General features: G+C 48.7%; 4 protein-coding genes across 5 annotated transcripts; 2 read left to right on the forward strand and 2 right to left on the reverse strand.

The window, feature by feature from the left end:
• Positions 1-138,003: 138,003 nt before the first annotated feature.
• On the forward strand, positions 138,004-221,866 carry LNX1 (ligand of numb-protein X 1). The gene is made up of 10 exons (XM_054163424.1): positions 138,004-138,611; positions 171,616-171,857; positions 172,689-172,844; positions 184,191-184,393; positions 189,493-189,864; positions 198,271-198,402; positions 208,837-209,014; positions 211,454-211,682; positions 220,490-220,648; positions 221,709-221,866. The coding sequence occupies exons 1-10, from the start codon at positions 138,520-138,522 to the stop codon at positions 221,842-221,844; spliced, it is 1,899 nt and encodes a 632-aa protein (XP_054019399.1). The 5' UTR covers positions 138,004-138,519; the 3' UTR covers positions 221,845-221,866.
• A 1,664-nt stretch (positions 221,867-223,530) lies between these two features.
• On the reverse strand, positions 223,531-261,735 carry FIP1L1 (factor interacting with PAPOLA and CPSF1). Of its 2 annotated transcripts, XM_054163436.1 has the most exons (17): positions 261,147-261,735; positions 260,329-260,368; positions 256,678-256,735; positions 253,507-253,610; positions 250,840-250,901; positions 250,157-250,264; positions 248,693-248,823; positions 248,355-248,423; positions 245,577-245,686; positions 241,845-241,938; positions 240,177-240,330; positions 236,494-236,520; positions 235,735-235,789; positions 235,320-235,375; positions 231,343-231,556; positions 225,188-225,325; positions 223,531-223,792 (listed from the first exon to the last, which is right to left on the reverse strand). In XM_054163436.1, the coding sequence occupies exons 1-17, from the start codon at positions 261,226-261,228 to the stop codon at positions 223,645-223,647; spliced, it is 1,650 nt and encodes a 549-aa protein (XP_054019411.1). In that variant the 5' UTR covers positions 261,229-261,735; the 3' UTR covers positions 223,531-223,644. The 2 variants fall into 2 exon arrangements, with proteins under 2 accessions (XP_054019411.1, XP_054019416.1); XM_054163441.1 differs by lacking the exon at positions 248,355-248,423.
• Positions 261,736-266,387: 4,652 nt separating this feature from the next.
• SCFD2 (sec1 family domain containing 2) lies at positions 266,388-474,897 on the forward strand. The gene is made up of 9 exons (XM_009899304.2): positions 266,388-267,129; positions 275,872-276,040; positions 301,132-301,259; positions 322,527-322,702; positions 359,853-360,102; positions 458,276-458,421; positions 463,208-463,342; positions 469,738-469,857; positions 474,420-474,897. Exons 1-9 carry the CDS (start codon positions 266,388-266,390, stop codon positions 474,510-474,512), a joined length of 1,959 nt encoding a protein of 652 aa, XP_009897606.2. The 3' UTR covers positions 474,513-474,897.
• A 4,902-nt stretch (positions 474,898-479,799) lies between these two features.
• RASL11B (RAS like family 11 member B) lies at positions 479,800-482,741 on the reverse strand. The gene is made up of 4 exons (XM_054163446.1): positions 482,577-482,741; positions 482,433-482,489; positions 481,181-481,257; positions 479,800-480,351 (listed from the first exon to the last, which is right to left on the reverse strand). Exons 1-4 carry the CDS (start codon positions 482,701-482,703, stop codon positions 479,884-479,886), a joined length of 729 nt encoding a protein of 242 aa, XP_054019421.1. The 5' UTR covers positions 482,704-482,741; the 3' UTR covers positions 479,800-479,883.
• Positions 482,742-527,016: the final 44,275 nt, after the last annotated feature.

Raw genomic sequence — 527,016 nt, forward strand, 5'->3', positions numbered from 1 at the left:
CTCAGGAGTCTGTACACACATCAGAGCCAAACCCAAAAACCCCCTTTGGATGCAAATACCTCAAATGCTTCACACAATAAAAAAACAATAAATGAAAATGTTGCCAGAAGATGCAAAAATCCTTTCCTGATTTACCCTAAAATTCGATTAGCGCAGCTCTGTGTGCAGAAAACAAACCGGGACAAGGCAGGAGGGGAAAAAAAACCCACCCCACAACACTACACAGAAACAAGTCTCTGCTGATGGCTTTCCTTGGTTCTCTTTCTCTGTATTCCATGGAAGATTTGAGGTAGCAAAAGTTTATGTGGCTTGTGAGTCACAACCCAAATGAGTTGTGCTCAGTCGGCACCATCCATGCATTTTGCTATTTGCCAGCTCCCAGAGAAAGTTGCAGCATTTTCTCATCTTCTAAAACTTTTCCCAGACCACTCCCTGCATAAAAACTCTTCAAGGGTTTGTAGCTATTTTGTGGTCAAGGCCCTGTCCCCCTTGCAGGGTGCTGGTCCCAAGATCCGCTGCAGTAAACTCGGAGCAAAGTCAAGTCGGCCTCAGAAGGCCACGCTCCTTTCCTTCAAAGGAGGGAGCCTTCAAAAGGCTGCATTATGAAATGCTGCAGGGTTTGTGGCTGGGGATGAGCAGCTGCAATTGGGAAACCAGCAAGGGAAACCTGGATTTTGTGGTGCTCATTTTGGAAAACATCCAGACTTGCATCCTGGTCCTCTCCCACTGCTCCTGTCTCATTCTAGAATAGAATAGAATAGAATAGAATAGAATAGAATAGAATAGAATAGAATAGAATAGAATAGAATAGAATAGAATAGAATAGAATAGAATAGAATAGAATTAACCAGGTTGGAAAAGGCCTCTGAGATCACTGAGTCAAACCTATTACCCAACACCATCTAATCAACTAAACCATGGCACCAAGTGCCTCATCCAGGCTCTTCTTAAACACTTCCAGTGATGATGACTCCACCACCTCCCTGGGCAGCACATCCCAATGGCCAGTCTCTCTTGCTGGGAAGAACTTCTTCCTAACATCCAGCCTAAAATTCCCTCTGGCACAGCTTGAGACTGTGTCCTCTTGTTCTGGTGCTGCTTGCCTGGGAGAAGAGACCAACCCCCACCTGGCTACAACCTCCCTTCAGGTAGCTGTAGACAGCAAGAAGGTCTCCCCTGAGCCTCCTCTTCTCCAGGCTAAGCAACCCCAGCTCCCTCAGCCTCTCCTCACAGGGCTGTGCTCCAGACCCCTCCCCAGCTTTGTGCTCCAGACCCCTCTCCAGCCTTGTGCTCCAGACCCCTCCCCAGCCTTGTTGCCCTTATAATCCACAGCCTTGCCCTCTGTCTCCTCACACTTTGGCTCTTGTGTCGCAGGATTTAATTTTAAATCAATTTTGCTGGCTTAAATGCCAGCATTACTCAGGGGAAGTGAGCTTTACTGGCAAAGGGTGAAGTGTAAAGCACGGCTGAAGGAACAGCCTTTCAGTCTAACAAGTTAGCAAGCCCTGAGTCAGCACAGGCACGGCACAGTAATGAAGACCATCGCCTGTTTACTTCAGTGTGAGTAATATTAATCATCTGTTCTTCATTAAATGGTCAGGTCCTCGATAATAGGAAATTTCCTGGAGTTCTATTTGGAAATCCCATCCATCCCTCAGGAATTTACCTGCTGGCTCTTCACCTTGTGTGGCAACAGCAATGGCTTGGGCACCAGTGTGGCTGGTAATGAGGCTGGTCCAGCTGGAGCTGCTGGACCCTCAGGAAATCCCAGAGGTGAATCAGGGATGGGAATTAATTGCTTTTAAATGTAGCTCCCATTTCTCCAGGCCACGTGTGAGATAGAACAATGCCTGAGATAGTAATGGTGTTCCTGGGTGTGCTAAACTTCACAACAACAACAACAAAAAAGAGAAGAGCCTCTTAGCCTTATGCAAATGAGGGCTTGGTCTTTGACATGGAAACAATTACTGCTTGAATGTGGTCCCTTTGTCACTGTCATCCTGAATTGGCCTTGCCTCTGAGCAACCTAATGCATGTCGGAAAGATTAATGGATTAAACACGGCCAGGGATAAGCCTATTACACTAAAGCCCTTTAAAATCAATCCATAGCTTGTAAAGGGAGAGATCACCTGAAAGACAGCCCCCAGGGAACATCTGCAGGATGCCATCACCAAGCCCTGCTCCGTAGCTGCTGTCCTGGGCACAACCAGCCTGGGTACGCCTGAGCATCACACAGGCCACAGCCAAAGCTGGATGCTGCACCCAGGCTGAACTTCTTGCAACCTGAAGGGAGGTTGTAGCTAGGTGGGGGTCAGCCTCTTCTCCTAGACAGCCAGTGACAGAAGGAAAGGACACAGTCTCAAGCTGTGCCAGGGCAGGTTCAGGCTGGATGTTAGGAAGAAGTTCTTCCCAGCAAGAGAGATTGGCCATTGGAATGTGCTGCCCAGGGAGGTGGTGGAGTCACCATCCCTGGAGGTGTTTAAGAAGAGCCTGGAGGAGGTACTTGGTGCCATGGTTTAGTTGATTATATGGTGTTGGGTGATAGGTTGGACTGGATGATCTCAGAGGTCTTTTCCAACCTGGTTAATTCTGTATTCTGTATACCCCACCACCACCCAAGCCTTACCCTGTGTCCCTAGTTTTAGTACTGGGAAAGCTGAGCTCTCAGATTACTTCCTGGGCTGTGTTTCCCTCCACTTCTCAGAGGTTTCTTTTGGAACTGGTGGTCTGAGCTCAGACCTCCTAACCACTGCCCCAGAGGATCTCTCTGGTGCCATCTCCCACACTGCCTGCCCCGTGGAGCCTGACACTCCCCTGCAGTTCCATGATGTCTCTTTCTCCATCTCCTCAAGAGGTTTTGAGGAATGTTTCACAAACGATTGGCCTGGCTTGATGAAAAAAAACAACAACCAAATAATATATATATATGTGTGTGTATATATATATATATAAAACCCACCTTGTTTATCTGCTCTCCAAATTATTTACCACAACTGATCATTCTGAAACACAGTTTACACAGCCTTCAAACAGTTTATTCCATAATTCAAGGGTTATCTCCAGGGACTTTTAAACATTCAGTAAACTTTTTTTTTTTTTCAAGTTGTTTAAAATGGATAATTATTTAATATATGACTTTAAATAAATAAATAAATAGAGAGAGGGACAAGAGACCCTCAACCTTCAAAGCAGGACCTCTGGTGAAGGGAAAGAAAGCACTATCTGGAGTCCAGAGCTGATGGTACCTTCCTGCTGTGCTCTAAAAGACCTGCACCTGGGGTTTGCATCCACTGGGAGTGGCACAAATGGGGGCCAGTAGAGATCTCATGCCTTAGAAGCCAGCTCTGCAGGTGTTCAGGTTGAAGCCAAAGGGATTGCCATAACAGAAGGCTGTTACTCTGCTGTTTGCAGCTGTGGCCAGGTAGCTGAGGCTCTATGCCTCCAGCTTCATGCAACCTGTTGAACTTGCTGTGGCAGATAAGCCTTAAAAAGAGCTTCTATAACCTTGGCAAGTTAGTAGCATCAAGATTTTTACCATTTGAACTCTTACCTTGACCTGAAGCCTGCAAGACCTGCCCATATCTAAGAATCTAACAGAAATCACAGGAACATTCAGGTTGGAAAAGACCCTCAGGATCACCAAGTCCAATCATTAACCCCTAAACATAGCCCCAAGCCCCACATCCAAACCACCTTGAAACACATCCAGGCTTGGGGACTCCACCACCTCCCTGCCCAGCACATTCCAATCCCTGACTACTATTGCTGGGATTCTTCCTGCTGTCCAGTCTAAACCTACCCTGCTGCAGCTTGAGGCCATTCCCTCTTGTTCTATCACTAATCACCTGTGAGAAGAGACCAGCAGCATCTCTACAATGTCCTTTCAGGTAGTTGTAGACAGCCAGGAGGTCTCCCCTCATCCTCCTCTTCTCCAAACTAACCATCCCCAGATCCTTCAGTCACTCTTCATCAGATTTATTCTCCAAATGCAGTTACTGAAGAGAGTTTATCTTACTTGTGGGGAATGTAATACTGGAGACATCATGAGCAAACTCCACACAGCTCCCAGGGCACAGTGTTCAGCTGCCTCCCCAGTTACCTGGTTGCATTGGAATTATCTGATTTCAGCTGACTGCAAATTGTACTCATTGATCTGTGACATGATGGCTTTATACTGGCTGCAGCTATTTCACTGTTGGAGAGCTATTTGCAGCTGCAAATAAGATGCAGACTGAGATAAACCCTTTTCAGGAAAACCACTTTGCTATCAAAGGCAAATTAAAAGAGCCCAACAAGCAAGCCAAGCAAAATGAACTGTGCTCAGCTTTGGGGCCCCCAACACAAGAGAGACATGGATCTGCTGGAGTGGGTCCTGAGGAGGGATACAGAGATGATCAGAGGGCTGGAGAACCTCTGCTGTGAAGGCAGGATGGAAGAATTTGGACTGTTCAGCCTGGAGAAGAGAAGTCTTTGAGGAGACGTTAGAGCTACATTATAATATCTGAAGGGGACTTACAGGAAGGCTGGAGAGGGACTGTTTGGAGGGGCTTGGACTAATAGGACAAAAGGCAATGGTTTGAAACTGGAGCCAGGCTGATATAGGCTGGACATCAGGAGGAAGTTCTGCACATTGAAAGTGGGAAAACTGGAACAGGCTGCCCAGGGTTGCGGTTGAGGTTCCATCCCTGCAGCCATTCAAGATCAGACTAGATGTGGCCCTGGGCAGCCTGATTTAGTTGGAGGTGTCCCTGCTGAGTGCAGAGGGGTTGGACAAGATGACCCTCCCAACCCAGTGCAACCTGTGAATGTGTAAATTTTAGGATGAAATACAGACCTCAAGGATCATCCAGTTCCAACCCCCCTGCCATGGGCAGGGACACCTCACACTACAGCAGGTTGCCCAGAACCACATCCAGCCTGGCCTTCAAAACCTCCAGGGATGAGGCTTCCACCACCTCCCTGGGCAACCTGTGCCAGTCTCTTACCACCCTCATGGGGAACAACTTCTTCCTGACATCCAATCTGAATCTACACATTTCTCATTTTGTTCCATCCTCCCCAGTCCTATCACTCCCTGACACCCCAAAAAGTCCCTCCCCAGCTTTCTTGTTGCCCCCTTCAGATCCTGGAATGCCACAATTAGGTCTCCTGGGAGCCTTCTCTTCTCCAGACTGAGCAACCCCACCTCCCTCAGTCTGTCCTCATAGCAGAGCAGCTCCAGCCCTCTGCTCATCCTTGTGGCCGTGCTCTCCTTTCCTTGTCCCTTGAAGACAAGTCAGGTGATAAAACCCTCCCACTGAAACAGTAAAATAAAGCAAAATGTTTCCAGTGTAGAATCTGCAGCTATTTATACAAGTAATGTGAGAATGGCTACTACTACAAAAAAAATGAGAGAACCTTGCTCTTTGGGGACTGTGTTTACATAGCACAGATTGAACTGAGGAGCTAGCATCTGACTCTTGGCCCCAAAAATCCTCTCACTTTAAGTCCCTTCTGTGTATTCCAGAAGCCTGGACAAGCATAGAATGCTTTCTTGAAATGAGAGAAGATCTTTGTTTTGGTCAGAGCCATGTGCATAACCCATGGCACTGTGTGAAGAAAAAGAGGTTTTTCTCCCCCTAGATATTCTCAGTTTTGAAAGCACTACCTCTTTTAATTTATTTAGGGGCACAGAGGACAATTTGTTTGTTCCACTTCAGCCACCTCTGTCTTTAGGTTCTCAAGGCAAACCAGGGGCTTTCCTCTTGCCTGAGAAGGTTTTTCTGACTTCCTTTTCCATCAATTTTTATTCTTTTCCTGGACAGACTTCATGATGCATATCTTACTGATCATTTCAGTATGTAAACCAGCAACCCAACAACCCAAATCAACACCAAAAGTTTCATCTCTTACTGCAAGCGTTTCGACGCTGGCAGGGGCACACAGGGACTCCGGAGGGTATAAGGTCATTTGTTAGGTATTTTTAAATCCATTCCCTCTCTCTCTCCCCCTCTCCATTTGAAATGCCCACTGGAATGTGGTGAGCATTTGGAAACCCCTGCTTGTGCCTGGAAGGTATGTTGACTCTCTGCTGTGGAGAATGACCAGCATGCTTTAAAATCTGAGTGACCATCAACATTTCCAGATGTGCAAGGAGGAGGAGGAGGACTCCAGCTCCCTCTCAAAGCTCCTTTTCAGCACACAGCCAGCAAACACTGCTCAGAACATATGGAAAAGGCACCAAGAGTCTGACCTTCTGCTGGAAGAGACCTTTACTTGAGATCTGTCCAGCGTGTATCTTACATAGAAACCAGTGCTAAGTATACAAAGCAAAACCACATTTTTGGCTTTACTGAAACAAATTGCAGCCCCTGGACACTCCAAAAGAATGCAGGCTACAGAGAAAGGGGGAGGAAAAAAATGAAAAGAAAAGAAAAATACATAGATGAATGCATCCAAAGTGAAAGAAATCCAATGTGCTTAAAGCCAAACCCTCCCAAATGCTGTACTCAGATTTAAACAGCAAGGGAATAACTTCCTTTGATAAACAGAATTCCTGCTCAGAAGGTCCTCTCCCTGCACGTATGGAGCTGGAGTAGCATTGATTGTCATGATTGTTAATTAGTGTTGGCTCTTTAATTAGGAAACTGAAGGGGCTAATGTTCTTTATTTCTGGAGGATGCAACCCCTTCATCCAAATTAAGTTGTACATGTGAAGTGGTGCATATTATAGACATGGAATTCAAAACACACATGTAATTCAGCTGCTGGGCTTGGTGAGCTCAGAGATCTATCCCAGCCTCAATAATTCTGTGCTAATTCCACGTTTCCTCCTTCAAAACAAAAGTCTTTGTCTCTTTCCCCCTCTCCTCATCACAAAGCAGTGGACCTTTGGATGAGGAAAATATCCCCTCAGTAACAAGCAAACAGGACAAAAAAAACCCACCTAAAGCTTGATTTAGTGTTGCAATGTTATGGCAGCAAGTGAGGGCTCAGGAAATGTCCTGCTCCAAATGTATAGCTAATAACAGAGGCTTCAGGCTCTGTTATGAAAGATAAACTGTTCACCAATTCTTCCCTGGGCTGGGCTCCAGGGAGCCCTGCGCTGAGCTTTGCAGAGCTCTGTGGCTGACAGAGCTGTAAATAGAGGAGATGTCTATATTGGAAGAAGATTTTGCTTTTCCACATTGAAGCTATCTCAGAGAATTTATGCATCTAAGAGTGGTCAGTCCTTTCTTTTGCCAAGCCCCAGGTGTGATGAATGTATCCTCTCAGAAGAGCATTTCAGGCATTTTCAGTCTGGAGCTTGGCCACTGGGATGCGCTGCACAGGGAGGTGGTGGAGTCACCATCACTGGAAGTCTTTAAAAAGGAGCCTGGATGAGGCACTTGGTGCCATGGTTTAGTTGACTAGATGGTGCTGGGTGATAGCTTGGACTTGATGATCTCAAAGGTCTTTTCCACCCTGGTTAATTCTGTATTCTGTATTCAGCTGCAACAGAGGAGTTGATAAATGTTGGAGTTACAACACAGGAACGAGCCAAGATGCTTGGCTAGTGAAACTGCTGTGAGGTTTTCCTGCCAAGTACAATGCCTGTGCCAGTCCAAGTACTGTTTGATTTCCTAGTGTGGGACATGTCATTTCACTTCATTTTGTGGCATGGTTTGGCTCCAGAGCCCAGGAAGTACGAGGTGGTTACAGCAGCTCTTCATGGTTATCGCCCCTGCTGCCAGTACAATGCTGTGAGCCTGGCCATAGGCTCAGTCTCTTCAGAGACATTTGGAACAAATGTGTTTCAGCCTCTAAGGTGTAATTTTTACAGTGAGTGAAAAAAGGGCTGTAAAGAGAACCTTTGCTGTGAGTTTAGCTGGATTGCTTTAGAAGACTATTTGGCAATGGCATCACTTTCTTCTTGATGATACATCCCCCTCCCCTTCCCCCTTGGCTTTAGACCCTACTGACCCTCCTGTCTTTCTACCCTGGATGTTAATCACAGAATCACAGAGTGTTAGGGGCTGGAAGGGTCCCCAAGAGGTCATCCAGTCCAACCCCCTCCCCTGCCAGAGAGGGAACACCCAGAGCAGATCACACAAGAACTCATCCAGGCAGGTTTTGAATCTCTCCAGAGAGGGAGACTCCACAACCCCCCTGGGCAGCCTGTTCCAGGGCTCTGTCATCCTCACAGTGAAATAATTCTTCCTCCTGCTTCCATAGAACTTTCTATGCCTCAGTTTCTACCACTGCCCCTTGTGCTGGCATTGAACATCCTTGAGCAGAGCCTGGCTCCAGCCTCTGGTCACTCACCCTTTAAGTATTTATGAGCAGGTAGGTGTTTTTGTCTCATTTTGACAAATTCATGACCTGATGGATGAAAACTTGAAATCACTCAAACACAGCTCATCCAAAATACCAGTTGGATGCTTCAGCCATTCCAAAGTCCTTCACCCCTTGTAAAACCCTCTCAGATGTTTTCTTTCTTCAACTTTTGGGCAGAAAAACCTCTTTGCAGAAGCTCTCCCTTTATTTTCAAGAGGCTGGCTCAGGCTGGGGTTGACGTCCTCATTTGTCTTGTCCAGGCTCATTATGAGTTTTCTCCTCAAAGAAAGGTTCCTTGTATGAGGCATGGCAAACAATTAATAATAGCTGTACCCTGAGGGCATTTGGTGAGGGGTGACACAAGGAAACACAGCTGTAGCCACAGGGGGATGTGAGAGAAGCACTCACACACAAAGAGGGGACAAGGAAGTGAGAAGGGGGCCAGAGATAATCCAGGGGGACTTCAGCTGCCAGGACCAGCAAAACAGGGATGGGTTGGGATGGGTTTCAAAAGGCCAAATGCCAAAAGCAGGAGGTAGAAATCCTGGGTCATCACAGAGGCTGCTGAGGCCATTCACAGCTGTAGGCAAGGGGCAGAAGAAGACTTGTTTCAAGCAATCTTCAAGTGTACAATAAAAGAGAAAAAGTGTTGCCCAGGTGTTTGTAGATGATTCTCCAGGGGGACAATGCTAGGTCTTCATACAGATACATCTCATGCTGCAAAAGTCTGTCTGAAATGGATCCTTTCATCACACTCTGTTGGTTCCTTAGATGCCTTCTCTTTACACTTGAGAAAGAAGAGGGTGTAAAAATAGCAATATGCCATGGGAATCCTTAGGGACTGCTTATGTGTGTCCAAGAGACAATATATGGCCTCTGGAGCCATGGTGTATCTGTTGAAGTCATTATCCTGGTGGAAGGAAAGTGCTTGGGGATGAAGGAGCTCAGGTCCTTGGCCACAAAGTCCAAACATCAGCTATCGAGCAGCCTTGACTGGCTCTAAAGAGCTTTCCAGCTTGTCCTTTTGGATTAAAAAGGTTCTGGCTTTGGCAGGAGATCTGTTTGGTATCTCTACACATGGGAATTGACATGTTCTCTGTCAATAGTTTTAGGAATCCAGCTACTTGTGAGCTAGTGCAGCAGCCCGGTATTGGGAAGAAGCCCATCATGGAAGTGGGTTTGCCCAGCAGCACTCTGATGTGTGAATGAGAATCTCCACCAGCCTTGGCAGGGGCCACACTGCTAGTGACATCTCCCATCTCTCGCCCTACCACAAGCTGCTTTATGCCTTGCAATAAGAGGATAACTGAAGACTGGAATGGTTAGAAGAGATTTGGGTTGGACTCAGCAGTCCATGGGGATTTGCACTGTTATCACTCCCATTGTGTGTGTGCAGAAAGCTCTCCAGGGCAACAAGCAAGGTCTGTGGTCATGTCACAGCACAAAACACTCCCATGGTGTTTTGCCCTGATCTATCCTGACAGCCAGTTTATGCTCTCAGACTTGCAGGGATGGGACTGGAGCCTGGATAGGGATCTTAGTTAAACACATAGAATCATTGAATTTTTAGGGTTAGATGGGGCCTCAAGGATCAGCCAGTTCCAGCCCCACTGCCATGGGCAGGGACACCTCACACTACAGCAGGTTGCTCACAGCCACATCCAGCCTGGCTGCAAAAACCTCCAGGGGTGAGGCTTCCACCACCTCCCTGGGCAACCTGTGCCAGTCTCTTACCACCCTCATGGGGAAGAACTTCTTCCTGACATCCAAGATGAATCTACCCACTTCTAGTTTTGTTTCCCCCCATTCCTATCACTCCCTGACACCTTCAAAAGTCCCTCCCCAGATTTCTTGTAGCCCCCTTCAGATACTGGAAGGCCACAATTAGATCTCCTGGGAGACTTCTCCAGAATGAACAACCCCAACTCCCTCAGTCTGTCCTCACAACAGAGCAGCTCCAGCCCTCTGCTCATCCTCATGGCAATCTCTGGAACACCTTCCAGCCCCTCCAGATCCTTCCTGTAATAGGTGGGCTTTGGCATCTCAAGTCAAGGGTATCCTGTCTTTTTTTTTCCTCCCTTGATTCTGGGTTGAGTGAGAAGGTATTGTGGGTCAGACTGGTGCAGGCAGGAGAAATCAGACATTGCTATTGTCTTTGAATGTGCTGCCCAGGGAGGTGGCGGGGTCGACATCCCTGGAGGTGTTTAAGCAAAGCCTGGATGAGGCACTTAGTGCCATGGTCTGGTTGATTAGTTAGGTATAGGTGATCAGTTGGACTTGATCTGGGAAGTCTCTTCCAATCTGGTTGATTCTGTGATTCTATGTTATAACTTTTATGCAGTAAACAAAATCCTTACCATCTCCAACAGTTATCTGTGAGCTGGTTTGATTTGTGTTTTGACTTAAAGGCTTCAAAATGCTCTTTGTCTTCAACAAGCCTCTGATCTTGCTTTTCTGAACGTGCTAAGCCCTTTCCTCCAGTCATAGCCCCAATCTCTCACAGTCTTTTCCTCCCTTGGCCTGAGGTCCTGTGTTTCAGTGGGATAGCTGCTGTGGGGTCCTGGCTTGAACTCTGCTTTCAGCCTTGCCCCTTGATTCCTAGATAAGCATCCCCTCTGCCATGGTTGTCCACATCTGGAGATGGGAAGAAGGAAAGACGCCTCCTCCTATAAGGAATTTTGAATTCTCTGATATCTCCCTGCAAAAAAAAAGAGTGGGCTCCAAGCTCTGATTTCCACTCCACAAAAGCAAATGGCTAATAAGCTTGATGTTGGCAAAATTCTTCCCATTCCCCACAACAAACAGCTGCAGTTCTTGTGACTGTGCTTGCCGGGATGTCGCCGGGGGAGCGTCTCTGCCCTTTAGTGCAGTGCTGAGCCCAACAAAGAGCCTGCACATTCCACCCCTGTGCTCTTCTTGCTTCACACTCCCTCAAGTTTTTAGCTTTTCTTTGTTTTGGAGAAGATGAACCAAAGTCGGTCTTAAAAGTCTTTCAGGTTGTCTGACAGAAGGATTAGGGACTTGGGGGTGCCGGTGGAGGAGAAGCTCAACAGGAGCCAGCAGTGAGCACTTGCAGCCCAGAGAGCCAAGCAGAACCTGGGCTGCAGCAAGAGGAGTGTGGCCAGCAGGGCCAGGGAGGTGATTCTTCCCCTCTGCTCTGGTGAGACCCCACCTGGAGCTCTGTGTGCAGATCTGGAGACAGCAGCAAGGATCTGGAGGTGCTGGAAGGTGTCCAGAGAAGTGCCATGAGGATGAGCAGAGGGCTGGAGCTGCTCTGCTATGGAGACAGACTGAGAGAGTTGGGGTTGTTCAGTCTGGAGAAGAGAAGGCTCCTGGGAGACCTTCTTGTGGCCTTCCAGTATCTGAAGGGGGCTCCAGGAAAGCCGGGAAGGGACTTTTGAGGGTGTCAGGGAGTGATAGGGCTGGAGGGGGAATGGATCCAAGCTAGAGGAGGGGAGAGTTAGATTAGACATTAGGAATTTCTTCCCCATGAGGGTGGTGAGGCACTGGCACAGGCTGCCCAGGGAGGTGGTGGCAGCCTCAACCCTGGAGGTGTTTAAGGCCAGGCTGGATGTGGTTCTGGACCACCTGCTCTAGTGTGAGGTGTCCCTGGCCATGGCAGGGGCGTTGGAACTGGCTGATCCTTGAGATCCCTTCCAACCCTGACCATTCTCTGATTCTGTGAGTGTGGATCACTGGGTCAAAGTCTAAGCCAGCAGGGACAGAGGGGCACTCTCTTTTGACCTTAGTACAAACTGTTTCCCTCCCTCTGAGTGAATGTTGAGAATCAGTGCAGAACACCTGTTTCAACAGCCAGTTCCAGCACACCTTTTCCAGCACAGCTCTCATCACCACCTCACAGAACTCCCAGGAGGATGCAATGAGTTGAATTCTATCAGCACAGTTGGACTTTTCTCCTCCTGCAAAGCACAAAGAAGTGCCCTGATATTCTGCTGGCCCTTCTCACTGTGAAGGATGCTGTGGTAGCTAATACTGGTGAATAACTCTCCCCTTTGTTTGCTAAATAAAACCCCCACACCCTGATATAAAGGTTTAATAATAGGTACAAATACTTTTGTAGAGCACAAAGCAGATCCTTAGGTTTATAAATTGATCGTTCTGCTATTCATATCTGGGAACCTAAACATTAACTTTAGTGGCTTAACTTTCCTGACCAGTGTTAGCAAACAATGCTCCTGTATTTCCATGTGTGCTGATCTCTGGAACATTTCAGAAACACATGCTTCACATCCCCCAAAATGTCAGTGTGCACTTTCTGTGCCATCAGGAGATACATTATCCATCATGAAAAGGAGATTTTGCAGAGTGGCTTAGGAGGAAAAGAAATCAGACAGGGCCATTGTGTCTCTGCAGCATCTGAATTTTGAAGGAGTTCTGATGCAGTTGTTGTTGATCGTGGTACAAACCCTGCCTCGGGTTTGTTATTCAGAAAGGGCAGAGACTGACCAGACAAAGCAACAACATATGCTTGGCACAGAATCAGAGAATTATAGAATCACACACTCACAGAATGGGCTCTCTTGGAAGGGACCCCCAAACATCATCCAGTCCAAGTCCTCTACACTCAGCAGGGACATCCTCAACTAGATCAGGTTGCCCAGAGCCCTGTTGAGCCTCACCTTGAATATCTCCAGGGATGGAGTCTCAACTACCTCCCTAGGCATCCTGTTCCAGTGTTCCACCACCCTCCTGGTGCAGAACTTGTTCCTAACATCCAATTATAGAATCACAGAATTCTCAGGGTTGAAAGGGACCTCAAGGATCATCCAGTCCCAGCCTCCCTGCCATGGGCAGGGACACCTCACACTACAGCACGTTGCTCACAGCCACATCCAGACTGGCCTGAAAAACCTCCAGGGATGAGGCTTGCACCACCTTCCTGTTCCAGTGTCTCATGGGGAAGAACTTCTTCCTAACATCCAATCTGAATCTACCCATTTCTAGTTTTGTTCCATTCCTCCCATGTCTTATCACTCCCTGACACCCTCAAAAGTCCCTCTCCAGCTTTCTTGTAGCCCCCTGCAGATACTGGAAGGCCACAAGAAGGTCTCCTCAGAGCCTTCTCTTCTCCAGACTGAACAGCCCCAACTCCCTCAGTCTGTCTCCATAGCAGAGCAGCTCCAGCCCTCTGCTCATCCTCCTGGCCCTTCTCTGGACACCTTCCAGCACCTCCAGATCCTTCCTGGAACAGAGGCTCCAGGACTGGACACAGAGCTCCAGAGCTCTGGGTCTCACCAGAGTGGAGCAGAGGGGGAGAATCCCCTCCCTGGCCCTGCTGGCTGTGCTTCTCTTGCTGCAGCCCAGGATGGTCTCCTTTAAGCCATTAGATGGGACATTATCCAAAGGAGCAAAGAACAGAAATATTGCTTCCCCTTGAATTTTCAAGCAACAGCCTTCAGCACAGTGTTGCCAAATCAGATTGCCTTTTTCCAGAGACAGACTACAGACAACCCAGAGTAAGCAATTCTTTCAAACCTGGCAATTCCTTAATCCCTGAACCATAGTTGATCGCTGCTTGGAAATTGGGTGGTCTCTCCAAAGACAAGAATGGAGCTTTGCACTCCTAGGCTGGCTCCAGAGGGTTGTGTTTCCCCTGCTGTTGTTTGTAGCAGGGCAGCAATGCTGAACAGCACAGTTTATAAATCCTTACATACTGGAGTTATTGGCTACCTTCACTCAGAAAGTGACTGAGAGCCCTGGGGCTGTTTAGTCTGGAGAAGAGAAGGCTGAGAGGGATCTGATCAGTGTCTATCAGTAGCTGGGGTGGGGGGCAAGTGGTGGGGGCCAAGCTCTTTTTAGTGGTACACACTAATAAGCCAAGGAACAACAGGGTCAAGCTGGAACACAGGAGGTTTCAGCTGAACGTGAGGAGAAACTTCTTTGCATTGAGGGTGCCAGAGCCCTGGAGCAGGCTGCCCAGAGAGGTTGTGGAGTCTCCTTCTCTGGAGCCTTTCCAACCCCCCCTGGATGCATTGCTGTGCAGACTACCCTGGGGGATGCTGCTCTGGCAGGGGGGTTGGACTGGATGATTTCTGGAGGTCCCTTCCAGCCTTTAATGTACTGTGAGACTGTGATAAGCAAGCAAGGCTGCTCCTGGGGAAGTGTTGTAAAGGTTGTACCATGTAGGGATGAACAAATTACTGTAATAATCCCAGCCTAGCCTCTAAGGGGCCATAAGAGCCTGGATGAGGCACTTGGTGTCATGGTTTAGTTGATTAGATGGTGTTGGGTGATAGTTGGACTGGATGATCTCAAAGGTCTTTTCCAACCTGGTTAATTCTGTATTCTGTATAACATTGGAGCAAATTAGAGCAGGCAGATGGAAAAATCAGGCTCAGAGGAGACAACTACCTGAAAGGAGGTTGTAGCCAGGTGGGGGTTGGTCTCTTCTCCCAGGCAAGCAGCACCAGAACAAGAGGACACAGTCTCAAGCTGTGCCAGGGGAGGTTCAGGCTGGATGTGAGGAAGCAATTCTTCCCAGCAAGAGAGATTGGCCATTGGAATGTGCTGCCCAGGGAGGTGGTGGAGTCACCATCACTGGAGGTGTTCAAAAAAGGATTGGATGAGGCACTTGGTTCCATGGTTTAGTTGATTAGATGGTGCTGGGTGATAGGTTGGACTTGATGATCTCTGAGGTCTTTTCCAACCTGGTTAATTCTATTCTATTCTATCAAAAAATACCTCACTGGAGGTGCCTTCCAGCCCCTAATGTACTGTGGGACTGTGATACCATGAAGGGATGGGCACTTCCATTGTTTGGATGACCAGTGCCAAACTCCTGTCCACTGGCATCCTGGCCTCTGTCACAGAGGGGCTCCTTTCACTGCCACACAGAAATGGAAGAAGGCTGTTTGGCAGTTGTGGATATTTGCCCATCTGACCCCAGAGTCAGACTCTGAACTGCCCTTAGAGCCCAGCCAGGGGCACTCGCAGCAGGTGGTAGAGCTTTAGGCAGCTTTTGATGCACAATCTTTTTGTTCCTAGTTTTTCTGATAGGTTTCATCAAATCATAGAATCATGGAATCATAGAATCAACAAGGTTGCAAAAGACCTCAGAGATCATCAAGTCCAAACTCAAGCAGAGGAGCAACTGCCTGCCGGAGGGGATTTTGCTTTTCCCACTAGTGAAGTCTGGTTTTGCATACAGACAAGAAGCTTCTCTGTTCTCTGAGCCAAGTCATGCAGGGGAAACAGCACCCAAAGCAGAGGGAGAAGAGCCCCAGGCAGCTCTCCCTGGAGGCAGCACTGCTAACACCTTCTCAGAGGTGCACACTTACACACCTATGCATATGCACACCTATACAGAAGAGGAGAAGGGGGAAAAATAGCTCTGAAGCAAGCTGTGACAGTGGCTGAGCTTAGCTGTTGGAGGAAGATGAGCTCCCAAATGAGGGCTCTGGGGAGCTATGAGCAGCCCCTGCCTCTCCTCCAGAGCACACATTGTGAAGTCTCCTCACTCTGATACAACACCCAGATGAAACTACTAGGTAGAGATAATGAAGTCACCAAACCCCAGTAAAATGCATATGTTGCACAGCTGTGCTCTGAGCCAGCCACTTTCTTATCAGCCTGTCTGGAGGCTGCATTAGATGATCTAGAAGCACAAAGCAGCAGTCTCTTGCTCTTCCTGCCCAAGTCCATGCATTCCTCCAGTCTGGCTGCAGGGACTAAGGGTCTGCTCAGGTCCAGGCAGGCATGGTAGCCCTCTCTGCTTAGGACTTGGCATGGTAGCCCTCTCTGGTTAGGTCTAGGCATGGTAGCCCTGTTTGGTTAAGTACAGGCAGGTATGGTAGCCCTCTCTGGTTAGGTCTAGGCATGGTAGCCCTCTCTGGTTAGGTCCAGGCATGGTAGCCCTCTCTGGTTAGGTCTAGGCAGGCATGTTAACCCTGACTGGTCAGGTCTAGGCAGGCATGGTAGCCCTGTCTGCTTGGATCCAGGTAGTCATGGTAGCCCTGCCTGTTTGGGTCTAGGCAGGCAGTTTGAGAATGCATCTTGAAAGAGCAAGAGCAATGTGCTATTTCAGTGTTAAAACATAAAAGTCACTGAAAGCATTCAGACAACAACTTCCAAACTCTACCAGGTGGTTTTTTCCAAGCCAGATGTTCAGCAGATGAGGGGCTCCTATCTCTAGCAGCAAAGAATTTGCTTGTTGGGTTTGGTTTTAAAAGGCATGATCTCAGCCATGGTATCAATATCAAATGCTTGCCTGAGAGAAATATTGGAAGAACTCTTAAGGGGGTTACAAGAAAGCTGGGGAGGGACTTTTGAAGGTGTCAGGGAGTGATAGGACTTGGGGGGGATGGATGCAAGATAGAGGAGGGGAGACTGAGATTGGATGTTAGGAAGGGAGGTGGTGGCAGCCTCATCCCTGGAGGTGTTTAAGGCCAGGCTGGAAGTGGCTGTGAGCAACCTGCTGTAGTGTGAGGTGCCCCTGCCCATGGCAGGGGGGTTGGAACTGGCTGATCCTTGAGGTCCCTTCCAACCCTGACAATTCTATGGTTCTATGATTCTAATGTCATTAAACTTGTAAAATCAAACACTCAAGAAATCCCAGGAGTCAAACTGCAGTGCACTCTTAATCCATCTCCATGGCAAGTGTGCTTAAGTGGTAGTGTTTAACCACATGAACCCAAAAGCTTCTCCTCCTCCTAGTTCAGAGTGGATGGTTCAGAGTTTCACAGTCTCACAGTACATTAGAGGTTGGAAGGGACCTCCAGAAATCATCCAGTCCAACCCCTGCCAGAGCAGCATCCCCCAGGGCAGTCTGCACAGCAATGCATCCAGGTGGGGTTGGAAAGGCTCCAGAGAAGGAGACTCCTCAACCTCTCTGGGCAGCCTGCTCCAGGGCTCTGCCACCCTCACTGTACAGAAGTTTCTCCTCATGTTGAGCTGAAATCTTCTATGTTCAAGTTTGTACCTGGTGTTTCTTATTGCTATACACCACTGAAAAGAGCTTGGCCCCCTTCACTTGACCCCCACCCCTCAGGTATTTATACACATTGCTCAGATCCCCTCTCAGTTATCCTCAATGATGTTACAGTTCCTTCTCATTCAGCCCTTAGCATTCTCTCTTATTTAATGCATGATATTTAAGATCTGCTTTGAAGATAAACCCAGCAGTTTTTTCCTGGCACAGTCCAAGTTTGTCATTAGAGTAACTTGGTGTTTCACAGAATTGTCAGGGCTGGAAGAGACCTCAAGGATCATCCATTCCCACCCCCCCTGCCATGGGCAGGGACACCTCACACTACAGCAGGTTGCTCACAGCCACATCCAGCCTGGCCTCCAAAAACCTCCAGGCATGAGGCTTCCACCACCTCCCTGGGCAACCTGTGCCAGTCTCTCACCACCCTCATGGGGAACAACTTCTTCCTAACATCCAATCTCAATCTACCCATTTCTAGTTTTGCTCCATCCCCTCCCAGTCCTATCACTCCCTGACACCCTCAAAAGTCCCTCCCCAGCTTTCTTGGAGCCTCCTTCAGATCCTAGAAGGCCACAATAAGATCTCTTTGGAACTTTCTCTTCTCCAGACTGCACAACCCCAACTCTCTCAGTCTGTCCTCATAGCAGAGCAGCTCCAGCCCTCTGCTCATCCTCATGGCCCTTCTCTGGACACCTTCCAAACATTTCACAAATGTCACTGTAGTTATGCATGTGCTTGGTGATGACCTTGTGCACAGGAATTTAACCAAAGAAAGGCAAAAGTGAAAAAAATGAGGATCATTGGTCTGCTGCCACAGAGCTCCACTCCACACCCCTCCATGTACCTCAGCCAACAAGCAACTGCAAGCAGCTTAGATCAGGCACCTTAAAAAACTAAAAGGAATATGCAGTAGGCCTCCAGGTGAAAAGTTTAGCGCAGCTGCTTTAGTCTTATCTAGGGAGAATTGGAGAGGAAAACTGCTTTGCTGGCTGTTGCCTGTCAAACTGAACCTTTGTGATTTTATCTGCCCCTCCCAGCCTCATCTTCCAAAACAAATTGTTCTCTGCAGAACCTGGATTGCACCAAGAGCTTTTATTCTGCATCCCATTCTGCTGCGTTTCTACAGCTTCTCTTTCCTTTGCGCTGGCTGTGGGAAGGGATTGAATGGAACAAATTCTGTGTCCCCCTGTAATGGCAAGACAGCCTCCCAACAAAGAGCATGCAAGAAGCTGCTTTAGGCTTGTAAAGACAGCCTCATTTCAGGCCTTGCCTGACACAGCCAAACTAATTCTTCTAAGTACTGCACTTTAAGTGCTTGTCTTATTTCTTCCCGTCTATACCCTCCCAGTTTGCTCTTGATAGTTCTGCCCCCAAAGGTTTTACAACACAGCACCCTGCTGGCATTTATCTGGCACCTACAATGTGCTTGAGGCCATGGAAACTATTACACAAGATCTCTGGCACCTTAAATATCTTAGTTGCTGACCATCCTTAATTGCTGCTGTCTGCAGGGACCTGAGTGAGAGCAGAGGGAGAAGCCATCTGTCCCTGGATCCTTGTAGCAGAGGGATGCTGAACCTTGGGCAAGCCAGTCTCTGCCATGGCCTCAGGATCAGGAGGTGCTGTGGTAAGCAACACCTCTGTGTGCGGCTTTTCTCCTCTCTGCTCACTGATTCCTGCCTCTTCTGCCTGTTTGCTGCATTCTTTGCCCTCCTTTTGCTACTTCCCCTCTCAGGCCACCTTTGCAGTTGCAGCTTGGGTGTTGCAGGTCCTGGGCTCCTGCACCCAAATCCCAGTCCCTGTTTCAGAGGAGCAAGAGGGCTTTGGGAGTTTCTCCTAGCAAGTCTTGCTTAGTGCATGGTGAGTTTTTCAAATGGGGGCTAAAAATGCCTTTTCCTCAGGCTTCCTTCTCAAAAGGGACTGCAATATTTGGGCTTAAACATCTCAATGTCCATTTGAAGCAGCATTCAGGGCTGCTTTCCCTCAGTCCTGCTGCTGGTGTTTGTTGTTACTGTCTTTTAAAGGTGAAAATGGGCAACTGCAATAGGATGGGGAAGGGATTGGGAAATGTTAAAGACAGGTCAGGCTAATCATGGAGCCTCTCCTCTATGTACACAAAGAACTTAGGGCGTTTATATTTCCCAAAGCAGTGCTTGACAGCATGAAGCATTTCCATGCAAAGCAGAATCTGTGAAATCTCCCATAAGTGCTTTTATAGGACCATTTAACATCAATAACAGTTCCATTTCTTGCCCCAAATATTTAGACTTTGTGATTGTAACGAGCTATGTGTTCATCAAGGGGAGCTGAGAAAGTGTGGTGGGTGGGAGAAGCTCCAGCGGCGTTTGCCCTGGGAGCACAGCAGGGGCCGTGGGCTGCTGTTGGAGCCCCAGATGTGGGGGGAGGTGGACCTTTTGTCTGATCCAGAATGGCAGTTTGTACAAAAGAGAGGTTTGGATGAAGCAAATCAGGAGGGATCACAGGATCACAGAAACATTCAGGTTGGAAAAGACCCTCAGGATCACCAAGTCCAACCATTAACCCTACTCTACAAGGCTCACCCCAAACCACCACATCCAATCCACCTTTAAACACATCCAGGCTTGGTGACTCAGCCAACTCCCTGCCTAGCCCATTCCAACCCCTGACCACTCTTTCCATGAAGAAAAAATAATTCTTAATGTCCAGCTATGGGGCTCTGTGGGGCAGAGGTAAAGCTTCAGCTGCTCGAAGGTGCAGTAAGAGCTCACGAGAGAGGCAAGGGCAATGTGCTGCCTTTGAGCAAGGCTTGGATCAGTTGAGCAATGCAGCAGGCTCTGCTGACTCACAGCTCAGGACTTCAGATCCTGGAGGCTAGGGGCTTGGGCTGGGAACACCATGCTAAACTGCAAGGAAGATGCCTTCTAATTTGAAGTGATGGCAAGCACCATCATTTTTCCAGGAAGACGTGACGAGGTAACTGATGCTACCCTGCAGCATCCCTCATCTACTTCTTCTCTCCAGCCATTTTCACATCCTTCTGTCAACAGGATGTGTTTTGTGGCTGCTCTTAGTTTACACACAAGAAAGGGCAGTTTATACTCCCTGAGTAAGTCCTTCCCTGTTTCATAAAGTGCCAGCTGCTTGCAGAAAAGACTCAGATAGTAAATAACTGAGTCATTTCATACTAGGTAGCCCTTCTGACTTTAATTCACTTGGTCACAATGTCACAGGGGCCTAATTTTGCCATTTTCTGGAGGCATGGTTACATTATTGTTGTGTGTGTCTGTCTGCTTTTATCAGCTGCCTGTGGCACCACGTCAGATGATGTGAAGTGACATGACTGGGAGAGTCCTGTGGGATGCTCTGGGACAGCCTCCGAGCAGAGATGTCATCTCTAATGCATTTACAAGGAGTTTTCAGAGTGTGCTTTGTTCATCCTTACCATTCCCTGTTAATTAGTGCCTTAGAAAGATCTTGCTCCTACTGTGATTGTCCTGGGAAACATTTGCTGCCCATAATGTGGGATGCCTCTCTTGAGTTATGAGGTTCAGAAGGGAAAAAACAGCCTCTGAAGACATCAGCATCTTCTTAAAGTAACCACAGAGACACCCTGAACTCTTTTTTTCCTCTTTGGAACGTCTCTTGTTTCTGCTCTTTGTGCAAGAGTTTAAATGTTGTAGTCCTTCTGACTTTGCTGCCTGTGATTCGTGGCCAGAGCCTGCTCATCCTTTCTTCCTGGGGCAAGAAGAGAGTGATTGGCAACATCCTGAGGTGTTTGGGGATGTTTGTAAGGTTTGTGTGCTCTCCTGGAGGGCATAAGGATGAGGGCAGCCCCCCCCAAAAATCCATCAAAGCTTTTCCCTTTGCCCTCACCTTTAATAATATCAAGGAAGGGAGAATCAGCAGAGTGTCAGCCCCTGCACTGGTCCTTGGCCTGGTGGCACCTGGGTTCTGTGCCCTGATGTCACAAATGCACATCTCTCTGCGTGAGCTGCAGCCTGGCGCAGCCACAGAAACATTCACCCCCTGACCCCAAGACCAAAGCCTGTGCCCTGGGCTGGGTCACATCTACCTGCAGGCCAGCAGCACATCTACCCTAATGCTAAAAGGCCTTTTCCAACCTGGTTAATGATTCTATTCTATTCTATTCTATTCTATTCTATTCTATTCTATTCTATTCTATTCTATTCTATTCCATTCCATTCCATTCCATTCCATTCCATTCCATTCCATTCCATTCCATTCCATTCTACTCTAATGGGGAAGGCTAAGATTAAGCAGGAACCTACAAGCAGCTGCTGGCCAGAAGCCCATGATTAAAGACAGCAGGCTGCAGGTCGGCTAAGGCTGCCAACAAGCCTCCTGAGCAGGAAGAAAACACTTGGAGCTGTCAAAGCACTTAAAGGGACAATCCTGCTCCCTCAGCTCCTTTTTGATTTGTCATTTTACATTTCACCTTTCTTCTCCCCCCCTCCCCTAGAATCCACACTGCCAACAGGGGGTTCTTGGGAAAGATGGCCTCAGCCTGAGCAAAGGGCTGAATTTGTAAGGGACTGAGCCTACAGCATGACTGAGAAGGGGTTGCAACAGGATTGGGTTGTGCTGCTCTCAGCTCTGCTGCTGACTCTCTCTTTGCTCCTAACTTTCACCCAGGCATTTAAAGCCCTGTGCAGCTTCACAGCCTCCTCTCCTAAGAGTGGGATTTCTAAAAGTGAGGAATTATGCAACTCTTCACAGGTATTGTGGTAAAGACAGCCAGCAATTGAAGTTAATGACTGCAAGAGAGCAAAGCTCTTGCAGCCTTTCTTTCTCCTTTCCTATATTGTCTTTGCTTGGTGGATTTGCAGTGCTGGGGGGCAGGGAAATCCTGGCTCTGCTGCATTCTGAGTGCTGTCAGCTGCAAGAATGCCAAAGTATTGCCTTTTGGGGATAGATGTTATAAAGTTTTGTCCAGCCAGCCATTGTATTAGTAACTTTTCCTATTTCTGCTGTGTCTTAACACAGGAACAGAGGAAACATTTACACTTCCCCCCCCCCTTTTTTAATAGGAAAAAGTGATGGCTAAACCACATCTTGGCAGGGGGAGGCAGGGATAGGTGTGTGAGCTACAATTTCTTGTGGCTCTCTTTAGGTTGGCTAAAAGTCAAGCTGACTTGTTTCCATGTAGAGTTTCCAGGGCAGTACTGGGGAGGTGTCTGTCTGTGTGTGTTTGTCTGTCTGTGTGTGTTTGTCTGTGTGTGCACACGACAGGCACACCTTTTCTGGAGGACATTCTGCTGTCACTGTAGGGAATCCAAACACAGCTTCAGCAGCTCATAGGGTGGGAGGTGGCTGCTTTGATTTGTCACACACAGTGTTAGACAGTGCTGCTGAGTGGCTTATCAGCAGGCTATCACTTCAGGTCTGTCTGTGCTTCCTGATTCACGGTGCGCTGGGGGAGCTGTGAGTGAGCATGGAGAGAAGCATACAGCACACAAGGCAAAAGAGCAGCTAAATTGAAATGGTTCAGCTACCTAGAATCATAGAATGGCTTGTGTTGGAAGGGACCCCCAAAGGTCATCCAACCCCCTCTGTGGTCAGCAGGGACATCCTCAACTAGATCAGGCTGCCCAGAGCCCTGTCAAGCCTCACCTTGAGTATCTCCAGGGACAGGTCCCCAGCCACCTCCCTGGGCAACCCATTCCAGTGTTCTACCACCCTCCTGGTGCAGAACTTGTTCCTCACATCCAATCTGAATCTCCTCTTCTCTAGTTTCAAACCATTGCATTTCACCCTGTCCCTGCAGGCCTTTGCAAACAGTCCATCTGCAGCCTGCCTGGAGCCTCCTTCAGGTACTGGTAGGCTGCTATTTAGTCTCCCTAGAGCCTTCTCTTCTCCAGGCTGAACAACCCCAACTCCCTCAGCCTTGATCCCTACATCCCCTGAGACTTTTCACACTGACATCTAAGGATCCAAGGTTTGGGGTGATTTGGATATCACACTGAGCTGTGATAAGTTCAAGAGGCTATCTCCTTATCTGCAGGAGGCAGCTGCCCTGCAGAGGAGGGAGCAGGCTGCATCTTGGCCCAGACGGATTGCAGTGGGTGGCCCTGATGCTCAGTAGCTGTTGGTGGAACAGCAAGAGGTCTGTGCCTTGTGCAGGAGGAGGTCCCTGGGTGAGCCAGGCTCCTCTGGTCACCCTCCTGCTGCTTTCTCACTGGCTGTTGCCCAGCTTTGATAGCCAAGAAACCAAACCCAGACAAAAATTACTTAGATGTTATGCTCTTGACCACTATTGTGCTGTACCAGGCTAGAAGTCAGTCTTGTTTCGGATCTTAATTCAATCATTTGTAAAACAAAAAACACCTTTTGATGCTTGCCTGGATCAGAGGTCCCAGCATCACAGTCCATGAGAGATTGGAAGGGACCTCAAGAGATCAACCAGTCCAACCCAGTCCTTACCCAGGAGAGGATTTTGTGCCAGTGCAGCTGTTCTGCCTGCACAGGGCCTGATGGTAAGCATCAGCTCACACTTTCAGTACTTTGCATGCACAGTTATGGATCCTTGTGTTTTGCCAAGCCTCCTGCAAAGAAGGGGTTTGGAGCTCAGAACCCTAACGTGCTTCCTGCATGGGAAGTCTCCATTATGTGCACTGCAATCTTGGAAACTGGAATGAAGCTCTTGCTCTGGCCAAGGGAATCCTCCAGCCAAAGCCTTGCCACGATACCTGGAATCAGCTGGAAAATAACAAACACCATGGAAGTCCCTGCTGGTGCAAAGCATTTCTGAACTGTTCAGAGAGAGAATTTGCTGGGAGAAAGAAGACTTTCTTTTTTCTTCCTGTAAGCTGCTGGGTATTTAGATAGAGGGAGGGGATTCTCCCCCTCTGCTCCACTCTGCTGAGACCCCACCTAGAGCACTGTGTCCAGTTCTGGAGCCTCTGTTCCAGGAAGGATCTGGAGGTGCTGGAAGGTGTCCAGAGAAGGGCCACAAGGATGAGCAGAGGGCTGGAGCTGCTCTGCTATGGGGACAGACTGAGAGAGTTGGGGTTGTGCAGTCTGGAGAAGAGAAGGCTCCAGGGAGACCTTCTTGTAGCCTTCCAGGAACTGAAGGGGGCTACAAGAAAGCTGGGGAGGGACTTTTTAGGATGTCAGGGAGTGATAAGACTGGGGGGAATGGAAACTAAACTAGAAGTGGGTAGATTCATCTTGGATATCAGGAAGAAGTTGTTCCCGATGAGGGTGGTGAGAGACTGGCACAGATTGCCCAGGGAGGTGGTGGCAGCCTCATGCCTGGAGGTTTTTGCAGCCAGGCTGGATGTGGCTGGGAGCAACCTGCTGTAGTGTGAGGTGTCCCTGGCCATGGCAGGGGGGTTGGAACTGGCTGATCATTGAGGTCCCTTCCAACCCTGACAATTCTGTGATTCTGTGATTTCTTTCACCATCTCTTTCAAGGATCTGAACTGTGTGAGGTTTGTCCTTGGTTAGGATGCAGCTCTTCACAGCTCATCACTGAAAGCTGATTCCTAAAATTGTCCCCTCCAGGCATGAGGCTGCCACCACCTCCCAGGGCAACCTGTGCCAGTTTCTTACCACCCTCATGGGGAACAACTTCTTCCCAACATCCAAACTGAATCTACCCACTTCTAGTTTTGTTCCATTCCCCCCAGTCCTATCACTCCCTGACACCCTCAAAAGTCCCTCCCCAGCTTTCCTGTAGCCCCTTTCATATACTGCAAGGCTTGGTTTCTTGGCTCTCAAAGCTGGGCAACAGCCAGTTGGACAACAGCCAGGAAGGACAAACTGCTCCTGAGAGTTCAGGTGGTGCAAGCATGATGCTTGCTGTTTCACTGGGGCTGCCTGGGATAGCAGATGGGAAAGAAAATAGCAAAGGTCCTTTCCTATCAGCAGAATAATTTGTGAAGACACACAAGCATGTAGGCTCAGTCAGCATGCAGAAGGTTGCAGCAGTTAGCCTCAGAGGTTTTGTGATTCTTTGGCTCTGTTTTCAGCCTTTCATCTCTCCACACTGAACTATCAGCCTAATGTGTCCTCTGTTTCCCCCTTGTGAGTAGGAAGCAGCCAAAAAACACAAGATGAGAAAGCAGGGGGAGGGTAGAGAAAAGACAAACCCTGTTTTAAGTGAGGCTGTTTGTTTCTGTCCCAGTGGAGGTGTGTGAGCCTCCTAAGTATTACTGATTCAGCATGGGAGTCCAGCAAGGTTTGGCTTCTGCCAGTCTCTGAATCCAGAGGGAACTGGGGGAAAGATTGCCTGAATCCAGAGTCTTGTCCCTCTGCTGATGTGGCAGCAGACCAGCTCTGGAGCTCCCATGTATTAAATTACAAGCTGGTCCATTCAAGAATGAAGTTCTTTAGAGTGTCTGCATATAATTGCCATTAAATTGTGAGGAGGAGGGAAGAGAGGGGAGGGATGAGATAATCCCAACTCTGCAGAGTATAAAGAAGTCATCACATTGTTAACTGGACAAGGGCCATTGCCAGCTCAGCTACAGCACACCATCAGATGGAGGGCAAGAGCTATCCTGCCCTTTGCTCTGCTCTGCTGAGAACCCACCTAGAATACTGCCTCCAGTTCTGGTGTCCACAGCATAAGACACAGAGCTGTTGGAGTGAGTCCAGAAGAGGCCATAAAGATGATCTAAGGGCTGGAGCACCTCTGCTATGAGGATAGACTGAGGGAGCTGGGGGTGTTCAACCTGGAGAAGAGAAGACTCTGGGGGGACCTTTGAGCTGCCTTCCAATACCTGAAGGGATCCTACAGGAAGGCTGTAGAGGGACTTTTCATCAGGGTATGTAGCAATAGGACAAAGGGAAATGGTTTGAAGCTGAGGGGGAGTGGGGTGGGACTGATTCTCAGGAAGAAGTTCTTCAGTATGAGGGTGGTGAGACTGGAACAGGAGATTGTGGCTGCCTCCACCCTCAGGGTGTTCAAAGCCAGGATGGATGAGGCCTCGAGCAGCTGAGCCTAGTTGAGAGGTGTCCCTGCCCATGGTGGGGAGTTTGGAGGAGATATATCTGAGGCCCCTTCCAACCTGAGCCATTCCTTGATTCTAAGATCTGCTCAGTTCATCCTGAGTTTGCAATAATTGCAGCTTCCATTCAATCAATACCTTGCTCTGTCACCTAGAGGATATGGTATGGCACTTACAACTGGATGCTTAATTCAGCTTTGATATGACTTAAATGGAAGGCTAGGGATCTATTTATGAACATCCTGCTAAGTCACACTGCCCTGAAAACTGTGCTCTGTGGAGGCACAGATGAAGATAATCATAGCAAGGCTCTGAGTGTTCCTCTGATGCTCCTTGGATTGTGTTACATTGAACTTGGCTTGGCTGGTTGGAAAATGTTTGGTGTCCATTTAACTAGGTTTCCTGTAACTTCTCCTAACATTGTTGCAGCCTCAGAACCCTTGTTTTAGACTCAAACACCCCCCACCCCCCACCCCCCCCAATGATATGTTGGGTTTTTTTTTCCCCCTCTTATTGTGTCTGGCAGGAAGGGAGCTGGGGGTGCTCATGGACAAGCAGCTGAACAGGAGCCAGCAGTGTGCCTAAGCGGCCAAGAAAGCCAAAGGCATCCTGGATGGGATCAGCAACACCGTGTCCAGCAGGAGCAGGGAGGGGATTGTCCCCTGGCACTCAGCTCTGCTCAGGGCACACATGGAGTGCCTGACACACAGTGTCCAGAGTTGGGTACCTCAGTACAAGAGAGATGTGTAGGTGCTGGAGCCAGGGCAGAGGAGGGCAAGGAAGCTGTGAAGGGCCTGGAGAATAAATCTGATGGAGAGCAACTGAAGGAGCTGGGGATGGTTAGTGTGAAACAGAGGAGGCTGAGGGGAGACCTCCTGGCTGTCTACAGCTCCCTGAAAGGACCTTGTGGAGAGGCTGCTGCTGGTCTCTTCTCCCAGGTAATTAGTGACAGAAGAAGAGGGAATGGCCTCAGGCTGTGTCTGGGTAGGTTTAGACTGGACAGAAGGAAACATTTTTATTTCCCAGCAAGAGTGGTCAGGGATTGGAATGTGCTGGGCAGGGAGGTGGTGGAGTCCCCATGCTTGGATGTGTTTGAAGGTGGTTTGGATGTGGTGCTTGGGGCTCTGGTTTAGGGGTGAGCCTTGCAGAGTAGGGTTAGTGGTTGGTCTTGGTGATCCTGAGGGGCTTTTCCAACCTGCATGTTTCTGTGATCCTGTATAGTATGACTGCTCAACAGCAAGATGTTAAAAGCTACCAGAATACAGAACTGGATTTCAGGTTCCTTTCCTTTTCTGCGCAGTGCTTTGTATTCATGAGCTACAGTTAGCTGAGAGGAGTTCTGTGTACTCTTTGTGTTGTAAATATTTGTTAATTGCACAAACCAAAGCCTGCTACCTCCTGACATGCAATGTACCTCACCTACACAAGCAGCAGTGCAAACAAGATGCTCATCTGGAAAAGAAGCCACTTGGAACTAGAAACTAATGTTCACCTCGATGTCTTGTTCATGCAGAAAGCAGCCTCTCCTTCCTGTTTTGAAGGGTTTCATGCTTCCTGTGTGCTGTTCAGCTATTATCCTTCAGCTGAGTTGAGAAATTCCGTGCTTTCAGCTCCCTGCAAGTTATAGAATGCCTGCATTGAAAAGAGAGAATAGGTGTTAACATTTGTACTCATCATAGAATCACAGAATTGTCAGGGTTGGAAGGCACCTTGAGGATCAGCCAGTTCAAACTCCCCTGCCATGGGCAGGGACACCTCACACTACAGCAGGTTGCTCACAGCCACATCCAGCCTGGATGCAAAAACCTTCAGGGATGAGGCTTCCACCACCTCCCTGGGCAACCTGTGCCAGTCTCTCACCACCCTCATGGGGAACACTTCTTCCTGACATCCAAGATGAATCTACCCACTTCTAGTTTTCTTTCCACACCCCCCACCCCCCAGTCCTATCACTCCCTGACACCCTCAATAGTCCCTCTCCAGCTTTCTTGGAGCCCCCTTCAGATACTGGAAGGCCACAAGAAAGTCTCCTGGGAGCCTTCTCTTCTCCAAACTGAACAACCCCAAATCCCTCAGTCTGCTTCATAGGAGAGCAGCTCCAGCCCTCTGCTCATCCTCGTGGCCCTTCTCTGGACACCTTCCAGCACCTCCAGACCCTTCCTGTACTAGGGGTTCTGGAACTGGACACAGAGCTCCAGGTGTGGTCTCAGCAGAGCAGAGTAGAGGGGGAGAATCGCCTCCCTCGACCTGCTGGCCACACTTAGAATCATAGAATGATAGGATTGTTGCAGCCCAGGCTCTGCTTGTCTCTCTGGGCTGCAAGTGCTGACTGCTGGCTCCTCTTGAGCTTCTCATCCACCAGCACCCCCAGGCCCTTTTCTTCAGGGCTGCTCTCAAGCCAGTCCCTGCCCAGCCTGTGTTGGTGCTTGGGATTGCCCCAACCCAGCTGCAGGACCTTGCACTTGGTCTTATTGAACTTTATGAAGTTGTCATGGGCCCAGCTCTGTAGCCTGTCCAGGTCCTTCTGGATAGATCCCTTCCCTCCAGGGTGTCTGCTGCACCACACATCTTGGTGTCATCAGCAAACCTGCTGAGGGAAAACCCTTTGGTAGCAAAGAGAAGTTTGTGGTGTGTCTTGAGCACCTCTGCTTTGCTCAGCATAAGGAAGAGCCATGCTTGCAGCCTCTTCCAGGAATTGCTGCACCTTTGGTTAATCATGTTAAAATGTGGGAGTCTTTCCTGTGTGCCTGGCTGCAGGAATATGAAATCTCCTCTTGTCAGGCAGAGCAGAGGTTGTATGACTCAGTTTCAGCAATTAGGTGGCATGAGCTGAGCTGCCAGTCCTGTGAGTCCTGGGTGAAGGAGCCCAAGCTCCTCCTGGCCTTTCTCTGGAAGCATTTCCACCCTGCTACAGCAGCAGTTTTGAGAAAGAGCAGTTGTGAGCAGAAGTCTCCAATGCCTGTGGCATGAGAGCTGGGGCTGTGAGTGCCAGCAGCCATCATCCTCAAACAGAACCATCCCCTTGCTTGCAAAAGAAACTCAGTGGAAGCATTGCCTGTTGAGGAGACTCCCCCAAAACCCAGACACCTAAATCTAAGTGCAAACACCATTTCCATTTCCTGGCCATCTAGAAGAGACTCTAATCTAATCCCACTTGTCCTCAGTAATTTTTCTTTGGCAATGACATTTCCAGGAACCGTGTGTAGCTACTTAGAGCACTACCTCTGGGCTTGAAACAAGAGCTGAAACTCAGCAGTCCAGCCTCCAAAGGTGGACTTTTTAACTCAGTCTCATTAATCCCTCAGATTTGAGCTCAGGATTTATAGCTCCAGTCTGCCATAATGCAACAGTTAATTTTTTTTGCTGGTGGGTTTTGGGGTTTTTGTGTGTGTGTGAGTGAGGATTTCTTGCAGGCTGAGGCTCAGCTTGGGAGGACATTGTGCAGGCTGAGCAAAGGCTTTCTGGACTTCATGTGAGTGTGAGCAGCAGCAATCAGACTGTGCCACACTGCAGACCTGTGTTTTGGGGCTGCTTTGGGTTGTCTTTTTTAACTCTCTGCCTTTCTGAGGCTGTGACAGGACAGCACAGTTCCTGTGCCAGGCTCTATGACTCCTGTTTCCAGCCCCAGCAAGGCAGGAAGGCCTCTGGGATTAGAGCCGATGCAAATGGCTGTGCTCCAAGGTGCACATTTCCTGCAAGGAAGCTCATCTGGGAACGCTGAAAACCAGCTGGAAAACCAGGTTCTACAGGAGGCTTCTTCACTGGAGCCTGTGCTGCACAAAGAAGCCTGCAGGCATTCTGCAGTGTGAGTGCTTTCCAGGGGTGGCAGGAGGTGTAGTGCAGGGGACTCTGGGAGAGCTATGTGTGGGTCACTGCCTTGTCCCTGGCTGCCCTTGCAAATGGGTGTGAGACAGGGCAGCAAAACACTCTGGCATGAGCTTGAGCTGGCTGTGGCTCTTGCTTCCCATTTGAGAAAGACACCCAGCAGGGTAGTGTGTTGGCTGCCCTTTGCTCACAAACTTGTGCTGAGAGAGAAGGGGGTCCTGGCCAGGCCAGGAGTGGAGCTCAGTCTCCTCCACTGGGAGTGCCTGATGCTCCTACATCTGCACCAGGTCTTGTCCCCTCCTTCCTCCGTGCCCTGCTGGCTGTGGATACAGGACCTGCTCTTGCCTCATGCCTCCCAAGGCAGTCACCCACAGCAAGACACAATTCCTGTGTGCTTAGTCAGGTACTGAGGTGGGGGTTGGCCTCTTCTCCCTAGTGTCAGAGGAAATGGCCTGAAATTGTGCCAGGGGAGCCTTTCCAAACCCACCCAGATGCATTCCTGTGCAGACTTCCCTGGGTGATGCTGCTCTGGCAGGGGGGTTGGACTGGGTGATCTCTGGAGGTCCCTTCCAGCCTCTAATGTACTGTGAGACTGTGAGACTGTGATACTGTGGTGGAGTCACCATCCCTGGAGGTGTTCAAGGAACGTGTGGCCATGGCACTTTGGCACATGGTTGAATGTCCATGGGTGGTGTTGGGTTGATGGTCGGACTCAATGATCTTCGAGGTCTTTTCCAGCTGAAACAGTTCTATGGATCTATGATTCTTGGACATGGTGGTTTGCTGAGCTCCTCACCTCCCCAGAGTCCCTGGGTGCTGGTGTTTAGAGACCTGACTTCAGGGGAAGGCTGTTTGGCCTGGTGCTGATTGCTCCCACCAGGTTTTCTTCTGTGCTCCAAACCAATTATCCATTGCTGTTTGGCTTCCAGAAGAGAAGAAGACAAATGCCTGGTGTAATAAAAGAGCAGTGAAGGCATGTAGCTGTGCAAGGCTTCCTCACTTTGCTGCTCTCAGGGAAAGCTTTCTGTCCAGCTCTTGAGGCAGCACAGCTGTGCCACCTAAATATCTTGGCTGCTTTTCTTTGGTGCCTGTTCTGTGAGCTATTTCCCTCTGTCTTTTTCCCCCCCCAAAAACAAGAGGAATCTGCAGATGTTGAAAACATTGTGGTGAAATATGAGCCGTCAGGTTGGAGCTATTAAATAGCTCATCCCCTGTCATGTGCTGCTCCAGCTCCAGAGCTGCTCATTGTTCAAAACTAATTCTTTCTTGAGCTGAAAAATGCAGAAGACAGGAATGGATAAGGGATGTTGGTTCATGTGTAAAAACTTGATGTATTCAAGTTTTCTTCAAAGCCAGTGACCATGGCTATGAGAGAGGGGCAAAAAGCCCTTCGGCTTTTTCAGCTCTCTTAAATCCCAGCAGGTTTAATGTCTTTTTGTTTTGCCTGACCCAGAGCAGCCATAAAATCTGAGTTTCTCCAATGGGTTGTATGGACTAGGAGAGCTGTTCCATACTGTGCTCTCTCATAGGCTGACAGTAGGCTGTGCAAACAGCTTGCACCTGAGCAGCTTGCCCCATGGGTAGCAGCTCTGACTGGTCAGAGCAACCCCAAGCAATGCTCCAGGCTTGGGGCAGTGTGGCTGGAAAACTGCTGGCAGGAAGGGAGCTGGGGGTGCTCATGGACAAGCAGCTGAACAGGAGCCAGCAGTGTGCCCAGGTGGCCAAGAAAGCCAAAGGCATCCTGGATGGGATCAGCAATGCTGTGTCCAGCAGCAGCAGGGAGGGGATTGTCCCCTGGCACTCAGCTATGCTCAGGCCACACCTTGAGTATTGTGTCCAGTTTTGGGCAGCTCAACACAAGAGAGATGTGGAGGTGCTGGAGCCAGGACAGAGGAGGGCAAGGAAGCTATGAAGGGCCTGGAGAATAACTCTGATGAAGAGCAACTGAAGGAGCTGGGGATGGTTAGTGTGAAGAAGAGGAGGCTGAGGGGAGACCTCCTGGCTGTCTACAGCTCCCTGAAAGGAGGTTGTGGAGAGGCTGCTGCTGGTCTCTTCTCCCAGGTAATTAGTGACAGAGCAAGAGGGAATGGCCTCAAGCTGTGACTGGGTAGGTTTAGACTGGACAGTAGGAAACATTTTTCCCAGCAAGAATGGCCAGGGATTGGAATGTGCTGGGCAGGGAGGTGGTGGAGTCCCCAAGCCTGGCTGTGTTTGAAGGTGTTTTGGATGTGGTGCTTGGGGCTATGGTTCAGTGGTGACCCTTGTAGAGTAGGGTTATGGTTGGACTCGGTGATCCTGAGGGGCTTTTCCAACCTGAATGGTTCTGTGATTCTGTGACTCTCTGGTCCAGGGGCTCTGCTGACATGGCACAGAAGCATGATCCTCACCTCTGCTCTTCTGCTTTCACGTCCACCTGGGTGCAGATGATGAGCACGAGTTACCCATTCACAATTGTAGAATCAAACCAGAGCAAGCCCAGGGCAAAGCTGTGGTCCCCTTCTCAGCCCAGCACTTGGCCACTGAGCTCTGGTTTTGCAGGTTTTGGACTGGGTTCCCTCTCTGCTGTGCTGGTTAGGAAAAACCCAGCAACATCTCTGACAGCTCTTGCAAGGAGAGAAAAATCTTCCTCAGGTCCCCGGAAACTATGGATTAGGTCATTAAACTTTCCCAGTGTAAACAAAGCAACTGGGGCAAGGTGGGCTGGGTGCTGCAGTACCTTTTAGACCCTGTGGTTAAAACGTTCTCCTCGGCCCTACCTTTTCCACTCAGCCAGCTTACATAAATATTTGACTTGAACAGATACTGCTATTAATCTGTTTAGAATGCTGCTCCACTGTTTACACAGAGAGGAAAGCTGTAAGCCTGCTTCTCCAAATAGTTTGCAGCAAGGGCAATGCTGCTTTGTAGCACCTGGCATAAATATTTGGGGACATGTCTAAATCCCAGATAACCTTGCCTCTCTCAGATGTATTTACTGCTTCCTAAAACCTCTTCCCTAAAGGTCCTCTCTCTCTCTCTTGCTTTTTATTTCTTCCCTGTTGGGAAGTTTGGGTTTTTTCCCTCTGTGTATTTTATTTGCACATCCTTTGTGGTCTCCATCAATATTGTGAACTAAACTGTTTGCCTGCCTGGTTTTGTTCAGGTGACACAATCCTGTAGCATGCAGCAAGACCACTTGAAAGGGCTTTTCAGGCCAGGCTGGATGTGGCTCTGGGCAACCTGGTCTAGTGGAAAGTGTCCCAGCCCTTTGCAGGGGCATTGGAACTGGATGATCAGAGGCTCACAGGATGTTAGGGTTGCTTAGCCTGGAGAAGAGGAGGCTCGGGGGAGACCTTCTTGCTCTCTACAGCTACCTGAAAGGAGGTTGTAGCCAGGTGGGGGTTGGTCTCTTCTCCCAGGCAAGCAGCACCAGAACAAGAGGACACAGTCTCAAGCTGTGCCAGGGGAGGTTTAGGCTGGAGGTTAGGAAGTTCTTCCCAGCAAGAGAGATTTGCCATTGGAATGTGCTGCCCAGGGAGGTGGTGGAGTCACCATCACTGGAGGTGTTTAAGAAGAGCCTGGATGAGGCACTTGGTGCCATGGTTTAGTTGATTAGATGGTGTTGGGTGATAGGTTGGACTTGATGATCTCAAAGGTCTTTTCCAACCTTATTGACTCTATGATTCTGTGATCTCTGGAGGTACCTTCCAGCCACTAACATTCTGTGACTCTGTGATTCTGTGAGTGTTCTTTGTGCACCAAGGTTTCTATATAAACCACTGGAAGCTGCTGTGAGACAACTATATGTTTATGAAGTGTTCTTCCAGCTTCATTTAAGGTTTTTTTGTGGTCTACTCTTTTCTTTTTTAAAAGCAAGCATTGCTTTTCCACCAGAGCTTCTCTGAGAGATCAGTTTCAGCATGCTTGACCTCCTGTACTAGTTGCTCAGCCTTTCAGAAAACATTAGCTTCCCAGGCTTAAAAATCTGGGGCTGTTGAATCACAATAATAAAACTCCAAATTGATGGAGACTGAAGCTGATCACTGGAGCTAAAGTGCATTATCAGTAATGATGCTATCAACAAGTGCAAACTCATCAACAATAGTCTACTATTTTTAAGGGAAAAATCTAGTTTGGAAGGATGAGAGGAATTGAAAGCTCACACAGGATCAGCTGGGTCACAGGATGTCAGGGATTGGAAGGGACCTCTGAAAATCATCCAGTGCAACATCCCTGCCAGAGCAGGACCACAGAATCCAGCACAGGTCACACAGGAACACATCCAGATGGGGCTGGAAAGGCTCCAGAGAAGGAGACTCTACAACCTCTCTGGGCAGCCTGCTCCAGGGCTCTGGGACCCTTACAGTGAAGAAGTTCCTCCTCATGTTGTGGTGGAACCTCCTGTGCTGCAGCTTCCATCCATTGCTCTTTGTCCTATCCCAAGGTGCAACTGAGCAGAGCCTGTCCCCTCCTTCCTGACCCCCAGCCCTCAGATATTTATAGACATTGATCAGATCCCTCTCAGTGTGATTTCCACCTGCCTCTTCCCACATTTGCTTTAAGGACAGAGACATGGAGGAATGCAAGGAGCTGATTCAGAGGAGACTGGAGATGATGGCATCTGCCTGTTGGGGGCTGTGTGAGCACTGAAGGGGAAGAGGAGGTAGCTCAGCAGTGGAGGAGAGGGTGGTCAGAAGGAACTGTGAGTAGGCAAGCCATGCATGCTCAAAAGACAGCACATTGTAGAAGAGCAAACTAAAGACCAAAGACTGCAACAGGTCAGGGAAGGTTCAAATATATTTAGGAGGCTGCTACTAGAATTTGAATCGGTCAAGGGAGGTGATTCTCCCCCTCTGCTCCACTCTGCTGAGACCACACCTGGAGCTCTGTGTCCAGTTCTGGAGCCTCTGTTCCAGGAAGGATCTGGAGGTGCTGGAAGGTGTCCAGAGAAGGGCCACGAGGATGAGCAGAGGGCTGGAGCTGCTCTGCTATGGAGACAGACTGAGGGAGTTGGGGCTGTTCAGTCTGGAGAAGAGAAGGCTCCCAGGAGACCTAATTGTGGCCTTCCAGGAACTGAAGGGAGCTACAAGAAAGCTTGGGAGGCACCTTTTAGGTTGTCAGGGAGTGACAGGACTGGGGAGGATGGAGCAAAACTAGAAATGGGTAGATTCAGATTGGATGTTAGGAAGAAGTTGTTCCCCATGAGGGTGGTGAGAGACTGGCACAGGCTGCCCAGGGAGGTGGTGGCAGCCTCATCCCTGGAGGTTTTTGCAGCCAGGCTGGATGTGGCTGTGAGCAACCTGCTGTAGTGTGAGGTGTCCCTGCCCATGGCAGGGGGCTTGGAACTGGATGATCCTTGAGGTCCCTTCCAACCCTGACAATGATTGCATGATATCTTAACCAGGTTATTAGTACAGCCATGAAGTGATATTAGATCTCTTTTTACAGCCATGTGCCCAACATCATCTGGAGGTTCCAGTTTCTTTTCCTCAGAAGGGCCTGGTAAAATTCTGTGAATTTTGGGGTCTGGTAAAACTTGGTGAGTTGTCCCAAATGCCACATGTGCAGGAAATTAATTTTTTTGTCCTTCAGAAGAGGAAAAACTGAAGGGGCACAGAGGAGGAAGAAGCAGCAAAACTGGAGAGCTGCTTTGAGAGGAACTCTATCACACTTCCAGAGAATCATAGAACCAATAAGGTTGGAAAAGACCTCAGAGATCATCAAGTCCAACCTATCACCCAACACCTCATGACTAACTAAACCATGGCTCCAAGTGCCACATCCAATCCTCTTTTGAACACTTTCAGGGATGGTGACTCCACCACCTCCCTGGGCAGCACTTTCCAACAGCCAATCTCTCTGTCTGGGAAGAACTTTCTCCTCACCTCCAGCCTAATCTTGCCCTGGCACAGCTTGAGACTGTGTCCTCCCCTTCTGGTGCTGGTTGCCTGGGAGAAGAGACCAACCCCCACCAGGCTACAACCTCCTTTCAGGTAGCTGTAGAGAGCAATAAGGTCTCCCCTGAGCCTCCTCTTCTCCATGCTGTGTAGTAACTTCTTTTTAGTTCACAGCAATCTGCTTTCTTTCCAGCCAGCTTCCTCACATGCAAAAACCCCACCAAGGTTGCATTTAATTACAACACAAAGATTAAAAAGTGATTTGTCCTCCTCGAGCTGCTGCTCTGTAAATGTTCAGGAGTGCCTCTAACCCTGACTGCATCTTGCAGAGCAAAGCAGTTGCATCCCCTCAGCAGGAAGCTTGCCAGGATCCTCTCTTCTGCATTGTCTCTGAGTCAGGAAATCTAAACATGTATTGCAGTTTGTCAAACTTCCCGAAGTGCTGCTCTGTGTTTTGCGGCATGGTGAGGCTCTGTTTATACCTCCCTCAACCATGAGCGTGAGAGCTCAGCAAGAAGAAGGGGAAGAGCAGGACAGAAGTAAGATGATTCCCATTGGAAAGTGCAAGTCTTGGTTCACAGGCTGTCTAGTTTCAAAGCTATTAGATACAGGCAGCCAAATGCCTGGGGAGAGACTTTTTAGGGTGTCAGGGAGTGACAGGATTGGGGGGTGGAGGGGTTGGATCCAAGCTAGAGGAAGGGAGGCTTCGATCAGATGTTAGGAACCATTTAGTGTTGCTTTCAGGAAGGCACTCAGCAGCATGCTGGCTCTGCTTGCAGGGGACCTGAGCTCTGAGCCATGTAGACCACCAGTAAAAAGAAAACCAGTGGGGCATAACAAGAGCCAGCACTGAGCACTTGCAGCCCAGAGAGCAAATCACATCCTGGGCTGCAGCAAGAGAAGCACAGCCAGTAGGGCCAGGAAGGTAATTCTCCCCCTCTGCTCCACTCTGCTGAGACCACACCTGGAGCACTGTGTCCAGTTCTGGAGCCTCTGTTCCAGGAAGGATCTGGAGGTGCTGGAAGGTGTCCGGAGAAGGGCCATGAGGATAAGCAGAGGGCTGGAGCTGCTCTGCTATGAGGACAGACTGAGGGAGTTGGGGTTGTTCAGTCTGGAGAAGAGAAGGCTCTGAGGAGACCTTCTTGTGGCCTTCCAGGATCTGAAGGGGACTGCAAGAAAGCTGGGGAGGGACTTTTGAGGGTGTCAGGGAGTGATAGGACTAGAGGGAATGGACCCAAGCTGGAGGTGAGGAGATTTAGATTAGACCTTAGGAAGAAATTCTTCCCCAGGAGGGTGGTGAGAGTCTGGCACAGGTTGCCCAGGGAGGTGGTGGCAGCCTCCTGCCTGGAGGTTTTTGCAGCCAGGCTGGATGTGGCTGTGAGCAACCTGCTGTAGTGTGAGGTGTCCCTGCCCATGGCAGGGGGGCTGGAACCGGCTGATCCTTGAGGTCCCTTCCAACCTTGACAATTCTGTGATTCTGCATCAGAAGGAAATTTTCAAGCAGAAGCTTTAAATTTCCTTTTTTTATTATTTTTTTTATAGGTTGAGGTCCTTTCAACCCTGACAGTTCTGTGATTCTGTGGAAAACCTGAGAGCGATTGAGCAATGTTCAGTCAACCAAACCTTTATGGAGAGGAACAGAGGGGTGGAGAAAGGGAGAGAGGAAGAAGAGGTGGCAGAGGCAAACAATGAATCTGCATTCAGTGGCATAGGGGAGTGCTGGGGTGTTCACAAGCTGGGTCTGGAGAAAGGAAATGCAAGGAGAGATGTCCAGCAGTTAATGCACATCATTTCACATCAAAATGGTTCAGATTTCCCTTCCCATGGGTTCTCTCATTCTGCTGAAACAAAAGGCTGCAGGTTTGGTGGGAGGTTTTAGAGCTGGACAGAGAAAGATGGGCAAAAGAAACTTTTCTGTATCTCCTTGACTCATCTATAATGAGTCATTAAGACTAGTTATCGTATAGAATACTTGGCCAGCAGTATCCTGGTCTGCATCAACAGAAGTGTGACCAAGCAGGACGATGATTCTCCCCCTCTACTCTGTTCTTGTGAGACCACATCTGGAGCACTGTGTCTAGTTCTGGTGCCCCCAGCATAAGAGGGGCATCAAACTGATGGAGTGTGTCCAGAGGAGGGCAACAAAGATGATCTGAGGGCTGGAGAACATCCTCTGTGGGGACAGCCTGGGAGAGCTGGGGAGAAGGCTCTGGGGAAACCTTAGGGTAGCTTTCCAGTACCTGAAGGGAGCTACAAGAAAGCCAGGAAGGGACTTTATCAAGGGCTTGCAGTGACAGGATGAGAGGGAATGGATTGAAGCTTGAGGAGGGCAGATTGAGACTGGAGCTTAGGAAGAAATTCTTTGCAGTGAGTGTGGGAAGACACTGGCACAGGTTGCCCAGGGAGGTTGTGGGGGTCCCCTCCTTGGAGGTGTTCAAGGCCAGGCTGGATGAGGCCTTGAGCAACTTGGGCTAGTGGAAGATGTCCTTGCCCACAGCAGAGGGGTTGGAACTAGATGATCTTTAAGGTCCGTTCCAACCTAAACTGTTCTGTGGACCTCTGTTAAGAACATCCACCCAAAGCTACCTGTTGATTTCAGATTGTTAGTGTTGAGATACTTCTCTAAAAGCCCCACAGAAATGAATGCCAGGACCAGAGGCTTGCTAGAGACTTATGAAGGTGTCTGAAAAATATATAGATACTCTACCTGTAGCAGCTGAAGCCTGGCAGTGTTGTGTGCCTCTCCATGCACTGGAGCAATCCTGTGTAATAAACCATGAGAAGAGCTCCTCAGGGCTCCTGCTGGTCTCTGCTCAGAACTTTGCTGCAAGACAGAGGAAGGAAAGAGGCTGTTGAGATAAGACCTACTTAAATATAATTAGAGAATGAAGACAAGAAAAGCCTCAGAGGGTCAGATCCCAGAGTTCTGCCAGCTCCTCACTGCTCCCCAGAGCTTCATTCTGGTGTGGGAAGTCAAGAGGGAAGTCAGGAGTTGTCCTGAATCACAGTTACAGAAACATGCAGGTTGGAAAAGCCCCTCAGGATCACCAAGTCCAACCATTAACACTACTCTACAAGGCTCACCCCTAAACCATAGCCCCATGCACCACATCCAAACCACCTTCAAAACACATCCAGGCTTGGGGACTCCACCACCTCCCTGGGCAGCACATTCCAGTGCCTCCTGGCATGGAAGTCACCATCTGAGCTGCTTTTTATTGCCCCTCATAATGTCTGAACAAGCTTGCTTCAGTTGCTGTTGGGCTCAGACCTGTTTGTAAGCCAAGGATCAGGGAATCTGTGGCCAGCAGAGGGTTTTCAGTGGGGAGCAGAGCAGTGCAGTGCCCTCCTTGGCACAATCTTCAGGCCATCAGCAGCATGTACTGATGTTGACTCATGATCAGTGCTGTGATTCAGTGCTCACAGTTCTGCAGAGAGGAGTGTACATCCAGAGCTTTTCCTGCAACTATTCTGGAAGCCACAGGGCTTCCCTGTTTTGCACAAACTGATTCTGCAAATAATTATTTGCAGGCTGCAGTGAGTGACATAACCTTGGGCCTGGGTGGTGGGTGTGATGAGCAACCTCCTGTGGCCCTGCCTGGCTGAAATGGCTGGGGAGGAGGCAGGGGTTGGGAATTGAGCTCTGCTCCAGCTGCTGTCCCTGAGCAGAGCTCTCTGCAAGCAGGAGGCAGAAAGAAATTCATGCATGAAATAGATGAGTTCAGGTTGCAGCCTGCCATGGCAGGGAAGGTTTTGTGAAATGCATGGAATCATAGAACCATCAAGGCTGGAAAACACCTCTAAGATCACCAAGTGCAAACATAACCCAACTACCATGACCACTAATCCTGAAGCACCACATCTACCACTCCACATCTTCTTGAACACCTCCAGGGATGGTGACTCCTGAGCAGCCTGTTCCAATCCCTGACCCCTCTTGCAGGAAAGAAATTTTTCCTAATCTCCAACCTAACCCTCCCCTGGCACAACTCAAACCCAGTTCCTCTCATCCTGTCACTGGTTACTTGGGAGAAGAGAGCTGTGTGCTAGATAATGATCCAGGCTCTTCTACAATTGCTGAAGGAGACTGGAGAAGAGGAGGCTCAGGGGAGACCTCATTGCTGTCTACAACTACCTGAAGGGAGGTTGTAGCCAGGTGGGGGTTGGTCTCTTCTCCCAGGCAACCAGCACCAGAACAAAAGGACACAGTCTCAAGCTGTGCCAGGGGAGGTTTAGGCTGGAGGTTAGGCAGAAGTTCTTCCCAGCAAGAGAGATTGGCCATTGGAATGTGCTGCCCAGGGAGGTGGTGGAATCACCATCCCTGGAGGTGTTTAAGAAGAGCCTGGATGAGGCACTTGGTGCCATGGTTTAGTTGATTAGATGGTGTTGGGTGATAGGTTGGACTTGATGATCTCTGAGGTCTTTTCCAACCTGGTCTATTCTATTCTATTCTATTCTATTCTATTCTATTCTATTCTATTCTATTCTATTCTATTCTATTCTATTCTATTCTATTCCATTCCATTCCATTCCATTCCATTCCATTCCATTCCATTCCATTCCATTCCATTCCATTCCAGTTCTAAAAAGCCTGGACTTCCAGGACAGGCTCTGACTCTCACGGCCCCAGAACAGAATCTGGTTTGGATCCAGCTCATCAAAACCACAGACAGCACCACTGTGCTGTGCTGCACTCAGCTCTTGCCATGAGCAGCCAAGGGAATGGCTTGGATGAGACACTCTGTGGTTATCTGTAACTCAAATATGCTGTCCCAAATCTGTGTGTGTGTAACAAAACCAGGGCAGAGACTGTGGGATGAAGCCAGGAGAGCCTCTACAGCAGTGACTCCCCTGTTGGAAATAAGAAAAGAATGACTCCTTTCTCACTCCCTATTAACACATCCATTCCTGGGCAGCTTTCTTTCAGCCTTGCACACACCAAAACTTCACAATCTCCCAAAAGGAGGGAGGCTGACAGGAAGACTGAATGGCTGGGGACTCAGGGAATGGATGAATGCAGTGGAACTGGAGTCTCTCCAGGTCTCCTGAGCTATTTCTGGGTTTTGCAGCACTAAGTCAGTGTGCAAAGCATTTATTCTTTTTTTCTTTTTCCCCTGGAATTTAAACCTCTCTATTTTCATGGGTGACTCATTTCAAGCGTTCTGGCTAAAGGCAGTTCTGTGCTGTGGGCTCAGAGCAGGAATATTCTTCTCACGAAGAAAAAGAATCACAATAATAGAGGGAGATTTTCTGGCCTGTGTATTCCAATAGGCTGCCTGAGGTGGAAACAGCTCCTGTAGAATTGCTTTCCAAACCTACTCTCAAACCCAGTAAATCAAGAGATTTGTACTGGGCAACTGGGGTAAGAGTGTGACCACATTAGAATGCTTTGGGATGGAAGAGACCTCCAAAGGTCATCCAGTCCAACTCCCTCTGCAACCAGCAGGGACATCCCCAACTAGATCAGGTTGCGCAGAGCCCTGTTGAGCCTCACCTTGAATACCTCCAGGGATGAAGCTTCCACCACCTCCCTGGGCAACCTGTTCCAGTGTTCCACCACTGTCGTGGTGCAGAACATGTTCCTAACATCCACTCTAAATCTGCTCTGCTCTAGTTTGAAGCCATTGTCCCTGGTCCTGTCCCTGCAGGCCTTTGCAAACAGTCTCTCTCCATCCTTTTTGTAGCCCCCTTCAGGTACTGGCAGGCTGCTATTAGCTCTCCCTGGAGCCTTCTGTTCTGCAGGCTGAACACCCCCAGCTCCCTCAGCCTGTCCTCATAGCAGAGCTACTCCAACCCCCTGATCATTTTCATGGCCCTCCTCTGGACCCAATCCATCAGGTCCATGTCCTTGTGTTGAGAGTTCCAGAGCTGGACACAGCAGTGCAGCTGAGGTCTCCCCAGAGCAGAGGGGCAGGATTCCCTCTCTCCATCTCTGGCCATGCTGCTTTTGATGCAGCCCAGGCTGCCCTTGGCCTTCTGGGCTGCAAATGCCCATTGCTGGCTCATGCCCAGCTCCTCACCCACCAGAACTGCCAAGTCCTTTCTGCAGGGCTGCTTTCCATCCCCTCGAGAGTGAGAGAAGATGCATCAGTTTTCCTCTTCCCATCACAGACAGCAGAATATGTGATTCTAAAGCATCCCAGAGCCAAAAGAGCCATCTCTGTGGGGTTCAGTGAAAGTCCACCAAAGGAAGACAGGCACCAGATAAGAAGAGAGACAACTCCAAGCACTAAAATAACATTTTAAACACAATGTATACTTGGAAAGCATTCTTCTGGGAATGGGCTCCTTGTACCAAGCATGCAGTCTGCAGCTCACATATCAAAAAGGGGGAGGGGGGGGGAGGGGGAAAGAGCATGTTCCAGCCTTGCTGTGAGTGCTGGGGTGAGAAAGCAGCCTTTTAGCATCAAAAACAGCTGATCAGCATGCGGGGTGGGGGGGGAGAAAAAAAATATCCTCATTTTTATCAGACTGTTCCTACAACAGAGAGCTTATTTTGTGCTCTCTCTCTGGTTTCACACATTGCAGCTAACATCAATAGTTTTGCAAAATGGTCTCCATGAATGGCTGAGGAAAGTCACAAGATATTGAAATTGCCACAGGCATGTAACCTTAGAGGGTCTCTGCTGATAAGAAAAATGAAGAGATGAAATCCAGTTCGGAATTCCAAGGAATTAAAGCAATTGTCTGGAGGATAAAACAGTTTCAAATGCACAGCATCACTGACACACACAAAAAGAAACCAACCCAAACCAAACCCAAACCCAAACCCAAACCCAAACCCAAACCCACACCCAAACCAAACCCAAACCCAAACCCACACCCAAACCAAATCCAAACCCAAACCCAAACCCAACCCAAACCAAACCCAAACCCAAACCCAAACCCAAACAAAACCAAAACAAACCCAAACCCAAACCCAAACCAAATCCAAATCCAAACCAAAACCAAAACCCAACCAAAACAAACCAAACAAACAAAAACCCAAGAAAAAACATACACCATGCTGTGTGGTGCAGCACAGTATCACAGAATCACCAAGGTTGGAAGAGACCTCAAAGATCATCAAGTCAAACCTGTCACCACAGACCCCATGACTAAACCATGGCACCAAGTGCCACGTCCAATCCCCTCTTGAACACCTCCAGGGATGGTGACTCCACCACCTCCCTGGGCAGCACATTCCAGACACACTGGAGGGAAGGGGTGACACCCAGAAGGACCTGGAGAGCCTGCAGAGGTGAGCCTGTGATAACCTCATGAGGTTCAGAAAGACCAAGCGCAAGGTCCTGCAGCAGGGCTGGGGTAATTCCAAGCACCAACACAAGCTGAGCAGGGACTGGCTTGAGAGCAGCCTTGAAGAAAAGGACCTGGGGGTGCTAGTGGAGGAGAAGCTCAACAGGAGCCATCACTGAGCACTTGCAGCCCAGAGAGCCAAGCAGAGCCTGGGCTGCAGCAAGAGAAGTGTGGCCAGCAGGGCCAGGGAGGGGATTCTCCCCCTCTGCTCCACTCTGCTGAGACCACACCTGGAGCTCTGTGTCCAGTTCTGGAGCCTCTGTTCCAGGAAGGATCTGGAGGTTCTGGAAGGTGGCCAGACAAGGGCCACGAGGATGAGCAGAGGGCTGGAGCTGCTCTGCTAGGAGGACAGGCTGAGGGAGTTGGGGCTGTTCAATCTGGAGAAGAGAAGTCTCCAAGGAGATGTTCTTGTGGCCTTCCAGGATCTGAAGTGGGCTACAAGAAAGCTGGGGAGGGATTTTGAGAGTGTCAGGGAGTGATAGGACTGGGGAGAATTGAACAAAACTAGAAATAGGTAGATTGGATGTTAGGAAGAAGTTGTTCCCCATGAGGGTGGTGGCAGCCTCATCCCTGGAGGTTTTTGCAGCCAGGCTGGATGTGGCTGTGAGCAACCTGCTGTAATGTGAGGTGTCCCTGCCCATGGCAGGGGGGTTGGAACTGGATGAGCCTCAAGGTCCTTTCCAACCCTGACATTTCTGTGATCCTAACTTGAAGCCACCTGAGCCTTCTGCTCTCCAGGATAGAAAGAACTTCTAAGCTGCTTCCAGTGACGTAAGTTGAATTGTCATTTCTTAGTGTGGATCTTTGCGAGTGATTTCATTCTCACCTTGCCAGCAGGGGTATTTTGCTAAACCTCTTGCTGACCCCCTTTAGGCTTTTCCTTCCTGTTTAAGATTCCTTCCTTCATTTTTCTGAGCACTTTCAAATATTTACCACTAGGTGCACAAGCAGATGTGCAGCACCTGTACTCACCCTCTGAAGACTGTCTTCCAAGAAATTTGCTCATTTAGAGTTCTCATCATGGCCAAAATATGCTTAAATCTTAAGTAGGACACAGAGCTGTTGGAAAGAGTCCAGAGGAGAGCCACAAAGATGATCCAAGGGCTGGAGCAGCTCTGCTGTGAGGGCAGGCTGAGGGAGCTAGGGGTGTTCAGCCTGGAGAAGAGAAGACTCCAGAGGGACCTCAGAGCTGCCTTCCAGTACCTGGAAGGATCCTGGAGGAAGGCTGCAGAGGGACTTCTCATCAGGGTGTCTGGAGACAGGCCAAGGGGGAATGGTTTGAAGCTGAGGCAGAGCAGGGTCAGGTTGGAGCTGAGGAAGAAGTTGTTCAGTAGGAGGGTGGTGAGACTCTGGCCCAGGCTGCCAGGGAGGCTGTGGCTGCCTCCTGCCTGGGGGTGCTGAAGGCCAGGCTGTAGGACATCTTGAGCAGCTGAGTCTAGCTGAGAGGTGTCCCTCCCATGGTAGGGAGGTTGAGTAGATGATCTCTGAGGTCCCTTCCAGCATAAGCCATTCTATGACTCTATGATTCTATGGAAATGGTTTTAAGTGTTCTAAATTCCTATTAATTTGATGCAGACAATTTTGTGTTTGCTTTAAAGAGCCATTTGTTGATTTCTGTATCTGCTGAATGTTGCCAGGTGTGCTTCTAGTCCTGCAGAGCTTCTCAGTCTGCCTGGCTGCAACAGGCACTGGTGGCCAAAAACAAAACTCTTCCACCTCAACACCTCAATGTGCTGTTTTTGCAAACCAGAGTCTCATTAGGTGGCAGCTAACCAATTTGAGGGGGATGCTTCAAGATTGGAACCCCACAACATCTTAGCAGTTGCTGTCAGTCAGATAAGATCCCTGCAGGCCATCCCTGGGGCTTGTTATGGGTGAAACCACAGTGAGTGTAGCCCTCATGGGGAGAACAAATATTTGCCTTGTTGACTGACACTGTATTTGCCTTTGAACCCCTGCCACAGACACGCTGCTCATGCCAGAAAACAAAACCTGCCCTTTTCCTGCCAGTGTTCTTGGCTGCCAGAGGCTGCAGACAGAAGGAGCCTGGAGCCTCATTATCTGTGTGCTTGCTAGCTCCCCCAGGGTTTGAGGTGGACTGAAGGGCTTCACACCTTCTTGCTTCACACCTTCTTGCTTCACACCTCAGCTTTCCATTAGTTTATTTGGCTCTTGATCTGGAGATGTGTGCTCCCTCCCTGACTGAGGGATCACTTTCAGTGCCCTTGAATTGCCAGTTCAAGCAGGTAACTTCTCTGGAAAGCAGGAAGTGACCTCTGGCAGAGGTTCCTAAACCACAGGTGATGTGGAGGAGAAAGCAGGGAAGCCTCTTTCTGCAGGTGTTCTCTTGCTCTTTCCTGGACACCTCCTGTGGGGCAGAAGCAGGATGCTGGGCAAGATCCTCGCTCTGACCCCATGTGGCTTTGTCCATGACTCGGGTGTTAGTCATTTCATTTCCAGTCAAAGCTGCTTAGTTGATCTAAGAGCTAGCTGATTTCTTGCTGATGTGTCATCTTGCCAGGATGAAACAGCACTGCTGTGTCTCCACAGGACCTTCAGAAGAATCACAGGCTCACAGGATGTTAGGGGTTGGGAGGGACCTCCAAAGAGATCGTCCAGTCCAACCCCCCTGCCAGAGCAGGACCATGGAATCCAGCACAGGTCACACAGGAACACATCCAGACAGAGCTGGAAAGTCTCCAGAGAAGGAGACTCCACAACCTCTCTGGGCAGCCAGCTCTGGGGCTCTGTGACCCTCACAGGGAAGAAGTTCCTCCTCATGTTGAGGTGGAACCTCCTGTGCTGCAGTTTCTATCCATTGCCCCTTGTTCTTCCAACTGGGCAGAGCCTGTCCCCTCCCTCTTGACCCCCAGCCCTCAAATATTTATAGGCATTGATCAGATCCCCTCTCAGTCTTCTCTTCTCCAGACTAAAAAGCCTCAGGTCCCTCAGCCTCTCCTCATATAGGAAGGATGTTGACTTGCTGGAGCGTGTCCAGAAAAGGGCAACAAGGTTGGTGAGGGGCTTGGAGCACAGCCCTGTGAGGAGAGATTGAGGGAGCTGGGGTTGCTTAGTCTGGAGAAGAGGAGACTCAGGGGTGACCTTATTGCTCTCTACAACTACCTGAAGGGGGGTTGTAGTGAGGCAGAGGTTGGTCTCTTCTCCCAGGCAAACAGTACCAGAACAAGAGGACACAGTCTCAGGCTGCGTCAGGGGAGGTTTAGGCTGGAGGTTAGGAGGAAGTTTTACACAGAGAGAGTGATTGCCCACTGGAATGGGCTGCCTGAGGAGGTGGTGGGGTCGCCGTTGCTGGGGGTGTTCAGGGCGAGGCTTGACAGGACGCTTGGTTGTATGGTTTAGGTGATTGGGTAGTGTTGGATGATAGGTTGGACATGATGATCTCGAAGGTCTCTTCCAACCTGGTTAATTCTATTCTATTCTATTTTATATGGCACATGCTCCAGTCCCTGGTAGCCCTCCTTTGGACTCTCTCCAGCAGATCCTTGTCCCTCGTAAACTGGGGAGCCCAAAACTGGACACAATATTCCAGGTGAGGTCTCACCAGGTCAGAGCAGAGGGGGAGGAGAAGGTTAGGGGCATCCAGCTTTCAAAGGGTGTTGAGTTACTCTGTCCATCAGAACAAGGATGCAGTTTGGTTAGGTATTTGAGCATCCATTTTTAGTTCCACTGCTGGTTGGTTGGGTTGTTTTTTTTTCCAGCAGGAACACTATTTCTGCTGATAACCTCCCATCTGGGCAGAACCTCAGCATAACTCTCCTAGGGCTGATTGATGACTTCCTGGAGCTGGTGTTGCAAGGCAGCTCCACTGAGCTGCTGCTTCCTCCAGAGGCTCCGCCGAAGCCCTTTGGGCTTGGGAATGGATTGCGCAAGCAGGCAGCTCGGGAGCTGCACTACGCTAACCTTTTAGGCCTGGGTTTTTTCCCTTCTCATTATGTCTAATCCTAGTCACCCAGGTGCTGTGGTCTTTCCCTCCCCCATTTGTCTGGGTTGCATGAGCTTAATAGGAACAGTTCAGCTGATGTTTGTGTTACTGCTGCTTTTGTGCTCTTCTTTTCTGTTGTTGTTCTGGTTTGACGTTCCAGTGTTGCTGTTGTACCCCTCCAGAGGCATTAGCAACTGTACTGCTGCAGGACTGTTTTGTTTCTGTCTTTAATTCCACTGATTTCAGCCTCTTTGCTTGTAGAGAGGTGGCAAAAATTGGCAGTTCATACGCATGTGAGAAAGTTATCTGTCTGGATGGACCTAAGTACAGGGTTCTACACTTTGCCCACAGCAACCCCATGCAGTGCTACAGGCTAGGGACAGAGTGGCTGGAGAGCAGCCAGGCAGAAAGGGACTCGGGTAGTGGTGGTGAATAGTAGGCTGAACATGAGCCAGCAGTGTGGCCCAGGTGGCCAAGAAGGACAATGGCATCCTGGCCTGCATCAGGACCAGTGTGGCCAGCAGGACAAAGGAGGTTGTTCTTCCCCTGTGCTCAGCACTGGTTAGGCCACACCTTGAGTCCTGTGTCCAGTTTTGGGCTCCTCAGTTCAAGAGAGATGTTGAGGTACTGGAAGGTGTCCAGAGAAGGGCAACAAATCTGGGGAGGGGTTTGGAGCACAGCCCTGTGAGGAGAGGCTGAGGGAGCTGGGGTTGCTTAGCCTGGAGAAGAGGAGGATCGGGGGAGACCTTCTTGCTCTCTACAACTACCTGAAGGGAGGTTGTAGCCAGGTGGGGGTTGGTCTCTTCTCCCAGGCAAGCAGCACCAGAACAAGAGGACACAGTCTCAAGCTGTGCCAGGGGAGGTTCAGGCTGGATGTTAGGAAGAAATTCTTCCCAGCAAGAGAGATTGGCCATCGGAATGTGCTGCCCAGGCAGGTGGTGGAGTCACCACCACTGGAGGTGTTTAGGAAGAGCCTGGATGAGGCACTCGGTACCATGGTTTAGTTGATCAGATGGTGTTGGGTGGTAGGTTGGACTTGATGATCTCCGAGGTCTTTTCCAACCTGGTTAATTCTGTATTCTGTAAATTCACACACATGTGAGAAAGAGATCTGTCTGGATGGACCTAATCAAAGATTTCTTCTAGACAAACTGGAGATAGTGCTGACCTACCCCACTAAGTCATCCAAAAACTATGTCTATGGATTCAAGTAATTTATTAGTCTTGGCTTTTATTTTATTTCTATTTTTTAATGTTGCTCACCATGAAATTTTTTCTCTTGCTGAACATGAGACCCTGCTGGGGATTTTTAGTAGCTCTGCTCCACACTTCTGTTGCTGCCTGATTGAAATGGGCTGTTGGGTTGGGGGTGATTTGTTGTTCTATAAATATGAATCTCATCCCAACCTCTTGATCTGGATTCCATGCTCTTACTCATCCCAGCCTGTTAGTGTTATCTGCTGGGTTTTAGGGCAAAACACAAACAGTTTGAGCTTTTATTTCCTGTCAGATCAATTTCCAGCTCAGTTTGCCGCCTCCATCAAAAGGCTCTGAGTTGCTACTGTCTAGATGTCTTGAGTTACAGGATAAAGAGATCCTGCAATCTGTTTATAAACACTCCTCTTTGCATAGATCATAGGGGGGAAAAAAAACCCATAGAGGCATTTTGAGAAGCAGCCCCACTTGGGCTGCTTATTCAATTGCCTAGGCTCCTGCTGGAGTGCAGGACAAATAAATGCCTGATTGAATTGGATTTGCTGCATGAACGTCTCCCAGTGAGAGATCAGGGATGTAGCAAAGCAGAACAGAAAGTCCCGTCCTCTGTGGTGCTTGTTAAAGCAATCCTGCTCTGAGAAAGGAGGCTTTTTTCTCCCTGCATCTCATCCCTGCAGGGCTGGGCAGGATGGCAAGTCCGTGGAGGTGGCTGTGCTGCTGCTGCTGCCCTCCTTGCACCATGGTCCTGGGGTCAGCTGGGAGCCTGACCCCAAGCAGTGACTCCCACGGCTGCTTTGTGTGTGTGTGTAAGAACCTCCGAGCTAAATTCCCACCTCCCCGTGTGCAGGGCATGCAATTTCATCATGGCCTCAGATTGCTTCCAGATGAGCAGAGACAACTACAGAGGAAAGCCTGTTTGCAAAGATGGTGAAGCTAGGAATGGCCTCTCTGTTTTTGCAGCCTTGCTGCAGGCTGGATGAGCCAAATCTCCCCTCAGGGATCAGGAAAGAAGGGGAGATGAGAGGTGATGCGCCACCCCCTGCTCTGCTGCTTCTCCTGGGGGCTGCCCCTCTGCTCTGCAGCAGCCCACCCAGAACACCCTCTCTGGATCAACTCTCCACCCTCCCTACAAAGCAAGCAGGGGAGATGGACAGGTTGTTGGCTCTGCATCATGCCAGGGGCTTGCCATCTGCTGGTAATTACTCATTTATCTTAAAATTAGTATAATGTGCCCTTGTGGCCAAGAATCACAGAATTGTCAGGGTTGGAAGGGACCTCAAGGATCATCCATTCCCAACCCCCCTGCCATGGCCAGGGACACCTCACACTACAGCAGGTTGCTCACAGCCACATCCAGCCTGGCTGCAAAAACCTCCAGGGATGAGGCTTCCACCACCTCCCTGAGCAACCTGTGCCAGTCTCTCACCACCCTCATGGGGAACAACTTCTTCCTAACATCCAAGCTAAAGCTACCCATTTCTAATTTTGCTCCATTCCCACCCAGTCCTATCACTCCCTGACATCCTCAAAAGTCCCTTCCCAGCTTTCAGATCCTGGAAGGCCACAATTAGATCTCCTCAGAGCCTTCTCTTCTCCAGACTGCACAACCCCAACTCCCTCAGTCTGTCCTCATAGCAGAGCAGCTCCAGCCCTCTGCTCATCCTCATGGCCCTTCTCTGGACACCTTCCAGCACCTCCAGATCCTTCCTGTAATAGAGGCTCCAGAACTGGACACTGTGCTCCAGGTGGGGTCTCACCAGAGCAGAGGGGGAGAATCACCTCCCTGGCCCTGCTGGCTATGCTTCCCTCCCATGTCAATCTACATGAGAGCCTGGGAAGTTAAGAAGTTCCATATGTCATGACTGCAGCCCTGACTCAAAGTATAATGTACGTGCTCTCAGCATGCAGGAGGAGTAAAGCACCACAGTTAATGTCTGGGAGAATTCAGTATTGTAATGGGTTTTTTTTCAGGTGCATTGCTCAGTCAAAACCTGGAAATGCTTTTGGCAAGGCTCTAATAAGTGTGATGGTTTCAGGTTAGAGCTGCTGCAAGTGCCAGAAGAGCAGGAATTTCATTCAGATTTTCTCCAGGATCCTGGAAAGAGCATCAGCACAAAACTTTGTTATCCTTTTATCTCTTTATCTATCTATCTATTTATTTATTTGTTTAATCATCTGCATTTGGTAGCTACAGTTTCTGTTTAAGCTGGCTCTGGATAACCTGTGATGGGAATCCCAGGAATTTGGAGGGGGAAAAAAACCCAAACATATTACATGGAAACTTTTGGAACTCCTGTAAAGTGGATAGGTAAAGAGCAGCTGCAGCAGCTCTGGGTATCTGAATTACAAGTAAACACAATCCCTACAAGTTCAGTGTTGGAAAACAGAGCTCTGAGCTGGTTTTCAGAGGAGGCCACAGGCTGCTCTGTGGCTCCCAGCAGGCTGGGGACACAGTGGAGGAGGGCAGAAATCTTGCATGGGTTTGCTGAGACTTTCTCTGAGGAAGTTTCTTTTTGTAACAGTGGAGGATAGAATAAACCAGGTTGGAAGAGACCTTCAAGATCAGCCAGTCCAACCTATCATCCAACACCACCTAATCAACTAAACCATGGCACCAAACACCCTATCAATTCTCCTCCTGAACACCTCCAATGATGGTGACTCTACCCCCTCCCTGGGCAGCCCATTCCAATGGGCAATCACTCTCTCTGTGTAGAACTTCTTCTTAACCTCCAGCCTACACCTTCCCTGGCACAGCTTGAGACTGTGTCCTCTTGTTCTGGTGCTGCTTGCCTGGGAGAAGAGACCAACCCCCACCTGGCTGCAGCCTCCCTTCAGGTAGTTGTAGACAGCATCAAGGTCTCCCTTGAGCCTTCTCTTTTCTAGGCTAAACACCCCCAGGTCCCTCAGCCTCTCCTCACAGGGCTGTGCTCCAGACCCCTCCCCAGCCTCCTTGCCTTTCTCTGGACACCTTCCAGCAAGTCAACTTCTTTCCTAAACTGAGGGCCCCAGAACTGGACACTGGACTCAAGGTGTGGCGTAACCAGTGCATTGTACAGGGGCAGAATGACCTCCCTGCTCCTGCTGGCCACACCGTTCCTGATGCAGGCCAGGATGCCATTGGCCCTCTTGGCTGCCTGGGCACACTGCTGGCTCATGTTCAGCCTACTGTCAATCAGTACCCCCAGGTCCCTTTCTGCCTGGCTGCTCTCCAGCCACTCTGACCCCAGCCTGTAGCACTGCATGGGATTGCTGTGGCCAATGTGCAGAACCCGGCACTTGGATGTGTTAAATCTGTGTGATTCTCTGATTCTCTGATTCTGTAATTCTGTGATTCTGTAATTCTGTGAATCTCTGATTCTGTGATTCCGTGATCCTATAATTCTACAATTCTATGATTCCATACTTCTATGCTTCTCTGAGTCTATCATTCTCTGACTGCCAGGGGACCACGCAAGCAGTTGATCCTCACTCGTAACACCAATGCACCTCTGCAGCCTTCTACAAAGTTTTAAGCCTTACCCAGAGCTTGTCCACATCTGACAACAAAAACTGGGTGGTTTTCTTCATTCAGATCTCTTTGTAAGAATGGAAAATACCTGAAGAGCTCTGCCTAAAAGTCTGGTAGAATCTGAGGGCCTCATTTGCCTTTTTGGGCTGTGAGCCTATTTGGGCTGGGTTGTGTAGCTCCCGAGCTGGTTGGTAGCTTCAGCTTGCTGTGGGAACCTAAGAGCCAAACACAGGAGGCTTGCTTTCTGAGCTTCTGACCCATTCCTTTCCACCATGGTTTGTCTCCAGTGCTGAATGTGGAGAAGGGGAGTTAAAAAAAATCCCCCCAGGCAATCCCTGCAAGGGCTGGCAGTCTGTACTTACAAAAATGCATCCTCGCTGCAGTACGACCTTGCATCCTGTGAACAGCTCAACCCTGCTCCAGCAGCAGGTCAAAAGTGCACAGCAGCCATCTCAGGGGCAAAATAAATAAATAAATAGTAAATAGCAGCTTGTGTTGATCCTGCTGTGGAGAAATGCACATCTGAACTCCCTGCTGTATGCATGAGGTGTTTCCTCGTTTGCCAGACGGAGAGTTTTGGATGAGCTTCCTGTGGTGACGCATCTGGCATCAGAGCTCCGCAGATAATAGCAGGGGAGGAGGAGGAGGCTGTGGCTTGGGATTAGTGCTGTACACACAGGGTCCTCTCTTGGTGAGACTTTGCTGCGCCAGGAAGGCTGTAAATGTTGTGGGAACCCAGAGCAAACACCACCAAAATGTCTAAGAATGGGTGAAAAGAAACAGAAGGACGTCAACCCTTTTGTATTCCGTATTCTTTTCCTTCTGTGAACGGCTGCAGAGCAGGAGGACATCAGCAAACAAGTAGAAGGTGATTTAGATGGGTGGTGCAGGCAGGAAGAGGAGGGGAGGGAGCCAAATCTGACCTCAAGGCTCTGCAATGAGCCCCATGAATATCTGTGGCAGGAGGGTCAGCCCCCCTGGCCCTACACAGCAGCCTTGCAGATTAGTAGCCCAAAACTGTGGGGAGCAGGGACCTCCTGTGGGCTACACAGAGGGGTCAGGGCTCTCTACAGGGGCTTTGAAGGACAGGTGCAGGTCAGTGCGCTCAGAAAAGCAGTCGGCAGGTGGGAGTAGGAGGAAGTAAGGAGGCATTAAGCACTGGAAATGGGTGGACTCAGAAAATAATGTAATAAGCAAGAGAACATTACAAAAGTCTTAGCAAGTAGGAGTAGGGTAAAAGCCAGGCACCGTTCCTTCACAGGTGAGCAGTGAAAGCCTCAGCACCTCCAACAGGAAGGGAGCCATCCTTCACCATGGCAGTGCTTAGGTTCTGCAGCAGGTCTTTTCCATCTTTGCTTTCTGAGCTCATCAGCCAGCCAGGCACATTATGGCTATAATTAAGCAGCATTTACCCAGGGCTGTGCCTTGGCAGCTCTTCTCAGCATGATGCAAGCAGGCATAGCTCCTTGAGTACTAGCACTCATGACTCACCAGGGGCTGTCCACCTGTCCAGCTGCTAACAGACTCAATTAAACACAGGCTTCATCTGCTCTGTGACACACCAGGGCAGCCTGGTGCATGAAGTTACCTTCCAAAAGTGCCTGGTCAGGACGGTGGGGTGGGTGGTAGCACCCTCCTGTGTGTGCACAGGGACAGCTAAGTGTCGCTCTCGAGCACTTCTTGGATCAAATTAGTCTTCATGGTAATGTTGCTCTCCCTAAAGTTAATAATGAAAATTAAAATTTAAAAAATAGACATAAAATACAATTTTAAAATAAAAATTATTTGTTAAAAAAAGAAATAAAAATAAAAATTAAAAAATTAAATTAAAAAAATTAAACAAATTAAAAATAAAAATAAAAAAGAAATAAAGTAAAAATAAAAATGAAATAAAAAATAGAAATTAAATAAAAAAGAAATTAAAAATAAAAATTAAATAAAAATTAAAATAAATAAAAGTAAAAAAGAAGTTAAACCTAAAAATTAAATAAAAATTTTTTTAAAATAAAGTAAACCTAAAAATTAAATAAAAAATAAAAACAAAATAAAAATTTAAAATAAAAATAAATAAAAATAAAAATAAAAATAAATTTAAAATATAAAAATAAAATAATAAATTAAAAAGTAAAAATTAATAAAAAATAAAAATAAAATTAAATTTTAAAAAGTTAAATTAAAAATAAAATAAAATTAAATTAAAATTAAGAATTAAAATAAAATAAAATAAAAAAGAGCATAATAATAAAAAGATAATAATATAGAGTGGATGTGGTGATGTGTACTTAGTAGCCTAAGTACTGTCCTTCATAAAGGAAAACAAACAATAAGAACAAAGATAAAATAAAATAAAAAATAGCATAATAATAATAAATGACAACACAGAGTGAGGGTGGTGATGTAACCTAAGTACTGCCCTTTATAAAGGTTTGATCTCTGCTTGCACTGAACTCAGCAGGGTTGGACTTGATGCTCTTCAAAGGTCCCTTCCAACCCCTAACATCCTGTGACCCTCTGATCCTGTGCACATCATTTTCAAAGTGGCACACTTGGGCCACTGAATGGCAGAGATCTGCAGTGCAATCAGTGCAGGGGATGGTCTTAAGGTTGCAGGGGATGGTTTTAAGGTTCTAGCCTAATGCTTGGTTTTATTCCCTGCTCTGATAGTCTAATCCCAGGTTCATCCCAGCTAAATTTAGGTACTTAACAGCTCTGCCTGAAGTAGGAGCTTTGCCTTCCTTCTGGAACAGGCAGCAGGGATGATGCTGGACTGTGGTCTCTCTATGCCTTACATTTCTCTCAGAAGCTGGGGATTAGATTGGTGAAGGGCTAGGACAAGATAAAGAAGCTGGAAAAGAAGAGGCACTACTGCTCTGCACTGAAGTGAAGGCCTAACCATCAGGTAAAAGCTACCAGTTTTCGCCTCTGAAACAGAGAAATGGTCTTTATGTTGGAAGAGAGTAGTGAGGAGGAATGCTTGAAGCACATTGATGAGACAGTAGTGAGGAGGCAGGGCAGGGAACTTTTGCTTGGAGACCAACCCCAGCCTGTTTCCTCTTGCACCAGTGCTGGTGTACCAAGTAGTTCATCAGGATTTGGACAACGTTAGCATTTCCTTGTGGGCTTGTTGGGGCAAAGCTTGGGTTCTCTGTAATAATCATAGAGTCATAGAATTGCTAGGGCTGGAAGGGACCTCAAAGATCATCCAGTTCCAACCCCACTGTCATAAGTAGGGACACCTCACACTACAGCAGGTTGCCCAGAACCACATCCAGCCTGGCCTTCAAAACCTCTATGGATGAGGCTTCCACCACCTCCCTGGGCAACCTGTGCCAGTGTCTCACCACCCTCATGGGGAACAACTTCTTCCTCACATCCAATCTGAATCTACCCCTTTCTATTTTTATTTCCATTCCCCCCAGTCCTATCACTCCCTGACACCCTAAGAAGAACCTCCCCAGCTTTCAAATAATGGACTTGATGATCTCTAAGGTCTTTTCCAACCTGGTTGTGATTCTGTAACTAGAAAACAAGGTGACAGGCCAGCTGCTGTCTTTCTGTAGATATCTGTGAGGGACTGGGAAGTTGAGGTGAGCCATGCTGAGAGAAGGAAAAAGTGTTCACAGAGATGCTGTAAGAATACTACTTGGTACTTCAGCATGCACTTGCAAGTGTCCTCAGGAAAAAGAAGGAATGGTAGCTTGGCAGATGTGGGCCAATTCTATTTCTGGGGTGCACACAAAGCTGAGAGCAGAGATGGGATTTAAGAGGCTGTTGTATGTGGCTGCAGGTTATCATCAGGATGTGGAGAAAATCAATCACTGGCTTCCCTTAAGCAGATGTTAAGGTACTGCAGATGGCTTCTGTCTCTTTTTTGTTGTTGTTGTTTTGGAGAGTACACCAAATATGTTATTACATGACTGTGGCAAAGAGCAGTGGACTTTAATGACCACAACAAATTAATCCTTACAAAAGCTCCATGAGTAGTGACATTGTTATTAAGGTTGGCAAAATGCTTTAAAGGCAAAGCATGAAGCAAGTATAAGGTGGTCACATTAGCATTCCAGGGGGCTGGGAATGAAAAGCATGAAGCAAGTATAAGGTGTTCACATTAGCATTCCAGGGGGCTGGGAATGAAAAGCATGAAGCAAGTGTAAGGTGTTCACATTAGCATTCCAGGGGCCTGGGGATGAACAGCTCTGTGGATATGCTCTTGCTCCAGCCAGATGAGTGGACAAAGTGTTGCACTCATCCTGAGGATGGCTGCTGGCTTTTAGGTCTGGTTAGGACACACCTTGAGTACTGTGCCCAATTCTGGGCCTCTCAATTCAAGAAAGAAGTTGAAATGCTGAAAGGTGTCCAGAGAAGGGCAACAAAGCTGGGGAGGGGTTTGGAGCACAGCCCTGTGAGGAGAGGCTGAGGGAGCTGGGGTTGCTTAGCCTGGAGAAGAGGAGGCGGTGGAGTCGACATCCCTGGAGGTGTGTGAGAAAGGCCTGGATGAGGCATTTAGTGCTATGGTCTAGTTGATTAGTTAGGGTTGGGTGATTGCTTGGACTTGATCATCTTGGAGGTCTCTTCCAACCTGGTTGATTCTGTGATTCTGTAAAATGCCATCCTACATCCTGCCATGGCTTTGCTGAGGCTGCTGACACTGCTGACTTCCATCACCTCTGCAGCAGCAAGCCTGGGGGGATCGGAGTGTGTCTAAAATGCCTCTTTACCCCTTGTGTCTTGGTGGACTTCAGTTTGACTATGCAAAACAGCTTTAGATCGAACAAATCACAAGGTGTCTGTTTCCCCAAAGAGCTGTCACTATAAACAGGGGAGGCAAAAGCAAAGATGTGAGAAAGAATGGAAAATGCAAACCTGCTTGGCATCTTCCCTGTGGTGGATCTGTGATCCAGAAATCACACCAAAAAGCCTTCCTCTCACACCGTCTCTGTCCTGACTCTCTACATTTCTAAACAATTTTTCTTTGTTTTTAAACCATTTGGTGATTTCTTTCCAATTCCTAGCATGAGCTGCCTGCAAGTCTTGTTGTTGGGTCAAGAGTAAAACCAGATGCAGCAGAAACTCCCCACCAGCCAGTGGACCTCCATGAGGTTTCTACCTCTGGGGATAGAGCTGTGCTTTGAGCAGCCACAGCAGGTATCGCCCTGCTCCTCAGCTGTTGGATTTCCTCCTGGAGGGCAAACCAGAAGCACCTTCCTTATGCCTGACAGGTGAAGCAGGCATCCTGCTAGTCAGTGCCAGTGGTTACCCAGTCACCTCCCCAGCCAGCCGCATCCTGAACTCTTCACATGGCCTCAGCTTGGTCACTTTAATTGGCAGGAGGCATGGGGTTAATATCAACCCTCAGATTCCTCAGCTTGGCTGCAATTTTTGGAAGTAAAGTTGCTTTGAGGAGCTCAGAATTGTGGCTGGAGTCCAGAGGGTGCAGGGGGCAAACACCTACTAAATCCCTGTTCAATAACAGTGGGGCTGTATGGGTTTGTTTTTGCTGGCATCGTTTTGAACAGGTCGCTCCTCTGTCCTTGCCCCTTCTCTGAGTCCCCAAATCTTATAAAGATGGGATAAAATAACTTGCCAAGTCCCTGGACTTGTCCAGGGTACCTTGATGGGTGAAACAAAGTGGGAGCAGATGTGTTTTGGCACTGTCCCACCTGAGATGGAGATCTCCTCAGTTAATGCTGCTTGGGAAAAGTGATCTGTGAACGTGCAAGGAATGCCCAGCCTTCTGAAAAGCAACCATTAGAGACATGAGGGATGATTCTCACTTAGAAGCTCCCAAGGTGGTGGCGTGGGATTGTTTCAGAGTGGGTTCAGTGGATGCACAGGGATGCCCTAGGTGTTGGAGAAGGTTTAGTCTGGGAATGGAGGTGGGTGCGTGCTAATACACGCTCAGCTTCTCAATAGGGGTTGAAAGGATGAAAGGAACCTCAAGATTATAAGTGCTTCCCTGGAGAATAACACCCTCAAGCCTGGACACACACCCTGTGACATATAACCAGCCATTTACCAAGTGACCTAGCAAGTTTGATGGCATGTTCCCCATCACTGGGGAGCTTTTGAACCTGTCTTCAGTTCAAGCTGGCATTAATTTAGGGAAGCCTTCTCTCCTGTGTGATAAAGAACATCAAACCAGATAGCTGTGCTAGGCCTCCTTTGGATTAATTGATTTAATTAATTAAGGAGCATTTTCACCAAATACCACAGTACATTAGAGGATGGAAGGGTGTCATCCAGTCCAACCCCCCTGCCAGAGCAGCATCACCCAGCGGAGTCTGCACAGGAATGCATCCAGGTGGGGCTGGAAAGGCTCCAGAGAAGGAGACTCCACAACCTCTCTGGGCAGCCTGCTCCAGGGCTCTGGCACCCTCACTGTCAAGAAGTTTCTCCTCATGTTGAGGTGAAATCTTCTATGTTCAAGCTGGAACCTGTTGTTCCTTGTCTTATTCCTGTGCACCACTGAAAAGAACTTGCCACCCTCCACTTGCCCCCCACCCCTCAGCTATTGATAGACATTGATCAGATCCCTCTCAGCCTTCTCTTCTCCAGACTAAACAGCCCCAGGGCTCTCAGTCTCTCTTCCCAGGGGAGATGCTCAAGTCCCCTAAGCATCCTCATGGCTCTCTGATGGACTCTCTCCAGCAGGTCTCTGTCTCTCTTGAACTGGGGAGCCCCGAACTGGACACAGGATTGCAGCTGTGGTCTCAGCAGGGCAGAGTAGAGGGGGAGAAGATCCTCCCCAGCCCTACTGCACAGGATATTTTTTCCAGATTGCAAAGGATGTTCTGCATGACTTAAAAAAAAAAAAAGTTTGTTGTTTTGCTCAGCAGCCTGCAGTGATTTTTGAGCAGATCAGGGGTTTCCTGTAAAGTACAAGTAATTTCCAGCCCCCTCCTCTTTGCCCCCACTCTGGTTTGTGAACTGGGTTCCAATTTCAAACACTGGATAGCAGGAATCTTTGCTGGCTTCTATTTCGGGGCAGGATTCATGGATTGCAAACTTTTTGTGTGTGATGCATTGTATTGCAGCAAGGACTCTTCCCAGAAACGTTAGATTGTGTGTTGCTGTTTGGTGATTAGAACATGTGGTAACTTCACTACATGAACTAGGCCATGCCAGATTCCACAGCACATTCCTACTTTGTCATCCAGACAGAGGAAAATCAGAAACATCTGTCCTTTCTTAATTTTTTTCCCCCTTTTAATTCATTGAAAAGAAATATCATTAGCACAGTTAGCAGAAGCTGATGCACAAGAGATGCACAAAGATTTCTGCTATCCAGTGTTTGAAATTGTTCTGTGTCCAGTTCTGGGCTCCCCAGTTCCAGAGAGACAGAGACCTCCTGGAGAGTCCAACAGAGAGCCAGGAGGATGCTCAGGGGACTTGAGTATCTCCCCTGGGAAGAGAGACTGAGAGCCCTGGGGGTGTTTAGACTGGAAAAGAGAAGGCTGAGAGGAATCTGATCAATGTCTATCAATAGCTGAGGGCTGGGGGTCAAGAGGAAGGTGCCAGGCTCTTTGCAGCGGCACTCAGCAATAGAACAAGGAATAATGGATACAAGCTAGAACACAGCAGGTTTCACCTCAGCATGAGGAGAAACTTCTTGACAGTGAGGGTGCCAGGGCCCTGGAGCAGGCTGCCCAGAGAGGTTGTGGAGTCTCCTTCTCTGGAGCCTTTCCAACCCCCCGCCAGATGCATTCCTGTGCAGACTCCCCTGGGTGATGCTGCTCTGGCAGGGGGGTTGGACTGAATGATCTCTGGAGGTCCTTTCCAACCTCTAATATACTGTGGTACTGTGATACTGTGAGTGCACTGCAGTTTGACTCCTGGGATTTCTTGAGTGTTTGATTTTACAAGTTTAATGACATTAGAATCACAGAATCAGAGAATGGTCAGGGTTGGAAGGGACCTCAAGGATCAGCCAGTTCCAACCCCCCTGCCATGGCCATGGGCACCTCACACTACAGCAGGTTGCTCAGAGCCACAAAGAAGCTGTGGAAGAGTATTCTGGAGGTTGCTAATGAAAAAAAGACAAATGACTGATCATTATTGAATAGTAATAAGCATTGATGTTGAATATTCTGCATCTCTTTAGGAGTTGTCTCTGCTCATCTTGTGATCACGTGTCTGCGTGGAAGTTTATTGACAGCTTCCAGGCTCTGAAATCAGTTGTAGTTCTTCACTTTTGTTGATGCTTCTAGCTGGGTCTTGAAGTGTTCACACAAATTTCATATTTTCATAGAATCCTAGAAAGGCTTAGGTTGGAAGGGACCTCAGAAATCAACTACACCAAGCTCCCCATCAAGGGAGAGCCTCTCATCCAGACTCAGCTGCTCAAGGCCTCATCCAGCCTGGCTTTGACCACCCCCAGGCAGGAGGCAGCCACAGCCTCCCTGGGCAGCCTGGGCCAGAGTCTCACCAGCCTCCTGCTGAACAACTTCTTCCTCAGCTCCACTCTAACCCTGCTCTGCCTCAGCTTCAAACCATTTCCCCTTGGCCTGTCTCCAGACACCCTGATGTAAAGTCCCTCTGCAGCCTTCCTGCAGGATCCCTTCAGGTACTGGAAGGCAGCTCTGAGGTCCCCCTGGAGACTTCTCTTCTCCACTCTGAACACCCCCAGCTCCCTCAGCCTATTCTCATAGCAGAGCTGCTCCAGCCCTTGGATCATCTTTGTGGCCACTTTTTATATGCCCTGCCCTCCTCCTAATACCTTCTTAGGTCCCCTCTACTTATGCAGAGAGGCTGCCTGAGCTGGCATGGCATTTCCTTTGCTCTTAGGGCAATTTGAGTTGTCAGAGCAGACAAATTGCAATCAAGCAGCTGTAACAGTTTCATGAAGATTCAACAAGAGGAGAGTGTCCAGAGCAGGCCAGCTTGTTTTTAGGAGCACCATCAATGCACCCTTTATTGTGTGAGGAACAGTTACACTTTTGTTTTGGTGCTGCACTGTGTTTTGGAAGATGAGTGAATAAGAGGCCATTGATACTTTCTCTCTCTGCTTTTTTTCTCCCAAATCTCACATGCCCTTTGCATGGCACATCTCTCTCTGAAGTGTAAAGAGAGTGAGTTGTTGCTCTTTCCATGTTTGAGGAGTGTGGGTTCTAGCAGCTAATTCTCTCCTGAGACTCAGCCAGTGAGGCTATTCCCTGGGAAAGCCAGGGAGCACCAATCCTGAGTTCCCAAGCCTCTAACAACCAGACATGCTGAGGAAGGATGAGGTAATTTCCAGCTGATGGGGGGCAAGTGCTGTGAGAGTGACAGTGGCAGGAAAACTGGTGGTGGGAACGGGCTCCTCACAGATTGATGCCACAGTTGTGCTTGGTAGACATCTGAGGTAGGTCCCATGGGGAGAAAGGGAATGGGAGGTGGAGGAGTGGAGTGCATTACTGTGCTTGGTAGACATCTGAGGTAGGTCCCATGGAGGGAAAGGGAAGGGGAGGTGGAGGAGCAGAGTGAAGTACTGGCAAAGTCTCTTCTGCTTGTTTGTATCTTTTTCATGTTGGCTGCTACAGCCCAGGCTTCATGACAGATGCTGTATTGTTTCTCTCCTGTAAGCTGGCAAGAAATTGCTGAGCAGTGTTGCTTTCAGGAAGGCACTCAGCAGCCTGCAGGCTCTGCTTGCAAGGGACCTGAGCTCTGAGCCATGCAGATCACCAGGAGGGTCAAAAAAAAGCACTGGAGCTTAACATGTAACGTCCAAAAATGTGCTGGCTGCTGCTTCTCGCGGGAGCTCCTCTCCTGTGAGGACAGACTGAGTTGTGGCTGTTCAGTCTGGAGAAGAGAAGGCTCCAAGGAGACCTCATTGTGGCCTTCCAGTATCTGAAGGGGGCTACAGGAAAGCTGGGGAGGGACTTTTGAGGGTGTCAGGGAGTGATAGGACTGGGGGGAACGGATCCAAGCTAGAGGAGGGGAGATTTAGATTAGATGTCAGGAAGAAGTTGTTCCCCATGAGGGTTGTGAGACACTGGCACAGGTTGCCCAGGGAAGTGGTGGAAGCCTCATCCCTGGAGATTTTGGAGGCCAGGCTGGATGTGGCTGTGAGCAACCCACCTGCTCTATCCTCCATGGCAGGGGGGTTGGACCTGGCTGATCCTTGAGGTCCCTTCCTACCCTAACAATTCTGTGATTCTAGGTATTTGTTGGCTTCAGTCTAGGATTCAGAAAATAGAATGACTTTCAGATATCACATGAAAAATATCTTTATAGTCAATATAAATAAATAATATATGTATTGCCTTTTATTTTGGGGAGGGGGTGTGTGGGTGTGTGCTTGTGTGTTAAAATGTTAAAGCAACGAAAAAAAACCATTACTGGAATTATAATTTTGTAGGGGGAAAAAAGTCTCTTTCAAGTGCATAGGTTGTGCGCCACATAGCACTGGGGGAGTTGGACTAGATGACCTTTGGAGGTCCTTCCCAACCCATTTTGTGATAGTGGGAAGCATGGGATCTCTAGAAACATCCACAAGGACACTTATCCTCTTGTAGACAGTAAAGACTTCAAGTAACTTTAATTTATTAAAGAGTTGAAGTAACTTTAACTTAGTAAAGAGTCAAAGTAAATTTAATTTGACCTTCCAGGTGGGGTTTATTCAAGCAGCTGTTACAGAACTTGTGTGGACACAAGCCCTATGAGGAGAGGCTGAGGGAGCTGGGATTGTTTAGCCTTGAGAAGAGGAGGCTCAGGGGTGACCTCATTGCTCTTTACAACTACCTGAAAGGTGGTTGTAGCCAGGAAGGGGTTGGTCTCTTCTCTCTAGCAGCCAGCACCAGAACAAGGGGACACAGTCTCAAGCTGCACCAGGAAAGGTTTAGACTCGAGGTGAGGAGAAAGTTCTTCACCGAGAGAGTCATTTGTCATTGGGATGTGCTGCCCAGGGAGGTGGTGGAGTCACTGTCCCTGGAGGTGTTCAAGAGGGGATTGGACGTGGCACTTGGTGCCATGGTCTAGTCATGAGGTCTGTGGTGACAGGTTGGACTTGATGATCTTTGAGGTCTCTTCCAAGCTTAGTGATACTGTGATAAACACAGCATCTTCATGGAAATAAAGGTAAAATACTAAAAGTGCTTCACCTTGGAGATTCAGAGATTCAGAGAATGGTTTGGGTTGGAAGGGACATTAAAGATCATCCAGTTCCAATCTCCTTGCCATGGGCAGGAACACCTCCCACTAGCCCAGGCTGCTCAAGACCTCATCCAGCCTGGTCCTGAACACCTCCAGGGGTGAAGCTTCCACCACCTCTTTGGGCAACCTGTTGCCCCCTCAGATCCTTTGACCTTTGCTGTTTTCCTCTGAAGAGCCATCCCCAGACAAACCTCTGGGTTTGGGTTCTTTTTAGTTTCTGTTTTCCTTTCATGATTACTGCATCAGCTTGCCCAGATCTGAATGAAACAAGGAGCAGTGGCTTGGTGACCGAGCTTTTATTGGTTATTGAGATGTGCTGAGGGAAGGGAGCAGGATTTGCACCCAGCAAAAAAAAAAGCTCGAGCTGGTGAGCTCTTGTTCTGTTCCTCCTTTTCTTTGGAGCTGCCTCAGAAGGATGATTTATCTGCAAATGAATTACTTTAATAACAGGGTTTGAGTTACACAGAACATGGACAATCTTGACCCCATCCCTGCAGCTGTTGAAGCAGCAGCGTGGGAGTGGTTGCCTGGTGGCTGGCCAGGATGAGCCAGTTCAAGGGGGTGGATAAAATAACATTTACACTTACAGTAACTGTTGAAAAATGCAACCTGACTCCTGCCAAATCCTTCAAGTTTCGTTTTGGGAACTCAGCTTGGTTGGGGCTGCCAAGACTCAACTCTTCTCACCCCCAATTTTGCAGAACACAGAATTAACCAGGTTGGAAAAGATCTTTGAGATCACCAAGTCCAACCTATCACCCAACACCATCTAATCAACTAAACCATGGCACTGAGTGCCTCATCTAGGCTCCTTTCAAACACCTCCAGGGATGGTGACTCCACCACCTCCCTGGGCAACACATCCCAATGGTCAATCTCTTGTGCTGGGAAGAATTTCTTCCTAACATCCAGCCTAAACCATTGGAAAGTTGATGGATATACCCATAGGTAAACAAGGAAATCTCTCAGAACAGCTCTAGGTTGTTTTTCCTTCAAAAGTTCTGAGATTCTGCATGTTTGCTGAAGAGCTCAGGCATTTCTTTTGAAAAAAACAAATCAAAAATCAATACAAGTCTTCAGCAATATTAAATATTTGAAGATTTCTCTTTGGAAGATGTCTCTGGTGAGAGACTGCCACAGGTTGCCCAGGGAGGTGGTGGAAGCCTCATCCCTGGAGGTTTTGAAGGCCAGGCTGGACGTGGCTGTGAGCAACCTGCTGTAGTGTGAGGTGTCCCTGGCCATGGCAGGGGGGTTGGAACTGGATGATCCTTGAGGTCCCTTCCAACCCTGACAATTCTATGACTCCATGAAAACACCAGCTAAGGGTGCTGTATAGTTTTCCTTCAAAACTAGAAATGGGTAGACTCAGCTTAGATGTTAGGAAGAAGTTGTTCCCCTTGAGGGTGGTGAGAGACTGGCACAGGTTGCCCAGGGAGGTGGTGGCAGCCTCATCCCTGGAGGTTTTTGCAGCCAGGCTGGATGTGGCTGTGAGCAACCTGCTGTAGTGTGAGGTGTCCCTGCCCATGGCAGGGGGGTTGGGACTGGCTGATCCTCGAGGTCCCTTCCAACCCTGACAATTCTGTGATTCTTCCTCTCTTGCAAGTTTTACTGAAGCCTTGACCAGCTTCAATGCCTCAAACCCTGAAACTTCCAGCCAATATCAGCCCAGCTTTTAGAGAATCATGCAGTCAAAAATCTGGAAGGCATTGAGCAAACTGTCCCCCAAACTTCAGCATTTGTAAGTCTGTGGAAGGAAACATGAGGCTGTCAAAATTGTTTAGACATTCAAACATGCCTGAATTAATTGTGAGGAAATTTTCCTATCTCCAGCCACCAAGCAATCCCCAAAATGTGCTTAAGGCATCATTTGGAGTGAGCACCTCTGCAGTGTGTTGATTTAATTAGGAGATGGCAGTTTCAAAGACAACTCTTGAACCCCATCCAAGAGTTTCAGCTCACACCAAGTGTTTCCAAAAACACAGTTTAAAAGGTCTGAGCTTCAGCTCTGATTTGAAGCGCTGCAGTTTGATGAGCTGTTCTAGTCTGGGGCTTCGTAAACAAGTCTAGAACTTGCTGGATCTCTCCCAGCAGATGAATTGTCACCCACTTGCTTTTAATGCTGCCTGGATGTGTCGAGGCTCTCCTGCAATCTGTGCCTCCACCGTAACAAGCAGCGCCGTCCCCTCGTGAGAACGTGGAAAGATCTTTCAGTTGCAATGACAACACTACAGTGAAGGTTTGGGGTTGAAAAACCTTCCTTCCTCGGGGCTTTGAAAGAGGTCAGCTTCCTTGAAGGTAAATTTTCACAGCAGTTTGCACAAGCTCTGATTTATCACCCCTGCTGAATTTTAATGGGGACAGAGTGCTTGGGTTTGGCATGGAGTAAAAATGTTTGATCCCCATCCAGCTTCTGGGCCTGGTTTATTTTGCAGCTTCCCAACATGCAACAGCTGTACAAGATCAAACCTCTATGTGCAAGGACACAGCACAGCATGAAAATATCACCTTTGGTGCATGCATTGCCCAGGGATTTAGTTTCATTTCACTTCATCTTTTCATCCAGATGCAACATTTTTGCAGTTGTTAGCTGATCAAGGTCTATCAATAGCTGAGGGGTGGGGGTCAAGTGGAGGGGGCAAAGCCCTTTTCAGTGGTGCACAGCAATAAGACAATGAACAAGGGATACAAACTTGAGCAAAGAAGGTTTCAGCTCAACATGAATAGAATAGAATAGAATAGAATAGAATAGAATAGAATAGAATAGAATAGAATAGAATAGAATAGAATAGAATAGAATAGACCAGGTTGGAAGAGACCTTCAATATCATCGTGTCCAACCTATCATCCAACACCACCCAACCAACTAACTCATGGCACCAAGCACCCTGTCAAGTCTCCTCCTGAACACCTCCAATGATGGTGACTCCACCACCTCCCCAGGCAGCCCATTCCAATGGGCAATCTCTCTCTCTCTGTAAAACTTCCTCCTAACCGCCAGCCTAAACCTTCCCTGGCGCAGCCTGAGACTGTGTCCTCTTGTTCTGGTACTGGTTGCCTGGGAGAAGAGACCAACCTCTGCCTGTCTACAACCCCCCTTCAGCTAGTTGTGGAAAGCAATAAGGTCACCCCTGAGTCTCCTCCTCTCCAGGCTAAGCAACCCCAGCTCCCTCAGCCTCTCCTCACAGACCTGTGCTCCAAGCCCATCACCAGCTTCGTTGCCCTTCTCTGGACATGCTCCAGCAAGTCAACCTCCTTCCTAAACTGAGGGGCCCAGAACTGGACACAGGACTCGAGGTGTGGCCTAACCAGTGCTGAGTACAGGGGCAGAATGACCTCCCTGCTCCTGCTGGCCACATTGTTCCTGATGCAGGCCAGGATGCCATTGGCCCTCCTGGCTGCCTGGGCACACTGCAGGCTCATGTTCAGCCTACCATCGACCAGTACCCCCAGGTCTCTCTCTGCCTGGCCGCTCTCCAGCCACTCCGGCCCCAGCCTGTATCTCTGCATGGGGTTGTTGTGGCCAATGTGCAGAACCCAGCACTTGGATGTGTTCAATCTCATGCCCTTGGACTCTGCCCATCTGCCCAGCCTGTCCAGGTCCCTCTGCAGAGCCTCTCTACCCTCCAGCAGATCAACTCCTGCCCCCAGCTTGGTGTCGTCAGCAAATTTACTGATGATGGACTCAATGCCCTCATCCAGATCATCAATAAAGATGTTAAAGAGCACAGTGCCCAGCACTGATCCCTGGGGGACACCACTGGTGACTGGCCGCCAGCTGGATGTGGCATGAGGAGAAACTTCTTTAGAGTGAGGGTGCCAGAGCCCTGGAGCAGGCTGCCCAGCGAGGTTGTGGAGTCTCCTTCTCTGGAGACTTTCCAACCCCACCTGGATGCATTGCTGTGTAGACTACCCTGGGTGATACTGCTCTGGCAGGGGGGTTGGACTGGATAATTTCTGGAGGTCCCTTCCAACCTCTAAAGTTCTGTTCAATTCTGTTCTGTGAAAGCATGTGAGAGCTTCTGGACATGAAATATAAAGTTTAACCCCACCTGGAGTACTGTGTCCAGTTCTGAAACCCCTATTACAAGAAAGATTTGGAGGTGCTGGAATGTGTCCAGACAAAGGCCACGAGGATTTTTAGGGTGTCAGGGAGTGACAGGACTGGGGGGAATGGAGCAAAACTAGAAATGGGTAGATTGAGATTGGTGTTAGGAAGAAGTTGTTCCCCATGAGGGTGGTGAGAGACTGGCACAGGTTGCCCAGGGAGGTGGTGGAAGCCTCATCCCTGGAGGTTTTTGCAGCCAGGCTGGATGTGGCTGTGAGCAACCTGCTGTAGTGTGAGGTGTCCATGGCAGGGGGGTTGGGACTGGATGATCCTTGAGGTCCCTTCCAAGCCTAACTTAAACAACACTGCACAAATTAACAGAGCATTAACACTACACTAGGCCAAATGTTGCCCAACGTTGCAGAGATATTTGGTTCTTTAGGTCTGAAAGGATTCTCGGGAGGAGATGACACTATGGATAGGTGCATGGTCCAGTACCTGAAAGGGGCTATAATAAGGCTGCAGAGGGACTGTTTGCAAAGGCCTGCAGTGATAGGATGAGGGGAAATGGTTTGGAATTAGAGCAGAGCAGATTTATGTTGGATGTTAGGAACAAGTTCTGCACCATGAGAGTGGTAGAACACTGGAACAGGTTGCCCAGAGAGGTGGTTGAGGCTCCCTCCCTGGAGATGCTCAAGGTGAGGCTCAACAGGGCTTTGGACAACCTGATCTAGTTGAGGATGTCCCTGCTGACTGCAGAGGAAGTTGGACTGGATGACCCTTGGAGGTCCCTTCCAACCCAAACCATTCTATGTGAGCATGGCAGGTATCTTATTTTCACATCTTTGTTTGCAAATGTTGTTGGGAAAAATCTGCTAAAACAGCTGCTGGCTGAGCCACCAGGTCCTTTCTTCTAGGCAGGAGATGCTGATGCCTTCTGCTTTTCTTGGCACCTCTAAAAATACCTGGAGATCACATGATGTCTCTGTGTTCCTGCTGCACTCTCACAGCTGGGCTCTTTCAACCCAGGCTTGCTTTATCCCCTGAAGACATTGAGATGATGTCTGTTTCACTCCGTGACAGAGCAGATGGCTTTTCACACACACATGAAAAAAGCCTTACCAGACAGGCCCAGTGATGGAAGTCTGGAGGTGGGTACTGGTGGGAGCTGAAGAAGGAGGGAGGGAGTTACCTGAATCACAGAATCACACAAGCACATCATGGGCTGAGTTGGAAGGGACCTCCAAAGGTCATCCAATCCCCTCTCCAGTCAGCAAGGACGTCCTCAACTAGATCAGGTTGCCCAGAGCCCTGTCCAGCCTCACCTTGAATATCTCCAGGGCTGAGACCTCAACTACCTCTCTGGGCAACCTGTTCAGTGTTGCACTGCCCTGAGCTGCAGAGGAAGCTGTGAGACAGAGCTGAGTCACAGGACTGTGAGTGAGCCGCCTCCGATTTTCACAGACTTCTGTCCCAGCAGGGCAGCAGAGCTGTGCAGAGTCCTTGGCTGGCTGGAGAGCCTTGCTGGCTGGAAAGATGAAGACATTTCTGGTTAATCTTACTCTGGCTGACAAGATCAATACTGTAAAGACTTCTTGTAGCTGTAACAGAGTCCTTCCACCCCACAGAGGAAAGAAAGATCACTTGCAGCCCAGAAAGCAAATCACATCTTCGGCTGCAGCAAGAGAAGCAGAGCCAGCAGGTTGAGAGAGGTGATTCTCCCCCTCTGCTCTGCTCTGGTGAGACCACACCTGGAGCACTGTTCCAGGAGTTCTGGAGCCTCTGTTCCAGGAAGGATCTGGAGGTGCTGGAAGGTGTCCAGAGAAGGGCCATGAGGATGAGCAGAGGAGGGCTGGACCTGCTCTCCTGTGAGGACAGACTGAGGGAGCTGGGGTTGTTCAGTCTGGAGAAGAGAAGGATCTGAGGAGACCTAATTGTGGCCTTCCAGTATCTGAAGGGGGCTGCAATAAAGCTGGGGAGGGACTTTTGAGGGTGTCAGGGAGTGATAGGACTGGGGGGAATGGAACAAAACTAGAAATGGGTAGATTCAGATTGGCTGTTAGGAAGAAGTTGTTCCCTATGAGGGTGGTGAGAGACTGGCACAGGTTGCCCAGGGAGGTGGTGGCAGCCTCATGCCTGGAGGTTTTTGCAGCCAGGCTGGATGTGGCTGTGAGCAACCTGCTGTAGTGTGAGGTGTCCCTGGCCATGGCAGGGGGTTAGGAACTGTGTGATCCTTGAGTACAACAGTGTTCAGCACTCAAGGGCTGCTTCCCTGGCTTCTCAGATAATTTTAAATTGACACATAGATTTTTTTCTTTTTTATTATTAATTAATTAATTTATTTAGGTGCTGGTTCTGCCTTTAAAAACCACCCAAATGTGGAAGTCATTGACTAGATAAGCTGGAATCTGTTTGCAGTTGATGGAAGGCATGAGTTGAAAGGACTGGGTTTGCTTCCTTTCATTACCAAGCTCTTTTAGATAAAGCAATATCACCTTAAAAGCTCTTTAAGTAAATAACCAAATAAGATATTTTAAATGCAGGGCTTCATGAAAGGTCCTGTGAGAGTCTCACGTTCTTTCCTTTCAATTAATCCTGAGGAGTTCACCACAAGTGTCACCTGCTTGATGTCAATTGCCTGCAGAACAAGGCACAGATGTTCAAGCTCCAGCTCTCACCCATACTCATGTGCAAAGCTGCAGCTGCACTGGGAGTCCACAGATAAAACCAGTTTTAATATCCCTGGCTTGCTCTAAACTGCACAAAACACTTCAGCCTAAGCACAGAATGGGATAACTTCGAATTATAGAGTCACAGAATTGTCAGGGTTGGAAGGGACCTTAAGGATCAGCCAGTTTCAACCCCCCTGCCATGGGCAGGGACACCTCACACTGCAGCAGGTTGTTCACAGCCACATCCAGCCTGGCCATAAAGGCTCCAGGGATGAGGCTTCCACCACCTCCCTGGGCAACCTGTGCCAGTCTCTCACCATCCTCATGGGGAACAACTTCTTCCTAACACCAATCTCAATCTACCCATTTCTAGTTTTGCTCCATTCCCCCCAGTTCTATCACTCCCTGACACCCTCAAAAGTCCCTCCCCAGCTTTGTTGCAGCCCCCTTCAGATCCTGGAAGGCCACAATTAGGTCTCCTGGGAGCCTTCTCTTCTCCGGACTGCACAACCCCAACTCCCTCAGTCTGTCCTCCTAGCAGAGCAGCTCCAGCCCTCTGCATTCTGGTGTGACTTAATCCATGGTTTTAGGAACTTTTTTTAGTGGCTTACTTATTTAAGGGACTTGAGTACAGAGCTAACACTGGTGACATTAACCCAGAGAATTTACTGCTTTTTTGCTGCACAACAAATGGACTCAATGGATTTTTATTTCAGCTCAAGATGGCTTTAAAGTCTGACCAAATAGCTGGGGAATGCTGAGTTCCACACATGAAATGTTGGTTGTCAACAATTAGAAATGCATAATGCTGTTTCTGTTCCTATTTTGGGTGAGCTCATCATTAAGCTCAGGCCAGGCTTGTAGGTCTCTGAGTGTCTTGGTGCTGGAACACAGTGATTGGGAGTTTCCTTACATTGCCATGACCATGGAACCATCAGCTGAGCCTAGCCTGTAAAATGCTTTCACCACTATTGTTGTGTGAAGAAGTGTTCAGCTCCAAGGTCCTTCCATTAATGTGGCTTCTTCTTCAAAGCAGGGTAAGTTCTTCTTAGCCCTGAAGAAAAGGACTTGGAGTTGCTGGGGGATGAGACGTTCAACATGAGCCAGCAGTGCGCACATCTGGGCTGCATCAAGAGAAGCATAGCCAGCAGGACCAGGGAAGGGATTCTCTACCTCTGCTCCCCTCTGGTGAGACCCTACCTGGAGCACTGTGTCCAATTCTGGAGCCTCTATTACAGGAAGGATCTGGAGGTGCTGGAAGGTGTCCAGAGAAGGGCCACGAGGATGAGCAGAGGGCTGGAGCTGCTCTGCTACAAGGACAGACTGAGGGAGTTGGGGCTGTTCAGTCTGGAGAAGAGAAGGCTCTGAGGAGACCTAATTGTGGCCTTCCAGGATCTGAAGGGAGCTACAAGAAAGCTTGGGAGGCACCTTTTAGGGTGTCAGGGAGTGACAGGACTGGGGGGAATGGAGCAAAACTAGAAATGGGGAGATTCAGATTGGATGTTAGGAAGAAGTTGTTCCCCATGAGGGTGGTGAGAGACTGGCACAGGTTGCCCAGGGAGGTGGTGGCAGCCTCCTGCCTGGAGGTTTTTGCAGCCAGGCTGGATGTGGCTGTGAGCAACCTGCTGTAGTGTGAGGTGTCCCTGCCCATGGCAGGGGGCTTGGAACTGGATGATCCTTGAGGTCCCTTCCAACCCTGATAGTTCTATGATTCTGCTATGAGCATGGTTTAGAGCTATTGTCTACACCACAGCTACCACTGCACAGGAGCCTTCCACAGTGCTCACCCTGAAATCAGAAATGGGCAGTAGCAAAATCTACTGGAGGGGATACAGGAACTCAGTCATCCACCCTCAGGAGCTGTTCCATGTTTGGAAATCTTGACCCATGAGTCAAATAAAATCCAGGCTGGTTAGGATGTGTAGAAGGCTAATGTGCTGTAGCTCTGAGCAGTTTAATGTTTTTGATCTGGATGTGCTTTGGACCTTTTTCAGGGTTTGGAAGTCTCTTCCTTTGTGTTGGGTTTAAGCCTGTTACTTGCTAGCCTGATAGATTGCTGCCTATTTCCTCCGTGCTAGGAAAAGGGGAATAATCATCCCCCTGATGGTTTTCCCTGTGTCTTTCAAGATTTGATAGATCTTCATAGCATCTCCTGTGCTATTTTTGGTGTCTCTTGGAGTCCTGCTATGCCTGCAGGAGACAAATGAATGTGAAAGAGTTCTGAACATATCCACAGATGAATGCAGTGGGAGAACTCTTCCTTCTCTAAATAGTTTGTCATGTCTCAGATATTCTCTTCAGAGCACTGTGTTGATGTTTGCCCACAATTCCAACATCCTTTTCTAAGTGGTAATGGCTACTTGTGAGCCTATTACAGCTCAATTAGGCTAATTGGTCCCTGGCACAATACTTTTTAATGTACCAATACCAACTGTAGCATAACAAATTTACATTATCAAGCCCGTTGTGGCTACAACAGTGCTGAAAAAAAAAACCCTAATGACAAATTCTTCTCATGCCAGGGAGAAGATAAATGTCTCCCAACTGGCAGGATGCCAGAACTCTGATGATCTGCTTTGACTCAGCTTGTTTTGACAAGCTGCCACTTGCCTCCTTGCATACAACACACTGTTCACAAAGGCTTGGCTATGACACGTGTCCCCAGCACAGGGACACAGAGCTGTTGGGGAGAGTCCAGAGGAGAGCCACAAAGATGATCATAGAATCATAGAATCAATAAGGTTGGAAAAGACCTCTGAGATCATCAAGTCCAACCTATTACCTGATACCTAACACCTCAGGACAACTAAACCATGGCTCCAAGTGTCACATCCAGGCTCTTCTTAAACACCTCCAGGGATGGTGACTCCACCACCTCCCTGGGCAGCACATCCCAATGGCCAATCTCTCTTGCTGGGAAGAATTTTCTTCTCACCTCCAGCCTAAACTTCCCCTGGCACAGCTTGAGACTGTGTCCTCTTGTTCTGGTGCTGCTTGCCTGGGAGAAGAGACCAACCCCCACCTGGCTACAACCTCCCTTCAGGGAGTTGTAGAGAGCAAGAAGGTCTCCCCTGAGCCTCCACTTCTCCAGGCTAAGCAATCCCAGCTCCCTCAGCCTCTCCTCATAGGGTCCAAGGGCTGGAGCAGCTCTGCTGTGAGCACAGGCTGAGGGAGCTGGGAGTGCTCAGCCTGGAGAAGAGAAAACTCCAGGGGGACCTCAGAACTGTCTTCCAGGACCTGAAAGGATCCTGCAGGAAGGCTGCAGAGGGACTTTTCATCAGGGTGTCTGGAGACAGGCCAAGGAGGGATGCATTGAAGCTGAGGCAGAGCAGGGTTAGAGTGGAGCTGAGGAAGAAGTTCTTCAGTGTGAGGGTGTTGAGACTCTGGCACAGGCTGCCCAGGGAGGCTGTGGCTGCCTCCTGCCTGTGGGTGTTTCAGGCCAGGCTGGATGAGGCCTTGAGCAGCTGAGTGTAGTTGAGAGGTGTCCCTGGGCATGGTGGGGATATTGAAGATGAGCTCTGAGCTCCCTTCCACCCTGAACCATTCTAGGGCTCTTATTTTGCTGACTTATTTGTAGAGCTATGTGAACATTTACAGGACTGCTCTGCTTAGTCCTTTCCTCTCTGATTTATTTTTTTTTTCCTTTTCCCTGTCAAATTTTTGTGTATTTTCATCTCAAGGATTTAATAACTGCATTTGAGAAAGCCCATGGTTGTCATTAAGCAATTTTTGGGCTGCAGATTGCTGCAACTTTGTGAGCAGAGATAGGATTAGGAGCACGTGTTGTCTTAATTATGCAAACTACCCAATCCATCTACAAATTGGGCCATAATTTAGGAGTGGCTCAGGCACAATAGATTGCTAATTGTGTAATTTATGGTGCTGGATGGTTTACTGCAGCTGTTAGCTACTGAGAAAGCCCAGAGATTGAATTCTCTCCTGACAGAGAGGTATGCACCTGAGAGAAATGCTGTCTTTAGACCAGGAATAGTTGAATAGTTGTGCAGGCACCAGGACAGATTAGAGGTTGTCCTGCTGGAAAGCAGCTCCAAAGAGAAAGACCTTGGAGTGCTGGTGGGCAGCAAGTTCCCCATGGGACACCAACGTGCCCTGGTGGCCAAGAAGGCCAATGGGAACCTGGGGTGCATTAGTAGAAGTGTGGTCAGCAGGGCTAGAGAGGTTCTTCTCCCCTTCTACTCTGCCCTGCTGAGACCACACCTGGAGTATTGTGTCCAGTTTGGGGCTCCCCAGGTCAAGAGAGACAGAGACCTGCTGGAGAGTCTAACAGAGAGCCATGAGGATGCTTAGGGGACTTGAGCATCTCCCCTGGGAAGAGAGACTGAGAGCACTGGGGCTGTTTAGTCTGAAGAAGAGAAGGCTGAGAGGGATCTGATCAATGTCTATCAATAGCTGAGGGCTGGCGGTCAAAAGGAAAGTGCCAGGCTCTTTGAAATGGCACCCAGCAATAGAACAAGGAATAATGGATACAAGCTAGAACACAGCAGGTTTCACCTCAACATGAGGAGAAACTTTTTTACAGTGAGGGTGCCAGAGCCCTGGAGCAGGCTGCCCAGAGAGGTTGTGGAGTCTCCTTCTCTGGAGACTTTCTCCACCTGGATGCATTCCTGTGCAGACTGCCCTGGGTGACCCTGCTCAGGCAGGGGTTGGACTGGATGATCTCTGGGGTTCTCTTCCCACCCCTACCATCCTGTGATTCTGTGAATGTTCTTTAAAAGCAGCCTTACAGTGCCTGGCTGCGCTGCTGAGCCATGGCTCTGTTCAGAGGCAAGAGCATCATTTTGGTGGGAAGAAAACACCAGTTTGTGGTTACCAGCAAAATGAGATTCCTTCCTCTGTGACCTGCCTCTGGATTGCTCATTCTGTTGCCCTTTCTGCCACTATTTGGAGCCCTAAGTATAAAGCAACTTGGGTGAATACAAAAAGGAGCTGCTTGTATGTGGTTCTGCACACACAAAAGGGGTGAGTGCTCTGAGGAGCTGTCTCAAATACTGAGCTCAGCCACCCAAACTGCACACTGCAGGCTGGTGCTGCTGGCAGGCTGAGCCCTCTGTGCCATTTACCCTCTGTGTGCAAGCCTTTGTTGCAAGAGTTATTGAAACATCCTTGCAAGCAGCCAATTAACTCCATTTAAATACTTGCTAATGGCCAGAGAACAAGCACAGTGCAAACGAAAGCTTAAAATCTTCCAGCTGCTGTTTGGCCAATAATTAGGCTGAGGGCTTGTAAGCAGTGCCCTCCTCCTGCAGCCTGCCTGAGAAGTTTGGTGCTTTCCCCGTGAGAAAGGTGCTGATGAATGTGGGGCTGCCGTGGCAGAGCTGTGCTTGCATTCCCTAACAGCATCCCCCTGGGGAAGGAGACCTGAAATGGGCACAAGGTGTAGAAAACACTTCAGTTACATATTCAACCATAGCATTGTTAGGGTTGGAAGGGACCTCAAGGATCAGCCAGTTCCAAGCCCCCTGCCATGGGCAGGGACACCTCACACTACAGCAGGTTGCTCACAGCCACATCCAGCCTGGCTGCAAAAACCTCCAGGGATGAGGCTGCCACCACCTCCCTGGGCAACCTGTGCCAGTCTCTCACCACCCTCATGGGGAACAACTTCTTCCTAACATCCAATCTCAATCCACCCATTCTACTTTTGTTCCCTCCCCCCAGTCCTATCACTCCCTGACATCCTCAAAAGTCCCTCCCCAGCTTTCTTGGAGCCCCCTTCAGATCCTGGAAGGCCACAAGAAGGTCTCCTGGGAGCCTTCTCTTCTCCAGACTGAACAGCCCCAATTCCCTCAGTCTGTCCTCACAGTGGAGCAGCTCCAGCCCTCTGCTTATCCTCATGGCCCTTCTCTGGACACCTTCCAGCACCTCCAGATACTTCCTGGCGCAGAGGCTCCAGAACTGGACACAGAGCTCCAGGTGAGGTCTCAGCAGAGCAGAATAGAGGAGGAGAATCACCTCCCTCACCTGCTGGCTCTGTTTCTCTTGCTGCAGCCCAGGCTCTGGTTGGCTTTCTGGGCTGCAAGTGCTCACTGCTGGCTCCTGTTGAGCTTCTCATCCACCAGTACCCCCAGGTGCTTTTCTTCAGTCCTTGCCCAGCCTGTATCAGTGCCTGGGATTACCCTGACCCAATCAGTTCCCTCTGCTGTGCCCCATTAGCGGTAATCATTGCCAGCTTTGACTGTAGCTCCTTGCTAAAGACTTTTCCAGAAGAGGTTCCTCTTTGCTTCTGCTTTGCAGCTTGGGTGCTTTGGAAACTTTAGGTAGGGATTTCTGCAAGGGAGGAGGAAGCAGCTGCTGTGTCCTGGAAGCTGTGGGTGAGCTGAGCCTGGCCAGGTAGGTGAAAGCAATGTGCCTTTCTTTTAAGTGTGTAACCAACCCAATGCTGCTTTGCTTGCTGGCTGATTCCAGCCTTGTAAGATGTAAGTGAAGTGTTTTGTAGCTACCTCTGAAGGGAGCTGGAGCCAGTGCAGGGGAGGGCAAGAAAGCTTCACAGCCCTTCACAGGGCCTGGAGAAGAAATCTGATGAAGAGCAACTGAAGGAGCTGGGGATGGTTAGTTTGGAGAAGAGGAGGCTGAGGGGAGACCTCCTGGCTGTCTAGAGCTACCTGAAAGAAGGCTGTAGAGAGGCTGCTGCTGGTCTCTTCTCCCAGGTAATTAGTGATAGAACAAGAGGGAGTGGTCTCAGGCTGTGACTGGATAGGTTTAGAGTGGACACTAGGAAGGCTTTTTTCCCCCATTAAGAGTGGTCAGGGATTGGAATGTGCTGGGCAGGGAGGTGGTGGAGTCCCCAAGCCTGGATGTGTTTGAAGGTGGTTTGGATGTGGTGCTTGGTGCTCTGGTTTAGGGGTGAGCCTTGCAGAGTAGGGTTCATGGTTGGACTTGCTGATCCTGAGGGGCTTTTCCAACCTGCATGTTTCTGTGATTTTTGAGCTAAGTGTCTGGGCTTCCTGGTTCAATGTGGTTCAGTAGGAGCTGGCAGTGTATAGAAGACATTTGACCTGCATTCCTGACTGCCTTATTTTCTTTGTGTCCATGATCAGTAAAGCCTGCTTAAAATGTGAGATGTCTCCCTCTTCAAAGCTGCTACTGAGAGCTGGCAGGGCTGGTATTAATTGTTTGGGGGGGGGGGGGGGGGGGGGGGGGAGGGGGGGGGGGGGGGGGGGGGGGGGGGGGGGGGGGGGGGGGGGGGGGGGGGGGGGGGGGGGGGGGGGGGGGGGGGGGGTAGCTGTTGGTAACCCCCTGGTTTTGTCCAGGGGGGTTCTTGTGCTGTTTATAATCTATAAATCCATGTCGGCATTGTGCAGTTTGTTCCTATTCATTGCATTTCTTGTTTCTAGGTTGAAGTTGTGCTTGTAAATATAAGTTCATTTGCTTTCAGCTGGGCTGGTCTGGCAATTTCATGGTGGGGTGGCGGGGGGGGAGTAATTTCAACCCACCCTTCTGTGTGTGTTTGTGCAGGCACACAGCAACAAAGAGCAGCCAAAACCAACAAAAAAATAGAGAAGAGGCATGGCTGCAGTTGTGCTTGAGGGATTATAAAGGCTACAGTAGTTGACAACCTCGTGAGGCTCAACAAGACTAAATGCAAGGTCCTGCAGCTGGGTCAGGTACCAATACAGGCTGGGCAGGGACTGGCTTGAGAGCAGCCCTGGATAAAAGGACTTGGGGGTGCTGGTGGATGAGAAGCTCAACAGGAGCCAGCAGTGAGCACTTGCAGCCCAGAAAGCCAACTAGAACCTGGGCTGCAGCAAGAGAAGTACAGCCAGCAGGTGAGGGAGGTGATTCTCCTCTCCTCTGCTCTGCTGAGACTTCACCTGGAGCTCTGTGTCTGGTTCTGGAGCCTCTGTGCCAGGAAGGATCTGGAGGTGCTGGAAGGTGTCCAGAGAAGGGCCATGAGGATGAGCAGAGGGCTGGAGCTGCTCTGCTGTGAGGACAGACTGAGGGAACTGGGGCTGTTCAGTCTGGAGAAGAGAAGGCTCCCAGGAGCCCTAATTGTGGCCTTCCAGGATCTGAAGGGAGCTACAAGAAGGTTGGGAGGGACTTCTGAGGGTGTCAGGGAGTGATAGGACTGGGGGGAATGGAACAAAAGTAGAAATGGGTAGATTGAGCTTGGATATTAGGAAGAAGTTGTTCCCCATGAGGGTGGTGAGAGACTAGCACAGGTTGCCCAGGGAGGTGGTGGCAGCCTCCTGCCTGGAGGTTTTTGCAGCCAGGCTGGATGTGGCTGTGAGCAACCTGCTGTAGTGTGAGGTGTCCCTGCCCATGGCAGAGGGCTAGGAACTGGCTGATCCTTGAGGTCCCTCCCAACCCTGACAATTCTGTGATTCTATGAGCAGTGTATTCCCATCACAGTTTGAGCCCAGCCTCTGCTTTCCCCAGGTATAAGATAAAGTAAATGTTGTCAGTCTGGCAGCACTTGCCACTGAGCAGTCCTTTGGTGTGTAGTCTCTGGCTGATTTCTATGACACAGGAAGGTGTTAAGAGACAGGATGGTGACAAAACACCCTCTGGCCATGGGGATGGGAACAGAACTTTCCTGCCTGGCTGTGCCCAAGCCAAAGTGTGTAATGACAAAAAGGAAGTGATGTCTCTTCCTTCCCTACCCCCTCCCCACAACAGTTAGGTTGCCCTTTGGGTTTGAAATGGCCAAGCAATGCTGCCTTGAAGCCTCCAGCCTGCTAGAGGGATTGATCCTTGGGGAAATAGCTGATTGGAAGCATAAACAAGCTTTGCAAACATGCTGGCTGGGAGCTAGCTGTCACCAGCTGACACATGCAAGCAAGAACTGCTCTCTTTTGGTTGTGAAAAGTGTTGAATTCCAAGAGGCTTCCTACTGCTCCTGACTTGGTGGCCACCACAAAGCCCAAGGCAGGTGGCTGGCTGCTCTGGGGGAGACCCGTTCCTTGCTGCTATTAGAGGGGCTCCTTTCATTAGTGCTTGTAGAAACCCCTTTTCCTCAGCCTATGTTTTGCAAGAGAGCACAGATCATCTGCAGGTGTCTGGTTGCACTCATGGGGGGCTGGGGACCACAGGGAGAGCTGAGGGGAGAAAGGGCTCCTTCACCAGGTCAGCACCGGGGCTGCTCTGCAGCTGGAAAAGAGCAGAGGGTAAATCCGACTCAGAGAGAGCACTGAGAGGGATTCTGGTTTCCAGGTTTTTTTCCAACCAAACTCCCAAATATTTCTGTTTGGCAAGGAAGGGAGGAAGAGGTTTGTGAGTGTGTCCTCCTTCCTGAATGGTGGAGCAATCAAGGAGCTTGTCCAACTCTCCTGCCGCTGCTTTGCCCAAGGAGGAGGCAGTTGGGAAGCCCTCAGCCTCTCCCCTTGAAGCTGTTCCACGTTGAATGAACAAATTAACATTTACTAGAAGAGGGACTGGTGCTCAGGAAGTCTGCTCTCTTAAAAGAGGACCTGCCAGGCTACTGATTCATGCACACACGTGTGCTCGCTCTCAATGAACAGTTAATGGCTTATTAAGAGTGGAGCAGATCCAAGGGGATGATTCAGATCTCCTCCTTGGATCCAGCACTTGGCTTTCAGCAAATATGCTTTTTGTTCCATCAAAAAATGTCATTGCTTTTACACAACTCCTCCTTCTTCTCCCCATCTAAATGTCCTCCTTTGTTTCAGTTGAGTTTTGTTTTGTTTGTTACTTGCCTGGACCCTGCCCTCTGCTTTGCTCCTTGACCCTGAGAGTTGGGAGATCTGTGGCTCCATTATGTTTGAGGTTAGCTGAATCTGTGGAAGGGCAGGAGATAAATTTTCTCCTGAAAGTGCTGGGGAGGTGTGGTATTGCCATCTCCACACAGGCCCCCAGAGCATTGAGAACATGCTGACCCTCACCTGCTTCAAGAGCCTGCAAGCCACTTGTCACTTCCCAGCAGCCTGCTTTGGAAATGAGCAGAAGTAGAAGGGTGGCTTCAACCCTCAGCAGACCCATTTTCACTACTGCCCACCTTTTGCTTCTCTTAGGGTGATTTTGAAGCCATGGATGGAGAGCAGCCAGGCAGAGAGGGACCTGGGGGTACTGGTTGACAGCCAGCTGAACATGAGCCAGCAGTGTGCCCAGGTGGCCAAGAAGGCCAGTGGCATCCTGGCCTGCATCAGGAACAGTGTGGCCAGCAGGAGCAGGGAGGTCATCCTGCCCTGTACTCTGCACTGGTTAGGCTACACCTTGAGTCTTGTGTCCAGTTCTGGGCTCCTCAGTTTAGGAAAGATGTTGAGCTGCTGGAAGGTGTTACAGAGAAGGGCACCAAAGCTGGGGAGGGGTCTGGAGCACAGCCCTGTGAGGAGAGGCTGAGGGAGCTGGGGTTGCTTAGCCTGGAGAAGGGGAGGCTCAGGGGAGTTGCTGTCTACAACTCCCTGAAGGGAAGTTGTAGCCAGGTGGGGGTTGGTCTCTTCTCCCAGGCAAGCATCACCAGAACAAGAGGACACAGTCTCAAGCTGTGCAGGGGGAAGTTTAGGCTTGGTCTTAGAAAGAAATTCTTCCCAGCAAGAGAGATTGGCCATTGGAATGTGCTGCCCAGGGAGGTGGTGGAGTCAACATCCCTGGAGGTGTTTAAGAAAGGCCTGGATGAGGCACTTAGTGCCATCGTGTAGTTGATTAGATAAAGTTGGGTGATCAGTTGGACTTGATGATCTTGGTGGTCTCTTCCAATCTGGTTGATTCTGTAATTCTGTGGCAGCTCCTCTGAGAGGAGCACAAGTTACAAGTGGTAACCAGCAGGCACAGGCAGCAGAGTGTCACTGCATTGCTTTTGCAAAGGGAGAAACCCTGAGGGGAACACCAAGCAGAGGACCTATAAATCACCTTTACCCTATGGACTATAAGCCCAGCCTAAACCTGAGCCTAACCCCAGATGCAAACCATTAGAGATCCCCCAACTGCTTTCTATGCCTGGGAGCTGTAACTGCAGCTGCAGTGTTTCAGCTGAGTGTTTAGTGCTGAGACTGCAACGCTTTGCTCTGCCTGGATGGTGACATTTATATGCAGTGCTGTTGCATAACATAGCCTGGTCTCTGGGGCTAGAAGCAGATGGAGCAAGTGGAAGTAGGGCTGAAACAGCTGAAGGAGACGAGGCTGCTTGTCTCTGCTCTGGCTGTTGGCCTGACTGGTTGATCAGTCACAGTCTGCAGGAGAATTAACGGCCACCCTGTGGCTGCTAGTACCATCAGTAGTTAAGTGGCACATACAGGGCTGGTCCTTCATTGAAATTCAGATGCAGCCATTAGCCTAATTCATTAACTCTCTGCTTTCCTTTGTTCCTTCTGTCTTTCGGTCGGCACATCCCTTCTAGCCAGCTTCTCTGCCCCTGAAGGCATCTCTTGCCTACTCTACCTCCAAGTGGTGATAGGAGAGCTGAGTAAAACAACTGTAAAAACACCCACAGCGACTGCCTCCTTGTCTAACCAAGCCCCATCTGTTGCAAACCACAGTGATCACATCGATATCCCAGAGCCATTAAACCATTCCATATGGGAAGCTTTGCCATGTACATAACCCTGTCCACAACAAAGCCTCGGGAAGGAGCTGCTGTGTTAGGGAAGAAACAATACAAATCAAGACAACAGTGAACAGCCTGGGAGGAGATGTAAGCAGACTGCCAGCTGTAAACTGTAAATTCTACTTGCCCACCGTGTGGTGAGGGGGTAAAGGAATGTGAGCAATGCCAGCACCAACACTCCCATCTCAGATCACTTGCACTAACTCCTTCCATTCACCTTGGTACAACGAGGCTTTGTGTTCCTTGCTGCTCTTCAGGAGCGGTGAGTTGGTTTATATGATTCAAAATCACAGAGTCACAGAAACATTCAAGTTGGAACAGACTCTCAGGATCACCAAGTCCAGCCATGAACCCTACTTTACAAGGCTCACCCCTAAACCATAGCCCCAAGCACCACATCCAAACCACCTTGAAGCACATCCAGGCTTGGGGACTCCACCACCTCCCTGCCCAGCACATTCCAATCCCTGACCACTCTTTCCATGAAAAATGTTTCCTACTGCCCAGTCTAAACCTGCCCAGTCTAAACCTACCCAGTCACAGCTTGAGGCCATTCCCTTTTCTTCTGTCACTAATTACCTGTGAGAAGAGACCAGCAGCAGCCTCTCCACAGCCTCCTTTCAGGTAGCTGTAGACAGCCAGGAGGTCTCCCCTCAGCCTCCTCTGTTCCACACTAACCATCCCCAGCTCCTTCAGTTGCTCTCCATCAGATTTATTCTCCTGGCCCTTCCCAGCTTCCTTGCCCTCCTCTGCCGTGGCTCCAGCACCTCCACATCTCTCTTGTATTAAGGTGCCTAAAACTGGACACAGCACTCCAGGTGTGGCCTGAGCAGAGCCGAGTCCCCGCGGACAATCCCTGCCCTGCTCCTGCTGGAATAATGTGAGGCTGGACATTTTCTCACCCAGCTCCACAGATTTAGGGGTGCCTGCTGCCTTCTAGATGTGGCTTTACAACTTCTGGGGGCTTTAGAGCACAGCCATGCCCTCAATATGCTTTCTCAGTTTTGTTGTTGTATCCACCCACCTCTTCCACACCCACCTCCCAGCATGAGCTCTGCTTCTTGGCTCTCTGAATAAACTCTTACTGGAAAATCTATAACACACCCTTCTGCTGCAGTTTCCACTGGTGCATGTGGCTTTATTTGATCCCAAGCAGCATTTGAGCTAACTTTGGGCAATGCAAAATAAATTCAGGCTACGCTGCCTGAGCCATTCTAGGCAAAGCTTTGCCACAATGGGGAAAGAAAATGACTGATGTAATTACACTGAGCTTTAGTGCTGGGCTAAAGGGCAGGGTCTCATAGGAAATGCAGTGAGAAGGAAAACCCATTCCACTTTTGAACACTGGAGCCAATGTTCTCTCCAAACCTTTGCTGGCTGCCATTTGCCTTCTGTTTTGCCAATGCTTTTTATTAGTTACTTTGTAAAAGTGCCAAAAGACACCGAAGAACCCAGGAGGTTTTGTTACAAGCACGGCTTAAGTCTCTCCTAGGTGTGAGGGCTGTGCAGAGACCACTCTGGAAGAGAAGCCAAGCAATGCCACCTCAAAGTCTACTTCAGGGTGGAGAGATTACAGCCTAGTAGCCCTCTCCTAAGGAAAGAGATACCTGAGCTGCATCACTCTCATTAGAGAGGTGGCAGCCACTCTTAGGCACCAGGGTGGAAGGAGCTCTGATGATTTTGCTCCTGTAAAGCTGGGCTCTGGTGCATCCCTGGCTTTTCTTTGATCTGGGCAAAATGCAGCCCACCTGTGCATCCTGGCCTGCATCAGGAACAGTGTGGCCAGCAGGAGCAGGGAAGTCATCCTGCCCTGTGCTCAGCACTGGTTAGGCCACACCTTGAGTCCTGTGTCCAGTTCTGGGCTCCTCAGTTTAGGAAAGATGTTGAGATGCTGGAAGGTGTCCAGAGAAGGGCAACAAAGCTGGGGAGGGGTCTAGAGCACAGCCCTGTGAGGAGAGGCTGAGGGAGCTGGGGTTGCTTAGCCTGGAGAAAAGGAGGCTCAGGGGAGACCTTCTTGCTGTCTACAACTACCTGAAGGGAGGTTGTAGCCAGGTGGGGGTTGGTCTCTTCTCCCAGGCAAGCAGCACCAGAACAAGAGGACACAGTCTCAAGCTGTGCCACGGGAGGTTTAGGCTGGACGTTAGGAAGCAATTCTTCCCAGCAAGAGAGATTGGCCATTGGAATGTGCTGCCCAGGGAGGTGGTGAAGTCATCACCACTGGAGGTGTTTAGGAAGAGCCTGGGTGAGGCACTTGGTGCCATGGTTTAGTCGATTAGATGGTGTTGGGTGATAGGTTGGACTTGATGATTTTGAAGGTCTTTTCTAACCTGGTTAATTCTGTATTCTGGCTTTTGCACATCTGGTCCCTGCCACTGCTTGCCTGACTTGGAAGCACGCTGGGAGCAGAGGTGCACAGCTTGGCTCCCACCACTAGCCTCACGGCACACCTCTGTGTGTGACACAGCCAAGAGTTTAGATGTTGGGTTGAAACCCAGCTCCCTTTCCAGTTGTGGGGTTGAGCTGTTGAGCCTGCAGCTTCCATCCAACTTCATTCAGGAAGCATCTCTAACTCTGCCAGAAGCCTGCTGCCTTTTCGTGTGTGTGTCTTTACAGAAGTCCTCTCTGGTTTTCTAATATTGTCTCCTGGTGGAGCCTTCCTGATCCAGACAAACTGAAACAATTATGCCACCAGCAGGGTATAACATTTCCATTTTTTTCTTCTTTTTTTTTTTTTTTTTCATTAAAGGCTTAGAATATGGTTTGGTTTTGCCTTGAAAACACGAGCCAAAGCCACCCAGGGGTGGTGGGGCTGGGGTAGGTGGTGCTTCTCAAGAGCTGGCCAAGCTCAAGCCTCCCCTTTCAAGAAGTGAAATGCAATTAGAAACATGCAGCTGTGACTCATTTGGGCTCTCTGATGATCTCTGAGCTGGGGTGAGGGCTGAAAAGGAGGCTGCTCTGCACCATCTCACAGTTCTAGCATGGATGGGCAATTTGCAGCAGCTCTCAGGATGCCTCCTAGCCTTTTCTTAGCTTACAGCCTTCTCAAGCAGCAGATATTTTTCAGTTGGGTTTTTTCTGCAGGAAGTAGAAAGAAATCATAGAATGGCTTGAAGTTGGAAGGGACCTTAAAGATCCATCTAGCTCCAACTCTCCTGCCAAGGGCAGGAACACCTCTCACTAAACCAGGCTGCTCAAAGCCTCTTGCAGCTTGGTCTTAAACACTTCCAAGGATCTTTTGTGCTCTTTCTGCTCTTTAAGGGTTTTCTGTTTTTTCCAGATCTGAGCAGCAGCTCTTTGCATTTTCTTTCCCATTATAACTGTCACACTTTAACTCTTTATATATATATATAAAATTTTTAATCTTTGTTACTAACTACATTTTCATGAGCCTATAAGGTGCTGTGAGTGCTTTCCATTTCCTTCTCCCCATATGGGAACTCCGTTTCAAAAGGCTGCCTTCAGCACACTGAGACACTCTTAAGAGGATTTCTTCTCCCCCCCCCCCCCATGTTTTGTGGCAGCAGTGAACAGGGAAGTCAAAATGCTGGGTTTGAAGCAAATCAGACAGCTCTTAGAGGAATAGATTGTCACTTCCAAGACTCTGAAGAATGGGAACAATGCAGTTTTATCAACTGCCTTTTCACAGGATCAGAGGATGCTAGGGGTTGGAAGGGACCTCCAGAGATCATCCAGTCCAACCTCCCTGCCACAGCAGCACTGCAGAATCCAACACAGGTCACACAGGAACACATCCAGATGGGGCTTGAAAGTCTCCAGAGCAGGAGACTCCGCAACCTCTCTGGGCAGCCTGCTCCAGGGCTCTGTGTGGTGGTGAGAGAAAGTTCAGTTCTCCCCCCACACAAAAAGAAACCAAGACTAACTCAGTCAGAAAAGCAGAAATGAGATTAGAGCTATATTTACAAGCAGGATGAGGTGCAGTGAATGTATGCACAATATACAGTATTTACAATATATACAGACATAGAGAGCAAAGAACGTAATACAGAACAAAACTCCCTCCTCCAGCCAGGAGGGTCCCCCACCCTGTCCCCTCTCTCTCCCCCTACCCCCTTTTTTTCCCAAAAAGGGTTAGAGAGAGAGAAAAGGTAGTTATTAAGGAGGAAATTCTGTTAGCTCAAAGCGTATGCAAGAATTATTCTTATCTGTTGGTTCAGGGTTAACTCCGTCCTGCAGCTGTTGCTCAGAGAGGGACAGAAGCAGACAGGCTGAAAAAAGACAGACAGACAGACTGAGATTCAAACGGAACTAAAAACTGAAAGTTGCATTTTACCTGTCTACCAAGGAAATTCGTTTAGAATATCTTTGTTTTCAAAACATTCAGCCAGAGTGTTCCAGCAACTGTCCCTTTCTTAAAGGCACAGCCTAGAATGGTCACACTCTGTGACTCTCACTCACAGTGAAGAAGTTCCTCCTCATGTTGAGGTGGACCCCCTGTGCTGTAGTTTCCATCCATTGCTCCTTGTCCTATCCCCGGGTGCAACTGAGCAGAGCCTGTCCCCTCCCTCCTGACCCCCAGCCCTCAGATATTGATAGACCTTGATTAAATCCCCTCAGTCTTCTCCTCTCCAGACTAAGCAGCCCCAGGGCTCTCAGCATCTCCTCACCAGGCAGTGCTCCAGGCTCTTCAGCATTCTTGTAGCTATCTGTTGGACTCTCTCCAGCAGATCCCTGTCCCTCTTGAACTGGGGAGCCCAGAGCTGGATGCAATATTCCAGGTGAGGTCTTGCCAGGGCAGAGTAGAGGGGAGGAGAACCTCCCTGGATCTGCTGGACACACTCCTCTGAATGCAAATGAAGGAGCTGCTGATCATTGTTGCAGCTCTTGCTCTGCACAGATGGACTTGTGTGGAGTTCAGGGGTAGCTCAGAAGTCTGCCTGGGCCCCACACCAGCTGTGGTACCAGCATCTGTCACAGAGCTGAAGGACACTCTCAGACACTGCTGCCTGAGCACTTGTGCTCCAACTTGGCAGTGCTGCAGAGCAGATGGCAGCAACTCCTGTCCTTCCTCTCTCTGTGAGCTTCCTGAAAAGCAACTTTCCCTTCTTTTTCTAAAGGCTTCTTCATCTGGAGGTTTGGGGTTAATAAATGTGGGTTTTTTCCCTCTCCAATACCTAAAAGAGATGTCTAGAACAGTTTGAGGTGCTGTGGATTTTGCAGCCAGGAATAGGCAGCAGGCAGTGGGCAGCAGAGAATCTGGCCCTGGTTCAACCAAGACAAGGCTGGAGTTCCAACACTGGGAGGAGTGGAAGGATGATAGGGTTGCTGCTGGCCCTCTCCTCCTGTAGAATGGTAGCTTCATAGAAATGGCTCAAGCTGTAAGGCACCTTAGAGATCATCTACTCCAAACTCCCTGCCTCACAACAATGCTTGGCTGCTCAAGGCTTTATCCAACCTGGCCTTCTCCTCCACTATAGGAATAACATTGGCCAGAGGTCCCATTTTAGCAACTTCAGGACCAAACACACATTGTGGAGCCTCTTCCTTCAACCACAGCCTTCCTGACTGCAGTGCAGGCTGGAAAAGACCTAAGGAGGATCTTTGTTTATTTAAATCATGAGGCTGCACACATCAAAACAGATGAGGTCTTCCCAGAAAAAGGGACAAGTGCAATAAAATGAGGAAAAAAAAATAGCTCAGAAAGATGATGTTGGCAATTGCTATCCAGATAAAAGGAGTATCTGGTAATATTGGGGGTGCTGGTGGATGAGAAGCTCAACATGAGTCAGCAGTGAGCGCTTGCAGCTCAGAAAGCCAATCCCATCCTGGACTGCATCAAGAGAAGCAGAGCCAGCAGGGCCAGGGGGGTGATTCCAGCCTGGTTTATTCTGTATTCTATGCTGTTAGTGAGGTGAAGTTCAGAGGAGCAATTCTTATTCATGTGATACCTTTTTGACCTTTTAAGGAAGGCTCTCACAGGTGGTTTCTCCCTTGCTTCCTATCAACACTCTTTGAGAGAGAAGCTAAACTGAGGTGCTGCCCACCATAGAATGACAGGATTGTCAGGGCTGGAAGGGACTTCAAGGATCAGCCAGTTCCAACCCCCCTGCCATGGGCAGGGACACCTCACACTACAGCAGGTTGCTCACAGCCACATCCAGCCTGGCTGCAAAAACCTCCAGGCATGAGGCTTCTACCCACCTCCCTGGGCAACCTGTGCCAGTCTCTCACCACCCTCATGGGGAACAACTTCTTCCTAACATACAATCTCAATCTACCCACTTCTAGTTTTGTTCCCATCCACCGCCCAGTCCTATCACTCCCTGACACCCTCAAAAGTCCCTCCCCAGCTTTCTTGGAGCCCCCTTCAGATACTGGAAGGCCACAATTAGGTCTCCTCAGATCCTTCTCTTCTCCATCCTGAACAGCCCCAACTCCCTCAGTCTGTCCTCATAGCAGAGGTGTTCCAGCCCTTTAATCATCCTAACCATCCTCTCCTCTGAACTCTCATAAAGGAGTGGGAACAGGCATTGCAGTTCCAGCTGGCCAATAAACGGAGTGTGAAACAAAAAAAACCCAAAACCAACAATAACAGAAAATATGGTTTTACCTTTCTATTTTAAAACAGAGCAGAGCTTCAAACTGCTGCACATAGATTATGGGTATTGAAACAGCCAACCAGCACATATCCTGTGGAGCAGATGGCTGCAGATGAGTATTTCAGCCTCAAATGTTTTACACAGCTCTGTTGAGACACCTGAGGGGCTGTAGGATGTCCTCCCTCAGGAAAGATTTCCCATAGTCTTGCTAGCTCCCAGTGAAGGGAAAGACAACACTTAAGCAAAAGCAACACCCTTAAGCCCCTCTTTGCATTTAGAACACTACATGGACCCTGATAAAGGAATGGAGCTAAGGCAGAGTGAGACAGTTTGGAAATGATAAGGTTTGGGGCATGAATACAGAATTAACCAGGTTGGAAAAGACCTTTTTGATCCCCAAGTCCAACCTTTCATCCAACACCATCTAATCCCCAGCCTTGTTGCCTGTCTCTGGACATGTTCAAGAGTCTCACTATCCTTCTTAAATTGAGGGGCCCAGAGCTGGACACAGGATTCAAGGTTATACAGAGGACACGGTTTCGGCCAAGAGAAAATTCCCTATGCTCACTATGAAGTGTTGCACAGGACGAGTGAGTAAAAATGGAACAAATTGGACTTGATCTTTCAGGAAAGCAAAACAAACCAAAGAAACAACAAAACAAAACCAACCAAACCAAAGCAGAAATGCCCTCTCACTCTCCAGCCATTCCGTTGTCTTGCCATTACCTAGCTGCTCACAACCTCTGAGGAACCCCTCTGATGCCTTCAGGACCACAGCCCACCTCTAGACTGAGTGACTGGGAGCCCTGGGGCTGTTTAGTCTGGAGAAGAGAAGGCTGAGAGGGGATCTGATCAATGTCTATCAATAGCTGAGGGGTGGGGAGCAAGTGGAGGGGGCCAAGCTCTTTTCAGTGGTGCACAGGAATAAGACATGGAACAATGAATACAAACTTGAACATAGAAGGTTTCATCTCAACATGAGGAGAAACGTCTTTATGGTGAGGGTGCCAGAGCCCTGGAGCAGGCTGCCCAGAGAGGTTGGGGAGTCTCCTGCTCTGGAGCCTTTCCAACCCCACTTGGATGCATTCCTGTGCAGACTGCCCTGGGTGATGCTGCTCTGGCAGGGGTTGGACTGGATGGTCTCTGGAGGTCCCTTCCAACCTCTAATGTACTGCGGTACTGTGACTGCTTAGTCATGGTGTGTGGAAAGGAATTAGTGGAGAGAAAAGAGAGAGGGTGAGGTACCAGGCATGTCTGTGCAAAAGGAAACTATGATCTGGAGGATTCTGCTGTCAGTACAAGCTTGCAGTTTGGACTCCACCATCCTTTTAGAGGTTCATTGGCTGTAAAGCAGCACTGCACATCTAACGTCCCCTCTGGGGTGAGTCTGCATCCTTGGGAGACTCACACTGTGAGTGGAGGCAGAAACCTACCTCATGAAATGATCAAAACCCCAACCTGGACCTGCAAAATATACAATTTAATGAGACATAATTAGAGAGCAAGGTCACAGCAGCTTACACCTTCAGCTTGAAGTCTGTTACTTGTCACCCTGTGTGTCTTTTATACCTCATCACAAATCACAGAAGCATTCAGGTTGGAACAGACCCTCAGGATCACCAGGTCTATCCATTAACCCTACTTTACAAGGCTCAGCCCTAAACCATAGCCCCAAGCACCACATCCAAACCACCTTCAAACACATCCAGGCTTGGGGACTCCACCTTCCTGCCCAGCACATTCCAATCCCTGACCTCTCTTGCTGGGAAAAACTTTTTCCTACTGTCCAGTCTAAACCTACCCAGTCACAGCTTGAGGCCATTCCCTCTTGTTCTGTCAATAATTACCTGGGAGAAGAGACCAGCAGCAGCCTCTCCACAACCTCCTTTCAGGCAGTTGTAGACAGCCAGGAGGTCTCCCCTCAGCCTCTGTTTCACACTAACCATCCCCAGCTCCTTCAGTTGCTCTCCATCAGATTTATTCTCCAGGCCCTTCACAGCTTCCTTGCCCTCCTCTGCCTTGGCTCCAGCACTTCCACATCTCTCTTGTGTTGAGGTGCCTAAAACTGGACACAGCAGTCAAGGTGTGGCCTGACCAGAGCTGACATTCTTCCTTCTGTCCAGTCTAAACCTACCCACTCACAGATTGAGACCATTCCCTCTGATTCTATCACTTATTACCTGTGAGAAGAGACCATCTCTTGACATCACAAATTTTCTATCAGCAGTATTTATCCCAGTGCAGCTTCCTCACTCCTTTTAGCCTGAGTCACAACCAAGTTTTCTGTAGAGGGGATTTAAAACAGATACCAGGTCTACAAGTGTCTCATTTGCTCATTGCTTCCTTACTGACCTCTCCAACAGCAGTGTTACAGTTCTGGTTTTACAGGAGATTATGTTCTCCCTTCCCCTCCCTCCTGGGTGTGGAGTTGCTTGGGCTGATGGTGTGTGAGGGTGGCTTTTCTGTCTCAGTCACAGCCTTTGCTGTAACACCAATCCCCCAGGATCCAGCACAAGTGTGCCATTTCCTCCACTCAGGCCAGCACTTCACTATGGGCTTTCACACCTTGCAGCTGGAAGCATTTGGGAGTTTCAGTAGGATAAATGTTTATGGAGTTTCAAGTCCCTTGCAGGTAGCACTGCTGCAGCACAGGGAACTTAACTCTTTCCATTTCACAGTGTCACAGTGCACAGAGGTTGGAAGGGACCTCCAGAGAGCATCCACACCAACCCCCCTGCCAGAGCAGGAGCACCCAGGGCAGTCTGCACAGGAATGCATCCAGGGGGGGTTGGAAAGGCTCCAGAGAAGGAGACTCCACAACCTCTCTGGGCAGCCTGCTCCAGGGCTCTGGCACCTTCACTGTAAAGAAGTTTCTCCTCATGTTGAGCTGAAACCTTCTGTGTTCAAGCTGGAACCTGTTGTTGCTTGGCTTATTCCTGTGCAGCACTGAAAAAAGTTTGGCCCCCTCCACTTGCCCCCCACCCCTCAGCTATTGATAGACATTGATCAGATTCCTCTCAGTCTTCTCCAGACTAAACAGCCCCAGGGCTCTCGGTCTCTCTTCACAGGGTAGATGCTCAAGTCCTCTAAGCATCCTCATGGCTCTGTTTCACTCTCCAGCAGGTCACCTTGCTGCTTCTCATCCAGAGCAGGCAAGGTTGATCCCTGGCTTGGTGAGGCTGGTGTTGGTCTCTTCTCCCAAGCAACCAGCAATAGGATGGGAGGAAATGGGTTGAAATCCTTCCAGGGGAGGTTTAGGCTGGACATGAGGAAAAGCCTCTTTAGTGAGAGAGTGGTGAGGGGTTGGAACAGGCTGCCCACGGAGGTGGTGCAGTCACCACCCCTGGAGGTGCTCAGCAAGCTGTAGATGTGGAACTTCAGGACATAGTTTAGTGGTACTGGTAGTTGGGTTATGGTTGGCCTGAATGATCTCAAGGGTCATTCCCAGCCTTTACTGACCCTGTGACTCTATAACCTTGAGCATTATGAAAGATGCCTGGTGAGTGCACGTGTGGTGCTCCTTGGGGATGTGCCTGCTGAACAGGAACACTGCTGTCAGCAAGGAGCCTGCCAGAAGACAGTCACACCACAGGCCAGGTGTCTCCAACCCTCCAGTGTCTGCAAGCCCATAAGAAACCCAGCAGCTGAGTTGCATCCCTAAGCTGGGGGGTGACAAGGAGAATGTGATTGGGTCCTTGGCAAGTCATTTTCTGTAGATAACCAGAGGCTTGTCAAGGGGAACACAATGCAGCTTGGCTCAGGCATTGCTTCAGGACTTTTGGTTGGTTTTCTGCCTCCTGTTAGAGGAAGAAGCATCTCAGGCATTGCTTCAGGACTCTTGGTTGCCTTTCTGCCTCCTGTTAGAGGAAGAAGCATCTCAGGCATTGCTTCAGGACTCTTGGTTGCCTTTCTGCCTCCTGTTAGAGGAAGAAGCATCTCAGGCATTGCTTCAGGACTTGTGGTTGGTTTTCTGCCTCCTGTTAGAGGAAGAAGCATCTCAGGCATTGCTTCAGGACTCTTGGTTGCCTTTCTGCCTCCTGTTAGAGGAAGAAGCATCTCAGGCATTGCTTCAGGACTCTTGGTTGCCTTTCTGCCTCCTGTTAGAGGAAGAAGCATCTCAGGCATTGCTTCAGGACTTGTGGTTGGTTTTCTGCCTCCTGTTAGAGGAAGAAGCATCTCAGGCATTGCTTCAGGACTCTTGGTTGCCTTTCTGCCTCCTGTTAGAGGAAGGAGCATCTCTGTAATGTAGTCATGACAGCCATCAGCTACCAGGCAATATCTGAGCCCACTTAGCAAGCCATGTAGACTACTTTAGTGCCCCAGTAATGATGCAAATGCTGCAGACCAAGGTTTCTCCTGCAGTGCCTTGTTTGGAATTAATAATAATTAATAATAAATAAAAATAACCATTAATAATAATAAACAATAATACTAAATAACAGGATTTTTCCTGCTGCTTTGCTGAAGGATCACAATATCACAGGATGTTAGGTGTTGGAAGGGACCTCTAAAGATCATCCAGTCATAGAATCATTGAACAGTTTGGTTTGGAAGGGACCTTTAAAGGTCATCTAGGCCAACCCTACTGCAGTCAGCAGGGACATCCAACCCCCCTGTCAGAGGAGAACCATAGCATCTAGCACAGGTCACACAGGACTCTTCCCAGGCAGTCTAGAGGCTGTGGTTCACCTTTGTCCCCTCAGGGATGACCATTTGCTTTCTGCTAGGGAAGCTGGATGGTCCCGGTTCTCCCTTGGTCAGGTTGAGAGCTGAGAAAGGACAGTGTAGATAACCTCTTTCAGATGATTCCTCACCTACAGTTCACCACCACCACAGCCTACAGCCTTTCCTGTTTTCTGTTCCTCATCCCCCTCCCCCCTCGCTGTGACCATCAACACAACAACAGGCACTGCATTACACAGACTCTTCTGCCACAGTGGAAACATCTGCAGCCTGCAGAAATGCTCCGGCAGAAATGTCACTTGGGGGAACTGCTCCTCCTTTCATGAGAAACCTCTCCTTGAAAACCCTCAGAGGGGCCAGAGAGGGAGAGGATGCTGGGTTTGACACTAGCTCTGCGTTGTTTTTCAGGGATTTTGCAGAAGAATGCTGTGTCTGATTTTTTTGGGGTGGATTGTCAAAACGAAGCCAGATGGCAGTGGATTAAGTGTAATGCTGCTTTGTTGTTCTTGGGTTCACCACTGTGCTTCCCCTCGAGCAAGGGAGCCCTCCCCATGCAACAGCCACAGCCCCATCTGTCCCTGGCCACTCAGTGCCCCTTCTCATGGGCTCCCCAAACTCTGCCCTGGAGGGGGAGGAGAGAGGAAGCTTCATTTTGGTGAGGATTGCTGACTGGAAACAGCTTACTGGACGTTTCTCATGCCTAGGTTCCTCAGCAGCAGCCTGTTTGCGGTGCTCCCTGTCCCTTGGAGTGTTTTTTGCAGCTAGAGGAACGACTTTGCTTGCTGAAGTGAAGCTGCTGGGTGAGCAGCAGAGCCAGTGGAGCCTGGTTTCTTACAGCTCTGTGTCTGGTAGCAGGATTTCCTGATGTTTAGAAAGGCCTGAGTTCAGTTGAAGCATTTCCCATGAGGCATTCAAGTATTCCAAGCCTGTTGTTGATCCTTTGATGTCTAATAAGCGATGTATTTTATGCCTCAGCCTTCCTCTCCTTGTGAATGCTTTCCTCTCTCTTCACTCTGCCACCTTTTCTTTGCATTTATGGGCATGCAGTGTCTTTGTTATTCTTTGCCAAAGGCAGGGTTCTGGGCTCTGAAGATCCAGAAGGGAGGCAGGCAGGTACAGATGGAGGAAGGTGTGATTGCTTCAGCTTTGTTTCCCTGGGAAACTGGCTGAGGAATAAATTATTAATTAAGCAGAAGGTGAATTTAAAGCTGTGAGGCCAAGTATTGTCTAGTTTCTTAATTAAAAATAGACAGGATGATAAATTTCCTTTTATTAAGATAGTTTTTCTCTATACCCTCTCCCTTTAGAGCTTTTGATAGTTGAGTGCTGTCCTGTCACTCACCCAGAGCCTTGCAAGGGCTGCTCAGGTTCTGCTTTTGGGGCTCAGCACCTACAGAACAGTGCACATCCCCCCAGCATACGAGCAGAGGGCTGGAGCTGCTCTGCTATGAGGACAGACTGAGAAAGTTGGGGTTGTGCAGTCTGGAGAAGAGAAGGCTCCCAGGAGACCTAATTTTGGCCTTCCAGTATCTGAAGGGGGCTACAAGAAAGCTGGGGAGGGAATTTTGAGGGTGCCAGGGAGTGATACGACTGGGGGGATGGAGCAAAACTAGAAATGGGTAGATTCAGATTGGATGTCAGGAAGAAGTTGTTCCCCATGAGGGTGGTGAGAGACTGGCACAGGTTGCCCAGGGAGGTGGTGGAAGCCTCATGCCTGGAGTTTTTGAAGGCCAGGCTGGATGTGGCTGTGAGCAACCTGCTGTAGTGTGAGGTGTCCCTGCCCATGGCAGGGGGGTTGGAACTGGCTGATCCTTGAGGTCCCTTCCAACCCTGACAATTCTATGACTCCATGAAAACACCAGCTAAGGGTGCTGTATAGCTTTCCTTCAGTATCTTTTCAACTATAAGCCTAATGACATCCATTTAATTTACTCCTCTGTGATCTCTTGTTGCAGTTTTAATTGAAACCAGCACATTTTACTCTGTAACAAATCTACACTTCTCCAAATAGACCAGAAAAGCTCTGCTCTGATTTTGTTGTAAAGCCTTTGGCCTTTGGAAAGCATTCTGACAAAAGACCTTGATAATAGAGGAGAAACCACAAGCCAAGTCAGCACTGCTGCTTTGCTGTGCTCTGCCCTCCTCTTCCCTAGGACAGCTTCTTAGCTGCTCAGAAATGTCTTTGACACTCAGCTGTGCTTCACAACTGCTCAGAGTTTCTTAGCCTTCTTCAGCAAGTCAGCATCCCCTATCTCTGCCGAGTGTCAATCTTCCCAGCATGACTTTCAGGTCGTTCACCAAGCCCGTGGGATGCCTGAGTTGCTCTGGATTGCCTTCTGCAGAGCTGATCTCCTGATGTCAGCTGCTTTGCTTGCAAATTCTTTGATGTGCAGACTGTCTGCGTGGCTTCCACAGCACACAGTCTACCCTGGCTGTGTTTAGCAAGAGAAGGTGGGGGAGGAGAGAGGCTCCAATTAGGGTAATGTTTGCTTTTATATTACATGTTGTTGTGGAGGAGAATGTAGATAGCCCTGAGCTAGTGACTGCCTCCAAAACAAAGCAGGTCAGGAGGGTTTTACAGGGACCAGCTATTAGCAAGATGCTCAGGCTGGAGGTTTCTAATCTGTTCAGTGACTTTAAAGATAACTTTTGGTTTTCCTGATTCTTGAGCAGATACCATGGTGATGTAAAGGAGATTTTTTTTCAAAGGATTTGTGTACTAATGCTCGGTTTGCAACCTCCACATTTCACCTTCTGCCTTGGTGGTCCAGCTGGGGTGGCCTCAGCATCAATCCCGAGCGTACTTTCATCTTCTTTGAGCCACAATGCAGAGTCTGGAAGGTACAAATTAGACACATTCAAGTATTCCACTAATGTGCTTCATCTGGTGAGAGACTGGCACAGGTTGCCCAGGGAGGTGGTGGCAGCCTCATGCCTGGAGGTTTTTGCAGCCAGGCTGGATGTGGCTGTGAGCAACCTGCTGTAGTGTGAGGTGTCCCTGGCCATGGCAGGGGGTAGGAACTGGCTGATCCTTGAGGTCCCTTCCAACCCTGACAATTCTGTGATTCTATTTTAAGCAGAAATTCCACTCATTTTCTCTTAAGCAGAAGTGAGTTTGGATGTGCTTTTGGGTTTGTTTTATTCTCAGTGGTTTTCATTGATGGTGTGAGCTTCTCCCCCTCCAAGTCTTCTCCTGTTTTCTCTTTACTGTCTCCTGTTGCAATATTCCCTTTGGAAGAGCTTTTACAGAGGATATTTTTTGTTTTGTTTTGTTTTGCACATGCTAAAAACTTCCTTCCTGGCATTTGCATTTTCCCTTCAGATGTCAAAATCAAAGATAATGCCCCATTGCTGGTGTTTTGGGAAGGGAGGGGTAGGCCAGGGAGTTTGCAGTCTCCACACACTCAGCCAGCGAACATCCTCTGTGTGCAGCGTGAGGGACTTAGTGTGCACCAACAGTAGGTCACTGTTAGCCAGGACAAGGAGGAGACATTGACATTCAGAGCCAGCATTTTGAAAATTGTCAGGATCTTCTGATCCATTTCCCCACCACAGAAAGCAAAAAGCTCTCCCAAGGAGCTTTGTGAGCATGGCACAAATCTAAATGCAAATGGGTGACTTTTGTCCTCCGGGGCATGAATGTAGGCTTGTTCTGGGAGCAGCAGTGCATACAGAACACAGAATTAACCAGGTTGGAAAAGACCTTGGAGGTCATTGCGCCCAACCTATCACCCAACACCATCTAATCAACTAAACCATGGCACCAAGTGCCTCATCCAGTCTTCCTAAACACCTCCAGGGATGGTGACTCCACTACCTCCCTGGGCAGCACATTCCAATGGCCAATCTTAACATCCAGCCTGAACCTCCCCTGGCACAGCTTGAGACTGTGTCCTCTTGTTCTGGTGCTGCTTGCCTGGGAGAAGAGACCAACCCCCACCTGGCTACAACCTCCCTTCAGGGAGTTGTAGAAGGCTATAAGGTCTCCCCTGAGCCTCCTCCAAGCTAAGCAACCCCAGCTCCCTCAGCCTGTCCTCACAGGGCTGAGCTCTGAACCCCTCCCCAGCTTTGTTGCTCTTCTCTGGACATGTTACAGCATCTCAACATCTTTTCTAAACTGGGGGGCCCAGATCTGGACACAGGACTCACGTCAGGGATGCTCGTAGCAACTCCTGCAGCCTCAGATAATAGCAACCTCCTTCATACAAGCTTAGTAAGCACCTCCTAGGATAAGCTCTCAGCAGCAGTTAATGGCAAAGAAACAAAAGGGAAGGTTGGTATCATGAAGCATGAGTATGGCAGTGTTGAACCTGTGGAGGTTTGGGTCCTGCTGACACATCATATGCAGAAATAGTTCCACAGGCTCACAGGATATTAGGGGCTGGAAGGGACCCAAGGAGAGCATGCAGTCCAACATCCCTGCCAGAGCAGGACCATACAATCTAGCTCAGGTCACACAGGAGCACATTCAGACAGGCCTTGAAAGTCTCCAGAGAAGGAGACTCCACAACCTCTCTGGGAAGCCTGCTCCAGGGCTCTGTGACCCTTACAGTAAAGAAGTTCCTCGTTGTGTGCAGGTGGAACCTCCTGTGCTGCAGCTTACATCCATTGCCCCTTGTCCTGTCCCAGGGTGCAGCTGAGCAGAGCCTGTCCCCTCCCTCCTGACCCCCAGCCCTTAGATATTTATAAACATTTATAAAATTCCCTCTCAGTCTTCTCCTGGTGGAGGTTTTGGTCCTGCTGTCACATCATATGCAGAAATAATTTGGTGGGGTTGTCAGGGTTGGAAGGGACCTCAAGGATCAGCCAGTTCCAACCCCCCTGCCATGGGCAGGGACACCTCACACTACAGCAGGTTGCTCACAGCCACATCCAGCCTGGATGCAAAAACCTCCAGGCATGAGGCTTCCACCACCTCCCTGGGCAACCTGTGCCAGTCTCTCACCACCCTCATGGGGAACAACTTCTTCCTGACATCCAATCTGAATCTACCCATTTCTGCTTTTGCTCCATTCCCCCCAGTCCTATCACTCCCTGACACCCTCAAAAGTCCCTCCCCAGCTTTCTTGGAGCCTCCTTCAGATACTGGAAGGCTACAATTAGGTCTCTAGGGAGCCTTCTCCTCTCCAGACTGAACTCCAACCCCAACTCCCTCAGTCTGTCCTCAGAGCAGGGCAGCTCCAGCCCTCTGCTCATCCTCGTGGCCCTTCTCTGGACACCTTCCAGCACCTCCAGATCCTTCCTGGAACAGAGGCTCCCGAACTGAATGCAGTACTCCAGGTGGGGTCTCACCAGAGGGGAATAGAAGGGATATTTGGTCAGTGCTACCAAAGGAGGTTCAAGCAGCAGAGCTGTGGTCAAAATGCTTTTAACAAAGCTTCTGCTTCATATGCCTTGGCCAAAACTTTGGGTTTGCCTTCTTAGCAGTTAAAGATGCTCAATAGAGATTTCCTAGGTATAATTATAGTAGGGAAAGCACATAAAATACTCACTGGAATCTTCAGCAAGCAGTGAAAGCTGAGTTTATAGGTTGGTAATGTCACATAAGGGCTTATCTTCTGCACTTTGCTGAAGAGCTTTCTGTGGTTTTGCTGCAGGCCATAATGGACTTGCAAGGGGAAGTGGTGCTACGAGACAGAGCCAATAATAGGAGATGTGTATGTCAGATAAATGAACTCCCTTAATTTCTTTAAACCACCTTCAATGGTGTTGCCACTCCTAAGGCTTTTCATGGTGCAGTGCATTAAAAAGCCTAAAGGTCTGTCATTTGAAATGATATTTAAAGCATTCACACCCTGGGCTGCAGATAAAAGAATTCTTCATAATAGTAAAGATGATGAAGACCTTTATTAGAGGCTGTTTAAAATTTTGTTGAGTTTTACATATGTGTAGGAATTACAGAGCCAGTGATGGAACTATAGACAGTTGCTAGAATCATATAATGGCCTGGGTTGGAAGAGACCTCCAAAGGTCATCCAGTCCAATCCCCTCTGCAGTCAGCAGGGGCATCCTCAACTAGATCAGGTTGCCCATAGCCCTGTCCAGCTTCACCTTGAATATTGCCATTGGAATGTGCTGCCCAGGGAGGTGTTGGAGTCACCATCCCTGGTGGTGTTTAAAAAGAGCCTGGATGAGACACTTGGTGCCATGGTTTAGTTGATTAGATGGTGTTGGGTGATAGGTTGGACTTGATGATCTCTGAGGTCTTTTCCAACCTGGTTAATTCTGCATTCTGTAAGAAGTTGTTCCCCATGAGAGTGGTGAGAGACTGGCACAGGTTGCCCAGGGAGGTGGTGGAAGCCTCATCCCTGGAGGTTTTTGCAGCCAGGCTGGATGTGGCTGTGAGCAACCTGCAGTAGTGTGAGGTGTCCCTGCCCATGGCAGGGATTTGGAGCTGGCTGATCCTTGAGGTCCCTTCCAACCCTGACAAATCTGTGATTCTATAGTAGGCATGGTTGAGGAGCAAAAAAATCTTGGCTACTAGGAAGTGCCACAACTATATTTGAAGTAAACCAAACAAACGAAAGATGCTGAAGAGTGGTTGTAGTAAATGTGGTTCAAATTTGCCACATCAGAGAGAAGCTAAATCAGTCTGCTGGAGAATCCAGAGAAATGCATTTGGAAGTGCTTATATGCTGGAGCTGGGGCTCTGGGCAGCAAGAGAGAGGAACTGGAACTTCTCAATAATCAGGACAAATTCAGCTTAATTGTCTGATCAGGTTTCAGTGCTAGAGGGACCAGCATGTCAGAACATTGTACAAGTTGTTTAAGCAGGCTGAGGGAGATAAAAGAAATTGAGTGAGAGGAATGACTTTGTGCATGACCCAGTGGCTTATATCTGCCTAACTTAGAGCTGGGAAGTGCAGGATCTGAAGGAATTCAGGGCAATATGTTGATTACCAGAGCCCAGAAGCAAGCAGGAGCGGGCAGAGGTGATTATTGTAAGTCATTGAGGTGAATGTGATGACAGAATGAGCTGCTGCTGCATGTGAGCACAGAATTGTGTCACTCTGGGGAACTTTATTTGGAAGGCTTGTTGAAGGTTTTGTTTGGGTACCTGTGAAACATCACCAGGCAAGCATCAAATACTGGATGATAGCTCTGCAAAACAAATGTTATCAAACCTGGCATGGAAGAATTCTGCTTTCAGGCAGTCTGGCAATAGATCACAAGGGATTTATCCACCAGACTGGACAATGGGAGTTGTCTGAAGAAAAGGCCTTTAAGATCATCCAGTCCAAACTACCATGACTACTAAACCTGAAGCAGCACATCTCCAGATCCTTGAACACCTCCAGGGGTGGCCACACAGCCACCAGGACAGGTTAGGATCTGCCCTGCTGGAACACAGCTCCAAAGAGAAAGACCTTGGAGTGCTGGTAGGCAGCAAGTTCCCCATGGGACAGCAATGTGCCCTGGTGGTCAAGAGAGCCAATGGCATCCCGGGGTGCAGCAAGAAAAGTGTGGCCAGCAAGGCTAGGGAGGTTCTGCTCCCCCTCTGCTCTGCCCTGCTGAGACCACAGCTGCAGTCCTGTGTCCAGTTCTGGGCTCCCCAGTTCAAGAGAGACAGAGACCTGCTGGAGAGAGTTCCAAGGGAGAGCCAGGAGGATGCTTAGGGGACTTGAGCATCTCCCCCGGGAAGAGAGACTGAGAGCCCTGGGGCTGTTTAGTCTGGAGAAGAGAAGTCTGAGAGGGATCTGATCAATGTCCATCAATAGCTGAGGGTGGGTGTCAGGTGGAGGGGGCCAAGCTCTTTTCAGTGGTGCACAGGAATAGGACAAGGAATAATGGACAAAAGACAGAACACAGCAGGTTTCTCCTCAACATGAGGAGAAACTTCTTGACAGTGAGGGTGCCAGAGCCCTGGAGCAGGCTGCCCAGAGAGGTTGTGAAGTCTCCTTCTCTAGAGCCTTTCCAACCCCACCTGGATGCATTGCTGTGCAGACTGCCCTGGGTGATGCTGCTCTTGCAGAGGGGTTGGACTGGATGCTCTCTGGAGGTCCCTCCCAACCTCTCATGTGCTGTGACGCTGTGACTCCACCATCTCCCTGGGCAGCCTGTTCCACCCCCTCAGTCCTATCACAATGGCAGGACAAAAGCCTTGAGTACATAGGCAGGAAGGAATCAAGTCAGGGCGAGGATCTGCATTTGTCTGTGTTTATGTTATGTATGCGTATGGGGAGTAACATCAATCACATCACAGCCAGCACTTGAAAAGATCACTTCCAAATTAGAAGGGAATGCAAGGATCTTTGAGGTCTTTCCAGTCTTATTGATTCTATGATTCTATGACTGTCACAGATCTTGCAGAGAGGCGAAATAATGCACCTGTGATTTGGAGCACAGCCTTTTTGGTCCCCTGCCCATGGCAGGGAGGATGGAGTAGATGATCTCTAGGGTTCCTTCCAACCTTGAGCCCTTCTAGGAGTCTGTGAAAAGTGTGTGTGGATGTTAGTATAAGTGGAATGCAGGGAGTGGTGTACAAGATGCAGGCAGCAGCTTGGGAAGAGCTCTTCCAGCCAGCTAGGAAATGCATAACAAGAATTGGTGATGACAGCCTGAAGCAATGCCATCAAATCAGCTATGAATTATCCATCTGTTTTTGCAAGTATGAGCAGTTAATTCCCAGCAGAGCCCAGCAGACTCCCTATCTTCTGCTTCTTCATACCAGGGTGGGACACTCTTCTAGAAAGATAAACCCAGGCAGTGGGGTCTGTAATGGGCACAGAGCAGGGGACATGGCAGCAAGAATCATAGAATTGTTGGGCTTGGAAGGGACCTCCAGGATCAGCCAGTTCCAACCCCCCTGCCATGGGCAGGGACACCTCACACTACAGCAGGTTGCTCACAGCCACATCCAGCCTGGCTGCAAAAACCTCCAGGTGTGAGGCTTCCACCACCTCCCTGGGCAACCTGTGCCAGTCTCTCACCACCCTCATAGGGAACAACTTCTTACAGAATGCAGGATTAACCAGGTTGGAAAAGACCTCAGAGATCATCAAGTCCAAGCTATCACACAACATCAGCTAATCAACTAAACCATGGCACCAAGTGCCTCATCCAGGCTCTTCCTAAACACCTCCAGTGATGGTGACTCCATCACCTCCCTGGGCAGCACATTCCAATGGCCAATCTCTCTTGCTGGGAAGAACTTTTTCCTAACATCCAACCTGAACCTCCCCTGGAGCAGCTTGAGACTGTGTCCTCTTGTTTTGGTACTTGTTGCCTGGGAGAAGAGACCAACCCCCACCTGGCTACATCCAATCTGAACCTACCCACTTTTACCATGAGGGTGATGGAACATTGGAACAGGTTGCCTGGAGAGGTGGTTGGGTCCCTGTCCCTGGAGATATTCAAGGTGAGGCTCAACAGGGCTCTGGGCAACCTGATCTAATTGGGGATGTCCCTGCTGACTGCAGAGGGATGACCTTTGGAGGTCCTTTCCAACCCAGCCCATTCTGTGGTTCTGTGATTCTATGTCTGTACATGCTTTTAGTACAGGCATTTTACTCCACCTTAAACAGTTCCCTTTGCTGTCTGTTACAAAGCAGGGGAGAGGTGAAGATCCACTTTATGACAGGGAATTAGGAGCCTGGTCATTAGGAGCAGGCCACTTCATTTCTGTGCCTTGTTTGGCCACCAGCTGTCCTCAGTCCTTCCCTTCATCCTGGAAAGACCTGTGGGAGGGATTATGCAAAGATATTCTTCCAGAAAGACCTAGGGAAACCCCGAAACTGAGGTAGGGCACAGGGCTGACAGGGATCAGGGTGCTCCTGTCTCAGAAGGCATTTGCATCAGCTTGGTCAGCAATCCACCCCTACTGTGAACCTTGACGACACAAATACAATTGTCCCGGGATTGGTTATGTAATGAGCTTGCTTTGCAATTTAACTAATGAGTGTGCTGAGAGCCCAGATTAATCTTTTAACTTCACTGATTTCTCCCAAGAGAAAACATACAGAGCCTGGCTAGCTGTAATATTATCCTCTCCCACCAGCCAGAGTGACTTGGCCACTTGAGTGTTTGTTTTGCTTTGCATACACAGATCTCAGAGCTTTCTGGAGGGAGGTGGAAGGACCCCAGGTTTCACTTGAGATAGTACAGCTGGGCCTGTGGGCTTTCCCAGTTCCCTGACAGATGCCAGGTGAGCTCTTTTTACAGAATACAGAATTAACCAGGTTGGGAAAGACCTCAGAGATCATCCAGTCCAACTTACCACCCAACACCATCTAATCAACTAAACCATGGCACCAAGTGCCTCAGCCAGGCTCTTCTTAAACACCTCCAGGCATGGTGACTCCACCACCTCCCTGGGCAGCACATTCCAATGGCCAGTCTCTCTTTCCCCTAACATCCAGCCTGAACCTCCCCTGGCACAGCTTGAGACTGTATCCTCTTGTTCTGGTGCTGCTTGCCTGGGAGAAGAGACCAATCCCTACCTGGCTACAACCTCCCTTCAGGGAGTTGTAGAGAGCAAGAAGGTCTCCCCTGAGCCTCCTCTTCTGCAGGCTAAGCAACCCCAGCTCCCTCAGCCTCTCCTCACAGGGCTGTGCTCCAGATCCCTCCCCAGCTTTGTTGCCCTTCTCTGGACACATTCAAGCAACTCAGCTTCTTTCTTTGCTTGGATGATTTTAGTTGGAAGCATGGTTGCTGGAGCCTTTCTAGCCCCATCTGGATGTGTTCCTATGTGACCTGTGCTGGATTCTATGGTCCTGCTCTGGCAGAGGGGTTGGACTGAATGATCTCTGGAGGTCCCTTCCAACAGGTTCCTGTGAACCTGTGGTTTGTTGTTGTGGGTTGTTAGGTTCTGTTATCCAGCAGGACCAGGTTGAATTCTGTCCTCTCTCAGCCCATGAATGCTGTCCACTTCAGGAAAGAGGAGTTGCAGGTCTCATTAAGGCTCATTAATCGAGGACAAGAGAGTCTATTAATGCTCTGAGCTCAGTTTCTTCATCATGCTGCTGCTGTTCTTCTCATGAGCCTTCTAGAAAATGTAGAGGTACAGAAGATAGATACAGCAATGGTTATGGAAAATGGAAGCTGATTTCCCAGAGTAACAAACACTGCCTGAGATCCTGACCATCCCCAAGCTGCAGCAAGCAGGCCAGCTTTGGAAGTCAGCATCTTATTTAAGCTGTCACGCTGTAGGGAGCTGCCAGTTTAACATCAGTGATTAATGACTGCAAGAGTCCAGAGTTTCCTTTCCAACCAGACTGTCAATGGCACTCAGCAGTCCCCAGAGAGTCCAGAGTACAAGTGCCTGGCCTGGCAATCTTTCCTTTCATGCTCTGTGATCCAATGCAGGCTGCTGATTGCCCACAAAGAGGAAACAAGGAGTGGGAACTGACATGAAAACATTCACCTTCATTCTGATTTCTACTCCACCTCTCTTCCCCAGCTTTGTTCCTCTTCTCTGGTAATGTCTCTGCAAACCAAAGTATACGTGTGGTGCAGTCCCACATGAACACATTGAATCAAATATCCAGGTGTGGATGAGCCCTGCCACCATGGAGGCCAATGGGGGAGGCAGTTTCATCTTGAGGATTCTCATCTTCTCCTACCTGGTTTGTCCCTACCACCCTGAGCCATAATCAACAGCTCTTGGTGCTCTTTCCCTGGCTACCTGTTCTTACTGCACCTCCACTAAGGCAGAGTACCAGCCAGGGCCACTCACCCTCTGCTTCTTGGTCCCCATCCTACTGTGCATCCATGGAGGGGTCCATGGGCAAGGGTATGTCACCATCAAGGGGCCCTCATACAAACACTCAACAGCACTGTGATTCCTTGTGTACTTGAAAGGCCAGGCTGGACGTGGCTGTGAGCAACCTGCTGTAGTGTGAGGTGCCCCTGCCCATGGCAGGGGGGTTGGACCTGGCTGATCCTTGAGGTCCCTTCCAACACTGACAATTCTGTGATTCTGTGAAAGAGACAGCACAGCTCAGCCCTCTGCCTGCTCTGTGTGGACAGCAATGCAACATGCACTGGAGACAGGTGGATTCTTTCCTCTTCTTCCAAGCACTCTGTAGGCTGGCCCAGAGCAGCGGCTGGCAGAGAGGAAAGATCAGCAGCAGGCAAAGATCTGCTTTGTTTAATTTCCCCACCATTGCATTGGCTGTGAGCAAAGGTGGTGAAATATTTACCTACTAGACCCTGCCCCAGCCCTTCAGGTTTATCTTGAGTCCATCTTTGGTCATTTGGCTGAGGTGGCATTGTTCCAAAAGGTGCAGGTCCACAGCAGCGTCTCTTTTTCCTTCCAGTTCCTGCCCCTTCCCTTGCTTTAGAGCTGGCTCACAGCTGATCCTGTATGAGCCACCTTACAGCCCTCAGCCTGCAGGGTAACCCACAGGAGATCAAGTAGCTTTCTGCAAGGTTATCTCCCTGAACTGGCATTTCATGGGAGGGGACACCTCACACCACCACCACCACCAGCAAAGATCTGGCTGGGAGCAGACAGTCTGGACAAGGGCAAAAGGTAGCATTGCTCCAGCAGCAACACAGGCAGTGGTGTAAAAGTGCAGCTCTTTCCTAGCACTGCTTTTATTGCCCACATTTCTAAGAGGGTTGGACTAGATGACCTTCGGAGGTCCCTTCCAACCAAGTCCATTGTATGATTTCTCTGTTCCAGCTTCGTGGACCTCCACAGAGGCTGCACAGGGCTCTGTGCTTGCAGGACACAGTGATCTGTCCAACCTTACACAGATGGCATCCATTACAATATTCTCATCCAGCATTTGATTATTAACATTTCCCATAATGTGCCTTGACTGATCCTCTAACCTTAGCTTGCACAGCATGTACTGCCAACCCTTGCAATATATGCTGAAAGCATTTAGCTGAAGTAAATAAGTGAGTAAGCCTAAGACAATAGAATTTATGGCATCTTGTCCTCCTGGAAATAATTTCAGCAGTAGGGAAGTGTGGAGCATCTGCAACGTGGAAAGGCGTGTCATAGAATCACGAAATTGTCAGGGTTGGAAGGGACTTCGAGCATCAGCCAGTTCCAGCCCCCCTGCCATGGCCAGGGACACCTCACACTACAGCAGGTTGCTCACAGCCACATCCAGCCTGGCTGCAAAAACCTCCAGGCATGAGGCTGCCACCACCTCCCTGGGCAACCTGTGCCAGTCTCTCACCACCCTCAAGGGGAACAACTTCTTCCTAACATCCAACCTGAATCTACCCATTTCTAGTTTTGTTCCATTCCCCCCAGTCCTATCACTTCCTGACACCCTCAAAAGTCCCTCCCCAGCTTTCTTGGAGCCCCCTTCAGCCACAATTAGGTCTCCTCAGAGCCTTCTCTTCTCCAGACTGCACAACTCCAACTCCCTCAGTCTGTCTCCATAGCAGAGCAGCTCCAGCCCTCTGCTCATCCTCGTGGCCCTTCTCTGGACACCTTCCAGCCCCTCCAGATCCTTCCTGTACTAGGGGCTCCAGAACTGGACACAGTGCTCCAAGTGGTGTCTCACCAGAATGGAGTAGAGGAGGAGAATCACCTCCCTGCTGGCTATGCTTCTCTTGCTGCAGCCCAGGATGTGTTTGGCTTTCTGGGCTTTTGCATTCTTTCCTCAGACTGTGATTTGCAGTCGAGGCAAACCCTACCCAGCTGTTTGAAAATTAAGCAGACCTAAATAAGTGACTTTTTTTCCCTCCCCTCCAGTGTATGAATCTGTTTGATGCAAGTTTCTCAAGCAGGTGTCTTCACACCAGTCAGATCTGGAAGATGCTGCTGGCATTTCAGTGCAAAAGAATTAATTGTAGCAAGGAGATGCTCTCACTTTTTTTTGATGAAGAAAATCTGCCAGAGCCTTTGGCCAGCTGCAGGTAAAGGAGAGCCTCTGTAAACAATGCAGTACACAGTCTGCAGTTCACAGGAGATCCTTCTGTGCTCCTCCCCAGCAGGTTCAGCACAGGATCTTCCACCAGCAGCTACAGCATGCAGCTCACAGGAGATCCTTCTGTGCTCCTCCCCAGCAGGGTCAGCACAGGATCTTCCATCAGCAGGTACAGCCCAATAAGCTCTTTGGTTCAGAGCCAATAAACCAGTCACCTTCTAGGGAAATAGTTAGCCTGGTATGCTTAAGGACTTATTACTGCCATACTCCAGAGTGAAGCACCTGGATAGGAATGAGTGCCCAAGAGGACTGTCTGGGTGAGCAGCACAGCAGAGAGCCTTTCTTCTGAGCAGAGACTCAGAGAGTTGGAGTGGGAAGGGAACCTAGAGAGAGTGTCATGTGTGGCTGTTAAGGCTGGGTGCCTCCAAAAAGAAGCCACAAAAAGAGATCTCCAGTGTCTAGAGTGTCCAGCCCCATGGGTGCACACAGGCAACACTGGATTTCCACACATAAATCCTGAACCCTTATCAATCTATCTGCAAGCTTTCTTCCCTCTCTGCTCCCATGCTTTCTTATCTGGTAACAAAAGGGGACTATCAGAGGCTTCTTTGACCTGAGTAACTTTCCCCACCCCCTTTTCAATCTTGATCTATTTAGGCCTAATGCCAGGGTAAAAAGGGGTGAGGTTCAGGCTTGGCCAGCCTGAAACCAGCCTAGCAATTGGGGAGAGGGGGAAGAACGAGCCCTGAGGGTCTTTGGGTGAACCTCAGGTGGGGAGAAGGGAAGCAATGGGCTTTTTGGCTTGGTATAAAGGACCTTTGCTATGCTCACCACTATGCTTTGCAGTTTTTGTAGCACCTATGAATTGTTTTTCCATTGCTATCCAATCCATTTGTGTGAGCATTGTTCTTTTTCCCCCTTTGGAGCAACAGAGCAATCTGTCCTGCTTGAGGGAGGTGATTCTCCCACTCTGCTCTGCTCTGGTGAGACACCACTTGGAGTACTGTGTCCAGTTCTGGAGCCCCTAGTACAGGAAGGATCTGGAGGTGCTGGAAGGTGTCCAGAGAAGGGCCACGAGGATGAGCAGAGGGCTGGAGCTGCTCTGCTATGAAGGCAGACTGAGAGAGTTGGGGTTGTTCAGTCTGGAGAAGAGAAGGCTCTGAGAAGGCCTAGTTGTGGCCTTCCAGTGTCTGCAGGGGGCTACAACAAAGCTGGGGAGCGACTTTTGAGAGTGTCAGGGAGTGAAAGGACTGGGGGGAATGGAACAAAAGTAGAATGGGTGGATTGAGATTGGATGTTAGGAAGAAGTTGTTCCCCATGAGGGTGGTGAGAGACTGGCACAGGTTGCCCAGGGAGGTGGTGGCAGCCTCATGCCTGGAGGTTTTTGCAGCCAGGCTGGATGTGGCTGTGAGCAACCTGCTGTAGTGTGAGGTGTCCCTGCCCATGGCAGGGGGGTTGGAACTGGCTGATCCTTGAGGTCCCTTCCAACCCTGACAATTCTGTGATTCTAAACTAGGACATCAGGAGAGGGAAAAGGGCATTTAAGCAATCCAGCAACATCAGCATGAGAGCAGCTGAGTTTGAACTGGCCCTTAGTCTGGAAACTCAGGAAAGCCTCCAGCAGTGGGAGTGGGTGAAAACTTGGCTAGTTCCTAAAGTGGAAATGAAGTTGTGTAGCTGAGTGTCTGATGTGGTCACCTGGAACAGCAGGGCTCTGGGCTTTCAGATCCAGGGCGCTCAGCCTCAGAGAGACCTCCCATGTGAGGAAGGATTTAAACACAGGCTTTGCTCTCCAGGGATGTATCTGCTGATGTTTAAGCTTCTGTAGCTTAAGCATGTTTTTGAAAGTACATTGCATATGCAAAGAGCAGTCCTGCAGGCAGCTGACGCAGGAGGCTTGCATGTCTGCCCTTGTGACTCTCCTGGACATCTGCTCCCAAGCAGGCTGAGCCTCTGAGCATTGGGCTGCAGCAAGAGATCTGTGGCCAGCAGAGTGAGGGAGGTGATTCTACCCCTCTGCTCCACTCTGCTGAGACCCCACCTAGAGCACTGTGTCCAGTCCTGGAGCCTCTGTTCCAGGAAGGATCTAGAGGTGTGCTGGAAGGTGTCCAGAAAAGGGCCACAAGGATGGGCAGAGTCCTGGATCTCCTCTCCTGTGAGGACAGACTGAGAGAGTTGTGGTTGTTCAGTCTGGAGAAGAGAAGGCTCCCAGGAGACCTAATTGAGGCTTTTCAGTATCTGCAGGGGGCTCCAAGAAAGCTGGGGAGGGACTTTTGAGGGTGTCAGGAGTGATAGGACTGGGGGGAATGGAGCAAAACTAGAAATGGGTAGATTCAGATTGGATGTCAGGAAGAAGTTGTTCCCCATGAGGGTGGTGAGAGACTGGCACAGGTTGCCCAGGGAGGTGGTGGAAGCCTCATGCCTGGAGGTTTTTGCATCCAGGCTGGATGTGGCTGTGAGCAACCTGCTGTAGTGTGAGGTGTCCCTGCCCATGGCAGGAGGGTTGGAACTCAAACAGTGGGGTTGAGGTCCCTTCCAAGCCTGACAGTTCTGTGACTGACCCTATTCCAGTGGAAAAGCTGCAGGACTTCAGTACCACACAGTTCCCTGGCTCTAGCATGGCACTGCTGGCACACACCCGGTTTTTGGCCAACAGTGTGCCAAGCACTGGCAGGCTGTTTCAGCAGGGACCCATCCCATGTTTCCCTGAGCAGCTTGGAGCGGAGGTGCTGTGCTGTCAGGATAGCAGAGGCAAATTACTCCTGCAAGCAAACATCCAACAGCCTAAGGATGCGACGGTCACACTTGCTGGTAGGACTTGACAGGCCACTTATGGTTTCTTCAAATAAATATGTGCCAATGGATTTTATAATCAGAAGCAGCAAGTATGCTTTTAAAATGTTTGAAGGGAAACAAATTTGTGTAAGAATGAATTCAAGCCAAGACCTGGTAGCCAGAGATGTTTACACCAGAGGCTGGGGATTTCCTTCTGCTTGTTTCCGGCATGCACTGTGGTTGTTTCCTTCAAGTCCACCCCCAAAGCTGCTTTGCTTCCTGAATAATACTTCCTTCCTCAGGAGCAAATGCTTATGGTGGCTGCAGTCATTGCATTAGTAGTGCTTCATAGAATCAACCAGGTTGGAAATGGTCTCAGAGATCAAGTCCAACCAATCACCCAACCCTAACTAATCAACCAGACCATGGCACTAAGTGCCTCATCCAGGCTTTTCTTAAACACCTCCAGGGACAACAACTCCACCACCTCCTTGGGCAGCCTATCCCAAAGGGTAATCTCTCTTTCTGGGAAGAACTTCTTTCTAGGATCAAGCCTAAACCTCCCCTGGCACAGCTTGAGACTGTGTCCTCTTGTTCTGGTGCTGCTTGCCTGGGAGAAGAGACCAACCCCCATCTGGCTGCAGCCTCCCTTCAGGTAGTTGTAGACAGCATCAAGGTCTCCCTTGAGCCTTCTCTTTTCTAGGCTAAACACCCCCAGGTCCCTCAGCCTCTCCTCACAGGGCTGTGCTCCAGACCCCTCCCCAGCTGACTCTAGGGCTTACAAAGTTCCCTTGCATGGTTTATGTCTTCACCACCAACTTCAAGAGTGCAGGAAGGAGGTGAAAGTTGAGCTTCCATAGCATGGACTTGGGGTTAGAGCTTCAGGGCCTCATCTTCCTTCTCCAAGGGAAAAGCCAACATGAATCTTCCTCCTCTGAAGCAATTTTCAAGATGGTCTACTTGACTTCATTACATTTTGAACCCTGTTGGTTGCAAGGCTGAAAGCAAGACAAGGAAGAGCCAAACCGAAAATGAACTTTGGTACAAGCCGGAAAGAAAAGGAAAAGCTTCAAATTCCACCGAGCAGCCTGCACATGCTTAGCTGCCTGTGGGAGCAATGACCAGGAGGGTGTGGTTTTCTAAACCTTAAATTGCCCAGGTTTATGCAATTCAGCTCTTCTTTGTCTCTGTGCCTCCTGCCATGCCACAGGCTTGCCCAGCTGCCAGGGCTGCCGGCCGCTCTCTGCCCGCAGAGCTAAGCGGTGCCCCCGCGCTGCCAGTTGTGCGCCCACAGGACTCCACCAGCAGTGGATGAGAGACGCAGCAGAGGCAGGCATGTGAGTTTACAGACTTGTATTGGGTTTGCTTGGGGTTTTGGAGGGTGTTTTGTCCTGTTCCCACTTTTACCTTTCAGCTGGGAGGAGGGAAGGTGGAAGGGGATGCTCCAGCAAACTAAAGCAGCCTCGGTTGGCGGCAGGAGGGGAGTTGGGTCCCCAGTCTCAGCCTGCACCCTCGGCAGTGCCATACAGCAAGGCAGCAATAAACCTTTATTGTGTCTGCAGTCAGTGCTCCAGTCTCTCCATAATCTAATGCACAGGGATTACTTTCATAATCTCACAGAGGAGATAACATCTGATGCACCTGCAGGTTGCTGTGTTTCTTGGTAGCCAGCATTCAGATGCTTCTTACACAGATGCTGTGTTGCCTGGGTGCAGAAGTGCCATGCTCAGATCATTACCCTTTTGGGGCATTTTTGCTAGCTAGATGTGTTTGGTTTTCTGCCCTCCCTTTGCTAAGAAGGTTGGCTTTCCAGACAAAGTGTGTTAAAATCCAAGTGATTATCTGTGCAGAGGTGCCATTTGTACTGCAGCTGCTTTTAGCCAGTCTCTGGTTTGTTGCTGTTTGTAGTTTGTGTTTTTTTTAATCCTCTGGAAAACCATTTTTCCCTGCCCCCTCCCCCCAGGTTAAAGCCTACAAAGTCTTGCTGCAGCCAGAGGAGATAAATTGAGGCTACATTCACCCTTACTGTATCTTGTAGCTTGATTTTTATACATAGAACTGCAGCCAAGGTGAGGAGAGAATTGTAGAATTGTTAGGGTTGGAAGCGACCTCAAGGCTCATCCAGTCCCAACCCCCCTGCCATGGGCAGGGACACCTCACACTACAGCAGGTTGCTCACAGCCACATCCAGCCTGGCTGCAAAAACCTCCAGGGGTGAGGCTGCCACCACCTCCCTGAGCAACCTGTGCCAGTCTCTCACCACCCTCATGGGGAACAACTTCTTCCTAACATCCAATCTCAATCTACCCATTTCTAGTTTTGTTCCATTCCACCCAGTCCTATCACTCCCTGACACCCTCAAAAGTCCCTCCCCAGCTTTCTTGGAGCCCCTTTCAGATACTGGAAGCCCACAATTAGGTCTCCTTGGAGCCTTCTCTTCTCCACACTGAACAACCCCAACTCCCTCAATTTGTCCTCGTAGCAGAGCAGCTCCAGCCCTCTGCTCATCCTCGTGGCCCTTCTCTGGACACTTTCCAGACCCTCTAGATCCTTCCTGGAACAGAGGCTCCAGAACTGGACACAGTGCTCCAGGTGTGGTCTCAGCAGAGCAGAGGGGAAGAATCCTTTCCCTGGCCCTGATGGCCACAGTTCTCTTGCTGCAGCCCAGGCTCTGCTTGGCTCTCTGGGCTGCAAGTGCTCACTGCTGGCTCCTCTTGAACTTCTCCACCAGCACCCCCAAGTCCTTTTTTCCAGGGCTGCTCTCAAGCCAGTCCCTGCCCAGCCTATATCAGTGCCTGGGATTGCCCTGACTCAGCTGCAGGACCTTGCCCTTGGTCTTGTTGAACTCGGGTTTTGGTTCTATCTCACACTGTCCTCCACTTTAAACTAATACTCAGTTCTTTAACAGTTTGGTAATTCAGTACAGATATGGAATAGTTGCAAACCTGTGGATGGGTATTGAATGCAGATAGTTTCTTACAAGGTTCATTTCTACCAGGCCTGATCATTCATGTGAGAAAGTTGCGTAGGCACAGAGGTGCCAACAGAGAACCCAAGGCTGCAATCAGGATACATGGGCATCCTCACACACTTAAAGTACTCTGCAGACAAGAGGTGTCCAGGTACATAATTCAGCAGGACTCCTTCAAATGTTTAAAGCTAAGAATGTTTCAGGGTGGTTTTAATGACTAGGTAATTAGTGACAGAACAAGAGGGAATGGCCTCAAGCTGTGACTGGGTAGGTTTAGACTGGAGAGTAGGAAGAAGTTTTTCCCAGCAAGAGTGGTCAGGCACCGGAACAGGCTGCCCATGGACGTGGTGGAGTCCCCAAGCCTGGATGTGTCTGAAGGTGGTTTGGATGTGGTGCTTGGGGCTATGGTTTAGGGGTGAGCCTTGTAGAGTAGGGTTCATGGTTGGACTTGGTGATCCTGAGGGGCTTTTCCAACCTGAATGTTTCTGTGGTTCTGTGACTGCTTGTGTCAAGATCTTGGCTGCTGTGACACCTACAAAGGGAAAATGTTAAAACCAGGAGAAGTACGCGTTCTGGACTTGCATTTCAGGTTCCTGATGTGTAGGAGAGGGTTCCTCCACCAGCAGGAAAACCAAGCACACCTCAGGTGACTGTACTGGGCAGTACACCAGGCACCTGTTTTCCCCACAGTCTCCTGCAGAAATGGAGCCTCCTCTCCATGCCACTCTCCAAAGAGCTCCTCAGTTGCTCGTTCAGGTTTGTGCACAACATCCTCACGGCTACTCCAGCTCTTTATTGAAACAGCACAGTCTGTTAAGCACTGGTGCTGGAAAAGCACCAATGCTGAGCTTCAAATCAAAGCCAGGACTCATTGTCAGACATTTTGGAAAGCCTTGGAAGGAGTTGCATCTTCCTTCAGTGCTCCTGTCTGCTTTCCTGAGACTGAAAATTGCTCTGAAGGAAGTAATCTGTTCCTAATTTGCTATTTTACATTCTTCCACTCCAAGCCTCAGAGCCTGCGTGTGTTCTCCAAAAATACAAATTGAATCAGCCTGAGGAAGGTTGTCTCTTCATTATCCTTTTCTGGCCACCTGAAAATACTCTTCCTCCTGCTGCTAATTTCTCTTACTGGATCATGGTCCTTCCTCTACAAGCGTCTGTCCCTTTGCTCACCCGGGTTCTGCCTTTTGGGAGGCCGTTCCAAGCTGTTTGAACTGCAGCAGGACTTCATTGTAGCACAGAGCTGGACAGAAGAACGTTGCTGGCTCTGGCTTGTGATCATCTATCAGAAGAGAAAATTGAATTGTCTCTTGGAAGAGGTTTGAAGGTGCTGGCATCTTCCCCCGGCAAAGCTTTTCCCTTTGCACAATGCGAATCAATCTGGTGGGCAGGACGAGATGATAGATTAGCTTCGTTTCACTGCAAACCAGGAAATCGAGCACATTGTTTGCAGAAGGAAGGTAAATGACTAAAGGCTTTCAAATGCAAGAGAGTCTCCTCCAGGCTGGCTGCTGCTAGGAAGCAGCCAGTCCTGCCTGTGCTGCTGGGTGCTGCTGCCTGGCCTGTCTGGCTCCTCTCCCTGCAGCAGCAGAGGGAGACCTGCAGCTGGTTTTGAGGGACTCTGTGGTCAGAGCTTTTTTGGGGAGGCTAATGAGGCTCCTCTGCATGATACACACTGCTGTCATGCGAGGCTGCCTGATGTGACACTTGTTTGCAGTGCACATCCAGTTCTTCCACTGTGATTTTTGCTCCTAGAGCCTGAGATGTAGAAAGATACAAGAAGGAAGGAGGATGTTGAGGTCCTGGAAAGTGTCCAAAGCTGGTGAAGGGCCTTGAGCACAAGTTTTATGGGGAATGGCTGGGACAACTGTGGTGGTTTGGTCTTCAGAAGAAAATGCTGTGAGGGGAGACCTCATTACCCTCTGCAACTACCTCAAAGGAAGCTGCAGAAAGGTGGAGCTCTTCTCATGTGTAACAAGTGACAGGACAAGAGGAAGCAACCTCCAGTTTGCCAAGGGAGATTCACCTTGCATGTTGGGAAAAAAACTCTTCACAGAGAGGCTTATCAGGCATTGGAATGGGTTGCCCAGGGAGAGGTGGTGCAGTTGCCATCCCTGGAGCTATTTCAAAGACACATGGTTATGGTGCTTAGGGACACAGTTCACTGATGGTGGCTTAGCAGCAGCTGTGGGATTGCAAGCTCTAGGCAAGCCTTTGGACTTTATGATCTCAAAGGTCTCTCCCAGCCTCCACAGCTCTATGATTCTGTGATGAAATTGATCTCTCTGAGGCTTTTCCCAGTGGTCCAGGCTGGAAACTGTAAAAGATCATTACCTGAATCATGTGATTCCAGGGGACTCAAGAGGGAAGCAGAAACTTTCACCTCCAGTAAAGGTTCAGGGAGTGGTTAGCCAGCAGATCCTGTCATGTACAACCTCCTCCAACAGCATAATGTTGCCCTCCCTCTGAGTAAACATCAATCACCCCTTTACAAGAAAATCAAACAGCCTGGAGCTTCCTACCTGGCAAGCCTCTGTGATTTTGCTTTAATACACCTGCAGCATTGCCATTAAAACCCAGGGCAGTAACAAAATGATGGTTCTGATGTGCCAGGGATTGCTTCTGAAGGGCTGAGAGATGCTTCTCTGTCTGGACTTAACATACTTGGTGGAAAGTGACTTACCTGAGCATGGGTAAATTGCACTCCAGTTTTGGATACAATTCCAGTCCACTTCCTGCCTGTCTTCTGCCTAGTCTCCTTCCCATGCATACAGCTGCATGGTAAAGATGCTGTTTAGGATAGGATAGGATAGGATAGGATAGGATAGAAAATAAAAGAAAAGAAAAGAACCAGGTTGGAAAATACTTTTGAGATCATCAAGTCCAACCTATCACCCAACACCATCTGATCAACTAAACCATGGCACCAAGTGCCTCATCCAGGCTCTTCTTAAACACCTCCAGGCATGGTGACTCCACCACCTCCCTGGGCAGCACATTCCAATGGCCAGTCTCTCTTGCTGGGAAGAATTTCTTCCTAACATCCAGTCTAAACCTCCTCTGGCACAGCTTGAGACTGTGTCCTCTTGTTCTGGTGTCGGTTGCCTAGGAGAAGAGACCAACCCCCACCTGGTTACAGCCTCCCTTCAGGGAGTTGTAGAGAGCAAGAAGGTCTCCCCTGAGCCTCCTCTTTTCCAGGCTAAGCAACCCCAGCTCCCTCAGCCTCTCCTCACAGGGCTGTGCTCCAGACCCCTGTTACTGAGCTGGAGTTAAAAAATTAAGGGTGAAGCTCTCCTTTTATTTGCTGCTCTCTTTCAAAGCTGATTTTCATTTGTAGCCCTTTGTGCTATGTATTTAGTGGTATCAGTTCACACATGATTTTGCAAGTAGAACTCAGTGCTGGAAGTAGCTTGTAGCATAAATTTGGGTTTTCAGGGTGTCAGTCTGAGGAATCACCTAATCATGCCACCACAGTTTAAAAGGATATCACAGTTTAGATCCAGTCTGGAAAGGGTCTGAGGCAGATGTGACTTGTAGGAGAGATTTCAAAGACTCTTAAAATCCCTTTTTACAAGGAGTCACATGGAAATGGCAAGGGGGAGCAGGTACAACTCACTCCTGTGGAGATTTCTGTTGGAATCCTGAAGGTAAAGGTTTAGTTGATTAGATGGTGTTGGGTGATAGGTTGGACTCGATGATCTTGAAGGTCTTTTCCAACCTGGTTAATTCTGTATTCTGTAATTTTTCACCATGAGAACAGTCAGACATTGGAATCATCTCTCAAGGGAAGCAGTGGATTCTCCTGCATTGGTCAGTTTTAAGGCTCAGATTGACAGGGTGCTGGGCCAGCGTGGTAGTTTTAGCTTCCATTTGCTTCCAAATGAGTTAGTCTGGCAAAGTTAATGTTGGGGGGAAATGTCAACCGACCACAACCAGAGAGTTTGGACCAAAGGATCCTTGGGTGTCCCTTCCAACCTGGTAAAGAACAAGGAAAGAATAACTAAAACCCCCTTACCTGCCTGCCTGCAGCAGGTCACATCTGACCATGTGGAAGGATGCAGGAAGCAGGACAGTTTGAGCACATCATTCCTAATTAGTTTCTCATCGTGGGATTAAGCAGCACACAATTGGTCTCCACCCCCACAGAACCAGTTCTGGAGGCAGGTATGAGCTCAGCCACAGGCTGAACTACCTTTCCCAGGCTGGTGTCACTCACCTGCCTGTGCTGGCTGACAAAACCCTCGTTTCAAGGAGAAGGTTACAAGGGCCATCAGCCAACCCGTGCATGTTAATTAGCATTGACTGGGGAGTTCCCACAGAGCCTCAATTAAAGCAGTGATGAATCAAGTCCAGTGAGTAGTGCTGTGCTCAGGGATGCTGCTTCCCAGCACTGAGGAGAGGGAGGTAGAACCAGGCTCTGGAGGATGTGTTTTGGTAGCTGAGGGCTTGGTCATTGTAATAACCAAAATTTATTAGCTGAGACATGAATCTTAGTCATTATCCTGCTGCAGGAGGGAAACTATTGCACAGGCTTAGCTAGAGAGCTGCTTTGAGCCCTGCTCAGATGCTTGATGTTTCCCCAGTCCTTTGGATTTGGAGAGTGGTTATAATTAGAATCACAGAGTCACAGAATTGTCAGGGTTGGAAGGGACCTCAAGGATCAGCCAGTTCCAAACCCCTGCCATGGCCAGGGACACCTCACACTACAGCAGGTTGCTCACAGCCACATCCAGCCTGGCTGCAAAAACCTCCAGGCAGGAGGCTTCCACCACCTCCCTGGGCAACCTGTGCCAGTCTCTCACCACCTTCATGGGGAACAACTTCTTCCTAACATCCAATCTCAATCTACCCATTTCTAGTTTTGTTTCCATCCCCCCTCAGTCCTATCACTCCCTGACACCCTCAAAAATCCCTTCCCAGCTTTCTTGGAGCCCCCTTCAGATACTGTAAGACCACAATTAAGTCTCCTTGGAGCCTTCTCTTCTCCAGACTGAACAGCCCCAACTCCCTCAGTCTGTCTCCATAGCAGAGGAGCTCCAGCCCCCTGCTGAGCCTCGTGGCCCTGGCATCTCAGCACTGGAATCACAGGAGCCCAGGAGCTGCCTGCTCCCCCCATCACTTAAGCAGACTGCAAGCTGCTCCTTACTTAAAAAGGTCCCCACAGGGTGTTGTGAGAACTCATTAAGTAGTTTGTCAAGCATTAAGAGGCTGCTGGGCTCGGAGAAGCACTTGTAAAGGCACGATGTAATTAAAGTCTGGCTTGCTTTGTGATGTGTTATTAGCAGGGTTGCCCATCACATGTCCTGCACTTTGTAGCTATTAAGTGTTATCTCATGGTCCCATGTGAAGATGCTGTGCAGCCTGAGGGTGGCAGGCACTGTGGCCATGGGACACAGAGTGAGGTGTGTAAAGCTTCAATGTCCTCTGGGGGGAAGCCCTCCAAGATGCTTCTGTCCTTGTCTTTTCACTCCCTCCTCAGTAGCTGGCACTGAGGGGACAGAGAGGAAACATTGTCCACCTGCCCTGCTGACTCTCTTGGGGCTCTGGGAGAGGACTGTGAAGAGAGATGAAGACTCCCTGTGAAGCTGTATTAAGTGAAGATTTTCACATCCCTGTGCATTTTGCTCTGCTTATTGAGCTGTTGTTTTAAAGTGAAGTAGGGCAGGCATGCACAGAGGATGCCTGGTCCACATGTGGGTTTGTCTATGCAGATGCTGTAGCCCCTGGCAGCAGTTTTGGGTTGCCTTGTGTTTGCCTGTGCAGTGAACATCCAACAGGGCATGTACAGGTGCTCTCAGGATGCCTTTGTGCTGGCTGAACCACTCTCCCATCATAGAATCACAGAATACAATCATAGAATGGTCCAGGTCAGAAAGGACCTCCAAAGCTCATCCAGTCCAACCCCTCTGCAGTCAGCAGGGATATCCCCAACTGGATCAGGCTGCCAGGGCCTCATCAAGTCTTGCCTTGAGTATCTCCAGGGAAGGAGCCTCAACCACCTCCCTGGGCAACCTGTTCCAGTGTCCCACCAACCTCATAGTGAAGAACTTCTTCCTGATATCCAAACCAAATCTGTTCTGTGCTAGTTTGAAGCCATTGTCCCTTGTTCTGTCGCTGCAGGCCTTTGTAAACAGTCTCTCTCCATACTTCTTGTGGTCCTCTCCAGGTACTGGCAGGCTGCTATTAGGTCTCCCTGGAGCCTTCTCTTCTCCAGGCTGAACACCCCCAGCTCCCTCAGCCTGTCCTTGGAGCAGAGGTGCTCCAATCCCCCAATCATTTTCATGGCCCTCCTCTGGACCCTCTCCATCAGGTCCATGTCCTTCCTATATTGAGGGTTCCAGACATGCACACACCACTGCAGGTGAGGTCTCACCAGAGCAAAGTGGCAGAATCACCTCTCTGGACCTGCTGGCAACACTGCTTTTGCTGCAGCCCAGGATGACATCATGAAGCTGTGAGTGAGCTGGGCAGGTTGTGCTTCATCCTTACCATCATAAAAGCCATACTGAAAAACCGCAATAAAGCTGTGCCACTCAAAAAGAAACTCCCAACCCCCACCCCCTACCCCCCCAAAAAAAACCCCAAACTCCTTTAAAGCATTTTAGAGCGTGTGGAGGGTAGATTATTGTTTGTTTGGGGGGTTCTTCTTTTATTTTCATTTTTTTTTCTTTTGCAAATGGTTGTGGTTGCACAGATCAAGAGCTCCTCTTCTCCGGGCTGAACACCCCCAGCTCCCTCAGCATTTCCTCATATGACTTTCCCTCCAGCCTCCTCTCCAGGCTGGTTGCTCTCCTCTGGGCAGACTGCCTCCCATGGTCTGCAGGGATTGCTTTACCTATTCCTCAGCAGAATGACAGCTGGGGCAGGCAGCTCTCCAGTCTCACAGGTAGAGTTTTGCCATTCAGCCCAAGGGCTGGGAGCAAGCTGGTGGTGTTTGGAAGTGTGGCAGTTTTAGGCTGATGCCTAGGAAAACTTGCCACAGATTAAGCAGGAAAGTGGTAGAACTCTGTCCAGTTCTGGGGCCTCAGTTTAGGAAAGATGTTGAGATGCTGGAAGGTGTCCAGCTGGGAAGGGGTCTGGAGCACAGCCCTGTGAGGAGAGGCTGAGGGAGCTGGAGTTGCTTAGCCTGGAGAAGAGGAGGCTCAGGGGAGACCTTCTTACTCTCTACAACTTCCTGAAGGGAGGTTGTAGCCAGGTGGGGGTTGGTCTCTGCTCCCAGGCAACTGACACCAGAACAAGAGGACACAGTCTCAAGCTGCACCAGGGGAGGTTTAGACTGGATGTTAGGAAGCAATTCTTCCCAGCAAGAGAGATTGGCCATTGGAATGTGCTGCCCAGGGAGGTGGTGGAGTCACCATCACTGGGAGTGTTTAAGAGAAGCCTGGATGAGGCACTTGGTGCCATGGTTTAGTTGATCAGATGGTGTTGGGTGATAGGTTGGACTTGATGATCTCCAAGGTCTTTTCCAACCTGGTCTATTCTGTTCTATTCTAAATTTCCACTGGATGGGAAAGGAAAGTAAGGAAAAGGTCTACATAATCCCCTGGGGTTGATAACTAACATGAAGTTAGTTGTATAAACTTGTTCTTTTTTCAGTTCTTGGCTTTAGCAGATACTAGATGGTGCTTCTCCTGGCTTGCTGTCCTTGGCTGCATTCTTGTTGTGGCTATGTACCAACAATCTACTCTCTGCTCTTCTGTCTCTTACCTTGCACAGGGAGCAGAGAAGACTCTTTGTAACCCTCTGGTTTTGTCCAGAGGGGGTTCTTGTGTTGTTTATAATTTGTAAATCATAGCATCACAGAATTGTCAGGGTTGGAAGCGACCTCAAGCATCAGCCAGTTCCAACCCCCCTGCCATGGGCAGGGACACCTCACACTACAGCAGGTTGCTCACAGCCACATCCAGCCTGGCTGCAAATACATCCAGGGATGAGGCTGCCACCCCCTCCCTGGGCAACCTGTGCCAGGCTCTCACCACCCTCATGGGGAATAACTTCTTCCTATCATCCAAGCTCAATCTACCCATTTCTAGTTTTGCTCCATTCCCCCCAGTCCTATCACTTCCTGACAGCCTAAAAATTCCCTCCCCAGCTTTCTTGTAGCCCCCTGCAGATCCTGGAAGGCCACAATTAGGTCTCCTGGGAGCTTTCTCTTCTCCAGACTGAACAACCCCAATTTTCTTAGTCTGTCCTCATAGCAGAGCAGCTCCAGCCCTCTGCTCATCCTCGTGGCCCTTCAGCACCTCCAGATCCTCCTTGTAACAGAGGCTCCAGAACTGGACACAGTGCCCCAGGTGGGGTCTCACCATGTAAATGTTGTCCATTTTTGTGCATATTCATTACATTTCATGTTTCTAGATTGTAGTTTTGCCTGTAAATAGAGCTTCCTTTGCTTTGTAACTGAGCTGGTCTGGCAAGGTTTATTTTGGGGGGGTCATTTCAACCCACCACAGCAAGGTTGGCAGCCAGAGCAGTCAGGCAGCTGAGAGCCCTAACTCACCTTTTGTTACATAACTAGCCATGCAATTTGCTAATTGAGTATGTCAAATGCCCATGGCATTTATTATGTCAATTAGAGTGAGCACATGTTTAGGAAGGCCTTTAGGAGCCAATCATAATTATTGCTCACACAGCCTTGCTTCGGCCACATGATTGACTTCCTCCGAGCAGGTAAACCCTCTGCCTTTGGGTAGCAGTTACCCACAGCCTGCCCACTGGGCTACAACTCCTCTGTGCACTTGGAGTGTGGGCTGGGAGTCCTGGCGTAAGCTGCTGGCCCAAGGCTGGGGTTTGCTGGACTCTGAAAACCAAGCAAGAAACGGAAACTATTCCCTCAGCTGACACAGGGTTTGACAGCTTAGAGGCATGCCCCAAACAAGGCTCCTCAGAAGCACAACCTTCTGCTGAGGTGAGTTACTTCACACAACCAAGGGGGCTTTGAGTTGGGGTTGTGCAGTCTGGAGAAGAGAAGGCTCCAAGGAGACGTTCTTGTGGCCTTCCAGGATCTGAAGGGGGCTCCAAGAAAGCTGGGGAGGGACTTTTGAGGGTGTCAGGGAGTGATAGGACTGGGGGGAATGGAGCAAAACTAGAAATGGGTGGATTCAGATTGGATGTTAGGAAGAAGTTGTTCCCCATGAGGGTGGTGAGAGACTGGCACAGGTAGCCCAGGGAGGTGGTGGCAGCCTCATGCCTGGAGGTTTTTGCAGCCAGGCTGGATGTGGCTGTGAGCAACCTGCTGTAGTGTGAGGTGTTCTTGCCCATGGCAGGGGGGGTTGGAACTGGCTGATCCTTGAGGTCCCTTCCAACCCTGACCATTCTATCATTCCATGATCTTTCCAGGTCCCTTCCCAACCCTGACATTCTGTGGTTCAGTCTCTGGTAGTATGGGTAGGGCATGCACTGTTTTCTTCAGATCTGATCACTCAAATCTCATTCAGCTGTTCCTAATATCCTCCAAAAATTACTTCTGGGCTGACTCTCCTTCTTTTTAACACAGGCTGAGCAAAGTCCTGCGTCCAGGAATTTGTCAGAGACGCTCAGGTTTGCGTGGGTGTGCAGGAGAGGGAGATGAAAAAGCAGAATCTATTTCCATACATTCCAAACAGACATTTCAGAGATGTAAATCCCCAATAACAACCCCCCCACACACCCTTTTCCCAGCATTGCTTTATTCTGGAAATTCCAGCATGAGCCAAAGGGAAAACAGTTATTTGGTGCTTGGGTTTTGGGGTTGTTGGAGGGTGTGGGGTTTTTTGGGGGGGGTGTTTTTTGTTCTCAACTAATCTGGTTCTGGTTTTTGAAGTTCCTGTGCATGCAGGCACAGGATGACATTTCTGTCAGGTTTCACAGCTTGAGCTGCAACTTAAAAAGCTGGGGTTATTCACCCTCTGTACGGCTGGATTCTGCTCTGCACTTGGAAATGCCTTTCATCACTAAAGGCTCTGCAAAATCCTCTGCTTGTTGAAAGCTCAGAGGATTTTTTTCTAACTAATAATAGCTTTGAGGGGAAAAAGAAAATAACCCCAAACCCAGCCTGTCTTCAAGTTGAGTCTAAGCAGCAGAGAGGTTTGGGAGCTCCTGTTTGTCTCAGAGACATTCTGTACTGATGTGCTGAGCTTTGAAGTGCAATTGTTTTCCCCCAAGAGCCAGTTCTAACAGCCTTTTCTAGAACCTTAGAAGCTAAGCTGACCTCTTATCTGCTCAGTCAATATCTCTAGGATCCCCCCAAACCTTTTCAAGCTACTGGAGGTATGCAGCCTGTGGAATCTGGTGTTAGGTGATCCTGCTCTGGCAGGGGGGTAGGACTGGGTGATCTGTCAAGGTCTCTTGCAGCCCCTGAAGTTCTGTGATCTCACTTCTGCCCACAACAAATCTCCACTGGAGATGGTCTGCTACTAAACCATGGTGCCATGGGTTAGTTGATTAGATGGTGTTGGGTGATAGGATGGATCTCGAAGGTCTTTCCTAACCTGGTTACTTCTATTCTATTCTAATTACATCTCAAGCAGAAAGAAAATGTTGTGAGATTTAAAAAATAAGGAAGAAAGGGTGAAAAAAAGAAAAGAGAGAGAGAGATGTATGTAGAGGGAATGCTGGTGCTAAGGCATGGTGATAAGGTTTTAGGCACATCAGTGTTTTATAGGAATACAGAATTAACCAGGCTGGAAAAGACCTTTGAGATCATTGAGTACAGCCTGTCACCCATCACCACCTAATCAACTAAACCATGGCACCAAGTGCCTCATCCAGGCTCTGAAGCATCCTCTGAACAAAGTTTAATGTAGCCTGAGTGACTGACTCAGCCCTTTGGCCTTTAGTGCAGCTATGCCAAGGTTGGTGCAAACTAGGATATGGTTTTCATAGAATTCTCAGAATTGGGAGGGACCTCAAGGATCATCCAGCTCCAACCCCGCTGCCATGGGCAGGGACACCTCACACTACAGCAGGTTGCTCACAGCCACATCCAGCCTGGCTGCAAAAACCTCCAGGGATGAGGCTGCCACCATCTCCCTGGGCAACCTGTGCCAGTGTCTCACCACCCTCATGGGGAAGAACTTCTTCCTAACATCCAATCTGAATCTACCTATTTCTAGTTTTGTTCCATCCCCCCTCAGTCCTATCACTCCTGACACCCTCCCCAGCTTTCTCCCTTCAGATCCTGGAAAGCCACAATGAGGTCTCCTTGGAGCCTTCTCTTCTCCAGACTTTTCTTTTATAGAGAGTCCTTTGAAATGTGAATCACTGCCTTTTTGGATGTAAAACACTGCACAGTGGTGTTACTGGGATAGGGGTCTCTCTAGAACATTTTCCATGACTCCTTTCTAGCATTCTGAAGCAAGAAGGCTGCCCAGTGGCCTCCAAAATCCAAGCACTACCCTGAGCAGTGAAGTCAGTGTTAGCTAGCTGTGAAATACTCCAGCTGGAGAGAAGCACTCAGTGGTCCAAAACACAGTAAAGGGAAAGCTGCTGACAGTTGAGAGAGTCTGGTGAAAGGGAACTAAAATCATGTTGCACTTTCTCTAACTAATGGCAAATGGCTTTTTGTATGAGCATCCAATCCGATGCCTCCACTGTAGATGAAGTGCTCTTGCACCCTGGATTCTCTAGCAAGAGCTGTGTTCTCCTGAGTATGGTCACAGCTAAACCTGCATAACATGAAGGGTTTGTGCTGTTGTGTGAGGGTGAAGGACGACCTCTGCTCCCTCCTGGTTGTGATCCAATCTTCTACCCACTGTAGGTAAGCCACTAGATGGGGACAATGCCCACATCTCTTGACCAGTGTAGCCACTGGCAGCTGGGCTGAAGCTGGAGAAGGACTTTCCCTAAGGGTGTCGAGAAACAGGACAAGGGGGAATGGTTTGAAGATGAGGAACAGTAGATTCAGACTGGATCATAGGAAGAAGTTCTTCAGCAGGAGGCTGGTGAGACTCTGGCACAGGCTGCCCAGGGAGGCTGTGGCTGCCTCCTCCCCGGGGGTGTTGAAGGCCAGGCTGGATGAGGCCTTGAGCAGCTGAGTCTAGTTGAGAGGTGTCCCTGGGCATGGTGGGGAGGTTGGAGGAGATGATCTCTGAGGTCCCTTCCAACCTGAGCCATTCAGGAGAGAGTTCATTCCATGGGTGTAAAAGATGCCAAGTCTCCTAGCAATTTTATGTGGTTATTTTTCAACCTTGACAAGCAGGATGGCAGTCTGCAGGCTCTCAGCAAAACAAGCTGAGTTCCCAGAAAGGCAGATGTTGACTGCAGGATGCTCACAGCTCGTGTGCTGAGAGGACAGCCAGGTGAAACCATCACTGGGAGAACAAAGAGCTTTTAACTTGGCACCTGGCCATGCTGCTGTCATGGAACAGTTGACTTGCATGCCTGCAACCAGTCACTTTGGCCACGCAGTGGCTGTGACTTGTTTTGAGATGCCCATAGTTGTGTAGAGATGACAGCCCATGCAGAGGCTGGGGGAAGAATGAAGCAAGACTTTGTTATCGTGGTCCAGCTAAGAGGAGCAGGACAGCTGTGTCAGCAGGACCTCCATCTCCTACAGGGCTGCGTGGCAGGGAAGCAGAGCAAGAAGAGGCATCCCCTTCCATTCAGCAGATACAGGATTTGTTGTGCATGTGCTTAGGGCCCCAAAATAAAACCAGAGCATTAATCATAGAATCACAGAATGGTTAGGGTTGGAAGGATCATCCATTCCCAACCCCCCTGCCATGGTCAGGGACACCTCACACTACAGCAGGTTGCTCACAGCCACATCCAGCCTGGCTGCAAAAACCTCCAGAGATGAGGCTGCCACCACCTCCCTGGGCAACCTGTGCCAGTGTGACGGTTTGAGGCTGTGCCTTTAAGAAAGGGACAGTGCTGGGACACTATGGCTGAATGTTTTTGTAAATATTGATACTCTAAATGAATTTCATTGGTAGATTGGTAGAAGCTTGAAGTTTTAGTGCAGCTGGAATTTTCCTTCAGTGTCCTGGGTGCTCCTCTTCCCTCTCCCTTTCCAGCCTGTCTGCTTCTGGGCATCTGGCCAGAAGGGCCACAGATAACAGATAAGCACTAATCCTAGGCCTAACAAGAGTTTTCTTCCTTGTAACTGCCTTTTTCTCTCTCTAACCCCTCTTTGGGAAGAAAGGGAGGTAGGGGGAGAGAAGGGGGTACAGGGGGGAACCCCCCCTCTGTCCAGAGGTTGGGGGGGCGGCCTGTTCCTGTATCCTTCTTTGCTGTATATTTCTGTATATATTGTAAATCTGTATATTTTGTGTACATACCCCTGCATTTCCATAGTCCTTGTAAAATACAGCATTTTCCCTTTGCTTTTCTGGCTGAGTTAGCTGTGGGTTTTTTTTCACTTCTTCTTAGTGGGGGAGGGAAAGCTGGGCCTTCTCTCTCAGCCCACCACAGCCAGTCTCTCACCACCCTCATGGGGAACAACTTCTTCCTGACATCCAATCTCAATCTACACACTTCTAGGTTTTTTCCATTCCCCTCAGTCCTATCACTCCCTGACACCCTTCAAAAGTCCCTCCCCAGCTTTCTTGGAGCCCCCTTCAGATACTGGAAGGCCACAATTAGGTCTCCTGGGAGCCTTCTCTTCTCCAGACTGAGCAGCCCCAACTCCCTCAGCCTGTCCTCACAGCAGAGCAGCTCCAGCCCTCTGCTCATCCTCATGGCCCTTCTCTGGACACCTTCCAGCACCTCCAGATCCTTCCTGGAACAGAGGCTCCAGAACTGGACACAGTGCTCCAGATGTGGTCTCAGCAGAGCAGAGCGGGAGAATCCCCTCCCTGGCCCTGCTGGCTGTGCTTCTCTTGATGCAGCCCAGGATGTATTTGGCTCTCTGGGCTGCAAGTGCACTTAAGCACAGAGAGAAAACCAAACCAAACAAACCCACCCCCAAACCAACTAATATGTAGTGCTCTTGCTGTATTATTGAGAATCCACTGTCCCTTCACATGCTGCCCAACCTTTCTTTGGACGACTTCCTTATCCTCCAGATATGCTACTGCAGAGCTACTGGAGCTAGATTTCTCTGCCTTGATCATCTTGCAGCTCATCTGTGGTGGTGTTCTGTTTTCCAGGGATGCTCATTTACTAGCCTGACTTTCAGCACTGGGGCTTTAAGCCAGTTGCTGCCCTTCCAGGCTCTGTGTCAGTGTCTGGTGGCTTTGCATCTCAGTTTTCTTTCCTGCATTAGCTCTTTTCTCACTACCTTTGAGCATTTAGGTGTTTTTTTTCCCTTGCTTACTCATTTTTTTTATTCCACTCTAAACTTCCCTTTTGTGCCATGTTGCTGCCAGGTGCAGCCTCCTGAGCTGCTTGCTGGGTTAATATTTGATGGTGTGGCTGGGTAGAGGTAGCTCTGCTGCTCTGCTCAGCAAGCCCTCCTCTTGCCATGCTGCTGCCAGTGTCACTGGAATGGTAAGTCAGGATTTCAACTTAAGATTGCTTAAGTGCTTCATTGGGTGGGACAGCTACAGGCCTGGTTGTGCTGGTGATGAAAGGCCTTCTCTCTACCTGCTCTCCATGTTCACTATCCCTGCTCATTGTCTGCATCTGCTTTGTTTTCTCTTAAGAATCATGGAACTGTCAGGGTTGGAAGGGACCTCAAGGATCAGCCGGTTCCAACCCCCCCTGCCATGGGCTGGGACACCTCACACTACAGCAGGTTGCTCACAGCCACATCCAGCCTGGCTGCAAAAACCTCCAGGGATGAGGCTTCCACCACCTCCCTGGGTAGAAGCCATTAGAGCTTCTGCTGGCTGTGAATTCCTAAGCAGTGAGGACCCTTAAGCTGCAGCTCCTTCAGTTCTGTGCAGTCTGTTGGGTGGATGTGTCACCACGATGCTGCCTTGCTCTGGGGGTTGTCTCATGCTCTGATGTGACTATTCTCCTTCCATCTTGTGACTGAAAGCTTGGAAATGTGGATATCCAAGATGGCAATGCTCTTCCTTCCTCTTTTGCACCATATTTGTGTGCTCCAGATCTCTGCCATGGACTGGAGCTTCGTGTACTGCAGTGTCACCACACTGAAATTCTTACAGATCGGTGTTTAACTTTATTTCTCTAAGCCCAGCTGTACAACAATGCTAACTCTGGGACCTGACCTGTGGAAAACTTGCACAGCAGCAAAGCAGCAGACATTGGTGCTGTTCTCTTGGTCATGGCACTGCTAACGCTTCCAAAGGCTCCTTTTGCCAATCTTCCATGCAGCGAGCAGTCCTTCTTAATGTGACTCTAGCTGTAAGCAAGCATGAGACTGCCAGGCTGACATCTTTGTCCTGCTGAGGTTGGCAGTGCTGCTGACATCTGGGACTTGGGGGTGCTGGGGGATGAGAAGCTCAACAGGAGCCAGCAGTGAGCACTTACAGCCCAGAAAGCAAATCACATCCTGGGCTGCAGCAAGAGAAGCAGAGCCAGCAGGGCCAGAGAGGGGATTCTCCCCCTCTGCTCTGCTGAGACCACACCTGGAGCACTGTATCCAGTTCTGGAGCCTCTGTTCCAGGAAGGATCTGGAGGTGCTGGAAGGTGTCCAGAGAAGGGCCATGAGGATGAGCAGAGGGCTGGAGCTGCTCTGCTGTGAGGACAGACCGAGAGAGTTGGGGTTGTTCAGTCTGGAGAAGAGAAGGCTCTGAGGAGACCTTCTTGCAGCCTTCCAGTATCTGAAGGGGGCTCCAAGAAAGCTGGGGAGGGACATCTGAGGGTGTCAGGGAGTGATAGGACTTGGGGGGATGGGAAAAAAACCAAACAAACCAGAAATGGGTAGATTGAGATTGGATATCAGGAAGAAGTTGTTCCCCATGAGGGTGGTGAGAGACTGGCACAGGTTGCCCAGGGAGGTGGTGGAAGCCTCATGCCTGGAGCTTTTTAAGGCCAGACTGGATGTGGCTGTGAGCAACCTGCTGTAGTGTGAGGTGTCCCTGCCCATGGCAGGGGGCTTGGGACTGGATGATCCTCCTACCTGAGGAAGGGTTCCTTGCTCATAGCATATTTTATTATTCAGTTAATAGAAGGAGAAGTAGGCACTGGTCTTATGTAGGTCAGTTGTAAATCCACCTCTCCCTCTCCTTTCTATTGTAAAAGAGGATCCAAGGCTGTAAGCTTCCTAAAAGGACATGAAATTAATTGTGTGCCCTGTTGTGACAGTGCAGAAATGCTAGACATGACTGCAAACAGAGTCTGAATCTGGCTGGCAGCTCCATGGTATAATCAACTCCCAAAGGCAGACAGCAATCATGTCATTGCTTGATGTGTCCAGAGTGTTCCTGGTGGTTGAACACAAAGCAGTTAACCAGAAGCAGCCAATAATTCTGGATTCTTTTCTCCAGAATTTATGCTGCGATTTGCTGCACACTTCCTAAATAATGGAGGTCACAGGACTTGAATTAAGCCCTGCTGAAAATTCAATGCCTGTTACTAATTAACAGGGACGGGGATTGTTTCCCTGCACAGCGGCAAGCATTTGTAATTGGTGTAACCATGGTAAGCTTCAGGTGCAGCTCCCTGCACCTCCCCTCTCTCCCAGGCAATGCATTATTAATCGGTCATATTCCTCAGGAGTAGGAATCTGGCCAGGAGGGTTTGCCTTGGTGTCCACTAAGGCTTCTCTCCTGGCTTTTGCTGCAGCAGAGCATGGCCTCAGGGTAGGGCTGCCTCTCTTTCTCTGGTGTCATTGTGGAAATAATCTGAGTCCTTTCGCAGCTGTAGTGCTGTTTCTAGTTGTACCTAGAGACCTGGTCTGATGAGGAGCTGCTGAGGGAACTGAGGAGAAGAATAGATTTAGATTGAATGTTAGGAACAAGTTCTGCACCATGAGGGTGTTCTAAAGGGGGGTCTATAAAAGGATATTTTAATGTTCAATAAGCGGGGCGCTTAATTAAAATATTAATAATTTATTAATCATAAAAATCCCACCAAAAAAAAAAAAAGAAAGAAAGAAACAACAAATTAAAACCTATTTCCAGGTTCGAGGTGTTCTGTTGTGGAACAGATCCCTCACCAGCAGGAACAAGTAACAATGTGAACAATATGTACAAGAATCCTGAACCAACAAACAGCACTTTAAACTGTAAAGAAAAGGAACCTCGGCAATGCAGCCGGCGATTGCCCACAACGGGGGGTGGGGGGAGCTCCAGAATTCCCTAAGGCAACAGACCCTCAATAGATGCTTATAAAAATCAGTGTAATTCCTCACTGATCCTGATACCTCGTGGCACACGTTAAGATCGAGACAAACCAAAAAGGCATCGACCACGTGGAAGCTGCCGGAGCACCGTTTCACGTTCTGTTGGTGTCTGCAGCTTGTTACTGAGGCAGGATTTGTTCCCTAAGGATTTGTAGCTGAAAGCTTTGTAGAGAGGAGGTTTCTCGGCTGTAATCCTTTTGTAGCAGCACTCGCTCTTTGCTCCAGTCAAACGAAACTGTCCCAGGGACTCGGTTCCTCTGGGGTTTCGCCTCTCAGCCCGGCAGGACGCGTGTTTGTCCTCCGGGCTTTACAACGCTGAGGCAGCGAGGGGTCTCTGTTGTCTTGTCTGGGTAAACTGAAACACAGTTCAGCTTCCAAGCGAAGCTCATGCTTCCTTCCAGAGGGTGGACAACGGCAAGACAACCCTCTGGCTCTTTGGGCTGGTACCGATAGATTTCCCGAGGCAATAATGGCCAGTAGCAACACAGATCTAGGGGTGAAACCCCGGTATTGCAACCTGTAGAAAATCACCTTTTCAAACGTGGCCAAAGGCATGCCCACCTGGCTCATTGTCTGACTCAGAGCCATCTTGAGGCTTTTTTGTCCATTCAGGACAGAGGGTAGTAGAACACTGGATTAGGTTGCCCAGGGAGGTGGTTGAGGCCCCATCCCTGGAGATATTCAAGGTGAGGCTCAGCAGGGCTCTGGGCAAGCTAATACAATTGAGGATCTAGTTGAGGATGTCCCTGCTGACTGCAGAGGGGGTTGGACTGGATGAGCTTTGGAGGTCCCTCCCAACCCAGACCATTCTATGATTCTATGTTTAGCCTGGAGAACAGGAGGCTCAGGGGAGACCATATTGGTCTCTATATGCACAAACCTTATTGATCTCCTCAGCCTCATGACCATCTTTTCTCTTGGTTTATTCTGCAGCATATCACATTAGTAGAACCAAATCATATTGCTTTTAATTCACAGAATCACAGAATGGTCAGGGTTGTCAAGGATCAGCCAGTTCCAACCCTCCTGCCATGGCCAGGGACACCTCACACTACAGCAGGTTGCTCACAGCCACATCCAGCCTGGCTGCAAAAACCTCCAGGGGTGAGGCTGCCTCCACCTCCCTGGGCAACCTGTGCCAGTCTCTCACCACCCTCATGGGGAACAACTTCTTCCTAACATCCAAGCTGAATCTACTAATTTCTGCTTTTGCTCCATCCCTCCTCAGTCCTATCACTCCCTGACCCCCTCAAAAGTCCCTCCCCAGCTTTCTTGGAACCCCCTTCAGATACTGGAAGGCCACAATTAGGTCTCCTCAGAGCCTTCTCTTCTCCAGACTGAACAGCCCCAACTCCCTCAGTCTGTCCTCATAGCAGAGCAGCTCCAGCCCTCTGCTCATCCTCGTGGCCCTTCTCTGGACACCTTCCAGCCCCTCCAGATCCTTCCTGTAATAGAGGTTCCAGAACCCCTCTGTTCAGGCAGCAGCCAGAGCTGTCTTTGCACTAAAGATGCTTTGTTTTTTCTTTACCAAAACCTGTTCAGCTGAATATTTTGACTAAAGGAAGTGTTTGTTGCAGCACGGAGCTTTTAAACTCTCTTCAGGCATTCTGAGAGGCAGTGATTTTGATTCAAATGAAGCTGCTGCTAATGGGGAAGCAGAGCTTAGGCACAACTCAAGTCTTGCAAGCACAGAAAAATTATTATGGTACATCCACTTAGCATAATTACTGCACAAGAGTGGGATCTAGCAAAGCATTAAAGTGAATGTTTGACATTTAAGCGTCTGGTTAGAGTTAGTGGGGGCTATCATTTTACCTTGATGCCAAGAACAAGCTGCCACATTCAAGCTGAGTTTCTCAGGTTTGGAGTCGTTGGGCATGGCATTAAAAAAAATAATCAGATGCTATTTGGTATGAGAATGTGCTCTGTCACTGATTATGGTGGTGGTGGTGGTTGCTGTTGTGCTTTCCCCGGTTTGCCCTCCAAGCGTGGGTGTCTGAGGCTGACACATTGTCTCAGCAAATTAAGTCAAGCTGGGAGCCAGGGCAGAGTGCTGCAGCAGAGCAGCAAATCAAATTTCCATTTTTCAAGCAGGAGCAGTAATTAGGCCATTGCATATTTTATCCTTCCGTGTTTTCAAAGCAGTCTATCCAAGCAAGCACACGTGTAATGAGACGTAAGTGCCCCAACCAGCAGCTAGGGTTCATCAAGTGAAAACTACAAACGGCTCTGCAGTTTTGCTGCCACCCACACAGTTTACATAGACTCAGCAAGGCTGGAAAAGACCTCGGAGATCAACAAGTTCTGCACCAAGAGGGTGGTGGAACACTGCAACAGGTTGCCCAGGGAGGTGGTTGGGGACCCATCCCTGGAGATGTTCAAGGCGAGGCTCAACAGGGCTCTAGGCAGCCTGATCTAGTTGAGGATATCCCTGCAGAGGGAGTTGGACTGGATGACCTTGGAGGTCCCCTCCAGCCCAGCCCATTCTATGATTCTGTTTCTCCCTATTTTGATAGCTTGCTTTACAATGAGACTAATGCAGCTAGATGCAAGGGAAAAGACGTGTACAGTTAGGTTTTTTCCTGCCCCCTTCTTTGCTTCACCCTCCTATGCCAAAGATGCAATTAACCCCTAATACCTGCTACAGTATTTTGTCTCCAGGTACATGCTCTTCTGGACTACTTTGTGTCAGGTTCATGCCCTAAGTACAGAATCCAACCATTCTTCAGCTCTCTTCTGGAGTACTTTGTCTCCAGGTTCATGCCCTAAGTACAGAATCTAACCCATCAGTTCTCTTCTGGACTACCTTGTGTCCAGGTTCATGCCCTAGGTACAGAATCTAACCTTCAGCTTTCTTCCCCACAGATCTGATGGCACACCAGCCTTGCTGCAGCTCTCACCAGTAGACAACAGGTGTGGTATTACCCTCTGCCCTCTTTTGAATTGCATCAATTCTTGCTCACAAGCCAGAGAGCAGCAGGGATGGAGGCCAGCTCCCCACCGCTCTGCGTCACCTGCGGCCAGGCTCACTGCCCAGAGGAAAACCACTTGTACAGCTACACTGAAGAAGTGGATGATGATCTGATCTGCCACATCTGCCTGCAGCCTTTGCTTCAGCCCTTAGACACGCTCTGTGGCCACACCTTCTGCACAGCCTGCCTTACCAACTTCCTGGCAGAGAAGGATTTCTGCCCCATGGACCGCAAGCTGGTGATCCTCCAGGCGTGTCGGAGGTCCAGCATCCTTGTGAACAACCTCCTGGACAAGCTAATGGTTAGCTGCCCTTTCACAGAGCATTGCTCACAGGTGGTGCAGCGTGGGCACCTTGAACAGCATTTCCAGACACAGTAAGTTGGTGGTGCTGAGAGACTTTTACCTTATTTTTCTTGGATTTTTTTTTCCCCCTTTCCTTTACTCCTTTTCTCACTTTGTGGTGGGTTGAATCTACACCTCACTCCCACCCCCACCCCCAGATAAAACTGACAGACTAGATCAGTGGAAGCACAAACCCTGTGAGGAGAGGTTGAGGGAGCTGGGGTTGCTTAGCCTAGAGAAGAGGAGCCTCAGAGGAGACCTTCTTGCTCTCTACAACTACCTGAAAGGGAGGTTGCAGCCAGGTGGGGGTTGGTCTCTTCTCCCAGGCAACCAGCACCAGAACAAGAGGACACAGTCTCAAGCTGTGCCACGGGAGGTTCAGGCTGTATGTTAGGAAGAAATTCTACACACAGAGAGTGATTGGCCATTGGAATGTGCTGCCCTGGGAGGTGGTGGAGTCACCATCACTGGAGGTGTTCAGGAGGAGACTTGATAGGGCTTCTCCCAGGCAACCAGCACCAGAACATGAGGACACAATCTCAAGCTGCACCAGGGGAAGTTCAGGCTGGGTGAGGAGAAAGTTCTTCCCAGCAAGAGAGATTGGCCATTGGGATGTGCTGCCCAGGGAGGTGGTGGAGTCACCATCCCTGGAGGTGTTCAAAAAGGGATTGGATGTGGCACTTGGTGCCATGGTTTAGTTGCCAGGAGGTGTTGGGTATTAGGTAATAGGTTGGACTTGATGATCTCTGAGGTCTTTTCCAACCTGGTTGATTCTGTGATTCTCTGTGTGTATATGTGTATATATACAGCTTCATTCATCTATCTACGTGGAGCCCAGAAAGTCAATCGCATGCTGGGCTGCAGTAAGAGAAGCATAGCCAGCAGACCCAGGGAGGGGATTCTCCACCTCTGCTCCATGCTGATGAAACCACACCTGGAGCCCTGTGCCTACTTCTGGAGCCTCTATTACAGGAAGGATATGGCGGGGCTGGAAGGTGTCCAGAGAAGGGCCACGAGGATGAGCAGAGGGCTGGAGCTGCTCTGCTATGAGGACAGACTGGGGGAGTTGGGGTTGCTCAGTCTGGAGAAGAGAAGGCTCTGAGGAGACCTAATTGTGGCCTTCCAGTATCTGAAGGGGGCTCCAAGAAAGCTGGGGAGGGAGTTCTGAGGGTTTCAGGGAGTGATAGGACTGGGGAAATGGATCCAACCTAGAGGAAGGGAGATTTATATTAGATGTTAGGAAGAAGTTGTTCCCCATGAGGGTGGTGAGAGATTGGCACAGGTTGCCCAGGGAGGTGGTGGAAGCCTCATCCCTGGAGGTTTCTGCAGCCAGGCTGGATGTGGCTGTGAGCAACCTGCCTTGGCCATGGCAGGGGGGTTGGAACTGGCTGATCCTTGAGGTCTCTTCCAACCCTGACACTTCTCTGATTCTCCAAGTGTCTCACTCCTTTTTTATTTGGAATCAAATGCTTTCAAAGTGCTTTGTGACGTGGTTGGATACCTTTTGTGGTTAGCTGCATAATGGAAGTGTGGATTTAAGTCATCCAAAGAGATCTGTGAGTTTTGGGAAGCTGAGCTATCATAAAAATTTTAGTAGTACATTAAGGGTTTTATAATTGCCCTTTCTTCAATCCTGTTTTGAATCACAAATGACCTATATGAGAAGTAGAGCAGAAAATGTCCTGGTTTGGTGTTGGTCTTTGGAGCTGAGGGCTCCTTCCTGCCAGGTGAGAACTGAACCAGTGTATGGCACTGTGGGGCTCACAGAGCAGGGTGTGAAAGGGCATCCTGGCTGGGCTCCCCTTCCAGCCTGACCTCTTCTGGGGGTCAGGACACCCTCTCTTCTGCCTCTGGGACAGCCTCTCCAGGGAGCAGTTTGGATCCTGTGCAAGGAGAGAGCTGATGATGACTGCTGTGTGTTGCTGAGTAAAAGCACGTGCTGGTGCTGGTGCTGCTGCCTTGCATCTTCTGTCTTTTGAAAGAAAGGCAGGAGAGTGAAGAGATCCATTCAGGGCTGTGATTTCTGAAGGCACACAAATACTTTGGTGTACTTTAGTCTGGAGAAGAGAAGGCTGAGAGGGGATCTGATCAATGTCTATTAATATCTGAGGGGTGGGGGGCAAGTGGTGGTGGCCAAGCTCTTTTGGGGGTGCACAGGAATAGGACAAGGACCAAGGAGTTCAAGCTTGAACAGAGAAGGTTTCAGCTCAACATGAGGATGAAGTTCTTTACAGTGAGGCTGGCAGATCCCTGGAGCAGGCTGCCCAAAGAGGTTGTGGATTCTCCTGCTCTGGAGACTTTCCAACCCCATCTGGATGCATTCTTGTGCAGACTGCCCTGGGTGATGCTGCTCTGGCAGGGGAGTTGGACTCAATGATCTCTGGAGGTCCCTTCCAACCTCTAGCATTATGTGATTCTATGATAGTTCAGGCAACAGGAGCTCAGATTTGAGAAGAGGTGGAGGTCTGAGAGATGCCCTTTTTGTGACCTGTGTCTCCTGTCCAGTGAAATTACTTCCCCTGTGGTCTGCAGATGTGAGTTGCGCTCCTAACTGTGTGTTTCTACCTGTGCATTGTGGAGCAAGCCACAGCCTCCACCCTGCTTCTGGGGACACATTCCTGTGCAGACAGGTAATGCTTAGGGTCAGAGCATCTTGTGAGCCAGAGAACAGAAGGGTGTTGGCATGGCTGCAGGCTTCAGGGTCTTGAAGGCTGCAACGAGAAATGGCTCGGCTGCTTGCCAGTCAAATGTGTCCCCGTTTGAACTGGAGACCTCATTTCCTGAAGCATCTGGATTCTCACAAGGAATTTATTCACTGAAGTTATGATGGTTTAACCAACCAAAAAAATGTGACCATTTTACCTTACTAAAAATGGGGGGAGGGGGAAGGAAACAACAAACAAGCAACCAACCAAACCTGTAACAACAAACAGCAAAAGGGCTTCTTGATCCCCTTGCCAAAGGTCAAGAGCTTACTTTTCATGTGCTAGAGGCTTGGTGTTTGTGGATTTGGGTGTCCTTGGCCCACCCAGCTCTGGATCTGGCTTTCTCTGTTGAAGTTGCTGCTGGCTCTTGCCCTAAAATGTGACAGCAGCAGTGTCCAGCCCAGTGTCCTTTTCTGACAGACCTCAAATATTGATTTAAACAGCAAAGCAGGCAAGGGGTCTGGCAGTATGCTGCAAGCTGCTGTCACTGAAATGATTTCTCTCCTGACTCCAGCCCCCAAATCTTACACCCCTGGTGCAAACACCCATTTTGCTGTACACAGAGTTGATTTTACTGGGGTTTAGATCCTCTTAATGTCTTTTTTATATGATGGTGGCTGTGGCCATAAAACTGGCAAGAAAATAACCCAGCCCACACAACAAATAAGCAAACTGCAGTATTGTTTGTAACACAGTACCTGATCTCTAGTGGTGACTCTCCTGCATGGGCATATGCAAGTATCTTGGTTTCTCTGTAAGACAAAGGAGGAGAAGGTAATGATACCCTTCACATACGTGTCTTGCAGTGTTGTAAACCATGGCTTGGTCCTGCAAAAACCTGGCAAGTTGAATTCCAGTGGTTATAATTGAATGCCTGTGGCCTAGATTTCCCCCTTACTAACTCTAAGATCTTATGTCCCTGGCTCACCTGGTCTAAGTCCACCCAGAGGTAGTAAGACTGGCCCAGCAACATTCCCACAGCCTCCTCCTGTTCCTTCTCCCCTGTGTCAGACTCCTCCCAACAAGTCCTGGCATTGCAAACCCATGGAGCGGGAGCCTAGAAAGAGAAAGCAGTGGTCTCCCTTCCCATCCAAACCTGCAGTAGAAGGCAGCGCTACAGAGGCTGGGAGGCAGCTACTTTGCTACTCATGACATGGATTTTCCTTCCTTAGTATGGTTTTGAGGGCTGAGTTATCCTAAGGCCAGAGGCAGGGTAGTAGGAAAGCATGGGGAATGTTTGCTGCTTTCAGCTTTTCACTCAAGGGAAGAAATAGGAGAGAACTATTCTGTCCTGGGCTGCATCAAAAGCAGAGTGGCCAGCAGATACAATCAGGTGGTTCTGCCACTTGGCTCTGGTGAGGCCTCATGTGGAGTGCTGCATCCAGGTCTGGAGCTCTCAATGTAGGAAAGACCTGGATCTGAAGGAGCAAGTCCAGAGGACCAGGGGTTGGAGCACCTCTGCTACGAGGACAGGCTGAGGGAGCTGGGGGTGTTCAGCCTGGAGAAGAGAAGGCTCCAGGGATACCTAATAATGACCTTCCAGTACTTGAAGAGGGCTACAAGAAGGATGGAGAGAGACTGTTTGCAAAGGCCTGCAGGGACAGGAAAAAGGACAATGGCTTCAAACTAGAGATGAGCAGATTTAGGTTGGATGTTAGTGGAACACTGGAACAGATTACCTGCCCAGGGAGGTGGTTGAGGTCCTATCTTTGGAGATAATCAAGGTGAGGTTAAACAGGGCTCTGGGCAGCCTGATCTAGTTGAGAATGCCCCTGCTGACTGCATAGAGGTTGGACTACATGAGCTTTGGAGGTCCCTTCCAACCCAGACCATTCTATGATTCCTGAATGACCAACCCTTAAAAGAGGACTTCTGCAACCTTCTGCCTTCAGAGGCTCTGCAGTACTTCAATTTTTTTTTCCTTTGTAATTATATGATTGATTGATTATTGCCAAATGTATCTTATGCCTCTGCCTAATTTAGTTCTCCGAAATGCAAACACCTCCTTTGCCATCCCACCTCCAACTCATGGCAGAGCAGGAGAGGAGAAGGACGTTGTGCTTCAGCATGCTCAGGCACAGGCTGAGCCGATGCCGTTCTGTGACTCTGGTGAATAGAGAGGGAGGGGAGAGGAAGTGTGGGACTGTGATCGTGAAAATAAAATAATAACCATAAACACCCCTGTGCTGACAGTGAGAGCAGCTCAGAGCCCATCTGAGATCTCCACTGAACGTGATCTGCGTTCTCAGGGAATAAATTAGAGGAGAGGCACCAGGGCAGCCGGCAGCCCCTCGCTGTTCTTGCACGGTTCAGGCTCACTCCAATCCTGGCTCTCAGAGGGGGGAAAAGAATTCTAATTTGCCCTCCTCAGGGAGGAGGTCACTGATGGAGCAAGGTGAGTTTGCTCTTTTGTGCTCTGCAATCGAGGAGACAACTTTGTGATTATTTTTTTTGTTTCCAGTGCTGGTTGCCATGGTGTAGAGCGCTGCAAGCATCCTCCTTTAAGGCGCTTGCTCTCACATCCTTCACCCAGAGAAGCCCTGGGAAGAGACAACGTCCTTGGATTATTACATGATTTACGTTTGCACAGAGCCATCTGACTGGGGCTGGGGGAATCCAGGCTGAGCTGCACGCAGCCAGCAGTTGGCTGTGCTCTTTTGTGGTGGTTTGACTTTAAAAAGGTGTGGTCTTCTGATATCGCCTGCTTCAAAACTCCACGGGGGGCATATTTTTTATTCCACCCCCCCGAACACACAGACACTCACACACTCCTCCCTTCCTTGTCAGACAGCTACACCCTTCCGTGATGCAGCTCAGCTCGTAACCCATCTGCTTGTGGGCAGTGATGTAAACGTACCAGCTGCCTCTGAAGAACCACTCTGAATCCTGCAGGAGGCAGGTCCCTTCCCTGAGCATCGCTCTCCTCTGCAGCATAAGTCACTGTCTCGCCAACCACGCCGTGCTTTGCTTGTCCCTAAACCTTCACCTCTACCCATCTGAGAGTCAGATGGAGTAATCCTCTTACAGGTCAATGATTATTATTTTTTTATTATTATTATTTTGTTGGTTTTTTGCAGTCTAGCTTCCTTTAAAGGGATTTGAGCTCGATTCATAATGTGCTACCCTTGCCTTGAAATGGGAAGGCTGGCTTAGAAGGGGCTTGGCTGGCACAAAAGCTTCACGTTGTGTGTCCCACCAGCACAGGAGAGAGAGAGAGACAGAGAGAGACTGTGGGCAAGAGGAAACCTAGCAGCAGTGCCAGCCCTGCACTGAAACAATGAAGGCTCTCCTGTTACTGGTCCTACCTTGGCTAAGTCCTGCAAACTACATAGACAATGTGGGCAACCTGCACTTCTTGTACTCCGAGCTGTGAGTACGCACGGGCGCATCGGCCTCGTGCTCTCTGTCTGTCTGTCCTACCCGAGCGGCGGGAAGGGGCTCGCCACCACCGTGTTTTGTGTCTGGGGTGGGGGGGGTGTGTCTGTCTGTCTATGTATCTGTGTGTGTGTACCCAGGAAAATCCCTCAGTGGCTTGCCAACTGCTTCCCATCCAAGGGACTAATAATAGCAGAGCATCCCCATTGCTTTCTCCCTACCAACTTGCTTCCAGTGCCGACGTTTTCCGTGGCGGTTTGGTTTGGTTTGGTTTGGTTGGGTTTGGGTTGTTGTCTTTCTTTTTGTTTTTTGTTTTTCCCTACCCACTTCTAAATCTGTGGGGTTTTGGTTTTCTTTCTCTTTGCTCTCCATAAATAGCTTCACAAAGGAGCTAGGCATAGAGGAAGACATCAAGCTAGACACCCCCAGTCAAGCGCTCTCTGTGTGTATAATGCATAATGTTCTGTGTGTAAAGCTGTGGTGCCTGTAGCAAAAATGCTGAGAAGCCTTTCCCCAGAAATAATTCACTTGAGACAGGGATGAGATTTCCTCTATTTCTGGCTTGGTGGGTTGGTTTGGGTTTTTTTCCTCCTTCCTTTTTGTTTTTTTCCCCAGAGCAGCACATTCTTTTCTCTGTAATTGTGGCAGTTTTAGGCTATGCCTTTAAAATTGTTTGCCACAGATCTTGAACAGAAAGAAGTAAAATGTAAATATTGGATGGAAACAGGGAAATAAGGATAGTTCTAAACAATCCCATTGGAAAGATAATGGACTTAAGCTAGTCATGTAAACAATTTCCCTCTCTCTTCTTGCTTCCTTGGGCTGGGAGGTTCTAACTTGCTTCTGCTTGACCCTGGCTGCACTGCTTTTGTTGTGACTGGTATTAACTTCTCTGCTGCTGTCTCTTGTCCCTTCTGTACAAGGGGGTAAGAGGGGGGTGGGAAATTTTCAACCCACCACAGTAATGCAAATTTAAGTTCAAATATCATAGTTTTTGGTTTTTGTTTTTTTTTTTTTTGGGGGGGGGGGGGGTGTAACATTAACAAATTCCCACACCTCCAGCACCCCCAGAGCTGAGCTTTCCATCCCATGACATAAATGTGCTGTAAAGGATACTACTTTTCATTTGTGCTGGGATGGTATTGTGCTAGTTAACAGGGCTTTGATAACTGAAACTAGATACTTATTCCAGCCTGCTTCAGTTAATTATATTTTGGCTGCATTTTAACTAATTGTAGCTCTCAAGATTATTTTTTGTTGTTGTTCCCTTCAGATAAATGAATGGAATGGCTAATTGTGCTCAGAGTAGACTGATGGCTGCATTGTGCCTACAGTGAGAATGTTTTCCTAAGAGTTGTGATTAGTATCAATGGGACTCGTTTCCAGATAGTTTTGTCTCTACTGCCAGAGCCCCCCACCCCCCCAAAAAAAAAGAGAGGAAGAAAGGGAAAAGAAAGAAGAAAGAAAGGGGGAAAGAAGGGGAAAAGAAAAGAGAGAGAAGGGGAAAAGAAAAGAGAGAGAAGGGGGAAAGAAAGGGGGGTGGGGGGTGGTAAAACAGTGTTTTGCTGAACCAGAACGTCTCCTTTTAAATTTCTTGTGTCATGTGCAAGGCAACTATGAATAATTTAGTCAGGCTGCTCTCCACAGCTCAGGGTTTCTGTATGCCATAGGTGCTTGAAACATTTCACCCTGCTGCTGTTGAGGGGCTGCAGCGATGCCCTCGTTTTAACTCGCTGGCGTTTTGCTTAAGAACGTTCATTGAAAACAAAAACAAGCCCAAACCCAAACAACACGGTTAAGCCAAGCAGGCTACAGGAGCAATGAAGCTCAAAACAGAGCAGATGAACACTTCTGACGGGAGCAATGGCATCTGGGACATCCAGGCAAAACAAACCCGAGGGGATTAATCGGAGCACAGCCGCAGGCGCAGCCTCCTTGCTGCTCTTGGGGAATTCAGGTTCACTGATTCTGCCAGGGTAAAGGGCTACCGCGTCTAGGAGCTGTTTGTCTCTTATTTATTTAGCCTTGTAACCCACAGAGAAGTGAATCTTGCTGCATGCCAGCAGCCCTTCCGACTGGAGTGGGTGTGGGCTGGGGCTTGGACGTGCGCCTTCGGTTGCTAGCAATGGGAGGTGCAAGTTCCCTCTCCGGTACTCAGTCCTGGATGCTACCTGCTACCAGGAGTCAGAGCTCAGGACCTCCTGTTCCACTCTGTCTGTGGCCAGGGCAATGGGAAGCAGGATTTTCTGAGGCTGACATAATCCAAAAGGCTGCCTGGCAGTTTGAGTTCGTTTCAGGAGTGTCTCCTCCGTGTGTATTTGGTGCCTCTGGCTGCTGCTGCGTGCTGCACAAGCCGCTGATGGGGGGTGGATTCAAGATCCTCTCTAACAGAATGTGATGGGCCAAAAATTCCCCTCCACCCTCCACAGCTGACTAAAAGAAAAGGTGGAATACAGTTTTCAGTTCTGTTTAATCAATTTATACAAACATTATGACCTACAGGCTGTGATTTTGCTCCAGCAGGGAGCTTGGACTCGATCGCTGGAGGTCCCTTCCAACCCCCTAACATTTTGCTTGCTGAGGCACTTTGTTGCTGCTGAGGCAGGTTGTTTTTATTCAAAGTTTTTTTTGGGGTGGAAGAGCATGGGCAACAGTGTCAAGGACAGCCTGGCACCTAGGTTTACTGCCTGAACACCACAGAGGCGGCTTTGGAAATCATTCTCTGCAGGAGACTGAAAAGCCACTGCCTTGGGTAGTGTATCTGACAGCTCGCCTCATGGCTCAGAGCTAGCCAGCAGAAGGTAGAAAACACTTCTTTCTTTCTCTCTTTTATCATTATCACACTATCTTTGGTTGCTGGCCAGTACAAGTATTGGCCTCAGATAATTTTGTTGGCTGGCAGGCGCCAAAGATGCCAGCCGAGGAGGAGGGGACAAGCAGGGGTGCGAGCAGCAAGGGAATAGCCTGAGGACCATGGGGGTTGTAATTAAGGGGTTGCAGTTGCCATCACTGGTGCTGGCATAAGAGGATTTACACTGCCCTCCCTTCTACCCCACCCAAACAAACAAAGGTCAGGTTATTTGTGCTGCATGTGGTGGCAATTTCTGTAGTTCAAGGGCATCTTGTTTGTCTGAGTGCAGAGCCTGTGGCGTGGGGAAAAGGGATTACAGAGCAGCCCAAAGCCCATCTGGAGATGCAGGCTCTGGGATCCAGCTAAGAAATAAACAGGAGCTTCTAGGAGAATCAAAGAAGAGGAACAAAGTGGAGAAGGTCTGACATAGCCTTTTACACTTCAGCTAGGTGTCATGTGGGTGGGAAGGAGAGGGGTGTGGATGGAGCCTGGAGATGAGGAGGTTCAGGGGAGACCTTATTGCTCTCTGCAACAAAGGAGGTTGCAGCCAGGTGGGGGTTGGTCTCTTCTCCCAGGAAAGCAGCACCAGAACAAGAGGACACAGTCTCAAGCTGTGCAGGGGGAAGTATAGGCTTGATCTTAGAAAGAAGTTCTTTCCAGACAGAGAGATTGCCCTTTGGAATGTGCTGCCCAGGGAGGTGGTGGTGTCTATGTCCCTGGAGGTGTTTAAGCAAAGCCTGGATGAGGCACTTAGTGCCATGGTCTGGTTGATTAGTAAGGGTTGGGTGATTGGTTGGACTTGATGCTCTTGGAGGTCTCTTCCAACCTGGTTGATCCTGCAGTGATTCTGTGATGCTTCTGTGGTGATTCTGTGATGTGTTGTAGTGACCTTGATGGGACAGGTGTTGGGTGCTGCTATTTTTAGTTTTCTATTTGCAGCCTGATAATTACAGGTATTCCCAGCAAACAAGTACATATCTCCAGACACTTGCCTGCACCAAAACCACTTCCATGACTGTTGCTTGTTGTCCCTCCCTTGCCCTCAGCAAAGATTTCAGCACAGGTGCTCTTCCTGTCCTTGTTCTTAGCCAAATACTGAAGAGCAAGCCCATGGTAAGCCAGAATACAGAATTAAACAGGTTGGAAAAGACCTTGGAGATCATCAAGTCCAACCTATCACCCAGCACCATCTAATCAACTAAACCATGGCACCAAGTGCCTCATCCAGGCTCTTTTTAAACACTTCCAGTGATGGTGACTCCACCACCTCCCTGGGCAGCCCATTACAGGGTGTTCCCTCCTGAGGGGAAGCCCAGGAAAATATCTGAAGGAAGGGCAAAGAAAACCTGGGAGGTCCCCCTTGAGGAACCTCTATGAGGGGCTGGCATATAGTCATACCAGCCCAATAGCTCTTGGCATCATAGTCCCAGGGTGCCTTCTCCTTTACATGCCTGTAAAGCTGCTTTGGCAGATACCTGCTCCATTTCTTTCTTACCTAAAATATTCTCAGAAAAGAAATATTTGCCCAAGCATTCTTTTGAGTGAGGGTGTTTAGAAACAAGGTGTGTGGGTGGAAAGGCAGCCTGTGGCCACTTCAGCAGGCAGCAAGGACCTGGTAGCATGGATAGCATGAAGGGATGTCAGACTCCATTGGCATCCCACTCTCTTCAAAGCAGAATCTATGCAGTGGGATAGTCCTCAGTAGGAGATGCTTCTACACTTTTGGCTCAATGAGCTACTTAGAAAATTCTGAAAGGTAGGAGAATGCAGGACTAGGAAGTGAACAACCTCACCTTATCCCTCTGAGGACTGTGAGGAGAGGCTGAGGGAGCTGGGGTTGCTTAGCCTGGAGACGAGGAGACTCAGGGGAGACCTTCTTGCTGTCTCCAACTCCATGAAGGGAGGTTGTAACCAGGTGGGGGCTGGTCTCTTCTCCCAGGAATGCAGCACCAGAACAAGAGAACACAGTCTCAAGCTGTGCCAGGGGAGGTTTAGGCTGGATGTTAGGAAGAAGTTCTTCCCAGCAAGAGAGACTGGCCATTGGAATGTGCTGCCCAGGTCAGTGGTGGAGTCACCATCACTGGAAGTGTTTAGGAAGAGACTGGATGGGGTGCTTGATGCCATGGTTTAGTTGATTAGATGGTGTTGGCTGATAGCTTGTACTCTATGATCTCCAAGGTATTTTCCAACATGGTTAGCTCTGCTTCTATTCTATTCTATTCTATTCTATTCTATTCTATTCTATTCTATTCTATTCTATTCTATTCTATTCTATTCTATTCTGCCACGTGGAAGGAGTGGTTTCCAATCCAATCCCCCTTTGGCACATCACCAAGCCCAAGAGGGTGCCCAGCACTGCATGTGCTCAGCACAGGCCGAGTGCTGGGGGAGGCCCTGGCAGCCACACTTGCTGGTGTTGGTTCTCTCCAAGGATCAGACAGCTCCTGGCTTGGTCACTGCTGGCAATGCACCAGCTAGATCCACCCCACTGATCTGAATCACAGAGTGTTAGGGGCTGGAAAGGACCTTGGAAGTTCATCCAGTCCTACCCCCCTGCCAGAGCAGGATCACCTATACCAGACCACACAGGAACACATCCAGCCATCTAAAAAATATACATATATATATGAATGTCCCTTGTTTCTCAGAGTGAAAGGCACAACCTACTCCTACATGGAAAAAAACTCCTCCTTTTATTTTCTTTTTCTTTTTCTTTTTTTTTTCCCTCTTGGTTTTTTATGTGGAAACAATCAAAGGGATCTCACCAAATGAACTGGATCAATTTCCCCCATATAACTTTTATATGATGATTACTCTTGCATTTCAAAACAGCACTTTGGGCTGGGGCAGCCAGTAAAATTGCATTTCTCTGTTCATGCCATTTAAAATCCAAAGACACAAGCACCAGATGTCTTCGAGTGTCCTTGGGCACATTTGCTCTATGATAAGTCAGGTTAAGCTGTTAGGGGGCACCTTCCCAGCCCCCCTTCCAGCACTGAACTTAAGCATGTGGCCAGCTGCTTTCATTTCTGTCCAGCTGGGTGGGGAAGCTTGTGTCTGACTTCAGGTCTGCCCTGTGAAATCAGCTGGGGAAGGCAGGGCACACATTAATTGTGAGAGCACTGAGAAGCCTGGAGCACCTTTGGGGCTCCTGTGTTAGTCCAGAGTGAAAGCTATGTGCTGGCCTCCTGCCTCTGTGCAGAGCTGGGGATGGCAATGGGTGGCAGAGTGAAGAGTGCAGAGTGAAAGCTATGTGCTGGCCTCCTGCCTCTGTGCAGAGCTGGGGATGGCAATGGATGGCAGAGTGAAGCTGGGAGTTTGATTAAAGCTGAAACATCGGAGAGCAAGGCTTGAATGGAAAAGGTTCTTGATTGGAAAGCTAAAGGAGTATGTTTGGAATATCAGCACTAAATAGGCAAGGGCAAACTATGCTCAGCTAAAAGGTGAAGAGTCTTTCCCAATGTGCCAGGATTGGATGTCTCCCAGGGAAAGCAGAGCTGAGGTGGATTAAAGCAGGATATGGGTGCATGAAGGGCTTCACGTTGGCTTCACAAAGGGGCCAGGATGAAAACATGGCAAAATCTGGCACCATGCTTGGAAGCAAGAAATCCAATCTTTTTGGTTCCTGACCCTTCCTGTCTTCAATATCCTCTTTGGGAAAGCTTCTGATCTGGATATTTTCTTGCACTGAGTCCCAGCAGGTACCATGGTGCAGGGAAGCAGTAGGCACTGGGCATTCTCAGGCTGCCTTTGTTTCTCCCCAGGCTTTCTGCAATGGCAGCAGATCCTCCAAGGAGCTGACTTGCCTTCCAGCTTCTGCAGTTTCTCCCAAAACTCCCAGCAATGGCTAATGATCACAAGTATTCATAAGTGTTCATCCAGCCTGCCAGTACCTGAAGGGGGCTACAAGAAGGATGGAGAGGGACTGCTTAGAAAGGCCTGCAGGGACAGGATGAGGGGCAATGGCTTCAAACTAGAGAAGAGCAGATTTAGAGTGGGTATCAGGAAGTTCTTCACCATGAGGGCGGTGGAACACTGGAACAGGTTGCCCAGGGAGGTGGTTGAGGCTCCATCCCTGGAGATATTCAAGGTGAGGCTGAACAGGGCTCTGGGCAACCTGATCTAGTAGAGGATCTGACTGCAGAGTGGATTGGGTTAGATGACCTCTGGAGGTCCCTTCCAACCCAGAGCCCTCTGTGATTCTGTGGTGGGAGATGCAGGAGGTAGGGGGTTGCTCTCATCTCTGGTCTGACATGAAGCCACACAAGCTGTGTGCTGCCAGCTTGGCCGACCTCATCTCTCTGATAATTAACCTAGTTCAGCACTGGCACTGGCAGCATGACAAAGGGATTTTTCCTTGAGCTATTTCTCTGACAAATCTGGCAGAACTGGGCTGTCCTGCAAGGCAAGGATAAACACTGCTCTTGCAGAGCTCTTGTGCTTGTCATAGCTTAAACCCTGCTCTGAATTCTGGTCCTGAGATCAGCTGCAACGCAGCTCACTTCACTGCAGGGAAGCAGAACAGTAGGTCTAAGGGCCCTCTTGGGGCTTTTAACACTCGTGACCTTTTTGGGGGGAAATCTGCCTTCAAGGTCCCTGGGCCACTGAGCAGCCAGCTGCATTCCATGACCTTCTCCAGGAGCAGAGCAATGGTTCAGGAACTAGAGCTGGTTTTCTGCAGCTTGGCACATGGCTGCATGTCCAAACTGCCTCCCCTGAGCCCCGAAGTGACTTGGAGCACAAGAATGGCCACAGACCTTGGCAGAGGATTTATAGTGACATCAGTGGCAATGCTGGTCTAAGAGCGTTGATTGTGTAGCAGCACAGATGTGGCTGCTTGGGGCTTCCTCTTTCAACAGGAGAGTTCAGCCTGGTCCCCCTGTGTCTACCTGGCACCTCAGTGGAGGGATCTGTTAGTCAGTGACACATGCCATGACCAAAACCTCACTGCTGCTGAAGGATTCCTGCCTTGGAGCTGAATTCTCCTTTAGGGTTAATAATGTGAACTGGTCTTTTTCAAACAGCTTTAGTTGACTCCAGCTCTAGGCCTCAGCAAAGTTGCAGCTAATGAAGACTGAATTTAGCCAGGGAGTCCTTGGACCTCTTTGAAGTATTGTTTTTTTCTCCATTCATATAATTTATTGATTGACAACAGATTCTGAATAGAGACTGAAACAATTTCAGGAGCAACCTAATGAAATGCCTGGAGACAGCAACAGAGGCTGTGCAACCTTGACTTACTCAAATCCAAACCCAACAGGAAACATTCAGAACTTCTCCATACTGTACAATATCTCCTCCTGATAGGAAGGAGAAGAGAGTGACAGTACCTGTTGGCAAGTGAAGCCACGTTTCTAGGACATGGTTAACACAATCTGCCCTGTGATCCACAAGAGAAAGGCTCTGATGGAGCAGACTTTATGGAGAGGAGATGGGCAGGTTGCTTAGCCTGGAGAAGAGGAGGCTCAGGGGAGACTTTCTTGCTGTCTCCAACTCCCTGAAGGGAGGTTGTAGCCAGGTGGGGGTTGGTCTCTTCTCTCAGGCAACCAGAACCAGAACGAGAGGACACAGTCTCAAGCTGTGCCAGGGGAGGTTCAGGCTGGATGTTAGGAAGAAGTTCTTCCCAGCAAGAGAGATTGGCCATTGGAATGTGCTGCCCAGGTCAGTGGTGGAGTCACCACCACTGGAGGTGTTTAAGAGGAGCCTGGATGAGTCTCTTGGTGCCATGGTTTAGTTGGTTAGATGGTGTTGGATGATGGGTTGGACTTGATGATCATGGAATTCTTTTCCTACCTGGTCCATTCCATTCCATTCCATTCTAATTCATGGTTAACCAAATCTGCCCTGTGATCCACAGGAGAGCATTGGAAGCAGGAAGTGTGCTGTGCTCCTGCTGCTGTATAAGAATATGTAGCTTGAGATGGATGAGCAAGGCTGTTTCCCTTGACATGGGTGAGCATCTCGTGCCAAGAGGCTCAGCTGCAGTCAGGAACAAGTGCTCCACATGAAGAGCACATGTTGTAACACAGCCCTTCACCGAACAGGTTTCACAGTGGGAGCAGGAATCCCTGGGGGTGGCTGTGACTTGCCCTTAGCAGCTCCCAAAGGAGCCTTGCTACTGGGTCTGGTTTAAACATTTGGCACAGCTCTCCTTTGAGTGCTGTTACCTGGTTAGTAACTAGAGCAGGCAGCTGACAGTGCTGCAGAAGGGATGAGCACAATTCTTTCCCAAATGCAGTGTGTGTCCATTGGTGTTTCCTTTCTGCTTTTGGCACTGCTGAGGTTGCAGCTGGCACCCAGACTGGTTAGAATCACAGAATCGTCAGGGTTGGAAGGGACCTCAAGGATCAGCCAGTTCCAACCCCCCTGCCATGGCCAGGGACACCTCACACTACAGCAGGTTGCTCACAGCCACATCCAGCCTGGCTGCAAAAACCTCCAGGCATGAGGCTGCCACCACCTCCCTGGGCAACCTGTGCCAGTCTCTCACCACCCTCATGGGGAACAACTTCTTCCTAACATCCAATCTCAATCTACCCACTTCTAGTTTTGTTTCCATTCCCCCCAGTCCTATCACTCCCTGACACCCTCAAAAGTCCCTTCCCAGCTTTCTTGGAGCCCCCTGCAGATATTGGAAGGCCACAATTAGGTCTCCTCAGAGCCTTCTCTTCTCCAGACTGAACAGCCCCAACTCCCTCAGTCTGTCCTCACAGGAGAGCAGCTCCAGCCCCCTGCTGAGCCTCGTGGCCCTTCTCTGGACACCTTCCAGCACCTCCAGATCCTTCCTGTAATAGAGGCTCCAGAACTGAACACAGAGCTCCAGGTGGGGTCTCACCAGAGCAGAGTGGGAGAATCATCTCCCTCAACCTGCTGGCTCTGCTTCTCTTGCTGCAGCCCAGGCTCTGCTTGGCTCTCTGGGCTGCAAGTGCTCACTGCTGGCTCCTGTTGAGCTTCTCATCCACCAGCACCCCCAAGTCCTTTTCTTCAGGGCTGCTCTCAAGCCAGTCTAGCCTCATTGCTGCTACTTTGCCCCAACCTGAAGCATGATGGAAATATTGATACTGATAATAGTAATACATCAGGCTAGAAGTGCTGAAAGCTCTCAGTGGTGGTTACTGCAGCCTGTGCCATCCTCATGTCCCTCTGCTACAACCTGGGCCCTGGCATTGTACTGGCAGAGTCCCTCACAGCCTCCAGTGCTGCTGCCATGCTGTGCTCTCCACATCTGCTTCCCACCTGCTCTGTGCTGCTGTGGGTCAAGGCCACACAAACCTTTTCTGTGCCTGTAAATATTCTCAGTGTCCCTTTTGAAAGGGCATTTAAATTTTGCTTCTCTTGGTGATCTTTAGTGGGCTGATTGTGCCTTGTTTCTGGCAGGCCTGCTGCTCGCAGTTTCTTCCCTCAGAGGAGATTGAATTCCAGTACATTCTTGTTTTATTCTTCCAAGGCATGAGTGTAATGAAGTTGGACAGTAATGGTTGATGCATTTCACTACTTTTTTTCCCCCTGCTCTTTCCCCAGTGGTCTAAGCATCTGGAGGTTTGAAGGCACTTACACTTACGGGCTTTGAGCTCAACATAAATCAGAGGAGAACAGACCGAAACAGGACAGAGCATTTAATAAGATATATAGAGTACAGAGCAACTTGGACTTAACAGATTGAGCTGAGCAAGCAAAGGCAGTCCCACAGATTTCTTTCTCTGGTGGTGTTGTTGTTGTGAACTAGGCTTGAATAATAGTAACATGACCCAAGTGAGCAAAAGACATTCATAAAGGGAAGCCAAGGCAAGTAACCCCTTCTAGAGTTGATCAGTTGTAAGCCATAGCAGCTCTTTCCAAAATGCTTTTTATCTCATTCCAGATACCTCACAATCCCCTTCCCCCTTCCCCCTTTCCCCTTTTCCCCTTCCCCTTCCCCCTCATTTCACAGATCTGTGATGGTCTCCTTGCTCTTTAAGATCTGCTAATTATTGTTCAGACCTTGCTGTGCTTCTTGTCTCCCCTGTTTTTCCAACTGCCAGCAAATAGAGGTTGACAACCAGCACACAGAAGGGGAAAAAAAAACCAACACTGTAGTGATTGTGTGCCCTGTGGTGCTTTACAACACCAAGAGACCTCACAGCTGACAGCAGGAAGGGGATTTTTTTATCTGTGATGAGAGAGCTTGGTTTGCTGGTGTGTAGAGTAAAAATAACAGCCTGCTCTTCAAGAGGTGCTGATGTTACATAAACTCCCTAGATGCTACCTGCCAAGTGTGAATCAGCCTCTTCTGCCCTGATAGGTGTGTTTGGAGAGGAGGTGTGGGCTTGGAAGCCTTCAAACAGGAATCTTTCTGCTGATCCCCTTGGACAGGACTTGTAATCACAGGCTCACAGGATGTCAGGGGCTGGAAGGGACCCAAAGAGATCATCCAGTCCAACCCCCCTGCCAGAGCAGGACCATACAATCTAGCTCAGGTCACACAGGGACACAACCAGACAGGCCTTGAAAGTCTCCAGAGAAAGAGACTCCACAACCTCCCTGGGCAGCCTGCTCCACTGCTCTGACACCCACACAGTAAAGAAGTTCTCCCTTAGTCTTGAGGTGGAACCTCCTGTGCTGCAGCTTGCATCCATTGCTCCTTGTCCTGTCCCAGGGAGCAAGTGAGAAGAGCTCATTAGGTCTCTGTCATCACCAGTGCTAGTCTTTGTTTTGGGTTCTTCAGCCATTTTCCTCCTGCCTGCTCCTGGCTACCCTGAATCTTTGCTTTCCTCTTGTTTCCTCTCAGTTCTTTTCTTTACATCTCTGCCCTTGCCTCTCCCAAGCCTGCCCTGCTTGCTAGAGCAGTAGCAAGGGATCAAGGTTCTCAGGGGATGCATGGCATGATGGCAGCATGTCTTTCTGTCTGGTGAGGGAGAATTGAATTGGTATAAAAAGACAGGGCATGCTCAGACACAGGCTCCATTGGAAGCACTGCAGGCAAGGCTCAGAGTCCAGATCAAATAAGGACATAGCAGCCTGGATTTAATGGTGATGTGTGAATGGATGTCACCCAGCTGTCATTTTGAAGCTACTACAAGCTGGCCATTTCAGTCAGTCGAGGAAGAGATCCTGTGTCCAGTTCCAGTGTCCCCCTCACAAGAAGGACACTGAGCTGTTGGAGCAAGTCCAGAGGAGACCACAGAGATGATCCAAGGGCTGGAGCAGCTCTGCTGTGAGGGCAGGCTGAAGGAGCTGGGGGTGCTCTGCCTGGAGAAGAGAAAACACTGGGGCAATCCTAGAGCTGCTTTCCAGTACCTGAAGGAATCCTTTGGGAATGCTGGAGAGGGACTTCTCATAAGGGTGTGCCTAGCAGTAGGATGAGGAGGAATGGTTTGAAGCTGAGGTAGAGCAGGGTTAGACTGGAGCTGAGGAAGATGTTCTTGTCACGAGGGTGGTGAGACTCTGGCATAGGCTGCCCAGAGAGGTTGTGGGGGTGTTCAAGGCCAGGCTGGATGAGCAACTGAGTCTAATTGAGAGGTGTCCCTGCCTGTGGTGGGGAGGTTGGAGGAGATGATCTATGAGGTCTCTTCTAACCTATGATTCCTCTGGGAGTGTACAAGCCCTGTCCTTGTTGTCGTGGTGGTGAGACCCTGTCTGCTGCCTTCTCTTGTCTCCAAGCACCTGTTTGGTCTGAGAACTAGTCTGTGAAAGGGCTGCTCTCTTGTTCAAGGAGAGCAAAGAGAAAGAGAAACTGATTTGGTCTGTCAGGGAGCCTTGTGGTGAACTCAGCAGTGCCATGTGTCTTCCATCACCTTGCACTACTGCAGCGCTGCAAAAGCTCTGAGCTGCTTATGCTCCTTGTTTTAAATTTATGAGCAAATTCTGAGTTTAAGCTACAGAGCTTAACTTCAGCAAAACATGCTGAGCTGAGGGCCAAAAACAAAGACAGCTTTATGGACTGAGCAGGTTTGCTGAGACTCTCTTTATATTAGCTTCGTTTCAGTGGTCTTGGTCAACCCTAAACATTTATCTGTTAGACTAAACAGAGGTTAAGCCAGGCTGTGAAAGAGCTCAGTTGTAGAACTGACATCTAATCAGAGTTTTATCAAGTGATCCTCTGTCTGGTTCAATTTCTGGGCTGAAATACCTCTTAGAGCTGCAAACTGTCCTACAAAACTCACTAGAAACAGTGGAAACAAGCAAGCAAGAAAATACAGTGCTTTAGATGTGGTGCTGGGGGATGTGGTTTAGGAGTAAGCTTTGTGGAGTAGGGGCAATGGTTACAGAATTACAGAATTAACCAGGTTGGAAAAGACCTTGGAGATCATCAAGTCCAACCTATCACCCAGCACCATCTAATCAACTAAACCATGGCACCAAGCACCCCATCCAGTCTCTTCCTAAACACTTCCAGTGATGGTGACTCCGCCACTGACCTGGGCAGCACATTCCAATGGCCAATCTCTCTTGCTGGGAAGAACTTCTTCCTAACATCCAGCCTGAACCTCCACTGGCACAGCTTGAGACTGTGTCCTCTTGTTCTGGTGCTGGTTGCCTGGGAGAAGAGACCAACCCCCACCTGGTTACAACCTCCCTTCAGGGAGTTGTAGAGAGCAATAAGGTCTTCCCTGAGCCTCCTCTTCTCCAGGCTAAGCAACCCCAGCTCCCTCAGCCTCTCCTCATAGTGGTGGACTTGATGTCCCAGGATCATTCCAACCTGAATGATTCTATGATGAAGGCCATAAATTGCCCCCCAGTCATGTTCAGTTCCTCTTACCTAGTAGGTTTGTTTCATTCAAGAACTTCATCTCTGGTTATTACTCTATCTGCTCATCCAGTACTCAGAGGGGTTTGGAGCATAGCCCTATGAGGAGAGGCTGTGTGACAGAACAAGAGGACACAGTCTCAAAATGCTCCAGGGGGGGTTTAGGTTGGATGTTAGGAGGAAATTCTTCCCAGAAAGAGATTGGCCATTGGAATGTGCTGCCCAGGGAGGTGGTGGAGTCACCATCCCTGGAGGTGTTTAGGAAGAGCCTGGGTGAGGCACTTGGTGCCATGGTTTAGTTGATTAGATGGTGTTGGGTGGTAGGTTGGATTCAGTGATCTCTGAGGTCTTTTCCAACCTGGCTAATTCTATCCTTTTCTACTCTATGGAAGAAGTAATGAAGAGTAATAGCAGTGTGACTGTTTGTTGTTTTTTTCTCCTCACTTAGTTTAGTTCCATAGAGATATTATTCATAGGATCACAGAATGGTCTGGGTTGGAAGGGAACTCCAAAGGTCATCTGGTCCGACCTCCCAGCAGCGAGCAGGGACATCTTCCACTGACTTCAGCAAATTACTCTCTTGGATGTTATTGGAATGAATTAGGAAGCAAAATGAGGGTTTGGGTTCGTGAGCAAACGTTTGTTTTTCACATCTATACAACAGAGAGAGAGAAGAGTAGAGATCCACAAGAAGTATAGGAGGGAAGGACCATCTGACCACACTGATTCATACCATGTGGGGGTTTGAGCAGAAACAGCCACATTAAAAACCAGAACATCCCTTTAGGCTGTGTGGGTGAACGAGTTGAAACAGTACAGACAAAATGCCACAGGCTCCAGCTTCTGCAGTCTCTGCGACAACCTCCTCCTCCCCCAAAAAAACCCCACCCCAGTGTGAGAACTTCATCAGACCTCAGGCTCCACTGCTCCTGTCCCTTGTGACAGTGGTGGATCCATGACAACACATCACACAAAATGGTGATTATTTTCTTTCCTCCTGATCATTTTGTTGTTGAAATTCATCTCCCTGCCTTGGCAGACACAAACTCCAGGACTCTTAACACTGAGCAGAAAGTCCCTTAGTAACAGAATGTTTTCAGGAGAGCTGCAGGACTGGTGATAAAACAGCAGCCCACTGCTGCATGGTCTCATCTGTGGCTAAAGAGTGCAGAAAGGTCCCTGCTTGTCTCCAGCCTTGAAGGTAGTCCTTGTGATGCTCATCTGCACTGCCACAGAAGGCTTCAAGGAGTTTAGGGGTGAATCACAGAACATTAGAGCTCGGAAGGGACCTCCAGAGATCACCCAGTCCAACCTCCCTGACAGACCAACATCACCCAGGGCAGTCTGCACAGGAATGCATCCAAGTGGGGTTGGAAAGTGTCCAGAGGAGACTCCACAACCTCTCTGGGCAGCCTGCTCCAGGGCTCTGGCACCCTCACTGTAAAGAAGTTTCTCCTCATGTTGGGCTGAAACCTTCTATATTCAAGTTTATATTCATTATTCCCTGTCCTATTGCTGTGCACCACTGAAAAGATCTTGGCCCCCTCCACTTGACCCCCACCCCTCAGATATTAATACACATTGATCAGATCCCTTTTAAGCCTTCTCCATCCTAAGTCCCAGGGCTCTCAGTCTCTCTTCACAGGGGAAATGCTCAAGTCCCCTAAGCATCCTCATGGCTCTCTCCAGTGGGTCTCTATCTCTCTTGATCTGAGGAGCCCAAATCTGGATAGAGGATTGTAGGTTTGGTCTCAGCAGGGCAGAGAATGAACTTGCTGCCTTGTCTCATAAGCTACTGAAGAAGTCTTAATAGTGCAGCTATAGGCTACAAACAAATTCTGGTCCCCTCTCATCACACATTTGGTTGGCCAAAGTGACGGGGTTGAAGCAGGAATCATTCTGACACTTGAATGTCACCTCAGTGTCCTGGGCACAGGACTCAAGTTTGGGTTTTCCTGTTGACTGCAGGGAAGTTCAGGGCTTATGGCTTGGATCTTCTTAATTCAGAAAGCTCCTGTCTCATTTCTTCCCCCATCTTCTGCTAGTGCTCCGCAGTGGAGTACCTCTGGCTCTGTATGACACTGTTCCCTCCCTGTCCCTATCCTCCCGCCCGGGGAGGCCCTGGGCACCCAGGAGGGCAGGAAGCTCATGTCCTAACAAGAGCTGCTGTGGCTCTCCACATGGGCACACATCAGCAGGATTTCAAAACAACCTTGAGACTGTGGCTTGCCCCTGAAGGTGTATGGCTTCCTGCAGAGCCCAGGACAGCTTCTTGCAAGTGTCTGTGGGTGCTGATCGGCCAGCTGGCCCTGTCTGGACCTTACCTGCTGCAGGCAAAGGGAAGCAGAGAGAGAGCTGAATTCATGAGTGTGTCCTGAAATCCTGCTGCTGGCCTTCTCTGGACATCGCTGTGACCAGGCAGGAGAGGGCTGATAAGAGGACTCTCAGCAGCAGCAGCAGCATCTGCACTGAGACATGCCTGTAGTCCCCTTCCTCACAGAGAAACAGGGAAACTGGATCCTAAATGAGTTTATGCTTCACATGTTTGTTTTTCAAGCCACGTTTGCAGCTCATAAAGTGAGCCAGGCCTGGGCTTCCTGAGCAATGTTTTTGAGAGAAGATTCTGACTGTGTGAAGCATTGTTCTGGCATCACCTATTGTGCTGCCTGCCAATGGCAACTCCCTCAGCAGTTTATTTTCCTCTCTGACATCTCCAAAAAGAGCAGCTGTGCTGCCTATGGTCCCACTGTGCCAGGGAAGCAGTTGCTGATGTTATCCTCCCCTCCCTCCTGACTGCTTTGTGCAGTGCTCCTTCCAGGCCTTCTGAGATAATCATGTAGAGGAGAAATGTCCCTCAGGCTTGCAAGCCAAGGCTGAGCTCTCAGGTCCAGGGCTGAGCACAGAAGATTAGTTGCATCCTTAGCACCACTTGGACAGGGTGCCAGAGCTCCGTTCCAAGTCCCAGCACCTTTTGTGCTTTTAGAAGGTAGATGGGTGCTGGTTATTTTCTTTCCTCTCCTTTCTTTTTGTTGCTAGAGATGCTGAGATATCTGATGTGGAATAAAAGTGCCATTCCTGCACTTAGGGACTGCTTTTATTCTTACTGGGCTTTGTGCTCTGATGGTTTAAAGAAGCCTCAAATGAGCCAAAACTCTGTTGTGGGAGACATTGAACAAAAACACAGTAAGCCCTAAGGACTTCTTATTGCACATGAAATAATGTGAGCCTGTAACTTGTTTTCAGTATGTGACATGTGGTGGGTAGATGCTGGCTCTCACAGAGCTCCAGAGCTTGAGCTACAGGACAATATTGCCTTTTAGCTGATCCTCAGGACAGACTGAGGCAGTGTGGTGAGGCACTGGCACAGGCTGCCCAGGGAGGTTGTGGATGCCTCCTCCCTGGAGGTGTTCAAGGCCAGGTTGGATGGAGCCTTCAGCAACCTGGGCTGGTGGCAGGTGTCCCTGCTGTGGCTGTAAGCTAATTGTGTTTTCTAAAGGTGGCTGGTTTGGCTGGGAGAGGCACCTGCACTGGCAGGCTGGCACAGCAATGCTTACATGAAGCAAGCAGGGCTTGGTTGATGTATGTCTGAATCTGGGCTGCTAAGCCAGCAGCATGCTGCTGGCCACTGGTGTCCACTCATGCTGGACACTCTGTCCAGCAGGAAATGCTGTCTGTTGTTGATGGCTTGGTTCACCTCGAGTCAGGACCTGGGTAGTGCTTTTGCTGTGAAAATTAAGGAGCCATGAGGCATGGCGTGAACGAGCTGCTGAGGCTGAGGTGCCAGCTCCCTTCTGGAGAGCCAGGGTCATCTCAGTGTGGATAAGACAGATGTAATTATCCCCCTTTTAGAGCTGATAATGAACTGACATCATTTCCTATGCCACCTTGGCTTTTCCTTCAAGGGGTCCATCAAAGCTGTTAACAAGACCTAAGTCTACTTAAATCATGACGTTAACAAAATCACAGCCTGGGCTGGAACAGCCTTGGGCACAGAGGCTGCCTGAGTCACCCAGATGCCACAGCCTGTCACAGGGAATTCATGGCTTGGATTTATTTCTAGGCAACTTCTCACACAGCAGCCCCAATTCATTTTGTGGGAGCAGCAAGGTCAAGTAGGATGTGCCCTCTCCTAGGACTGCAGTGGCGAGGCCACAACCTCGCATTACCCAGGCTGATAGAACTGCAGCTTGTGCTGAAGGTTCAGCTCTCCAAACCTGCTGCCCACAGTGTTCTCAGGGCTCAGCTGCATGCAGCAAGAGGAGCATAGCCAGCAGGGCTAGGGAGGTGATTCTCCCCCTCTGCTCCACTCTGCTGAGGCTCCACCTGGAGCTCTGTGTCCAGTTCTGGAGCCTTTGTTCCAGGAAGGATCTGGAGGTGCTGGAAGGTGTCCAGAGAAGGACCACGAGGATGTGCAGAGTGCTGGAGCTGCAGGGACACCTCACACTAGAGCAGGTTGCCCAGAGCCACATCCAGCCTGGCCTTCAAAACCTCCAGGGATGAAGCTTCCACTGCCTCCCCGTGGGGAAGAACTTCTTCCTAACATCCAGTCTGAATCTACCCGTTTCTATTTTCTTTCCATTGCCCCCAGTCCTATCATTACCTGACACCCTAAATATATGGATAAAGGAAGTCAGGTTAAAAGTATTCCTGATACTTCTGTTAAAAATGGGGACTGAGAAAAATTATGGGGTTTTTGCACAGTTTGAACAGGGTATCTGAGCATTTCCTACCATGTGAGCTTTCAGAAGACTGTAAACAACATTCCAGCCATAGCTGTGCTGTGGCTGGATGTGGCCTTTCTGGAGCCTTTAAATGCTTTTATGATGTGTGTTTATTTTAATTGGGGGTGGGGGTGAGGGGGGGGTCCATGAAATATCTCCCTGAAATGCCTCCTATTCAACTGGGTGGAACCCACAAAACCACAAGCAGTGAGGGATTTTTGCATGCCAAATGGGTCTGGGGAGTTTGGGTCTGAAAACCGATTTGTGACGTCCCTCTGATCCATCTTCTCCCAGCCATATGTTGCAAAGGAGAAGACTGCAGAGCCAGGAGGATTAGAAGCCAGAATGTTGTTTCTCTAGCAAAATGTGCTGCTGGCTGTGATCTTGCCCCCAGAAAGGAAAAAATAAAACATAGTGCAATGAGATATTTATTCAGTGGTGTGACTTAGCTACTCCAAAGTCTTTTCCAACCTGGTCTCCCTTCTCCCTTCTCCCTTCTCCCTTCTCCCTTCTCCCTTCTCCCTTCTCCCTTCTCCCTTCTCCCTTCTCCCTTCTCCCTTCTCCCTTCTCCCTTCTCCCTTCTCCCTTCTCCCTTCTCCCTTCTCCCTTCTCCCTTCTCCCTTCTCCCTTCTCCCTTCTCCCTTCTCCCTTCTCCCTTCTCCCTTCTCCCTTCTCCCTTCTCCCTTCTCCCTTCTCCCTTCTCCCTTCTCCCTTCTCCCTTCTCCCTTCTCCCTTCTCCCTTCTCCCTTCTCTTCTCAGATTGGAAAAGACCTTTGAGATCATCAAGTCCAACCTATCACCCAGCACCATCTGATCAACTAAACCATGGCATCAAGTGCCATATCTAATCCTTTTTTAACCACCTCCAGCGATGGTGACTCCACCACCTCCCTGGGCAGCACATTCCAATGGCCAATCTCTCTTGCTGGGAAGAATTTCTTCCTCACATCCAGCTTAAACCTCCCCTGGCACAGCTTGAGGGCTGGGGGTCAGGAGGAAGGGGACAGGCTCTGTTCACTTGCACCCTGGGATAGGACAAGGAACAATGGATGGAAACTGCAGCACAGGAGGTTCCACCTCAGCACAAGGAGGAACTTCTTCACTGTGAGGGTCACAGAGCACTGGAACAGGCTGCCCAGAGAGGTTGTGGAGTCTCCTTCTCTGAAGACTTTCCAGCCCTGTCTGGTTGTGTCCCTGTGTGACCTGAGCTAGATTGTATGGTCCTGCTCTGGCAGGGGGGTTAGACTTGATGATCTCTTTGGGTCCCTTCCAACCCCTGACATCCTGTGAGCCTGTGATGTGCCTCTGCCACTGCTGTGTGCCAACAGAAGCCTCCAACCTCCTCTCAGTGGTGCTGGTATATTGAATCTGTAACACAGAAGATTCTGTGATTAGTGTTAATTGATAAATGACTGTGTGCTATGTGTGTAAATAGCAAGTTTCTACCTGGAACTGGGTTACACAAATACCGTGGCTCTTGTTAAAAACCCAAACCCCTCTTGTCCTTTGGAAGCATATTTTCCTCACTGCATCATCAGGCTTTTATAGCATAGGTGTGGATGGATAGTAGGAAGGGAAGATGATGCTGAGATCCTGAGCTCCAGCAGACAAGTTCTACCTGTTGAATATTAATCCAGTGGTCAAAACACCGAACAATAAATGTGGAACACACAGGGATCGAGAGACTGAACTCTTCTTGACATCAATTATAGGTGTAAGTGCAGTGGAGTGGATTGTGGAGCATGAGGAGGTATAGCACTGCAATGCTTTCACATTCCTTTGGCCTCACACTTAGTGTTTTTGTCACAGATATCTTGATTTTAGCAGCGTTAACTTCTATGGAGCCTGGTATCTACAGACTCCTAGAATGGCTCAGGTTGGAAGGGAGCTCAGAGCTTATCTCCTCCAACCTCCCCACCATGCTCACCACTCAGCTGCTCAAGGCCTCATCCAGCCTGGCTTGAGACACCCCCAGGCAGGAGGCAGCCACAGCCTCCCTGGGCAGCCTGTGCCAGTGTCTCACCACCCTCCTGCTGAAGAACTTCTTCCTCAGCTTCACTCTAACCCTGCTCTGCCTCAGCTTCAAACCATTCCCCCTTGGCCTGGCTCCAGACACCCTTAGGAAAAGTTCCTCTGCAGCCTTTCTGCAGGATGCCTTCAGGTACTGGCAGGCAGCTGGAAGGGTCTGGAAGGGTCTCCCTGGAACCCTCTCTTCTCCAGGCTGAACTCCCCCAGCTCCCTCAGCCTGTGCTCACAGCAGAGCTGCTCCAGCCCTGTGATTTGCCTTAGACTCATTTTCCAGTTAAGGCTCAGAATGAGGAATAATTCCATGCCCCTGCTGCATTCTCATTGCATACATTCCCATTCCTAGTTTTAAAAATGTTACATTCCCATTTAATTAGTATAACCCACAATTAGATGTCAAGAGTGCCTGCGAGTACCAGTACTGCTCTTGGATCAGGGGAGACCTTCTTGCTCTCTCCAACTCCCTGAAGGGAGGTTGTAGCCAGGTGGGGGTTGGTCTCTTCTCCCAGGCAACCAGCACCAGAACAAGAGGACACAGTCTCAAGCTGTGCCAGGGGAGGTTTAGGCTGGATGTTAGGAAGCAATTCTTCCCAGCAAGAGAGATTGGCCATTGGAATGTGCTGCCCAGGGAGGTGGTGGAGTCACCATCCCTGGAGGTGTTTAAGAAGAGCCTGGATGAGGCACTTGATGCCATGGTTTAGTTGATTAGATGGTGTTGGGTGATAGGTTGGACTTGATGATCTCCAAGGTCTTTTCCAACCTGGTTACTTCTGTATTCTGGATGGGCCTGAAAAACAGATCTATAGCTGCCAGCTGCTCATGGCAGGTCTGATGTTGCTTTCCAAATACCCAGCTGAGACACACTGCATGCAATTGCTCCCTCCTGCTGGCTCTCTTTAGGTAACAGAGTGCAGAACACAAGCTACAGAGAAGTACCAAAGTTTCCCATGTAGAAACCTTTTGGGGGTCTTTCTGATTTGTGTTTTCTGACTTTCTTTTGAAACAGTGTTTGAGTTTTATTCTTCTTCAGGAGTAAAGCTCTTAAGTGTGTTCCTTAGATAAAGCTCTTAACTGTGTTGCATAGACAAAGGTCTTAAGTGTATTGTACAGCAAATGGTGCCATTCTGGAAGTTGATGAAAGCATCTGGTGAAGTTTTCATCAAACTCCACCTCACTGAAGTCAAGAGGATTATTTTTAGTACTTTAGGGCTTTCATACAGCACTTGAACAGGATTAGTGGGCTTAAATCATAGAATCATAGAATGTTAGATGTTGGAAGGGACCTCCAGAGATCATCCAGTCCAACCCCCCTACCAGAGCAGCATCACCCAGGGCAGTCTGCACAGGAATGCATCCAGGTGGGGTTGGAAAGGCTCCAGAGAAGGAGACTCCACAACCTCTCTGGGCAGCCTGCTCCAGGGCTCTGGCACCCTCACTGTCAAGAAGTTTCTCCTCATGTTGAGCTGAAACCTTCTATGTTCAAGCTGGAACCTGTTGTTCCTTGACTTATTCCTGTGCACCACTGAAATGAGCTTGGCCCCCTCCACTTGACCCCTACCCCTCAGCTGTTGATAGACATTGATCAGATCCCTCTCAGCCTTCTCTTCTCCAGACTAAACAGCCCCAGGCCTCTCAGTCTCTCTTCCCAGGGGAGATGCTCAAGTCCCCTAAGCATCCTTGTAGCTTTCCCTTGGAACTCTCTCCAGCAGGTCTCTGTCTCTCTTGAACTGGGGAGCCGAAAACTGGACACAGGATTGCAGCTGTGGTCTCAGCAGGGCAGGTCAGAGGGGGAGAAGAACTTTCCTATCCCTGCTGTCCACACTTTTCTTGCTGCACCCCAGGATCCCATTGGCTCTCTTGACCACAAGGCCACATTGCTGTTCCATGGGGAACTTGCTGTCCACCAGCACTCAAAGGTCTTTCTCTATGGAGGACACAGCCTCAAGCTGTGCCAGGGGAGGTTTAGGCTGGATGTTAGGAAGCAATTCTTCCCAGCAAGAGAGATTGGCTATTGGGATGTGCTGCCCAGAGAGGTGGTGGAGTCACCATCCCTGGAGGTGTTTAAGAAGAGCCTGGATGAGAGACTTGGTGCCATGGTTTAGTTGATTAGATGGTGCTGGGTGATAGGTTGGCCTGGATGATCTTTTCCAACATGGTTAATTCTGTATTGTGAATTCAGTGCTGCCAGCACCCCTGAAAGCCTTGAAAATAGAAGATTTCAGCTCAACATGAGGAGAAACTTCTTTACAGTGAGGGTGGCAGAGCTCTGGAGCAGGCTGCCCAGAGAGGTTGTGGAGCCTCCTTCTCTGGAGACTTTCCAACCCCCCCTGGATGCATTTCTGTGTGGACTCCCCTGGGTGATGCTGCTCTGGCAGGGGGGTTGGACTGGATGATCTCTGGAGGTCTCTTCCAACCTCTAATGTTCTGTGGTACTGTAAAAGTGGGGAACAGGAAACAGAAGGTGAAGCCACAGCGTCAGTTGTGATTATCAGCACCTCTGAAGAACTGGGTCCAGTTTTGTTCAATATCTTTATCAACAACCTGGAAGAGGAGATTAAGAGGACCCTCAGTAAGTTCTTGATGATACAAACCTGGGCTGGGGGGCTGACACCTGTCAGGCTGTGCTGCCATCCAGTGAGATCTGGGCAGGCTGAGAGCTGGGTGCAGTCAAACCTCATGAAGTTCATTAAGGACAATTGCAGGGTCCTGCATCTGGGGAGGAATGAAGTGGAGAAAGTCTGACACAGCCTTTTGCACTTCAGCTAGGTGCTGTGTGGGTAGGAAGGAGAGGGGTGTGGATGGAGCCTGGAGAAGAGGAGGCTCAGAAGAGACCTTCTTGCTCTCTACAACTCCCTGAAGGGAGGTTGTAGCCAGGTGGGGGTTGGTCTCTTCTCCCAGGCAAGCAGCACCAGAACAAGAGGACACAGTCTCAAGCTGTGCCAGGGGAGGTTTAGGCTGGGTGTTAGGAAGCAATTCTTCCCAGCAAGAGAGATTGGCCATTGGAATGTGCTGCCCAGGGAGGTGGTGGAGTCACCATCCCTGGAGGTGTTTAGGAAGAGCCTGGATGAGGTACTTGGTGCCGTGGTTTAGTCGATTGGATAGGATTGGGTCATGGACTTGATGATCTTGGAGGTCTCTTCCATCCTGTCTGATTCTGTGATGTGCAGTAATTCAACTGGGGGAAAAAAAATTTATATTTGTGAGGTTTTTTCTTATCTTGTGGGAAAATATTGAAGCTAAATATCTTTAGCTTAAAGACCTAAATGTTAGGAGGACCTTTGTAAATATTTATAGAGTAGTAATACAGAAATCCAGAGCCACTAAATCTGCTGCATGTTTATGCTTGAGCAAAGGCCTGTGGTTGACAGTGGGGAGAAATAACATGAGGAAATCTTTCTGACAGCTAGACAGAGAAAGCCATTTGCCTCAGCTGACCTTCTCTCACAGCTATCTGGGTGCTGACACGGAGCAGAGCGGTGTTTATGGAAGCACAGGGCAGAACTGCTCATCCTCAACCCTTCCAGAGCAGCAGGGATGAAGCTGCTGGTCCAGGGCCTCTCTGCCAGCCAGCCCTGCCACCCCAGGTGTCAGGAAGCTGTCTCTAAAAGGGTTTTGTTTATAGGATTATTGATGGGAAAGAGCAGTAGTAACTGGGACAGCTTCCTGCTTAGGTGATAAATGAGCCTTCCCCACCCCCAGCACTGGGAGATCAGCAGGGAGAGGATACCCAGGTGCACCAACACCAGGGTACAGAGAGTACAGAGCAGCAGTGGTGAGGCTCTGAAAAGGTTGCTGGCGCTGGGAAATTCAAAGGCAGGTGCAGAGAGCAGCTTGCTCCTAGCTGCATGCTCAGGCAAGGTTTTTGCAGCCTGCCTTTCAGTGAATGGTGGTTGGAAACTGTCATCCAGGACTTTAAGCTTTGCTTTTTAAATGGCTTATCCCTTTCTTCATGAATATTGAGGAAGATTTAGGGGAGGCAGGACACTTCTAGCCAGAGATGCTGACTACAGCAGGGTGATGCGGCTCTGGCAGGGCGTTGGACTAGATGGTCTCTGGAGGTCCCTTCCAACCTACAATGTACTGTGGCACTATTATATGGCATTTGGTTGGGCTTTATGTGCCTCCTCATTTTTTCATGTATGGCTCCAGTTCCAGTGTAGTGTTGGCAAAAATAAGATCAAGAGAGTTGGTGCCTGAGAACAGAGCAAGTCAATTCACTTCCTTGTGATGGAGTTTCAGAAAGCTACAGAGTTTAGGCATTTGGCCTGAAATCCATATGGTTGGCATTTGAATTGTTTGGGCTACAGCTACTACTGATGGGCACAGGCTGCAAATGGTTCCTGAGGGGCAGAAACTGCCAACACTTCCTTGTGAGTCAACCTTTCCAGTTCAAATCCCCCTTCTCAATCCCAGCCACAGCACAGCAGGAGCCTCCTCCCATCAGGCTCTCGCAAATGAGGTTATCAGCATCAGATTATCCAGGATCATAGAATCACAGAACTGTCAGGGTTGGAAGGGACCTCAAGGATCATCCATTCCCAACCCCCCTGCCATGGCCAGGGACACCTCACACTACAGCAGGTTGCTCACAGCCACATCCAGCCTGGCTGCAAAAACCTCCAGGGATGAAGCTTCCACCACCTCCCTGGGCAACCTGTGCTAGTGTCTCACCACCCTCATGGGGAATAACTTCTTCCTAACATCCAACCTGAATCTACCCTTTTCTAGTTTTGTTCCATCCCCCCCAGTCCTATCACTCCCTGACATCCTCAAAAGTCCCTCCCCAGCTTGCTTGTAGCCCCCTTTACAGATACTGGAAGGCCACAATTAGGTCTCCTCAGAGCCTTCTCTTCTCCAGACTGAGCAACCCCAACTCTCTCAGTCTGTCTCCATAGCAGAGCAGCTCCAGCCCTCTGCTCATCCTCATGGCCCTTCTCTGGACACTTTCCAGCACCTCCAGATCCTTCCTGTAATAGAGGCTCCCGAACTGGACACAGTGCTCCAGGTGTGGTCTCACCAGAGTGGAGCAGAGGTGGAGAATCCCCTCCCTGGCTCTGCTGGCTATGCTTTTCTTGATGCAGCCCAGGATGTGATTGGCTTTCTGGGCTGCAAGTGCAGGATGCTCCTTGTCAGTCAGCTTCAGTTTCTCCATCAGGCTTTCCACAGCTCAAGAGGTGCCAGGACAGGCAGGAGAGTTTCCATGACAGGGCCAGGGTGTGATGTTCACTGTTGGTACTTCTGATCCCAGCTCACAGGGAGCCCAGATTACACAGGGATGAGACTGCTTGCATTGAGGGCATAGCTGGAACATACTTCCCTACCCTGATCAGGGTTGAGCTCCAGACCAGCGATGACAGCAGCTCATTATGCAATATTTTCTTCTTCCTGGGCAATCCTGAATGCTTTGTGTACATTACTCTTAATTGCACTCAGACACTGCTGTCTGTCCACTGCTGCTCCAACAAAGCAAAAGCAGCACCAAAACATGAGTGCAGTGGAAGTGAAGTTGGAAAAAGCACTGCTGAAACTTGGCAAAGAGAGCTTCTGCTCTCTTTATTTGTGCCAGAGATGGCTCATGAGCACTGTCACCCTCTAGATCTGCTTATTTGCCCTGTGAGACAGAGAGCATGAGGGGTGGCCTGTGCAGTGACTCAGAGGGAAACCAGGGCATTTTTGGAAGAGCAAAGGTGTTTTTTATATATATATATATTTCCCCCTGATGTTTCATTTAGATCACTAAAAGTGAAGTGGGACATTGCAGTCGTCCTTGTTCATCTTCTGCCACTACAATTTGCCCCTTTGTCACCCTTGGTAATGGAAATCCTTGAGGTCAACTTCACATTTGAGTCATAGCATCATGGAATGATCTGGGATGGAAGGGACCTCCGAAGGTCACCTAGTCCAACCCCCTCCTTTACTTTGTGAGTCAGGGATGCTGCAAGGAAAATGCATCTCTGCTTTTAAGCCCCTTGTAAAATCTGAATGGGCAAATGCTGTGGAAATGTTTCTCTTGTCCTTGAGTCTGACCCACGCTTGGTTTTGCAGATGATAGCACCGAGTCATGGCAGCCACAGGGGTTTGGATCTCCTGGCTCCAGCAGCTGGGATTCAGCAGCTGGGATTCAGGCTAGATGTTAGGAAAAAGTTCTATACAGAAAGAGTGATTGGACATTGGAATGGGCTGCCCAGGGAGGTGGTGGAGTCGCCATCATTGGAGGTGTTCAGGAGGAGACTTGACAGGGTGCTTGGTGCCATGGGTTAGTTGTTTGGGTGGTGTTGGATTGGTTGATGGGTTGGACGTGATGATCTTGAAGGTCTCTTCCAACCTGGTTTATTCTATGTATTCTATGTGCTGCTCCTGAGGGCTGGAGTGCAGAGTCTCCCATGTGTCTGGAGCAGGGCACAGGGCAAGTTGATGCCAGCCAGAGCTGCAGCCCTGGGTGAAGTTTCAGCAGCCACCACTATCCTCTCACTGCACAGTGTTTAGCTCATGAGGCTAGGACTTAGGGCAGCACATTTCTGCTGCATAAAGAGGCTGTGCAAAGAGAAGCAACTGTTTTCTGAGTTTCCTGCATGCAGCCAGAGAAGGTGCTGGGATGGTGTGAACTCTGCCACAGACATTATTCATGTCTGGTTCTCTCTCTCAGGCTTGGCCTTCAAATTGTTTTGGTGCTGTAGGTCTGCACGGGCAGCACTCTCTGCGCAGCATAAATCTGTAGTTCACCTTGGCCACCAGACACTGCTGGGCTCACTTTCTGCCTGGGCTGTGTTAATCAGGTGTCCTGAGGGGTTTGGAGCACAGCCCTATAAGGAGAGGCTGAGGGAGCTGGGGTTGCTTAGCCTGGAGAAGAGGAGGCTCAGGAGAGACCTTCTTGCTCTCTACAACTACCTGAAGGGAGGTTGCAGCCAGGCGGGGGTTGGTCTCTTCTCCCAGGCAAGCAGCACCAGAACAAGAGGACACAGTCTCAGGCTGTGCCAGGAGAGGTTCAGGCTGGATGTTAGGAAGAAATTCTTCCCAGCAAAAGAGATTGGCCATTGGCATGTTCTGCCCAGGGAGGTGGTGGAGTCACCATCCCTGGAGGTGTTTAAGAAGAGCCTGGGTGAGGCACTTGGTGCCATGGTTTAGTTGATGAGATGGTGTTGGCTGATAGGTTGGACTCCATCTCCAAGGTCTTTTCCAACCTGGTTGATTCTGGATTCTGTATCTCACTTTCCCAGCTGTAAATCAGGCAGCTGATTAATAATCACAGTGAGAGAGAGATACTTAGCAGCGGCACATAGCTGCTTTGTGGATCTCTCTTTTTTTCTGGGAGCCAGATCCAACCATATGGAAAGATGTAGCTGAGACACTATAAATATGATTCTACTTAGGCAGTCAGCTCTTCTGTTTTCTGTTATCACAGCAGTGTCAGCACAAGGAAAACAATGAAAGTGAAGAGATGCTCTTGCAGATTTTGTTATGAGTTTGAGGGCTTGGGAGTCTCTTTTTTTCCCCTGCTTCAAGGGCGCTGTGTTAATGTGAAGAAAGAGGCCTTGATTTGTGTTCATTTGTGCCTGCCACAGTTATTTAAGGAATAGCTTCAGTGCTCACACATGAGGAGCTCTGCCTCTCTTTTAACTGTTTCTGGCAGAGTTAGAAAGAGATGTGCCTGGTGCTTTGTCTCATGACGAGTTGTCTTCTCCTAGAAGCCACATCTGAAAGGGTGTCAGCCCTCTCCACATTCCAGAGAGCTCTCTTCTCTTGGCTGCTGGGGGATTGATGGCTATTAGCTGAGTGGCTGCACTGCAGCCAGCAGCAGCAAGTCAGGCTTTCCACAGAAAGCGAAGGCTTTGGCAGGGGAGTGCAGATGGGCACCAGGCAGAGGTGGGATCCACAGAGCTGGGAATCTCTGAGCAGAGCCATTTCTGCTCTTCATGTTGATCTTCATGCATGCCTCCAAAATAACAACCCCATGGAGCAGGATAGGTTGGGGACTGAGCTGTTGTAGAGCAGTGAAGAGGAAAAGGGCCTGGGGGTCCTAATGGGTGGAAGGTTGACCATGAGCCAGAAATCTGTTCTTCTGGTCAAGAAGGCCAATGGCATCCTGGGGAGTATTAGAAGGGCTGTGGTTAGCAGGTTGAGAGAGGTTCTCCTCCCCCTCTACTCTGCCCTTCTGAGGCCATATCTGGAATACTGTGTCCAGTTCTGGTACCCACAGTTCAGGAAGGGCCTCAGGGAACTGCTTGAAAGAGTCCAGCACAGAGACATAAAAATGATGAAGGCAGTGAAAGATCTTCCTTAGGAGGAGAGCCTGAGGGAGCTGAGGGCTCTGTAGCTTGGAGAGGAGGAGCCTGAGAGGTGACCTCCTTGCTGTTGGTAAAGCTGTGCAGGATGATGCCCAGAGGCTGGAGCCAGGCTCTGCTGGGTGATGCCCAATGCCAGCACAAGGGGCAGTGGTGGAAACTGAGGCATAGAAAGTTCCATGGAAACAGGAGGAAGAATTATTTCCCTGTGAGGGTGACAGAGCCCTGGAGCAGGCTGCCCAGGGAGGTTGTGGAGTCTCTCTCCCTGGAGATATTAAAAACCCACCTGGATGTGTTCCTGTGTGACCTGTCCTGGGTGCTCCTGCTCTGTCAGGGGGGTTGGACTGGATGATCTCTGGAGGTCCCTTCCAGCCCCTAACATTCTGTGATTGCAGACAAGGTCTACATTTGAGGGCCCTTTCACTGGGCTGATGCCCAAACATCAGCTGCTGAAACTTTACTGAAACTTACTGAAAACAGAGGCGAATGAACTATAAAATGAAACAAGATACAGGAACATGTTGTATTCTGAGCCTTGGCAGGGTCTCTGTAAGGCAGAGGTTGTCTTTTGAGAGCAGCAAATATTTGCTGAGGCTTCTGAGGCTGGATCAGTAAATTGGACCTTTCTGCAAGTGAGAGAGGTCAAGGACAGGTTTACAAAAGGCTCTGTTGGAGAAGTTTGGGTAAGCTGCAAGAGGGAAAGGCCTTTCTTGGTTCTGCTCCTTATCGAATATAAAAGAGAGCTCCCTGCCACAGTGTGGGATGTTGAGAGGGTGAGGAAGACACATCTCTTTTTCAGGAAGGAGTAGGAAAATGCCTGCTGGAGTGGAGGCAGGAGAGCTCTTCCTTTCTGTCTTAAAGGATTATTGTTGCAGTCTTGTCTTGGACTTGGTGCCCCAAATAGGCTTTTGTTGCTCTTTTGGAAGAGCTGACCAACCTTCTCTGCCATAAGAGTTGTTTGGGGGTTGGTTTGTTTGTTTTGGGGTTGTTTTTTTGAGATGCCTCATTTAACTTGTGGAAGGCTTCAGAAATACCTTCTGGTCCAGTCATTCCCACCCAAACCTTGAGGGGTATACAAAGCCCTCACACAGTTGCATTCATATGATGGCAGTTTTGGGCTGGCTTGAGTTTTCCCCTCTCCAAGACAAAAAATTGTCAGAAGGAGTATGAGGAAATTATGATAAATGATGGTAAATCCTAATGCAGTGCTAAAAAATGTTGATGCCTTCCAGAGGGACCTTGACAGGCTGGAGAGGTGAGCCCATGACAACCTCATGAGGTTCAACAAGACCAAGGGCAAGGTCAGGGCAATCCCAGACACCAATATAGGCTGGGCAGGGACTGGCTTGAGAGCAGCCCTGAAGAAAAGGACCTGGGGGTGCTGGTGGATGAGAAGCTCAACAGGAGCCAGCAGTGAGCACTTGCACCCCAGAAAGCCAACCAGAACCTGGGCTGCAGCAAGAGAAGCAGAGCCAGCAGGGCCAGAGAGGGGATTCTCCCCCTCCGCTCTGCTCTGCTGAGACCACACCTGGAGCACTGTGTCCAGTTCTGGAGCCTCTGTTACAGGAAGGATCTGGAAGTGCTGGAAGGTGTCCAGAGAAGGGCTATGAGGATGAGCAGAGGGCTGGAGATGCTCTGCTGTGAGGACAGGCTGAGGGAGTTGGGGCTGTTCAGTCTGGAGAGGAGAAGGCTCTGAGGAGACCTAATTGTGGCCTTCCAGTATCTGAAGGGGAAAGCTGGGGAGGGACTTTTGAGGATGTCAGGGAGTGACAGGACTGGGGGGGAATGGAAACAAAATAGAAATGGGTAGATTCAGATTGGATGTTAGGAAGAAGTTGTTCCCCATGAGGGTGGTGAGAGACTGGCACAGGTTGCCCAGGGAGGTGGTGGAAGCCTTATGCCTGGAGGTTTTTGCATCCAGGCTGGATGTGGCTGTGAGCAACCTGCTGTAGTGTGAGGTGTCCCTGCCCATGGCAGGAGGGTTGGAACTAGATGATATTTGAGGTCACTTCCAACCCTAACAATTCTATAATTCAATTAAATTGGCTCTCATAAAAAGGAAAAAAAAAAGGCCAACAAACAAACAAAAAAACCCAACCTATCATAAGAGTTATTAAAGTGCTGCCTGGGAGCTGGCATAGAGAGCTCTGTGAGTCGTCCTCATCTCATCTTCCTGTCCCAGAAACTGCTTCAGTAAAACCATTCCTCTTCCAAGGCCTCCTTTCAGAGCACACTACCTCTTTTACTGACACTTAACCCACTAGCTTTGTGTACTGTATGTATTATGCATCCCCTTTTGAGCATGACATATATTAGGAAGAGCTTTCTCTCCCTAAGGGTTTCTGCAGCTATTTCTGTGAGTTCGTCCTACAGGGCACTCTTATGAAAGTCATCAGTTAGCCTTTGCTAGGAAGCAAGAGCTAATAGTAACTGAAAGTAGGCCAAGCTCATTAAACTATGATTAAAAGGCAGATTTGGGGGTTGTTTGGGTTGTTTTGTTTTGTTGGTTTTTTTAATGCAGTGAATGAGGTTTGAATAGAATAGAATAGAATAGAATAGAATAGAATAGAATAGAATAGAATAGAAAGAATAGGTTGAAAAAGACTTTTGAGATCATCCAGTCCAACCTATCACCCAACACCATCTCATCAACTAAACCATGGCACCAAGTGCCTCACCCAGGCTCTTCTTAAACACCTCCAGGTATGGTGACTCCACCACCTCCCTGGGCAGCACATTCCAATGGCAAATCTCTTTCGCTGGGAAGAATTTCTTCCTAACATCCAGCCTGAACCTCCCCTGGCACAGCTTGAGACTGTGTCCTCTTGTTCTGGCACTGCTTGCCTGGGAGAAGAGACCAACCCCCACCTGGCTGCAACCTCCCTTCAGGTAGTTGTAGAGAGCAAGAAGGTCTCTCCTGAGCCTCCTCTTCTCCAGGCTAAGCAACCCCAGCTCCCTCAGCCTCTCCTTATAGGGCTGTGCTCCAGACCCCCTAGTGTCCCCTACTAGGTGGACACTGGGCAGAAGTGGTGCTGGAGAAAAGTCATAGGTGCTGTGTCCTTGGGCCATTCTGTCTCTTCAGTTGCTTTACAGCTTTAATTAAACCCTGGCTCCTGAAGAGCACAGCAACCTTCAGTTTCATTCAAGTGACTCTCTTCAGCAAGTCTCAAGAAAGAAATGCCGGGCATGATCCTGCCTTTGCTGTCCAGGATGAATCTGGAGCAGATAGCTGGGACCACAAGTTGCTTCAAAGCAAGCTTGCAGTTGGCCTCTTACTGCGCTGTGCTTTCAGCTGTTCCTCTACACCAGAAACAGAGGATTTGGTTGCTGAAGGTCAAGTCAGGATCTAGCTTTTCCTCTGGAATTATTTTAGAAGCATCCTTGAGCTCCCCAAACTTGGTGAAGTCTGAGGTTGGCCCAAATGCCTTGTTCTGAGGATCTGCGCTCAGTTATCCTGTTTTTCGCACAGGGCTGGGCTCAGTGATCTCTGAAGGGCCCTTGCCAGCACAAGGGGCAGTGGTGGAAACTGAGGCATAGAAAGCTCCATAGAAACAAGAGGAAAATTGTTTGGAATATTGTGTCCAGTTCTGGGACCCTCAGGTCAAGAAGGATCTCAGGGAACTGCTTGAGAGAGTCCAGCACAGAGCCACAAAAATGATGAGGGGAGTGAAACATCTTCCTTATGAGGGGAGACTGAGGGAGCTGAGGGCTCTGTAGCTTGGAGAAGAGTGAGAGATGACCTCATTCATGTTTATAAAGGGTGAGTGCCCAGAGGCTGGAGCCCAGGCTCTGCTGGGTGATGCCCAATGCCAGCACAAGGGGCAGTGGTGGAAGCTGAGGCAGAGGAAGTTCCATGGAAACAGGAGGGAAAATGTTTTCCCTGTGAGGGTGAGAGAGCCCTGGAGCAGGCTGCCCAGGGCGGGTTGTGGAGCCTCCCTCTCTGGAGATATTCAAAACCTACCTGGATGTGTTCCTGTGTGACCTGTCCTGGGTGCTCCTGCTGTCAGGGGGGTTGGCCTGGATGATCTCTGGATGCCCCTTTCAACTCCTAACATTCTGTGATTGTGTGAATAGAAAAGGTCTACATTTGAGGGCCCTTTCACAGGGCTGGTGCTCAAACATCAGCTGCTGAAACTTTACTGCCATAGTGAAAACAGAGGCAAATGAAATTTGAAATGAAACAAAATAAGGTACAGGAAGATGTATTCTGAGCCTTGGCAGGGTCTCTGTAAGGTAGAGGTTGTCTTTGGAGAGCAGCCCTAGGTGCTCCTGCTCTGGCAGGGGGATTGGACTGGATGAGCTTTGGAGGTCCCTTCCAGCCCCTAACACTCTGTGACTGTGTGAACATTTAAAGGCCACTCACCCTGTTCCCCTTTGCCTCCCTTCTCCTTAGATGTAAAGGAGCCTCCCACTATGGCCTTACCAAGGAACGGAAGAGGCGTTCCCAAGACTGCTCTCCAGACCATGGCTCCAGCTTAGCAGTAGCTGCCCTGGGCCCTGAGCTCTCTGCAGCTGCTGCCATCGCCTTAATGACCGATGAGCCAGGCCTGGTGAACCCAGCCTTCAGCCCCACCTCGGAGGAGAGCCAGGCGGCCAGCAGCCCTGCAGACCTGCAGCGCACCCACCGCAACAGGAGTAAGAGCTTAAAGCAAGGGGTTCAGAGCCTGATGGCTTCTCCTCAGCGTTTGGTTCCCGGCGGAATATGGGCTCTTGGAGGGTTTAAATGTAGGAAGGATCTGGACCTGATGGAGAGGGTCCAGAGGAGGACCATGAAAATGGTCAGGGGGTTGGAGCAGCTCTGCTATGAGGACAGGCTGAGGGAGCTGGGGGGGTTCAGTCTGGAGAAGAGGAAGCTCCAGGGAGAGCTAATAGCAGCCTGCCAGTACCTGAAGGGGACTACAAGAAGGATGGAGAGAGACTGTTTGCAAAGGCCTGCAGGGACAGGACCAGGGCCAATGGATTCAAACTAGAGCAGAGCAGATTTAGATTGGATAGCAGCAAGTTCTTCACTATGAGGGTGGTGGAACACTGGAGCAGGTTGCCCAGGGATGTGGTTGAGGCTCCATCCCTGGAGATATTCAAGGTGAGGCTCAACAGGGCTCTGATCTAGTTAAGGATGTCCCTGATGACTGCAGGGAGGTTGGACTGGATGACCTTTGGAGATCCCTTCCAGCCTGGACCATTCTATGACTCTATTATTCTCTCCCAGGCTACCGGACCCACAGGTGGCTGACACAACAGGTGGGGCAGTTGGCAGTTCCAGAGTGAGGGACAGAAGCAGGCTAATTGCACCCAGATACAGGGGGGATACCTTGGGAGCATCAGCTGGGGTGAGGCGCAGAGGAGAAGTGCCGGCAGCGCTGCTGCTGTTGTTGTGCCACACCACATGCCCAGGGCTGCAGGAAGGAGGTGGTTGGAGCCCAGGACTGCTGAACTGTGTTGATTTGGTTCTCCCTGCTGCTGCAGCTCGACACTTTGAACGCTCCACTATCAGAAGCAGATCTTTCAAGAAAATCAACAAGGCCTTCAGTGTTCTAAGGAGGACAAAAAGTGGAAGCGCCGTTTCCAACCAAACCGACCGGGAGAGGGAGGCTGCTGGGAACTCTGCTGCTGGAGATGAAGGTAATGCTTTGTTCTCACTTTAAAAAGGGGTAGTGGACCCTGTCCGCTGGAGAGAAGGCTGGGAGGGAATCTAATACATGTTTATAAATATCTGAGGGCTGAGTGTCAGCAAAGAAGGGACAGGGACAGGCTCTGCTCTGCTGCACCCTGGGATAGTACAAGGGGCAATGGATGGAAACTGCAGCACAGGAGGTTCCACCTCAACATGAGGAGGAACTTCTTCACTGTGAGTGAGGGTCCCAGAGCACTGGAACAGGCTGCCCAGAGAGGCTGTGGAGTCTCCTTCTCTGCAGACTTTCCAGCCCTGTCTGGATGTGTTCCTGTGTGACCTGTGCTGGATTCTGTGGTCCTGCTCTGGCAGGGTGGTTGGACTGGATGATCTCTTTGGGTCTCTTCCAACCCCTAACATCCTGTGAGCCTGTAATCCACGTGGAAACTGGGTGTCTATGAGTGACATGCCTTTCATGTGGTGTGTGAGTGGAAAAAAAGATAAATGGAAAAGTCAATCTTTCCTCATTTTCTTCTTTGAAAAGTTGTTAGTGACTGACTGGCAGGCAAGAGTATTGCTGGGGTAAGTGGGACCTCATGTAGGGCTGTTCTGGTAACAGCCAGCCCAGTATCTAGCATATGGGATCTGGGCATCTGGAATCTGTTAGTGGAGCTGTCTCTGCTTTGCTCTGTCATTTGGTTCAAGAGGCTTCATCAGCATGGGATGGGCTACCCAGGGAGGTGGTGGCGTCAGCATCTCTGGAGGTGTTTAAGCAAAGCCTGGATGAGGCACTTTGTGCCATGGTCTGGTTGATTAGTTAGGGCTGGGTGATCAGTTGGACTTGATCTTGGAGGTCTCTTCCAATCTGGTTGATTCTGTGATCTGTCCTTCTAAAGAATGGAATGGAATGGAATGGAATGGAATGGAATGGAATGGAATGGAATGGAATGGAATGGAATGGAATGGAATGGACCAGACCAGGTTGGAAGAGACCTTGAAGATCATCACGTCCAACCTATCATCCAACCCACCTAAAGCACACTGATCACAGCCATCATTTAGGGTGTCAGGGAGTGATAGGACTGGGGGGAAAAGAGCAGAACTAGAAATGGGTAGATTGAGATTGGATGTTAGGAAGAAGTTGTTCCCCATGAGGGTGGTGAGAGACTGGCACAGGTTGCCCAGGGAGGTGGTGGCAGCCTCATGCCTGGAGGTTTTTGCAGCCAGGCTGGATGTGGCTGTGAGCAACCTGCTGTAGTGTGAGGTGTCCCTGGCTATGGCGGGGGGTTGGAGCTGGCTGATCCTTGAGGTCCCTTCCAACCCTGACAATTCTGTGATTCTATACATCATAGGAAAATCACAAGCTTGGGGTAGTGTTTATGAAGCCCTGAAAATTCCCAGTGGGAGGATGGTAGGAAGGTACAATTATTCCAGCACTTCTGTGGGATCCTTGGTGGCAGCCCTGCATTCCCTCAGCTGGGCAGGTGCTGAGGTAGGAATGTTCTGCTCTTAACCACGGGGGAGAGGCAAGGCTTTGTCTGACGTCTGTGGCGGATGAGGGGTCTGGCAGGCAGGAACACTTAGCATTTGGCATTCTCCAAGCAATAAGCAAATGTTACTAATTGCTTTGGACTGTAATTACCCAGCCTGCATTAGCATTCATGCAGCAAGAGGAAGTGATGATAGAGTGGGAATCATTGCCTTAATCAAGGTCTTAACCCAGCTCGTTATTCCCTTGCTTGATGCCTCAGCACCTCATGCCTCTTACCAGATCAAATGTTCAGGGTGAGGGCAGAAGACAAGAAGACAAAATATCCACCTTCCCTTTGCCCTGTATTTCAATCACAGAATCACAGAATCTGGCTGCAAATAGGTTGTCTGCAGCTCTATTTGGGCAGACAAATGTTTCTCGTTCCCTTGTAACTGTTCAAGACATTGCACACAAAAGCTTGCCCTCCAGCTGGAATCTCAAGCATATCTCATAGAATTGTCAGGGTTGGAAGGGACCTCAAGGATCAGCCAGCTCCATCCCCACTGCCATGGGCAGGGACACCTCACACTACAGCAGGTTGCTCACAGCCACATCCATCCTGGATGCAAAAACCTCCAGGCATGAGGCTTCCACCACCTCCCTGGGCAACCTGTGCCAGTGTCTCACCACCCTCATGGGGAAGAATTTCTTCCTGACATCCAATCTCAATCTATCCACTTCTAGTTTTGCTCCATCCCCCGAGTCCTGTCACAGCCTGACATCCTAAAATGTCCCTGATCTCGAGTGCATGCTCTTCAAAAGACACCTCTTCAGGATGTGGCATAGACATTTTCATGACTACTCTACCTAGGCTTCTAGTTGCCATTGGCAATTGTTCCACTGAAAGCTTAGTTTCATGTCCAGAGTGTGTGGATGCTCTGGATGCCAGCAGTCCCTATCCAGCCACCCAGTGAATTCCAGATGCTAGCAGCAGGAGGTGTGGAGATGACACTGGCCTTTACATTGCTAGCAGGATGAAAAGCCTTTTGAAGGGCCACATAATGGGGCCCTCAAGTGGTGATCACTCCAGGACTCCATTAACAGTATCAAGGCTGTCATTCTCTCCTCGCCTCTGATGTGGTTTCATTCCTCTGCACCAAGCGTGGCCATAAACTTCCACACACATTACCCTGCACTGGAAAAACCAGGTAGGCATCTGATTGCTTCATGAGCAGCTACTCTGCTGGCTGAGCTCACAGGAGCTGGCTGCCTACATGACTGCATTAATTATACATGCAAAGAATGCATTTGGATTACACAGGGCTGGAATTTGGTCTTTAAAAAAACCCCCACTAATAAATGCAAGCTAGTAACTTGCAGCTCTGCAAATACAGCTTCAACAAAGACCTCTACCCAGCCCTTTGCAACAGGTGCTTTGTGTCCTGGCATCTCAAAGGCTCTCTCTGTTTCTTCTGGTTGGAGGGGGGGACATGAATATGCTTCTTTCTGTAGTTGTTATCATCTTCCTGCCAGCTGGAGGCTTGTTTTACTTCTCCAGTTCTGTTTGTTTTCTTCTTTGGCTTATTTATTTGTTTGTTGCTTTTAAACCTCAGCTGCTCTGAGCAGTCTACAGTTGGACTTTTCATTAGAGCTGCTGGACAGGCTTTAAGGATAGCTGCAGTCTGCTCTGCCCCAGTGCTTGCCAAAGGACCAGCTCGAACCCACTGGGAAAAGGCAGCAGTGTCTGTCTGTCTCCCCTTTGCCAACTCACTCTCCTGGGAATAGAGGTGCTCCTGAGGATGGTGATTCCTGGCCTCAAATGTGCCCATACCTGGTGTGAAAGCTGCTGCTGCCTTGCCCCAGGTTTCACAGGTTGATGCCTGGGACCAGACAAGAGCACATCTCAGCCATTCCTTGTTGCTCCAGGAGATCAGACAGGACACCTCAGCACCTCTCTGGTGGCTCCTTGCCTTGCCAGGCTTAGTCAGTGAGTGAGCAGAGTCAAGCTGAGGCTCTACCAGCCTCACAGAGTGCACAGAGGGACTGCCCTGATAACCACTTGATAAAGGAGCTATCACATTATCTGGCAAAGCTCAACATATAATAATCCACCTGTCCCCAGTTTTCAGAATTCCCTTATTTTAGTTCAGAAGTCTCTGTTTAATCTGTGTTTCCCTGTATTTTGCTCAGAGGGGCTCTGAGAAAGAAAACCACACTGTGTGCCTAGCTCTTGGCCCTCAGTATCAGCAGCACTGATTTCAAATCAGCTGCTTGCCCACTCCAGTCTTTAGCCTGGAGCCAATACATCTGTGAGGCCAGTGTTCAGCTGCAATGTGACTGTGAAGGTGCAAGACAAAGCAATCACTCCTGAGGTGGGAGGAAAAATAACCATGATTCTGTTTAGCTTGAAGCTGAATGCACTACTGGTTTTAGAAAGCTCCTTTGCTACCCAGGGACTCTGAAAAATATTATGTCTAATGGCAAAAGTGTTTCTGTCATCATTACAGCAGAGAAATAGTTCCAGTCTAATGCTAGCTCACAGCTGGAGCTGGGAGCAGTCCTGCACTGTGAAGGTTACCTCTTGAGTTCCATTTGCAGCCCGTGGTTTGAGTTCTTTGAGCAGTGTCATACGCTCCCATTCTGGATTTAAATGGCTTAGATTTTCTTTGTTGCTCTGTTTAAACATTTTGGAGCTGGAGCTCTTTAACTTGGAGCAGAGGAGCCTGAGGGGTAACCTCATTCCTGTTGATAAAGATGTGCAGGGCAATGCCAGGAGGACTGAGCCAGGCTCTGCTCAGGGATGTCCAAAGACAGGACAAGGGGCACTGGATGCAAACTGGAGCAGAGGAGGTTCCATGGGGACAGAAGGTAAAACTTTTACACTGTGAGGGTGCCAGAGCCCTGGAGCAGGCTGCCCAGAGAGGAAGTGGAGTCTCCTTCTCTGGAGACATTCAAAACCCACCTGGATGTGTTCCTGTGTGACCTGCCCAGGGTGATCCTGCTCTGGCAGGGGGGTTGGACTGGATGATCTTTGGAGGTCCCTTCCGACCCCTAAGGTTCTGTGATTCTGGGTGGCATTTTCATTATCCAAATACTCTAAGATGCTAAAAGTGAACAAGAAGTGCCAACAGGAAACGCCTGGCGGGGGGAGCTGGGGAATGAAGCATGAAGGCTTCTCTCATTTTGAGTTCTTTGTTTCTTGGCAAAGTAGCCATGCAAAGAAGTGATTGTCTGCAGTGCAGCACCCCAGCCTGGGACCTCTACCTAGCAGGAATCTGCCTAATAGCTCTTACAGCTTTCCAGGACTGAAGCAGAAGTGAGGAAAGCTGAAAAGAGCTGGTTTCATTCTGAGATCTGAGGGAGGGTGACAGGGACATCCTTCCGGCGCTGATGCCTTGAAGATGTAATATCTTCTGACTGGATCCACTGGTGTAAATGACCTTGACAATCCACTTAAATGATAAAATGTCTCCAAGCACAGACTGCTCCAGCTCTGCTATGCTTCTTTGTGTCACTGGGTGCTTAGCTTGGTATCCCACTCTTTCAATTCAGTTCCAGGAGGTAACAAAGAATCACAGAATGAATGTTAGGGGTTGGAAGGGACCTCCAAAAATCATCCAGTCCAACCCCCCCTGACAGAGCAGGTCATACAGGAATACATCTGGGCAGGTTTTGAGTATCTCCAGAGAGGAAGACTCCACAACCCCCCTGGGCAGCCTGCTCCAGGGCTTTCTCACTCTCACAGGGAAGAAAAATCTTCCTCCTGTTTCCATGGAACTTCCTCTGCCTCAGCTTCCACCACTGCCCCTTGTGCTGGCATTGGGCATCACCCAGCAGAGCCTGGCTCCAGCCTCTGGGCACTCACCCTGCACAGCTTTATCAACAGCAATGAGGTCACCCTCAGGCTCCTCCTCTCCAAGCTACAGAGCCCTCAACTCCCTGAGGCTCTCCTCCTAAGGAAGATCTTCCACTGCCTTCATCATTTTTATGTCTCTGTGCTGGACTCTTTCAAACAGTTCCCTGAGGTCCTTCTTGACCTGAGGGGCCCAGAACTGGACACAATATTCCAGATGCAACCTCACCAGGGCAGAGTAGAGGGGGAATCTTTACTCCAACCAGCTCCTGCTCTAGGATGAAAGAGTTTGGGGCTGCAGCTGCAGAAACCTTTATACAGTTCTCCAGGAAAAGGGAACCACACTGCTGCTTTTAAAAAGCATTCATCAGCTCCATCCTGTAGTCAAGCCACTGGAAAATGAATTGAATTTCTGATTGCTCAAGCAGTGTAAAATGCTGTTCAAAGTCAAACTCATAGTGGGGGCAGCTCTACCATCTGTTACTGCTTTCCAGCAGTCAAGAGCATGGTGGGTGTACCTCCACTCCTACTGTTCAGTGTGAGCCCTGTTATATGTTATGCCTGTCTGTGTATATAATAGAGAGATACCATAAATATTTCAACATTTGGGAAAGGTAAGTGAAGGAAGTAAGAAAAGGTAAGCAAGAAAAGGAAGGTTTGTGGAACACCAGTGGCTGTAGACAGCAACCATCTTGTGGCATGAAGGCAGAAAAGGAAGTGGCTCTCAAGGACAAGAGAGCACTGCCTCAGGAAAGCTGCAGGACTCCCACACTGCCTCTGTTTTCCCCAGATTTAATTCAGTTGCAGTTCTGATTCCCCAAAAGAGCTGTTGGAAATCTTGCAGAGCCCATTGAAAACACTCTGCTCCAGGATGATGAGCCAGGCAATTTCCAGAAGAGACTGGCTCTGTAGCATCTCCGCCACTGCAGACCAGCAAGCTTTGCCTGCTGTAGATGAGATGCTTGCAACTTTTTAGAGGCACATTCAACTCTGCAACAGCTTCATTGTCAGTTCTTTTGGGAATCTTTTGGTGAAAGGAATATCCAGATGCAAGAAGACACACTAGAGCTGGCATTGCCTTCTAGCTGCCTCCTGCACCAGACCAGCATTCCTGGAGAGTTAATGGAAGGCATTAAATCAAAATGATGGCAAAGCACTGAGAGGCTGAGATGCTAAATGAAAATCAGGTTGGAGTGAAGAGTTGCAGAGCAATGTCCCACACTAGTGCAAGGACATGTGACATCCACAGGCAGAAGAACTTCCCAAGAACAGCTTGTACAAGCTTCATGGGAATTTTGGTGCCCAGGTGCTGGGAAGCATGAATAAGTGTCCTGGTAGAAGCCTTATTTGAGGGGAAGGGGCTGGCACTTCACATCAGTCAGACCTTCTGGTCTTAAACAAGGACTTGCAACCTGAGCCACAAGTTTTCTTTTTGTTAGCCTCTGATTGATCTGGACTCAAAAGTCATAGCAAACATTACACACTGCTTTGTCATGCTGGATACTGGGAAGGAAGACAGAAATTACCCTGATGGCAGTGCTGCAAACGAGCCAGAACCTGAGCCCTGAAGGAACACTACCATTAAGTGTTATAAACTGTGGGGAGAAAAATATTAAGCATAGTAAAAATGTTTGTGTTATGGTCTGCTGGCCACTGTACTGAGTGCTCTGTGTCCTACATCACAGCAGACAGGCAGAGTTTACTGTCTGAAGCTGGTCTCCCCTAGATTATTTGTTAATTTAATGGGGGGGAGGTGTGAACATGCCACTAAAACTGGCCACTAATAGAAGGGAAATATTGCTTGAGGGAAAAGCACACCACCACCTTTCTGAATGCAGATGGCATTTTGTTGTATTGACAGATTCAGAATGCTCCACACAGCCCTCGGTGACACAACCACCACCCTCTGTGGGAAACCCTGCAAGAGCCACCAAAACCAAGACAGAAAGCTCTCTGCTCTCTAGATTCAGCAGCTGTTCCCTATTTAAGGACTGGAAGTGTAAAATGGTAAAGAAAGGTAATGCAACTCTCCTGGTTTTCCTCTTTGGAAAACCTGCTCAAAGAGGCAGAGAACACCATGAAGAGTGTAAAGGCTGGGAAATGGGGGTCTGTGCACCACTGCTGCTCCAGCATCACAGCAGGCTGTGTGTGCAGATGTGGATGGGACAAACCCTCAACCCAGCTGGAGTCCCTTAAATTGAGCTGCCGAGGCCTCCAGCCAGGTGCTGGAGCAAGGCAGACCTCTCCTGGGCATGGTGTAGATATACATTAGCTGAAGACATTGCTCACCAGACACCAGAGGCTCAGGGGAGACATTATTGCTCTCTACAGCTCGCTGAAGGGAGGTTGTAGCCAGGTGGGGGTTGGTCTCTCCCAGGCAAGCAGCACCAGAACAAGAGGACACAGTCTCAAGCTGTGCCAGGGGATATTTAGGCTGGAGGTGAGGAAGAAATTCTTCCAAGCAAGAGAGATTGGCCATTGGAATGTGCTGCCCAAGGAGGTGGTGGAGTCACCATCCCTGGAGGTGTTTAAGAAGAGCCTGGCTGAGGCACTTGGTGCCATGGTTTAGTTGATGAGATGGTGTTGGGTGATAGGTTGGACTTGATGATCTCCAAGGTCTTTTCCAACCTGATTAATTCTGTATTCTAAACCAGTGAAGGCATTGTTCAAGATGCAAAGAAAACCCCAAACTATTAAATAAAGGCTTCTGCCTTATATAAAGTTCTATATAAGTCTTATGTAAGTGTAGAGACTTTCTGAGTGCCAGACTGCTCTGGGATAATCACAGACTGAAATACCACCAGGGTGTCTGTAACTTGTTGGGTTCACAGTCCTCCAAGCTCAAAATCTGTAGCTGGGTTATTGCTTTAGAAAAGGTTTTGGAACAAGCTATAGGAGAATGAGTGGTTGAGTCCAAAAGAGCAGTTTGTTAGGAGAGGAGATGAATCGTAGTGCAATGGGGAATGGAAGTAGATGTGCTATAGGACAGCCTTGATAGCCTTCAAGACATCCAGAGACTGTTTTAATGCTGTTTTCATGCAGAGAGGATCTGGGGATCCAGGTCAGAATTTGCATTTTTACATATAAATGCCCTTTGAGCCACACTGAGTGCAGAATCTTCATGCTTGTGCTGATGCCTGCAGGGATTAGGCCTTTGGTGATTTTTGAGGAGTGCTTGTGTCACCTGAAGCTCATCACCCCTTTGAGCTGGAATAATACAGAATACAGAATTAACCAGGTTGGAAAAGACCTTGGAGGTCATCAAGTCCAACCTATCACCCAACACCATCTAATCAACTAAACCATGGTACTAAGTGCCTTGTCCAGGCTCTTCTTAAACATCTTCAGGGATGGTGACTCTACCACCTCCCTGGGCAGCACATCCCAATGGCCAATCTCTCTTGCTGGGAAGAATTTCTTCCTAACATCCAGCCTGAACCTCCCCTGGTACAGCTTGAGACTGTGTCCTCTTGTTCTGGTGCTGCAACCCCCACCTGGCTACAACCTCCCTTCAGGTAGTTGTAGAGAGCAATAACATCTCCCCTGAGCCTCCTCTTCCACAGGCTAAGCAACCCCAGCTCCCTCAGCCTCTCCTCACAGGGCTGTGCTCCAAACCCCTCCCCACCTTTGTTGCCCTTCTCTGGACACCTTCCAGTATCTCAACATCTTTCCCTAAACTGAGGAGCCCAGAACTGGACACAGGACTCAAGGTGTGGCCTAACCAATGCAGAGTACAGGGGCACAATGACTTCCCTGCTCCTGCTGGCCACATTGTTCCTGATGCAGGCCAGGATGCCATTGGCCTTCTTGGTCACCTGGGCACACTGCTGGCTCATGTTGAGCTGGCTGTCAACTTGTGTGCAAAACTGGAGTAAACCCACGTGAGAGCAGAAAGTGTTTCCGTGAGAGTGTAAACCCAATGAATCCTTGGCTGCTAGGTTGGTGAAGGCTGTACAGTTATCTAGACAGAGTTTTGTTGCCTGTCAGCTCTGTGTCAAACCCACAAAAGTCAAAGCCTGTGCTACCAGTAGGTGCTTTTCACAGACGTGGAGGAAGAGAGCTTCCCGCCCCGGAGAGCATATGATCAAAGAAGTGGTAAGGGATGCAACGTGGTGCTTCTTAATGCGCTTTTTCCTGTTCTTCTTTTCCTCTTTGCTCTCTCCCAAAACGTTTTGGGGCCTTGCTGGTTTGTTGCCTGCTAATTCTGCAGTAAGAAGAAAATATTTCTCTTGGGTAATGCTCTGCTAATCTCTGTTTAACGCTTTAGTGCTGCTCAGCAGCAGTCGCTCTGCTTGCACTTCTAAACCGGGTTGCTGAGAACACATTAGCACTTCCAGGTTTGACTTACAGGCTTTTCATGCAAGCACTGGATTGGACCCAGACACACACACAAAAATAATCCAAAAGCTTTCTCTCCTTGGTGGAGGATTCCAAATAACTGAAGGCTGACACACACCTGTTCCAGAAAACTCCCTGGTGGTTCTTCTTCAGCTTTGCTTGCTCTTGAATGGGGATTAAAGAAGTTCTTCCCCAGGAGGGTGGTGAGAGACTGGCACAGGTTGCCCAGGGAGGTGAGGTGACGGAAGCCTCGTCCCTGGAGGTTTTTGCAGCCAGGCTGGATGTGGCTGTGAGCAACCTGCTGTAGTGTGAGATGTCCCTGGCCATGGCAGGGGGGTTGGAACTGGCTGATCCTTGAGGTCTCTTCCAACCCTGACAATTCTGTGATTCTATGATTAAAACTTTAAGTTGACCTAGAAGGAAAGAAAGTATTAGAGACATGCTGTTGAAAAGCAGGGTTTGGAGAGGGATACTCCTATCCACTGCATTATAAATACAAAAAGGACCCCTGCCCACTATTAATCCCTCTTCCCCACACCGAAGTTTGCTATGGCCAGCAAAGATCTTTTCCTCCAGGCACCTTGAGCATACTGTGGTTTTTCTACCACAGCCATTTATTCCTGCTTCCTAGAGTTCAAGCAGTGATGAAAGGAGAGGAATCAGGTAGGAAAACAACTATATGCTTTGGGTTGCCTGGGAAATCTTGCCTCTCTGTTAGCTGAAGGTAGAAAAGAAGAGCGAAAAAGAGAAGACTCCAAGGAGACCTAATAATGACCTTCTAGTACCTGAAGAAGGATAGGGAGAGACTGTTTACAAAGGCCTGCAGTGACAGGACAAGGGGCCATGGCTTCAAACTAGAGGAGAGCAGATTTAGATAGGATGTGAGGAACAAGTTCTGCACCATGAGGGTAGTGGAACACTGGAACAGGCTGCCCAGGGAGGTGGTTGAGGCTCCATCCCTGGAGATATTCAAGGTGAAGCTGGACAGGGCTCTGGGCAACCTGATCTGGTTGGGGATGTCCCTGCTGACTGCAGAGGGGGTTGGACTGGATGAGTTTTGGAGGTCCCTTCCAGCCCAGACCATTCTATGAGTCTATGAAAAGCCACTTCCTTGGATGCCACAAGCCAAGTGGCACCAAAAATGGAGAACATGGCAGGCTGGGAAGCAGCATCTGCAGCCACCACCGCAGAGGTGGATGTTTGTTCAGGTGCCCAAGCCCACCCACCTTAGGGCCATCAAGGAGTGGGTCTCTGGTGACTAAAAATGTATTCTGTTCCTTCAAAGTATTGGCAAGGGTAACTGGGTTTGACTACATTTTATCTGCATGGATTGCATCAGAAGTTTGAGGCTGCATGTTGCTGGGTTGAAGGCTGGACTCGATGATCTTTGAGGTCTCTTCCAACCAGATGTTTTGGGTGATTCTCTGGGGGGGGAATCTAAACTAAACAACACAAACCCCCAAACCAACACAACAAAAAAAAAAAACAGCCCAGAGTTTTGAATGTCTTAATTAAATAGATCCCCTGAAGTCCTCTCAGCAAGCTAGGCATCCTTCCATCCCCACTTAGTATCAGTTACATCCACACATAAACCTGAGTTTGGGTACCTGGCAGGTGCTTGAAGGTCTCCAGTGCTGGTTTTAAGCAAGCCAAGCTGTGATGTTAAATAAAAGCCTTCACCATGTGCATTTCCAGGTTTCCCCAGGCTGTATCACCTGATTCCAGATGGGGAAATCACCTGCATCAAGATCAGCCGGAGCGACCCCCATGAGAACCTGGCCATCAGGATCGTGGGAGGCAGCGAGACTCCTCTAGCACACATCATCATCCAGCACATCTATCGAGATGGGGTCATTGCCAGAGATGGAAGATTACTGCCTGGAGACATGATCCTGAAGGTACAGTCCAGATAAGAAGTACCCCAAGCAAGAGTAAGATGAATTTGAGGGTGAGATTCGCAGTACTGGGTTTGGGGTTTTTGTGGGGGGTAGAACAATGCTTGCAGGAAGTTCTTCTGCAGGCTGGGAGGGTTTCACTGCTTTCAGCAGGTTTAGAGGCTCATAGATTTCCTTTTCCTGCTCACTACCAGGCCTCTCTGATTTCTTCCCAACCACGACAGATTCAACATGCAATGTAGATACAACAGTCTTGGTATTTGATCTAAGTCAGGGATGGCCCTGCTTAATGCAGAGGGGGTTGGACTAGGTGACCTTTCGAGGTCCCTTCTAACCCAGAGCATTCTGTCATTCTGTGATTCTATTTCTGACCTTCTGGTGCAAAAGGGATTTTTTCCTACAAGCAGAGGCTGGGCTTTTTGCCCAGCTCTTCTACTAACCGTGGGCTTAAATCTCACTTAGTGAGGTTTCCATTGCCTTTCATCCCACTTACACCAGAACAGGTGACTGGGGGCTGATCAGGGCTAAGTTATTTCAGCATCTAGCTCCTCTGCATGATGTGTTCAGCACTGCAGAGCATGAGGTGCTGCCCACTCTATTTTGGGAGTACCAGCAGCCACAGGTGACATTCCTAAGAACAAACTCAAGCAGCATTCATAGAATCACAGAATTGTCAGGGTTGGAAGGGACCTCAAGGCTCAGCCAGTTCCAAGCCCCCTGCCATGGCCAGGGATACCTCACACTACAGCAGGTTGCTCACAGCCACATCCAGCCTGGCTGCAAAAACCTCCAGGCATGAGGCTCCCACCACCTCTCTGGGCAGCCTGTGCCAGTGTCTCACCACCCACATGGGGAAGAACTTCTTCCTGCCATTCAATCTGAATCTACCCACTTCTAGTTTTGGCTGCTGTTTCTGCTGCTCTTCCTATAGATGTGTATAAGAGCTGAACAAGAGTCAGGCCAGATAATTAAAGGTCATATCTCTTGGGAGCAGTGGCTTCAACAATAGCTTTTGAATGGGAGCTGCACTCTTAGTCGCCCCTAGAGCTCTTCTGGAGCTCTGCAAGGGTGCTGAATTATCTGAATGCTTCAAGCCTTAGAAGAAAAGAGTGATGACAGAAAATGCCAGTTCCTTGCTTTGGTGGTGTGTAGTTGGAGAGCAAAGGAATCTTCATATTGGAAGCTGAAAATACAGCTGCAGCTCACCCAGGTAGAACCCAAGCATCCTAAAGCACCCCACTCAAATATTGGTGCCAGTGTGTGTCCAGAGGCAGCAAATTGCTCAGCATAGGTTTTCCAATTTTTCCCCCCAATTTTCCCTCTCTACTCTGCCACATCTGGAATATTGTGTCCAGTTCTGGGGCCCACAGATCAAGGAGGACCTCAGGGAACTGTTTGAAAGAGTCCAGTGGAGAGCCACAGAAATGATGAAGGCAATGGAACATCTTCTTTGTGAAGAGAACCTGAGGGAGCTGAGAGCTCTGTAGCTTGGAGAGAAGGAGCTGTGCAGGGTGAGTGCCCAGAGGCTGGAGCCAGGCTCTGCTGGGTGATGCCCAATGCCAGCGCAAGGGGCAGTGGTGGAAGCTGAGGCAGAGGATGTACCATGGAAACAGGAGGAAGAATTTTCTTCCCTGTGAGGGTGAGAGAGCCCTGGAGCAGGCTGCCCAGGGGGGTTGTGGAGTCTTCCTCTCTGGAGATACTCAAAACCCATCAGGATGTGTTCCTGTGTGACCTGCCCTAGGTGCTCCTGCTCTGGTAGGGGGTTGGACTGGATGACCTTTGGAGGTCACTTCCAACCCCTAACCCTCTGTGATTCTGTAGGTAAAGGATTTAGCAGACTGCTTTGTTCACTGGGGGACCACACTGCCATGGATGCACTGCTGCTGGTACCCACTGTGGCATTAGCTGTGATGAGGCTACAGGAGCTGGAAACCTGCAAGACTGTCATGCATGTCTCAGGGTTGTCTTCTAGGTGGGACTGTGGATGCCCAGCTTGCTGCCTGTTGATAGGGTTAGTGAGTAGTTCTCCCAGGCCTACTGACCTTCTACATATTCCATGTGAATATGAAGGATGCTGTTCTGTCCAGAGCACCACCTGAAAGCCACTCTGCTTTCCTAACTTTTGCTGACCCCATGCCAGGGTTGTGGCCTACCTCCTGCTCCATGTCTGACAGACTGTGGCCAAAGGGATTTCTAAGGATCATGATGTGTGCATGCTTCCCTCTGGCACTGTGGAAACATACCTCTGGACTGTGGTGCCAGGCAGCAGCTAAATGAGTGTCACCCAGTCATGTATTTTGGGGAGGCTCTTGGTCCTGGTGCCAGCACAGAGCAGCAGAGTTAATGGCACAACTGACCCCAAAACCCCTCCTGCAGGGCACATCCAAAGTGCAGCAGGAAGCATGGGCAGGCCCAGCTCAGCTCTCCCCAGCCCTGGCTGGCAGCCCAGGGATTTGCTGTGGATTCTCAGCAGCATCAGCCCCACAATGGTGCAGCTCACACCGTTTGTGGTACCCCAGCTGGCAACCAAGTTAGCTGAGCTGTGCCTCTAGGGGTGCAGTCGTCCCCCTCTCCCCCCATCAGATGGCAGCCCCATCACACCCCCAGAGTCTGCCACAACCAGTGCCAGCTGAACACTTCAGTTGATGCTGGGGAACATTCCTGTTGCATTTTGGAAATGTTTCTGAACGTTTAAATGGTTCAACCTGGGCAGAGTAAAGCTACATGGAAATAACTTGTCTGAGTCAGGCTCTCCAGCCAGCTACAAATTACAACCTGACAACTGGTTTTCATTTAGCCTAGTCATTCCTGCAGGCAGGGATATGACAGGGCTGACTGCAAGCTCTTTTCTTCCTCTTCCTTTTTCTCCAGCCAAATTAAAGAAGTGGCATTTATGCAGTTTTACTGCCAGCTGAGCTGAACCTTACCTGGAAACCACTGAGAAATGTAAAAAGCTCAATTGTCTGGTGTGATATATCAGCAGAGTGAATAGCCAGGCTGTTTGAACTTCTGCTTGAGGCCTTTTTTTCTTCAGTTTCATTGGAGAGGCTTTAGTGAGGATCTTCTTTTTTTAAAAATCTTTTTTCTTTCCTTTTTTCTTCTTCCTTTTTTTCTTCTTCCTTTTTTATTTCTTCCTTTTTTTCTTCTTCCTTTTTTTCTTCTTCCTTTTTTTCTTCTTCCTTTTTTTCTTCTTCCTTTTTTTCTTCTTCCTTTTTTTCTTCTTCCTTTTTTTCTTCTTCCTTTTTTTCTTCTTCCTTTTTTTCTTCTTCCTTTTTTCTGATTCCTTTTTTCTTCTTCATTTTTTCTTCTTCCTTTTTTTATTCTTACTTTTTTTCTTATTAATTTTTTTCTTATTCCTTTTTTTATTCTTCATTTTTTTCTTCTTCCTTTTTTTCTTCTTCCTTTTTTTCTTCTTCCTTTTTTTCTTCTTCCTTTTTTTCTTCTTCCTTTTCTCTCTTCTTCCTTTTTTTTCCTTCTTCCTTCTTTTTGTCTTCCTTGTTTTTCTTCTTCCTTTTTTTCTGCTTTTTTCTTCTTCCTTTTTTTCTTCTTCCTTTTTTCTTCTTCCTTTTTTTTCCTTCCTTTTTTTTTTTTTCTTCTTCCTTTCCCCCCCATTTTTTTCTTTTTTTTTAACATTCTTTTTCTTTTTCTTTTTTTCCTGCTCTTACCCTGGTGAGGCTGCACCTGGAATATTGATAATGAAATGACGCAGTAGAAAAGTGGTGGGAGTGGAAGGAAAGGCTGACAAGGAGATTTGAAACCAAAGCCAGTGGAGTAAAACTAAGATATATGAAAGGAACTTGAAGCTTGGGAAAGTGCAATAACAAAGATGAAAAATAATGTCTGTCTAGAGACTATCAGGCAGAAAGAGGGGGCCCAGGGGGAGGGGGAAAGGCAGAGATTGTCCTTTCCTTGGGGGAAAGACTGTTCTGCACCACAAACCTGGCCTCCTGCATGCCACAGTTTGAAATAGCACATGTCACTTTGTATGAAGACATCTGTGTAAGGAGATCTGCCCACTCCCGTGCCAATTCAGATCACAGAACCACAGAATTATTGAGGCTGGAAAAGATCTCTGTGGTCATCAAGTCCAACCTATGACCTAACACCACCATATCAGCTAAACCATGCCACCAAGTGCCACATCCAATCTTTTCTTAAAGACTCCACCACCTCCCTGGGCAGTTCATCCTAATCAGCCTTGCTGTGAGGAAGTGCTTCCAACCTAAACTTCCCCTGGCACAGCTTCAGGCCATGCATCAGTACAGGTTAGAGGCTGCCCTGCTGGAAAGCAGCTCCATAGAAAAAGACCTTGGAGTGCTGGTGGACAGCAAGTTCCCCATGGGACAGCAATGTGCCCTTGTGGCTAAGAGATCCAATGGCATCCTAAGCTGCAGCAAGAAAAGTGTGGCTAGCAGGGCTGGGGAGGTTCTCCTCCTCCTCTACTCTGCCCTGCTGAGACCACACCTGCAATCCTGTGTCCAGTTCTGGGCTCCCCAGTTCAAGAGACCTGCTGGAGAAAGTCCAACAAAGGATGATTAGGGGACTTAAGCATTTCCCCTGTGGAGAGAGACTGAGAGCCCTGGGGCTGTTTAGTCTGGAGAGGAGAAGACTGAGATGGGATCTGATCGATGTCTATCAATAGATGAGGGCTGGGGGTCAAGTGGAGGGAGGCCAAGCTCTTTTCAGTTGTGCACAGTAATAAGACAAGGAACAACAGGGTCAAGCTTGAACATAGAAAATTTCAGCTTAACATGAGGAGAAACTTCTTGGCAGTGAGGGTGCCAGAGCCCTGGAGCAGGCTGCCCAGAGAGGTTGTGGAGTCTCCTTCTCTGGAGACTTTCCAACCCCACCTGGATGCATTCCTGTGCAGACTGCCCTGGGTGATGCTGCTCTGGCAGGGGGGTTGGACTGGATGATCTCTGGAGGTCCCTTCCAACCTCTAATGTACTGTGGTATTGCCATGTCCTCTTGTCCTGTCATTGGCTGACTAGGAGAAGAGCCTGACACACCACCCCCACCCTCCGACTACAATTTCCTTTGAGGTAGCTGTAGAGAGCACTCAGCCAGCCTTGCCGCTGCTGATTTACACTCCTCTCTTCCAGGTGAACGGCATGGACGTCAAAAATGTGCCTCACAACTACGCCCTGTCCCTGCTGAAGCAGCCCTGCCATGTGCTGCGCCTGACGGTGCTCCGGGAGCAGCGGTACCGCTGCCGGCACAGCAGCCTCCCCCTCGACGCTCACCGCGGCAGGGACGACAGCTTCCACGTCGTGCTGAACAAGAGCAGCCCGGACGAGCAGCTGGGGATCAAGCTGGTGCGCAGGGCCGATGAGCCGGGGGTGTTCATTTTCAACCTGCTGGAAGGCGGCGTGGCCGCCCGCGACGGGCAGCTGCAGGAGAACGACCGCGTCCTGGCCATCAACGGCCGCGACCACCGCTACGGCAGCCCCGAGAGCGCCGCCCAGCTCATACAGGTTGGTCACTGCCGCTCTCAGCCCTGCTTGCCGAGCTTGGCCAAAATCAGCTTTGCCAAGCAGGGACCACACTTAATATATGTGGGTATGTGGGGAGCCGGTTTGGGGATCTCTAGTTCAAGAGGGAGAGGGATCTACTCGAGAGAGTCCAGCAGAGGGCTACAAGGATGATTGAGGGACTGGAGCAATGCCTGGTGAGGAGAGGCTGAGAGCCCTGGGGCCTTTTAGTCTGGAGAAGAGAAGACTGGGAGGGGATCTGATCAATGTCTATAAATATCTGAGGGCTGGGGGTCAGGAGGAAGGGGACAGGCTCTGCTCAGCTGCACCCTGGGATAGGGCAAGGCACAATGAATAGAAACTCCAGCCCAGGAGGTTCCACCTCAACATGAGGTGAGGGTCACAGAGCCCTGGAGCAGGCTGCCCAGAGAGGTTGTGGAGTCTCCTTCTCTGAAGACTTTCGAGCCCCATCTGGATGTGTTCCTGTGTGACCTGTGCTGGATTCTATGGTGCTGCTCTGGCAGGGGTTTGGACTGGGTGATCTCCAGAGGTCCCTTCCAACCCCTAACATACTGTGAGCCTTTGATCCTGTGATTTGGGGGAGGGAAGGACACCTGGAGTACTGCATCCAGTTCTGGAGCCCCTATTACAAGAGGGATCTGGAGGTGCTGGAAGGTGTCCAGAGGAGGGCCACAAGGATGAGCAGAGGGCTGGAGCTGCTCTGCTATGAGGACAGACTGAAGGAGTTGGGCTGTTCAGTCTGGAGAAGGCTCTGAGGTGACCTTCCAGTATCTGAAGGGGGCTACAAGAAGGCTGGGGAGGGACTTCTGAGGGTGTCAGGTAGTGATAGGACTAGGGGTAATGGAATGAAGCTGGAGGTGGGGAGATTCAGGCTGACTGTGAAGAGGAAGTTCTTCCCCATGAGAGTGGTGAAGCCCTGGAATGGGTTGTCCAGGGAGGTGGTTGGGGCGCCGTCCCTGGAGGTGTTTAAGCCCAGGCTGGATGAGGCTCTGGCCAGCCTGATCTAGTGAGGGGTGTCCCTGCCCATGGCAGGGGGGTTGGAACTAGATGATCCTTGTGGTCCCTTCCAACCCTGACTGATACTATGATACTTGTCCATCTCAAATGGGAATTTACACCTCCAAAAGATCCTTGGGTTTGGGTGAATATGGGCATGGTGTCTCAACAGTGATTTCTGTTACCATCAGACTCTGTAAGGTAGAGATCAATATAAGCACCCTTATAACCCTGTGTATCCCCAAAGAGTGATGCTATCTGCCAAAAGCCAGGCCAGCCTGCACTGTCTTTCCAGCAGGGCAGCCTCTAGCCTGTCCTGGTACCTGTTGTTATTCCTCCCCAGATGCAGGAGAACGCACTTGTCCTTACTGAACTTCATGAGGTTTGCCTGCACCCAGCTGTCCAGCCTGTCCAGATCTCACTAACAGGCAGCAGTGGGAGAGATTTAAATTCTCTGAGGGGAGCAAGCCTGGAAGGAAAGCCTTTCTAAAAAATTTGGTGTTCTGCATGGCTGCAAAAGAATGCAAGAGTGCTCCATAGGCAGAGCCCACGGGCAGCCGAGGGGTGGCACGGAAGAAACGACTGATGGCACCGCTCACACGCAGGGGTCTGAAAACACAGCTGAAGCACTGAGTGGCTTCCAGAGAGGGGATGGTAGTGATGATAATGCTTGAAATGCACACCAGTCCCTGGGAATTTAAACAACATGCCCATCAAAAGGGGAGAGGGAAGGGAGCTCAGCTTTCCAAAGCGCCAGGATTGCATCGCTGTGCTGTGAGCTCCGTGAACCACATTGGCCTGGTGCAAAATTCCCAGATCCTGGATCTTTTTTTTTCCCTTTCTTTCTTTTTTTTTTGGTCATGATTTTTCATCAATCATCATTTGCCTTTCCTGTTTCCATGTTTAGGCCAGAGAGAAAACATTATACTGATGCCACAAGTGTTTTGCATTTGCTCCTTACACGAAGGGATGTTTCACGTTGTGCTCTGATTTCTCAACAGCATCCTGCCTGTGGAGACCTCACAGAGCTTTGCTCACAATGCAGTGGGGCCTTCAATAGTGCTGGGAGCTTCAGGTACACCATCAGGTCCTGCTTTGGAACTCAATGATCTCTGGAGGCTGTATAGTGTAGAGAAGAGAAGATTGAGGAGGAATTTGATAGATGTTTATAAATATCTGAGGGCTGGGGGTCAGGAGGGAGGGGACAGGCTCTGCTCAGTTGCACCCTGGGATAGGACAAGGGGCAATGGAGAGAAACTACAGCACTGGAGGTTCCACCTCAACATGAGGAAAAACTTCTTCACTGTGAGGGTCACAGAGCACTGGAACAGGCTGACTAGAGAGGCTGTGGAGCCTCCTTCTCTGGAGACTTTCAAGCCCCACCTGGAAGCTGGATGTGTGTGACCTGTGTGTGACCTGTGCTGGATTCTATGGTCCTGCTCTGTCAGCGGGGTTGGACTGGATGATCTTTTTGGATCCCTTCCAATCCCTAGCATCCTCTGATCCTGTGGAGGTCCCTTCCAGGCCCTGACATTCTGCAATTCTGTGGTCAGTTTCTTTCCACTATGGAAGTGGGTAGATTCAGACTGGATATTAGGAAGAAGTTGTTCCCCATGAGGGTAGTGAGACACTGGCACAGGTTGCCCAGGGAGGTGGTGGAAGCCTCAGCCCTGGAGGTTTTTGCATCCAGGCTGGATGTGGCTGTGAGCAACCTGATGCAGTGTGAGGTGTCCCTGCCCATGGCAGGGGGGTTGGAACTGGCTGATCCTTGAGGTCCCTTCTAACCCTGACAGTTCTGTGATTCTGTGGTTTCTAAACAGAGCTAACCCTCACTACTAGTGGTGGAGGCTAGGCCAAGTGCAGCTGGGAGAACATCAGATTTCTGATTGGGTTTGATTTCTAACCAGTGTAAACCTGTGGTAAATCTGGTCCTTCAGCAATTTTACCTTGGAGTAGACCAGCTGTTGATGGCTAGGTTAGGTGCCTGGCTGTGCAGAGGCTCAGTCACAAGAGCTGGAATGGAAGCACCTGGGTGCTGGCCAGGAACATGCACACCTCGTGATGCTTGGGAGCTCGCTGCTCCCCATTTGTTGTGTCATCTTTAGTCATGGCCTTGTGTCAGATGTGGCGCTTCTCATCTCAGTAACATCACATTCCACATCTGTTTGCCATGGGAGCAACAAGGAAAGGCACAAGGTGAGAGATGGGTGGGCACTGGTGTGGGCACAGCAAGCCAAGCTGCAGCTGCATGGGGTGAGCCAGGCCATACTGCCCCCAGTTGTTTGCTCTCCTCGCTCCCCTGTTCCCCACCACAGTTCAGGGCAGCTGCACCCCTTGTATCACAAGTGACACCAGCAGTACACAAGTCCTGATGAGGAGTGCACCCATGCTCCATCAGCCCTGCAAGAGATGGGGAAGCTGCTGCTGAGAGCAGCACTGCTGCCTTTTTCTGGATGCATTTACCTACTGGGTGTTCACTGGGTTGCCACTCTGCCCTTGCCTCCCAGCTTCATTTGCTGTGGCCATGACATGAATTTTAATTCTAATAGATTCATAGAATCACAGAATTGTCAGGGTTGGAAGGGACCTCAAGGATCAGCCATTCCCAACCCCCCTGCCATGGCCAGGGACACCTCACACTACAGCAGGTTGCTCACAGCCACATCCAGCCTGGCTGCAAAAACCTCCAGGGATGAGGCTGCCACCACCTCCCTGGGCAACCTGTGCCAGTCTCTCACCACCCTCATGGGGGACAACTTCTTCCTAACATCCCACCTGAATCTGCCCATTTCTAGTTTTGCTCTATCCCCCCTAGTCCTATCACTCCCTGACACCCTCAGAAGTCCCTCCCCAGCTTTCTCGTAGCCCCCTTCAGATACAGGAAAGCTACAATGAGGTCTCCTTGGAGCCTTCTCTTCTCCAGAATGCACAACCCCAACTCCCTCAGTTAGGAGAGGAGCTCCAGCTCTTGTTTCAGTTATTACTTGCACTCAGGCTCAAAGCTAATCTAATTTCTTTTAATTCTTGTTTTATCATCAAAAACAGAGAAGGAATTGGGGAGGGGAGAAGTGGTAAAAGGCAGGGAGGGAGGCAGGGAGTAATTAATATTCTGATCATTAGAAACATTAATGGGGTTTGATGTGGAAGTAAGTAAATACAAAAGCTGTTTGGATAACTTTTCAAAGCCCTCTGGGCTTCTGAGAAATTACTTAACTTGACTGACCTGGAGACAAATGTGACATTGCAGCAGAGACTCTTGCTGAACTCTTGCTAGTGGTTCTACAAGGATTAATCACATTTACAACCTTCCTCTAAATAACCAACGTTGAGACCAGCCATGTGGCAGCAGATGAGGTTTAAAACAGAAGCTGCAGAAGTTGAAGCTGTTTGTGTCAGGGAAAAGGGGACTTTCCTGAGGCCATGGGCTCTTAGGGGGCTTAGCTTTGTATTGTTCAGTTCCATCTCAACCGTGGTTCAAACTAGAGACCAGGGTGGTTCCCTTTCTCCTGAGGTGCAACACTCTGCTTCTGGGTACCCACTTGTGTTTGGGAAGTAATGGTCCATAAAACCACAGCTGGTAAAAATACCTGGAAAATCGTTTTGGGGGAGTGTGGGGGGGTGTCTTCCAAATGACATCTTGAGGTCTGTGTCCAGTTCTGGGCCTCTCCATTCAAGAAAGATGTTGAGTTGCTGGAAGGTGTCCAGAGAAGGGCAGCAAGGCTGGGGAGGGGTCTGTAGCGCAGCCCTGTGAGGAGAGGCTGAGGGAGCTGGGGGTGTTTAGCCTGGAGAAGAGGAGGCTCAGGGGAGACCTTACTGCTGTCCACAACTCCCTGAAGGGAGGTTGTAGCCAGGTGGGGGTTGGTCTCTTCTCCCAGGCAAGCAGCACCAGAACAAGTGGACACAGTCTCAAGCTGTGCAGGGGGAGGTTTGGGCTGGATGTTAGGAAGAAAGCAAAGTGTTTAAGCAAAGCCTGGATGAGGCACTTAGTGCCATGGTCTGGTTAATTAGATAGGGTTGGATGATCATTTGGACTTGATGGTCTTGGAGGTCTCTTCCAGCCTGATTAATTCTGTGATTATGAAGCTGTGGAGATCTGAGTTGCTGGTGAAAAGAAAGGACCTATTATCCTCTAAGATATTGGGAAAGTAAGAAGGAAGTGCACGTTTTTGACTGAGGTACCACTTTCCAGGGTACCACCTACCAGGCTCTGGAGAACAGGGCTGGTGAGGAGCAGCTGAGGGAGCTGGGGGTGTTTAGTGTAGAGAAGAGGAGGCTCTCTACAGCTCCCTGAAAGGAGGCTGGAGTGAGGAGCAAGTGACAGGGCAAGAGGGCATGGCCTCAAGTTACTCCGGGAGGCTAAGTTTGGGCATGAAGAACAATTTCTTCCCCCAAAGGGCTGTCAGGGCCTGGAACAGGCTGTCCAGGGCACTGGTGGAGTCCCTGTGCAGATGTCGTGCTGAGAGCCATGGTTTGGTGATGACCTAGCAGTGCTGGGTTAAGAGTTGGACTCAATGATCTTAAAGGTCTCTTCCAGCCTAAACAACTCTGTGATTCTCTTCCTTGGATACAACACAGCTTGGAGATGCAGATTTCAGGACTGGAGCTGAAGGTTTAGGGGGAGGTCAGTTGTTAATTTTTAATTACAGTGACCTTTTTTTTTCCCCTCCAAAGCATTTTTTAACTCTCAGGAAAGACAAACCAAACCATAAAATAAAACCCACAAAGATCCCAGGGGGCCTCCTCTGCCTTCTGTTAATTGTCTGTGGGAGATTTTGTTTCAGCAGTGCAACCAGATCCGGGGTTGGATTCTTATTCTGTGCCAGCTTTCCCTGGACAAGCAAGTAGAGCACATCAGCACACCAGCAAGGACAGCAAAGCTGGGGAGGGGTCTGGAGCACAGCTCTGTGAGGAGAGGCTGAGGGAGCTGGGGTTGCTTAGCCTGGGGAAGAGGAGGCTCAGAGGAGAACTTATTGCACTCTACAACTGCCTGAAGGGAGGTTGCAGCCCAGTGGGGTTTGATCTCTTCTCTCAGGCAAGCAGCACCAGAACAAGAGGACACTGTCTCAAGCTGCACCAGGGGAGGCTTAGGCTGGAGGTGAGGAAGAAATTCTTCCCAGCAAGAGAGATTGGCCATTGGAGTGTGCTGCCCAGGGAGGTGGTGGAGTCCCCATCACTGAAGGTGTTTAAGAAGAGCCTGAATGAGGCACTTGGTGCCATGGTTTAGTTGATTAGATGGTGCTGGGTGATAGGTTAGACTAGATGATCTCCAAGGTGTTTTCCAACCTGGTTAAATCTGTTCTATTGTATTCTAAGAGAGTCTGGAGGGCTGATGCTCCTGGGGCTGTGGTAGCAGCAAGCATTGCTACTGCACATCCAGAGGGTTCAGACCTCCAGGCTACTTATGGTGGGTTCCATTTTACATACTGAGAGTTTCTTAGTACTGACCCAGGGCAGGCAGGCAGGAATCCCTCTGGAGACCAACTGTTAAGAGCCCTTCCTGCCTGCCACAGCATCAGGGTCTTTAACCTGGAGAGGAGGAGATTAAAGGATTAAATTTTTTTTATCTTCTGACTATGTTTTCTAGCAGTGAGGCTATTTCTGCACAGTTCAATATGTTGGTTTGCCCTTGTGGCAGACATCTATGAAACTCTACTCCCTCTCAGCTCTGTCTTTTGTGTTGCTGTCTTGAAGTGATTTCCATCAGCCTGGCTGTGGGAAGAATGGAGTCTTAGGATAGGATAGGATAGGATAGGATAGGATAGGATAGGATAGGATAGGATAGAATTGAATTGAATTGAATTGACCAGGTTGGAAAAGACCTCAGAGATCACTGTGTCCAACCTATCACCCAGCACCATCTAATCAACTAAACCATGGCACCAAGTGCCTCCTCCAGGCTCTTCTTATGTACCTCCTGGGATGGTGACTCCACCACCTCCCTGGGCAGCACACTCCAATGGCCAATCTCTCTCTCTCTGGGAAGAATTTCTTCCTCACATCCAGCCTGAACCTCCCCTGGTGCATCTTGAGTCTGTGTCCTCTTGTTCTGGTGCTGGTTGCCTGGGAGAAGAGACCAACCCCCACCTGGCTGCAACCTCCCTTCAGGTAGTTGTAGAGAGCAAGAAGGTCTCCTCTGAGCCTCCCCTTCTCCAGGCTAAGCAACCCCAGCTCCCTCAGCCTCTCCTCACAGGGCTGTGCTCCAGACCCCTCCCCAGCTTTGTTGCCCTTCTCTGGACACATTCCAGCATCTCAACATCCTTCCTAAACTGAGGGGCCCAGGACTGCTCCTAGGGAAAGTGCTGATTCAGTGAGACAGAAGAGATTCACCTGGATGCAGAATTAGTAACATTGATACCATGCTCACAGACAAGCCTAAAAGCAATGAGCAAACATCTCAGCAGAAGCTTTGAAGCATGTCTTAGGCACCTAAGTATCTTGACTGCACTGGAACCAGAAGCACTTTGAGCTTATTTTGGGTTGGTTTTTGCAGTTCCTGTTCCTAGAGTGAGAGTCTGGGCTAGTTTCCCACCCTAAATACCATTAATCTATGTACTTGCTTGTGCCTTTCCTCTTTCTCTGTGCTCTGATGTGCAGGATTTTCCTTCTCCAGTGGCTGTACATCCCTTTCTCTCAGCTGCCTTACATTTGTCATGCTCATTGCATGCAGGTGGACCCAGTCACATTCTCCATTCCCCACTTTCAGCAGGCAGGGCTGGGGCACATCTCTCTTTACAGGGTTAGCTGCACCTTTTTCAGAGTGCCCATCCAGCAGCAGGAGCTCTGGTTGTCTGTCTGTCCAATGGCAGGCACATTGCTGCTCTGCAGTGGTGTCTGCAGTGTGCAAGAGCTGATCATCAACACGTTCTTTACCATGAGGGTGATGGAACACTGGAACAGGTTGTCCAAGGAGGAACTTGAGGCCCCATCCCTGGAGATAGGATCAGGGGCAATGGCTTCAAACTAGAGCAGAGCAGCTTTAGATTGGATGCTAGGAACAAGTTCTGCACCATGAAGGCAGTGGGACACTGGAACTGGTTGCCCAGGGAGGAGCTTGAGACCCCATCTCTGGAGATATTCAAGGTGAAGCTCTACAGGGCTCTGGGCAACCTGATCTGTTTGGGGATGTCCCTGCTGACTGCAGAGGGGGGTGGACTGGATGAGCTTTGGAGGTTCCTTCCAACTCAGACCACTCTATGATCACTAACTGTGGTGGACTGATAATTCCAGCCAAACTTGGTGCAGGTAGGGAGGGTTTCAGAGCTCTTGGTGGCCCCTCAGGGGCTGAAGCACAGGTAGGGAGGGTTTCAGAGCTCTTGGTGGCCCCTCAGGGGCTGAAGCACAGGGGTCTGTGGTGCTGAGGTGGTGGGATTCACGCTGTACCTCCTCCCGCAGGCCAGCGAGAAGCAGGTCCACTTCATCGTGTCACGGCAGACAAGGCAGCAGACCCCAGATATCTTGCAGGAGACAGGATGGAGTTATGGCAACCCCCAGCCCTGTCCTGCTGAGAGAAACAACCCCAGCAAGGTGAGGCCATGGGTGCTGGTGTGGTGTCTGCCATCCCTGGGACAGGGGAGTGGGAGGGCAGGTGGTATTCGGGTGTCTGGGGGTGGTGTCTCTGTTCTCTGTCACCAGAAGAGCTGTGGCTCATTTTGCCATGGACATACAGAAGCTGTGTTCCTCCTTTGCACACTGCTTCTGCTCTGATTCCATCTGGGGTGGGAAGCGAAGGGCAAGGCAAAGGGCAGTGGTGGGCCTGGGGGCTGAAGTGTACACGGAGTCCTGGCAGTGGGCACGGATGGCAGTGTGAGCCAGCACAGGGCAACAAGCTCCAGTGGAAATCAGAGGCTCATCTGAAGTTCCTCCATCTGGAGAGAAGTCTTCAGGCAAAAAGCTTTCATTCACTGACCTCTCATGAGCAGCTTCAAAGTTACAGTATTTATTAGTCTGTAGCTTGTTTCTTAAGTTCAGAGGCTCACAGGATGTTAGGGGTTGGAAGGGACCTCCAGAGATCATCCAGTCCAACCCTCCTGCCAGAGCAGCACCATAGAATCCAGCACAGGTCACACAGGAACACATCCAGATGGGGCTCTGGAGGGAGACTCCACAACCTCTCTGGGCAGCCTGCTCCAGGGCTCTGTGACCCTTACAGTGAAGAAGTTCCTCCTCATGTTGAGGTGGACCTGGAGTTTCTCCCCATTGCCCCTTGCCCTATCCCAGGGTGCAACTGAGCAGAGCCTGTCCCCTCCCTCCTGACCCCCAGCCCTCAGATATTGATAGACATTGATTAAATCACCTCTCAGTGTTCTCTTCTCCAGACTAAAAAACCCCAGGGCTCTCAATCTCTCCAGTCCCTTAATCATGCTCCAGTCCCTTAATCAGGCTGGTAGCTCTCTGTTGGAGTCTCTCCAGCAGATCCCTGTCCCTCCTGAACTAGGGAGTCCAGAACTGGATGCAGTATTCCAGGTGAGGTCTCACCAGGGTGGAGTAGAGGGGGAGGAGAACCTCCCTCGATCTCACACTCTGCCCCCCTGGCAGTTGGGCAGCAGACATCAGCTGTGGTCTCCATGGCCCCTGCAAGCATGGAGCCATTCTGTGGAGCTTTGGACCAAACCGTGCTGGGTTTGCTCTGGCAGCAGCTGGCACTTGGATGGGATGGGAACTACAAGAGCCAGTGATGTGCAGCATGGCCAGACCAGGGCCACCTGGCACAGAGCAACCACCTTGCTGAGATACTAGGGTTCATGTTACCAAACTGTCCCCACAGCTGCTCCTCAGCACCCTCTTGCACCCTGTGTTTAGTGCCTTTAGATTGGCACATGCTTTGGGCATAATGCAGAGAGGCTCTGGTGGGCAAGGAGATGAGTTTTAGGAGCAGAGAGCAATGTAGCTGCTCCTCAGCACCTTCTTGCACCCTGTGTTTAGTGCCTTTACACTGGCACATGCTTTGGGCATAAGGCAGAGAGGCTCTGGTGGGCAAATAGGGAGCAGAGAGCAATGTAGCTGCTCCTCAGCACCTTCTTGCACCCTGTGTTTAGTGCCTTTAACCTTGCACATGCTTTCTGTATAAGGTAGTGAGACTCTGGTAGTGAAATAGATGAGTTTTGGAAGCAGGACCCAATGCAGCAGGACTTTGAAAATGCCTTTCCTGAGCTTGCTCAGAGTTACTCTTTGCACTACCTTCAAAGCAAGGCATGTCCTTGCAGGAGCTGAATTTGTTCATTTCACTGCAGTTCAAGTCCCATCTCTGGTTCCTTTCCACTCACCTCTCAGTGTCACTTATGCAAGCCCTTGCAAGCTGGTCCCCTGGCCACCCCTACCAGAGGTGCATCAGAGAGGTGGACAGGGAGGGCTGGCTTCAATCCATCCTGCCTGCCAGGCAGCCAGATGTGTCCTTAAGGAGCTCTTTGTTGTGAAGCAGCTGTCAGATGGAGTGCACAGCTGGCAGGCAGCAGACAAGGCCCAGCTCCGCATTTCCCAAAGGCTTTAAAATGCCCACGTCTGAAGGTTGAGTCTTTTAACAACCCACCACCACATCATTCAGTGTTTTGATGTGTAAAGAAATACACCAGTGCCTGCTGACCTTATTTTAGTTTTCCTTCTCCACAAAGGCACAGTCACAGCCCTTTAGTTAGATGGGACTGGAGCAACAGAAGTTAAACCAGAGAGCAGAGCCAATGCTGGGTAGCTAGCAGTATCTAGCGCCCAACAAGTCATGCATCTGCAAGGCAGCACTTCCTAATGGGGTAATGATTTCCCTGGGGAGATATGTGTGGGGCAGCAATTAGCTTCTATTGTTCCTGGATGGTTTCTAGTGAAGCTCTGAGCACCTCCCAGCTCTGCCCATGTTGAGCTGATTAATTGATACCACGCCCTGCATCCTAACTCACTCTTCCTGGACCAAGAGGTGTTAGATAGGAAATCCAGCAGTCAGTCCAACATTATTTTGGGTGGCTGAGAGGCTGAAGGTTTTACAACACTTGGGAAAAATAGAGTTCTAGTTGAGATCATAGAATCACAGAATTGTCAGGATTGGAAGGGACCTCAAGGATCAGCCAGTTCCAAACCCCCTGCCATGGGCAGGGACACCTCACACTACAGCAGGTTGCTCACAGCCACATCCAGCCTGGCTGCAAAAACCTCCAGGCATGAGGCTTCCACCACCTCCCTGGGCAACCTGTGCCAGTCTCTCACCACCCTCATGGGCAAGAACTTCTTCCTAACATCCAATCTCAATCTATCCATTTCTAGTTTCGCTCCATTCCCCCCCAGTCCTATCACTCCCTGACACCCTAAAAGTTCCTTCCCAGCTTTCTTGGAGCCCCCTTCAGATCCTGGAAGGCCACAATTAGGTCTCCTTGGAGCCTTCTCTTCTCCAGCCTGAACAGCCCCAACTCCCTCAGTCTGTCTCCATAGCAGAGCATCTCCAGCCCTCTGCTCATCCTCATGGCCCTTCTCCGGACACCTTCCAGCACATGCTGACCTTGCCACACTCCTTTAAAGACTAATGGATTCTGTTTTGTTGCATAGGTCTCATCTTTTAGGGGGATTTCCAGTATGCCACAGAAGATGGGTGATACATAAGTGCCTGAGTGGGTGTGCTGTAGGCTTCCCTCCAGTGCCTACCATTTGGGCATGTTCCAGGGAAGATCACAGCCAAAAAAAAAAGAAGAATAAGAAAAAAAAAAAAGATTCATAGAATCAACCAGGTTGGAAAAGACCTCAGAGATCATCAAGTCCAACCAATCGCCCAACACCTCCTGATTAACTAAGCCATGGCTCCAAGTGCCACATCCAATCCCCAATTCTGAATGGTTCCTGGCTCCCTTTAGCTTTGTTTGTGTGCAGTGGAGGCCTTAGATCAGGAAATGCTCTGGCAATAGATCAGGCAGTCAGTTCAGCTGGTGGGCACACAATGAGTTTCAGGCACTGTGGGCTTTTGGTCTGCTGCAGTCGTGGCTGGAGTGTTTGTTTGCCCTTTTGTTGGGGTATGAGGCTGTCAGCTTGGATTTCTCATGTGTTTCTGATGAAGGTTTAACTGAACATCACTTGCAACTCTAAGATCTTTAAACTCTAGGCTTTGGCAGGCTTAAAATGTTATTTGGTGTTTTTGACACAGACATTAGTGCAAGAGTAAAGCAGGAGACCTAGGGCCTGCCCAGAGTCTTAACACAGCACATGGTCCTGCTCACAACCAAGGCGGTGTTTGTTGGCTGGGCTTCAGTGCAGAGGAACTTTCCTATGTGTGTGTGATTTGATGAGTCTGCTGCCTGCTGCATTCAGTGGGGTTGCTTTGTGGCTTGAGACTGAAAGAGGGGTGGCTAACTGATTTGAATTCTGATTAATTGTAAGGTGATTTTTGTCCTGAGCTTACTCTGGCAGGGCAGGAATATTGTCTTTGAAGGGAGCAGCTCTTGCTGTAAAGCGTGCACGTAAATCTTGGCAGAGATCTGCTCTCAGGGCTTGGCTGCATGTAGCACCAAGAGTGAAGTCTGGCTTCCAGCAGCTCTCTTGCCTGTGTCACAGCTCAGGGACCACTCTTGGCCAAGCTGCTGCCCTCATGACAGCCTGTCTCCATCTACAGAGTGCAAGGGGGCAACTGCCTTTTAGGCCAGTGCCAACAGCAATCAGCCAAGCAACCAAGGTGCTGGAGAAAGGAGAGAATCACAATTTCTGTGAAGAACTTCTTTCTAAGGTCAAGTCTAAACTTTCCCTGGCACATCTTGAGACTGTGTGCTCTTGTTCTGGTGCTGCTTGCCTGGGAGAAGAGACCAACCCCCACCTGGCTACAACCTCCCTTCAGGGAGTTGTAGAGAGCAATAAGGTCTCTCCTGAGCCTCCTCTTCTCCAGGCTAAACAACCCCAGATCCCTCAGCCTCTCCTCATAGTCCCTGGAGGTGGTTAAGAAAAGGCTGGGACTGTATGAGGCACTTGGTGCCATGGTCTGGTTGATTAGTTAGGGTTGGGTGATCAGTTGGACTTGATGATCTTGGAAATCTCTTCCAACCTGGTTGATGCTGTGACAGTCTGCAGTGAGCAAGTCCTTCTCTAGCAGCAGTGATGGTGGTGGTGTGCTGGGAGATTGGTCCTGAGGAGGCTCTCCCCACGCCACAGGGGAGGCACAGCTCACACAATTGTGGCTGCTGCCTGGCTTTAGAGAAGAGAAGATGTCAAGAGGGCTCTCGTGCAGCCGAGGTTGTTAAGCTGGGCTACAACCCATAAACAGGCCAGGCTGGGTTTCTTTGAAGTCAGTGGGAGCTTTGCCATTAACTAAACAGCACTTGGGTTTAATTGGAGCTGTTTTCTTCCTCCTTCCTAACAAACTGGCCAGTGCTTCAAGCACAACTGTGGCCCTGTGGCTTGGGCAGGCAACATTTTCTGACCACAGGAGCAGGTCAGCCTTCAGCAGGCAGCCAGTCACCAGTGGTGCTCCTCAGGCCTCAGTGCTGGGACCACTTCTGTTTCACATCTTTATTGATGACCTTGATGAAGACACAGAGTGTGTCAGCAGTGAGTTCTCAGATGGCACCAAGTTAGGTGTCAGTGTTGGTCTGCACCAGGACAGGGAGGCTCTGCAGAGGCACTTGGATAGATTGGATCCATGGCCAACGTTACCAGGAGGAGCTTCAGCAAGGCCAAGTGCCAGGTCCTGCACTTGGGGCATAACAACCCCAGGCAATGCTGCAGGCTTGGGGCAGTGTGGCTGGAAAGCTGCTGGCAGAAAGGGACCTGGGGGTGCTCATGGACAAGCAGCTGAAGAGGAGCCAGCAGTGTGCCCAGGGGGCCAAGAAAGCCAAAGGCATCCTGGCTGGGATCAGCAATGCTGTGTCCAGCAGCAGCAGGGAGGGGATTGTCCCCTGGCACTCAGCTCTGCTCAGGCCACACCTTGAGTGCTGTGTCCAATTTTGGGCAGCTCAACACAAGACAGATGTGGAGGTGCTGGAGCCAGGGCAGAGGAGGGCAAGGAAGCTGGGAAGGGCCTGGAGAATAAATCTGATGAAGAGAGACTGAAGGAGCTGGGGATGGTTAGTGTGAAACAGAGGAGGCTGAGGGGAGACCTCCTGGCTGTCTACAGCTCCCTGAAAGGACCTTGTGGAGAGGCTGCTGCTGGTCTCTTCTCCCAGGTGATTAGTGATAGCACAAGAGGGAATGGCCTCAGGCTGTGACTGGGAGAGTTTAGGCTGGACATTAGGAAACATTTTGTCAGGACAAGAGTGGTCAGGGATTGGAATGTGCTGGGCAGGGAGGTGGTGGAGTCCCCAAGCCCGGATGTGTTTGAAGGTGGTTTGGATGTGGTGCTTGGGGCTATGGTTTTAGGGCTGAGCCTTGCAGAGCAGGGTTCTGGGTTGGGCTTGGTGATCCCGAGAGGCTTTTCCAGCCTGAATGTTTCCGTGACTCTGTGAAGTGCACTCTCCAAGCAGACACTGCTGTGTCTCCTGCCTGCTAGACCCGTGTCCTGCCTTGGATGTGCTGAGGATCTGCCGTAAATATTTATTTTCCAGTAAATATTTGTTTTCCAGTATATATAAAGGAAAGGAAGAAAAAGCCATGACGAGAGGAGGAGATGAACTGTTACATTTTGCTTCTCCTGACCTCCGAGGTCACTTCCAAACGACAGAGAGGGACAATTGTTTAGAGGAGAGTGCATTGAAATGCAGTCGCTGATAAACACTGGCTTTTAACTGGCTTGCTGATTATCAGCTGTACCTCCAGCAAAGCTCTACGTGTGTTTACCAAGCAAGGCTCTGCTTCCCTTTCATCTCTGCCTTTTGTCTCGGCAGCCTCGCCCCAATTCCCTTCTAGCTACAACCGTGCACAAAACAACACGGGGGAGAGCAGCTTCAAAGGACAACTGCTCCTGCAGAGTGCAGGACACAAGCACCGGGACTTTTATGATTCTTCACTGAAGTGTACCAGGACCATTTGTTACCAAGCGGTGCTTTGAAATCTGCTTCTCCCTGTGCTGATTGCTCCCTGGTTGCTCCCTCTGCAGAGAGACTGTTTGCAAAGGCCTTCAGGGACAGGACCAGGGGCAGTGGATTCAAACTAGAGCAGAGCAGATTGAGATTGGATGTGAGGAACAAGTTCTGCCCCATGAGGGTAGTGGAACTCTGGAACAGGCTGCCCAGGGAGGTGGTTGAGGCTCCATCTGTGGAGATATTCAAGGTGAGGCTGGACAGGGCTCTGTGCAACCTGATCTAGTTGGGGATGTCCCTGCTGACTGCAGAGGGGGTTGGACTGGATGAGCTTTGGAGGTCCCTTCCAACCCAGACCATTCTGTGATTAGCTGTTTTATCAGCTCATGCTTTGGTTGTCTGAGGTTTGATGGAGGCTGCCTAAGTAGCAGGACTGCTCTCCACACTTGGAGTTGTGAGTCTGATCCCAGTTTCATGGCTTGCTGCAAAAATTCAGACGGCAGGTTTTGGACCATTAGTTATGTCCCATCCCAGGCGCTTCAGCAGGTGACCTTTTCCTGATGGAAAGCCATTCCTGTCCAAGGGAAGGAGGAGAACATTTATCACAAACATGGATGAAGCATGAAGTGCAGTTTACACTGCTGTGTTGTAAACATTTACATCTTAGAGGTTAATGGTTACAATTATCTAGCAACCTGATCTAGTGTGAAGTGTCCGGACCCATGGAACTGGATGATCCTTGAGGTCCCTTCCAACCCTGACAGTTCTGTGATTCTATGATCTCAACTAGAACTATTTTTCCCCCCAACTGTTGTAAAACCTTCAGAAATGTCAAGCTTCATTTGCAAGCCATAAGGCAAATTCCTCTGACACAGTGCCTGTGTTCTCCACGAATCAGATGTTGTATGTCCAATGGTAGCAGTTTGGGTTTTGTCCCAAGATCTAACATCTTTTCCACTGAGGTTTTTGCCTTTTTGTTCCTGGATCTCTGTGGCAGCCACTTTTCTTCTGTCAGGCAGAGAGGAACCTGGTTGATAGTAGTCTGAACATGAGCCATCAGTGTGCCCAGGTGGCCAAGAAGGCCAATGGCATCCTGGCCTGCATCAGGAACAGTGTGGCCAGCAGGAGCAGGGAGGTTATTCTGCCCTGCGCTCAGCACTGGTTAGGCCACACCTTGAGTCCTGTGTCCAGTTCTGGGCCCCTCAGTTTAGGAAAGATGTTGAGCTGCTGGAAGGTGTCCAGAGAAGGGCAACAAAGCTGGGGAGGGGTCTGGAGCACAGCCCTGTGAGGAGAGACTGAGGGAGCTGGGGTTGCTTAGCCTGGAGAAGAGGAGGCTCAGGGGGGACCTTCTTGCTCTCTCCAACTCCCTGAAGGGAGGCTGTTGCCAGGTGGGGGTTGGTCTCTTCTCCCAAGCAACCAGGACCAGAACAAGAGGACACAGTCTCAAGCTGTGCCAGAGGAGGTTTGGGCTGGATGTTAGGAAGAAATTCTTCCCAGCAAGAGAGATTGGCCATTGGAATGTACTGCCCAGGGAGGTGGTGGAGTCACCATCCCTGGAGGTGTTTAAGAGCCTGGCTGAGGCCCTTGGTGCCATGGTTTAGTTGATCAGATGGTGTTGGGTGATAGGTTGGACTTGATGATCTCCAAGGTCTTTTCCAACCTGGTTAATTGTATTCTATTCTATTCTATTCTATTCTATTCTATTCTATTCTATTCTATTCGCATGTAAAGGACTTTTGCTAAGCTGCCAAAAGGTTCTGGGTTTGTTGTCAGTGTTGCATGGCAGCAATCCTGATGCAGAGTTAGTTCTGCCACCCATACCTTTAAAAAAGATCATTGCAAAATGAAGGTCTGGGAGCCTGCTCTGCTTATACTTCTTACTGCTGTTTTCCTTCCTCCAGCACCATAACCATCAACATACCTGCTCCTCTTCCTGCATTGCTGGCCCAGGAAGCAGGGTGGAGTGCCTTTGTGGGGTCTTGGGTTTCTAAGAGGAGATTCATGTGGCTTTAAATGAGTTTTATAAATTATTTGAAGAGAGACTGAGAGCCCTGGGGCTGTTTAGTCTGGAGAAGAGAAGGCTGAGAGGGGATCTGATCAATGTCTATCAATAGCTGAGGGGTCAAGAGTTCTTTTCAGTGGTGCACAGTAATAAGACAAGGAACAAGGGGTACCAGATGGAACATGGAAGCTTTCACCTCAGCATGAGGAGAAACTTCTTGACAGTGAGGGTGGCAGAGCCCTGGAGCAGGCTGCCCGGAGAGGTTGTGGAGTCTCCTTCTCTGGAGCCTTTCCAGCCCCACCTGGATGCATTCCTGTGCAGACTACCCTGGGTGATGCTGCTCTGGCAAGGGGGTTGGACTGGATGATCTCTGGGGGTCCCTTCCAACCTCTAATGCACTGTGGTACTGTGATATTATAAAAGTTGAGGTCACCCCTGTGCATGAGGAGGTGGAGGGCTTGGTTAATATGCATTTGAGTTGGTCTAGCAACATGTTGTTATCTCCAGCAGCATGTTGTTGTCTCTACCCACCAATCTGCAATGGATGATGTGGTTTCTTCAGGAGGGGCTGGGGTCTTCAGGAGTTGATGCCAGGAACACAGCTTAAAAATGGCTTCAGGAAATCGAAGCAGTTAGGATTTCAACCCAGGTTTCCTGCAGGAGCAGCCTTGTCTCTTGCACTCTGCTGTAAGAACTGAGTCATCTGGGAGACCTGGCATTTGTTCCACAGGTTTCACTGGAGCTTGTCTTGCTCTCCATCCCAAGGCTGCCTGTGAGGTTGTTTCCCCCTCCCTCCTGCCCTGCTTGATGCCTGACCAGTGGTGTGTGTCTAACTTTTCCTCTTCAGTGGGAGGAGTAAGGGGGTGACTGTCCTCAGGCAGCAGAGGTGGCTGTCCCAAGGTTACCCTTTAAGCACAAGCCCTAGGAACAGCCCTCTGTAGACTGCTGCCTCTTCCTTCCATAAATGTCCTTCTCCTATCCTGAACAGAAACAAATGTTCCTGGAGTGCATTCCCAGCAGTATCTTGCACAGGAACACAGAGATCTGGGAAAACAAATGAAGGGTCTGGCCCCAAGAGGTTTATTCTTTTAAACCCAGGTGGACCATGTCTCAGTAACTACACAGATGCTGCTCAGACTGCAAGCAGCAAGATAGGAACTGTGACCTGATAGTCAAAGATCTGAAGAGCACTAGATAGGAGTATCAGGAACTGTTTTGTTGTTTGGTTTGAAAATCAGATTCCTTATTTGCATTTCAAAGAGCTGCTTCCATTCATCTCCACACACTTTGGCAGAGTGTCTGACTTAAGGCTCTGCTGAGACCCCATCTCCAATCCTGCCTCCAGGTCTGGTGTCCCCAGCAGAAGAAGGACACAGAGCTGCTGGAGTGAGCCCAAATGATCCAAGGGCTGGAGCAGCTCTGCTGTGAGGACAGGCTGAGGGAGCTGGGGGTGTTTAGCCTGGAGAATAGAAGAGACTACTCTTGAAGGACCATAGAGCTGCCTTCCAGTAGCTGAAGGCATCCTGCAGGAAGGCTGCAGAGGGACTTAGCATCAGGGTTTCTAGAGACAGGACAAGGGGGAATGGTTTGAAGCTGAGGGAGAGCAGGGTTAGACTGGAGCTGAGGAAGAAGTTCTTCAGTGGTGAGACTCTGGCAGAGGCTGCCCAGGGAGGCTGTGGCAGCCTCCTCCCTGGGGGTGCTGAAGGCCAGGTTGGATGAGGCCTTGAGCAGCTGAGTCTAGCTGAGAGGTGTCCCTGGGCATGGTGGGGAGGTTGGAGGAGATGATCTCTGAGGTCCCTTCCAACCTGAGCCATCCTGTGGTTGCATGATTCTATGGAAGCACAGATTGTGCTGGTGCTAGGCTCTGACTCCACAGATGCCTGGACCCTGGAGGGAGTCGAGCCTGCCCTCTGGCCAGGCCTGCCGGGCAGCTGCGCTGCGCTGTGGTGTTCCACAAGCAAACCTTCGTTTCAGCAGAAAACACTTGGGCTGTGGGTGAGCTCCCTGTGCCCACTGTGCTTGCTGCCGCTTTCTCCATCACAGAGCAGCCTGCATGCTGTCACCTGTCACGAGAAGGTGGTGTCTGTCCGGAAGGATCACACAGAATCCCTGGGGATGACTGTGGCAGGCGGAGCCTCTCACCGGGAGTGGGATTTGCCCATCTATGTGATCAGTGTGGAGCCTGGAGGAGTTATCAGCAGAGACAGCAGGATAAAAACAGGTAAGGGAAACAAAAAAAAGGGGGTGGGGGAGGATTTTGAAAGCCTGCTTTAATTCTGGGCCCCTCAATTTAAGTAGGACACTGAGACACTTGAACAGCGCCAGAACAAGAGGGCACAGTCTCAAGCTGTGCCAAGGGAGGTTCAGGCTGGATGTTAGGAAGAAATTCTTCCCAGCAAGAGAGATTGGCCATTGGAATGTGCTGCCCAGGGAGGTGGTGGAGTCACCATCACTGGAGGTGTTCACAAAAGGATTGGATGTGGCACTTGGAGCCATGGTTTAGTTGTCAGGAGGTGTTGGGTGACAGGTTAGACCTGATGATCTCTGAGGTCTTTTCCAACCTTATTGATTCTATGATAACTCAAAGGCTTCCTTTGAAAAACAGAGGGATAGTGAGGGATGGCTTCAGCCATCCCATGGATGATTTTTGGGATGCATCAGAGTAGAGGGTTTCAGATCAGCTACCAGTAAAAGGCAGCAGTAGCCATCCCTGTGCAGTGAGGTGGAGGCATGTTCTGGTTGACCCAGGAGAATGAGCTTGCACTTCCATCTCCTAACTACTCACATCTTTGTTGTGCAGCCCTCATGGGGTGGTTTTTGTGTGTGCTTGTTTGTCATATCCTTCATGGCTCTGAAAGCAGGATTCCCATCAGGTATGAAGCAATGTTGGTGCCCTGTGGCTTTGAAAGAAATACAAAGGAGCAGATTTCCCATCATATATGAAGCAATGTTAGTGCCTTGTGGCTCCAGATCACGTCTGGGAACTTTGGCTTCACAGCTCCATTTGGCTCTTGGTGTAGCTGAATGACAAAGCTAACAGCTTCTTGCCCTCTGCATGAACAAGGCTCTAGGGTAACATGAGGAGTGTGCTTTGTCAGTGGCCTTCATGGCAGTAGGTAGGCAATAAAGCAATGGGGAAACCCTCAGCTTTCAGGGATGTTACATCTCTTGGGTACCCTGCATCCAGCAACCACACAGCTTCCCCATCCCCCTGCCCTTCCTCCCCCTGCCCTTCACAGTCACAGAATGACAGGAACATTCAGGTTGGAAATGACCCTCAGGATCACCAAGTCCAACCATTAACCCTACTCTACAAGGGTCACCCCTAAACCATGGCCCCAAGCACCACATCCAAACCACCCTGAAACACATCCAGGTTTGGTGACTCAACCACTTCCCTGGGCAGCTTCATCTCCCTGCCCTTCCTCCCCCTGCCCTTCCTCTCCTCTCCCTTCCTCCCCTACACTCAGCTTCAGCCCAGTCAGTGCCCAGAAGCTGGGGGCAAATCCTGAGTGTGAGGGAAGTGAAGGAACCCAAACATGGAGCAGAATAGCTGCAGCCCAGCCAGGCCCCACGAGCCTGGGCCACAGCGCCCAGCAGCAGTGCCTGTGGGATCCCCACTTTCCAGGAGCTACAGCCGCTCATCAAAGCTCCTGTGAGAACAGGACAACAGAAGCCAACCAGCAAGTTCCCCCTTTGCCCCTGCTGGGACATGGCTGCCTCAGGAGGATACACTTTCCAAGAACTACCCCTTGCTGAGGCACGTGGCGAATGGAGCCTGCTTAATTGGATGAAATTAGAAACATTAGAGTTAGAATTAGAAACATTAGAAAAATTAGAATACATGCTGGCAGAGCAGTGCCATGAGCCTCCACGCTCCAGAGCACCCCCTGGGCTCTTGTCTGTCCCACAAGCAGACGTTAATGTTCACCTTCTGCTGCCTGGGCTGCTGCTGAGCACACCCCCTGCCCAAGGGAGCAGGCAGGAGGAGCACAGAGGGCAGCCAGGGAAGCCACAGGGCACAGTGGCTGCTTGCAGGACACCAAGGATGCCTTCGTTGTTGTCCCTGTAGTGACTGAGGTCATCACTGCCTTTTGCTGTGTAGCTGCTGTGCCTACAGTGTAAATAAGGCGTGCAGCAAAGAGGCTCTGGCTTGCAGCCAGCCCAGCCAGCACTGACATTAAAGTACTAATACATTGCTCTGCTACTTTCCAAAGGGGCAGCTGGAGCAGCAGCCCTCAGCTCAGGGGGTGCTGGCACAAAACCTCCTCAGAGCTTGCAGCTTTCAAGCTCGTGTCAAGCACAAAAATTGTTAGCTGGAAGCAGACTTCAGAGGCCTGGACTGGCATCAGGTGCCTGTATCAAAGCTTGTTGATACAGCAGGGCTCCAGCTGTGGCATTCAGCTCTGGATGCAGGATGGGATGTGACAGAAAAACCCAGGACCAAAGCCTCCACCCAGCCCCAGATCCTGCTGTGTGGGGGGAACCTGGCCCGTGCCTGTGGCATGTGCTGCCCACCCACCTTCAACCACAGGATCAACGAACAGCCTGGGCAGGCAGCAAGTCCCTGCCCTTGGCTTTGACTGGCTTGCTGCTGGGGGTGGGGAGGGGGCCCGGGAACACTTGTAGGGGCTTTCATCATCCCTTGGATTGGTCCCAGGTGACATCCTCCTGAACGTGAACGGCATCGACCTGACGGGGGTGAGCCGGAGCGAGGCCGTGGCCCTGCTGAAGAACACCAACTCCTCAGTGGTGCTCAAAGCTCTGGAGATGAGAGCCTGTGAAGCCCAGGAGGAGCCAGGCCACCTGCCCGCCTCTGAAGCCACGCAGGAGACCTCCGAGAGCAGCGAGTGGTCACCGTCCTGGGTGATGTGGCTGGGACTGCCACGGTAAGTCTACAGATTGCATCCTCTTGCTGCAGAGGAGTGGGAGGAAGGATTTGTGTTTTCTGGCAGTTTTTCCTCTTGGCTCCATTCGTTGCACTGACAGCTTAATTAAAGCCAGGCTGTGTCACAGGCTCCACTCTAAATACCCCTGTTGTGAAAGGGGACGTGGAAAAAGAGACACGTCGATCCCTGTGCGAGGGAGGAAAGGCTCCTGAATTGTCTTGACAACATATCTGGCACTTAGGGAGTGACAGGAAAAGCTTGCAGGATGGACAGGAGCTTGCTGAACTGGGATCTAGGCTGGACCACCCTGCTGAAGGCAGAGCTAACCCTCCTGCACCTCCCAGGCTGCTCTTAGCCAAAGCCAGCTGAACCGTTTGACTTCGCCCAGATGTTGCTGCAGAGTTCCTGCAGTTGGCCACTGCCTCCAGATCACCTCTCTTCACCCCACCCCCGACTGGAGCACTGCATTTGTCATGCACAGGAAGCAGCTGTGTTGTCATTCCAGTGAGGAGAATAAAAGCCATGTCCTGAGGGTCCCTCAGGCACTTGGATGCAGGGCTCATACCTGCAGCCTCGGCCAGGCTTTGTGAAGTATGAAATGAGGGCAGGCTGTGGGTCTGCAAAGCCAGCATCACACACAAATGTGGCTGATGCTCAGTGTGAAGGCATGAAGAATGTTGCTTAAAAGTCACTTTTTGGCCACATGCCCAACCCTGGCAGCAGCTCAGGGTGTCTCTTCCTCTTTGACGGAGAAGCACACAAAGCCAGGCTGCAGAGCAGGTGGGCTTTTGCTCCAGGCACAGTTCCAAGGCTCCTTTTCACCTCCCACTCTTGCAGAGCCATTCAGATCCTTTCCCTACTATTTGGAGCTCACTCACTTTACTGCAAGGTCTGCTGTGAGGGTGAGATGTGCTTTGGGCTGGGCTGGGTCTGAGGCTAATGTCTGCAAGAGCCAAAGGCAGGCTGTGCATCTGTCCCTCACAGGTGAAAGAAGCCTCTTCCAATGGAGAGGGCTACCTAAACCAGTAAATGGTTGGACCATGACTTGCTGCATCCAGCAATGGCAAACTTCTCTTGCTCAGTTTCATTGCAGACAGGCAAGCCTGGGAAGGTCCTGATCCCTGCTCCCTTTTCTGCACCCCTGAGCTTGACTAGCAGCATATAGAAGGCACTGGAGCATGAGTGATGCTCCCAGCATACTAGGGGCCTGCCTTACAGATGCTGCAGTCTGCAGGACTGAGCCTTGCTAGCTGGACTAAAACATTTGCACCCTGCCTGTGCCTGCCCTAACACCACCTTCATTGGGCTACACAGAAAACTTGAGCTGTCTGCTCATCATCTCCTAGCTACAGCTGCCTGAAGTCCTCATGTCTTCAGCAAGGTGACAGAGATGAGGGACAGAGATCCAGAGTCCTGCAGGCTTGGACCCAGTGTCCCCAACAGTCAGTTCCACTTTGCAGTTCACAGGATCAGAAAATGTTAGGGGTTGGAAGGGACCTCCAAATATCATCCAGACCAACCCCCCTGCCAGAGCAAGAGCATAGAATCCAGCACAGGTCACACAGGAACACATCCAGATGGGACTGGAAAGGCTCCAGAGAAGGAGACTCCACAACCTCTCTGGGCAGCCTGCTCCAGGGCTCTGTGACCCTCACAGTGAAGAAGTTCCTCCTCATGTTGAGGTGGAACCTCCTGTGCTGGAGTTTCCATCCATTGCCCCTTGTCCTATCCCAGGTTGCAGCTGAGCAGAGCCTGTCCCCTCCAGCCTGGGAAGAAAAGGTGAGTTTCCCATTTTAAAAGCAGTCTCTAAGCTCACTCTATCCCCCTCCTGCATTCCCATCCCTTTGGCCTGAAGGAGAAACAGCCCCAGTGTCAGCACTGAAGACAGGAGGTCATTGTAACTCCATCCCCAGCTGCAACCCCGTGCACAGAGCACAGAACAGCCCTTCTCTGCCAAGGACAGCCAGGGGATTGGTATGCTGAGCTGGTAGGCAGCTCTGAACATCAGACTGAGGCAGGCACCAAGGCTGATTCGAGGTGACAGCAACAAAGGTGCACTGCTGGTTGACTGAGTAGGGCCACATGAGAGCCAGGTTTGGCTTTGCTCATTAGGTATTAAAAGAGGAGGGTGAGGGGAGACCTCCTGGCTGTCTACAGCTACCTGAAAGGAGGTTGTGGAGAGGCTGCTGCTGGTCTCTTCTCACAGGTAATTAGTGACAGAACAAGAGGCAATGGCCTCAAGCTGTGACTGGGTAGCTTTAGACTGGGCAGTAGGAAGAAGTTTTTCCCATCAAGAGTGGTCAGGGATTGGAATGTGCTGGGCAGGGAGGTGGTGGAGTCCCCAGGCCTGGATGTGTTTGAAGGTGGTTTGGATGTGGTGCTTGGGGCTATGGTTTAGGGGTGAACCTTGCAGAGTAGGGTTCATGGTTGGACTTGGTGATCCTGAGGGGCTTTTCCAGCCTGAGTGTTTCTGTGATTCTCAGACCCTTCAGTCTTTCCCCAGCACTTGTGTGCTTACCCTTCTTATACTGATCCTCCAGGGCCCACAAGGTCCCTGTTTGACTTTCAGCAGGGATCCCACCCCCACTAGATCTCAAGGTCTTGCCAGCAATCTCGTGAGTTTTTTTCAGGCTGATAGAGAAAAATAATTCTCTGTCCACCTGGATGTCTCCCAGGCTCATCTTGGCAAGGTGCTTGATGTGCAAGCATGGGGCAAGGCAGGGAAGATTCATCTCCCTTAATTAAAATCATTTACCAGAGGGACTGCTCTGAGCTTCATGAGTCTAAGGACACTGGGATACAGCTGATGGAAAAGCAGAAAGGTCAAAATCAGGACTATGAAGGATCATGAGAGGGCACCTGGGGAGATGGGCTGCTCAGGGCACAGCTGCAGGAGGAAAACTGAACAAACAGAAAAGGTGGCAAAGCTGGTGGGGCAGGAACAGCATGACTGGAGGAAAAAAAAAAGAGAGGAGGAAGGAGGGTAGATTTTAGAGCTCTGTGAGGAGGGAGAGATGCCATGGCACTGCCAGGGTGCAGAGGAAGGCTGACTGGGAATGCTCAGGCTCAGGCAATGAAGGGGAGAGGAGAGTCTTTCCTTCTGTGTTCCAAAATCATGGAGTTTTGGTTAGAATCCTGGGAAGGATAATCCTTACAATGTGCTGAGTTGAGCCAAATACTAGAGGACATCTACAGACCTCTGTCCGTGACTGATGAGGTAGAAAACAGGCTAACAGTAACAAGAGCTAGACAATGGCAAGTCACTGCTTGCCTAAGTCTCCATACTGGCACAGCACTTGCTCCTTTTCCAGGGCATGCAGACACCTTAGAAATGGGCACAGACAAGAGTGGCAAATACTGAAGGTTAGGGGAGAGCAGGGTTAGACTGGAGCTGAGGAAGAAGCTCTTCAGTAGGAGGGTGGTGAGGCTCTGGCACAGGCTGCCCAGGGAGGCTGTGGCTGCCTCCTCCCTGGGGGTGTTGAAGGCCAGGTTGGATGAGGCCTTGAGCAGCTGAGTCTAATTGAGAGGTGTCCCTGCACATAGTGGGGAGGTTGGAGGAGATGAGCTCTGAGGTCCCTTCCAACCTGAGCCACCCCTTGATTCCATGACACCATCTTCCTGGTGTGAGTCAGAAGCAGCAGGGTCAGAGAGGTGCTCTGAATCCTCACATCCAAGGTTCGGGAAAGCCTTCTTGCAGGGTTTAACAGTTGTGGAGCTCACTGCGGTTTCATCCCTTCTTTCTCGTGAGAGCTTAGAGTTGGCTTGGGTGACTTTTCCATGGCTTGATCACACATAAACAAGTGCTGTGCTCTTGGTGTAGGCCAGTCCAAGCTGGGGTGGCTGCAAAAGAGACACAGATGTGCCTCTGAGGGCTGCCAAAGCCTGGCCCCGCGGGCGAGGGGAGCTGCGTGCGGGGAGGAAACAGTGATGCAGGACCTCAAGCATTCCTGCCCCGAGACTTATGGCAGGGTAGCTGATTTCATTGTTTGTTGTTGAGGAAGGCAGCTCCTCTCCTTTGTGCTTTTGGAGGGAGATGTTGGGAAGCACAAAGGCAGTAATGTGGAGCAGCTGGTGAGAGGCACTCCCCCAGCCTCCTCAAGGTTTCTTCTGCTCTGGTTTGGAGAGATCTGATGAAGAGTGACAGAAAGAGGATGGTTAATGTGTGTCCAGTTCTGGGCACCTCAACACAAGAGAGAAGTGGAGGTGCTGCAGCAGGGCAGAGGAGGGCAAGGAAGCTGGGAAGGGCCTGGAGAATAAATCTGATGAAGAGAGACTGAAGGAGCTGGGGATGGTTAGTGTGAAACAGAGGAGGCTGAGGGGAGACCTCCTGGCTGTCTACAGCTCCCTGAAAGCACCTTGTGGAGAGGCTGCTGCTGGTCTCTTCTCACAGGTAATTAGTGACAGAACAAGAGGCAATGGTCTCAGGCTGTGTCTGGGTAGGTTTAGACTGGACAGCAGGAAAAAATCTTTCCCATCAAGAGTGGTCAGGGATTGGAATGTGCTGGGCAGGGAGGTGGCTGAGTCCCCAAGCCTGGATTGTGTTTCAAGGTGGTTTGGATGTGGTGCTTGGGGCTCTGGTTTAGGGGTGACCTTTGTAGAGTCCAGGGTTGGACTTGGTGATCCTGAGGGGCTTTTCCAACCTGAATGTTCCTGTCATTCTGTGTCCCTGCTCTCCTTTCTTTGCTCTCCCTCCCCCAGCTAGCACTATAAAATACTTTATAGATTGTCCTGTCACATTTGCAAACAGTAGTAGTTCACATCAGTGCTTTTCCCCTTCTGCAAAGTGAGGTGAGAAAGACAGGAGGTGGCCAGTCATTCTGCAAAGCAGGAGTAGAACTGGACATCAAGCATGGAATTGCTGATCGACAGCTGCCTAAACATGAGCCAGCAGTGTGCCCAGGTGGCCAAGAAGGCCAATGGCATCCTGGCCTGCATTAGGAATAGTGTGGCCAGCAGGAGCAGGGAACTCGTTGTGCCCCTGTACTCTGCATTGGTAAGGCCACACCTTGAGTCCTGTGTCCAGTTCTGGGCCCCTCAGTTTAGGAAGGACATCGAGACACTTGAACGTGTCCAGAGAAGGGCAACAAGGCTGGGGAGAGGCCTTGAGCACAGCCCTGTGAGGAGAGGCTGAGGGAGCTGGGGTTGTTTAGCCTGGAGAAGAGGAGGCTCAGGGGTGACCGCATTGCCCTCTACAACTACCTGAAAGGTGGTTGTAGCCAGGATGTTGGTCTCTTCTCCCAGGCACCCAGCACCAGAACAAGGGGACACAGTCTCAAGCTGTGCCAGGGGGAGTTTAGGCTGGAGGTGAGGACAAAGTTCTTCACTGAGCGAGTCATTTGCCATTGGAATGTGCTGCCCAGGGAGGTGGTGGAGTCACCATCCCTGGAGGTGTTCAAGAGGGGATTGGATGTGGCACTTGGTGCCATGGTCTAGTCATGAGATCTGTGGTGACAGGTTGGACTCCATGATCCTCGAGGTCTCTTCCAACCTTGGTGATACTGTGATACTGTGAATTAGGACAGAAGCTGCCCCAAACTAACCACAGCCAGGCTGCAGGGCTCTGTTGGCAGCAGTTCTCAGCTCCTGCTGTACTTGTCCACTGTGAGAGAGCAGGGGGAGGGAGCCACACCTTTCCCCACCTGCTATTGCTGAAGTGCTCCTGGAGCTGGGCTGGTTTTGATTCCCAGAGGATGCTGATGCTTGGTGTAAAGCAGCAGGGAATTGCACATTTCATTACCTAAAAAGAGGCCCTTCTGAATTCCTCACCATCAGTAAGTGATGCACAGCTGTGGTATGTCTTAGGGTTGGGCCCTGCATCTAGACACTGTTTGTCCTCCAGTCTTGAGTATGAGTTCACACATAAGTTACTGCTTCTGCTCAGCTTTGGGGCATTTACAGAGGCAGAAGACTGTAAGTTGCTCTCTTCCAAGGCAGGAGATGGTTCTCCTTGGAGCAGTTGCTGGGTTCTGGCAGTTCAGCTGGGTCAAAACACAGAGCCTGGGGCTCACAACAGAACTGTCAGGGTTGGAAGGGACCTCAAGGATCAGCCAGTTCCAACCCCCCTGCCATGGGCAGGGACACCTCACACTACAGCAGGTTGCTCACAGCCACCCCCAGCCTGGCTGCAAAAACCTCTAGGGATGAGGCTTCCACCACCTCCCTGGGCAACCTGTGCCAGTCTCTCATCACCCTCTGGGGAAGAATTTTTTCCTAACATCCAATTTGAATTCATCCATTTCTATTTTTGCTCCATTCCTCCCAGACCTATCACTACCTGACACCCTAAACACCTTGGGAAAACTCCTGTCCTCTCCTGTTGCCATGCTCAGCTTCACTCCAGCAACTCTCCTGCTTCCTTCCTGGTCTCCACTGCTTTGTTGTCCCCATGGGTTACACCTCACCCCTTCAGTGAGGCACCCAGGGCTGAGGAAGTTACTTTCTGCCCTTCCTTGCTCCCCATGTCTGGGCAAACAGAACAGTGCTGATGCTGCTGTCTGTACATTCTATTCAAGGGTGGATTTTACTTTATTCAGTATACCTTGCCTTCCAGTATCTGAAGGGGGCCTACAAGAAGGCTGGGGAGGGACTTCTCAGGTAGTGATAGGACTAGGGGGAATGGAATGAAGCTGGAGATGGGGAGATTCAGGCTGGAGGTGAGAAGGAAGTTCTTCCCCATGAGAGTGGTGAAGCCCTGGAATGGGTTGTCCAGGGAGGTGGTTGGGGTGCTGTCCCTGGAGGTGTTTAAGCCCAGGCTGGATGAGGCTCTGGCCAGCCTGCTCTAGTGTGGGGTGTCCCTGCCCCTTGTGGTCCCTTCCAACCCTGACTGATACTATGATACCTTTGGACAGCAAAGTGCTGGATGGATGCAGACCATGACTGCTGAATGCAGGGGAATCTTCTTTGTCTTCACTGAGTTTTCTTCTTGTGTCTGGAGGTGTTCCTGTGTGGCCTGTTCCAGGTGATCCTGCTCTGGCAGGGGGGTTGACTGGATCACAGGATGCTAAGGGTTGGAAGGAACCTCCAATGATCACCCAGTCCAACCCCCCTGCCAGAGCAGGACCATAGAATCCAGCACAGGTCACACAGGAACACATCCAGTCTCCAGCTGATCTCTGGAGGTCCCTTCCAAGCCCTATCATTCTGTAGTTCTGTTTGGCTGTTTCATTTCTATGCCATCAGCATTGAGCTGATCACCTTTCCCTTTCCTCCTTAAGGCAGAAAGCACAGGACTGGGCCGCAGAAACACCTGCACCCCCAAACTCCACACCGAGGGCTAAATGCTGGCATTGCTTTGTCATGGCCTTGATAAGTGCCATCAAACATCGGGGGGGTGTTAAGTGGTTTTGCACATTGGACAAGGCCACAGCTGGTAAAGTGCTAATGGCTCACTGCTGAGAAGCACAAGTACCCTGTTTCTTTCATTAGCAGGCAGTGAATTCTTGTGCAGATCTTATATACCTACCAGCCTGGCAGCAGGTGAATATTTGTAGGCCCTGGGGGACTCATCTAGAGCTGGCTATAAAATTCTGCTCTGAAACATAGCAGAAGCATTATTAGACAAAGCAGAGTCTTGAAAAGCTAGAGACACTCTGCTTAGTTATCCTTCTGCAGGAGGGGCAGCTGTTTCTTGGAAACCTAAAGAGGTTCTGATTAGAGCTTCTCACAGTGGCTTGCCTCTTCCTTCAGATTTGGAGTCACCAAAGGGTTTTCAGGCTCTTCTGTCATTCCTAGGAGTGGGGCAGGTAGTAAGCCCTACAATTTCTGTTGCTCTGGAACTTGTTATTTTTCTCCCTGCTTCAAAACAAAACAAAACTATATAACATAGAATGGCTCAGGTGGGAAAGGAGCTCAGATCTGCTACTCCAACCTCCCTGCCAGGGGCAGGGATGCCTCTTAAGTAGACTCAGCTGCTCAAGGCCTTATCCAACCTGCTTCCTCAGCTCCAGCCTAACCCTGCTCTGCCTCAGCTTCAAACCATTCCCCCTTGTCCTGTCTCTACACACCCTGATAAAAGTCCCTCTGCAGCCTTCCTGTAGGATCCCTTCAGGTAATGGAAGGCATCTCTAAGGTCCCTCCAAGAGTCGAGTCTTCTCTGAACACCCCCAGCTCCCTCAGCCTGTCCTCACAGCACAGGGGCACCAGCCCTTGGATCATCTTTGTGGCCTCCTCTGGATTCACTCCAACAGCTCTGTGTCCTCCTTCTGCTGGGACACCAGAACTGGAGGCAGGATTGGAGGTGGAGTGGTGGTTCTAAATACTAAATCAAGTGTCAGTTAAGTTTGTTTTTCCCCATTGCTTTCAATTCCAGCTAGCTAAATCTGAGCTCAAGGAGGGTAGATTTTGATCAGACATCAGGAGGAAGTTCTCTCCCTTGAGGGTGGTGAGAGACTGGCACAGATTGTCCAGGGAGGTGATGGAAGAGTCATCCCTGGAGGCTTTTAAAGCCAGGCTGGATGTGGCTCTGGGCAACCTGCTGTAGTGTGAGGTGTTCCTGCCCATGGCAGGGGGGGGTTGGAACTGGATGATCCTTGAGGTCCCTCCCAACCCTAAGAATTCCATGATTTTAATTTGCATAACTTCTTTGAACCCCAAGGTTACCCAGTAACTCTCTTTTAATACAAGTGGTTGTGGAAAGCAGCATTACAGCAAGAGAGGGGAAGGGCAGGTGTCTACCATAGAGAGCTTTGGTGATATTTTGCACCTTCCAACTAGCCTCTGTTTGTGCATGCAAAGGCAGAGTCCTCACTAATGCTGCAGCAGAATCTGAAGTCACTCATCAGCCACTTAATGAGGCTGCTTTGTCTCAGGTATTTGTACAGCTGCAAAGAAATCGTCTTGCGAAGAAACACAGCTGGGAGCCTTGGCTTCAGCATCGTGGGAGGCTACGAAGAGCACACTGGGAACAAACCCTTCTTCATCAAGTCCATTGTTGGAGGAACACCAGCATACAACGATGGCAGAATCAGGTAATGGGAACTACCTCCTGGACAGCAGCATTTAAGTGACTCATCCAGGTCATTCGTGTTCTCTTTGTTTTTTAAAGTAAGTTTTCATGAGGACTGTGTAAGGGGTGTGGGAGAAGGGACTCTGATACAGGGACACAAGCATCCTGAACTTCAGGACGTTTGCCTTTAGGCTGAAGATTTTCAGCAGTCTGGCAGTCACTGGGATCAATATGGCAGTTTGATCTCTGGGGTAGTACAAAGCATGGCAGTACAGAGAAGCTTTCCCACCTTTTCAGCTCAAAACCCCACCCACCCAATCAAACCACCCACCAATCAACCACCCACCCAACCCACTCACCCATCAACCACCTCCCCACCCACCAAAGCAGCCCCCCCAAACACCACTCACCTTCCCTGCAAACACCAAGACAATTTAAGAGAGGAAATAAATGCAGACTCATGCAGCAGACTTAACCAAGAAGTCCCAAAGCATGTTTTGATCACAGCATGAACCATTCCCCTCTGAAAAAAAACACCCACCTCTTATTTTCTTTCCAATATGTCTCATTGATTATCAAATTGCAAGGCAAAAACCCAACCAAGCAAAGCATTTTCACCTGCTTTATTCTCAATAAAATAGAATTAACCAGGTTGGAAAAGATCTCAAAGATCATCAAGTCCAACCTATCACCCAGCACCATCTAATCAACTAAATCATGGCACCAAGGGCCTCATCCAGGCTCCTCTTAAACACCTCCAGGGATGGTGACTCCAACACCTCCCTGGGCAGCACATTCCAATGGCCAGTCTCTTTCTGGGAAGAACTTCTTCCCAACATCCAGTCTGAAGCTCCCCTGGCACAGCTTGAGACTGTGTCCTCTTGTTCTGGTGGTGGTTGCCTGGGAGAAGAGACCAACCCCCACCTGGCCATATGACCAGCCAGAGAAGGAACAGTGAGACTCATTTCTAGCCCTTGCTGCCAGGCTAAGGCCATCCCTTGGCATTTGCAAACCCCTAGGAGCAGCAGCAGCAGCCAGGCTGTTGATATCATTTTGTCTCCTGTCTGCCTTTGGTTTTGCAGGTGCGGCGACATCCTCCTGGCTGTCAACGGCAGGAACACCTCAGGAATGATGCACTCCTGCTTGGCAAGGATGCTCAAAGAACTGAAGGGCAAAATCACTCTCACCATTGTGTCCTGGCCTGGCACTCTTGTATAAGAGTGGGGCAGGGAGCCAAAAAAAAAAAAAGGCAGAGAGGTCAGGTTTGGCTTTCTGGGCGAGCGCAAGAGAAAGGTTTGTGAAACTCCCCCCTGCATGTCAAGAGCAGCCAGATTTAGGCAAAGCAGGGACACCTGTCAGAGGGGGAAAAGAATCACTTCACAGTGATTCGAGCTCCAGAGTTGAGTCTTTCCTTCCCTGTGTTCTCCAGGTCTTTTGTTTTGTTGGGTTGTTTTATTTCTCTGGGTTTTTTTCATATGTATTTAATGCGTTCTAAGGGATGATGAAATTCCAGGAGCAGCTAAAGCAGCTCCTGCTCAGCCCCTGCTTTGGATTTTAATTTAAGAAAGGAACTCCTGGGGGGGAAACCCTAAATATTATTGCATTTTTTCCCAGTTGCAAAAAAACCCAAAACACCCAAACCCAACAACAAACCCAAACAATCAAAAGCAAAAGATCAGGTGAAGGTTTTTACCCAAACACACTAAGAGCACTTTGCTTCCCTGTACCTTTTGATGGTCAGCATGAAGCTGGGATTTTCAAGACTGTTGTTTTTCTGTTTTGTTAAGTCTGTAACCAAACTGTGAATTAAACATTTCTAAAATAATTCAACAGCTAACCTCTTGCCTGTGGACTTGCACACCAGCCACTCTTTCCAGCCCAGAGCCAAGTGACCTAGTTTCCCTGCTCTGCTTTGCTTAATGCTACTCAATCTAGGTGTGTGTGTGTGGGGGGGTTGGTTTATAGAGAATTACTGTGGGTTGTTTTGGTTTTAAAGGGAGCACCCTGCACACCCTGCTAATACCATACAAATCAATCAATCACAGAATCAATAAGGTTGGAAAAGACCTCAGAGGTCATCGAGTCCATCAAGGCTTCTCAAGAGCACACCCAGCCAGCGCAGCGCAATTGCAGCAGCACTGCCCTGCCACTGACATTTGCTGCCGCGCTGAACTGGAGGAGAGCTGAAAGTTGGGATGGTCTTCATGTTTTGTCTCAGGGGAAAGAACTCTTTTTCTCTCAGCAAATTCCCCATCTTCCCAAGCCTTGCCTTTTCCTCACTGAGAGGAGGCTGTGCCTGTTAATCTCTGGCATGTTAAGGACAGCTGTTCCCCCAGAACAAAGACTAAAATGAACTTTCTCTTAAGCCACTGGAAAGCAGCAGGGGTGATTATCCAGCTTAATTCTGCCTTATGCACCCACACAAACCAAACATCATTACCAAGTCTATGATCACCACCCTCACTCTTTCCACCACACTAAGAACACGCAGCACCTTGCCCAGTTTCTCTGAGGTGTTTGTTTTTTTCCTTTCAGCTTAGTCCAAGGTTCTTGAGGAGTCTGCAGCTCCTGCCTGTCCCTGCAGTAAAGGATGACCTCTTCAGATGCAAGCTCCAACAGCTCTCCTAAAGCCACACTGCTCCAGCTGTTCATAGATGAAAGAGACAGCACACTGTTTCTAAAGGCAGTAAAAGAATGACCTTCCCTGTGGCTTAGGAGAAAAGGAGACCATTTAATACAAAGAACTTAAGCCCTCTGTACATTTTAAGAGCATAAGCCTCTAACTCTAAGATGTTCCTTAAAAGACAGGCAGCCCAGCAATCTCAACGTGAAAAATTCATTCTTTTATTGTCCAAAAAAACCCCCAAAAGTAACCTCTGATCTCAAACTATCAGAACAAGAGCAAGAGCAAATTACTTTAATCCCCAGAAAAATAACAAGATTTATATAGTCATCTATTTCTGGCACTAATATATATGCAAGTAGACCCCAAAAAAAAAGAACCCCAACCATACAAGCCTATTCCACAGGGGCAGCTTCAGTGTTCTCCTGCTCTGGAGCAGGTTCACCGCTGGCTTCCTTCCCTTCTTTGCTTCTTTTGGACTTTTTGTGCTTGTGCCTTCTGTGGCTGTCCCCTTCCTCGCTGTCGTGACGACGTCTGCTGTTACTGCAACACAGAGCAAACAGTGCCTCACACAACTGCCGCCTGCTCAGGCCTCACTGCACTGCAGAGCGGCAGGGCAGGGCAGGGCAGGGCAGGGCAGGGCGAGACCGTCGAGATCATCGAGTCCAACCTATCACCCAGCACCATCTAATCAACTAAACCATGGCACCAAGCGCCCCATCAAGTCTCCTCCTAAACACCTCCAGTGATGGTGACTCCACCACCTCCCTGGGCAGCACATTCCAATGGCCAATCTCTCTCTCTGTGACAAACTTCTTCCTAACATCCAGCCTAAACCTCCCCTGGCACAGCTTGAGACTGTGTCCTCTTGTTCTGGTCCTGGTTGCCTAGGAGAAGAGACCAACCCCCTTCAGGTAGACAGCAGTAAGGTCTCCCCTGAGCCTCCTCTTCTCCAACAGGCTGCCCAGGGAGGCTGTGGCTGCCTCCTCCCCTGGGGGTGTTCAAGGCCAGGCTTGCATGAGGCCTTGAGCAGCTGAGTCTAGCTGAGAGGTGAACCACCCCAGCCTTTGCATTTGGCATCTGCTCCTGTTTTGACCTATTTGGAATGTGGATGCCAGCCCCAAACTGAATTTTTCCTTCACCCATCCTGTACTTTTTGTTGGCAAATGGAATCACAGAATTGTCAGGATTGGAAGGGACCTCAAGGATCAGCCAGTTCCAACCCCCCTGCCATGGGCAAGGGACACCTCACACTCAGCAGGTTGCCTACATCCGGTCTGGCCTTCAAACCCTCCAGGGATGAGGCTGCCACCACCTCCCTGGGCAACCTGTGCCAGTCTCTCACCACCCTCATGGGGAACAACTTCTTCCTAACATCTAAGCTGAATCTACCCATTTCTGGTTTTGCTCCATTCCCCCCAGTCCTATCACTCCCTAACACCGTCAAAAGTCCCTCCCCAGCTTTCTTGGAGCCCCCTTCAGATCCTGGAAGGCCACAATCAGGATGTCACATCCCTCAACGATCTAACATTTTTATTGGCCCTCTTCCCTGGGCTTAAGCTTCATTTTTAACTTCAAAAGGATCAAGCTGCACAATTCTTATCAGGTGATGAGGAGGGTTAATTAACTTGTTAAGAATCCCTGCTGAGTTCTTCTGTTAATGCTGCTGAATGTCAGCTTTGCTCCACCTCTGAGTCCCCCTTTTCCCCCTTCTTTCCCCAAATTCACCATTTCCGCTCACATGCAGCATCCCACAGGAAGTTCAAGCTTTTGGCCTGGCCACGTTTTCTGTGGCAGACAGCTGAGCGTTCCCAGCCTTTCCACACACAACTCCACTTTTGTTTGGGCTTCTTCTCAAAACTTTGTTTGTTTGTTTTTTAAACTGGTCCAAAGTCTTTGATATCCTGTTAAAAAGAAACCAACAAACAGCAAGCAAACCTTCGAGATGACTTGTGCCTGGTCTCTTCTTTCTCTCTGTGCCTCCTGTCTCTGTGGCGATCTTCCTTCTCCCTGCTCGTCCTGTGGCGGTCGTAGCCTCTCTCTGCATAGTCTCTGTATCTGTATCTTTCTTCATCACTGATGGGGAAAAAAAACCAAAGAGAGATTTTCAGGACACCAAACACCAAGCTGTACCTAGACTTAAAAATAATGAAAATCTTACAGACACTCAAGAGAAATGAGAGAAAAAGCTGAATGTGCCTCTGGGTTTCTAACTGAGGGGCACGCCACCTGCTCAAAGGACATTAAGGCTCTTCACCTGACCTGCCAGACTCCGGTGAGCCATGCAGTTTGAAAGGGGATTGTGCAATACAAATGGAAGGGGAGGGAAAAAATACAGATTACAAGAGTGTCACATGAAGATATCAAGCAGTCAGCTCATACCTGTACCTAGCTGCAGCAACGCACAACCCTATGCAAAGTTCAGAAGTGTTTCAGCTCAGTGTGTGCAATGCTCGCCGCTTACCAGCACACTTTTGGCCTATCTACCATTGGAGTCAATTCAGTGTTGGTACAGTTGAGCCATTTCCTTACAATGGCTTCAAGGAAGGACAGTAAAATCCACTCAGTGGTTTAGGTTGCTTTTAAAATCCATTTCTCTCCAGTCCCAATGCTGTCTCCTACTTCCATTCCTCCTTTGGACTACCACAAGTGCTGTCCTGCTACAAGGCTGGTAAGAAACCCCCCAAAATACTACAGGCTCTAAGAGAATTTAAAGGCTTTACTTAGCAAGTGTATTTCCACAGCCTGACTTGATGAGAAGTGTGGTTCTAAGCAGCAGGTGAGAGCAGTATCTGCACTTAGCCAACACCACAGAAATGCTACATTACAGGATCACAGAGTCACAGATTGTTAGGGGTTGGAAGGGACCTCTTAAGATCATCTAGTCCATCCTCCCCTTGCTACAGCAGGATCATAGAACAGCTTTAAAAAGCTGGGCTCACTTTATCCCCTGGACCAAGGAAATCCTACCCAGACACAGTGTCTAGCATCACTTAACGACGAGTCTGCAACACAAATGAACCTACTGGAACTATTTATAGATCCCAGCAAGTCTTTGTAATCATAGGTTGGAGGATCTCCAGCAAGTCCTAAAGAGGCACAATGTGAACAGGCTTTCTGAGGCACCCACTGAAACAGGTGAAGCTCACCAAAAGCCAAGTGTTTAATGCTTTCTAGTTTCCCATCAAAGAAAGTCTCTTGCTGAGGTCCCTGACAGCAGCAGAACAGACCAGACAGCTCACATGAGGAGAACAGCTCAAACCTAAAGACATTTCTCATGTCCTGGAGCAGTGAGAACTTAGAGCAAACCAATTTTATCTGCCATAAGTTGAATCCTGTGGGCACTGCCCAAGTGCAGACAGGACTTTTAGTGCCTTTTACAGCTCTGCCTGAAAGCTCAGAGTGAGAAGGGGCAATGCCTGAAGCAACAGCACTGTGAAACTCTGTATGATGACACCATGAAGCAAACTTCAACAACTGGCAATAAGACAGTGCAGAGAAGCATTAAACAGCCTGCAAGGGATCCTGCTTTAACAAGGGATGCTGAAAAGATTCACACATCCACACCAGGAAGGAAGTTCTGAGCTGTGCACTGAGTGCTGTGACTGCAGTGAGCGATCAGTGCCTGTAACCTTTGTCAAATGGTGTAATTCACTTACAGAGCTGAGAGTGAGCTGATCAGATATTGCAGCGCACATCAGTGACACATCACAGAATGACTGAGGTTGGAAGGAATGACCGAAGACCATCTGGTCTAAAGCTCAGCTCAAGAAGGGCCACAAGTTGCCTGGGACCCTGCCTGGATGGCTTTTGGCCATCTTCAGCGATGGGGAGGCCACAACCTCTCTGGCCAGCTTGTGCCAGTGCTCAGTCACCCTCACAGGAGATGTGTTTGGTTTGGGTTGGTTTTTCAAACAGCTGAAGGAAAACCCACCAAATGCTGAGCTCTCAATCAAATCCCAAAGTTTACACTTTCAGTGGCAAGTGACTGACACCAAACTATGGAAATAGGACCAAAGAAAACATCAGCTGAGAAGGGACAACAGCCCCAAAGGAGTAGCATCTGCTCAAAGGGACAGGGAGATGTGCTGTGAAAATGCACTATTTCACCTGAGCACAGCAGGGTAAAGGTAGAATAGAATAAAGACAGCTGGAGGGTTCATTTTTCAACCACATTTTTGGTTATACTTACAGAATAAAGAGTTTCCACTTTCTTTTAAAAGTCTAACAAATCCAGAAGTAACCAGGTTGGAAAAGACCTTGGAGATCATCAAGTCCAACCTATCACCTAACACCATCCGATCAAATAAACCATGGCACCAAGGGCCTCATCCAAGCTCTTTTTAAACATCTCCAGGCATGGTGACTCCAACACCTCCCTGGGCAGCACATTCCAATGGCCAATCTCTCTTGCTGGGAAGAATTTCTTCCTAACATCCAGCCTGAACCTCCCCTGCCACAGCTTGAGACTGTGTCCTCTTGTTCTGGTGCTGCTTGCCTGGGAGAAGAGACCAACCCCCACCTGGCTACAACCTCCCTTCAGGGTGTTGTAGAGAGCAATAAGGTCTCCCCCGAGCCTCCTCTTCTGCAGGCTAAGCAACCCCAGCTCCCTCAGCCTCTCCTCACAGGGCTGTGCTCCAAACCCCTCCCCAGCTTTGTTGCCTTTCTCTGGACACACAAATACCCTAACACAAATACAGGACCTTTAAAGGTCTCTCCTAACCCAAACCATTCCATCACTCCATGAGCTGCTGCAAACATTGAAAGCAAAATCCTCTGTAAAAAAGCTGATGATGCTTGCTTCAAATCCCACCCCAGCACAGCTTGAGCAAAATGAAACAAAGGGAAGTTAAATAGAAGTCCTGCCTCTGTGCACTCTCCAAACCAGTTCACTTTCCTCTCCTCATAGCTTGTTTCATTTTATTTTGATTAAGGGCAAAGAACTGAAAATAAACCTCCTTAACTAACATCGTGTCTGCATGTCCTCTTGTAAGCCTCTCCCACCTTCCCTGTGACTCTCAAACCAACTGCCACCAGCTAAGGGCCTCAGTTTTCTTCCACAGCCATGTGGCAACAGCTTTGCTACAGATGGTGGATAATTTAGTCACATAAAAAAAAGTTGAGGCCTGCTCTTCCCCCCTCCTTTACAGATAACTCTGGCAGCAGCACAGAGATTTCTTGAGGGCTGGAAGCTATTAAGGTTCATTTCAAGCACCCTTGAATGACCAGGCTTCTATCTGGCCTTCAATCAAGCTGTCTGAGAAACAGATGTTTACATTGGGCTGGAGTTCTCAAGACCTGACACTGTGTGCTCACAGGAGAGGACATCAGCACATCTGCCTACATGGAAAATCCTCTTATCTTGTACCAGCTAACAAACCCTGTGCAAAAAAACCACCCCAATGTCTTCTCTCAGCTGCAGTGATGTTGAGCCTGGGTGCTCTCAAACCAGTGCTAAAAAAACAATCCCCAGCTAATAGAGGGGTAATTCTGCAAAAAAACCTGAGAGCAACACAAAAAACCCCAAGCCTGAGAGAAGGGTCAGGATGCTTACTCAGAAACACTTAGCAAATAATGAGCAAAGTAAATGTAGCTAAACCTGGCAGCCAACAGACCTCTGCTCTGTGGAGCCACAGCAAGCTGAGCATTACATGCTTTGTACTCCTGCACAGGCACCACACAGCAGCTGCAGCTTTACTTCGAGTTCTTTTGGGGTTTTTTTAAAGCAATTAGTTGACAGCAGAATAAAGTTGGCTGCTGGGAGTGCCAGAATTTGCTGTTTTCATCATTTGCCTGAAAAACTCAGACTTTGAAATGCAAAGTTTTACACAAGATAGGATCCATAATTACCCAGGCACTGCTAATGACCAAATTAACCATTTTAGCAGCTATTAGCACCAGTCAATCATTAAGGTCAAATGTTGCAGCACATTGCTCTTGGCACTGAACTGGCAACCCAGATTCACATAGCTCTTCTACAGATTTTTCTAGATCTGCTGGTGAGAAGACTCCAGGGGGACCTTAGAGCTGCCTCAAGGGATCCTGCAGGAAGGCTGCAGAGGGACTTCTCCTAAGGGTGTTTAGAGCCAGGCCAAGGAGGAATGATTTGAAGCTGAGGCAGAGCAGGGTTAGACTGGAGCTGAGGAAGAAGTTTTCCAGTAGGAGGGTGGTGAGAGTGGAACATGTGGCCTTTGGAGGTTGTGGCTGCCTCATCTCTGGAGGTGTTCAAGGCCAGGTTGGATGAGGCCTTGAGCAACCAATTGTATAGAATAGAATAGACCAGACCAGGTTGGAAGAGACCTTCGAGATCATCACATCCAGCCCATCATCCAACACCACCTAATCAACTAACCCATGGCACCAAGCACCCTATCAAGTCTCCTCCTGAACACCTCCAGTGATGGTGACTCCACCACCTCCCAGGGCAGCACATTCCAATGGCCAATCACTCTCTCTGTGTAGAATTTCTTCCTAACATACAGCCTAAACCTCCCCTGGCACAGCTTAAGACTGTGTCCTCTTGTTCTGGTGCTTGGTGCCTGGGAGAAGAGACCAACCCCCACCTGGCTACAACCTCCCTTCAGGGTGTTGTAGACAGCAAGAAGGTCTCCCCTGAGCCTCCTCTTCTCCAGGCTAAGCAACCCCAGCTCCCTCAGCCTCTCCTCACAGGGCTGTGCTCCAAACCCCTCCCCAGCTTTGTTGCCCTTCTCTGGTCATATTCCAGCATCTCAACATCTTTCCTAAACTGAGGGGCCCAGAACTGGACACAGGACTCAAGGTGTGGCCTAACCAGTGCAGTGTACAGGGGCAAATGACCTCCCTGCTCCTGCTGGCCACACTGCTCCTGATACGGGCCAACTGTAGTTGAAAGTTGGAGTAGATGATGTGTGAGGTCCCTTCCAACCTAAGCCATTCTGTCATGATCCTACTGAGGTCAGAGAGCTGGACATCCTACTCATACAAAGGGCTTAAATCACGCCTTTGACCTGCACAGCACTCAGACCAGTTGGGACACAGGCTGCTGCTTTTACACTTCTGGTTTGCATTTAGAGGTTTACTTACAGGTTCCAAGAGAAAAGGGGGAAGGGGAGGATGCCATGTCCTCTGGCTCCTTGGAACACACAACTGAACACTACATTTAATGTTGGAGCACACAAACAGAGGTGCAGGTGTTTGAGCATCCCTGCAGCTAAACTGAGGAAGTGTTGTCTGGATCACTGGGTAGTGAGGTGGGACCTGGACAAGCTGGAGAGGTGGCCCAGGTGAAACCTCATGATATTCAACAAGAGCAAGTTCAGGGTTCTGCATCTGGGCTGGAACAAACCTCACTATCAATACAGACTGGAGGTTGTTAGAAAGCAGCCCTGAGGCTGTAGATGAGAAGCTGGGCAGGAGCAGGCAGTGTGAGCTTGAAGCACAGAAGGCAAATCACAGCCTGGGCTGAATCAAAAAATGTGTTGCCAAAGAGGTGATTCTGCCACTTTGCTCTGCTCTGCTGAGACTTCACCTGGAGTACTGTGTACAGGTCTGGAGCCCTCAACACAGGAAGGACATGGACCTGATGGAGAGGGTCCAGAAGGCCACAAAAATCATCAGAGGGTTGAAGCATCTCTGCTACAAGGACAGGCTGAGGGAACTGGGGGTGTTCAGCCTGGAGAAGAGAAGGCTCCAGGGAGACCTAATAGCAGCCTGCCAGTACCTGAGGGGTCCAATAGTAAAGATGGGAAGAGACTGTTTCCAAGGGCCTGCAGTGACAGGGCAAGGGGCAATGACTTCAAACTAGAGAAGGGCAGATTTAGATTGGGTATCAAAGTAGTTCATCACTATGAGGATGGTGGAACACTGGAACAGGGAGGTGGTTGAGGCCCCATTCCTGGGGATATTTGAGGTGAAGCTTGACAAGGCCCTGGGCAACCTGATGTAGTTGGGGATGCCCGTGCTGACTGCAGGGAGGTTGGATTGGATGAGCTTTGGAGGTCCCTTCCAGCCTGGAGCATTCAATGTGAACTGGCAGGGGGTTTGGACTGGCTATCTGTAGAGGTCCCTCCCAAGCCCTAGCATGGTGTGGTTGTGAGCAGAGCCAAAGCACTCACCTGTTGAAGACACTGGGAGTCGGGCTGTGGTCTCGCTCCCTCTCCCTGTCCCTGGTACGCTCTCGCTCCCGCTCCCGGTCCCGATCCCGGTCTCGGGATCGCTCTCTCTCTCGCTCCCTGTCCTTCTCTCTCCGTGCATAGTAATCCCACTGCTTGCTGGTGTCCATGAGGCTAGGCCAGGAAGGAGAGGAACCTGCAAGGTGCGGAAAGGTGACTAAAGAAAAAGACGCAAGGATTAGAAGGAACAAAAGCAGACAGCAGGTGAAAACTGTAACACTACTGATGCACGAACACATCCACGCCTGCCAGCCTCCTCACTCACAGTCCTCAACCTTCCCCTTTCACAGCCAACTTCATCCTGAATAAGCTCTGCCTTCCTCTTTCCCCTCCCTTACAATGCTAAGCTGGGGAGGGGTCTGGAGCACAGCCCTATGGGAAGAGTCTGAGGGAGCTGGGGTTGCTTAGCCTGGAGGAGGCTCAGGGGAGACCTTACTGCTCTCTACAACTACCTGAAGGAAGGCTGTAGCCAGGTGGGGGTTGGTCTCTTCTCCCAAGCAACCAGCACCAGAACAAGAGGGCACAGTTTCAAGCTGTGCCAGGGGAAGTTTAGGCTGGAGGTGTGGAGAAAGTTCTTCCCAGAAAGAGTAACTGGCCATTGGAATGTGCTGCCCAGGGAGGTGGTGGAGTCACTGTCCCTGGAAGTATCAAAAAAGGATTGGATGTGGCACTTGGAGCCATGGTTTAGTTAGTCATGAGGTGTGGGGTGATAGGTTGGACTTTATGATCTTGAAGGTCTTTTCCAACCTGGTTAATTCTATTCTATTCTAATAAAGGCCTCTAGCACTCATTTAAATCCTGCTTGTGGAGATGTTCAGAACCAGGATGTACTGCACAAAACCTGTCATTTAAATCCTGCTTGTAGAGATGTTCAGAACAAGGATGCACAGCACAAAAATGATCTCAATCCTCTTAAAAAAAAAGAGAAAAAAACTAATTAAAATATTCTGCAAGGATTTGCTGAAAGAAATGTGATTTCAGGTGGTCAAATAGCTATAGGTTTAGGCCTTTTTTTGGGTGGGGGGAACAACTAAATAACCAGAAATAAAACTGCCTTTGACACCCAGTGGCTCTGAAATTACAGTTCTGAAAAGACAACAAAAAACAAGGACAAACTTGATATTTAGAAGATGTTCTTTCTGTATTTTGTCCCTTAAAAGACCTGGGTTTGAAGATATGCTGTTGGTTTCCTGGTTTTCAGTCACTAATTGATATCCTGTAAAAATATATTGTTGCTTTCCAAGTTCTCAATCACTAATTGATATCCTACACTGCTCTGCCAACCTTTCCTGGTTACAGAATCAAAATCCCATGTAATCAGGCTGAGGAGAAGAAATAAAGCTTGCTAAGATACCATTGTTACTGAAGGCTCAGCAGCATCACTATTACCACTAAAATGGAATAGTTTTAGGAACTGAAGCATATTCTCTTCCATCTAAAAGATGATCTGCTTAGGAAGTCACACCACTGCCTGCCAATCTGTTTAGGTAAGCAGCAATGGGAAGGGGGAAGGGCCAAGCTTCTCTGTTGCTTTCTGCCAACTCCCACGTAATAACTAACTGCTGCTCTTCATGCCCCAGGTGTCCTGTCCTGCCCTCCCTCTCCAGGAGCCCTGTGAATGCATCCTCTTGATGAAAAAACATCAGGGCTGTGGTATTTAACTGGAAACAGCACTCTCTGGTGGACTTACAGTACAGAGGACTTCCCACTTTCTGCTTATCTGCTTTGCTAGCCAATGATAACATAGCCTCCAATAACTCGTTTGCTTTGAGTTCCACTTCATTATCTATAACATGAGAACAACATTCACTTGACTCCATGGTGGCACACAGAGACATGAGCAGTACCATGAACATGAATCCCCACTGAACAATGCCAAGAGCATTACTGCTGCTATGCTGTTATGACATCAGTGGCTTCTCCAGGCAGCTATCTTCTGACTGCCTTGCCTGCAATGGCTGGGGTATGCCTGCTTTGGCAGAAGCTGATGACAGCAGCTTGCCAAGCAGCCAAAGGAGGAATACAAAAGACCTTTTGGGCAGGAAAACCCTGCTTGATTGTTAAAATACACTTGCAATGAAAAACATGGTGATTCTGTGACAAAGCACTTCCAGGAGGCTTTGCTTCTGACACAGTGCTCCACATTGTCTCATTTGAGGGCTACAGACAAAAAGAGGAGTTAACAGGACAAGAAAATAAATGCCCTCATACAATACTATGTTGTTCATTACCCTGCCAAAAACCTGGAATTCTTCTAAGGAAAGCAGCCAGAAATAGCAAAAAACCAGCTGGACTTTAAAGCCTGCTAATTTCCTTGACTTGCCACTATGTCAACAACATAAGGATGGTCTACGAGTTGCTGGCTGCCAGGGTATTCTCATCTCAGGTGTAAACTCCAGCTTCACTTTAAATGCATACACTTCAGTTATTAATGGTGGGATCAACTTTTACAGTGAATTTTGGCTACTCCTCCATCTCTGCAGTAATTCTCATCAGATAGAAGTATGTCATTTCCATCCCAAGAGCCTGAGATAAACCAGGGTGCAGTTTTGTTACCTACACTTTTACCAGGAACTCTTCAGAACAGACAAGCAGCTTACTTTGGAATATGAATTGCTGCTCTGTGTTTGCTGCTCAGAGAGCTGAGGGTTGAGAGTAGCTCTGAAGGAACAGATTTGGGTGCACTGATTGATGAGAAGCTCACCATGAGCCACCAATTCAGCACAGAAGGCGAGTCTTGTGCTGGAGTGAATCCAGAGGAGTGTGGCCAGCAGGGCAAGAGAGAGGATTCTGCCCCTTGACTCTGCTCTGCTGAGACCACACCTCCAACACTGCCTCCAGTGCTGGCATCCCCAGCATAAGAATAACACACTGCTGTTGGAGTGAGTCCAGAGGAGGCCACAAAGATTCTCCAAGGGCTGGAGCACCTCTGCTATGAGGATAGCATGGAAAAAAATCCAGCACACAAATATCCAAGCAAACCAACAGCATTTAGCAAGAGCTGCTGGGTTTGCAACCATGTATCTGTTTATAACAGAATACATAGAATAAACCAGGTTGGAAGAGACCTTCAAGATCATCACGTCCAACCCATCAACCAATCCAACACCACCTAAACAACTAACCCATGGCACCAAGCACCCCATCAAGTTTTCTCCTGAAAACCTCCAGCGATAGTGACTCCACCACCTCCTCAGGCAGCCCATTCCAATGGGCAATCACTCTCTCTGTATAGAACTTCTTCCTAACATCCAACCTAAACCTCCCCTGGCGCAGCCTGAGACTGTGTCCTCTTGTTCTGGTACTGGCTGCCTGGGGGAAGAGACCAACCTCTGCCTGTCTACAACCTACCCTCAGGTAGTTGTAGAGAGCAATAAGGTCTCTCCTGAGCCTTCTCTTCTCCAGGCTAAGCAACCCCAGCTCCCTCAGCCTCTCCTCGTAGGGCTTGTGTTCCAAACCCCTCACCAACTTTGTTGCTCTTCTCTGGACTTGTTCCAGCAAGTCCACCTCCTTCCTAAACTGAGGGGCCCAGAACTGGACACAGTACTCGAGGTGCGGCCTAACCAGTGCAGTGTACAGGGGCACAATGAGCTCCCTGCTCTTGCTAGCCATACTGTTCCTGATGCAGGCCAGGATGCCATTGGCCCTCTTGGCTGCCTGGGCACACTGCAGGCTCATGTTCAGCCTACCCTCAACCAGCACCCCCAGGTCCCTCTCTACTTGGCTGCTCTCCAGCCACTCTGACCCCAGCCTGTAGCTCTGCATGGGGAAAGCAGGCAAAGAGCTTTCACAATTAATTGCTGAAAGGATCTGTTCAGTCTCTTAGCAAATTGTTTGATAAGACTCATCAGGATTTTAGCTATCTATCAACAGTTTCATCTCGCAGCAGGCAAGGTTTTCAAAGGCAGAAGCTTACTTACCACTGCCATAGGAAAATGCACGAACAGACCGACCATCATAGCCAGAAGGGTGGCCACTGTTGAAGAGAGAACACAGGCAAAAACCCACTTTTACCATGAAAGTCAAGAAATATCTACCACCAAGAAACACATCCTCTCCATATTATTCCCCTGGATTCTTCCCACCACACAGACTAAACCAAAGTGTTTGCTATGAATGGATTTAAGTCCTCCGCTTTGAGCAGGGCTAGTTAAAGGAAGCCGCCTGCCGCTTTAGTGCCAGGCAGGTGTGACTACTGACACTGCTGTACAAACACTGCACAAATCTGAGACTGTCTCACCACTCCCTGGTAAAATCCATAAGCCACTGGGTAGTGTAAGAGCCCTGACTTCAGTTCCAGAATGCTGACTCATCAGTCTGTAAGAGTTCACCCACCTGTCTATGGTGGGTATGAGGGAAGGTGGAGGGCCGCCAGGAGGTGGTGCAAAGCCTGTAACATAAATTAGGTGAGGGGGGAGGGAGAGTAAAAATGAAACCAAACCATAAACACATAAAAGAACCAGGCTAAGCATGCACTAGCAAATCAGTTCCAGAGTACAAGGCAACTATTGTTTTTCACTGCGTAAATGGGGTTTATCTTGTAAGACTGACAACTACCTTCCTGCTTCACAAAGGCAGATTATTAAACATGCACCATCAGGGTTTCAAATCAAATACTTTGGCACTATTCAAAACACAGTCATCTAGAAACACAGGGAAATTCCTGAGTGGTTAACAACACTTCATAAAAACCAACCACAACTATTGGGGGAAAAGGAGAGAAGGGGGAAAAGGAGAGAAGGGGGAAAAGGAGAGAAGGGGGAAAAGGAGAGAAGGGGGAAAAGGAGAGAAGGGGGAAAAGGAGAGAAGGGGGAAAAGGAGAGAAGGGGGAAAAGGGGAAAAAAACCAAGCCAAAGGGGAAACCAAAAAAGTCCAAATCCTCCATCTACAACTGGGTGATGAGTTCCATTACTCAGCAGCATTTTCATTCATTTTCTTTTCTGCCTGGCATCACAACACCTGAGTCTCCAGCTCTGCATCTAGTTTTGTAGTGATAACTCTTATCTAGCTAACTGAATGGAAGTTGCTACATTGCAGACCATTTCAGTTCTCCTTTCTTAACCAAATGGGGAAAAGGATTTCAAGCAAGTTTACCTGGTGGTGGCACTGTTATTGGGATACCTAAAAAGACAACGAATATGGGATCAGGTTCTAGTAACTGTAGAGCTGAAATCACATTAAGCTATCACCACCTACATGCTCAAAAAGAATGAGAACTTATTGTCTGTGATCAAGGTCCCACCTTAACACCAACCATTAAGATTTTACACAAGCCTTCTCAGATCTGGCTTTTTCATTCCCGTTCTTCAGGATTTCAGAGGCAAAAACAAACCAAGAATGAGTCTGGGTCCCAAGCATAGAATTCAATCCATAACCCTGAAGTGCTTAATATCCAGAAGGAAAGGAACATCCCACAGAATACATTTGCACTGGTTTGTGGTCCTGGATGAACCTGGCCTTTCAGAGCTTAGTGCAGGAAAGAGCAGGTCTATGTGGACAACACATTCTAGCACCTGTAAGCGCTGTAGGCTTATCACTCAGTGATATGCCACTCTGCATTTAATCACTTAGTTGCTACTTGTAGAGGGGAAAAAAACATCACTTGGTATTTTATTTTCTTGTTAACATCTGAGAAAGGAGAACTCTTTGATAAGGGACACGTTCAAAAACTGCCCTAACTTTTCTGGTTTTCAGAGCCAGCTCAGCTGTCACACAGCTAACTAAAGGCTGAGAAATCCTACCCAAAGAATTAAAAGTGCATCAAAGTCAAGGTCCTGCATCTGGGTCAGGCAAATCCCAGGCACAAGTCCAGGCTGGGTGCAGAGTGGGTTGAGAGTAGTTCTGAAGAAAGAGACTTGGGGGGAGAGGGAGTAAAGGGCCAAATTTCTCTACCACATTGAACTATTTTCAGTTCCTCAGCACACAAGCCTGCAATATGCAGCACTGTGCCTTCCTCTGTGACCTGCCCTAGGTGCTCCTGCTCTGGCAGGAGGGGTGGGCTTGATGAGCTTTGGAAGTCCCTTCCAACCCCCTAACATTCTGTGAAATTACTTCTTCTGAGGAAGAAAAAGAGCTCTTGAAATACAGAGTCACCTCTTGCAAGGTGTGGACTAAACTTGAGTACCAGTGCAAGAAGGTGACTGCACAGATCACATCAAGCCCCTATAACACCTTGTACTGCCACAAAGATACAGCTGGCCTAAGCCTGAATCCTCAAGACTCACAGGTCAAAAGCAATCCAAGTGGGATTAGTGCAGCATTTTAGGTGATGTGCTCAGAACTGCTTTCAGGCCATCCTAGGAACTCAAGGCTGGTCGGTATTCACAGAAACCCAGGCAGGTTTTCCTGAAGCAAAGCCACCCCTGCTCCTCTTGGAAAGTAAGGAACCAGACAATGCTGCCACAGCTCAGCAACATCCTGCAAATGAGCTGACCTCTCTAACAGCCCTCAGCACTGCAACAGAACTCAGCCTTTTGCCACAGGCTAAACTAAGTCAAATTCTCACTCATTAGTCACCAGAGTACAAACTTAGATTGCTAGTGCTGAGCAGATTTACAGTTCCTTGCTAACCCCTGCTAGAAGCTTAGGCAGTCAAACCTCCCAAAGTTAAGCAACAGCAGTTCAATACTTGAGATTTGGGGTTGTTTGGTTTTTCAGTTTCACAAATACATGGCACTTTTTAACCACACCCTTAAAAGTAGAAGACATAAATCAGCTTTTAAAGCATCCATGTTCTTCTGTTAAAAGCAATAAACCCAGGAAACAAAACACAACACATTTCATGCCACAGCCACTGAGCTCCTAGGAGTGTTGGGAGAATTTGGTGCATTTGGCCCTTTGAATCATTCCAGGACTTACTCCTGGGAAAAAAAACCCAAAAATCACACAAGTGAATGAATTCAGAACAAGAGACCTAACTTCAAAGTAAGCTTCTCTTTCAAAGGGGCTTTTGGAGGATGTTTTATATTTGGAATACTTAAATTTTCTGGCAAGTAGTCCTGGTTTAATGGTGGTTAAGAGTAGGGTTGGGGGTTTTTCTTTTAAACTCCTCCTTCATTGAACCTAAGAGGGATGGCAGATTCTATTTTAGGATTAGCTTTGAAGATGAAGAGCTGGCAACAGCACAATTAAAACACAGGCCTGAAGAAACCAAATCCTCTTCATTATTATTTTCAAATCTGCTTGAAGCAGGGAAGGATGTGGAAGGAGACCTTCTGAACAAGTGTATGTCATAAACCTGTCTGGGAACCACAAGGCTAAAGCCAAACCTGCTTGCTAAATCTCTAACACATGTGGATCTCTTTCACCTTTAAAAGCTCAACAGGTGAGGGACTCCTTAAGAACAGTTGATATCCCTGCACCAAGAATATTTGGGGTGCTGGTGGGGGTTCCTTTCATCCTTTTGGATACCACAATAACAACTAATATAATTACTTTCTAACAATTTGCAATGCATTAGCTGTATTATTTAATCAGAGAGGGTTTCACTCAGCTTAACACTAACAGCAGGAGCATCTGGGTCCTGTCCCCCTGCAACAGGGACACATCACAAAATTGTCAGAGCAAACAGCACATTCTCTCCTCAGACAACCTAATTTTTCCATTCATGCATAAAAACCTGGGAAAGGGCAAAGAATTATTTCATCTTTAAATCTCTTCTGTTTGCTAGGTTGCATCACTTTGTGTATGACAACAACTGAAGAAGGCCAGAGCTTGCCAGGCAGCAGGAGCTAATAGTTTTAGTGTGTGGAGAAAGCAATCGCTTCTACGAGGACTTCAAACCTAAAAAGCCCCAAACAAATTCATTGCACAGAAATAATGACTTCACTTCCTTGCTTACACACAGCAGTATTATAACAGAGAAGCCTTTACATATGCAAGGAGAATAGCATAGAAACTGCTCCACATGGTTTCAAAACAAATCAAGCAAAAGAAGTAAAGGAACAAAAGGAGCAACCAAGGAAAGTGCCTCGTGTCCAGTCAGTGTCTTCTATAACCAATCCTTCACTTTCCTACTTAAATACTCCCCAAAGAGCATTTCTTTCTCCATCTATTTTCATTTCTCACTGTCCATTCTTAGCTCCCTGCTGTGTCCTTTTGAACTTAATTCCTGAGGATGACCCCTCTCAGGTAACAAATGGCTGTAAAGTTCCATAAATATCAAGTTTCTGTCACCATTCAGTAAATGTCACTGAATTCAGATTTAACAATGAGAAGAGCTCTCAAAGAGTTTTCAGTCTTTTGTGATTCACAGACACAGGATGGTGGATAAAGCCCCCAGATGCCAGCAAGACCTCTGACTGAAAGAAAGGAAAGGGCACAAGCGTGATTTCTCATCAGACTTCTGGTAATTCATGGGGAAAGGAGGAGTAGAGCTTCTGCTGCTGCTCTGACCTTGGACATCAGAGAGAACCCAGCTTCTGCCATGAAGTCATGGGATCTCAAAAGTTTGTAGAATCATTTGTTACCATCAACCTCTCAATAGCAGTTGACTTACAGAAAAACAGCTTCTCTATTCAAACATTTCCAAAGGCACAAGATCCAACATCTAGTCTTTAGGTAATTATTTACTAATTGGGATTGTGCTTACTGAGAAAATAAAGTCCATGGATTCTGTTTCTGCCCTGCAGATATACTTAAGAGGAGTAGAGTAGCAAATTCTGCACATCTAGCCAAACATGCATGGAACAAACTGTGTTTCATTCAATATCATTAAGCATTTGATGGTAATGCCCTCCTCATTCTTCACACCCTATGTAGTAGTGCAGGATATTTACCTGGTGGGGGAATCAGAGGTGGAGCAGAACTGACAGTAGGAGGGGGTGGGAGGAAAGGAGGTGGTGGAAGGTGGGTAGGTGGAGCTCCTGGAGGGAAAAATGGAGGTGGCTTGGTAAAATTGTCTACTTCAGGATTAGATCGTTCTGAAAGAACCTGTAAAATATCAAACTATAGTTACAATTGCTATGTCAAAAGGGCAGAAGAGAGGTTTCCTCTCTTTCCAGTTAGTACAACAGGAAAAGTATTACTTATGTAGCTAAAGAGCCATATTCAGATGGTCTCAGTTCAAGCTGCACCCCTATGCTCAGCGTCCCAACCCTTGCCAAGTTATTTGGAGTGTCTAAGAGCAGCCAACAGGGCTGGAAGATTTGAGGGGCAACATAAATCATCTGAATATGGCTGACAAAACCATCTTAAATTTACATACAAAGCAAAGTATATAAAGAAAATAAATCAGTATGGACAGCATGAAAACCCCAAAGACATTAGATTGCTTAACTACTGAGAGATCAGTTGAAACAACACACGGCAGTGTTTTCAACAGGAGGACTACAATCCATGAGTCCCTTCACTCCTTCACCTCAACCCAAGCTGGCATGGAAATGCAGGTAGGGCACCAAGCAACCCTGAGTCTTCTCCACAGAGAAAAATGAGTATTGAATCTCAATGCATTTAGTTGTTTTCTTAAGATAAGCTGTGGTGGGTTTAGGCTATGCCTTTAAAGTGGAGTTACAGGTTTTGAGCAGAAAAGTAGAAAAATACAAACAAATCACTCTTGGGTGCAAAAAGCAAAACAAAAGATTATTCTAAACAAATTCATTGGGTAAATATCTGGAGTAAGAAGGGGGCAGAGGAATGGCTTCTCTCCTCATAACCCAAGCCCACAAAGACTAAAATCATGAAGACTAAGCTTACAATTCATGGTTAAAAATTCATATTATGTTATTTAAGCACTCTCAACTCCATTCCTTCACCACTTAGTTTAAAAGGGCTGCATTTCTCAATCTGCATACAAAGAGGCTTTTGCTTTCAGCATTAGTGCCTGGCAGGAACAGGGGAGAAAGGGGTTTAAAATATTTATCTTAATCACTTAGTAAACAAAATGCTACCCCATGCAGATCCAGCAGAACCAATATTGTCTCCTGCACTGCAAGTCTGCAGTCTCTCTTATTTCCTTCACTCAGGTAGACCAAAATATTTATCTTCAGCAGTAACTATTTCACCTGAATGAATTTTAATTAACTACCACAACCAGCCAGGCAGAGGGACCTGGGGGTACTGGTTGACAGCCAGCTGAACATGAGCCAGCAGTGTGCCCAGGTGGCCAAGAAGGCCAATGGCATCCTGGCCTGCATCAGGAATAGTGCGGCCATCAGGAGCAAGGAAGTCATTGTGCCCTGTACTCAGCACTGGTTAGGCCACACCTTGAGTCCTGTGTCCAGTTCTGGGCTCCTCAGTTTAAGAAGGACATTGAGACACTTGAACGTGTCCAGAGAAGGGCGATGAGGCTGGGGAGAGGTCTGAAGCACAGCCCTGCAAGGACAGGCTGAGACAGCTGGGGTTGCTTAGCCTGGAGAAGAGGAGGCTCAGGGGAGACCTTATTGCTCTCTACAACTACCTGAAGGGAGATTTAGGCAAGGATAAGAGGCAAATCTGCAGTACAAAACCTGTATGTTGCTGTTCTCGTTAGCTCGCCGGCGCCCTTCCACCCTGCTGATAGTGATGCTCTGTCCGATGACATCTATTGTGCCAGATATTCTCCTGCAACAACAACACAGGACAAACCAGAGTCAACAAGCAGAGCTGGAAGAGGCAAAACCCAAAAGGAAAATACAAGAGAGAGCAGAAAGGCTTGTAGACTTCTCTCATTCTGAATGCCAGAAGTTCCTTTTCCTCTATAAAGCCTAAGAGACCATTTTTGAAGAACACTAAATGTGGGTGAAATTTGCTGAGCCATGCAGGTGTGTAGAACTAAGTAATGAAGCAATAAAGACTCCTGTAAAACAAAAGCTGACTCTCCATTCTCCTTCCATTCCCTACAAGGTACTAAACCTACACTACTTTTCCCCCCCCCTTTTACTGGTAACAGCAAAGGAATAAAAAAACCCCACCTCATTATGGAAAAAAAAGCATTAAGCAAACCAGTTATCAAATAAGCTCTGAAGAAAAACACTTGAGGGTGTTGGTTTTTGCTGAGAAGCTCAGCATGAGCCAGCAGTGCCCTCATGCAGCCCAGCAGGCAGCTGTGTGCTGGGCTGCAGCCAGAGGAGTGTGGCCAGCAGGGCAAGAGAGAGAATTCTATTCCTTGACTCTCCTCTGCAGACTCCACCCCAGATACTGCCTCCAGTTCTGGTCTCCCCAGCATCAGAAGGACACAGAGCTGTTAGAGTGAGTCCAGAGGAGGCCACAGAGGGCTGCAAAAGAATCACAGAATGTATCTGGTTGGAAGAGACCTCCAAGATCATCCAGCCCAACGGTATCACAGTATAACTAAGATTGGAAGAGACCCCAAGGATCATCGAGTCCAACCTGTCTCCACAGACCTCATGACTAGACCATGGCACCAAGTGCCACATCCAATCCCCTCTTGAACACCTCCAGGGATGGTGACTCCACCACCTCCCTGGGCAGCACATTCCAATGACGAACGACTCTCTCCGTGAAGAACTTTCTCCTCACTTCGAGTCTAAACCTCCCCTGGCACAGCTTGAGACTGTGTCCCCTTGTTCTGGTGCTGGTTGCCTGGGAGAAGAGACCAACCCCTTCCTGGCTACAACCACCTTTCAGGTAGTTGTAGAGGGCAATGAGGTCACCCCTGATCCTTCTCTTCTCCAGGCTAAACAATCCCAGCTCCTTCAGCCTCTCCTCACAGGGCTGTGCTCCAAACCCCTCCCCAGCTTTGATGCCAGCATCTCAACATCTTTCCTAAACTGAGGGCCCAGAACTGGACACAGGACTCAAGGTGTGGCCTAACCAATGCAGAGTACAGGGGCACAATGACCTCCCTAAACCCTTAGCCCAGCACTGAAGGGCCAACAGAGAAGGGCAACAAAGCTGGGGAGGGTTTTGGAGCACAGCCCTGTGAGGAGAGGCTGAGGGAGCTGGGTTTGCTTAGCCTGGAGAAGAGGAGGTTCAGGGGAGACCTTATTGCTTTCTACAACTATCTGAAGGGAGGTTGTAGCCAGGTGGGAGTTGGTCTCTTCTCCCAGGCAACCAGCACCAGAACAAGAGGACACAGTCTCAAGCTGTGGCAGGGGAGGTTCAGGCTGGATGTGAGGAAGAAATTCTTCCCAGCAAGAGAGATTTGCCATTGGAATGTGCTGCCCAGGGAGGTGGTGGAGTCACCATCCCTGGAGGTGTTTAAGAAGAGCCTGGATGAGGCACTTGGTGCCATGGTTTAGTTGATTAGATGGTGTTGGGTGATAGGTTGGACTCGATCTCCAAGGTCTTTTCCAATCTGGTTAATTCTACTCTATTCTATTCCCTTTGTTAATTCTACCATAGCCAAGGCTACTGCTGAATTATCTCAAATGTTTATACAACAATTCTATTCTATTCTGGGCAAATCTGAAGCCTTGGATCTTGATTCTCATGGGGAAATTTCAAAGACTCCTCAGCCACCACTTAGCTCAGTAGTAAGATTTTAAGCAGACATCACTAGATTTCTGTCTCAGAGTATGCCAAGAAAAGAAAGGCCTTGGTTTGTCCCTTACATGACCAGGGCACCTGGGATACAGATGCATTCCCAATGGATACATCCCAACATGAAAAAGCAATCCACACGTGTGGGAAGCACATGAGCCCACAGCAGAGCTCAGACAAAGTGGAGCCTGAAAGAAACATTCCAGCAACTCAGTGAGTGATTCCACTCTAATTAGAGAATGGTTATTTATGAGCTATTTGCGCTATGAACATCACCCTCCATGGAGATTTCAGACAGATATCTCAATCTCACTTGGCAAGTTGAGTTCATTTGGGTGCTACAGAGCAAGGGGAAAAGGGAAATGGGAATTTGCAAATTCATAGCTTCAGAAATCACTCCAAGCACTAAAAATGAACTGCTTTTTGGACACACATTGCCCCTTTTCAGGATCCAGAAACAATCTAACTACTGGCTGCCACTTACTCACTAGACTTAGAGCCTAGCCTAAGAATTAAAGAATTAAACTATACTTGAAGGAGGCTACAAGAAGGCTGCAGAGGGCTGTTTCCAAAGGCCTGCAGTGATAGGACAAGGGGCAATGGTTTGAAATGAGAGAAGATTTAGACTGGATGTTAGGACCAAGTTCTGCACCATGAGAGTGGTGGAACACTGCCACAGGTTGCCCAGGGAGGTGGTTGAGACCCCATCCCTGAAGATGTTCAAACTTGGTGTCAACAAGGCTCTGAGCAGCCTGCTCTAGTGGAGGATGTCCTTGTTGACTGCAGGGGCATTGCATTAGATGACCTTTGGAGGTCCTTTCCAACCCAAACCATTCCCTGATTCTACAATTTAAAATAATTGGCTCTCTGCCAGGAGGCCTTTGCAGTAGCTCTATGTGAAATTGTTCCAAGTATTTCTCATGTGGCAGTAAAGCTTCAGCATTGTAACAACTCACAATTACAGCATTCACACTGAATTGATATAAAGTAACTGAGTCTAACCACTGCAACACACACCAGTGAAACAGATGCAAATGTATTGTTTTGTTTCCTCTTTCTATACCAAACAGACAACTTTCTGTCTTCTTCTTAAAGACATATAGGTTTCCCAATCTTTGCTAAGGTAAATCTGTACTAGGAGAAAACAGACTTGTCCTAAGCTTAGCCTGAAGGGTAAAAGTGATTAGAACCACTCCTTCACTCATGGGATGTTAGGGGTTGGAAGGGACCCAAAGAGATCATCCAGTCCAACCTCCCTGCCAGAGCAGGACCATACAATCTAGCTCAGCTCACAAAGGAACACATCCAGACAGGCCTTGATAGTCTCCAGAGAAGGAGACTCCACAACCTCTCTGGGCAGCCTGCTCCAGTGCTCTGAGCACCTCACAGTGAAGAAGTTCATCCTCGTGTTGAGGTGGAACCTCCTGTGCTGCATCTTACATCCATTGCTCCTTGTCCTATCCCAGGGAGCAAGTGAGCAGAGCCTGTCCCCTCCCTCCTGACCCCCAGCCCTCAGATATTTATAATCAGTTATTAAATCTCCTCTCAGTCTTCTCTTGTCCAGACTAAAAAGCCCCAGGTCCCTCAGCCTCTCCTTGTCAGGCAGCGCTCCAGTCCCCTAATCATCCTCCTAGCCTCATTTATACCTCTTACAGAAATGCCATTTCCCTTTTTCCTACAAAAATCATCAACTTCAAATACATAAAGGTAAGAGCACAAAAAGGTTTTCTTTTGGTCTTGAGTTAGTACTGACTGACCTGTTTGTTGGGATTCCTGATTTGAATAAGGCAGGAGGAGATGTGAACTCAGCTTTGGTCGACTGCACTGCCAACTCTTTCTCCAAATTTCCAGTTCTGCCCTGCTGTACCTTCAAAACAACATTTCAGCATTAGTTCAACCCCAGGAGTGTAGCAGACCCAACACTCAGCACAGCACACAGCCAACACAAAAAGAGAGGGAAGACCAACTTTAATCAGATTTTTTTTTTACAAACTATCACCTTTGCACAGCCAATAAAATTCTTGAAGGATATATTACTTAAGTGCTGTGTTTAATACATGTAGGAAGCAATGTGCCAGAGAATAACTTATTACAGTTTAAAGGATACCCAGGATATCAGGTAGTGATAGGACTAGGGGGAATGGAATGAAGCTGGAGGTGGGGAGATTCAGGCTGGATGTCAGGAGGAAGTTCTTCCCCATGAGAGTGGTGAAGCCCTGGAATGGGTTGTCCAGGGAGGTGGTTGAGACCCCGTCCCTGGAGGTGTTTAAGCCCAGGCTGGACGAGGCTCTGGCCAGCCTGATCTAGTGTGGGGTGTCCCTGCCCATGGCAGGGGGGCTGGAACTAGATGATCCTTGTGGTCCCTTCCAACCCTGACTGATACTATGATATTTATTTTCCAAGCATTTAACGTGAGCAGACCAAACTGATTCTCCTGGCAGAATTTTCTCTCCGGACAAAAGAAGGTCTTAAATTTTTAGAAGCAGCAAACTTATTAACAAACTAAAATCAAAATCTTCATAATCTTAAGGAAGGAGATAGCCCAACAAGGTCTGCTACCCAACAACAACAAACCACGAGACAAGAAACAGAGTGGATGGATTCTCAAGTCTGCCCTACTGACCATGAGATCTAATTTGAGTCCGAGGAGGAAGTCACTTCATGCTCTGTGGGGGTGTGCAAACCCTCATTAGTTCAGACCGAATACTTCAGAACCAGCAGTAAGCTTTTGAAGTACTGCAGCATTCCAGAGACACTTTAACAAAGCTGTGCAAGACCCTTGGTGCAGCTGCTTCAAGTACTGCTTGACTTCAGCAGCACATCATACATGAAAAGAAAGCCCTGCCTGGCTCAGCACTAAACACAAACCTGTGCTGAATCAGTTTTTCAAGACACTCCCTCTGTAGCAACCTACAGATACATCACTCCAGTACAATCACAGTGTGACATCATACAGGTTGTGATCTCTGGAGGTCTCTTCCAACCCCTGATGTTCTGTGATTTGGTGATCTTACAGGTTGTGTTCTCACAGCTGCTTGTAGGCAAGTGAACTACTAAGCTTTAGCAGAATCATAGAATGGTCTGGCTTGGAAGGGACCTCCAAAGCTCATCCAGTCCAACCCCCTCTGCACTCAGCAGGGACATCCTCAACTAGATCAGGTTGCCCAGAGCCCTGTTGAGCTTCACTTTGAGTATCTCCAGGGACAGAGCCCCAATCACTTCCCTGGGCAACCTCACTTCTAAACATAGGCACTTCTTTCCCTGAGCTCAAAAATGCACATGAATAGTTAAGATTTGTTAAAAAATGAATTCAACTTCAGTATCCAGAAATATATATTAAAAAAACCAACCATCTGAAGAGGTTTTGGCTAAGTACGTCTCTGAAAAATCTCTAAGGGGAAGCTTTGGTTTGGAATATTTATCCTCCTTCCCTCAGGACAACAGCTGAGAGAAGTCAGCTGCAAATCATAACTCCCACTGTCCACCATTTCAACTATTAGAATGGTAACTGAGGAAAGCAAAAAGCCCTGGGGAGCTTCTGATCTGTTCTGACTGAGATAAAGCCAAAATGACTGAAATACCCTCCAGCAGCATATGAGGGCAAACAAAAATACCTGGTTTGTGTCACAGAAGTACACAGAGGGAAGCAACAAACAGTTCCAAGCCAGTTTAATGACAGTTCAAGCACAAAAGTTACTAAATATTAAAAAAACCCAACAAACCAACATCAAAACACTCCAAAAAGCCCAAACAAAACCCACCCACAACACCAACAAAAAAAACCCAAGTCCCCCTCCAAAAACCCAAAATCCAAACCAAAAAACCTCAAACCCCAAACCATAACCAACCAAACAACTGAAAAAAAAAGCCTCAAAATAACTAACCTTTGTATTTTGATTTCAACTTGACGATTAAACAGAAGAGGAGAGAAGAAAATAAGAACCTAAAAACCCCTGTTCTATCCTGAAAATGAATCCTGGCATACCAATTCTTTCTGCTCCCTGAAAAATCAGCACTTCTGAACAGAATGTTATCTAGCACTTGATTTATTGCACTCTAATCCCAGAAGGACAAAAACATGAGAAGGTTGATTTTCACATCTCAGAGTTGCCAAGGAGAAGTGTTACAAAACACAGTTAAGAGCTACGAGGCCACAGGAAAAAAACACAACCAAGCCATAAGCCAGAGAATCTTCCTCAGCACATCTGCACAAATTCTTTCACCTGCATAAGCAACTAAAAAAAACCATGAACCATCACATAAAGAAGTATGAAGTTTCCCTAGGAACTCTGTTAGATCACCAGGCCACTAACTCACATGCTTGCAGCAGGGTGATCAGCAAAGCAAAGCTTTTTAAAGCAGCTTTTTGTGACATGGGCAGAAGGTCACTGATGCAAGAGGAGAGTTTGAAATTATGGCCAAGGTTCACTTCACTTGGTCTTCTGTCAGGCCTGTGGTGGCATGGGAAGCAATACTTGATAAAAAAAGAATATGCCAAAATGAGAGCAACCAACAAAAAGTTTACTAAAATTCACCTTAAAAAGATGGTATCTGCCATCGAGAATCTCTGCACTTGCTCTTACTTCCATAGCTTTGTCTTCAGCCTAAGTTAAATAACACATTGCCCATTAAGATACCACACAAGGCTGAGGTGATGGGCCACAATCTGAGTCAGACGACAGATGCAACCTAGCTGGAGCTAGTCTGGCACACTACCCACACAAACTGCCACACTCTAGGCTCAGGGTGGGGAGCAAGGTGCAAGCTAAGACACACACTGAGCTGGGAAGAACAAGCTTATGGCACACAAGCAGCTTTACAGGGGTGGGAAAGCAAAAAGGCATCTGGAATGTAACAAAGGGGCACTGATTACCGTGATTTTATTGGTGGCTGAGGTAACTGGGAGAATTTCAAGCCCCATTCGTATCCTTTTCTGTTTTTCACAGTAAGCTTTCCAGGTATCTTCATTGAAGCCATAGTTGAAATAATCAGAAAGATCAGCCCCTTCAAACAGAAAACCAGAGAGGTTTAGGACATGAGAAAGTGAACCTTTTCTTCACTGAACAAATTAACACATCACAACAGATCAGGTCTTCATCTGAAAACTTCCTAATGAAGCACACATCAGAGTGTTGCATCACTGAACATACAGCATCTGTGGCTAAGGCTATCAAAACATTCAAATGTAGTTGGGAGTACCTTGCCTGGCATCCTGTCTGAGGGACCAAGAGTAGGTAATTACAGAAAATTACAGGACTTTACAATCCCTGTATCTTTGCAGTAAGGCAAGTGCAAGACCTACAGGTTCCTTCAGCTTCCTTTTGCTGGTGTTGCATTTGACTCAGTTGATTTTGACGCTGTTTCACTTGATGCCACCAAGAATATTTATTGTAAGACAAAGCTCAAATGCAGAGAGTGTTTTCAATATCTGAGAGGTCAAACACCAAAGGCTTCTTTTCTTTCCCCCCCATTTTGTAGACCCTAATTACATTGCCAAAGCAATCCACAAACACTAGAAAAAAACTAGACAGAGCATCAAGATACACTGCCACTGAAAAAGAGAACAACCACCCAGTGCTGGTATTAAATAAGTCACTTGAGAGAAGCACACAATAAACACAGGAGACTTAGGAAAACTTCATGTGGTACCAGCTTCTTCAAAGCCCATGGACATCTTATCCATGAACACAAAAAACCACAAGCAGCTCTGTTTCACCATTCTTCATGGCTAAACCTGCTAGGACTACCTTCTGTTCTGCTGTATCTGCTGTCCTGTGGCAGAGGCCAGTGGAAATTATCTCCACACATTTCCAAGGAGAGTTCAGGATATACATAAGTTTAAGAAAACCAGAAAGTGTATGTCCTGCAGTCTCTTTTACTCACACGTGTGTGGGATGTATTCTAAGAAACAGAAGCACACCCACATGCTCTGTGGCACAGCACAAAGGCAACTCAGCTGCTTTTCCCAGATGATATTGTACAGTATCTTCTAGCTATAGGGTAGGTAAGAGCTATATATAGGAAACAGGAAATAATAAATAATCTGGATGGATGTAAGCTGCAGCACAGGAGGTTCCACCTCAACACAAGGGAGAACTTCTTCACTGTAAGGGTCCCAGAGCACTGGAACAGGCTGCCCAGAGAGGTTGTGGAGTCTCCTTCTCTGGAGACTTTCAAGGCCTGTCTGGATGCATTCCTCTGTGACCTGAGCCAGACTGTATGGTCCTGCTCTGGCAGGGGTTTGGACTGGATGATCTCTGGAGTTCCCTTCCAGCCCCTAACATCCTGTGATCCTACTGAACATCTACATAGCAGTTAATGTAAAGCAGAGAATTACCTGGCTTTCTCCAAGGCTTATCTTCAAAAGAATCTAAATCTACTTCCAGAAGTGGCACACCATTAATACTCCCTGGTGCATCTAGATCCACCCCTTTCACCTTAGCACCTGTGAGGAAAAATGAGAAAGTTAGAGCCTTCTGACTCTACCAAATAGTTGGCACATATTTAAAATTGGGGGGGGTGAGGGTGGGGGTGTAAGTCAGATTTAAATTTATCAAGAAGTTTTAGAAGTGAAAATTATGTCCTTTTTGAGGACAGGCTGAGGGAGCTGGAGAAGAGAAGACTCCCAGGGGACCTTAGAGCTGCCTTCCAATAACTGAAGGGATCCTACAGGCAGGCTGCAGAGGGACTTTTCACCAGGGCACCTAGAGACAGGACAAGGGGCAATGGTTTGAAGCTGAGGGAGAGTAGGGTTAGACTGGATTTTAGGAAGAAGTCCTTCAGTATTAGGGTGTTGAGACTCTGGAATAGGGTGTCCAGGGAAGTTGTGGATGCCTCCCCAATGGGGATATTCAAGGCCAGGCTGGATGAGGCCCTGAGCAGCTGAATCTAGTGGAGAGGTGTCCCTGGGCATGGTGGGGAGGTTGGAGAAGATGAGCTCTGAGGTTCCTTCCAACCTGAGCCATTCCATGAAATTCTTCTTTTGCCTTTTCACTCATATTGCTGTGTACATTTCCTTACCAGAAGATGCAAAAGCTCGTCCTCCTGTCTTTATATTGAGATTCACAGGTGCTGCTCCATAACTTAAAAAATAAAAACAACAAGAAATTGAATTAGAGAAAAATCTAAACCCAGGAGAAAATACAAAACAAGTGTTAGCTAGATCCAGAAACAAACTGGACCCAGTCTCAATCACCATCCTGAATCTCTAGCTTTCCAAGCTGGTAACACTGTAAAAGTAAAGAGTTCAGCCTAGGAGGAAGAGAGTGTACCTTTCTATGCTCAGAAGCAACTTCTCCAACTAATAAACAGTTGTGAAGCAAGTCCCAGTCACTCTTCCTGAGTTGAAAGGATAAAGACCTTGATAGAAACAAGAATGGACATAACCAGAAGAAGAGAGAAAGGAAAAATGAAGTTCATTTAGGGATACAGATGACACTTTGGAGAATAAAGTAGAAACAAAATCAAACCCAAACCAAACAGAAAGGGCTTAGACAGATTGTCTCTCTTTTCCATAATTACTCCATTTAATCTGTGCAGAAGTAGCAAATAGAACCATTTCTCTACAATGACTCAAAGGCTGGCTGTTTCAGTGTACTTTCAGCAAACACCAGTTCTGGTGAGCTCCAAAAATGTAACATTTCACTTTCTAAAGCACTTGAGAGCTTTCTTCATAAAAATGCACTTCAGAACTCCAGATACTGCTTTACCTCCTTTAGGAATGGCAATATTGCTCATTTGAATCATTAAGAGCTAGCTTTCACAACCACTTGCATGCACTACAGGTTATGCTTACAGGTAGTATCAATCCATAATGAGATTAGTTTATAACTGGAAGGCAGTCTACAGTTTGCAGCACCACTTCCACCCACTTTGAGTTTTCGTTCAAGTGTGGCAACAGCACAAAACTGACCCAAAACAGACAGTCATAGAACGGTTTGGGTTGGAAGGAACCTTCAAGACCATCTAGTTCCAACATCCTGCTACTGGCAGGGATACCTTCCACCAGACCAGGTTGGTCAAGGTCCCATCCAACCTGGCCTTGAACACCTCCTGGTAGGGGACATCCATGATCTCCCTGGGCAACCTGTTCCAGGGTCTCACCAGGGTGATCAACCCAGGAGACTTCTGAGTGCCTGAGATTCTTGAGTACCCTCAGATCAAGGCTCAAGAAAAGCTTTGGTTCCAGTACATTGTAAAATAACACTCATAGAATCCTGGAATCCCTGTGTGGTGGGGGCTGGAAGGGACCTGTGGAGATCATCCAGTCCCAGTTTCTCTGATAAAGGACCAGAGGTCCCAGGAGGTTCCATTTAACCTTCTGATCTGCCCTGCTGTATTTGTGCATGACTTTGTCAAACAAATCTGACGTTGTAACAGCAGTTGATTGCTACAAGAAAAACCATTTAATCCTATAAAAGGAGCACATGAAAAATCATTTAATCCTATAAAAGGAGCTTGTTATCCTCAAGTTAAAAGCAATGAGCAGTTTGGTTTAGATTACCACCCTTCAATGAACTTTCTGCCCCATTTGCCCAGAAAAAAAAAAGGGTATCCAGAAAACAACCATTTCTTCCATAAAACTTTCCACTCTAATTAGATTTAGGATCATCTGCTTTGTTTTCTGTATTCATGGGGAAGAGCACCAGCAAATCCACTGAGAATATGAAGCTAGTTTTGCTTTAGACTTGAAAAACTTGAGGTCACTGCCTCCACCATAAGCGTACTTCCACGTTATTGAAAGCAGACAAGGACTGCTCTTTCTGCATTACATTGGTTTGCACAGTTAGTTCAGGGTACAAAAGACTGACAGTTAAAAAAATCCTATGTTTCAAAACAAAATAAAAAGAGTGTATCAGCTGCATTCTAAAGGTAAGAATGCAACAATATGCATGAGTCAGACTTACCTGCGGACCTGTCATAATCCTGGTAAGAAATGACACCCTAACACCTCTGGTTTTAATAAGCATTGGGATTGCCAAGAGAAAAAAGCAAATCACTTTCCTCAGAGAAATGTCCATGTCATGAAAAAAAACAGTGTTTCATAACTTTGGGTAAGATTCAATCTGCTCTAAAGCTTTCAGTGAAAAACAAGCCCTTTATCAAGAGGAGGAATATGTGGCAATAACAGGGGCAAAAAAATTCGTGTAAAGCACAAATGCCCAACCCATGCTCTTGAGAAACTATCTCCAGAGACTGGCAGCTCCACTCTGAAGTCCATGAAAATCTCATTGGAGAGCAGCAATAGGAATTGAAACTACAGAGGTCTAATTAGAGCTGTATCCACTCCCAAACAGGAACAAGGACACATATTTCTAATGTTCTCTGTGCTCACCACCCTACCACCGTGCAACAAAAATCCACCTCCTCCAGAACAATGCTAAAAATGCTGTGTGGCAGCCATTCCATGGTAAAACCCAACTCCCTGGTTTACAAAACTGACACACCTATTTCTCAACATTTGAAACCAAAGTTTAACTCATGCAAGAGCTCTCCAAGACAGCCCATTTCACCTTGCTGTTTGCCAAGTTAGTGTATCTCTACAGAGCACTGTTAAAGAGCTAAAAAAAAGCCCTAAACTGAGACTAATTTGCATAGCAACTGACACTGACAACTATTAAAGAGCCTCAGCAGGCAATTAAATGTGATCTTAAAAGTTCCCCCAGTTAATGTGTTGCAGTAACTTACCTGTACTGTGGAGCTCCTGTTTTAATATCCCCTATGGTGACTTGAACATCGTCTTCATCATCATCGCTATCGCTATCACTGTCATCCTCAGCCTCTGCTGCCTTCTACAAAAGAAAAGGTCAAAGCAGTCACTCACCTCTGCAGTGGACAAGACTCTTCAACATAAAACTTTTTCCTACACTTCAGAACTGAGTAGCACTAACAGCACATTTAGGAAGCTCACCTGCTGAAAGGCTGCAAGTGTCTGAAACCTCTGGATGCAAATAGGGAAGTATTTTGAACACTAAGTCCTGTTTCAGAACCAAGACGTTTCCTAAATAAGCACAGAATAGTTTCTACCAGCTAAGAGCCTTCTTCCCTCTATCTAGCTCATGCACACTGGTTCTACTCTTGTCACTCAGGAAACAATCTAAAGACAATGAGCAAGGGGCTGAAGCACCTCTCCTATGAAGACAGGCTGAGGGAGTTGGGGTTATTCAGCCTGGAGGAGGGAAGGCTTTGGGGAGACCTTATAGCAGACTTCCAGTATCTGAAGGGGGCTACAAGATGGATGCAGAGGGATTGTTTGCAAAGGCCTGCAGTGATAGGATGAGGGGCAATGATTTTAAATCAGAGGAGACTTAGATTTACAGGCTGGGCAGGGACTGGCTTGAGAGCAGCCCTGAAGAAAAGGATTTGGGGGTGCTGGTGGAGGAGAAGCTCAACAGGAGCCAGCAGTGAGCACTTGCAGCCCAGAAAACCAATCACATCCTGGGCTGCAGCAAGAGAAGCAGAGCCAGCAGGGCCAGGGAGGTTGATTCTCCCCCTCTGCTCCACTCTGCTGAGACCCCACCTGGAGCACTGTGTCCAGTTCTGGAGCCTCTGTTCCAGGAAGGATCTGGAGGTGCTGAAAGGTGTCCAGAGAAGGGCCACGAGGATGAACAGAGGGCTGGAGCTGCTCTGCTCTGAGGATAAACTGAGGGAGCTGGGACTATTCAGTCTGGAGAAGAGAAGGCTTCTCCTTGAGGTCCCTTCCAACCCTGACAATTCTGTAATTGCATGTTAGGAAAAAGTTCTTTACTATGAGGGTGGTTGAGCACTGGAACAGGTTGCCCAGGGAGGTAGTTGAGGCCCTATCCCTGGAAATATTCAAGGTTAGGCTTGACAGGGCTCTGGGCAACCTGATCTAGTTGAGAATGTCCCTGCTGACTGCAGGAGGGTTGGACTAGATGACCTTTGGAGGTTCCTCCCAACCCAGGTGATTCTAGAAGCACAACTAGCTTCTTGACACCCTCCATTACACATCCAAAGTGTTCTTCCAGCTCAGAGAAAGCAGCATCAGCAAACTACATGAAACACCTGAGATTTTTCACTGAACAGGCTGAAAACCACGTTTTCAAGAACACAATGAGTTGCTGTTCTGTCCCATAGCATTCAAGCTTGCTGGTGAATACAGCAGTCATGCCAGTTCAAACCAAGAGCAGGTTTAGCCCAGTGTTTTGGGTTTGTTTGGTGTTCTGGTTTGGTTTTGCCCTCCCAGAGACCACAGGGCAAACACATAAAATGCTCCTCCCTAACACAGCTGCTGATTCTTATCAGCTCAGAGCACTTCCTGAGACAGGTATGGTTTGTTTCTTTAGTAATCTCCAACGGGTCTTTCTCTCAAGTACTTGTCCAGACTTCCCTTGGACTCATGCAAGCTCCCAGCAGTGGCACTCTTTGGCAAGGAGCTCCATAGCACCCACTACTGCATGAGAACTGTTTTCATCCTGGGCCCTACAACTTTCATGTCCAGTACCAGTTTTCATATGGAAAGGACTTGGAGGAATAAATCCTTAACTACAGCCTTCATACATGATTTTGTTAGCCTCCATCACACCCTCTGCGTGCCTGTCCTCTAGACTGAAAAGTCCTTGCTTACTCAGCCATTCCTTGTACAGGAGCTACCTTGATTGTTCTTGCATCTCTACTTCTCTCAACTTCTTCCAGTTCTGATGCAAGAGGAACAAAACAGCACAAAATTCAGAGTGCAACTGAATAATGAATTCAAGGTATAATGAGATCTTCCATTGTGTTCTCTATCCAATTTCTCCTTCATGGCAAAGTTTAATTGTTTTTTTAGACTCTAGACAAGCACTCAGCCATCAATTAATGGATCTCTCTACTTGACTTAGTTTGACTCTCCCAAGTGGTAATGATCAGCTTAGAGACCACCATTTTTTCTCCATGAACATCACTCTCCTTTTTCTAAGCAGAATTCCAATAACCATTTAATTAATTAGTTGTTCAGACAGATTCAGAGCCTCAACCTCCCTGGGCAGCCTATTAAAGAGTCTCACCACTATCCTACAGAGGAACTTCTTCCTAAGATCCAGTCTAACCCTGCTCTGCCTCAGCTTCAAACCATTCCCCCTTGTCCTGTCTCTAGATACCCCGATGAAAAGTCCCTCTGCAGCATTCCTGGGGAACTCCTTCAGGTACTGGAAGGCAACTCCAAGGTTCCCTGGGAGTCTTCTCTTCTCCAGGCTGAGCACCCACAGCCTGTCCTCACAGCAGAGCTGTTCCAGCCCTTGGATCATCTTTGTGGCCTCCCCTGGACTCACTCCAACAGCGGTTTCCTTCTGATGCTCAGCATACAAGAACTGGACACAGTATTGGAGGTGTGGTCTCAGCAGAGCAGAGTCAAGGGGCAGAATCTCCTCTCTTGTCCTGCTGGCCACAAGCTACTAACAAAGAAGTGCTCTACTCTGCTCTGAAAAGCCTGTGTAATTCATCTCTTGATCCATATTTTCCCATCATTCTGCAAATGGCAACTGTTCAGCACATTCACAAATGCAAAACAATTAGAGAATGTTATGTTCTTATCAAGGAGGACAAAACTGAGTCTAACTTTGAAAAAGGGTATGTCTGAGAAAAAAGAGGTGCCTTGAGGCATCTTCTCTACCCTCCCCCCTACCCCCCAAGACCCAAAACCTCTGGAGTCACTACTCATTTTTTATCTTTTAGCTAGAAAAAGAGGAGTGCAGGTAAGAACCGAATTTCCTAATTCAGTGATTTCCACAGAGCCTCTGCAGGGATTGTCACACACCTTTCAGGACACAAAAGTCAAAGGCACACATTCCACGCGAGTTCATTAATTCAGCCAAATTAATCACCCCCCATAAATCAAAAGACAAAGACATTCAGAGCTACCGTTTTTACAACGCCATTTTCTGCTGCTTCCTCTTCACTTCCAGGTGGAGGTGGAACACTTAAAACAAGAACAAAGAGGAAAAGATGAAACTAGGCATTTGTGTACATTGTTGTTTCACACATACCAGCTAATGAGGGAGAAAAAAAAACCTTTACTACATTACTCCAGAGAAGTGACAGAGCTTCAGCTATCTTCTGGCTGTGGCCAACAAGGCCAATGGCATCCTGGCCTGCATCAGGAACAGTGTGGCCAGCAGGAGCAGGGAAGTCATTCTGCCCTGTGCTCAGCCCTGGTTAGACCACACCTTGAGTCCTGTGTCCAGTTCTGGGCCCCTCGGTTTAGGAAAGATGTTGAGATGCTGGAATATGACCAGAGAAGGGCAACAAAGCTGGGGAGGGGTCTGGAGCACAGCCCTGTGAGGAGAGGCTGAGGGAGCTGGGGTTGCTTAGCCTGGAGAAGAGGAGGCTCAGGGGAGACCTTCTTGCTCTTTACAACTACCTGAAGGGAGGGTGTAGCCAGGTGGGGGTTGGTTTCTTCTCCCAGGCAACCAGCACCAGAACAAGAGGACACAGACTCAAGCTGTGGCAGGGGAGGTTTAGGTTGGATGCTAGGAAGCAATTCTTCCCAGCAAGAGAGACTGGCCATTGGAATGTGCTGCCCAGGGAGGTGATGGAGTCACCATCCCTGGAGGTGTTTAAGAGGAGACTGGATGAGGCACTTGTTGCCATGGTTTAGTTGATTAGATGGTGCTGGGTGATAGGTTGGACTCCATGATCTTCAAGGTATTTTCCAACCTGGTCAATTCTATGCTATTCTACATTAAAATGATCTAGATTAATATGAGTTTATCTTAGCAGGATAATATTTCACTACTATAAAACCTATGTGTTGGTGGCATGGTTGGAAGTAGTAAGGCATTAGACCTAAATCCTTATTTGAACAACACATAAAGGGAAAACAACAGCAGTTTTTCCCCCCTGCAAATACATATTTCAAAGAAATAATGGGGGGGGAAAAAAGAACATTTAAACTCCCACAGGCAATGTTGCACTGAAGCAAAACTCCCACATGTGCACTGGAAAGCCTCCTTCCACCATATGGAACAGCTACAATTAAATTAATTCAATTATGTAGACTGAAAAACATTTTGAAACTACTGGTGCATCTAAAATGACCGGCACTGTCCAAGTCATGCAAATGAGCTGTATCACACCTCCTGCTCTTTCCTCCACAGCACTGTCATTCCTGACAGTTCCATTAACTGGCAGGATGTTACACCACAAACAGCAGAGTAAGCTGGGAGCCATTTCCCAACAATATTGTTTCACTGAAAAAGGTATTTCTGAAATGCAGTGAGCAACTGCCAGTTCTTCTTGAATAGAATGATTTTCATCCTGTCTTCTGGTTGGCAAAATAGAATAGAACTGTCAGGGTTGGAAGGGACATCAAGGATCAGCCAGTTCCAACCCCCCTGCCATGGGCCTGGACACCTCACACTACAGCAGGTTGCTCACAGCCACATCCAGCCTGGCTGCAAAAACCTCCAGGGATGAGGCTGCCACCACCTCCCTGGGCAACCTGTTATACCCACTCGAGCATGTTGCACCAAAACCCAACACAGCCCCGGCATTCAAGCTTGACTGTGTCACTTCATCACCCATTAACATGAGAGACTAGCTCCAGAACTCCAATAAAAGCTCACCATGTGGGATGCCAGAGACCAAAAAATTCTAAGAGGTAACTACTAGCACACTTCCAGAATTTCAAATACAATTCACAAGATGCATAAGCAACCATTTGCTATGCTTTGCAGTCTGTAACCAAGTACCTGAGGCAGTCAGTTTCCAAGCTAGACACAACTGAGCAGACACTGGTGTATAACATCTTCTCTAGCCACAGGATGTTAGGGGTTGGAAGGGACCTCTGGAGATCACCTAGTCCAACCCTCCTACCAGAGCAGCACCATAGAATCCAGCACAGGTCACACAGGAACACATCCAGATGGGGCTGGAAAGTCTCCAGAGAAGGAGACTCCACAACCTCTCTGTGCAGCCTGTTCCAGTGCTCTGGGACCCTTACAGGGAAGTAGCTCTTCATGTTGAGGTAGAACCTCCTGTGCTGGAGGTTTATGTCCACTGCCCCTTGTCCTATCCCAGGGTGCCACTGATCAGAGCCTGTCCCCTTTCTCTTGACCCCCAGCCTTCAGTTATTTATAAACATTTATTAAATCCCCTCTCAGTCTTCTCTGCTCTAGATTAAAAGGCCCCAGGGCTCTCAGCCTCTCCTCACCAGGCAGTGCTCCAGTCCTTTCATCATCCTTACAGCCCTCTGTTGGGCTCTCTCCTGCAGATCCCTGTCCCTCTTGAACTGGGGAGCCCAGAACTGGATGCAATATTCCAGGTGTGGCCTCACCAGGGCAGAGCAGAGGGGGAGGAGAACCTCCCTGGATCTGCTGGACACACTCCTCTTAATCTGACATGCAAATAATTTTCTTAAACAACAGTACCACTGGGAAAAGGTCTCAGGTCCAGGAGAGGTAACTGAACACAAGGAATCAACTGATATGGAATAGCTTGCAAATAAAAGAGTAAATAACTAAGTAGAATTTTTCATCCTGGGAAAGAGATGATTCAAGCTGAATGCAATAGAGGTTTAGGAAACTGTTAAGTGACAAAGAGAAGGTGACAGGAACAAACCTCTGATTCTTACACTACAAGAATCAATGGGAATCAAATAATTGCATCCAGTGGCTGCTCCAAAATTATATTGCACGTTGTCAAGTGGTGGAGGTCATTACTGCTGTGTCACACTGCGCATCTCACCAGTTGACATCACTTCAAAGCAGCAGCTGAGCAAGCTAAGTAAATCCACCAAGAGTAACTAAATTCAAGAGTTCTCATGGACAAGAAAACCACCTGTTGGCTGATAGCATTTATAGAATACAACAAGGCATGATTTCTTGCACTGACTTCCCCTTTATTTGTTTAATTTATCTTGACAGTCAACAATTTCCATAGTTTAAGAGTTGGGAGACTTCTTCCCTCCCAGAGGAAAGACAGATTCCCATTTTCAGCCTTTGCTATCAACCTCCAACAACTCAGCTAGATTTTCAAAGCATCATTTTCTCATACAGCTGCTTATAACTCAAGCAGGCTGTCCCAAATACTGCTTCTTCTAAATGTATTCCAAGTACTCTCTTTTTATAATAAAAAGAACCCCAAAACTCTAAACAGATGTGTTATGTGACTTGCAAATCCAACTACCTAGGAGTCTTCCACTACCTCCCTGTAGTCCTCTGTAAACATTCTGGGAAGCAGACTGTCCTTTAATTCCTAAATTATCTAGGACAAATAAAGTCTTGGTCCATTACTAAGAGTGCAAAGAATAATGCTTGGAGAAATAACAGACCTGTTGGCATCTTGTGCGGGGCTGTTGCTAGCCTCACAGCTAAAATTTGACTTCAAAACTCAAGTGCCCCAATTTCAGAGGCAAGCCAGGTCATTCTAGCAGACCAAACATATTATGTCAAAGAGATCTGCAAAGATACCAGAGTGTGTTTGGGCACTGTGATGTCTCAAGCAGGGAAAAATATGATGAATAAAACTTTTGTGCAGCCATGCTACAAGACTTTCAGGTGTCAAGATACTCACCTAGCTTTTTCTTCCTCTGGTTTCTCTGCTTCATTTTCATCTAGCACAAGAGGAAAAAAAACCAACACAGCAGTTAACAACAAACCCCTGAATACCAACTGTGACAGATACCTGGTCATGAGTATTATCAGGCAACCCTTCAGTTCATGATTGAGACGCAGTGAAATCAGCTGAGCAGGCTCCCAAGCCCTTACAGTGCTCTATACTGACAGGCCCACCGTAGGGGCAGGGCTGGGTTTACAGGTTTCATTTCGATTTGAGCGTAAAGGAACTCCCTGAAGTTGCAAGGAAAGTTTAACGCAGAAAAGGTTAAGGCCGCTTCAGTACTTTAACGCTGCTAGCCCAGGCAGGGGGGGTCCAGGGGAGAGGATCGGTCGTGCCCGGGGTACGTGCGCGGCAGGCACACCATGTGGGCCTCCCGCTGCGGAGGCCCAGCACGCCTCGGCCTACGCGGCCAGGGCAGAGGCGCCGGCGGATCGTCAGCGCCTCAGAGCCCGGCCGCGGGGTAGGGGACAACGAACACCCTGCGCCGGGCAGGGGCCCGCGCACAGGCCCGGGACGGCGCCGCCGGAGGGCTGGCCAGGAGGAGGGGACTGAGCAGCGGCGGGGGTGGCGGGACGGAGGGACCCTTTTAAACGGCCGCCTGCCAGCCCGGCGCGGCGGGCTGCAATCGGTCCCGGGCCGGTGCGGCAAGGCGGCGCACGCCGCGGCCTACCCACCCCCCACCTACACCCCCACCCCCTCTCGCCGCGGCGGGGCACGGCGGCGGGGCGGGCGGGGGAGGCGGGCTGGGAACGGGGGTCTGGGAAGGTCCGTACCGCCATAGAGCCACTCCTCCTCCTCGTCCCCGGCGGCCCCGCCGAGGTCTGCCGACGACCGCTCCACCTCGCCGGTAGACATGGCCGCCTCCCGCGGGACGCGAGGGCCCAGGCCCGGCGGCGCCGGCGCCTCCCGCCGCTGGGCAGCACCGCCGCTACCTCCCGCGCCTCCGCCGGCGCCTCGGGCCGCGATCGAGCGGCAGCCGAGACGGGGGGAGGGTTGCGAGAGCCCACCCGGCCCAACGGCACCACTGGCGGAGGAACGGCCGCCGTCTGCTCGGCGCTTCCCCTCCCCCGCCGAGTGAGTGACACGCACAGGAAGCGGGCCCGGCCCGGCCCCGCGGCGCCCTGGGCACGGGCATGCGGGGGGCGGCCCGGCGGCGCCCGGCCGCTCGCACAGCTTCCTCCCTGCTGCCGGCTCGGGGACGCGGCCCGCCACGGCCAGGCGCCCTCTGGTCGCCGAGGGACTACGAGCGAGGAGAAGGCGCGGGGCCTCCCGGCTGCCGGCGGTAGGAGCGAGCCGGGCCGCAGGGTGAAGGGGAGAGTGGCTGTGCGGCCAGGCCGTGCCCGGGGCCGCTCGCACTCTCGGTCTTCCCCTCTGCGTGCTGCCAGCCGCCGGCACTCACCTCCCCTGAGGCTTCCCCGCGGTCCTGAGGCGCAGCGTGCCGGCCACAGCGGCCTTTCCTCCCTCTCGCTGCTCTTTGTCTCCGCCGCTCTCGGAGGTCCTTGCGCTCTTCTGCATCCCCAAACGCCCGTCCGCCCCCTCACCACGGATCACCGGCAGCGCGGCGGGCTCATCTGGGACATCCTCACCCATCTCCAGAAGCAGAGCTTGGCCAGACACACGTCCAGTCCAGTGCCGTGCTTCTGCTGGTAGCTGATGGCAGCTGCCAGGGGGGAGCGTAGCCGCTGGATAAACACGCTGCTGCTTCTACTCGTGCTGTCCTAGCTCTCCGCTCAAGGACTCTCCCAGCTGCAGCCAGTATTTAAGGCTTAGCAACTCTTTATAGATTTTTTTTTTTTTTACCACCACCCCCCCCACCCCAGTTTTATTTTTAGCGCCAGTAAGCGTTTAACATCCAAAGCGTGCTGTGAGTGTTCCTGAACGTAACCATGCACTTAACGAAGAAATCGCTCTTTGAAATGTGGCAGGAAGTAGCAAACTGGTTTTGTTGATGATTTTCTCGCTTTGCACCTGGGAATGCTGCAAGATTCATTAGGAAAGTTATGGCCTAGCAATTGTCAGTTGTGTGTACAAATGGAGTCTCCAGCAGAATAGAATAGAATAGACCAGGTGGGAAGAGATCATCATGTCCAACCCATCACCCAACACCATCTAATCAACTAAACCATGGCACCAAGCACCCCATCAAGTCTCCTCCTAAACACTTCCAGTGATGGCGACTTCACCACTGAATAGAATAGAATTAACCAGGTTGGAAAAGACCTTCAAAATCATCAAGTCCAACCTATCACCCAACACCATCTAATCAACTAAATCATGGCACCAAGTGCCTCATCCAGTCTCCTTAAACACCTCCAGTGATGGTGACTCCCTGGGCAGCACATTCCAATGGCCAATCACTCTCTCTATGATTAATTTCTTCCTAACATCCAGCCTAAACCTCCCCTGGCACAGCTTGAGACTGTGTCCTCTTGTTCTGGTGCTGGTTGCCTGGGAGAAGAGACCAGCCCCTGCCTGTCTACTGCCTCCCTTCAGGTAGTTGTAGTGAGCAATAAGGTCTCCCCTGAGCCTCCTCTCCTCCGGGCTAAGAAGGTTTGTGTGAACTAAAAAGGACTCCTTTTGCACATCAGGGCAGCTTTGGAAAGATTGGACCAGAGGACTTAGCTGTATTACAAACCCATCACACCTCTGGGTGGGTGGGGAAAGCCTATTCTTTGAACTGCACAGAAAGCCTTGTTTTCAGATTCAGAGCATGACACTTCACATGATCAATCTTCCTTCATAAAAAGCACTCTTTTTTCCACTTTTTTTTTTTTCTCCTTGATAATTAAATTCTATGATTCTATGAAATGCTTGGGTGTCACATAGAGATCATTAATTGTGTGGTACAACTGGGGAGGTTTTCATCATGCAACCCCTTTAGATTTTTTTTTAAATGTATGTAGTAGAGAAGCCAACAAAGGTGGCTTTTCACCCATAACATTTCTAGGCACTTGTTTCTCATGAAATAAATGTGTATTGTAGTACCTCTAACTGGGCATCAGTGTCTTCATGTTCATTCTTGCTTTCTTTACTTGGCCACTTAGCACATTTCTGGCCAATGTTAAATGACAGGTCGAGGGAGGTCATTCTCCCCCTCTACTCCTCTCTGGTGAGACCCCACCTGGAGCACTGTGTCCGGTTCTGGAGACCTTAGGAGCCCTCTGGAGTTCTTGCAGGAAGGAGCTGGAGGTGTGGAACATGTCCAGAGAAGGGCCACAAGGGTGAGCAGAGAGCTGGAGCTGCTTTCCTATGAGGATAGGCTGAGGGAGTTAGGGTTGTTCAGTCTGGAGAAGAGAAGGCTCCCAGGAGACCTAATTGTAGCCTTCCAGTATCTGCAGGGGGCTACAAGAAAGCTGGGGAGGGACTTCTGAGGGTGTCAGGGAGTGATAGGACTGGGGGGAATGGAGCAAATCTAGAAATGGGTAGATTGAGATTGTTAGGAAGAAGTTGTTCCCCATGAGGGTGGTGAGAGACTGGCACAGGTTGCCCAGGGAGGTGGTGGAAGCCTCATCCCTGGAGGTTTTTAAGTCCAGGCTGGATGTGGCTGTGAGCAACCTGCTGTAGTGTGAGGTGTCCCTGGCCATGGCAGGGGGGTTGGAACTGGATGATCCTTGAGGTTCCCTCCAACCCTGACAATTCTATGGTTTTATGACAGGGTAGACATCTTAGTAATTTCCTTTGAGTGTAGAAACATGGAAAAATTAAGAAAATATGTTTCTGAAAAATGCCGCAAAGAGAGATCAGGAGCAGGTGTAGAACGTTAAGATCCCTTAAAACACATCATCAGAGATCCTCAAAACATTTTTCCTCCTAGAAACCTTTAAATAAACATCACATTGAACCAGTGTTGACATCAAAATCCACCTTGAGCAGCTTGACTGTTGGAAGCTGACCCAAGAAGGCCAAGTCATGAACATAGTTGCCAACTTTCCACCATTGCCAGGAAGAGCTTCACCCACCTGTGGCTCTGGCTGGATAGAGGAGATCTTAACTTCTTTGTTTCATAGGCAGAGTGCTGGCCTAGATGGCATTTTAACTGCTGCTCTCCAAACTTCCACCAGTGCCAGCCTCTAGAAGTGACCTTGCAGTTTCTCCTAACTGCTGTGCAGAGGGAGAGCAGCAGTTTGGGCTGGAAAAAAAAAAAAGGCTTCTCTCAAAGCCCTGAGTAGTTAAAAGGCTGAGAACAGAAGATAACCTCTTTATAAGCTGCATAAACACCTTACACTCCAGAAACCCACAAAAAGGTATCAAGTTTACAAGAACCCTTTCAGTTCTTCTTCCAATACAGAACTTGTAAACTTGCACATGGGATAAAAACTACTTAGAAAAATTTGGTTTGCAACTCAACCACCATACTTTGAACTGATTCACCGATTTTTTTCTTCGGTCCTGTGATCCCTTTTCATTTATTTATTCATTTCAGCACTGGAATCTGCAGAACTAGTTGCAATCTATACAGTACTTCTAAAGATAAACAAGTATTTGCTTTCTTCTGTTTTGACCAGAGGTCTGAAAAAAACCTGAGCTGTGAAAAATGGCAACTGAAGAGTTAGACAAGCCATAATACACCTAGCTTCTGGTCATGGCACTCAAGCATAAAACAAAAGCTCAGAAGTGCAGAGAACAAAAGCTCAGAGTCCTCAAGGTAATGCAGTCTAAGAGGTTAATTCTAATTATGTATAAACCCAGGGGCCTGGTGGTTAACCATGCCCAGTCCTCTCTTGGGCATTCATGTTTATAATCCAAATAGTCCAGAAGGCTACTAACTTACCTATTTTTCGCTACTAACTTACCTATTTTTCTAGCATCACATATACCCTAAGGTTAACAGAACTGATTTGGTTTGGAAGAGCATAAAGACTTAAGTCTGGGTTTGGAAAAGGTAAGAATGCAGCAGGGTAGGAACAGGCATGGGGCAGACTGGAAGGAGAGGACTTAATTCCATTTAATTCCACATTATATCCAATGTCAGAAAAAGTATCCTCCTCATTCTGTATTGAGGCTGCACAAGTGAAATTCCATGCAGAAGAGATTTTCAAATGAGCCATTTATACTCTTGAGGAGAATAAACTGTAGATGCATATTATGGTGTGGGTTTTTTTCCCCCCTAGCTATATTTGAAATAGGGTTTCAGATCAAGAATTTTTATAAGTAGTAGAATTTTCATGTCTCCAACTGAACATCATAAAAGTTGCATTTATCAAAAGAAATTATCTTTCTTATTGCTAGCTTATCAACCACTGATTCATTAATGCTAACACCAGAAATAGAGAATTATAGAACAGGGAACACTGATGGAAGTTTCACCTTTCCAGTGCTGTACACTTTAGTGAGTACCAAAATGCTCTGGTATAATAAAGATACCGATGCAGCACCGAAATGTTAATGACATAGAATTGTTTTAACATTTACCGGGAGCAAGACCAAGGAAGCCTTCTCAGGACAACGTCAGGCAGAAGTGAACTGTCAGGGCTCAGACGGACCTTCCGCTGCTGGCCAGAGCTCGAGCAGTGTTTCTAATACAGACTGTAGGTGAGAGAAACACTTCAGTGTTTGTCAGAACTTGGCACTGCCATCAAGAAGCGCCTCCTACCCTCTCCTGTCCCAGCGTGGTGCCCCAGCTGCTGCTCCCGCAGTGTACTGGCCGCAGGACGGGAGAACTGCCCGAAGGTAATCCCTAGGGAAGCCAAGCCCCACGGCAGGTGCAAGGAACGCTGCGAGGAGCAGCCCTTCAGCAGACGCCCCGGTTACACCGAGGGCACCACAACACAGCCCGCGCAGCCGGAGAAAAGACCTCACCGGCTCCGTTAACGACACCTGACCTGCCACAACCTCCTTCAGACGCCTCCCTCCCCAGGGACGCTTCTGCCGCGACGGCGGCGGGACGGCAGCGCTCGCTGTGCTCCGCCTCCCCGCCGGCGGACAGCCAATCCGTGCCCGCCAACTCATCCCGCGGCGCCGGCGGCGCGCGAGGGCACGTGCGGGGTGTTGTGGCTGTCAGCGCTGCCGCGGCCATGGCGGCGCCGGTGCCGGAGCTGCGCCGGGTGTGCCAGCAGGCCTGGGAGCCCGTGCTCGCCAGGGCGAGTCGGGCTGTCGTCTTCTTGGACGCGGCGTGCGCCGAGGCGCTGCACTGGGGAGGCGGCGGGGCGGGCGAGCTGCTGGCGGCGGGGGCGCTGGCCGTCAGGGCTCTGCCCGCTGAGACGGGGGAAGCAGCGGCGTCGGGCCGCGTCGTCTTCGTGGTGAGCGGGCCGCTGCGGGGAGGCACGGCCGCCGCCGTGCGCGGAGTGTTGGACCAGGGCGCCGTGCGGCACTGCGTCCTGGTGTGCGGCGGCGAGGCGGAGGACGGCGAACAGGCCGAGATGGAAGAGACCCTGCGGCGGTGGATGGGCGAAAGCGGCCGCGTCGAGGTGGTGCTGCGGGGCCCGCCGCTCCTGGCGCCCGTTTCGGCGGAGCTCTGCTTGCTGCCGGGCCTGGCGACGTTCCTTCCGCCTCTGCCCGGCTCCGGCGGGCCCGGCCCTGTGGAGGCCGGGCTGGGTGCCCTGTCCGCCGAGTTGCGGGCGGCGATGCGGGCCCTGGTGGGCGACCTCGACGCTTTGTTCACCGCCCTGGGGCTGCGGGAGGAATGCTTCGCCGTGGGGACTCTGAGTAGGGTCGTGGCTGCTGAGCTGGCAAGCTACGCCCCGGCCAGGAACAGGAGGAGGATGGGCACTAATAAGGCCTCCATCGTCTTCGTGGACAGGACGCTGGACCTTGCTGGTAAGAAACCCACTGCTGGCGGCGATTGTCATTCCCGTGGGCCTGCAGCCATGCTCTCGGGAGGTTTGCAGATAGTTGCAGGAGTCTTCGTGGCTTGGGAGCATGTGTAACACCGTGGCCACGGTGGCTGCACACATAGCCTTGCTCCCCTGTGCGTCATGGAAACCAAGAGTGAAGCAGGAGGCTGTGCTGGAAACACCAGGGTTTGTTTCTTGCACTTTCACTGTGCTACAAACTGGAGACCTTAGCTGTGTTCATGTCCCATCCCAAGGTGTGAAGGAGACAGGCTGTACACACTGTGCCTTATGAATTGCTGTGAAGCATTTCTGCATGGGTCTGATTGTCATCCTTGGCATTCCACCTGTCTAGAGAGGTTGACATCTATATACACTCTTAACTATGTCTATATGCCTCAAAGTGTCTCTGAATGTGCTTTGTACTTTGAATGAATCAGTTGCTAACTTTGAAAACACTATTTTTGAGTTAAACCAGTATGGAATTGTTTATATAACCCTTTCTGAGAAGCACATGAAGGTGAAAATAAACTATATGGTTAATTTAATACTGATAATTACTGCAGAATTGCTGCAGAAGTTGGGAAGGGTAGAAAGTGGTGTGAAAGTCCAGTGAGAAACTAGCAGAAGGAGAATGTATAGTAATCAACCTGCAAGCCTGGTGAGTTAGGTGAGGTCTTCTAAAGCTGATAAGATGTGATATTGAGGGCAGAAAGTAGAAGAGTGACTGAGTCACCAGCAAGGTGCTGGGCCAGTGACCCAGAAAAGGTTTGTATCAGGCTCTCACTTCTGGAACAGCCGTCTCTGAAAGGAATCAGTTAAGGCAGAGAACAATTGATGTAGGAGTGACTGCCTTTGCTTACCTCATGATAGACATGCTCACATATCTAGTGTGTGGGCCTGGTTCTGTTTGCATTACTTATAGTCAGTAATTCAGGCTGTAATTTCCCCCCCCTAATTCCTAGCAATGCTTGGCACAGTGTTGCACCTGCTTCCATATCTGCTTCTGAATTGTTGTCTTCTTGTTTTTTTTCCTCCTCAGTTTTGGCTTTGTGTGGCCTTGCACTGCTCTAAGGTTTCGTATCTGTCAACAGCATGCTGAAGGGCAGCTGGGTGTGAATCTGGGCTGTTCAGGCTGTGCTGGGGTTGAGAGGACTGCAGGAATGTGGGCTTGGATGGAGGACCTTGAAATAAAACTGTGCCAGTTTGTGGTGGGAACCAGTGAAGCTGGACAAGGTTTTGTGTACTCAGTTGAAAACAAGAAAAGGAGCTGGAAATCATGGGTGACAGTAAGCTGCCTGACAAGGAGACTGTGAGGCATGAAGGGAGGTATCTGGAACCAGGCTAAATCTGGGAAGTAAAGGCTGGGATCTTGTGCTTCAGTAGCAGAAGGATTTTTGGAGAAGACATCAGGGCTGTGGTGGGGCAGCTTTGGAGGGGATACATCAGAGCTCCTGGAGTAAGGATGAGAGATGAATGAGTTAATTTTTTCAAAGACTGTGTATAATCAGAGAGGAGGATGAGAGCAAAGACTAACACAGGCCCATGCCTTTCTAGTAAAGTCTGCTTCTGGCTGTTATCTCTATTTGGTTATTTTTTCTCTTACACTGTTTGTTTGTAATTGATTACAGCTACTCTGTGTCTAATTGGGAGTGCTTTACTCATCATGCTCTGTGATTGCAGCCTCTTCCAAGTTGGCACATTACTGGATTGACACTAATGGCTTCTTAAAGGAAACAAACCCATGGTTTTTTCTTCCTTGCCCTATCAGCTGATGCCTTGAAAACATAAATACTGAAGCCTGCAGAGCACAGTAGTTCCCTTTTTATCAGCCAGGCTGGGGTTTTGACGCAGGAGGCAACCATTGCTTAAATTATTATGGTTACTTGAGGTTGTAGGGCTGCAGCTGGGAGGGGTGATGGCAGCTGAAAATGTTCAAGTGGTGTCAGCTGAGTGCTGTGGGTCAGGGTGCAGCCTCAGCTTTGGTGTGGGCTGCAAAGATTCTGCTATTGCAGAACAGGCACACCAAATTTTTTTGTGTGTGGTTTGTTTTTTGTTTTAGAATAGGCTTTTAAATGCTTCAGAGGCTTCACAGAGATAAGCAAATAAATGGAATGAGTTTTGCCTATTTTAGAGACCCCTGCAGGTGGCTGGGTCATTGCAGAGGGCTTGGAAATTACAAGGCTTGAGTAGATGCCTAGGTATTTCTTCTCTCCAAATTTCCTACCCTCTGCAGTAGCTGTGCTGTGAGAGGTGGGGAGGCCTGTCATATTTCTGTGGCAGCTCTCTGCTGGTGTTTTTGAGTGTGGACTTTTGTGCTCCTGCTGGTGGGATACAAGCTTTTTTGTGTGGTGTTTCTCTTGAGTTGGGGGGGGAGCTTGTGGTGTTACTGATTGTTTGGGCTTGGTGTGTTTTTTTTTGCTTAAGATTCAGTAGGCAGCACAGAGGGACAGGGAACTGACTGCTTTCATGTTCTTTTGTCAGTACAAAGGAGGATCTGTCTTTTGACAAGGTAGGAGGATGGTCTAGTTTGCCTTGAATGCTGCATAATGGTTCCTGGGAACAGGCTGCTTTCCAGTACTGTTTAATAAGGTCAGCTTAAGCTAGCACTGGATGAAAGAATCTGGCAAAACTTTGACAAGCTTTGGAAATGGAGGTCCAGAGATGCACAGAGTATCCTTGGTTGGAACAGACCTCCAAGATCATCAAGCACTGAAGGGTCAGCACTAAACCATGTCCCTAAGCAGCAGCTCCACAGGCTGCTTGAACACCCCCAGGGATGGAGACTCCAGCACTGCCCTGGGCAGACCATTCCAATGTCTGAGAACCCTTTCAGTGAAGAAATATTTCCTAATATCCAGCCTGAACCTCCCCTGGTGCAGCTTGGAATCATTTCCTCTAGTCCTGTCACCTGCTACCAGGGAGAAGAGGCGGTCCCCTTCCTCACTGCAGCCTCCCCTTTCAAGAACAGTTGTAAACATTTATGCCTTCTGGTATTTGAAGCCCTACAGTCACTGAGGTAATTTATTGCCTATGAAAGCTGCATCATAGGAATTGTCCTCCTAGAGTCCTTTACTGTAAAGTCCTCCTAGTTGTGAACTTCTTCAGAAAAGGACTGGGCGAGTGTGCAGTGCTGAAACATCATCACAACTGGGATGGGTTTCTCCATGCAGCTTTCCAAAATCACCAGTCCTGAAGTAATCTGCAAAGTAGTTAAACCAGCAGATGTTAAGAAATCTTGGTAGTGAGGTCAGGGTAGGCCTTGCATACTGTTTTTGTGCACAGCCTCTTAATAGTTACACACTGATTGAGGGGAAAACACCCCAGTGGAAATCAGCTGCATTAATTGTTGGCTAATGAGCAATACATTTGTAGAACTGATCACAGAGTCACAGACACATTCAGGTGGGAAAAGACCCTCAGGATTACCAAGTCCAACCATGAACCCTACTCTGCAAGCCTCACCCCTAAACCATAGCCCCAAGCACCACATCCAAACCACCTTCAAACACATCCAGGCTTGGGGACTCCACCACCTTCCTGGGCAGCACATTCCATTGCCTGACCACTCTTGCCCTCACAAAATGTTTCCTACTGTCCAGTCTAAACCTACCCAGTCACAGCCTGAGGCCATTCCCTCTTGTTCTGTCACTAATTACTTGGGAGAAGAGACCAGCAGCAGCTTCTCCACAACCTCCTTTCAGGCAGTTGTAGACAGTCATGAGGTCTCCCCTCAGCCTCCTCTGTTTCACACTAACCATCCCCAGCTCCTTCAGTTGCTCTCCATCAGATTTATTCTCCAGGCCCTTCCCAGCTTCCTTGCCCTCTTCTGCCCTGGCTCCAGCATCTCCACATCTCTCTTGTACTGAGGTGCCCAGAACTGGACACAGCACTCCAGGTGTGGCCTAAGCAGAGCTGAGTGCCAGGGGACAATCCCCTCCCTGCTGCTGCTGGACACAGCATTGCTGATCCCAGCCAGGATGTCTTTGGCTTTCTTGGCCCCCTGGGCACACTGCTGTCCATTAGAACCTCCAGGTCCTTTTCTGCCAGCAGCTTTCCAGCCATACTGCCCCAAGCCTGGAGCATTGCTTGGGGTTGTTGTGACCCAGGTGCAGGAGCTGGCACTTGGCCTTGTTGAAGCTCATCCCATTTCTGATTCACACTCCTGATGTTCAATTCTGCAGGCTTTAACTGACTTTTATGTCTTCCCATTGCCCAGGGCCTCATGTTGGTTTTGCGATGTGCAATGGAATCTGCTTTGTGTGCACTTCAATCTGCTTGTTGGTTGGTTTGGTTTTGAACCAGACAGGAGATCCAGAAGGAGAAGGTATGAGTTGGAGTACAAGTGGTGTGATAGAGAGCTAGTAAGGGGCTTTTAGAAAATACTTTTGCAGGCATGCCATTGCCTCCTGGGGGGAAGGAAGGGTGTAGTTAATGAGTTCCTGGCTGCTGCTGAGCTGATGGGTTGTCTTGTGCCAGCTGCAACCCGTGTTAAATGTTGTGTATTTCAGTTAGTAACTCAGAATGAGCTGAAAAGTAGAATTTGAACAGTGTGATGTGTGTCCTCAGGGCTGGATGTTTGCCTGCCTTGAAGGCTCCTATTTTCCATTGGTCAGGTAACTTCCTGTCACTCTGACACTTGGGTTTTGTGCATGTTGGCAGCATTAAAAACTGCCAGCTGCCTGGAACACCCTTGGTTGTGAGAAGCTGCTGAGTGGCCTCAACAGTGATGAAGAGAGAGAATGGGAACCAGTCCTGTGCACCCTGCTGAAGTCAGTGCCATTGAAAAGTGACCCCCTGTGATTTCCTGGCCTCCTCTCAGGAGGTTATCTCTCTTTCCAGCCTTGGTTGATTTGTGTAGTTGATCAGGGGTGATGGTGAGTTTTAAAACTGCCAGGAGATGTTTTCTGATTGATTTGATGAGGAACAGCAAAAGCCATTAGTGCCTGCAGACCAGTGGGAGCCTGAAGGATTAACAGTTATGGGAATCACAGAATGTTAGGGGTTGGAAGGGTCCTCCAGAGATCATCCAGTCCAACCCTGCTGCCAGAGAAGGAGCACCCAGGGCAGGGCACCCAGGAACACATCCAGGTGGGTTTTGAGTGTCTCCAGAGAAGGAGACTCCACAGCCTCTGGGCAGCCTGCTCCAGGGCTCTGTCACCCTCACGGTGACAAAGTTTTCCCTTCTGTTCCTGTGGAGCCTTCTCCAGCTTGTCCCCATTGCCCCTTGTCTTACCATGGGACATCTTTGAGCAGAGCTTGGCTCCATCCCCCCTCCCTTAACAGATTGAAGTGTGAAAAAGCAGTACCCATGACCAGCTATGAGGCTGAGATAGCATTCACACTGGCATGGAAGCAACTTGGCTATGTGGAGACTTCTCCCTGTGGCAAGGAGGATGGAAGAATGTTCCGGTGTGCACTTGCAGCCTGGAAAGCCAATCAGATCCTGGGCTGCATCAAGAGAAGTGTGGCCAGCAGGTCGAGGGAGGTGATTCTCCCCCTCTACTCAGCTCTGGGGAGACCCCACCTGGAGTACTTCATCCAGTTCCGGAGCCCCTATTACAAGAGGGATCTGGAGGTGCTGGAAGGTGTCCAGAGAAGGGCCACAAGGATGAGCAGAGGGCTGGAGCACCTCTCCTATGAGGACAGACTGAAGGAGTTGGGGCTGTTCAGTCTGCAGAAGAGAAGGCTCCGAGGTGACCTAATTGTGGCCTTCCAGTATCTGAAGAGGGCTACAAGAAGGCTGGGGAGGGACTTCTCAGGAAATCAGGTAGTGATAGGACTAGGGGGAATGGAATGAAGCTGGAGGTGGGGAGATTCAGGCTGACTGTGAAGAGGAAGTTCTTCACTATGAGAGTGGTGAAGCCCTGGAATGGGTTGTCCAGGGAGGTGGTTGAGGCCCCATCCCTGGAAGTGTTTAAGCCCAGGCTGGATGAGGCTCTGGCCAGCCTGATCTAGTGTGGGGTGTCCCTGCCCCTGGCAGGGGGGTTGGAACTAGATGATCCTTGTGGTTCCTTCCAACCTGACTGATACTATGAATGTTGACAATGAATGGGCATTTATTTGCAGTTGAGATATTCCCAGCCTGGCATTTCAATGTCTTTGTCTAGCTAAATGTGCAGCAAGTGTGGAGAGAGAGAGACATTGCTTCCAGTGTGTGGGGGTGGAGGTTCAGAAGATTGCCATCTGTTTTCCATGTCTGACTCTGTGAGTGTTGATAACTGCAGTGTGGCTGACAAGTGACTGACCCAGGAAGAAGAATGTAGAGACTTTGGAGAGCAGATGGCTCGGGGAGTTGCAAAGGCAGCACAGCTCATTTCATCTGCACTTTGGGGGTTTAAGTCTGGCTGGGGATGGGGGAAAGGAAAGTTGCTGTCATTCTGTGACTGTTGCAGTCTGTGGTGAAACAAATTGGTGCTCTCAGTCCAGCTGAGCAGCCAGGTGTGCATGGTGCAGTACCACCATGTGCTGGACACGTGTGCCTGCCTTGCCTTCTGTGGAGAGAGCCATTGTCAGAATGGAGTTTGACTTCACTTTTTCTCCTCCCTTTTCATCCTTGCTTCTTTTGTCAACTTTGTCTACAGTTCATAGTGGTTGATAAACCATGAAGGGCTTTTACAGACAGCATGGGCTGCTGCACACTTGCTGGAGACAGCCTTCTGCTTATGCAAAAGCACTGAATCAGAGAATGTTAGGGGCTGGAAGGGACCTGGAGAGATCATCCAGACCAACCCCCCTGCCAGAGCAGGATCACCTAGGGCAGGAACTCACCCAGGTGGGTCTTGAATATCTCCAGAGAGGGAGACTCCACAACCCCCCTGGGCAGCCTGCTCCAGGGCTCTGTCACCCTCACAGGGGAATAATTCTTCCTCCTGCCTCCGTGGAACTTCCAATGCCTCAATGTCCACCACTGCCCCGCTAAAGTAAAGGCTTTGACTGTATTTTTGGAGCATGTGAGGCTGCCTCAGCTGTTGAAGCAGACCTCCTCTGTCTTTATAAATGTTGAAAAGTGAGAGCAGATAGGGTGCTACGTGGACAGACTTGGAGAGAGTGGGGTCATTTTTTCCCTACCACTTGATATTGGCTTCAGCAGTCCTCATTCTCCTGTGAGTAAAGCCAGGAGAAAAATACAAAGCTCAGCACTGATGTCCAGCCCTGTGGTGATACCTGATCCATAGCTAGAGTGGCAGAACAAAAATACCTGCAACTTGTTCCTGATTTAAAGGCAATAAAGTGTCTGGTCCCTCTCTGACTTCTTCAAAGTTTCCACAGAATGATGAGGGTTGGAAGGAACCTCTGGAGATCATCCAGTCCAACCCTGGACTTTTTCATCATGTTTTTCCTGCTTTGGTGTGGCTCACAGTCTTACATTGGGTGTAGTGAGTTGAGGCAGGAAAGCAGAGTTTGCATGTGCCTATGTGGGTATAAATATTTACCTGCTTTTTAATAACAACTGCAGATCTTGTTCAACAGCTCTCATCTGTTAAGAGAAATATTTCGCATGTGTCAGTGCAACATCCTGGGGGTGCTGGTTGACAGTAGGCTCAACATGAGCCAGCAGTACGCCCAGGTGGCCAAGAAGGCCAATGGCATCCTGGCCTGCATCAGGAACAGTGTGGCCAGCAGGAGCAGGGAGGTCATTCTGCCCTGTACTCAGCACTGGTTAGGCCACACCTTGAGTCCTGTGTCCAGTTCTGGGCTCCTCAATTCCAGAAAGATGTTGAGTTGATGGAATGTGTCCAGAGAAGGGCAGCAAAGCTGGGGAGGGGTCTGGAGCACAGCCCTGTGAGGAGAGGCTGAGGGAGCTGGGATTGCTTAGCCTGGAGAAGAGGAGGCTCAGGGGAGACCTTCTTGCTGTCTCCAACTCCCTGAAGGGAGGTTGTAGCCAGGTGGGGGTTGGTCTCTTCTCCCAGGCAAGCAGCACCAGAACAAGAGGACAGAGTCTCAAGCTATGCCAGGGGAGGTTTAGGCTGGAGGTGAGGAGAAAGTTCTTCACAGAGAGAGCTGTTAGCCATTGGAATGGGCTGCCCAGGGAGGTAGTGGAGTCACCATCCCTGGAGGTGTTAAAAGAAGGCTTGGATGTGGCTCTTGGTGCCATGGTTTAGTTGTCAGGAGTTGTTAGCTATTAGGGAATAAATAAGTTGGACTTGATGATCTCTGAGGTCTTTTCCAACCTGGGTGATTTGTGATATAATTGGTAGTTGTTTATTTTAACCTCGTGCTAGCTCACTTGACTTGCTATGTGTGCAGTGTGCCTGCAGCCCTTGTGAGTACAGCCCAGTGAGTTCAGGCAGGAAAGCAGTTTGCATGTGCCTCTGTGGATACAAATATTTACCTGCCTTTTAATAACAACTGCAAATCTTGTTCAAAAGCTCTCATCTGCAAAGAGAAATATTTTGCATGTGTCAGTGCAACATCAGTGAATATACCAGCTGCAGAAGTTAAGCCTGACTGATGCTTTTTAAATGAGCCTCTCTGAAATGTTATCAATGCTTTGCCACTTCAGACAGCCCAGAAAGTAATTTTAGTTTGCAGCAAAGTACCTTTGAAAAGATCAGTGTGCTCTTCCTGCTGTGGCTACCCTTCATTCCCAAAACATGTGGTTGGTATTTTGCCCTCAGTTCCTTGTGCCTCTGTTTTTTGTTTGGTTTGGGGTTTGTTTTGTGTGTGTGTGTTTGGTTTGTGCTGGGTATGTATCTGAGAGCTTTTTGGTCTTTTCCCTCCCTAGGAGCAGTTGGCCATCACGGTGACAACCTTGCGGAGAAGATACTCTCTGTGCTTCCCAAGCTTCCTGGCCACAAGACCGATGTGATGGTTAACATGGTGGAACTCACAGCACTGCAGACTACAGATGAAACCTGCAGCATTATAGCACCTGGCTGCTTAGCACAACCCAAGTAAACACTCTCTGTTTCTTACTTTCATTTCTAAGTTGTTTAATGTGCTTGTTATCTCTTTGTGGGGAAAAAAAGAGAGCCCAGAACAAGAAGTCTTTCTCTAAAAAATGTAGTCAAGCTTACAGCAGAAGCCTCTCTGCTCCTAATTCTGCTGGAATATAATCATCTCTGTGTGTGCATGAAGTGAGTGGGCCAGGTGAGACTCCCCAAAGTGGGGAATTCTCAGGACCTTTGTAGCTCTGGGTTGTACAGATTGCTGTGGATATTACAGCAATAGAAATCAATACAGATTAGGCACCAAGAGTTCTTCCTTGTGACATTTCTTTTCTGCTTAAGTAATAGATTATGAGGTGTCCCTGCCCATGGCAGGGAGGTTGGATTAGATGATCTCTAAGGTCTCTTCCAGCCTATGCCATTCTATGATGATACAAATGGGTAGGTGTAAGTGTGGCTTCCTTTTGCCATAAGTCTCTTTATATATTCATAGAAAGGTTTAGGTTGGAAGAGACCTTGAAGATCATCCAGTTCCAACCCCCCTGCTATGAACAGGGACACCTTCCACTGGACCAGGTTGCTCAACACCTCATCCAACCTGGCCTTCAACACCCCCAGGCAGGACACAGCCACAACCTCCCTGAGCAGCCTGTTCCAGAGTCTCACCACTCTTGTACTGAAGAACTTCTTCCTAAGATCCAATCTGAACCTGCTGTCCCTCAGCTTCAAACCATTCCCCTTTGTCCTGTCTCTAGACACTCTGATGGAAAGTCCCTCTGCAGGCTTCCTGTAGGATCCCTTCAGGTAATGGAAGGCAGCTCTGAGCCCTGGAGTTTTCTCCAGGTTGAACACCCCCAGCTCCCTCAGCCTATCCTCATAGCTGTGGTGTTGCAGCCCTTATCTTTGTGGCCCTCCCTTGGATTCACTCCAACAGATTAGGGACATACTGGTTTGAATAATAGACTTGATCTTGCCTTGATCTCAAAATCTCTCCTGTGATCAATGTTTGGAACTGAAGAAGTGTTGTGTACCTGAGAAGAATCTCCAAACTCAATAGAATGTGGCTTGGTGTTGTTGAACCCTGTGTCTTTCACTTTTTCTTCATCTATGCAATGATTAGGAATAGCTTTTACATTAAAACAGGCCTTTCCCAAACCAGTTTAAGACCCTTGTTGAAGACTACTAGAAACCCTTCCCCTGTCTGAATGTGTGGCTGAAGATGGTAGCTTCCATTCTGTTCAGCAGGACTTTGTTTGTAATGCTGGATTATAGACAGCAGCATTAATCAGCAAAACTAGAAGTGGGTAGACTCAGATTGGATGTCAGGAAGAAGCTCTTCCCCATGAGGGTGGTGAGAGACTGGCACAGGTTGCCCAGGGAGGTGGTGGAAGCCTCATCCCTGGAGGTTTTGAAGGCCAGGCTGGATGTAGCTGTGAGCAACCTGCTGTAGTGTGAGGTGTCCCTGCCCATGGCAGCAGGGTTGGAACTGGCTGATGCTTGTGGTTCATTCCAACCTAACAATTCTATGTTTAATCATCCTTGCTGCTGTAATATGGCTGAAGTTCCTCTCGAAATCCACTGAAGTGGATTTAAAATGCCTACCAGTAAGTTTCCATGGCAGTTCCATTAGACAATTCCGTAGGATGCTCTCAGTTCTTCATCCATGTGATTATTGCCCTTGCTAGCTGGCTCAGAAATGTTTCTTATGACTGAAAACTGAAGCCTTGATTTCTCTCTGTAAATGATGCTTGGCAAGGAGCATTCCTCTGTTTGTCAGTTCTGTTTACTCTGGCAAGTGAAAGTGCCAGCACCTTTCCCAGAGACAGGAGCAGCTACTTCAGTCACACCCAAATGGGATGTGTGGGACCTCTTCCCATGGAATTTTGTGACCAGACTGCAGCATTTCACCAAGGTGCATATTCAGAATAGTTTTCAAATGCCTTCATTATTTTCTCTCCAGTATTATTTGAGCATGCTGTGGTGGCAGGGGTTGGGAAGAGAGAGAGAGAGAGCGGGCGGGGGAGAGAGGTCTGCTGCTTCCACACAGCTAACTATATTTAACTTTTCTTATGGAATGCCTCTCCAGCAGAAACATCTGGGCTCAGTTACAGAGTTAGCAGGCAGCATTAATGAATAATTTATGGCTGGTGTGGTGAAATAAAGCAGGGTTCTTCTCTCAAATCTAAGGAAATAAGGGACTTCTGTAAAGATCTATATGGAAATGTAGATGCCACATGCTGCTGGAGTTACTGTACTTTGAAGGGGTTCTCTTTGAGAGGAAGAGAATTTCTTTTAAGAAAAAAATTAAGAGCCAGAGCTCTTAATTAGTCTTGGTAGCCTTAAGAATCTTGTGGGGTAATTGTGTGCCCTGCTGCAGTCAGACATTGAGTCACTGACTCACAACATGAGCTGGCAGTGCCCTCATGCAGCCCAGCAGGCAGCTGTGTGCTGGGCTGCAGCCAGAGAGGAGTGTGGGCAGCAGGGCAAGAGAGGGGATTCTGCCCCTTGGCTCTGCTCTGCTGAGACCTCACCTCCAACGCTGCCTCCAGGTCTGGTGTCCCCAGCAGGAGGACACACAGCTGCTGGAGAGAGTCCAGACGAGGCCACAAAGTTGATCCAAGGGCTGCAACACCTTTGCTATGAGCACAGGCTGAGGGAATTTGGGTTCTTCAGCCTGGAGAAGAGAAGACTCTGTGGGGACCTTAGAGCTGCCTTCCAGTAGCTGAAGGGATCCTGCAGGAAGGCTGCAGAGGGACTTCTCATCAGGGTGTCTGGAGACAGGACAAGGGGAAATGGTTTGAAGCTGAGAGAGAGTAGGTTTAGACTGGATCTTAGGAAGAACTTCTTCAGTGTGAGGGTGGTGAGACTCTGGCACAGGCTGCTCAGGGAGGCTGTGGCTGCCTCTTCCCTGGGGGTGTTGAAGGGCAGGCTGGATGAGGCCTTGAGCAGCTGAGTCTAGTTGAGAGGTGTCCCTGGGCATGGTGGGGAGGTTGGAGGAAATGAGCTCTGAGGTCCTTTCTGGTCTAAGCCTGTCTGGGATTCTGTATTTTGATAATCCATACAGTGGTTTTGGAGGAGTTCCTCCAAAGTTCAGCCTCTGCTTTTCAGAGTACACTCAGTGGCTTCTAGAAGTTTTCTGCTGGAATGAAGCTCTGTGTTCCTGAGCCTTTGTTGGCCACTTTGTTTCTCCAAGCAGCTGCCCTGTGTTTTGCAGATTGGTATTTTATCATGTGGAAGCATCCTGCTGTCAGTAATGGGTTCACCTTGATGGGGGTTTATCTTCTGCTGTTTTCCACCTCCTGCAGGCAGGGAGCCAAGTTGTGTGGAGGTCTCCTGGCTCCCTGAAGCCTCTGATCAGTGTTCAGTTGCCTGCATCCTGTGGCATGTGGGAACAAGAAGCAGAGAGCTATGTGATCCTGAACTGTGGGCAACTGAAAAAGTACCTATGTTTGCTCTTTTTTAATCTGCTCTTTTACTACCCAGGAACATTTTTGATGTGCTCTCCTATTTTGCTGAACAAACTGAATGTTTAATTTGTTTATGCACATTTCAAGAACTTGCTGAATAGAGATTTCTTGCCTGTTTTTTCCACTCTTGCTGCTTTGCTCCAGTCCTTGGAGTTTGCAGGCTTCTTGGAATTCAATGTTATGGTAAAAGATCAGGAGAAGAACAGATTTTTATTTAAAATATGCATTTAAAGCAAAATACAAGGACCCATTGGGTTCTTACAGCAAGCATTTAGCATCAAGATCATAGAACTATAGAATGCTTTGGGTTGGAAGGGACATCCAAAGGTCACAGAATTGTTAGGGTTGGAAGGGACCTCAAGGCTCAGCCAGTTCCAACCCCCCTGCCATGGGCAGGGACACCTCACACTACAGCAGGTTGCTCAGAGCCACATCCAGCCTGGCTGCAAAAACCTCCAGGCATGAGGCTGCCACCACCTCCCTGGGCAACCTGTGCCAGTCTTTCACCACCATTCTGGTGCAAAACTTCTTCCTAACATCCAGTCTGAATCTACCAATTTCTAGTTTTGCTCATTCTCCCCAGTCCTATCACTCCCTGACAGCCTTAAAAGTCCGAGTTTGAATATCTCCATGGATGGGGCCTCAACTGCCACCCTGGGCAACCTGTTGCAGTGTTCGATCACCCTCACGGTGCAGAACTTGTTCCTCACATCCAATCTAAATCTGCTCTTCTCTAGTTTGATTTCATTGCCCCTCATCATTTGAACTTGCTGCTCCACCAGCTCATAGAAAAGGGGGCTTGAAGGATACAGCTTAAAGCAGTCTCCTTTTCCTCAGTGCAGCAAAGTTCTACAGGTTGCCCAGGGAGGTGGTTGGGGGTTTATCCCTGGAGATATTCAAGGTGAGGCTGGACAGGGCTCTGAGCAACCTGATCTAGTTGAGGATGTCCCTGCTGACTGCAGAGGGGGTTGGACTGGATAAGCTTTGGAGGTCCCTTCCAACCCAGACCATTCTGTGCTGTCTGTAGAATTCACCCCTGCAGTATTCTTTGAAGCATTTGTGTGTGATGGAAATTTCAAATGAAAGATTATTGCTCGCATGGCAAAGGGCAGAACAGCAAGAATTAAAACTGGAAAGGAGATGAAAGTCTCCTTTTAAGACGGGGAAGAGACTTCTTTTTTTTTTTAAATGGATTATTCTACCTTTTTTTCTTTTTTTTTTTTAAATATAGAATTAACCAGCTTGGAAAAGACCTTGGAGATTGAGTCCAACCTATCACCCAACACCATCTAATCAACTAAACCATGGCACCAAGTGCCTCATCCAATCTCTTCTTAAACACTTCCAGTGATGGTGACTCCACCACCTCCCTGGGCAACCTGTGTCAGTCTCTCACCACCCTCATGGGGAAGAACTTCTTCCTAACATCCAGTCTGAATCTACCCACTTCTAGTTTTGTTCCTGTCCTCCCCCTGTCCTATTCCTCCCTGACACCCTCAAAAGTCCCTCTCCAGCTTTCTTGTAGCCCCCTTCAGGTACTGGAAGGCCACAATGAGGTCTCCTGGGAGCCTTCTCTTCTCCAGACTGCACAACCCCCAACTCTAAGCCCTGATTTATTTTAAGCATCTGAAGGATCTCAGAGCTGTGCTGTTCTTAACACAGAATTAATTACAAGCTAAGCTTTGGGGGAGGATGGTTCTTGGATCTTTGTGGTATTTTCAATTTTAATGTTAAAGCCTTTATGGCAGCTGTAGATGTTAATTAAAGGGGGGAAAAAAGTCAAAGCAACCCACAACTTCTTTTTTTTCCATGCGCAAGTATATGAAAGCTTGCAAGGAGAAGGTAATTTGGGCCAGTGTTATTCTAGAAAGAGCTGGGAATTTATGGCATAAATTAGAAGTAATTTTCCTTTCTGGAATGTTAATATTAAAGAGGAAACATTAATACTGCAGTAAGAAAATCCAGATGGCACAACTCTTATTGCTTCATAGCCACTGAGAGACTGGTGGAGGAGGAAGGGTAGACCAAAACAGTGGAGGGCAAGACAGGGAGAGGGATAACTGCTTGCTCTGAACTGCTTTTGGATCTGCCCTGGCCTGATGGTAGTGGTTCAGGAGCAGCAGGGTGCTTCTGGGGCTCCCTGCATGTCCCAGCTTCTGCACCCCTGCTCCAGCTCTTGGGCTGCTGGCTGCTTCCCTCTGCTGGGAGCTGCATGCTCCTGCTTGCCTGGGACCTGGCCTCCTGCTCTGCTGCAGTGCCCTGCTGAGCCCTGCTCTTGAGGCTTGCTTTGAACAAACAAACTCCAAACTAACCAGAGAACAAACCTCCACCGATGCACAGCCCTTTTCTCTCTGCCTTTCTGAACACAGTGAGTAGAGGAGAGCTTAACTGCAGGCTATGTGGAAAGCAGACATCACATGAAAAAAAACAAGCCACCAAACCCTGCCATTTCCCTTCACCAGTCACAGAGTGTTAGGGGCTGGAAGAGGCCTTCACAGATCATCCAGTCCAACCCCCTGCCTGAGCAGTGTCACCCAGAGCAGGTCACACAGGAACACGTCCACATGGGTTTTGAATATCTCTAGAGAGGGAGACTCCAAACCCCCCATGGCAGCCTGTTCCAGTGTTCTGTCACCCTCACAGGGAAAAAAATCTTTCCTCCTGTTTCCATTGAACTTCCTCTGCCTCAGCTTCCACCACTGCCCCTTGTGCTGGAATTGGGCATCACCCAGCAGAGCCTGGCTCCAGCCTCTGGGCACTCACCCTGCACAGCTTTATCAACAGCAAGGAGGTCACCCTCAGGCTCCTCCTCTCCAAGCTACAGAGCCCTCAGTTCCCTCAGGCTCTCCTCCTAAGGAAGATCTTCCACTGCCTTCATCATTTTTATGTCTCTGTGCTGGACTCTTTCAAGCAGTTCCCTGAGGTCCTTCTAGAGCTGAGGTACCTACAACTCAACACAATATTCCAGATGTGGCCTCACCGGGGCAGAGTAGAGGGGGAGGAGAACCTCTCTTGACCTACTGACTGCAGCCCTTCTAATCCACCCCAGGCTGCCATTGGCCTTCTTGGCACATTGCTGGCTCATGGTCATCATCCCAGCCACCAGGACTTCCAGGAGAAATGACAGGAGAAATTGCAGCCCAGCCCTGTTCTTCTGGGACTCAGTGTCACTGAAGTCCATTTCCAGGAAGATGAACTGGGCTTTACAGGATTTTTTTCAGCTTTTTCAGCAATCCAACCAGAAGGTGCTTCTCTAGGTGGTGGATTGGGCAGTAGGAATGTCCCTGACACAGCATCCCCAGCTGCCACCATGTTCCTGGCCTGGAATCAACCAGGTTGGAAGAGACCTCCAAGATCCTCCAGTCCAACCTATCACCCAGCCCTATCCAATCAACCAGACCATGGCACTAAGTGCCTCATCCAGTCTTTTCTTCAAGATCTCCAGGGACAGCAACTCTACCACCTCCCTGGGCAGCACATTCCAATGGCAAATCACTCTCTCTGTGAAGAACAACTTCTTAACACCCAGCCTGAAACTCCCCTGGCACAGGTTGAGACTGTGTCCTCTTGTTCTGGTGCTGGTTGCCTGGGAGAAGAGATCAACCCCCACCTGGCTACAACCTCCCTTCAGGGAGTTGTGGACAGCAGTAAGGTCTCCCCTGAGCCTCCTCTTCTCCAGGCTAAGCAACCCCAGCTCCCTCAGCCTCTCCTCATTGGGCTTATGTTCCAGCCCTTTATTTTACTCCTACAAGCTCAGAGCATAGCCCTGAGCTGAGGCTTATTCAGCGTCTCCCCATTGTTTGAAATTTCTCAGGGCATCTTGTTGGGTATAACAGCCCTGGCTGCAGCAGCTTCTGGGGTTTGTCAGTCAAGACAAGCTTTCCAGGAGACACTTTCTGCTCAGTTTCAAACCAGCCTGAACCAAATGAACATAATTGGCTGTTGCCACAGGATAAGATGAACAAGCTGATAAGTTTTATTAGATCTCACAAGAAATGTGAGCATTTGCCTGGATTCTTTCAGTGTGGGACCTCCTTGAAATGGAAAAAGGGAAAGGGTGAGAGGGGTGTGCCAAGGGGTGGAAATTCCAGGAGGGGGGGTCAGGACTTCTGGCTTGCCTGCCCTGTGTACCATGCAGCGTTGCTAGAAGGCCTCACAGACACTCAGCAAAAGCCCTGTTTGCTGCAGCAGTGGCTGTGTTGAAGTAACTGGCACAGGAACTGCATGAAAGTTCTCCATCCAACCAGATTCCAGCCTAAGAGGTGCCATGTTGTTTTCAGTCATCTGTTCTGGCAGGCCTCAGAGCCTTAGAAGTTTGTCTTCTAGATAAGAGGAAGCTTGAAGTTTATTTTCCTTAAGATAAAGAATAAATTGGGCTGACAAGCTCCCAGCATCAGCTGCACAATTCTTCCTTATCTGTGTCTCTTAGCCCACAAAAAGGACTTCTGGGGGGCTGTGGGAAGCTGGACTGCTCAAGACTTTGTTCCTAGTGCTTTTAGGAGCTCTGACTACATTGTTTATCTGGGCTACTGATGAAAGGTTTCAGCCAGAATTCACTTGCATAGCCATCCTCAGAGTGCAAAGATCAAGAGGTCTGAGATGCCATCACCTGCTAGTTGAGAGGTGTCCCTGCCCATGCTGGGGAGGTTGAAGTAGATGGCCTCTAAAGTCTTTTCCAGCCTAAGCCATTCTGGGGTTCCGTGGTTAGCACAGCAAGCTACCTTATTACCTCTAAAAGAGTTCAGCAGTTGCAGCACAACAGCTAATTGAGCTTCTGTTTCCTTGCTAGCATTGCTGTCTTCTGCAGGTACATTCAGTGCAAGGTGGAAAGAAGGACAAATTGGATAACTCCTAAAGACTAATGTCTGCAGAAAGGAAAGATCTTTATGTTGCTTAGAGCTGCTGGCTTTTTCATAGAATGATAAAATGGTCTGGGTTGGAAGGGACCTCCAAAAGTCACCCAGTCCAATCCCCTCTGCAGTCAGCAGGGACATCCTCAACTAGATCAGGTTGCCCAGAGCCCTGCTGAGCCTCATCTTGAATATCTCCAGGAATGGGGCCTAAACCACCTCCTTGGGCAACCTGTTCCAGTGTTTCACCACCCTCATAGTAAAGAACCTGTTCCTCACATCCAATCTAAATCTGCTCTCCTCTAGTTTGAATCCATTGCCACTTGTCCTGTCCCTGCAGGCCTTTGCAAACAGTCTCTCTCCATCCTTCCTGTAGCCCCCTTTAGGTACTGGCAGGCTGCTATTAGGTCTCCCTAGAGCCTTCTCTTCTCCAGGCTGAACACCCCCAGCTCCCTCAGCCTGTCCTTGTAGCAGAGCTGCTCCAACCCCCTGAGCATTTTCATGGCCCTCTTCTGGACCCGCTCCATCAGGGCCACGTCCTTCCTTTATTGAGTGTTCCAGAGCTGGATGCAGTACTCCAGGTGAGGTCTCACCAGAGCAAAGTGGCAGAATCACCCCTCTGGATCTGCTGGCAACACTGCTTTTGGTGCAGCCCAGGATGTGATTTGCCTTCTGGGCTGCAGCATTTCTTTTGAAGCTGACATCCTTTTCTTCTTACCTGAATACTTATGTTGTGAATTGTCTAAGTTTCCTTCTTCCCTGTGTAAAGCTTGCAAAGTTTTTCTCTTGATGTGACCAGAGTGCATCTTCCTGCAGCTGGGTTCAGAGTTCAGTAGCAGCACAAAGGCTGTGTCTGTCAAAGCAGACTTTTGATATCTCCAAAGTGAGATCCCATTTGTGTTTCCAAAGGCCTGCAGTGACAGGATGAGGGGCAGTGGCTTCAAACTAGAGCAGAGCAGATTTAGATTGGATGTTAGGAACAAGTTCTGCACCATGAGGGTGGTGGAACACTGGAACGGGTTGCCCAGGAAGGTAGTTGAGGCTCTATCCCTGGAGATACTCAAGGTGAGGCTCAGCAGGGCTCTGGGCAACCTGATCTAGCAGACGACGTCCTTGCTCACTGCATTTGGGTTGGACTGGATGACCTCTGGAGGTCCCTTTCAATCCAAACCGTTCTCTGATTCTGTGGTTTCCATAGATTGTAAATGTGTTTTCTAAAATGAGCTTCAACTGGGAAAAAATTCCCATTTGCTGTGGGAGTCAAGTTTCATGACCTCAGCTGGATCTCTCCCCAGCTCTGCTACTGATCTAAAGAGGCAACCAGAAAAAGAAATCCATGCTGAGCCATTTTCAGTTAATGGAAACAGCCCCAGAGCATGCAGTGAATGTCCATGCTGCACCTGATCGGTTCTCATGCTTTGGCCTCCTCTTGGGAAAAGGGAATTATCCTCAGCAGTTCTTATTAATGACAACTGAATCTGTCATGGCTTCAAACACCCTTAGAATCATAGAATCAATGAGATTGGAGAAGACCACAAAGATCATTGAGTCCAACCTGTCACCCAAGACCTTGTGACTGCTAAACCATGGCACCAAGTGCCTCATCCAGGCTCCTCCTAAACACCTCCAGCTCTGGTGACTCTACCACCTCCCTGGGCAGCACATTCCAATGGCCAATCTCTCTTGCTGGGAAGAATTTCTTCCTGACATTCAGCCTGAACCTCCCCTGGTGCATCTTGAGACTGTGTCCTCTTGTTCTGGTGCTGGTTGCCTGGGAGAAGAGACCAACCCCCACCTGGCTACAGCCTCCCTTCAGGGAGTTGTAGACAGCAGTAAGGTCTCCCCTGAGCCTCCTTTTCTCCAGGCTAAGCAACCCCAGCTCCCTCAGCCTCTCCTCGTAGGGCACAGGGCAGAAAATACTGCCAAGGATACACTTGGTTTGGTGGCAAGGAGGGAATGTGGAAGAGGAGGGGAATTAGACAGCACCCAACACACCTCTTAAACAAGGCCTTTTTAGGAGGAGACTGCAGTGTTAGTATTGAATGACTACAAAGAGCCACCAAACCTCCAGAACTTTTGGATTAAGTCAAAATTCTGCTCTCCTGACTCATTTTGTGTGTCAGGGAGGGATTGTGAGAAGATAGCCAGATCACACAGTAAATATATGCAATGTAGGCAGAAGTCCTTATCTCCTTCTCTATGACAGATCAACCAGAGCATGGAAATGGTTATAAAAATGAAAGCCAGAGAGGCTGGGGCTTTGTTCTCGCTGACTATCTGTCAGTTTGGTTTTGAAGGCTAGAGGGTTGCATGAGATCTGAAGAAGCTGGGGCTCTAGGTTGGCATTGAAACTGTGACAAATATGCTCCTTTGAAGTGAGAGAGGGGAATAAGGAAAGACCAAACCCTCAAACTGCTCTAAGTTTGCTTTCACCAGCATCCTAGCAGAGAATCTTGCCCTCTGTGTTCAAACAATGCATATTGAAGATGTAAGGTCTGCTTCAGATTTATTTTCTTTTTAGTACTTACATGTTGTGTCTCCAAGTCTCTACTTGAACTCTTCTCAGCTCCTGAAGTGAGTATCTTTAACTACTCTATGCCTTAAGACTTTATCAGCAATGATGCTTGTGGTGAGTCATTTATGGAGAGGTTTCTCTTCCCTTCTCTGATGAAGACATATTCCTCTACATTAAGCCCTCAAAATGGCCTAGACAAGAGGTTGCATCAGCAATTCAAGGCTTTAGGCCAGCAAATGAGGGAGGGAGGGTCAAAGGAGACTACCAAAAAGTGGCCTTGTAAATCAGAAACATTGAGTGGAGGGAATTCCTGGCATTCCACGGCATCTGGGTTTATTTCCTTACATTTCTCTAATAAGAAAAACACCCTTCAGATGTGTTCTTGGTAAATGTTTTCACTTGTCTCATCTATCTCTGCTGCCAAATGGGACCCAAAATATATTGGCTTTACATGCCTGGAGGACATCTATTGGAGAGCTCAGCAGTGTGCATCTGTGAAAGTGGACTTGGCACTGCAGTGCAATCCCTGAGTCAATTGTCAGCACCTCATTACTAACTGTTCCTGCACTGGCATACTTCTTATTAAAGTAGCCTTTAAAACACAGAAGAGGATGCTCTGAATTAACCTGTTTTATCTTGCATGTAGTACTCCCAAGCACTACATCTGCTCTAAGGATCAGGCTTTATTTTTAGCATCATTCATTTGCTTTGTCCAAAAAAACCCCTAAATTAAAATCCCTGACAAGCAACTCTTTAATATACAACATTTATTTCATTTTTTTTTTTTCCTTCCCCCAGAGCTCCTTGGCAAGGCTTTGGATGTACCTTGTAGTGTGCAAAATCCTACTCAGAAGCTTTCAATTAATGTGATTCATGCAGTTAACTCAGTCTGGCACGCTGTGGAAGCTGTACTGCAGCTTGGAGGAATGAAACAGTTTACAGAAACATTTAGTTGGACTTACAGACCAAAAAGCAGCCAGCCGAAAGTCTGGGCTAAATGAGCGTTATGAATATTAGAAGGTTTTAAGAAACCACTTGGCCTTTTCCTTTGCCTCTGCAGAGTTTTGAAGACTGGTAGAGGAGGAAGAAAGAATTTTTGGGGTAGGTGGAATAATGAAGTTTGCTTTATTGGCAAAGGTTTGTCAGCAGGAGGGCCGTGGCGTGTCTGGGAAGCCTTTTCAGCTTGCAGCCTTCCCTTTATTCATACATTCATGGGATGGTTTGGGTTGGAGGGGACCTTGAAGATCATCTAGATTTCTACTCATTTTGTTCTGATGAAATAGCATTTTCTAGAAAGCCACAGTTAGTAAATTTGAGAATTAGTCTATAAACCAAATTCCTCCTCATTTTGTAAATCCTCCAAGTTAACTCCTGGCTCAATATGGAGTTTATCTTCTTGGCTCTCTGTTACCGAAATAAAGAAAAGGAAGTGTAGTTTAAGGAAACTGCCTTAAAGTTTCACAGCAGGAATACTCCAGATTATATTCATAGATTCATAGAATGGTTGGAAGGGATCTTAAAGATCATCCAATTCCAACCCTCCTGCCTTGGGCATGGACACCTTCCACCAACCCAGGTTGTTCAAGACCTCGCCCAGCCTGGCCTTGAACATCTCCAGGGAAGGGACATCCACGACCTCCCTGGGCAACCTGTTCCAGTGTCTCCCCAACTTCAAGAATTTCTTCCTAATCCCCAGTCTCAATCTCTCCTGTTCCAGCTTCAGTCTGTTCCTATCACTACAAGCCCTTGTTAAAATTCCCTTCTTAACTTTCTTGTAGGCCCCCTGCAGGTACTGGAAGGCTGTTCTAAGGTCACCTTGGAGCCTTCCTTCTCCGGTTAACAGCCCCAACTCTCCCAGCCTGTCCCCACAGGGGAGGTTCTCTAGGCCTCTCAACATCTTTGTGGCCCTCCTCTGTACCCATTCCAGCTGCTCCAGGTACTGGGGGCCCCAGAACTGGCTGCAGTGCTGCAGGCAGGGTCTCACAAAATACTGTACATCCACAGCTGCTAATTGGAAAATAGGCTGGGTTGGGGCACAATAAGCAATTGTACTAGCAACAGAAAGAATTCCAATTTTCAGTGATCTTTTCTTCTTCTCTTTTTTTCCCTCTCCTTTCCCTCTCCTTTCCCTCTCCTTTCCCTCTCCTTTCCCTCTCCTTTCCCTCTCCTTTCCCTCTCCTTTCCCTCTCCTTTCCCTCTCCTTTCCCTCTCCTTTCCCTCTCCTTTCCCTCTCCTTTCCCTCTCCTTTCCCTCTCCTTTCCCTCTCCTTTCCCTCTCCTTTCCCTCTCCTTTCCCTCTCCTTTCCCTCTCCTTTCCCTCTCCTTTCCCTCTCCTTTCCCTCTCCTTTCCCTCTCCTTTCCCTCTCCTTTCCCTCTCCTTTCCCTCTCCTTTCCCTCTCCTTTCCCTCTCCTTTCCCTCTCCTTTCCCTCTCCTTTCCCTCTCCTTTCCCTCTCCTTTCCCTCTCCTTTCCCTCTCCTTTCCCTCTCCTTTCCCTCTCCTTTCCCTCTCCTTTCCCTCTCCTTTCCCTCTCCTTTCCCTCTCCTTTCCCTCTCCTTTCCCTCTCCTTTCCCTCTCCTTTCCCTCTCCTTTCCCTCTCCTTTCCCTCTCCTTTCCCTCTCCTTTCCCTCTCCTTTCCCTCTCCCTTCCCTCTCCTTTCCCTCTCCTTTCCCTCTCCTTTCCCTCTCCTTTCCCTCTCCTTTCCCTCTCCTTTCCCTCTCCTTTCCCTCTCCTTTCCCTCTCCTTTCCCTCTCCTTTCCCTCTCCTTTCCCTCTCCTTTCCCTCTCCTTTCCCTCTCCTTTCCCTCTCCTTTCCCTCTCCTTTCCCTCTCCTTTCCCTCTCCTTTCCCTCTCCTTTCCCTCTCCTTTCCCTCTCCTTTCCCTCTCCTTTCCCTCTCCTTTCCCTCTCCTTTCTTATTTTTGACTCACTTTTCTCTTCATTTGTCTCTCAATTTTCTTTGCTTGGTTGTCTCAAAGGAAGCAAACCGACTTCAGTGTTCATCTGGGTGGTCAGCTGTGTTGTTTCTCTGGCAGTCCTCCCAATGGCTGTGGTTGTTTGTTTGGATCAGCCTGCCTTTTAATTGTTGCTCAGGGGTCTTAAAGATCAGGTGCCACTTCTGCTTTTGAGTGGTGGTGGATATCTGGAATAACCTTTTGGGGTATTTTTTTCCACATGCTGAATGTTCTGTGGCCTGTGATAAAGGCTCCTTCTGCAGAGATGGCTGGTGTGGGGCTATCATGGAAGGGAGTGGACCCTGCCCAGGTGGTTAATGGATTAAAATGGTAACAGTCTGCATTATGTGTTGTTAAATGACATCACTTTTAAAAGGAACAGATGGGGGCTAGAGGAAGGATAGAGTTAAAAAGTTTTGAGGCATGCTGACCACATCTTAGAGCCCAGTTGATAGTTAATCTGCTTTTCTCTTTCCACAGGACATGTTCACAATCATGCCTGTGTACAGGATGGAGCTTAGAGGGATTCAATACTTCAAGGATTAACCATTATTCAGCTTCTGTCAAAACCAGTTCTACCTTCCTGAGATGCATCTTGTCTGCTTTCTTTTCTCTTCCAGTCATCTGCCAGGTCCATCTGCTTAGGATGTCAGTAGGAAAGGTTAAAATGATGAGACCCTGTGTTTGGAAAGCACACTTGCAGCAGATCAAACAGAGGAGTCCTTGGAAAAGATTAATAGAATCCCTCTTTTAGTGGTGCACTAGGCTTTCAGTAAAGTTTTTGAGATAATCCAAGCTTTGAAAGAGATGCACTGAAATGCATGTATTTTAAGACAACCAGAGGCAGTTGGTTCCAGGATAATAATCATACAAGATTATAGAGGTTCTTGAAGTTAATAAACAACTGTCATAAAAGGACTCCAGGCAGAGCTGGTGATCTGTTTCTTGTTGGTGCAACTGCCAGTCATGGCTTCTGTTTCAGGGCTGTTTCCATGACTAATGCTTCCCTTTCAGTCATGCTTCAGCTTGGTGAGCAGCAACAGCTCTGCATGGGTTCCTTTTCCTGTACCAATTCCCTTCTCTAACATGCCTTGGCTTCCTTCAGACTTGCCTCAGGGTAATATCTTCCAACATTAGCATTAGGACAAACACCATGGTGCAGCTGGCACAGTAGTCAGATGGTGTGAAACATCACTGGCAGTCTGGGCTGTAGAATGTGATCAGAGATGCCATCTGAAATTGCAGAGCTAAGCCTGCCTGCTTGGATGACTCCCAATATGTCTGCATTCCAGTACTTGCAGGGGGCCTAAATCTACCCTCCCCAATCTCTAAGCCATTCTCTCTCATCCTAGCACTACAAACCCTTGCCAGAAGTCCTTTCCTGGCTTTCTTGTAGAATCCCCTATGGGTACTGGAAGGCTGCTCTATAGTCTCCCGGGAGCCTTTTCTTTTTCAGGCTGTACAGCCCCAACTCTTTCAGCCTGTCCCCATAGGGGAAGGCCTTATCCAGCCTGGCCTTCAACACACCTAGGGAAGAGGCAGCCACAGCCTCCCTGGGCAGCCTATTCCAGAGTCTCGCCCTCCTCATGGAGAAGAACTTCTTCCTCAGCTCCAGTCTAACCCTGTTCTGCCTCAGCTTCAAACCATTCCCCCTTGTGCTATTGATAGACACCCTGATGAAAAGTCCCTCTGCAGCCTTCCTGTAGGATCCCTTCAGCTATTGAAAGGCAGCATTAAGGTTCCCCTGGAGTCTTTTCTTCTCTAGGCTGAACAACCCCAGCCCTCTGATCATCTTTGTAACCCTCCTCTCGACTTGCTCCAGCAGCTCCATGCCCCTCTTATGCTGCTGGACTGAATTAGAGGTCTCTTCCAACCAGATATATTCTGTGATTCTGAGTAAATGGAATAGAATAAGAGGATTTAAAACAAGAATCTTCTTTTCAGGTACTCCATTTGTGCTGACTTTGGTTACAGTAAAAGATGGTCCATGGATTACTTTTCTGCTCTCTTGACTTATTTTTCTGTTTAGTTTCATGCACACTGGTGTCCTTGGGTTACAATATCACTCCTTGGTACTGGAAGCAGCAGTGAGTGCTGCTGCATTAGTTCTCAGTAACAGCCAGCAGTGTGCCCAGGTGGCAAAGTAGGCCAATGGCATCCTGGCCTGCATCAGGAATAGTGTGGCCAGCAGGAGCAGGGAAGTCATTGTGCCCTGTGCTCAGCACTGGTTAGGCCACACCTTGAGTCCTGTGTCCAGTTCTGGGCCCCTCAGTTTAGCAAAGATGTTGAGTTGCTGGAAGGTGTCCAGAGAAGGGCAACAAAGCTGGGGAGGGGTCTGGAGCACAGCCCTGTGAGGAGAGGCTGAGGGAGCTGGGGTTGCTTAGCCTGGAGAAGAGGAGGCTCAGGAGAGACCTTCTTGCTCTCTCCAACTCCCTGAAGGGAGGTTGTAGCCAGGTGGGGGTTGGTCTCTTCTCCCAGGCAAGCAGCACCAGAACAAGAGGACACAGTCTCAAGCTGTGCCAGGGGAGGTTCAGGCTGGATGTTAGGAAGAAGTTCTTCCCAGCAAGAGAGATTGGCCATTGGAATGTGCTGCCCAGGGAGGTGGTGGAGTCACCATCACTGGAGGTGTTTAAGAGGAGCCTGGGTGAGGCACTTGGTGCCGTGGTTTAGTTGATTAGATGGTGCTGGGTGATGGGTTGGGCTTGATGATCTCGAAGGTCTTTTCCTATCTGGTTTATTCTATTCTATTCTATTCTACTCTACTCTACTCTCGCTCTGTGCACAGCTGCACTGTCTCATATCTGTGGTTATCAGCAAGTCAAGTTACTCTGCGTCCTGGATGCTGATGTGTATACATTGAACTTTACTTTTTTCTTGGCTTGCTGAAGCCAAAAATCTTCTTGTGTGTGTATCCCAGCATATATATATATATAAAAACTATAAATACATCTATATTTAGATCAACATGAAACAGGAGTGGGGTTAAGATGCTTGTGCTTGCAAGTTTACATGATGCTGGGGCTGAGGAAATGTTTGATAAAAACATAACACCGTGGGTTTGGCAAGGGAGGAACCTGCTTCAGATGGTGGTTGGCCACAGTCATCAGACTTGTGTACATATTCTAGTTTATAAATATGGCCATCTGTAAAGTAGATGTATGAATGAGCCAGGAAAGTGCAGTCTCTCTCATATGGTTTTTTTTTTCCACACTAAAGAACCAAGGAGGGGAGGCAGTATGCAGAATGCACTTTTGTTGGGAGGAATTTCTCCTCTCATTCTCATCAGTTCCTGATGTGAACTGAGTCCCAGGCAAGCAGCACCACAACAAGAGGACACAGTCTCAGGCTGTACCAGGGGAAGTTTAGGCTGGAGGTGAGGAGAAAGTTCTTCACAGAGAGAATAATTGGCCATTGGAATGTGCTGCTCAGGGAGGTGGTAGAGTCACCATCTCTGGAGGTGTTCAAAAAAAGGCTTGGATGTGGCACTTGGAGCCATTATTTAGTTAGTCATGAGGTATTGGGTGATAGGTTGGACTTGATGATCTTTGAGGTCTTTTCCATCCTTGTAGATTCTATGAATCCTTGACAACCCTTCAAGAATTAGTTGTTACAATTTATTGTAATTCAGTTCACCTGTGGGTCCAAAATAGATCAAATTTAAGGAGTCTGATTTACTGTCCCTTTATCTGTGAATGAGGGGAAAGGAATTCAGCCCCAAGCAAAGAGCTGTAGGTAAACAGAGTAGCTGTGAAGCAGTTGGGGGTTGCTGTGTTGGTTGTCTTTTTAAGAGCCTCCTAAATTATTGATTCTCCTTTTTGTGCTGTATGGCATGACATTCATCTGAGCTGTATCATACAATCATCACAGAATCATAGAATGGCTTAGGTTGCAAGGAACCTCAGAGACCATCTACTCCAACCTCCCCAAAATGGGCAGGGACCCCTCTCAACTAGACTCAGCTGCTCAAGGTCTCATCCAGCCTGGCCTTCAGCACCCCCAGGGAAGAGGCATCTACAATCTCCCTGGGCAGCCTATTCCAGAGTCTTGCCATCCTCATAAAGAACTTCTCCCTCAGATCTAGCCTAACCCTGTTCTCCTTCAGCTTCAAACCATTCCCCCTTGTGCTACTGATAGGCACCCTGATGAAAAGTCCCTCTGCAGCCTTCCTGCAGGATGCCTTCAGCTATTGGAAGGCAGCTCTAAGGTTCCCCTGGAGTCTTTTCTTCTCTGGGCTGAACAACTCCAGCTCCCTCAGCTGTGTTACCTCTAGGAGCATTTTAGCAGTACAGAAGCATTTATATCCCATGAAATATTCCAGGTCTGGCTGCAGTAAATAGCAAAGTTTATCACACAGGGAAGGCCTTTAGTTTTCTTTTGGAGAGAGTTCAAGAGTTTGCAGACTAATCACACCGAAAATTCTCTTACGTGGCCCTTCCTGTTGTAGGAGTTGCTTTATTCTGTGCTCAGATATCTCATGAAGTACTGAAATAGCTGCTGAACTTTGTGGTGCTCTTTAATTGACAGATTCATTTTTATCTCATAGCTTCTCCCATCAGTTTTTGCAGTTGCTTTGGAACTGCTCCTTTCAGTGTATGAAAATGCAAATCTCAAAGCCTTAGTGCAGCAGGAGCAATCTGTGCTGTTGGTGTTTTAGCAGCACTCCCCATGACCTTTAGTTGAATCCATTGTTTTATCAATCAAATTATGGTAGTATGAGTTAATTAATTGACTTGATCTTGATGTGACACAGCCTTCCTGGAGTCCAGGCAGAAAGGAGGGAGAGGAAAGAAGGCTCTGTATAAACACCACATGCAAAGGCTGAAGCTATCAGCCTGCCATTAGCCCCTTTATCTAAGAGGCTTTTGGCATATAAATCAAACAATAACCTCTGTGTTTTGACTTGGTGCCAAAGTACACAGCCACAGTTGAGTCTAGAGCAGATTACATCCACCAAGTGGCTTCAGGGCTTGGAGAGAAGCTGGCAAACAACAGTTAAATGATTCAGGAACACTTTTATGTTCTCTAACGTTGGCTCTCACTTTATTGTTTCTTTTTTTTTTCCCAATACCATTTGCATGTTCTTATCGTAAAAGCTAATACATGGAGGGCATTTTAACACACATCTAAGTGAGGCTGTCAGAATAATGTTCTAAGCTGCCCAGTGGCAAAGGGGCTTTTGTGTATTTTGCCATGTTGCAATATCTTTACTAGGCTAGGGTGAGGGTGGTGATATCCAATGCTCCTTTTCTGCAGTCACAATATCAAGATGACATTACCTGTCTGTTTACCTGCTTTTTGGAAGTTAGGATGGAGTGGAAAATAGTTCAGGCTCCTACTTTCTATTAGGCTAAGCACATTTGCCAGTTCCACAAGTCCGTGCTGGCTCTTCCCTGTTCCACAAGTCCCTGTTGCCTGGGAGAAGAGACCAACCCCCACCTGGCTACAACCTCCCTTCAGGGAGTTGTAGACAGCAAGGTGATCTCCCCTGAGCCTCCTCTTCTCCAGGCTAAGCAACCCCAGCTCCCTCAGCCTCTCCTCACAGGGCTGTGCTCCAGACCCCTCCCCAGCTTTGTTGCCCTTCTCTGGACACCTTCCAGCATCTCAACATCTTTGCTAAACTGAGGAGCCCAGAACTGGACACAGGACTCAAGATGTGGCCTAACCAGTGCTGAATGCAGGGCAGAATGACTTCCCTGCTCCTGCAAAGATTACAGCCTTATCTCTGGCCATAACATAATGCTTTTATTTCATAAACCAACAATTAGTCTACTAGATAACTCCTGTGATGGTTTTCATTCTGCTTTCTGAGCTGGCTGGTTGATTAGGTACTGGGGCCAATGATAAAAGGAAGGGACGGGCTATCAGAACCTGTGAGCAAATATCAAAGCTCATTGGTGTGACTGGTTAGTGGCAGAACCCCCTGAGGTTTTGTGCTCTCTTCTCATTGTCAGGCTTGCTGTGCTCTGCAAAAGGTGTTAGAATCATAGCATTGTTAGGGTTGGAAGGGACCTCAGGAATCATCCAGTTCCAACCCCTCTGCCATGGACAGGGACACCTCACACTACAGTAGGTTGCTCACAGCCACATCCAGCATCCAGCCTGGCCTTAAAAACCTCCAGGGATGAGGCAAGATGCTGGAAGAGAGGAGATGCAAAGAGGTGTGCACTGCAGTAATTTACCTCTTGTTGTGACATTTATGTTGAAGAATGGTTTAGAGTTCCTGGTCTGCATTATAGTGTAACTGTGGGGGCCGACAGGAAAGCTGGGGAGGGACTTCTGAGGGTGTCAGGGAGGGATAGGACTGGGGGGAATGAAGCAAAACTAGAAATGGGTAGATTGTTAGGAAGAAGTTGTTCCCCATGTGGGTGGTGAGAGACTGGCACAGGTAGCCCAGGGAGATGGTGGAAGCCTCATGCCTGGAGGTTTTTGCAGCCAGGCTGGATGTGGCTGTGAGCAACCTGCTGTAGTGTGAGGTGTCCCTGCCCATGACAGGGGGTTGGAACTGGCTGATCCTTGAGGTCCCTTCCAACCCTGACAATTCTGTGTGGATTCTGTAAATCCAGGACTTACATTTCTCTGAAGCACACCAACATGGCAAAAATCTTTCCAAAGGCTCTGCAGTGTGTAAAATCTTATTTTGAAGACTAAAGAAATCTACTTAGATTTTAAAAAAAAGTAAAACTACAGAAAACTACTTCCAGAGTGCAGTGGTTCACTAGGTAATGTGTAACATCAATAAACAGTCCTTGGGAAGTGCAGGAATGTGAGAGGAAGGAGAAACTTGAACTGGGGGACTGGATCCCATGCACAGCACTGATTATGGCACCAGTGTCATCGGATCAGGGCATTTGGACTCAAGCAGAGGAGCTGCAGATGGGAAAAAGAGGAGGGGAAAGGGCTGTGACAAGAGCTGAAAGGCAATCACAGACAAATGTCTCACCACAAGGGAAGATAAGATAATATTGTTTCCGACTGTTAGAAAGCTCTAGAAGGAAAAAGCTGGGGTGACTTCTCAGATCAGGCAAGAGGCAGTGCCAGAGCCCTGTGCTGTGTCCTGCTGACTCACTCCCAGCAGCTGTTTCTCTCTTGTCACTGCTGAAGTTAAAGCATGGGCAGTTGTTCAAAGCAAAAGACTTTCTCTGAAAAGGAGAATAGGGGGTGAGTGGGAAATGTTTTTTGGGGTTCTTTTTTAGTATCATAGAATCACAGAATTGTCAGGGTTGGAAGGAACCTCAAGGATCAGCCAGTTCCAACCCCCCTGCCATGGGCAGGGACACCTCACACTACACCAGGTTGCCCAGAGCCACATCCAGCCTGGCTGCAAAAACCTCCAGGGATGAGGCTTCCACCACCTCCCTGGGCAATTTGTGCCAGTCTCTCACCACCCTCATGGGGAAGAACTTCTTCCTAACACCTAATCTAATTCTGCCCTCCTCTAGCTTGGATCCATTCCCTCCAGTCCTATCCCTCCCTGACACCCTCAAAAGACCCTCCCCAGCTTTCTTGGAGCCCCCTTCAGATACTGGAAGGCCACAATTAGGTCTCCTGGGATCCTTCTCTTCTCCAGACTGAACAGCCCCAACTCCCTCAATCTGTCCTCACAGTAGAAAGCACACTTCTGTTGCTCCTTTTCCTTGTTTCATTACCAAAAAATGTGCTGACCCTAGCACTGTTGCTCTCTGTGGGCTGACCTAGGCAGCTGCCTGTGCACGTGAGCTATAAATGCATATTGATCTCACCCTCTTTATATGTTGCTCCCTCTATGGTACCTAAACCACCAGGTATTCTGCACAGGAGAATGGAATGCCTCCAGGTGAAAAATGCCTCCAGGTGAAAAATGTCTCCAGAAACTCAGTGGATTACAGAGATCTTAAGCATTCAGGAGTGTGGTTGACCCCCATCTGCTCTTGGGCCACACCGTAGTTGGTTTACTCTTCGCTATTTTTGGTGTGCTGAAGCAGCCCTCAGTGATCATGCAAACTTAAGTTCCTGGGATTAAAGCAAACCTATTGTGGCCAAAGGAGGAAGAAAGAGTTTACAAAGCAAAAAAAGCAGCTCAACCTCCTGTACCCTCCCCTGCCATTTGTTTCAGTTATATGAATCATTCTCCCTTTGCTTATTTATTTATTTAAATTCAAAATAACCAGTCTGTTATTTTGGAGGGGTTTTAATGTTTAAACTAGGAGCAAGTAGGAGTACCAGCTGAAGTAGGGACTTGTAGTAGTGATGCTCTGCTCTGCTGAGACCCCACCTGGAGCACTGTGTCCAGTTCTAGAGTCTCTGTTCCAGGAGGGATCTGGAGGTGCTGGAAGGTGTCCAGAGAAGGGCCAGGAGGATGAGCAGAGGGCTGGAGCTGCTCTGCTGTGAGGACAGACTGAGGGAGTTGGGGCTGTTCAGTCTGGAGAAGAGAAGGCTCCCAGGAGACCTAATTGTGGCCTTCCAGTATCTGAAGGGGGCTCCAAGAAAGCTGGGGAGGGACTTTTGAGGGTGTCAGGGAGTGATAGGACTGGGGGGAATTGAACAAAACTAGAAATGGGTAGATTGAGATTGAATGTTAGGAAGAAGTTGTTCCCCATGAGGGTGGTGAGAGACTGGCACAAATTGCCCAGGGAGGTGGTGGAAGCCTCATCCCTGGAGGTTTTTGCAGCCAGGCTGGATGTGGCTGTGAGCAACCTGCTGTAGTGTGAGGTGTCCCTGGCCATGGCAGCGGGGTTGGAACTGGCTGATCCTTGAGGTCCCTTCCAACTATACAACTATAGTATAGGTTGCTTCCAAAGAGCTTGCAGTCTAAACTGACAAGTTTGGGAAGGGAGAGCAGCAAGCAGAGGCAAGAAATAGAAAAATAATGACTTTTACTGAGGTCTGTAGACTCTTTGGGGATTAATTTCCCACCCTTTACTATTTGCTAAACATCTTTATGAAGTATAAGAGTGAGGAAGTTGAGACTACCCCAAACCTGTGCAAGTTCTGGGAGACTTTTATTGTAGCTTCCTTATGTTTGGTTTTTTTCCCCTCTGTTTTAAAGTGTTAGCTCCTGGGGTCTGTCTTTCTGTGAGTCTGCTGATGTTTATGGTGATGAAGAGAGCTGGGGAAATGAGAACAGGTTAACATATTAGGAAAGAGAAGCTTGAGTTTTCTACCAGACAGAATAAAAATAAACCCAACTGTCTTTGAAACTAGCTTCCTGCTGCTTCCTGATCTCTCTAGCTTCCCATTTGGATCTGTATGTTCAGGAAGGGCTTAGGTAACAAGCAAAGTGGTGGCTTCTTGCAGCCCAGGCCTCATTGTAAATGACAGCTGGGCCCTGTGAATGGGGAGTGAGCAGGGTCCATAAGCTGAGTTTTTAAGTGATGCTGGGAGGTTAAAACTGCTGCCCATGAATGCTGCTCAGCACCACTGCTCACATCACACTTGACAAATGGGTAGAGGGCCCTGCTGCAGATGTCCTGGCTGCTTTGGGATGTGCTGCCTCCACCGCTGGAGGAAGGTTGAGTTGCACTATGTGAAAGAGAAACGGAGAGGTGGTGTCAGGCATCTGATTTTTCCTTTCTTAAAGCACGGCCATAGGATGAGTTTTGCTCTTCCTATTCATTTGTGGTTTGTTCAGAAGAGTCCACTCAGCTTTCTTCCCATGGTCCTTCCACCCACTCAGGCTTTGACAGAGGATGTGGGTTCCTGCTCTGACAGGATTGGGATGTGGCCATCCCTTTACCTGGTGTGGGAGACAGCAGAGATTTGCTGAGCACAGCCCTGCCCTTGCAGCAGGGCTGCTCTGTCAGAGGCTTCAAGTGGATTAATTGTTGGGGCTTTTTATGTGCCACAAAGCAAAGCTTGGTTTGGCATGTTTATAAGCATGTTGTAAATGACAGCAAAACCTATTCAGGGGTTAAATGTCTCCTGAGGGTGAAAAAAAAAATGAGGGAAACTTTTTCTTTAAGAAAGAAAACAAATAAAAGAGAAATCCAAAGCAGTCAATCCCAATGTGTGGCTGTAGCCCCAGGCAAGGATTGTTTCCTCCCGTCTTCTCACTCCTAGCTTAAAAAACCCCTACCCAATTCATTCACAACAGCAGCAAATGCAGTGTCCTGGAGGAGAGAGAAGTCTGTCAGGGAACTGAGTGCAGATGAGCCACACAAATACCTAATTTAAGCTTAGCAACAGCAACAATAAACAGGAAACCTGTGAGAACAGAAACCATAAGGACATTTATTACATTTGGCTACAGATTCTTCTTGCCATGATGAAACTCATAGGGGATGGGAGTTCATCAGATCACACCAGCAGCCTGCAGGGCTGCAAGTATTGGCTTTGGGACTTAAACTCTCATGGAGAAGTTAGTGCCCAGCCTTTTTGTAGCTTTTTTGTTTGGTAACTGAAGAAGTTTGGACTGTTTGTGGTACTCCCCTGGTTGAACAGCAGTGGTTCCTTTGAGGCTGCCATGTTCATTTATTCTATGTGAGTTCTTACACTTGAGAATTGGTGGCAAAAAAAGCAAAATACTGGGGTTCTTTTGTTTTGTTTGTTTGTTATCATAGAATCAATAAGGTTGGAAGAGACCTCAAAGATCATCAAGTCCAACCTGTCACCCAACACCTCATGACTACTAAACCATGGTGCCAAGTGCCACATCCAGTCCCCTCCTGAACACCTCCAGGGATGGTGACTCCACCACCTCCCTGGGCAGCACATTCCAATGGCTAACAACTCTCTCTGTGAAGAACTTTCTCCTCACCTCCAGCCTAAACTTGCCCTGGCACAGCTTGAGACTGTGTCCTCTTGTTCTGGTGCTGGTTGCCTGGGAGAAGAGACCAACCCCCACCTGGCTACAACCTCCCTTCAGGTAGTTGTAGAGAGCAAGAAGGTCTCCCCTGAGCCTTCTTTTCTCTAGGCTAAGCAACCCCAGCTCCCTCAGCCTCTCCTCACAGGGCTGTGCTCCAGACCTCTCCCCAGCCTCATTGCCCTTCTCTGGACACTTTCAAGAGTCTCAATGTCCTTAAATTGAGGGGCCCAGAACTGGACAGAGGACTCAAGGTATGGCCTGAGCAGTGCTGAATACAGGGCAGAATGACTTCCCTGCTCCTGCTGGCCACACTATTCCTGATGCAGGCCAGAACTGCATCAGAAATTGTCACAAATGTTCCACTGTCACCAATGTTCCACTAAGGCAAATCAAGCTTTGACACCACTTTATTTTGGACTTGCATCCTGCCCACCTCAGAGAAGTTCCTAAGTAGAAGCACTCCTGTTAAAATGTCAATGTTGTTGTCTGAAGCTTGCTCCAAGCTCCCTGTAGTGTAACCCTGTCATTTTCTCACAGTGATCCAGCTGCCAAAGCTCTCTGGGAGTCCTTCATGAACGTCAAACAGAAGGAAGCTGTGATGGAGGCTAGGAGACACCTTGTGGAGGCTGCGAGCAGAGAAAATTTGCCTATTAAAATGAGCATGGGTGAGTGGTGTCAGATATCCTTTCCTGCACACTGGTAGTGTGAAAGAGGATGTCAGCTCTTCTTTGTCCTTTTGGGGACCCCCAACCCTCTCCTTGCTTTATCCTCATTCTTGGCTGCTGATTTCAGGTGAGCACTGTGGTTACCATAGGATATTGCTGGTATATAAGTGAAAGCAAAGTGTTCTATTACAAATACAGCAACCTTCACAAGATTGAGAGCAGAAATCAGCTCCTTTTCATCCTCTTGAGGACTCTTAACCCCTGTCCTTGCTTTATCCTCATTCTTGTCTGCAGATTTCAGGTGAGCACTGTGGCTAGCATGGGATATTGCTGGTGTATAGGTAGAAGCCATGGATAAAATGAGAAGCAAGGAGAGGAGGGTACTGCAGTCACCAAAATCTTATGTTCTTACTGAGTCCAAATGCAGAAAACCTGAAGCTCACACCCAGGTGTCAAACTGTGTAATGACACATTGCTTCATGACTTTTTAGAGCAGATCTACACCATGGCAGCATTCATTGCTACTGAACACATGAGTTCTCGGTAGGGAAGCTCCAAACTGTGTTGTTTAGCAATTGCTGTTGTTGAGAAGGAAGAATTCGAGTGGCCTGTTCTGGTCCTGATTGCTGGGTTGAGTTTGGGATGACCTTGGTGGATTGCACATAGGTTTTCCCAACACTTGGGGTATTTTCTAACATGAATGGCCCTAATATTAAATGTCAGAGGCTTTTTCTAGCATGAAAGTTGCCTCTTCTTACTAAGAAGTGTGTCAGATGGTCAGTATTTTCCTTACTACTACTTTTTGCCTTCTTTTCTCTCCCCTCCCCCTGGAAATAAGGAGTGAATTACATTTGAAAGCAAAGCTTTGAATTCCATTTGGTGTAGCTGAGCCCTCCTGCAGTGGCCACCTGCCTGAAAAACTGCATCTCTGTGACACTGTGGCAGCACAGGAGCCCTCTGCAGTGATGAGAAACTTAATCCCATCCTGTGTCTGTATTTTCAGTGCAAGGAAAATAAACTCTGCTGTTTTCTGGGCTGTGAAAGGCTGCTCCTTACCCTGAGCTGTGCATGTGCTTGCCCATGTTTCTCCTGCAAGCAGCGTGCCTCATGCCCAGCCTGGCTGTGTGTGGCTGAAGTTCAGACAGTTGTGGGAGGACACACAGCTCAAAGTTTTGGGTGTTGGTACCTTATGAATGTGCCCTCTTCATCCTGAGAGGGAAGGAGACTAGGAGAACTGTAGAAGGGGACATAGGCCTTCTCCTCAACACCCTCAAATGTCTGCAGGCCACTGGGTACTCTCTTCTCCCATTGAAAGCAGCAGGAGTAGAGAGAGAGGAGTTCTGAGGGAGAAGAAAGAGCAACAAAGGAAATCAATTAATTCTGCCACATTTTTTGAACTGAGTTGATTGGAGCTTTGCTTTCAGGTGTTCTTGGTTGGCATATTCATTTTATTAGTCATATCAAGGAAAGGGGCAGTGGGGATGTCTGAAAGTCCTATTGATGTGCTGGAAGGTGTCCAGGGAAGGGCCACAAGGATGATCAGAGGGCTGGAGCTCATCTTCTGTGCAAGCAGATTGAGAGAGTTGGGGCTGTTCAGTCTGGAGAAGAGAAGGCTCCAAGGAGACCTAATTGTGGCCTTCCAGTATCTGAAGGGGGCTCCAAGAAAGCTGGGGAGGGACTTTTGAGGGTGTCAGGGAGGGATAGGACAGGGGGGAATGGATCCAAGCTAGAGGAGGGCAGAATTAGATTAGGTGTTAAGAAGAAGTTCTTCCCCATGAGGGTGGTGAGGGACTGGCACAGGTTGCCCAGGGGGGTGGTGGAAGCCTCATGCCTGGAGGCTTTTAAGGCCAGGCTGGATGTGGCTGTGAGCAGTAGTAGTAGTGTGAGGTGTCCCTGGCCATGGCAGGGGTGTTGGAACTGGCTGATCCTTGAGGTCCCTTCCAACCCTGACAATTCTGTGTGGATTCTGTGTGTTTCATAAGGGAGCAGTGCAGAAAGAAGGAAAGGTGGCTGAAGATGGGCTGGCAACAGTTTGTTGAACATTTAGGTGGATGGATGCTTGAAGCAAGCCCAGTTTCAATCTGAAGAACCATCTCCAGGGCATTTGTACATAGAGCAGGACTCTTACAGCATTTTGAAGGAGTATTTGCCCCCCCCCCTTTGTTTCTTTTCCTGCCATTTATGTCCAAGGAAAGATGCTTTTTTTCTTCCCTGTCCTTCCACTTTGTGAGTGAGAGGACTGTGTTGTTAGAGACTTCACCCAGTGACACATGCTAGTAAGCTGTCCAGAGCATTCCTTGCAAGCATTTTCAAATCCTCTTTCACTCTTAAAGAACTGCAAGCCTTAGGAAACTGCATCACAGAGGGAGCTGAAGTGCCAAGTGATGGTTTATTAAACCAACTAGAACACAAAACTGTGGAGCTCCTTTGCCAGTTCCTTACAGAACAAAAGCCAAGCTGTGTAGCTGTGTACCATCTTGGATTTTTCTGAGGTCAGCCCTGAAGAAGGCAGGCAAAGCACTGTGCAGAATTCCAGCCAGCAATAAAGGCTTTGTGCCTGCTGCATCCAGTTTGCTTCTGTTTAATCCATTCTCTCCACAAATACATCACAGGGGGTAGATAGGGCTTGAGGATGCAATTTCCTCTGGAGTTCAGAAACGCCTCCAGTGTTGACTTTTGGGGAATATTTGTTTGGTATTTGTTTGGTGTTGCTTACTGTGAGGTTTGTTTGGTATTGCTTACTGCCATTGAGCTCCTCTTTTCCAGGCTGATAGAAATGCACTGAGACCATTTAACTAACATAGCAGCTACATCCCCCTCCCTGGGGCTGAATGAAGCCTTGAGCAGCCTGGTCTAGTGGAAGGTGTCCCTGCCCATGGCAGGAGGGCTGGAACTAGATGATCTTTAAGGTTCCTTCCAACTTAAACCATTCTGTGAATCTGTGAGTCTATGCTTTTCCTCAACCCTTTCCCAAGACAGTCTGTGTTTGCTTCTGAGCAGGTGGAGCTGCCTCTAGTTAGATGTCCATTTAAATGAAGAGGCTTTGAAACTTTCCCCATCTATCTCTATATACAAAGACACACACAGACACTCTTCTAAAAAACTACCCCAAAGCCTACAAACAATGCTTTTTATGAGCAGCATCAGCTCTGCTTTGCTTCTCAGGCAGCTGCATTTGTGGTTTTGATACCCATGCTGATAGATATCTGGGGAGGAAAAATACTCACCAAGTTCTGTTCAGATATCCTGTAGTGCAAGTGTGAATAACATAGAATGGCTTAGGTAGGAAGGGACCTTAGAGATCATCTCCTGTGCAGCCTGTAGCAACTACACTTGGCATGAAGTGGGTGGGCCAGGTGAGACTCCCCAAAGTGGGGAATTCTCAGGACCTTTGTAGCTCTGGGTTGTACAGATTGCTGTGGATATTACAGCAATAGAAATCAATACAGATTAGGCACCAAGAGTTCTTCCTTGTGACATTTCTTTTCTGCTTAAGTAATAGATCATGAGGTGTCCATGGGAGGGAGGTTGGATTAGATGATCTCTAAGGTTTCTTCCAGACTAAGCCATTCTATGATGATACAAATGGGTAGGTGTAAGTGTGGCTTCCTTTTGCCATAAGTCTCTTTATATATTCATAGATTCATAGAAGGGTTTAGGTTGGAAGAGACCTCGAAGATCATCCAGTTCCAACCCCCCTGCTATGAACAGGGACACCTTCCACTGGACCAGGTTGCTCAACACCTCATCCAACCTGGCCTTCACCACCCCCAGGCAGGACACAGCCACAACCTCCCTGAGCAGCCTGTTCCAGAGTCTCACCACTCTTGTACTGAAGAACTTCTTCCTAAGATCCAATCTGAACCTGCTGTCCCTCAGCTTCAAACCATTCCCCCTTGTACTGTCTCTAGACACTCTGATGGAAAGTCCCTCTGCAGGCTTCCTGTAGGATCCCTTCAGGTATTGGAAGGCAGCTCTGAGGTCTCTCTGGAGCCTTCTCTTCTCCAGATTGAACACCCCCAGCTCCCTCAGCCTATCCTCATAGCTATGGTGTTGCAGCCCTTGGTTCATCTTTGTGGCCTCCTCTGGACTCACTCCAACAGTTCTGTGTCCTCCCTATGAATGTGTAGATGTAATTTATTTTGGGATAATAAAAATCCTGGCATTTAAGGAAGCTCATTTAGAGGATGAAGCCTCCTTTTGAGAAGCCCTTTGGAAGGCAGTTCAGAAGATATCAGAGTAAGCTAAATTCAAGTGAGACTGTAAATACTGGAAGGGGATTATTTCTGCTCAGGCCTTAAAGTGTGTGACTGGAAGGAGTCCTGCTCTGAAGCATCAGCCTGACTTGCAGTACAGTGGAAAGTTTGCTGGTTTTCTATTCCTCTGCTTCCCATTTCACTCTTTATCAGCTTGATGCATATCTTAATCTTCTGAGCCTGGCAGCCCATGAATCTCTTGTTGAAAACTTTGCTATTAGCCCAGCATTTGGCAGTGGTAAAGATGTTGCTACAAATGTTCTTTTGTGCCTTTAGAAACACCCTTGCTCTTCTGCTTGGAAAAAGAGCACAGTAAACCTTGATCAAGCCTGAATTCCTTTATTGTGTCTTTTCACTGGCATGGAGACTGATGGAAGTGCAAACAGTGGTACACTGGCAGAAACAAAGTGCACTGTGCTGCTCCACGAGCCCTGGTTGGCAGAAGAGAAGCCTTTTGGTTTCTCACCCTCTGAACTGTACAAATAGAGCTTTAAAAATCAAGCCCACAGCAAAAATTAGCAAAGCCTCAGGCTTGGTGAAGTAAAGAAGAGCCCTGGAACCTTTTCAGATGGGCATGGGTGGAATTGAACTCTGAAACTGCTTTAGTATCATAGAATCAAGCAGGTTGGAAAAGACCTCAGAGATCATCAAGTCCAACCTATTACCTAATACCTAACACCTCCTAAGCTTTGGCTAGAAGTGGGGAGATCCTGACATTTTTAGCCTGGAAATATGGCCCAGTGTCCCATTTTGAGTGAGAAAAGTACCTTAAAATTGACAGGAAGAGCACAGGTCAATGTTTTTTATCTGGAAACATAAAGGATATGGAGTGTGCATTTTAATTGTTAACTTTTATTTTAAATGAAAAGATGCATTGAGCTGTAAGGCTCTTCAACAGGCTCTTTATTCTTGACAAGAGCAGTGCAAAATCAAATCAAATCAAGACTCAATACCATCAATTCCTGGATTAAACTTTAGGGATAAAAGCTACCCACTAAGCAAATGAGCTGCAGTAGAGTAGAGAAGCACATACACAGCTTTCCAGGGAAATAAAGTCCCATCTCAGATATCCAAAATGAGGACAGTTCTGTGATGGAGACAAGTAGTGAGACAATGTCACTATGGGTTTGAGGTCCTTAGAAATGAGGAGAAAGCAGATCAGCACTGCAGAGCTTGCGGTGGGCTGCAGGGTGTTTGAATCCCTTCTGTGGCACAGCTCTGGGTGAGTGAGGGGTACCCAAGTAACTCTGTGACCTCTGATTCTGTAGAATCACAGAAGTGTCAAGGTCTGAAGGGACCCCAAGGATCATCCAGTTCCAACCCCCCTGGCCAGGGACACCTCACACTAGATCAGGTTGCCCAGAGCCACATCCAGTCTGGCCTTAAAAACCTTCAGGGGTGAGGCTTCCACCACCTCCCTGGGCAACCTGTGCCAGTCTCTCACCACCCTCATGGGGAAGAACCATGCAGAGAGGAGATCATGTTGTAGACTGCTTCTTGTGAGGCTGATGTTTTTCTGTTGCCCATTTTCCTGATCTCCAAACCCAGCAGGAGAGGAAGCTGCAGAATCAAGTGAGGCAGCAGCAGCCAAAATCTCCCTCCTGGCATCCTCATGAAGCAGAGGCTTCCTGTACCAGCTTGGCTGAGACAGGCCTGGCTTAGCCCAAGGAGTCCCAGTCTCCTGCTGGTGAGTCTCACAGTGCTGCTCCAAGGGCTCACTGCTGTTCTCAGGCCATTTTTCCAAGGAGAGGAGATGCTGCTTGTCCCACACCTGAACTCCATAGCCTGGATCATGAGGCAGCGGTTCCTGAGTTCAATTAGTCTGCTCTTGGTCTCAGCAACAGGAGTCTGCAGTGTGGGACACTCCAGCCAAGCGGATTTGGGGTTTCCAGCCTTTTGCAATACTGAGTTCCTGATTTCTCCCTGTAGTGCAACTAAAAGTATAGTCTTGACCTGAAGTAAATGTTCCCAGTCCCTGTGATGGTCAGTGCAGCAGATGTTGTGTTGCATCACTCACCCCTGGAGGCAGGAAGGCTTTTTGCTTCTCAGAGTGCTAAATGTTTTCAGAGAGCTTGGAGTGTTTCTAAAGATTTTTGATACATTCCTATTTGGAGGACATCAGTCTAGGCCTTGGCATTGCCAGGGGAATGCTGCTTGAGTGTAGTGGGGTCAGGCTTTCCCTGATAAGCCTTGATCATAGAATGGCTTAGGTTGGAAGGGACCTCAGAGATCATCTCCTCCAGCCTCCCCACCATGCCCAGGGACACCTCTCAACTAGGCTCAGCTGCTCAAGGCCTCATCCAACCCAGCCTCCAACACCCCCAGGGAGGAGGCAGCCACAACCACCCTGGGCAGCCTGTGCCAGAGTCTCAGTACCCTCCTACTGACAAACGTCTTCCTAAGAGCCAATCTAACCCTGCTCTCCCTCAGCTTCAAACCATTCCTCCTTGTCCTCTGCAGCCTTCCTGTATGATCCCTTCAGTTACTGGAAAGCAGCTCTAAGGTCTCCCCAAGTCTTATTTCCAGGCTGAACACCCCCAGCTCCCTCAGCCTCTCCTCTGCTGCTCCAGCCCTTGGATCATCTTTGTGGCCTCCTCTGGACTCACTCCAGCAGCTCTGTGTCCTTACACTGGGACACCAGAACTGGAGGCAGGATTGGAGGTGGGGTCTCAGCAGAGCAGAGCCAAGGGGCAGAATCCCCTCTCTTGCCCTGCTGGCCACACTCCTCTGGCTGCAGCCCAGCACACAGCTGCCTGCTGGGCTGCATGAGGGCACTGCTGGCTCATGCTGAGCTTCTCATCAGCCAACACCCCCAAGACTCTTTCTTCGGAGCCACTCTCAACCCACTCTGCACCCAGCCTGGACTTGTGCCTGGGACTGGCCCAGCTTGCTGCATGCTAAGTAGCCTCTTGTGGTGTAAGATGGGTAATGGTTCAAGCCCTAGTAAAATTGTGCTGCATGGCATATGTGTGTCTCATACCTCATTTACTTTGCACCTCACTGCTATAAAACAGTTAGCAGATGGAAGTGAAACACAGAGCCCTGTGCAGTGATGTGAAGCACAGCAATAAGCTGGTAGTGTATTATCTTTGATTAAATCGTGGCTGACACATGGTTGCAGGGCTATTTGGCTAAGCTTATGTTACTTTGAAGAAAGGAGTGGGTGACAATAGCTTTTTCTGTGTCTGTTGGATAAACTCTGTATTTTATGGTGGGTTTTTTTGCAGGGGAAGGGTTAGGTAGGGGTTAATTATTCTGTTGGGTTTCTTTTTTTTCCAGACAGTAAACCCAAACACTTAAATATGTACTTATGGCCAGATCTCCTTCCATGTCTGGTTGTGATTAGAGCTGAAGATAACTCTTAAAAATGTCAAAGAAAACAGAAGTGAGTTGCTCTTGCAGGGGTTCTCCAAATATAGAATTTTATCATTTGCTAATGGGATGCTCCAAAGCTTCTGTTAACTTCAGTGTGAAGTCTTTTTTCTCTTACAGTATCGTGGAAACCCCTCTATTAAAATGGTCATTTCTAGACAGTTTAGGAGATGGAAGGACCAGTCAGTGGGTACAGAACTGGCTTGAGGGCTGCACCCAAAGGGTGGTTGTCAATGGCTCCATGGCCAAGTGGAGGCCAGGGACAGGTGGAGTTCCTCAGGGATCAGTACTGGGACCAGGCTTGGTTAACATCTTTGTTGGACAGTGGCATTGAGTGCACCCTCAGCAGGTTTGCTGATGACACCAAGCTGTGCGGTGCTGCTGACAGCTGGAGGGAAGGGATACATCCAGAGGGGACCTGGACAGGCTGCAGAGCTGGGCCCATGACAGCCTCATGAGGTTCAACAAGACCAAGGGCAAGGTCCTGCAGCTGGGTCAGGGCAATCCCAGGCACTGATATAGGCTGGGCAGGGACTGGCTTGGGAGCAGCCCTGAAGAAAAGGCCATGGGGGTGCTGGTGGATGAGAAAGTCCGCATGAGCCAGCAGTGAGCACTTGCAGCCCAGAGAGCCAAGCAGAGCCTGGGCTGCAGCAAGAGAAGCATAGCCAGCAGGTGAGGGATGTGATTCTCCCCCTCTGCTCCACTCTGCTGAGACCACACCTGGAGCACTGTGTCCAGTTCTGGAGCCTCTGTTCCGGGAAGGATCTGAACTATGACAAGAAGTATCTCAAGGTGCTGGAAGTTGTCCAGAGAAGGGCCAGGAGGATGAGCAAAGGGCTAGAGCTGCTCTCCTATGAGGACAGACTGAGGGAGTTGTGGCTGTTCAATCTGGAGAAGAGAAGGATCCCAGGAGACCTAATTGTGGCTTTCCAGTACCTGAAGGGGGCTCCAAGAAAGCTGTGGAGGGACTTTTAGGGTATCAGGGAGTGAGAGGACTGGGGGGAATGGAGCAAAACTAGAAATGGATAGATTGAGACTGGATGTTAGGAAGAAGTTGTTCTCCATGAGGGTGGTGAGAGACTGGCACAGGTTGCCCGGGGAGGTGGTGGAAGCCTCCTCCCTGGAGGTTTTTGCAGCCAGGCTGGATGTGACTGTGAGCAACCTGCTGTAGTGTGAGGTGTCCTTGCCCATGGCAGGGGGGTTGGGACTGGATGAGCCTTAAGGTCCCTTCCAACCCTGACAATTGTGCCCCTGTACTCTGCATTGGTTAGGCCACACCTTGAGTACTGTGTCCAGTTCTGGGCCCCTCAGTTTAAGAAGGACATTGAGACACTTGAAGGTGTCCAGAGAAGGGCAACAAGGCTGGGGAGAGGCCTTGAGCACAGCCCTGTGAGGAGAGGCTGAGGGAGCTGGGGTTGTTTAGCCTGGAGAAGAGAAGGATCAGGGGTGACCTCATTGCCCTCTACAACTACCTGAAAGGTGGTTGTAGACAGGAAGGGGTTGGTCTCTTCTCCCAGGCAACCAGCACCAGAACAAGGGGACACAGTCTCAAGCTGTGCCAGGGGAGGTTTAGACTCGAGGTGAGGAAAAAGTTCTTCACTGAGCAAGTCATTCGTCATTGGAATGTGCTGCCCAGGGAGGTGGTGGAGTCGCCGTCCCTGGAGGTGTTCAAGGGGAGATTGGATGTGGCGCTTGGTGCCATGGTCTAGTTGTGGGGTCTGTTGGGACAGGTTGGACTTGATGATCCTTGGGGTCTCTTCCAACCTTGGTTATACTGTGATACTGTAATTCTATGATTCTATGTTCACAGTAGTTGGGAGTAAAGAATGAAGGGGTAAACATTTGTGAATCAAAGGTTGAAAGTAAATGCACCTTGTTACTATCTTTTTATACTGTGGATCTCTTAAGAGGAAATGATTGTGGGCTACAAGCTTAGAAATTCAGTTAAGCATTTGCTTGCCTAGATTCTGGTGACTATTGCTGTGAGATATGTCATGAATAACAATACTTCTTCAGGAGGGCCATGAAGAAATGGTCAGGGGGTTGGAGCACCTCTGTTATGAGGACAGGCTGAGGGAGCTGGGGGGGCTCAGCCTGCAGAAGAGAAGGCTCCAGGGAGACCTAAGAGCAGCCTGCCAGTACCTGAAGTGGGTCTACAAGAAGGCTGTAGAGGGACTGTTTGCAAAGGCCTGCAGTGATAGGATGAGGGGCAATGGTTTGAAATCAGAGCAGAGCACAGCACTTGTAGGCTGTCCATTTGTGATGATCAGAACATAGATCAAAACACAAGAGAGGTCCCTGAAGCCTCTTAGAAGCTGTATGAAAAAGCAAGCACTCTCTTAATCCAACAAAAGGAAATTTCCTGCAATGACTGTTAACTATACCAGGGGGAAGAAGCCTGGCTGGGACACGACTTGCTGTGCATGTGCACTTTGATACTTTCATTTCATGGAGGGCATCAGCCATCATGATCATGTTTTGCATCAGCAGGAGAGTTCATGAATGTGGGGTGGGAGATCATAGAATCAATAAAGTTGGAAAAGACCTCAGAGATCATCAAGTCCAACCTATTACCTAACACCTCCTGACAACTAAACCATGGCTCCAGGTGCCACATCCAAGCCTTTTTGGAACACCTCCAGGGATGGTGACTCCACCACCTCCCTGGGCAGCACATTCCAATGGCCAGTCACTCTTGCTGGGAAGAATTGCTTCCTAACAGCCAGCCCAAACCTTGCCTGGCAACAGCTTGAGACTGTGTCCTCTTGTTCTGGTGCTGGTTGCCTGGGAGAAGAGACCAACCCCCACCTGGCTACAACCTCCCTTCAGGGAGTTGTAGAGAGCAAGAAGGTCTCCCCTGAGCCTTCTTTTCTCTAGGCTAAGCAACCCCAGCTCCCTCAGCCTCTCCTCACAGGGCTGTGCTCCAGACCCCTCCCCAGCTTTGTTGCCCTTCTCTGGACACCTTCCAGTATCTCAACATCTTTGCTAAACTGAGGGGCCCAGAACTGGACACAGGACTCAAGGTGTGGCCTAACCAGTGTTGAATGCAGGGCAGAATGACTTCCCTGCTCCTGCTGGCCACACTATTCCTGATGCAGGCCAGGATGCCCTTGGCCTGCTTGGCCACCTGGGCACACTGCTGGCTTGTTTTCAGCTGATGTCAGTCGGTACCCCCAGGTCCCTTTCTGCTGATGCTGGTGGGGTGGGAGATGCTGATTCTGGTGTCTTCCTTGGCATGCAGTGGAAATGTGGCACACCTGTAGTCTGTTAGAACACTGGGACAGTTAGGAGTGTCAGCACTAAGTGCTTTGTATGTCTGAGGAGATTCCAGAGAGGGCCTCAGGATTTCTTTACATTAAGAAAGGAGCCATCTGGTCCAGCCCAGGCAGGAGCAAGATCGAAGAAGGTAGCTGAAAAGTGGTGTGGAAGTAAAGGGATGAAGCGTTGCTAAGAAGAGTCCGTGCCACAGGCTTTACATCCAAGATACAGTATGTTCTGGTGCGCTTTCAAAGTCTTTAAGTGTGAGGCTGGAGGTGGAACATGGCAATAGAGCATAACTGGGTGCCTTGCCCAGGGCTGTTTTTCCAAGCATAATTGTGTAAGCCTCATCAGTCAGCCTTGCAGAGGATGACTCGGGTACACAAGAGACACAGGGAATTACATATGTGTGTACTCAGGCAGCATCATGTTTTCCATCCCTGTTTATTTGCTTACCACCCAAAATGATTGTTAGGGTAGTCTGAGCTGCAGAGGTCTTCCAGAAACCATCAGAGAAATAGTCAGTCCTGTGAATAATGTACTGAAGAAGAATAAGGACCTCCCTCTGGCTGGGACAGCATGCCAAGAACACGATGAAATACTCAGTGTCTGCAAACATACGTCTCAGTGCTAGATGAGGACATGCACAAGCCACCTGAAACCCTTTGGGTGTGTTGTTTTAAGACAAACAAGTTCATTTCTACAAGAGGCTTAAAGCGTTCAGGAGCTTGTTCAACCAAATTTGCTGATTTCAAGTCCCTTTTGAGTCACAGGGAAGTGCTGTTTGCAAGGATTAGTGTTCATCCAGGGCTGGAGACCCTCTGGTTGTTGGGACTTGGCCTAATATTTATTAACCTGGTGAAAGAAGTGAAAAATCAGGTAATAAAAGGTGGCCTTGGTAGATATTAAGTCAAGATTAAGAAGATTTGAAAAATTCTGGTATGCCAGCATTCACAGAACCACAGAATGTTAGGGGCTGGAAGGGGCCTCCAGAGATCATCCAGTCCAACCCCCCTGCCAGAGCAGGAGCACCCAGGGCAGGTCACACAGGAACACATCCAGGTGGGTTTTGAGTGTCTCCAGAGGAGACTCCACAACCTCTCTGGGCAGCCTGATCCCGGGCTCCAGCACCTTCACAGTGACAAAGTTTTCCCTTCTGTTCCCGTGGCATGTCCTCTGCTCCAGCTTGCCCCTAGTGCTCCTTGTCCTGTCATTGGACATCCCTGAGCAGAGCCTGGCTCCAGCCCTGCACATCTTTATCCCCAGCAATGAGGGCAGCCCTCAGGCTCCTTTGCTCCAAACCCCAAGCCCCAGCTCCCTCAGCCTGTGCTCACAGGGAGATGTTCCACTGCCTGCAGCAGCTTTGTGGCTCTGCTGGACTCTTTCAAACAGTTCCCTGAGGTCCTTCTTGATCTGAGAAGCTCAGAACAGGACACAATATTCCAGATACAGCCTCACCAGGGCAGAAGTTTAGTATAGATGACAGTCTCTAGAAGGCTTAATTCTGGAAGAGCAGGTATCACTTACTTATTAAAAAAGTTTTGAAATCTGCTTTGTTTGGGAACACACCCAGAGAATTATGCAGGCATCCTAATTTAACAGTGAAAGGGGGAAGCTGAATGTTAGAATGCACACAGAAGGAAGTGGAGAAGAGCAAGAAAGACCTGCAGGTGACCATCAGCTCCAGAGAGGATGGGTTTGTTTGTGGTGGATGAGCAAACATTCTTAGAAGTAAGCCTGTGACATCTGCTTTCAGTCTGCTGTAGGCTTTACTGCTCTTCAGGTCCAGAGACAGTGTGGAGAAGGCAGCCAAACAGCATCTCATGCTGGCCTACTTTTCATCTTGCCTAAGAACTAAGCAGGAGTTGGAGCTCTCCACTGCTTCGTTAACAGTTTAAGGACCGGATGACTTTTGAACTGAACTGAAGCTGAGATCAAATTGTTATTCTGGCACTTCCTGCTAAAGAGGGTTGCTGAAACTTCCTGAGAGGAACAAAAGTGTTTTGAGTTAATAATTTCATCTGGCAATTGCACTAACAAGGAGACTTAAGGAGTGTCATCCGCTCTGCTAAATTGCTCTCACTTAGCTTGCGGAACATCCAGGTCCCTTAGCAGTGCTGCTGCCCACTTGGCCTTGTGGAGCGTCAGAGCTTTCTGCATTCCTCACAAGTATCTGGTGTTGGACATGATCACAGGCAAGCTACTGAGAGAGGGAGGTCTGTATTCACAGAATCACAGAGTGGTAGGGGTTGGAAGAGACCTCCATTGATCATCCAGTCCAACCTCCCTGCCAGAGCAGGATTGCCTTGGGCAGGGCACAGGAACATATCCAGGTGGGTTTCGAAGGTCTCCAGAGAAGGAGTCTCCACAACCTCTCTGGGCAGCCTGCTCCAGTGTTCCATCACCCTCACCATACAGCAGTGTCTCCTTATGTTGAGGCAGAACCTTCTGTGTTCCAGCTTGCACCCATTGTTCCTTGTCTTATCATTGGGCTCCACCAAAAAGAGCCTGGCACCTTCCTCACCCTTCAGATATTGATAGACATTGATCAGATCCCCTCTCAGCCTTCTCTTCTCCAGACTGAACAGCCCCAGTTCTAACAGCCCATTCCTAAGAAGAGGAAACCAGGGGCTTTAAAAGTTTTTCAGCTCTTGACTGCCTTGAAAAATCTCACCTGTGAACACAGGTGTGCCAAGGTCCTTTCTTATTCATGGCTCTGTCAGGTGAGAAAAGGACCTCAACAAAAGCACTGTGGCCAGGGAAGCTCAAAACTTCTTTCTTGTTTTTCCTGCATGAAAGTGAGCCAAGTTTAAAGCTGTGTGTGTTTGACAGTTCCTGTAGTCATGGCAAAGCATCCAATCCTTTATGCAATTGCTCACAAAATGTACTTTTGTGCTTCCCTCTTTACTTGTTTGCTTGTCCCCGTGGAGATAATTAACTAAGTGTCAGAAGGAAAAACGAGGGCTGTGTTTGGAACACTACATTGATAATTCTGACCTTTGCTCTTTAGACACCTTGATCATCCATAAATCCTGATGTTCAAAAAAAAATAATGAAAGGCACTTTGAGAGATTCTGAGGTTTAATAATTTGCTTCCACCACTAAATCTGTCATGAAAACTAATTCTGGTCTCGCAGCGGTGCCTGCGTGACACGACGGAGACTGCAGCAGTCATTTGAAATGGAAAAAGAAACTCATCCTCTGGCCTTGTGTCTCCAAAGCTGGTTTGTTCCAGTTAACTGCTGAGGTGAAAGTCTTTCTGTGCCACTCAGCTTGCTCTCATTGCTCAAATACCTACTCCATTACCTGAGGATCCTTCGGGTGACAGCCAGCAGGGCTTCACAAAGGGCAAATCACCTTTGCTATGAGGAGAGGCTGAAGGAGCTGGGGGTGTTCAGCCTGGAGAAGAGGAGGCTCAGGGGAGACCTTATTGCCATCTACAACTGCCTGAAGGGAGGTTGTAGCCAGGTGGGGGTTGGTCTCTTCTCCCAGGCAAGCAGCACCAGAACAAGAGGACACAGTCTCAAGCTGCTCCAGGGGAGGTTTAGGCTGGATGTTAGGAAGAAGTTCTTCCCAGCAAGTGAGGTTGGCCATTGGAATGTGCTGCCCAGGGAGGTGGTGGAGTCCCCATCACTGGAGGTATTTAGGAAGAGCCTGGATGAGGCACTTGGTGCCATGGTTTAGTTGATCAGATGGTGTTGGATGATAGGTTGGACTTGATGATCTCCAAGGTCTTTTCCAACCTGGTTAATTCTGTATTTTGTTCTGCCCAGTTTTTCATTTCTGCAGAATTCAGTGAAACTCTTTGTTCAGAGACAGTAGAAGTTGTGTCTCCTCTTGAACAGCTGCTGTTGTTGCCTTGATGCATCACCAATGTTTTGTTACTCTTTGCACTTGTCTACCCAGCTCCACAGTCTAGAACTACTCAATCTAATCCTGCTGTTTCCATCCTTGTCAGCTGCAAAGGGTTTCTACCTTTAAATTGTGACCAGTTCTCAGCTCTGGCATCTGTGGTTTCATTCCTTGATCACAGCATGTTTTTATCTTGCAGGAGTCCCCAATTCTGTGGCTCATCTCATTGTGTGCTAACAGGCATCATGATTTCAACCCCCTTATAGAAGGCCAATACTCAAAGCAATCCAGCTATGCCTTCTGCTCTTTCTCCATCTTAATGGTGCTTCACACCCTTGTGACAGCTCACATTTGGTACTGCTTAGTACCATCATTTGTCCTGGAAATATGTACCTGGGCACACAAGGACACTCTTCTGTCACCTTGCTATATGCTAGCACTTCTCTGCTGCATCTTACTTGCCACCCACTTTTGAAAGTTTCTTAGATACCTAACAATTCCTCTAATCCTAGCTTTCCCCCCTTAAATATGGCTGTGGTAGTTAATGCTGTGCTAAATCCATGTGGAATATAATCAATTAGTTAACTGGCTACAGGTCAGCTTGATCTGATACTATCTGATAAATGTCCTCTGCATTTTATCCTCCTTTTCTCTGATGCAAGGTGTGTTTTTCTTGGACATTTACCCCAGGCCTTTTCATAGTCCTGGCATCAGATTAATAAAGTAGCTCATTTCCACAGTTCCTTAGACATAAATATTAGCTTTCTTTTTTTCCTAGTCTAGGCTAGTCCCTGTTATCTCTTCCTTCTTATCCTAAGTTTATCAGATTACTAAAATACAGAGCTGCTTGCTCACACTGATTTTCAGTCTGGGACAGAACTGCCTTTTCACTGGTGAGGCTGGCACCCAGTCCATGATGTTTCTGTTACTTCTGTAATGTTTTTTTTCATTCCCTACATTATTTCTTCTTTCTGTTGTCCAAGCTTCTTGCACTACAGCATCACAGAATGGTAGGGATTGGGTGGGACCTGTGGAGATCTAATCCAAATGTTGTTCCTAACATCCAATCTAAATCTACTCTTCTCTAGTTTCAAACCATTGCCACTCATCCTACCACCACAGGCATTTGCAAACAGTCTCTCTCCATCCTTCTGGTAGCCCCTTCAGGTACAGGCAGGCTGCTATTAGCTCTCCCCGGAGCCTTCTCTTCTCCAGGCTGAACACCCCCAGCTCCCTCAGCCTGTCCTGTAGCAGAGGTGCTCCAACCTCCAGATCATTTTCATGGCCCTCCTCTGGACCCTCTCCATCAGCTCCATGTCCTTCCTATGTTGAAGGCTCCAGATCTGGATGCAGCACTCCAGGTGAGGTCTCACCAGAGCAAAGTGTCAGAATCCCCTCTCTGGATCTGCTGGCAATGCTGCTTGGGATGCAGCCCATGCTGCTCTTGTCCTTCTCCAAGCTCACACTGCCTGCTCCTGTCCAGCCTCTCATCCACCAGCACCCCCAAATCCTTTTCCTCAGGGCTGCTTTCTATCATCTCCTCCCCCAGCCTATATTGACAGTGAGGATTGTTCTGACCCAGGTGCAGAACCCTGCACTTGCTCATGTTGAACCTCATGGGGTTCACCTGAGCCCAGCTCTCCAGCTTGTGCAGGGCCCCTGGATGACATCTTGTCCCTCTGGTGTATTAGCACCACTCAGCTTGGATAAAGGAGGATTTGGAGCAGGGAAGGAAACCAGAAATGCTAAGATTGATGCTGTGGGTAGTACAGAAATTAATGTAGCTGAGGAACTGTGAATGGTTAGTTAGGAGCAAAGTACTTGTGCACTAATGCCTGCTCTAGGTGAAACTGCTTCAGCAAGGCATTTGCACCAGATCTCCATAGGTCCTGCTCTGGCAGGGGGGTTGGACTCGATGATCTCCAGAGCTCCCTTCCAACCCCTAACATCCTCTGATCTGTGACCCTGTGACTTTGGTACCTGCACAAACATAGGAGTAATGTTAGGAGCAGAGGATAACTGTGATGGAGCAGGAAGAGAAGAGAGAAGGACAAGGTTGCTTACAGTCCTTTCTGGCAGTAGTTGCCATCTTCTGCCTGTGAATCTCTGGATTTGCTTTGGAAGAAAGAAATGGCAGTTGAACCGTGATGACGTGCTTGACATCCATCTCCTCTTGGTTTCAGAGGACTTCTCTGCCACACTGGAACACAAAAGGACCTGAAATGGCTGAGTGTCTTTAAAAAAATAAATAAAAGGCTGGTGGGGCTGGGATCAGATGAAGTTTAGTCTGTTGTGCTGAAATCTCCCTCTGTGAGCAAGCAGCAGGGAAGGCGACGAGGATTTAGGCTTCAGGAAAAGTCAATTAATTGCTGATTACCACCAATCACTTTCCCAAATTCCTTTCCTCATCTGCTGGCTCAGTTGTACTTAGCAGCCAACTGTCCTGGGAGATTTCTGTGTCGAAATTGGCTGGGGTTCTGGAACCCTGGATCCAAGTGGTTCTGTGGATAGATCACAGCTGAGATTCTGGCCTCTTTAATGCCAGTGTAAGTTTGGTTAATGACTTGCTCAGGTCAGGATTTCTCTTCTGTTTACATAGGTGTTAGACTTTCTTTTGGTGGCACTCTTTAGGGTGGGAAAGAATTCGCTTGTTTATCTCACACTGATCTAGTGCTGCATCTGGATTCACTTTCAGAAGGGATGATATGGAACAAAACCCTTGAAAAATGGTGGTGTTTTTTTTTAAATTGAAATCAGAAGCCTTGACAGCACTCCCATTGTCCCTGTTTCACATGAGGGAAGGGCTGCCAGCTTGGTGTTTTCTCAGTTGAAGCAGAGTCAGAATCTACTGCAACATCTCAGGACTGCTCTACAGGGGTAGAATGACTTCCCTCCTCCTGCTGGCCACACTATTCCTGATGCAGGCCAGGATGCCATTGGTCTGCTTGGCCACATGGGCACACTGCTGGCTCATGTTCAGCTGCTGTCAACCAGCACCCCCAGGTCCCTTTCTGTCTGGTTGCTCTCCAGCCACTCTGACCCCAGCCTGTAGCACTGCATGGGGTTGTTGTGGCCAGTGTGTAGAACCTGGCACTTGGGTGTGTTCAATCTCCTGCCCTTGGACTCAGCCCATCTGTCCAGCCTGTGGAGGTCCCTCTGCAGAGCTCTCCTTCCCTCTAACAGATCAACTCCTGCCCCCAGCTTGGTGTCATCTGCAAACTTACTGATGATGGACTCCATTGCCTCCTCCAAACTGGAAGGCAAAACAAAACCAAAGGGCTGTTTAACCCTCTCACATCATTGCCTTAGAACTGAGTCATGCAGGGGAGTTTTGAAAATACTATTCTAAGCAAAAGAAAGAGAAGGCAAATACCCTCATGTTAAAAACATTCCAGACAACCAATGAATTTAGGACATCAGCCTGTAGAGCTGCCTGGGGTGGTTGTGGTCAGTGTGTAGAACCTGGCACTTGGATGTGTTAAATCTCATCTCAGGACTGCCCCAGGCACTAATGCAGTCATTATCAAAGGTATGCTCCTGGACTGACATCTCCAAATCACCATGTAAATCTGCCTGACACAGCTTGAAAAGAAATAAAACAAGGCTGAAGACTCCAGTGTTTAGTCTAAAAACACCCATGGCTGGGGTTGCTGCTGTAGCCCATGTGAGCTAAGGGTGGAAGCCCTTTTTTCAGCTTTTCCAGCCCACTGAGTGGTGTCAGCTGGAGCTGTGTGTTAATTTGCTGACTTTCATAGAATCGCAGAATCAATAAGGTTGGAAAAGACCTCAGAGATCATCAAGTCCAACCTATTCCCTAATACCTAACACCTCCTGACAACTAAACCATGGCTCCAAGTGCCACATCCAGGCCTTTTTTGAACACCTCCAGCGATGGTGACTCCACCACCTCCCTGGGCAGCACATTCCAATGGCCAGTCTGTCTTGCTGGAAAGAACTTTCTTCTCACCTCCAGCCTAAACTTCCCCTGCCACAGCTTGAGACTGTTTCTTCCTGTTCAGGTTTGATGCTTTCTGTTAAAATTCACATGAAGAGCCTATGTGTTTCTTTGCTTTATTTAGCAGCTTTCCCTAATCCAAAAGCTATTCTAAAGGCCACTATTGATATCAGCTGACGCTAAGAGAAAATGCTTTCAACATTTAGTCTTGAAATTATTTATTTGCCATTTAGGTGATGCTGAGAGGATGGAGGCAGATGGAGAGCCTTGTAAAGTGATGATATAACCAAACACAGAGAAGAAACACAGTGACAGCCTTACCAGAGCTTTCCCTTACGGAAAAACAAGGCATAAAATGGTCAGTGGTGTAAGCCATGAACTTCCTCACACCTTCCTGGCACCAAAGGTTGTCCTGTTTAAGATAAGGGCACCTCCTCACTCCATCTCCTATGGCCCTGGTCTTTAGATCTGGTTTGCCTGAGTAAGATGACATTCTGCCCCTGTGCTCAGCACTGGTTAGGCCACACCTTGAGTCCTGTGTCCAGTTCTGGGCTCCTCAATTCAAGAAAGATGTTGAGTTGCTGGAAGGTGTCCAGAGAAGGGCAAGAAAGCTGGGGAGGGGTCTGGAGCACAGCCCTGTGAGGAGAGGCTGAGGGAGCTGGGGTTGCTTAGCCTGCAGAAGAGGAGGCTCAGGGGAGACCTTATTGCTCTCTACAACTCCCTGAAGGGAGGTTGTAGCCAGGTGGGGGTTGGTCTCTTCTCCCAGGCAAGCATCACCAGAACAAGAGGACACAGTCTCAAGCTGTGCCAGGGGAGGTTTAGGCTGGATGTTAGGAAGAAATTCTTCCCAGCAAGAGAGATTGGCCATTGGAATGTGCTGCCCAGGTCAGTGGTGGCGTCCCCATCACTGGAGGTGTTTAAGAGGAGAGTGGATGAGGCACTTGGTGCCATGGTTTAGTTGATTAGATGGTGTTGGGTGATGGGCTGGACTCCATGATCTGTGAGGTCTTTTCTGACCTTGTTAATTCTGTGATTTCTGTTGTTCTGTGATTACTGGCAGAGAATCTCAGTCCAGACTTGCAGTCAGGCTGCTGTTTTGACACCATTTGCATGTTGATGGAATGATTGCCTAGAGTGATTTTCTTGGGGCAGATGAACTACTATGGACCTTCCTCCCTGGAGCAGGTCACTGCCAAAATACACACTGATTGAGCAGGTTAGTTGCCATTTTGATGTTGGATCAAACAATTGCTAATTCTGTGGTGTTTGTCTGGCCTGAGTGACTCCCTCATGCCAGGTTGGATGAGGACTTGAGCAACCTGGTTTGGTTTGAGGTGTCCCTGCTCATGGCAGGGGGGTTGGAACTGGATGATCTTTAAGGTCCCTTCCAACCCAAACCTTTCCATGAATTAATCTATTTTATGCTCTTCTATTAAAGAGAGATCTTCAGACCAATGTATGGGCCCTGGGATGTTTATTCACAGAATGGGTGAAATGATGCAATGCTGACTGCAGCTCAGAAGCTGAAGAGTCATGCCTTGGAAGTATCCCTTCCAAGAAGAAAAGAATAAGATTCCTTGAATCACTAACATTATTTCTGGGTTTGTTTTGGGTTTTTGTTTGAGTCAGTACTGATGAAAAATGCATGCTCAGGAAGTGGCTAGAGGAGGGTTTGGTGTGAGGCACAAGGCTGACAAATTCCATTTGGTCTCTATTTGAAAACAGAAAGGTCAACCATTGTGTAGAAGTTGTTGTCAAATATTATTTGCCTAGCTTCAATTAATCATGGAATGGTTTGGGTTGGAAAGGATCTTGAAGTCTATCCAGTTCCAACTCCCCTGCCATGGGCAGGGACACCTTCCACTACAGCAGGTTGCCTGGCCTTGAACACTTCCAGGGAGAGGGCATCCACAACAACTCTGAGCAACCTGTTCAGTGCCTCACCACCCTCACAGGAAAGAATGTCCCTCCATGCCTGAGAACAAAAAATGCTATTCACCCTTTATGTCTACATCTGTTGTGCCTGGTTAAATATCTGCCATACACCACAGTTCCTAGATGAAATCTGCAGATGACAGCAAGCTGAGGGCAGGTTGTTAGAACAAGAGGACACAGTCTCAAGCTGTGCCAGGGGAGGTTTAAGCTGGATGTCAGGAAGAAGTTCTTCCCAGCAAGATAGATTAGCCATTGGAATGTGCTGCCCAGTGAGGTAGTGGAGTCACCATCACTGGAGGTGTTTAAGAAGAGCCTGGATGAGGCACTTGGTGCCATGGTTTAGTTGATTAGATGGTGTTGGGTGATAGGTTGGACTCCATGATCTCTGAGGTCTTTTCCAACCTGGTCTATTCTATTCTATTCTATTCTATTCTATTCTATTCTATTCTATTCTATGAAATATATCTTTCTCTTCACCTCTTGCTGCAGCTTGGGGCTCCCAGCAATTGTAATGAAGCTGGGCTCAGTCTCACAGTAGAGAGAGCTTCTGAAGTTCTCTATAACTCATTCTCTATCTAAAAAAAGCAGATATTTGTGTTTGCCACCACTGACTGCTGTGCCCTCTTTTCCTTTCCACAGGTAGAGTCACCCCAGAACAGCTCAGCTCATACATTCAGCTGTTCAGAAATAATCTCAAAGCTTTGGCGAACCATTGTGGTCTTCTACAGCTCGTGCTGGCTGCAGTCCAGACCTTGAAACACCCTCAGACTGCCAAATGGGACAACTTCCTTGCCTTTGAGAGATTACTTCTGCAGGTACCTATATGCTGTGGATTGATTTGCCCTAAGGAAAAAAGGCTTCCTTTCACTTTGGGATTGAATTTTTGGCGCTTGTATTTCGTTAGGAAGCAGGAGAAAGCTGCTCCTGATCACCAAACTGGTGAAAGGAAGGGGAGCCTACATGCTTGGGTGTAGTTCTTCAAGGTGAAGCACATGAATAATCTGAGTTGGGTGATGGTTTTACATCTGTGAGAAGTTTCAAGCTAATAGAGCTTTTTGTTGGATGAGATCATAGAATCACAGAATTGTCAGGGTTAGAAGGGACCTCAAGGATTATCCAGTTCCAACCCCTCTGGCATGGCCAGGGACACCTCACACTACATCAGGTTGCCCAGAGCCACATCCAGCCTGGCCTTCAAAACCTCCAGGCATGAGGCTTCCACCACCTCCCTGGGCAATCTGTGCCAGTCTCTCACCACCCTCATGGGGAAGAACTTCTTCCTGACATCCAATCTCAATCTAACTATTTCTAGTTTTGCTTCATTCTCCCCCAGTCCTATCACTCCCTGACACCCTCAAAAGTCCCTCCCCAGGGATAGATTATTATTTTCACTACCAGTCTGAAGATGCTTCTTGAGGTCAGATGCTGAATCAGGACTCTGTTACTCTGAGTGTAAAACTTGTGTAACTTACAAAGCAGTTGTACCACAGTAGGAGATTCCATGCACCCAGGGAGTGAGTTGTTTTCTCTTGCTTACAGCTGTCATCTGCCCTCAGCTTTTCCCACCAGCACATTTTTTATGGCATCCTGTTGGTGACCACAGTATTCTTTACATACCATTATGTTCACTCTTGGATTTCTCTCAGGAAATTAAGATTTAGTGGTACATTGAACTCTCTCCTACTAACCTTTGGAGATGTAGTTCTAAAGAAAGGAGGAGTTTGTCTAGATTAATTTCTGCTGAAATTCAGGGAAGGCTCAAAACTTGCCTCCCTGTGCTGTCTCTTCTGCCATTGTTGTGTTTTTTAGAGGAACCATCTTCTGAAGTCCTAGCAAGAGGCAAGTCTTCATGAGCTTTAAATGTGTCGTGTGGGGCCTCAGCTAAAACCAGATAGTGCTGCAAAAATTAGCTCTTTGTTCAGATGTTGAAAACCAACCAACAACCCAGCTCTGTTACCTCTGAAGGTGGATTCCAGAGATGATGAATGATATTGGGTTCTCTGAACTGGGCTTACACACAGAGGTTTCAAATGCTGGCAGAGGTCTAAGAGGCAGAAGTGCTGGGATTTCCAGCTGGAGTTAAGCTGGAGCAGGGTAGATTCAGGTTGGGCATTAGGAGGAAGTTCTTTACAATGAGAGGGGTAAACCATTGGAACAGGCTGCCCAGGGATGTGGTTGAGACTCCATTCGTGGAGACATTCAAGGTCAGACTCAGTATGGCCCTGGGGAGCCTGGAGGTGTCCCTGCTGACTTCATGGGGGTTGCACAAGATGACTTTTGAGGGCCCCTTCCAACCTGATGCAATCTGTGATTCTGTGATACAATCCTCAGTCCTTTGAGAAGGCTCTGCCCATGTTTGATGTCTTAGTAGTCAGTTAATTTCTGTGACATGTAGGGGGGGCAAAAATGCAAAACTTAAATAGTAGCAAGCTCTTGGTTTTATTTATTAAAAAACCCTGTTCTCCCTTGGCAAGACTGAAACATTGTGTGAGACTCCTGCTTTCACAGAGTCACAGAATGGTAGGGGTTGGAAGGGATCTCCAGAGATCAGCCAGTCCAACCCCGCTGCCAGAGCAGGATCACCTAGGGCAGGTCACACAGGAACACATCCAGCTGGGTTGTGAAAGTCTGTCTGGGCAGCCTGCTCCAGTGCTCCATCCCCCTCACTGTAAAGAAGTGTCTCTTGTTAAGAAACAGCACCTGATCTAGCAGAGGGGGTTGGACTGGATGACCTTTGGAGGTCCCTTCCAACCCAGACTATTTTATGATTCTCTCTCTCAGATAAAGGAAGTCACTGCAGCCTTCTCTGGTTGTCTGCACTGGCAAGCTTGGGACTGGCAGCCCAGAGTCCTGCAGTGATTCACATCACGTAGCGCTTCTCAGAAGCTGGCTAAGTTCCACCTTAAAACCAGTTCAGCTTTAGAATCAAAATAAAGCTGCAGGCTCAGCCTTGTTTTCACAACAACAGACAGCTGCCTATATAAAAGCCACTCAGTAAATTGTTGGGACGTGGAAAGAGCAGAGGAAAGAAACAGCCAAACTGCATCCTTCCTAACCCAGAAATGGATAACAAGCACTCTGGTAGTCATAGGTGGCTTTGGATTACAGCCACTGCCTCCCACCCAGCATATGAGGGTAAAAATGTAGTAGCCAAAGCAAACTTTGTAGGCTAACATTTGTGACTGTTCCTTAAGCCCCTGCTCCTTGCCAGTAGTTCAAACAGCAGTTCTGAAGTGCACAATCTGTGCAGCCTGATGCCTTTTACTAACTCTGGGTGCAGGACAGAGCCTGACCTGCACTATCTGCTTCTGAGACCACACCTGCAATACTGTGTCCAGTTTTGGGCTCCCCAGTTCAAGAGAGAAAGGGATCTGATGGAGAGAGTCCAATGGAGAGCTGTGAGGATGGTTGGGGAACTTGAGCATCTCCCCTGTGAAGAGAGACTGAGAGCCCTGGGGCTGTTTAGTGTGGAGAAGAGAAGGCTGAGAGGGATCTGATCAATGTCTGTCAATAGCTGTGGGGTGGGTGTCCAGATGAATATGCCAGGCTCTTCTTGGTGGTGCCCAGTGATAGAACAAGGAACAATGGGTGCAAGCTGGAACACAGGGAGGTTCCACCTCAGGGTGAGGAGACACTTCTGTATGGTGAGTGTGCCGGAGCCCTGGAGCAGGCTGCACAGAGAGGTTGTGGAGTCTCCTTCTCTGGAGGCCTTCAAAACTCACCTGGATGTGTTCCTGTGACCTGCTCTGGGTGGCCCTGCTTTGGCAGGGATAATTGGAGTGGATCATCTCTAGAGGTCCCTGATTTTCTGTGATTCTGTGACAGGGGTTTGTAGGAAGAGCAAAATACTGAGAGACCCAAAAGACATCTAAGATACTTTTATTTACCATGAGGGTGATGGAACATTGGAACAGGTTGCCCAGGGAGGTGGTTTGGGCTCCATCCCTGGAGATATTCAAGGTGAAGCTTGACAAGGGCTCTGGGTAACCTGGTCTAGTTGAGGATGTCCCTGCTGAGTGCAGAGGGGGTTGGACTGGATGACCTTTGGGGAGCCCTTCCAACCCAGACCATTCTCAGTGCTGCTGAGAAATTCTTTAGAATTATTACACTTAAGATATTTAAAAATAAGAAATCTTTCCAAATCCTCAATAAAAAGAATCCTTTCAACATCAAAGCAATATTGTTGCTATCCTATATTAGAACCATGTAGAAGACAGCTGTTTGTGAAACATCTACTGGGAGTAACATTGTTAGGCTTGGACAGTGTAGGAATGGTACTGTAGATTTTTTCACTGATGGATGCATGTCAGGCTCCAGGTGATGCCAAAGGAGATAACCCAGTAGAAACAACTGGTGTTAGAATGCTCAGATTGCCCCAAAAAATAAATCTGCACAGTTTGGGAATTTCTCTCTCATCACTGGATCTCTCTGAGGGGTCTCATGATTCTCTGCTTAGTCCAATTCACACTTTTCAGAAAAAACACATTACAGCATCACAGTCTCACAGTGCATTAGAGGTTGGAAGGGACCTCCAGAGAGCATCCAGTCCCCCCCTGCCAGAGCAGCATCACCCAGGGCAGTCCCCACAGGGATGCATCCAGGTGGGGTTGGAAAGGCTCCAGAGAAGGAGACTCCACAACCTCTCTGGGCAGCCTGCTCCAGGGCTCTGGCACCCTCCCTGTGAAGAAGTTTCGCCTCATGTTGAAATCTTCTATGTTCAAGCTGGAACCTGTTGTTCCTTGTCTTATTGCTGTGCACCACCAAAAAGAGCTTGGCCCCCTCCACTTGTCACCCACACCTCAGCTATTGATAGACATTGATCAGATCCCTCTCAGCCTTCTCTTCTCCAGACTAAACAGCCCCAGGGCTCTCAGTCTCTCTTCACAGGGGAGATGCTCAAGTCCCCTAATCATCCTTGTGGCTTTCCCTTGGACTCTCTCCAGCAGGTCTCTGTCTCTCTTGAACTGGGGAGCCCAGAACTGAACATAGTATTGCAGGTATGGCCTCATCAAGGCAGAGTAGAAGGAGAGCAGAACCTCCCTAGCCCTGCTGGCCACACTTTTCTTGCTGCACCACAGGACAACATTGTTGATGTAAAACCTTTAGTCTAATTCTTACATGGAATTACCTTTTCTGTTCTTCCCTTTACTCCTTAGTTCACTCCTTTCAGTTGATGTTGCAGGGATTCCCTTCAGAAAATGGCCTGGTAGGGGTAGAAAGAAGCCTACTCCCACTGCTTGGCCACAATTCAATATGTGTAACTGCATTTTTCAGGCCTATGTTGTCTCAGTAAGTTTTTTTACATTCCTAGAGAGGATTTTTTCTTTTGACTGGAAGTCCAATGGAAGTTGGTGCAGCTGCACACTTTGAATTGTGCCCTCCTTTACTGAGATATGGATGAATGGCCTGAGAGCATAATTGGATTTTGATGGGATCATGGCCTTGACCTCAAAGGAAAGAGTATCTGGTGCTAAGTAATGCATCAGAAGGATTTGTCTTGTCAGTCACAAGCTTTCCCTGTGTTCTGCTGCTCTACCTCTGCACATAATGGAGTTTTTACTACTCAGAAGTTTTCATTGCTGTGAGAGTTGAAACACTATATCCTAGTTACCAAGGAGGTACTCTGCCAAACTGCATTTTCCACCTCTTGAGGTCCTCTTTCTACTTTTCTAATTCTCACCCTCCTTAAAACTGCTAAGTGGGAAGGGGAACACAGCTAAATGCTGCACCATGCTGCCTGGAACTCCCCTGTATTCCTCATATGGCTTCTTTGTTCTCCTCCCAGGGAGGAGTTCAAATTTAGGGATATAAGAGAAAGTAAGAAAATCATAGAATCATAGAATTGTCTGGAAGGGACCTCCAAAACTCATCTAGTCCACCCACCCTGTAGTCAGCAAGGACATCCTCCACTAGATGAGGTTGCTCAGAGCCCTGTTGAGCCTCACCTTGAAGATCTCCAGGGCTGGGGCCCCAGCTATCTCCCTGGGCAACCTGGGCACCCTCATGGTGCAGAACTTGTTCCTGACATCCAATCTGAATCTCCTCTTACTTCAAACCATTGCCTCTCATCCTGTCACTGCAGGCCTTTGGAAACAGTCTCTCTGCATCCTTCTTGTAGCCCTCCTCAGGTATTGGAATGCTATTAGGTCTCTCCAGCGCCTTCTCTTCCCCAGGGGGGACCTTAGAGCTGCCTTCCAATAGCTGAAGAGATCCTAGAGGAAGGCTCCAAAGGGACTTCTCCTAAGGGTGTCTACAGACAGGACAAGGGGGAATGGTTTGAAGCTGAGGCAGAGCAGGGTTAGACTGGATCTTAGGAAGAAGTTCTTCAGTATGAGAGTGGTGAGACTCTGCAACAGCTTGCCCAAGGAGGTTCTGGCTGTCTCCTGCCTGGGGGTGTTGAAGGCCAGGTTGGATGAGACCTTGAGCAGCTGAGTCTAGTTGAGAGGTGTCCCTGCCTGTGGTGGGGAGGTTGGAGTAGATGATCTCTGAGATCCCTTCCAACCTAAGCCATTCTGTCACCCCATGATATCACAGTGGAAAGTATCTTTCTGTATTATTACTGAAGAAATGTGTTTGAGTTTGGACTGGAAGACTACAAAGTGTTGCTCTTGGAGCTCTTATTAAAAAGCAAAGAGATAATATTTTGTATTCAGAGAAGGGTCATTCAGAGCCTCTAAAATGAGCACTTGATAAAGAAATGGAGACATGTCTACATCAATAAAACTTAAAAAGCCTTGTGGTAAGAAGAGGCTAAACACATTAAGTCAATGGGAGCTGTTAAATTAATGTCCTGTGTACAAAACCCAAATTCTTGCTGTAAAAGAAATGAATCCAAATGTACAAATATTTGGTTGCAATGGAAGCCAGCTCTTCAGGATTTGACTGGGGAGGAGAGCAAAAAAAACCTCTGCCGCCTCCTCTACACATGCCCATAGGGTTTTGTTAGACGTTTAACCAGTTGATAGCTTTTTCTTCCCACATGGAGATTACAGAGCAGTTGATATCTGGTTAGCCCATGCTGCAGAAGGGCAGCAGGATTTCATGTCAACACTTGGCACCAGTGATAACCCTAGCCCTTCACCAGCCCTGGGTAACCCCCTTGGGGAGCTACAGCTCTGCCTCTCCCTTGCCATTCTTTCTCTTCTGTGACTTTTCTTCATAGACAACCTTCCTTATCCTGGGCTGCACCAAGAGAAGTGTGGCCAGCAGATTGAGGGAGGTGATTCTCCCCCTCTGCTCCACTTTCACAAGACCCACTTGGACTACTGTGTCCAGGTCTGGGGCCACTATTACAAGAAAGATCTGGAGGTGTTTGAACATGTCCAGAGAAAGGTCATGAGGATGATCAGAGGCCTGGAGCTCCTCTCCTGTGAGGACAGGCTGAGAGCGTTAGGGTTGTTCAGTCCAGAGAAGAGAAGGCTCCAAGGAGACCTCATTGTGGCCTCCAGTACCTGAAGGGGGCTACAGGAAAGCTGGGGAGGGACTTTTTAGGATGTCGAGGAGTGACAGGACTGGGGAGAATGGATCCAAGCTAGAGGAGGGAAGATTTAGATTTGATGTTAGAAAGAAGTTCTTCACCATGAGGGTGGTGAGACACTGGAAATCGAAGCTTCATTCCTGGATGCTTTTAAGGCCAGGCTGGATGTGGCTGTGAGCAACCTGCTGTAGTGTGAGGTGTCCCTGCCCATAGCAGGGGGGTTGGAACTGGCTGATCCTTGAAGTCCCTTCCAACCTTGAGAACCTGTGATTCTGTAATATTAACTGCTTGCTTGCTGGAAAAGAGAACATTAACTGGACCCAGTGGCAGATCACCCTGGTCCTGCTCTGGCAGAGGGGTTGGACTCGACAATCTCTTTGGGTCCCTTCCAACCCCTGGCATCCTGTGATCTTTTGATATGGAGGGCAAGGCCTTTAGGAAGCAATGCATTGCCCTAGGCTGGGCAGTTTTAAAACTCAGCTTGACAGGGTGCTGGGCCAGCTCTTTTAAACTCTACTATTACCTAGAATGGTTGGAGCAGATGATCCTTGGGGTCCCTTCCAATTTGGCATTGTGTGATTCTGAGACCTTCATGCAGTGCCTTTTCAGGTGTGGCTTCTGTGGTCACAGGTAAGCAGTGCAAGAGTGCAGATTCCCTTAGTCCATCTTTTTGCCTCTTAACAGAAATTCCACCCATTCTTCAACCTTTGATGGACAAGCTAATTGGTAAGATTTTGCTGAATCAAGTCTGTTCCACCACAACATGAGGAGGAACTTCTTCACTATGAGGGTCCCAGAGCCCTGGAGCAGGCTGCCCAGAGAGGTTATGGAGTCTCCTTCTCTGGAGCCTTTCCAGCCCCATCTGGATGTGTTCCTGTGCGACCTGTGCTGGATTCTATGGTCCTGCTCTGGCAGGGGCTTGGACTCGATGATCTCTTTGGGTCCCTTCCAATCCCTAACACCCTGTGAGCCTCTGATCCTGTTATTGTGGTGTTAGTAACCTCAGTAATTTGATGTTAATTTTGTGTTACTGGACAGGCACAGTGGTATATGGATGGAGGTGGGGAGGTGGGCAGCACTATCTTGGCTCAAGCATTTCACGTTCTGTTAGTTTTGTTCATTATGATCCCTGTTATTTTCATTAAAACACCTGTTTGGTGTAATTTTGGGGGATGCTTTCAGTCAGGATGGTTCACTCAGCTTCTCATAGGCTAGTTTTTTTTTTAAGATCATAGAATCATAGAATGGTCTGGGTTGGAAGGGACCTCCAAAGGTCATCCAGTCCAACCCCCTCTGCACTCAGCAGGGACATCCCCAACTAGATCAGGTTGCCCAGAGCCCTGTCCAGCCTCACCTTGAAGATCTCCAGGGATGGGGCCTCAACCTCCTCCCTGGGCAACCTGTTTCAGTGTTCCACTACCCTCATGGTGCAGAACTTGTTCCTAACATCCAATCTGAATCTCTTCCTCTCTAGTTTGAAGCCACTGCCCCTTGTCCTATCACTACAGGCCTTTGCAAACAGGTTTGTCACCTAATAATCCTAACTGGATTTTGCCCCTGCTATAGGTGTGGAGCATTTACCTTTGGGTTTTGTCTGCTTTCACTGAATACATTACAGTCCTTACTTTTAGGGTCCATGTGTTGTCCCTAGGTAAGATTCTAGTTACTCTTGTAACAATAATGAAATCAATACCACAGAGCACAGTCTCTAGTGAGAGCCACAACATTATGGCTGTTAGGTCAAAGGCAGTAAATCAGAGCTCCAATCTCTTGCCTGCAAACCAGCTGGGTAGTGCCAGCACTGTATATCTGGGTTTGAGGGGGATTATATTACTCTGTCATGTTAGTTTTCCTCATTTTTTGGGAGGATATAGTTGATTGTTTCCTACAGACTGGCAAGGAGAAGGCGGAGAAACAACACAAGTGAAAATGAAGGAAAACTTTGCCGTGGGTGAGATCCAAAATTAACAGTGGTGCTGCCACGTTGCATTCCCTCTGTCTCTTTCCACCTTAATGAGTTGCATATTTCCCTTCCCACTGGCCCACGCACTTCCTTGGCTCACAGACATTGCTGGGCACAGGGTACATGCACAGACACACAGGTGCACACTGAACTGCTTTTCCCACAGTCTGCCTTGCCTGGGTGTTATTCAGTCCCAGCCTGGAAAGCAGACAGACCCAGTGGCACAGCACTGATCCTTAGGTGTGAGCTAAGCCTCTGTGATTGTCTTGTGGCCCACAGAATATGCCCCAGCTACAAAAAATAAACTTTGGTGTGTCTTGACATGCTTGTGCAAACATCTTTATGGCTGCTGCCTGCAAATTGCAGCTCTTACCTCTGCATCATCTGTTCTTCATCATGAAGCTCTTTGAAAGCACTACTGTGCTCAGGCTCTGAAGCTAATCTTTTTCCCCAGCCCATTACTTCCAGTAGGAAACCCAAGTATATTCTTCATTTGATTTTGCTTACTTGATGGAAAACAAGGTGGTGTTTATAGAATCACAGAATCATGGCATGGTCTGGGTTGGAAGTGACCTCCAAAGGTCATCTAGTCCAACCCCCTCTTTCCTTCTCTTTTTCACCCCAGCTGCCCCCAGCTAAAGGAAATACTTGCTCCATAGCTAGAAATTGCTCGCTTTAGCCTAGTCTGAGCCTTCTGTAGCATGATTTTATCTGAGTTGGCTCTTCCACTACCCTCACACCAAGAAGGACATAGAACTGCTGTAGCTTGTCCAGAGAAGGGCAAGCTGGTGAAGGGTACTGGAGAGCAAGTCTGGTGGGGAACAGCTGAGGGAACTGGGGTTGTTCAGTCTAGAGAAGGGGGGGAGCTGAGGGGACACCCAGTTGCTCTCTTCAACTCCCTGAAAGGAGGTTGGAGCCAGGTGGGGATTTGTCTCTTCTCTCAAGGGACAGCTGGTGGGATGGGAGAAGGTGCCCTCGGGTTTTGCATTGGGGGAGTTTTGGGTGGACATACTGCATCCAGTTTGGGGCTCCTCAGTTCAAGAAAGACAGAGAACTGCTTAAGAGAATCCAACAGAGAGCCACAAGGGTGCTTAGGGGACTTCAGCATCTCCCCTGTGAAGAGAGATAGAGAGCCCTGGCGCTGCTTAGTCTGGAGAAGGCTGAGAGGGATCTGATCAATGTCTATCAATACCTGAGGGGTGGGGGGCAAGTGGAGGGGGACAAGCTCTTTTTGGCAGCACACAGCAATAAGACAAGACACAACAGGTTCTAGCTTGAACATAGAAGGTTTCACCTCAGCATGAGGAGAAACTTCTTTACAGTGAGGGTGGCAGAGCCCTGGAGCAGGCTGCCCAGAGAGGTTGTGGAGTCTCCTCTGGAGACTTTCCAACCCCACCTGGATGCATTCCTGTGCAGACCACCCTGGGTGATCCTGCTTTTGGCAGGGGGGGTTGGACTGGATGATCTCTGGAGGTCCCTTCCAACCTCTAATGTACTGTGATAGTGTGACTGAGGGAGTTCTTGGGGACTGGAGCAGGCTGCCCAGGGAGGTGGTTGAGTCCCCTGGAGGCAATGGAAAGACACAGTTTGACTCTGGGCTTGGTAGAGTCGGAGGATAGACTTAAAGTCTTTTCCAACCAAACCCATTCTATAAGAATGCTTTGTTAATGAAGAATGCACTAGGCACAGGAGAAAAGGGGCGGGGGGAAAAGGGAGATTTCTCTCTGGGTGTCCCACCCTGCACTACCCCATCCCAGAGCATTTACTTCTGTGTGCCTTTCAAACAAACAGCATCTGGCCCTGTGAGTGTTGCTGTGAGTCCCAGCAGTCATGTTGCCTGCAGAGCTGAAGGGCAGCAGGCACACCTAAAAACTTGTACAGTGTTGGCTAATGAGCTCTGACAGCCCATTTGTGCAACTGTGCCTAATAAGCCACGAGGACACTTCAGTGCTGTTTACCTCCTCTTGCTCTGCCTGTCTGAAGCACAGCAATGCCGTTTGTTCACGTTAGGCAGTTCAGTATAGAAATCCAACTTGGACTGGGGAGGGGAAGTATTTCATAACTCTGCAGCAGGTTAAAACATGTGGTTGTAGTTACCAGCAATACATGGCTCAGGATAGAAACCACTGCCATTGAGCACAAACTGGCAGGTTCATGTAGGTTTGGCCTTCAGGAGAGTGAAATGGAGGTACCAGGTAAGTAACAAATGAAAGCCTGGGGAAGGGGAAAGTTTCACATGCTTTTTTTATTATTTTTTTTAACAAGGGCATTTGTAAGAGAAGAGGAAAACTGCCCAAGACGAGAAACTCTTCAAAGATGTTGGCCAGTGCCAACTGCATGAGGTCCAAGAACTCAAAGTGAAAGGTCCTGCATCTGGGTTGGGTCAGCCCCAGGCACAGATCTAGCCTGGGTGCAGACTGCGTTGAGAGTAGCTCCAAAGAAAGAGACTTGGGGATGTCGATTGCTGAGAGGCTCACCATGAGCCAGCAGTGCCCTCATGCAGTCCACAAGGTGGCTGTGTGCTGGGCTGCAGCCAGAGGAGTGTGGCCAGGTTGGATGAGGCCTTGAGCAGCTGAGTCTAGTTGAGAGGTGTCCCTTCCTGTGGTTGGGGAAGTTGGAGGAGATGATTTCTGAGGTCCCTTCCAAGCTCAGCCATTCTGTGTATCTCTGTATTGCATTGTCTGACTCTGGTTTAGTTTCACTTGCTCCTTCACTGCAGAGCAGAGGTTGAATGTACCCAAGGCACAGTGTGCCACCATTTAACTGGCAGTGGCCTGTCTGCATGTATTGGCAACAGATGTGTAGATTGGGAAGCCACCATGCATTTCACGGGACAGTTGCTGAGCTGTCTATTATCAGGATGCAAGGCTTCAATGTTTTGCTTTGGGTTCTAATTTCACCCAGTTTTTGCAGCTACAGGGAATGAAACCTTTCCTGTGTGATTTCAGCCAGTATAAGGCTCTCAGTTTGAACTCCAAATGTCAGCGTCTGCAAACGGTTTGGTTGCCCCTGTGAAATGAATTCTTTCCTAGCCTGTAACTGTGGGCACTGGTGTGTTACCCAGAGCCTCAGTAAGATCTCTGTTAGAGGTGATCACTCCTGGAATAAGAATTATTTCATTAGTATCTGACGGATGGACTTAGAAGTAAAGATAAGCATGGATCAGTGAGCCCTTCCTCATCCTACCGTCCTTCTGTCAGTCAAAAGAGGTCACCCAGTTATGAGACACACCACTAAAGCACTCTTGCAGGGCACTAGTTATCTTGTCATCTGCCTGCAGGTGCTGTTCATAGGAGTTCTTATTTTGATCAGATATGCAGAGGCAGAGGACACCTTTCAATCTGTTCCCCCTGAAGTGCTTTCAGTAAGCAGCGGCACGGGAACTGCATCTCAGATGTAAAAACACAAAAGCCGGACGCCCTCTCGCAGAGGCAGCAACATCTTTCATGCAGATGGGCTCTGAAACAACGCTGCAAACAGCAACCCCTGGATGTCCAGGTGGCCCGTTCTCTGCTGTCCTGAAGAACTTAAAATACTGGACAGATTTCTGCTTTTCCACCCATTTGCATGTCAGCTTGGTGTGATTACTGGCGCACGTTGTATTGATTCCACTTTATTGTCGCGTTCTTCCCTCGCATTCAAGGGCCACATCTGCTCCACATCTGGTGAACATTCAAAGGGCCTTTTGAAAAAACATCCCCATGTTTTTGCTTCTTAGAGATGCTTATGGCAAATACCACGCTCTTGCATCTGCCTCCACTGTTGGTTGCAAACGGGATTCGCCAGGCTGTCCAGTTGCAAAACCGCCACAGGTAACCCAATGCATTTCCAGGTAACCAGAGTGAATTAACAGCTTGACTGCTGGTTCCTGTTCCTGCCCCTGGAATCACCATGCCTCCTTGTTCTGCTCAAAGCACACTGGGCTGTGCTGGATGTGTATCTCTCTCAGTGTGGGAAAAAGGGACAGCAGGAAGAAAACAGCTGCATTTTTGGGAACTGATAGGAAGCCTCTTCTTTAGAGTTACTCTAAAATATCTTCATGCTCCTGATGAGAACATATCTTAAAATCTGCTGGCACAGCATTCAATGTAGAAAGTCACAGAATCACAGAATTGTCAGGCTTGGAAGGGACCTCAAGAATCATCTAGTTCCAGCCCCTCACACTACAGCAGGTTGCTCACAGCCACATCCAGCCTGGCCTTCAAAACCTCCAGGGGTGAGGCTTCCACCACCTCCCTGGGCAACCTGTGCCAGTGTCTCACAACCCTCATGGGGAAGACCTTCTTGCTAACATCTAAATCCGAATCTCCCCTCCTCTAGCTTGGATCTATTCCCCCCAGTCCTATCACTCCCTGACACCCTAAAAAGTCCCTCCCCAGCTTTCTTGTAGGCTCCCTTCAGATACTGGAAGGCCACAATTAGGTCTTTTCAGAGCCTTCTCTTCTCCCGACTGAACAACCCTAACGCTCTCAGCCTGTCCTCATAGGAGAGGTGTTCCAGCCCTCTGAGCATCAAGTCCCCTGTGAACTACAACTTAAAACATTCTGGAAAAGGTTGAATGTTTTCCTCCAGATCTGTCAGTCCTGTTGTGGTTTGGTGCATTGCTCAATGCATTTTATGCTGCTGACTGCATGCCTCTTCAGCATGCTTCATGACGTTGCATCTACGGTGAGCCTCTCATGGTGTGAACTTGTTCTGAACACCATCTGCTTACAATACATCCCTGTACTAAATCAGTTGCATGCAAAGAAGATTGCAGTGTGCTTTTCACACATTATTTATTATGTAGGGCAGAGTAAAAAAAAATTGTGATTAGCATCCTCTTACATTTCACCCTTAGGTGCATATGGTATAAAATCTCATTTGGAGATAACTAAAGCCAAACTCAAACCTGAAACGTGTTTAGTTGGGCTTAAAATGAAGGAGAAAATACTCTCCTGACTCAATAATGAACTTCATTTCTCTTTGGGGACTTGACTTCTGACACAGAGAGAAGGCCAAAATAAAAACCAGAGTGAGTGAGGGCCCCGACTTGAGCCTGCTTTTAATTAAGCCTTGCAAAGAAGCTTTTCTGCTAAAACTCTCAGGTTGAAGAGTTCATGCAAAAAAACTTCCCTGTGGCTTGCGAACAGCCAAAGTGGGGACATTCAGACACATTTTTGAGTAGTTTAAACCAGACAAAAATGCAAGTGAGAAAGTCCACATTCATTATTGAATACAGTTTTTAGCAAGCCTTTCTTATTCCAGTTACCCTCTTTCCCCGCCCCCCTTCTTTTTAGTAGTAATAGTAGTATTCTGTGTGTTTCAGTTTAAAGTTTTCTGCCACTTGAAGATGTTTTGATATTAACAGACATGAAAACTAAATTGCTTTGGTTTCCTTTTTCTCCTCCTTGCACATAAGTCTGGCCCAGTTCAGCCAGACAGGGTTACAGTGCACAAGAAATGTAATACATGCTGCAAATCAGGATTCTTGCACCGAGGCAAAGGTCAAAGTCATTTTCTTGTTTGTTTGTTTTCAAAGGGATTAAATAAATGTAGCTTTACCAGGAGGAAAATGAATAGTGCCTATTGCTCAAGTCTGGCTTTGAAGTCCAGGTATAAATGGGAGCAGACAGTCGTGTCTGGCGCACCAGCAGGGATCACTGCAAAAGTAAAGGTTGCGTGCTCGCCGTGCAAAGTGCTGCTGGCTGTGCAAGCCTTCTGCCAGAGCCCTTCCACCAGCAACCCCAGACGAGATCTCACACCCTATTCAAATAAAGCTGTGACAGGCTGTAAACAGAAGGGGGTGGGATCCAGTTAATGGCAACAGTATAGCACTAAAGAAAAATAAATAACTCCCTTCTCCTTGCAACTGGCAAAGGCCCAAATCCTGAAACATCATCAATCATCCTTGATGACTAGATGAGATCATAAACCCAAGGAGGAAAAATAAACTTGAATGGAACTTAAATTGTGATTGGCACAGTAGAAATTAACTTTCACCCAAAACAACGTTTTCTTCTTCCAAAACATTTCTAATTGCTGCCCTGCCCAGCTTTTCCCCACCCATTGCAGGGCGCCCAAGTGCTCCTCGCTGCTGGTAGATGTAATCCTTTCTCTTTCCACGTAGGATTCTGCATATGCTTTGGGGCTTTTTTTCTTGTGGAAAAGCAAACTGCTTTTGCATTGCTTCCAAAAACACATTTTTAAGTGTAGTCTTCATATAAGTGCTGAACATCATCTTATTTGTAACCTCATCAGTCAGCAGGCTACCAGCTGAATAATGTAGCAGCCATGGAAGGCTGAGGAGCAGAGGATGTTGTACAGAGCAGGAGAGGAGCTCTGAAAAGAATCTGGTGGGGGGAAAAAACCAAACCTTCCTGGGAAAAATAATGTGAAGTTTCTTTTTTTCAGTTCCTCAGACATCTACAGCTTATTAGGAACAAAATTCACACCCTGGAGACCAGATTTGTACTGTCAGGAAGACTGACTGGATGGTTTCATTTCTACAGCTGTTTACGTTTTGCAATGTGATTTTATTTTATTTGCTTTGTTTTAAAGTCTCTGTATAATTTCTCTTGAGAGGGAAAATTGTTCTTCGTGAGCTGATAGCTTTAGATACTCAATTTAAGTTCTGGAAAGTTGGGAGACCTGGTAGAAATAATCCAAAAATGCCACCAACAGCATGAAGTCCTCAGGCTGTGAAATCAGCTTCGGAGCTGGCAAGCTACATCTTTAAAGACAAACCAGCGTGTCATGAGTGTTGCAGTCAGGCAGTGATCACTGCTAACAGTTTGAGAAACTTCAGGCACATGGTTGGAAGAATAAGTTTGATGGATTCATTTCTTTGGGTGGGTGGGAGGGAAGCAAGAAGCAAGGAAATTTTGTAGCTTTAGATCCTTGCTTTTGAGGCACTGCTGCATGCTGGCTTTTGGGGGCATGTACAAAATAAAAGGAGGATATTAATGGAATGGAATGGACTAGAATAGAATAGAATAGAATAGTAGAATAGAATAGAATGGAATTAACCAGGTTGGAAAAGACCTTGGAGATCATCAAGTCCAACCTATCACCCAACACTAATCAACTAAACCATGACACCAAGTGCCTCATCCAGGCTCTTCCTAAACACCTCCAGTGATGGTGACTCCACCACCTCCCTGGGCAGCACATTCCAATGGCCAATCTCTCTTGCTGGGAAGAATTTCTTCCTAACATGCAGCCCAGACCTCCCCTGGCACAGCTTGAGACTGTGTCCTCTTGCTCTGGTGCTGCTTGCCTGGGAGAAGAGACCAACCCCTACCTGGCTACAACCTCCCTTCAGGGAGTTGTAGAGAGCAATAAGGTCTCCCCTGAGCCTCCTCTTCTGCAGGCTAAGCAACCCCAGCTCCCTCAGCCTGTCCTCACAGGGCTTGTGCTCCAACCCTCTCACCAGCTTTGTTGCCCTTAATCTGGTTCTTAGGGGTCTAACTGATGCCAAATTGGCAAAGATTGAGTAGGAAGGGAGCTTGGCTACCCTCTAACCTCCTCAGCTTTGCATACTTCCTTTATCAGTTGTGTAGATAAGGGCTTTAGCTTCGCCACGCTGTCAATCTGGCCCTTGCTCTAACACGAAAACACTGAATTTAATTATGTAGCTGTGGGCCTGGGTTCAGCCATTCCACCATATCAGATGTGTAAAGTGAACCTCTGCTGGAAATTAATGTGTGGTACTGATGAGTGTTGGGAACAAACTACGTGAGTGATCGTTTTTGATAGGTATCATGAGAGGTTTATTTCCCCCCTCTCCTCCTTTAATTAAAAACACAAACCCAAAAGCCATGAATGCTGACTTGGAATTGCTCTGGTTCTGCAGCCCCCAAGCAGTGACCCAAGCACGCTGCTTGTTTATTTATTTCTTTCCATAAGATTTGAGGGGAAAAACCATTCTAGACTGAGTTGAATTTCTGTCAGCATCTGACAGTGCCCCGTTATTTTATGTTGAGAGAACACTGTAAGCTGAGAAGGTGTGATTTTGGAGGAATGCCTTTCCAAGGCTCACTGCTGGTTGCAGCTTACAATGCTGGAGGGATGCAGCCAAAACAGCATTTTAACTGGGTTGGGGTTCATATTTTTTCCCCCAGATACACATGACAAGATTTCTGGCTGAGTTGGCAGGAGGCTCAGTGTGCACATAGATGTTTATCCTATTATATCTGATCATGTTCGTGGCATCATTCATGCCAGACAAGTAGGGACTTCAGTGCAGAGGATTTTGATGCACTCCATGCAGAGAGGACTGAAGTGCAGAGCATTTTAAGGCACTCCATGCAGAGAGCATTTAAGTGCAGAGGATTTTGAGACACCTCATGTAGACAGCACTTAAGTGCAGAGGATTTTGAGACACCTCATGTAGAGAGGACTTAAGTGCACAGGATTTTGAGACACCTCCTGTAGATAGGACTTAAGTGCAGAGGATTTTGAGACACCTCATGTAGAGAGGACTTAAGTGCACAGGATTTTGTTGCACTCCATGCAGAAAGGACTTAAGTGCAGAGGATTTTGAGACACCCCATGAAGAGAGGAGTTAAGTGCAGAGGATTTTGAGGCACCCCATGAAAATTTCTGGACGTGGGAGTTTTGAGAGTAGTCTATATCTGGATGTGAGAAGTGTGGGGTTTGTGGCAGTGCCCTGCTGTTGTCAGGAGAGGGAAACACGACTGCCATGAGCTAGGTCCATGCAGCTCTTTTACACCCACACAGTGTCCCTTGACAGGACCAACAGGAGAGGTGAAGTGTAATGTGTTGTTCTGGGGTGTTTTGTTTCAGGTTTAATTGCTAAAGTGGCCACATACATTTCTTGAGTGGTTGGACATTGAGATTTAATAGCCTTGTCTTCGAGTTCATCTTTAGGTGAGATTGGTGGCCAGTGAAACGTGTGACCTGCTTCAAGGATGAGAACTGATGAAGTGGTCCTTTAGGACCAAGTTATTTGGCTTAATATTTGCTAACCTGCACTGAAGAGATGGGGCTAAGAAAATAAAAATGCCTGTGCTGTTCCCAAGGAGAGCTGCTTACTGCTCAAAGCTTGCTCAGCTCTTGGAAATCCCAAGGATGCCTCAATCTCAGGACAAGGGTGTGTTGGGACATCCTAGTAGCTCCAAAAAATTCTCAAAGGAAGAGATTACTCTTCCTCATCCTTTTGCCATTGCCATCATCAAACTTGCCTTTGCCGCATGGCTTCTGTTATTTGTAGCTGCAGCTTCAGAGCCCCTTCCAAATTTCATGGCCATCCTTGCACTCTGCAGAGAAGGAAATACTGGATTTAGAGCTCACCCTCTTTTCCTGATGTTTGGGTAATTATTGGTTGGATGGTGGTTGTTCTTCACCCACCTACTTGTTATTCTCAAGCTGAATGTTTTGCTCATACTGCAGATTCTCTGTCGCTCTGAGATGAGGATTTGCCCTCTTTACCAGGATTTTAATAGCTCCACACCAAAAGTTGGTATATCCATGGAGTGGGCAGGCAAGGGTACACTCTGGAACACTGAGTAATGAGTGTAGCCCTTCAGGCATCTTCCATTAATTCAGCCTTTCAGGTTCAGTGTAAAATATGTTGTTCCTGTTGTAATCTAGAAAATTAGCAAGCTGCTTATTGGTAAAAGCTGTAAGAGTTAGGAGTAACTGAGAAATTTTAGAAACTATTTGTGATTATCCTTTCTTCTTTTGCTATAGCAAATGCTTATTCCCCTTGTTGGAGCACCTCTGCTATGAGGATAGGTTGAGGGATCTAGGGTTGCTCAGCCTGGAGAAGAGAAGGCTCCAGGGACACCTAAGAGAGAAGCCTACCAGTACCTGAAGGGGGCTACAAGAAGGATGGAAAGAGACTGTTTGCAAAGGCTTGCAGGGACAGGACGAGGAGCAATGGCTTCAAACTACAGGAGATTTAGATTGGGTAATACAGATTCTTTACCATGAGGGTGGTGGAACACTGGAGCAGGTTGCTCAGGGAGGTGGTTGACGCCCCATCCCTGGAGATAGTCAAAGTGAGGCTGGACAGGGCTCTGGGCAACCTGATCAGTAGAGGATGTCCCTGCTGACTGCAGAGGGGTCTGGACTGGATGACCTTTGGAGGTCCCTTCCAACCCAGACCATTCTATGATTCTATAACTCTATATTCTTCACTTTATCCACGTGTACCAAAATCCTGTAAGTTTTAAATGAACATTAAGACAGTTAAATAATCATTCTTGTTACTCTCATAATCCTGAGGGAACTGGGTACTGAGAAGGAGGATTCCTGGAGCCAGCTCTGCAGGAATGAGGAACATAGATCACTGGTTTTGGGAGTGGAGTGGTTTGTGTGTCAAGGTCTGGCAAAGAAATTTAAGTGGATTCCCCAAGGGGAGTGAAGCCATGGACAGAAGTGATTTGGCAGTCAATAGGCAGTGAAGACAGTCAAATTCACCATAAGGGTGGTGAGAGACTGGCACAGGGTGCCCAGGGAGGTGGTGGAAGCCTCATCCCTGGTGGTTTTTAAGGCCAGGCTGGAAGTGGCTGTGAGCAACCTGCTGTAGTGTGAGGTGTCCCTGCCCATGGCAGCGAGGTTGGAACTGGATGATACTTGAGGTCCCTTCCAACCCTGACAATTCTATGATTCTGTGAAAGCAGCTTCATTTTCCTTTTCTAACCCTTCTGCCAAGGATCACCTTAAGCCCTCGTCTATGTAGAGGAAAACTGTGGGGCTTAACATTTGCTTTAGCAGCTAGTGGAACATTTCTGTTGTATGTTCACATCAGCTTTCATTTGGGACGTGAAGTGCAGAGCAACTTCTGTTTTCTCTTCAAGGAATTTGGTTTGTCAAAGAAACATCTGGTTCATGTAAATGAGCAAGGACTTTGCTACGCCACCATTGCAAAATACTATCTGTGGGCTCTGCCTCAGCAATTCAGCTGTGTTTTGTAAAACAAAACCAAAAAAAGGAAGAAAAAAAAAAAGAAAGAAAGAAAGAAAAGAAAAGAAAGAAAAATCATAGAATTGACCCTCAAGGATCAGCCAATTCCAACCCCCCTGCCATGGTCATGACCACCACACACTACAGCAGGTTGCTCACAGCCACATCCAGCCTGGCTGAAAAAACCTCCAGGCATGAGGCTGCCACCACCTCCCTGGGCAACCTGTGCCAGTCTCTCACCACCCTCATGGGGAAGAACTTCTTCCTAACAGCCAATCTCAATCTACCCATTTCTAGTTTTGTTCCATTCCCCCCAGTCCTATCTCTCCCTGACAGCCTCAAAAGTCCCTCTCCAGCTTTCTTGGAGCCCCCTTCAGGTACTGGAAGGCCACAATTAGATCTCCTGGGAGCCTTCTCTTCTCCAGACTGCACAGCCCCAACTCCCTCAGTCTGTCCTCATAGCAGAGCAGCTCCAGCCCTCTGCTCATCCTCATGGCCCTTCTCTGGACACCTTCCAGCCCCTCCAGATCCTTCCTGGAACAGAGGCTCCAGAACTGGACACAGTGCTCCAGGTGGGGTCTCACCAGAGGAGAGCAGAGGGGGAAATATTTATTCTTTCTCTGAATGCTGTCCCTTTTTCAGTATTCGTTGCCAATGAAGGAAGGAGTTTCCTTTGTGCAAACAACAGAGAGAGAGAGAGATAAAGAGAGATAAAGAGATAGATAAAGAGAGAGAGAGGGAGAGCGAGAAAAGAGCGAGAAGCACGCTGGCGCTGTAGCCGCGTAGCAGAACTTTTCCCGACGCTGGGCTAATCGCCGCGGGGGGCTGGGGTTCAGCCGGGATCAGGTTTCCAGGCAAGCAGCTCTCTTCCCTCCGGCGCGACAACACTGCCGCCTGCAGGGACTCGGCGGCGGCACCGGCCGCACAGCCACCACTATCGCCCCGACCCTGCCGGCGGCCCAGGCCGCCGCGCCGCCCCGAGCCCGCCGGCGGCCCAGGCCCCATCTGAGGCCCAGGCGCGGCCCGGCCCGAGGCGAAGAGGCCAGGTTCGTGGCTCAGGCCGTTTCCAGCCGTCGGGCCGGTCGGTAATCGGCGGGTTTGCGTTTGTTCGGCTATTGAACGTTTTTGAGAGGGACTCCACGTCCTGCGGTCTGTGCATAGCTGCCCCGGAGCTGGCGCTGCCTTCCCACCAGCCCACACAGGGAGGTCTGTGGATTTCTTTTTCCTTTGGCATAAAGCAAGCTAATAACGCACCTCAATGCATTCACAGTGGCATTAAGCACGGAGAAACGGTTCTTGTGTCAAACCTTAATGACATTTTTTTCGTGTGTGTGTGTTAATCTGTCTCATAACTTGATCACAGAACTGTCAGGTCTGGAAGGGACCTCAAGGATCAGCCAGCTCCAACCCCCCTGCCATGGGCAGGGGCACCTCACACTACAGCAGGTTGCTCACAGCCACATCCAGCCTGGCTGAAAAAACCTCCAGGCATGAGGCTGCCACCACCTCCCTGGGCAACCTGTGCCAGTCTCTCACCACCCTCATGGGGAAGAACTTCTTCCTGACATCCAATCTCAATCTACCCATTTCTAGTTTTGCTCCATCCCCCCAGTCCTATCACTCCCTGACACCTTTAAAAGTCCCTCCCCAGCTTTCTTGTAGCCCCCTTCACATACTGGAAGGCCACGATCATATTCTATTAAAATGCTTTTGGTGGCATTTCTATTGCAGGTTTTCTGATGAAAAACAAAAACAAATCAAAAAAGGCCAAATCAAACCCCACTTATCCCATGAATCATTGTTGAAGTCAGCAGTAGCCCTCTGCGTAAAATCTGCCAGTAAAAGCTGGGAGGATGGGGATTAAACCTGGAGCACATTAAATTAGTTCCAGTCTATCCTGGCATGGCTTGCTTAGGCAGGCAAAACGGAAACAGGCAGTTTATAACCAGGCTGGCTTAAAAACTGGGGGGGTTAATTTGAAAAAGATTTATATGCCTCCCCCCTGCTTCTTGTTACAGACGTGGGCAGCAAGCAGGAGGCAGGCAAAAAATCTTTATTGAGATCTCTTTAAGAGCTTTATTTTTTTTTTTCCTCATTGTGAATAAATTGGACAGAGTGTTAGAAGATTCACCAATAGAATCACAGAATTGTCAGGCTTGGAAGGGACCTCAAGGAACATACAGTTCCAAGCCCCCTGCCATGGACAGGGACACCTCACACTACAGCAGGTTGCTCACAGCCACATCCAGCCTGGCTGAAAAAACCTCCAGGGATGAGGCTTCTACCCACCTCCCTGGGCAACCTGTGCCAGTCTCTCACCACCCTCATGGGGAACAACTTCTTCCTAACATCCAATCTCAATCTACCCATTTTAAATTTTTTTCCATTCCCCCCAGTCCTATCACTCCCTGACATCCTCAAAAGTCCCTCCCCAGCTTTCTTGGAGCCCCCTTCAGATACTGGAAGGCCACAATTAGGTCTCCTGGGATCCTTCTCTTCCCCAGACTGAGCAGCCCCAACTCCCTCAGCCTGTCCTCATAGCAGAGCAGCACCAGCCCTCTGCTCATCCTCATGGCCTTTCTCTGGACACCTTCCAGCACCTCTAGATACTTCTTGTCATAGTTGTGCAATGACCTTCTCTGACTAATTAAAATGTGGCTTGGGGTAGAACAGTGAGACCACCAACCTGTAATTTGCTGGGGTCTGACCAACAGTGGCAATCGCTTAGGTGAGGGGATGGGAATGATTTGGAAGCAGGAGAAAAGACTGGCCTGAGACTGAGGGAGATTTTCTGTAGGGGTTGTTCCCCCCCAAAACCTCAAGTGAAATTCAAAAGAGAAAACAACTGTGCCTTCCCTGGCAGAATCTGCTGTTCAAGAACAGTAGCACAGAAATTTTGTGGGCTTTGTGATCTTTGCTAGGGTCTGCAGGACCCTCTCCTGGGAAAGATGAAGCACTTGGTGTCATGGTTTAGTTGATTAGATGGTGTTGGGTGTTAGGTTGGATTTGATGATCTCAAAGATCTTTTCCAACCTGGTTAATTTTGTATGTTGGAATGTTTGCTCCTGGAAAACTGGAAGTAGTCTGTGATGTGAGGGTCTGAGCCATGCTGGCTTTTTAAGAAGAAACCAGTTAATGCTGAGCTCCAGCCTGTGGCAGATTGACAGCTGTTGGTACTCAAGCAAAATAGATTACAACACACTCAGTGTGCCCACCCTGTGCTGGTGTCACTGTATCATCACTTGCAGTGTATGGGCTGCTGCAGAGTGACTTACTTGCTGCACTGAATGTTATTACTCATACCTGGGACTCAGCATCAGGCTATTAGAGCAGATTTAGATTGGATGTTAGGAACAGGTTCTTTACCACGAGGGTGGTGGAACACTGGAACAGGTTTCCCATGTTGGTGGTTGGGCCCCATCCTGGAGATATTCAAGGTGAGGCTCAACAGGGCTCTGGGCAGCCTGATCTAGTTGAGGATGCCCCTGCTGACTGCAGCCGGGCTTGGACTGGATGACCTTCAGAGGTCCCTTCCAGACCATCCTATGATTCTATGATTAGAGCAGCTGAATTAATGTTGGTAGTATGGGGTAGAGAAAAGCAAGAAGCTTGCAGTCAGCAGTGGAGGTGAGCATCAGTCTCCAGAGTCTCAGTCTGGTACCTGACCCTTTTCTCCTACCAAAAAGCACAATGGGGAACTAGAAAACATCTCAAGCATATACAACTCAAGTTGTGGGGGAGCTTTCAGTTTGTTGTATTTGGTTTGTGTTTCTCTTGGAACATTGCACTTATGCACACACAACCACATGTGGTTTTTTTACCCTGTTATTAACATCTCAGCGCAGTTTGGTGTTCTCCTGAAAGAGTTCTTTTAAAAATAGCTCTTCTGAAGGAAGGTTAAGCTTGTGTCTGGGCTTGTCCTTGAGACTGGGGTGGGGTTTCTAGTTAAAATGGCACAGACTATACATTTCTCTGGAGCTTCAGGGTGAAATTTGAACGTTAGAAATCCTTTCTGCATGAAGCAACTAGGAAATATCTATGAAAGTAACTGAAACCTTCTGAAGTTCTTAAATGTTTGGAATGACATGCATGATTTAAGTGTTTTTAGATATTGGGACCAGATGTCCTGTGCTCCAGTCAGCTCCCTTTGCACAAATGTGATATCATGAGGGATGGTTATGCTGACTCAGACGTTGGGCTGAGTGGGAGGGAAATCCCAGGGGGACAGAAAGCTGGGATTGTTTTGCTAGTTGTAGCTTGTGCTGGACAAACAGACAAGGAGGAGGTGTGGCAGGAGTAATCCCTGGCAGCCAGGATGCCCTCACATGGCCCTTGCAGTTGGCAGCAGGAGAGCAGCCTGACATTTTCTCTATCCAGAGCAAGGAGCCAGCTGCAAAACCACTCCAGTGCCACCCAGCACAGCACAGCCTCGTGGCGGGGGCGGGGAGGGGTTGGGATTGCTGAAAGGGCTGGAGCACCTCTCCTGTGAAGACAGGCTGAGAGAGTTGGGGCTGTTCAGTCTGGAGAAGAGAAGGCTCTGAGGAGACCCTTATTGTGGCCTTCTACTATCTTAAGGGGGCTACTAGAAAGCTGGGGAGGGACTTTTGAGGGTGTTGGGTAATGGAACAAAAATAGAAATGGGTAGATTCAGATTGGATGTCAGGAAGAAGTGAGGGTGGTGAGAGACTGGCACAGGTTGCCCAGGGAGGTGGTGGAAGCCTCATCCCTGGAGGTTTTTGCAGCCAGGCTGGATGTGGCTGTGAGCAACCTGCTGTAGTGTGAGGTGCCCCTGCCCATGGCAGGGGGTTGGAACTGGCTGATCCTTGAGGTCCCTTCCAACCCTAACAGTTCTACAATTCTGTGAAAGGAGCTGAGAGAGAAGAGGACTTGCTGTGTGCCAGCTGTGGGGAGGGCACATGTGGCAAGGGACATGGAGTATCATGGCAAACAAGCAGGTGTTGGGTGTACTTCTGATAACTGGCCTGCTAGCAGGTCTGTATAGCCCTGCAGAGGCATGGGTGCCTAACCCAGGAGCTGCAGTGTGTGCACCACCACTTGTGCATAGCAGCACTGAACATTCCTGCCCAGTTAAGGAGCTGAAAAAGCAGCTTGTAGGCAGTCAAGTTAAACTGTGCTTGAAGAGACAACTGTTAGCTTCTGGAGCAGGAAAACATTTCCAGGATGGGATGAGAGGATTAAAAGAATGGGATTTCAGAGCACTATCGCAGTGGGAAAATAATTGTGCTTTTGCCTATACCTGTATATGTGTTTTATGTTAGATATATGAGCAGTAGCCACTGTGGCTGCAGTTCTTGCACATTTCTAGGTGAAAAAAACCTTTCCATCCTTGACATAGAGGCATCACTGTTGTTTCTGCCATCTGCTGCTCTCTGGAAGGTGGGAACCTGATGAGTTCTTAATGGCAGTGGAAAATCGGACAGGAAAATCGGCATTTTAACCTGACAGCTTTCATAGGATGAAATGAGATACAGCTGTATAATTAAGCTTGGTTTGTTCTTCCCAACCTGAAAAAGAAAAGTGTTATTCCTTGTGCAAATTATGCCACAGGGAACATCCTCCAGTGAAGATGTCCTGTCAGTGAGATCACTTCCCCACACAGAAATGGGCAAAGGACTCGTAAGTTAGAGACTTACCCTTGTAGCATCTGCCTCTAATGTCCACGAAAGCCTGAATCCTGTTTAAAGCATGATGAGCCTTGTCCAAGGGCTAGGAATGTCAGTCCTGTATTGTGCTAACATTTACTGTACTGATTAAGAGCCCTGGTGCTCTGCACTGTACTGATAATCTGCCTCCATGTGTCTCTCTGTTGCCATTCTGTCTCCTTCCTGTGGTTCCAGCCAGGACTTTGGGCAAGGCAGTGGGAGCTTCTCCTCTGCAAACCTCCCAGGCCCCTATAATTTTGCTTTGTGGTTTATGTCATATATTATGTCTTTGTTTATCTGTATACTGAGGTATAAGATGTTTTTTAAGGACACAGCAAAACATTTCCAAGTTAGCTACTGTCTAAATTCCTGTCCCTAAAATGCAATAATGTGATGGCTTTGAATGGCACAGTTGATGCTGTTCAAGTTCTTCTTCACTCACAGTAGTTTCAATTCCTAGTTTTTTGGTACAGCAAACAGGTTTGGGAAGATAAAGATGTTAGGGGTAGATTTTCACTAAGTTGTTGGGTTTTGGTTTGGTTTTGCTTTGTTTTCTTGTAAGAAAAGGAGCAAAAGAGAAGCAATAGGGAGGGAAAATGCACTGTGCCCAGATCTGCATCCATTGACACTCAACAGAAAGCTGAGTCTCAGGGCTACTGTGAAATGTGGAATGTTTTGGTCCAAAGAGTACCTTTGTTCATGGAAAAAAACCTAGAAATGGGTAGATTGAGATTGGATGTTAGGAAGAAGTTCTTCCCCATGAGGGTGGTGAGAGACTGGCACAGGTTGCCCAGGGAGGTGGTGGCAGCCTCATGCCTGGAGGTTTTTTCAGCCAGGCTGGATGTGGCTGTGAGCAACCTGCTGTAGTGTGAGATGTCCCTGCCCATGGCAGGGGGGGTTGGAACTAGATGATCCTTGAGGTCCCTTCCAACTCTAACAATTCTATGATTCTATGTCTTAGAGTAACCTCTAAGCACCACTAAAAGTGGCACCACTGCAGTTGGCACCAAGGTTACCTCTAGGTTTCCTTAGCTTCTTAGAAATGTGGACACTGGAACTGAGCACAAGATACTGGAATTAATTCTGAGAGCTCCACATATTGTGATAAACCTGCTCCCCTGCTGCCTTCCCCTGGATGCTGGCCTTTGGAGTGAGATGGGTCCTTTTGCTGGGGCTTTAAGGGAAATCAGTCTCTTCTGGACCAGATCAACAATGTAGCTGAGCTAGTTTGCTTTTTCTAACTGTACCCAAAAGCAGCTGCCTACAGAAAATGGAGAGAAGAGAAGAAGGTTATATGATACTCTCCCAGCTCTGACCATTTTGAGTTCTGGACCAGCTGTGATTTCTGTGTATTTACTAATTTTTGACAGAAATGTTTTCCTCTGTGAGTTTTCCAATCCTCTTTGTGAACCAAGTCAGAACTTAACATCACAACAACCTTTAGCAAACCGCAGGAACAACTCCCTGCCTTTAACTTGCTTTTTGAACTGCTTCTCACCAGCTTGCTTTATTGCCCTTCCTGTGTTGGGACAGAGAGTAAGTAATGAATTCCTACCTGCCTTCTCTAGTCCATTTGTGATTTTTTCAGAGCTTTTATCCCCCCTGAGTTATCTGTTTTTCTAACCTGCAGGGTTATAGCCAAGTGATCTAATCAGAGATTCATGTTCTCTGTCCAGAGCATCTCAAATCTTTTTTGGGAACCATCTCCCACGATAGAATCCCCTCCTTTTGCAGATATTGTCTGCACTGTTGAATGACTGATTTGATTGTACTAATTTTTTTCTTGATTTATAACCCCTTGGATTTGTTTTCAGTCCCTGTGGATTCTTATCCTTTGGTTTGTAGCAACTGAAAGCTTTCCCATTGTTCTCAGAGCCGATGTGAGTTTTGATCTCCTAGGAAATTATGTTACCCTTGTCTCCTTTTCTCAGTTTTGAGCCCATACCATCTCCTGGCAGTTTTCCCAGTATTCCAAGGCTTATAAACCCAACCAATCTCAACCAACCACACACAAGATCTCCTGGCATGCATAGCACCAAGATTTTTCTCTGATACGTGTTTTATCTTGACTGTACAATTTCATTCTTCTGGCAACCTTTTTGCCATGCTGATTCATGTTTTTACGGAGCACATCTGCAGAAGCCATCACAGCTAAAAGCTTTTGACTGAGTGGGTTGGAAGTATTCCCTTATTAACGTGCTGATGAGTCTCTTATGTCATAGAATCATACAATCATCACAGGACGGCTCAGGCTGGAAGAGACCTCAGAGATCACCTCCTCCAACCTCCCCACCGTGGGCAGCAACACCTCTTAACTAGATTCAGCTGCTCAAGGCCTCATCCAGCCTGCCCTTCAACACCCCCTGGGAGGAAGCAGCCACAGCTTCCCTGGGCAGCTTGTTCCAGAGTCTCACCACCCTCACACTGAAGAACTTCTTCCTAAGATCCAGTCTAAACCTACTCTTCCTCAGCTTTAACCCATTCCCCCTTGTCCTATGTCAGAGATGCAGTGGTTTAAGTAAAATTGTCCCTATCCTTGCAGAGCTTTGTCTAATTAAATGCAGATTTATTAAGTATCCTTTTTTTTTTTTTTCAGTCTGCTGTTGCTGCTCAGCCTCTAGGACCACATTAAAGTATCTTAGCACAGCCTCACACTTAGATGGTTTCCAAAGAGAGAGGGAAAAACCTGGACTGTGTGGTGTAATCACTGAAGTGATTTCTGTACCTTGGAAGCTATCAGTGGGTTTCTGAGAAGCTTTTGTGATGACATTGAAATGGTCTCTAGATGCATTTCTGAATCTTGCAGTTCTGACATAGTAACCAAACCTACCTCTTGTAACACAACAAACAAAAATAACTGAAGATTGTAAGCAGGAAATACAGAAAGAAGTACTCAATAAAGAAAGGAGAAAGGTAAAAAGAGGAAATTTTAATCATAGAATCACAGAATGTTAGGGCTTGGAAGGGACCTCCAGAGATCATCCAGTCCAATCTTCCTGCCAGAGCAGGAGCACCCAGGGCAGGCTGCACAGGAACACACCCAGGTTGGCTTTGACAGTCTTCAGGGCACTGGGCAGCCTGTTCCAGTGCTCCAGCACCCTCACAATGAAGAAGTGTCTCCTCGTGTTGAGGTGGAACTTCCTATGGTCTAGCTTACATCCATTACTCCTTGTCCTGTCACTGGGCACCACTGAAAAGGGCCTGGCCCCTTCCTCTTGACACCCACCCCTCAGATATTCATAGATATTCATAAGGTCTCCTTTCAGCCTCCCCTTCTCCAGACTAAACAGCCCCAGGTCCTTCTTCATAGCAGAGATGCTCAAGTCCTTTCATCATCCTTGTAGCTCTCCACTGTACTCTCTCCAGCAGGCCTCTGTCTGTCTTGAACTGGGGAGCCCAACACTGGACACAGGATTGCAGGTGTGGTCTCAGCAGGGCAGAGTGGAGGGGGTGAGAGCCTCCCTAGCCCTGCTGGCCACACTTTGGTTATTGCACCCCAGGATCCCATTGGCCTTCCTGGCCACAAGGGCACATTGCTGTCCCATAGATAACTTACTGTCCACTAGGACTCCAAGGTCTTTCTCTTTGGAGCTGCTTTCCAGCCCTAATCAAATCGCTCCAAATGTGTTTTCTTTTTATGTCCTGAGAAAGATTAAAGACAAATACTGGAATACACAACTTTGGCAGTGGATTATAGGTGGAATCCAATTGCTTAGGTCATGATCAGGGACAAGGGAGTTAACTGGCTGAAAGAACTGTCCTGGGCTTTGCTTTTGTTTTGGTTTTAGAAATGATAGGTCTTGAACAGCTCTGTTTAAGTATTTGTGTTGTTATTACATATTAGGTGTTAAGTGTTGTGGAGGGGTGTTTGTGGAATGGTGCAAGACACATGCTAAAAAAAAACATTCTCTCTGAGCAGAAGAGCTCACAAATGTTGTGCTTTTTAAAGGCTTTTATGTTGTAAGTTATTTTTTCTTGCCTTTGAGCCCTCCTTGTGTTTTGCAATAAGTGCTGACATGCTGGGCAGATACTCAGCAGGTGTAAATTGGCAAAGGGCTCTTGGTGTCTGTAGTGTTGACTGATAGACAGCAAGTATGAATCTGGCCAGTGTGCTGAAGAAGTCATCCAAGGAGCAGGTGATTATTTCTATGGTTTTCTTTTTTTATCTCTGGGCAACCTTAAACTCTAGTTCATGTAGGCTTCAAGCCAGTGCTGTTGAGTAAGGGAATGGTCCAATCCTTGGCCTTCCTGGGTAGTGTGAGTGTTCCTGAGGCCAAGCAGTAACCTGAGCAGAGCACCATCCTGGCTAAAATGGTTTCCTCTCATGCAGAGTCACAGAAATGCTTCGACAGAAGCTGCTGTGGTGGGCAGAAAGCAAGGATGAAGGCAAACTGGGAGAGTATACACATAGGCTGAGTGCGAATCTGTGTCCCTGACAGAGTGAGCCAGGTTTAAAACAGCTTTAAAAAAAAACACTGACTCCTTTTATTTGCTTTTTCTTTGTTTATGGTAGAATTTTAAGACTTTGTCTGCAAGGGCTGCCTGAGAATTGTTTCTGTGGTTTTGAGAGTATAGCTCCAGGGCCAATGCTCAGAGTGGGTGATAAATGCAGAAATGGGGACAGGAGATGGAATTGGCTCTGCAAGGATATTTCATTAACAACAGAGGAGTCATTAAGAGTAATGACAGAGGAGACAGGTCCTAGGATGCTTTTACTGTTTCCTGTGTCTCTCACTAGCAGTTTAGTTCTCTGCTGTTTTCTTTAGACACATTTTCGTGGTGGACTTCTGTATCAGCTATCAAGTGAATAGGCAAACGCTGCTATTAAAGAGAGGAAAATGCAGGTCTCCTGGTATTGAGGGGAGAAAGTCATAAACCTGCTTTGGTCCCCAACAAAAGGCAACGAGATCTTTCACCTTACCTTTAATGACAAAGCCTTACCTTTTTGTTTTCTCCTGCAAATGGCCATTTACAGGGAGCATCTCACACCTCCACTCACAAGCTGTTGTGAATTTGCTGGGTGCTTTGTCTGCTTTCCCCTAAGGCTAAAGTCTGAGCATTCCCCCTACAAAGTGAAGCTTTGTCAGTCATCCCCAGCTGGAAATAAAAGTTTTAGACTAAACTTTCCTGGGATCCAAACTCACTTCCTGCAAAAGGAAGTGTACAGAGAGTGGATTTCAGTTATCAAAATGATTTCATGCTCTTCTTAAATAGCTTGCCTGAGTAATTGGATGCTATATATTTTGACGCTGACAGGTTGAGGAGTTTCCTAATCACAGAATCCTAGCATGGCTTAGGTTGGAAAGGACTTCAGAGACCATCCACCCCAACCTCCCCACCACAGGCAGGGACACCTCTCAACTAGACTCAGCTGCTCAAGGCCTCATCCAACCTGGCCTTCAACACCCCCAGGGAAGAGGCAGTCACAGCCTCTCTGGGCAGCCTGTGCCAGAGTCTCTCCACCCTCCTACTGAACAACTTCTTCCTAAGATCCAAGATCCTTCTAAGATCAATTTTAAACCTAGTCTGCCTCAGCTTCCAACCATTCTCCCTTGTCCTGTCTCTAGACACGCTGGTGAAAAGTCCCTCTGCAGCCTTCCTGTAGGATCCCTTCAGGTATTCCAAGGTAGCTCTAAGGTGTAGTTCCCCACCCTGGAGTCTTTTCTTCTCCAGGCTGAACACCCCCAGCTCCCTCAGCCTACCCTCAAAGCACACTTAACATATTTTAACTCCTTATCAACCAGAGTTAGAAAAACTTAATTCAGTTTTCTTTCAACAGATTAATGAGTTGGATTACTCTCATAGTATTTATTTAATGTTAACTCACCTATATTATCAATAAAAGCAGCATTTCTTGAGCAGAGTGCTCCAGGAACGTGGTGCAGCAAATGACCCAAAGGACCCAAGGGCATGAGATAGAACACATCTAAGTGCCAGGTTCTACACATTGGCCACAACAACCCCATGCAGTGCTGCAGGCTGGGGTCAGAGTGGCTGAAAGAAGCCAGGCAGAAAGGGACCTGGGGGGCCTGGTTGACAGCAGCTGAACATGAGCCAGCAGTGTGCCCAGGTGGCAAGAAGGCAAATGGCATCGTGGCCTGCATCAGGAATAGTGTCCAGCAGGAGCAGGGAAGTCATTCTGCCCTGTATTCAGCACTGGTTACGCCACAACTTGAATCCTGTGTCCAGTTCTAGGCCCCTCAATTCAAGAAAGATGTTGAGATGCAGGAGGGTGTCCAGAGAAGGGCAACAAAGCTGGGGAGGGGTCTGGAGCACAGCCCTGTGAGGAGAGGCTGAGGGAGCTGGGGTTGCTTAGCCTGGAGAAGAGGAGGCTCAGGGGAGACCTTCTTGCTCTCTACAACTCCCTGAAGGGAAGTTGTAGCCAGGTGGGGGTTGGTCTCTTCTCCAGACAACCAGCACCAGAACAAGAGGACACAGTCTCAAGCTGTGGCAGGGGAGGTTCAGGCTGGATGTTAGGAAGAAATTCTTCCCAGAGAGAGAGATTTGCCATTAGAATGTGCTGTCCAGGTCAGTGGTGGAGTCACCATCACTGGAAGTGTTTAAGAAGATCCTGGATGAGCCACTTGGTGCCATGGTTTAGTTGATTAGATGGTGTTGGGTGATAGGTTGGACTGGATGACCTCAAAGCTCTTTTCCAACCTGGTTATTCTGTGATTCTGTGACTTGCCACTGCTCCTTGTGCTGGTTTTACCTGCAGCTGGCTGTTGCTTCTTAGTTTTGTTTTTCCCTAATAAAATCCCTCACTGAGGGAAAGCTGGGTGGTTCCCATCCCCAAAAGTTTTATTAACTCCTGCGACCTCTGAAGGAATTCAACATGTTTGGAAGGAAGGAAACTTGTTTTAAAGGAATTAGAACATGTTTGGAAGGAATGAAATGTGTTTGGAAGGAGTTAAAACATGGGTTTGCTTCCTAAATGGAAAGCTGCTAGAATATTTACACAGTGAAGTAGTCTCTTAAGATTTATCTCCTCCTTCCTCCTGGATTTTAAAAGAAAATAAATTCCACTTGCTTGAAGTTGATTTTTGCTCTAATATTTTTAATGATGTGTTGAGGACAGTGGGCTGGGAGCAGGGGGATTAGAGTGCTCAGTTCTCTTCTCAGTTTTGTCAGGGCCACGTGTTAATTGGAGCACACTCTGACCCTCCTCTCCTCTTCCTCCCCAGCCCACTCTGGTTTCTATTGTGTAAAAGCCAGCTCATGATCCACGTGGCTTTGGATCCTTCCAGGTTTAGTGCATACAGAAAACAAAGACTTTCACAGCAATGCAAAACATCATTTTATTGGGTTGGGGTTGTTTTTTTTTTTTGCTACACTTCCTCTTAGTTCCTGGAGATCCTTTAAATCCCATTTGAAATGTGCCTTTTGCAGCACACTCTCATGTTCGGTGTTCAGATGCTGAGTTACATTTGTGCTTTCTGCACTATCCTCCCATCTGCCCTTTGCAAAACCCAGCACACTGACGTCAGTTCCCTTGCCCTGAGGGACAGTAAATTATTGCACAGCTTAAGTTAGAAAAATAACTAAGCAAAGAGGGTGGAGGAACAAGATGGGAAACAACAACAGGAACCTAGCAGAAACTCTTCCCCTGCGTTCTGATGGGTACATGATGATGGCATGGAAATACCCACACAGTGCACCTAAGCTCGGGCCTTAACTGGCTGTGCCTTCAGCAGCATTGATGGTTTTGTGCAGCGTTTGGAAAGCTCAGGCTTGACCTGGTTTTGTTGTTTTTGTTGGCTCCCACGGCGATAGACAAATGGAGCTAACCCCAGGCCAACATCACCAGCAGGAAATTTGGGTCATCTGTAGTTACATTTTTAAACCTCGTCTTTTAGGCTCGTTCAATCAGGCTAATTGATTGATTGTTAGGCGGGGCAGGGAGCCCCTAAATCATCAGAGGTGGCCAGATAATGACAGGCTGCCAGTGGATTTTGTTGGAGGCAAATTTCCCAGCTCCCTGTGGAGCAGTGCTCTGCAGTGGGGCTGCGAGTCCCGGGTTGTTTTTCCATGCACGCTCCAGTCCAACCAGCCTGCTTGGACAAAATAGCCTCTGAAGCTTGGCAGTTCCATTTGAAGTCCTCTCTGGTGCCATTTCCCAAGAGATAAGGGGAAAACATTCCAGAGAAGTTCATACCCCAGAAGGACCCTCCATGTGTTCTGAAGTTAACAGTTTAGTAGAGCTCTTTCATATTGCTTTTTTCCCCCCTCTCTCATTTTTACTTTGAAGATAAGAGGTGGCAATTGTTGCTTTAAGTTGTGGAGTTTTAGCCTGCCCTGCAGTAAATCATCCTGCAAGCTTAGGCCAAGGTGGGGTTATTTTTTTTCTGTCATGTATGTCTGAAACTTTGCCAGAGATGCTTGCACACATGCACTACGAGGAGCTGCTGTCCTCCAGTGGGACCTGTTGCCCCTGCTGTTTTATCTCACTCTCTGTATCCTCTGGGCTCCATGAGCGTGGAAAATCTCTGCATGCAAAGCAGAGCTTTTTCAAGGCCTCATTTTTCATGCTCCAGGAGCATGCTATGAAATACCAAGAGATGGAGTGGAGTAAAGAGTGTGTGTTGGGAGGGGTGAGTGGAATAGAATAGCTTAGGTTGGAAGGGACCTCAGAGACCATCTACTCCAACCTCCCCACCACAGGCAGGGACTCCTCTCAACTAGACTCAGTTGCTCAAGGCCATATCCAGCCTGGCCTTCAACACCCCCAGGGAGGAGGCAGCCACAGCCTCCCTGGGCAGCCTATTCCAGAGTCTCACCACCCTTGTACTAAACTTCTTCTTCAGCTCCAGTCTAACCCTGCTCTCCCTCAGCTTCAAACCATTTGCCCTGATGAAAAGTCCCTCTGCAGTCTTCAGGTATTGGAAGGCAGCTCTAAGGTCCTCCCAGAGTCTTCTCTTCTCCAGGCTGAACAACCCCAGCTCTCTCAGCCTATCCTCATAGGAGAGGTGTTCCAGCAGTTGGTTCAGCTTTGTGGCCTCCTCTGGACTCTCTCCAGCAGCTCTGTGTCCTTCTCATGCTGGGGACACCAGAACCGGAGGCAGAATTGGAGGTGAGGTCTCAGCAGAGCAGAGTCAAGGGGCAGAATCCCCTCTCTTGCCCTGCTGCCCACATTCCTCTTGCTGCAGCTCAGCACACAGCTGCCTGCTGGGCTGCATGAGGGCACTGCTGGCTCATGCTGAGCTTCTCATCAACCAACATCCCCAAGTCTCTGTCTTCAGAGCTACTCCCAAGCCACTCTGCACCCAGCCTGGATTTGTGCCTCTTTGTCCATTTTAGGGTCCATGTGTTTTGGCATTTACTGTGCTGCTGTACAGATGAGAATTTGTTTGCGTCCCTTTTCAGGAAAATACTGAAGTGAGGCAGGGATGAGTTAAAATCTGGGCACTGACAGCCCTGTCTTGAGGGTGGCCCAGCTGCCAGCATATGCCACACCAGTGCCAAACACCATGGATTTGCTTCCCAAGCAGAGCAGTGCCTGGACTCGTTGAGTGTGTGATTTAACACTCCCTGCCCAAACACACACAGGGTGCCAACCCCTCCTGGATTTCTAAGTATTCCATTTGGGCTCCCACGTGCTTCAGACCCATGGGAGCTTTGTAATTTACTGCTTCAAGTCCACAGTTGCACTCATTGTTTTAGCATCTGGGCAGTTAGAAAATTCTTCTCAAAGGTATGTGTTCAAGTAGAAACATAACATCTGACCACATTAAGGGCCCTTGAAGGGTCTGTGGCAGAACTTGTGTCAGGAGCAGGGTGGGGACCAGACTTTGCTGCACAAAACCCCCACAACCCTTCTTGATACCTTGAGTAGTTTGTGCTTTCTTTATGGGCAAGATCTGTAGTGGATTGGTGTAAGTATAAAAATCAAGAGTTTACAGACTGCTCCTTAGTGTTTGATGAAATTGCCAAAGATCAACTAAACCAAAACCCAGCCAAATTCTGGACCCCCCTGAAGTGTTGTATGGAGTGCACCAGGAGATGAAACTAAAGTCCACCTTACTGAAGTTAGACTGAAAGCTCCACCCAGGCTTCAGAAATAAACTACTCAGTTGTCAAAAGAGCTCAGGACTAAATGAATACAGTTAAAAGCAGTGATAAACCTGTTCTCTTATTGCATCAATCTTTATGATCTCTTTGCTTGTATTTCTTGTGCCTAAAACTACCACAGGAATCTATTTAAAGAGTGTACTGTTGGCTCTGGTGCCTCTGCTATGATTAGTATGTTTGAAGCTATTGTAGTAACAACCAAGAGTAACAGCCCAGGGTGATAATGCAGCCAACATTTTGTTGTGAGTTGACCAACAGTTTTTCACTGGGAGCTGTGTGCTGATGCTGCCAGAAACCTCCTGCATGGATCTTAGTGATCCATTGAGAGAGGAAGGCTGTTCTTCCCTCCTCCCACCTGCCCCTCCCGGAGCAGTATGTGCTCCTGCTTGCCTTGCACTGCCCTGCTTCTCACCTGACCCCACTGCTGAGCTGCAAACCGCTCAACAGAGTGGGGAGATTTCATCCATGGGGGTGCGTGCACAGTGAGGGTGGCAGTCTGCCAGTACAGTTGTCACACTGCCATCCTGAGTGGCAGTGAACCATGTGGTGGGTGTAAATGCCAGCCTTGGTGTTAGATGATGTGAATGTCAGCATGGCATTTCAGGGGATTCATGTCTGAAGTCTCCTTTTTACCACCACAGTAAAGCTGTATGGGCACTCTCCCAGAGAGATGAGAACAATCACAGAATCATAGAATTGCTAGGATTGGAAGGAACCTCAAGGATCCTCCAGTTCCAACCCCCCTACTATGGGCAAGGACACCTCACACTACAGCAGGTTGCTCACAGCCACATCCAGCCTGGCTGCAAAAACCTCCAGGGACGAGGCTTCCACCACCTCCCTTGGTGGTGGAACTGAGTGCAGTTTCAGCTCCTGAGCACCTAGGGCATCCCAGCATACTCCCAGTTTCCCCCCTTTCCCTTCCTCATACACACATTATGATCATTCAGCCTGTCAGCTCTCCCTGCTTCCACATGGCCTTTGCCTTACTCACCCTGCAGCATGGATGTGATGTGGGAATGAGCCTGACCTACCTAGCACAGGAGGCTTTTCCAGTGTAGATGTCCCATGTTACATGGCTTGAGGAGCTGGTGAGTGTGCTGGGAAGAAGGCAGAGGGACAAGGTCAGGGCACATTGCTGCTATCATGGAGCTCTTCTAGGGAACCATGCAGGTCGCTTCAGCCACCTGCTTCACAAGTGGGTTCTTCTGTTTCTGATTGTCTGGGTTTCTGGCCCCAGAGCATACAGCCAGGTTTGCAGGTGTGCTGAGAGCTCACAATAGCAGCTGAAGTCAGTTTGAGCTGGGCTCTGAATGCCCTGCCCAATTGCAAAGCCAGACCCAAGTAGGAGGAACAACATTTAGGGGAACACTAGGAACAAGTTCTTTACAATGAGGGTAACAGTGCAGCAGAGGTTGCCCAGGGACATCATTTGAGGCTCCATCCCTGGAGATATCCAAGGTCAGGCTCAACAAGGCTGTGAGCAATGTGATCTAGTGGAGGACGTCCCTGCTTGCTGCAGGGCTTTGGAGTGGATGAGCTTTGGAGGTGCCTTCCAACTCAAACCATTCTACGAGACATTTAACCCTGTGCTTTGTATGATTTCCCTCCATACACCAGAGACTGATGTTCCCAGCTTCTCATCAGTCTGGGACATGAAGCTCTAATCATTAGGCTTCTCAAGTGCATCATGAGGGCTTTGGAAGGAACTTGTAGCAAACTCAGATGCTTGCTGTCTGTCACAGGCCCTTATTCTGACAAACGAGAATGCAAATAGTGAACAGTGCTTTGTTAAAGGAGCAGTGCTGTGAGGAGAAGTAATCACTGGTGGAGTTATGTCTGATAGCACAACCTGACAAAAACATCTTCCTTCTCTTTTCCAGACCCTTGGTGAGTCAGAAATGCCCAGTGTTTTAAAGCAGTTACTGCCAATGATCAAGTCTTACAAGGAGAGGAGAAAAGATGATTATACCTGTGAGGACTTCCTTGTCCTGCTGGTATACATGTATTCTGTGGTTGGAGAGATCAAGAGTGGAAAAGAGCTGGATGCAGCTGAAGAAGAGGTGAAAAAGGCCCTAGCCAAGGCCATTTGTGACGAGCCGGAGCCCTCTCCTCTGTTGCAGAAAATAACAGGTAGGATTCTGCTTATGTGGTGAGAAATTGGATGGTTGGGAATGCAGGAGCTGGGAGAAACATCTAAAAGTGGCTTGACTCTGTGGTGCAGAGGGTACCTGAGTAAGCACAAGGATTTCCTGCAGATTTGTTCCATCTCCCATGTGCAAATGAATGCCAAATGCTGACAGGCTGGCCTTGAAGAGTGCTGAGTCTGGCAAAAGCTCCACCAGTTGCTCTTTTTGTTAGAGGTTGGCTAAGCTGCAGTGTTTTCATAAGGTAATCTCTTCCACAGTTTCCTTCATTGATCAGTGTAAAGTGGAGCCTGAGAAATCCAAATGAATTCTGGGAACACGCTCAGTGAACCACAGTTGTTTTGTGAACACCAGGGGCCGGCCTCTGTGGCATAAAAGAAGCAATGTGTCTAAAACCAACATGGAGCTTTTTTTTCTGCTGAAGCAACGTGAACATTAGCCCTTCAAAACAGCACACTAAGCCCTTTTTTCAGATGAGCACTCATGGACTAGGGAAGCCCTAACCTCTTGCTGCTGGTACCACGCTTTGGGATAAAATAATTGCTGGGAACATTAATTAAGAGGAACGAGCAATGGCTCCAGGGTGACATATCTGAATGACAGAGGGGATCTCACTTCCTGCTCTCAGTTTGCTCATTGTTTACTGCTAGTGAGCAGGTCATTGACCAGGTCATCTTTGAGGTAGGGAACACAGGAACATAAATCAAGATGTTATGAGAAGCCTTTGCCAAGAATGGGCCTGAATGGGGAGTCTCAAAGGAGGTGGAATAATGCTGCTGTTGGTTATCCTGGTGCTGTTCCCCAGGGTCACTTCCAAATGCAGGTGTGGTCTGACTGGTCTGTTGTGGTTTTGGGTGTAAAATGCTGCCATGGTTAAAAGGCTCTTAGTGTAGGAATGGGCATGGTCAGCCATATCTGCACTGTGCTGTTGCTTTAATAGCCCTGGCCACGGTGCCTGCATTGTTGGAGGTTCCTTGTTGGGGTTTTCTCTCCTCTTTTCCAACATGCCTTGCACTGTTTGGAGCCTGCCTCACAACATCAGTGATGTCCTCTACTAGACATGATGCAGTCATTTCTAAACCTCTTTTTTCATTATTTGTCTTCTCTCCTGTGATTGGCAGTGCTTTGAATCACAATTTTCTCAGCTTCTCTTTGTTATGGGAAGGTTTGAAGTCTCTAAAGCTTCATTCGAATACCAAAGTGGAGTTGAGTTCCTGTGTACATAGATCCTTCCCTTGTGGCTGTCTGCTCTGGGGTTATGTAGTTGCAAGCACAGATGGAGATCAAAATAGATGCTGTGCTTGTTTTATGTTCCATAACCTCTCAGTAACTCCATAGTTTTTATGAGATACATTTGCAGTCTGCATGATTCCTGTGTAAGTGTGAGGATCTGAGTGGTTGCTCTAAGCTTCTGGACACAGGGACAGGTGAATGAACATTTTATTACAGAGATTCTTTATTTTATTCCATAAAATTCTATCTGCCTTATTACACAGAGGGCCACAAAGGTGATCCAAGGGCTGGTGCACCTCTGCTCTGAGGACAGGCTGAGGGAGGTGGGGTGTTCAGCCTGGAGAAGACTCAGGTGGGGAGCTGCCTTCCAATAGCTGAAGGGATCCTACAGGAAGGCTGCAGAGGGACTTTTCATCAGGGTGTCTAGAGACAGGACAAGAGGGAATGGTTTGAAGCTGAGGGAGAGTGGGTTTAGACTGGAGCTTAGGAAGAAGCTTTTCAGTAAGAGAGTGGTGAGATGCTGGAATAGGTTGCTCAGGGAGGTTGTGGCTGCCTCCTCCCTGCAGGTGTTGAAAGCCAGGCTGGATGAGGCCTTGAGCAGCTGAGTCTAGTTGAGAGGTGTCCCTGCCCATGGTGGGGAGGTTGGAGGGATGAAGGAGGTGTTTAGGAGGAGACTTGATAGGGTGCTTGATTGCATGGTTTAGTTGATTAGGTGGTGTTAGATGATGGGTTGGACGCGATGATCTTGAAGGTCTCTTCCAACCTGGTCTATTCTATTCTATCTCTAGGGTCCCTTAAAGCTATTCTGTGGTTCTATGATACTTTGAATTATAGTGTGGTAGAAGATTGCCAGAAGGAGGATTCTTTTCCATAGCTGTGTAGCATACCTTCTATGCACAGTCAGCAGCTTCATGAGGATAAGCTGAGGGAGCTGGGGATGTTCAGCCTATAGAAGACTCTGGGGATACATTGGAGCTACCTTCCAATAGCTGAAGGGATCCTCCAGGAAGGCTGCAGAGGGACTTTTCATCAGGGTGTTTAGCAACAGGACAAGGGGCAATGGTTTGAAGCTGAGGGAGAGTAGGGTTAGACTGGATCTTAGGAAGAAGTTGCCTGCTGGCCACACTAGATTTCCCTTAGAATAGAATAGAATTAACCAGGTTGGAAAAGACTTAGGTTGGACTTGATGATCTCCAATCACCCAGCACCATCTAATCAACTAAACCATGGCACCAAGTGCCTCATCCAGGCTCTTCCTAAACACCTCCAGTGATGTAATGATGATGTATCCTAGGTGATTACAACCCTCTGCAGAACATGTTAAAGTGCAGAACTTGCTGATACTATGACAGAAGTGCAGGCACTCATCATTTCCAGGCTGTTGAGTGTTAGGCTGCTCAACCTTATTGTTGCCTGACCAGATGTTTGCCAAACTATTTGTGCCATAACATTCTGCATTTCTCTGCCACCTTCTTCCACTGAAGCACTGAAACAAACCCAGCAAACGTTAATGAACATGAAAATGCAGCATGTTAATCTCCCACACTCATGGGATGGAAGAAACAGGATGCAATTATTTTTTTGCATGCATAATAACAGAAAAAAATTGCTCACTTTTAGTGGTGGTGTGTTTGATGGAGCTGTTCAATAACCCAGGCTTTGGGAGACTGACTGAATGCCTTTGGGTCATAAAACTGAATGTAACAGTTCCAAGATTTCTCCCGGGTGTGATTGACCACAGACATATGTTCTCCATCACTCTTTCCAGCAGAATGTTACAAATTGGAGGGAAAACAGAGCAGACCAAAACAGAATGGAAAATGAGGCTTTTCAACAGAATGCCAGGTTGGGGGGCACTTGGGGTGGGTCTTTCTGGCAGCTGGTAAAAGAAAACAAACCCCAAACCTCTGAACTATTGTATTTATCTTATCTGCTGCTGGAGTTTTGTAAACATCCACGTAGAGCTGTGTGCAACTACACATGTATGCAGTAGTAATGCTAATAGAGCAGCAAAGCAATCACAAATCTATTTTTTCAGCTGCACTCTTCTTTTTCAGCTGCAGATCTCTGTGGGAGCTTTGTAGAGCAGATCTGCCTTTCATGGTGTGCTCTGGAGGCCAGCAGGGCAGGCAGCTATTCTGCCCATGTCTGAGAGCTCTCAGCTGATAAGGCTGGAGGTAGCTGTTGAACCTTCTCCCACTGAGAGTTCTCAGCTGGTAGGGCTGGAGGCAGCAGTTGCACCTTCTCCATCATAGGTGTGGCAGGAGCTCATCATTGTGTCCAGAGAAGGGCAATGAGGCTGGGGAGAGGACTCGAGCACAAGCCCTAGGAGGAGAGCCTGAGGGAGCTGGTGTTGCTTAGCCTGGAGAAGAGGAGGCTCAGGGGAGACCTTATTGCTGTTTACAGCTACCTGAAGGGAGATTGTAGCCAGGAGGAAGTTGGTCTCTTCTTCCAGACAAGCAGCACCAGAACAAGAGGACACAGTCTCAAACTGTGCCAGGGGAAGTTTAGGCTGGAGGCGAGGAGAAAGTTCTTCATTGAGAGAGTCATTTGCCATTGGAATGTGCTGCCCAGGAAGGTGGTGGTGTCACCATCCCTGGAGGTGTTCAAGAGGGGATTGGACGTGGCACTTGATGCCATGGTTTAGTCATGAGGTCTGTGGTGATGGGTTGGACTTGCTGATCATTGAGGTCTCTTCCAACCCTGGGATTCTGTGATCATGGCTGCATTGTAAGGATGAAAAGCGTCCTTGTAGGCTGGCTCCAGTCAAATGGTAAAAACAAGAACTCAGCTCAGATTATGGCAGTGTTTCTTTCTCCCATGTTCTGTGTCCTGGCCCTGCAGAGCCTTCCCAGGCTGGTGTGCAGACAAGGCACAGCTGGAGTGAGCTTTCCCTTTTGCTTTGGATGACAAAATGTAGTCTGTGTTGATAGAGCTGAAGAGCTTCATCCTGCCACGGTGCAGACATTACTGCCACAGCCAGAGGAAACCCAGAGCATTTTCTCCCCAGTTCTGAAACAGGAGTTAGATGTTCAGGAGGTTTTCCTTTCCTGTTGCTTCAGCTGATTTTATAGACACCCCCCCCCCCCCGCCCGACTCAGCCCTCTGGCTGGCAGAAGCTGTGTGCAAGCTGACCTCCTGCTATCTGTGTTCTTCTCTCAATGCCTGTTGGACACGAGCCAGTGGAATGTATTTGTGGTCCAGCAGTCCCAGAGGATGGTGGATCTGACAGGGATCCAGGAGCACAGGAGGATGTGAGCAAAGCTGCTGCCTGCCCATGCAAGAGGTGCTGCATGAGGAGCTCCTGGAGGTGACTTAACCCTGAAATGCTGGCACTGGTGCAGTACTTCAGTCCTTTGTGGTAGCAGAGCTATTGAGGAGAAAAGATCGCTTACATGTCCCAAGATATTAATGTGATTTACACAACAGTCAGAAGGATTCATGGGCATTGTTGTGACCTCTCTGCAAAACAAGGGGCAGATGCACCAAAGCAAAGACCTGCTCTGCTTTAGCAGACTCTGCAGGTGCTGAGGACATGTCCTAATCTTTGTCAGCTCTCCTTAGGACCCTTGAGCTCTCCAAGACCCCAGTCCCTTTCTGCTGAGACCTTCCCAAGGGCTTTTGCCTATTTCTGTTTACCACAATCGATGGATGTCAAGTGGGAGACAGACTCACACAATCACAGAATACATCTGGTGGGGGGAGACCTCCAAGTTTATCTACTCCAGCCCTCAGCCCAGCACTGAAGAATCAGCACTAAACCAGGTCCCTAAGTGCCAGGTCCCCACTGCTTGAACACCACCATCCATGGATGGTCTCTTCACCACTGCCCTGGGCAGACCATTCCAATGTCTGAGGACCCGTTCAGTGAAGAAATAATTCCTAATACCCAGCCTGACCCTCCCCTGGTGCAGCTTGAAACCATTTCCTCTGGTCCTGTCACTTGACACCAAGGAGAAGAGGCTGGCAAAGCAAATCAGCAATCGTTGACTTCAGGCTCTCTGTCACAGGCTGGTTGGATTCCTGGGCTATTTCTCTCTGGAAAACATGGAGGATTTTCTAGTGAATTGTTTGGGAGTCAAATTGCAGCACTAGTCTGGATTAATGTGTGTCTAAATTTGCATATGCACGTTTTTTCTGGTAGGCCTTAAAATTACAGGGCGTGTCATAAAGCTGTGGTGCTAAAGGTGAAGAAATCGGGCTGCTTTCTACAGGGCTAGAGGGCCACAAAGATGATCCAAGGGCTGGAGCACCTCTGCTGGGAGGACAGGCTGAGGGAGCTGGGGGTGTTCAAGGGAGAGTAAATTTGAACTGGATCTTAGGAATAAGTTCAAGGGTGGTGTTACTTTGGAACAGGTTGCCCAGGGAGGTTGTGGCTGCCTCCTCCCTGGGGGTGTTGAAGGCCAGGCTGGTGAGGCCTTGAGCAGCTGAATCTAGTTGAGAGTTGTCCCTGCCCGTGGTGGGGAGGTTGGAGAAGGTGATCTCTGAGATCCCTTCCAACCTGAGCTATTCTAGGGTTCTGTGATATCTTGTTTGGATTTCATAATTCAAATGTGTGGCAGGAGACAGTCCCAGTGGACAAGCCCAGGGGTGTTGGGGATTTTAATTTTCTTTTTAAAACACTTCCATATATTTATTTATTTTGTCTCCAGCACCTGGTCTCCCTTGGCTCCAGACTGGATAATCATTTTCATTGAAGTGTTTATAACATGAAGTCTTTTTTTCTTCCCCCCCCTTTTATAACATGAGACATATGCCTGGAGCTCTGCAGGCTGCTGTCCCCCTGCCAACTGCAACAGGAAACTGATAGGGTGCAGTTTTCATTCATTGTTTGTGTTCTTTTTCAGCATGCAAATTCAACAGCATTTTGAAGATGCTTCTGGCATCAAATATCACTTTTTTCCCCCTTTTCTTTTCCTTTAAGCACAAAATGGAAGCAGAAGCTGCTTTAGAATGAGGCAGCTTTTCAAAAGGTGTTTTTCTGTGTATGTGGCAGGCTCCAATCCCTTTTTTCTTCCTTCTTTCCATGTGAGTCACTTCCTTGCAAGATCTTCAAGTGTTGGCATACTGTAAAATGATGAGTAAATCCTTGCTGTTTTGCAGAGCACACCCAGCCTAGCCAACCAAAAAATGGTGAAGTATTAAATAGCTATCAAAATAAAGGGGGGGGAAAAAACCTAAAAGCAAATAGAAAGGGAAAAAAACAACCACACTTATTCTTAATCACCACCCATAGGACAGAAAACTAATTATAAGATTTGGGGGGGAGGGGTTGTTGTTTTTTCTCTTGCCCACAGGCACAAAGGAATGCTGAGGTGTTTGCTGGAGATTGCAAATGTTGCTTCCTCACATCTGAATTCCTTTAAAGAGTTTCTGAGCATTCTGTTGTACTTCTTGTCAGGATGGTATCTGTTTTAAATCCCCTGCTGTGTGCTGGATCCAGTGGCACAAGGCTAGGCATGAAGGCAAGGAGGTGCACTGTCAGCTTCAGATGTTTATATTCTAGATATGTATTTCTTCAGCTCAGTGGTGGTGCTAATTCTCTTGTGCTTAACAGGAGATTTTGTCAGGGGTGAATTCCCTCCTTTGTATTTGGGTCAGTCTGTGTCAGGCTAGCAACCTCCATGTATTTTAATGATGGTGCAGGGTTTTGAAAGCCAGTATCTGAAGAAACAATTGATCCCAGGCATGATCTGAAGTCAGCCAGTTCTGCCTTACTGCAGTGTTAAAACCAAAGAAATCTCTTGAATGAATGAAAGCAGAGAAATCTCTTGACTAGTTGATCATAACCCATCTTGTGGCTTGCAAAACCTTTGCAGTGTTGGTCATCTGTACATCTCAACAGCAGGATGATAAAAACCAGGAAGATTTAAAACAACCCATCACAGTCAAAAAGAATTTCTGTAATCTATTAAATAGCTCAGAGGTTTATAGCTTGAACATCCATCTCTTGCCCATGTGGTTCACTCATGCCCTCATTTTCCCCTCAAGCTTTGGAGGCTCATGGATTTTGGCCCTGGAGGTCCTCTGGTCAATCCTTCACTGTAATCAAGATAATTTTCTTTCACATATATTACAAGGGTCAGGTTCTGCTTCTGTAGAAAATCAGTGTAAAAACATAGAGTGCTCCTACTCCTGCTTGCAACAGTCCTGAAATGCAGCTTAAGGGATGGAGGAAACCATTCTAATGTTGTCTGTGGATCAATTTTGATAAGCAGGATCAACTATTTTCAGTGATCTGTCAACCTTGCTAAGAGACCCTTGTTAATACAACCATTTAAACACCTTCCTTTGGTGGTACAAGCAGCTCTTTTTGTTTGTCATAGCACCTAAATATTGTTACTTACAACAAAAGTTCCAAGCAGTGCCTTACTGAAATGAATTCTCTCTCATGTGTACTCAGGGCCTTACTCCAAAGCTGAGAGGCAGATCTCTTGTGGTCTTAAATTTTAAATCAACATGGAGAAGGTGCTCTCACAGCCCCTTTCTCCCTCTCTGCTCTTGTTTAGTTTTAAATTTTATAGTTGAGTAAATGTCACCTCTGGTGGTTAAAGTTCAGGTCAAGTTACATTTGGCTGTGACCCTGCTGCTCTCTTTTGCAGACGCTGGGACTGTGGTCTGTCAAGAGAGGAAAGTTCACAGATCGTAGCCTGAGGACTTTTTGCCCCCTACTCCTCCCCTTCTTGCTTGGATATCCTTTTGGCAGGCAAGAAAAGTAATGTTTGTCAAATGAGATCGAGTGAGCTCTGTTAAATCAGAGTTCTGTGGGGGGAAAAAAAAGAAAGCGGAGGGAAGTTGGTGCCCTGCACAATTTTAGTGAGCATCTTGCATCACAGAGGCTGGGTTTGAACCAAATGCCTGATTCTCTTCTCATTCCCCTCTTTACTCATTGAAATAAACATTGCTGTGGAAACAGCTGCCTGATGAGAGGTGGCAGCAGCCAGTCATGGCCAATTAGACACATTTATTTAACAAGAAACCAGTGCAAATATGTATTTGACTTGCATGGATTTGTGGTCATGTGGGGAATGTGTGGATACAATGTGGGAAAGTTCCTGCTGTATCCAAATCCCCTCCTTCAGGCCTTTGCTTCTGGTGCTGTCTGTGGATATTCAGATCGGTGCACATCAGATGTAGCCCTCAAGACTTAAACGTAATAGGGGGAGAGACAGGTGGGGTTAGAGTTCTGAAGCAGCCTTTGGGGAGTGCTGGTAGCCACAGAAAAGAGCTGCTGTCTCTTCACCAAGCAGAGCTACCTAGATCATAGTATCAGTCAGAGTTGGAAGGGACCACAAGGATCATCTACTTCCAACCCCCCTGCCAGGGGCAGGGACACCCCACACTAGATCAGGCTGGCCAGAGCCTCGTCCAGCCTGGGCTTAAACACCTCCAGGGACGGGGCCCCAACCACCTCCCTGGACAACCCATTCCAGGGCTTCACCACTCTCATGGGGAAGAACTTCCTCCTCACCTCCAGCCTGAATCTCCCTACCTCCAGCTTCATTCCATTCCCCCTAGTCCTATCACTACCTGAGAGCCTGAGAAGTCCCTCCCCAGCCTTCTTGTAGGCCCCCTTCAGATATTGGAAGGCCACAATTAGGTCACCTCAGAGCCTTTTCTTCTCCAGACTGAACAGCCCCAACTCCTTCAGTCTGTCCTCATAGAGGAGCAGCTCCAGCCCTCTGCTCATCCTCGTGGCCCTTCTCTGGACACCTTCCAGCACCTCCAGATCCCTCTTGTAATAGGGGCTCCAGAACTGGACACAGTACTCCAGGTGGGGTCTCACCAGAGCTGAGTAGAGGGGGAGAATCCCCTCCCTTGACCTGCTGGCCACACTTCTCTTGCTGCAGCCCAGGATCTGATTGGCTTTCCAGGCTGCAAGTGCTCACTGAGAGCTCCTGTTGAGCTTCTCCTCCATCAGCACCCCCAAGTCTCTCTCCTCAGGGCTGCTTTCCAGCCAGTCCCTGCCCAGCCTGGATTTGTGCCTGGGGTTGCCTTGTCCCAGATGCAGGACCCTGCACTTGGTCTTGTTGAACCTCCTGAGGTTGGCTTGTGCCCACCTCTCCAGCCTGTCAAGGTCCCTCTGGAAGATGACAACTTCTTTCCTAGTCTATTGCTGACTGTTAGCATGTCTGTACCCAGCAGGCTCCAGGAGGTATGCTGAGATCCCAGTGGTAATTCTGCCTTCCTCCTGTTAAAATGTTGAGCAATTGGAGAATTATAGACATTGGAGGGGCACCCCTGGGTTAGCTTAAAGGGAGTTTATTGGAATAGAGGCTGTAAAAAAGAAAAGCCTAATAAAATCCAAGTTTGGCAGGAGGCTCACACCCAGTAGCTTTGCCTAACAGCAGATGAGAATTTAGAGTCAGGGAAAGAGAATTCAGTTGTTCAGTATCTTCAGCATCTTTTCCTCTTCTGCTTCTTTCTGCCATCTCCTCCATACCCTGCTCACATTCCTGCAAATCCTGTGCACTGAGGAAGAAACAAATAGCAGGGGCTAATCAATTACATCTGTGTCTTAATGTTGGTCACTCTGAGCAACTGTAATCCTGGCATTGGTCAGCTTCTGAGTGCTTGCCTTCACAAACTCACTGTTGTTCCTTTGGAGCTTTCAACATGATTGCTGAAGCAAGCAAACAAACCCCTCAAAAGCTGAGTCAACATTTGGCCTGTCAAGAGTGATCCTTGCTTGACTGGCAAGCTTGCATCATCTGGCTGCACTTCATAGCTGCCTGCAGCTTGCACTAGTGAAGTGATGAGAGGGCAATAGCAGGACCAGCAGGTCAGCATGCCACCTGGGTTTTGCAGGTATGTGACAGCAAAGGAGTTTTGAGGTTTGTGGACAATTGATTCAATTGGAGATTTTTGGCCTATATTCCTTTAGCTTCTTTCATCCCTTTATGCTACAGCTCTTTTCCCTCACCATCCATCTCAGTCCTCTCTGTCCATCTGTTTTCACATCTGCCCTCATTCCTAGCTCCCTGCCTCAGTTCTTCCCTCTGCCTCTCCATCACCTGCATGGATCCAATCTACTTATAGCTCGTTGCTAAGCTTCCTGGGTTTTGTCCCCTTTTCTCCTTAAGTCTGCCTTTGGTCTCCTCAGGCTCCCACCTGCAGGCTGTCACAGAATGGTCTGGGCTAGATGGGACCTTGGAGGTCCAACCCCCTCTGCATTCAGCAGGGACATCCTCAACTAGATCAGGTTGCCCAGAGCCCTGTCGAGCCTCACTTTGAATATCTCCAGGAATGAGGTCCCAACAGCCTCCCTGGGCAACCTGCTCCAATGTTCCACTCCCCAATAGATGGCCTTTGGAGGTCCCTTCCAACTCAAACCATTCTATGATCCCATGAGTGCAGCATGCCTTTTAATTTGCAGTAAGTGAGGCTGTCTGCACTTGACAGTGCACATCCTTCCCATACCTAACTCCTGTGTTGGCTCTGACTTGAGGTGCTGTCTTGTGTGTGCAAATACTGTGATAACCTCTTCCAGTCTCTCCCTGGCAGTGGTATCTGGAGCAGTTAGGTTTGTTTTTCCTTGGAGCAGCTGTGATTGTTTGGTTTAATATCTATTTGATTCCAGTCTGTTTGCTGGTCTCTCTTCCCTGGTTTGGAGGAGATAAACTGGGATGAGTCACAGAGCACTTACTCCACAGATGGAAAAGGGGCCATGAGTACTTCAGGCAGAAGTCCTAGCTATTAGGCAGAGATGGTATGAAGGTCACTGGGTTTCGCTGTTTTCTTTCCCCCTCCCTAGGCAGATGAAGTTGTCTCCAAGCAGCCTGCAGGAATACCAATTAGTCTGCTTCATCCTGAAATGTAATTACATTGCAAATGTAAAAAATCCCTTTCGGCTACAGTATCATTGGGGCCCCTAATTATGACAGGCAGATGTTCCCCTTCCATCTTTCTCCCCTCCACCCATGTAGATAATTGTCCTTCTTGGATGATTTCTTCCTTGGAAAAATCTTTGTGACGTCCCACTCCTGGCTGGCTCAGAGCAAGGCTCTTATCTGCTGCATTAGGTTTGTGGAGCTGGATTCTCACAGGCTAATATCCAATATAGCCCCCCTGATTGCTGGCTGTTTCGTGTGTCAGCTGTGGTGTTGGAATATCTCAAAGCTTGTCAGTCTTCCACTGGGGATTACATCACTTTTGGGGGGGGTGTCCACAACCTCTCTGAAACAAAAGCATGCTTCAGTGGTGGGATATGTGTGCCCGGACAGCTGGCAGGCTTTCAAGCCTCCAAACAACTTGACACAGAGTTAAGCTCAGAGAAACAGTGTTTCCTTCTATTCATAGTAACCAAACAACTCCTGCCGTACTGGGGGGTTCCCCCCATTTATTTTTTTGCTTGCTTAGTGCAGGGTTTTCCTTAAGGATGGTAATCACTGGCATCAGGTCCATTTCTTTGTAGGACAGGCTGAGGGGAGCTGGGGTGGTTCAGCTTACAGAAGACTCCAGGGGTACCTTAGAGCTGCCTTCCAATAGCTGAAGAGATGCTACAAGAAGCTGGCAGAGGGACTTTTCCTATGGGTATCTAGAGACAGGACAAGGGAGAATGGTTTGAAGCTGAGGGAGAGCAGGAATAGACTGGATCTTAGCAAGAAGGTCTTCAGTACAGGGGTGGTGAAGGCCAGGTTGGATGAGGCCTTGAGCAGCTGAGTCTAGTTGTATGGTCTGGGTTGGAAGGGACCTCTGGAGGTCACCTAGTCCAACCCCCTCTGCAGTCAGCAGGGACATCCCCAGTTTAGATCAGGTTGCCCAGAACCCTGTCAAGCCACAACCACCTCCCTGGGCAACCTGTTCCAGTGTTCCACCACCCTCATGGTGCAGAACTTGTTCCTAACATCCAATCTAAATCTGCTCTGCTCTAGTTTGAAGCCATTGGCCCTTGTCCTGTCACTGCAGGACTTTGCAAACAGTCTCTTTCCATCCTTCTTGTAGTCAGGCATCCCTGACCATGGTGAGGAGATTAGAGCAGATGATCTCTGAGGTCCCTTCCAGCCTCAGCCATTGTGTGATTCCCTGAAAATTCTGCGATTAAACAATTTCATTTATACTGCAGATGTCTTGAAAGGTGTGGTGGAGATGATGCTAACCATTAAGAAGCCCCCTGTCAGGAACCCTGGAGACATACTTGAAATCAAATGTTTATTGGTCTGAAAAATGAGGCATTCGGGTATTGGGCTGTGTGAAAGGTTAATAATAAGGAGAAAGAAGGAAATCTATGATATTATGCAACGTTACTGCATTAGGGTTCAGAGAATAGAATAGAATTAACCAGGTTGGAAAAGACCTTGGAGATCATCGACTTCAACCTATCACCCAACACCATCTAATCAACTAAACCATGGCACCAAGCACCCCATCCAGTCTCTTCCTAAACACCTCCAGTGATGGTGACTCCACCACTTCCTTGGGCAGCACATTCCCATGGCCAATCTCTCTTGCTGGGAAGAATTTCTTCCTAACATCCAGCCTAAACCTCCCCTGGCACAGCTTGAGACTGTGTCCTCTTGTTCTGGTGCTGCTTGCCTGGGAGAAGAGACCAACCCCCACCTGGCTACAACCTCCTTCCAGGTAGTTGTAGAGAGCAAGGTCTCCCCTGAGCCTCCTCTTCTGCAGGCTAAGCAACCCCAGCTCCCTCAGCCTCTCCTCACAGGGCTGTGCTCCAGACCCCTCCCCAGCTTTGTTGCCCTTCCCTGGACACCTTCCAGCATCTCAACATCTTTCCTAAACTGAGGAGCCCAGAACTGGACACAGGACTCAAGGTGTGGCCTAACACAGTGCTGAGTGCAGGTCAGAATGACCTCCCTGCTTCTGCTGGTCACACTGTTCCTGATGCCGTTCACCTTCTTGGCCTGATGGGCACACTGCTGGCTCATGTTTAGCTGCTGTCAACCAGTACCCCCAGGTCCCTCTCCACCTGGCTGCTCTCCAGCCACTCTGACCCCAGCCTGTAGCACTGCATGGGGTTGTTGTGGCCGGTGTGTAGAACCTGGCACTTGAATGTGTTCGATCTCATGCCCTTGGACTCAGCCCATCTGTCCAGCCTGTGGAGGTCCCTCTGCAGAGCTCTCCTACCCTCTAACAGATCAACTCCTGCCCCCAGCTTGGTGTCATCTGCAAACTTACTGATGATGGACTCCATCGCCTCCTCCAAACTGGAAGGCAAAACAAAACCAAAGGGCTGTTTAACCCTCTCACATCATTGCCTTAGAACTGAGTCATGCAGGGGAGTTTTGAAAATATTATTCTAAGCAAAAGAAAGAGAAGGCAAATACCCTCATGTTAAAAACATTCCAGACAACCAATGAATTTAGGATGGAAAGTGGGCAGCAGAAAAAGAATAAGCAAAGACCTGATTTTGAAGCTTGATTTTAAGGCAATTATCTTCAACCTTCTCTCTGGAAAGGCTTAGAAAGGTAAATTTGGGTGGGGTTTTTTTTTTTTTTTTTTGCAAGTAATGAGGCTAATTTTTAGCAAGTCTGCTCAGGGCCTTCCTGAATGGCACCAGAAGAATACTCCTAGAGGAGAAAACCATTGTTAGATAAAAAGTTTTAGTCTGAGCTAAGGGCTTGCACTTACAGTAAAATGCAAAATTGCTTCACTGGTGGATCTGAAAGTGCAAACCTTTTAATTTGCCTCTTTGTTTTTTTGGAGGGGGGTGAGGGCAGAATTATTAACCTTGAGGGGAAGAACCTTAATGCTAATAAACCTTTTGGTCAGCATGATGCTGAATTTCAGCTTTGCAGCAAGAAAAAGCTGCTCAGCTGTGCTAATGGCATCAATCCTGACATTGGAGTTCTAGTTTAATTTGGAGAAAGTAAGGGTTTTTTTGGAACTGTCAAAAGGGAACTGAAAGAAATGGATATGATTATGCTAAATTGTTGTCTGCTTTCCAGCTTTGTTCCTTGCTAAATGAGTCCCTTGACAAACAGGATAGGGAAAGTGTTCGTGCTACAGACATTGGATGGTTAATCAGCCTCTGTGTTTGTGTCTGGCCTGGTGCAAACAGAGCTACTGTTGAAGGGTAGAAGTAGTCATGCTGACTTATGGCTGCTGTCAGTGCTCCTACCTCTGCTGGGAATTTCTTTTTCCAAGGTGTGTCAAATACCCTATGAAGGTATAGCAGATGTGGAGGAAAGAATCACAGAATGTTAGGGGCTGGAAGTGACCTCAAAACAGCAGCCAGTGCAGCCCCCCTGCCAGAGCAGGTCATACAGGAACACATCCAGGCAGGTGTTGAGTATCTCCAGAGAGGAAGACTCCACAACCCCCCTGGGCAGCCTGCTCCAGGGCTCTGTCACCCTCACAGGGAAGAAAATTCTTCCTCTTGTTTCCTTGGAACTTCCTATGCCTCAGCTTCCACCACTGCCCCTTGTGCTGGCATTGGGCATCACCCAGCAGAGCCTGGCTCCAGCCTCTAGGCACTCACCCTGCACAGCTTTATCAACAGCAATGAGGTCACCCTCAGGCTCCTCCTCTCCAAGCTACAGAGCCCTCAGCTCCCTCAGGCTCTCCTCCTAAGGAAAATCTTCCACTGCCTTCATCATTTTTATGTCTCTGTGCTGGACTCTTTCAAACAGTTCCCTGAGTCCATCATCAGTAAATTTGCTGATGACACCAAGCTGGGGGCAGGAGTTGATCTGCTGGAGGGTAGAGAGGCTCTGCAGAGGGACCTCGACAGGCTGGGCAGATGGGCAGAGTCCAACGGCATGAGATTGAACACATCCAAGTGCCAGGTTCTGCACATTGGCCACAGCAACCCCATGCAGAGCTACAGGCTGGGGTCAGAGTGGCTGGAGAGCAGCCAGGCAGAAAGGGACCTGGGGGTGCTGGTTGATGGTAGGCTGAACATGAACCTGCAGTGTGCCCAGGCAGCCAAGAGGGCCAATGGCATCCTGGCCTGCATCAGGAACACTGTGGCCAGCAGGAGCAGGGAGGTCATTCTGCCCCTGTACACTGCACTGGTTAGGCCGCACCTCGAGTACTGTGTCCAGTTCTGGGCCCCTCAGTTTAGGAAGGAGGTTGACTTGCTGGAACGAGTCCAGAGAAGAGCAACAAAGTTGGTGAGGGGTTTGGAACATAATCCCTACGAGGAGAGGCTGAGGGAGCTGGGGTTGCTTAGCCTGGAGAAGAGGAGACTCAGGGGTGACCTTATTACTCTCTACAACTACCTGAAGGGAGGTTGTAGACAGACGGATGTTGGTCTCTTCTCCCAGGCGGCCAGTACCAGAACAAGAGGACACAGTCTCAGGCTATGCCAGGGGAGGTTTAGGCTGGATGTTAGGAAGAAGTTCTACACAGAGAGAGTGATTGCCCATTGGAATGGGCTGCCCAGGGAGGAGGTGGAGTCACCATCACTGGAGGTGTTCAGGAGGAGACTTGATGGGGTGCTTGGTGCCATGGGTTAGTTGTTTGGGTGGTGTTGGATTGGTTGATGGGTTGGATGCGATGATCTTGAAGGTCTCTTCCAACCTGGTTTATTCTATGTATTCTTGACCTGAGGGTCCCCAAACTGGACACAATATTCCAGCTGTGGCCTCAGCAGGGCAGAGTAGAGGGGCAGGAGAACCTCTCTTGACCTACTGACCACAGCCTGCATCCACCCCAGGATGGCCTTGGCCTTCTTGGCCATGAGCACATTGCTGCCAAAGGGCTGTTGAGGCCCAGTCAAGGCAGCAGGGCTGCCTTGGTGCTGCTAGTGCTTAGCTGTCTGTGTTAGGTAGTTGAGATGCACATCTGATGGGGGCAAATTCTCAAGAGGTGTTTGCTCCTCCTGGGAATGGGATGGGGACTGGGTGGGCTGGTGCTTCTGCCCCCTGAGAATCAGTTCTGTGTGATATTTTTAACTGGCTTTTTGGTCCAGCTGATGTGGTGATTGCTATGAGGAACTCCTGAGCACAACCCACCAGCTGCTTTGAAAAGATTGCTATGGAAGGCCTGAGGGTTCTGTTTGCAGTCACCATGGGCAAAGTGCTGCCTCCTGATCCCAGCTTTGGTAGAAATTGTTTCTCTGATACTTTGCAGATGCTCCCAGAGGGCATCTTGGCTCAGGTTTCTGGAAGGTTATCATAAAGCTGCAGGGCCCTTGGGGAGGGTACCGTGCACCACCAAGGGCATCTGAAGTTCAGACTCAGCTAAGAGAAGAAGCTGAGCTGCAAGGTCCACACTTTACACGTCCAAGCTGTGTGGAGAGTGGGGCCAGTGCTGGTGACCAAAGTGGAGGGGTGCACACCATGAATAGCAGCTTTGTTCCTCAACCCAGTTTATCAAGGAGGAAGGTGCTTGTTAGCACAGAAGTGAGAAGGGAGTGTTGCTGGCCTGGAAGTCGTCATTGTCTGCATACTTTGCATGGGAATTGGTGGAGAAAAGAAACTGTTCCTCCAAACACAGCCTTGGCCCCTTGCTGGTTTCATCATTTCCTTCACACAATCAATTTTCATTCTTCACAAGAAGTGTCTTGCTTCTGTTTATTCTCTACCAAGGGCAAATGGAAGTAAATGCCTCCTTCCCTTGTGTGACTGACATCTTCCATGCTTCATAAGAAACAGAAGAGTTTCTTCTGCAGATGCTCTTGAATGCAAGCTTTTGCAGATGGGGTTTTGACTGGCACCTGAAGTTGTACCTGCAGCTTCATAGTGTGTGCTCTGATTTGTGTGCACATGAGTTCAGGTCAAGCTGCTCACTGTTGTTGAGCTCAGGTTGCTCTGTTTGCCCAGGCAAATTCTGCACCATGAGCAAGTGCCATCATGTGTAGAGGTCAGCAGAGAGAAACAAAGCACAAGGTTTCCATGAAATAGCCAGGAGGATTTACTGATTGTTCTTCAGTCTTATTAGCATAGTCACGGAGAATACTTGCTCAGCTTTCTTGAATACCTGCAGAAAATACCCCTGGACTCTGCTCTGCTGAGACCCCACCTCCAACACTGCCTCCTGTCCCCAGCATAAGAAGGACACACAGGTGTTGGACTGAGTCCAGAGTAGCCCCCAAAGATGATCCAAGGGCTGGAGCACCTCTGCTATGAGGACAGCCAAGGGAGCTGGGGGTGTTCAGCCTGGAGAAGAGAAGCATCTGTGGGGACCTTAGATCCTATAGGAAGGCCTGAGGGTGTCTAGAGACAGGACAAGGGGGAATGGTTTGAAGCTGAGGGAGAGCAGGGTTAGACTGAGTCTGAGGAAGATGTTCTTCAGTAGGAGAGAGTCTCGGTGGTGAGACTCTGGAATAGGCTGCCCAGAGAGGCTGTGGCTGCTTCTTCCTTTGGGGTGTTGAAGGCCAGGTTGGATGAGGCCTTAAGCAACTGAGTCTAGTTGAGAGGTCACTACCGACACTACAGATCATGAGAGACAGTTCCCAGTCCCTAGGGATCCACAAAGCCTTACAGCATTGTTTCCAGGTGGTTGTTAGCTTGGGTTCATTCCCTGACCTGCTTCACAGTGCACCTTGTTGATCAGCTTGTACCAGTGTGGCCAAGGGAGCTGGTTTGCAGTGCTGGGAGGGATGAGGGCTCCTGCCACCACCCTGGCTGCTGGGCAGCCTGCACAACCATTTGTTGCATGAACTTGAGTTGCACATGATTAGCCAAATTCACAGATTCCATAGCTTTCACCAGGGCATCCTCCTGCTTCCTCTGCTCAGTCATTCCCATGGCTGTTGAACAGGCAGTGAAACAAACTAGCAGCAACTCTCCTGGAGATTGGAGATGTTGTGTCTCCTCCAGCACCCTACAGCGCAGTTGCTGGTGCCATCATGGTCTGCAGTTTTTGTCTCCTCCTAATAGCAGAAAAGCATCTTAATGAGCAATTAGTTGTGTTGTTGACTGGGTGCTAAATCCCACTTGCCTTTTCCCTACCCATCCCCACAGGACTCTCAGGCCACTGGATATATCTTTATCCATTCTCCATTATTTGTTTTAATCTAATCTACCTCCCTTACATCATCCTCCCCTCTTCCTGCCAGGAAGTCATGCTGAAGAGAGCTCCCCTGGTCCCCCAAGAGTTGTCTCATGGAGATATCTGGTGTTGTTGAAGGCTCTGCTTTGTGGAATGCAGATGGTCTAGACACAAATGGCATTTTGTCTCCCAACAGACAGCATTGCATTTTTCACACAAAACCTCCAAGAGCTACAGCAAGAGGAGCACCAGTTAGCAGTGGTTCCCTAAAGCAGGTATTCCAGTTTCTTGGAGTTTTGTAGCACCTCAGCACAGTTCACCTCAGGAACATTGTTTCTGGGATATAGGATACTGTAAAGCAACACCACAGTGCTGATGCATCCAGTTCCTGTGTCCCCAGCAGAAGGAGGACACTGAGCTGTTGGAGAGACTCCAGGGGAGGCCACAAAGATGATCTAAGGGCTGGAGCACCTCTGGCTGTGAGGATAGGCTGAGGGAGCTGGGGGTGTTCAGCCTGGAGAAGAGAAGACTCTGAGGGGACCTTAGAGCTGCCTTCCAATAGCTGAAGGGATCCTGCAGGAAGGCTGCAGAGGGAGTTTTCATCAGGGTGTCTGGAGACAGGACAAGGGGGAATGGTTTGAAGCTGAGGGACAGCAGGTTCAGATTGGATCTTAGGAAGAAGTTCTTCAGTACAAGTGTGGTGAGACTGTGGAACAGGCTGCTCAGAGAGGTCGTGGCTGCCTTCTCCCTGGAGGTGTTGAAGGCCAGGTTGGATGAGCCTTGAGCAGCTGAGTCTAGTTGAGAGGTGCCCCTGCCCATGGTGGGGAGGTAGGAGGAGATGAGCTCTGAGGTCCTTTCCAACCTAAGCCATTCTATGTTTCTATGATGTGCCAGCTTAAGTGCTTGCTGCATTTATTCATACTTTATTCTTTCTAAGAACCAAGTTGGTTATGCAGCACCACACATATTGCTCCAACACAATAATTAGACTTCTTTTGTTCCTCAGGAAGTTCCATCCTCTCTAACCACATCTATTTGCCTTCATCACTTAGCCTCTGTTTGTAATTTTTCTCCCTAGGCTATTTTGTGCCCATAGGTTTTACCAACCTCTCTCCAGGTGAAATGTGAAATCAAATTTTGAGGCTGGAAACAGTTTCTGGTTTTAATCAGTTATACAAAGCTTCCTTCAAATGTGCAGAAGACTTCTTTAGAGCTGAATTCAAAGGCATTTTGATACATTTAAATAATGCAAGGTGGGTTTTTTTCCCCAGTTAACAAGATCTGACAGATCTTGGTGTCTTAAAAGCTTCACTTGACTAGAGCTCATCCCTTGCTATCAGGTTTTTCTCAGGAAATTGGAAATTGGTTCTCTGTATCTAACAAGCAAAGATGTTTCTCAGCTCTGAGTGAAGCAGCCTTTGAATGGAGCTAGATGAATAAACTGACTTAAAGAAAATGTTCCCCCTGCACCTGCAGGAGAAGCTGCAGCTGCCAAAAGATGAATACTTCAAAAAAAACTTGGATCCCTAGGATTTAGCCAGTGATTTCTGCCAGGTCAGGACTTTGATGTCCTTTGATATTTCAGCACCAAATGCATGGTAATGGAGGTTATTGTGTGAGTGTAGCCCTTTCAAAAGAAAAACCCCAAGGGAATCTCAATTTTGAAGCTTAATAGAGAAAAAAAAAATCCAACTGAAATAAATCTGTTGGTGGAGGCAGTTTTTGACACCTGCTTTTTATCCATCCTCTTGTCTCTGAAATTAGCACAGGGTTTTCCAGATGACTCTGGTAAGTGCAGGTGATGGAGGTCACAAGCTCACAGGATGTTAGGGGTTGGAAGGGACCTCCAAATATCAAGTCCAAACCCCCTGCCAGGGCAGGGCCATGGAATCCAGCACAGGTCACACAGGAACACATGCAGAAGGCAGTGGAAAGTCTCCAGAGAAGGAGACTCCACAACCTCTCTGGGCAGCCTGCTCCAGGGCTCTGTGACCCTCACATTGAAGAAGTTCCTCCTCATGTTGAGGTGGAACCTCCTGTGCTGGAGTGTCTACCCATTGCTCCTTGTCCTATCCCAGGGTGCAAGTGAGCACAGCCTGTCCCCTCCCTTCCTGACCCCCAGCCCTCAGATATTGATGGACGTTTATTAAATCCCCTCTCAGTGTTCTCCTCTCCAGCCTGCACAGCCCCAGGGCTCTCAGCCTCTCCTCACCAGGCAGTGCTGCAGTTCCTCAATCATCCTTGCAGCCCTCCCTTGGACTCTCTCCAGCAGATCCCTGTCCCTCCTGAACTGGGGAGCCCAGAACTGGATGCAATATTCCAGGTGAGGTCTCACTAGGGCAGAGCAGAGGGGGAGGAGAACCTCCCTGGATCTGCTGGACACACTCCTCTGAATGCCCCCCAGGATCCCATTGGCCCTCTTGGCCGCAAGGGCACATTGCTGTCCCAGATGACCCAGGTCAGCTGCCAGCAGAGAGAGGTAAAGGAATGATAAACCAGGGAGGGAAGCATCATTTCAGAGAGTCCCTAGGGATGGAGGGTGTAGAGCCAAAGGCATCACATGGTAAATGCCAGCTTCCCAGAAGGATTTTGGTGCCAAAGGTCTAGCCCCTCTTCAAAATTCTAGCAACAGTTACTATGGTTGCATTCTACTCTTCAAGGTGGCAAAGTACTCTGGAGGAGAACATTTAGACAGACCAGGAACCCCTAGGTCACAGTGAGCCAGCAGTCAATGGTTAAGGCACACCTTTTGATTCTGCTTTGGTCCTCATGTTCAAAGCAACAGCCACCTAACTACCAGGCACTGTCTAATCTCATCACATGGCTTCCAGCAGAAAACTTTCCTCCCTCTCCAAGCAAGTTTCACATCAGTCTTGAGGAGCCATCTTCATAAACATGAGTCCACAGAGAAATATCAGGGCCCTTGAACTTTGGATGTCAGCAAAGGATTGTGACACCTTAAATGCTGAGTGAGTTCTCCATCCAGGAGCTTTGTAAACATAGTTTAGGTGACCTGTGACATGAAGCAGATCAGAGGATTACTAGGAGAGGAGTTTCCTTTGAAGTGTCCAACAGTGAAATATGGCACTTGGATTTCTATTTCTACCACATCATCATTACTTAGTAAAATATATTGCACCTACATCTCCACCACCTCCAGCCTCTTCCGTCCTGGGTTGCAGCACCTCTGCTATGAGGACAGGCTGAAGGAGCTGGGGTTGTTCAGCCTGCAGAAGAGAAAGCTGCAGGAAGACCTAATAGCAGCCTGCCAGTACCTGAAGGGATCTACAAGAAGGCTGCAGAGGGACTGTGTACAAAGGCCTGCAGGGACAGGACCAAGGGCAATGGCTTCAAACTAGAGCAGAGCAGTTTCAGATTGGATGTGAGGAACAAGTTCTGCACCATGAGGGTGGTGGAACACTGGAACAGGTTGCCCAGGGAGGTGGTTGAGGCTCCATCCCTGGAGATATTCAAGGTGAGGCTGGACAGGGTTCTGGGCAACCTGCTCTAGTTGAGGATGTCCCTGCTGACTGCAGAGGGGTTTGGACTAGATGAGCTTTGGAGGTCCCTTCCAACCCAGACCATTCTATGACTCTGATTCTATGGTTGTAGGTGACCTTTCTGAATACACCAAGTCATGAGGATTTGGGGGGTTTGTACTGCTCAGGCAGTTGGCTGGGTCCTATTTTCCACTCTTTCCACAGACTAAGCTTACATTTTATTCTGTCTTAATACTCCAAGCACATCCTGGCATAAGCTGATCACTGCAAGTCCCCTGTGTAGTTTCTCACTAACCTTGCAGGTGGAAAGCTGCTTATGAAGCCTGGCTCTTAGGCACATTGGCAGGTGTTTGAAGAGACTTTTGTCATCCTCTTACTGTTTTGTTCTTCCAAGAAAGGAGAACATACCTGGTGGGTTGCAAATAGCCTCCAAAACCAAATTCCAGAGCAGCCCAGTTGAAAGCAAATGGAGTTCTATTTACCAGTACTCTCTAGAAATATGAAATGCAATTAGTATGTACAAAGCAACAACCCCAGGCAGTGCTACAGGCTGGGGTCAGAGTGGCTGAAAGCAGCCAGGCAGACCTGGGGGTACTGACTGACAGCAGCTGAACAGCAGTGTGCCCAGGTGGCCAAGAAGGCCAATGGCATCCTGGCCTGCATCAGGAATAGTGTGGCCAGCAGGAGCAGGGAAATCATTCTGCCCTGTGCTCAGCACTGGTTAGGCCACACCTTGAGTCCTGTGTCCAGTTCTGGGCCTCTCAGCTTAGGAAAGATGTTGAGCTGCTGGAAGGTGTCCAGAGAAGGGCAACAAAGCTGGGGAGGGGTCTGGAGCACAGCTCTGTGAGGAGAGGCTGAGGGAGCTGGGGTTGCTTAGCCTGCAGAAGAGGAGGCTCAGGGGAGACCTTCTTGCTCTCTACAACTCCCTGAATGGAGGTTGTAGCCAGGTAGGGGTTGGTCTCTTCTCCCAGGCAACCAGCACCAGAACAAGAGGACACAGTCTCAAGCTGTGGCAGGGGAGGTTCAGGCTGGATGTTAGGAAGAAATTCTTCCCAGCAAGAGAGATTGGCCATTGGGATGTGCTGCCCAGGTCAGTGGTGGAGTCACCATCCCTGGAGATGTCGAAAAAGAGCCTGGCTGAGGCACTTGGTGCCATGGTTTAGTTGATTAGATGGTGTTGGGTCCCTGTACATGGGACAAGAGAAAGGAGCAGAGAGCAGCTTGTTAGTACTTAGCCACAAGAAGAATGCAGCTGAGGTCAGCAACAGCCAAGCAAAAGCTAGCAGCTAGGATCTGCTGGAGCAAAGAAGTCCAAAAGACATTTAGTTTGCACAACTAACTGTATGTTAGATATCAGCCCAATGGGATTAATTAGACCTTATCATCATTTTCCCTTTTACAACTAAAGGTAATTTATTTACCATTTTATTTATTTATAGATAGAATTTATTTCATAGAGATACAGAATTGTCAGGGCTGGAAGGGACCTCAAGGATCAGCCAGTTCCAACCCCCCTGCCATGGGCAGGGACACCTCACACTACATCAGGCTGCTCACAGCCACATCCAGCCTGGCTGCAAAAACCTCCAGGGCTGAGGCTTCCACCACCTCCCTGGGCAACCTGTTTATTCTATTACTTTCTACTCAATCTGTGAAACGTTTTCCTAGGCATAGCCTAAAACTACCACAATATCCACAAGCACCAAGCTGACAGGACTAAGTCCTATGGTCCTATAGCTGAGCTAAAACCCCTGAGTGTTTTAGTCTTGCTGAAGTAGGAGTGTCTGGTGGCTTTGTCCATGAATGATTTTGGAGGAAGAAGGTTATTATTCTCAAATCTGCTTAATTAAGATGCCTCTTCAGTTCTCCCTGTCCTTCATTTCAATGGGTTTCCAGAGGCTTTCAAACCAGCCCCACACAGGGCTTCTATTTCAAGTGTGCTGGAAAGAGCTGATAATCTACCCTCTGTGGCCAGGGCACAGAATCTTCCTTATATAGCTCTTCTGAACAGGATACCTTTGTTCTGCCACAGATCTTGGGTTGTTTATTCCTGATAACCATGCTCAAGTCAGTATAAATGACACTTCCAGATAACTTTCTTCCTCCCTGATAACAATCTGGTAGTTTATACCCCTTTCCAGAAGTGTATATTCCTGCTTGGTTGTCCTTTTTTAGGGTGCCTTTAGTATTTAGTATGGCCAAAGCAGTAATTCTTTCAGTATCTGCCAGCTAGATCAGTTTGGAGAAGAGTCTCTTCACAGCTGTGTCTGTTTAGAGCTGACTTATTTATGTGCACTTTTTGCTCCACAACAAAGCAGTCAAAGAAATGGAGCACTGGTTCCTGGTGCCTGAGAAAGAGGCCTGAGAAAGGTCTCAGAAAGCAGGTAGAGCTTAGAAAGTCAGCTGCAAGAGCTCTGTGAATCTGGGTCAGGGCAATCCTAAGCACTGATACAGGTTGGGCAGTGACTGCTTGAGAGCAGCCCTGAGGAAAAGGCCTTGGGGGTGCTGGTGGATGAGAAGCTCAACAGGAGCCAGCAGTGAGCACTTGCAGTTCAGAAAGCCAATCACATCCTGGGCTGCAGCAAGAGAAGCAGAGCCAGCAGGGTGAGGGAGGTGATTCTCCCCCTCTGCTCCACTCTGCTGAGACCACAGCTGGAGCACTGTGTCCAGTTCTGGAGCCTCTATTACAGGAAGGATCTGGAGATGCTGGAAGGTGTCCAGAGAAGGGCCACAAAGATGAGCAGAGGGCTGGAGCTGCTCTGCTATGGAGACAGACTGAGGAGTTGGGGTTGTGCAGTCTGGAGAAGAGAAGGCTCCCAGGAGACCTTCTTGTGGCCTTCCAGTATCTGAAGGGGGCTACAAGAAAGCTGGGGAGGGACTTCTTAAGGTGTCAGGAAGTGATAGGACTGGGGGGAATGGAGCAAAACTAGAAATGGGTAGATTCAGATTGGATGTCAGGAAGAAGTTGTTCCCCATGAGGGTGGTGAGAGACTGGCACAGGTTGCCCAGGGAGGTGGTAGAAGCCTTATGCCTGGAGTTTTTGAAGGCCAGGCTGGATGTGGCTGTGAGCAACCTGCTGTAGTGTGAGGTGTCCCTGGCCATGGCAGGGGGTTGGAACTGGATGATCTTTGAGGTCCTTTCCAACCCTGTGATTCTATAATTCTGTGATTCTATGAACAGCTCTGTGCTGAGATTATTCTTGGCTGGAGAGAGTCACTGTGGTCTGTTACTAACAGGTCACAGACAGAGCTGATCTACAGCCTTGTGCACCTCAGGGCTGCAAATCACAGCATTCATGCTACAGAATTGGGGCTAGCAGATATCCTCTGGTTCTGATTGCCCACATGCCAAGTTTTTAATTAAAATCTTTACATTTTTAAGGTAGTCAGAGCAGGATCCACTTTAATATGGACACATTCCCTAGCAGTGCTAAGTCTCTTCAGTCTTTACAACATCATTACGTGTCAGGAATAGATAGATTCAAGCAATGATTGATAGTACTTGAGCACTAGCTGGAAGCCCTCATTATAATGCACTCTGAAAGATGTTCAGAGTGGTTGTAAAGTGAAATGAGCCAAATTAATTAGGCTGCAGAGCAGTTGCAAAGTCTGCCAAGCACACTCTATCCACTTCCATCTTCATGGCTCTGGCTTAAGCAAGGGTGGTGTGGTTCTGCCTCCCTCTAAGACTGGATGCTTGGAGTCTGACTGACTCCTCCCATCTTAATGACTTAACAAATTGAAGACTTTAACAAGTGTGATGTGGAGTAGACCAAGAGAACACACTGGGCTGGGAAGGAGTTTCAGCACTGCCTGGTGCCAGCCTCTTCTCTTTCCCACCAAGGCAGGAGCTGCACAGCAGTATCTATGCAGTACGTTTGTGTTGTGCATGCAGAATAAGCCTGGCATGGCCCCAGCACACTGGGGTTCTCCATGGATGGGCTGCATGGCACATGTTGCTGTACAGGCTGGTGTGCAGCTCAAATTCCTTCCACTGAAATATGGGAGCCATGTGCCTGGATTCGTACCATGACAGTGCCACAGCATCTGGCCAGGTCTGCTTGAACCACCCATCCAGTGTGATGATCCTGTGCCACACAAAGTGAGCTGGCTGGAACAAGAAGAGGGAATGACTGCCTTCCATACATCAAAGTCATGAGAGCTAGAACCACAAGACGGAATCACAAAATCAGTCAGGTTGGAAAAAGACCTTGGAGATCATCCAGTCCAACCTGTCACCCAACACCATCTAATCAACTAAACCATGGCACCAAGTGCCTCATCCAGGCTCTTCTTAAATACCTCCAGTGATGGTGACTCCACCACCTCCCTGGGCAGCACATTCCAATGGCCAATCTCTCTTACTGGGAAGAATTTCTTCCTAACATCCAGCCTGAACCTCCCCTGCCACAGCTTGAGACTGTGTCCTCTTGTTCTGGTGCTGGTTGCCTGGAAGAAGAGACCAACCCCTACCTGGCTACAACCTCCATTCAGGTAGTTGGAGAGAGCAAGAAGGTCTCCCCTGAGCCTCCTCTTCTGCAGGCTAAGCAACCCCAGCTCGCTCAGCCTCTCCTCACAGGGCTGTGCTCCAGACCCCTCCCCAGCTTTGTTGCCCTTCTCTGGACACCTTCCAGCAGCTCAACATCTTTCCTAAACTGAGGGGCCCAGAACTGGACACAGGACTCAAGGTGTGGCCTAACCAGTGCTGAGTACAGGGCAGAATGACTTCCCTGCCCCTGCTGGCCACACTGTTCCTGATGCAGGCCAAGATGCCATTGGCCTTTAGGCTGAAAGCTTTAGGCAGTAGAAGTCTTCACTTTTTTCCATCCATGAATTTTGTCTGGGGTCATAGCTAGACATCTGCCTTTAAACTTCTGTAAGGAAGCATAGCAGTTGTAAATATGAAAGTCTTTAAAAGACCCTTTACTGGTTGATTCTACAAATCCACAGTGTTTCAAAACTGATTCCTCACAGCTTGAACTTCTAAGAGCTCTGCAATAAGGAGACTTTGCAGAGAGCCATCTGAAGCATAGCTGCACCAATTGCAAGCAGCTGTGTGTGTGGATTGCACAATGCACACAGTGCAGTCTGGCAGCAGGGGAGATGGCTTTGCACACAAGTGATGCATTTTCTAACTTGCAAGGTCTCTTCAGACACCACTGTGCAAGTCAGCCCTCAAAATGATAAGGCAAGAAACCAGTGCATATCTTTATAAATGCAGGGGTTAATGAGAGTGGCTGCAACAGCACTGATGTGAGCAGGAATTGGAGATCATTAAAGCTTTCTTTTTGTTATGAGCAAGAAGTACAGATCATAAAAACATCTTTTTCATGAGCAAGAATTAGAGATCACAAAAAACCTTTTCTCCATTAAAGGCTTTAAAGATCCTGAATAATCTGTGATGGAATTTAAAGCCTATTTGAAGCTTGGATCAGAGTGAGGTTACAGTAACACAGAATACAGAATGAGCCAGGTAGGGAAAAGACCTTGGAGATCATCCAGTCCAACCTATCACCCAACACCATCTAATCAACTAAACCATGGCACCAAGTGCCTCAGCCAGGCTCTTTTTCGACACCTCCAGGGATGGTGACTCCACCACCTCCCTGGGCAGCACATTCCAATGGCCAATCTCTCTTGCTGGGAAGAATTTCTTCCTAACACCCAGCCTAAACCTCCACTGGCACAGCTTGAGACTGTGTCCTCTTGTTCTGGTGCTGGTTGCCTGGGAGAAGAGACCAACCCCCACCTGGCTACAACCTCCCTTCAGGGAGTTGGAGAGAGCAAGAAGGTCTCCCCTGAGCCTTCTCTTCTCCAGGCTAAGCAACCCCAGCTCCCTCAGTCTCTCCTCACAGGGCTGTGCTCCAGACCCCTCCCCAGCTTTGTTGCCCTTCTCTGGACACCTTCCACCAGCTCAACATCTTTTCTAAACTGAGTCCAGAACTGGACACAGGACTCAAGGTGTGGCCTAACCAGTGCTGAGTACAAGGGCAGAATGACCTCCCTGCTCCTGCTGGCCACACTGTTCCTGATGCAGGCCAGGATGCCATTGGCCTTCTTGGCCACCTGGGCACACTGCTGGCTCATGTTCAGCCTACTGTCAGTCAGTACCCCCAGGTCCCTTTCTGCCTGGCTGCTTTCAGCCACTCTGACCCCAGCCCATAGCACTCTGGGGTTGTTGTAGCCAAAGTGTAGGACCTGGCACTTGGATGTGTTCCATCTCATGCCCATGGGCTCAGTGTTTTTTAACTGAAACAACCACAGCTTTCACCATGGTTCAAACTTTCATTGTCATGCAGCTATTTCTTTTTTAAAAGAAAAGAATTCTGTGAGCACAGAAAATATTCCTCCATTTTTCTTCAGGAAACAAAACCCCAATGCCCTGTTTCAGCTTTCTGCAGGAGGTGCTCTCTGCAGAATGGGCTCTGATGAGAAGCATGCACACAACAGGAAGTTCAGAAGACAGCCGAGAGCAGCTCCATCTGCTCTGCAAAGACATTTTACTGTACAGCAGAGGCCAGAGAGCTGACAAGACCAAGCCATGATTTATGGCTGGAGTCTGAACTCTGGCCATTTGTCAAGCTGACTCCAGGAGTCTGCTGCTGGACCCGACGAGCTAGCAAGTGTCTAACATAGATTTGTGCTCTAATAAATGTCAGGTCCAGAGGTGTTGCTGAAACAAATTGCTGAAATATTAGGAGAAAAGGGGAATGTGCACTGTACAGAGAGAGACCTTCATTACTGGCTTCACTGATGAAGGCTGGAGAGCAGCAGAACAGTTGGGGAGAGCAGTGTCCTGTCCTAGCCCTGAGGACAATGGCACAGCTCTCTCTGGCTGATACAGAAGGTAGGGTTTCACCTGCAGTGTCCATCCATTCTCTGCATCCACAGGAGCTGAGCTGGTTCATGTGCTTGTGAAATGGGTTCCATGCCTGCCTGCCCCAGGCCAATGAAAACATTCCCTTTTGTCTTCAAAAATGTGCCTCAGCAAGGACAAGGAAGATCTTGGAGATTGATACAAAACAATTGGGGTCATTGAATATGGAGACAATTGATGACTGAGATCATATTTGATGATTAAGATAATATTTGAGTTGAAGATTGAGATAACTGATGATTGAGATAATATGAAATATTTGGGATAGAACACAGGTTTTGTTCTTTGGGTTTGTTAGTTTTTTTTTTTATATTATTCTAAGCTCTGTGGAAAGCTGAATTAGAAACAAAAGCAGCTGGCAAAATAAGGGAGAATCTCATAGCCAGGTCAGGTTGGGTGCATTTGTTTGGGCTGTTGTTTGGGGGTGTCCCAAATTTTCTCATTGTTCTCAGACACATGAATTTTATTGGATTTAAATCTGCTCTTGTGTGACTCTACTTCCAATCCTGCCTCCAGTTCTGGTGTCCCCAGCATGAGAAGGACACAGAGCAGCTGGAGTGAGTCCAGAGGAGGCCACAAAGATGATCCAAGGGCTGGAGCATGTCTGCAAGAGGACAGGCTGAGGGAGCTGGGGGTGTTTAGCCTGGAGCAGAGAAGACTCTGGGGGGACCTTAGTGCTGCCTTCCAGTACCTAAAGGGCTCCTGCAGGAAGGCTGCAGGACTTTTCATCAGGGTGTCTGGAGACAGGACAAGGGGGGATGGTTTGAAGCTGAGGCATAGTAGGTTTGGACTGGATCTTAGGAAGAAGTACTTCAGTAGGAGGGTTATGAAACTCTGGAATAGGCTGCCTAGGGAAGCTGTGGCTGCCTCCTGCCTGGAGGTGTTGAAGGCCAGGCCTTGAGCAGCTGAGTCTAGATGAGAGATGCCCCTGCCCACGGCGGGGAGGTTGGAGGAGATGATCTCTAGAGTCCTTTAAAGCTATTCTCTGATTCTGTGCTACTTTGCATTATAGTGTGGTAGAGGATTGCCAGAAGGCAGACTCCTTTCCATAGCTGTGTAGCTGCACAGTCAACAGCTAGAAACTCAAGTGCTTCTCTGCTCCACTGCTGCACTGCCTGACTTCAATAGCAGTGCTTCATTTGGTGTTGTCTTCAAAACATGTCATGAGCCTCCAGATAGTTCCAGGCACTTTCCTATTGCAGAAATATCCTCTAAACATAGGCACTTCTAAAACAAATAACAACCCCAAGCCTCCTGGTAGGAAGCCTGTCGAGATTCATTGCTTGGCTGCGTGACACACATTGAGAAAGGGAGCCACATGTTGCCGTCTGGAAAGTGATCAGTTGGATTATTCTGAGCATTCAAATGTGTCTGTGTGTGCATCTGTACACAGACAGACACACAGCCTTCAGATCCTGCTGCTAATGGCATTTCCAGGCTTAGAAGAAAAATGGCTTGTATACCAAATCCTTTATTTACCAGGAGTAGAATTGCTTTGTGGTTTACTCTCTTGTTAAGCTGGCAGGAGCAGTCTCACAGCAGTGAACTTCTTCTGTGTATAATTCAGTTAATGAAATAATGAGGTAATGTCATGGTTAGATTGATCATTTAATCTGCTAATAATAAAAAAAGTAGAATGGTCTCCTACTTTATCTGTCCTGTTCTCTCTAGTGTGAGGGCAGGTTCTGCAGTCCTTAGCTCTGTGTAAAATAATACACCCCTTGTAGCCCTGGGCATTGCATACTCCAGGGAGCTGGGAGTCTCCTGATGAGCTGCAGTCGTGCAACACAGTCATTCATCACATGCCTGTGACAGTCTCACCTGCATGCTGCCCATTAATCTGTTCTCCAGCACTATCTAAAGTACAGACTGGGGGTTGTCCTTCTGGAAAGCAGCTCCATGGAGAAAGACCTTGGAGTCCTAGTGGGCAGCAAGTTTTCCATGGGACAGCAATGTGTCCTTGTGGCCAAGAGAGCCAATGGGATCCTGGAGTGCATTAAGCAAAGTGTGTCCAGCAAGTCTAGGGAGGTTCTCCTCCCCCTCTGTTCTGCCTGGTGAGACCACACCTGGAATATTGTGTCCAGTTTTGGGCTCCCCAGTTCAAGAGAGACAGAGACCTGCTGGAGAATTATGGGAATGATTGTGGGATTTGAACATCTCTGCTATGAAGAAAGACTGAGAGCCCTGGGGCTCTTTAGTCTGGAGAAGACAAGGCTGAGAGGGAATCTGATCAATGTCTATGAATATCTGAGGGGTGGGTGTCAGGATGATGATGCCAGGCTCTTTTTGGTAGTGCCCAGGGATAGGACAAGGAACAACAGGTACAAGCTGGAACACAGAAGATTTCAGCTCAACATGAAGAGAAACTTATTTATTGAGAGGGTGCCAGAGCCCTGGAGCAGGCTGTCCAGAGGGGTTGTGGAGTCTCCTTCCCTGAAGACTTTCAAAACTCGCTTGGATGTGTTCCTGTGTGACCTGCCCTGGGTGATGCTGCTTGGGCAGGGCGGTTGGACTGGATGATCTCTGGATGTCCCTTCCAATCCCTATCATTCTGTGATTCCCAGGCAATTTTGCAGTTTCCCTGCACAGAAAGACACACCAAAAAACCCTCAGAAGTGCTGCAAACCTTTTCTTTCCATCCTAATGAAGGTAGGAGGACTTCCTCCAAAAGTGCTCTCAGTGAGGTCTAAAATGAGCAAAATTCAGACTAGAAGTAGTGATGAAGTTGAGGAATGCCTCATCCTTGGAAGCATTCAAGGCCAGGTTGGACAGGGCTTTGAGCAACCTGATCTAGCTGATGATGTCTGAGCTCATGGCAGGGACACTGGCCTAGCTGATCTTTGAAGGTCACTTCCAACCCAAACCATTCTCTGGTTCTCTGAAGCTGGGCATTAAAACTGGGAGAGATTTTTGAGAGCTCGGCAACTTCAGCCTTCAGCAAAGAGGGGGCAACCATATTTCTGCCCATCAAGAAAGGCATCAGTCACATGGACTTCACACTGTAGAGGGCTTTATCAAGGGTGGTAGGTTGGAGAGCAACAAAACCATCTTGCAGTGGGGGCTGGGTGTGGATTGTAGATGATGAACAAGCAGCTGGTATAATGCCTATGGTCTGCAGCTTGACTCTGCCCTTTTAGGAGGAACTGGAAGGAGTCTTTGGCACCTCCCAGTGTTATGCTGGTGACAGCCGGCTGTGACAGCACTGAACCTCGCAGTGCTTTGTCTTTTTGTCAGAAGGTGGCAGAGAGGGGTGCTCTTAGGACAAAGTGCAGAATGGACCATGAAGTCGAGGTACAAGCACAGTCCCCTGCCTTCGCTGCACTTTTCCTATCACAGTGTTCCTGCCTGCTGGAAAACAGCCCCTTGGGGGGGCTCTGAGCATGAGGTCTGATCTGATGGGGAGCAAACAGCAGAACCAGGCAGCTGTGGTGTTACTCTGTGTTGTGCCACATGTTGTGGAACACTGTCTGGGGTCAGGAAGCTGAGCTGCATTTTTCTCTCTCCATTAGGAATTTCTTTTGGACAGTAAGAAAAGAAATTTATTTTGCCAGTCAATTTACTTACTCTGTTCTGTCCCTTAATTGTAATGTTCAGTGCAGAAGGCAGGTCTTGGTTTTGAGAAGGGGAGAAGAGTCAGAGATGTTACAACCCAGTTCTGCACTACAGAGGTTCTGGTGCATTTCTCCCACATTTGAAACTCATTATGCTGTGCCTGCTCTGTTCCTTCCAAGAGGAGTCCTGCAGCTGTAAAGGCTCCCACTGTGGCTGGTTTAATGAGAAGTAAAGTGTCAAGAAACTTGGCACCTTTTTTTCTTCTTCTTTGTTTCAATAACAAATGGTAAACACATGGAGGCCAATTAATTCCTGCAGCAATGTAAGTGACTGGAGTGGCATTACAGCAGGGATCCTTGAGCCTGGGTCATTAGCTTCTAATTAGTGTTTCTGTTAACTTCTCTAATTAATGTGGCCATCCGAAAATCTGTGCTAAAAGAGGGATGGCCTGAGAATCTGGGGAAAGATCATCAGCCATGCTTCTGCTGGGTAGGTGATTTTCTGAGTGTCCACAGAATCACAGAATTGTCAGGGTTGGGAGGGGCCTCAAGGATCAGCCAGTTCCAACCCCCCTGCCATGGGCAGGGACACCTCACACTACAGCAGGTTGCTCACAGCCACATCCAGCCTGGCTGCAAAAACCTCCAGGCAGGAGGCTTCCACCACCTCCCTGGGCAACCTGTGCCAGTGTCTCACCACCCTCATGGGGAGGAACTTCTTCCTAATGTCTAATCTAAATCTCCCCTCCTCCAGCTTGGATCCATTCTCCCCAGTCCTATCACTCCCTGACACCCTCAAAAGTCCCTCCCCAGCTTTCTTGTAGCCCCCTGCAGATACTGGAAGGCCACAATTAGGTCTTCTCGGAGCTTTCTCTTCTCCGGACTGAACAACCCCAACTCTCCCAGCCTGTCCTCATACGCTCCAGCCCTCTGCTCATCCTGGTGTCCCACTTAGTTATATTCTGCACTGGGCAGGGCAGTGTTCTTTATAAATCTCTCTCTGGCTTTTGTTGTTGGGAGAATGTGGACTTTGCAGATCCTCTTCTGCAGCTAGAGCTGTGTGGTGGTCTTGCAAATTGGTTGGAACTAGATGATCCTTGTGGTCCCTTCCAATCTCGACTGATACTATGATACTATGAAATTGTCAGCTGAAGCAGCTTGCTGCTGGGAGTTCCTGGCAGCACAGGCTGCAGAATTGGGCTCTTCAGTTACAATATTGCCAGAGGAGCTGTTACAAACAGCAATAAGATCATTAAAGTGTTTTCTTTGGGCTTTGCCTGGAGCGATGGCCCTTTCACACGCCTCCTTTGCTGCAAAGGCTGATTAGCATGTGCCCCCACACTCATTTCCAAGGTGCAAAATTAGCCAAAGGGCTGCTGGAGGGAATCAGTGTGAGCATTGTGCCGAGTGAAGGAGGGAATAAACCAGCTCTTTTAACCCCAGCCTAGGCTTCCCCTCTCGTGGGCTTCCTCAGCGGATCCTTTGGAGATATATCTGTTCCCCACATCATAAAGCCACTTTTTATGCTTTTTAGTACTTGCTGACTGTTTGCCAAGGATTTCTATGAAGTATCTGTTGAGTATAGCCTGAGACAACACCACACTGCTTCCCCTGTTTCCTGTGCTGAATGGGCAGCCCCAGTGATAAACTGTAACACTACTCAAGGTAAGGAAGGGTGAGCTGCCAGAAACGATTTATCACTTGGCTGCCTTTGTGCCCTGCACATCCGTCTGAAATGAAATTGAGGTTATAAGAGGAGGTTTCTTCTTGCTCCAGCTTTGCCAGCCATGGGATCTTGCATGAGGGTGAAGACAGAAGGTCAGTGTTTAGCCCTTAGATGTTCCCATGCCATGAAAAGAAGATGGAAGAGAGAAAATTTGGGTCAAACACCTTTAGTTTCTGACAGCTAAGTGCTGTGATGGTAATCTGCTGCAGTCTCTTTCTAGTGGCACATTTCAGGATGATGCTTTAGGTGCTGATACACATGGTCAAACTTCAGCTCAAATTTTCCTCCTTTTTGGGGGATTTTAGGAGCTTAGAAAATATTACTATCTCCTCTCCTTTCCAACTATTTGATGTTGCTGTTATGGGTAAAAAAGGGATTCCTCTTTTGTCTGTTGCTGTTGTGGGTAAAAAAAAAAAGTGAATTTCCCTTTCATCTGTTGCTGTTATGAATCAAAAAAAAAAAAGGATTTCTCTTTTGTCTGTTGCTGTGATGGATTAAAAAAAGGGAATTTCTCTTCTGCCTGTTCATAGTATCATAGTATCAGTCAGGGTTGGAAGGGACCACAAGGATCATCTACTTCCAACCCCCCTGCCATGGGCAGGGACACCCCACACTAGATCAGGCTGGCCAGAGCCTCATCCAGCCTGGGCTTAAACACCTCCAGGGACGGGGCCCCAACCACCTCCCTGGACAACCCATTCCAGGGCTTCACCACTCTCATGGGGAAGAACTTCCTCCTCACCTCCAGCCTGAATCTCCCCACCTCCAGCTTCATTCCATTCCCCCTAGTCATATCACTACCTGAGAGCCTGAGAAGTCCCTCCCCAGCCTTCTTGTAGCCCCCTTCAGATACTGGAAGGCCACAATTAGGTCACCTGGGAGCCTTCTCTTCTGCAGACTGAACAGCCCCAACTCCTTCAGTCTGTCCTCATAGCAGAGCAGCTCCAGCCCTCTGCTCATCCTCGTGGCCCTTCTCTGGACACCTTCCAGCACCTCCAGATCCCTCTTGTAATAGGGGCTCCAGTGCTGGACACAGTACTCCAGGTGGGGTCTCCCCAGAGCTGAGTAGAGGGGGAGAATCCCCTCCCTTGACCTGCTGGCCACACTTCTCTTGCTGCAGCCCAGGATCTGATTGGCTTTCTGGGCTGCAAGTGCACACTGAGAGCTCCTGTTGAGCTTCTCCTCCAGCAGCACCCCCAAGTCTCTCTCCTCAGGGCTGCTTTCCAGCCAGTCCCTGCCCAGCCTGGATTTGTGCCTGGGATTGCCTGGACCCAGATGCAGGACCCTGCACTTGGTCTTGTTGAACCTCCTGAGGTTGGCTTGTGCCCACCTCTCCAGCCTTCAAGGTCCCTTCCCTCCAGCGTGTCTGCTGCACCACACAGCTTGGTGTCATCAGCAAACTTGCTGTTGCTGTTATGGACACCAAAAGGGCTTTCTCTTTTGTCTGTACAACCTCACTAGATGGTAGGGAGTCTAAGAGAAAACAAGCATGATCTTCTACATGCTATTCTAAGCAAAGCTTTGGGTAACTGTGAAGTTACAAACCCCTAAATCCATGCCAAGTTAATCTTCAATGTTTCCTGCAGCAGAATGAGAGTTTAACTTCTGGAGATGTTCCTCTCTTACTCAGGGCTGAGAATCATGAACCTCCCAACCCATCACTGTTGGAAAATGGAAACATCATCCAGAACAACTCAGCATGCACTCAGCAACCCAGCACTGCTCATTTTAGCACATCCAAAGCAGAGCTGCATCTTCATGCTGTGTTTTGGTGTTAGTGGTTGTGCCAGGTATTGCTTCACCTGAGGAAACAACTGATCCAAAGAAAGAGCAGACTTGACTTGTGAAAGGACACTCCTTGAGATATGGTCAGACTGATAGCAGCTGGCTGATGACACACACCATAGAATCAGAGAATGGTTAGGGTTGGAAGGGACCTCAAGGATCAGCCAGTTCCAACCCCCCTGCCATGGCCAGGGACACCTCACACTACAGCAGGTTGCTCACAGCCACATCCAGCCTGGCTGCAAAAACCTCCAGGGATGAGGCTGCCACCACCTCCCTGGGCAACCTGTGCCAGTCTCTCACCACCCTCATGGGGAAGAACTTCTTCCTAACATCCAACCTGAATCTACCCATTTCTAGTTTTGCTCCATCCCCCCCAGTCCTATCACTCCCTGACACCCTCAAAAGTCCCTCCCCAGCTTTCTTGTAGCCCCCTTCAGATTCTGGAAGGCCACAAGAAAGTCTCCTGGGAGCCTTCTCTTGTCCAGACTGAACAGCCCCAACTCCCTCAGTCTGTCCTCATAGGAGAGGAGCTCCAGCCATCTGCTCATCCTCATGGGCCTTCTCTGGATGCCTTCCAGCACCTCCAGATCCTTCCTGGAACAGAGGCTCCAGAACTGGACACAGTGCTCCAGGTGTGGTCTCAGCAGAGTGGAGTAGAGAGGGAGCTCCTCTGGCCCTGCTAGCTATGCTTCTCTTGCTGCAGCCCAGGGTCTGGTTGGCTTTCTGGGCTGCAAGTGCTTCACTGCTGGCTCCTGTTGAGCTTCTCCTCCACCAGCACCCCCAGGTCTTTTTCTTCAGGGCTGCTCTCAAGCCAGTCCCAGCCCAGCCTATATCAGTGCCTGGGATTGCCCTGACCCAGCTGCAGGACCTTGCTCTTGGTCTTGTTGAACCTCATGAGGTTGTCATGGGCCCAGCTCTGCAGCCTGTCCAGATCCCTCTGGATGGATCCCTTCCCTCCAGTGTGTCTGCTGCACCACAGACCATGCTTTTATGCATCTTCAAGTCACTCTCTGATTGTAGCTGTTGCAAAACTTGTCTTTTACCAAAGAGCTATTCCCAGGGACTGAATCATTGCTTTCCAGCTTCCATTTCTGCTGTCTGCAGTTTGCTCAGGTTTAAGCTATTATCTTTGACCAGTTGGCTGGTGCTGAGAAGAATAGTGGCTGCTTGCCTCATCAGCTCAAGTGGGACAGAGGGCTCAAATTGGCCACCCTGCTGTCTGAAGACAAGGAGCCTCAGGGCAGAGCACACCACTCAGGAGCAGTGCTGTGCTGAGCGACCTCCCAGCCACTCCACACAGAGCATTCCCTTTCCCATGCTTCCCCCAGACCTTGGCAATGGCAGAGAACTAAATGGATGAGAGGGAGTGGTGGGAGAAGCTGAGCTGGGGATGAAGGGAGGCAAGGGAGGCTTTATCTTCAGAGCTTGGGAAGAGTGAGTATGTAAGAAACTTTTACAAATCTATTGCACATAAGCCCAGAGCTTTAAGTCTTTTAAATGAATCAAAACATATCATTGGAACAAATTTATTTGTCTAACCAAACTTCCATCATGCAGTCAAACTCCACTCACTTGTTCTTTACATGTGTGGCCACAGCAGATTTATCTTCATGCTTTCCTGAGCACGTCCAAAAGTGCCTAATATATCACTTTGAGAAATGTTGAGGCAATAGCTGTATTTGCTTCTCATACCAAAACACAAAAAGGCAGGGTAGAGATGCCAGGAAGGGAAATAACTGATTGCTAGGCCATGCTGTAGAGACTGAGACCTGCACAACACCCTTAAGTAATTAAATTGCTTTAACTGCTGGTAGCTTGGCCAGACTGCTTCACAAGATTCCCACCCAGCATTCAGAGAATCATGGAATGGGTTGGGAGGGACCTCCAATGGTCATCCAGTCCAACCCCTCTGCTGTCAGCAGGGACATGCTCAACTAGATCAGGTTTCCCAAAGCCCTGTCCAGCCTCACCTTGAATATCTCCTGGGCAACCTGTTACAGTGTTCCACCACCCTCATGGTGCAGAATTTGTTCCTAACATCCAATCTAAATCTGCTCTCCTCTAGTTTGAATCGATTGCCCTTTGCCCTGTCCCTGCAGGCCTTTGCAAATAGTCTCTCTCCATCCTTGAAGCCTCCTTCAGGTACTGGCAGGCTGCTATTAGGTGTCCCTGGAGCCTTCTCTTCTGCAGGCTGAACACCCCCAGCTCCCTCGGCCTGTCCTCATAGCAGAGCTGCTCCATCATTTCATGGCCCTCCTCCAGACCAGCTCCATCAGGTCCATGTCCTTCCTGTATTGAGGGCTCCAGAGCTGGACTCCAGGTGAGGTCTCACCAGAACAAAGTGGCAATGAGCCTCAGCTTGAATATCTCTAGGGATGGGGCCCCTATCACCTGCCTGGGCAGCCTGTTCCAGTGTTCCATCACCCTCATAGTAAAGAATCTGTTCCTAATGCCCAGTCTAAATCTGCTCTTTTCTAGTTTGAAGCCATTGCCTCTTGTGCCCCCATCATTTCATTTCAGTTCATTTCACTCCATGTTGGCCTTGCTGTACACTAAAAGCACACAGCTAATGTGGCAAACCCAACTCCTGAGCTTGGTGTTGCTGTAGGAAAGGAAAGAGTTGGGTTCAGTCCTTGATTTTAATGTTTTCTCTTAAAGACCTTCAGAAGGACATTTGCTGTGAGCACTTTGATGTGCTTGAGCTTTTCCTTCTCCAAGAAATGGTGCTGTTGAAGCTACTCCAACAAAGGAGAGGTTTTCTGGTAACCCCCCAGTTCTCAGGGTTTGTTGCCTGCTTTTGCTGTGTATTCCCTTTGCCTTTTGAATTTTCCTCTTCCAAGGAAGGGTAGCTAAATAAATACAGTAGCACAGAAGCAAATGGAAAACAGCTGTTGCTCTGACTCAGGAATTTTGTGAGTCAGGTTTTATCCACATCTGAGCTCAGCAATCTTGCATGTTTGTAGAATTTTCTGTACTTTAGAAACACGAAGAGAATACTGGAAGAAGTGCTGAGAGTGTCCTTGACCTGTGGAAAGGCCAAAGCTGGACAGGAATGAAAGGAAGGTGGGGTTTGTAGTTTTGTTCAGTCTGGAGAGGAGAAGGCTCTGAGGAGACCTAACTGTGGCCTTCCAGTATCTGAAGGAAGTTACAAGAAAGCTGGGGAGGGACTTTTGAGGGTGTCAGGGAGTGATAGGACTGGGGGGAATGGAGCAAAACTAGAAATGGGTAGATTCAGATTGGATGTTAGGAAGAAGTTCTTCCTCATGAGGGTGGTGAGAGACTGGCACAGGTTGCCCAGGGAGGTGGTGGCAGCCTCCTGCCTGGAGGTTTTTGCAGCCAGGCTGGATGTGGCTGTGAGCAATCTGCTGTAGTGTGAGGTGTCCCTGGCAATGGCAGGGGGGTTGGAACTGGCTGATCCTTGAGGTCCCTTCCAACCCTAACAATTCTATGATTCTATTCAGGCCTCCAAGGAAACAAGAAGAGTATCCTGGGCCGAAGTGTGTCTCAGCCTGGTACTTGTGTCTGGTATGGGCTAATCCATAGAATACAGAGGTATTCTTCTCTGCTACACCAAACTGTTCTCCAGCAAGTAGAGCTGTGACAAGTTTGCTGAGCAAGAGAGGGCTCTTGTAATGACAATAGCAGTGGAATGGAATGGAATGGAATGGAATAGAATAGAATAGAATTAACCAGGTTGGAAACGACCTTGGAGATCATCAAGTCCAACCTATCACCCAACACCAGCTAATCAACTAAACCATGGCACCAAGTGCCTCAGCCAGCCTCTTCTTAAACACCTCCAGGGATGGTGACTCCACCACCTCCCCTGGCAGCACATTCCAATGGCCAATCTCTCTTGCTGGGAAGAATTTCTTCCTAACATCCAGCCTAAACCTCCACTAGCACAGCTTGAGACTGTGTCCTCTTGTTCTGGTGCTGCTTGCCTGGGAGAAGAGACCAACCCATAATGGAGATGGATATTCTAGGATTTATAATTGGCAGGGCTAAAGGATATTTGAAACAGGATCAGGAAATAGGTAAGGAGAGTGGTTTGAAGAGCAGGTCACTATAGTACAGCAGCTTATAAAACTGTGTTGTACTGCTAATGAAGAGAACTGATTGTACCTATAATATTAAGAATACCTTTCACCGTATTTCTTCAAGTTGAAAATGGTTTCTTACTCTAGTGTGGCCTATTTCATACAATCACAGAATGGCTCAAGTTGCAAGGGACCTCAGAGATCATCTACTCTAACCTCCCCATCATGGGCAGAGACACCTCCCAACTACACTCAGCTGCTCAAGGCCTCATCCAACCTGGCGCACCGCAAGTCCTGTGTCCAGTTCTGGGCCCCTCAGTTTAGGAAGGAGGTTGACTTGCTGGAACGAGTCCAGAGAAGGGCAACAAAGTTGGTGAGGGGTTTGGAACACAAGCCCTATGAGGAGAGGCTGAGGGAGCTGGGGTTGCTTAGCCTGGAGAGGAGGAGACTCAGGGGTGACCTTATTGCTCTCTACAACGCCCTGAAGGGAGGCTGTAGACAGACGGATGTTGGTCTCTTCTCCCAGGCAGCCAGTACCAGAACAAGAGGACACAGTCTCAGGCTGCACCAGGGGAGGTTTAGGCTGGATGTTAGGAAGAAGTTCTACACAGAGAGAGTGATTGCCCATTGGAATGGGCTGCCCAGGGAGGAGGTGGAGTCACCATCACTGGAGGTGTTCAGGAGGAGACTTGATGGGGTGCTTGGTGCCATGGTTTAGTTGATTAGGTGGTGTTGGATTGGTTGATGGGTTGGACGCGATGATCTTGAAGGTCTCTTCCAACCTGGTCTGGTCTAGTCTATTCTATTCTATTCTATTCTATTCTATTCTATTCTATTCTATTCTATTCTATTCTATTCTACCATGATGCAGCCACAACCTCCCTGGGCAGCATATTACAGAGTCTCACCACCCTCCTACTGAAGTTCTTCCTAAGATCCAGTCTAAACCTACTCTCAGCTTCAAACCATTCCCCCTTGTCCTGTCTCTAGATACCCTTAGGAAACATCCGTCTGCAGCCTTCCTGTTGGATGCCTTCAGCTCTTGGAAGGCAGCTCTACATGACCATGTCTTTTACTCCATTTTCTAATCATGTGAATGTCCTTTGAATGATTTCCCAAGGTACAGCAGGTCCTGACTGTGTGCAGCCAAAGCTGAAGCAGGCAGTTCGAGCGTTCCTGCTGTAGCCTTGTGCTTATCAACGTGTCAGCTTGAACCAAGAACATTCTGTAAAAGTTATTCCTCCTTGTGACAAATCCTTTAGCTAGATTACAGCATCAACAAATTTTTACCAGCTTTTTTTCCTGCCAAGTTCACTGGGAGCACATCTGGAACTGTTAGATGTTGCTGAGTCTGGCATATCATGTTCCTTTTTCATTTAGGGCAGGTTGGTCGTTGCTGGGAGCAATACTAGCTGCAATCTCCTGTCCTTTCCCACCAATAACATGCACTGCTGTAAAACTTCCAGCAGTCCCCTAGAGACTCAAGCTCATCGCTCACCTTATTCCAAAACCTCTCTCCTAACATCCAGTGCCTTAAATCTTCCTGCAACTTAATCCCAGCTTCAGTGGCCACAGGAAAGTCTGTTAGGTAAAGGGTGACTGAGAAGAGCATGTGAAAAATGCTCCCCTCTTCCTTCCTGTCTTCTGTGCCCCAGACTAAATAAACCAAGGGCTCTTACTCTCGGTTTTGCCAGCACCGAGATGATTTCAGGCACCTTGCTCTGGGCTCTCTTCAAGTTTTCCATGAGTTTCCTCAAGTGCAGTGGTCACAACAAGGAGCAATACTGCAGCTGAGCCATCCCTGCAGAGCAGAGGACTGGATTGTTTTGTGTTTCTCCCACAAGCTGCTGCTGTCTGTAATTCTCAGCATGGGGCTTGCTTCTCTTGCAGCACTGTTTGCAGGCCTGACCTGTCCCTGCACTCCCCTTGCTAAAGACAGGCGCTTGCCTCCTCCTGGCCTTTTAAACCTTCAGCCATTGCCTGTGCCTCCTCAAAGAAAGCCTGTAATGGGTCTGAGATTAGTTCACTGACTTCTCTTAATTCTCTCAGGTGCAATTCATCTGGCCCAGCTGACAGGAAGACATCTCCACTGATCTAGTCTGGTTTTCCTCTGCTCTGTCCATGAGCATTCTAACCATCTGATGATGTTATCTTGGCTAGCCAAGGCTGCAGCAGGCATCAAACCCATTAACCTCCTGGGGAATACCTGTGCATGGATGTAACTTGCAGTTAATAACAGTGGCTTTAGTTTTTCTTGTCATCTCCCAGCAATTCCTTCCTCCTTCTTTACCCCTCTTCCAATGTTTTCTTGCCATCCCTCCCAGGGGACATCAGAAGCACCTTTGTGTGTTCTGACTGTGCCTCTGCGTGGCTGTATTTCAGCTGGAGTGGGCTGAGCTGAGCTGCACTTCCCATGACTTCTGATGGGCTGAAGTCAGTGCAGACCTCATGATTTAGCCCTGTGGATCTCCTCCTTCTAGGTTTTCTGCTTTATGTTTGTGTCTTGTTTTGTGTTCCTTAGGCAACAGTAACTTTCCTGAGGCCTTTTTACCTTGTAGTTCTAATTTGGTTGTGATTTTGCATACAAAATTGCTAAACTTTTGGAGTCTCTTTTCTTGCATGCAGTTCCTCTCTGTGTTCCTGTTCTCCCTGTTCCTTTCCTGAAACAGGTGACTTTTTATTGGTGTAATTGCCTTCTACAGTCTCAGTAAATTTCCTGATATTCATAAACATTGAATCTCAACCCCCCCTTTTTCTATAAAAAACAATTCCCACAGTATGTTAGAGGTTGGAAGAGAGATCCAGAGATCATTGAGTCCAACCCCCACTGCCAGAGCAGAATACAGAATACAGAATTGCTGTCTACAGCTACCTGAAGGGAGGTTGTAACCAGGTGGGGGTTGGTCTCTTCTCCCAGGCAACCACCAACAGAACAAGTGGACACAGTCTCAGGCTGTGCCAGGGGAGGTTTCGGCTGAATGTTAAGAATAAATTCTTCCCAGCAAGAGAGATTGGCCGTTGGGATGTGTTGCCCAGGGAGGTGGTGGAGTCACCATCCCTGGAGGTGTTTAGAAAGAGCCTGGATGAGGCACTTGGAGCCATGGTTTAATGATTAGATGGTGTTGGGTGATAAGTTGGACTTGATCTGAAAGGTCTTTTCCAACCTGGTTAATGTTCTATGCTATGCTATTCTAATTCTATTCTATTCTATTCTATTCTATTCTATTCTATTCTGTTCTGTTCTGTTCTGTTCTGTTCTGTTCTGTTCTATTCTATCCTATCCCTGGGGGTGTTGGTTTCTTCTCCCAGGCAACCATCAACAGAGCAGGAGGACACAGTCTCAAGCTGTGCCAGGGGAAGTTTGGGCTTGAGGTGAGGAGAGAGTTCTTCCCAGGGGGAGTGGTTGGCCATTGGAATGTGCTGCCCAGGGAGGTGGTGGGGTCACCATCGCTGGAGGTGTTCAGGGAGGGATTGGATGTGGCACTTGGAGCCATGGTTTAGTTGTCAGGAGATGTTGGGTGATAGGTTGGACTTGATGATCTCTGAGGTCTTTTCCAACCTTGTTGATTCTATGATTCTAAGAGGGGTCCTGGAGGCAGCAGCAGGGGTGCAGATAAGGAGCATGCTGTGCCTTTTCCCCTCAATAATTCACCCTGCCAGGACAGCTCCACCTCAGTGCCAGCTTGCTCAGCAGAAGTCTTTGGCTGTCCAAGCCTCATTCAGTTTTGACAGATCAAAGATCCACAGATCCTTTGGATGAGTGCACTCTGTGGATGGTAGGATATCAAGCCTTGGATACATAGAGCTGTTTTGTTGAAAATATTCCTTCTCCATCCATTGAGAAAAGAATTTGCTCTTTTTGTTTAAACTTTGTCCTTGCCTAGTGAGCTATGGACTAAAGGAAAAGGAAATAACCACTGCCCACTGTGCTTTTGCCATGTGTGCCCTGCCTGGGACAGCTGCTGCTTTCCTTTATCACAAAGGAAGTATCAACAGGGAAATTTTTCACATTGCTCAGGCTTCCATCTTCCAGAGATGAAAAAGAGCTGTAGGTTAATTGCTTCTTTGCATCATCCAGACACAGCAGCAATGTTCTGACCACAAAAGGGTGTATTCTGCCATCTGCCCAACTTTAGAAAGCAGGGCACTGCTGCCACTTTCATCTGTAGGAGTTTTGCACATCTGAGCACCAGAAGAATCTGCAGCTGACACTCAGCGTTGCATCTTAGTGCTGGAAATGCTCTTCTGAGTTCAGCTGAAGGGCATTGGTCCTGTTCTGAAAATCATGAAATAAATCGTAGAATGGCTCAGGTTGGAAGGGGCCTTAGAGATTATCTACTCCAACCTCCCCAACTTGGGCAGGGACACCTCTCCACTAGACTCAGCTGCTCAAGGCCTCATCCAGACTGGCCTTCAATAGCCCCAGGGAGGAGGCAGCCACAACTTCCCCAAGCAGCCTGTTCCAGAGTCTCAACACCCTTGACCTTTTTCCTAAGATCCAGTCTAAATTTACCCTCCCTCAGCTTCAAACCATTCCCTCTTGTCCTGTCTCTAGACACCCTGATGGAAAGTCCCTCTGCAGCCTTCCTGCAGGATCCCTTCAGCTACTGGAAGGCAGCTCTAAGGTCCCCACAGAGTCTTCTCCAGGCTGAACACCCCCAACTCCCTCAGCCTATCCTCACAGGAGAGGTGTTCCAGCCCTTGGTTCATCTTTGTGTCCTCCTCTGGATTCTCTCCAGAAGCTCTGTGTCCTTCTCCTGCTGGGGACACCAGAACTGGAGGCAGGATTGGAGGTGAGGTCTCAGCAGAGCAGAGCCAAGGGGCAGAATCCCCTCTCTTGCCCTGCTGGCCACACTCCTCTGGCTGCAGCCCAGCACACAGCTGCCTGCTGGGCTGCATGAGGGCACTGCTGGCTCCTGGTGAGCTTCTCAGCAACCAACAAAAACATGCAATGTGAGGGAGAAATATTTGCATGGATATCTGAAGCTACGATGCTGGAAAGTCAATTGCAAAAAGAAAAAAGGCAATTTGACTCCTTCTCTGCTGGCTGCAAACCTTTACCTCATGGTTGTCATGTGGTACACAATACAGAGTTAACCAGGTTGTAAAAGACCTTGCAGATCATCCAGTCCAACCTATCACCCAGCACCATCTAATCAACTAAACCATGGCACCAAGTGCCTCAGCCAGCCTCTTCTTAGACAACTCCAGGGATGGTGACTCCACCACCTCCCTGGGCAGCACATTCCAATGGCCAATCTCTCTTGCTGGGAAGAATTTCTTCCTAACATCCAGCCTGAACCTCCCCTGGCACAGCTTCAGACTGTGTCCTCTTCTTCTGGTGCTGCTTGCCTGGGAGAAGAGACCAACCCCCACCTGGCTACAACCTCCCTTCAGGGAGTTGTAGAGAGCAAGAAGGTCTCCCCTGAGCCTCCTCTTCTCCAGGCTAAGCAACCCCAGCTCTCTCAGCCTCTCCTCACAGGGCTGTGCTCCAGACCCCTCCCCAGCTTTGTTGCCCTTCTCTGGACACATTTGAGCAACTCCATTAAGTTGGCCTTTCTTTCCCTTCTTTTTTTGTTCCTTGAAAAGAAGTTTGGGGGGAAAGGAGCAAATATGTGACAAGGAGCGTATGCAGACTGTAAGGTGGAAGTGCTAAATGAGCAATGCCACATTTGGAAGAGGCAGATGGTGCTTTTCTTGCTCATATGGTAGCACTGGCAGCAGAGATGGTGTGGAATTAGGGAAGTGGGGAGGCCAGACACGTTTCCTAAATGCAGGAAGATTTATTTGTAGAACATGCAGAAATGCAGGGAACAGAACCATTAACCAGCCCTTGGAGACATTCATGAACATGATACATTTACATGTGGTTTACTCTGAACTCTTGGCCATTCACATGGGATCTTTGATTATGGATTATTGCTTTGGCTGATGACATCTCCCAGCATCTCCTGCTCGCCTTCCCTTTCTCTCTTCACGGGAGATGTTGAGGTACTGGAACATGTCCAGAGAAGGGCAACGAAACTGGGGAGGGGTCTGGAGCACAGCCCTGAGGGAGCTGGGGTTGCTTAGCCTGGAGAAGAGGAGGCTCAGGGGAGACCTTCTTGCTCTCTCCAACTCCCTGAAGGGAGGTTGTAGCCAGGTGGGGGTTGGTCTCTTCTCCCAGGCAACCAGCACCAGAACAAGAGGACACAGTCTCAAGCTGTGCCAGGGGAAGTTTAGGCTGGATATTAGGAAGAAATTCTTCCTAGAAAGAGAGATTGGCCATTGGAATGTGCTGCCCAGGGAGGTGGTGGAGTCACCATCCCTGGAGGTGTTTAGGAAGAGACTGGATGAGGCACTTGGTGCCATGGTTTAGTTGATTGGATAGAACTGGGTGATAGGTTGGACTGGATGATCTTGGAGGTCTCTTCCAACCTGGTTGATTCTACGATTCCTTCTCTGGTACCTATTTAGCTCTTGCTACAATTCTTCTTCTTCTCATGCCCATATCAGCCAAAGCTGTCTTATCTCTGCCCATAGTTATTTCTCCTCTGCTTGGTCCTAGGTTAACCTTCAGTCAGGTGGACATTTATTCCTGATGAACAGGTGCAGCCATGGGGCTGATTTGGCAGAAGCCTGGATGTTGGGCTAATTTATCATAGTGCTGGACAGCAGTAAGACATCCCCCATCAGGAGGAAGGTTCAGTACAGGCACAGAGAATGGATAAAATCTCATTGTCTGTATGGAAACATTTTAATACACACACACATATATGTTTATCAGTTTTATTTTTATACATATATATTGTACTTTATATATAAACCCCCCCATGGCAAGGGGGTTGGAACTGGATGATCCTTGAGGTCCCTTCCAACCCTGACAATCCTATGGTTCTCTGATTCTATAAGTACATCAAATGAAAAGGATGATTTCTAAAAACCAGTTGCTGGAGGAAATAACTTTCTACACCTTTGTGCTTTCTGGTTACTTAAGCAGCAGTTCTTGCCTGTTACTATTGATAATGTGCACTGACAAAAGCTCTCTGGAGGCTGGTGTAGCAAGAGAAGAGTGAAAGCTTTTTGTTGTTTGCTTGATTGTGCTCTACAGTCTCTAGAATACCTTTTTATCTATTTTTGTCTATTGTATCCTGAACAGTAAATCACAGAGTCATAGAATGGCTTGGGTTGGAAGGGACCTTAGAAATCATCTACTGCTACCTCCCCACCATGGTTAGGGACACCTCTCGGCGAGACTCAGCTGCTGTGGTGATGCTGATCCTTATCCTTAACCCACCCCAGCCCTGTCTCATGACTCAGCTCTGCTCTCAAAGCAATTCAGCATCATGTTGGCTCATCCTCACTTGATGGTAAAAAACACATTTCCCTCTTTCCTAGATTTCCTGAGCCTGGCAGGCCTTCCCTTCATTTTGCAGCCCCAGCTTGAAATGATTTTACATTCAGCAGTGAATTGGCAGTGCTGCTGGCTGGCTGAAGGCGCTGTGATCTTCCTTCCAGTGCCGTGCTGGAGGAATGCTGAAAAGTTAATCCATTTACCTGAGCTGGAAAAGCTGAGTTTCATTGACCTGCCCCATCTTACTTGTAGAGCAGTAAGTCAGAAAGTCATGTTTAAATGCTAGCAAGCAAGCTTAAGAGCTGCTGCTGCACATAGCAGGCTGTGTTCAGGGAGAAATGTGTAATCTGGAGCTTGCTGTCAAACTGGACTGACTGAGCAAGCAGATGTGGATAGCAGTGGTGGGGGGGATCCAGAGGCTTACCCAGATGCATCACTCAGGCTGTTCAGGATTCAATATATTCATCAGCCCCCCAGATGAAGGCACAGAGGGCACTCTATGTGAGCTTGCTAGAGACACCAAAGTGGGAGCAATGGCTGACACATCTGAAGGCTGTGCTTCTATTCAGTGAGACCTGGACAGACTGGAGAGTTGGGCTAGGAGAAATTGAATGAAGTCCTACAAGGACAAGTGTCAAGTCCTACAGGTGGGGAAGAACAAACCCATGGACCAGGATAGGTTGAGGGCTGAGCTGTTGGAGAGTCCTGGTTGACAGCAGGATGCCCATGAGCCAGCAATGTGCCCTTGTGACCAGGAAGGCCAGTTGCATCCTGGAGGGGTATTAAAAGGGCTCTGGTTAATAGGTCGAGAGAGGTTCTCTTCCCCCTCCACTCTGCCCTGATGAGGCCATATCTAGAATATTGTGTCTAGTTCTGGGGCCCTCAGGTCAAGAAGGACCTCAGGGAACTGCTTGAAAGAGTCCAGCACAGAGCCACAAAGATGCTCCAGGCACTGGAACATCTCCCTGTGAGGACAGGCTGAGGGAGCTGGGGCTTGGAGCAGAGGAGCCTGAGGGCTGCCCTCATTCATGCTGATAAGTATGTCCAGGGACAGAGCCAGGCTCTGCTCAGGGATGTCCAATGACAGGACAAGGCGCAGTGGGGGCAAACTGGAGCAGAGGAGGTGCCACAGGAACAGAAAGAGAAACTTACTCACTGTGAGGGTGCCAGAGCCCTGGAGCAGGCTGCACAGAGAGAATGTGGAGTCTCCTTCTCTGGAGACTTTCCAACCCCATCTGGATGTGTTCCTGTGTGAGCTGCCCTGGGTGATCCTGATCTGACAGGGAGGTTGATCTGGATGATCTTTGGAGGTCCCTTCCAACCCCTAACATGTGTAGACCCCCATCAGTGCTCCTCTCTCTATTCCAGGAGTGGGCAGTGTTTCAGACCAGCATTTTGCTTTGTCAAAGTCCAAATGCCCAGCTGGCTGCAGGGTCCCCTGCCACTCAGGTGCTCGAGTTTCTTTGTGTTGGAGACTTTTCAGGGCATGGTACTCATCAGCTGAAGTTGTGGAGATTTTAGTTGACTAAGTTGTAGAGATTCAAACTCTTACTTTGCAGAGAACTGACCAAAAAGATACCTCCAAATGGGTCCTTGGAGCTCTGAGGTTTATTTTTGTTTCTGCACAGCTGGTGTGCATGTGTTCCTCTAAACCTGCATGTGAAACACTCAGCAACAGCTCTCTGTGCATGCTGTGGAACTTGCCTAGCAAGTCTTGTGATTTTTATTCCTTTGAAAAAAAACACATCATTATTTTACATGTTTTAAAATATAGGTTACTCCATAGTTGTTGTTTTAGTGAAAGGCACCTAAACAACCTCAAAAAAAAAAAGGTTTGGCATTTACTGGGCTGAAACTTGTATCCTTGCAGCGTTCAGAACAGAGAGATTGTGTGTGGTGGACTGTGGGGTGGTTTCATAGAATCATAGAACCAATAAGGTTGGAAAAGACCTTGGAGATCATCCCGTCCAACCTGTCACCCAACACCTCCTGGCAACTAAACCATGGCTCCAAGTGCCACATCCAATCCCTTTCTGAACATCTCCAGGAATGGTGACTTCCACCACCTCCCTGGGCAGCACATCCCAATGGCCAATCTCCCTGGGAAGAACTTTCTCTTCACCTCCAGCCTAAACCTCCCCTGGCACAGCTTGAGACTGTGTCCTCTTGTTCTGGTGCTGCTTGCCTGAGAGAAGAGACCAACCCCCACCTGCCTACAACCTCCCTTCAGGGAGTTGGAGAGAGCAATAAGGTCTCCCCTGAGCCTCCTCTTCTCCAGGCTAAGCAACCCCAGCTCCCTCAGCCTCTCCTCACAGGGCTGTGCTCCAGACCCCTCCCCAGCTTTGTTGCCCTTCTCTGGACATGTTCAAGTGATTGTTTCTCTGGAAGGCCTGGAAGCAGGAATTAAAATCTGAATCCACTGAAGCTAGTGGCAAGTTCTTGGGATCCAAATTTCTTGTGACCCAGATTTCTTCCCTTATTCCTGCCCTGCTGCTGGTTGTCAGCCCTGACTGACTGCAGCGGGTGGGAAGAGCTTTGGTAGCCAGTAGGCTACAGAAGCAGGCTTATGGATATGAAACTGTATGAGATCCTAAAAGAAATCACAAAATCATAGAATCACAGAATAGCTCAGGTTGGAAGAGTCCTCACAGATCATTTACTCCAACCTCCCCACTGTGACCTCTCAACTAGACTCAGCTGCTCAAGGCCTTATTGAACCTGAGGCAGCCACAACCTCCTTAGGCAGCCTGTTCCAGAGTCTCACCATCCTTGTGCTGAAGAAATTCTTTCTCAGCTCCAGTCTAACTCTCAGCCTGTCCTCATACCAGCCCTTGGATCATCTTTGTGGCCTCTTCTGGACTCACTCCCAACAGCTCTGTGTCCTTCTCATGCTGGGGACACCAGAACTGGAGGCAGGATTGGAGGTGGGGTCTCAGCAGCGCAGTCAAGGGGCAGAATCAAAATCAAATGGAGAAGCAGCACATAGGCTACACTAACAGCTTGCACAGGATTTTTTATGCTGTTGTTAAATGTCATGGGCATTTTTAATGTTCAAGGCATATGTCTAGGCAATAGGCATGAGCAGGATGGAATCTGCTCAGTGCCCAGAGCTTTCAGAGAGCAGGAGAGGATTTTCAGTTGTAGCCTGCAGGTTTATTTTACAAAAGAGATTGAATTTCTACAAAATCCCTCCCATGAAAACTGCAAAATCTGTTCAGTGCAATCAAATAAAATCCCTTTTTTTGGTTGTTTGTTTGGGGGCAGGGAGGGAAAAAAGAAACCCAACCCCCCCCACACTCTTTTACTGGGTGTATTTGACATCCCCTGCGTAAACCAATCTGCTTCTGATCACAGTCATGAAATGTGAGGTCTGATTGCAACAGTTCTTGCCCCAGACACAAACAAACAGTGCTTCTCACTTTAATTTAATTTTGGTCTCTGGTTGGAGCAGCACCTCCACTAGGGAATAGAACTCCTGGCCTGTTGCTAACAGGCAAAGTAAAACAGCACGACTGCAGAGCCACTGAGGGCATGGGCTGTGCGGAGGCTGGCACTGCCTTTGTCCTTATCTCCTTCGATCTACAACAGCCAAGGCCAGGGTTTGGTTACTTGCTGTCATTCTCAGTCTCCCCAAACTGAAAGTGTGTAGGGATAGAGTGTAGATCCTGGAATAAACTCCAGTCCTTCTAGTCTTGTAAGGTGAATTCTTTAAGCTCATTGGACACAAGAGTGTGCCTTAAAGCTCCCTCGTGATAAACCAAACAGCGGCAAAAGAGTTCTGCTCTGAAGAGCAGAAACTGCTGCATCCATGTCAAGCACCATCAATTTCTGGTGGAACATGATAGTCAGGACCTGCTGCTGCTCCCATGCCATCCTATGTGAGGGGCAGTTTTCCCCATAGTTCTCTGAGAGCCAAGTTTATCCCTAAGGAGAATCCAAGCAGTCATCACATGTTGTAGCTGCTCTGGGCTTGGCCCTTACGCAGCGATTAAAGCCAGAAATTGTTAATACCATTTTCCTCCTTTGCCTGTTTCTCATCTTGAGTTTTCTATTTGATTCCCCAGTACCCCTGTGTCCCAAAGTGGGGTCCTGAGACTTGTTTTGTGCACAGGCATTTGCTCATGAAAGTCCAAGCTTATTTTTCCTGAGTTCCTATTGAGTTTTATACTCAGAAACCTGAGAGCCTGGCAGCCACCTGAGGCTGGTCAAATGTCATTTTGGGCCCTTTTCTGGGCCCCTAAATCATTTTCCTTTGCTAATTTCTCAGTCTTTTCTGGCCACTGGGGCAGCAGATACTTCAGTCTGTTTTCAGCATCCCTGCCTGGACAGCCTCTCTTGTGCCATGCAGCCCCTCTCATGCCTGCAGGATTTGTCCACAATGGAGAAGGTCATTACAAAGCTCTTCTGAGACGATTTTAGTCTCTCTCCTCTTGCCCCACCTGAATTCAGGCTTGAACTCAAGAGTTGTGTCATTGTTCTCTCTTGTGGGAAGAGAAGGCTGCCATTGACCCTGGAGTGGCAGGATCTGGGCTCCATAGCCAGCCCAAAGGCACAGCCAGGGAAGCAGTGTCCCCTGCTCCCCACTGTGGGCAGCCTGGGCTTTTCCTCCTAGGAGATGCTGTGGTTCCTTTGCTCCCTTAAAAGTTCAAATAGTGAGAGAGAGCTCAACATAATCTTAGTGCTGGTAGAAACTGCCTAGAAGCCCAGAGCCATGTTTCTAATTAGCCTGCTGCCAGCATATTTATTCTGGTAGATTTGCTCCTCGTGCTGGGCTGTCCTTCCTTCCCTACCTCAGCACTCTCACCTTTCCTTCTCTGCTGCTTTCTTTTGCACTCTTTAGAAGTTTGTGCATGTGGTGGCTACCCTGCAGACCTTCCACTGCCTTCATGTTTGGCTTTGCTGGTCATCCCTTTCACAGCTGTGTAAAGAAAACCATAGCCCCAGTCTTCCTCTCACCCTGCCTTTGGTAAGTGGTGCCATTTGAGAAGGGAAGGGGGCTACAAGAAAGCTGGGGAGGGACTTACTAGGTCATCAGGGAGTGATAGGACTGGGGGGAATGGAACAAAACTAGAAATGGGTAGATTCAGATTGGATGTTAGGAAGAAGTTCTTCCCCATGAGGGTGGTGAAGCACTGGCACAGGTTGCCCAGGGAGGTGGTGGAAGCCTCATTCCTGGAGGTGTTTGCAGCCAGGCTGGATGTGGCTGTGAGCAACCTGCTGTAGTGTGAGGTGTCCCTGCCCATGGCAGGGGGTTGGAACTGGCTGATCCTTGAGGTCCCTTCCAACTCTGACAATTCTGTGATTCTGTGAACTGCTGTCTCAAAGTAGCTGCTCATCTTCCTTTTCTTAAATGCCATAAGACCTTAAGACCTTGCCATAAAGTGATTATCTTGCAGAGTTGCTCTGAGCAGAATAATTCACCCTTAGCCTCCCTGAAACCTAAGTTAGAGTTAAGGAACACAATTGCAGAGCTGTCATATCACAGCAGAACTGCAGAACAGTTTTACTTTGGGCTAAGATTTTTGTTTCCTGAATGACCTTAAGAGATTTTTACTATCACAGGGCTTTGAACTGATCCTTTTTCCTCCTTTTATTTGTGAAGCACTTTCAGGCTACTTGCCTTTGGTTTTCTCCCTGGAAGAGCATTGACAGTCCAGAGCCAGGTTAGCCACAGAATCTCTCCCTTCACATCAATATCAAAAGAGGGAAGTGATAGGAATGCTTCCAAAGCTGGCAAAGCTTCTCTTAAGCCCAACACCCCAACCTCACAGGAAGATCCATGTGTTTGTATGGCACTGTTCTGTAAGCATCCTTTATTTCCTACCCTGAGATCCTGGCATGCAGTTGCTTGGACAGGATTGTCCTGCTCTGTAACGGCTTCCAGCTGCTGTCCTGGCGCCACCGTTCAGGAGGTGTCGCTTGGTTCCTCTCTCGATCTCTCCTGTGCCAAGATGCCTTGCAGGAGGGCAGGCTATCCCTCCTGTCCCTTGGCAAGGAGGTGTTTCTTTCAGCAACACAAGGTTGTGATGATTTACAGAAATGGAAAGAAACTTCACTTCTGAAGGAACCAAACTCTATTGTGTGAGGTTTCTCCTAGGGAAGGAGCGAAACATTACGCAACGAACATTTTGTTGTTGTTGTTCTGTGAGAAATGAGGAACAAATTTTGCAGCTTGGTTTGGGGTGGAGTTTTTTCTTTCCCTTTTTCTTTCTTTCTTCCAGCAGTGTTGAGCACAAATTGAGCTGGAAACTGAGGCTTGGGTTCCTGAGAGCTCCAGCTGTCCTCCTCAGAATAAGTCACCACAGATGCAGCTTCACAGTTTTGTGCTGTGTACATCCTGGGCAATGAGGCTGGGGAGGGGTCTGGAGCACAGCCCTGTGAGGAGAGGCTGAGGGAGCTGGGGTTGCTTAGCCTGGAGAAGAGGAGGCTCAGGGGAGACCTTATTGCTCTCTCCAACTCCCTGAAGGGAGGTTGTAGGCAGGTGGGGGTTGGTCTCTTCTCTCAGGCAAGCAGCACCAGAAGAAGAGGACACAGTCTCAAGCTGTGCCAGGGGGAAGTTTAGGTTTGCTCTTAGAAAGTTCTTCCCAGCAAGAGAGATTTGCCATTGGAATGTGCTGCCCAGGGAAGTGGTGGGGTCAACATCCCTGGAGGTGTTTAAGAACAGCCTGGATGAGGCACTTGGTGCCATGGTCTAGTTGATTAGTTAGGGTTGGGTGATCAGTTGGACTTGATGATCTTGGAGGTCTCTTCCAGCCTGGCTGATTCTGTGGAACAAGCCAGATGGGAACAGCTGCTGGGGCCTCATCATGTTAGATGTGCTGCTGTTGCTCACCTACGGCAGGGCAGGCTCTTGTTCTCATGTGATGACTGTGGATCAGATGGGGGAAGGGGGCATTCTTGCTTGTCCTGACAAGCATACTCCAGCATCCCTCCTTGGAGGTGTGGGAAGAGTGGCTCTCCCCCTTGCTCAGCAAGATAGTGTGAGTGGAGGAAGCTGTGGAAGTGACCTCCTTAGCCTCTGCACAGCACGGTGCGTTCAGGCAGTAATTAGCAGTGGGGTGGAACTAATGTGGGCAAGGCAGGAACAATGTGTAGCCCTCCCACTGAAAGTAAGCTGCTACTGTGAAATTAAACCAGTGTCTGGGGAAAGTCCCTGATTTGTCTCTTCCGTCCCTGCCTTGGCTGCTTCATCCCTTCCACCTTCATTCAAATATTTCTAGGCTGAGTTTCATAGAATCTGGGTTGGAAGGGACCTCCAAATGTAATCCAGTGTAACCCCTCTGCTGTCAGCAGGGACATCCTCGACTAGAGCAGGTTGCCCAGAGCCCTCTCAAGCCTCACCTTGAATATCTCCAGGGATGGAGCCTCAACCACCTCCCTGAGCAACCTGTTCCAGTGTTCCACCACCCTCATGGTGCAGAACTTGTTCCTCACATCCAATCTAAATCTGCTCTGCTCTAGTTTGAAGCCATTGCTCCTCATCCTGTCCCTGCAGGCCTTTGCAAACAGTCTCTCTCCAGCTTCCTGTAGCCCCCTTCAGGTACTGGCAGGCTGCTATTAGCTCTCCCTGGAGCCTTCTCTTCTCCAGGCTGAACACCCCCAGCTCCCTCAGCCTGTCCTTGTAGCAGAGCTGCTCCAACCCCCTGATCATTTTCATTGCCCTCCTCTAGACCTGCTCCATCAAGCCCATGTCCTTCCTGTACTGAGGGCTCCAGAGCTAGACTCCAGGTGAGGTCTCAGCAGAGCAGAGCAAAGTGGCAGAATCTCTTGACGGGCTGGCCATGCTTCTGATGCAGCCCAAGATGCCATTGTCCTTTTGGGCTGGGAGCTCACACTGCCTGCTCAGCAAAAGCTGCAAATAAAGAGCATTTTCCCCTGATGCAGACACAACTGATTTTGTGTGTGCACTGTTAATTATATTGCTGTGGTGGAAACAAAACATTCTGCTCTGCTATCAGCTTGGCTATCAGCATGGGATGATATTTCTGTCCTATCAGCAGCACTGGTCATGGCAGCTGAAAAGTAGCTGTAGTAAATTATGGCCCAACGCAGGCAGTCCAAAGGTTAATTTGGTTGTACAAGTACAATCCCAGAGTTATGCATGAACATATGCTCTACACAGTTAGTAATGAGTGAGGTCAGACTGGCATGAGCTGGGTTGCACTTCCTGAGTGTTCTTCGAGATCTTTGGGGCAGATAATGCAGAGATCTGCTTTCAGGAAGCGCCTCTTGAAGCAGAAAGAAAATAGCAGGATGCAAATTGTTAGCTGTAAGATCCATTGGGGTTTTCACTTAATGGAGGGGTTGACTGGGGGCTGAGAGGGTGCCAGGATCTTGTGGTTGGCAGCACCCCTGGGGCTGTGTGCATCTGGGAAAGGCACAAAGCAAGCCACGAACCCAGCAGCATCTGTATGTTGTAGTCAGCTGGGCTGTTGCGAGGGAGTGCTTCAGGGAGCCTGCTCTGTGCAGTTTTATTTCTGTGCAATTGGCTACAGGTTGAAAAAAAGGCTCTTTGACAGCACCTAGCTTTGCAAAATCCTGCTGCTTGGATCATTTCTCCCTTTGTGCCAAAGGTTCTGGGCAGCTAATGTAGGGTCAGCAATGTGCCCTGGTGGCCAAGAAGGCCAATGGGATCCTGGGGTGCATTCAGAGGAATGTGTCCAGCAGGTCCAGGGAGATTCTTCTCCCCCTCTACTCTGCCCTGGTGAGGCTCCACCTGGAATATTGCATCCAGTACTGGGCTCCCCAGTTCAAAAGGGACAGGGATCTGCTCTAAAGAGTCCAACAGAGAGCTGCCAGGATGATGAAGGGACTGGAGCACTGCCTTGTGAGGAGAGGCTGAGAGCCCTGAGGCTGTGCAGTCTGGAGAGGAGAACACTGAGAAGGGATTTAATAAATGTCTATCAATATCTGAGGGCTGGGGGTCAGGAGGGAGGGGACAGGCTGTGCTCAGTTGCACCCTGGGATAGGACAAGGAGCAATGGATATAAACTCCAGCACAGGAGGTTCCACCTTAACATGAGGAGGAACTTCTGCACTGTGAGGCTCACAGAGCACTGGAACAGGCTCCCCAGGGGGGTTGTGGAGTCTCTTTCTCTAGAGACTTTCAGGACCCACCTGGATGTGTTTCTGTGTGACCAGTGCTGGTTTCTATGGTCCTGCTCTGGTTGGGGGGAGTTGGTCCTTTCCAACCTCTACCATCCTGTGAGCCTCTGATCCTGTGAGGCTCCTCAGTTTTATCGTACTGGCTTAGGGCAATTTCCTCTGATCAGTCACTGTAGGATAATTTTACTGGATGAAAGTGCAGCCTTGCTGGCTGAAAGAATGCAGCCTCACCTTTGTGTTGTGTCAGCCTTTCTCCATCATACCTGATTGACTGTGTTACTACAACATTATATCTTGGCACACCTCAGTTTGGCATAGCACTCACACAGGTCATTCAAGCTAAGTGTCTCGTCAGGGGCTTCAGATTTGGTGGGTTGTGTGAGGGCAGAATCCATGTGCCCTGGCAGTTAATTTTGATGAGGTAGCACAGAAACTCATCAAAGTGGAGAGAAATGATAAGCTTTGTGCCTAGGAGTAGAAGCTCAGTGAATGAAAGCTACACAGATTTTACAAGCTGTGCCATTGCTCCAGCCTTGAGTTCAGATGAGAGGTAGGTGCCCAGATGGTAAAACTAAACTTGTCTGCTGAGCCATTTCTCCTTCTTAGAATCCTAGAATGGCTTAGGTTGGAAGGGACCTCAGAGATCATCTCCTCCAACCTCTCTGCCATAGGCAGGGACACTTCTCAACTGGACTCAGCTGCTCAAGGCCTCATCTAACCTTGCCTTCAACACCCGCAGGGAGAAGGCAGCCACAACTTCCCTGGGCAGCATATTCCAGAGTCCCACCACCAGATTTCTTCCTAAGCTCCATTCTATCCCTGCTCTCCCTCAGCTTCAAACCATTTCTCCTTGTCCTATTGCCAGACACCCTGATGAAAAGTCCCTCTGCAGCCTTCTTGTAGGATCTTAAAGCATTTGTGTTCAGCTGCTTGAACTGCAAATGCTTCAGGGGGATGTTGCCTTTTGGATACCTGTGCTCCACAAACTTTCCAGTGCAACCTGAAATGCCAATGAAAAATGTATTGGATGTTTTCTGGAATATCTGAGGGATATTTTTTAATGTAGACTTCTCTTCCTTAAGGGAAGAGGATCAGCTGTGGTTATCACTGAGATTGGCTTCCTGTCTTGCAGGGGTCAGTTACCCTGTTGTTCCCTCCCTAGATTGGGTAGGTTATGGATTGCTATGGGATTTAGTGGAAGCTAAGACTGACATTTTCACCCCAGCTTTTCTTCCTTGTCAGTGTTTTGAGATGCTTGCCATCAGTGTGTCAGAGGGGAGAACTTAGATGTTGTGAGTGTTGGCAGACATCCTTTTGAAAACCGCTTTGAAGGAGCGTGAATATACTCATTATAAACTGCCCCTCCTTCACTGCCTGAGAGGAGAGCCCTGCTGTCACTTGTGCTTTGTGTCACAAGCCTGTGGGAGCTGTGGGCAGGCAGCTTGCTGCTGGGGCAGGGGAGCAGCTAATTTAATCTGGGAGAGGAGGCAGCAGCTAGGGAGCAAACGGTTCCATCTCCTATCTCTGTTCTGATTGCCAGTTCATCTTAATTCAATCCTGATAATGTCAACAAATCTCTCTGTACAACATCTTTTGGCTGTGTAGAGCTAGTCTGGCAGCTCCCCCAACCCAAATGGCTGTCTGGCACTGTCTTCTTCATGCAGTCCAGACAGTGTTTTATCCAGGATCATGTAGGAGCCTCGGTGTATTCACTACCTGAAAGTATCTCTTGCAAGTCTGCAGTGACCCCTCTTGTGCTGCAGCTGGCCTTCAGCTGTGGCATCACAGAGAATTTTGGCCCGTGCCAGGCTCCTTCCAACAATGTGAAGGATATAGACATCACAGAGAACAGCATTGCTTCGTTCTTCAGAGCAGCTGCTCCTGCTTTTCTGTGGTCATGTTATGGTGGGGGGAGGATAAAATACGGCTGTGGAAAAGCACTGTTGAGATTGTCCACTCCCCTGCTCGTCTCTGTCAGCATATAGATCATTTGTGAAGGGGAGAGGAGAGTCTCAGTTCTACTCTCCTAGCTGTTCAAATCTAGACACAAAGATTGAGCAACAGGCTGTGTGTGATTCAAAGAATGACTTGCCTCTTGGGGGGAGCCTTGCTGAGACAAAAGGATTCAGGGGTTTTACCTGCTTTAAAAGCGCTCTTCCAAAACATCTTTTTGCTGATGCCCTCGGGCTGCACCGAGCTCTTCCTGAAGGCTGTGCTTGCTCCATGTCACCCTGTTCTCTCCATATGTGATCCCAAAATGTTCCTGCTTCTGGATTTGTGAAGCCTTATTAACTCCCATGACGACCGACTAATGTTGCAAACAGAGGATGAATTGTTCTGCCGCGGGATGAAGGAGAAGGGGCATTCAGATCCTGTGAGGAGAAAGCAAAGTGCCTACACAAATGCAAACATCTTGGAAGGGCACAAGGAGTGCAGCAAAGGAAAATGCTTACACACAGTCGTCTTTAATGGGTTTAGTATTATTAAAAGCAGCTTCCTAGGGGAAGCTGTACGTGGGTATCGTTTAATTCTTTGTGCAAAGCCGGAGAGCTTATCTCACTCGCTGCCCAAGCATCCAAACTACACTTGGCCAAACATCTGCGGGGAGACAAAGGCAGCTGTCCTTCATGATGCTGGAGAAACCCACACGTCTTGTGCTCGGCCCTTAGCAAAAAGCCAGCAAGAGGGAAAACTCCGGCAGCTGCCTCCAGCAGTTATCAGCCTGCCCCTATTTGTTACCTTGCAGTGCCTTCTCGTGGGCAAAAGGGCTTACTGCTGGCTGCGAGCTCACTGCTGGCTGCAAGCCTTGGCCGCTGCTTCCTCTGCCTTCCCTTTTTTAACTCAACTCGAGGAAGAAACCCGAGGAATGTGAAACATGTGGGGTTAGATACAGGAGATGCACACGCATGTGGGCCCGGCCAGTTTGCCATACACCGCAACTTCCCACTAATGAAAGCTCTCCTTTGAAGTCTGGAGAAAGGAGCTGAAGGTGGAGTTCGACTTTTAGGGTGCTAAGAAGCATTTTTCCTTTCTGGTTTGATTTTGTTCAAGAGAAAGATGCAGGGTCACACAGAAGTAGATGCAGGAGTAGCTCCTCAGGTATTTTCTCATCACCTTCCCCCTTTGCCAGATGTTTCTCTTTCTTTCACTTGGATGGCAGATACTCAGGTACAGGGCTGGGTGGATGGGACAGTAAATCATTTGTCCATTTAGACTGGATCTTAGGAAGAAGTTATTCAGTGCAAGGATGGTGAGACTCTGGAATAGGATGCCCAGGGAGGCTGTGGATGCCTCCTCTCTGGAAGTGTTCATGGCCGGGTTAGATGAGGCCCTGAGCAGCTGAATCTAGGTGAGAGGTGTCCCTGCCTGTGGTGGGGAGGTTGGAGGAGATGAGCTCTGAAGTCCCTTCTAACCTGAGTCATTACAGGGTTCTATGATTTTTGGTTTCCCTTTTCTGCTTTGGGAATTACCTGGCTGTGCTGGGTATTGCACACATCAGTGGGCACTGAGCCCTTTAAACAACTGAGGTTCCAGCCCTGTCCTCCCCTGCATCCCATCCATCCATCTGCCTGCATCTGCCCTCAGCCCCTGGGATTCTCCAGGCAGGGTCTCAGCTCCCCACAGGACACTGAGTAGTGTCAGTCACCACAGGAGTACTGCCGAAGCTGCTGCTAAGTGCCAGAGCTGATCAGCAAGCAGGCTGGCTGCAGGCATAGGTGCATGCTGTGCTGGATACTGACTGGGGAGCAGAGGGAGCCTCATTTCTAGGTGGAAGGAAGGAGCCCAGAACAAGAAGCCACATCACCACTGTCCTTGGGCAGGTTTGGTGTGTCTGCCAGGCTCTGCTGCAAATGAGATGAGGCTTGCATTGGAAAGCAGGTCCTGGGTTTGCAGCTTCTTGTCATGCAAGCAGTATCAGCCCAAGTGTGGTGGAGTGGAGTCTAGTGAAGGCCTCTTCCTGTCATAAATAAGATTACTTTCATTTCACTTGTGGAGTGTGTTATTCCTCAGAGTAATGAATTTCCTCTGTGCCTTTGAGCACATAAACATGGTTTTCATTAGGTTTCTATTAAAACAAAAAGAAAAAAAAAAGAAGGGCAGAGTAAAATTAATCAGCAGACTGTTAACTCCATGAATGCAGAGGGGTTCTCACTGCCTCACCAGGGAAGGAAGGAAGGAAGCAAACAGCTTCTTCAGTGAAGGCTGCAGATTGCAGAGAATAACGCAAATGCCACAGACCTGGGTTGTCCTCTCAGGGAACAATGGTAGTTGGACATGCTGACTATTCACAGACTCATTTCTCAGGAGGGAAAGAATGGACTCTCAGCTCCAATGGAGACAGACAAACAGCCTCAGGCTTTCTGCTTAATGTGTAACGTGTGTGATAGTAAGAGTCTCAAGGCTCGTATTAGGCTTAGCAGCACAGCTAAGAGCTTGAAAATTGGTGTGGTTTTTTTTTGTTGTTGTTGTGGTTGTTTTGTCTTTGTTGGCTGGGTTGGGGGTTTTTTGTCCTTTACCAGAGGTGTCTCTCATTTGCAGTATAAAGAACAGCATCATTTGCAAATGGACTCAGAACATTTTCATGCCACATTTGTTCTGGGCCCCTCAGTTTAGGAAAGATGTTGAGATGCTGGAATGTGTCCAGAGAAGGGCAACAAAGCTGGGGAGGGGTCTGGAGCACAGCCCTGTGAGGAGAGGCTGACGGAGATGGGATTGCTTAGCCTGCAGAAGAGGAGGCTCAGGGGAGACCTTCTTGCTCTCTCCAACTCCCTGAAGGGAGGTTGTAGCCAGGTGGGGGTTGGTCTCTTCTCCCAGGCAAGCAGCACCAGAACAAGAGGACACAGTCTCAAGCTGTGCCAGGGGAGGTTTAGGCTCAAGGTGAGGAGAAAGTTCTTCCCAGCAAGAGAGATTGGAATGTGCTGCCCAGGCAGGTGGTGGAGTCCCCATCACTGGAGGTGTTTAAGAAGAGCCTGGCTGAGGCACTTGGTGCCATGGTTTAGTTGATTAGCTGGTGTTGGGTGATAGGTTGGACTTAATGATCTCTAAGGTCTTTTCCAACCTGGTTAATTCTGTAATTCTGTTTGTGGCTTGAGAGCTCTTGTCACTGGTGAATCCCTACAGCATCACTGCCACCAGCTCTGAAACAGAAACCCCCAAAACTCCATGCATGCAAAGTCAGGCCTTTGACGAAATGCAGCCCCTTACACTGCTGGTGCCTCCTTCCACTCTCCTCCTCAAAAATCTATAATAAAATTATAGAAGTCAGCAGTTAGAATCCATCCTCTTCACACTCCTCTACTGCAGTATTTTGCTAAAGAAACCTGAGGTCACTTTCTTGCCACTCAAACAGTTCCAGCTTTCTCAAAATGAAGTTACTACAGCAAAAACCCAGTGCCAAAAACTGCAGCTTAGCAACTAATTAAATTGCAAAACATGCCCAGCCTGCTGTGTATGTAATTTCATATTGTTCTGCAGGCTATTTTAAGCCTTGTTTTCCTAGAAAATAAAAATCCTGACATTCTTTGCACACAGTTCCTGTTTTCATTCTACTCAGGCAAATTCAGTGTGCGCAGCAACGAGGCATCATGTCCAGGGACATGATCTTGTTCTTCTCCCCCTCTAATCTGCCCTGATGATACCACAGCTTCAGTCCTGTGTCCAGTTCTGGGCTCCCCAGTACAAGAGAGATAGAGACCTGCTGGAGAGAGTGCAACAGAGAGCCATGAGGATGCTTAAGGGAATTGAGCATCTCCCCTGTGAAGAGACTGAGAGCCCTGGGGCTGTTTAGTGTGGAGAAGACTGAGAGGGATCTGATCAATGTCTATCAATATTTGAGGGCTGGGGGTCAAGTGGAGGGGGCCAAGCTCTTTTTGGTGGTGTGCAGTAATGGGACAAGGAGGAATGGATACTAACAAGAACATGGAAGGTTTCAGCTCAACATGAGGAGAAACTTCTTTCCAGTGAGGGTGCCAGAGGCCTGGAGCAGGCTGCCCAGAGAGGTTGTGGAGTCTCCTTCTCTGGAGACTTTCTACACCCACCTGGATGTGTTCTTGTGTGACCTGCCCTGGGTGATCCTGCTTTTGGCAGGGGGCTTGGACTCTGATCTCTGGAGGTTTCCTCCAACCTCTAACATTCTGTGATTCTGTGACAGCCCTGATTCTTGATGCTATTGATGATCTCGAAGGTCTTATCCAACCTGGTTAATCCTATCCTATCCTATCCTATCCTATCCTATCCTATCCTATCCTATCCTATCCTATCCTATCCTACTCCACTCTATTCTATCCTATTCTATTCTAATAAAACCATGGAGAAATATTCATGTTCCTTTCATACATCAAATCACTGGTTTATTTTTTTTCATCTCAGTATTTATTTCCTAATAATTCTGTGAGAAAAAAATCTCCCTTTTACCCAAGTGCCATTTTCAGTCTGACAGCTCAACCTTAATAACTATTCTTCCTGATTTTTTTGTTTTTCACTGTGCAAGTTTTGCAGTGCTGTTACTGTGGCAGTGCAGCTGCTTTTTATTTCAAATGGTAAGGATAAAGTTGTTTAAAGAGCCAGACTCAGTTATGGCTGAACACTGCTGGTTGAAATCTCAACAACAGAGGAAGAGATATCAGAACTACCAGCTCCCCTTTCCCTTAGCTCTTGGGCAGGAAATTAGGTTTGGGTGTATTTGGGGTTTGGTTTCATTTTTTTCAATGGCTTTCTGAGGGTGAGGATGGAAAGCCCTGCACATTCAAAGTTCTGTGCAGTTGTCTAATATTTTGCTCAGTGCTGGTCCCTCATCAAGCCCCTGCAAGCTGTAAATCATGGCCACTATGTCAGTGTTTGCTTTGGAAGCAAGAGCTGGACCCTGGCAGACCTCTAGGGGCTACAAGCTCCTGCAGCTGTGGAAAGCTGGAACTATTTGCTGGTATTATTAAAGGAATCTGAGTGATTTTTTAAATTATTTTCTTTTTTAGTGTAGGGTCCCAGTGAAATTCCTGAGGTGCACAGAGATGTGCTGTGAAGGGTTCACAGCAAGAGAGGCCTGTAACAACAGTGCTCTGGTGATAGGAACTGTGATGTTCTCAGGGTCACAGCAGCAAATGTGAAAGAAATCACAGAACCATAGAATCAACCAGGTTGGAAAAGACCTCAGGGATCATCAAGTCCAACCTATTACCTAATACCTAACACCTCCTGACAACTAAACCATGGCTCCAAGTGCCACATCCAAGCCTTTTTTGAACACCTCCAGGGATGGTGACTCCACCACCTCCCTGGGCAGCACATTCCAGTGGCCATTTAACTCTTTCTGGGAAGAAATTTCTCCTCACCTCCAGTCTAAGCTTCCTCTGGCTACAACCTGGCTACAACCTCCTTTCTGGTAGTTGTAGAGAGCAATGAGGTCTCCCCTGAGCCTCCTCTTCTCCAGGCTAAACACCCTCAGCTCCCTCTGCCTCTCATAGGGCTCAAGACCTCTCCCCAGCCTCATTGAATGACAGCCCCTGTCTCACTTCTTTCCTTGCCCATCTTAGGGAAAAAAAGTAATCATAAACTCTTTCTGAATGTAAATTTGCCAGTTCAGCATTTGGGAGTTCAGTGAATGTCTTGCTGCTGAATGAAAGGATGAGTTTTCCCTCTGGAAGCATCCTGGCAATTTCTGCCATAGCTTTGTTTTATATGAAGGCATTTTGAGTGGTTTTGGGGGCTTTGACTTCTGAACTATAGTCACTAAAGAAATAGCTCTGCAGAAATGTCTCAGAATCACAGAACGTTAGGGGTTGGAAGGGATCTCCAGAGATCATCCAGTCCAATCCCCCTGCCAGAGCAGGAGCACCCCAGGCAGGCCACGCAGAAATGCATCCAGGTGGGTTTGGAAAGTCCCCAGAGAAGGAGACTCCACAACCTCTCTGGGCAGGCTGCTCCAGGGCTCTGTAGTGCCATACAAATACTGAAGTTAATATCTGTACCCTTTATCACAGAGAGGTCTGGAGCCAGGTGATAACTTCCCATTAGAATATTCTCTCAAAGTGACTCTCAGTGCTTCCTCGAGATTGAACTGACCAACTGCAGAGGCATTCCAGTTGTGACATAGGCAAATCCTCCATCCTGTATGCATGGCCTTCTTGCAGCATTGATTCAATCATTATTCCCAGCTGCCCTAATCATCTCTTAGGTCTCGATTAATTAGTCATAACCTAGTCACACTGGGATTTTTCTAGCAGTAAATCTGGCACTTTGCTGTATTCAGTTTGAAAGAGAGGGAAAGAGAAGGAATTGAAAAGACAGGGTGGCTTATTGACATATGGCTTAGACTAGTTGGTGTGTATTGATTGCTGAGAAGCTCCCCAGGAGACCGCAGTGCCCTCATGCACCCAGAAGGCAGCTGTGTGCTGGGCTGCAGCCAGGAGTGAGGCCAGCAGGGCAACAGAGGATTCTGCCCCTTGACTCTGCTCTGCCAAGAGCCCATCTCCAATCCTGCCTCCAGTTCTGGTGTCCCCAGCAGAAGGACACAGAGCTGGAGAGAGTCCAGAGGAGGCCACAAAGATGATCCAAGGGCTGGAGCACCTCTGCTGTGAGCACAGGATGAGGGAGCTGGGGATGTTCAGCCTGGAGAAGAGAAGACTCCAGGGGGACCTGAGAGCTGCCTGCCAGGACCTGAAGGCATCCTGCAGGGAGGCTGCAGAGGGACTTTCCATCAGGGTGTCTAGAGACAGGACAAGGGGGAATGGTTTGAAGCTGAGGCAGAGCAGGGTTAGACTGGAGCTGAGGAAGATCTTCAGTAGGAGGATGGTGAGACTCTGGAGTAGGCTGCCAGGGAGGCTGTGGCTGCCTCTTCCTTCAGGGTATTGAAAGCCGTGTTGGATGAGGCCTTGAGCAGCTGAGTCCAGCTGAGAGTCCAAACCTCTTCAACAAAATATTAGTGACTCAAATTACTATTGGTTATGTTATACTCTTAAAAGTCATCTTAAGAACATCTAATAGGAGAAGGCTGATAAAATGTGATGTGTTACATGTCCTGGCTTGCAGCCACTTTTAAACTCAAGCAGTCTAGCCAGTAATAATTATCTGCAGATTTTGTTTTGAATCTATTTGTTCATTGGTTTTGTGTTGGATCCATTTGTTCATTGATTTTATGTTGGATCTGTTTGTTCCTTGGTTTTATGTTGGATCTATTTGTTCCTTGGTTTTGTGTTGGATCTGTTTGTTCATTGGTTTTATGTTGGATCTATTTGTTCCTTGGTTTTGTGTTGGATCTATTTGTTCATTTACTCACCTGCTGTTTGGTGGAAGAGCTAAATAACCACTTAATCCGAAAAGAAATCCTCATCCATCCTATATGGATGGTGAATACATTTCACCTGAAGTACACAGAAGCCTTCTTCTGTATGTCCCATTTGTAGCAAAACTTTGCAGTTCTGCAGTGAGGTTGTTTGTGTGTCTTTTTTGTAACTAATGCTGACTGCAGTGCCATCCTCCACTTGTAAAGATGTTATTTGCAGGGCACAGTTTGGACAGGGTCCTGTTCTGGTCTTCTGAGTCAGGCTAATTGCCTCCTGTAGCCATTTCATCCTTTACCAAGAGGCATCTGCAGGGAGTGACCATTCACAGTGGTGTGGTGTTTCCCTCTGCGGCTGAAAACTAAATGTCTAAGCACAGCTTCTCTTTCTGGCAGAGTGTAACTGTCAGAGTCTCTGATTAAAGGGGAGCACCATTAGCATTCACAAGTCTAGGAAGACCCTCAGAATCAATTGAAACAATTTTGGGCTGGTTAGACTTACGCAGTTAGAATTATTCTTCTTGTGTTGTGCCCTCTATTGTGAAGGCTCTTGCAAATCCAGCCAGGCTTATCCTTGCATCACCCTTGCATCAAATGTGGGGGTTTATTTCTCCTGGTGAATTTGATTATAGGTACATTGGTTCTCAGATGTCAGAAATGTATCTTTCAGTGGGTTGGGGGTTTGTGTGCGTGTGTGTGTGTTTTGTTTTAGCTTCTCTTTAAACCTGTGTCATTTCCTTTTCATTTTCCCCCTTCTCGCTCCCAAAGGAATTAGCAACAAACTCCCTTTGAGCAGAAACGTGGCTGGGGAAGAAAAGTACTTTTGATGATTAAGACCCTTCTGTTCAAACAGTTCCTGCCTACACTATGGAATCCATAGATACTGGAGATAGAAAGGAGGGGGTTAGGAGATAACTAAGACCCCTCAGGCTTGATATGTAATCAAAGAAGGATTGTTTGGGAATGACTTCAGGGGAAGCGGAGTGGCTAACATCTTGGCCCCGATCCAGCTACCGCTGGAACTGATGGCAGAGTTCCCACTGACGTGGGGAGAAGCCAGAGCAGAGCTTTTGTCTGCTGAGGACAAGGGTATGAAAACACAATGGGGAAGATGACAACCATGCAAATTGGGAAAGACAACTGCCTACAGATCCCTTATTTAAAGCGTGTCTCTGCCTGGGTGAGCAAGCTTGAAGGGAGAGACACGTTTCATCTCCGGTTCCAGGGCAGTGCCCAGCTCTGACAGAGGCACCTTTTAGTGGAGGCAGGATCCCAGATAAAGATAACAGCAATTCCAGGAGTAAGGCTGCTGAAGCTGCTGGGGCAAGTGCAAATTAACTAATTACATAAGCACCATTGTAGTGGGTAGGACTGGCCTGGCAGTCTGTTTTCTATAGAGGGTTAAAGAAGAGCAGAGCAGGGCACACAAAGCAGAGTGCATCCCTTGCTGTACCATCCCAGCTTCCCTAAGTCATAGAATCACAGAATCACAGAATTGTTAGGGTTGGAAGGGACCTCAAGGATCAGCCAGTTCCAGCCCCCCTGCCATGGGCAGGGACACCTCACACTACAGCAGGTTGCTCACAGCCACATCCAGCCTGGCTGCAAAAACCTCCAGGCATGAGGCTGCCACCACCTCCCTGGGTAACCTGTGCCAGTCTCTCACCACCCTCATGGGGAAGAACTTCTTCCTAACATCCAACCTGAATCTCCCCGCTTTAGTTTTGCTCCATTTCACCTACTCCTGTTACTCCCTGGCACCCTCAAAAGTCCCTCCCACAGCTTTCTTGTAGCCCCCTTCAGATACTGGAAGGCCACAATAAGGCCTCCTTGGAGCCTTCTCTCTCCCTCAGTCTGTCTCCATAGCAGAGCAGCTCCAGCCCTCTGCTCATCCTCACGGCCCTTCTCTGGACGCCTTCCAGCACTCCCATAGCTTAGAGCTGTTTGGCTGTTCCCTGCATTTCAAAACACTGTGTTTAAAGGCTCTTAGTGGAGATTGTGTGCAAACAGCTGAAGTCTGGACTCCAAGCATAGAATCTTCCATTGTATTTCCATTAACAGGTTAGTAGATGCATTTCAGTAGATGTTCTGAAGGGCATTTCTTTCCAGGCCAGCCCCTGAAACAGTTGCTCTCCACCTCTTTCCTGCTGTCTCTGTTGTGTGACTGATTGGAAGCTTCTCTCCAATGCCCAGTGGCTAGTTTCCAGGACATTTGCAGCCCAGGCACTAGAAAGCTGGTGCTGAGCTCTAGTTTCTGGTTGGGATTAGGCCCTCCTGAAAGGTGAGGCTTCCCTAATGAGCAATGACAGCTGTGATTGACAGTCCTTGAAGTGGAGGACTGCAGATGCCTTAATCTTGATTAGGAGCCAGCAGTGGGAGAACTGTCAAAATCTGCAGAGAGAAAAGTACACCTTCAAGAAAGGCTGAGAAGGAAAATAAATATGCAAAGTATAGAAACCAGGGAGGGAAGGACAGAAAAGAGAGGCTTGACAACTGTGCTGGGACCTGCAAAAGGGACCACATCTGTTCTGGCACTATCCCAAGCCATGAACAGGTCTGATATTCACAGAAGAAGCTTTCCCCATGCAGAGACTGGAGAGGTGTCTGGTGGAAAGGCTGGAGTGTAAACTAGCTGCACTTTCCCTTGCCTTGTGGTCATATGGTTCCCATTTGCTGGGTGGAATGGAATAGCTGCAGACTTGCCACTCTCAGAGGAGAGAGATCATTTTACTGACAGCAAAAGTCTTGGGGGCTTTTCCCCCTCAAATGTATGAGGAGGACTCTTTGGCCATGATCTGGGAAACCTTGCAGAGTGCAGAGGAGGAACTGCAAGGTGGTTTTGCTTTAGTGCAAGTGTGGATGGAGGGCATGTGTGGACACAAATGATGTTCAGTTGCTGGTACAATCTGCACTGAGCAGAAGCAGCCCTGGTGCTCTGATACCCACTCCATACCTTTCACAAAATAGGGTCAGGAACAAGAGGAAACAGAAGGAGTATGTGGGTAAAATTAATTTGATTAAGGAGGATTCTGGGCATGAGCACAAAGCTTTTTTCTGTCTGCCTTCCTCAGCTCCTAGCTGCTGAGGGCAACAAACCTCAGTGCTGGTACAGGCAAGGTCAGAATCCTTTGTGGTGCCTCATTCATTGCTCTTCCACTCACCCCAGGTTCAAGTCTGGCAGGTTTTGGTCCATCTATTTATACTCCAACTGCTGGATTTGGGCTATAACCTGAGGATGTCACTTGGAAGAAAAATAAGTTGGTATCCCTTGTGGCTGGAGGAGAGAGGGGGAGAGGCTGAAAATGTAAACCCAAGATGTGCAAGGCTAATGAAAAAAAAGATAAATCAAGGCTTAAAATTAACTGGACTTTTCCTAATTTCATGAAGGTAATTCAGAAAGAATTGACTCATGCAGGTTAATGAAACTGTGCAGGCAGTTCTCCACAAGCAAAGCCCTAATGTTGTTTGTGTAACTGCAGGCTTTGGAACAACACAGTTATGTGAAGGATACCATTGAGCTGTAGTCAACAACTGCCTGTTTCCAGGGGTAGGAAGAAGGCTTTATAAAAGTCACCTCCTTTCTCTCTCAGGTAGAAGTAAATCCTTTCTCCAGACTTATTTCTCACTGTACTAAATAGGGCAATGACTTTCTGTGTTTCTCAGACCTGGCAGATGGAGTAAATGATTTTTTTCTCATTGAATTTTTGACAATTACCCTTTCACTAAGCAGCTCCCCAAAGCACACTCCTTTTTGGGGTGGTGGGGGGTGGTGGTAAATTACTATCTTACAAGCACAATCTCTTCAAAATATTTCTCCATCAAGGACTTCTGAAGTTGAATCCTTGTAGGGATCAAAGATGAAGGAATCTGTCTCAGTGCCACCAGACCTCAGGAGGCCTGGGGCCAGGGCCGTGGCCAGGGCAGGAAGGTTGGGATTGCTGAGCAGGGCCACATATCCAGGGTCATCAAAGAAGATTCTGTTTGTATTTAGACTTGAGCAGATTCTATTGACTTCAGAGGTGTGATGCTGTGTAACAAAGAAGGGAGCTAATGAAGCAGTGGCTCATCAGCCACACTGGAGAGGAGAATTACTGTGGCTTGTGCAGAATTAACTCTTAACTTGTAAGTGCTCAGTGGCTGGGGTAAGAAAGGAGCCAGTAATCGACTCTCTGTGCCTGAGCCCCTCTGGCTGCTGTAGAGGCATTTTATCAACAACCCTCGCCCAAGGCTTTTACATAAGCTAAATGGCCACGAATCAGCATGGAAAATTCACTTACACATTACTGAAAGCTTACACATTCAGAAGTGTTAAAAAAGCCACGAGCAGGGTACCAAAAATAGCCTCAGCCATTCAAGCTGAGTGTGCCTCAATTTCTCCAGACATGCTGAAGTGTGATATTCCTGATTGCCTTTGCCATTTCTCTCCCTTTTGGGCTGCAGAGCAAAGGGTTTACCCTGAGTAGCTGCTCTATTACTGTCCCGGGGGTGAAGGAAACATGAGCGAGGAAGATAATATTAGGAAATTGCACTGCTGCTCTCAGATTTCTCTGGCTGTATTTTGACAGCTGAATTAACTTGAGTTATCTGTGCTGAAGTGAACTTCCTCCAGCAGAGCAGAGCTTAGCTGAGTGTGGCCATCCTGCAGCCTCGTACTGGAGCTGCACATGCAAATTAGGGGATCAAGAATGTGGCTGTGGAGCAGCACAGGGAGATTAAGCTGGGCAAACTCAGTATTTGGCCTCTTCATTAGAGCTGGAGGCAAATCACACAAGACAAAACCCACCAGCCCTTCTGAACAGAAGTTTTTCTTTGTGGATAGAAATCTGCTTAGGGCTGAGATGTTAGTTGGGGCTCAGACTGCTGCTACATTGAACATAAATGCTTTGATTAGCTCCTTACAGAAAAGTGTCTTTTTAATAACTCATTTCATCCTCCTTCTAATGGATGCCCAGAGAGCAATGGGACAAATGGCTTCTGGGACTGGTTATTCTGCTTTTGGAAAGAAAACTCCCACCTCTGCTTACACATGGCTCATTTTACCCTGGAAAGAAAAAGCAAAGTTGCATCTAGCATAGAAAATGGGACTGGAAAATGAGCAGGTTACTTGTGAGTGACATTAACATTGCTTTCCTCAGCCAGAGCTTGCCAGCACCTGCGTGCAGTCAGGGTAGGAGCTCCTCTTGTTTTAAAGCAATATGGAGCCCACAGGAGCATGTGTTTGACAACAAGCAGTGGAGATGTAAAGCCATGAACTCAGTGGAGTTATCAACAGATTTGAAAGGGGAAAAACAAGGCACCTGAGGACTGTTCAGGTAGGAGACTTTTTGTTTGACAGCAGTATGGGGCCCACAGGAGCATGGAAATGTAAAGCCATGAACTCAGTGGGTTCCACCGCAACAGGAGGAGGAACTTCTTCACTGTGAGGGTCACAGAGCCCTGGAGCAGGCTGCCCAGAGAGGTTGTGGAGTCTCCTTCTCTGGAGCCTTTCCAGCCCCATCTGGATGTGTTCTGTGCGACCTGTGCTGGATTCTATGCTCCTGCTCTGGACTCGATGATCTCTGGAGGTCCCTTCCAACCCCTACATCCTGTGAGGCTCAGATCAACACATTTGCTGTTTTTGCTGTCTAGTTAGTTTAAAAGAAAAAAGAAGAAAGGGGGGATGTGTGTGTGGAGGGGGATGTGTGTGCAGACAAGGTAGGAGCTCTTTTGTTTTGCAGCAGTATGGAGCCCACAGGACCATGTATTTGACAACCAGCAATGGACATTTGAAGTCACCAGCTCAGTGGAGTTGTCAGCAGATTTGCTATTTTTGTCATGTAGGCATTTAAGAAAGAAGAAACAAGGGGGAAAAGCCCAACAACTAATCTCTTCCTTTTGATACATCCTTGAATGTACCACACCGTGACTGCCAGGGGGGAATCTTTACCTGTGAGTTCTCAGCACTGGTGCAGAGCTGCTTGTTTCATATGTCTAGGAAAGAAGCTTTTTTTTGTATTTTCTCCCCTGAGAAGTCCCAACTGCAGCCAGCCTCATTTGTTCCTGGCACATCCCAGGATGTGCATTGCTGTGGAGGTCAAAGATGTAATAATTCATCAGTCTGTCTGCTGAGCTGGGTTCCATTAGTCAGGGTTTTTGTTCTTTGGTTTGTGTGGTTTGTTTTTCCTTTTTCCTTTGCTTTTCTAGTTGCCTTTTGAGAAGGGTAGAGCCTTCCCTGGGCAGGGCAGAGGGTCTTGCAGTGTGCTGTGGCACTACACATAGCAATGCTGCTGCAAAGACCTGAGGCAGCACAACATTGTACTCAGCTCTGCTCAGGCCACACCTGGAGTGTTGTGTCCAGTCCTGGGCACCTCAACACAAGAGAGATGTGAAGGTGCTGCAGCCAGGGCAGAGGAGGGCAAGGAAGCTGGGAAGGGCCTGGAGAATAAATCTGATGGAGAGCAACTGAAGGAGCTGGGGATGGTTAGTTTGGAAAAGAGGAGGCTGAGGGGAGACCTCCTGGCTGTCTACAGCTACCTGAAAGGAGGTTGTGGAGAGGCTGCTGCTGGTCTCTTCTCCCAGGTAATTAGTGACAGAACAAGAGGCAATGGCCTCAAGCTGTGACTGGGTAGGTTTAGACTGGACACTGGGAACAATTTTTTCCCAGCAAGAGGAATTGGAAGAGGTCAGGCATTGGAATATGCTGCCCAGGGAGGTGGTTGAGTCACCAGCCCTGGATGTTTAACACGAATGAGGAAAGCCCTCTGGCTCCTCTGCTCCAAGCTCCAAGCCCCAGCTCCCTCAGCCTGTCCTCACAGGGAGATGTTCCACTGCCTTCAGCAGCTTTGTGGCTCTGTGCTGGACCCTTTCAAGGAGTTCCCTGAGGTCCTTCTTTACCTGAGGGTCCCAGGATTGGACACAACATTCTAGATGTGGCTTCTCAATGGCAGAGTAGAGAGGAGGGAGAACCTCTCTTGACCTACTAACCACAGCCCTTCTGCCCCAGGATGCCATTGGTCTTCTTGGACACAAGGGCACATTGCTGGCTCATGGGCATCCTTCTGTCCATTAGGACCTAAAGTCACAGAATCATAGAATTGTTAGGGTTGGAAGGGACCTCCAGGATCAGCCAGTTCCACCCCCCCTGCCATGTCCAGGGACACCTCACACTACAGCAGGTTGCTCACAGCCACATCCAGCCTGGCTGCAAAAACCTCCAGGGATGAGACTTCCTCCACCGCCCACCATGGTAACCTGTGCCAGACTCTCACCACCCTCATGGGGAAGAATTTCTTCCTAACATCCAAGCTGAATCTACCCATTTCTAGTTTTGCTCCATTCCCCCCAGTCCTATCACTCCCTGACACCCCAAAAAGTCCCTACCCAGCTTTGTTGTAGCCCCCTTCAGATACTGGAAGGCCACAATTAGGTCTCCTCAGAGCCTTCTATTCTCCAGACTGAACAGCCCCAACTCTCTCTCTGTCCTCATGGCACAGCAGCTCCAGCCCTCTGCTCATCCTTGTGGCCCTCCTCTGGACACCCTCTCCTCTGTGCTGCTCTCCAGCAGGTCAGTCCCCAGCCTATACTGGTCCATTGGGTTGTTCTTTCCCAGATGCTGGCTATAGAATACACCAGGTTGGAAAAGACCCTCAAGATCATCATGTCCAACCTATCATCCAACACCACCTAATCAACTAAACCATGGCACCAAGCACCCCATCAAGTCTCCTCCTGAACACCTCCAGTGATGGTGACTCCACCACCTCCTCAGGCAGCCCATTCCAATGGGCAATCACTCTCTCTCTGTAGAACTTCCTCCTAACCTCCAGCTTAAAGCTCCCCTGGTGCAGCCTGAGACTGTGTCCTCTTGTTCTGGTGCTGGTTGCCTGGGAGAAGAGACCAACCTCTGCCTGTCTACAACCTCCCTTCAGGTAGTTGTAGAGAGCAATAAGGTCACCCCTGAGTCTCCTCCTCTCCAGGCTAAGCAACCCCAGCTCCCTCAGTCTCTCCTCACAGGGCTGTGTTCCAAACCCCTCACCAACATTGTTGCCCTTCTCTGGACACACTCCAGCAAGTCAACCTCCTTCCTAAACTGAGGGGCCCAGAACTGGACACAGGACTCGAGGTGTGGCCTAACCAGTTCAGCATACAGGGGCAGAATGACCTCCCTATGCAAGATTTCACACTTCCTCCTTTAGGGTAAGACAGGTGAAGGTATAAAACAGAATTGGTAGGAACATTGTCCTGCAGTAGTAATAAACACCAGCTAGTTGTAAACAGTCTGGGAAAAGCGTGGATGTAGAATGCTGGAGTCACCAGTTCTAATGCAGTAGAATATTCATGTTGTAGATGACACTAGGGCTTTTTATTTCTTTGGAATTTATCTTTCCTTTTGTTTATTGAGAGTTTTACAACCGTGCAGTGATAAAACCACAGCAAGTAAATAAGGAGGAATTCAGGGAACAGAATTGCAATAACTGCTAAGGAAATTAGAAGGAGCTTAGGCAGTAAAATGGGTGAGGGGAGGGAATACTTAGAGGAGAACTGCACTGCAGGTGTTTAAGTGTAGTGATGTGATGGGAAGCATTGCCATGTTGCTATCCAAGTGGTGCTCTTATTGAGGTAGAAGCTGTGAATTTGGTACAACACAGCTTAGGGAGCAATAGGATCACAGAATCACAGTGTTAGGGGCTGGAAGGGACCTAGAAAGATCATCCAGTCCAGCCCCACTGCCAGAGCTGCATCACCCAGAGCAGATCACACAGGAACACATCCAGGTGGGTTTTGAATCTCCCTCCAGAGAGGGAAACTCCACAACCCCCCTGGGCAGTCTGATCCAGCTGATAGATCAGAAACAGGCATGCAGCACACAGCAAAAGGAGCACAGCTCAGTTCAACATTCATGGCTCTTTCCATTTCCCCTTTCTTTAGGCATCTTAGCAGACACAACACAACCATCTGAAATAGTTTCTGGTGAGTTCAGCACATCTCTGTCTGAAATCCTCTCCTGGAGTGCAAATCACGCTGCCTGCAAAGGCTCTGTGGAGGAGAACTAATCAACTGTGAGCTCCCCTGTGGCTGTGACCTCTGTCAACAAGCTGTTTATGATTCCCAGAATGGATTTAAATGGATACCAGTTCCTCCTCCACTGTGAGGAGCTGTTGACATGGTTGCAGTTGATTAAAAAAGGACTAAAAGTCCCTATATCTTCTAAGAGAAGAGGTAAATTGTGGCTTCATTCAGGGAGCCTCCTGGGCAGCACCTCACTCTGTGAACAAAAGCGTTCAGAACAACATCATCACTGCTGGCAGGCGCTGGTGGGACCCACCCAGAGCAGGGTTTCTGCAGCTAGGACAGACAGACAGGCAGGCAGACACCCAGAAGGATTTCTCTCTTCACATCAAGAGCAGTAAGATAAATGTATGCTGCTTGTTGTTTTTTCCCTCTACCGAGGCAGGCAGGGAGTGGATGAAGCAGAAGGAGGTTGGGGGATGCCTCTTGCCGTGTTTCTGAACAGGCTCTTCCCAAGACAGTAGAGGTCACTGTGCTCATTAGGAAAAACAGTGGAGGCATCAGGAAGCAGTCAGGATGCTTGAGTGCTTGGGTGACAAAATCAGAGCCTTTCTTCCTCCAGGAGGGAAGTGCTAGCTCAGGTGAGTTGTAAAGAACCAGCATCTTTGTGTCGGTGATCCATGCAAAACCCTCTCAATGCAGAATCCTCTCAGTTAAAAAGGGGGATTTGGGGCTGGAGATCCTACACAGTGATTTCTGTGGAAGACAGGAGGATGTACAATCACAGAATCACAGAATGTTAGGGGTTGGAAGGGACCCCCAGAGATCATCCAGTCCAACCCTCTGCCAGAGCAGCATCACCCAGGGCAGGGCACACAGGAATACATCCAGGGGGGTTCTGAGTATCTCCAGAGAAGGAGACTCCACAACCTCTCTGGGCAGCCTGCTCCAGGGCTCTGGCACCCTCACAGTGAATAACTTTTTCTTTCTGTTCCCATGGCACCTCCTCTGCTGCAGCTTCCCCCACTGCCCCTTGTCCTGCCACTGGACATCCCTAAGCGGAGCCTGGCTCTGGCCTCCTAGCACTGCCCTGCACAGTAATGAGGGCAGCTCTCAGGCTCCTCTGCTCCAAGCTCAAGAGCCCTCAGCTCCCTCAGCCTGTCCTAACAGGCAGATGTTCCACTGCCTGCAGCAGCTTTGTGGCTCTGTGATGGACTCTTTCAAGCAGTTCCCTGAGGTCCTTCTTGACCTGAAGGGCCCAGAACTGGACTCAGTATTTCAGATGCAGCCTCATCAGGGCAGAGTATAGGGGGAGGACAATGACAGTCTCTGCTCGGGCAGGTTTCAGTCTTCTCCCCAGAGTACCAAATGCCAATTGTCCTTTGCCAGTACAGCCCAAGAGGGGAGTTTGGTGTGTGTGTGTTTCTTGCTAGAGAGCTGTCACTTTGAACAGGACAAACCTGGCAGCATGTCCTGAGACCTCAGGGAAGGTGTTGGTGCTCATGTAGTGCTCATAAAGAACCTTTCAGATGAGCCTGGTTAGAGTGAAGGGTGGCATGACACAGGAGAGGGGAAAGAGTGGAGAGAACAGGAACTGCATGTAAGCTTTCTCCCCAGCCAAGCCCACTTTTCAATATGGTCAGTACCATATTACCTGCAGCCCACGGTGCAAATGGCTATCCTTTCTGATTGTAAAATCAAACCTGACAAATTGAACCTTTTCATGCCTTAGAGGAAAACAAAAGTAAGAAGTTGTTGCTTGCTTGTCCAGCTGCTGTTGTGTTCCAAGAATCAGCAGGCTGAGGATGGAACAGGAGAGGGCAGTACAGGAGTGTCTGAGCACCCAAACCAGCAGCAAAGTAGGTGAGCAGGGATACAGACATTTAGGAAGCATGATTATTTCCATCAGCAACAAGGCAAAACCTCTTGAAATTGCTTTCCTTTCTGCAAATAAGTGGTTTTGTTTCACAGGCACACTGCACATGAGATTCAGAACTGTTTAGTGGCTCAAATTAGAAAGTGCTGCTCTTTATGTTGCTGATCGAGGGAGGCTCTCCTCTAACACTGCTCTGCCCTGGCGAAGCCACACCTGGAATATTGCATCCAGTTCTGGGCTCCCCAGTTCAAGAGGGACTGGGATCTGCTGGGGAGAGTCCAAGGGAGGGCTACCAGGATGATGAAGGGACTGCAGCACTGCCTGGTGAGGAGAGGCTGAGAGCCCTGGGGCTGGTTAGTCTGAAGAGAAGAAGACTGAGAGGGGATCTGATCAATGTCTATCAATATCTGAGGGCTGGGGGTCAGGAGGGAGGGGACAGGGACAGGCTCTGCTCACTTGTGCCCTGTAATAGGACAAGGGGCAATGGATGTAAACTCCAGCACAGGAGCTTCCACCTCAACATGAGGAGAAACTTCTTCACTGTGAGGGTCCCACAGCACTGGAGCAGGCTGACCAGAGAAGTTGTGGTGTCTCCTTCTCTTCTCTGGAGACTTTCAAGCCTTGTCTGGATGTGTTCCTGTGTGACCTGTGCCGGATTCTATGCTCCTGCTCTGGCAGGGGCGTTGGGCTGGAAGATCTCCAGAGGTCCCTTCCAACCCCTAACATCCTGTGATGCTATGATGTTGCTGTGTTTTATTTGTTCTGATGAAGAGAGAACCATTTCTTGTGGGGGCTGACAAAAGCATGGCAGCAGCTTTTGTCTCAGCTGAGGATGATGTGGGGTATTGGGAAGGTGTCCTGCTGCCTTTCCTGAGCTGCAGGACAAGCAGTGTTTGGTGGGAGTGCATGAAGCAGCCTGTTGGGATTGGCAGTGTAGCTGAGCAGGGGGAATGTGCTGAGGCACCATTTGATCCAGAGCCCCTCAAAGCACAGACCAGGAAGTGAGGAGAGACAGCTTTGTCCCCTGACCAGGGCAGCCACAGAGCCTCCTGATGCCGTTCTGCCACACAGCAGTGGTGCTGTGCTGGCTCTGTAATTGTGTGCAGCTCAGGGAGCACATGCAGCAGTGTCTGGTGTTGCTGTGCCTCCTGCCATCCTCATTCCCCTGCCTCTCTTGCAGGGGGTTACCCTGCTGAGCTGTGCCTTTCTCTGCCTCCCCACCAAAACAAGCCCTGACAGGGTGACTCTGATGTTTGTAGGCAGAGGAAGAAGAAAGTGCTCATAGAAGCATAGAATGGTTTGGGCTGGAAGGGACCTTAAAGACCATCCAGTTCCAACCCCCTGCCATGGGCTGGGACACCTTCCACCAGCCCAGGTTGCTCAAGGCCTCACCAGCTGGCCTTGAACACCTCCTGAGAGGGGACACACCTGCAGACAGGAGGAAATCCCTGCCTTGTCCCTCCAAAAGCATGGAAACACAACTTCAGAAGGCACAAGGGCTGGTTCACTGGTCAGAGGGGGTGGGAATTTGGTGGTGGTTTGGTCATTCAGCACAGAAGACAAATTGGTCAGCTGAGCTAAAGCATCCAGCATGTGGCCTTTTGGTAGCCTTCTGAGACTGGCTTGGGTGACACAGTCTTCCTAGAAATTCCTTTATTTCTCAGACTGTGAAAGTGCTGTGCTTGCACAACACAGAAAGATGCAACTGGCTCCTCACCCACCTGCCTCTAAGTGCTGTATAGAAAGGACCTGATCATTATTCATGGTAACACAGATCTCACAGGGGCCACTGTGCCACCCAGTCCTATCCAAGCAGTTGTCAGCACAAGCGGGAGAGAAATGTCAGCTCCTTAAATCCCACCTCCCATCTGTGTGCCAAGCACAGGTAAAGGAGGCAGCTTGAGAGTTCATCTTAGCTTAGCCAGATGTAAAGCCATAGATATAGCACAGGGAAGGCTGTGCTGAACCACCCTACATTACCTGCTGCCTTTGTTTTGCAGCCTTGGCTGTGGTGAGCTGGTGTGGGGGTCACAGAATCAGAATCTTTTCCATTCACATAGCTGAATCCCAGAAAACCAACCACATCCTGGGCTGCATCAGGAGAAGCATAGCCAGCAGGTTGAGGGAGGTGATTCTCCCCCTGTGCTCCACTCTGGAGACCCCACCTGGAGCACTGTGTCCTGGTCTGAAACCTCTATTACAAGAAGGATCTGGAGGTGCTGGAAGGTGTCCAGGGAAAGGCCACGAGGATGAGCAGAGAGCTGGAGCTGCTCTGCTATGAGGACAGACTGAGAGTTGAGGCTGTTCAGTCTGGGGAAGGGAAGGCTCCCAGGAGACCTCATTGTGGCCTTCCAGTATCTGAAGGGGGCTCCAAGAAAGCTGGGGAGGGACTTTTGAGGGTGTCAGGGAGTGATAGGACTGGGGGGGATGGAAAAAAATATAGAAGTGGGTAGATTCAGCTTGGATGTTAGGAAGAAGTTCTTCCCCATGAGGGTGGTGAGAGCCTGGCACAGGTTGCCCAGGGAGGTGGTGGAAGCCTCATCCCTGGAGGTTTTTGCAGCCAGGCTGGATGTGGCTGTGAGCAACCTGCTGTAGTGTGAGGTGTCCCTGGACATGGCAGGGGGTTGGAACTGGCTGATCCTTGAGGTCCCTTCCAACCCTGACAGTTATATGATTCTATGAATGAAAGTCTCCCAAGCAATAAGTGCATGGAAGTAAAAAGCAGCAGGCAAAAGAATTTACCATAGTTTGGGAGGATGTTTTTTTTAAGGGGAGGTGTAGATAGGTACTCAAACAGAAAGAAAAAATCAACAGAAGCTGTTTAAAAGCAGACTTCCTGAGGGTAGTGATTCCTTCAGCACAAGTCTGCTTTGCTTTGTGAGTAGGAAACAGGTGACCTCGAGTCACTCACTGATTTCCTCCCCCCACTTCATTCTTTCTTTTCCCTTTCAGAGCTTAGTTTCTCCTCCTTTTCTTATGCTAACAACTCTGAAATGTTTACTTCCACCCCAGTGTTTTTGCTGGTACTTAGCAGCAGTGAGGTTTGTTATTTTTAGAGCTTTTCAAACAGCAGAAGGTTTCTGTGCAGGTTTGCATCTCTCTGCTGCCCACTGATGTTACTTGCCTTTTTTTCCCCAAGTCACACAGCTCCGGGTGTGTGTCACGGCAGTTTCTGTCTGAGTGGGGTCACTTTCTGCTTCCCTTCTGCTTGTTCTCCATACACTCTGTCACAGCTGATGCTGAGGACCCAGTGTCCATGCTTAATGAGTTAGAGATGTATTTCCATCTGCTCCTGTGGTCTGGATTAGTTGCTGGAGGACATTTTTGGTTTGGTTTCAGTGGAGAAGGAACTCAGTTTGTGCACTCCAAGGTTGCTCTGCAATGCAAACTGAAGCACAGCAAGTGGGAACTAGAAGATTCTCATCCAAGCACCTAATCCAAATGCAAGTTTAAAGTAGCTGATGCAGCTAATGGAACTGAAATGCCTACACCAGAAGGGTACTTTTGAAAGTGAGTCAGAATTTATTGCACAGCTTTTCTACAGGCATTTTTGAACAGCATGCAAGAAAAATTGGCTTCTAGCATGGTCATGTGTGGGTAATTGCTGTCACAACACCACCAAACCTCTCTTGGGCTCCTCAGTTTAGGAGAGATGTTGAGATGCTGGAAGGTGTCCAGAGAAGGGCACCAAAGCTGGGGAGGGGTCTGGAGCACAGCCCTGTGAGGAGAGGCTGAGGGAGCTGGGGTTGCTTAGCCTGGAGAAGAGGAGACTCAGGGGAGACCTTCTTGCTGTCTACAACCAGGGAGGTCCTCTGGGTAGACAGCTACCTTATAAAGCCTGCCCCTCCTTTCTGAGTGCTCCTGTGTCCCCTAAGGCCATGCCTTGAACATCAGAGGCCAGACAGCAGCGCTGGGGCCGAGAGTGGTTGTATACAATGGGTGCCCCTTTGCAGTCTAATGAATGTACAGAGGGATCATTGCCAGCATTTTACAGACCCGGGGGATGTGAAGCTCTTGCTTTGAAGTAGCTCTGTTCACACCGACTCCTGCTAAAATTCATGCCCTGGTTCTTAGGGTGAGCAATCTCCTAGACGCCTGTCAGAGCAATTGGCCTAAATCCTTTGATTTGAAAGACTTCTGCAGTGTTGAATTACCAAAGGGATTGCTCCAAAGGAAGGAGAGAAGGGGGCTTGGGGAAAGCATGGGCTGCCTGTACCATAACCATGACCCAACAGCCTCTGCTTCTGCTTTGCCAAGAGCTGTCTGATCACACTGCACAAGGGCAACAAAGCTGGGGAGGAGTTTACATTGAAAGCTATCAGAAATCTGAGCAGTTGAGTTGCTTGATCCTGTCCAGAGAAGGGCAACAAGGCTGGGGAGGGGTCTGGAGCACAGCCCTGTGAGGAGAGGCTGAGGGAGCTGGGGTTGCTTAGCCCGGAGAAGAGGAGGCTCAGGGGAGACCTTCTTTCTCTCTACAACTCCCTGAAGGGAGGTTGTAGCCAGGTGGGGGTTGGTCTCTTCTCCCAGGCAAGCAGCACCAGAACAAGAGGACACAGTCTCAAGCTGTGCCAGGGGAGGTTCAGGCTGGATGTTAGGAAGAAATTCTTCACAAAAGCCCATTGGAATGTGCTGCCCAGGGAGGTGGTGGAGTCACCATCACTGGAGGTGTTTAAGAGGAGAGTGGATGAGGCACTTGGTGCCATGGTTTAGTTGATTAGATGGTGCTGGGTGATAGGTTGGACTTGATGATCTCCAAGGTCTTTTCCAACCTGGTTAGTTCTATTCTGTTCTATTCTAAGTGGCCCTTTCTTAATTGTAGCTGTTCCCTAAGTTCCCTGAAAGGATGACAAAAATGTGTTTAGTGTTAAGATTCTTATGTCACTGAAGAGCTGAGCAGTTGGTGCAGTTACTGGAGGGTTAAAATGCAGTCTGAAGGTGGACTTATAAAGGCCATAGTGGTGTAGAGTGTCATGGGTGTCTAAGTCAGAACTGAAATGATGCCTTACACCAGTGATTGTACATACCTTAGTACAAGGTGATGAACAACACTGCAGTTTGCTGTCCTTTCTTGGTTCCATTGCAGTAGTCTAACAAAAGCAGAAGTAATTTACCCATCCTTTATGGTGGAGGGAGCTTCAAGTGAAAGGAAGCAATCTTGCCTTTGAAAGCAACCCCAGAGTTTCTTATAGCAATGGCTCCTATGCATTATCATTTGCATTTTCTCTCCTGAACCATCTAGAGGTTTCTAGGTGTATTCTTCAGAAGAATTTGATCCACCACCTAATTTATTGTGTGTCTGTTGCTCTGGTCTGACATTAAGTGTATGGTTAAACACATCTCTCTGCCAGCCTAGGCAGCTCAGACTAGAGTCATTGCTACAAAGAGGCTTAATCAGCTCTTCACAGTGATCAGGTCTGGCATGCCCTGTGCCCATCCATACAGCAGGTTGGGGTGTTGCTCATTCTCCTAAGAAAATCAAGCAAAGTTTAGTGCCTAGAGGTGGAAGGATTCAATGAATCTAAGGCACCTGCCTTGCTGCCATCTAACCCAGCATTGTGGGTTGGTGTTGGAGGGTATGCCGAGTGTGGAGCTCCTCTCCTATGAGGACAGGCTGAGAGAGTTGGGGTTGTTCAGTCTGGAGAAGAGAAGGCTCTGAGGAGACCTGATTGTGGCCTGCCAGTGTCTGAAGGGGGCTACAAGAAAGCTGGGGAGGGACTTTTGAGGCTGTCAGGGAGTGATAGGACTGCAGAGGGGGTTGGACTGGATGACCTTTGGAAGTCCCTTCCAACCCAGACCATTCTATGATTCTATTGAGTCTAACCATTGACCTAACACTACCATGGCCCTTAAACCATGTCCCAGAAATGATCAGACTGGCTTTGGTTGTCTACTTTGCAGATACCCATAAAAGCAAAAAGCTTTTAAGCAGAACAGATTATTGCAATCCTTTTTTTAACCTAATTAACTTGTGTTTAAACTTTGACTCTAATACTCCTGGAGCCTCTGGTGTTTAAAATTTCTGCCCAGGTTTGCTGCTAATCTCCTTGTAACATAGCCCTGATGATGTCACTTTCAAAAACTGCTTTCTCAGTAATTTTGAGGGGATTTTTTTCCCCTCATAAATAAGTAAAAACAACACTCTGGCTTTTAAGTTACAAGCTAGCCAAAAAAACAACCCTGTCAGCTAAACCAAGCTAATATTCTTCAGTGAGAAACTGAGCTCATGATCACAGAATCACAGAAACATTCCGGTTGGAAAAGACCCTCAGGATCACCAAGTCCAACCAGGAACCCTGCTCTACAAGGTTCATCCCTAAACCATAGCCCCAAGCACCACATCCTGAGGGCAGCAGATCAGCTGCTGTGCTGCTGAGCAGGATCTCCAAGCATCACAAGATGCCCAGTCACATCCTGCTCTTCTTCCCAACACTTAACTGCCACATTCACTCTGGTATGTGCCTCCAGCTCTTCTGCTGTGCTTCATAATAAATCTTGGCTGTGTTAGGTGCCACATTCCTGCTCATTTCTGTGCTTTCTGGGGCTGTGATCATCTCTGAGCTTTCATTTTCTTTAATACTTCCTGAGATTCTATTTTTTTTTCCCTTTGCCCATTGCAGTATTTTAAGGCTCCCTAAATATGGAACCTGGTAACATTCCACCCTTGCATATAACACCCAGGCTGTAGCTTCCTGACATCTGATTATCCATTCCTGCAGCAGCTGCTCTCCCAACTTCGTCGAGGAACATTTGCCCAAGGCACACTCCTGGCCCGTTTTGCTGTGCTTCCCTACTTTGTGTTCCTTGCACATGCACTTTTGTTTGGGTCCAACCCACTTTCTGATCTTCTTTACTGACTCTTTTCCTCTTCATTCTTTCCATATGTTTATTGTCCTTTGGAACAAAGTAGGGAGTGAATGATCCCTGCTGAGGTCATGGCATCTTGTTTACATTCTTAGTAAATATGGAGAGCTTGATGGGAGCCCTTTAGGCATCTCAAGTATGAATGTGGGGTGGGGGTTTGGGGTGGGTTTTTTGGGGGGGAGGGGAGTCTTCTATAAAAACAGGATGCTGAGCTTTGTGCAGCTAACCTGGCAAGGAATGGGCTTAATAAAAATCAATGGATGTCAGCATCATAAATGTATTGATAAGTGTAGTTGGGGGTTGGTAAATTCCGCTGTAGTTTAACAGCTTACTAAATATCCCTCCCCTCTCCCCCTCCCCCCTAAAAAAAATTAGAAATTAGCTTTTTACAGCTCATTTTTAGTATGGATTTTATCTTTTGACAGAGCCTCGTCATTGCCTGGGTGCCGTTAGTAGCCTGCTCCTTGCTCTGGGTCTAACCCCATTGGCACCAGTGCAATGGCTGAGCAGCCTTGGCCTGGATGGAGCCCAGGAAATGGGGCAGGCTGGTGGGGGGGCTGTGAACATGGCACATTTTTTGCTGTCTGATCACAGTTGGGAGCTGGGAAGTGACAGATCACAGCTTGCTGTTCTTGAGAGGTGATGGATGGACTGCTTTGTTAGCACTGTGTCCTGTGAAAGACTGGAGTGTGTTTGGCAAGAGCATCCTTGAATGTCTTAATGGGGAAAATCCAGCAGGGCTTAGCTGAGCTGCTGGAGCAGTGATCACTGAGAGGTTCACAGCTCACCCAGGCTGCAGCAGTGATCACTGAGAGGTTCACAGCTCACCCAGGCTGCAGCAGTGATCACTGAGAGGTTCACAGCTCACCCAGGCTGCAGCAGTGATCACTGAGAGGTTCACAGCTCACCCAGGCTGCAGCAGTGATCACTGAGAGGTTCACAGCTCACCCAGGCTGCAGCAGTGATCACTGAGAGGTTCACAGCTCACCCAGGCTGCAGCAGTGATCACTGAGAGGTTCACAGCTCACCCAGGCTGCAGCAGTGATCACTGAGAGGTTCACAGCTCACCCAGGCTGCAGCAGTGATCACTGAGAGGTTCACAGCTCACCCAGGCTGCAGCAGTGATCACTGAGAGGTTCACAGCTCACCCAGGCTGCAGCAGACTTTCAGAGGAGCAAGGAAACATGTCCATGGCTGTAGGACCAGGTGGTTGCTGTATGCCACCTCCCTGTTCTCTGGAGTGCAGACAGCAGGAGGTTTGAGATGCACTCTGACTCCATCCAGCTGGTGGCATTCGGGGGTGCAATCAGATGTGTGGCCAGCAGGTCTAGGGAGGTTCTCCTCCCCCTCTACTCTGCCCTGGTGAGGCTTCACCTGTAGTATTGTGTCCACTTCTGGATTCCCCGGTTCAAGGACAGGGATCTGCTGGAGAGAGTCCAGTGGAAGGCTACAAGGATGATTGGGGAACTGGAGCATCTCTTGTGCGAGGAAAGACCTGGGGCTTGTTTAGCCAGGAGAAGCCTGGGAGGGGATCTTATCAATGCATGTAAACCTCTACAGAGTGGAGGTCATGAGGTTGGGACTGGGCTCTTTTCAGTGGTGGCCAGTGATAGGATAAGGTGCAGTGGGTACAAACTAGAACACAGGAGGTTTCACTTGAACTTAAGGAGAAAGTTCTTTACTTTGAGGGTGATGGAGCCTTGGCGCAGGCTGCCCAGAGAGGTTGTGGAGTCTCTTTCTCTGGATCCATTCTAAACCAACCTGGCTGCATTCCTGTGTGAACTGTTCTAGGCAAACCTGCTTTAGGAGGGGATTTGGACTCTGTGATCTCCAGGGAGTCCCTCCAACCCCTAGCATTCTACCATTCTAAACAGCATGGTGGTGAGTCTGACTTTCCATGCTGCCCAGAACTATATGATGCAAGTCCCAGAATCACAAGTCCTTCCTCATGAGAAAGAGTTGCAGATCCTACAGAATCCCATTTGCTAGGCCACACACACCACAAAACTTTAGGTGACCCATGCAACTACCTTCCAGCCTTCTGGTTTGCCTTCAGCCTCAACTCTCATTACTTTGCCTCTCTGATGACCTTTCCACCCTTCTTCAATGCCAAAGCAGTTTGGCATATTAGGAAAGTGAAAAGGCTACACATGGGCGTTCTCTGGTGGCTTTACTATTCCTGCCAGTCTTTTCTGACAGCTAGGAAACTTACTCAACTCTTTTATTTTTGACAGAGAGAGAAGGAAGGAGAATGGTAATAACTTCCTAGGGGGGGGAAATATTTGCTACCAGAGACTGATTCTCAGCTCTGAGAACTTTGTCATCAGTGAGTTGTAAAGCTCTCAGACAGGCTGTAGGCTTGGTCTGTTCTCCCAGGCAAGCTGTGACAGGAGAGGACACAGTCTCAAGCTGGTCCAGGGGAGGTTCAGACTGGATGGTAGGAAGAAGTTCTTCCCAGCAAGAGAGATTGGCCATTGGAATGTGCTGCACAGGGAGGTGGTGGAGTCACCATCCCTGGAGGTGTCTAAGAAGAGGCTGGATGAGGCACTTGGTGCCATGGTTTAGTTGGTTAGATGGTGTTGGGTGATAGGTTGGACTCAATGATCTTGAAAGGCTTTTCCAACCTGATTAATTCTGGGTTCTGTCCACAGAGCCATTTGTCAGGGCAGAAAACCATGAGTGGTGAGACAGGTCACCGACAGCCTGCAGCTAGGCTAACCCTGGCTTTTAAAAAGGCTGCCAGACATTTCTGCAGGTTTAATAGCCAAACCCCTTCATTGTGAGAACATTTATAGAGAGTCTGAGCAAGTCCATGGGCTGTTCTCTCCTAGAGCCAACACTAAATCTGTGAAAAATCAATCCAGAATTGTTTGGCATTATCAAGAGCCTGTGTGGAAAGACAGAAGCAAGGAGGTGCTTCCTTCGCCCACAGCCCAGGCCCCTCACTCCTTTCCAGGCAGACAGATCATATAAGCTCATTTTCGAACTGATCAAAATCTATCTGGAAACTGCTCTTATTTCCAGCCTCATCCAGCTACCCTCACACAAAGGCTCTTTCAGGACCTTTTTCCTTTGACGGCTGGAGACTTTATTCCAATTTCCAGCTTATGTATCTTCAGTTTTCCTTGAGCTGGAAAGGCCTCACTTTCTTTCTTTTTTTCTTTTCTTTTCTTTTCTTTTTTTTTTTTTTTCAGATAAAAATGTTTTGGTTTTGTTTCTGTAGTCACACTCACAGATCTTCTTTCAGCTTCCTCCCCTTTGAATTCAAGGGTCTCAGGCACCAATGGCCAAAATGGTTTCTGGCGCAGTGTGTCCTTCTTGAGTCATCCGTTGGAGCTTCGGATTCTGCTGCTTTTCAGTCAGGATGTTAGAATCACAGAATTGTCAGGGATGGAAGGGACCTCAAGGATCAGCCAGTTCCAACCCCCCTGCCATGGGCAGGGGCACCTCACACTACAGCAGGTTGCTCACAGCCACATCCAGGCTGGCTGCAAGAACCTCCAGGGATGAGGCTTCCATCACCTCCCTGGGCAACCTGTGCCAGTCTCTCACCACCCTCATGGGGAACAACTTCCTCCTAACATCCAATCTCAATCTACCCACTTCTAGTTTTGTTCTATTCCCCTTAGTGCTCTCACTCCCTGACGCCCTAGAAAGTCCCTCCCCAGCTTTCTTGATGGTAGGAGTTGAAGCTCTCTAGAGTCTCTATAGCTGGTGCAGGCAGATCTGGGCTGAGGCAGTAAGTATAGACTAGATTTCTGGGTTTCAGAAGGCTGATTCTATTAAAGAGAGAGCCCACTTCAGAATATTTAAAGTGGCTAGTAATCAACATAAACCAAGTGCAGTTCTGCAAGAGCAGCCTGAGGTCTAATTACACTTGGAAGAATTAATTGCACATCCTCTGCAGCCTCCTCTGTCTTCTCATGGCAGGAGGAAGAAGGAAGGAGTGAAGGGTATCCACCAAGCAGCAATGGCAGAGGGAAAGGTCTTGAGAGCAGTCTTCTGTTCTTCAGTAGCATGCTTCCATACAAACTAAGCAAGCCTTAGAACTAGCAGGCTATGACAGTCATTTTGGTCACTTTCTGACTAACAACACGTGGGATTCGTGGAAGGAGGCATCCAGCAGATTGAGGGAGGTTCTCCTTCCCCTCTACTCTGCCCTGGTGAGACCTCCACCTGGTATATTGCATCCAGGTGAGTCCTTTCTGTGCTGAACACGCCCAGTTCCCTTGGCTGTCCTCATAGCAGAGGTGCTCCAGCCCTTGGATCATCTTTGGGGCCTCCTCTGGACTCACTCCAACAGCTCTGTGTCCTTCTGTTGGGGACACCAGAACTGGAGGCAGGGTTGGAGGTGGGGTCTCAGTAGAGCAAAGGGGCAGAATCTCCTCCCTTGACCTGCAGCCCACACTCCTCATGATGCAGCCCAGCATACAATTTGCTTTCTGGGCTGCATGTCATCATTTTCCCCTTCTGAAGTGAAATATGGTTAAGGTAGGAGTCTCCTTTTCTCCTCCACAGACTTCATTGCACATGGAAGTGCATCTCTGTCCACTGATCATTTGAGAGCCTGTTAGCTTAGGTGTATATTATAACTCTATCCTGTTGCAGCTACACTATTGCCATTGTCCCAGCACCCTGCAAAGGACACTTGGTGGTGGTCTGGAGCCACCACAGCCACACTTGCCCACTCCCTTGGTGGCAAAGAGCATTGGGTTGCCACATATCATCCTCATGGTCAAAGTGCTGGTACCAGTCCTTAAGACTTGACTGGTTGTTTGCATTTACTAATGTCTTTGTTTCCTAAACACCAACAAAACAATAACCCCCAGTTAATTCTGAACTGACAGCTCCTCTTTGGTTATTAGGCAGACAAAATGTAATGAAAAAAGCTCTCTGTGCTTGTGCCATATGCTTGGGGCATAAATCATCTCAGCCTCCTTCTTCTGGCTGCAGTAAATAAGCAGGTGTTGAAACTTGACTATGAGATGAGTGCTCTTCATTATTCCTTTTCCCTGGCAACATTAACCATTTATACTAACTGGAAATGGCTGCAGGTCCCAGGCATTTTCTGCCCCTTGATGTTTCTTCAGGCCTGTGGTACAAGCTGTGTTTTCATCCTGGCAAGTGTTGGTTCCCATTTGGACCCAGGGCAAAACCCAAGAAATCTTAACTCTTAAGCATTGTAGCCCACCTCCCAAAGCCATTCAACTGGGCTGCATGCAGAGGGGTGTCCAGCAGACCCAGGGAGGTTCTCCTCTCCCTCCACTCTGCTCTGGTGAGGCTCCACCTGGAATATTGCATCCAGTTCTGGGCTCCCCAGTTCAAGAGGGACAGGGATCTGCTGGAGAGAATCCATCAGAGGGCTACAAGGATGCTGAAGGGATAGAAGCACTGTCTGGTGAGGAGAGGCTGAGAGCCCTGGGGCAGTCTGGAGAAGACTGAGAGGGATCTGATCAATGTCAATCAATATCTGAGGGCTGGGGGTCAGGAAGGGATGAGGTCAGCCTCTGCTCACTTGTGCCCTGTGGTAGGACAAGGGGCAATAGATGTTAACTCCAGCACAGGAGGTTCCACCTCAACACCTGGATGCTTTCCTGTGCAGACTACCCTAACTGATCCTGCTTTGGCAGGGGGCTTGGGCTGGATGATCTCTGGAGGTCCCTTCCAACATCTAATGTGCTGTGAGACTGATCCTGTGAACATGAGGAAGAACTTCTTTACTGTAAGGATCACAGAGCCCTGGAACAGGCTGCCCAGAGAGGTTGTGGAGTCTCCTTCTCTGGAGATATTCAAAACCTGTCTGGATGTGTTCCTGTGTGACCTGCTCTAGGTGACCCTGCTCTGGCAGGGGGGTTGGACTGGATGATCTTTGGAGGGTCTTGCAACCCCTAGCATTCTGTGGTTCTGTGTGATGTCCTCGTTGCCATCCTTCTTAAGTCCATCAGCTGAAGCAGTTTAGAAGCTCTAGGTAGGGCAGTTGTTTCCAGGGGGAGCATTTTCCAGTCATGTCTGCAAGCCTGACTTGGCAGTGTGAGGAATGTGCAGTCAGACTGGACTGTGAATGGCACAAACCTTGATTGTATTCCTTTCTGTTGGCCAAGCTAAAGAAAAAGATGGAAAAATCAAAAAGTCTGACTTCACTGTTGGTGTTATAGAAGTATGATTCCCTGTAATGAGCATCAAGAGGAAAAGGTGTATGAAAATAAGGACATCTACAGATCCTGACAGGTTCTGTGATTCTGTTTTCCTGAGCTTCCCCTCTGAGGCCAAGTGGAGAGAGCACCTAGACTCTCATGGACTTCTGCATGAGGTTCCTCTCCTCTCTGCTGCTTTGTAGTACAGATACAAAACAGTTCCTCTGGGTATTTCATTAGGAAGGGCTTTAAACACAGTTGCTTAGGAACACTTTTCTTTGCATACAGCTTTCCTCGGCCTGGGTGGGATGAAATGAATCACAGAATTGTCAGAGTTGGAAGAGACCCCAAGGATCATCTAGTTCCAACCCCCCTGCCGTGGGCAAGGACACTCTCCACTAGATCAGGTTGCCCAGAGCCCCATCCAGCCTGGCCTTAAAAACATCCATGCTACATGGACAGTGCTGTCTGAGCACAAGCAAGGCCAGAGACTGAAAAAGGCTCAGCCAGCTCCAGGTGGTCTCTCACACAAGGGCTGGTGCTTGAAGAAGGGAAGGAAGAGACAGGATTATTAGGTCTTGAGTAAGTAGCTTAGAAAAGGCTGTGTCAGGGTGCCATCCATGTCCCACCTTGCTGGCTGTTCTGGAAGACAGCCACACCATCCCCCACGTGCAGGGTACCCTCTGTTCTGGTGCATGCTGGCCAAGGAGGCTTTGCCATACTGATGGTACTTGCTGCCTCCCCTGCCCCTACCTGGACATGAACCTTCTCCCTCCTCTTCCCCATGCATCACTGCTCCTCTTGGACTACCTTGCAGAGTAGGTGAAAGGCAGCAGGTCCGAGGGGAAGCTTCCCAGCGTCACAGCAGAGCGGTGGCTGATGTGTGAATAAAAGGGATGTCCACGATGGGACCAGGAATCTTTTGTGGCCAAAGTGCAGCCACCAGTCTGAAGACAAAAGGAAGGCAGGTGAGAAGAACTTCCAGAAGGCTGAGGACACCTGATGGTACAGGTGCCAGGGTGGTGTGTTCCTGAAGCTCTGCGCTGGTTAGTCAAACCTGGAGTTTTACTGAGCTCTTGCAAGAGCCTTGTTGGGAGGCCTGATTGGACTGACAGAGCATCTGCCACAGCTTTATTAACACCTGTGGCTTTTTAATTAAGTTATGGCCTACTTGAGGAGAGAACTGAACAGTTCCCTAACCAATTAGGTACAGTCATTTCCTTCAGCAAGCACACCTGAGCCTAAGTGAAATTCCTCCTGCGATTAATTGATGGAATTGAGCCCAGTAAGTGCTGTGGGTTTTTTTCCCCCTGTCACTGTTCACTGAACTGACAGCTTTCATTTCAGGTAACATGAGAGCTTGCAGTGCTTCATAAAAGCTGAGCTTCCATGTTGTGCTGCTGGCTGTTGGCAAGGAGCAAGCAATCAAATATTCCCGGAAAGCAGAAATGTCCAAGCGACAGATCTGGAGGCCAGAGCTTTTCTTTCCTTGTTTCATTGCTCTCCAAAGGTAGCTCTTAAATCTACATTTTAATCATTGTAGTTCAGTGGCCAGAGTTTTCATGTGTGCAGCTTCAGAGCTTGAGAGCCAGCAGAGCACTCAGCCACATGGTGCTGTGTGTGCTTTGCACTGTGCCTCGCAGGCCAAAGAGCACTTTCCAGACAAGTTTCCTACACTTGAGGCCAGCTAGGAGCTTTCCAAGCACACCTCTGGCACTTGCCATCCCTCCCTCCAGAGCCTGCAGGATGTGTCATTGTGTAACAGCTGTGCCAGGGGAGGTTCAGGCTGGATGTTAGGAAGAAGTTCTTCCCATAAAGACAGATTGGCCACTGGAAAGTGCTGCCCAGGGAGGTGGTGGAGTCACCATCCCTGGAGGTGTTTAAGAAGAGCCTGGCTGAGGCACTTGGTGCCATGGTTTAGTTGATTAGATGGTGTTGGGTGATAGGTTGGACTTGATGATCTCCAAGGTCTTTTCCAACCTGGTTAATTCTGTATTCTGTATTTGTGCTGGTGCCCATGGATAGGTAAGATCCCTGGATGCTCAGCACTGCTAAGGTTTGGACACTGATTTAAAAGCTGATTCTAAATTTCGCTGCTTTTTCACATCTCTCAAATGGGAGATGTTTGTCCTGGTTAAAATGGACTGCAGATTGCACCTTTACTGGTTGCAGCACAAATTTCCATGGCTTCTTTCTCCCCCCTCCTATGACAGACACCACAGCCATGCTTCCACTGGTGCTGCATGGTGCTTGTGGCTGCCTTGCAGCATCCAAGAAGGATATTGAGACACTTGAACGTGTCCAGAGAAGGGCAACACAGCTGGGGAGGGGTTTGGAGCACAGCCCTGTGAGAAGAGGCTGAGGGAGCTGGGGTTGCTTAGCCTGGAGAAGAGGAGGCTCAGGGGAGACCTTCTTGCTGTCTCCAGCTCCCTGAAGAGAGGTTGTAGCCAGGTGGGGGTTGGGCTCTTCTCCCAGGCAAGCAGCACCAGAACAAGAGGACACAGTCTCAAGCTGTGCCAGGGGAGGTTCAGGCTGGAAGTGAGGAGAAAGTTCTTCCCAGAAAGAGAAATTGTCCATTGGAATGTGCTGCCCAGGCAGGTGGTGCAGTCACCATCCCTGGAGGTGTTCAGAAAAGGGTTGGATGTGGCACTTGGTGCCATGGTTTAGTTGTCAGGAGGTGTTGGGTGATAGCTTGGCCTTGATGATCTCTGAGGTCTTTTCCAACCTTATTGATTCTATGATTGCATTCTATCCCTGCATGCTGTTGTGTTTTCATACTCCATGGGCCAATCAGATCATAAATGACATCTCTAGAATTGTGGAGCTGTTCTTCTCTGCTGTGTGGCTGTGATTTAATCTGAAGTTTCAGCCCTCAGATGGAGCTCTACAGCCACCCTCCAGGCAAACCTTAGGTTTCAAATAGGTTCCAATCAAATGTTGCTAATAATTGAGGGAGAAAACCATTCTGCTTTGATTCTGAACACTGTACTCATTTTCCCTCCCTTTTCTAATCTTCTCCCCATATGCAGCTCTTCTTTGCTTTCCATCTCCTCTCTGTTTATCTTTCTGCCTGCCAGCATCTGCAGTCTGTCATTCAGTGCTGTGTGGACTGGCAGAAGTGCTGATGAAGCCCAGGGTTGGGAAATCCCAAGTTCCTGCTCTGGCTGTGATGCTAATCTCTTGGATGCCTTGGAGGAGTTTCAGCCTCTTCCCCTCTGGTGCACAAATAACTTGCCTGACCCCAAGGAGGACCAAGGGGACAGAGCGGTTTTGCAGCAGTGTGGTCCAGGCTGGGTTAATGAAGGGCTAAGGCATGACTGGAGCAAGGGGCCGCCACAGGGAGGAGGGAGGGTGAGGAAAGGAGTTGGATCAGGAGGCTTAGGAATATGCTGTGGTTGCTGTAGGGGTAGGAGTGGCTTGAGGCTGTGGGTGGATATCAAAGAGCTTCACAAAGTGTTGGTCTTTATCAGATTGCTTTAGAGAAAGAGACATACTCTTTGTAACACCTGCACCACAAACCGAAAGAGACAAAGCGCAACAAAAGGTTGTCTGATACACGGGGCTGGGATTCTCATTTGCTGCATTCAGGGAGGGAATAATCAATCCCATACCTCCATATAGATCTCTGTGTCCTTGTTTTCAAGTATCTTCCTTCCAGTGTCAGGAATGAGTCAGTAAAGCTGGTCCAGTTTGGTTTCTGGGTCACTCCCAGACTTTGGAGAAGAGCAACCCTATTCTCCTCTTTTCAAGCTTCTTGTGAAAATGGAACTGATGGCTATGCAGATGTGCAGCTTAAGAGGAGATGTTCAAAAGTAGGTCGAAATAAGTGCTGGTAGTCTCATCCTACCTCCTCTGGAGGCTTTCAAAACCCACCCGGGCATGTTCCTGTGTGGCCCACCCTAGGTGATCCTGCTTTGGCAGCAGAGTTGGACTAGGTGATGTCCAAAGGTCCCTTCCAACCCCTAGCATTCTGTGATTCTATGATCCTGTCTGGTGCCAAATGCAGTTCTTGACAGCCTCCTCAAATTCAGCCCAAGTGGATGAAGGCAGAGCAGGAGCAAGATCAGGGCGATCAGGCACCGTTCACCACAGAGCCTTGTGTTCTTCTTGGGATATCATCAGCATCTCCAATATGTGCTTGAAAATCTTTAGTCCCAGGCTGATTAATGGAGGGTTTTCTTTTTTTCCACAACTGGGTTTCTTCAAGTCTGACAGGAAATCCCCAAATTTCATTTAACTGCCTTTTCCCATATATAACAGGGCTTGGAATTCAAAGGAATTCATTCAGCCTGCTCTCCCAATGCCACTTAACTTCCCGTGCAAAAAAACAGCGAGGGCAGGAGTTGTTTTAATTAGCACAGGAGCTGTGCAGCAACAGCTAATGTATTCCACCTCTTCATTGTTGTAAAAGCAGCAGCTTTCTTGGTTAGCATGCAGGGAGCAGAGAAGAGGGATTGTGTTCTGCTCTCCCTGTGCACACACAGCCCCATTCACAGGGAAGGTGTGAACGGGAGGTGATTTGTAGCTGCCTGCCATTTGCACAACACAAGCTCCTCTTGTTCCCCGGGCTGGAAAGGGACCCAGCTCCCCACTTCTAACCCACGGCAGTGCCACAGGTAGGCAGGAGCCTTCAGGCAGCCCGAGGTTTTGTTATTCATTTCAACAGTAAGGGGTTGAAAAGGGCAACAAAGGGCATGATTGTGAAGGGCAACAAAGCTGGGGAGGGGTCTGGAGCACAGCCCTGTGAGGAGAGGCTGACGGAGCTGGGGTTGCTTAGCCTGGAGAAGAGGAGGCTCAGGGGAGACCTTCTTGCTGTCTACAACTCCCTCAAGGGAGGTTGTAGCCAGGCGGGGGTTGGTCTCTTCTCCCAGGCAAGCAGCACCAGAACAAGAGGACACAGTCTCAAGCTGTGCCAGGGGAGGTTCAGGCTGGATGTTAGGAAGAAATTCTTCCCAGCAAGAGAGATTGCACATTGGGATGTGCTGCCCAGGGAAGTGGTGGAGTCACCATCCCTGGAGGTGTCTAAGAAGAGGCTGGCTGAGGCACTTGGTGCCATGATTTAGTTGATTAGCTGGTGCTGGGTGATAGGTTGGACTTGATGATCTCCAAGGTCTTTTCCAACCTGGTTAATTCTGTAAAGGTAATGCTCCAAAGAAAGCTTTTTTTTTTTTTTTTCCCTCTTTCCCCTCCCCCTTTCTTTTTGTTGGGTTGTGTTTTTTTTCCCTTTACATTTAAACCCAGACAAATTGGATGTCAGGCTGGAAAAAGGAGAGCCATAACTTCTCCAGACGTGACGTTTCTCAGTCAGAAATCCCAAGGAAGCCACATCTTAAAGAACCCTTTGAAAGCACATCTCTGTCTGGTCAGCCTTAGACTGGTGCCAGACTGGAGCTTAGACTCCCAGTGGGTCCTAAACTGGGTCCAGCACCATGCTCTGCCATGGGGTCTGGAAGCAGACACTGAGCCCCTGCTGCAGTGCTCCTGGAGACAGGCACTGCTCTGCCAGGAGGGAGGGTTGGACTTGGAGGGTGTGGAGCTGCTGGCACACAGCCCAGCACGCCAAGGCTCCTGTGCCTCTCTCTCTTGGGTTGGGGTGATGGTGATGAAGTGATGTGGCCTGTTAAGCAGATGGGGAAGGTGAATGATTTCATGGCCTCCTCCAGCCCATGAGTGTGTCAGCACAAGCTGTAAATGAAAGCCTGAGCTCCAGACAGCATTTCCCTGGCAATGAGGTTCAAGCAGGGAGTGATGTTGCAGGGGCTGCACTCAGGAGAAGATTACTCCAGTGACAAAAACCAATGTGGGATGCACTGGGCTGGGCAAGGTGAGGAGCACCTCAGGAGCTTCCACCTAGACCATATCCACTGGAAAAATTGCCCTGCAATTCCAGAAGTGAAAAGCTGGTTTGAAACTCCTTGATCAGGAGACTCTTTTTTTAATAAGGAGAGACAGAGAAGTGATGCCAACAGTATCACAGTATCACAGTAACTAAGGTTGGAAGAGACCCCAAGGATCATCAAGTCCAACCTGTTCCAACAGACCTCACAACTAGATCATAGCACCAAGCGCCACGTCCAATCTCCCCTTGAACACCTCCAGGGACGGCGACTCCACCACCTCCCTGGGCAGCACATTCCAATGACGAATGACTCGCTCAGTGAAGAACTTTTTCCTCACCTCGAGTCTAAACCTCCCCTGACACAACTTGAGACTGTGTCCCCTTGTTCTGGTGCTGGTTGCCTGGGAGAAGAGACCAACCCCCACCTGGCTACAACCACCCTTCAGGTAGTTGTAGAGGGCAATGAGGTCGCCTCTGATCCTTCTCTTCTCCAGGCTAAACAATCCCAGCTCCCTCAGCCTCTCCTCATAGGGCTTGTGCTCAAGGCCTCTCACCAGCCTTGTTGCCCTTCTCTGGACACGTTCAAGTGTCTCAATGTCCTTCCTAAACTGAGGGGCCCAGAACTGGACACAGTACTCAAGGTGTGGCCTAACCAATGCAGAGTACAGGGGCACAATGACCTCCCTGCTCCTGCTGGCCACACTATTCCTAATACAGGCCAGGATGCCATTGGCCTTCTTGGCCACCTGGGCACACTGCTGGCTCATGTTTAGGCGAGTGTCAATCAGCACCCCCAGGTCCCTCTCCGTTTGGCAGCTCTCCAGCCACTCTGACCCCAGCCTGTAGCTCTGCATGGGGTTGCCGTGGCCAAAGTGCAGCACCTGGCACTTGGACTTATTAAATGCCATCCCATTGGACTCTGCCCATCTGTCCAGTCGGTCAAGGTCCCTCTGCAGAGCCTTTCTACCCTCTAACTGACTAACATCTGTTCCCAACTTGGTGTCATCTGCAAACTTGCTGATGACTGACTCAACCCCCTCATCCATATCATCAATGAAGATGTTAAAGAGGATGGGGCCCAGCACTGATCCCTGGGGGATGCCACTGGTGACTGGCCGCCAGCCGGATGTGGCACCATTCACCACCACTCTCTGGGCTCGGCCCTCCAGCCAGTTCCTAACCCAGCACAGAGTGTTGTGGTCCAAACCACGAGCTGACAGCTTAGCCAGCAGTTTACTGTGGGGGACGGTGTCAAAGGCCTTGCTGAAGTCCAGATAGACTACATCCACAGGCCTCCCCACATCCACCAGACGGGTCACCTGATCATAGAAGGAGATCAGGTTGGAGAGGCAGGACCTGCCCTTCCTAAATCCATGTTGGCTGGACCTGAGCCCTTGGCCATCCTTCAGGTGCGCAGTTATTGCCGCCAGGATAATCTGCTCCATCACTTTCCCTGGCACTGAGGTCAGGCTGACTGGTCTGTAGTTTCCAGGTTCCTCCATCCGTCCCTTCTTGTGGATGGGGACCACATTGGCCAGTTTCCAGTCACCTGGGACCTCTCCAGTGAGCCAGGACTGGAGGAAAATGATGGAGAGCGGCTTGGCCAGCTCATCTGCCAGCTCTCTCAGCACCCTAGGATGGATCCCATCCGGTCCCACGGACTTATGGGTGTCCAAGTGGCTCAGCAGGTCCCGGACTAATTCCTCATGGATTTCTGGGGCATTACACTGCTCCCCGACCCTATTACCCAGCTCAGGAGGCCACTCATCCTGGACTCCTACCTTGCTGTTAAACATTGAGGCAAAGAAGGCGTTCAGGACCTCAGCCTTTTCCTCATCTTTGGTCACCATGTTCCCCTCCAGGTCCAGTAAGGAGTGGAGGTTCTTCTTGCCCTTCTTTTTAGCATTGATATATTTGTAAAATTGCTTTTTATTATCTTTCACAGAGGTGGCCAGCTTCAGTTCCAACTGGGCCTTTGCCTCTCTAATTTTATTCCTACATAGTCTAACCACTTCCTTAAACATACCTCGAGAAGCCTTCCCCTCCTTCCAAAGGTGATACAGCCTCTTTTTTTCCCTTAAATCCTTCAGGAGAAGGAAACAAATATTTCTGAGTAATGTATCCAGTTCTGGGCTCCTCAAATTAAGGAGAACATTGAGATACTTGAATGTGTCCAGAGAAGGGCAACGAGGTCTGGAGCACAGCCCTGTGAGGAGAGGCTGAGGGAGCTGGGGTTGCTTAGCCTGGAGAAGAGGAGGCTCAGGGGAGACCTTCTTGCTGTCTCCAGCTCCCTGAAGGGAGGTTGTAGCCAGGTGGGGGTTGGGCTCTTCTCCCAGGCAAGCAGCACCAGAACAAGAGGACACAGTCTCAAGCTGTGCCAGGGGAGGTTTAGGCTCAAGGTGAGGAGAAAGTTCTTCCCAGCAAGAGAGATTTGCCATTGGAATGTGCTGCCCAGGCAGGTGGTGGAGTCACCATCACTGGAGGTGTTTAAGAAGAGCCTGGATGAGGCACTTGTTGCCATGGTTTAATTGTCATGTTAGGTGCTGGGTGATAGTTGGACTTGATCTCTGAGGTGTTTTCCAACCTGGCCGATTCTGTAATTCTATGAAAAAAACTGTAGGTCCAAACCAAAAGGTTTGTAAATAGCTTAAGAAAATAAACAATTAACACAAGGGGGGAAAAAAACCAGAGTGTGCAAAGCAAAGCAAACCTGATGTGATTTTACCTTGCCTGCACTTGTTCAGTGTGTTTGCTAGGGAAAGGCAACACGGCAGAGGTGGCTTGTGCAGATAAAGGATTGAAGAGAGGGCAAAAGAAATATCACTCCTTACATTAACTGGGAGCTGCTTATCTCTCAGGTGACTGAAACAGAGAAAGCTTGTCTCAGAGAGGACAAAAATCTAGTCACAAAATGCATTTGCCAAATGGGTTATAAATGTGGACTACTAAATGTGCACAGCCTCTGAGCTGAGAGCTCACAGGGACTGCCCTGGTTCCTCATCCCTTTTTTGCCACAGGCAGGGTCAAAGCACACCAACACCACAAGCTCTCTGTGCTAGTTATCTTCTTCTCCCTGCTTGTTAGCAAAACATGTGAAAGCTTTCCACTCACTCAGCTCCATGTTTGTTTGCTTCTTTAGGCTGTGAGTCCTCCCTGGGCCTGACATCTCAGAAGGCCATGGATGCAGTGGATGATGTCTTCCGGTCCCTCAGGGACGTGGCAAGAGCTCGAGCCCACTTGAAGCAGTTTCATTCCATCCATGATCCAGGCAGCAACACCCTCCAGGCAAGTGCAGCTTTCTTTTCCCTATGTTGTTTCTCTAGCGTGCTGTCAAAATTGCAGCACTGGTTCAACCCTCTATGTGTTCTGCCCACGTGGAAGACATTTAAATACGGATTCTGTAATTGACCTTCTCCAAGTTCTTCATCCAAGCTCAGGCATATCTGTGGTGAAGTCAACAAAGCGTTGGCTGAGGAAGAAATCTGAGGGTTGCTCTGCAGCTCCATGGCCAGCAGGGCAAGAGAGGGAATTCTGCCCCTTGGCTCTGCTCTGCTGAGACCCCACCTCCAGCACTGCCTCCAGTTCTGCTGTCCCCAGCATGAGAAGGACACAGAGCTGTTGGAGTGAGTCCAAAGAGGGCCACAAAGGTGATCTAAAGGCTGGAGCACCTCTGCTATGAGGACAGGCTGAGGGAGCTGGGGGTGTTCAGCCTGGAGAAGAGAAGACTCCAGGAGGACCTTAGAGCTACCTTCCAGTACCTGAATGGATCCTACAGGAAGGCTGCAGAAAGACTTTTCATTAGGGTGTCTAGAGACAGGACAAGGGGGAATGGTTTGAAGCTGAGGGAGAGCAGGGTTAGACTGGAGGTGAGGAAGTTCTTTGGTATGAGGGTGGTGAGACTCTGGCACAGGCTGCCCAGGGATGCTGTGGCTGCCTCCTCCCTGGGGGTGTTGAAGGCGAGGCTGGATGAGGCCTTGAGCAGCTGAGTGAGAGATGTCCCAACCCATGGTGGGGAGGTTGGAGCAGATGATCTCTGCAGTCCCTTCCAACCTGAGCCATTTTGGGATTTTGTGAGGATTCTCTGACATGACATGGATGCCTGAGAAAGGCAGGGCTAGGTCGTGACAGTTCTGGACTAAGACCTCTCATGGCACAGCAGAGCAGGATGCCTGCATCTGTACAGCAGCTGTATTGCTGCCTACTTTCTCTCCCATCCCTGGAAGTGTGAGAGCAGTTCTTTTTGTAAATAGGTTAAAAATGCAGGGTTTGTTTCTAAAATATGCACACATGAGCTATGATATCACTGTGGCTCTTCAGCACTAATGTACAGAATTTTCCTCTCTCTCCCAGCTCCTCCAAAGTGTTTGAACTTTGCCAGTTAAAAATAGAATTGTACAATGGAGAGCACAGACAGTGATTTAGAGAGAGAGCATAAAACTTCATTCTAGCTTTGAGCCAGGCAAAAAAGTCTTTCCAAACTCATAATTATTCTGTAGACCAGCAAGGAGATGTAGCTCAGATGAAGCAGGGCTGTGTAAGAACAGAAAGTGGGAATGATGCAGATTACCACCAGAAAACTCAGGTGGAGAAAACCTGCTCCTGAAGCCTTCTGGAACCAATCTGAAATGGGGAAAAGGGGAAAACATTGAACACAGTTCAATGACGGGGAGGTGGTCAGATGATAAGAAAGACCCTTTAGAAGTTTCCTGGCAGTGTAATTAGCATCAGTATGCTCTCTGGATATAACCCAGCTTGTTTCATAGAATTGTCAGGGTTGGAAGGCACCCTAAGGATAATCCAGTTCCAACTCCCCTGCCATGGGCAGGGACACCTCACACCAGATCAGGTTGCTCACAGCTACGTTCAGCCTGGCTGCAAAAACCTCCAGGGGTGAGGCTTCCACCACCTCCCTGGGCAACCTGTGCCAGTCTCTCACCACCCTCATGGTGAAGAATTTCTTCCTAACATCCAAGCTGAATCTACCCATTTCTAGTTTTTTTCCATTCCCCCCAGTCCTGTCACTCCCTGACTGCGTAAGAAGTCCCTCCCCAGCTTTCTTGTAGCCCCCTTCAGATACTGGAATGCCACAATTAGGTCTCCTGGGAGCCTTCTCCTCTCCAGACTGAACAGTCCCAACTCTCTGTCTTTCTCTCCCTTCCCCTTCCCCTCCCCCTTCCCCTCCCCCTTCCCCTCCCCCTTCCCCTCCCCCTTCCCCTCCCCCTTCCCCTCCCCCTTCCCCTTCCCCTCCCCCTTCCCCTCCCCCTTCCCCTCCCCCTTCCCCCTTCCCCCTTCCCCCTCCCCCTCCCCCTCCCCCCTCCCCCTTCCCCCTCCCCCTCCCCCTTTCCCTTCCTTTTTCTTTTTCTTTACATCTCTCTTTTCCCCCTTTCTTTCTCTCTTCTGTGGCTTTTTTCCTCATACTGTTGTCTGAGGTATGTCTCATAGCCATCAAAATTTTTAACAACTCCTTTCAGCAGTTTGTGCCCCACCAGGCAGAGACATCCCAGCTCAGACTCAGCCACTCAGGCCTCCATCCAACCCAGCCCCAAACACCTTCAGGGAGGGAGTATCCACCACCTCCCTGGGCAACCTGTGCCAGTCTCTCACCACCCTTATGGGGAACAACTTCTTCCTAACATCCAATCTAACTCTCCCCTCCTCTAGTTTTGCTCCATTCCCCCCAGCCCTGTCACTCCCTGACACCCTCAAAAGTCCCTCCCCAGCTTTCTTGTAGCCCCCTTCAGATATTGGAAGGCCACAAGAAGGTCTCCTCGGAGCCTTCTCTCCAGACTGAACAGCCAAACTCTCTCAGTCTTTCTGTTCCTCATCTATGGAGACATTAAGCAGAGTTCTACAGAGAGGACTTCATGCCTGTTTGTGTCTTTGCAGGCAGTTGTTGATTGCATGACTGGATTTGACACAAACCTTGGCATGTTCTCCTGCAAAGATCTTGCAGCTCATGTCTGCTGTAATTTGCTTTGTTGGCTCAATTAAGAATTACTCACATGTTGTGAGAAGAACTGAGATGACTTGTATAAATCTTTGTTGACAGGATTGTACTCCCAAACTGTTCAGTTTTGCTTCTCACTGTAGAGTGTTGGATGAAAAACATTTCTTTTAATGACTCCAGAAAATGTTTGTTTGGAGCCAGCGGCTCGCTTTTGATTTCCTATCCTTTGTTTGGGGTGTTTATCTTGCCTGATGTCTCTTGAAGATAGCATCTTGACAAAATGAATGATGTTATACTTAAAGATTCCCTTAAGAAATTCAGGGGATGATGTGTACCTGGGCTAGCCCCAAAGGCAAACAAATCATAGACTCATAGAAGCGACCAGGTTGGAAGAGACCTCCAAGATCATCCAGTCCAACCTATCACCCAACCCTATCCAATCAACCAGACCCTGGCACCAAGTGCCTCATCCAGGCTTTTCTTGAAGATCATCAGGGACAGTGACTCCACCACCTCCCTGGGCAGCACATTCCAATGGCCAATCACTCTCTCTGTGAAGAACTTCTTCCTAACATCCAGCCTGAAGCTCCCCTGGCACAGCTTGAGACTGTGTCCTCTTGTTCTGGTGCTGGTTGCCTGGGAGAAGAGGGGAGAAGGTCTCCCCTGAGCCTCCTCTTCTCCAGGCTAAACAACCCCACCTCCCTCAGCCTCTCCTCACAGGGCTTTGTTGTCCTTCTCTGGACACCTTCCAGTACCTGAACATCTTTCTTGAATTGAGGAGCCCAGAACTGGACACAGCACTCAAGGTGTGGACTAACCAGTGCTGAGCACAGGGCACAATGACTTCCCTGCTCCTTCTGGCCACACAATTCCTGATGCAGGCCAGGATGCCATTGGCCTTCTTGGCCACCTGGGCACACTACACTGCTGGCTCACATTCAGCCTACTATCTACCAGCACCCCCAGGTCCCTTTCTGCCTGGCTGCTTTCCAGCCACTCTCTCCCCAGCCTGTAGTGATGCTTGGGGTTGTTGTGGCCAAAGTATAGAACCCTGCACTTGACCTTATTAACTCTCATCCCGTTGGCCTCTGCCCACCCATCCAGCCTGTTAAGGTCACTCTGCAGGCCCCCCCTACCCTCTAACAGATGGACACCAGTTTGAAAGCTGCTAATATGCTGAAGCTGTTGGGCTTCCTGGAATGATGGCAGTTCCCTTGTAGTTTGGGTGAAGCTGAAAGCCACACAAAATTCCATCTGTAAACTAAGGTAGACTGAATGCTCATTGAAGAGCATCTTTCTACAAGTCCCTTCATTTTCTCTCTTAGGAACTCTGTCAGGATGGCAGAGTGGTGTAAGCCTTGGCTGTGGAATGTTGGCATTTCTAGGCTCCTGGCTCATATTCAGCACAGCTTTGTGGACCCTGAAGAGGATGCAGGGCGGATCCTTTGGAAGTTGACCTTCCAGGGTGCTGGCCATTTGTACCTTGACATGTTTTGCTTTTCCTGGCCTCTAACTTCTCAGAAGCTCAGACATACATGGTATCAGTGGTGCTGTATGGCCTGTTTATCTCAAGGTTTCCCACAGGTGCCCTGGTCATAGAAACTGAAGGATTAACAGGAACAAACAGGGAGGGGACATGAGGGACAAACAGGCAGGTTGGCCTCTTCCCAGCCCTGCTAATATCCAGGCCCCAGTGCTGACATGACACATGGGAGGGCAGGAATGGTCACTAAGCAACTTCTAAAAACCCTTCTTTGAGTCACAACAAAGGGAATGAGATTTTCTGGGTGCATAATAGGCAACAGAGGGTCATCTCTGGTGCTGTCCCTTTCTGTGCTACCTCCAAAGAGATTGCAGGGAGACCAGCAGCCCTTTGTCTCCTTTTAGTCACATAATACACATGGGGCAGGGCAAATGTGTGGCCATCTTCCTGCCTTCTCAGCTTGATGCTGTGCCAGTGCACACCATTTGCAGTCAAGGTTGCAAAGACCACTGCTGCTTCCGTAAGTGTTGACTCTCTGAGTGTAATTATTTTGTAACCTTTCATGGAAATAAAACACTTAGAAGAGCAGTTGGACCAAGCCTAAACAGCTTTACTCACACTGTGCTGTTCTTTCTGTGCAGGCTTCTTACAAACCACTGCTGAAACAGGTGGTGGAAGAGATCTGTAGTGCTGATCGACCTGATCCTGTTGATATTGAGCACATGTCATCAGGCCTCACTGATCTCCTGAAAACTGGATTCAGCATGTTCATGAAGGTAAGCTCAGCTTCCCAAGCTCCTCTGTAAGATTTTCCTGAGGTCATAGCATGTTTGAGTTCAGAAGGGGGAAGTCAGGAATTAAATTCTTGTAGGGGAGATGGAAATAGCTTGAGGCACTGTATTGCAGGTACAGTACAAACCAGTAGCAGCAGCTGAACAAAACAAGAGAAATGGAGCAGGCTGGTCACAGAATCACAGTATCACAGTGCATTAGAGGTTGGAAGGGACCTCCAGAGAGCATCCAGCCCAACCCCCCCTCCCAGAGCATGGTAGTCTGCATGGGAATGCATCCAGGTGAGTTTGGAAAGTCTCCAGAGAAGGAGACTCCATGACCTCTGTGTGCAGCCTGCTCCAGGGCTCTCTCACCCTCACTGTAAAGAAGTTTCTCCTCATGTTGAGGTGAAATCTTCTGTGTTCAAGCTTGAACCTGTTGTTTCTTATCTGGCACCCAGCACCAGAACAAGAGGACACAGTCTCAAGCTGTGCCAGGGGAAGTTCATGCTGGAGGTGAGGAGAAAGTTCTTCCCAGCAAGAGAGATTGGCCACTGGAATGTGCTGCCCAGGGAGGTGGTGGAGTCACCATCCCTGGAGGTGTTCCAAAAAGGCTTGGATGTGCCACGTGGAGCCATGGTTTAGTTTGTCATGAGGTGTTGGGTGATAAGTTGGACTTGATCTCTGAGGTCTTTTCAAAGCTTATTGATTCTATGATTCTATGTCCTGAGGTCTCCATTAAAGGGCATTATGTAAGGGTATGAAGTACACTATGGCAATATGCACCTGCATCTCTGCCAGGAAGATGAACACCCTACTGTAAGGAATATATAACAGATGAGTAAGTGAACCTCATGTAGGATAACTATTTTGCAGGCATCACCGCATGCCTCACAAATGTGTCCATGCTTGCTCAGCTGGTTTGTAGCCTGGCTCGTTGGCAGGAGCTCAGTTGTTACCTGAATGAGTTTCTGACCAGCCTGTATTTCTCACACAAGAGGATCTTCTCCACTTACTGCACCATCAGCACCTTAATTGTTTCAGGAGCTGCCTTAGATGTTTATTTTTGCTCAGTGCCAGTTCACAGAAACATGCTTTGGTAAGTGATGGACTCAGACACGGAGAAAAGAAGGCTCCAGGAAGACCTCTTAGTGGCCCTGAAGGGAGCCTGAAGGAAAGCTGGGGGGAGACACTTTTTACGAAGCTTGTAGTGATAGGATGAGAGGGAATGGATTGAAGCTTGAGGAGGGCAGGTTAGGCTGGAGATCAGGAAGAAATTCTTTGCAGTGAAGGTGGTGAGACACTGGCATAGGTTGCCCAGGGAGGTCCCCTCTGTGGAGGTGTTCACATCCAGGTTGGATGAGGCCTTGAGCAATCTGGTTTAGAGTGAGGTGTCCCTGCCCATGGCAGGGGGGTTGGAAATATTTGATCTCCAAGGTTCTTTCCAACGCAAATTGTTCTGTGAATCTCTAAATCTATGTTCACCCAGGACAGACATTTAAAGATACCTTTTGTGTTTGTTTTGAAGCTTAAGGAGGGTGAGGGGGGAAAGTCCCTCAGCCACAAGGATTCCTCTTTTGACAGCTGCTTAGAACACAGGTGGCTTATGGGGATCTGAGCTTGGCATCCTTGATACTGAGTGCCTTGCACGGCAGTCTCACTTCTGATGGTCAATGGATTTTCTCTTTCCAGCTTTTCAGCTAATTGGTTTCAGGTTGGTCACAAATACCAGGTGCATTGCTGACGGTGTCCTGGTTGGCAGAGGTGGCCCTTGTGGGGCAGTAGAAATTGTTTCTGCTTTCCTCAGAGAAAAAGGCTGAGTTTTGTGATCTGCCAGGAGAGCAAATCTGTTCCTGCTTTAGTTTGAGAATTTTCTTGGCCACTGTCACCCCACTTGCCCATCTGCCCCTCGCAGGCAGATGCACCAGCAAAGAGCCCTGCAATCAGCAGCAGCCTGAGGAAATGCAGTAGTGGTGGGCTCAGAGCTGGGGAGAAGTCCCTGATGTCCATCTGGGATGTTGTGCTTTCTCAGGGAACCACTCCTTTTGCCTTCAGGCTCCTTCATTTGATGCAGTGGTTGTTGCTTTTCTCTTAGTTAGTTTTTCCCGTTGCCCAACGTGAGCACCTCCATGGTTTTTAAGGCCCAGGATTTTGAACTGCAAGCAAATTTCACTTGGGGATTCTGGAAGAAAATTCCAATTTCACAGTAAATACCATTTCAGAGCCCTCAAAATGTTCCAGAACAACCAAACTCTTGGAAGGATCACAGAAGACACATGTTGCTTTTGTTGCAGTCCATTTCAGTGCGACAGAAACGAGCTGTGTTTAGCTACAGGCAGCCAGTTCCTTCCAGAGAGAGCCTTGGGTGGTTGTATTATCAAACAAAAAAACTTCCCCCCCCCCCCGACCCAAAAAAAAAAATCTTGGCAGAAAGTCACATTCTTCACTCAGCCAAATATTATGTACCCAAAGTATTGTCCTCCTTCAAAACACTTGTGCAGAGCATAACAAAATTGCAGATTCCAAGTCCCCTTTCCCATTGCCATTTTAATTTGGTTTAGAGTTTGCATGCCTAATGCTGTTTTTAATATGCATTGCTGGAATGTGTGGTTTGAACTTCAGTCTTCTGAAAAATATTAAGTTTTATATAGGCACCATGTGTTTGGATCTGGGTTTATTTTGACTGAAGGAAATGATTTGTCAAGACATTTTCTCTTTCATATTGCCATGCAAGCTTGTGTTTTCTGATCCCTGCTTTTATCCTGGGTGTCCTGCCAGTGTATCCAGTGTTAAGCATGATGAGTTTGTGGTCACTAGGAAAGCTATCAGGAAAGAGAAGCTTTATTCAATAGCAGCTTTCTGAACTCCATAGAATCATAGAATGGCTTAGGTTGGAAGGGACCTTAGAGATCAAAGAATCATAGAATTGTCAGGGTTGGAAGGAACCTCCAGGATCATCCAGTTCCAACCCCCCTGCCATGGGCAGGGACACCTCACACTACAGCAGGTTGCTCACAGCCACATCCAGCCTGGCTGCAAAAACCTCCAGGGATGAGGCTTCCACCACCTCCCTGGGCAACCTGTGCCAGTCTCTCACCACCCTCATGGGGAACGTCTTCCTAACATCCAACCTAAATCTACCCACTTCTTTTTTTTTTTTTCCACCCCCCCCCAGTCCTATCACTCCCTGACACCCTCAAAAGTCCCTCCCCAGCTTCCTTGTAGCCCCCTTCAGATACTGGAAGCCCACAATTCAGTCTCCTTGGAGCCTTCCCTTCTCCAGACTGAACAGCCCCAACTCCCTCAGCCTGTCCTCATTGGAGAAGTGATGCAGGCCTCTGCCCATCCTCATGGTGTCTGCAGGTCTAACTACAACTGATATTAATCCTCTTCAATAGTTATTGTCAGCAGCTCTCCTGGATTCCTGTGGGCATGAAAGGGAATAGGTTTTGCACAAAAATAATTAGGAGGAGCAGTTAAAAGAGGAGCAGTTAAAAGAGGAGCAGTTAAAAGTTTCTCCACTCATCCAACCTGGCCTTGACATTCAGAAGCTTCATGAGATGGAGTGGAAGTGTTTGCTCTGGTGATGGGGTTACAAAGAGCAAAGATCCATGAAAAGGAATAAACCAAATGCTGTATTGTGGCCGTTTGACGCTGTGCCTTTAAGGAAGGGGCACACTGGCTAAATGTTTGTAAAATATTTTGGTATTCTAAACGAATTTCATTGGCCAAGGATTGTGGGAGGTCAGATTGGACCCGGGGGAGCTGGGAACTTTCTCTCAGTCTTCCTTCCTTCGCTGTCCCTTTCGGCTGGATCTGCTTTTGGGATTCTGGCCAACTAAGATAAGATACTAACTCCCTGTGCAAGGCCTTTATTCTTTTCCTGCCCTGTTAACTGTCCTCGTCTCTTCTTCTACCTCTTTTGGGGGAGAAGGGAGGTAGGGGGTTGAAGGGGGCACAGGGGGAAGCCCCCTTTGTGGGGGGGTCTGGTTTCTGGTTGAGTTTATTTGCTGTATATTCCTGTATATATTGTAAAATACCTGTATTTGTTGTGTTACATAGAATCTGTTTCCTTGTACAATATACTCTCATTTCTCCGACTGGGTTTAGCCGTGGTCTCTTTCTCAGTGGGGGAGGGAAAGCAGAGCCTTTCCTTTCAAACCACCACATGTATTTACCTTGAAGTGCTGTAGCAGAGCATTTTGTCAGCTTTATCTTCCCCCATCATTGCAAGCAGACTTTATTTTAACCTTTTGTCACTGCTTACAGTAATTATGGCATGAAGCCCCCTAATATTTTAGCAAATCATAGCTCTATCTGACCTACTTTCTGAGTAAATACTTAACCTCCTTATGGTGTTTGTAGAAGCAATGGAGTATTTCTCATTTGGGGTTGACACTTGTGGGGAAAGTGCATAAAGAAAGTCTTTGTCAGCTCTGCTGTATCCACTTAATTGGCCTTTTGCTGTGAATGGGAAATAGCTCAAGGGCAGGGCAGCCTCCTGAACTGCAGTACAAATGCTGTCTGTGCCAGCAGTGCAGGGGAGGTGGTTGGCAAGGTGGAGACAATACCCAGTGCACAAATACTCAGCTCACTGATACGTTCCGTCTAAGGCCTTTTGTCCTGGTTTCAACCACCCGGGGAGCTAAAGAGCTGCCTGCCTGGGGAGAAGCATTGCAGAGGGAGCTCTGTGTAAGGCCAGGTAGCCTGGAGACAAAGCACCCCCATGCTTGCTTCAAGGAGCAGAGGCTCCTCTGAAGGTTGCCAGTCAGAAAGCCTGATGAAGCTGCAGGATGAAAAACTGCCCAAAGACTAAACATAGGGCAGCCACAACCAGGAGGAGCAGCAGAGCTGTGCCCTGGAGAGCTAGAGCCAGAGAGATCAAAGATAGCTGCTGTGGTGGTGAAAGCAGAGGGTCCCTCCCAAGCATGAGCTGATGACCACTTGCCTTCTGTTGAGTGAAAGCTGTTGAAAACCTGTGCCTGCAGAAGGAGAGGGGGTGTAGAGTCTAAAAAGCAGCAAATGGAACTGTTCTCACTGTCACTTGTCAGAGCCAAACGTTTGGAATGTTTCAGACTCAGGGGTGGTGTGACAAGAGCAGTTGCTTGGCTCCACTGACATCATCCCCAAAGGCTGCAGCAAGGTGTGATCAGAGGAGGGGGTTGGATCAAGAAAGAAAGAGTGAGTTCACTAGGAAACAGCAAAGTGATCAGGCTTCCAGAAGTGGTTGAGAGGAAACTGATGGAAAGCTTGACCTTCATCTTTAAAATTAAAACCTGGGGTTGTAAAGTCTGAACTCAAGTGGAATCTTTGTGCCATTTTAGTGGTGACTGAGGAAAATGACACAAGTGTTTTGTTGGAGCTTAAGGTGCCTCTGTATTAGCTGCAATCCAGTCACAGAAGTATTGAAAACTGAAGTGAACCAAGCTGGAAACTGACTTCATATCATCATGAACTTGATTTATTTACATTGGATGAACCTTGAGTCCTGTGTCCAGTTCTGGGCCCCTCAGTTTAGGAAAGAGTTGCTGGAAGGTGTCCAGAGAAGGGCAACAAAGCTGGGGAGGGGTTTGGAGCACAGCCCTGTGAGAAGAGGCTGAGGGAGCTGGGGTTGCTTAGCCTGGAGAAGAGGAGGCTCAGGGGAGACCTTCTTGCTCTCTCCAACTCCCTGAAGGGAGGTTGTAGCCAGGTGGGGGTTGGTCTCTTCTCCCAGGCAAGCAGCACCAGAACAAGAGGACACAGTCTCAAGCTGTGCCAGGGGAGGTTCAGACTGGATGTTAGGAAGAAATTCTTCCCAGCAAGAGAGACTGGCCATTGGGATGTGCTGCCCAGGGAGGTGGTGGAGTCACCATCACTGGAAGTGTTTAAGAGGAGAGTGGATGAGGCACTTGGTGCCATGGTTTAGTTGATTAGATGGTGCTGGGTGATAGGTTGGACTCGATGATCTTGGAGCTCTGTTCCAACATGGTTAATTCTATCCCATCCCATCCCATCCCATCCCATCCCATCCCATCCCATCCCATCCCATCCCATCCCATCCCATCCCATTCCATGTGATCTGGTGTAGGTGACCCTGCTCTGGCAGGGGGGTTGGACTGGGTGATCTCTTGAGGTCCCTTCCAGCCCCTAACTTTCTGTGATTCTGTGACCTCATGAGGCACTCCCCTGGGTTTCAGGGACAGCCATGAAGAGGGCATTCCCCTGGAAACAGTTCATTACTCTAAACTGGGCATCATCCTCACTGATTTCCCCCTCAGCTGCTACAGAAACTAGCATCCCATGAATATTTCCTTTTGGAGTTCCTCATTTGTCCTCCTCCAGCAGCCCAGGGAGCTGGCTGTTGTTAGTCTGTAGGTTTGGGGTGGTGCTGAGCAAGTACAAGGCTTTCCTTCCTTCTGCAGGTGAATCGCCCTCACCCTGGTGACCATCCTCTTCTGATCATCTTTGTGCTCGGGGGAGTGACAGTCTCCGAGGTCAAAACGGTGAAGGATCTGGTGGCAGCACGCAAGCCTGGCACCCAGGTAACACCAGCTCTGAAGGCACAGGCTCTATCTGAAAAAAAGACTTAGGAAAACCCATCATGTAGTGTTCCCTGCAGCACTGCTACCAAACCTACACAAAGCCACAGCCACGAGGGCAGGGATGGTGTTAGGATGTTGCTGTAGGGTGCTCAGACAGCAAGGGTCTGGGTTTTGCCTGCTGGAGTCAGCAGTAAAAGTTCCAAGTCAGGTTGGAGAGTTCAGAACAGGCTTGCGTTATTCTGAAGGAGCTTTACTCATCTCCCAGAATACTCATTGCTTGGTATTCTCTATAAACAGAAACATTTGCTGTCCAAAAGGCTACAGGCTCCCTGGCAGAGCATCTGCAGGATGCCTGGGTGCTGCCTAGTGCAGCACCCAGGATCAGTGGTGATCCTGCTGGCAAGTCAGTTGGCGTTGCTGGGGAGCAAGATAAATTAGCCTGGATACAGCTGATCTCTGGTCCAGGCCAGGTATCTCTGATGGGTACCTGACCACTGGATGCCTTAAGTAGCCTGAAGCACATGATGTGGAGAAAGCCCCACATCTCTGCAGCCCTTGGGTGTGCTGGCAGGCTCCTGGGAGGAGGAAGAGGATGGCTCCTCCAGTGAAGCTTCAATAGCTTCCATGCAGCTGGTCTTTGCCTCGTCCACCCTCTGGCAGCAGTACTTGACTACAGCAGCTGTCATCTGAATGGAGTAGGGAGGGAGAGGAGGAGGATGGATGGGCTGAGGTGGCATCTGAGATGTTCAAAATCATCCCTGTGTGTGAGGAGAGCAGTTGGGGATGTGCTGAGCAGTGCAGCTCTGCAGGGCAGGGAAGCGCTGTGTGAGCAGCTGCACTGCAAACATCAGGCTAGTTCCTGGGCTGGCTTGTAAACATTTTCTTTTCAGTTCCTATGGAATGCACTTTTGATGAGTGAGAAATCAGGAGCCAAATGGAGCCAACCAAAGGCTGAGCAGCCCCTGGCTTGGACCTGTGTTTTCCACCCTGTAGTTGTCATGCAAGGCAATCTCCATCAGTGGGTTTTGTAGTGTGGAGTGCTGGGTTTAGTGATGGGTTTTTTTTTGATCTGATAGTGTGTTTCTCCCCAGTTAGCCTATTGCTAACCCACTCAAAGCAGCAAATAAAATTCTTTCTCCTCTTGAAGGGGGCTTGAGCTGTGACACCCTGATGGACAAGTTAATCCACCCCCAGAATGTATTAATACAATGTGAAAGATAAGCAGAGGGTTAACACATGAGCTGATGGAGAGCTATGCAGGGGGACGTTTGACTGCCTTTCTAGAGGGACTTGAGGCTTGACAGTGGTGACATGGGATCTGGTGTTGCTTTGCTTTGGCTTAACCCCAGTGGCAGGTCACCCTCTGAGGCAGATTCCTAAAGAATTTTAAGCTTTTGCTGCCTCTTGCCCTTTGTCCAAATGTGCTGTGGGTAGAGGCGGAAGGACTCAAGGGGGAGAGCCAGGAGGGGGAAAGAGAAAAAAGAAAAGAAGCAGTTGTGCAAAGTGAGTTCCTGCCTCGTGGATTTACCTGGGTTTCTGCACCCCCAGCTCTGAGTATCTGCCACCTGTTTGGGATTATTCCCTTTTCAAAAAGCCAAGCATTTGTCTGAGCCAAGCCAGCCCGTAACAGAGCTTTTTCTTGTGGCCTTCAGGCATCAGTGGAACACTGGTGGCCTCCCAAGTCCCTTCCAGTCAAACCAAGCTCTGATATTTATACTAATCATTGGCTTCTGGAAAAATAGAGAGACTTGTGGGTGAAAAAAAAGAAAGACTTGAGGAAAGTAGCAGAAAAGCTGACAGGACAGACTGATTGCTTCAGCAGTTGTTTGGAGCTGAGGCAAATGACATTTAAATGTGGGCTAGGAGACACATGTTTCCATCCCCAGAACTGCTCTGCAGCTGAACACACATGCCAGTTTTGTTTCCCATGGAGGAGCACAGAGGAATACAACATTTCCTGCCTAACATTTGGGGTTGGATGGTGGGGAATAGCTTCCCTAACCAAGTGAGAAGTATCCTGCTCTCACAGGAAGAAATGGCCTTTCTTTTCCCCTCTTCAAGCAGGAGAGTGAAAAAGGGGAAGGAGCATGAGTGGATGTTTCACCCTCCTTCCTCCCAGCATGCACAACCATCTGTGTGGTTGTGGCTGAGGCATGCAAGCGGATAAATTCCTCCAGATGCACCATCAGATGTTAGCTGCAGCATTCCCTTGCCCTCTGCAGCACAGGGGTCCTAGCTTCTCAGGTGCCATCAGGACAGGTAGGCCTTCAGGAGAAGCATCAAAGACAGGCACGCTGTGCTGAACGAGGAGAAGGTCTGCAAAGGAGCTCCACTGTCCCGAAGAGACCTGCCTGGAGAAGAGATGGACTTCTCTGAGCAATTCTCCCCATCTCTAGAAACATGAGGTTAAAAATCTTCACATTCATACCCCTCAGGCAGCCCTCAGAGATACCGGAGGGAAGGGGGGAAGGTCCCACAGTATTTGGCGGCATCCCTTCTCAGAGGTTAAAGCTGCAGCTCAGATTTTTCTCTCTTGGGCTTGCTATTAGTTGCACAAATCCCCTCAGGGTTCAGCAGTGGGACTCCAAGAAGTAATTGCTTTTCTCTGGCAGTGGCCATTGTTGATGTTTGGCTTGTGCACCCAAAAGCCTTCAGCAACGTGTCCCTTCGTGTTTTCCAGAGTTAGTCTGCGTGGTAACAAGCTGAGCACACACTGTGCTGCGGTCTGGTTCTCTTGTAACACAACTCAGGCAGTGTCAGCCTTTGGCATCTGCAAATCACAGCCCTTCATCCCTAGGAAGGAGAAGAGATAATCACTGTCAGTTTGCCACAGACTGCGTGGGAGGACAGGGGAGGGGGAGGCTACCATCGGTGCAGGAGGGATCTGTAGTAACTTAACTCCAGATTCCTTTCGTTATTTGAAGTGAAAAGATGAAAGGAAGAACAACACAAAAGCTGAGATGCAGCCATGCTGCACGGTTAAGCCAGGAGATGAAGGGCACAAAGTGGTTTGATAGCTGCTGCAGGAACCAGACAGACACACAGGCACGTTCCATTGTTGATGCTTGTGCTTCCTCTCCTTGGATTTGCACTCCAGAAGCAAATTCATCTTCAAGTGGGCCACTAAGATAAATCTGCCACCGTGTCCCTGGCTGCAGTCCTGACCCCGTGGACACTGCTGAACTTGGGGCTTTGTAGGAGCAGTGTCCCACAGCTGACCCCAAGTTAGCTCCGGGCAGCAGATGTGTGAGGAGCAGCTGGGGGAGCTGGGCTCGTTCAGCCTGCAGAAAAGGGGGCTGAGGGGAGACCTTCTTCCTCTCTACAGCTCCCTGAAAGGAGGTTTGAGCCAGGTGGGGGTCCATCTCTTCACACACGAGTCAAAACTGATAGGACAAGAGGAAATGGCCTCAAGTCACACCAGGAGCAGTTTAGGTTGGATATTAGCAGAAACTCCTTCACTGAAAGGGTTCTTAAGCACTGGAATAGTTTTCCAGGAGAGGTGGTTGAAGTCCCATCCCTGGAGGTGTTGAGAAGACACAGAGGTGCTGAGGGACATGGTTTAGCATCAAACTTGGTAGAGTTAGGGAATGGTTGGACTTGATGATCTTAAAGGTCTCTTCCAACTGAAGTGATTCCATGATTCTGTGTGTTCACTCCCTGCTGATGGCCTTGCTCTGCAGAGGAGCCATCAGGGTAGGCAGCTCCATCCTGGAGGTCCATCTACCAGGGGGTGTGTTGTGGCTGTAAGTGAGCAATGGTTTCATTCATCAGACCAAGGGCAGGACAAGGGGCAAGGGGTGCAAGCTGGAGCAGAGGAGGTGCCGCAGGAACAGAAGGGAAAACTTTTTCGCTGTGAGGGTGCCAGAGCCCTGGAGCAGGCTGCCCAGAGAGGCTGTGGAGTCTCCTTCTCTGGAGACACTCAAAATCCACCTGGATGTGTTCCTGTGTGACCTGCCCTGAGTGATCCTGCTCTTGCAGGGGGGTTGAACTGGATGATTTTTGGAGGCCCCTAACATTCTGTGATTCTGTGATCAGAGCTGTCTTGGGTTTAAAAACTTGACCAAACAAAAGCAGTGGCATCCCAGCAGTGCTGGAGGTTGACCTTTGGTCCTGCTGTGCAGAGCAGCCTGTGCCTGATCAGAAGAGATGCTTCTGTCCAGCGACTGTAGCTCCCTGCAGCAGCCCAGCGGGCACCTCTGTGGTGTTTGCCTCCAAACTGCACTATGGGAGAGGAAAACCCTTGCTCCATCAGCTCCCAGTAAACACAGTGGCAGTCCCAACAAATCAGCGGGTAAGAGGTGGGTAGCAGTGAGTCAAAGCACACACTCATTAAGAGTACAATGCTAGCAGTCATTAAGCTCCTTAACCTGATTTCACTGCACTTATTAGCGAGCAGGCAGCTTCCCTGGGCAGGTTGTGTTGGGCTGTCAGTAAACAGCAGAAGCACACAGCCTGTCTAGGGCTGCCTGAAGCAAACCCTTCACAGCCACAGATCCTTAGCACCGTAATCAGCCCCAGCCCCCTTCATTTGAATTTGTTAATGCTTGTCCCCCTTCTTGCAGGTCCTGGTGCTCTCCTCTGCACTCCTGACACCACGAAGGGCTGTTGAGTTGTTGTTTGCCACTGATGGTCTCCACCCTGACACTGGTATCTGATGGGGAAGATGAGTGAGGGCCTCAGCTGGAAACATCACCTCCCTGCTCCTTCACTTCCCAATGGCCTTCAAAAAAATACCTTGGCCCCTGCTGCAGTTGTGGCTCCAGCTGAAGCAGGGTGAAGCAGCTTTGTGGCTGCCAGGGAACATGTGCAGCTCCCAGGCAGCTCTTTAGGCTGCAAGGCAACCCGTGCAGCTCCCAGGCAGCTCTTCAGGCTGCAAGGGAACACGTGCAGCTCCCAGGCAGCTCTTTAACATGATCCAGTTGTCCAGCTACCACTTTCCCCTCCTTAACAGTCCCAGTGTGCATGTGGCCAGGAGGATCACTTGTGATAATTCCCAAGGAAATTATCAGCTGAGGACTAGGAGATGTTGGATTTGCACTCCCCAAGTACTGCTTTCATCTCTTGGGCATTCTTGATGGTCCTCTGGGGTTGCTTCTGTTGGGCAATGCTGCTGAGGGAGTGAAAGGCTGGCAAAAGCCACCCTCTCTGCCATGTTACCTTATAAAGCACATGTGCCTTACACAGCATTGTCCACCTCTGCTCTTACTTCATCCTGATGATGGACCAGAGCCCTTGTCCAAGCCAGCAGAGTGGCTCCCAGTCCAGCTGTGCTCTCCTGGCTGTAGTGGTAGAGGCAGAGAATCAGAAAGCCAGACTCAAGGACTAGGTTATGTGGTAGCTTCTCTCTCAGCTTCCCTTTTCCTGCCCTAGTTTCTCTACCCACAGTCCCAGGAGAAGAAGCTGTTTCTGGTGGCACACTTCTCTGTAGCTTTATGCAGGAGGACATATGGGCTGCAATGGCTTGATGATAACCCTGGAAGAATCCTCCCCTCACATGCATTCAAAAAAGGCCAAAAAGCAAAAAGCACAATCCCCTTTTCAAGAGGCCACCAGTGCCAGATTCCTCCTTGATCTAGATTTCTGAGCAGGATGATTAGAGAACAGCTCTTGGGTTTAATTTGTGATCATAGAAGAGCTGCTATCAAATTCAGTACTGTCAGTTTTTCCTTCTGAATCTTTGATCCAATCTGTGCTTAAAAAAGCAGCTGCCAGTAGGTTGTGATTGCCTATAGCACTGCAAGTTCTGAATGGCAACATAAACCAGTGGGGCTCCAAAGCTGCAGCCTCTTGCTTCACCTCCACCCTGACACTGGTACCTGATGGGGAAGATGAGTGAGGGCCTCAGCTGGAAACATCACATCCCTGCTCCTTCACTCCCCAGTGGCCTCCCAAAAAATGGCCTGGCCCCTGCTGCAGTTATGGCTCCAGCTGAAGCAGGGTGAAGCAGCTTTGTGGCTGCCAGGGAACATGTGCAGCTCCCAGGCAGCTCTTCAGGCTGCCAGGGAACATGTGCAGCTCCCAGGCAGCTCTTCAGGCTGCCAGGGAACATGTGCAGCTCCCAGGCAGCTCTTCAGGCTGCCAGGGAACATGTGCAGCTCCCAGGCAGCTCTTTAAGCTGCAAGGGAACATGTGCAGCTCCCAGGCAGCTCTTCAGGCTGCCAGGGAACATGTGCAGCTCCCAGGCAGCTCTTCAGGCTGCCAGGGAACATGTGCAGCTCCCAGGCAACCCTTTAAGCTGCCAGGGAACATGTGCAGCTCCCAGGCAGCTCTTTAGCCTGCAAGGGAACATGTGCAGCTCCCGGGCAGCTCTTTAGCCTGCCAGGGAACATGTGCAGCTCCCGGGCAGCTCTTTAGGCCGGCAGGGAACATGTGCAGCTCCCAGGCAGCTCTTTAGCCTGCAAGGGAACATGTGCAGCTCCCAGGCAGCTCTTTAAGCTTCAGGGGATGCCAAGACCACCACTTACACCGAGGTGGGAAGGTGACACTGGAAGTGGCTTTCACTCTGTTGTAGCATTCCTTACTATGCCAAAGGAGCAGCTTAAACTGGGAAGTAGCTTTTTAACCTTTGCTCACTAGCTAGCACCAGTCCCCTTAAATGTTTGTGCTGGGCTTCAGAAGAGGCTGCATTTTTATTTCAAGTCACTTTTGGCTGTCTAGAAGGTAACAATGGACCCTTTATAAAGCATGGACAATGTTGCCCCTTATGGAGAAGGGATGGAGGAGAGTGACTGTAGAATGGCACTTTGTGCTGTAAAAAATGAGAACTATTAGGAGATTGCAATGCTGAAAGCTGGAGAAGCAGTTTGAACAGAGCAACTGGGAAGCAAATAGGCAGCCTCTGGGTTTATTTCCTGTCCTTCTGCACCGTTTCACCTCAGCTTGTGGATGTTTTGTTCATTCTGTCATCAATAAAGCCCTGCTCTGACAATGCCTTGTCCCTCTTCTCCTCCTTTCCTACACAACCAGGACTCCCAGGTCGCTGGGAGGTGTCCTAGAGGGCTCGCTACACCCTGCAGGGTGAAGAAAGGCTCTCAGAGATTCATGGAATGGTTTGGGTTGGAAGGGAGCTTAAAGATCATCCAGTACCAACCCCCCTGCCATGGGCAGGGACACCTCTCACCAGCCCAGGTTGCTCAAGGCCTCATCCAGCCTGGCCTTGAACACCTCCAGGGAGGGGACATCCACAACCTCCCTGGGCAACCTGTGCCAGTGTCTCACCACCCTCACTGGAAAGAATTTCTCCCTAATCTCCAGTCTGAATCTGCCCTCCTCAAGATTCAATCCATTCCCTCTCATCCTATCACTACAAACCTTTGTAAAAAGTGCCTTCCCAGCTCTCCTGTAGCCCCCTTCATCCAGTGGCTACTGCTGAGCAGTTGAGTTCAGGTACTCACACCTCTGAGATGCTGCAGCATTCCTGAGATGAGGAAGGCTCATGTCTTTCATCAGATGCTCTCAGGTCTCTGATGGCCATCTAAGGACACCCTGTATAGGCTGGTGAGAAGCAGGGAGTGAGCCTCAGCAGACACTAGTGCTCTTGCCCTTCCTGTGGGTCAAGCAGCACCTCTGACTGAGGCAGAGACTCATTTTCCAGGCCCACACTGGAGGAATCTTTTCAGCCAGGGGCCCCACAGCTGTGGTGATGGATGGCTGTGACTCAGCCACCATCTCATCATATTCAGTAGCTGAGGAGATGGAAGAAGATGGCCACAAAAGTCTGCTCCTTTCCCAGACCAAGCCTGGAGTGGAGTCTCTCCAGCATTCCTAGTGCAATAGTTAACTCCTCCTCTTGGGGAGATAGCTGTAGTAGCCACTCATAGACTGTGCATGGGAAAAGGGCAGGGGGATGAGAGGTCACCTGCTAGCCACACGTGAGCAGGAGCAGCACAAGAGACTTTGCTTGGGCGGTGCTGGACCACGGCAAGAAGTGCCTAACGCCTTGGTGTGTGGCACTAAATGATACTCCCAGAGCAGAAGAAAACATGAAGTCACCCTTGGTTAATGACTTTACTCCTATACCAATAAGCTAAGCAGTATTTGATGATAATCTCAGACTGGAAGGGCAAGTTCAGTTTTGTTTGCAAGTCTAAGTCACTTGGTTGGTAGCTCGAAGGTTGTCATCAGCAGGACCTTGACAGCCTTTCCCCACACCAGTGACTACAGCTGCCTGCTGAGTCTGTGCAGCAGCCACCCAAGTCTCAGCTGAAACACCCTCCTCAGGACGCCTCCCAGTAAAGCTATTTTGAACATTAATAAAATACTAATTTGTTAAATTGATCAACTAAAAGACTGCTAATCTGCTAAGTGCTTCACTGTGACACAGCTCAACAGATAAAGCATCTCCCTAGGGGAAAAAAAAGATAAAGTGGCACTCCCTTAAAAGACGTCAGTGCTCTTCCAGATTTTGACCTACCTCACACAGAATCATCAAGGTTGGAAGAGACCTCAAAGATCATCAAGTCCAACCTGTCACCCCAGACCTCATGACTAAACCATGGCCCCAGGTGCCACATCCAGTCCCCTCTTGAACACCTCCAGGGATGGTGCCATTCCTTTCTCACTGGATTTAACTTCTTTTTTGACAAGGGAAAAATCAAGAATCCCATTTTAATTTGAAAGGTCTCTGCCTGCCTTATTTAGTTCCTCTTCTAAAAGAATCTCTTAAAAGGAAGTTGTAACACCGTTGTGAGATCTCCCCCCTACCCTGCGGTTTATGCTAATAAAGCAGCGGTAGAGGCAGGAAAGAGCCTTCTGCCTCTTGTTAACTACCTTGAGAAAACAAGTGCTTTGTCTCCACACCTACCCGTGGCTTCTCACCCCCTCCCTCCCCCCCAAGAACACACCAAGGAAACGTGCAATTCCAAAATTTAATGTGGAACCAGGCAGGAAGAATGAAAAAGTCTCCTCCCTAGGAGGGAGCAGCTGTACACAAAATAAATAAGTTACAAGTTGAAACCAAAGCACAACTGGCTTTTTAAAGTGCATGTGTAGAAGGCCTTTAGCCTGTGAACCCCCTGGGCTCAAGGTGAAAAGAAAGAAGAAAGAAAAGTTCTGCTGTGTAGAAATCTGCCTACATGCATTTAAGGATGAAGAGGGACTGGCTCAGCTCAGAACAAGCCACCAGCTCCACTGCAAGAGGGACTGGCTCAGCTCAGAACTAGCCACCAGCTTCATTGCCTGGAGCCAGCCACGCTGAATCACAGACACATTCCTTCTGTGCCTGCTGCACAGGGAGAAGTGTCTTACACTGGCAGATGTAGTGGACCATCACTCCAACTCCACACTCATTGCTCAGAGAGCTCCATGTTGGATCATTTAGTCTGGACATGTATTTTTTGAGACAGTAAAAAAAACCCACAAGCTATTTATAATTAGATATTTACACCCTGTGGACAATGCTTTTGCATACAAAGCCTCTGGTCAAGTTGTCAGCAATGACACAGCTGGTAGGAAAAAAACACACCACAACCCACCCAACAAACTAAAGGACCATTGTTTACAGTCTTGAGATCCAGTCACATCCACTTATTTTACACTTTTTTTTTACAGACCCATTTCATGTTGTTCTGAAATAGATGGGAAATAAAAGTGTGAAATGAAACGAAGCACATATGTCATGCTGCCCTTCATCCAGCTGAAAACAAGGCTTGAGTGGTTGCTTTTAAAGCAGTGAAGTGCAGTTCAGGGTGTTGCCCTAATCGAGTACAAGCTGAGTTGCAGCTAAAAAAAGGATTGTTTCTGCACAAATCAAAGCCAAATCTGTCTGACTGGAGAAAAGGCAAACTGAAAGCTTGTTTCCTTTACAGAAGAGGTCCTTTTCCAATGGAAAATACTTGTTCTGCAAGTCATAGCCTAGAACTCTTTCAAGAGGTTTGGGTTTTTGGTTTTGCTGTCTTTTTCCACGCCATGTACAGCCATGCAAGACTTCCCGAGCTGTCCTTCTTTGACAACGCCTTGGAGTCTAGATGTGCCCAACAGCCCAGGTCTGAGTCTTAGGCAAGGCACTGGGAAAGGCCAGCTCTGCTGTCAGACAGAGGTGACAGTCCTCACTTTGGCAGACAAAGCTTGCTTAAACCTCCTCTTCAGATCCTGCATGTTGGGTGATTTGGGCCGTGGGATAAGAGAGGTTCTCCTTCTCTCGGGGGTGCTGGTGGTTTGCTGCTTGCTGACTTCCCTGCAGAGCAGATGGAAGGCATTGAAGATGTCGTTGTAGTTTTCACTGACTGATACCTCATAGAATGTACAGCCCAGCATGTTGGCCAGCTGAAGTCCGTGCTGAGGCTCTACCTCTTTGATATGCAAGAGATCAGCTTTGTTTGCAACGATGACAATGGGGACAGCGTTTCCTGGATGCAGCTGCCGGATGTGATGATAAAGGTGACTGAGCAGCTCATAGCTCTTATAGTCTGTGATGGAGAAGACAATCACCAGGGCATCTGCCCAGCGAATGCATCTGTTCAGCTGCTCATTGCAGTGCAGGCTGTGTTCATGGATCTGAAAAAAAAATAAAAGAAAATGAGTGGTCTCCAATTAGATAGCTGAAGTCATAAAAGATTAAAGGAACCTGTCTTTGAGGGTGCCTGTAAAAGCCAGAGAGCATTTCACAGCTCCAGACCCTACGTATTTGCATTTCACAGTGAAAGTGCAAACTTAATCCCAGCACGGTGAATAAATGCATATGTTGATTCAGCTGCAAAAAGCTGGAATTTAACACTGGAGTTTGCTATACTCAGATGGAAAATTGACCTGAGTAGTTCTTCATGCAGAGAAAGACTTTGTAGTTCCACAGAATGGGAAATTAACTGGCTAGACAGTAAGTCTGGGGAAGCAAAGATATGAGCTGGAAGCATTTAGACCTGGAGTGGTGCCCAGTTCAAAAAGGCAACAATCCAGCATTACTCAGGTCTATACGTTCAAAACTTTAACTTCTTGACACAGTAATGAGCACAGCCACAAGCCAGCAGTCTTTGCTTTGCTTCAGACACGTTTACGGAGCCTGCTGGGCAGTGGTCGTGACATTTTCTTCCACATGGACCTTATTTGCACAGAATCATTTCTGGGCTTGTGTCTAATGTTCCCACTATGCAGGAACGAGGCACTGAAGCCATTCAGCCACTCAAAAGCCTTCACCACACTGGTGTGTTCTCTTCTACTGCCACCCAACATAGCTGGCTTCACTGCTTGTAACACAAGTTGTCACTTCTCCCACACAGAACTGACACCAAGCTCTGAAATAGACCGCAAGAAGATGCTGCAGGCAGAGGGATGCAGGCATACACAGATGCAGAGGTGCTTTGCTGACCCGTGGCTGCATCTAGCTCACCTGAACTCCTGGAGTATCTTGCACTTGAATAGCCAGCATCTCTCCATCTATCTGGATGTGTCTGCTGTAGAGATTACCTGGCAAAAACATCAACAGAATCGTTGAGTCCTTTCAGTTAAAAAAGGTCTCTAAGATCACTGACTCCAACCATCAACCTAACACCACCATGGCCATTAAACCACGTCCTGAAGTGCCATGTCTGCACGTTTTGAACACCTCCAGGGATGGTGACTCCACCACCTCCCTGGCCAGCCTGTTCTAATGCCTGACCATTTTCAGGCTCACCGCTCTACACGCCAACAAACATTGCTTCTGCTGTCCATTAGATGTGCAAGAAAAGTATCTGTTTATGAAGTGAGGTGCCAGTGTTGTGAGTTGTGTGTGTAACAACCCAGAAACGCATGACCTTCACTAGAAGCCTTGTTTAGAAGCTCAGCCTTTAATGTTGTGCAACTTGAAACTTCATCACTTCTTAAAGCCTGTCTTAGCCTAGATGCTAAAGGTAAGGGTGCAAAGCTTTCACTATCAAAAAGCAGTTTGCCTGTCACTTCAGTGAATCTCTTAGTGGCTGACTTCAAAGCCTTGTTGGGTGGGTTTGGGGTTTTCTTATTTGTTTGGCTTTTTCCAAGCCATTTCCTCAACAGAATGCTGTATATTTTATGTTCACAGTAGCTCAGACTTCCCACACTACTGCACTTGAGCATAAACCTCACATCTTACTTCCCCCATTAAGCTGGCATTGTCTAGCTGCTGGCATTCAGTTTGCAAAGGTTCACAAAAAAGCATTAGGTTTACAGAAGGTTTTCTTGTTTTAGGGGGGACATTTTCACCATATACATTCTGTCAGAAAACAGAGATGCAGTGAAACCCACGGCTGGTGAAGCTGTGACCATAAACTGGGCACTTGCTGGGACCATTGTACCCTTTTCCGGGGGCTACCAGGCACAGATTTGCGGGGGCCACACAGGGAACGAGTCCTCTGAGCTAACAGCCTCGTAAGGTGGTGCCTTGAGCTGGTAAAATTACCTGTGCGATGCACTTACAGCCCCGGCTCCGAGCTCTTTCTTTTACACGTGGGACCTGCCTCAGTGCTGGGCTTGGCGGGCACACCTCGTTCTCCACCTCTAGAGCAGCTCCAGGGGAGACCGGGGGCCGGAGCCGAAACCCCCACTGCCCCATCCGGCTGCCGCCACCACCCCACAGCCCAATCCCCGATCCCGACGGGAAGACGGGATCACCGCCGCTCACCTACCTGCGTTCCTCTCGTAGTCGCCGATGAACCGCCGGGTGAGGAACCGCACCACCAGCGCTGCGGGGCAAGCACAGACAGCCGTTAGCCGCGCTCCGCGGCCCCGAGCCAACCCCCGCCGCCGCCCCGCCGCCGCCCCCTCCTCACCTGTCTTGCCCACGCCGCTGCCTCCCACCACCGCGATCTTGACGAGGCGGGGCCGGGCGGCAGCGGGGCAGCCGTCCCCGCCGGGCGCGCACTCGGCGATGGTGCACATGCTCTGCGTCAGGCGCATCGCCACTCCACCGCCCCCCGCACACTCGTACCCGCCGCCGCCGCTCCCCCGCCGCTTTTCTCGCCCCCGCCACCGCCCCGGGCCCCGCCCCGGGCCCCGGCGGCCACTCGGGGCTCCCGGCCGCCCCCAAGCCCCGCCCTAAGCCCCGCCCTCGCTCCCGACAGCCACTCATCGCACTCGGCCTCCCCCGTGACACGCCCTGAGCCACGCCCCATTCCCGCCAGCCACTCAGCGCGACCCGCCCCGAGCCCCGCCCCGCCGAGCCGAGCCGGGAGCGTGTTGGGGGCGACCAGGGGTGAGCTGTCCCGTTAGTGGCAGGGGGGAACTCTGGCCCCCGGCGGGACAGAGCCGTGGGTCAGGCGGTGAAGGCTGTCAGAAACAAGGCGTTTCTGGGCAGGGTGAGAAGCCTGGAAACGGGCGTGTGTGCGATCTCCATGCCTCCCGGGTGTCAACCACCTCCGGCTCGTAACGGCAAGCGACCGAGCGCTTCAGGGCTGAGGGTATATCTCAGGGTACTCCCCAGACTCACACATACCCAGCACGGTATAAAGTCTCGGCTACCTCTCTTGGTTCTTAGCCTGCAGCGATTACGGGTCGCTAAATCAGTGCTGGTCCCACCAGGGCAGGTGTCAGTCCGTGCGGACCGCCAGTACCAACCCTCCGGATAGCTTCCCCTTCCCTCCAGCCCTGCCCTGGAGTTTGAAAAAAACAGAACTGCAGCAACTGCGGGGAAAAGAATTGAAACCAGGAGAGAGGCCTGTGCCCTCTCGACGCAGTTGCAATACACTGACATAGGAAAATAGAATAGAATAGAATAGAATAGAATAGAATAGAATAGAATAGAATTAACCAGGTTGGAAGAGACCTTCGAGATCATCGTGTCCAACCTATCATCCGACACCACCTAATCAACTAAATCATACAACCAAGCATCCTGTCAAGCCTCGCCCTGAACACCCCCAGCGTCGGCGACCCCACCACCTCCTCAGGCAGCCCATTCCAATGGGCAATCACTCTCTCTGTGTAAAACTTCCTCCTAACCTCCAGCCTAAACCTCCCCTGACGCAGCCTGAGACTGTGTCCTCTTGTTCTGGTACTGGTTGCCTGGGAGAAGAGACCAACCTCTGCCTGTCTACAACCCCCCCTCAGGTAGTTGTAGAGTGCATCGAGGATATGACAGAGGGTAAAGGAACAGCAGAAGATGATGGCAAGGAAAGAGAGATATAAGTGAGAGGTGGGTGGGAAACCGAGGAGTGTACCAATCTGGGAGCTGGGAGTGGTCAGTGTAAAGCACTGGAGACACTTGTCAGCATAAGCAAGGAGCCTGAGCAACAAAAAGGGCGTAAAAAACCTGCCCATGCACGAAACAAAGCTTGCTAGGAGAGAAGCAAAGGAGCAGAACACAATAACTCTCCTGTTTTGAGGAAAGACAGACCCCACAGTGACGGACACTGGGCTACACTGAATGCTCATGATGCAAAAAGAAGGAACAGACCCAAAATGTTTGGGAAACAGCAGGGAAAGTGTAGAGAGTCAAGGGTAGAACTGTGAGTCTGATGGTTACACTGGGCAAAGATCACCATTCCTGCAAACGTTTATGTAGAGCTTTCTGTAAGCTTCAGAACTGTATCTGCCTTTGGAAAGACACCTGGACTTTGGAAAGATACCTGGGTAGTGAAACAAACTGCTGCTCCCACAGTAGCTGCTGCTGTCCCACATCCAAAGGAGGGAGCAGACACCATGAATGATGCCTGGGGCTGAGCAGTGCCAGGTACCACAGAGGAGCAGCTCTCTTTGCCAGCCACCAGACCAAGAGGTGATGGCAGGTTAGGCTTGTAAGTTGAAAGTATATTGTAAGGCTGCTAAGCTTCTAGGGAAGAAATAATTGTTTGGTAACTGCAGTTTAAAATACATAAGTGGGTAGGTTTCTAAAAAGGCATTCTAAAGCAAAAGGGGGAAGGGCAAGAAGGGCTGAAGGACTGGGCTGAAGGACTCAAGGACTTGACTACAAAGGGAAGAGTGGATTTCCTTATGCCAGAGCATCAGGAATGATCTGGACATTGTATCTTAAGCAAAGGGGAATGGTTTCACAGAAGATCTCATAACACCTTGGTAGCTAAGATCACCTGAGACAGAAAATCTCCATAGAGCAGTGAGGAGGATCGCTCTCCTAAGAAAGCTTTGTCTTCAAGATGAGGAGATGCAAAAGATAAACAGTGGCAGCTAGAAGCAGTTACTGCAACCAGGAAAAGAAAACAAAAAACAGGGCTGCCATGCAGTGAGAAGGGCAGAGAGGAAATCTGGCAGCAGTTGCAAAGCCAGCAAGCTTCTATTTTTGATGGGGATGGTTATGTGAAAGATGGGAGCAGAAGGAAGATCAGGAATGGGCAATCACTGCACTGGGGAAAAGCAAACTGAGACAGGCCAAGGGTGTGAAGGTGAGAGTGAAAGGAGCAAGTTTTACTGAAGCACTCGAATCATTATGGAATGCTTGCTTTAAGGAAAGGGAGGGAAATCGTTTACAATAATGTGGGCAAATTTTGAAGGAAGAAGTAATTAAAGATATGGGAATAAATGGGATAAAATGAACTCTGCAATTATGTGAGATGTTGCTTCAGTATATCTTTCCCTGGCACAGTTTAGCTTCCCTTTTCCTTGAAGAAAGGAGATGTGGTAGACATCATCTCTTTGGGGTCAGCAACACCTGGTGCTGCCCAGATGGAAAACAGCTGTTTCAGCAGAAGAATGTGGGGATGAGGAGACAACAACAGAGTGATATCTTACATGGGAGGCATCAGACTGAAGGAAAACTGCTCTGTGGCTCCTGTTGTCCTATGTCCTTGAAAAAGTCAAATGGAGGGCTACAAGGGTGATGAGGGGACTGGAGCACTGGGGCTAGTTAGCATCCAGTTTGGGGCTCCCCTGTTCAAGAGGGACAGGGATCTGCTGGAGAGAGTCAAACACAGGGCTATGAGGATGATGAAGGGACTGGAGCACTGCCTGGTAAGGAGAGGCTGAGAACCCTGGGGCTGGTTAGTCTGGAGAGGAGAAGACCGAGAGGGGACTTAATAAATGTCTATAAATATCTGAGGGATGGGGGTTGAGGGAAGGGACAGGCTCTGCTCAGTTGTGCCCTGTGATAGGACAAAGGGCAATGGATGGAAACTGCAGTACAGGAAGTTCCACCTCAACATGAGGAGGAACTTCTTCCCTGTGAGGGTCACAGAGCACTGGAACAGACTGCACAGGGAGGTTGTGGAGTCTCCTTCTCTGGGGACTTTCCAGCCCCATCTGGATGTGTTCCTGTGTGACTTGTGATGGATTCTATGATCCTGCTCTGGCAAGAGGGTTGGACTGGATGATCTTTGGAGGTCCCTTCCAACCCCTAACATCCTGTGAGCCTGTGAACAGGAGCCTGGCAATGAAATCTGCTGGCAGTGCTGGGAGACCAGTTCAAACAAGAGTCAGAACAGTGTATTGGAGAAACTGCATGGGAATAGTATCTTGGAGAAACTGCATGCCTCTTAGAAGTGAATTAATGAAAACATAATTAAGTTTGATTATACTAATGACATGCAGAGATTAATCACCAATATGTCTTCCACTGACTATGAGATCAGCACTTGGAAGGAAGAGACTAGTTAATCACAAGATGAGTGGGAGCTGTGTAAAAAGGGAAATGTAAACCCATCAATGCCAGATAAGTAATTTCAGACAAGATCTGCAGTGCAATCTGTTGTTCTGTCAGTCAGGCAGGAGTGAATCAAACAAGTACAGACAACAATGACTGATCATCAGGGACTTGGAGGATAAAAACACTCAGTGGTTTCAGTTTGGCAAGTCAAAGTAGGGCTTGGGACACAGGTAAGCCAGGAAGGTTAAAAGCAAGGGCCATGGCCAGTATCACAAGTGGGCATAAATTCAACTCTGCAGTCAGAGGAAGCAAGGCATCAAGCAGCCCTTGTTACAAGTGGCAGGGGCAAAATCAGAGGAGTTTACAGAAGGATTAAATGGTGTCACTGACTCCAGTGACAATGAGGGTGGATGGCCAAGAGATCTCTTCTAGAGGCTTACAGAGAATGTTCAAGCACAAACTACAACAACCATTCACAGGCTCACAGGATATTAGGGGTTGGAAGGGACCTCCGAAGATCATCGAGTCCAACCCCCCTGCCAGAGCAGGACCATAGAATCCAGCACAGGTCACACAGGAACACATCCAGACAGGGCTGGAAAGGCTCTAAAGAAGGAGACTCCACAACCTCTCTGTGCAGTCTGTTCCAGTGCTCTGTGAGCCTCACAGGGAAGAAGTTCCTCCTCATGTTAAGGTGGAACCTCCTGTGCTGTAGTTTCTATCCATTGCCCCTTGTCCTACCCCAGGGTGCAACTGAGCAGAGCCTGTCCCCTCCCTCCTGACCCCCAGCCCTCAGATATTGATAGACGTTTATTAAATCCCCTCTCAGTCTTCTCTTCTCCAGACTAAAAAGCCCCAGGTCTCTCAGCCTCTCCTCACCAGGCAGTGCTGCAGTCCCTGCAGCATCTTGTAGCCCTCTGATGGACTCTCTCCAGCAGATCTCTGTCCCTCTTGAACTGGGGAGCCCAGAACTGGATGCAATATTCCAGGTGAGGCCTCACCAGGGCCTAACCTAGAGCAATGTGTCTGCAACAAACAATGGGGTGTGGTAGGACAGGGGAAATGGGAAAGGATGGTGAAAAAGAAACAACACATCAACAAAATGGTTTTATAATGGAGATGATTAATTAGAGACTGGACCAAAGTGCTAAAATAAGTGGGAAATGGGATCTTGTCCCTCTGTCTCAGGACATCACAAGTGAAACAGTCAGCCAGGTTGAATGGTGGAACTTCTCCACAAAGTGAGGTACAAAATGCATTGTGAAATACATAACTGAGCCACTGAGTTGTGGGAAGGCACTGGGACAAAAACTGAAGGAGTGGGCATTTAGAAATCAGGAGAAAAAGCAGTTTTACACTCTGCTATGCTAGCTAAAAGTTAATATTAAGAGTAATAAATTAACCTCCTCCAATTTTACATCACTCTCTTAAGTCCAGTGGAGCAGAAAGAGCTCCAGCACAATGTGGGCAGGATTGCTCATCCAGCAATCCTTTTAATAAATAATTTCTTGTGTCTTTCTCTCAGGTAGGCAGAAGGGACTGCTGCCAGGGACAAAGTCTTAGCCTGGGTGGCCATGGGTTGGAGCTGCTGTGTGTGGATACACACTTCCACGCTTCGAAGAGACGTTTCTGTGGCTGATTTTGCTCACAGGGTAAGTCTGCCTTCAGCTTACACCTCCCATAAAGACACTTCCATCCACGGCCAGGGAATGAGCCCTGCTGTGCTGTCTGGTGCTCTGGTAATTAGCTTCTAACGTGTGTCTGCAGGGAAACAAGTGGCTTGGACAGGGTGTTCAGAACACAGACAGTGTCAGCTCATTCCAGATAAATATTTACTTTCCAAAGCACTATGGATTCTCTCTTTGGCTCTGTAAATACAAGGCAGCTCTCTGTTCACAGCACAGCATGTGTGTCCCATGCTCCCAATGCACGGAGCCGAACCGACCAGCTCCTGTGGGAAGGCTGAGAAGTTTACCCCCGCCTCAGCCACAGCCCTGCAGCATCTTCCAAGAGCAAAGCAAAACAGAGGGGGAACAGAAAGGAACTACAAAAACAGGAAAACAGCCTCTCTCTGTACTGGGAGGGATCTCCTGGGCAGCAAAGGCCAAGCTTACTAAGCAAGATAGGATCTTCATTCCAGGGTGCAGAAGGAGGGGAGGGAGGGCCGAGCTCCATGCACTCTCACCTACCCACAGACCCTACGTGGTTTCTATAGCAGCACAATTGCAGACATTTTTCTCTCTCCACAAGAAAGCCTGACTAATGTGCTGCAATTATATTAGTTGGTATTTTAATCAGATTTTATCTCTCTTAAGCTTGCATTCCCCCTCCCTCCCCCCCCCATTTCCTCCTTATGTAACGCTCCCAAACTCTAATCTCAGAAGTGGAAGAGCTCAAGGTTTTCTTTTCCACTCAGGGCTGCCCATCTGCTGCCAGTATTATTTTTGTGTGTATGTGTGTGTGCTGGTTTGTGTCCCCACAGTGCAAGCAGTTGTTCTGCACAGAGAGTGCTGCTTTGACCTGAAATGAGTGAGGGAGGAGAGCCCCAGTGCTGGAATCTCTTGCATTGAGGCAAGCTCTAATGCTTCGTTCACAAAGATATAGGAGACAGCTTAGCAGAATTTTCATTTTCCATTTTAGGAATGCTCCAGGCTTAAGCCCTCCAAAAACTGTGGCATTAAAGTGCTATTGTCAGCCTCTCTTAATCTCACTGTGTGTTACAACAGAGTCCATTCAGCACCTGGGGTGCATTAGGGAAGGTCACCAACCAGCCCTGCTGTGCCAGGCAAACCTCAGGACACTGCTTTCATCAGCAGAGGAGCATTGGGGCTGGATCAGCCTTTCCTGGTTGCTAATGAACAGCTTTTTGCATGTGCCATCTTTAAGCTGAGCCTTTGCAGATCCTTGCACTTCATAGAGTCATCACACAGAAGCCATCTCCCTGAAGCTACAGACAGGGAGGGCAGCATTTTGATTACTGCCTTTCCAGATGTTGGATGTCACCTTTGGGCTGGAAGCAACTGTCCCTGCAGCTGTGCTCATGGAAAGCCTTGGGTGCACTTGTCCAGCCTTGCTATGAGGGGGGTCAGCAAGGATCACAGGATGTTAGGGGTTGGAAGGGACCTCCAAAGATCACAGAATCAACCAGGTTGGAAGAGACGTCCAAGAGCATCAAGTCAAACCAATCTCCCAACCCTAACTAACCAACTAGACCATGGCACTAGATGATCAAGTCACAGAATCATCCAGGTTGGAAAAGACCTCAGAGATCATCAAGTCCAACCTATTACCTAATACCTAACACCTCCTGACACCTAAACCATGGCTCCAAGTGCCACATCCAAGCCTTCTTTGAACACCTCCAGGGACGGTGACTCCACCACCTCCCTGGGCAGCACATTCCAATGGCCAATCTCTCTTGCTGGGAAGAACTTTCTCCTCACCTCCAGCCTAACTCTCCCCTGGCATAGCTTGAGACTGTGTCCTCTTATTCTGGTGCTGCTTGCCTGGGAGAAGAGACCAATCCCCACCTGGCTACAACCTCCCTTCAGGTAGTTGTAGAGAGCAAGAAGGTCTCCCATGAGCCTCCTCTTCTACAGGCTAAGCAACCCCAGCTCCCTCAGCCTCTCCTCATAGGGCTGTGCTCCAGACCCCTCCCCAGCCTCGCTGCCCTTCTCTGGACATGTTGTGTCTCAATGTCCTTCTTAAATTGAGGAGCCCAGAACTGGACACAGGACTCAAGGTGTGGCCTAACCAGTGCTGAGTACAGGGAAGAATGACTTCCCTGCTCCTTCTGGCCACACTATTCCTGATGCAAGCCAGAATGCCATTGGCTTTCTTGGCCACCTGGGCACACTGCTGGCTCATGTTCAGCCTACTGTCAACCAGTACCCCCAGGTCCCTTTCTGCCTGGCTGCTCTCCAGCCACTCTGACCCCAGACAGAGCAGGACCGTAGAATCTATGACCTAGGATGGCACAAGACCCCACTGAGCATGCCTTGATCTGTCCTTGTTCTGAAGTGGAAATATACTGAAAGCTTTGCACTAGCAATGCAACTTCTTTAGCAAGAGGGATGTGAATTCAAGTCATGCCTACCTACTACAACACAAAGTTATGTGTAGGTTGCAAAGCCAAACACAGAAAAGATAGGAAACGCCAGAAATAAGATTGCCTGGGCAACCTTAACTCATCCTCCCACATGCAGATGCATTTTCTTGCAGCCTTCCTTGCATCATGTCATATCATTACACTGTCTCCTGTTGTACTGGCAGTCTGTCTTCTATTTGCCCTTGGGAATAGAGCACCTAAATATAAATGAGGATCTGGATGTTATTCAGCAGTTCTCTTAAACCCCTGATTAATGAGCCCACAGTGCAACACCAGAAGTACTCCTTTAGCACAGGAATTGCTGACTCCTTCACAAGCTTGTCATGGTGTAGAGAGACATGGTACAGGAGAATCATAGAATCATAGAATTGTTAGGGTTGGAAGGGACTGCAAGGATCATCCAGTTCCAACCCCCCTGCCTTGGGCAGGGACACCTCACACTACAGCAGGTTGCTCACAACCACATCCAGCTTGGCCTTCAAAACTTCCAGGGATGAGGCTTCCACCACCTCCCTGGGCAACCTGTGCCAGTGTCTCCCCACCCTCATGGGGAACAACTTCTTCCTGACATCCAACCTCAATCAACCCATTTCAAGTTTTGCTCCATTCCCCCCAGTCTAATCACTCCCTGACACCCTCAAAAGGAGCAGCTCATTGAGGCTTTTCCTTGTTTGCCTTGGCTGTGCAAGCCTGAAGTGCCTAAAGGAATGAGGCAATCCAGCCCTGCTGCCTCCCTTCAGGAACTGGATGCCCTCATTCTTAAAAATTCCATTATTGTTAACAGTTTGCAAGCAGCCTGCAGCCTTAGAGATGTCCGTGAGGAACCAGGTGGTTCAAAGCATTTGGTCAGTGATCCAAACTAAATAAATAATGGGGAAAACTGGCAATCCTTTCATTCCCACTTGGGAAACACCACTGTTGAGCTCTATAGTTACACAGATATGCAGGCTACAAGAACTGGGGTGTATTTGGATGTTAGGAACAAGTTCTGCACCATGAGGGTGGTGGAACACTGCAACAGGTTGCCCAGGGAGGTGGTTGGGAGTTCATCCCTGGAGATATTCAAGGTGAGGCTGGACAGGGCTCTGGGCAACCTGATCTAGTTGAGGATGTCCCTGCTGACTGCAGAGGGGGTTGGACTGGATGAGCTTTGGAGGTCCCTTCCAAGCCAGACCATTCACATTGCCTCACTGTGTTTCTGTATCAGAGAAGTCTATATTCTACATAGTTTAGTTTAGTTATTCTATTTTATTTTAGTATGTTTATTTTTATTTTATTCTATTTTGGTTTAATTTTAGCTTAGTTTAGTTTATTCTATTTTATTTTATTTTACTTTATTTTATTCAATTTTATTTTTATTTTATTCTGTTTTATTTTATTCTATTCTATTTCATTCTGTTTTATTTTATTTGACTTTATTTTATTTGACTTTATCTGAGGCTATAGCCCCTTGGTGCTGTTTCCTGAAGGATATGTTTGAAGGCCTTTAACTGACCAAGCACCGCTGTCTACAAGGCAGCCTTCAACCTCATTTTGTTTCACCAGAGTTTTAGGATATTCATTAGCATTCACACAATTGTTGTGGAGGCAGAAGACTATAGATAGGCAGCCAAAAATTGTCAGAGGAATGGCATTCATTTTTTATAAGCAAAAAAAGAGAGTGAGAGGAGAGAGAAAGGGAGAGAAGAGAGAAAGAAGAGAGAGAGAGAAGGGAGACGTTCGGAGAGGTTCAGAGAGGAGAGGTTCGGAGAGGAGAGGTTCAGAGAGGAGAGGAGGGAGAAAGGGAGAGAAGGGAGAAAGAAGAGAGGGAGAGAAGGGAGAAAGAAGAGAGAGAGAGAAGGGAGAGGAGAGGAGAGGAGAGGTTCGGAGAGGTTTGGAGAGGAGGGCTTCGGAGAGGAGAGGTTCGGAGAGGAGAGGAAAGGTTCAGAGAGGTTCGGAGAGGAGAGGTTTGGAGAGGTTCGGTTCGGTTCGGTTCGGAGAGGAGAGGAGAAGAGAGAAGGAAGAGAAGAGGAAGAGAAGAGGAAGAGAAGAGGAAGAGAAGAGGAAGAGAAGAGGAAGAGAAGAGGAAGAGAAGAGGAAGAGAAGAGGAAGAGAAGAGGAAGAGAAGAGGAAGAGAAGAGGAAGAGAAGAGGAAGAGAAGAGAAGAGAAGAGAAGAGAAGAGAAGAGAAGAGAAGAGAAGAGAAGAGAAGAGAAGGAGGAGAGAGAGAGAAGAGAAGAGAGGGAGACTTTGGAGCTCCTGCAACACCCACCATTTTAATAACAATCCGTTCCTCCACCACACACTGCTCTGCTGGCTGAACATGCACCAGGATTAAACACAGGAAGCTCAAGAGCAGGCTCTGTCAGCTCAGTTTGTTTTCTATAAATCCCATTGTGGTGCTGATGAACTGCAGCAGAAGAGAGAGGAGAGATTAGTGTTATTGTATGGATGACTCAGAGAGTCTCTCCTCTTTGACAAGAGCACAGGGTTGGGTTTTTCTCTCTGTTTCTTTTTACTTCTTTTCCCTAAATAAAGCAAGCAGTCAGCCCCCAAAATAGAAGCAATGCTTAGAAGAATGCAGCTCCTGCAGGAATTGACAAATTCCACCTCCCCAAAACACAGAGGTTGGTATGCTGGGGCATCTCTGCTGAGGATATTGTGCAAAGAAAAAGCCATTAATTCTTCATCTGGAATGTAAAGCTGGGCCGTCCAAACAGGATTTAAGCACTTCGAGGTAGGACTTCAGTTCCTGGCTGGAGCCAGTTGTAACCAGTTGGGCGATTTCCATGCTCCTTTTTATATTTGCTTGCTTGCTCAGAGCCCAGGGGGATTTGCCCTGCACTACCTGCAGTGCTGCAGCCCTGGTATGGCTGGAATGGGTCCCCAGGCGAGGCAGGAAATGGGGCCCTGCTCCCACCAGCCGCCAGCTCTGCTCCTCTCTTCACCCCTGGCAGGGCCTCCCCTGCCGGCAGCCTTCAGGGGAGGTGCACTGCTTGCAGAGTCCGAAGGGACACTGCAGGGTGTTCAGTTGCACATTTCAAGCTTTGATGCTGGCTTATTGATGGGAAGAAAAGGAGAGCACTGACTCCAGACAGAGGGAAAACATTTCCACTTGTCCCTTATGCCACTGCAGAGCAATTTTTCCTTCTTCCTAAAACATTCAGAAACTTGGAAAACAAATCCTCTCACTTTGCAGTCTCTGATTCTGTGGGGCTTTTCCCCCCAAAATGTCCTGGAGATAGGTATCTGTGGCTGAACTACACTGAATTCCCCAAAACAATCCCTAAAAGCCTCAGCTTATGAACTCCATTAGTCATGGTTTCTAACAGAATCAATCACAGAAATGGCCACCAAATGGGAAAGGAAAATGCTAACAGCAAACAACTTCTCTTCTAGCTTGTGGCTAGAACCTCTGTGTGTGTGTGCTGCAGTGCCTTGTGTGCTGCTGCACCTTAGCTCAAGGGTGAGTTTTATCCCATGGCAGGGAGGTTGGAGTAGATGATCTCTGGGGTCCCTTCCAACCTGAGCCATTGTCTGGAATGTTTCCAGAGAAGGGCAACGAGGCTGGGGAGGGGTCTGGAGCACAGCCCTGTGAGGAGAGGCTGAGGGAGCTGGGGTTGCTTAGCCTGCAGAAGAGGAGGCTCAGGGGAGACCTTATTGCTCTCTACAACTACCTGAAAGGAGATTGCAGCCAGGTGGGGATTGATCTCTTCTCCCAGGCAACCAGCACCAGTCTCAAGCTGTGCCAGGGGAGGTTTAGGCTCAAAGTGAGGAGAAAGTTCTTCCCAGAAAGAGTAATTAACCACTGGAATGTGCTGCCCAGGGAGGTAATGGAGTCACCATCCCTGGAGGTGTTCAAGAAAGGCTTGGATGTGGCACTTGGAGCCATGGTTTAGTTGTCAGGAGTTGTTAGGTATTAGGTAATAGGTTGGATTTGATGATCTCTGAGATCTTTTCCAACCTGGATGATTCTGTGATTCTGTGACTCTATGAAAATGCATTCCCATAACATGAAGTTGGGGTGTGTGGGGGAAACAGAACCAAAACCAACCAGTGTCTAGAAAATCAGGGGGAAATTGTGCTTTTTCACAGTTACATTAGTAAAACAGACTTTTCTTTCTTTTAACTTGAGAAAGAATCCTGACTAAGCATGACTTGTAAGTCCAGATAGACTTTCAGATTGCTGAAATGAATGTTAAGAATAATCACAATAAGCAAATAGAAAAATTCATGTGATAAGTCAAGCCTAAGTGCAATTCCAATTACAATCAATTGGGGGAAAAATCAGACCATGTTGAAATTTATAGAATCATGGAATTGTCAGGGTTGGAAGGGACCTCAAGGATCAGCCAGTTCCAACCCCCCTGCCATAGGCAGGGACACCTCACACTACAGCAGGTTGCTCACAGCCACATCCAGCCTGGCCATAAAGGCTCCAGGGATGAGGCTTCCACCACCTCCCTGGGCAACCTGTGCTAGTGTGTCACCACCCTCATGGGGAAGAACTTCTTAATATCCAATCTATATCTCCCCTCCTCTAGCTTGGATCCATTCCCCCCTAGTCGTATTACTCCCTGATACCCTAAAAAGTCCCTCCCCAGTTTTTTTGGGCCCCCTTAAGATACTGGAAGGCCACAATTAGGTCTCCTCAGACCCTTCTCCAGACTGAAGAGCCCCAACTCTCTCCATCATTCTCCATAGGAGAAGTGATCCAGGATTCTGCTCATCCTTGTGGCATCTGCAGGTCTAACTACAAACAATATTAATCCTCCTCAATAGTTATTGTCAGCATCTCTCCTGGATTCCTGTGGGCATGAAAGGGAATAGGTTTTGCACAAAAATAATTGGCAGGAGCAGTTAAAAGAGGAGCAGTTAAAAGTTACTCCAGCCATGCCACTTATCTATGGATGAGCTGACTCACTGCTTAGAATCACAAATCCTCTCAGGTCCTGGCAGCTGAAATGGCTGAAGCATCCCAAACTGATCATAGGATTTCTAACTGAGCAGGAGAAGCCTTTTGCATCAATATTGCATGCTGCCATGAATTAAACATGAACACGTAACTGGAATGTTCTCACTGGTGTCTGAGCAGCAACTGCAATCTCAGCTGTTTCAAAAAGTCTGTGCTTTCAAAATACCAGGAGGCAGTTGCACATAAAAGCTTCATTCTCTTCTGCTCTATGAATCAGCTATGAAAGAACTAAAGTTGCAATTCATTCTCCTTGTCTACTCAGCAAGAAGTGTAACTGCCTTGTGGCTGATTTGGGGGCAGATGATTGTAATGTTATAATTAACCCCCAGATCACAGGAGAACAGAATCAACCAGACTGGAAGAGACCTCCAAGATCACCAAGTCCAATCAATCACCCAACCCTGTCTAATCCACCAGACCATGGCACTAAGTGCCTCATTCAGGCTTTGCTTAAACACCTCCAGGGGCATTGACTCCACCACCTCCCTGGGCAGCACATTCCAATGACCAATCTCTCTTGCTGGGAAGAACTTTCTCCTCACCTCCAGCCTAAACCTCCCCTGGCACAGCTTGAGACTGTGTCCTCTTCTTCTGGTGCTGCTTGCCTGGGAGAAGAGACTTATCCCCACCTGGCTACAACCTCCCTTCAGGTAGTTGTAGACAGCAATAAGGTCTCCCCTGAGCCTCCTCTTCTGCAGGCTAAGCAACCCCAGCTTCCTCAGCCTCTCCTCACAGGGCTGTGCTCCAGACCCCTCCCCAGCCTCATTGCCCTTCTCTGGGCATGTTCAAGTATCTCAATGTCCTTCTTAAATTGAGGAGCCCAGAACTGGACATAGGACTCAAGATGTGGCCTAACCAGTGCTGAGTACAGGGCAGAATGACCTCCCTGCTCCTGCTGGCCACACTATTCCTGACAGAGGCCTGATACTCCTTAAAGCTGAGTGAAACTATTCTGAGGAAGCGAAAGAAACAACTGGCTGAGACTACAGCAGAGCATCATTTCCTCTGACTCTACTCACAGAGTATTTTCTAACCCAACATTTACATTTATTAATGGATGTCCCACTTGCTTTGACCAGCAAATCACTTGCAGAAGGAGAAAGCTTTGCTCAGAGTTGTAACAAGGGGGTGTGTTTCCAGACAGAACCTTTTTCTTCCCCACCCTCTGGAAGCTGTTCAGCAGCTCATCTATGGCAATTCAGCTTGAAAGTTAAGTTAGCTTTAAGGACAGACTCTCCTTCAGCTGGCAAAGGAGTACTAAGCAAGGATATTTTATTTATCATGTCTTATTGTTTTCAGTATAATGCAAAGGCAAATTATGTCTTGGTTTGTGCTTCAGGCTTGTGGCTTCACTTGCACTTAAAGTGCTCAAAGTGTTTCCAGGGAAAAGCTCTTCAAAGGTGAGAAAAGAAGCATGCAGCAAGTAGAGAGTGGAGAACAAATCCCACAGACATGAATTGCAGCTGGCACTTGGGGACAGTGAGAGAGGCAGGCTGGACAGAGAGCCTCTGTTAGTCCTGCAAGAAGGTGAGGGGGCTGGGAAGCATTCTCTCAGTATTTTACAGGCCATAATGTGCAGGTTTCTTAAGTGCTGCCCTACCACTGTGCTTTGCAGGTAGCTGCTTCAATTCTCAGAGTTTTGTCAACCACCAAGAGCTACAGCAACAACAAGCAGCAATATTCACATGCTGAGAGCCCTGCTGCCAGCCTCATCTGCCAGCTCAGCTGGTGATAGTTGACCCTGCAGACCAAGCAGCAAGCCAGATGAGCTGTTTCCCTGAGCAGAGAGGTGCATGGGCAACCAGAGGTGGAGCAGGGAGATCAGAAGAGGTAAGAAACATTTCTTCTTGCTCAGCTCAGTCTCAGTACACAGCCAAGTCTGAAGCTTGCTGACATCACAAGGGTTTCTGGAGCTTGGTGGCTTTGGCTCATGGCTTCCAGGTGTTGAGTACCTCCTTACATCTGAGGTGCCCAAAGTTAGCCCACTGACAGCAGCAGGTACCAAAAGGTAGAGAGACAGTGAGCACCTCACAAAGCAGTGATCATGGGCCTGCCTCTGGTCACATCTCAGGGTGAACCATGCCCAGAGCCCTTTGCTCCATCCTTGTGCCACCCACCCTAACACAGAGCCAAATCCAACCAGACTCCATGCCTTCTTCCACCACCACTCTTCTCTCCCATACAAACTCCTGTGCTGAGCCCAGCCCTTGCACATCTCTGCCTGCCCCCACCCCGTGCTTTGAGCTGGCTTTTGGCATCCCAAACCAAAAGCACAGGTCCTGCACTGGTGACACTCCTGCAGGCTTCTGTGCCAGGCCACCCTTAGGTCTGAGGGCTTGCTGGGCAAGAAGCCAGAAGCTCCCCTATCCTCCACAGGTGCTGATGGGACACCTGAGACAGCTGCTGGCTGCTGCCCCAGAAGTGCTGAGAGGAGAGCAGAGCCAGCTCCCAGTTTGAATGTGCACTGGCTCACAATCTCCCCAGTGGTACAGGCACTGGCATGCAGCAGTGATGCTGTGAGAGATGGAAGTGGCCTGGATCTGAGGTCAGGGAGCCTTGGGGCTAGGGACAAGTCAGTCTGTTCACTCTCAAGAGGCTTTTTCCCGGTTTGTGGCTTTTTTTTTCACCTCAACATCTTTGCAGATCATTTACCCTGGCTAATTGCCAGGCAGTTCTGTCATCAGGCAAGAAACTGATGGTTGCTTCTGGGTGAAATTTGTGGCCTCAGGCATGGCTTCTTTGGGGGCTGTATTGAGAAAACATAAGTATCATGGGAGTGTGTGGGGCTCTGGAGGCTCCCAGGGAGAGCCTGCCAGCAGGGGCAGCAGGGCTGGGTACAGAACATACACAATGCACATTTCATCACATGTTACTGAAGGACATAGACTTCACCTCTACAAAATGAAGTGGTTCCTACAAGATGAAGACCCACAGGCTGTGAGGCTTGTTCTTGTCCTTGCTGCAAGGCTGAGCTGAGGAGCAGAGCTGCTGTGAGGCAGTGAGGGCCACATTTTGATTCACCACACCACCAGCAGCTCCCAAAGCGTGCAGCAGTTGTTTTTCTTACAGCTGCCGAGCAGCTTTTGTTCACATGCCAAACTCAGCTGACTTGTCCTGCCTTGCAGGCCTCTGGGAAGAGCAGACCCAGCTGGCATCCCCTGAAGTCACAGCTAAGACAAGCTCCTCCAAGCTCAGGCATACTTCACCCACAGAGAAGACAAGCTGCAGGTAAAGATAGACAATATCTGTCAGGCAGACATCTGGCAGCAGTATGTGCTGTGTAAAGTACTAGCAGGCTGTATGCCTGTGATACATAGTGGGTTTTGGAGAGAGGCAGAGTGTGATTAGTGCAGGGCTAGGGAGGTTCTTCTCCCCCTCTACTCTGCCCTGCTGAGACCACACCTGCAATCCTGTGTCCAGTTCTGGGCTCCCCAGTTCAAGAGAGACAGAGACCTGCTGGACAGAGTCCACGGGAGAGCCATGAGGATGCTTAGGGGCTTGAGCATCTGCCCTGTGAAGAGAGACTGAGAGCCCTGGGGCTGTTTAGTCTGGAGAAGAGAAGGCTGAGAGGGATCTGATCAATGTCTATCAATAGCTGAGGGGTGGGGGTCAAGTGGAGAGGGCCAAGCTCTTTTCAGTGGTGCACAATAATGAGACAAGGAACAACAGGTTCAAGCTTGAACACAGAAGGTTTCAGCTCAACATGAGGAGAAAATTCTTTATAGTGAGGGTGCCAGAGCCCTGGATCAGGCTGCCCAGAGAGGTTGTGGAGTCTCCTTCTCTGCAGCCTTTCTAACCCCATCTAGATGCATTCCTGTGCAGACTACCCTGGGTGCTCCTGCTCTGGCAGGGGGGTTGGACAGGATGATCTCTGGAGGTCCTTTCCAAACTCTATTGTACTGTGATACTGTATGGAACCCCAAACAAGATCAGTGGTACAAGAACCAGATGGGCTCTTGGATCAGGCCTATTGCTCAGGGAGGGTTCTTTGGCCTCCTCCTAATGCCTTTCTGCATACTTGCTTCCTGGAGCCCCCAGTATTCAATCAGTTTTCCCATGCTGTGCACAAATATATTGTGAGGAGAGAGGAAGAGGTTGGTGCAGCTGAAGTTTAGGCTTGATCTTAGAAAGAAATTCTTCACAGAGAGATTGACTTGGGATGTGCTGCCCAGGGAGGTGGTGGGGTCAAAATCCCTGGAGGTGTTTAGGCCAGAACTGGATGAGGCACTTAGTGATTAGATAGGGTTGGATGATCAGCTGGACTTGATAATCTTGGAGGTCTCTTCCAGCCTGGTTGATTCTGTGATTCTGATTACCTAAGTGCAGGGAAATCAAGAAAGAACGTCATGCACAGTTCAAGAAGCTTCTTTTCCATTTTCCTTTCCCTCTCTCCTCCCTTGAAGTCTGCTGATAGATACTCCAGGGTGTATAAATCATGGCCACAGAGTGTGCATTTCTAGCACATATTCTGCTGTTCACCTGGCTATAAAATATGTAGTTGGCCCTCTCCAATGGGCCATAACCATTGAAGCATTCCCCTGGCTGCTTATTGTAATGCTGTTTTGCTTCCAGTTCTGACTGACATCAAAAGCAAGCTGAATTGCCTGGCTCCTCCTTTTCCCCATGTTTGGAATGAGGCAATAATGTTTCCCATCAGCATCCAGTGCTGTGAGGTGGGTGGATGAAGAGCACTGTCAAGATGTGATGCATTGGTAGTTAAAATGGTGGCTTGCAAAAAAAAATGTGCAGGTGCTTTTGGCATGGGAGTGAGGCCAGGTTTTGCTGGCAAGGGATGAAAGTTTGGGGAGCTTTCTGAGAATGACATTCCATGATTCCCTAGCAAGGATTAACTTCTATCAACTTGGCAAGGTGGCAGAGCCTCTCACAGGAGGTTAGGGGTTGGAAGGGACCTCTGGAGATCATCCAGTCCAACCCCCTACCAGAGCAGGACCATAGAATCCAGCACAGGTCACACAGGAACACATCCAGATGGGGCTGGAAAGGCTCTCTGGGCAGCATGTTCCAAACCAAACCCAAACCAAACCCAAGCCAAACCAAGTCAAAACCAAACCAAACCAAAACCAAACACCAAGCCAAACCCAAGCCAAACCAAGTCAAAACCAAACCATACACCAAAGCAAAACCAAACACCAAACCAAACCCAAGCCAAACCAAACACCAAAGCAAAACCAAACACTAAACCAAACCCAATCCAAACCAAAACTAAGCTAAACCAAACCAAACCAAAACTAAACCAAAGCCAAACCAACACCAACCAACGAAACCCAACTGAACAAACCCCAAGGAAACAACTGCAGTTGTTGTTTTTATGAAATGCAGAGGTTTCCAGTCTAAGTTTATTTAACAGTTATTGATATTTGCTAACTCTGAATTGTAAGAGGAGTTTAAGTGTTGGGCACTTTCATTCCAGCTATGAGAACAACTAACCTGAGCAGATCCCCTCCTGAATCACAGAATTTCAGGGCATTAGGGGTTGGAAGAGACCTCAAAAGATCATCTAGTCCAATCCCCCTGCCAGAGCAGTCACCTAGAGCAGCTCACACAGGAACACATCCAGGTGTGTTTGGAATGTCTTCAGAGAAGACTCCACAACCTCTCTGGGCAGCCTGCTCCAGGGCTCTGTCACCTTCACACTGGAAGTTTTCCCTTCTGTTCTGTGGCACCTCCTCCATTGCCCTTTGTCCTGTTATTGGACATCCCTGAGCAGAGCCTGGCTCTGTCCTCCCCACACTGCCCTGCACATCTTTATCAACAGGAATTAGGTCAGTTTGAAAAATTTGAGGTCAAATTGAAAAACAGAAGCTTTCTCAAGGAAGCTCCAATGACTGCTGCTAGAATGCCTTGTCCTGTGGGAGGAGAGAGACACCACTGATTCATTAGTGCTTGCAGCTGAAAAGGTATGGGCTGCTGCCCTGCTGATGAAAGCAGCCTCCTGTCTCTCAGCAGAGCACAGGCTAGAAGCAAGCCCCGGGCAATCTTTGTTATTATAATGAGTCCTATGGCCTGTGGCCTCCCCTGGAGCCCTCTTCTGCTGGGTGAAACGAGAGGCAGTCCAAAGACCTGGCAGCTTGACAGAGCAGCCCTGCTCTCTAGCTATTAAAGTCACAGGTAAGCGCCACAGACTTAAACTGGGGCTCCAAAGCCGCTGACTCAGCAGTGGGGCAGCCTAACAATAACCAGCTTCGGGAGGGAGAAGGGTGAATTTGTTAAGGTCATGAGCAAGTGCATGCATTTCCTGGGGCTCATTTTCTCCCTCCTGCTGGCTCTGCTTTTGAGAACAGCAGGGGACAGAGACTGACAGCGATCCAGGCCTCTGAAATGCTCAGAGGAGTGAAGGTCAAGTTCAATTATGTCTCAGCAGATAAGCAGGGAGGCAATAGCCAGGATCTGGGGACAGGGAAACATCTCTGCGTGTGTCCTGCACCCCAGGCTAGCTGCTAATGCTGGCCTGGCTGCCAGAAACCTTTAATGCTGTCCCAGCCCCTTTTGCTTGGCCACTGCTTTGTTATCCATGATCAGATTGCTCGTTAAAAAGACAGCATCAGGTCTTACCCTTGAATCTGCTTTCTGGGTGCCCAGGCATGTCAGTAAACATTAGCACCACAGGAATGGGGGCACTCATACCATACCCTAACACCTGCCTCATACCTGAAACCTGAGCAATGCCATTCTAGATAGAATTCAGTTGCACAAGGTAAAAGGGATGCAGAATAAAAGGTGTCTGTACTTCTTTCCAAACATCACTGCATACTCAGCATGCTGGGCAGAAGGGAACCGAATGAGGTTCAACCAGGATAAGTGCAGAGTCCTGCATCTGGGGAGGAAGAATAAACTGCAGCAGTACAGGTTGGGAGGGGATCTGCTGGAGAGCAGCCCCAAGGAGAAGGACTTGGGAGTGCTGGTGGATCATAAGTTTTCTATGGGACAGCAATGTGCCCTGGTGGCCAAGAAGGCCAATGGGATCCTGGGGGGCATTAAGAGGAGTGTGTCCAGCAGAGCCAGGGAGGTTCTCCTCCCCCTCTGCTCTGCCCTAGTGAGACCTCACCTGGAATACTGCATCCAGTTCTGGGCTCCCCAGTTCAGGAGGGACAGGGATCTGCTGGAGAGAGTCCAAGGGAGGGCTGCAAGGATGATTGAGGAACTGCAGCACTGCCTGGTGAGGAGAGGCTGAGAGACTTGGGGCTGTGCAGGCTGGAGAGGAGAACACTGAGAGGGGATTTAATAAATGTTTATAAATATCTGAGGGCTGGGGGTCAGGAAGGGAGGGGACAGGCTGTGCTCACTTGCACCCTGGGATAGGACAAGGAGCAATGGATAGAAACTACAGCACAGGAGGTTCCACCTCAACATGAGGAGAAACTTCTTCACTGTGAGGGTCACAGAGCCCTGGAGCAGGCTGCCAGAGAGGTTGTGGAGTCTCCTTCTCTGGAGACTTTCCAGCCCTGTCTGGATGTGTTCCTGTGTGACTTGTGCTGGATTCTATGGTCCTGCTCTGGAAGGGGGGTTGGACTGGATGATCTCTTTGGGTCCCTTCCCACCCCTGACCTCCTGTGATGCTGTGAACCCTGCACAAAGATAAAGTATAGTATCAGATCTTGAATAAAAACATTTTCAACAGCTGAGTTCAGTGGGAAGGGAGATTACTCTCCAGTAAAACTGAAACTAAATGCTTTGCAAGAGCAGGCAGCATTAAGGTAGCTGATCCTTTGTCCTCTGAGATCAACAGCTTAGTGTCATGGCAATGCAGAGGCAGAGAAAAAGCACAGAGCACTGGAAAAACAATGACAAGTCTATCAGTTAGTAGTTGCTGAGTGGGACCAGTGTTGCATGCTTTGAAAAGATCTTCAGAAACTCATCACAGGAAGGGACCCAAAGAGATCATCCAGTCCAACCCCCCTACCAGAGCAGGACCATACAATCATCTCAGGTCACACAGGAACACATCCAGACAGGCCTTGAAAGTCTCCAGAGAAAGAGAGACAACCACAACCTCTCTAGGCAGCCTGCTCCAGTGCTCTGTGACCCTCACAGTGAAGAAGTTCCCCCTTATGTTGAGTTGGAACCTCCTGTGCTGCAGCTTACATCCATTGCTCCTTGTCCTATCCCAGGGAGCAAGTGAGCAGAGCCTGTCCCCTCCCTCCTGACCCCCAGGCCCCAGATATTTATAAACATTTATTAAATCCCCTCTCAGTCTTCTCTTTTTGAGACTAAACAGCCCCAGGTCCCTCAGCCTCTCCTAGTCCCCTAATCATCCTCATAGCCCTCCACTGGACCCCCACCAGCAGACCCCTTACCGCTTAATTAAGAGCAACAAAGCAGGTTACAAAAACTCCACAACCCAACAACATCTCAAAGCCACACTAGGAAAAAAAATAATTACTGTGGTTGAACTTGCAGGGCACGAAGTAGCCACAAAGCCTTTGGAGATGACCATCTCTTCAGGTTAGACACACTGCTGGTAGTGTGTTTATAAGTTGGTTAATCACTACGAGACAGCCGGAATGCAAAGGGGTACTAGGAGCTGGGCAAGGGAGGGAAGGGGCAACTTGAAAGACAAATCCCTGCCTGACAACAAGAGTTTTAAAATGAGCAAGCAGCAAAAGTAGGGAATGAGGTGAGACTACCTGGCCAGTGCCACTACACTACTGGCCTGGCCTTTTAGGATGGGGAGAGGAACAAACACTGGTAAAGATAAGACAGACTTGTAACTGAGTTTTAAAGTGTTTGGTAGCTGCTCTCCCAACTTTAATGTGATGCTGAAGTTTTAAAGCATATAAAGAAAGACTATTTTTTAGAGAAATACGATCCCAAAGCCTCAGAAGCTGCCTCCACATAATAGAGAGAGGTAAAATAACACAGTTAGAGACTGCTGGGAGGAAAATTACAGGCAATTTCAGCCTCATTGCTATTTTCTTTACTGCTTTGAAGGAATGCAGTAGATTACCTGCATTAGACAGGCAGGCTTAGAAAATGGTTCTGGTTTACAGGCTGCTACAGTCTGAAGCCTTTAATGCCTTTGGAAATGTCTGCCCAGTGAAATAAAGGACACAAAATAGCTTGGTAAACTTCAACAAGCTTTTATCTTGCTGTTGCAGATAACAGTAGCAGCCAAGACACAGCAGGTAGAAAGGGCCTTCCACCGCAGCATGTGTCTGTAACATCCATGTGGAGCCCCAGGGTGGGTTATAGCTGGGTCTCCAGCTTGTGCTCCAGCCTGTGTCAGCCCACCTTGGTCTTGTGTGGGCTTCTCTTCTGTCTCACAGGCAGTGGACACAAATGATGATGATGCCTAATTAGTGGAGCTTCCCCCTCGCTCACCCAGCTGGAATCTGAGCAGGCTAGGGACAAAGTTAATTGCACACAGCATCAAATAGCATCACAGACAGTCAGCAGAAGGGTCCTTTTGCACAGCATGTCCATTTGAACTCTGATAGCAAGGGACTGGGGCCTGTTAAGAGAGATCTGCAGGGATGAAAGGTTTCAGAACACAAAGACCCTTCTAGACCCCTGACTAGGACTTGTTACTGGATATTGGCAGCTTGTGTCTCTGTGGGTGAGGGCTGAATAGCAAAGCATTTGGGGAATGACTGGGTACAAGACAACCAGAAATGGTCAGTGAAACTGTTTGTCTTGGGACTCTCTCAAGTCCAGTCTGGTAACTAATGTCCAGAAGGTGTGGTTAATACCCCCTGCTTATTGCTTAACTCTGTTTTGAAAAAAATCATTATTAAAATTGTGGCAGGTGCTGTGCAAATAGGGCAAAGCAATAGGGGAGCCTGGCATAAGGAGAGGAGTGAGGTGGATGCCACTAATTTCAGTTAGCAGGCACCTAACAGGCTCTGAACAAGAAAGCAAGGCACAAAATGACACATCAGTAGCAGCAGAAGCAGCAGCTTGCAGTGGCCATGCTTTGCCAGTCCTGTGGCCATCACCCAACAATGATACAAGATCCAACCCAAGTTCATCACTGTTAATATGATGCCCTGCAACACTCTGCTCTGCTGAGACCCCACCTCTAATCCTGCCCCCAGTTCTGGTCTCCCCAGCATGAGAAGGACACAGAGCTGTTGAAATGAGTCCAGAGGAAGCCTCAAAGATGATCCAAGGGCTGGAACACCTCTGCTATGAGGACAGGCTGAGGGAGCTGGGGGTGTTCAGCTTGGAGAAGGGAAGTGTCTAGGAGGACCTCAGAGCTGCCTTCCAGTACCTGAAGGGATCCTATAGGAAGGCTGCAGAGGGACTTTTCATCAGGGTATCTGTAGACAGGACAAGGGGGAATGGTTTGAAGCTGAGGGAGAGCTGGGTTAGACTGGAGCTGAGGAAGAAGCTCTTCAATATGAGGGTGGTGAGACTCTGGCACAGGCTGCCCAGGAAGGTTGTGGCTGCCTCCTGCCTGGGGGTGTTAAAGGCCAGGTTGGATGAAGCCTTGAACAGCTGAATCTTGTTGAGAGGTGTCCCTGCCCATGATGGGGAAGTTGAAGGAGATGAGCTCTGAGGCCCCTTTCAACCTAAGCCATTCTTTGATTCTCTAATTCTTTGATTCTATGACTCTAGGATTCTGTGTCTGTGACAGTGACAGACACACTCCTGCCTGTGTCAGTCACTCCTCATGGATGCACACATGCTGTTATCAGCTCTCTGGTGATCACCTCTCTGCTATATGTTTTTCTGAAGCAAATAACAGAAAGCCAGGCAACATTCCAGCTGAGGAATAACCTCATCTTTGCATTAGCAGTAAAAGGGACCCAACAAGGTCATGTTGCCCAACCTCATCATCCCCACCACCCCAGGCAGGAACAACTAAATTTAAACCATCTATCACAGGAACTGCTTACTATACTTTTCTTGTCTGCTCACACATTCTTTCTAAAGCAACCTTAACCTTTATCTTTCAATTAAAAGAGGATGGATGATATCTTTCTTGCTCAGTAGACTTCCTGCCTTTTCTCCCTTTCTGTGTGTTGTTTTTGCTGGATATTTGTCAAAGCCAAATGCCCTTCCCAGAAATCTGGGCACCTTGTTTGTTGGAGCTGAAACTTCTTGTTGGAGTTTGCTATTGGTTATTATTTATAGACTGGGATTGGTGTTGTTCTTGAAAGGAAGGAAAATTCTTGCTGGAAAAGAATGGGAATAAATATTATTGTGGGGATATATATATTTTTTTGTTGGATTGTGATACGAAACATAGAATGGTCTGGGTTGGAAGGGACCTCCAAAGGTCATCCACTCCAACCCCCTCTGCAGTCAGCAGGGACATCCTCAACTAGATCAGGTTGCCCAGAGCATTATGAAGATGGTTTGGGATTTTTTTGTTTCTTATCTGGTCCAGCCCCTGATTTTCTGGGACAGATTCTCAGCTGGTATAAACACAATATCAAGCAGGACTGACCCATGCCAGTTTACTCTTAGCAATAAGCTGATTCTCAGTCTTGACAGACAGTGTGCTTGAGCAGCCTGAAATGAGAACCCACAGCATTTCTCTGTGGCTCCAGATGCACTGCACATCATGATCACAGGATCAGAGGAGGCTAGGGGTTGGAAGGGACCTCCAAAGATCATCGAATCCAACCCCCCTGCCAGAGCAGGACCACAGAATCTAGCACAGGTCACACAGGAGCACATCCAGATGGGGCTGGAAAGTCTCCAGAGGATGAGGGAAATTTAAACCTGTGGGAAAGCAATGGTTTGTTTTTGACATGCACCACTGAGCAAACAACAGAGAGCCCTTTCCTGAAGCAGAGATTTTACTTACACGATGCTGTGGCTCGAAGGCACATTTGAGGCCAAAATGCCATGCCCTGGTGGAACACAGAAAAGTACAGACCACAAGAAATCAACCTTGAACACCAAATGTAGCACAAACATGGTTATCACACAATTCCATCTCTGCTGTTCTCTCCTGCAAGGACGGCAGAGCTGTGGAAAGCCCTGGAATAGCAAGGGCCTGAACACAAAGCAGCCATTGGCTTATGTTTTGAGTGGTTCAGAAAGAAATCACAGCCCATCCATTTTTACTGTGCCTCTTGGTTTAGTGTTCCTGAGCAGGGAAAATAAAGGAGGTCTCCTGCCCGTGTTCTCCTCCTCTGTATTAAACTCCTCTGCTTTAACAAGGGGAACTTTGTCCTCATCATTCCCAAGTTCCATTCCAACCCCTGCAGCTAATCATGACCGCAGTCGCTGATAATGAGGAGTAAATTGTTACAGCCCTGGGAGCCTGATAGGTGCATTCCAGCCCTGCATCGTGCAGCCCTGGCTCCTCTATACATTATTGTTCACAGATGGTAGCTGTCAAACTTTGTCAACTTCATATACACACTCAGGGAGTCACATCCGCATTCCTGGGATTTATGGCTGCACAGCCCTCACCTTCTAAGGCCCTTCAATTCAATAACATGTCACCTCCCTTCAGTCTCACCCTGCTTTAAAATACTTTCACCCACTTACAGGCCTTCCATTTAGGGGGAAAAAAAATAGGGAGGGAGGGGGTTTTTAAAAGAAAAAAGCTACTGAGTTATTACAATGTAAATATTTTAATAGAACAGAGGGGGAAGCCTCTCTGGCTTTAAACAGCCCCATTATTACCTTAAGATTGATGGTCAGGAGCTAATGGAGCATTTGCTTTGAAAGTTTATTTAACTGGAGGGAAAGTGGCTGTAGATTTGTGTATCTGTTGGCTGCCACACCGCTGAGCCCTTGGGGAGCAGGACAGAACTCTGCCACTTCGCTCTGCTCTGCTGAGACCTCACCTGGAGTGCTGTGTCCAAGTCTGGAGTCCTCAGCACAGAAAGGGCATGGACCTGATGGAGCAGCTTGAGAGGAGGGCCACAAAAATGATCAGGGGGTTGGAGCAGATCTGCTACAAGGACAGGCTGAGGGAGCTGGGGGTGTTCAGCCTGGAGAAGAGAAGGCTCCAGGGAGACCTAGTATCAGCCTGCCAGTACCTGAAGGGGGCTACAGGAAGGCTGCAGAGAGACTGTTTGCAAAGGACTGCAGTGACAGGATCAGGGCCAATGGACTCAAACTAGAGCAGAGCAGATTTAGATTGGATGTTAGGAACAAGTTCTGCACCATGAGGGTGGTGGAACACTGCAACAGGTTGCCCAGGAAGGTGGTTGGGGCCCCATCCCTGGAGATATTCAAGGTGAGGCTCAGCAGGGCTCTGGGCAACCTCATCTAGTTGAGGATGTCCCTGCTGACTGCAGAGGGGTTTGGACTGGATGACTTTTGGATGGTCCCTTCCAACCCAGACCATTCTATGATTCTGTGATATAAAGAGATATTTGCAAGGGCTTCATTGTCTAAAGGGTATTACTCAGTCCAACTTTGTCCACAAATGAAACCTGAAGCAAAACAAAATTAGGTATCATTCCCATTTCATTTAAAAGCTTTTATTTCTAAATGAAAAAAATACTGCACTTTGAAGATGGATGTCTGAGGAGACTGTCACTGAGAGCATGAATGAGATTCCTTTCACTGCCCAGACTGAGACAATGGAGTGCAAGTAAGCAAAGAAGGAAGTAAAGCACAGCAAAGAAATTAAAAGCCATTTGCATTTTTTTCTGCTTATCAGTGCAAAGATGGTATTAGTAACTCAGGCACCACACTGGCTGCATGGATCCCCCCCTTCTTCATGGGGCTCTTCTGTCCAAGCTCCTGTTGGCTCAGGAAAGGGAATCTGCAGGAGAACCTTTCTTGAGCTTTTGCACTTTCAAACTGACCTTTCCTTGAGCTCAGGCAAGGGCAGCTCCCAGAAAGGACACAAGCAAGGCAAGCTGCAGTAGTGGTCTGTAAGCTGGGGCTGTGTCTCAAGGCTGGCCACGAGCCAGCCAGAGCTCTGAGCTGGATTTGCCCTTCTGTTTCCCACCTCTGAACTACTCAAAAAAAGACAGCAAGCCTTTAAAACTGAGGGAAGCTGGATTTCACCAGGATGTGCCCCAGAATTACTTCTTAAAGACAAGAAAACTCCAACTGCCCCCAGGGCAGATGTCAGAGATTAAAATGTTTGGTACCTATCTCTCCCCTGTCCCACTGTCTCCTTAAAGGCAGGCTCTTGCTTAAAGGCTTGTAGGCTTTTCTCTCCATTCTGCCCCCTCCATGAATGCAAAACGCCCAAGGACTGCCCTGCTGGCACTCCTGAGAGTGCCCTGGCAGGAGAGCCTGCTCTGGGAGCAGCACACAGCCTTTCACCACTAATTCAGCAGCCACACTGGCAGTGTGAGAGAGGAAAGTAGTCTTGTCTTGTGAGCTGAGGTGCCCTCCTACGTCTCTTTCAGGCTGGTCTGAAGACTAGCAAGCCAGTCTGTATCCATACATAATGCAGCAGAACATAGCTGGGGTTGGAGAAACACTTCCATTACACCCACATATCCCATAAGAGAGCTATGAATCACAGAATCATGGAATGGTAGGGGTTGGAAGGCACCTCCAGAGGTCATCTTCAAAGATCAGCTAGTCCACTGTCCCTGCCATGAGCTCAGACATCATCAGCTAGATCAGGTTGCTCAAAGCCCTGTCCAACCTGACCTTGAATACTTCCAAGGATGAGGCATTCCCCAACTTCATCACTACTTCTAGTCTGAATTTTGCTCATTTTAGACCTCACTGAGAGCACTTTTGGAGGAAGTCCTTCTGCCTTTGTTAGGATGGGAAGAAAAGGTTTGCAGCACTTCTGAGGGTTTGGGGTTTTTTTGTGTCTTTCTATGCAGGGAAACTGCAAAATTGCCTGGGAATCACAGAATGATAGGGATTGGAAGGGACATCCAGAGATCATCCAGTCCAACACCCCTGCCCAAGCAGCATCACCCAGGGCAGGTCACACAGGAACACATCCAGGTGGGTTTTGAATGTCTCCAGAGAAGCTGACTCCACAACCCCTCTGGACAGCCTGCTCCAGGGCTCCAGCACCCTCACCGTAAAGAAATTTCTCCTTCTGTGTTGAAGGGGCACCTCCTGTGTTCCAGCTTGTACCCATTGTTCCTTGTGCTACCTTGACACCCACCCCTTAGATATTTACAGATGTGGATAAGATCTCAGCTCTAGTAACCTAATAGAAGTTACTCTCAAATTCAGTTGCAATGCTGGAGTCTCCCTTCTCTCATTAACTTCCTTAAAAGAACCCCAGGACTCTCACCAGTGGGAGCATCTGTGCTGCAGGCCAGCATTGAGGGCACGCAGCACAGATTCTATGTCACATTTAGGGCCATCTCCTCACTGCTAATACCACTCTGAAGCCATTCTTGCAGCAATGATGTATATGCCAGATGAAAGGTTTGTGAAGCCATCATTTATCCAGAGCTGGATGTTCTGAGACTGCAGCAGTGCTGACCTCAAGATCATAGAATCACAGAATTGTCAGGGTTGGAAAGGACCTCAAGGATCATCCAGTTCCAACCCCTCTGCCATGGGCAGGGACACCTCACACTACAGCAGGTTGCCCAGAGCCACATCCAGCCTGGCCTTAAAAACTTCCAGGGATGAGGCTTCCACCACCTCCCAGGGCAACCTGTGCCAGTGCTTCACCACCCTCATGGCGAAGAACTTCTTCCTAACATCCAGTATAAATCTCCCCTTCTCTAGCTTGGATACATTCCCCCCCGCCCAGTCCTATCACTACCTGACACCATAAGAAGTCCTTCCCCAGCTTTTTGTAGCCCCCTTCAGATACAGGAAGGCCACAATTCGGTCTTCTTGAAGCCTTCTCCTCTCCAGCCTGAACAATCCCAACTCTCAGTCTGTCCTCATAGGAGAGGAGCTCCAGCCCTCTGATCACCCTCGTGGCCCATGTCACAGTGTGACTCCTTTGTAGGTTCCCCCACAGAAGAATAATTTCTGCCAGGGTGGAGATGCAGCCTGGTTCAGAGGCTGGCTCTTGGGGAGTGTTGGAACAGCATTCTGCTAACAGCAAGTTCTGTTGTGTCCCTTCAGCTCCTGTGCAAGGACAGCAACTAAATCTGTGCAATGTGCATCAGATGATACTTCAGTACCAGCAACAAGCAAGCTGAAACTGGATGGGAATTCAGCTCCAGTTGTGATTTTAAGTCTACACATTGTCAAAGGATGGACCAAGACATCTGGGAATGTAAGTGGAGAAAAGAGGGGGAAAAGGAGGTGGGGGAGAAGGCAAAAATGTATCCACCCCATCAGTAAAACATAAACAAGGTGAGGAATGTCTTGGCAGTCTGTGATTTCTGAGAGGCTACTCTGAGTCACTCCCTGACAAAGCTCTTCTGTATAACTGGGTAAAAGTTGTTGCAGCCTCTCTCCATCACAGAGAACAGAAATAGATTCAAGACTCCAAAAGCACTCAGATATCACCAGAAGAGTGGCTGTGAGAGGGGGCTGCATTATCACAGGTCTGGACTTGAGACAGGAAAACATCTTTAGTCAGGAAAGCTCTTCAAGTCACCAAGTGATATGGTCTGTTCACAGTGACACTGCCCCAGTGCTCTGTTGTTTGTCTCTTTGGAGAGCAGCAGCCGGAGGTTGTATGAAAGCTCCTCAGCGAGAGCTTATCTGGTTTGAGGATATCGCAGAGGGGTAAAAAGCAATTTGCAGGCAGTGGTTTTGAAAAGGCTCCTAGGTATAGGATTTTGCTGTGACAGGACAATGTCTCAGCCTCTTCTGCATATTTTTATTTATTCTTTTATTCAGGGAACAAAAGAAAGGAGCATCACAAAGCACACAACCTGCTAACAGAGCTGTGTCCTCAGTCAGCTGGGCCCATTCTGGCTTTTACTTTGTTCTGATCTCTTGATAACCATTCAGCCAGAAGTATATAGAATGTCTGAGAAAAATAACCTCCAGGAACAATCTAGTCTTCCTAGGAATATACATCTTGATCAGATGGGTGGCTAACTGAAGGGAGCCATGGGCACCAATTACCCCTCCAGGTGCTGGTCTGTCACCTGTAACATCTGATGAAGATCCATGGTATGGAAGGAGTGTGAAGAGCAGCAGTTAGCCACAGGGATTCAGTCATTGTGGCCAAATTATCTGGATCAGGCCAATCCCAGGCACAAATCCAGGCTGGGTGCAGAGTGAATTAAGAGTAGCTCTGAAAAAAGAGACTTGGGGATGTTGGTTGCTGAGAAGCTCAGCATGAGCCAGCAGTGCCCTCATGCAGCCCAGCAGGCAGCTGTGTGCTGGGCTGCAGCCAGAGGAGTGAGGGCAGCAGGGCAAGAGAGAGGATTCTGCCCCTTCACTCTCCCAGGGCTGCAGGGTTTGCCTGAATCAAACCCAAGTGTTTGGGAACCACTGAAATTCTCTCCATTCAACATAAATATATAATCTACTCTAACTCCACACACTGCTTGTTACAAACATGGGTTTTTTCCCTTATTATGTCTCAGTTACAGCTTAACTGGGAATGCAGTGGAGCCACTGTGCTGGTGGCTTGCTGCTGATCCTCCCCACATTCCTTCAGCTCCCGATTAGCACAGCCTTATCAGGAAGCTTTGTGCAGGTGCACCAGGGAGCAGGCCGCTCTGGCAGCGGGCTGGGGAGCACTCTTCTGCTGAAACATCAGGACCTAATTACACAGCACTGGTTGGGGAACACACACAACACAGAAACTTCTCATCCAAAGTCCACAAATCCTAGCAAAAGTTATTTTTCCAGCGTGAACAGGAGGGATTTTTGCAAGCCGTGGTTCTCGCTCCACCTTGCCAAGAGGCTCAGATGGGAACATTCCTTTCTTGAGCAAGCCTGTGTGAAAAATACACAACTGGATCAGTAAACAATGAGACAGTTTACAACCAGCTTGTAAAAAGTGCAACAGGTCCAATGTCTTTAGAAGTATCTGCTTGTTTTCAAACTGTTCTGCCCCTTGAGCAGCAGGGTTATGGATTCCCCTGTCTCAACAGGTGAAGAGGAAGGTTGAAGGTGAGTGTCAGAAAGGAGACCTGGCAGGAGGATGAAACATTAAGGTTTTGGAGGGAAGAGAATTAACCCCAATTTGCTGTTCCCCTTCTCTGCTGCAGCCTTGCAGGAGAAGGTCCTGCACTTTAGCCACAACAACCCCATGCAGTGCTACAGACTAGGGGATGAGTGGCTGGAGAGCAGCTTGGCTGAGAGGGACCTGGGGGCACTGGTTGACAGCTGCTGAACATGAGCCAGCAATGTGCCCAGGGGGCACAGAATGCCAATGTCATCCTGGCCTGGATCAGGAATAGTGTGGCCAGCAGGAGCAGGGAAGTCATTCTGCCCTGTGCTCAGCACTGGTTAGGCCTCACCTCAAGCACTGTGCAGCTGTGGGCCCCTCACTTCGGGAAGTATATTGAGGTGCTGGAGTGGGTCCAGGGGAGAGCAGCCAGACTGGGGAGGGGGCTGGAGGAAAAGTTGTATGAGGAAAGGCTGAGAGAGCTGGGGGTGTTCAGTCTGGAGAAGAGGAGACTTAGAGGGGACCTTATCACTCTCTACAACTACCTAAAAGGAAGTGGGAGTTAGGCTCTTCTCCCAGGCAACTTGTGACAGGACAAGAGGGTATGGTGTGAAGCTGCACCAGGGGAAGGTTTAGGTTGGATATTAGGAAGCACTTCCTGACAGCAAGGCCGATTAGGCACTGGGATGGACTGCCCAGGGAGGTGGTGGAGTCGCCATCAGTGGAGGTCTTTAAGAAAAGCTTGGATGTGGCACTTGGTGCCATGGTTTAGCTGATGTGGTGGTGTTAGGTCATACCCTGGACTTGATCTCAGAGGTCTTTTCCAGCCTCAATAATTCTGTGATTCTGTGTTGATGGAAGGGAAATATCATGCTGAAAGGCCATGACTAGGGAGGACATCCCTAAAGACAGCTCTGGGAAGGGAGATGGGGGCACACAGGAGGTTACTTGCCAGCTAAGGACAAGCTACACAAAGATGTCAGGACGTGCAGGAAACCTCTATCCTTACTGGGGCAAGCAATGGTTTAGACCAGAACTAGAGTAATTATCTCATCAGTGGTTGCCAGAACTGCTCCCTCTTCAAACTGGTGCTTAATGTGTTTTTCAACCATGCTGACTGCATTTAGCACTACAGTCAGGAGCTTTCAAGAGCCTTGATAGAACAGCATGTCCAGTGTGCTGAAACCATCCTGCCAGCCACTAAACACACACTTCTCATGCTTCCTGGGCCTTGCAGCTGTGTAGCTGTTTGGGGTACCTGTGGGACAGAGCTTCTTGAGAAGAAGGAAGATGTTGGGCAAGGCTTTCACTCATAGAATAAAGCATTTTGTTGAACTGCAAGGTTGGCAAGGATCTGCAATGTGATAATTTGTAGGACTGAAATGTCCCTAGGTAAGCAAGACAAAGAAACCTTGATAATGGATTTAGTGATTTTTGATTGCTCTGAGAGGCAAGAGCCTCTCTGGTCACCCTGACCTTGATTCCATTAGTAACGTGAAGATGATTCAAGTACAAATGAATTGCTCTTCAACAGGTGAATCAGGGACTCCAGAGGTACTGTGGGATATAGCACTTCACATGTTCTGAATAAACATAAAAATTAGCTTGTTGGATTCCCAAAGAGGCATATGAGTGCAGGAAGACAGGCATGGTGTTAGCACCTCCTCCCAGGGGCACAAGGTCAAGAGTTACCTCTGTAGAACCAAGCAAAGTGGACACTGTGTATTGATCTTTCCTGTGTGATAGGAGGGATTTTATTACTGTTCACTGTCCCCCTAGGGAAAAAATAAATTGAGAGATTATCAGCATGAACACAGGATTCAGCAGCACCTCCTCTGTTAGGTCTAGTGTTGAGTCATAAAATCCTTTGTTGCTCTTGCTTTAGACGAGGGATTGCAACTCATCTTGGTTGTCCTGTGCCGCTGGATGAGAAAGCTCACGCTGTACTAGTCCTGGGAACAAAAGGAAGAGTTCTTTAGTGCTGACAACCTGACACCCTTCACAAGTGCTGCCAATTCAAATTAGGAAGGTGGGAAAGATACAAGTGTAGGCAGCTTAACTGAACTGGAGTGCTTCTTGAGAGGGGTCTCTGGGACTCTGAGTTTGTGTGCAGCCAGTGGAGCTGCTGAGCCGGAAAAAATCCATCATCAGGAGCACAAGCGTGGCTCAGACATCTTTCATCCAGGGCAGTGCTAGTAAGATTTTTGTTCTAAACCTAGGCATTCTAACAGCAAATGTGGCTGGCTGTTATTTTTGATACAGTCATTTGAATTTTGCCAGACTGATAAGGGCAACAAAGCTGGGGAGGGGTCTGGAGCACAGCCCCATGAGGAGAGGCTGAGGGAGCTGGGGTTGCTTAGCCTGGAGAAGAGGAGGCTCAGGGGAGACCTTCTTGCTCTCTACAACTACCTGAAGGGAGGTTGTAGCCAGGTGGGGGTTGGTCTCTTCTCCTAGGCAACCAATGACAGAAGGCGAGGACACAGTCTCAAGCTGTGCCAGTGGAGGTTTGGGCTGGAGGTGAGGAGAAAGTTCTTCCCAGAGAGAGTTGTTAGCCATTGGAATGTGCTGCCCAGGGAGGTGGTGAAGTCACCATCCCTGGAGGTGTTTAAAAAGAGCCTGGATGAGGCACTTGGTGCCATGGTTTAGTTGATCAGATGGTGTTGGGTGATAGGTTGGACTTGATGATCTCTGAGGTCATTTCCAGCCCGGTTAATTCTGTATTCTGTAATAAGATCATTACCAGAAAGAAAGGTTACAAGCATCCTTAAAAATAGCATAGAATCATAGAGTCATAGAATGGTCTGGGTTGGAAGGCAGCTCCAAAGCTCAACCAGTCCAACCCCCTCTGCAGTCAGCAGGGACATCCTCTGCTAGATCAGGTTGCCCAGAGCCCTGTTCAGCCTCACCTTGAATATCTCCAGGGATGGGGCCTCAGTCACCTCCCTGGGCAACCTGTTGCAGTGTTCCGCCACCCTCATGGTGCAGAACTTGTTCCTAACATCCAATCTAAATCTGCTCTTCTCTCTTTTCAAACCATTTCCCCTCATCCTATCAGTGCATACCTTTGCAAACAGTCCCTCTGCAGCCTTCTTGTAGCCCCCTTCCAGGTCCTGAAAGGCCACTGTTAGGTCTCCCTGGAGCCTTCTCTTCTCCAGGCTGAACACCCCCAGCTCCCTCAGCCTGTCCTCATAGCAGAGGTGCTCCAACCCCCTGATGATCCTTGTGGATCCTACACAGCCTCATAGAATCCTCACTGCAACCCTCTGGATAATTTTCTTCCCTTGTCCCCTTACTTTGTGTAAGTTTGAGATTTTCATAACTGAAAAAATGAAGCCTAGGTTTAAAAAAGAAAAAAGAAAGTGATAACATAGACTCATTTGGGTTTTTTCCTCCTTCACTGATGATACAATGCAGTGGGTTTGTTTTCCAGTAGTATGATCCAGCATTAAGAACCCTCTCTGAGCCATGGGGCTGATCCAAGAGCTCATCTGGTTCTTGTATCACTGATCTTGTTTGGGGTTCCATACAGTGTCACAGTACATTAAAGGTTGGAAGGGACCTCCAGAGATCATTCTGTCCAACCCCCTGCCAGAGCAGGAGCACCCAGGGTCATCCAGGGTTAGCCTGGAGAAGAGGGGACTCAGGGGTGACCTTATTGCTCTCTACAACTACCTGAAGGGAGGCTGTAGACAGGTGGATGTTGGTCTCATCTCCCAGGCAGCCAGTACCAGAACAAGAGGACACAGTCTCAGGCTGTGCCAGGGGAGGTTTAGGTTGGATGTGAGGAAGAAGTTCTATACAGAGAGAGTGATTGCCCATTGGAATGGGCTGCCTGGGGAGGTGGTGGAGTCACCATCATTGGAGGTGTTCAGGAGAAGACTTGATGGGGTGCTTGGTGCCGTGGGTTAGTTGTTTGGGTGGTGTTGGTTTGGTTGATGGGTTGGATGCGATGATCTTGAAGGTCTCTTCCAACCTGGTTTATTCTGTGTATTCTATGTATCCACATAGGAATGCATCCAGGTGGCTTTGAAAGTCTCCAGAGAAGGAGACTTCACAACCTCTCTGGGCAGCCTGCTCCATGGCTCTGTCACCCTCACTGTCAATAAGTTTCTCCTCATGTTGAGGTGAAATCTTTGTTCAAGCTTGAACCCCTTGTTCCTTGTCCTATTGCTGTGCACCACCAAAAAGAACTTGGCCCACTCCACTTGACACCCACCCCTCAGCTATTGATAGACATTGTTCCAACCTGGTTGATTCTGTGATTCTGATTTTGCTGCTTGTTCTGTTTGAACTTTTTCTCCTTCCATGTCAGCCCCATGATTTAAGTGTTGCAGCTTGAACAAGGCAAAGCCTATGCATTGTACAAGATACCCTGGGCTGGGTAGACACATATCCTTCATGAAGCAAAAAGCCTTTTAGTTACAACTCATTAGGTTTCAAAAACCTATCTATGACACTTCACTAGAACTCCATCACTTCTGGGACTTAAGGGAAGCTTCTTTCACATTGCTGTGAATCAGAGCAAGCCTGCTCTAAGCCATCACTGGGTAAAAAGCAGCTCTGTTACTGTATCCAGAGAATCTAGCAATTAGGATGCCCAGAATAAAGGGGGCACAAGAATGTCTTTAAATGAAATGAACCTTTTGTCTTTAGGTAGCCAAGGTGTTTGGCTGTGGTATGATGAGGTAATGGATAACACAAGAAGGAACTCATTTCTCAGCCCAGTAAAAGCAGTTATTTATAGAAGTATGATTATAAGGTGACATATTTGCTCCAGTTCCAGCTATTTATAACAGCTGTAGAAGATCTAAATTATTGTTGCTGTAAAATCATTCATGCTCTGTATCCTCCACTGCTGCTGGATGCCCAACACAATAGAGAACCAAGTCACAGAATCACACAGAATTGTCAGGGTTGGAAGGGACCTCAATGATCATCCAGTTCCAACCCCCCTGCCTTGGGCAGGGAGACTTTCTACTAGATCAGGTTGCCCAGAGCCACATCCAGCCTGGCCTTCAAAACCTCCAGGGATGAGGCTTCCACCACCTCCCTGGGCAACCTGTGCCAGTGTCTCACCACCCTCATGGGGAATATCCAGACTCAAGGGCACAAACTCCCCCACAAAATGAGGTTCAAGCAGATTAATTTGCATGCTGCAAGAAGTCTAAATGCAATTTTATGGTGTTCCCTGCAGCTTATTTACCTCATTCCTCTCTGCTGCCATAAGAAGGATTGGTTCTATATCAATTGCAGTGGACTTTTCTACACTGCGCTGCTCACATCCCTTTAGGCTCATTTGTGGATTTGCAGCTCCTAGGAGAGAACAGAAAACTAATTCCTGAGTGAGGGAGCTGTACCCTTCTCTTGTCCTGCAAATGTCTGAGAGCATCACTTCCCAGGTACACAAACTGCAGGGGGGCCCCATCCACGTCCATGACCCTCCTCACTCCTTGAGTCTTTACCTCAATGACTGTTTTGATTTAGAGGTTGGCCCTGCAGAGTGTTACAGACTGGGTATGGGACATAAATAGTGACTCTACTCTCTACTGCTGTATTTTAGGAAACAAAAGTCAGGCAGGGAGTTATTATTGCAGGGTCTAACATAGGTTCTTGAATGAACATCACCATGAGTAACAAAACCAATTTCCTCAAATCAAGCTGCTGCCCACTAACACCAGGGATGGTTGGCTAGCCAAGGCTAATCAGGACAAGGACCCATCAAAAAGCAGAGCCAAATTCTGTGGGGCATTATGTCTTGAGTGAGGAGGGTCATGGAAGTGGATGGTGTCTCGCTGCAGTTTGTGTACTTGTGAAAGGATGCTCTGAGACATTTGCAGGACAAGAGAAGGGTACAGCTCCCTCACTCAGGAATTAGTGTTCTCCCAGGAGTTGCAAATCTACAAATGAGCCTAAAGGCATGTGAGCAGTGGAAGTTATTCAGGCCAGGCTGGATGTGGCTCTAGGCAACCTGATCTAGTGGAAGGTCTCCCTCCCCCTAGTTGGAACTAGATGATCCTCAAGGTCCCTTCCAACCCTGATAATTCTATGATTCTATGACATCAAACCATTCATATTTGCAAGACTACTTATATTTGGTGATGCATTTGATGATGCACAGGGCTTGAACCAAGCCTTCTTGAAAGGGAGTCTACAACTCTGTATGCATGTTTGATATTTCCCTCAGTGCCTACAGGGTAATAAATCAGTTTTCCCTCTTGGCTTCATGACATAAGAATGGAATTACATTGTCAACAGTTTCAGCATGGCCAGTCCAAATCATCTGGCTGCACCAAACCTGCTCTGCCACTTGAAGAGATGAATGAATGCCAATGCTTTTGATTCTTAGTAACCAGCAGTGGGATCTTCAAACTCTTCAGCACTGGCCACATTTTTGCTCTGTTGACATCAGCAGTAAAACTCTGATTTCAGAAAGGCTGGAAAGAATCCAGTGCCTGAATACTTCTGAAAAACCCTACCCTACAATAAATAAATAAATAAATCTTTATTTTAAATTACTTCCAAACACGCAGTTTATAGAATCTACCATGAGCAATGCTGCCAGAGTGGATTTGAAAAGCAGCTGGGAATAAAAGCAAACAGATGATCCATGTGATATTCTTCCTGGAGCTTTTTAATCTGACAACTGAAGATAATTTGCTTGGAAGGAAAAATAATTCATCCCCACCCTCTTTTCAATGCATGAAATGTTCACCTCTGATTTATTTCTCCAACAAGAGAATGGCAACAGCATCTTGCACTACTGAATTTTATGCAAGGCTCTCTCAAGCAGGTCCAACACATCGTCAGATCTCAAGGCAATAAAAACATACATAAACTGCGTTAAAATCCAACAGAATAAAACCAAAAGCACTTCAGTCACAGTCTGTAACTGCTTTAAAGGCTCTTATTACAAATTGCAAGGGACTTTTTCTCTCTGTGCTCACACAAAGGTACAGGAAAAGAAATTGAATCATATGCTTCAGGCAGGCTATAATAATGCAATTACTCTAAATAAAAGTGGTGAAAAGGGAACAAGTAACAATTAGACTGCAGGAGCCACAATAGAAAGACAGATCACTTATATGGAAGAATAAAGATGATTGTTCTTAAAGCAAAAAGCAAAGGCAGTGCATGAGAAAATGTGTGAGTCAAACCAGAAACTTGTGAGGCCCTGATGGAGAGAGATCAAAGACGAGTGCAGGTAAACAGCCTGAGGGCTAGTGAGAAATGGCATAAATAACCCAGCTTTATATAACCCCAAACCTTCAGACCTTGCACCTTGTGGCACAGCACAGAGCAGGAATCCTGAGCTGAGCTGAGCTGAGCTGCTTGGATAAAGAGGCAAGACCGCAGACAGAACCTGAAGTCATTTCAGACATTAGGATGGGAATAGCAACCTCAGAAGATGACTGAGGTTTACAGAGAGGAGTGAAGGGCCCAAGTCTTTGCTGGAGCAAACACAATGTCCTTGGAGTTCAGTGGGAGAGTTTGAAGACCCACCCTACATCTGTGCTAGTCCTCCACCGGATGGATTTACAGGGCCTAGTGACTGCTTCCAGCCAAGCTTGCACACCTGCTTTTAGGAAGTTTGAAAGCTAAGTTCAAGCAACCTTTTCAAATTCTAACTGATAGTTCTCCAGCCAGAGAGAGCTGAGAGAGCAGCTCTGTTACATGGAGCAATGACAACTGCATCAATTTTCTGAAAACAAAATAATTCAACACTAGTTGCACCCTGTCTGTATTTTCATCCTCATAAATCGAGTTTGTCCAAGGGTTACAGGGTTTAACTAACTACATGACAAATACAGCAGCATTGTAACTCCTGGTGCTGTGAGAAAGCTTGAGATCCATGGGATATTTCTGAGTGTATATCATACAGTCATTATTTTTCTTTACCTTTTAATTTTACATCCAGATCTTCTGTCCAAATACATAAAAAGGCTGTCCCTCTGAAACTGGAAGCTGCATACAGTTAGCAGCCATCATTCCAGTCAAAGAGGAAAGCCCCTTCCTTGATGGCATAAATAGAGATACTGAAGTTCTCAGTATTTTCTGGTGAATTCTTGGCACCTTTCCTTCTTTTCACAGCAATTTCCAAGGAATGTGAGCAAGGAAAGTACCTTGAGTACTGCATCCAGTTCTGGAGCCCCTACAAGAAAGATCTGGATGTGCTGGAATATGTCCAGAGGAGGGCTACAAGGATGAGCAGAGGGCTGGAGCTGCTCTGCTATGAGGACAGACTGAGGGAGTTGGGGCTGTTCAGTCTGGAGAAGAGAAGGCTCCAAGGAGACCTAATTGTGGCCTTCCAGTATGTGAAGGGGGCTCCAAGAAAGCTGGGGAGGGACTTTTGAGGCTGTCAGGGAGTGATAGGACTGGGGGGGATGGATCCAGGCTGGAGGAGGGGAGATTTAGATTAGACCTTAGGAAGAAGTTCTTCCCCATGAGGGTGGTGAGAGTCTGGCACAGGTTGCCCAGGGAAGCCTCATCCCTGGAGGTTTTTGCAGCCAGGCTGGATGTGGCTGTGAGCAACCTGCTGTAGTGTGAGGTGTCCCTGGCCATGGCAGGGGGGTTGGAACTGGCTGATCCTTGAGGTCCCTTCCAACCCTGACAATTCTGTGATTCTAAGCAGTTCAAGGAAAGGGTTGATACAAGTTGTGGACTCCACAGTATGCATTGCATAAACCAGGTGGTGCTAACTTCATTATGGAAGTATGACAATGGCAGTAAATTTTCTCTTCCTGCTCACCTCTAAAATATGCTCCCTGTAGGCATGGCAAGAAAAATAATTTATTTTTGGTCACTTTTAAGTATCAGCTCAATACTGCCTGTAATGGTAAATATTAATCATAGTTACACACATAGCTACAAGGCAGAGCTAATATTTTTCCATGCCTTAAACTTGTGCTTGTTCTCTTTAGAGCATCTAATTGTGTCATTCTTTCAAATCACACACCCCTCCATCCCATGGTGGTTATTGAAAGCAGTTGTTGCTCCATATGCTGCCAGATTAGGACAGTTTTTTGTGTAGCTTATTATAGAATCATAGAATGGCCTAGGCTGGAAGAGAGCTGAGAGGTCAGTCAGCAGTCTTTTTTAGTAGCTTGCAGAGATTATTTTCTGTAGAGCTGCTACTGATTTTCCTTTACTTTCCAAACTGCATGAGGCAACTTTCTATTTTTAAGGCACAGATCGTTCTACAGCCAAACAGGAGCTGGAAATTCATTGTCCTGCATCACCTGTAATAAGACTCAATTGCAGAAGCACAAATGAAACCTAAGCCAAATTCCTTTATACAAATTATCTTCATGTAATCACAGAATCCCAGAATTAACCAGGTTGGAGATCATCAAGTCCAACCTATCACCCAACACCATCTAATCAACTAAACCATGGCACCAAGTGCCACATCTAGGCTCTTCTTAAACACTTCCAGTGATGGTGACTCCAGCACATCCCTGGGCAGCCCATCCCAATGGCCAGTTTCTTTGTGAAGAATTTCTTCCTCACATCCAGCCTGAACCTCCCCTGGTGCAGTTTGAGACTGTGTCCTCTTGTTCTGTTGGTGGTTGCCTGGGAGAAGAGACCAACCCCCACTTGGCTACAACCTCCATTCAGGTAGTTGTAGAGAGCAAGAAGGTCTCCCCTGAGCCCCCTCTTCTCCAGGCTAAGCAACCCCAGCTCCCTCAGCCTCCTCACAGGGCTGTGCTCCAGACCCCTCCCCAGCTTTGTTGCCCTTCTCTGGACACCTTTCAGCATCTCAACATCTTTCCTAAACTGAGGAAACCAGAACTGGACACAGTACTCAAGGTGTGGCCTAACCAGTGCTGAGTACAGGGCAGAATGACTTCCCTGCTCCTGCTGGCCACACTATTCCTGATAGAGGCCAGGATGCCATTGGCCTTCTTGGCCACCTGGGCACACTGCTGGCTCATGTTCAGCTGCTGTCAACCAGTACCCCCAGGTCCCTTTCTGCCTGGCTGCTCTCCAGCCACTCTGTTCAGACTTGTCAAACCTCATGCTGTTTCACTAATCAGTAGAAAGTCTGGAAAACCACTGTGAATCACAGGCCACAGAGCACCTCTGCTTTAGTGTGCAATATGCCACTGAGAAGGAACTAAAACGACCTCACCTGCTACCACATTAACCACAGATCCACATGACCTACTGCCTCCAAACCCAGGCAGTGCTGAAAGCAGGAACTCCAGCATTCCTTCACCCTCTGGTTTCATGCACACTGCTCTTCCCAGGCCTCTGCCTCTTTCCAGTGATTTTAATAATGTGTATTTAAGCTTCTTAGAACATGTTGTGAATTAAATGAACTATGTGCCTTACCGTAAGCATCCAACAGGATCTGAAGGTGGCAAAGCCACTGTTGGCAACTTCTGCCCTTCTGTTTCATCCAAAAGAGTGCCAACTTTTGCCAGGGTTAGTTTCAGCATTAATGCATGGAGCTGAAGCTGTAGAACTTAAATATCAAAGCATAAGAGGAAATCTCTGATCTTTATGTCAGAGGCCACTGGGCAGGAAAGGCCCAGCCTGTCAGTGAAAGTGACACAGCTTTCACCCATGTTTAGACAGGCAAAATATTGATGTGTGGAAAAATCCAGGGGGAGATGCATCTGAAGGCAAATGGAGGAAGTTTTAAGAAGATGTGTTCTGTATAGCTCTAGTATCTACTGACCACAAAAAGAGGATTTTTCCATCTCATAAGCTACTCTTGTAAGAACTGTCTGCCTGCATTGATCCAAACCAGAACACTCACTGCTTCTTGGATACAAGCGCACCAAGTCTGTGCTCTCACCTTGCTGCTCTTTGGCTCTTTCCATGACCTCAAGAATCTCAGAAACATTGGGGGAAGGCATGAGGAAAAGTAAGGAAGATGCAGGCAGCTAACAGTCAACTCAAAAGAATAGCTAGGACAAGTAGCCATTCTTACCTGAGTATCACCTCCAAGCTCCTCACTGGAGACCAACAGGTATGATTAATTAATGTAAGGCCACTGAGGGTCATAAACCTAACCCTAACAGGAATTAATGTCTGCATCCAAAAGTTAGATTCTTGGAAACAAAGCAGTACAAACCCTGGGGAGAATAAATTTGTGTTACTAATTAGAAGTCACATAAACTCTGATACTACCAAGCTCCTCAGAACTGAAATTGCTGGGGAGTTAACAGGCTTCCAAGCTGCTCTCTCAACAATTGTTCCTTTTTTCCCCTTTTTTTTTTTAAAGAAAGAATAAGCTATTATTATTATTATTATTATTATTATTATTATTATTATTATTATTATTATTATTATTATTATTATTTTCATGCTAGACCCTTGAACAGAAGACAAAACAAGCCCTGTGTCCAGAAAACAGGCCAGGGCTTAGCAGATGTTGCTACACAGAATCATGAGAATAGCTTAGGATGGAAGGGACCTCAGAGATCATCTTCTCCAACCTCCCTGCCATGGGCAGGGACACCTCTCAGCTAGACTCAGCTGCTCAAGGCCTCATCCAACCCCGCCTTCAGCACCCCCAGGGAGAAGGCAGCCTCAACCTGCCTGGACAGCCTATTCCAGAGTCTCACCACCCTCATACTGAAAAATTTCTTCCTCAGATCCACTCCAACCCTGCTCTGCCTCAGCTTCAAACCATTCCCCCTTGTCCTGTCTCTAGACACCCTGATGAAAAGTCCCTCTGCAGCCTTCCTGCAGGATCCCTTCAGGTACTGGAAGGCAGGTCTAAGGTTCTCCCAGAGTCTTCTCTCCTGCAGGCTGAACACCCCCAGCTCCCTCAGCCTATCCTCACAGCAGAGATGCTCCAGCCCTTGGATCGCCTCTGTGACCTCCTGTAGACTCACTCCAACAGTTCTGTGTCCTTCTCCTGCTGGGGACACCAGAACTGGAGGCAGTATTTGGGATGGGGTCTCAGCAGAGCAGAGTCAAGGGGCAGAATCCCCTCTCTTGCCCTACTGCCCACACTCCTCTGGCTGCAGCCCAGCACACAGCTGCCTTCTGGGCTGCATGAGGACATTGCTGGCCCCTGGGGAGCTTCTCATCAGCCAACATCCCCAAGTCTCTTTCTTCGGGGCTACTCTTAACCCACTGCACCCTACCTGTATTTGTGCCTGGGACTGGCCTGACCCAGATGCAGTGACTTGCAGTGTGACTTGTTGGACCTCGTGCAGTTGTCACTGGCCCTCTTCTCGAGCCTGAAGCACATCTCATTCACCAGCGTTCTTCAGATTCATTTCCTCTGATCATTGCCTCTCACCACTTAGAACAACTTACTAAAAGGAAGTGAAGTACAAAATCTGAACTTTTTCAACTGTCTGCTAGAACACTGCATAAATACACAGACATGAAAACATTTCCCTTCCTGTCTGACAGTCTTGCTGAACAAATTTAACTTCCTTGCAGCTTCAGGCAATGAAAAGCCAAAGCAGCATTCCTAAATTTGCAACCAACACTGAGAATAGGAGTGTACAGAAAGAAGATGTATTATAGCCTTCCTCCATCAATAATTCCCCCAAAACTCTCACATTGCACAAATCCATCCATGCAAACATCCCTAAGATGACAGAACTTGCCTTAAAGTCATTTAGTTTGTAACAGGCTGGTTACTATAAATCTCTGATGGTGTAAGCCAACTAGCAAGGCCTTGGTTATTCTGCAGCAAATCTGGTTATTGTTTTTTCTCCATTAATCTTCACTTACCCAATGAGTAACGAAAGGGAAAATTGGAGTAACTTCACTTAGAGGATCACATTTGTACAAGCCAGCTCTGGGTGACTTGCACAGCCCCTGGCATGCAGTCCCACAGGGTGGCTAGTCAGGGTGAATGAGCTAAGTTACAGCTTGCCAGATTCAGACTTTGTATTCCTAGACCAATATTAATCCCTCTGGTTGGCTTCACTGCTTTAACTTCATCTATATATATTTTTAACCAATGAAGTGCATGATGCCTGAACTGATGCATTTATATTCCAAAAAAACCCCTGAAGATAGAAATCAGTGAAGAAGGAATAGAAACAAGCTAATTACAGTAAGGGTGGTGAGACACTGGAACAGGTTGCCCAGGGAGGTCCTGGATTCCCCCTCCCTGGACGTGTTCAAGGTCAGGCTGGATGAAGCCTTGAGCAACCTGAGCTAGTGAAAGGTGTCCCTGCTCATGGCAGGGGGTTGGAACTGGATGATCCTTAAGGTCAGTCTGGCCAGGTATACATGTGGACACCCTAGTTTGGTCCTAAAGTCACACTCCCTTTCCTCTGTAGGTGATAGGGAATGCCAGACAGCTCCTCACCTGCATTTCATATTTTTTTGTGCATTCTAAGGAGCACTGGCTACTGATAGGATGCACAGAAGACAATCCATGGCAAGACCCACTATCAAAAAATCAGTTTTGAGTATTTACCTCAATATAAGCAACTGAAAAGCACAAACAGGCTTTCAGTTGGTCAAAAATATTGATCTTCTTCTTCAAGGATATTCTCACTGGTTGTTCTTTAGGTGGAATATTGCAACATTTCCCTTTCTGTTTGAAATAGGCAGGTAATGGGATTCTTGCTCTAGGTGTAATAGTATTTGCTCTTCATAGCTGGAGACAATCATCCAGACAACACATTCAGCCTAATGAAGTAATTTAGAAGTTGGCCAAGTTCACTTTTGAAGAGCTTTTGCATTCTAAAATAACTTAAAGAACCATGAGCAGGCATTTAAAAGGTCATCTTCAGT

This window comes from Dryobates pubescens, chromosome 1 (genome assembly GCF_014839835.1).
Source record: "Dryobates pubescens isolate bDryPub1 chromosome 1, bDryPub1.pri, whole genome shotgun sequence".
NCBI lineage: Eukaryota > Metazoa > Chordata > Aves > Piciformes > Picidae > Dryobates > Dryobates pubescens.

Excerpts from the sequence above, each read along its gene's own strand:
- LNX1 (XM_054163424.1), top strand. The coding sequence starts at position 138,520 with ATGAAGGCTCTCCTGTTACTGGTCCTACCTTGGCTAAGTCCTGCAAAC. Across the intron at positions 198,403-208,836 it reads AGAGAAACAACCCCAGCAAG|AGCAGCCTGCATGCTGTCAC; the intron begins GTGAGGCCATGG and ends TCTCCATCACAG. Across the intron at positions 209,015-211,453 it reads AGACAGCAGGATAAAAACAG|GTGACATCCTCCTGAACGTG; the intron begins GTAAGGGAAACA and ends GATTGGTCCCAG.
- FIP1L1 (XM_054163436.1), bottom strand. The coding sequence starts at position 261,228 with ATGTCTACCGGCGAGGTGGAGCGGTCGTCGGCAGACCTCGGCGGGGCC. Across the intron at positions 236,521-240,176 it reads ACCTCTGATTCCCCCACCAG|GTATCCCAATAACAGTGCCA; the intron begins GTAAATATCCTG and ends TTGTCTTTTTAG. Across the intron at positions 231,557-235,319 it reads TGCATTTTCCTATGGCAGTG|TCACCTTTCCGCACCTTGCA; the intron begins GTAAGTAAGCTT and ends CTTTTTCTTTAG.
- SCFD2 (XM_009899304.2), top strand. The coding sequence starts at position 266,388 with ATGGCGGCGCCGGTGCCGGAGCTGCGCCGGGTGTGCCAGCAGGCCTGG. Across the intron at positions 360,103-458,275 it reads TCTGTTGCAGAAAATAACAG|GCTGTGAGTCCTCCCTGGGC; the intron begins GTAGGATTCTGC and ends TTGCTTCTTTAG. Across the intron at positions 458,422-463,207 it reads CAGGCAGCAACACCCTCCAG|GCTTCTTACAAACCACTGCT; the intron begins GCAAGTGCAGCT and ends CTTTCTGTGCAG.
- RASL11B (XM_054163446.1), bottom strand. The coding sequence starts at position 482,703 with ATGCGCCTGACGCAGAGCATGTGCACCATCGCCGAGTGCGCGCCCGGC. Across the intron at positions 482,490-482,576 it reads CAGCGGCGTGGGCAAGACAG|CGCTGGTGGTGCGGTTCCTC; the intron begins GTGAGGAGGGGG and ends CTTGCCCCGCAG. Across the intron at positions 481,258-482,432 it reads CGACTACGAGAGGAACGCAG|GTAATCTCTACAGCAGACAC; the intron begins GTAGGTGAGCGG and ends TGTTTTTGCCAG.